Source organism: Euwallacea similis, chromosome 12, assembly GCF_039881205.1.
Source record: "Euwallacea similis isolate ESF13 chromosome 12, ESF131.1, whole genome shotgun sequence".
NCBI classification, from domain to species: Eukaryota; Metazoa; Arthropoda; class Insecta; order Coleoptera; family Curculionidae; genus Euwallacea; species Euwallacea similis.
In genome coordinates this window covers 3,132,074-3,703,412 of record NC_089620.1, presented here as the reverse complement: position 1 = coordinate 3,703,412, position 571,339 = coordinate 3,132,074, and the positions used below count along the sequence as shown (strand labels likewise).

General features: G+C 34.7%; 50 protein-coding genes and 1 non-coding gene across 83 annotated transcripts in view; 26 read left to right on the top strand and 25 right to left on the bottom strand.

The window, feature by feature from the left end:
- The window catches only part of LOC136412736 (uncharacterized), an 8,323-nt gene extending 7,612 nt beyond the window's left edge, over positions 1 to 711 (top strand). Inside the window, exons 22-23 of the mRNA XM_066395906.1 lie at positions 1 to 26; positions 79 to 711. The exon at positions 1 to 26 is cut by the window's left edge and continues 195 nt beyond it. Of these exons, the coding sequence (XP_066252003.1) occupies positions 1 to 26; positions 79 to 628 (576 nt within the window). The 3' untranslated portion in view covers positions 629 to 711. The remainder of the gene's footprint in view (positions 27 to 78) is intronic.
- A 1,203-nt stretch (positions 712 to 1,914) lies between these two features.
- On the top strand, positions 1,915 to 3,031 carry LOC136412563 (brachyurin-like). Its single transcript, XM_066395649.1, has 3 exons — positions 1,915 to 2,001; positions 2,127 to 2,347; positions 2,404 to 3,031. The coding sequence occupies exons 1-3, from the start codon at positions 1,930 to 1,932 to the stop codon at positions 2,954 to 2,956; spliced, it is 846 nt and encodes a 281-aa protein (XP_066251746.1). The 5' UTR covers positions 1,915 to 1,929; the 3' UTR covers positions 2,957 to 3,031.
- A 517-nt stretch (positions 3,032 to 3,548) lies between these two features.
- Positions 3,549 to 13,736, bottom strand: LOC136412555 (carboxypeptidase D-like). Of its 2 annotated transcripts, XM_066395636.1 has the most exons (20): positions 13,109 to 13,736; positions 11,985 to 12,087; positions 11,797 to 11,926; positions 11,523 to 11,692; positions 11,308 to 11,469; positions 11,098 to 11,245; positions 10,941 to 11,029; positions 9,027 to 9,260; positions 8,651 to 8,842; positions 8,509 to 8,591; positions 8,251 to 8,454; positions 7,954 to 8,196; positions 7,374 to 7,808; positions 7,121 to 7,321; positions 6,598 to 6,827; positions 6,287 to 6,549; positions 5,844 to 6,230; positions 5,350 to 5,622; positions 5,132 to 5,296; positions 3,549 to 5,029 (listed from the first exon to the last, which is right to left on the bottom strand). In XM_066395636.1, the coding sequence occupies exons 1-20, from the start codon at positions 13,553 to 13,555 to the stop codon at positions 4,896 to 4,898; spliced, it is 4,293 nt and encodes a 1,430-aa protein (XP_066251733.1). In that variant the 5' UTR covers positions 13,556 to 13,736; the 3' UTR covers positions 3,549 to 4,895. The 2 variants fall into 2 exon arrangements, with proteins under 2 accessions (XP_066251733.1, XP_066251735.1); XM_066395638.1 differs by lacking the exons at positions 3,549 to 5,029; positions 5,132 to 5,296; positions 5,350 to 5,622; ... (8 more) ...; positions 8,651 to 8,842; positions 9,027 to 9,260 and adding an exon at positions 9,977 to 10,647 and having other exon boundaries at positions 13,109 to 13,731.
- A 346-nt stretch (positions 13,737 to 14,082) lies between these two features.
- Positions 14,083 to 18,070, top strand: LOC136412565 (phospholipase A2). Of its 2 annotated transcripts, XM_066395654.1 has the most exons (8): positions 14,090 to 14,275; positions 15,050 to 15,080; positions 16,208 to 16,350; positions 16,409 to 16,569; positions 16,620 to 16,758; positions 16,821 to 16,964; positions 17,372 to 17,588; positions 17,963 to 18,070. In XM_066395654.1, the coding sequence occupies exons 2-7, from the start codon at positions 15,072 to 15,074 to the stop codon at positions 17,469 to 17,471; spliced, it is 696 nt and encodes a 231-aa protein (XP_066251751.1). In that variant the 5' UTR covers positions 14,090 to 14,275; positions 15,050 to 15,071; the 3' UTR covers positions 17,472 to 17,588; positions 17,963 to 18,070. The 2 variants fall into 2 exon arrangements, with proteins under 2 accessions (XP_066251750.1, XP_066251751.1); XM_066395653.1 differs by lacking the exons at positions 17,372 to 17,588; positions 17,963 to 18,070 and adding an exon at positions 17,039 to 17,261 and having other exon boundaries at positions 14,083 to 14,275.
- Positions 18,071 to 18,141: 71 nt separating this feature from the next.
- On the bottom strand, positions 18,142 to 21,079 carry rept (RuvB-like helicase 2 rept). The gene is made up of 9 exons (XM_066395643.1): positions 20,971 to 21,079; positions 20,660 to 20,773; positions 20,462 to 20,576; positions 20,058 to 20,214; positions 19,596 to 19,798; positions 19,108 to 19,409; positions 18,840 to 19,054; positions 18,531 to 18,778; positions 18,142 to 18,313 (listed from the first exon to the last, which is right to left on the bottom strand). Exons 1-9 carry the CDS (start codon positions 20,974 to 20,976, stop codon positions 18,282 to 18,284), a joined length of 1,392 nt encoding a protein of 463 aa, XP_066251740.1. The 5' UTR covers positions 20,977 to 21,079; the 3' UTR covers positions 18,142 to 18,281.
- Positions 21,080 to 22,397: 1,318 nt separating this feature from the next.
- LOC136412561 (rhomboid-related protein 2-like) lies at positions 22,398 to 26,483 on the bottom strand. The gene is made up of 5 exons (XM_066395646.1): positions 26,294 to 26,483; positions 23,663 to 23,865; positions 23,275 to 23,598; positions 23,007 to 23,220; positions 22,398 to 22,949 (listed from the first exon to the last, which is right to left on the bottom strand). Exons 1-5 carry the CDS (start codon positions 26,357 to 26,359, stop codon positions 22,671 to 22,673), a joined length of 1,086 nt encoding a protein of 361 aa, XP_066251743.1. The 5' UTR covers positions 26,360 to 26,483; the 3' UTR covers positions 22,398 to 22,670.
- A 4,488-nt stretch (positions 26,484 to 30,971) lies between these two features.
- Positions 30,972 to 32,988, top strand: LOC136412638 (rhomboid-related protein 2-like). The gene is made up of 6 exons (XM_066395773.1): positions 30,972 to 30,989; positions 31,042 to 31,264; positions 31,316 to 31,509; positions 31,562 to 31,810; positions 31,861 to 32,071; positions 32,126 to 32,988. Exons 2-6 carry the CDS (start codon positions 31,169 to 31,171, stop codon positions 32,444 to 32,446), a joined length of 1,071 nt encoding a protein of 356 aa, XP_066251870.1. The 5' UTR covers positions 30,972 to 30,989; positions 31,042 to 31,168; the 3' UTR covers positions 32,447 to 32,988.
- LOC136412637 (rhomboid-related protein 1-like) lies at positions 32,895 to 54,773 on the bottom strand. 4 transcript variants are annotated; one of them, XM_066395770.1, is made up of 5 exons: positions 50,368 to 50,517; positions 36,816 to 37,036; positions 34,508 to 34,759; positions 34,242 to 34,452; positions 32,895 to 34,111 (listed from the first exon to the last, which is right to left on the bottom strand). In XM_066395770.1, the coding sequence occupies exons 1-5, from the start codon at positions 50,500 to 50,502 to the stop codon at positions 33,815 to 33,817; spliced, it is 1,116 nt and encodes a 371-aa protein (XP_066251867.1). In that variant the 5' UTR covers positions 50,503 to 50,517; the 3' UTR covers positions 32,895 to 33,814. The 4 variants fall into 4 exon arrangements, with proteins under 4 accessions (XP_066251867.1, XP_066251866.1, XP_066251868.1 ...); XM_066395769.1 differs by lacking the exon at positions 50,368 to 50,517 and adding an exon at positions 46,878 to 47,145; XM_066395771.1 differs by lacking the exon at positions 50,368 to 50,517 and adding an exon at positions 43,559 to 43,696.
- A 4,639-nt stretch (positions 54,774 to 59,412) lies between these two features.
- On the top strand, positions 59,413 to 61,262 carry LOC136412367 (rhomboid-related protein 2-like). The gene is made up of 7 exons (XM_066395424.1): positions 59,413 to 59,549; positions 59,601 to 59,812; positions 59,866 to 60,152; positions 60,204 to 60,327; positions 60,376 to 60,589; positions 60,639 to 60,777; positions 60,829 to 61,262. Exons 1-7 carry the CDS (start codon positions 59,496 to 59,498, stop codon positions 60,993 to 60,995), a joined length of 1,197 nt encoding a protein of 398 aa, XP_066251521.1. The 5' UTR covers positions 59,413 to 59,495; the 3' UTR covers positions 60,996 to 61,262.
- A 1,715-nt stretch (positions 61,263 to 62,977) lies between these two features.
- Positions 62,978 to 65,316, top strand: LOC136412644 (rhomboid-related protein 2-like). The gene is made up of 7 exons (XM_066395783.1): positions 62,978 to 63,167; positions 63,215 to 63,423; positions 63,537 to 63,676; positions 64,429 to 64,552; positions 64,609 to 64,822; positions 64,878 to 65,019; positions 65,103 to 65,316. Exons 1-7 carry the CDS (start codon positions 63,090 to 63,092, stop codon positions 65,228 to 65,230), a joined length of 1,035 nt encoding a protein of 344 aa, XP_066251880.1. The 5' UTR covers positions 62,978 to 63,089; the 3' UTR covers positions 65,231 to 65,316.
- Positions 65,317 to 74,334: 9,018 nt separating this feature from the next.
- Proc (Proctolin) lies at positions 74,335 to 75,963 on the top strand. Its single transcript, XM_066395426.1, has 3 exons — positions 74,335 to 74,460; positions 75,020 to 75,164; positions 75,223 to 75,963. The coding sequence occupies exons 2-3, from the start codon at positions 75,027 to 75,029 to the stop codon at positions 75,349 to 75,351; spliced, it is 267 nt and encodes an 88-aa protein (XP_066251523.1). The 5' UTR covers positions 74,335 to 74,460; positions 75,020 to 75,026; the 3' UTR covers positions 75,352 to 75,963.
- Positions 75,964 to 76,490: 527 nt separating this feature from the next.
- On the bottom strand, positions 76,491 to 83,558 carry LOC136412557 (zinc finger protein 678-like). Of its 3 annotated transcripts, XM_066395641.1 has the most exons (14): positions 83,305 to 83,558; positions 82,179 to 82,316; positions 82,005 to 82,127; positions 80,721 to 80,949; positions 80,449 to 80,668; positions 80,225 to 80,382; positions 80,006 to 80,174; positions 78,851 to 78,967; positions 78,651 to 78,794; positions 78,442 to 78,598; positions 78,261 to 78,390; positions 77,988 to 78,158; positions 76,866 to 76,985; positions 76,491 to 76,598 (listed from the first exon to the last, which is right to left on the bottom strand). In XM_066395641.1, exons 1-13 carry the CDS (start codon positions 83,326 to 83,328, stop codon positions 76,891 to 76,893), a joined length of 1,875 nt encoding a protein of 624 aa, XP_066251738.1. In that variant the 5' UTR covers positions 83,329 to 83,558; the 3' UTR covers positions 76,491 to 76,598; positions 76,866 to 76,890. The 3 variants fall into 3 exon arrangements, with proteins under 3 accessions (XP_066251738.1, XP_066251737.1, XP_066251739.1); XM_066395640.1 differs by lacking the exon at positions 76,491 to 76,598 and having other exon boundaries at positions 76,841 to 76,985; positions 83,305 to 83,557; XM_066395642.1 differs by lacking the exons at positions 76,491 to 76,598; positions 78,851 to 78,967 and having other exon boundaries at positions 76,841 to 76,985; positions 83,305 to 83,549.
- Positions 83,559 to 83,865: 307 nt separating this feature from the next.
- On the top strand, positions 83,866 to 87,283 carry LOC136412556 (zinc finger protein 431-like). The gene is made up of 11 exons (XM_066395639.1): positions 83,866 to 84,078; positions 84,153 to 84,290; positions 84,340 to 84,749; positions 84,800 to 84,951; positions 85,301 to 85,436; positions 85,544 to 85,750; positions 85,806 to 85,907; positions 85,960 to 86,119; positions 86,532 to 86,661; positions 86,816 to 86,983; positions 87,044 to 87,283. The coding sequence occupies exons 1-11, from the start codon at positions 83,944 to 83,946 to the stop codon at positions 87,232 to 87,234; spliced, it is 1,929 nt and encodes a 642-aa protein (XP_066251736.1). The 5' UTR covers positions 83,866 to 83,943; the 3' UTR covers positions 87,235 to 87,283.
- A 3,006-nt stretch (positions 87,284 to 90,289) lies between these two features.
- On the bottom strand, positions 90,290 to 99,625 carry vib (phosphatidylinositol transfer protein vib). 2 transcript variants are annotated; one of them, XM_066395651.1, is made up of 7 exons: positions 99,475 to 99,625; positions 99,069 to 99,099; positions 96,299 to 96,562; positions 95,586 to 95,663; positions 92,946 to 93,176; positions 92,066 to 92,124; positions 90,290 to 91,048 (listed from the first exon to the last, which is right to left on the bottom strand). In XM_066395651.1, exons 1-7 carry the CDS (start codon positions 99,489 to 99,491, stop codon positions 90,910 to 90,912), a joined length of 819 nt encoding a protein of 272 aa, XP_066251748.1. In that variant the 5' UTR covers positions 99,492 to 99,625; the 3' UTR covers positions 90,290 to 90,909. The 2 variants fall into 2 exon arrangements, with proteins under 2 accessions (XP_066251748.1, XP_066251749.1); XM_066395652.1 differs by lacking the exon at positions 95,586 to 95,663 and adding an exon at positions 95,370 to 95,447.
- Positions 99,626 to 101,209: 1,584 nt separating this feature from the next.
- On the top strand, positions 101,210 to 102,010 carry LOC136412620 (uncharacterized). Its single transcript, XM_066395736.1, has one exon. The coding sequence runs from the start codon at positions 101,210 to 101,212 to the stop codon at positions 102,008 to 102,010; it is 801 nt and encodes a 266-aa protein (XP_066251833.1).
- LOC136412619 (alpha-tocopherol transfer protein-like) lies at positions 101,994 to 103,509 on the bottom strand. The gene is made up of 5 exons (XM_066395735.1): positions 103,333 to 103,509; positions 103,090 to 103,246; positions 102,786 to 103,041; positions 102,426 to 102,536; positions 101,994 to 102,143 (listed from the first exon to the last, which is right to left on the bottom strand). The coding sequence occupies exons 1-5, from the start codon at positions 103,472 to 103,474 to the stop codon at positions 101,994 to 101,996; spliced, it is 816 nt and encodes a 271-aa protein (XP_066251832.1). The 5' UTR covers positions 103,475 to 103,509.
- Positions 103,510 to 105,149: 1,640 nt separating this feature from the next.
- LOC136412618 (alpha-tocopherol transfer protein-like) lies at positions 105,150 to 107,544 on the bottom strand. Its single transcript, XM_066395734.1, has 7 exons — positions 107,401 to 107,544; positions 106,617 to 106,737; positions 106,401 to 106,560; positions 105,690 to 105,945; positions 105,522 to 105,632; positions 105,365 to 105,470; positions 105,150 to 105,312 (listed from the first exon to the last, which is right to left on the bottom strand). Exons 1-7 carry the CDS (start codon positions 107,407 to 107,409, stop codon positions 105,161 to 105,163), a joined length of 915 nt encoding a protein of 304 aa, XP_066251831.1. The 5' UTR covers positions 107,410 to 107,544; the 3' UTR covers positions 105,150 to 105,160.
- Positions 107,545 to 111,894: 4,350 nt separating this feature from the next.
- LOC136412621 (uncharacterized) lies at positions 111,895 to 113,102 on the top strand. The gene is made up of 4 exons (XM_066395738.1): positions 111,895 to 112,074; positions 112,134 to 112,248; positions 112,770 to 112,907; positions 112,980 to 113,102. The coding sequence occupies exons 1-4, from the start codon at positions 112,027 to 112,029 to the stop codon at positions 113,000 to 113,002; spliced, it is 324 nt and encodes a 107-aa protein (XP_066251835.1). The 5' UTR covers positions 111,895 to 112,026; the 3' UTR covers positions 113,003 to 113,102.
- Positions 113,103 to 115,062: 1,960 nt separating this feature from the next.
- On the bottom strand, positions 115,063 to 116,889 carry LOC136412570 (uncharacterized). The gene is made up of 2 exons (XM_066395662.1): positions 116,644 to 116,889; positions 115,063 to 115,429 (listed from the first exon to the last, which is right to left on the bottom strand). Exons 1-2 carry the CDS (start codon positions 116,683 to 116,685, stop codon positions 115,127 to 115,129), a joined length of 345 nt encoding a protein of 114 aa, XP_066251759.1. The 5' UTR covers positions 116,686 to 116,889; the 3' UTR covers positions 115,063 to 115,126.
- Positions 116,890 to 119,041: 2,152 nt separating this feature from the next.
- Positions 119,042 to 120,060, top strand: LOC136412622 (uncharacterized). Its single transcript, XM_066395739.1, has 3 exons — positions 119,042 to 119,299; positions 119,491 to 119,593; positions 119,657 to 120,060. The coding sequence occupies exons 1-3, from the start codon at positions 119,252 to 119,254 to the stop codon at positions 119,812 to 119,814; spliced, it is 309 nt and encodes a 102-aa protein (XP_066251836.1). The 5' UTR covers positions 119,042 to 119,251; the 3' UTR covers positions 119,815 to 120,060.
- Positions 120,061 to 120,520: 460 nt separating this feature from the next.
- CdGAPr (GTPase-activating protein CdGAPr) lies at positions 120,521 to 156,613 on the bottom strand. Of its 5 annotated transcripts, XM_066395726.1 has the most exons (25): positions 156,467 to 156,613; positions 152,970 to 153,038; positions 142,460 to 142,664; positions 141,176 to 141,363; positions 138,794 to 138,982; positions 138,146 to 138,330; positions 137,317 to 137,562; positions 137,050 to 137,181; positions 130,491 to 130,646; positions 130,181 to 130,343; positions 127,952 to 128,124; positions 127,783 to 127,889; positions 127,519 to 127,649; positions 127,298 to 127,455; positions 126,821 to 126,992; positions 126,390 to 126,661; positions 125,710 to 126,127; positions 125,186 to 125,514; positions 124,866 to 125,135; positions 123,852 to 124,595; positions 123,249 to 123,467; positions 122,923 to 123,133; positions 122,274 to 122,550; positions 121,718 to 121,913; positions 120,521 to 121,510 (listed from the first exon to the last, which is right to left on the bottom strand). In XM_066395726.1, exons 3-25 carry the CDS (start codon positions 142,626 to 142,628, stop codon positions 121,438 to 121,440), a joined length of 5,178 nt encoding a protein of 1,725 aa, XP_066251823.1. In that variant the 5' UTR covers positions 142,629 to 142,664; positions 152,970 to 153,038; positions 156,467 to 156,613; the 3' UTR covers positions 120,521 to 121,437. The 5 variants fall into 5 exon arrangements, with proteins under 5 accessions (XP_066251823.1, XP_066251822.1, XP_066251820.1 ...); XM_066395725.1 differs by lacking the exon at positions 156,467 to 156,613 and having other exon boundaries at positions 152,970 to 153,048; XM_066395723.1 differs by lacking the exons at positions 152,970 to 153,038; positions 156,467 to 156,613 and adding an exon at positions 151,495 to 151,759.
- On the top strand, positions 132,486 to 134,765 carry LOC136412375 (uncharacterized). The gene is made up of 3 exons (XM_066395434.1): positions 132,486 to 132,685; positions 133,149 to 133,220; positions 134,006 to 134,765. Exons 2-3 carry the CDS (start codon positions 133,157 to 133,159, stop codon positions 134,515 to 134,517), a joined length of 576 nt encoding a protein of 191 aa, XP_066251531.1. The 5' UTR covers positions 132,486 to 132,685; positions 133,149 to 133,156; the 3' UTR covers positions 134,518 to 134,765.
- Positions 156,614 to 157,159: 546 nt separating the features above from the next.
- Positions 157,160 to 158,767, top strand: LOC136412617 (protein HGH1 homolog). Its single transcript, XM_066395733.1, has 5 exons — positions 157,160 to 157,305; positions 157,374 to 157,931; positions 158,084 to 158,276; positions 158,379 to 158,540; positions 158,637 to 158,767. The coding sequence occupies exons 1-5, from the start codon at positions 157,218 to 157,220 to the stop codon at positions 158,734 to 158,736; spliced, it is 1,101 nt and encodes a 366-aa protein (XP_066251830.1). The 5' UTR covers positions 157,160 to 157,217; the 3' UTR covers positions 158,737 to 158,767.
- A 530-nt stretch (positions 158,768 to 159,297) lies between these two features.
- LOC136412615 (gastrula zinc finger protein XlCGF57.1-like) lies at positions 159,298 to 162,259 on the bottom strand. Of its 2 annotated transcripts, none has more exons than XM_066395729.1 (3): positions 162,243 to 162,259; positions 160,749 to 160,872; positions 159,298 to 160,693 (listed from the first exon to the last, which is right to left on the bottom strand). In XM_066395729.1, the coding sequence occupies exons 2-3, from the start codon at positions 160,851 to 160,853 to the stop codon at positions 159,407 to 159,409; spliced, it is 1,392 nt and encodes a 463-aa protein (XP_066251826.1). In that variant the 5' UTR covers positions 160,854 to 160,872; positions 162,243 to 162,259; the 3' UTR covers positions 159,298 to 159,406. The 2 variants fall into 2 exon arrangements, with proteins under 2 accessions (XP_066251826.1, XP_066251827.1); XM_066395730.1 differs by lacking the exon at positions 162,243 to 162,259 and having other exon boundaries at positions 159,510 to 159,704; positions 159,832 to 160,693; positions 160,749 to 160,946.
- A 4,637-nt stretch (positions 162,260 to 166,896) lies between these two features.
- Positions 166,897 to 178,268, top strand: Nep3 (Neprilysin 3). The gene is made up of 14 exons (XM_066395727.1): positions 166,897 to 167,083; positions 167,413 to 167,479; positions 168,760 to 168,929; positions 169,801 to 170,032; positions 170,638 to 170,808; positions 170,863 to 171,077; positions 171,132 to 171,299; positions 171,398 to 171,549; positions 172,089 to 172,255; positions 173,511 to 173,693; positions 173,747 to 173,908; positions 173,964 to 174,236; positions 174,337 to 174,524; positions 175,559 to 178,268. Exons 1-14 carry the CDS (start codon positions 167,039 to 167,041, stop codon positions 175,733 to 175,735), a joined length of 2,370 nt encoding a protein of 789 aa, XP_066251824.1. The 5' UTR covers positions 166,897 to 167,038; the 3' UTR covers positions 175,736 to 178,268.
- A 55,614-nt stretch (positions 178,269 to 233,882) lies between these two features.
- On the bottom strand, positions 233,883 to 233,966 carry TRNAL-CAG (transfer RNA leucine (anticodon CAG)). Its single transcript has one exon. It is a non-coding gene; the product is annotated as a tRNA-Leu (tRNA).
- A 54,212-nt stretch (positions 233,967 to 288,178) lies between these two features.
- LOC136412362 (uncharacterized) lies at positions 288,179 to 293,950 on the top strand. 2 transcript variants are annotated; one of them, XM_066395419.1, is made up of 5 exons: positions 288,179 to 288,549; positions 288,610 to 288,809; positions 292,323 to 292,460; positions 293,467 to 293,650; positions 293,707 to 293,950. In XM_066395419.1, the coding sequence occupies exons 1-5, from the start codon at positions 288,462 to 288,464 to the stop codon at positions 293,796 to 293,798; spliced, it is 702 nt and encodes a 233-aa protein (XP_066251516.1). In that variant the 5' UTR covers positions 288,179 to 288,461; the 3' UTR covers positions 293,799 to 293,950. The 2 variants fall into 2 exon arrangements, with proteins under 2 accessions (XP_066251516.1, XP_066251517.1); XM_066395420.1 differs by having other exon boundaries at positions 288,185 to 288,549; positions 288,637 to 288,809.
- A 22,947-nt stretch (positions 293,951 to 316,897) lies between these two features.
- Positions 316,898 to 329,135, top strand: LOC136412616 (prostatic acid phosphatase-like). 2 transcript variants are annotated; one of them, XM_066395731.1, is made up of 4 exons: positions 316,898 to 317,148; positions 317,382 to 317,483; positions 327,221 to 327,421; positions 328,338 to 329,135. In XM_066395731.1, exons 1-4 carry the CDS (start codon positions 317,050 to 317,052, stop codon positions 329,094 to 329,096), a joined length of 1,161 nt encoding a protein of 386 aa, XP_066251828.1. In that variant the 5' UTR covers positions 316,898 to 317,049; the 3' UTR covers positions 329,097 to 329,135. The 2 variants fall into 2 exon arrangements, with proteins under 2 accessions (XP_066251828.1, XP_066251829.1); XM_066395732.1 differs by lacking the exon at positions 328,338 to 329,135 and adding an exon at positions 327,481 to 328,272 and having other exon boundaries at positions 316,988 to 317,148.
- A 5,806-nt stretch (positions 329,136 to 334,941) lies between these two features.
- On the top strand, positions 334,942 to 343,815 carry LOC136412735 (ovochymase-like). Its single transcript, XM_066395905.1, has 13 exons — positions 334,942 to 335,104; positions 335,159 to 335,370; positions 335,433 to 335,692; positions 336,755 to 336,868; positions 337,118 to 337,351; positions 337,444 to 337,588; positions 337,808 to 338,008; positions 338,058 to 338,237; positions 339,100 to 339,316; positions 339,374 to 339,585; positions 339,654 to 339,910; positions 341,955 to 342,068; positions 343,565 to 343,815. Exons 1-13 carry the CDS (start codon positions 335,003 to 335,005, stop codon positions 343,813 to 343,815), a joined length of 2,499 nt encoding a protein of 832 aa, XP_066252002.1. The 5' UTR covers positions 334,942 to 335,002.
- A 655-nt stretch (positions 343,816 to 344,470) lies between these two features.
- LOC136412706 (uncharacterized) lies at positions 344,471 to 347,406 on the bottom strand. 2 transcript variants are annotated; one of them, XM_066395877.1, is made up of 4 exons: positions 346,889 to 347,405; positions 345,754 to 345,909; positions 344,876 to 345,038; positions 344,472 to 344,794 (listed from the first exon to the last, which is right to left on the bottom strand). In XM_066395877.1, exons 1-4 carry the CDS (start codon positions 347,114 to 347,116, stop codon positions 344,496 to 344,498), a joined length of 846 nt encoding a protein of 281 aa, XP_066251974.1. In that variant the 5' UTR covers positions 347,117 to 347,405; the 3' UTR covers positions 344,472 to 344,495. The 2 variants fall into 2 exon arrangements, with proteins under 2 accessions (XP_066251973.1, XP_066251974.1); XM_066395876.1 differs by having other exon boundaries at positions 344,471 to 345,038; positions 346,889 to 347,406.
- Positions 347,407 to 347,634: 228 nt separating this feature from the next.
- Positions 347,635 to 349,909, top strand: LOC136412702 (uncharacterized). The gene is made up of 3 exons (XM_066395870.1): positions 347,635 to 348,169; positions 348,560 to 348,712; positions 348,949 to 349,909. Exons 1-3 carry the CDS (start codon positions 347,971 to 347,973, stop codon positions 349,821 to 349,823), a joined length of 1,227 nt encoding a protein of 408 aa, XP_066251967.1. The 5' UTR covers positions 347,635 to 347,970; the 3' UTR covers positions 349,824 to 349,909.
- A 986-nt stretch (positions 349,910 to 350,895) lies between these two features.
- On the bottom strand, positions 350,896 to 387,228 carry Prp40 (pre-mRNA processing factor 40). Of its 2 annotated transcripts, none has more exons than XM_066395857.1 (15): positions 387,225 to 387,228; positions 357,882 to 357,953; positions 356,345 to 356,578; positions 355,891 to 356,027; positions 355,558 to 355,661; positions 355,411 to 355,503; positions 354,646 to 354,866; positions 354,202 to 354,366; positions 353,491 to 353,670; positions 353,310 to 353,435; positions 352,989 to 353,151; positions 352,432 to 352,661; positions 352,148 to 352,342; positions 351,450 to 351,698; positions 350,896 to 351,248 (listed from the first exon to the last, which is right to left on the bottom strand). In XM_066395857.1, the coding sequence occupies exons 1-15, from the start codon at positions 387,225 to 387,227 to the stop codon at positions 351,147 to 351,149; spliced, it is 2,274 nt and encodes a 757-aa protein (XP_066251954.1). In that variant the 5' UTR covers position 387,228; the 3' UTR covers positions 350,896 to 351,146. The 2 variants fall into 2 exon arrangements, with proteins under 2 accessions (XP_066251954.1, XP_066251953.1); XM_066395856.1 differs by lacking the exon at positions 387,225 to 387,228 and adding an exon at positions 358,100 to 358,306.
- Positions 358,660 to 361,806, top strand: LOC136412568 (myotrophin). Of its 2 annotated transcripts, XM_066395660.1 has the most exons (4): positions 358,660 to 358,775; positions 358,876 to 358,980; positions 359,781 to 359,891; positions 360,557 to 361,806. In XM_066395660.1, exons 2-4 carry the CDS (start codon positions 358,909 to 358,911, stop codon positions 360,725 to 360,727), a joined length of 354 nt encoding a protein of 117 aa, XP_066251757.1. In that variant the 5' UTR covers positions 358,660 to 358,775; positions 358,876 to 358,908; the 3' UTR covers positions 360,728 to 361,806. The 2 variants fall into 2 exon arrangements, with proteins under 2 accessions (XP_066251757.1, XP_066251756.1); XM_066395659.1 differs by having other exon boundaries at positions 358,685 to 358,980.
- Positions 361,962 to 364,520, bottom strand: LOC136412569 (U6 snRNA-associated Sm-like protein LSm8). Its single transcript, XM_066395661.1, has 4 exons — positions 364,363 to 364,520; positions 362,855 to 362,895; positions 362,448 to 362,575; positions 361,962 to 362,075 (listed from the first exon to the last, which is right to left on the bottom strand). The coding sequence occupies exons 1-4, from the start codon at positions 364,391 to 364,393 to the stop codon at positions 361,985 to 361,987; spliced, it is 291 nt and encodes a 96-aa protein (XP_066251758.1). The 5' UTR covers positions 364,394 to 364,520; the 3' UTR covers positions 361,962 to 361,984.
- On the top strand, positions 365,386 to 378,709 carry Cnot4 (CCR4-NOT transcription complex subunit 4). Of its 3 annotated transcripts, none has more exons than XM_066395848.1 (17): positions 365,386 to 365,477; positions 366,447 to 366,605; positions 371,163 to 371,279; positions 373,017 to 373,124; positions 373,187 to 373,328; positions 373,589 to 373,765; positions 374,007 to 374,182; positions 374,653 to 374,917; positions 375,051 to 375,436; positions 375,721 to 375,910; positions 375,987 to 376,183; positions 376,260 to 376,397; positions 376,945 to 377,040; positions 377,167 to 377,305; positions 377,807 to 377,926; positions 378,089 to 378,196; positions 378,248 to 378,709. In XM_066395848.1, the coding sequence occupies exons 2-17, from the start codon at positions 366,498 to 366,500 to the stop codon at positions 378,610 to 378,612; spliced, it is 2,832 nt and encodes a 943-aa protein (XP_066251945.1). In that variant the 5' UTR covers positions 365,386 to 365,477; positions 366,447 to 366,497; the 3' UTR covers positions 378,613 to 378,709. The 3 variants fall into 3 exon arrangements, with proteins under 3 accessions (XP_066251945.1, XP_066251946.1, XP_066251943.1); XM_066395849.1 differs by having other exon boundaries at positions 365,439 to 365,561; positions 374,010 to 374,182; XM_066395846.1 differs by having other exon boundaries at positions 365,439 to 365,561.
- On the bottom strand, positions 381,747 to 390,067 carry LOC136412703 (transcriptional repressor protein YY1-like). Of its 2 annotated transcripts, none has more exons than XM_066395871.1 (6): positions 389,504 to 390,067; positions 387,704 to 387,889; positions 387,400 to 387,554; positions 387,267 to 387,346; positions 387,089 to 387,208; positions 381,747 to 386,400 (listed from the first exon to the last, which is right to left on the bottom strand). In XM_066395871.1, the coding sequence occupies exons 1-6, from the start codon at positions 389,952 to 389,954 to the stop codon at positions 386,292 to 386,294; spliced, it is 1,101 nt and encodes a 366-aa protein (XP_066251968.1). In that variant the 5' UTR covers positions 389,955 to 390,067; the 3' UTR covers positions 381,747 to 386,291. The 2 variants fall into 2 exon arrangements, with proteins under 2 accessions (XP_066251968.1, XP_066251969.1); XM_066395872.1 differs by having other exon boundaries at positions 387,400 to 387,542; positions 389,504 to 390,063.
- A 1,175-nt stretch (positions 390,068 to 391,242) lies between these two features.
- On the bottom strand, positions 391,243 to 394,920 carry LOC136412645 (spindle assembly abnormal protein 6 homolog). Its single transcript, XM_066395784.1, has 8 exons — positions 394,698 to 394,920; positions 393,660 to 393,823; positions 393,446 to 393,599; positions 393,270 to 393,389; positions 392,725 to 393,069; positions 392,526 to 392,669; positions 391,916 to 392,117; positions 391,243 to 391,653 (listed from the first exon to the last, which is right to left on the bottom strand). The coding sequence occupies exons 1-8, from the start codon at positions 394,824 to 394,826 to the stop codon at positions 391,601 to 391,603; spliced, it is 1,311 nt and encodes a 436-aa protein (XP_066251881.1). The 5' UTR covers positions 394,827 to 394,920; the 3' UTR covers positions 391,243 to 391,600.
- Positions 394,921 to 395,763: 843 nt separating this feature from the next.
- LOC136412345 (solute carrier family 25 member 3-like) lies at positions 395,764 to 402,189 on the bottom strand. Of its 2 annotated transcripts, none has more exons than XM_066395392.1 (10): positions 402,042 to 402,189; positions 400,093 to 400,219; positions 397,931 to 398,041; positions 397,772 to 397,873; positions 397,590 to 397,708; positions 397,316 to 397,514; positions 396,963 to 397,089; positions 396,646 to 396,769; positions 396,320 to 396,445; positions 395,764 to 396,144 (listed from the first exon to the last, which is right to left on the bottom strand). In XM_066395392.1, the coding sequence occupies exons 2-10, from the start codon at positions 400,172 to 400,174 to the stop codon at positions 396,058 to 396,060; spliced, it is 1,077 nt and encodes a 358-aa protein (XP_066251489.1). In that variant the 5' UTR covers positions 400,175 to 400,219; positions 402,042 to 402,189; the 3' UTR covers positions 395,764 to 396,057. The 2 variants fall into 2 exon arrangements, with proteins under 2 accessions (XP_066251489.1, XP_066251490.1); XM_066395393.1 differs by lacking the exon at positions 402,042 to 402,189 and adding an exon at positions 401,215 to 401,281.
- A 463-nt stretch (positions 402,190 to 402,652) lies between these two features.
- On the top strand, positions 402,653 to 434,126 carry tweek (transmembrane protein KIAA1109 homolog tweek). The gene is given in 79 exon segments (XM_066395888.1): positions 402,653 to 402,762; positions 405,448 to 405,704; positions 405,764 to 405,974; positions 406,039 to 406,128; positions 406,182 to 406,471; positions 406,692 to 406,835; positions 406,884 to 407,020; positions 407,078 to 407,233; positions 407,297 to 407,537; positions 407,766 to 407,922; positions 407,979 to 408,087; positions 408,141 to 408,333; positions 408,393 to 408,531; positions 408,773 to 408,902; positions 409,203 to 409,409; positions 409,472 to 409,666; positions 409,728 to 410,007; positions 410,062 to 410,360; positions 410,513 to 410,640; positions 410,709 to 411,017; positions 411,075 to 411,326; positions 411,463 to 411,823; positions 411,873 to 412,036; positions 412,096 to 412,245; positions 412,522 to 412,738; positions 412,794 to 412,950; positions 413,078 to 413,233; positions 413,299 to 413,648; positions 413,992 to 414,135; positions 414,202 to 414,366; positions 414,416 to 414,604; positions 414,655 to 414,835; positions 414,893 to 415,139; positions 415,444 to 415,624; positions 415,753 to 415,914; positions 415,975 to 416,100; positions 418,068 to 418,188; positions 418,797 to 418,940; positions 419,800 to 419,931; positions 420,481 to 420,669; positions 420,728 to 420,937; positions 420,992 to 421,147; positions 421,205 to 421,424; positions 421,476 to 421,632; positions 421,695 to 421,839; positions 422,011 to 422,203; positions 422,592 to 422,871; positions 423,024 to 423,137; positions 423,198 to 423,339; positions 423,396 to 423,610; positions 423,673 to 423,822; positions 423,885 to 424,127; positions 424,503 to 424,680; positions 424,738 to 424,949; positions 425,005 to 425,374; positions 425,431 to 425,622; positions 425,757 to 425,873; positions 425,933 to 426,206; positions 426,257 to 426,394; positions 426,458 to 426,601; positions 426,657 to 426,794; positions 427,454 to 427,663; positions 427,719 to 427,926; positions 428,111 to 428,346; positions 429,035 to 429,273; positions 429,387 to 429,597; positions 429,729 to 429,884; positions 429,943 to 430,082; positions 430,138 to 430,339; positions 430,767 to 430,846; positions 430,914 to 431,073; positions 431,133 to 431,290; positions 431,369 to 431,549; positions 431,607 to 431,797; positions 432,057 to 432,587; positions 432,648 to 432,836; positions 432,890 to 433,020; positions 433,071 to 433,266; positions 433,320 to 434,126. Coding segments are annotated over 78 exon segments (15,039 nt in total). The 5' UTR covers positions 402,653 to 402,762; positions 405,448 to 405,463; the 3' UTR covers positions 433,508 to 434,126.
- Positions 434,127 to 434,809: 683 nt separating this feature from the next.
- On the bottom strand, positions 434,810 to 453,130 carry ATPCL (ATP-citrate synthase). Of its 3 annotated transcripts, none has more exons than XM_066395839.1 (18): positions 452,992 to 453,130; positions 446,041 to 446,270; positions 443,604 to 443,807; positions 442,090 to 442,425; positions 441,910 to 442,030; positions 441,658 to 441,855; positions 441,476 to 441,606; positions 440,848 to 441,080; positions 438,482 to 438,517; positions 438,079 to 438,243; positions 437,568 to 438,022; positions 437,472 to 437,514; positions 437,298 to 437,418; positions 436,732 to 437,061; positions 436,407 to 436,525; positions 436,002 to 436,173; positions 435,871 to 435,940; positions 434,810 to 435,702 (listed from the first exon to the last, which is right to left on the bottom strand). In XM_066395839.1, the coding sequence occupies exons 2-18, from the start codon at positions 446,243 to 446,245 to the stop codon at positions 435,324 to 435,326; spliced, it is 3,318 nt and encodes a 1,105-aa protein (XP_066251936.1). In that variant the 5' UTR covers positions 446,246 to 446,270; positions 452,992 to 453,130; the 3' UTR covers positions 434,810 to 435,323. The 3 variants fall into 3 exon arrangements, with proteins under 3 accessions (XP_066251936.1, XP_066251937.1, XP_066251938.1); XM_066395840.1 differs by lacking the exon at positions 452,992 to 453,130 and adding an exon at positions 449,856 to 450,079; XM_066395841.1 differs by lacking the exon at positions 438,482 to 438,517.
- Positions 444,091 to 472,393, top strand: LOC136412699 (facilitated trehalose transporter Tret1-like). 3 transcript variants are annotated; one of them, XM_066395867.1, is made up of 11 exons: positions 463,199 to 463,425; positions 466,215 to 466,241; positions 468,075 to 468,095; positions 468,686 to 468,824; positions 468,875 to 469,010; positions 470,626 to 470,811; positions 470,878 to 470,976; positions 471,030 to 471,229; positions 471,286 to 471,510; positions 471,566 to 471,752; positions 471,820 to 472,393. In XM_066395867.1, exons 2-11 carry the CDS (start codon positions 466,228 to 466,230, stop codon positions 472,275 to 472,277), a joined length of 1,665 nt encoding a protein of 554 aa, XP_066251964.1. In that variant the 5' UTR covers positions 463,199 to 463,425; positions 466,215 to 466,227; the 3' UTR covers positions 472,278 to 472,393. The 3 variants fall into 3 exon arrangements, with proteins under 3 accessions (XP_066251963.1, XP_066251964.1, XP_066251965.1); XM_066395866.1 differs by lacking the exons at positions 463,199 to 463,425; positions 466,215 to 466,241 and adding an exon at positions 444,091 to 444,202; XM_066395868.1 differs by lacking the exon at positions 466,215 to 466,241 and having other exon boundaries at positions 463,200 to 463,425.
- On the bottom strand, positions 454,302 to 458,877 carry LOC136412697 (facilitated trehalose transporter Tret1-like). Its single transcript, XM_066395863.1, has 6 exons — positions 458,342 to 458,877; positions 457,990 to 458,125; positions 457,222 to 457,407; positions 455,715 to 455,834; positions 455,491 to 455,657; positions 454,302 to 455,431 (listed from the first exon to the last, which is right to left on the bottom strand). The coding sequence occupies exons 1-6, from the start codon at positions 458,462 to 458,464 to the stop codon at positions 454,394 to 454,396; spliced, it is 1,770 nt and encodes a 589-aa protein (XP_066251960.1). The 5' UTR covers positions 458,465 to 458,877; the 3' UTR covers positions 454,302 to 454,393.
- A 2,022-nt stretch (positions 472,394 to 474,415) lies between the features above and the next one.
- Gbeta13F (guanine nucleotide-binding protein subunit beta-1) lies at positions 474,416 to 488,603 on the top strand. Its single transcript, XM_066395875.1, has 8 exons — positions 474,416 to 474,700; positions 478,781 to 478,867; positions 481,431 to 481,640; positions 481,694 to 481,817; positions 481,879 to 482,091; positions 482,609 to 482,771; positions 482,859 to 483,007; positions 484,402 to 488,603. Exons 2-8 carry the CDS (start codon positions 478,811 to 478,813, stop codon positions 484,506 to 484,508), a joined length of 1,023 nt encoding a protein of 340 aa, XP_066251972.1. The 5' UTR covers positions 474,416 to 474,700; positions 478,781 to 478,810; the 3' UTR covers positions 484,509 to 488,603.
- A 495-nt stretch (positions 488,604 to 489,098) lies between these two features.
- On the bottom strand, positions 489,099 to 498,052 carry LOC136412700 (myoneurin-like). Its single transcript, XM_066395869.1, has 5 exons — positions 497,939 to 498,052; positions 494,629 to 495,539; positions 494,142 to 494,329; positions 493,770 to 494,084; positions 489,099 to 492,844 (listed from the first exon to the last, which is right to left on the bottom strand). The coding sequence occupies exons 2-5, from the start codon at positions 495,501 to 495,503 to the stop codon at positions 492,795 to 492,797; spliced, it is 1,428 nt and encodes a 475-aa protein (XP_066251966.1). The 5' UTR covers positions 495,504 to 495,539; positions 497,939 to 498,052; the 3' UTR covers positions 489,099 to 492,794.
- A 407-nt stretch (positions 498,053 to 498,459) lies between these two features.
- LOC136412344 (zinc finger matrin-type protein 3-like) lies at positions 498,460 to 512,289 on the top strand. Of its 4 annotated transcripts, none has more exons than XR_010752398.1 (11): positions 498,460 to 498,711; positions 499,339 to 499,545; positions 499,798 to 499,947; positions 502,548 to 502,928; positions 504,531 to 504,769; positions 505,545 to 505,648; positions 505,823 to 505,894; positions 505,951 to 506,148; positions 506,246 to 506,325; positions 507,485 to 507,651; positions 511,145 to 511,268. XR_010752398.1 is itself a non-coding variant. In XM_066395389.1 (11 exons), exons 1-10 carry the CDS (start codon positions 498,678 to 498,680, stop codon positions 511,369 to 511,371), a joined length of 1,692 nt encoding a protein of 563 aa, XP_066251486.1. In that variant the 5' UTR covers positions 498,461 to 498,677; the 3' UTR covers positions 511,372 to 511,417; positions 511,472 to 512,289. The 4 variants fall into 4 exon arrangements, 3 of the variants coding, with proteins under 3 accessions (XP_066251486.1, XP_066251485.1, XP_066251488.1); XM_066395389.1 differs by lacking the exon at positions 507,485 to 507,651 and adding an exon at positions 511,472 to 512,289 and having other exon boundaries at positions 498,461 to 498,711; positions 511,145 to 511,417; XM_066395388.1 differs by lacking the exon at positions 507,485 to 507,651 and having other exon boundaries at positions 498,461 to 498,711; positions 511,145 to 512,289.
- Positions 512,290 to 512,858: 569 nt separating this feature from the next.
- LOC136412364 (ATP synthase subunit C lysine N-methyltransferase) lies at positions 512,859 to 515,087 on the bottom strand. Its single transcript, XM_066395422.1, has 5 exons — positions 515,071 to 515,087; positions 514,791 to 514,894; positions 513,621 to 513,800; positions 513,388 to 513,569; positions 512,859 to 513,051 (listed from the first exon to the last, which is right to left on the bottom strand). The coding sequence occupies exons 2-5, from the start codon at positions 514,882 to 514,884 to the stop codon at positions 512,902 to 512,904; spliced, it is 606 nt and encodes a 201-aa protein (XP_066251519.1). The 5' UTR covers positions 514,885 to 514,894; positions 515,071 to 515,087; the 3' UTR covers positions 512,859 to 512,901.
- A 200-nt stretch (positions 515,088 to 515,287) lies between these two features.
- On the top strand, positions 515,288 to 516,641 carry Vps37B (vacuolar protein sorting 37B). Its single transcript, XM_066395785.1, has 3 exons — positions 515,288 to 515,652; positions 515,934 to 516,111; positions 516,167 to 516,641. Exons 1-3 carry the CDS (start codon positions 515,515 to 515,517, stop codon positions 516,562 to 516,564), a joined length of 714 nt encoding a protein of 237 aa, XP_066251882.1. The 5' UTR covers positions 515,288 to 515,514; the 3' UTR covers positions 516,565 to 516,641.
- Positions 516,642 to 518,022: 1,381 nt separating this feature from the next.
- Positions 518,023 to 521,146, bottom strand: LOC136412707 (band 7 protein AGAP004871-like). Of its 2 annotated transcripts, XM_066395879.1 has the most exons (8): positions 520,846 to 521,146; positions 520,475 to 520,745; positions 520,310 to 520,410; positions 520,023 to 520,178; positions 518,928 to 519,025; positions 518,695 to 518,856; positions 518,432 to 518,597; positions 518,023 to 518,375 (listed from the first exon to the last, which is right to left on the bottom strand). In XM_066395879.1, the coding sequence occupies exons 2-8, from the start codon at positions 520,530 to 520,532 to the stop codon at positions 518,244 to 518,246; spliced, it is 873 nt and encodes a 290-aa protein (XP_066251976.1). In that variant the 5' UTR covers positions 520,533 to 520,745; positions 520,846 to 521,146; the 3' UTR covers positions 518,023 to 518,243. The 2 variants fall into 2 exon arrangements, with proteins under 2 accessions (XP_066251976.1, XP_066251975.1); XM_066395878.1 differs by having other exon boundaries at positions 520,475 to 521,146.
- A 7,555-nt stretch (positions 521,147 to 528,701) lies between these two features.
- Positions 528,702 to 532,697, top strand: LOC136412709 (serine/threonine-protein phosphatase Pgam5, mitochondrial-like). Of its 2 annotated transcripts, none has more exons than XM_066395882.1 (6): positions 528,702 to 528,918; positions 529,333 to 529,508; positions 530,405 to 530,532; positions 531,338 to 531,424; positions 531,903 to 532,033; positions 532,428 to 532,697. In XM_066395882.1, the coding sequence occupies exons 1-6, from the start codon at positions 528,755 to 528,757 to the stop codon at positions 532,576 to 532,578; spliced, it is 837 nt and encodes a 278-aa protein (XP_066251979.1). In that variant the 5' UTR covers positions 528,702 to 528,754; the 3' UTR covers positions 532,579 to 532,697. The 2 variants fall into 2 exon arrangements, with proteins under 2 accessions (XP_066251979.1, XP_066251978.1); XM_066395881.1 differs by having other exon boundaries at positions 531,900 to 532,033.
- Positions 532,698 to 533,602: 905 nt separating this feature from the next.
- On the bottom strand, positions 533,603 to 552,370 carry LOC136412680 (fatty acid synthase-like). Of its 2 annotated transcripts, XM_066395825.1 has the most exons (35): positions 552,153 to 552,369; positions 550,272 to 550,433; positions 550,014 to 550,218; positions 549,741 to 549,944; positions 548,495 to 548,775; positions 548,282 to 548,424; positions 547,682 to 547,823; positions 547,229 to 547,439; positions 546,279 to 546,467; positions 545,906 to 546,216; positions 545,580 to 545,850; positions 545,293 to 545,519; positions 544,184 to 544,381; positions 543,971 to 544,130; positions 543,447 to 543,716; positions 543,146 to 543,375; positions 542,918 to 543,084; positions 541,885 to 542,191; positions 541,375 to 541,554; positions 541,164 to 541,291; positions 540,979 to 541,109; positions 540,763 to 540,919; positions 540,538 to 540,703; positions 539,314 to 539,625; positions 539,101 to 539,257; positions 538,888 to 539,043; positions 538,585 to 538,836; positions 538,373 to 538,526; positions 537,495 to 537,699; positions 537,280 to 537,430; positions 537,018 to 537,205; positions 535,422 to 535,549; positions 534,631 to 534,879; positions 533,928 to 534,191; positions 533,603 to 533,757 (listed from the first exon to the last, which is right to left on the bottom strand). In XM_066395825.1, the coding sequence occupies exons 1-35, from the start codon at positions 552,253 to 552,255 to the stop codon at positions 533,656 to 533,658; spliced, it is 6,861 nt and encodes a 2,286-aa protein (XP_066251922.1). In that variant the 5' UTR covers positions 552,256 to 552,369; the 3' UTR covers positions 533,603 to 533,655. The 2 variants fall into 2 exon arrangements, with proteins under 2 accessions (XP_066251922.1, XP_066251921.1); XM_066395824.1 differs by having other exon boundaries at positions 538,888 to 539,257; positions 552,153 to 552,370.
- A 1,698-nt stretch (positions 552,371 to 554,068) lies between these two features.
- Positions 554,069 to 569,472, bottom strand: LOC136412733 (fatty acid synthase-like; the record flags this gene model as incomplete). Its single annotated transcript, XM_066395902.1, has 33 exons — positions 554,069 to 554,149; positions 554,583 to 554,846; positions 555,032 to 555,283; positions 556,253 to 556,380; positions 556,609 to 556,796; positions 557,475 to 557,640; positions 557,706 to 557,910; positions 557,966 to 558,119; positions 558,198 to 558,449; positions 558,507 to 558,662; positions 559,247 to 559,403; positions 560,626 to 560,937; positions 560,997 to 561,162; positions 561,213 to 561,369; positions 561,427 to 561,557; positions 561,619 to 561,743; positions 561,797 to 561,976; positions 562,032 to 562,341; positions 563,094 to 563,260; positions 563,323 to 563,552; positions 563,872 to 564,141; positions 564,201 to 564,351; positions 564,588 to 564,791; positions 565,250 to 565,476; positions 565,772 to 566,039; positions 566,129 to 566,439; positions 566,622 to 566,816; positions 567,179 to 567,389; positions 567,447 to 567,588; positions 567,655 to 567,797; positions 567,853 to 568,133; positions 568,794 to 568,997; positions 569,276 to 569,472. Coding segments are annotated over 33 exons (6,585 nt in total), but the record flags the coding sequence as incomplete, so codon positions are not given.
- Between the last annotated feature and the right edge of the window lie 1,867 nt (positions 569,473 to 571,339).

The following is a 571,339-nucleotide window of genomic DNA, read 5'->3' as shown; positions in this document are numbered from 1 at the left end:
TTGACTGCTGCTCACTGCGTTTCCTCGTAAGTGACCACACAAATTCCTTTGCCACTATCTAACTGTTGGGTTTCATAGTGCCTCTTCCGTGCAAGTGATCGCTGGTGCTCACAACCCTAGCACCACTGTTGATGAGCCCACTCAGGTCAGGATCACCGCTGAATCCAGGATTGTACACAACGATTATAGCGGGACCACTTTGGTCAACGACATCGCCCTCTTGAAAGGCGCCATTCCTATTGGACAAGAAGGAATCTCTGCCGTCAATCTTGCTCCCTCCAATTCTGGAAATTTCGCCGGAACCACCGCCACTCTTACCGGATGGGGAAGGACCAGTGATTCCAGCAACACCATTGCCAGCGAATTGCAAACCATCCAATTGCCAGTTATTACCAACGCCGTCTGTCAGAACTCTTTTGGAAGTTACATTCGAGACCAACATATCTGCACTTCTGGAGCTGGAAACCGTGGTGCTTGCAACGGAGATTCTGGTGGTCCATTGGTAGTCAGCGGTGTTGAAGTCGGTATTGTCTCTTTCGGATCTAGTTCTTGCCAAGCTGGACACCCCACAGTTTACGCTAGGGTTTCTAGCTTCAGGGAATGGATAGAGATCAACTCTTTGGTGTGAAACGATTGCTAGCTAGGTTGTCAAATTCCCTAAATTCCAACATTCCTTTAAGTTGACAAATCAATAAATATTTTGAAAATATTCCCTGTTTTGATGTTCATTTTTTTCACATAGTTTTATTATATATTATAAATAAGAGTGCCCTCCTCTCAATATTCGTATGATTAAAATTCAAAATTAACTTGAAATGTATGCAAAAAAGAAACAACTGCACATGATGTTCCCAGGCGGTCACTCATCCAGGTATTAACCACCACGTCCGACGTCGCTTGCTTCGGTGATCGGACGGGAACCGGTAGACCAACGTAACATGGCTATTGCTGTAAACAATCGTGGCATCCCTCAATGAAAATCGGAATTAATTTGAAGCGTATGCAAAAAAAAAATATTTGCACGTGGTGTTCTCATGTGGTCACCCCCCATCCAGGTAATAACCGTGTTCGACATCCAACATATGCCAATAGATAAAATAGCTGTTTTTTATTTTTGATAAAATATATACCATTGAAAAGAAAAAGTATCCAGTCTGATTACATACTTTGAAAACATTCTAAGGGATATTTCTGGTATTGTTTAATATATTGGTTTGAAGGATACAGAATTTAGGAAGCCCTGAAGGTTTTCGTGGGTTGAAACTGCGTCATTACTTTCAAAAATATTTAATTTTTAATTATTTTTATTAAATCAAAGGCAAGAAAGTTGACTAGAGATTCAGCAATTTAACATTTAGTAATAACACCTGTTGAAACACCAAAAGATGAACAGTTCATGCAACCAGCAATATAGATTTGGTACCGAATTTATTGTTTATTACAAACTATATAGAAAGAAGAAACAAATGTAAAAACTTCGTTATTTTCCCTCTACTTTTTTTTTTATCTCCGATAAGAAAACTGCTTCCTTAGTAGTGTTAACCGAAGCACGTTTTTTCTTGACAGAATACTGATTTAAACTATCAGTATATCATCCTATTTACGTCTGATATGGATGAAGTTCAAGTTATACATGGTAAAAAAAGTTAAATTTCGCTAATCAAATCTTCAAGATTGGTCAATAATTCTTAAAAAACTTACTTAAACATAGAAAAGTGGCGATAAAATCGATTACTGAAGGTGGTTTAACATTAATTAAACATTAAGGGATTAACAGAAGTTACGAGCCATCAATTAACTTCAATAAAACGTTAATATCATGTCTGGATATGTTGCGGATAGATTTAAAGCCCATTTTAATTTGGCTATATAAGCATTGAAATTGTGCGGTCGAATTACAATTTGGTAGGTTCCTCTAAGAGTACCAAAATGAAGTTCGCACTGCTTGCCTTGTGTTTCACCTATGTGGCAGCTGTACCCATTAAACAGTCTGAAACTGTTGTAAGTGTCCTATTTTTATACAATATCTTAGCCCTATTGAAAATATTTTTATTAAGAATATAAGTCATTATTCAAAGCTAAGAGAATATGTAATTTTTCATGTTATTGTTTAACGTGTCATTAAGGAATTGGGCCACGACTGGGCTAGTATCAAACCCATAAACATCTTCGTTGAGCCAATTGGACCTGCTCCTGAGTCTCCCATTGGAAGGATTGTAGGTGGGACAGTTGCCACTCGCAATGGCTTTCCTTACCAAGTTGCTCTGATCATCAACAATTCCGGATTCTGCGGTGGTTCCATCATCAGTAACCAATGGGTGTTGACAGCTGCCCACTGTATTGATTCGTAGGTGACCCTGTCACACCTGTTTACCATTGACTTACCTTTGGGCTTATGTTCAGTGCCACCTCTGTTCAAGTTATCGCTGGTGCTCACAACCCCAGTACAACCGTCAACGAACCCACCCAAGTTAGAATTGCCGCCGAGGCTAGGACTGTTCACAAGGAATGGAACCGTCAAACTTTGTCTAATGATGTTGCCCTTTTGAGAGCCTCTGAGATACCTATTACAAATGATGGAATTTCCGCCATTCAACTTGCTGCATCCGACTCTGGAACTTTTGCCGGATCGACTGCCACTCTTACTGGATGGGGAAGGACCAGTGATGCCAGCAACTCCATCGCCCAGGAGTTGCAAGTGGTCGAATTGCCAGTTATCACCAACGCTGTATGCCAATCCTCCTTCGGAAACATTGTCCAGGAGCAACACGTCTGCACCTCTGGAGCTGGTGGTCGTGGAGGTTGCAATGGTGACTCTGGTGGCCCGTTGGTCGTTAACGGTATCGAAATCGGCATTGTTTCATTCGGATCTAGCTTGTGCGAAGGTGGACACCCTACTGCTTTCGCCAGGGTATCCCACTTTAGGAACTGGATCAACACCAACTCTGGAATTTAAGCTAATGTCCTAATAAAACGAATACTAGTTAGTACTAACGATATTCTGTGAAATGTAAATATTTTTGGTGATTAAAGCAGGTTCAAAAATTTGGTTTAACTTGTGAACACAAGCCAGTTTTTTTAAAACCTATTAATAGTAAATAGGTATATGAGTAGATTTACCGGTTTTTAAAAGCTAAAAAGAAGACACTTATCAACCCAAAGTGATTTTAATGGAGGACAAATTTAAAACGTTTTGCTTTTAAATTTTTACTTTGACTCTGTAGAAAATTAATTATGGGACAAAATTTAGGTACACCTGTATTTTTCAAAAATACTGATGTGAACGAAAACTAAGCCTGGGTGACAAATGTAAGAAACATGAAGTGCTACAATGAGAATCTTTTCGAAAAAGAACATATAACTTTCTATTAAGTTATATTGCAGTTAATTAAATTACATAAAAAATATCGTCGTCAGTTAAAAAAGCAGTTATAATTATTTTCCAGTCCATCGGTTTAATTAGTCGTCTCGTTTAAGGACACTGTTACTTTATTTGTGAAGAACATCCTGTAAGTAGTAGAATGATTTCTTAACGTTAAAAACAAATGTATGTAATCAGTTATCTTTATTAATTATTATTACCTTAAGATTATTACTATCACAAGTTTAAAAAAATAAGAATTATAGAACGAACATATACAGTTCTATATACAGTATTAATAGAGTCAAGGTAATTAGTAAAAATCAAGATTAATATTAACATGATGAAAGCAAGTTAAGGCAATTTACAAGTGTGCACTACCTTTATTCCCCTTATTAACTAATTAAACATAAATTAATTTAGCTGCAAGAACAATTGACAACATATAATAACGAATAAAGTATATTTTCCAGAAGACACTAATTTCGCCAATTATGATCTTAAAATAAGTCTTATAGCTAGTTAAAATCTCATTATTCAGGATCAGTTTTATAGGTTTGATTTAAACGAATGCTTTGCGCATTCTTGCCTATGCCATGTTAACTTAAGGAATTTCCTTTACTGATTGGTCAATTTTAAAATTTAAACTGAAATCTATGAAATTAGCCCTTAGTTTATAACTAAAATTTTAATGGTATAATAATTGGTAAAAATAAAAAAATACTAAATTAACACGTTATAAATCCAGATGTAGTACAGATGTATCCAGAAAGAATACAGTATAAAAAATATATCAATTGTATAACTCTATTATCTCTAACTACACTCACGAACAAATTAAGTGATTCGGAAAAAATTAGTATCTTAAAATTTTAGTGAATACAGGTGGTAAATGCATGCATTAATTAAAAACGGTTTGCATCAGCGGAATGATTCGAAAGGATATGAAATAGCTTACTGCAAGTTAAAAAGCCTCTTGGAATAGACATTTTAAGAGTCCTTAGTTTTTATCAAAAAAATCATCATCTAATGTTTCAACCTGCAATTGACCCAAAAAAACTCATTAAAACAATTTTTATATTAGTAATCTGTTTGGTACTCCTTCAATTATCCGTTAGTGTGATTTAACCTATATAAAATTAATCAATCAATTTTTGACCCATTTTTATATAAAGCCGAATTTATAAGCTTGATGTTAATTTCAAATTTGACTGTCTCGAAAGAAAAGCGGCGAATCTCTAGGTGAACAGAAAAAGAAAGGTATCCTTCTCGGTTTAGTCCGAAAGACTTCTGAGACTTAATAAATGAATAAACGAATTTAGCTTACAGCATCAGGTCAAATATAACTTCAAGAATATACATTTGGCTGCCAAGCTGTGCTGTGAATACAACACAGACTTTTTAAGCCGGCACCAAAATTAAATTAAATATTGTGTTTATAAGTCCGACTTAATAAATTCTCTAGAATGGAATTTTACTTGGAAATGTTACTCAAATTGTAGTAAATTTATATAAAGATTATTGCAAAAATCGGTCATTTTTTTAGTGACAGGAGTTTGATTTCATCATCTTCCTCAGAACTGGAAGGAAAGTTCCCTTCGATGTCTGCAAAATCATTTTCATCATCGTCCTCATCATCATCATAATAAGGCCGAGTAATAGGTTGCTCTAAATAATGAAATGCTACATGACTTCTAATAGAACTATCAGTATTTCCTAATTTTATAACTTGGAACTGAAAATATCATTAGTTTCTTAGTGTCAACTTACGCTTTAGTGGTCTGGTGAAAACCTCAGTCTCTTTGCTCTCATCCCCGTCATCCTTGAAATCCTCATAAATTCCATCTTGAGGCAACAACCCATACTCGTACCTCTTTCCTCGGCAAGTCAGGTAACAAAATATTCCCAATCCTAACATGCCAGCCAGAATAAACCCTGAAACATCCAAACACACTTAATAAACTTTAATAAACCCATTGGTAACCAACCAGTCAGAGTGACGAAAGCCAAACGAGGAACCCCCCAAATTGTGTTGATCTTTCTAAGAGTGAACATGGCAATTTTTGGCACGTTTAAGTCATTAACTACTACCAATCTAACGTCTTTGAAATAGTGATTGGCATCTACAATTACAGTGTAAGTTCCAAGGGGTAAGGGGGCTCCGTACTTTCCATTTTCGTCTGAGTAGAGAGTTATGTTTGCTTCTTTGACATAAAGCTTGGCATGAGAGATTGGATGGTGCTGCTGGTCTTGAACGTAGCCTACAACATTGTTGGCATTACTAAATTTGCGATTTATATGAAATGGGATTTAGAATAAAATGGTGAAAGAGTATCTAATTTTCAACATTTATTAAAATTTCTTATGATGGAACATTCATGTTTAGGTTATGATACTCAATTACAATGGGTCTCCTTTATTCCACAGGAAATTTAATTTTATGCGCTTTCATCTCCAAAAAGTTCAAACAAAACATCCTTACCTTTGACGCCAGTACTGGTGCCATCCTGGAATGGCTGATGCATGCTCGTATCGGTCATCACCTCTGTTCCATCCAGTTTCGTATTATAATCATTCAGCACTTTTTTGACAGAGTGACTCTCTTCACTGTCAGTAGCCATAGTACCTCCACTAAACGGCTGCAAAACCACTTTTAAATCGCTAATAACCAGTTCTTTTACGTCTACAGTTAAAGTTTTAGTGTCGAAGCCGTGACAAGCAATTTCTACTTGATAATTTCCTGGGGGCAACATTACTTTAAAATGGGCAAGAGTTTTGGTTACTTCGTAAGTCTCCCCCGATTCAAAGACTTTGACTGTTGCGTTGTTCAGGGGGTAGTTTTGTTGATTTTTTACTGTTCCCTGAAGACCTACAAACCGAAGAAAAAATTTGCTTGAAATAACTAACATAAGATGCTGCTACTACCTGTTCTAGTGGCATTCAAAATACTCATAATTGGACCCAGAATGTCCCTCCAAATATATGGGAGATTCTCAACTGAAGGATAATCGCAACAACTAACTTTCAACGTCAGAAAAGGTGTGTTGTATTCCTTGAATAAGAAATCTGTAATTTCCGAATTAGTACCGCCTTCCCTTTCTGGACATGCTTGATGAATTTTTAAGGCTTTGTTATAGATCTGGGCGAGTTTTTCGTATTTGTTTATCGAACTTGATGTGTAAGGAAATCTTAAAAAAAGGTTTAAAATTTTATCTCTTAAGGAGATTATGACTTACAGAACTCCAGTTCTGCCTCCTTCGATGTTGATCACAAGATCAAACTTTTCGTCTAGAAGCATGTGCTTGAAAGCGTTGGTTTGTGCCACGGCATCTTTATTGCTAATCAAACGACTATTGAGGTCTAGGAGTTGTTCTCCAACTTGTTTGAAATCCGCAGTAATATTGTTGCAGGAGTATTTGTCAGTTTTAGACGAGCCGTCAAATTCTTTAATGTAATTCCCCCATATCTTAACAAATAAGAAGAGAAGCCATAATAAACTAAATCCTGTTTATTTCTGTTGTATTAAGTCTGATAACATTAATGTTTTAGATACTCAGAAGATTAAAACTAATCAAGTGGATGTTAAAAATATTCGAAATTTACAATTGCCTAGATAAACAATAAAGACGCCTTAATGTTATGATGAGAACTTAGGTTACGGGGGAAGGTTTATGGACAAATTACATGGATAGCGTGAAATCAACAATTCTCATTGGTCAAAACGATATCACATTTACAGTAAAAATGACAAGAACTCACCTGTTCAAAAGCATTATCGATCACAGGCACAACATGGATAGCCGTGTTCGACAAAATGTTAGTTATGGGTGGATCTTTATAGAACAGTCCTTTCAATAGATGCCGAGCCAAGTTGAGAACCATAATTCTACCAATGGGTTGAGTAGCGAACAAGTTCCCTACTACAGCAATATGAAATTTGGTTTCATCCGGCTGAGCTATCTAAAAATAAGAATTAGAAGAACCAACAATATAAAGAACGCTAATTACTTACATGCTCAGTTAACTTCAACCAATGTATAACCATGGAGACAAGGTCGTCTCCTCCATGGAACTCAGCAGAATTGGGATAAAAATTCTCCAATTCGCTTAAAAGACGGTAAATTTCAGACGCAGGGAGATAAGCAGGGTTAAATATATTTGCCTGAATGTCGAAATCGTAGGCATTTGACCAATGCAAATGGTCATCTTTCATTAAAATGACGTTCAGTGGTACACTACCGACTTCAGGCACCACCACTTCAGTTGTATAGCTTTCGTATCCCCGGGCAGCAAAAGTGATGTTGTATTTGCCAGGGAGAAGCAATCGAAAATAGTCTCCATCTTTTGATGATGTTACTGTATGTTTATTTCCCTCGACTATAATTTCTGCGTGAGGAATATTGTGGCCAATAGTACTAGACACGAAACCATGAACGCCTATGTGCACCTGAAAATTTTATATGCAATAGTTCTAAATTTTCATTTGCCTTAACTGCAGCATTTTACTGTCTAGGAAATAAAAGCAATGTTTTCTTATTTATTTTGAGTCATTAAAATGTATTTTTTGTCAATCGGAGAAAAATTGTATTTACCTGCTCCATAAAGGTAACCAAAGCTTCTCTATTATCCAGCCAATATTGAGGTAGTTCCGTAGCATACGGGTACTTATCGCACCCGATTTCCAGGGTAATTTCCATGCACCCTGCCACCAAATAATTCCAGTCTTGCATTCCTCCAGTTACCTGGTACCATTTGGCACCGTTGGTTATACCGCCTTCGAACCGCTCTTTAGGGAATAAAGGACAGGGGCGACCTTCGTGCATAGTTTTGTGAGCCTAAACATACTTTTATAAAATACTTTCCATTCATTGTGATCTATGATTACATACACTTGAATAAACGCTGGCTAAGTATTTAAACAATTCGTCATCGGGGGTAGGATTTGCTACGTTTTTAGGGAAATTTGGAGGACTGTCATCGAAAGGATAGTTTGCCACTAAAGCTCCATTGTGTAAGTTTGCCGAAAGAACAAAGGGTTCTGAGTTAATCCATCTCATTACTAATTGAGTCTCCGGTTCCAAAAATCTGTTATACTAAAGTCAAAAAGTGGTTAGTTTCATATAATGTCCCTCATAAAAATTACATACTGCATTAACACCATATTGATCAGGGAAGTTTCTGTTTAAATCCATATTATCCGCGTTGTTTCTTCCAATTATCTCGGGATCTCCTGAAATAAGCAAGATTACTGTGTAATATAACCCCATTTCATTAGTAATAATCAAATACCTTCTCGGGATTGTTCATACCCATCAGGGTTCATGCTAGGGAGTATATGTATTCGAGTATTGTTCATGAGTTTGGTGATGCGCTCGTCACTACCGTATCTTTCGCACATATATTTGATTAAATAGAGAAGAAGTTCCCTACCTACGACTTCATTACCGTGCATATTGGCTACGTATTTGAATTCAGGTTTGCCTAGAAAATTGATTTAGGGAGAAATTTTGACTTTTCAGAAAATCATAGAACATTGAATAGTAAATTACAGGACAGAAAAATAAAAGATGTAGTTACCTTTCTGAGAGGCGCTAAACCATTAATTAAAATAATTAAATTACAATTAGATATACATAAGTACGAAGATTTATTAACAATTTATTACCTGGTTTATGTCGTTTAGGTGTATTACTCAAAACAAAGACATGTAAGTCCCTGCCTTGCACCGATTTCCCAATGGAATACAGGTGAGTGATATTTGGATATGTATTGTGGAATAGTTGTAGATACTTCACTAGATCGTCGTAGTGATGGTGCTTAAATAACTCGGGATCATTAATCATGAAACCATATTCGTTATATAATGGAGGAATTTGGGTGACCATCTTCTGGAATTCTCCTATAATATATAAAGTTTATAAGCAATATAAGCTTTGGTAATTATTTTGTACTGAAAATTTGAATGCATTTAAAATGTAGTTTATCGTGCTTATGGACAATTTATATTTAGATTTAATAAAGAAGTAATGCAATAGTATTCAAATTTATCAGATAGCGTGTATCTTTTAGGGGCACTGATTGATGAAGGCAACAAATTTCCAATTGAGAACTATGTGCAGCAGTTGAATATGTGAAAATATTTAGATTTTACTGTGATACATTAGTAAGAATCTAATTTCTAGGGTATTGATAAAACAGTAATAGATATTTAGATGAAATCTGCATACTCTTGGAACCGATTTTTGAGAGAAAATTTATGGTGGTCTTAACAATAGCTTTCAAAAAACGACTAGAATTGTATACTTTGCATTCTTTATCTTTATTTTTTCGAAAACTGTATGTCGAAAACAAATCAAGTTCGTCATGGAAAAATTTTATTTGAAGATTAGACTCGAGAATGTACCATCAGTTTTCATCTTTCGATTACCGTTTTGCTTATCCCGAAATGAACCTATCGAAAAGGTACCGCCCTGTACATTCCCTATAGAAATATATCTTACCTAGATCGCTTCATCGCTAACCCGAAGATAAAATCAATTAGGTATTACTGGTCAACTGAAGAGTGTTAGTTGGCAGCAAGTGAACGAACAAGGACAAGGTCAAAAAATACACATGTTTATTTGCTATAATGTTTATTTCTAAATAATACAAAGAATAATAAAAACTAATACATATCCAAAAAACATAAAAATAAATAAACATATGTATTTCAATAGTTTAGAAAATTTTGAAATAAAAAAACATGAATGCAACGTCGTTCAAATTGCTTCACATATCGCCCGTTAAGCCATTAACTAACTGAAAAACGCTAAAAAAACTTGATATTTGAATCAATAACTCCCATATACCGAGGGTTAAACCAAATAATACTTTCATCAGCTACACCCTAACCTAAAGCTGCCTGTACCCTTTTCATCTACTTCCTAAAAATATCTATTACTGAGACTCTGAAAGGCACCTACTAAAATAATGTGTGTATCAAGACAAAAATTAACTTTTCACTTAAGATAGGGTAAGAGATTCCCAATCCTTTACTACAATATTGCCTATTAAAAACTGTTCCCTATAGCGATTCTATAAATTATTAAATAAGTAAATGTGCAGAAATCTAACGTTAAATTACTACTTTCTAGGTGTTTCTTTAAAACTCACTTCAAAAGCCGGAGCCTTGATTTACGTCTTTCATAATTAGTAAATAGTCTTTTCTTCGCTATTTTATATAAAGGCAATAATAAATGAAACTAAACACATAAAGAACTTATGCGCTCTAAGGGAATTTGAGAGCCCTGCAAAAAAATCAAAAAATTTCTTTTAAACTGGCTCTGATTTGAACAAAATAATGAATAAAGCGTAATAAAAATGTTCATCTTGCTAATGAAAAAATGACTTTCAACTAATTATATTATATAAAAATTGAATAGAGATTGATTGTTAAGCACAAATGTTAAAGTGCACTCGTTAATGAGAATTGAAACTCGAACCAATAGCCAATCGTGCAAGAAATGTATTAAACACAAGCCTTAGGCACCCCAATACCAACGATCCCCTGACACGCCACTCTTTTGTGCAAAATCGTTACCTTTTTGTGGCTCTAATTTTAAGGTGAAATTTTGAATGGTAGTTTTATCGTGTTGTACCTCAACATCGACTGTGATCGAGGGTAAATATCTAAAGAATGACAAAAAATTTTTCAAATTAGTTAAAGTGCAATGAATGATAAAATAGGAGGGACTTACCCAAAGGCCGCGGCAAATATTTCGTATTTTCCTGGAAGAAGCAAGCGCCAAAATTCGCCCCTGTTTGAAGTGGTCACATTATGCTTAATGCCCTTGACCACCACGTCTGCGTCTAAGATTGGATCTCCATGCTCGTTGGTAACTAATCCTGGAGAAAACAAAACATTATTATACAAAATATTAATTAAATCTCATCTCAGAAACTTCTACCTTTAACTCCCCAGTGGGTAGCCTCCATAAAACTAAGCAGAGATTCTTTATTACCGTCCCATTCATTTGGCAAAGTTGTGGCAGGGGGAAATTTGCAACAACTCAATTCAAAAGTAACTTCAAAGCAGTTTGATTTTACATAGTTAAAGTCTTGCATCCCTCCTGAGTGTTTATAATAGTAAAATCTAATTAAGTAATCATACAAAGTATAATACCTCTGACTTCATACCAATAGGCCCCATTAGTAATACCCTGTGGAAAATGATCGTTTTTACAAGCCTCCCCTGATTTCATCAGAGCATGATGTTCGGCATATACAAGGGCTAATTTTTTGAAGATTTCATGGTCCGGGGATTTGCTTTCTCTGCAGCATTGAACACCTGCACTATAAATTCACATTTTATTATAATAGCAGTTGATATTAAAGAGGTTAAGAAGTTCAGATTTAAGTTAATAAATGGTTAAAAAGCTGGATGGCTAGCATCTTACTTGGAATCATCATAAGGGTAACTGGCCACCACAGCCCCGCCATGTAAGTTTCCAGACAAGACAAATGGTCTGGAAATAATCCATGTCATCATTGCTACGGTTTCAGGTTGTCTGCCAGCAATAATAGTTCCTAAAGAAAGTAATCAGCTAAGGATGCAGAGCTTTGTGGCAAAAAAATATCTACAAACCAGCTCTATGAGGTTCAAATTGATCAGGGAAGTCCCTGTTTAGATCTACGCCTTTTTCATTTTCCCTACCAACATAATGGGGTTTGGATTCACATTCCCCTTCCTAAAAATATATTTTTTCAGTTTAAGTATAAAGTATTCATTCAGATTAAAAACCAAACTACAAAAATAAAACTTGAAAGAAGCATTTAAGACCCACTAAAGACACAGAATACTTGATTCCCCATGCTATTTATGAGTTTTAGGCTGATTAGTTTAATTGAAAACTACCATTGAAAGAAATAAAAGAAGTTTGGGAAAATATCAGTTCAACAACAGGGACGTCCTGTCCTGATTAAAACGCGCTTATTATTAAAAATGATTTGCTTTCAAATTGTCTGATCAATAGGTAGGGGATTTTCTTGTGTCTTAATTCCTAAACCTTCATATTCACGTTTACACAAGACTAGATGCAAGTATAAGGTTAAATACCATCGCCAATATGTAGGGAAAATTGGAATTGAATCAGAAGGTGCCTTAACATCAGAAGGCACCTTGTAAATATGTTTTTTGAAGTTAAAAGGTTTTATTTTATGACAGATTAGGTTATTCTGTGTGTCAGTTTGGGGACATTAAAATTTCACAATCAAACAGAAACTCAATGTAAATAAAACTAAAACTTAAACAAAGGGAAACTCACAATTGTTTTAATAGTAAACAATTTGTAGAATAATATGTCAGTTTATAATGGATACTGATAAAACTGAATAGATTTTTTTTTTGATAAATGGCTAACAAATTAACAGTATTGAACACATATAATTGCTTTCCTCATTATGTTTCATTCTATATTTTAGCCCTCAATGTTATAAATACTTGTGGTACAACCAGCAGTAAAGCTAATAAAATTAGTTATACTTATATAGCAAAAACCACTAAAAAATAACAGGTTTTATTTTAACCCAAGTTTGTTTACCTAATATTTATTTATAGTATTCTGCTGACAGCACTAATTGTTTTGCAAATATTGAATTTGCACTTCTTGGAAGGACCATTTTCTACCTTCAATTTACACTAATCCTTATACCTACATATATTTAATTGATATAAAATACATAATCAAACTTTTTTGTGTATGTACCCACCTGTGAATTTTCATAACCATCTGGGTTCATACTGGGCACCAAATAAATATCTGTAGTATTCACTAACTGAGTCACTCGTTCATTCTTCCCATAATTTAGTATTAAATAATATGCCAAATAAATCATCAACTGCCTTCCAATGGCTTCATCCCCATGCATATTTGCGACATATTTAAACATGGGAGTTAAAAGTGTTCGATTTTGAACATTTGAGTTGATATGCATTGCCCATAACTCCCTGTTCTTTACTGACCTGCCAATGCTGACCAGCTTGGCTATACCTGGATTCTCAGTTTCCAGTTTCTCAAAGGCATTGGTCAGCTCATCGTAACTATAATACCGTGGTTCCTTTAGAAAATCCTCAATTTCTGTTAAAGAATCCTGCAGAGGAACTGAGTGGGCAACGTTGTGGAGAATGCACGATAGCACGATAATTTGGATGAACATATTGGAAGCGTTTGTATTGCAATTTATATGAGTATCAGGCGAAATAGCATTTTACGTGGTACAAGACGTTTTTAACGGGCTTCAGCAGGGGAGAACAAAAATTAAATAAGTTTTTGTGCATTCGAGAGACGTCAACACTTTTGGGATTGTGAGGTTAGGTTTGTTCATGTATGATGTGACGTTATTAGATACTGGAAGCTGCATTGCCAAGCAACGCACTAAAACTAAAAATATTAAAATACATTAATAATTTATTAATCAATAAACCAGAACGATTTCACACTCAAAAATGTACGACTTTTATTTAAATAGTCTATCATGGATCTATAAATTATTCATAGGCCAATATTCGTAAAAATTTCTGTAGAATTTAGTAAAAAAAAACTAAATAAAAGAAATGTTCCTTTAACAATATTCTTAGGGCTTTTTGCTATCAGTGGTTTTTCACTTAATCGGATTAGTTTTATATTATCGAGGAAAAATTCAATAGTTGATAATGCGTTCAAAATCGCTTGTTAGCTAAAAAAGAAAACTATGACAACATCGGCCAGCATAATCAGTGGGCGCGCAACCAGAAATACTTTAGCTTGTACAATTGACTGCTTGCTATACAGGTTGAGAGGCGGGAGAACCAAAAATCGATACTCTCCATTGTTGAAAATCGAGCTAGATTGGAGGGGAAATTTACCAAGATCCATTCATTTAAAACTCCCGTGTAAGGTGAGTCATTTTTCAAGTAATTACAAGTGAAATAAGTGTGAGCATTCAGCGCAGCTTAGCGCTTCAGAAACATTTATTTTGTGGCCAAACCATAATATACTATATAATTGATCCAGTGGAAATCATTTGGCCCTAACTTCTTACATTTCTTTCCAGTTTAGTCTTGATTCAATAGTAAAACTTTCTTTTATCTACCTTAAATTCGCCTGATACAACTTAAAGACAATAAGATTGGTCTGTAAAGTTCAATAACTCATGCCCATTCTGTTCTCTATACTAGTAAGATTGAACGGAAAAAATGTAATATTAATGTAGTTAATATTACATTACCGAAGAAATGTAATATTAATGTAATTAATGTTATATATTTCATGTAGTAGTATGCTGTTGAGTTCAAGAATGTTCAAGCTTACCTATATGTAGTCGGTAAGTAATTTTACAATTATTACTAAATTGATGTATTTTATAGGTGTATTAGGTATAAATATTTGGGCAACGGTCTGGTTTTAAAGATATGTTGAAGCTACCCAGTTGATTATCCATAAATTTTTGAGCCTACAGTTTAAACTCAATTATAACATTAAAATTTAGACGTGTTCTTACTTATTTTTTTACTTACTTAATTATAGTATACTTTCTCAATCTGAGGAAGTTTAGCCAAAATAACGGTTAAAAAAAATATAAACTCTCATTCCGTTGGAAAGCTCTCAGCACACTTTTTCGTATTCAAAACATTTTTTTTTTGGCAAATTTCTAAGCCTGGAACTTTTGCAGCCCATGTCGACGTAAAAGGACAATGATGGGGGTAAGTAGAAATGGAAATTTGTCCAATAAGTAATAATTACATAAAATAAAAAATGTGAATGCAATATTGATGGATAACTGGCCAAAACCACCCAAGGTATTATTAATTACATGTAAGAATTTAGAGCGCTTTTGGGCTTGGTTCAGCTTCAAGCCAAATATCTTATGTGTGTCAAGTTCAAATCTCCTTCATCTTTAATATTAACGATGTGAAGCAGAAATATTTCATGCGTTTATTGCAATACAGTACCATATCGAGACGTTCACGTTAAACTTGCGTAGATACATATGCAAATATTATTGGCTTTATAATTTCCTTGTCTATCTACTCGCAATTACACATTCTTAGATATTGAGAAATCTGCATGTGTGACTTTGTGTTAAGGTAGTAGAGTTCTATTGTAAAATTAAATTTATCTCTCTCTTACCATGAGAAAATCGCTAGGATTGGCTTGCAAATGTATATTATTACCTGCTTTAAATAATAAATATCTATGTTTGTCCAGTAATAGTTGATAAACACACAAGAGTGACCTTTACACTAGTTAAAATGACAATTATTATACATTACCTACCTACCTATAATCTTCATCGAAAAGAAACATCGATTTAAATTACGCTTCATAATCTAGTTATCCTTATTGGAAAATTCGTTTCAATGAAAAAACAATCAAACAAGAATTATATAACTTAAAAAGGCAGGGTCGTATTTGTGTCTCTTCGCGTCTGAAATGCCGCTTTCATTACTGACGTGTCCTGCATAGCCATAACAATAATTTGAGTATAATTGCATTATAGGTACATAATAATAAAAGTAGTAAGTATGTATTTACGTCTGTTATGGCCTTACCAGCAGCATGCAAAAAAAAATTCAAGCTCCAAAGTTTAAAGCGACACACAAATTCGTTAATTAAAAATATTTCTGCGAAACGATCAGTCTTTTTTTGTTATCAAGGCAGGTTACATCGAACAAGTTCTGCTAAAAAGGCATGGCCTCTTGTTGCAATTTCTCTGCTTGCAAATTCATTTAAACTTTAATAGGTTTAAAGGAATTTGCATCACAATCCAGACAAAAATGAGAAAAATTATTACATAACTTTCACTAACTTGTTTTCAATCTCTGTTCAGAGCTACATTCTAGTCAAAATATGCCATATCCTAACATGCGTGGCCCTAGTACTGGGCAGCACCGTTCTTATAGCCGACAACAGCATGTCCCGCATGATCGAGCTCACTACGAAAATACCCTACTGCAATGTTCATACTGATAGGTATAAATATATTTAATATAGAAGTCTTTTTCTCGAGGGTGACACATGATTTTGATAGGGGTAATATAAGGACGATGCTCTTGGCTGCAGATGCAGCCAGAGTTAGGCAAATGTCGGATGATTCCATAAGAAATTTAGAGGAAGTTTGTAACGATAAGGAAAAATTAGTGCAGCAACAGGGAGGCTTTATTTATCCGGGCACTAAATGGTGTGGACCAGGTAAAACCCCATTTAGTAGTAGATAGAATATTGTCCGTCTTGTAATAAAGGAAACATTGGCAGTAATTACTCAGACTTGGGACGATATGCCAAAGAAGATGCCTGCTGCAGAGAACACGACAATTGTCCGAAAAGCCTAAGGAAAGAGGAATGCCGTGAAGGCATTTGCAATAATTCTCCATACACTAGGTAAAAATTTGTTAAAGGCTTTGTGCCAGTACAAAAAAAACGTCCATAAATCAATATTTTAGGTCTCATTGTGATTGTGATGCAATATTTCGCAAATGTCTGCAAAACGTAAATAGCGAAACAGCCAATACCATTGGAGCCATATTTTTCAATGTAATCCAAGTAATCTGTTTCAAAGAACGGAGTCCCTGCTCAGAATGGCAAAAGTAAGTTATAAAGGACTGAAATTTAATTTTTATTTTTGTATTTTAATGTGATTTGTAGTTGATTTTTTTTCTAGAAACTCTAATTATTTACGTGAGAGCAAAAGAATTAAAGCTTCCACTTCAAATTGTTCTTTAGTATTTGTAGCGTCAGATAAATACGTTCCAAGTAATGTGACCAGCGGTACTAAAAACTCGCAAACCTGGAACTTTTTTAGAAGGAAAAAAGCGCTGTTACTCAATTTGTTCCTGCGAAAGCTTCAGTTGTTCTTTTATAAGTTTTAATTACTTCATTGTGTCTTTCGTTGTTTTATTTCTGTTTTTGTAAATAAATATGTATTTTTTTATTCACTTATTTTTTTCGCTGTGGTTGTTGAGTTTATTTCCAAAATGCTGCGTTTTCTTTTCAGAAATGGTTACACTAAAGCCGAATCGGACGTGATTTGCAAGAAATGGATTTTCAGACCTTCAGAGAAATATTTTCCGCTGATGCCTGAAACAATAAATTAACGTTTACAAACTTGCTGTTTTAAGAATTTGAAACGGTCTAAAAGTAGAAAAGTAGATTTAAAAGGCAATTAGATTGTTCCTTGATTTGCGGAACACAGTTACGGAGTACCTGCAGAGGTAGGTATGATATTTTATAATGATGGATTTCTGAATTACATTAATGATGTATTTTATTGAAACATGAAAATAATTTAGAGATGACTAAACAACAAGTTCTATTTTGTAATCAATTTTTCAAACAATGGGTAGCCAAAAATGGATTCATTTTAGTTCAAAAATGGGGCAAAATTTTAGCCACTTCGAAATTACACAGTGTGTGACCGCTGGAGGGTTAAAATAAGGTTGTTTATGGAATCCTACACTAGCAGGACTTTGGTGTAGAACCGAGTCATCTCGATCCCAAGTTTAGTGTTTGACAAAAATCTGTCAAAACTTCCTTTAAATAAGTAAAATATCCGCGCAAGGATTTTAATGCTCCTCCTCTTTTTTAGAGTTTTCCAGTGCAAATAAACGTTAGTGACTGCTGGCAATAATAGGTGAAATAAATATTCCAGCAATAATAGACACAATTCACTCACAAATAAATGAATTAGAAATTGGACAGCCTTATTTTTACTACTATTACCCTCTGAAAATGTGAATGAAAATCGATACTCTTGTTTTCATTTTTAATACAAAAAGAGATACTTTGATACATATCTTTGCAGCGGACAAAACACGAAATGCAATTAAGCAAAGAAATATTAAAGAAACTTACATTTAGTTTTCTTATTAAAGAAGAAACATACAGATTTCTTTGACAGCAATAGTTTAGCTGACTTCCATCTTTTCTTCGTCGCCCACTGCAATAAAAAAGTATCGTATCAATATAGTAAAGGAAAAAAATATTTATATTTTTATTAGGTTAAAAACAATTAGGGAACGAACTTTATAATATAAAAATTTCGGTTAATAAAACCTTCTTTAACCTATAAATATGGCAATCTGCTTTCCAAAAACAAAGACGCCTTGTCCTACATTATTGAAGTATTTTAACACAGCAAAAACGTTTTTACTTACTTTCGTTAAACATGAACTCCTGTTGGTATTCCTTCAAGAACTGCACTGACCTTCCCTCATCATAAAAGAGTTGGTACGCCCTTTTTATGTCCTCAACGTCCACCTCATGAGCCTTCCTCTTCCTGGCAATTAAGCTCGACGTCATAATCAACTGCATACCATACCTCAAGGAAGTTTCTTTGGAAATTCTCGTTAAAACTGTTAGGGCGTTGTCGGACATTTGGCAATCTTCTTCTTCACAACGAATACTGCAATAAAATTTTAATTCCTCTCTTTTTGTAAGTCAACCTAAAATTGAGTTTTGCCCACCTTAATATTTCTCTCAGTTCCTTCTCATCATAGGGACTAGTAGGTACTATAATGGTACGATCCAATAAATCGAGTGGAATTCCATGTGGAGACTTGTAGTTTGTGCCTCGGATTTTGGTAATTCCGCGATTGGTAGCCATAATAACAATAGGAGCCATTTCATTCTCCAAAGCTCTATTTAAGAAAGAAAAGCATTCTATGTCCAGCATGTGAACCTGAAGTAAAGTTTCTTTAAAAGATATAAAACAAACAAGTTGAACAACCTTACCTCATCAATAAACAAAACACCAGGGATAATTTCAGCTTTTCCTTCTTCTCTCCACTCAGCTACTTTTCCGTTTATCTGCTCCCGCACTTCAGGTTTTATTTCTCCAGTATCCCCAGAAAATAATGCTAGAAAACCGTGGGTTCTACTGTTGATTACGTCGATTTCATGCAATGTAATTGTATGAACTACTTCTTTTCTTTTTTGAAGCTCCCCTTCAGGGCACTGCACAAACCTAGTTTGCTGGCCTGTGGCATCATAGTCTCTGGCTCGAGCAAATGATCGACCCAATCGTGTTATTTTGCCTAAAAAAGCCATAAGAAGTCAAAAATGAGGCAATGAGTAAATAATTTATTTGAACTAGAATTTCTATGATTTGATTTTATTTGATTCAGCAACTATTAGACCATTAAATGAATGCAAACAAACAGGTTTAAATGATTTCCTTTAAAATCATGTGAACTAAATTTAATAAATAAATTGATAAGCACCTGTAGCCTTGTCAATGGTTATAACATCCCCTGATTGCACCTTCTCTTTCAGTATGCTATCAATCATTTTTCCTCCCAGATCATAAACTGTCTCCATGTCAGTAGTTTTAAGAATTAATTTCCCCACTTTGGTACCAAGACCTGTGGCAGGTCGCTCTATTTGCACTTCTACAACCTCACCCTCAATAATTTCACTTTCCTCCCTTAGAATAAAAAATCATTCATTGCAGTAAACACCAAAATACAAAGTTAGATTAAGTTAAACATTTTTAAGGTCTACGTTGGGAGCAACTGCTTGCAAATTTTCATTTTATGATTTTATTATTTACTTCATATTAATAATATCCACTTCTGCATAAAATAAAAAATTCCAAACTTAAACTATTTTTTGTAGAAAATAAACCTTGTATAATTACACAAATTTATGTCATAAGTCAATTTAGTAAGAGAGAGGTAGCTTACTTAATTCTGACTCCAATACTTTTCCTAATAGCCTGAGTTAAAGCCTCAGTTTTACTCATTTCTAATGAATAGATTTCTGAGCCAGCCATGCCTGTGAAAGGAGTGTCATATCCTAGGGCAGCTGCCAATGCTGTAGCAATTGCAGTTTTGCCAGTTCCTAGAATCAAAAAAAGCAACAATAATTTGAAAATATTTTATATTTTTCAAGTAAAGCAAATTTAAAGTAATATTAACTATACATTCTCTTGCATATTTTGGTAAATGAATTTCTCCTCATTTTGCAGAGTACAATATATAATACTCCTTCAAAAAAGAAGCCACTGAAATTACCATGCTAATTGTTTGATCAATAACTTATCTATTCAATAAGTAACATAGAAAAAATTCTTTAAAGGACCACTTACCTGGTTGTCCAGCCAATAAAACAGCCCTTCCAGCAATCCTACCATCTCTTACCATTTGCAAAACAAGTCCAGCAGCTCTTCTAGCAGACACTTGTCCTACCATGCCTTGCGACACCTATATTTAATGAAAAAAACATAAAACTTTCAATTCTTATTCTTTGCCTGAACAATAACATAGAAACCAAAATATATACATACAGGTCTAGCTTCAAGGCAATCATCCAACCCCAAACCTCGAATGTGAGAATGGGCCCCAATTCTTTCGACACGAGTTGTCTCACGGACTTCTGCAATTTTAGCAACGGCAGCGGCCTAGAAACGATGAGATGCATTTAATTTTATGGAAAATTATTGTTAATTTGGGTAAAAATTTATTAAAAAGCCGGATGGTTGAGAAAGTTTTAGGTTAGGTTCAAATTACACTAAGCTTCTTCAATTAGTGTTAATAGAAATAGTGCTGAAAAGTTGTAATTGAGGAATAGTCAATTGTAAACTATTTTTCCACTTACAGCCATAGTGATTCACTTAATTGTAATAAAAGAAATGAAGAAAAAACTAAATTGCTTCTCGAGTCAGTCACATTCAAGAAATCGGAAATTGAAAACAAACAAATGGCAGCCAACAAACAATAAAGAAATAAATACACGTGTGTTAAGGAAGGTATAAAAATATAAGACTGCCTAGTATAATGAGTTGGTGTCTCTTTCTATCTACTGCACACCAAGTGCAATAGCCATACATTTTCTTTTCTTGCAATATTAAAATTTTAGCTTAGAATTTTCAATGTTGGCTGTATTGTGTGTAGCCAAGATACGCATTTTATTGTCGCCTTCGGTTCAAATGTTGTCTCTTTTGGGGTAAGTAAAAAGTTTCTTCTAAAAAGGAAAAAATCTCGATTTAAAATTATATTTTTTGGGATTCAGGCCTCTGATTAAATTTTAATTTAAAATGTTGTAATTAAAAATGGAAGAGTACATTATTATGACCTGAATGTCGAGTTTAAAACTATAAATTATCGAGATTTTTAAAACGGCGGAAAAGGGCGTAACGGTAATTTTGGTTAACATATTCTTAATGTTTTGTATAAGGAACCAATTTTTAATTTTGTGTGTGGTTAAAGGTATACCATGTAGACGTGGACTGGTTTCCTTTGGAAAAATTCGCCATCTTTTCATCCTCAGTCTACTCTTTCGAATGTGTAAGTGTGAATCCGGTAGCTTTTCCCAGATTTCGATTTGGAGTATTTTTGTCAACAGGTGCCTCTTCGGTGCTTTTCTGTTCTTCGGGACACGTCTTTCTTCATCGACTATCTCCTTTGCAGGTCGTCGCTAGGAAAAAGTGAAATAAAAGACCAGAAAGGTTTCTGACTTTTGTCTTCATTATTTCGGGAGAAGGATGTGTTGTTGGTGCTGGTTTGATTAGAACTTTGTAACTAGAAACTTTTTATGGGTCGGTCTCTAAGTGACGTTAAAGACGAAGGTGACTTTCTTGATATCCTCAATTCAAATCTCTATGTTGAGTCCAGCCCTTCCTAATAAGATCTACAGCCCTTGTCAGTTGTTCGGTAGTTGGTCCCGGCCTTTTTCACTCTATTTCTAAAAATTCAAAAAGTTTTTCAGTGTGTTTTCAGCTGGTAATATGACGTACTTTGAACTGGTTCAAAGTTTATCTGACTGCGATTTATGGTACAAGACAGGCACTTCTCGGAATATTCGTTAAAAAGATTTTGGATTTTTGCATTTATACCAGGAAAGCCAAAACTATAACCCTATTTCGTCCTGGATAATACATAATCATTATTAAAAATAACAACACCGCGATAAACAAATTCTTTTATTCACCTAAAACATACTGAATACCTAAATAAATTATATATATTATAATATTTCGTGACTATTCACATAAGGACAATATCTTGAGAACAGTAAAGTTTAAACCACCACATAACTCAAAAGAGAAAAAAGACATCGTTCTTTTGTCTATTTAATACTGTTTTTCTTGAAATTATTTCTCTAGTAAAAAGAAAAAGGTAAAGAAACATTTTTATTCCTTTTAGCTAATTCACTAATAAATATAATAAATTATGACAATAAAATAACCGAAATATGTAATAACTCGCCTAAAAAATAATCTTTGGCATCATTCAAGTTTAATCTTTAAGAATAAGTTAAAACGTTTTTTTTTAACGGGACGGCAAAAAATGCTTCTGCTAACAAACGTTCAATAGAACAGCAGACCCCATTAGCAGAATGTATACTATGAAAGCTGCCCACCACAGATAGTTCTCCTTTCTGGTGGGTTCTACATTCTTAAGTATCCAAATCCCCACCAAGAACCCGGCTAGAGCTCCTCCAAAATGAGCTGTGTAAGCTATTGGGATAATATCTGTGTGACTGTATCTGTTGTATATTGCTGTGGATACGTCGATAATAATTATTAACAAGAACACCACTAGCTGTACTGTTACGTAAGGTATATCGCTCCAGTTCTAGAAAATGTCTCTAATAATTACTTAAATTATAATTTCAATCATCATTATCGTTACCAGAATGATATTAGCCAAATGGGCAGTAAGGACGGCATAAACACCACCACTGGCCCCAGCTAAATAAACCTTGGGGTCCACTATGGAGGTGAGCAACGACCCAGCTACAATTCCTGCACTGTAAACTGTGAGGACCCTCCACCATTGGTTTCTAAGCTCTAGAGGGATTCCCAAAAACAGCTGGACAATAAGATTCGTTCCTAGGTGTATCCACCTTGAATGGCGATAATTTTAATATAGTCACAAGATACAATGACTTATTAAATACCCAATATGAACCATCATATAGGTGAGGAACCTCCAACACTCCTGCCTCTTATAAGGATCGTAGATCAAATATCGGGCAACTGGACCTTCACTGTCAGTGCTTATGGGAGATATGGGTGATGGATCTTGTTTATTTAGATGTTGATTTAAAATATAACAAAGTATTTCAATAAGCGATACGAAGACCATGCAAAGAGGAAGAGGGCAGAGGGATATTTCTGGGGTGACTGCTCCATCGACTTCTTCAGCACCACCTCCAAAGATGCTTCTTCCTGTTGGTTTGTATCGGTGCCGCTTATTCCGAGGAACTATGAAGTCTACGTAGCTAAAAACGTGATGTTTATTCAGTTTTATTATTATACAGATCATGGCAGACTTTAGAAACATACCTATTTAAGTATTTTCTGAAAAGATCCTTGAATTTCTCGTCGAGTATCATAGCAGTGAATTCGTGGACGTCGATTTTCCCGTCGTTGTCTGTGTCTGAGTATGAGATCAATTTTTTAATTATTTTGTCTGAGACTTCGTTGTTTTCTCTGAGCATTGTTGCCAGTTCTTTTGCGTCGATTTTATCATTATGGTCAGTGTCGTACTAAAATAATAGTGGGATGCATGTACAAGATAGTCTTGTTTCAATAGCAGAAACTTCAGGGCTATGCTAATAGAGAATAGAACATATCTCAGAGAGAACAGTTATTTCTTTAGTAGAAACGTTTCAGATTATTAGCATAATAATAGTGACCCTTTTTTATCAGAATTTTTACGCCATTAGTGCTACTTGACTTAATTTTAGTTCTTGTTTTGGTTCTGCGATATTTTTTGCGCAAAAAGTTCATCTTGTAATTATCACCTGAGATACCCCATTTTTGAGTTAATGACTTTAAAATGTACTAATTATTTTAAATATTCTATATAAAAATAACTTAAAAACGAGGTTTTATTACTTACTTCCATATACAGGGTGTTTTTTAAATGTTAGGCAAAAATATAGGGAGCTATTTTTTGAGTAATTTTAAGAATTTTTTGTCCTTTGACGATTTTAGGAAAAATGCTTTGTTCTCTAGATACAAGGCCATAAATAATTATTGTCATTTTTTTTTCTTTTTTATTAAAATAGTTAAAATAAGTGTAGCAAGATAGTGTGAATCTTGAAAACAACACTAGTAAACACGATGAACGTCATTTAATTTGAATACGTTTGCAAATTTGTCTCTTTTAATCTTTTTTTTATCATGAATACCTGTACGAACACTGAGATGACTGACATGCGTTTCATGTATGGACTTACCGATGGAAATTTGTTATAGGCTAGGCAATTTTACATTGAACGATTTCCGAATCGTAATGTTCCCAATCGAAAAATGTTCGAAAGAATTCATCTACGTCTTCATGAAACAGGTACATTAAAAGTAGGTGGCAGTGCAGGAAGACCACTGACACTGAGAAGGCAGAATTGGAAGAAAATGTGCTAAACATAATAGAGGAAAATTCAAGCATTTCTACTAGAAAAATTGGAAGGGCTTTAGACGTTAATAATAAGACTGTGCGCAAAGTTTTGAGGGAAAATTTGTACTCGTACCACATACAACGTGTACAGGCTTTTCTTCCTACAGATTTTCCCTTGAGGATTGCATTTTATCAATGGCTTTTGCATACATGGGTGCAAATTCTGCAACTACTGTCGTTGATTCTTTTTACCGATAAAGCAAATTTCTCGAGAAATGCAATAAGAAATTTTCATAACAATCAAGCATGGGCCGAAGAAAATCTACGAAGTACTAGAAGTTAATTTTCAACACTAATTTTCGTTAAACGTTTGGATTGGAATTGTGGGTGATTGGCTAATTGGACCAATATTTCTACCAGAAAGATTTACAAGAGCATTATATCGTAACTTTTTGGAACAGTTGCTTCCTGAATTCTTTGAAGATGTACCATTGGCAACCAGAAATGTAATGTGGTTTATGCACGATGGAGCATCAGCGCATTTTCGTAGGATTGCTCGCGAATTTTTAATGGAAACATATCGAGATCGCTGGATTGGTCGTGGTGGACCTCACTTATAGCCAGTTAGATCCCCAGACTTGAACCCTCTGGACTATTTCCTATGGGGTCATTTAAAATCATTAGTTTACACTAATCCAGTAGGAAATCTGGAAAATTTGAGAAATCGCATAATTGATGGGTGCAGTTCTGGTATTTTTGAAAGAGTTCGGCTGTTAATGAGGAAAAGATCAAAAGCATGCATCCAAGCTGAGCACAGTCATTTTGAACAATTATTGTATATAGCTTTTAATAAATTTCATGAAAAACATTTATCACCTTGTATCTAGAAAACAAAGCATTTTTCCAAAAATCATCGAAGAATAAAAAATTCTTAAAATTACTTAGGGAATAGCCCCCTAAATTTTTGCCTAACATTTAGGAAACACCCTGTATATGTATATGTATTTTACTCCATCAAATAATTTTTAACAGTGCAGTTCATTTTAAAAATATTTATTTAAAGAAATATAAACTTCATCTCCTTGTATTTCAAAAACAACGTGTCTTAGAGGCAATATTTATAAAGCAAACTCATATTATTTTTCGATTCTCTATTAGTCCCTAAAGTTTTCGTGAGAAAACATCCTATAGATAGAATTATAACGTTATTTACGGAAGGAACCAAAACTATAAGTAAAGATTCGAAAAAAAATCGAGACTGAGAGAAACAGATGTAACGATGATGATGTACAGAGGTTTCACTAGACTTGGACTGCTTAAATTCATAGTGGGTGGTGTTTTTTTAATTAGGTTATCACACATTCTCACTCGTTACCTTATACATTATAAATAAAAATATCACTTCATGCCCACTTGAAAAGTAGATTTCTTTTTATTAATAAGCGTCAATACGATATTCATAATCTTTACGGCATATTAGATTAGTTTCTAGAAAGAAATGTATGAATATGGTTATGATTATTAATTATTCTCCTTTTAATTTCCATCTAACTTTCTTTAACTTTTCTGCTTACCCTTTGAAAAATACTTGCATAGTACTCCTTGGTTTCATTACTGTTACTTCTTGACGATAACGCCATTTCGATTCAATGGTTTCACACTATTCGCCTAACACTAAATCCAATTAATTATTCAAATTAGTTTATAAACAAGAGAAGCGAATAAATAAGTAATTACCGCAAAGAGATGACTCAAACTTTACTGAGCTATCTGTAGAAACGTGAAAGTGGTATCTTATCTTATCTTTAAATTTCTATATTTGTACATATATCTGTACATATAAATATACAGGGTATTTGGAAAAGTTGGTACAAAACTTAAAAAGGTAAATGTAGAACCAAAAATAGTAAAAAAAGTTTCTATAAACATTGGTCCAACGGAGCACCGTTACTGAGATATGGCCCTCCAAAGGGGTCGTATCATTTCGATATTTTTTAAAATAACGTTTTTCTGATTAAGATAATGGAATGAAAATTGTAGGTAATAATCATACCATAAGGTTTTAACTATCCTTTAACTATCATAAGTTTCATTAAAATCGATTATAAATAAAGGTACTTTTCTAACTATCATTAACAATTTTTTTTTTTAATTTTGCATAGTTTAGTCAGTAATAATTATTTTTTAAATAATGTATGGCTCAGAACAGTAACATTTTTTAAAACATTTTCACATAGTAGATATGTTGTATATTTTGTATAACATAATACTGTCTGAATCCAATACCTAATTGTATACTTATTTTGTTTCCTAATGAGATTAAAACTGTAATTAAATAAATTTGCAGAAGGTTACTGAAACATCATGATTTTCTCTTTGAATACTTTGGGAACACAAATCTTAAACAGTATCAAAGAGGACGGCTGTTAGATATTTACTTCTTATATCTAATTTCGTGCTACAGGAGACTTAGATTTCTATAAGATTAAAATAATCATCTTATGTATATATTGACTTCTTCTTTATTTATTAGTGATTTCGAGTCACCATGTAAGGTAAGAGAACGAAGAAATGTTTTTTTTTTACTAGATCGTGTAAAAAAAATTATAAATACGTATACAAGGTACATAACAAATGGTATACAACTGAATCGGGGATTCCTAACATAAAATTATCAGGATTGAACTTCATTTACCTATATCTATAATAATCATAATTCTTAATAAAACAAATTTTTCAGTTTGCCACCGTATATTTCGTTTATTAAATTGACTTTTGAATATCGGTATATTAGATTAAATCCAAATATTTTGCATCAGGTATCTGTATCATTCATTACTATATACTTGACTAAATATAAGTATTAGGTGAGCTTTTGTGAAGGTTTGCATGTGGGGCTCAAGTCCGCTTGTAGTTTGAGTACACTACCAATAACAAGAATATTACCTTTTCAAATAAAGGCTTAAAATAATTATTAATCCTTTTATCATCATTCAGCATCCTGTAGATAAGTCCGTTTCCATGACTTCCCTCTTGCTGTGCTCTTAATTTCTTGAGTCATAATCCACCATAATTTACGATACTATCACCAATAATAAGTTCCTTATCACTTTCACGCAAAATCGATATTTTTAGCGTTATCTGGTTGGTATAGGTGTATCCTTGATTTTTGTTAAAACCCACTGATTCATTTGGCACTTTAACACTAAATAAAACTATAGTTAGGCATGGTGTTTTACGAGCGAAACTAATGCCGCTAAAAATATGTGTATTGGCTATTGCTAAGAGTTATTATGTTGCGTAGAATACGACGAACCAAATTTGAAATCGTTAAAACATCATTAATGTCATTGGTAGAAGTAGAATTTGGCGTAGGTATCATTGACCACGGTTATAATGGTATTATGTGCACACTGATTTGACTTATATGGAACTTAGCGAGTTATTAAATAGATATTTTATTTATAATTTTGTACTACTTGCAGTTTGCCAAGAAACTGATATTTTTGCAATAATTTCTCGGTTCACGGTTTTAAAATCACGAGTCATAGTGGAAATGCGTGGGATTTTTTTCATTATTTTTTAAATTAGATATGCTTAATTGCGAATTCCATATGAGCTTGAACCTATTCATTCATTTTTTCTCACTATTCTAAAGGCGCCCACAGCCTAATTTACGTATATTTAATATTATATTAGTTTGCAGGTGTGAGGTATACGAAAATAAAGTGGATTCGTGACACATTTGAATTAAAAGTCCGGTGTTTTTTTTAACTATTGTGGTCCAGCTAACATGTGACTGAATAATATTAGAGATTACATCTAGTTTTTCTGTACAGAACGTGTTACACTTATATTTTAATACTTCTCTGAGTAATAACAAGATTATCAATCAGAAGATTTTATCAATCAATTCCAGAGGGCCGAGGGAGAGGGTTCGGGATATGAATACACTTATACTGTGAACAGATATACTGGGCTGCCTTTCAACAGTTTCGAAGCGCATTTTTATTGGGCACCACGTATTATTTCAAAAATAGTTAATTTGCGAACATTGATTAATCAAATTCGACACATGTGCGATTATTCTGCTTATAGCATTTATGGACGACGATTATCAGTGATTTTAGGCTGTTGTCTAAAATAGCTCTCATATTTTAAGCTTATCAGGTTATTTAATAAAAAAACTAGAAAATAAATACATTTAAACAATTAAATTGCTAAATGAAACTTCAATACTCACAACAACCAACACACAGCCTAAAATATCAAATTCCTAACCTATTGATGCAAGTACTTCATTTTATACCAATTCCAGATTTCCAAGCAAATCATGATTCCCATCATTATAATGTATAAACCAAGGCCCTGTCCCTCAGTACGTTTTCAGAGAGCGTCAATCTAATATTTTTCCAAAGGAACGTGCCCATTAAGAACCCCGTTATAGCCCTACCCAAATGTGATATACAATAACTGATGCGACCCTCATTTCTATATACGTAATAGTTATACAAGGTGTTAGTGAAACAACTTTCGTAAATTTAACCAACAATTAAGAAGATTTTTGAACAAAAAAGTTCCTTACAACAGGGGTCAAAAACCTAATAGTTTAAAAAAAATGTCAAAGTTGGTAACCGAAAAGCTATAATAAGCTTTAAAATTTGAATAAAATGTGGAAAGTGTACTTGACACATGTTGATTGTTTGACATATAACGAAAAAACTGAAAATTATTCAACAATAACATTGCTAAAAGCAATTGAAAACTGAATTAATAACATAAGCGGTAAAAATAAATGTAAGCGGCAACGCCACACTGAACGTGACCGAGGAAGAGGAGTTTGTTTTTTATGGTCCTTATGAGGGTCGTTCGCCCACTTTGCGGGTGAAGCGATAAGGCATTGGAATGCACAGTAAACAGATTGACTCAGTATGTCAATAGTACATGAGTTATGTAACCATCTGCGTTATGCTATGGTTATCTGTACTTTATCCTATGTTATGTGACATATGATCCTAGGCAAAGAAGCCTGGCGCCATGGACATGTGAAGCCCATTAGGGACCATTGAGAGGGAACCACATTTATTTTTTAAATTTGTCATGGACTGTATGTCCTTCCATACTTTTAATATTTTGGTGTGATTTCATTCTCGCTAAATGCATCTTCTGTCAGTACACGTAACAGATCATCCGCAAAGTTCATTTGGGCGAGCTTTATGTAGCGGAGCCGCCCCATGGCCAAAGTGCAACATATGGGTGTTCCCGACCATGAAGGGCCACAGGGAATAATGTGTATGTATATAAATGTACATATGTACGGGCAGGGAAAGTTATTTGTAGAACCCTGAAGAATATGTGACAAGGAGAGGCGTCAAGAAGAAAAGGGAATACTCGGGTCCGCAACAATGGATGGTCGAGAGTGGTCCCTGCTAACGGGACGATTTTTGGGGGGGTCTTAGGGAGGTCGTCGTGACAAACACTTGCTAAAGCAGTTGAAATAGATTTTAAAAAAATCTGTACAGAATACTACTTAGTAGACTTTATTTAAGTGATTTTATTCCAACTAGCACCTACGTGACAATGTATTTTGTACGCGAGTATCATGACATGCTTTTGATTTATGAAGAGGCATCACAAAATTCTGAAGAAGCTGGGCGCATTTACGGTAATCGTTATCCAGAAAGAAAACTTCCAGTTTGACGAACATTTGTGCAAGTTTCCCAAAGACTTCTGTATATAGGTAGCGTTATTCCTACATATAAAGGATGAGGTCGACAGTGAGAAGTTTATGTGTGAAATGTGTTGAAAATACCAATCACAAGTTTGATTCCAATTGGCGACTTTCCTTGACTTAGATTTGTTTAAACGTTAAAAAGTAATAGGAAAATTTGCTCTGGAAAATTCGAAATATCACACTCCATCATTTTTTCCAGAATTACAAAATGGTAGTCTGATCACAGTATCACCTTTTACATGATATTTTCGTTTGCCTACCTACCTAACCGCCTAATCAAACTCTCTCACAAACAAAACTTCGCAGATTCCTTGAACCAGAATATGCGACACACTAGTGATCAAATACACAGCAATAAAAATTATTGTTAATTTATATTATTTCTATTTCAGATTTAAACAGAATTTATATTTATGTTCGATCAAAAGATTTTTTCTTATTATCTAATAGAAAGATAAGAGATATCGCAATACATACATATACGTTTCCGGGAATAGGTTATTATTATCCTTACTTCGTGATAAGTATGTTTAAATGTAAGATGTAAAAAGTACCAAGAATCATAAAACTACTTTGTCTACTTTTTAGGACGCACTTTCTAAATACTACTTTTTCTATATCCATTTTAGTGCATCAAGATATACCATTTTAGTTTTAGTAAAAAGTGACCGGCACTCCTTTCACCCCATTTAATGTACACAACTACTTACGAATAATGGCTTATGAAATAACCCAAAGTAATAGCATCAAAGCTGAATCCATGGAATTAGATGTCGATGAGAAAATTTACATTAGAAGCATATTTAATAAGGTATCCATCCTGAATATGAAATATTAACATCTTTGTGTAAACCAATTCTAGTGTGACCGAAACGGTAACCATTTCATTTCAAAAGATGAATTGATTTGTACTTTACACATCGAAGATGTTTCCCCAGAAGCTGCCGAATTTGTGTTTGAGCGTTCCGATCAAGACCGGAATGGAGGGATTGATTTCCAGGAGTTTGTCGCTATGTTGCTTTTGTATCAGGCAATATTCCAAAGATATGTACGGAGGTAAATTGATCATCAAATATGATTTCGTGCATTCTTGGTGCTTTTTTCTTAGGTACGTGAGGTTGTTTATAGTACCCCGACCGACTAAGGGCACCTGCAAAATAACGCTTGTGAAAAGACGTTCGATTTCGTATTGCTATGAGAAATTCGTGAGTTTCAACATAAGCACTTTAATTTTGGTTCTCCTAAGTATGACTCAAGTGATCCTGTATCTCGCTAACTGTCAGGAATGGCTGAAGTTCGAACACGATAAGAAGAAGCAATTGTGGCGCTATTTTACCTTCATTTTTACTCATAACGAGTAAGATTTTTGTGTACTCTTTACTAAGTGTTTACTTTACTAAATTATAGCGTGGAGCATCTCATGATAAATATCTCTATTCAGTTTTTGGCGGGAATACCGTTGACAATGGTGCATGGTTGGCGCGTCCTCGTAATTTACCTTGCAGGTGTTGTGACCGGGTGCCTCTTTCAATCTATTTGCTATCCTCTGGAGAATCTTAAGGGCGCGAGCCCTGCAGTTTATGCCCTTATAACCGCTCATATGTCCAAAATCTTTTTGGTCAGCATCTCTAAAATCTTCATATTTAAGACTTGATAATGTTTATTTTTCCAGAACTTCTCTGAAGTTACTCAAGCCGTTGCGCAGCTGGTGGTCATCACTGTTTTCACAGTTTTCGACACAGTATTAAACTATTTTGCATATAGGAATTCAGGAAAAACTAGCTACATATCCCATTTAGGTGGTGGTATAGCTGGACTGCTGGTCGGAACTTTTATTTTGAGGAATGTTAATGTATTTCATTTTGAACGGATTTTAGGAGCTACAGCTTTAATTTTATATGTGGTAATGATGATTGGGTTAGTAGGTCAGGAACTCTTACAACTGCTTGATATACGTAAGGCATATAGTGAGATAAGAGGGGTATACCAATAACGCTGATGAAATAGCCGTTAGTGAACATTATTTAAAGTGAAAGTTATTGTTATTAATTTTGGCGAAAACTAGAAACTCTTAGTATATAATCTGAAAATGCTTTGAAATTTTATAGATAAGGTGTTGCTATCTATCAGTTTATAATACCTAAAAATATGTGAGTTAATAATGATCTCTAATTAAGGGAAATTCTATAGGGTGTTTCCTAAACAATCGGTGCAAATTTAAAAGGATATTCCTTTTACTTCCGAAATACAAGAGGTTGGAGCTCCAAAATAGCGTTCTTTACAATTGGATATCTGAAAAATGATTATGCCGCTTTAATTCGCTCTGTCAATTTGTCTTAATCAACTTAGAGTAAAAAAGTAAAGCTTTAAAGCCTACGAAAATTGTAAAAAACAAGACAGATTAAATTACTAATATATTTTTTAAATTTTCGTATCGACATTCGGAAAACAAATTTTGTGGGGATATTCCATTTTTAAGCAAGATACTGTCAGTAAATTGAATTTCAAGTGTAAATATCTATCTTCGGGAACTCACTAGCTTTCATACTAATAAATCTGCTTATATCACAAAACAAATGTGCCTTAATTACTATTAATTGGTTATGATTGTAAATTGTAATTGACCATAAATCAATAAAATTGTGAATAATTTACGAATAAAATTTAAAAAAAAACGCCTCGTGAAAAAACTTTAATAAACTAAATAAATTAAAGCTACTAATTCTACCGAACAATCAAAATAATAGATACAGGAAGAAAATCCTAAAAGTTCACTTCGTTGACAATGTATAAGTATAAAATATCACAAAAAGTAAATATACAAAAAGTATTAATTATAATTGATACAAGAGAAATTATAAATAAAAGCTAACTCTATTGCATGTAGCAAATCATCAGATATTTTCTCTTTTACCCGAATGATAAAACTTTAGTCCAGGAAAAAATATTAAAAATAAAGCAAGCAAAACCAAAATTAAATGTTAATCGGCAATAAATAGTATTGAAAAGTGACGTAAATTGATATATTAACTCTTAGAGTCTCTTGATGTCGATGGGCGTTATTGATTTAAGCACAAATTCAATTTTCCAATATCATTTACAAAATTAAACTAAAATAAATAAAAATATTTTATATTTATTGTCTTTTCTCGGTTTCCTTTTATTACAAAAATTGTCTATAGAAGCCTTTTGTCCTCGTCAAAACGATAGAAAATCTCAAAGGCGCTGAACACAAACCAACAATCACACAAAATATAAATAAATAACACTCACACATGCTTCGCACATTCTTAAACTAAAAAGGAATCAGTCAAATGGATAACCGGACTCATATACAAGGATTTAAAAAAATCCCATTCAACTAGGGCCCGCGCACCTTAAATACATTTAAAGTCACCTCTAAACATATAAAGGTGGTCATGAGGCCTATGTACAACACTATGGATATCCACCAAATAATCTTCTCCACCCTTGTTTCTCTCAGGTTCCTCAGGATATTGACCCCCACCAATAACCCGCAAATAGCACCTCCAAGATGAGAGATATAGCTGATGTTGCCTTGGTTTCTGTAAGCGATGTAATTATATAGGGTGTCGAAGATAAAGAAGGTGACGAAGATGATGAACTGCACTACAGGTTGGCTCATTTCTCTCCAGTTCTACAATGAAAGTAAGTGTAAATATAGTGTTTGCTAACTTGCATAATAAAGTAGCAACTTAAGTTTTGTAATACGCGATACAAAAAGTTATAAAACTTAATTTGGGGGTTTATGGGAGGGAGAGGCTTACCATGAGTACTGTAGCTATGTGGGCGGTGAAAATTGAATAAACCCCAGGGCTGCCTCCTGCTAAATCATCCCCAGGATATACCACAGATTGAAAGAGAGAGCCTCCTAGGATACCTGCAGAATATATAATCAGCACCCTCCAGCTGTGTACCATCTCCAAAGGAAGGCCCACAAGAAGCTGAATTAGCACATTACATAAGAGATGGAGCTGACTGAAACAGGACAATAAATTTAGTCTTATTTCAAGCAATGAAGATAAAAACTTACGAGTTGTGCGTGAACATGTAGGTCATGTATCTCCAAGCTTCATGCCTTTTGTCGTGTTTGAATATCAGAGGTTCCTTGTAGTTGCTGTAGAATAGGATAATCTGGATGAGGGACAAGAGGATCATTCCAATATCAGTAGGTTTGAACTTGACCTCGTTCTCGTACATGCCAGTGATGGTATGCATCCTCTGTAGTTGCACTTTATTAATTCGTTGCTTTCGACATACTGGTACAACTAGGAACTTTACGTACCTGGAAAAAAGCGTTTTTTCTGTAGCAACAAATTAGCTCATAGAAAGTTACCGCCAAATGCCGAATCAAAAAATAACATTGCGTTTATTTTCCTAATAAGCTAATCATTACTCTAGCAGAACTTTGGTTGCATAATATTAATTATAGTACCAACATTCAAGGTGTGTGGGGCTTTGAAGATTTGTCGGAAACGTGCTTGAAGAGATTAAAAAAGGCGGGAATTCCAGTCGGAAATTCAGACGCCGACCAAGACGTTTTGTAACGGTAGGAATTTCTAGGTTTGTTTATCAAAAAACACGTGTAATTCAATATCATATCAAGTATTACAAAATAAATTTAAAAGCTTCGGTTTCAAGGTTCTCACTGAATAAGACTGGGATTCCAAATAGCACGAGCTAAGTTTGAGATATTCCTGAAAGAATACCAGGATGCCCTATGGCAATATTGTGATTCACTTGACTCATCGTCATATGTCATTGTACAATTTATGAAAATCAACCACAAGGCCGCAGTTCTCTACTTTTGTAAAAATTTGTCCCAAGAATGTTGAATTTTTAATTGCTTTGAATGTTGACTCATATCATGAAGCTGAAGTGGAACTCAGGTAAGTCTGACAGAGGAAGATAATGCTTTTAGTTACAGATCGTTTCGTAATTAATTATCTTGTAGTAATTTAGTTTATTTCACAAAATTAATTTTAAAAATAAGATATCTTTTTTGAATAAAATTCTCGATATGATTTTTTTTATTAAAACCTTATTTTGTTATAATTTAATGGAACTTGAAATTTAGGGGTTACTAATAGATATAATTTTTCCTTACAGTTTAACATTGTAAATGTCCTTGCGTTGCAAGACATAAATTAGTTTCTGTTTAGTAAAGCGTGGTGAACTTTACCTTTTGGTTTCTAACCACTTTGATTTTAATTGGATCAAAACCAAAAAATTATCACTTTATTATATTGATCGATCTTATAATTTTTGAAATATTGTCAACTGAAGGTTTTGACCAATTTTGTATTTTTCATAAAATTTGGGAAACCATAAGTCAATTGGCAACACCGGAATATGAAATGACGGCATATGAAAAGTCCTTAAAAATAAAAACTTTTTTAGATGATTTTGTAATTCTCACAATTTCGGAGAGAGTAATAGTGTGTATTCATTTGCCCATTTTGCCTCGAACGCACCGAACTGTCTAAATTTGATAATGAGCACGCCTCGCTCCAAACTACGCGAAGAGACCATAACTTTTCCATTAAGCTCCTATTAAAATCTACCTTATTGATAACACCTTTTGTTAACATTTTGTTTTAAAATAAGGAACTAAATAAAAAATGAGGTTATCATTTTGATGGGATACCCTGTAGAATAATACGAGATGTTCTGAAATTTAACATCATTCGGATGGGGAATTGATTATTCCGGATTTGAAGGATTAAATACCGGTTCTGATAAAGAAGAAATATATATTGGGCCCATTATTATGTTTCATAACATTCTAAATTCTTAAAAATGTTGAAATAGTTCAAAACATAGTTAGTGGATTACCGTCAATCAGCTTCCTGAATAGCATCATTCTTTCACTTGAAAAGTACAATTAAAAAACAGAATATATGTTTGACAATGGTGAATTCGTGTTAAGAGCTAATTGAATGCAATATCTCGAAAACCTTTCTATTTGTAATCATTTGGCCTATTTAGTGATTGTCGAAAATATTACTAATTTAGAGTTTCTCATTATGTAGCGTTCGGACAATGTTGATCACGAGTATCACGAGTTGACGTTGATCACGATTATCATGATGTTCATCCTATTTATCTACTGTCATCATGATTTATCCAATACAAATTTCCCACTACAAGCCATGGACCTAACCAGATAAACTCTGGCTAAAATATGAGGTCTGCTAGTATTTCTCACATTAGAATATATGGTAAATTACCTATACATTAGGTGTTGGTCATTTCAATAGTAGCTACATCACTTAACACTTACTTAGCAAACTCAAATATTCTTAATTTAGAACTTTCGTTATTCATGCTTTCCAACTTACCGATTTCCAAGATTAGTAAAATCCTTAAGGAACCCATCATTGGTGATCATTTCTACGAACTCCTCAAAGTCCAATTTGTTGTCCTGGTTTTGATCAAATCTCTGATAATTGTTTACTATGATGGGCGTAAGGGGTCCGGAATTAGGATTAACTTGCTCGTTGCTTTTGATGAAAGCTGTGAGCTCCTCCAGACTGACGAAACCATCGCGGTCTTTGTCACACTGAAACAAAGGAATCACTTTGAAGGGATCGTAAATGAAAAAAATGTCTTAGATATGTCGTGTGAAAAGGTAAAAGTTACAACTTGTAAGTGATTTATTGAAGTGAATTAATGTGACTATTGATGCATATTTTATGAAAATTGAAAAATTTATTATTGTACGAATATTGTAGTTTCTCCTACTAAATCTTGGGAAAATACACAAAGCATAATTTAATTCAAGCTCATAACTATATATTTTTAATTTTAAACAGAGGTTAATTTGTTGGTTAATATTACGAAATACTTCACAAACAACTAAAGTCCACCCTGTGCCCATTTATTTTTCGAGAAATTGAATCATCAAATTATCTTAATTGTGCACGAAAAGAAGGATGATTGAAATTCAGCTCGCTGCGAACTTATAACTTTTACGTGCTGGAATTGCTAAGCAAGATAATTTCTCAGTCACCTTACTTTGAGTAATATTTTGCATTCCAGAAGTAATAAAGTGGCCAAAAACAATATATTTCATACGTGTAAAATATAGAGAAATTACATTTTCTTTATTTTACGTAGGTAATGCGTACTTTTAAATACTTTAAAAATATTCTCAATTATTATTAAAATATCTTTATTTAATAATTGCTAAAGAATAAAATGCAATAAAGAGAGAGAGGGAGGAGTATTCATCCGTTACATGAAGAATTCTGGATTGTAGAGGGGAACATAGGGTAAGAGTAAAAGCGCAATATATGCGAAGTTGAGGAATGTTTAGGGGAGAGTGGTCCCGACATGGAAAGAGGGTGGTTCTTTAAGAATTAATGGTAATAGTGTGTCAGAGTGATATGAATAATTTGTTGGTTCTCACAGAGGGCTCAATCTATAGGAACCTGGCACATAAGTACTTGTAGGATCTAGGCATTGTTGCAGCCAGATATGCGCGCATGTCGTGAGTAAAATCCTGGTAGCAGTGGTAATAGACGGTACCATATTAAAATATTTTAAGATATGTCTTAAGTGTTAGGGAGGTTTCTTTATGCCTTACATTCGAAATGCGCGGATATGTGGGGGTACGGTGACCCCGTACTTTTCATAGGGACCCACTACTTAGAAGTTGTCTAGTCTCAGGGGAGCCTCAACTCACTTTTCCATTACGAACAATTTTGAAGAGTTATATTATTTCACATTAGTGCCATATTGATTGAATAAGTGAAACTAGAGATGCTCGACGGAAGGAGCTTAGGACACCCGGTGAATAGTTTGATCTTTTGATATGGAATAATGTTTTCTTATTTTTATGATTTCTTGACTCTCTTCTGATTTTTACTGATTCATACTGTTGTCATGACCCACAAAAGCATTATTAAGTATTAATTTGTGCATAAGATGTAAATTTGTTATGTGTTTTAGTGTCTAAGTTTTAGTGTTTATTGCTTATTGCAATATTACTCAGGCAGGTGCTCTTGTCGGAAAAAACTGACACAAGTAATAATTTAACCTCGGTGGGATTAAAAGTAAGTAGCTAATAATTCATCATTGCCATCAAGATTAGCTGGATAAATTAGGCATTATTTTTATTACGTTTCAAGGTGCTAAAATGTGGTTTTCAACATGCAAATTATGTAACAGTGGCGCCAAAAATTTGGGTTTCAATAGTTATGACATGCATGATTGATTCGTTATTTAGCGCAGTTCATTTTCTCCGATTAATTAATTTAATTGGTTGCTGAAAAATCGTAACGACATTTTTAGTAGAAAATTACACAAATGAGTTGAATGGCACTGGCATTCTTTAAAGTACAGCAGATCATTATGGTAAGTTTGCTATAAATAATTTTACCATGGTCAAGGTTCGTAGATAAATAAGTGATATTAAGATATTATGAATAAAAATAAATTTGTTATTCGTGATTCTGCGGTCAACCTACTTACTAGGAAATTTCAATTTTCCTATTAACCTAGAGAAATTGACTGAAAAAACCTAAACAGGATATACATTTTTTAATTTATTTTTTCATTTGTTGAAACTGTAGAACAAAAAAAATGCGTCACAGCGTGGTGACAGGCCTGAAAAACCCCTTTACTTCCTATCTTAATATACAATGTATCAAGCAAACCGGAATGGTAGCTATTATAATAGGTCCGTGCTAAATTGATTGTTGCGATACAAACTCCACTGACAAGTGCTTTTTAATCTAAATTTGGTGAAAGCCAAATTAGGCAGTGAATTATTTTGTAGGAAATATATGGGAAGCTGCTGATAATAAGAAGAAAAAAATGTGACATGCAGATAAAATAATTGCATACAAAAATTGAGAATTTGAACGTCGCACATGTCAAGACAGCGTTACAGCGTAAAACAGCACAGGAAATGATTTTAATTAAGTATTATTTAACATAACTTGTTAGGTATATTGTTTGTAATTAAAATTGGTAAATAACTACGTCAGTCAGACTTGCTATTTCTTTGAAAGGAACACCGTTTCTGACTAAGGAGTTTATCCATTCAATTGTATGCTTTTATTGAGGTAATTTTAATAACAAAGGAATCTCTTGGTATACAAGTAAACATTGCCCTTATTTCTCTATATGTACTGAATAGTGAAATCTTCTTTGAGTAGAGCCTCCATCTGCAGCAACTCCTGATCACCTTCCACTTTTCCATTTTCATTTTTTATATCCATAACATCATCTCTGTTTTTCATAGAAGGTCTCGTATCTAGGCACTGCACTGTCTAGTTCTTCATCAGAACCATCTTACAGTGCAGTCACGTTACACTACTAGTAAAAAATTCGTATTGTAACGTGACTTGTTTCAATACGAGGCTGGACTTGTAATTTCATTCTTCTTGGAAACTCATGAAATCAGGATTTGAAAGTTTCCTGCTAACTGACATCTCTAGGTACGTTTCTCTTTTCTCCAATGTGCATTCTGGTCACCACGTCAAATTGCACCACGTTTATGTCTAAATGTTGTCGGACGATCTTAAATCTGATAAATCTGGTTAGTGTCCTTTCAATTTCAATTTGCATATCGACAGTTAATTTAAGTTAGTTCATCAAGATTTTTTGATTTGATTTAATGACTTTCTTAGAGAGTCCCGGCAAATAGGCATTTGTAGGACAATTTTTCACTTGCTTAATATTCTTTTTGATCATCAGCTCTATCTGCAAAAAGGATGAATGTTGGTTCGGGCTGATTTGATTTACTCTCTGATTAAGTTCTTCTCTTTCATCTCTATGTCTAACGTGATTCTTAACTTACAATCCTACTAAGCAAACTTTACTATTTCTGGAAATGGGTTCGAGATTCACGGTTATTCAAAGGTTTTAGCAAACTGCAATCTTTATACAATTGTTTCCTGATCGAATTTTTCAGTATTTGGATACTTCATGATTCTTCAGAGGAATAATTTTGTGTATTCATTGGGTATATTTTGCTGCATTAACATGGCTTTCTTTTTGTTAAATTAATTTGCAAATTGCCATTTATAAATTGTTCTTAAACTGTATAAACTACATTTAAAATAAAGCTTTAGTTTCTTTGCTAATTTCGTCCAGAGTTCAATTTTGACAAACAATATTTTCAGAAAATGTCGGATCTGATCTAAAAATAAGAATGAGGTAGTACCATAATACGCTCATCCCAAGAAGGTCCAAATTTAGTTAGCTAAAATTTCCTCGTAGCTGCATCAAAGAAGAACATTCATTGGTCCATTATAGCCAATTTAATGGTGACCGAATGCGATGATTTTGAAACGTAACCTCAAGCTGTGGGTTTCTATTCAATGAACACTGCATTATTTTCCTGAGGTAATTGTAGAATCAAAATATTTACCTACATCAAGTCAATAGCCCATCACTATATCTGCCAAATATGGGTTCACATGGTTCTAGTATTAGTGTTACTTACAAGTAGCAACATAGATTAGAACGTGACTTTAATTAAATTGCTTAATGGATAACTAGTGGTTAACAAAGAGATTTTTCTTTCTTGAGTAATAAAGACGTAAATAAAGCGATAAATCACCGATACAGGTAAACATCACAAAACTCGCCGATGTATTTCAGAAACGTTCCAAAATTTTGAACTTTTTGCATCTAAAACTTTTATTGGTTACGTAGAATCAACAATAAGTAATCTCTGTGAAAAATTTTAAAATTAGCTTGTTTCAAGCTGTAAAAACACTTCCTTTGGCACCTAACTGTAAATACAACCCAATTAACTGAGGTAAAATATTAGTATCACTACCTAATTTATGCACGATAATTATCCTACTGCACTTTTATTCTTTTTCATTCACCTACCATAAATCTCAACATTAAACGTCTCAATGTTTATGCCACTAGAAAAAGATAAAGTTTCTGCATATGCTTAATCATTTGTTTTTTTTTCCAAAAATATTTGGCTCATTTTTCATTTTAAGTATCGGTATAATGAGGCATAACTACGTGCTTTTCCGACAAGTAGGTGGAACTGAACTGATTCATCTGGACAGGAATGTTTCTGATAAATACCTATAAAAGTAGTATCATCAAAACTGTTAGAAAATTTGTGTTCATCTACACTTTTGTTGCAGCAAAATCGCCCTTGAAACTCTGAATTAGATCCGTGTCGCCACTTAACATACACCTCGGTGTTATTAAGCAATCCGTTATCTGCAGGCAATGAAAGCTGAATAGATAAAATACATTTAATTATTCCATAATAGTTAGCTGTTGTTACGACTGTAGTATTATTAAATAATTACAATGCAATGTTTACGGAAGCTCCAATGTTGTTACACTTTGGCGAGTTTAATTGACTCAACTCAGTAAAGTGTGAGTGATACATGTTTGATGATGTTATTCATTAAAATGGTACTGATTAACAACAAAATGATGACAATTTTACAGAAAATATAATATTTTAGCTTCGTTTTTCATTTTAGATCTTGAGGTATCAACTGCTTCCGTGTATCTATGATATAAATAAGTACATTAATTTCCCCATAAATACTGGGTGTTTTATAATAGTATGTCAAAAATTCAGAGATGGGATCTGTGGATGATTTTAAGAAAAAAAGTTCATACGAACATGGGGCTGTTTTCGCTCTTTGTCTGAAATACAGGGTGATCATTTTTTAAAAAGTTTTTCTCTAGTAAATCCGTTTGGGTATTAAATATTTTTTGAAAATTGGGGAGCGTCAAATAGGTGTAGAGAAACATCTTTTAAGGAGGAAAACAATGTTTTTAATTTCAGCAGAGGCGTCCTCATTGATGAGACCATAAATATTTTTAAAGAAAAATGTGATAAGCCACGGTTTTTTTTTTATAAAAATAATTTTCTGAATGCGCCATATCTCTGTAAAAAAAGGTCTCTTGAATATTTTCCATATCGTTAACCGTTTTGATAGAAAAAAAATCAAATGCAATTATCTGAATTTCCCTAAATTTAAAGACATGGCTATTAAGTAATCAAGTAGGCTGTTATTTTAAAATGGCAATCTTTTGTTTTTCTTATTTTGTGTTTACATCTAGTTCGCGTTCTCCAATTTTCATAAAAATATTTAATGCCAAAACGGACTTATTAGCAAAAAAACTAAAGGTTTTAGTGGGTAGTCGTCAATTGCCTAAAACACTGGAATCCCACACTACCAGGCCGATCAATAACATAACAGCAAAGGTTAAGTGTGCGTAAATGCATTTCCCCAACCTCTATAAAAGAAAGCAAAAAAACTAAAAAAAAAATTTTTTGTCGCCTTATGTTTGAGATAGGAAGGGAAAATAGACCCATGTTTATATGAACTTTTTTTCTTAAAATCATCCACAAATTTATCGCTTCCATTTTTGGCTTACTATTATAAAACACTCTGTATATGTAATTTTAATTTCATTGCACATATTTAAGGTTTGATGAAGAAAGACATATATGCGAATTTAATTGTCTTATATTCAGTACTTCCCTACTAATTTCACATATTTTGAGGACCGCTTACGATTCTGCACTCATTCATCAGAGTAGTTGCGCCGCTAATAGTTTGTTCGAATCACCATACATTAAAAAACATCTCTTTTGAACAAATTGGATTACTTGTGACATTACCTTTGTTTCAGATGTAACAATTTTCCATTAAATACTTCACGTGAGTCAATTTGTGAAATTTGGCATTGTCGGACTCTCCTCTGCTACTCTTGGAACAATAGTTAATTAATTAATTAGAATATTTAGCAAGTTGAGGGGCGAAAATTTCATCCGAACAATTTAGCTTCATTATTATTAAAAATAGTAAATAAAGATGCTTAGTATTGTGACCAATCAAGATAGTAATACTTTCAAAAAAACTTTAAATCAACTAAACTAACAGGAACCATGCTGTTATGAATAAATCAAAAATTAATATTTAAACATCTGTCGGCCTTGAAGTACCATTAACCAACTACATAGCTATACAAAATTCCTTTGAGTGCTACTCTCATTGTAGTATCATTTATCTATTTATACACAAACAATGCAATTTTCAAAAACAAATACTTTTAAATGAAATCAAAAGAAACATACCTTATCAAAAACGCTTTTATACATGTTTGTACCGTTGCTGATAGCTCTCCTTAGAACCCGCCCTTCCTGCATTCCCCACTAACATTAAAAAATTACTTAAACTCGTGAAGATACAAAATTTAAGGAAGAACACCAAAATACTCTAAATCCATTCAACAATCCTTCGTTATTATTTAAACAATAACTAAACATTTAATTAAGACATCGAAACGTAAAGTTCACTTGTTAAACCGGACCGACCACCAGATACTGAACCTAGTGAGTCTGGAGCATTAGAAAAAGTCAAGATTTTTACCAGTGAATATGTAAACTGTTTAGATAAGTTGGTACAGGATTGGATTTAGATTTAATTAGCATTGTTGGTTTGGTCACGGGTTTAAAAGACGATTCAGGTTAAAGTGAATCATGATGGAACTGAAGTAAATGTCAATGGGAATTCCCTGATATCGATTCAAAACCTTTTAATTAGTATGATTATTAACTAACCATGCTTTGATAGATATGTAGTTACATCAAGACAAAAACATGGGGATTTATTTGCTAAAGAAATACCGTATTCGTCTCAGGTAGTTGATTGTGGGCGGGGCTGGCAATAGCTACCTGCCTGCGTATATATTTTCCTCGGCATTTGCATAATTTTGCATATTGATATATTATTGATTAATTGGCGATAATTTTAGCTTGCGATTTCCCAGTTTGAAAAATTATTATTTCTTGAGAATGTAGCTGAACATAATTTAATGTAAAATGCTGGAAATTTATATGTAGTGGTCGGAAATACCATTAGAGATTTATAACTGTCTTACCTTGTTTTATAGCACTTAATTAAGCAATTTAATCTAGAGCTTTAAGTTAAAAAGATGCGATGATTTTCCCATGTCGAGCTCATAGAATGCCTCTCATTACTATCTTTAACTTAAATGCCAATTATGTAGGTGCAAGGGCTTGATATTACAAATGTGCGATAATACGTGAGTAGTAATTCATATTTTAGTAGGGAATACCATTATGGATGGCAGGTTATTTATAGACAATAATATTATTGAGCTTTAAAATGCGGAGAAAAATAAGAATTCTTAGGTATTAGTCTATTTACTTCAAGCTCTTCTCTATACTTTTCTAAGTGTTATTATTTTGTTAGATTAGGTACTGTTTCAATAGGCATTAAGGAGATTACATGACATCTTATACAATATACAAGTTGTAAAACGAGTTAGACTCAGGATAGTTCAGATTAGAGATAGAAAATTGGTATAGATCACCTTTCCTCATTATAACAATATGAGGAGAGTGATTTCTATAATACAATAGTTCCAATTCACTAATTTTCACGCTTTCTCTCCGCCAATTCAAATTCTTAACAATATACAAGGTGGTTCAAAAGTAAATCTAAACATTTAACCCCTTATTCTTTGTAGGCCATTATCGAATTTGAGATCAAAGCGTGACCTAAATTCACAATTTTCATAATAGAATTTCCAATTTAAGCCTCATTTAAACTTTAAGTTTCGTTTTGGTCTACAAAGGATAAGGAAAAAATTCGTAACATGAAACCAAAAAAAAAACAGTTCCTATTAACATTGTATATTTTTTTCTTCATCCTAGTTCAAAATAGTTTCGAATTGTGCATAAATATTTAAATTTAAATTAATTATGTTTAGTTCTTATTAATATGGGAATCAAAAACCTATCCGCACCTCCACGTGGTGACCTCTGGATGCCTTCTCCCTGATCCCAGGGAACCAACTCCGAAGGACGGAGATAGAGGTAACAGACGCGAAAAACAGAAAGATGGATGTTCAATGGGTAAAATCGGATAGTGTCTAGATATGAGTCTGCCGAAGGAATTCGCCTATTACAACATCCTGCTCTTTAGGGCAGGTAGAACAAAAAAGGCTATAAAAACAAAAAAACATAAAGGGGCCAAACACCCAAGGATGGCCATACACATAGGGGGTCTGGATGACACAACGCATAAAAAGCATCTCAGGAGAAAAGACAGAAACCACTTGTACAAACAAGCTCGATTGCCAAGGAAAAGAGCAAAAACTTCTCTCGGATTTACATAGCAGCATAGGTAATGATGCTACGAAATCAGAAAGGCATAGAGAAAGTGATTAGAAGAAGAAAGAGTGAGGTTGCTCCGTAATTTGAAAGAGTACAAATCGAGCAGAAGGAAGCGCCAAGCCCTTAGGAGGCCCTTTCAATTACACGAAGGGCGAAAAGAAGTATGATCGGGCCGAAATGACCCAAAGAGACAATAAATAGGAAACAATGCTTTGAAATCACATCGGACGAGGAGAGCATGGAACAACTAGCAGAAGATGAGTTGACTACGTAGGAGTAACTCGCAGTCCTTTCTTACCCCCTGACGGTATCTTCCAATAAATCCAAATTCTAAGACTTTTCTAAATAAATATGGAGAAACTGATCGGCAATTTCAACGTAAATAGACAGGCTCCATGTAAGTAACGTTGAACGAGAATTTAAACTTTTAAATTAAAAAGTATGTAATTACTTGAGTTTTAAACTAAACATTTTTACGAATCGCCCAAATTTACCTCTTCAAACATTATTTACCAAAAATTTGGCATCGTTTATACTCGCTTTAATATCACATAGACCCCCACTTATAAAGCTTTCAGTATGTCACCTATGACAAAGCTTCAAGCTGTAGATGGATCATATGACTATGCAAATTTTCACCAATAATGATTATTGCCTTTTGGACTTTACTACGTATTTCAAACTTGAAAAATAAGTACTTTTTGAAGAAAATTTCTTGCATTAATTTCCACTCTAAAAGGAAAATCAACAGCAGAGATCTTGGCAGCGAAGCCTTGAGCTTATGAGTTTATGCGCGATTTACAGATATAGAAAGTTGCTAGGATGTTTCATTTATACAAAGGTGATTACTTTAGTAGCATTTTTTAGCCGCCCTTCGTATACTCCCCTCCCCCCATCCGCCTTCCCTTTTCCAATTAAGGTTCACGAAAATTTAGAAGATAACCTACTAATCAGAATCACTTGATGTCGTTCTAAAACCTTTTCCTACTATTTTGAAAATTTCGGGATAAAAGACTGAATATACGTATATCTCTCAATATAACCTTCAAGCCTTATTTACCTAACATTTTGTCAACACTTTCTTTCATGTTAATACTACTAGACTTATAAACATTTCAGAGTGTCATTACCATAAACTATCAATAGTAAAGGCTCGTCATTCCCATAGAAGCTGATTTATGGCTGTACAAATTTTCATCAATAATTTGGTTTAGAACTTTCCTATAGGTACATGCATTTCAAGCTAGAATACCTTTTCCAGAAGACTTCCCACATAAATCTCCACACTAGCAGTTCTGAGCAGCAGAGGCTTAGGCGGGGGAGCCTTAATCTCACCAGTTGCTATCTTCAGATAAGGAGAATTCATAAGATCTTCGATTTGCACACAAGTACTTGCTTCAGCAGCAATAGTAGCCATTTTATGTCCACTCCAAATTCCGAAGTAACTAAAACTACTAATCACTCCAAACTGCCCTGATCTCTTCACATTGAAAAAACCGAGATAGATTGGATAGTTCTTTGGCTACCATTCTCGATAGGGGACTGATAGACCGGCACCTAGTAACAAGATTTTATAGGAATTGTGCTTTAAAAACAGACCAATACAAACAATAATTCTTGCCTACAGATAATGCAAACAGTGATTTCCAAATGAGTAATGACACGAGTATAGGTTTTTCTTGAGGTATCGGGGACAGCTGAGAAATGTGAAAAGTCAGTTATTCCAGTGACTAACCAACTGTATGTATTTACTTTTAAATGAATGCCTGGAAGGTATATGAATCCATAGTTATGTGTCTTATTGGCTTGGTAATGGGGCCTAATTAGTAAGAATATCTGTTACGAATACTATTGAAACCACACTGGTAACTGCGAGCGCATTCAATTATAGATACCGAGAGCGACATAATTAAAATTCAATTATCATAACAAATGTAGGCTAATTACATGCGAATAATAATGTATCAATTTGGGATTTTGTAGTGATAATCCACATCTTGTTATGAGAGCTATGGGAAATCCTGTGGTATGTGCAGCTGTAGTAGTGGTAGGTCAGCAGTAGATACTAATTTAATGAGTTTTAAGATAGATGCACGTGATAATTACCTTGGAAATTACACTTTTGCAGTAACCATTAATACCAGTGGATATTAATAGGATTTCTTGGTTTTCTCGTTACATTTAGCTACCTTCTATTTATCTCTTACCCTGTATCGTCTGTTAGAGTGACAATAAGTGTTGTTTGTGCAAAATCAGACTAATTTGTAGACAAGTATTACGAGTAAAAGATTAGAACAAACCAGAAAAGTATGTGTCCAATGGATCAGATTAATTTAGGAGTCAAAAAATAATTTAATCTTCATCAAACAACTTTCTATAAAAATAGCGATATGAGAATTGATACATTTCACTTTCTGGGAAAAATGTCTGATATAATTTGTTCTAGTAGTTTTGATGTAATGGCCAGAAAATAAATATGGGGGGCAAAGGGAGTTAACATTGACAACCTGTATAATTTTGGTTAATTAGACCGTGAAGGCTTTCGTAAACGGAAGAAATACTATTGGAAGTGTTGGTATATAGGGTGTTCTTGATAAGAATGCCCAACACAGCAATCTCGTTGCAGGGTAATAAGTAAAGGCTTAGAAGAATAGTTGGGTAGTACAGATTGTAGTGAGGAAATTTAACCAAATAAACCTTTTGCTCCATTAAATTTTTGGTGTGAACAATTCTTTAAATATTAGTTAAAAACGTTGAAATTTGGATTTTGGTTAGTGAAGTAACAAGAACGTAGTGATCTTCCATTTAATGATCTAGAAAAGTACGGTAAAACTTTTTACTTTCAGCTCACAAATGCATGCCGTAAAAATACTTTAAAACATGCTCGCGAGAGAAGTTCATTATTATACAGGGTGTCCGGAAATTAGAGGTAAATATTTTAAGGGATGATTGTATGACCAAAAATATATGTATAGAAAACCTCATATAAACATAGGTCGACAAATGGACCCTAATGGAGCTAGACCCTTTTAAAAGGTGAACCCTGAATATGATTTTTTATCGATATATTCGAAACGGTTTGAGGTAAAGTTATGAAATTTGGACTGTTAACTCAGATTTTTATGATAAATTAAAACACTTAAACGAAATTTAAAAATCTTATTTAGATGTGTGTTATACAGTGCCGGTTTAGGCCATTTTAAGCCCTAACTTTTTTTATTGTAATTTTTCCTACATTTTAACTACATAAATTGAAAAAGCATGGTTTTCTAGATTAAAAAGGTACTTTTTGTCGGCTTTGAAATAAGGCCTCGTTTTCGAGAAATATCGATTTTAAATAGTATGTGCAATGTGTCATGTAACGTGAAAAATTAATTAAGTAAATAATAATTTATTTATTTTATTTTATAAAAATGTCTCAAAATGATCTCCTTCTAGTTCCAAACATAAATTAATTCATTTTAAAAAGTTTTTTTTTTTTCACGTTACATGACACTTTGCATATGCTATTTAAAATCGATATTACTCGAAAACGAGGCCTTATTTCGAAGTTGACAAAAAGTACCTTTTTAATCTAGAAAGCCATGCTTTTTCAATTTATGTAGTCAAAATGTAGGAAAAATTACAATCAAAAAAGTTAGGGCTTAAAATGGCCTAAGCCGGCCCTGTTTAACACACATCTAAATAAGATTTTTAAATTTCGTTTAAGTGTTTTAATTTATCATAAAAATCTGAGTTAACAGTCCAAATTTCATAACTTTACCTCAAACCGTTTCGAATATATCGATAAAAAATCATATTCAGGGTTCACCTTTTAAAAGGGTCTAGCTCTCTTAGGGTCCATTTGTCGACCCATGCTTATATGAGGTTTCGTACATATTTTTGGTCATACAATCATCCCTTGAAATATTTACCTCTAATTTCCGGACACCCTGTATATGTATACATATATATGTGGCTCATGCAATCGCTAGTCGAAATTTCAAGAAACAGCTTTTTGAAGATTTTAACGTACTTTTCGTTGGAAAACAATTTTAAGTAATTTAGGAAAATAGAAGCAATTTAAAGGGAAGCAATAGTACCTACCGAAAAAAAATCATTAACTATAAGAGCCCTCAAACGATCTCTATCACTAATTCCTGAATCCTTATGGGATAAAAAGGGGGGTAAACTACTTAAGGGGTATTTCAGAGTTCCGACACTATTAGCACTAATTCCTCTATTATTTGTCATAGCTCCTGTGGTAGACATACTTTAGAGTTCCAAATCTTACCATTAACACTCACACTTTCATAGCTACAAGAATTTTACAAAAAAAGTGATCTTACCGCCACGTTGAAATTACGACTTGCAAATTTGAGTTGAAGAAGCAACTGAATGGATGCAGAGGTTTACGTCAGTGTGTTCAAACAGGTTTCTGCTTTATTTAGTTTTAACTATCAGGTTTTAATAAGAATTTTAATCGGGCATCTTATCATACGTTCATTCTGTATATTAAAGAACCATTGGAAAAGTATTAAAGAACATTTTCTGCAAGCAATTTTCCTCAGTGGCACCAAAACCTTATTCAACAATAGACGTCCATAACATTAATCAGCAACTAAAGTAGCGTTGATAAGCTTGTTTTGAGCACTTAATAGGTTAAAGTACTTCAATCCTTGATAATTTAGTCCTTAACTTACCTTATTTACATACATTATTATACACATGTTCTCACAGTTATGGGGTAAAAATCAACTTACACTTAGACGAAAGTTCTCAACCCCTTCTGGGGGATCATAATACACAATTATAGGCTGGATTCTAACGGTGGGTTTCTTCACTTCCAATTCCATATCGGTTAGTCCTAATACACTTGAAACACCGTTAAGGGTCATGTTACAAAACGTAATGCAGACACTGAATACTGACACTAGCTCTATCAGATGGTGTACGAGTTTGACGGCCTGATAAAGACTACTAAAAAGGGACTAAGAAATTTACTTGTTAATATAAATTCAGTTATCTCCCAGTTAAGATCTTTATAATTGAGGCTGATTATGCACAATTAAGAGCCTAGAAATATGGGAGAATGTTTGGGATTTATGTTCAAAATTAATGTATGATGGTGATGATAAGGCAAAAGATGTACATTGCACAATAATTGTAAATAACAAATCGCTACTAGTTAGGTCAAAATTCTTTTTTAAATAATTTGAACATCAATTTGTTTTTTACAATCATCCATTTCTCAGTTAAAGGTTTTTAAAATAAATTTCAACTGAGTTCAGTTCAGAGAGAGAATAACAAGATTGAATAATTTCCCCTCTTTGAGCTTATTCCATAAACAGTATTTGCCTAGTTAATCAAAGGAATTTTAAAATCATCTAAATTTATGATCCTTTGCACGCAGGCAGGCGTTGTTGCCAAGATTCCACTTTTTCTTGAAATACCGAAACCTTATTTAACTTGGATCCTGTGGACAATTCTAATTAATTTAGTGGTGTTGATAAAAATAAAAATGTTTAGATTTTTCACATTTTTTTATCTGTATCTCGTGAACGCATTGGAAAAGAACAGTCACCCTGAGTTAATTTTAGAAAGTCTATGCAATAAGGCCCTATTAAGACACTTCAGGCAATTTTCAAAGGTTCACAAAATATGATAATTTTAAATACGACTCCATTTGGTATATCTTCTAAAATTAGGTCAAGATAGCACGAGCAGTATTGTCTTATCTCAATGTGTGAAATGTATAAAAATAACGAGATTTTTGGCGTCCTTATTTCAAAAACTATTGAAGATAGGCGTGATACGTACCTCACAGAACTACAAAAATTTAATAACATTCTGAGCATCTCATTTCAAGTAAGAACGTTTTGGTATTTTAAGAAAAAGCGTAAACTTGGCAATAATGCCTGTCTTATACAGAGTGCTTCAGTTTTAAGAGTAAGATAAGTAAAATGTGGTAGATCCTTTTCCTTTTTTTTTTAATTTCCAGTAAAGTGTTGGTACCATTGTGTTTTAATTATTAATTTAAGACATGCATTAAAAATATTAAAATTTTTTAACTTGGAAACGGTGGGTCGGACAAAAAGAGAGACTATTTATTCAAAATTGAACAAGGAATTCAAGAATAATTTTTATTTTCAGAAAAGTCAATAGTATATCACTTTTTCTGAAAAAATATCTCCTAAAATTGAATTCAGGAAGGCACGCCACTGGAAAAGCTAAAAAATATTTTTTCTTAGTTAAACACATGCGTCGTTTATATTTTTCAATACGTCTCAATTTCGTTAAAGAATCTCTAGCCTTTTTTAAATAAATTTACTATTTTCTATTTTTTAAATTAAATTTGAACTCCCTGCATCTATTAAAGTTTATCTATAAAGTATCTATTAAATTATTGGACGTCGGTTTATACAGAATGTCCCTGAAAGATCTGTACAACATTCTACTAAGTAGAGTAAAGCAGAAAATAAGTCTATTTAATTAAATTTGCCTAAGCCCAAAGTTGGTAATAATCGAGGTACAGGGTGTTAAAGGTGAAAAAAAATCACATTTTCTTCAATATGCTTTCACTATTTCGATCTAATTTCATGAAATTTTGTATTCGGGAATTTCTTGGGAACAGAAATTCAAATTTATCGATGAGATCGGTATATCTTATAGAGGGCACCACAAGTTGCTATTTCCTGTATAGCAAACTGATACTATTTTTGGACATTCAAGATGCTATTAAAATTATGCGTGTTAAAATTGAAACACCCTGTATTTAAATCAAGAGTTATTTGATTTAACTGCTTTTAAAATTTCATTAAAGAAATGAGTGAAATTTCTGAGGATGTCGTTCTCATATATTGTCTAAAATTTGAGTCTTCAAAGTTAGAGTAAAAATTAGCATTCTGCGAATTATTTGACCAGCAATTTAGAGCAACTGAATCATGGTAACTGGGAGTCGGCTTCTTGATCAAGAAATTGTCGAAAAACATTTAGTAGGTTTCATTAAAAATTACTATATAACTTTGTATGAAACTGCTATTTTTTTTGTTCATTCATTGTTTTCAGGCGATTTAGGAGTTGTCCTACAACCTTCATATTTAAATTTTTTTCCCAGTTCTGATAATAAGCTCGCCAGACGCAGTCTAAATATAAAGAAACACTTTGTATATGCTAATTTCTACATATTATACTATGGAATCATCATACATGTTAGTGCACATTACTACATATTCTCATACTATGCGTTTATTTGTTTTCCAGGTGATATAAAAATTATATTAGCTATACCAGCAACATTAGCAGACACTCAGGGAAATCCTGATCATCGAATAAAGAACAAATGTACTTATAAAAAGAAGAATTAAAATCCCATTAAAATGGCTCAATTTGTATACTCAACTCCATTAAAAAATCGTTATTCTTCGTATATTGTTTCAATACGCGAAGTTTTCTCAGGGAACTCGAGTGGTAATTGTCTGGCCTTTGGCTTCAAAAATGATGATTTGCTATTTTTCCTTGCTAAGCAAGTTTCGTCTTGTTTCATCAAGAACAGATGAACCTGACTTTCTTCTCTTTATCGCGAAGATCTTGGTCTAGATTACACAATAAAGTCCCATGACTCATTTTAATGTTATCATGAAGCATAGGTCTGTTGATGGCGATAACCTCATGTTTTGATACAGTTTTTACTAATTTTAATTTTCCAAATTTTTGCATCAATAAATTGTGCGATAATAATAAGTTTTTTTGTATGCAATAACAAGTTGGCTGTAGTTTATTGGTTGCATCAGACCTCATAACGTTAATGAGCTTTTAATAGTGATCAAATATGGAATGACTTTTAATTACTTTTTAAGATAAATTAAATAGTTGGATTATTTTAGTTATTTGCTCTAAAAACAGTTTTATCTGAAAAACTTGCAATTATAGCCTAAACCTGAATGATTCATTGCGTCAGCTCTTTGTCTTTTCATATCTCAATAAATCTAGAAATACATAGCGAGGTAGCAAAATTTTCAAAAGTTCTGAAAAGGGGTAAAAACTCAATAAAAAAAGTAACATATGAGAAAATTTTGCAGTCTTGCAGTGCTGCAAGTCTCCTGCAACCCTGCAATCTTTAGCGCCCTAATTATAGGAAGCGTTAAGCTTGAAATTACCGAGAGAATTGAGGATTTTCCATGATCTTGAATGATGAATGAAACTGATTGTTATATACTTTCAAGGAAAAGGTCTTAAATTTTACTGGCCTTGATAAGATTGCACAAGACTTTGTTCTCCATGACAAAAACTTCCTGAATTTTTTTCACATGTTGCAAAACTTTTCACTCCACGCTAGGTGGATCTACTATAATGGGGTGAAGCAAATCGGCGATTTCACGTACTATTAACTATTAATTGAATTGCAATCAAAGTCAAAAGGTCGACCTAATCAGCTGTACTCTTAATTGAATCACATGAGTGAATCTCGATGGTTTCTTGAATCAAAAATAGCTGTTGCCCTATAGCAAGATTTATGTAACGATATAGGGAGCCAAGTAGCCAACCTTAACCTCGGGCAAGTGGGACTTTGATAAAGCAGGCCCCATGATCCTATAACCCTTTGGATTTAAATGTCAGAAGAAAATTTCGCGTATTTGATTATTATCAGAATAGAATTTGCTCTTTTACGGGTCTCAGGGAAATTGTGAAAAACACACTCCAGCTATGAGTTGGGAGAGGTTTGCCGCCTTAATCTTCCTCAGAAATGAACTAAAGGTCAAAAGCTCTTTTGGATTCCAATTTGTGAGTTATTTATTCCGGAAATTATTTTTTCTTTAATCTCTCATGCACTTACCATTTCAAAAACCGACATGTAGTACAATCGGACGTTCTCATTGGACAACAATATACCGGTACCCATGGCTGCAATTCACTTCTGGAGTAATAGTACTCATAAAAAAATATCCTGTTTAATTCAAGAAACTCTCGTAAACTCACTGGGAACCACTGCATTAATTCCGAGAAGCTATAACCAGCACTGAGTACCACGCGTTTCGCACGCGGATTCGCGACTGTATAATACCGATTGAATGCGACGCTATGGACTATCGTACTAATGAGAGAAAGAATCACGTTAAGTTTAATTTATTGTTAACAATTAGCAGGTAGTACAGGGTGCACTTTGTTTGAGCCGTTCTATATTTATAATGAGAGGAGATGAAAGAAAGTACGTGCAGTTACTCACAGGTCGGTTTATTTGTGGTGGTCTTTAGGAATGTAGTTGGAGTGGGTTAGGAACTGTTGTTCAGTGTTGGAATGAGGCTGCAAGACGTGCAATTTCTACATGTTTGTCGTAGACAAAGCAAACGAACATTCTCGGATTAGAGGGAGATTAAAAGATGCAATGCGACATCATGGGAATATCTGTGTTCACAATTTTCATGACTTTTTCCTATTTATAGTGATAGCATTATTATTCTCGATTCTAATCCCCTGAATTAACTTAGGGAGAGAAAACAAAATGCTTTTGGCTCACATGGACCATGAGTATCTGGATTAGAAGTCGCTTACTCAGGAGCTGTGATGGAACTTCCAGGAATCTGATTCCACGATTACTTTCATTAACGTAACCCGAGAGATAGTGCTTTATCTAGGAGAATTAGAATATTAAAGAAGACAGAATCAAAATATTAAGAAATATAGGACGCAATTGAGAAATTTGAAACTGAACTCATATCATTCATGAAACTCCTGAAATATCTAAAATATTTGTCAAAGACCCAAATATGATTAAGATATTGTGAGAAGCTCAAATATAAACAATTCAACAACAATTAATTGGATAAACCTACTCAAACCAGAAACAGGAATTCCGTTTTTTTTTTTGAAAATATTGAAGAGCACATATGTTTATGAGTTAAAAATAGATTCAAAAGATAATGGAGAAATTAGAAAATAAGACTAGGAGAAAAAAAATTAAAACAAGTCGAAGAAGACCTCCTGAGTTTGCGGTTTTCATAAACTCAAAAATTTTAATTGAAGAAGTCCTTCTGCTGGTTAATTAAACTCAGTGTTTTCAGTTTCCTAGTTTTGCCAATACTAGCCAGCAGATCTCCTTAAATTTGTCGCAAATCGTTCCTTTCCAGTTTGTGAGCCAGGTTCTCAAACGAATGTGTTGATTTATATGTTGATTCACATCAGTATGCCTTAAGGTTCTTCGCTGTTTTTCAGTTTTGAAGTAGATACCCATAACAATTTTTTTATTTCATCGCTCCCTGATGGAAATAAAGTTGCCCCCTCGGGAGTTTCTGGTTTGATCCTTACGGTTTTATCAGTTCAGAAATTAAGGATACTACATGAATTACCCTCTAGACACCATTTAACGCCGATTGTAAGGAAAAAGAGATCTGGTATCCCAGATCCCCACTTTTCTCCCTAAATATGGATACCTCCTCCTGCAGAAAAGTATCCTGTTCAGTCTCGAATCCTGAAAACTCCGATGTCAAATTCCCAACTACGAAGGTGAAGATTTACAGATGATTGTATCATCGGATTTTCTGATGATCTTGAACTTCTGTTATCTCAAAGACCAACCCGATCTCTGACATCCTTCTCTAATATCTAACCCTGCCACTTGAGCGTTTCGAATTAATGCTGAATAATATTCCTGTGCAATGCACACTTTTATCTCTAATATTTACGTTTCCAATTTTACTGCTTCATTGTTTATTGACCTCCCACACGCGAGCCCAAATTTATCATTTTTACATCTCAGTCCCCATATCGGGATGTTTGAAGAATTTCTCAGCATTTATGACGCCAATTTCAGCATTCTGCGACCAAAAGTTTTTCCTAAGTATTATGTTTATTGTTCCAGGGAGACGGTATGCTTGGATTAACAAGTACCATAAAATTACGTCATCTATGGGCGTGTGTAGAGCCCATTCCTATCACTCTCTCTCAACGGTGATTTTGGCAACAAGTATTTCCGATTTGAATGGGCAAATATTGACCCCATATGGAGATTCTAATGGGTGAAAGTAGATACACATTATTGTTTGGCAAAAAAATCCGTTTACGTCATCTTTTATTTCAGCGTTGTTAATCCTTTGTTATTCATCAATGGACACGGTACAATAAAAAAGACGGTAAGTGAACCATTTCTAATCAGTTTTAATGATGGATGTTATATGATGAAGGTGGAACCACCAGGATGTGTTGCAAATAGTGCAAATCAACACCACCGTTGATTTTTAAAAATATTTGTATCAGGCTTAAATATGTACAGGCATTGCAGTACAGGTACTACTAAAGCTGAGGTCGCGTGCATTTATGCATCGATATCAAACAACCTAGTTGTTTTTGAAGCCCAAGAGGAGTTGTCTGATGTCGATACCGTGGCTTATTTTTAGCAACGGAGCGAATTTTGGAGGCCACACCAGATTAAACCAGTAGTCGATGATTCGATTTCCTAAAAGGATATCGCTCGAAACGATTGGGCAATCGCATTCTAACATTTAGCGATAATGTAGGAATGTTGGTGGCAAAGTTGAACGATTTTTTTAGTCATTTATTTTTAGCCGTCCAACAAAGTAATGGACCTGGAATTTGCGTCCTCGGACTAACCGTGGTTGAGTTGTTGCGCATACATTTTTAAGGGCGCTCGCGAGATTATTCTCCATGAATTCTCCGAAGGGTTTGTTTCGACAAACTTAATTATACATTTTTATTTTCTTAATATAGTCTGACGTCTAGACTGTCCATACTATTAGACAGTGAATCCAATATAATGACGTGAAAGGTTGTAAAAGAAAATGAGGATCTCGTAAACAATGAGGAGTGAGGGATTTATTCGATTAAGGACAAGCTTTGCAATGTGGAACAGAATGCTGCTTCTAAATGTGTACACATCTGACTATTTCTGAAAAAAACAATATTTTAATTGAAATTAAAAACTATTAGAAATGAGCATATTAAACCTTTATCATTGGAGTCAGTTAAAAAAGAACTATCGAATGAACCAATAATATACAAAATGTCCTATTTAAAAGATATAATTCGGCTCAATAAGTCTGATTATATTCTTTTTATACGATAAAACTTCGATCGCTAAAATTTATGCAAAAAATGTGTCTTAATAGAAAATCAAAATTTTCAACAGTCAAAGATTTATAGCCACATAAAAAAATACACATTTTCTAAAATCATCCTGTAGCTTCAAAACCGGGTTTTCGTCATTAAACATTTCTCAAACGTCAAACCCATAACATACGTGCCACTTCTTTGATATCTAGTCGGAAAATAGTGTGTCCTCTCAAATCAACCCAATTCTGAACATCCTGTATGAAGATATCAGAGTCGATGTAAAGTATAAATTAGTTTATCTAAACATTTCAAAAGTTTCGAAAATATTTTCTTTTTAAATACCTAATTTTTACATTTTTTAATAAAATACATGACATTAAGCGTCTCCCTGCCTGGTATCTTATCAATACTATTACAAGTTCAAAAACCTTTTTGCCGTGCTTACATGACGTCTCGTGTTCGGCTTCGCATCGCGCGCACCCGGGAAATGCTGTTTTCCGGACTTCTAACAAAATATGCAGGGTGTTAAAAAAAGGGTGTAAAATATTTAGAAGTATTAATATAAACCTAAATTAACAAAAAATCGTGGTAAACATGAGTCTGCAAAGTAACGGTTTCAGAGATATGGAAGTTTATTATTTTTGAAACATTTATTTATTTGCAATAATGTATTATTTATTTATTATGTACAAATAAACAAAAGTTATTTATTTTTTACCTAATTTTCTTATTTTGCAAAAACTTATAATTCCTTATCACAGTATAAATATTAAGTATTTGAGTTTTGTCAGTGTACAAGTTTTCGTTTGCTATGGCTGTTTAACCGACATGCATTCTTGCATTTAGACCAAAGATAACAAATGTGGTTCCAGCATGATGGTGCTTCAGCTCATTTTTCGATTGTCGTTTATACTAATCTTTTCCACGCAAATGGGTAGGAAGAGGAGCACCTGTATTATATCTTACAAGATCGGCCGATTTAAACCCTCTAGATTTATTTTTTGGGGATATTTAAAAACGTTAGTCTGGCAGTCTCGACGAACTCGCGGAAAAGGTAAATAGCCTCGAAGAATTACAGCTACGAATTAACAAAAAATACCAACAAATCTGAGCTAATAGGAAGGTTTTAGAAAGAGTTGGAATATCCTTTAGGCAAAGATGTCGTACCTGTTTGGAAATGGAAAGAAAGCACTTTGAACATTTTATGTAACATTATTTTTTGTTTCTGCTAGAAGTTTCTTTTGTTTGTATGTACATAATAAACAAGTAACAAATAAGTGCAAAATAAATGTTTTGAAAAAAAATAACCTTCCATATCTCCGAAACCGTAACTTTGCGGACCCATGTTTACTAAGATTTTTTTGCTTATTCAGGTCTACACTATTACCTCTTTAAATATTTTACACTCTTTTTTTAATACCCTGTATATACTATTTTCATAACCTTGGTACCCTGGTACATATACATATATCTGGGGTGGACATAAGACTTAAACCAATTTGCTTATTAATAAAAATATTCCCATCATAAAATTAACCAAAATCGATATGAGAATAAAAAGAATATGACAACAGATCGATTATTTCATGATAGAAGAATATCGAAAATTTAGCAATATTTATTTTTAGATATTACAACTACACATAGCTCAAACAAATATGTAAATTTTATTAGAAAGTAAACCTTATCTTATCAGAGACAGGGGTATCTTATCATCCAACTCGCATATCTTCTCTCAGATTCGGTACAATCTCTTTATGAGCACTTTATTGGTTAAAGTAACTCAAATTGAATAACTAGAACAGTTCAATTTTTCAAAACAATCATGTCTACCATTGACGAGAAAAAGCTTAACCGGTACCAAAAAATCTTTGCCGAGGTATACAACCATATTAAGCTTTAACATGTAATTCTATAGTTTCCTTTTCAGTGCGATACGGACCAGGATAATTTAATAAGCATCACAGAGCTGAAAGCTTTCTTGAGAACTAAAAGTAATTTGAAAGACTTACCTAAAGACCAGATTATATACATATTTAAAACAGCCAGCAAAGATGGAACAAAGAAGCTCCATTTTGACGAGTTTGTCGAATTTCTGGAACACCCAGACTTGAAGTTTCTGTTGGGGCGCTATGTTACAAAGTATATTTAGCGTGGTCACGAAGATATGTACAGTCAGGTTTAATCCTTTTTAGATACGTAAATTTCTTGGTTCCAAAACGGGAGCCTGAGTCTCCTGTAATACCTCTGGTAGTACCGAATCGCCAAAGCTTTCGCATGACGTATGCAACTGAAAGAGTATATCGCCGAATGTCCGTACCAGATCAGATTCGCACGAGTATCTCTTTGGAATCTATTCATGCTAATTTGCTAGTTTCAGAAGAAGAGGAAGATGTGACTTATATAGAACAGTTTACCTGCTGCCCACCTCCTATTTGCATGATTTTGATAAGTTTACTAGAACTAGTGTTCTTCGTAACAGGTACTTCTTCGCAGTGCGGAATATGCGATGCTGACTAAATATTGTGCTTAGATGAAATAGTTCACAAGGATTCCACCCTCGATGGGACAGGGGTGACGGCAATCATATTCATATATGATCCTCAAAAGCGATACCAGGCTTGGAGGTATCTCACATATATGTTTGTCCATATTGGGTAAGATTCAGAAAACTTCATCAAGGAAAATTCTAACCTTTACTACAGAAATCTTCATATAGTTGTCAATCTGATAGTCCAACTCATGCTAGGAATACCCCTGGAGATGGTTCATGGATGGTGGAGGGTGAATTTTCTATACTTCGCTGGAGTAATCGCTGGGTCCCTAGTTACCTCTGTTACTGATCCATGGGTAAGGTTGGCAGGAGCGAGCGGAGGAGTTTACTGCCTCCTCACTGCCCATATAGCTACCATCATCATGGTAAATTTGTTTAACATAATAAAGCTGGGTTATAATCATATAATCTTAGAACTGGAAGGAGATGAAGTATCCCCTCATCCAATTTTCCATTCTTAGCGTTATCGGAGTCTGCGATTTAGGCTCTGCCCTATATGACCGCTATTTCTTGAATATTAATAAACAGGTGGGATGTATAGCACATTTGGGAGGTAGGTATCACTCTTTGGTTCTGGATTTGGGCATAGTCTTTCTTGATTTAGGTGCAGTGGCTGGATTATTGGTAGGCATATACATTCTAAAGAATTTGAAAGTGAAAAACTTCGAAAGGTACCTGTGGTGGATGGCTGTGGTGGCGTTTGTGGTTTTTATATTGATCTGCATTTTATTGAATATTTTGTTGCCTCAACGGTATCCGGTTAGAATTTAGTTGTGCTTAGGGATAAGACGAAGCTCTTGAATTTGCTTTAGTATTGGAAATGTAAAATAGTTTTCTGACAATTTTAGACGTAAGAAGTTATAACATAAATTGATTTTTTATTATCATACATTATCTCATATAATCACGTAACCATCTTTTAGGAGTGTTTTAGGTCAGTTTTTCTAATTTTATCCAGGAAATGGAATATTGTTCATACGTGTGTACGTACTTCAATTTTGAACATAAAAAAGTAAACATTTGTCAGCGTTTCCTGTAAAATTCCAATAGCATTATGTACGTATTATTGTGTAAGATAAATATCTTTCCAAAAACAGAAATGGGAGTTTTACTACTTTTTCCAAAGGCTCCTAAACTAAAAATTTCTTCAATCAAATCAATTAAGAATTTAGTACGGGCGTTACACGGAAGTTAAAAGAAAAGTTGGTCAGTCTAAGTGCCTACCTGGAGAATTTAACCTCAGCCAAGAATAAACCGTAAATTCCGAATATATTCTTCTGAAGGATAATCCTGGCTAGTACCCTTCAAATCTATCCCTAGCTCGGTTCTGACTAAGGTTCCTACAATTGGTCCTCTTTTTGAATAATTTCTTCTTGTGGTGGGTTGATGTAATTTCAGCAAACAGCCTTAAGAAATTAATTTTCGAAAGGTACAATTCGGGACTTATTATAATATGTTTCTTTCCTTCTCCACAGGAGGCACAAATTTGCCTTTACACTCCATTGGCATCTTTTCTACGATGCGAATAAACTATTGGGCCCTTCAACCTGCAAAAACTGGCGAATTAAAACTATAGATACGTTAAAAATTCTATAGCTTAGGTATTGTTAAAAAAAAATTATTGTACCGGGAGGCAAAAATGTGGATCTCGAAAATGGTAAGAGGTGCAAGCTTGGCTACTTGGGGGTAAATTCGTATTTGCAAGTAACTTTCCAGAAAATGTTATGAGACAAGTTCATATTTTGCAAAGGACATCTGATAATACTATAAAAATGTTTAATTGCTAAAAGTACCTTACTTACGTATTGTTTTTCATCTGTAATATATTACTTTCCAGCTCCTTTCACACGACTTTGATAGTCTTTGCAGGACTGTACCGAGGGGAATAACAGGGCCGTATCGAGAGGGACTCGAATGTTTCCAGATGCAAAATTTCTTCTTTATCCACTTCGTAATTTTCCAGGATTCCATGATTCTCCTAAAAAGGTGGATGCACCAATGAACTGTTCATGTTATGTCCAACTTTAGAGATTAGTTTAGTTTAGCTGTTATTTGGCAAGCACCAATATCAGGCTCTTACTGGAGAGTATCTCGAAAGTTCACATTTCGAGATGACGAATTTCCTCTTTTTCCGTATTAATAACTTCTTTGCTAATCTATAAAAGTGGATATGTCAATGAAATACATATTTACTTGTGTAAAATTAGAGATTAGATCAGTTTTGTTATCTGGCAAACAGTGCTAGTTGCCTGAGACTTTAAGAAAAGAAATATCCAGGCTCTAAAAGTAGGTACCCATCCGGAAATAGCTAATTTTATAAGGCAGAATTCGAATAGGCATTTTTACGTGCAATTTGACCGAAGTCTATTATTGCTTTTAAGATACAGACTTTACTGGCGAATTTGTGAAACTTTGTAAATGTAATTAAAGACAGAGTCTTATCTTAATTTTAATTTTAATTTTTTAGTGATATATATAATAAAGGTTGATAATTAAAAAAAAAACTTAAGGAAATGTTTGCATGTCATACGCATGCCTGGGATCACTTTATCTATTGGTCAGATATTAGTAATTAATAATTAATAAATCAACGACCTACGTTTACAGTTAGTACTGATCACTCAATTCGAATGGGGGGCATTATAGTTATTGTTGTATGACGTCATTATGACGTCAAATTCACCGAGCATAATATAATAAAAGTTATTACGTACTATTTTAGCACCCAGTCAATCAATGCAGGTATCGCACGTAGTAATCAATATTAATATATGATAAAACCAAATAGTATCGATCTAATACGTTTCAAACTATTTCTAAGCAGTTTTGACAACATCTAAATAATTTGGTGTTTCTGTGGATTTTATGCTTGAAGAAATGAATACATCCCTCATCAATGAAGAAGAAGATCGTGAAAGTCATTACAGATGGATATTTGATCAGGTAAGTCTAAAAAAATACATTCATGCATTCTATATGATAATTTTCAGCTCGACACAGATAGGGATGGTTTAATACATCTAAAGCAGTTAAGAGCTTTCGATGAATCTCAGAGACATTTACTTCCAAAAAATCGAATTGATGACGTGATTCACGCTCTAGATGATAATAAGGACGTAACCTTTAATTTTGATCAGTTTTTTAAGTTAGTGGATTATTTTAACAATCGAGAAAATCAATCATTGAGTAGTGTCTTGAGGTAAGCAAATGGTAGTAACTCTCTTTGATCCATTATACAAAAGAAATTTCAATATCAACCATATTTTTTGACCATTAACGCGTTGCTTATGCCCTTTATTGTTTATACGATAGATACATAGGGACCTTAATCTCTAGAACCTCAACGAACCTCAATACCTCAACAAACCCAGCTGATGAACCTAATAGGTCAATATTTCTGTGCATAGTAATGATAGGGTTAAGTGTTTGCCAGATTGCATTCTTTTTAGCAGGTAAATATTTGGCAATATACAGGGTGTAACATATCATCATGGAAATATTTTAAAGGGTGATAGTATTCTGCAAAATAATAAAAAAATGCTAATAGATTCATAAAAAATGTACCATTTTTCATATAGTATTGGAGTTTCCATTTTTTTTTCATATTTTGTATTTTTCTCCCGTATGCCTTGAGTTAAATTTTTGAAATTTCGTATTCCTATTTTCTTTAAGACGAAGGGAAGGACGAAAGGTTAAAATCGTGGGTAGCCATGTACATATAAGGTATTATGTTCTTTTGAGGTATTGTATACTTTGCATCTTTTTTTGGACATTCCGTGTGAATTCTAATATGAAATTTAAATTCCTTCTTCAATTCTTTAGCTTTTTGGTCTCTTGCAGTATTTTCATATCTTTCACCGTTTTCGTAGAATTACAAAAATATCTAATGATGCAAATCAAAAATGTAAAGGAAGTAAGGAAAAAATAATCATCTGGCTGTTATCAACTATCTAAAACAATTCATAAAATTTCTTAAAATAAAAATTAATCTCAACAAAGACAAAATTTAAAAAACTGTTGAGAATGTCCATGCAAAATATAAGAACAAATTTGAAACTTTGTACATCGATAATGGTGCATTTTTGACCATGGGTCTATTAGCATTTTTTAATTATTTTGCAGAGTACTGTCGCCCTCTGAAATATCTCCATAATGATATATTACGCTCTGTATAATAAGCGTAACATTCAAATTTAATATTTAGATCGAGTGCCTTACACAAATTGGAATATCATTGAAAATGGATCCATTTCAATGTTATTCATATTCGAGCACACCAAGAGGTACCAAATCTGGAGGTTTTTCACTTACATGCTGATTCATGTTGGGTAATTTTCAGACTGAAATTACAAATTGCTAACTATAGACTCATTGTTTCTCATAGTTATATGGATCTTTTTGTAAATCTATGCGTGCAACTCTTACTTGGAACATATCTGCAAAAAGTGCATGGCTGGTGTAAAACTAGCATTTTGTACTTTGCAGGGGTGCTCTCAGGATCCATGTTAAGTTCCTCAACTGATATTTGGACCAGACTTGCTGGTGTCAGTGGGGGCGTTTATGCTCTTCTCACTGCCCATTTAATCAACATTTTTATGGTAATGCTAATTTCATTTGGGCACAGTAAAATAATATTTAAATTTGTGATTTCAGGAAAGGAGGGTACATATTACTAGAGAGTATGTCAAAACTTTGATTATTGGGTCCCTCATTGGTTGCGAACTTGGTATTTCCATTTACACGAGGCACTTTTTAAGTGTTGATGTAAGATATAGCTATATGGCCCGAATAGGAGGTAAATAGGAAAGGTGCTGGGGAAATACATTTAATCAATTTATGTCTTAAAACATTTAATTGTACTGTATACATTTATTTCAGGGATAGCAACGGGGGCCACCCTCGGAATGCTTCTCTTCAAAAAGGAAAAACCCAGCAATACCGTTCTCTGGATATGTATAATCAGCCATTTGTTTTTAACCATGGCAGCTGTCTACATCAACGTGTGACCCCTCAATTAGATATGCCTTATTCCAATTATCCAATTAAACTCTATTCTTAGAAATTGTATAAGCCTGAATTGATATTATGATGAAAACAGTTATTTGAACCATAAGTAAATATTGGGTTATATGATCATCGTCAGTTCTTTGTGCCAATGTTACCGATGAATTAGTAAGGTGTCTTCAGTTGTGTACTATATTTATGGTGTGTTTCTTGGTGTGTGTTTAACTATTATCTTTATTATTATTATATTCTTAAACTCCTCTATTAATTTATAAGAAATTGCTTTTTAGTTCATTGAAAAAAAACCCATTTGAATCGAGACATTTCTCTGGGTATCACCAGATGTTCATCCAATGTCTTCAGTTTATTATGACAGTATCAACACATTTGTCGTTCTTGTATAGTGCAAAGATGAAAAGTCCTGGAGGCCATGAAAAAATTCAGAACACATCAGGTTTCTTGGAAATATTGATGGCAGTTGTTAGTTCAGATTACTGAGAATTCTTTCCGTTTTCTTCTTGCTTTATATTCAAGACTTCCACAAACTGAGAGTTTGTTTCAGTTTACTTCAGTTTTACATCATCCTGTTGTTTTTCCTTTTAAAACATCATTATTCATTTCTCCATGATTTCCCTCTTCTGCACTCTCTGGAACATCTCGTAAAAGAGTGTGAAAATTCAGACGAACAAAACCTCTCTGTCTATTCTCAAATTATCATGTATATTTCTTTGGGTTTTCTAGTCATCTATTCCATTAGTTCTTCATTTTCCTCATTTTCGTTCATCCTCTTCCTTCTTCAAAGCCTTTGCAACTCATTTGAGTGTGCCATCTCAGTTTCCTACACTTTTCATTATAACAAACTAATATCTATTATCCAATTTTCCAGGATTTTCCACTGCCACATTCCACACACACAACCTGATTAATGAAGATTCCAAGTAGTACTGGGGTGAGTATAGAATCTTGCGGTACTCCAAGATCTACGTCAAGTCCTTGTGAGTGAACAAATCGTACTGACCCCTTGCCTGTACATGTCATCTTATTTTTAGGAAAAATAGGCAAAATCAACTCAAGACAACACACCTGATCTCATGCAACCCCAATCTGTGCTATCGTGACCAACACAGTCGAAAGCTCTGTTTAAGTCACTAGATTCCAGATTTTCCATAATTTGATACAAAAAATTGAATGAAGCAGACATGGATGATATTTCTGGGATCAAGTAGTATTTGTGAGCCCACAATATGATGTTCTTGTTCAAATACTGCAGGAGCTCGCTAAGACATACTCAAAATTCTTTGAAAAACATGAACTCAGTGCAATATAGGGCGAGAGTTCTGAGATAACAAATCTATGATTTCAGCATCGCAGAAAAGGAACATTTTATGGAATCCTGTTATGACCTGATTTTGATTAGTGGGTTCCTCATTGATTGAAACACCAGTATCTACCTAAACTTATGATTGTTGATTTCTTAGGAGATCTTGGCACAAAGAAGACATGTGGATGGAGAGTAAATTCGCTTTACTTCATTTAAATGGCAAATAGGATAATATGGACACAGTCGTAAACATGGAAAGAATGGTGTTTTTACACCTCCCTCCTCTCATTCATAGTCTTCAACAACCCAGTATGTCCTATCAATGTTGCCTGTGTGCAATTAAAAATTTCTTAACGAAAGCATTTCTCTTCCTTTTTCAAAATTCTTATAGAGAGAGATCATTTATGCGGTTATATTGATAAATACGGCATAACCATAAGGTCACAAAGACATTTACTATTTTAAAACTACTATTCATTAAAATGCAATAAATAAATAATGAATCAACTTATTAAGAATATTTAAAATATTTAAAGATTAAAGTGAATTTATACAACTGAATTAAAATTTAACAACCACACAAATACAAAACAACATTTTATGAAATCTCCACGTCTGCAACAACTGCATTTTCAGGAATATTTTGAGAAAGTTTTTCTTTTTTTAATAAAGTCACAACAAGATTTTCCTTATTTATCACTCTTTCTGAAGAAGAAATAACTGCTAATCCTTCTTTTTGAAGAACATCACTAAAACCCGGACTATAAAGTTCCTTATCATTTGAATTTTTCCTTCTTCTCACTGGAAATGCCTCTAACTCCACAGGAATATCTGATCTGTCAGAGTGAGAAATCTCCTTAAAATTCAAGCTACTTTCATTGCGTCTCAAGCTAGTGCTATTATTAATGCTAGGTACCAAATGGGACGGCATAGGACTACTGATAACATCTTTACTCTTTGTAGAACTCATAACATGCTTACTAGACAAGCTCTCCCTCACTTTTACCACACTGCCATCTTTGACTAATCTGAGCTTGTTCACAATAGAGGGCTGGTCATTGTGATTTTGCAACAAAGTTCTTGTTCTGGTGCCCGGTTTGATGCGCCTCCTTTTAACATGTTTTATATGAGTCAAAGTCATATTTGATTCTTTGTCCAATTTATTATTATCATCTTGTTTTCTGATCGGAGCTACACTGATCTGTTGAGGCTGTTGCGAGTCAATTTTTGCGACTGCTGTAGATAACTCAGAACTTGAAACTAAGGTCTGATTTCTGATTTGCGAAATCACCAAATTGGTTGGGTTTGAAGTGGTATCTCTTTGAGATTTTTCTTCAATATTTGGTAATTTAGAAACTCTCCTAAAGATATGAGTTTTTCTCACATTCGGTACCTTGCGGCTGAATAATGGAGTAGTTGGCTTTAGAAAAACTGAGGCTGATTGGTCAAGTGTTAAAAATTCTTTTTCAACCAAGGTGGAGGGCTCTCTAAATGTTACACGGGTTGCAACACTGGGCAACCCGTAACTGAAGGTTTTGGTAGTGTTTTTGAGAGTTAATGCAGCCAAATTGCTACTTCTCCCAGTTTCAATGTGCCCTTGTTCTAAATCAGACTTCATCACAATTTCTTTTTTTTCAGGTTCAGTATGTGATGAAATTGTTGGAGCTTCCTGCTCCAAATGAAAACTGTGATATTTTATGATGTTGGGCAGTGGCACTCTCAAAAAGGCATTCACTTCGGGTTCCATGGTTAATATCTTCAAGGTAGTTATTTCATGCTCCAGTTTTGAAATATTTTTAGACTCCCCAGGAACAAACTGAGATGTATACCAAATGTTCTGTTGTAGGGCTTTTGATAATTTAGAAAAGGGAGCCTTGTGAGTTGAAGATGGTTGTTCGATGGTGCTGGACCATAAATTAGAGGCTGTAGAAGGCAAAGTTCTGTGTGATGATGAGGATTCTGATAGATTTTTCGACACTACAGGTCTAAGAGTAGAAGTTGAATTAACGAATTGAGTAGGATCTTTAAACAGTTGTGGCAATAAAATATCCCTTGCGGATCGCTCCGGGTCTTTTTGATTATCAATAGGCATATGAGGAAGGGAAGTCAGGGAAGGTTTAGTTGAATCGTAAATGATTTCAGGAGGTTTTGTCGATGATTCAGTACTGCTTGGTTTGATAGGCTGGAACTCAGATCTATTCAAGAGTTTGTTAATATTTCTAGGCGAATGAGTAGGTTCAGAAATAGATTTAAATGGCCGAATAAGGTTGGCCTTAGGAACATGTAATCTTGAAAATTCGAAATGGCTTCGGTTGGCTTTAATATTTGAGGCAAACACTTTTGGAACATCAGAATGGATATTTTGGTTTTTTCGAAATTTCATACTATTATGGAACTGTGAAGATGATACAGATGCTGACAATCCTTCTGGAACAGTACCAGCCGTTGATTTGGAGTCACTTATTTGGGAAACATCCAGCGGAACCAGTGGGACATTAGAAGGTTCCACTACAAACTGATGATGCCGAGATACTTTGGGTATAGACAGAGATTGCTGAAGAGTATCAAATTTAGAGGCATTTATCTTTGTAGCATCAGAAGATATTTTTAGTACTTTTGAAATTTCCACAACATGCTGGAAATTCCATTTTGGTCTGTATGGAATCTCTGAAGAAAAATTGTCATGAGACCTAGGAAGACTTAACCCTGAGGAATACTTGGATGGGAGTACTGGACTACTGAACTGCATGGCACTTTTAACTTTTGATAACAGTGGTATTGTTGAATTAGAAACTTCTGTTTCTATAGTAATTTCAGATGATTTAGGGGGACTGTGCGTACTTTTAGAAATATTGGTTGAAAACTTTAAGGAACTGGGCTGAATAGACTGAGCATCTATTGAAGATATAACATTGGACACTCCAGCCATGCTTAAAATAGCAGGCTTTGACCGAAAAAGACTCAATTTATCAGTCTTCGGAAGAATTAAGCTTAAAAATCCTGAATAATCCTTGTGGACTTCAGATGGTTTCAACAGACTTCTCGATGGTGTAGATGTATTCTTATAAGAGTACTGAAGTTGAGAGTAAAAACTAGGAAGACGTAAACTTGAAAAATCCTTTAAGACGTTTAACTCTGAACCATTCGAAGAAATCTTTTGACTTCCAGCTGGTTCCTGAACGCTCTGGATATTCCAGGTGGGTTTATTAGTTGTAGTTTTTTGACCGAACTCTGCCTGAGATTTAAGAAGGCTTAAATCAGGAAAATCCTTTAGAGAATTTAGACGTTGTGTATTTGGCAAATTTTCTGAAGAATCATTGGGCTTCGCTAGAACTAATTCTGAACCTTTAGAATTGTTCTTATGGGTCTTTGAAGGTTCCAAACTGAATTGAAAATAATGGCTAATATAGGGTTTAGGAAGACTAGAATCTGGAAAATCCTTTGTATAATTTAAAATGTTCTGAGTCGACTGCAAATCAGGATGAGAATTTGTTTTCCAGAAAGATTGATCTTTTGCTTTAGTGATGGTCGACAATGAAAAATTTGAATGAGTTCCAGAGGATCCTAAAACATATTGGTAACCCCATGAAGATATTGGTATCTTATTCCAGGGCAATTTCGAAGTCTTATCCAAGGAAAATGGGACAAATCTTGAAAAATTTACTTCTGTATTGAGTTTGGAAGATACCAATCCAAAAGCATTTGAATTCTTTAGTTTTACTTGTTCAAGTTTGACAGGAGTATCTTGTACATGGTGTGAATTTTCTGAGTGAAACTTGGAGGTTCTTTTTGGAAAGGGAACTTTCAATGCGCTCAGAGCATCTACTAAAGTAGATGTTGGCAAAGTAAAAGCCATAGATGAAGAAGGAATTATACATTTGGCATAAGGAGGGATGGGTCCTGCATAGCTGAAAGATGGTTTGAAAAATTGTGAAATTGCAAATTTGGGTAGTTGAAGCTTCTTAAATGGAAATTCCTCTTTTACCCTCTCTATATTCCCTCTATTTCCAGATTTCTCAACTTGCGGCAAAGCTGCTGACTTGTTAGTAATTCTTTTTCCCCAAGTTTCTTTGGCGTGATCAGAAGCTCTAAAGAATTTCTGTTGGAATAATTGATACTGACGTTTCAAGTCAAAAACAGCTTCAAATTTCGGGTTCCAAATTAGCGATCTCCTGTAACGGTTCTTATTTGCTTCTTTGATTTGTTTTGGGGCTTGAACTTTTGGTAAGGTATTTGAACTGCTTGGAACACTCTCCTGGACTGTTGGTCTTGAAACGGGTTTCCTAGAAGTTACTATAGGCCCTTCATATAGGATCTTCAAAGGACTTATAGTGGTAGTCTCGGGCATCCACCACCGCACAAAGCTTTTAACATTAGTTTCATATACAGGAATCACATAATTGCTGAATATATGTTTTCTTTCCAATAAGGGCTGAGTGAAGTCCTTATTTTTCTCTCTTCTTTCAATTTCTTTTTCAATACGTTCTTGCTTCAAAATGTGTAGATCCCTCATATGCGAAGCATCAGAAAACTTCTCCTGGGACTTTGCAAATGGTCCTTTCCCAATAACAAACCTCTCAAATATTGGTTTATTAATAAACATGGACCTCTTGTGACGTTTGGCTGGTGCCGGTCTCAGACCCGAAATCTTCAGAGTCAAATTATCGGTTTTTGGCTCTGTCTGCAATGGTTCTCTCTTGGAAGTAATCTTCAGTGCTTCTTCAGTGGTTAAGTTAATGTTCATTACTTCATTTGGATGCTGGAACAGAACGACGACATCTGGCCTTCTAGGAACAAAGAAAGATGTTCAGAGAAAAAATTCTCTTAATGTTTGAAAGTTAATAATCATATGAGAGGTTGAGAAATTGTGGAAAGCAATAGGGATATCATTTAGGGGCTGTGGAAATGAGATATATCTACGAATGCTGAGTATATATGCTAGTATTACTATGGAAACTGGGATAATTTAAGGAGGTTTAGATGTGGTTCAGTACTCAACAGAATTTTCAAAAAATATATTACGAAGAGAGTCTTGTCTTGTGAAGGCATAAAAATCAGACCTTTTGTAACTCTTCAAACTGGAACATCTCTAACTAGAAAATAATTTATTCCCACTCTTCTTTTTAGTATCATTTCTGATTATCTTAAGTTGTGGACCAATTGTCTGCCAAATATCTGACAAAATGCTTTTCCAAAACTCCAAGACCTTAAACTGAAAAACAGAATCTTAAAAATTCCGAAATGTTCTTGAAAACGCCTATATCTCGGGAATCTCTGGAGCAATTGCCTTAAAAAGTGACCCAATATCGACGCAATCTATAGACCTACGAGAAGAAATAGAGAACCAAAATACTTTCTTGTTTTCTTTCAAGATCCTCAACTATCAGAGGCGTATCAATACTAACATAATACGCTGATTACTTTCCAAACTTCGACTTGAGCAACATCTTCAACTCCATTCCAATCATTTCAATCTTGCCATATTTCCTTCCTAAATCACCTCACGTATCTTAACAAGAATCTCCTACTTTCCCACTACTTCGACAGGTTAAATTGACTAGAAATTCTATATTCACAAGGTTTTTGGAGCTTGAGATCATAGACACACTCCAGATCTTAGAGCGAGACTAGCAGGTAGGTGACGCGATTTTATAGAGATCATAAAATTCTCTTCTCTTCTGGCCAGGTTTGGTAGCAGGTGCATTTGGTCATGGAATGGTGGTGGTCGTGGCTAGTAAAGATTGATTGGAAAAATATTATGTAGTAGACTAATTTGAGCTTTCCAAAGTTATATTGAGGCCCTTGGATGCAATCTATGGAAACAATCTTGGATAGCCGATTTAAGCGTTTCTGGTGGGGTTCTATAATTGAGACAAATTTGAAAATGCTCCAAGATTTGTGGGGATAAAGCTTAAACTGAAGGGCAGTACTACTGATGAAAGAGGTGATGCTGGGAGAAATAGGAGAGTATATAGTATATCAGTATGTATATAGTATGTAATGTAGTATCATCTATATATCAGACGAAAATTTATATACTTGGAAATATAATGGTCCTTTAAAGCTTTCTGCATGGAATCATCCAAGTCGTGGGAAGCCAATGCATTTACATTTACGTCTCCTTGCCTAGTACTGGTACGATTAAGGGATGAATTATAGATTGCCTGGCATTCCTCCAGGAGATATAGAACGAGGATCCCAATTAGGGCCTAAAATAATAATTTATAGGTATTATTTAGTATTACCTATTATAAACTGCTGAACGCAACAAACGACTCTAACATAAAATATTTTACATCAACTTCGTTAAAACCTAACAAACTAAGTACTCGCATTATATCAAAAAACGTTACTTTAAATTTTGGGATGACTCTACCTTGATTTACTTGGGTTAAGTCCGAAATTTTAGTTTTACTCTCGGTCAATCAGATTTTATGACCGCTCCCTAAAGCTGGGTTAGACAGGATGCATTCCTATGTATGTAACAGAAATTTAGGGGGAGCGATAACAATAAAGTAAGTTTCCCTAATACCGAAGAGCCAAAGATTAAATTACCAAACTCCTACAAGCATGTGCGTACAATATACATATGTCTGAAAAAATTTTGTTTCTTGTTATATACTGGAAAATTATATTCCATATGGTCCTGTTCTATGTATGTTTTCAAACTACTGAAAACCCTTTCCATACATTAAACGCTGTGGAACACTTTTCAGTTCTTGAGATACTGAGAAACACGTAAAATTAGTCGAAAATAATTGATTTTTATGTCCAAACCTGCAAGTGTAATAAAAAATGATTAAAACAGAACATTTTAAATTCTTTTCGTTCTACTATATAAGTGAAATTATAACTTTTTCAAAATAGTGATTATCGTAGAAAATCCCGGTACCACCACACTTCTTTTAAATACCTGGATTTTTATATCTTGAACCTGAACTTGTCGTTTCCTTCCCTGTATTACAGACTTGCACTGATACCATAATCAGCTGCCTTATGGAACTTCTACCTTAATGTAGTATTGCCCCGTTTGTTTTGTCCAACAGTTTACAACGAATTATTCTACATACCTTCACCCTCGAAACTTCCATCAGGTTCACCAAAACCTCACCGTGATACTCTTAACTATCCTACGCAACGTCCTGTTGAAAACTAAAATTTCTGAGCTAAAAGTTCTCAAAGGGTACTATTAAGGGTTCTCAAGTTACACGTAATTTATTGCAACTTTCTAACTTAGTTATTAGCAGGTCATTGGCGTGCTGATGGGGAAAATCTGAAAAATTGCAGTTCTTTGAAAGAATAAGTTTATTTATCATCATTACATGCGAAGCACCCCGTAAAGAGGCCAAAAGATAATGGAGTTTGGCGTTACAATGTTAGTATTGGAGACGCCACAGCGTCGAGGCGCCGAGGCGCCCTTCAGTTACGTCACGGACTGAAAGTTTACGAAAAATGATCAACAAATTTCCTTGAGTGGGTCCATGTGGTGTTGGCCTTGTGGGTACAGGGTGAGAAAAATTCTTTTGGAATAAATTTTCCGACTGAAATTCATGCTTTAAATGCTGTATGACTTCAGTGTGTGTAAAACCAATTATTAGAAACTAAGCAGTTTGCTCCGCAAAAAAGCGTGTGATTTTATTTAAATTTTCCCATAATTGAGCCCTAAAGAGAGCACTTTCACCCTATATGATAACACAGTTAGAATTGGGAATTATATCTGTTTAGTCCAGCATTTCTTTTTACTTACCCCCACCCAAACTAACCACCCCCGGCGCCCTGCCCACGCTCATTTCTATAGGTTTAAAACCATTTGTACCCTACAACTATTGAGCAGTAGTTTTGTCGGAGATAATTCGGTCGAATCTCATTGAATCATTCAGTGCCACAAGGACCTATCCTAATAAACAAAAAGTAAGTAAATAAAATTACGCAATTTTATTATGCACGTGACCGATGCATATAATCGACGCTTTATGCACGCTACAGCGAACGTAAAACAATCTTTACGGTTCATGTATAGTTACCAGGGAAATATTATTAGAACCTTCAATTCTCGCATGGCTAAACAATTTCATGACAGGATTCATAACACTATTTAATGTCTTGGAGAGTTAATTAGATCTAATAGTGATCGCTTATGATAAAAAATGTATAATAGTCGTGTACCTGAGTCTTTAAAGAGCTGCTGCGCATTATGTTTCTTAATATGTCACATATACTTTAAAAGTCTTGTTATACATCTGTAAAATATTATTGTACATGTTTAACCCGCCTATGGAATCATTAGCCGTAATCCTTCATAGCAGCCTAATTATTGACCTCTAATGAATCATTACATTCTTAGGCAATTATGCGGAATTCTTAATTACAAAACTGCAATATATGATTCATATTTATCTGAATGTTATTAACAGTAGGTTTTCGAAAAGAGCGAATTTCTACATCGTTTTTTAAATTTTACCTTCTATAGGCTTAAAATGGCATCCATCCTAACCATAACCATAGTCTCTGTACTCATAGCAGTCTTGGTACTGCAACACGACATAGAAGCTAGATACCTACCCACGAGATCCAATGGGGACAGGGTAGATAAAATAAGGGAGCTTTTAAAAGACGTAAAACTTTGTCTGCGATTTCCCTCATTTTGCAGCTAAATTTGAATTAATTTTACAGCTGTTAGAATCCGAACTAGAAACTGGAGAATCATCCGATGTTCAGAGATGGATGCATGATGGGAAGTATTACGTAAAAAGGGAGGCAAAGTTTATGAGGGATCTACCTGATAAAACTAACGAAAAGTAAGCCATGTAGGAGGAAAGCTATAGATGTTGACCATAAAGCAATTCCATAGGACTCTAGAGACCTTTTGACAATAATTTAGTTTTGTATATCTAGGTATTATAAATATAGCGAGTATTTTATACATAATATTAGAATTGTTTTAATGTTAATGTAATATGAATTTAGCAAACTGCTAGTGTGATGAAATGTATTTAGTATGTAATAATTAATAATAAGAAATTAAATAAGAGCTTTAAGGCTTTAAGGGAATAATATTTTTAGATAGAGTTTAAGATAGGTATTTTAATAATATTTTAGAATTAAAATTGGTATTGGGATAGATAGAATTTAACTTTTCCATATTACGCTTCTTAGTACATTTTTTACCACTTGGGTTGGTAAAGAAAAATGACAAAAAAAATAACTGGCAGTTTGCTAAAACAATAAAATACTATATTATTCCTTAAGAGTTTTAAAGCAATATTTTAAAAATCAATTATTCCACTGCAAAAACAAATAACAACACTAAATAGAATAATTATTGTATTTTAATGAAGCGATGTGTCGTTCAAATGTGTCTTAAAATGTCTGCAATTTTAACTTTTTATCTGGGAATAAAAATTATGCAATATTTTTGGCAAAGGTGTTAATCATTCCATCCTTTAACGCTGTGCAAATAGTACCCACAAAACATTTGTCTACACTTCTATACAGGGTATAACGTATTATCATGGAGATATTTCAGGGAGCGGTATTGCTGTACCTAATAATAAAAAAATGCTAATAAGCTTGGGATAAAAAACGAATAATTTCCGGTACATAGGGTGGCAAATAGTGTAGTCCAGCATTTTAGTAGAAGAGGACATTTTCAACAGGTTTTATGATTTTGTTTTCATTTAGATATATTTCTATTTTAAGGCATTTGATTAAATATTACGAATTGCTTCAGATAATTAACAACTGAGCTGAATTATTTTTTTCCTTACTACCTTTGCATCGGTAGATATTTTCGTAAATTCTACGAAAGCGGTGAAAGATACGAAAATATTGCAAGAGACGAAAAAGCTAAAGAATCGAAGAAGAAATTAAATTTTTTTTGAGGAGTTCGAGTTCTTTTCAACACTTTTTGAAACAAAACATTTAAACTCATAAGAATTCATTTATTTCTGCTCTAAAGTATTTAATTATTAAACAACAGTAGTATCACGCATCTTCTGTTTACAGGCAAGTTCCAATCCTCTTGATGCTCTTGTGCTTGTGAATAGAACCTAAAACCACAATAATTACGATGTTAGGAAATATTAAAATGTAACGTAATCATGATGTGTTTTTGTAACGTCTCTTAGACATCATATAAAAGAAAAAAAGTAGAATTTGTATTGAACTAACGTAAGCAAATCTATCTACAGTAGATATGAAACTATTGCTAATGTCTTATTTTATAGAAATTATTTAATGATGTATCAAGTGCAAATTCAAAAAAATTATGTCTTTTGAAGATTCGCACTTTAATTGTTGGTCTGGAACAAAATTACCTAAATCAATGAGCAGCCCTCGAATTCATTTGTCCTTCTCGTGCTGTCGTATGTGTTGTGCTAAACTGTAGGACTGTCTACAGGCGTAAGAACATTGGGAGCACTTAAATGGCTTTTCTCCTAAAACAGACCAAAACTGCTAACATCCAACAAATTAGACCAAATTTAGTTAATCAAATATTAGGACAAAAAACAGCAATAAACCATTGACGAAATTTGAGAAGATGGGATAAGACAAGGGAGAAATATTTGACAAATTTGTGTGGATACTAAAATGGAGTTAGAAAAATATATGCTTTAACAAGATAGGTTACATCCTTCTTGAGTAATGTTACTATTTCAATTTGTTGAATAAAACGCATTATGATTGGAACACAAAGTTAACGTGGCAATGCTGCTTCTTGAAGCTTCTCACTGGAACCAACTATGAAATTATCGGTTTTCACCGCTGCTTTCTGAAGCTCCTTCTCTCCAGAACCGAGTACGACATGGTCAGTTTTTACATGTTATGAAAACCTGCGGAAAAGTAATCAATCAGCCGCCTTGCTGCTATCAATTAAATTATTCTCCACCAGTCTCCCCACTACACTACTCAAACCATCTAGTCCTAATATTAGGATAATCAACGAAACATTGGAGGCTTAAAATTAAGAACACCGTCTCTGTTTTACTTGAAATGCGAAAAGACGCCCCCAAAGTCTCTAGATCCTCTAAGTTTCGTTGAGATTAATCGATATTTGAGACTTGTATCGCGTCTTACCCGAACATAATTAATTTTTTTAATTTTCCTACGCCACTGCTCTGACCCCTCTAATTGTAGCGTTTGATTGTAAAATAAGCATTACTCACTTACAGTACCGGCCTTATGAGGAGGCGAGGTTGGGCGACGGCCCAGGGTGGCAAATCAGGAAAGGCGGCGGACTTTCCTGGTCAGCGATTTTTCTTGGAAGTAAGGGTGCGGTGATTAAAAATTTTGCCCAGGACGTCAGACTCGCTAAGGCCGGTCCTGCTCACTTAGCTTATAATTAATCAATAATGAATATTACCATTAATAGATAAAAGTGGCCCACCATTAATTTTTTTTTTTAAAGAATACCAGAAATCTTTACGAAATTTCCCTACCTGTATGTTGTAGTATATGGCACTTAAGAGTCGTGGTATCTTTAAAAGTTTTCTGGCAGTATTCGCATTTAAAGGGCCTCTCATCTGAATGCAATCTCCTGATGTGGTTCTTCAAATGGCTTTGTTGGGTAAATCTTTGATCGCACAACGTACACGGATACGGTTTTTCACCTATGTTACAGTCATTGGAACAACAAGTTCGATATAACGTTAAGATTGTAATATCTGCAGTATAACAAACCTAAACACTAAATGTATAAATCCCACACCCACCTGTATGGGAGCGCATGTGCAACCGTAATTCCGCAGGTCGACAAAATCTTTTGTCGCAAATACTGCACTTTTCCGGTCGACCAGTATGCAGCCTTAAATGGGTCTTTAATGTACTCGATTGGGAAAACCCCTTAAAATAACGCACTTTTTTAAATGTTTTTTGTCATATACTCTTTCTTACCTTTCCACATTCTGAACAAACATACGGTTTCTCCCCTGTATGAGTACGTTCATGACAAACTAAAATATTATTGGTCTTGAGTCGTTTATCACAATATTGGCATTTGTAGGGAGCTTCACCAGTGTGGATTCTCATGTGGACAGTTAATTTATTGGGTCTAATATTCAGATAATCAGAAATTGAAATTAAATCCTACAAGAACTGCTTACTGAAATCGCTTTCCACAATGGGGACATAAAATTTTTTTATCTGGAGGACTGCAAGGCTCAGCTGAATGATAACGGGTGTCATGAATCGATAGGCTTCTGACCTTTTTGCAACACTTCTTGCAGAAATTCCGAGGCTGTTTTATGCTAATACCATATACCACAGATTTTGTACAACTATTTATCGCCGTAAAGAAACTTACATTTCAGTCAAAACCGTATGATCAACAATTTCCAGTTTACATCCATTTTCAGATTTAAATCCATCAACTCCATCAGAATGGTCAGGATTGGGCAGTATTAAATTGTTGCTATCCTCCCTTAAGACACAAATAAATATACTGCGTGCCATAGAAAAGAGAACACTACGTAAAAATGGTTTGCTTTATATAATTTTTGGTATGCATGTTTCTTATTCTAACATATGCAATAATTTAAAAATTAAAGAAATTCGATGGTTAAAATTCGAAAAAACTTAATATGTCGGTTCTCTGCGTTGACTTATACACTTCTGGACATGTCTAGGCATAGATTCAATGAGATGATCGATGTCCTCTTGGAGGATCTCATTCCAGACTATCTGAACGCCTTTACAGAGTACCGCTAGGATTTGTAGAGGATGGGATAAATTTTGTAACCTTCTAACCACAATACCACAGACATGTTTGATCGGTAATAAGTCTGGAGATCGGGGTTGCCAAGGTAACAAATTGATTTCATTTTGTTGGAAGAAATACATAGTAGCTTGGGCCACATGTAGTCTTGCATTGTCTTGTTGAAAAATTGGATTGCGGAATATTCTGAGAGTAGAAGGTGCTGCTCACAGACTTCTTAGCAGTATCGTTGAGCGATCATAGTGCCTGTGATGAAAACCACAAGTGACCTGTTACCATGAATTAGTTCACCCCACATCGTTATCCCTAGTCTCGTGCATCTCGTCTGGAAGAAGGAGGAACTTCAGGAAATACCTTCTAGAAGCACTATGCCAATAGATGATATTTTGACTTGATATTTGATTTGTTGTTGCATTTTTTACATTAAAAAAAAAACTAAAATTGCTGATAACTCAGAAACGAACACGAAAAAATAATTGAAAAACTGAACGTTTTTAGTATTCGCATAAACTAATATGCATATTAAAAATTATTTAAATCGGACCAATTTTACGTGGTGTTCTCTTTTCTGTCACTCAGTACATATTTTCCTAATTGTGACAAATAAAGTGACGGTTTTTTAACGAGTTTCATTTCGTAACTAGTTATATCATGAAAGCAGGTAGTTGCATAGCGCTCACAGTTTCCTACGTGACTATTATAAATACTTTTAATTGAGTTTAGAGAACTCTCAAAGATACTTACTGCTGCTGCCCCTTACAAACGTGCCTACTTAAAGACTCATTGTCTGAAAACTTGAGTTTGCACAATTTGCAGTTAAAATTTTTACCATGTTTAACCAAATGAGTTCTAAGCTGTCTTTTAGATACAAAGGAACTGATACACGTCGGACATTTATATATTCTAGTAGAACCTTCAAAAATACATACATTACATCGAATCAATACTTGGAACAGGATTTACCTGAGTGACACGCCATGTGCTCCATAAAGTGGCCGATATTTTTGCTCAAACGAAAGCACAGTGGACATTTAAAGTCCTCACTATGGATTTGTTTTCTGTGAGAGCACAAATCGTTGAAAATTTGGTTGCAAATGAAGCACCACTGCATTTTGAACTTCCTAAATAAATATATTGGTTGAGATGAATCCCGTTTTCATGCGATGATATTTTATTTAAATAATTACCTGTGAATTCTGGAAATATGCACAGACAAACTCCGAGGAGAATTTGCCCTAAACTGGCAAAAAATGCAATTGACATGCTTTCGGTTCCTATCACGGACAATCTTAATGGCTTTATCTACTTCCACTGCACTGTACTGCTTAAGGCGCAGCTTCTGAGCTACTCTGCCAGTTCTTTGGATCAAATTTACCTTAACATGAACTTTATTCTTTTCACCATTTACTATAAATTTATAGATTCTTCATCAAATTTTGTCAGTTTACCAAATCCTTACCAAAATCTTCAGCGATTATTGGCAAGTTGTTCTCAACTTTGACAACCTCTAGTACGGGCTGATAAGTTTTATCATGAAATTCTAGATGAGCTTCAAAATCTGTTTTATCATTGAAATCTTGGTTGCAGTGGTGGCATACGAATGATGATTGAATATCATTCAGATGGTTAGTCATGTCAATGGTAAAATCAGCTCTAATTTTCTCATTTTTGATTGGAAGTTCCTTTTCCTATAAATAATCGCGGTTGGGCTTAGTTGATGGAATATTCATCTTGTCTAAAATTGCAAGAGCGAAATTTTAACCGCGTATTCATTGTATTGAAAAATATTCTAGATTGTTGTCTCGTTACTGAGATACAGAATACGCACGTTTGGAACTCGCAATTGCCCGTTATTTCCCAGAAATTGAATTATTTGAGTTTCGAAATTGTTCACTGAATTTTTTTCGTATCTGCAATCGTTTTGGAGCTAGTAGAGGAAGTAACATAAAAATCATCACATTTTTTTTCTCTATACACTATAAACTGGCATGAACTTATGTCTCGAAATCCCTCAAAAAAAAGATATACACTGTTACTTTTCCAAATAGCTTCAAGATGATTACAGACATAAAAAAATATTTGAGGTAGAAAGGGTTCAAAATTGAATTAAAAAAATCAATTTTCATGAATTTAACCGTAAGTTTGGAGTAGCAACAAGGGGTCTGGCCCCAGAAAAAGTATAACCCTAAGAAGTCTCAGAAAGGTTCCAAAAAAGTGTAATCCCAAGTCTAATTGTGACATTCTTGGATATAGTCTCTAGTGTGGTTCAAAGTGGACCTATATGTATAGATATCTTGAGAACTGTAAGAGTTAGGAAAATAGTTAAATGGGAAAAGTTGGAGGGAATTTAATGGGTAGTTTAATGTCGTTTTAAAAACCATATTAAATTTTTTCATTTTTCGGTTATTTTTCAAAGTTTATATGCGTTAGCTAAGGATCTCGTCATCTCGAGATTTGGTTCATCAGGACCGGCAAAATACCTATGGTACTACCAGCATAGTCTCATCTATCTGTCATAACAGTCCAATGGCTACTTCAGAAAGTATCCTCACCCTTAGGCGCAACTCTAACTTCAGTTACATTAAGACTTTTTATTAGGTTCCCTGCATTACATTCTCATTTAGTTTTCACAATCATATTTTTATTTTTTTTTGTATAACAAATATTATTTTCAAATTAGAATGCGCGGTTAAAGCTTCACCACTACAACTCTGAACAATAAATACAATTATGAATAACTTACTAAATTTTTGATTAGAAAATCATTAATCCTTTTACATTGTTCTATAAATTTATAACTGGAAATGGTTTTCTCTTCACATGATTCACATAAATTTAACGAATGATTTATGAAAGGACTCGTGGGCTAAAACTGTAAGATAATGTCTCAACAAATAAAATGTTCTTAAATTTTTACCTGTAAACCTAAAAGGCTATCAAATTGCTTTGCAAGCTGGGCATCTTTTTCAGTACCATGTTGCAGTATTATCATACCATTAAGGTTCTTTAGGCAGCCTCTGCAGACTTCTGACACGTCTGTATCGTCAGAGAGATACTGAAAAAACGGATTAGTCATAAAATTGATTAAATAGGTAACAGATACTTATATCATTGTTACTGAGTAACAAACAATAGTTGATTTACAAATATAGTGAAAGCTCCTATTTGAAACAGCTGTCAAGTGGATATCTCTTATAACCAAGTGTTTATTGCGGTACCAAAGTTTTGGGTACGTGTGCTTGTGTTGTGTGGACTTTCAGAAAATAAGACAAATCTAATCATAACAATGACTGTTATATTTCTCCCGAGCCTGGAGTACACCTAATGATTTAATGTTGCATTACAGGATTCCTATCTAGGTTGAGAGTATTCATCCAATTTGCTCATTGAGAGTATATTTTAGAAAGAAATTTTGATACAAATTTGAACATTCAAATCTTCAATTCCATCGTTTTTTGTAGTATTTTCAACTTCCTGTCTCTTTAACCGAAAGTAGTTGCCAACTTGCTTATATCTAACGTTCTATGTTATTTTTCATTTCCGAAGATTCAAGTTCAAAGAAGTTTGTTCTAGACATTTTGGTGGATTGATTTACTGGAATCTCACACCGTAATGTATTTTAGAGTGATCAACTTTTATTAAGGGCCAACGAGAATGATGTCAATAGTGCTAAATTCATGATTGAAACCACTCAAAACTATATTTCAGAGCAGTTTTTAGAAAGCAAAAATACCACTTAAATTGTGAGCAATTCACATTTTAAAGTTGAACATATGAATGGTCCATGGAGTGTTCTTGGAGTGCCTGAAAGCAATAAGTTAAAAGGGATGTTATTGTTTTTGATTTGATAAGCTACAGGAATTGGTGGTGCAACGGTATTTTATGGTATAAGTTTATGCCTGAGTTTACAACATAGCAACATATCAAAACTATTATTTCACACAAAAGTGTAGGTAAGTAAGTAAGTTTTAGTAAATAAAATGGTAGATACCCAGCAGAGGATTATCAAGAGATATTATAAATAATACTATCCAGATTCTTACCAGAGAAGGCTGCCATTCTTTCATCTTGATTCAGATATCATCTATCTTCTACTACTTGGACAAGGATCAATGGTATTAATACCTATTGCCCAAAACAAGATAAATGTAGGACGTTAGATACCCTATTTGTCATTTAATATTAAACATCTGACTGACAACAGATAACACATTAATTTATTGAAGATATGCTTCTGATATTTTTTCTGATTTTCATTTTTTTTTTTGATGATCGCTTGTTATTAAGGACTTTACATGTATCGATCTTCATCTTAACAAAGCAAAACAGGCACTAAAATCTTAATTTCATTATTTTTATAAAAATTAATAACTTTAATTAAGAAATTAAACATAAGCAATTTTAAATTTAATAACTTAAAGTAAACAATAAAAATAACATGTAAAGTTACTGCTGGTGTGGAGGTTTAGTAATGCTTCTATCAAGCAGCATAACACTAATACGGGAGATGTCAGTTTTTTTTCTTTGGTTTCTTTGGGTGAGACAAGGACAGAGCATACCTGAAGTAGTGCAAATAATACATACGACTAAACAAACCCCCTGTGTCAAAACGTCGAAAACTTCAATAATATCAACAAAAATACAAGTTATTGTGATTGAAAATAATAATTTCGCATTAAGAAATGGAAACTTGTCTTCAATTCACCGAAAATTCACTGTGCCAATGTTTCGTTTGTTGGAGCAACGCAGAATTAACAGAGAATGTCGCCCATAATCAAGAGATTCAAGAACTTTTTAAGAAAACTTTTAAATTAGAGGTTAGAATATGGCCACGTCTACACCGTTTTCTTTCCTGCGTCGAAGATCCCCAATTTCCAAAATTACATTTTAGGTACAGTTTTCTGAGAATTTACCCCAGTATCTCTGTACTATATGCCAAGGAAAGCTCAATTTAGCAGCTGAGTTTTTGCAGCAGGTGGAGAGCTCCCTGCAATATTTAGAGGCCTATCGAAAGTCTGAAGTTGAGCTAGTAAGTTTACTGAAATGAATTCTGCCCTATAAACAATGGAATTTTTAAGGTGAAGTTAAACAAAGATGAAAAGAATTTCTTTTCACAAAATTCTGAGGATTCACCAAAAATAAATGTCTCCATTAAAAAACATTTTGAAACCGATTTGGAAACAAGAGAAGACCCTCCAAAAGATGAAATCTCTAGTGAAAAAAATTTTGAAGACCTTGACAATACGCCTTATAGAGACAATAATACTTCTGATTCAGATAATGAGCCACTCATTAAGTGGTCTGCAAAAACTAAGAGAAAAAAACGTAACTTATTTAACCCAAAACTGGAAAGAGTCCCATTGCCATTAGTGGAAGCAGCTATAGATGAATACAGAGAAAAATACAAGGAAAATGCCGACTGCATTTTGTGTGAGTTTAAAGGTCTGAACATCAGAAACTTATCCTGTCACATGTTGTTTAAGCACAAGTAAGTATTCCAATGTCTTCGGTAAAAATGTATTTAATTGTGTGCTTCAGGGAGGAAAGGAACAACTGGTGTTTGAGATGTAATGCCATGGTAAAAGACTTGGAGAGTCATAAGAAAACACATACGGGTAGAATTTGGTGTAAATTCTGTAATAAAGGTGTGACTAGATGTCACTTTATGGAGCATTTAAAAACACATGCAGGTGTGGTGTGTTTATTACTTAGATTTATTCTTAAGGGCCCCTACAGACTCATGACTTGATTAAGCCATTTGGATGCTGTAAAACACAGGCTTTGTTGACCCAGTAGAGATTTTGATAGTAGTAACTCTATTTAATTTTTAAATAACCATAGTATTTCATATTAGTTCTGTAATATACTATTCCCTTACACAATTTAAATGAAGCTAATTTATTATTCATCAGTAAAATAAACACTTTTGAAATCTGCCATGGAGGCAAGTACAAAAAGTGAAATCATAAAAAAGTGGCCTGCTGTCTGTGGGAGCTTAAAAGAAGAAACTTAAATGTTATGTTTATTATTAATTTTCAGGAGTTGAGTTTTCTTATGAAGAGTGTTGCAAGAGATTTATTCCACAAAAATCAATTGAGGAGCACAGCAGGTTACATAAGCAGGAGAAGTCATTTCAGTGTCATGTGTGCCAAAAACCTTTTAAATTATTCAAAAAGTATTAAAATATTTCTACAATTTTATTATTTAAACAGAAAATCTTAATGTCATTGCAAGGATTTTTGAGAGGTACATTTTGGGGTTTCTATTTGTTGTCATTTGTAGCTTGGAAGATCATATACTCACACATGGTAGATACAAGTGTGAAATTTGTCAGAAAAGGTTTGAAATTCCAGAATTATTGGCCTCGCATTTTTGTTCTGGCAAAATCTTAAAGAAAGATTTTGAACAAAAAAATGAAAAATCAGAAATCGTTTTCCTTCCTAATCCCAGTGAGGAAGATATGTGCCAATTAGGATTTGAAGGGGATCAGTAATTAACACCCAATTTATCAGTTTTATACATTTTCCAAAAAGAATGTTTTTAGATATGAGGATGAATCTCAGAGTGAACAAAATAGCAAAACAAAAATGCCTGAAGAGTTTGAAATTGAAAGCTTAACATGTCATTTTTGCCAGAGGAGTTATAAGTATGTTTCTAGTAAATTTTATAGTGATTTTTTTACTAAATTTAATTTATAGGACTGCCTATAAGTTGCAAAAACACATAGAAGGTCATATGGGAATATTTAGTGCCAAGTGCCAATACTGTGATAAAGGGTTTTCAAGCAAAGCCGATCTTGCCAATCATGAGAGAGTACACACCAAAGAGAAGCCCTTTATCTGCAGCAGTTGTGGGAAGGTTGATTTATTTGCTTCTTAAGTATATTTCATAAAATTAAATTCAAGATCTAATGGTTTTCATTCCTCTCTTAACACTTGCTACGCCCCACTTGAAAATAATAAAGATCATATTTAACAAAACAAAATGAAACAGTATGCACTGTGTCTAACCTGAAGAGGGTCATCATGGGAATCTCAAAAATTTTTATGTGTGGCTGTTTCTGTGTTACTTGTTTTAAGACGTAAATTAAATTATTTTAATTATTGATTAAAAGCGTAAGCTACGATTCAACAATTCGGTCTAAATTGCTATCAAATCTCCATATTTTGTCATTTTCAAGATACCCATACTGGCCCTTATTTTAGACAAACCACGTACCTACTATTGGAATAATTTAGGGACTTATTGTTTAATGGAATGAATAATTCAGGGTTTCGTCAGTGGTGCTACACTCAGAATTCACATGAAACAACACACAGGGAAACCAGAGGTATGTGAGCTGTGTAACAAAAGGTTTTCCAGGAAATCTGAATTGAAGCTGCATTTACAGAAGCATAGAGGTAAGTTAATGTTTTTGATTTGAATTCAGACTTAATTATACAACAGAATTGGCTAATTTTATTAATTAAAATGTTAAAATGTTATATTAATACTCACTTTTGTGTTGTATGCCTTTTATCAAGGCTTTAGTACTTACTTTTCTTGTTCTTAAAGGTGAACGCCCCTTTTTGTGCACCGACTGCGGTAAATCCTTCGCCCAGAAAAGCCATCTTACTTGCCATTTAACAATGCACAGCGAAGAACGGCCTTATCCCTGCGCTCTATGCGATAAAGCATTCAAAAAGAAGGAGCTACTAAAACATCACATGAAGTTGCATGGAGGTATTTCATTGAAGGAAAAGTGTTCATACCATTATATTATTTCATTGATTTCTCCTATAGAAAAGAGCTTCAAGTGCACGGTATGTTTCTACGAATGTCACAAGAAGTATAGGCTGCAGCAACACATGAAGATGCACGAAGGGTTGAAGGCTGGACCAAAGACGAATCCTTGTCAATTGTGTAACCGTTCATTTAGTGGCGTGTCTTTGTTGAACATTCACATGGGTAATGCCCATAACGTAATTGTTTAAAGTGAAAGATTAATGTTGTAACGGGTAAATAAAGTTTATACATTTTTAGAACGCAGACTTCTTAATTTTAAATCCGTCTAAATTATTAATATGCTTGATGAATTAATTGATCAGATTTTTGGTTTAGACGGAGTGAAGTTCGCTTCCTATAAAAGTGAAGAGAACCTAATAAACTACAACTACTTACCAACGAAATTTGTAGTCAAATTTAGAATTAGATTTCTCTAAAATCGGCCAATCGATTTCTGAAGCTGAAACTCTTAGATAGGTGCATCCTTGTGCTACAATAGAGTACTTGTACTCCTATATGTTTCGCAATAAGACTACTACAGGAAGGGCAAAAAGATTATGTTTTTTTAGTGAAATTTAGGTAGAGGCAGATACTGTTAGGCCTAACGAAGTTATGTGCTTTGATATTTCAGTTAGTACCCAACTGAAGGTGGTATATTTTTTCTACAAGTTTAATCGTTGTCTGCTATATCTTAAATCAGTTCTGGGATATATTCAATAAACTCCCGAAAAGAACATTCACCATAATAAACAAATAGTGTATAACACTTCACTATTCTATTTCTTTATTAACACTGTGTACATTTTTACACTGTCACATAGTTTCTCTAGCTAAAAATGAGTAGTATCACTTCTCCGAACGTTATACATTGAAATCTGCCAACATTCATAATAAAACTATTTAGTGCCTACAACAGCTGAAGAATACTTTTAGCTACAAATTTTATGAATGCATTAACATTTCAAGGTAACGAAAGTAGATGAGTGATACGGCGCGATTTATCAAGAACACTATAAGATTAATACATATATTTTTCTTATTAATATCTCTGGCTACACCCTTCATTCAGGACATCATGCTACATTGGATTTCCAGTGACCATCCGTCCAAAATTATTGTGTAGTGACTAATGTATGAACATTTATGAGTTTAAATTTACATTAAACCGTTTTGCAGTAACTTTTTGATCTAAAAGTATTCTTCTATAAGGTGTACCTCAGTCGAATTATTTATTACACGTAACATTTATTAGAAATTGACTATTAAAATACAGAAAAAATATATTCATGTCGCCTTTATTATTTCTAATTAAGTATATCACCGTATGAGACTTGAATTTGAAAATTTTGGAATAATGAGCCTGCAACTATACCAGCTAGTTCACCCTTTTGTAGCAATATTGTATTCACGTATTCTGCGTTGAAAAATAAGGCTCTTCATTACTAACATACAGGGTGTTAGACTTTCAGAGTTTATTATGGTGTTATTTTATAGCTCTTTAAGTTTTTGAGATTAAGTTGAAATTTCGTACACTCGTTACTCTTTCACATTTAACGCGAATCCAGTCTATGCATACTATTAGAAATGTTATTTCATTTGAAATGCATAAAATTATGCATTTCCTAACTGGTTACATAAATAGCTATTTTACTTCTGACTAAGAAACTTAAATAAAGAAAGCTGGAATTTAGGCGAAATTAAACGAGGAACACATTTAATCTCATTCTCCCAGCAGTGCCAGATATGAAAAAATGTAAACAATAAACAAGTTTTTTTTCCAGTGGCGCACCACAAAAAAGGTTTGGGGGATAAAAAGGGTCTGATTACTGGAAGAGTCCACCATGTATGTAGATTTGCATTATTTTTACAACAGTCTATCGATAATACTCATGTAGATTGTGAATAATAATGTATACATTGAATTTTAGGTTAACATCTCAAAATCTGAAAGAACTACGAAATAAACTTGTAAAAAAATGTGAAAGTGCAACACATTGTATATCGGTATCAAAGCGTTTTTGGAGCGTAATTCATATGACAAAGATACATTGTTTTTCGATTTAGAATTTGCTTACAAAAAAGTGGATCATTATAGTTCCTATTTTTATCATTTAAATAGTAATAAGTAAGTTGAGGACAGAGATCTGGCCTAATATCATCACAACGATGAACTTTTACTATTGAAAACTATTTATTGATCATTTTTAAAATATCCGCGGTGCAATTACAATTTACTTAGAACTCTTGTCTATTAAGCCGTGACCCAGCAGACTGCTGAAATATTGAATAGTTTATTACAACCATGAATTAGTAATATCAAATTAATTCTCTTTCATTTGGACTCGAAAACAAAAAAAAAATTAAAGTGTGCAGTAAAGTCATTTGACCGCATTTGATACTGCAAAGATGACAACATATAACGCAGTCATAAAATTTGGTAATTAGACCAAGTTATCACCATTTCCTCTTTTGGATAAAAGTTGGGTTGGATAGAAAGGGATTTGGACAGTTGAGGGTATAAATTAATTCGATTTAGTCAAAGTCCTATTATGAACGAGCAAATGGATGCTAAAAAGGATAACTCAAACTTTAAAATAGAACGCGCAAGGAGGAAAATATTGGGTGCGGCAAAGTTTTGCCATAGAAATTTTTTGTTAAAAAAAAATCACCGAAAAGAAATATTTCCTATCAACCTGATATATCAAAATACACATAAGGCATATGACATTATGTTATAGTATCATCAGTGGCACAATAACAATGATCCATAACAAAATTCTGTATTTTTCTACTTTGACGTAATACCTTACTTTTCCAAGCTAATTCTAACAAATATTCTATAGTTGGGTACATTTTGCCGCATCTTTTTGCCATAATTATTAGCTCTATTTGTAACTGTTTTCTTGGTCATCAACTCCTTCGTATCACAATTTAGAACTCATAGGAGCTAAATAAGAATGTGCAAAACAATAAAGGCGGCAATAAAATTGTATAATTCTAGAGAAGATTATCTGAAAAGTAAATTGGCTTTTTTAAGTACTTACACTAGATTATCTTACATTTCGACAATAATTTATTAATTTTAATGGAACACTTTGTTGTTATTAAACGTAGCTGTTTAACCGATAAATCCTCACCAAGTAAGTAACAATTAAGAAAGCTATATTATTTTGGGTGATTGTAGAATATATATCTTAAGAGGAATACTTACTGATTTGTGTGTTGAGACGAAAAAAAAAAACAAATAAAAATAAAACGAAAATGTATAGTTAAAAAACAATTTATTGTGTAAAATATAAAAATTTCACAATAAGACAAAGCATCTCTGGATGGCAACAAAAGAGCAAATATTTCATTAGTTTTCTGGTTCAGCAACCTTTTTGAGGCTGAAGATCCGTCTCCTACAAAACCACACACTTTGATTGGTAACTTATATAATATATACTCTAAATCACCACGTAATATGAAATAAAAAAGCCTACGTATAAATGCATTTACCCCCAGTTTAAATTATTAATATAAAAACATTTGCAACAGGACTCGTTTACAGCAGACTTTCATATAAATTCTCTTTTAGGGACGTATTTTGGAAAATAACAAAATAGTTTTTTCTTGGACCACTAAAACAAACGCAACAAATCAACAGAGAAAATAATTATAAAAATATAAATAGTGTGAACAAGTCCTGCCAGAATCCGAAAGAACACAATCCGATTATACTTAAGATTAGAATACTTTGACCACGTAAGAGGCCGGTTTTCAAAAGAATTCCCCCCTTCTATAAACTATTATGAGTTTTTCTTAATTTTTTTGGTAGGATCAACACTGCTTTTTAAGTTATCGTTAAATTAACTATATCCGTGTGATTTTTACTAATTAATAATTTAATCCGACTCTGCTTTCATGCCACGCGCCTGGCCGGTCTTTCGAAGAGCCTCCAGTTCTTCTTTAGTTTTGTCCTCGATCCGCCGGATATCGTCCATTGTCAAACCGTGCCAGCGGTCCATCCAACAAAACACTTGCCTGGAATACATGGCACATTTAAGCCACCAACACGCACGTAAAAGTTGAGTGGAACTCGAGATTTAAGTTATTAAAAATATCAAATCTTTTCGGTAGTGTCCATTCAAGAGTGGACCGACTGAATTGAAATCAACTAACCTTAATTCAACTGCATTTTCATTAAAAGCGTGGATAATTTCCACAAAATGCCAACAGAGAATAAAACTCAGAGAATCAGGAATGGAAAGGAGTGGAGATATTTCAGACGAAATTAATTTTTGTTTCACGTTCCTGTGTTGTTGCGAAGCTATTTTCGCCTTGATAAAACCCCAAGACAATGCCAAATAGCGAAATAAAAAATATGCACTTATAAACTAACCCGTAATAGGGCAAATCGCATCAAAACCTAACGTAAAAAGCAATAAACTCGTTAAATATTATGTGTCACTGCATTCGTAATAAAAAGCAGGTTCAGAATTAAAAAAATCCAGGATCGTATTTTTTTAAAAATGATGTTGATGATGGTTGCAGGAAATTTAATCGCCAAATTTTAAATGTTATATCTTGGTGGAATTTATTAAATCAAGGTATTAAATTTGTTTGTAGGGATAAAAAATGAATTATGGATTGCTAAACTATCGAATATCTACATATATCGCAGCAAATATTTTATAAAAATACCATTGAATCCTTTGTCCTTTGTTTGCAGGATAGTTTTTTTAGAATCCTAAAGTTTAATCCGGGGTATAATAATCCATATTCGCTGATTATGGTAGGACTCATTTTTAGATTATTAATTATTTTTATTTTCATTAATAAAAATAATAATTTAATATTAAGATGTTAAAAATGAAAGCAAGGCATCTATTACCAAAAGATACATTATAAGTCATTGATATTTCAACTACATTTTTATTGCAAACTCTGCGGAATTCCTTTCTCAAACACATTACTTTTGAAAGTTCCCAAATCATAAAAATATTAGTGGTTGGGGCTTAATATTCCGAGATTAAAAGCTGTAACTACACTAATACTCACCTATGGAAATTGGTAAATAGTCGCCTTTCACTCTTCTGGATAAAGCTTTCTACTCTTGTCTGGAAAATAATGAAGCGAATTACAATATCAACAATACATACAGTAAAAATATGGAACATATTCATTTAAAATTTTATAGTGATTCAGTAAGTGGTAATAGGGGTACATTGATATCTCAAAATCTTCTTCAAAGTGTGGAATCAAAGCCATAATTAACCCTGTGCAGAGACTATTCAGTCTTGGGCACTTTGTATAAATAATTTCTTTTTAAAATTGTTAGAAATTGTCATATAATTACACGTATAAAAGAAAAAAAATTCAAACAAATCATTTTTATGAGGCAAATTTAAAAGGTAAAAATTCTTCTGAACGTGTGACACGGTGTCGTAGCGGTGTAACGTCACGCAGCGGTCTAGTGGGCTGTAACTAGGAAGTGCGACACGCAATAAATTGGGGATTACAAGAGAACTTTGGCCATTATGGGATTGTATTACCTTTCTATTACATAGTAAAACTGCTTTTGCAGCTTTTTACCACAAACTGTCTATGGCTGCGAATAATCCGATGCGCCATATGACGTCAAAGAGCTGGCCTTCCAGCAGCTTTTAGCTATTTCTGACATATTTATTTTCAAGTTACGTGGAAACAAAAAGCGTTTTCAGCATTTTAATACTTAATACGTGATAGTCCCGAATTAAAATTTACAAAATAAACGAGTAGATCTATCTATTAAATTAACCTCATATTTCATCGCGCACTATCTTCATAAACTCAAAAATACATAACTTTCATTAAAACTACCCTTAGGGACTACTATTAACGCATGCATTAAAACCAAGAAAATATCATACATGATTATATAAATCTAGTCAAAATTTACCTGCAAACCGAACCATTTGAATTCCACAGTTACCAGCTTATAACACGTCATCACCGGGTCTATCCTTTCCTTCCAGTTGGGTCCTTGCAGGGGCCCACGCCCGGTTTTCTGTGATTTGAACTTGGACGGATCCTCGTCTTCTTTATAATCGGCCGATGTCACTGGGTCATTGGCTATATCGATGTGTATCACTTCACGGGATTTAAGTTTCTCCCCTGGAAGCTCATGCACCTTTGGGGATTTCCAAGAGAACAAAAATGTGACATATTAAACTACATCAATGTGTTGATTTAAAGAGGATTTGATCTGTTCAAAAGGTATACGAGGATGGTCATTATTCATATTATATTTGAACAAAGCTTGTCAGCAATTTTTGGATTTTATCATATAGGATAAATATTGCAGAAAAATTAGAGGTTGATCTCTTCAATCAAAATAAGACATAAATAAAAAATGTACTAGAAAGAAACATCTCAAATGTATAATTCTGAGATGCAATATTAAAATTAACAATAAATTCATACAGATGTACCTACCGATGTATTAACAAAATATCAAAAATTTTGGTCCGTAGTCGACAGATAAATTTAGAGATAGCTATTAACTTAATAGATAAAAAGAATCACTATCTAATTCGCTTCTAGAGTAAAAATGCTATCCTGGTTGTAACTTTTTTTAGTAAAAAAAAATAATTAAAGGAATATTAAGTCCCAGTTCTAGGTAACTTTACCGAAATATTACCGAAATAAATGAAAACTTATAAAGGAAATTCAGTTACAATAGATGAGACAACCTTCCATATTGGCGCTAAAAAAGCGCTCAACTTCCCTAAAACTTTCGTTTTATGAAGACAAATTTGATACATTTTTGAACTACAACTTGGCCATCCTTCTGTCGTTTAATTTTTGAGACAGACATTTTATAAACCATACGCACAATGACATGTACACTACATATATCACATACACTTTCATTTCAATTTGCGAGAAATTTCTGCTTTGAGTGAACATTATGGCCAATAGAACTCTATTTTATTTAAAAAAAAATAAAATGAACGTGTAATACATCTAATTATTTCTAGTATATTAAAGACGACACAAGTTAAAATTAAAACATGATGATAAATTCGTACAACTGATTAGATTGTGACTATGTTAGACCAAGCGCATGCTAAAAAGTGGTTACCATAAATACTTTCCCACAGCAAAAACTATACTATACAAGCATATAAGCAGCTGGAAAAGGACATAGATAAGGATAATTTGCTTAAAATTTCGGATTACCTGAATAAGTGGCGATCTTAATAGCATGGAAATTAATTTATATTTTACTGGAAAATTTGGTAGGGAGGAGGGTGGATAGTTGGGTCGAAAAGAATGTGCCATCAATTTATTAGACAATCTTAATCCTTTGCTTCCTGGCGGCTACACGGTGAGAACATTTACAAATACATTATTTGCCAGGAAAAATGGTCTATGGAGAAAAAACATAGTAAAAAGAGCATGGGTCTTGGCGCCCCCAGAAAAAATATTATCTCCCATCATATAAAGTTGGGCATGATAAAACAGTGTGTGGAATCGCTCAATGGGGATGGCGCCTACTTGTATAGACAATTTCAGCCTTTATCGACTATCAAATTAAAAAAAAAGGTATAATGTTGAACCCTGAAATACGGGACATAATAAAGAAATTTAAGGAGCTGCAATATGAATATAAAATGGCACTTTCTACATAGCCATTTGGGCTATTTCCCAGATTACCTTGGTGAGGTTGAGGGAAACGTTTCCATCAAGACATCAAAGAAATGGAGCATCCCTATCAGGGGCTATGGCACGTTAGTATGATGGCGGATTACTGCTGGTCTCTCAAACGGGCAAGCTCGACAGACACTGCCCATAAAAGGAAGTCAACTAAAAAAGCATTTCTTTTTACTAAAACGAGAATATTCATTTTATTACAATTCAAGCTATCTGGAACGAGAAGATAAGGCCAGTATTATTATTAATTCCAGAACGGCTTTAAATTAGAATAGCAGTATTTTGAGAAAATATATATGGTGTGCCCAAGATGAGAACGCTAAGACATCGCAGGTAATCGCAGCATTTTCAAACAATAAGAAAATCTAGATACAGAATAACTATTTGGATTTTTGGAAGAAATTCCTGACGATAATGTCAGTAATCCTCATGCAAAATTCATTGTAGGCAGGAATATTGGCTAAGAAATATGAGACCTTGTTATTTATTATTTAAAAGATCCAAGCTAAGATCAAGGTTAATGATTGCGAAGTTTAAGGGACATTGAGAACTACTTTGCTGGGAAAATTAAATAAATAAGAGATAAAACCACAAAGTACGAGAAATGAAAACTTGTTTTCAGGCAAATAGGAGCAGGCAATCAGCAACGAGGGTTGCTCCTACTTACATTCTCCTGCTTTCCTGTGTCTGGGACGTGCAGACTCTCAATACAGATCACGAAGTTTTCTTTCATGTAACCTGGATTCTGTATTACGTGGCATGACCAGCACCCCCAATGAAATTATATTTACAACATCCCCGGAACAAACACCGCCATACAATGCAGAAGGTGACACATAGAAAAGAAAAAACCAACTGAGAAGTGTTTCTGAAGAGTACTTACATTTTCTTGGTTTCCCATGTCGGGGGCATGCAAGGTTTCTATCACTAACCTAAATTTTTCTTTCATATAACCTGGATTCTGGAAAATGTCATTTATTAGCAATAGAGCAATTGGACCCAAACAAGTATCTTTAACCTCAGAGTAGCTCAGATACTCTAGTGGTTGAAAATTTTTGTCAAAAAAAGCTTAGAATTTTCATGAGTCTTTTTTCTGGAAACTTGCTAGAGTCAATTACTTGAGTGACAAATTGTAAATTACCGAGTGTGGTTGTTCTATCATATGTTGTATTATCTAAAAATTCCTACCATAATGATGCTACAATTGGCCCAAGTAAGTTTCTGAAAAACTTATTGTGTGCAAAAATAGTCCAAAATATTGTCTCATTTTTGACTCAACTATATTCAGTGTTTTTATAGTCAAAAGGGCTCTTCACTGACGAGTCCTCAGATTTTTCAACAATAAACTTCCAACATTGCTTTCAATTCATTGCGCACCATTATTGACAGGTATTTTAAGGGCTCTCGTTTGCTCAATTCTAATTCATATGATTAACTTTGGATTCGCCAGGTAACAGCCGTTTCAGCTAAACTTAATTGATCAAATCTACTTTACAGTGTTTTCCTGTCCACTACATTGTGGCTGCCAATTTGACTACTTTTGCACTCAAAGAACCTCATTTCCTTCACTTTCTTTCTGGGGCATGACCGACTTACCGTGATCACAGTTCGACAATAAGGGTAAGCATTCCAAGCCTCTTCATGGATTTCCAAGCTCCCTTTGGGCGCCAGCAATCGAATAAATGCTGGCACTTTGCTGGCTAAGTGGTAGATCTTGTAAGTGTACTGGCCAGAGTTGTACTTGCCGCTCAACAGAGGATAATTAGTGAAGGGCTCATTTTTGAGCACTTCGATGCCCTCACCACCCCCAGTGTTGTCTTTTGAGGCTTCAGCTACACTGAAGAGCTGTGCCACTTGATACTAGAACAAGTACTATGTGCACAATTCAATATAAAAATACATGAGGACACGAAAATTAATATTTTTTTTGTTTTATACCAACGCTGCCAGCTATACATGTCTGCTTGGTTGTAAAAAAAGAAACTTAAAATTTATTGGTCTACTGATAGTGAGCTTATGGATCGTTTAATTAGTTAATCAAGTCATTACTATGGCTGTGAACTAAGATATGACTTTACAACAAAGTAGACCTTTTACAGCCATTCATCATGCTAGATGAATATAAATTTGTAATTAATGCGTTGAAATTGGTGCTTTTTATAACATCCTCGATATTTTATTGATCCTCCTCGATTTAGCTAATAACTAGGAGAGTGTGATACGTTAGATGTTACCTTTTCTATGGTATTTTAGATGTTCCCATTTCGTCTAATGGGTATCTTTTATATGTAATTAGGCAGAGGTGTATATTAAGTCAAATTTAATAGATGTAGTTGTCTTTTAATTAGCCGGCGATTTGCTCATTTCTATGTCCGTTCTGTGTAATTCGGTTTTTATCCGCTAATGTTAAGGTCAACATTCAATTTTTAATTAAAGAGTTCAAAGGTTCTCCTCGATGTCCTCCTTGGCTGGGTTCTAAAGTTTATTAAGAAACTTGAGTAGGTAATTCATTGGACATACTACCGGATTAATGAACATTAAGGTTTTTTTTAAATGACTTAATAGTAATAGTTATTATTTATGAGAATGCTAAATTCTCTATAGAGTTATTGAACGTTCAATAAAAATGCAAACGTTAATTGAAGTAGTCTATTATACATATATAAAGGTGGAAAGTTTTTCATTACTGTTGAGAGATTTGATGTGACAAATATTTTCATTCTAAGTATAATGTGACTGTATTAAATATGGTCACATCACTATTGGTATTTTAGTGTATTGTTGATGAATCTGAGAAATTAGCCACATATTCTGGGACACCCTATATGTAGTTATGTTGTATCAGTTGGTCAGAGGACCATACAAAGTCAGTTGTGTAGTATACTAGTATATTTATTCTGGCTTACAGCTTACGAAGGAAATTCTCACTTTTAACTATATGACACATTATTTATATACTGTAAGGTATAGTTTTAAGTTTCAAAGCGATTTTAAAGGAATACTTAACTAAAATAATACACTCAGAATTTCCATCACTTAAAAAGATTGTAGAATACTTTTTTAAATTCCTTTTATCTTGTATGCAATTCAGAAATTAGTATAAAATAAGAGGAACTTGTTTATATCTTTAAAAGAAAATATAACTCATTTGCAATGGACTCGGTCACCCTGTACACACCTTGAAGGCAGATTTTAAGCTCAGGTATTATGAGTGTTGATTGGTTTAGGGATTGGGGGGGGGGGGGGGGGGGGATTTGTCATCCCAATTTGACAAAAAAGATTGCAAAAACAGCAAACTAGTAAACTATCACATTTTTTATTTATTGTTTAAATACATGTTCCTTTTATTTCATCTATTTCCTTTTTTCACCCCTGCAGCAATTTATTTACAAAAATGATTCTTGTTTAATCTTGAGACTTAAAGCTGATTGATCAACTATCTTCTATCTAATTACGTCAGTGTCCCATATTAATAAAAGACAACATGAAGGTCTACTTTTATAATTTTTAATGTCCACTTCTTTCTATTGTACCTCTGTGTGGTTCTGGCGATATTTTAAGAATAGTGTAAGGTTTGCAGAACCATTCTTTACTGACCTCCAGAGATTCAATAGACATTTTGAGAAAATCTACCTTATAATATAAAAACAGGTGGTACTCAGTAGTGGTATGTCATTGAATGGCACATTCATATTTTGTTTCCTATTTATATTATACCTACCTATCTATTTACATATTACACTGGCAGTTTCTTTGTGAATTAATTGACAATTGAATTCAAAAATTTCTTCATGGAGTCTGCTGATTTTAACCTAACTTACAGATTTGTGAATTAAGACTACAAATTTCTGATTCATTGTGAGTTTGACCAAACTACTCTTTATAAATAAATATGTTTATGTGATTTGTTAAAATTTTATTTTGTTTGGCATTACTTTTTTCACATAAATCATAGGTGAAAGATACATATACTGCAAGCTATTAAATACATATACCAATATTTTTAGCTTTTATGTGTTGGAAGCCCTGAACTTATAAAGATATTGATAAAATTAGAGCATTAAATTATGAATAACTTCTGAAACTTCTTTGTGAATTATTTTACATCAAAATTGTTAACATCAAAGGCATTTCATTTGGAGTTTTACTTAAGTGTGTGAAGCGACTTTGAGAAGAAATTCATAGATATATTGTCATTATAATACCAATTTTAGGTCAGTAGGACACTTGAAATAAGCAGCATCTATAGCTTATCCCTAGTTATACTACATGACCAGATAAAGAAATTGCAGAGGAGATTAATCCAGTGACTTTCTGAGACATTTACTGTGGCATATCGTTAAGTAAAATGCTGACAGAAACTTACCTCTTCGACTGTAAGGGGCAACGTAACTCGGCTGCAAAAAAGAAATGTAACAATTACAAATACAAATTACGTTAACCTTTCTAATGATGTACAAGTGCAAATTAAAATTGGTCAATGCTAGATTTCAAGGTCCATGCAAAACAAAAAAGGACGGTCAAAAATCGATTTATGACAATGAGAAATTGGTTGGCTTAGGGATAAAATTAATAAAGCTAATTAAGAAATAGGAATTTATGAATTTCAAGAAAAAATCATCCAGATAAGCCAGAAATCTGAGAAAATTGGAACTTTTGACAGTTCTTCCCTGCAGGTTAAACTTGGACTGTCGGCACTTGATTTTAGGCGATAAATAACTGAGTTTATACTGAATGCTCATAACTACTGAATAACCATAACGCATACTTACAATTCTTTTATTAACATGTTGTTTTTAATTAAATTTTAACTATTTAACATATGAAATTAAATTGAGAACTAAACTTGTCAATGATCACTGGCACAAAACTTGAAAAGTAACAGCGCACGCTCAGTGACGCATGATGTGACGTACGAAACTGTCACTATCAACTCATAACGCTTTTGGATTTTTCTACACTATCCACACTTAATTTTATTTCTATCTTTGTCTAGTAATATATAATAAATAAGGACAGAAAAGTATTAGTGAGATTCACTTAACGTTTGAAAACACTTTGAGATGGAATCAATATTTTTTTCGATGATTGGTTGTTTAACCGCGTAAGGCGGACCTACGTCATAGTATCAGCGGTTGTGCAGTGTCCTACAGCTGTACGGGGTGGATTCAAAAAGATCCACTCCAGATCATGAATCATAAAATTATTTGCAAATATGTTTAAAGTGTGGGTTGCATTATCATTTTTTTAATGAGAATCGATAGTAAGAATTTCATTATTTCAAATCTATAAAAGCCCTTTTTTTGAGGAAATTGAGGGAAATATCTTCGCTTGAAAAATTTCCTCAATTTTTCATAATTATTAATCTACTAAAAAAAGGTCCCATCTCTTCAATATAAGCTTATTATTATTCCAAGACAAAATTTCGCGTTTAACATATCGATTTTAACTCATTTTTTTAAAATACGGTCTTTAGACTTTTTATTTTATATTTTGAAGGTGTTTTTTTTCTTAATGTATAATATGGGTTTCTTTTTTGTTTCATTCTCTTCTTAGGCCCTTAGTTCGCCGGATAGCGGTGGATTATTTTGATTTTGGGGAAGTATCAAACCTCAGTTTAAAAAACAACACAAAAAATATTGATAATGACAATGATTATTATGATTAATGCTTGAAATCAGAGTTTGGAAGCAAGACGGATAGTCCCGCGTCAGTTTTTTTGGCGTTTTTTCCAAAGCAACGTAAGTAGATTTTATGCGATTTGCTTTTAAGCTTCTCAATTATTTATTTACTTGCTTTTCTTATTAGCATAATGCATAATTAAATATGTTATGACAAATAAATAAGGTTTCAGGTGAAACTTTGTCTTTCCGAAAGAAAAATATTTATTTCTAATTCGTTATAACAGGAAATTATTAACTTATTGCAACAGTAAACGTCCTCTAAGAGGCACCTACTAATCTAGCTCTAACTTCTTGAAGTTGCCAGCCATACCAAAAATATCATTTATTTGCTTCGGTTTGCTCATCCTTTTACTCTCATCGGCTTTCAGGTTTCCTTCGTAAGCAAAAAACTCCGCATTATCGTTAATAATGGATTTTGTTTTTTCTAAAATACATGAAATTATATGAAATGAATAAGTGCAAACTATACCTTGCAGTATCTATAAGCGAACCACTTATCTACTAATTCGATAAAAACGGTTTCGACAAGTTTCATCTATGACGCACTTAGACTAATTAATGAAAAAACAATTATTACCTATAAGCTGTATAATTAATCGGGATTTGTACGTAGATATTCCCTGATATGATCGCGAGTTAAGAATTCGAGGGCCGTAGATATGCTTACAGATACCTCTTAGTAATACATTTACGTAAAACTCTGCGTATATCTTAAATTTTGAGATAACAATTCATATTTATCATTGATGAATGTAACGTAATCCTCAGTAACTTTTCAGTCGTGACAAAACACTTATTATGGTTAGTTTGTAATTAAGTTAAAATGGTGGATGAACTGCTCCCAAAAAACAAAATCTACCTAGATGAAGAGCTCAAGGAAGAGTACCCTACAGTAAACCCTACCGACTCGGAGGAAGTCTCCATCAACTTCCGCGAGATTAAGAACCTGAAACCGGTCTGCTACCATTGCGGCGACCACAATCTCACCTACGGAAACAAGTACTTTTGGCATAGATGTGCCAGTTTCCAGCATTTCTACTGTTACTATTGTTTCGACTATAGCTTAAAGAAGTACCACCACACTTGCTCCGGTGGGGAACCCATTCTCGATGAGTGTAAGACCATCGAGCATCTACTTTGCGGAAAAATTAAGTTTCAGTGCCAATGGCCTGGCTGCAAGAAGATCTTCGGTGGATCTAACTTGAAGAAGCATGAAGTTGAGTGTGAAAATCAGCCGAAGAGAGAGTGTCCCGTGAAGGGGTGCATCTGGAGTGGTAGGATTGACCAGCTGGAAAAGGATCACTTCAAGCAGGAGCATCACGAAGACAGCAAGCTGATACTACGTAATGTAATACTCAGATTGGAATCTGGAAGGAACTACTATTTGTTCATTTTGGGGAAGTTTGTGCTGGTCAAATATCAAGCGGAAGAGTTGGGAGAAGTGTATGAACATAATGTAAATTTGGAAGTTTGCAAGGAAGCTTTGGAAGACGTCAGTCCTGTAGCGTTAGTCTCAGTGAACCATACGCTATTGAAGAAAATTGAAGGCAACAGCTCTGTAAAGAGCATAAGGAAGCACGTGATTTTGTTTGTTTACTTTGAAGAAATTAATAAAGATAAATAGAAATTTTGTAACTTGGTTCTATACCTCGCAATACTGCCACAGAGTCGTCTTGCCCTCCATAATCGGAGGGCAGGCACTCAAGAGGGACGTACTCATAGAGAGTTTCTGCTGATTTGGTTGAATGTACGTAGATCTATAAAAATTAAAAAAATCTATTTATGTAACTAGTTAGGAAATGGATTGTTTTGTATAACGGGTGCCCAACAATTTGCCATGAGTTATCCAAAGTTGCGTTTCTTAATTAGTTCTACACATGATATCATAACTCAGTTGCGAATTGAAGGTCCCTGCTTCCATTTCATATCTAGTTGCGAAATGAACTCCAGGTTCAGTCACCATTTTCGACCAAGAAAATCGTCACTTTATTTGCCAAAACTAAAATAAAAGTGCGATTATAATTCTGATGAGTTATTACCTTATTCCATAGGTCTTTCTTAACAAAAGGCTTTATGAGGGTGAGAAAAGTCTCTAAAAAGGGTTTCGAGTTGATCCAATGTATGCTCTTGAGTCTTATTGGCATGATTTCCTACAAACTCGTTGTTTTCTTTTATGTATCTACAGGGGTTGGTGTAATGAATGGTACCTATATAACTGAACCACAGACTAGATACTATAAAAAAAATGCCATTTTCGGTACTAGTTATTGTTACATTAGTTCCAACATTCGGACAGAGCTAAGTTGTATTAAATCTTAATATTTTTAAACAAGAAACATGTCGTTCTGTTACGTACCATTAATTATAGAACACCCTGTATGAAAAAATTAAAAATATACTTGTAAATAATAGAAAAACTTCCTCAAAAAAGCAATATTAGATGCCTTAACTACGTGTCCGAAAACACTGCCTTTCATATCAATGATCCAAATCAACCCCTCTTGAGGTCCATGCTGATGCAATCTTTGCGTTTCCAACATATCTAATATACGAATTACCACTTGGAAGTTGAAATTCTCAGGATTATAGTTCTCCAATGATAGTAATAATGCAGTATAGCCTTCGGGGGTGAGTTTCTTTAAATTGAGGATATTTCTACAATTTAAAATGAAATGAAATGGCAAAAGATTTGAAAATTCTTACACGCATTTCAGAGTCGACTGGATGTCAGAGTTTTGAGGGTCTCTGTTCTTGAAAATTTCGGGAAAAATGTGTTTTATGGAAAAGTAGTGGTCGATGGTAGTTTTCGTTTCTTCGATCCTGTAGTAACAACTTTGAAGGAATAAGATTACTTGAAGCTCTAAAATATGGTTTAAAGGCAAAATCATGAATAGCTAGAAAGACTTGAGGAAATATGGAGGAGTTATTAACAACTTGAAACATTACCTGTGATTGGTGGTAAATGAGGCTGTTTGTATATATTTTCTTGAATGATTTTGACGTCATCTCGCTTCAGTTCAGGATCGTTTTCATACAGCTCGGAAACGTTGGCAAATGCGAATGCAAAAAGCATTTTTATTGTATTCATATAAAACGTAATTTTCACAGTAAATTAAGATAACATTTACCGTGTCTGACTGATCATTTCTAACAGTTTTACTGAAATTCTGCGTAAAATAAATATTTACAATTGAAATTGCATAATTAAATCCCGGTTTTTTCATTAATAACTGCTCAATATTTTAGTATAATTACGTATAATTAGAAAAATAATTAGCTGGTTGATGAAATAATTATTCATTTATTGAAGTAAGAAATTCTTAATAAGCGAAGTAATTGAAAAGCTAATAATAGGAATTATAGAATATAATAATAAGAATAGCCCAATAAAAGAAATTTTTATAACCAAGATCTAACAAAAACTAAAAAATCTCCACAATTTGTCAATAAATCTAGTCAATGAAGTCAATTAATATCATTGATGAGAATTCGCCTGTTAGACAAAAAGGTCAGCCTCCAGGAGGAACACTCGACAGGAAGCTGCCGAGTGGTCTGCTTACAACGGAACTCTAGGTCCCTCCACTAGAAATGAATCTTTAAATGAAATTGGAGACATACACTACGGTCCATAAGTATTTGCCCACCTCAAAATTTTCATCTAATCACATTATATCTTAAGATTTACTATAGGTATTATTTAAAACTCATTTTGAATATAAATTGCCTTTATTTGCAAATTTAGTCTTAAACATTAGCCTCATCAATATGATCACCTTTATTTTTTATAACAGCTGCACATAACCGTGGCATTCTTTCAAGTAATTTTATTAGTGTTTTATTTAATGTTAAACCTTCTTACAATATACTTCACAGAGATTTCTGAGATGATAGACACTCGCTTCTTATCATTCTGTCGAGCTCGTCCTACAATAACTCGATGGGATTGAGGTCAAGCGACTATGGTGGTCACTCCATCACCTTAAGTTTATTTTCGGTTTTTAATTGATCCAAATAAGATTTGGATAGTTTTGAATTGTATTTCGGATCGTGGTCCTGTTGAAAAATAAATTTTTGCCCGAAAATACGACGTCCAGAAGGTAACATTTGCTTCTTTAAAAATCCAAATATTGTTTTTCCTTCATTATTCCATCCATTATTTTTAAAATTAAAAAATACTAGGATGGACAAATACTTATGGACGATAATGTACGTAAAAACCCTTCAGCATTTTAATGTTGATTTTCCAATTAAAAACTGCTCTGAGCCATAGAAACTACGACTTACTTCGGGAATTCAATCAGGAGAATTGAAAACTCTTTAAGAAATGTTCCAATTTTACTGACCTATTCCGAGGTCTTAAGAGGAAGGGTTTAGAGGACCTTCATGACACTGTTGAAAATAATAAACCCAAACAAGGCCTGTCGTGAGGAGATTTCCTAGATGGCCAAGATTAGGTAACGCCATTGAAGCAGACTGCGGATGGGCAGTGTCCGAAGATGAAAATATGAAGAAGACGCAGTAACAAACCTCGGACTAAGAGAAGAAAGAAAAAAGAATTCGTTCAGTGAGTCCAGGACTTTTACTGGTCAGTGGTTTTTCGTCGGTCCACACAGTCATCTTGAGAGCTCTGGATTGTTCGAGTGTAAAAGTTTTCTTATTTATCAGTTGTAAAACTTTTTCCAAATTTTTGCAGTTTTCTTTGATAAAAAAATAAGCTGTGATCAATTTTTCATTTCATCATTTATATTAATTTCTTTAAAAATTTTCCAAATTATTAATCAACATCTAGTTTCTTAAAACTTCCTTCTACCCCGAAGAAATCGCCCGCGTTCTTTGGTTTACCAGGACGTTTACTTTCATCTACTTTCAATCTCTCTTCGTAAATGAAGTAATCTGCGTTGTCATTAATCTGCCGTTTAATTTGTTCTAAAAAAAAATATATCTTACGTTTTTAGTTTATTTCATGAATATTATTTACCATGTAAAATGTTGCAAGGCTCATCTTGGCCTCCGTATTCCCAAGGAAGACATTCTTTCGGGATATATTTGTATAGAGAATCGATGGAATTGGCATGAATATAAAGCTAATATATATGAGGAAATTACGAAAAAATTGTTGAAAGATAAGTTATTACCATGTCAATAAGTTCCTTCTTCATAAAGGGTTTCATCAAAGATAGCAGTTTATCCAGAAAAGACACGACATTGATAAAATGAACTCCTTTCAGTCGAATAGGCATAGCTTCCTTAAAGAATAACATTTTTCAGTTATCTCCTCTCTCTATCAAAAGAAATTTGGCTACCTGTAGATAAAAAAGCATTTTCTTCAAGACCATTATATTGCTCATTTTAGCCAAATGCCCAAAAACCGCCCCTTGCATGTCCATTACCAGGTACAACCCATTTTGGGGTCCATGCAAATGTAACTGCAGAAGCTCCACCATATCGAAATATCGAATTTGATTGGGGTAGTTGTAGTTTTCAGGGTTGCAGTCCATTAGTCTGCCTAGTATCACTGTATATCCTTCTGGGGTGAGCTTCTTCAGCGGAGTCACTAACCTATGAATTATCAGGGGTAATATAAGTACAACAAAACTTATCGATAATTTTCCGGAAGTTTGCATGAATGTCATTTAAATTGGAAAAGTGCATGAATGCGGGCCTGTGTTTTTCAAGTTAATTTGCACGCGTGTAAATTTACCAAAAATTATGGATTCATTTTAGTTGCACGAATTATAGTTTAGAAGAGAATCCATCCCTTCCAAGAGAATGGCATTTTCGCATACGAACGCAAAATTGAAATATTTCAGCTTTTTACAACATCGTCAGGACGACGAAGAAAATTAATGCGATTGTTGCACTAGTGCAAATTTCCTTTGTAATCGACTATTAATTGATTCAGCATATAAATGAGATCAGTTAAAATCAGGGTCAGTTAAAATATCAAATTTGAGGAAGAAATTAAATTCTCAAAATCATCCTAAAAAGCTAAGGTGAAGATTTAGAATACAAACGAGCAATTCATGGCTGATTGGACGCTGCTGCAACACTTGGGGTCACGATTTCCATAAATGTCTGGACAAAGGGTTTTCACAGTGAAGTAGTTGTCCATTGCACTTTTGGCCAGTTCGTTGCTGTAATAGCAGCTCTGGAGGAACAGAATAATTTGGAGCTCTGGAAGTAAAAATAGATCTCTGAGGGTTCTGAAGAGAGTTTGAAGGCACAACTACCTGAGATTTTAGGCATGTGGGGCTGCTTTGAAAGCCACTTTTCAAGGGCTTCAACATCGGTTTTCTTAAGGTTAGAATCTCTGGCGTATATGTCGAGGATGTCGGCTGACATTGCAGGAATCTGGTGATAAAAAATACGCCTTTTGTAGAGATGAATTTCTTTAGGTTTTTGGTAAGAAACTACAGTTAGATTAGATAGATTCGGAAAATTTCTATGTCAAATAATAGCTATTTATCTAACAAGTGAATAAACAGATTTAAGTTTCGAGTTTTATATAACATCAAATTTCATTCTATTTTGAACATGCCAAAAAAAATGAAAATTTGACTAAATGTTTGATTTTGGAGAATGTAATTAATTGATTTGTCTAATTTTTGCAAGTGGGGTCAGTGAATTAGAATGTTTTTTAATCACTAGTGAATAAAACGTGATATAGAGCTGCGTGGTGGATAATTTAGTCCTAATACTTCAAAAGTGAACAAAAATTAGAAATGACACACATAAAATCATGAAAAAACATTATTATAAGTTAATTTATATAGTACAATTAAACGATCAAATCTCTGGACAGTAATGCGCCATTTTTTACCTAGGTGCATAAACAAAGGCAAGGAAAAAGGGCGATTATTAACGGTAGTGTTTCGTGATTAAAACGCAATTAATAATACTTTAAATTGCGATTACCTTAGTTAGCACTCTTCAGAGAGATATCCAACTCGTGTCACCGTCTTCTATATCTCAGTGCATGTAGTTTTTAAGCAATACGAGATTTATGTAACTCACTTGATGCATGCTAAACGTGCTTATGTAGAGAATAAGAGTGATACCTAATAATTACGTGACAAAATCGTATTTTAATTACACATATTTTAGGAAACTTGCGTGCTTAAGATTACTAATATTGCATTGAAGTGGTTAAAACTGTTATTATTATGTAGTTTCAATTTTGTTAGGTCATCTATTTTGGACATAATTAAATACAATACGAAAATGTTGAGTTTTTTACAGTTTAGAGCAACAAAATGTGAGTACAAAGGTTTAGTTATTTGTATCAGGTGATCTATTATTATGCCCGAACTTTAATATTTATGTCAAATATAAAAACAGATACTTGTTAATTAACTGCAGTGCATATTAAATTTATTAAAACCCTACACATTTTTCATCGTTTTTATGCCCTTGATAAAGGCCAAATTATTAATATTCTGTTAACTTTACCTGAAAGCTGGTTTTCATAGAAACAAACACTCTGATCAAAACTAAGGCTGCCATTTTTTTAACGTTCCTATGGAAACGCTTCTACCAAAGTTGACAATAAATTAATAATTTGGCTCAAATCCTGTGATTACATAAACTCTATAGGGGAGGGTGGTAACAGTAGGAAGAGCAATACCCTGTACTGTAAGTTGGACTTAAATTAGGGGAGTCGATTATTCTAAAAAACGTTTTCTTCCAGATTCGCTCAAATAAGTAAACTTACCGCCTTCTGTGGGACAATTTGGAAGTTTGTAGAATTGGTAGATAACGTCTAAGCAGTGTTAAAGAGCTTTATATATTAATGATACTCATTATTAAATCCCCTCTCTAAACTATACCATTTTGATTGACATATGTAAATGGCAACTTGGTGATTAGCCCTTGTTTTTCATAATGAATGGAATCTTCTAGTGATTTTGCAGATACAGCGTTGCCAGATGAAAAATAAATTGCTTTAGTCAAAGTATTTATATGTTTGATGAAGTGCTATTGTTGAAGTTGGAAGTAGCGAAAATTGAATTTCCTTCGAGTATCCAGGAGTTTCTCAAGTTTCAAAAATTCTCACTTCATATGTTTTTGTTTGAGGATGGGGGAAGTTAGTTCAGGTTAGTAAAAACTTCCCAGCACTTTTCCGTTGGTGCAGTCAGTCATTAAACCTCCCAAGACTAACTAAAGAGTCCTGGGAGGTTTAACGATTTCTACTACTTCTTTACAGATAACCTTTGGAGATGAAAGATGAGAATTATGCACAGTTCATGAAAGATCTGTCTAACATTATAGTAGGAGAATTTTATCTCCCCCCTAAATAGGAAAAAGATTGGGGCGGTTTTTATATGGCGAAAAGACAGAATCACAATTCAGATTTTTAAAAACCATTTGATGAAAAACTTAGACATTTTGGTTAAATCAGTAGATAAATCCCTTTCTCTTGATGATGTAAAAACAAAATTTAGTCATTCTTGTTTCTTTGGCTTTCATCCGTATTAAGGCGATTCGGTCGTTGCAGCTATTGGGACCTAACGAAGACTTTTGATTGTGTAAGCTTCAACGTTTTGCTGGAGAAATTTGTTTAGAGGCATTATATTGATGCGATTTAGTATTCCTAAGATAATTTGGTCGTTAGTTTTTCTAGATCCTGCTTTGTTTACTTATACTCGAGACTGCATTACTGATACTAATGTATAAGTATTTTGACAAGATTCCTATGAATTCTGGACGGACTCTTAGGAGAGTCTCTGGACTCAACTCGACTCATTGCCACAAATCTAGCGTACACATATGGGATGACTTGATGACCCACGGGTTATTCAGAAGAAGTTGAAGTCGTTTTTGCTTTTTAAGTCATATCATTGCATTGACGGCCGTTTTACTTTAACGGAACTTTTCTTGGGATGTAGAATTAGTGTCCACTATGTTGAGAGTTCACTTTACATTTAACTATACTTAACTTATTGGTGTTATTTTTACTTACTATTGACCAAATAGGTACTTTTTATTTGCTTTGGCTTAAGCTTCTTAATTGCTCTTCATCGATGTTTTTTTTTAATTAGAGACAATAAAGTAACTGATTGATTGATCGATTAACATACTCCTTTCTTCACTTAATCACGTTTACTGGGTGGTGCCGTGACGAGACTTGGCTTATTATAGGAAGATCGACTTCTGAGAAAACTATACTAGGAGAGGAGTATCGGAAGGATGGTTTCTGATTTAATGAGATCAGTTATTTTAAGATCCGAGAATCGAAATATCTGCATTATTTTAGTATCGCAGTACTAAATTTCGGTTTTCTATGGCACGCAGACCCCCTACACAGGTTGGTCTAATTACCGTGGTTTATTTTCGATATCTCCTAAACCGTTAAAATTAGACGGTTGGTTAAATGCGACAACAGCTGCTAAATTTAATAGTACTTAAACCAAGCTTCAAAAAAATAATTTCCAAATTTCATTTGGTTCATCGAATATTGAGAAAATACAAGATTCTTTGATGGTTCTACTGATACACCAGCCGACTGCTTATTAATATAATCTGATAAACCATTTATTTGGAAGTAGATAATATAGTAATACATACTTAGATAACTATATGCGGTGATAAATTATTCAATTTTATACCTTAACAGATTTATATACCTAATGATAATTCACACAAATATACAACCTTCAAGCACCACTGAACATATTCACTAACTGGATGCAACTTCAGGGATTATATGGCTTTGAATTAGCTGCACTTGCCCATCTCATTTCCTATGTAAATACGTAATAGTACAAATTCATAAAATTAATTAATGACTTGCATGTGTGTAAGCAAATACCTCTCTATGGGGCCTTAATGATTATTTTTTGTCTTTGAAAGTTTTTCCTGTGCAATTAAAAATTGATTTTTTGTTGTTAATACTCTTACTGATAACTAGGTACAAAGACTCAACAACTGCAAAACTAGATGTTTTATCGTTAACAACTTGATCAAATTCCAACCTAGTGTCGTCAAATTCCTCAGTCTTCTTAAATGTGGAATTTTTTTCCACTTCAACTGGTTTTCCTTCATCAAGCATTCCCTTCAGGTTAAGAAACGCGGAAGCAACGAGTAAAAGATAATACATTAAAGGTGACATTGTTTGATACTGATAATGTGCATCTGTAGCTGTTTATTAAATTTAAATGTGTGCAAATTCTTGATTCGTTTTAAAGTATCTGATTTCCTCTTTTCTGTTTCCGTTCCTCGACTCTGCAATTTCTATTGCCATGAGTGGATCATTAATTTGAAGCCTTCAATTCTATTCTTCTTGAGAAGGTTCGAGCATTCCATACTGGATTGTATGTATATAACAAAGAATTCAACTCTCAAATTTTCTTACTAGTTATTATTAAAGTACATACTTAACAGGTCATATTTCAGACGTATTTCTAAGATGGAATGTCAATTTATTTGGGCATTTTCTTCATCTCATGCTCTCCAGTGTCAAGTCCTAGTAGGTCTAGGGCCTCTGTTATGGAACATTCTATACGACTCGATACTAAAAGCTGGGAATTCGCCAAAAATCACGCCCGTGGGATATGCGGGCGACATAGTTTCAGTCGTCAGCGGAGACGATCATGCAGAAATGATGGGAGAAGCAAATTAGGCCATTCACAGTTGCGAAAAGTGACCGACTGACCACTCACTAAGCATAGTTCCTGAAAAAACCGTGACGGTCATCTTGAGAAGGAAGAGGAAAAGGAAAAATATCTTTCTAGTGAGCGATGCCTACATCATACTGAAGAAATCGATTAGGTATCTGGAGGTCCAATTTGGTTCGAAGAACATAAAGTACATTTGTCAGAAGAGCTTTAACAAATTGGAAGCCCTCCAGAGAATAATGCTCAAAGTGAAATCCCGGGTCAAAAGGGAGGCCCTGGCCATGTAAGTCTGACTCTGGCACCAGGTCTCTAAGATGGCATTCAGTCGCCCAGGTTCTGAAATAGGCTCCGGTCGTCCAGGTTTGAATAGAGGATACCGATCGTTCACTGTGTTCGGATGCGTGTACTGATGTATAATTAAGACTTAGTTTATGATTAAATCGCCCATTCAGTCCTTATCCTCTATCTATCGAACTTGGTAAGTCGTAGGAAAAGCATTATAGGTTATTTAAAAGCAAGACATGACATAGCTCGACGAAATTACTGAGCTCGTCTTAAGAAAGGTTAATAAGCGAGACTTCCTTAAAAGCAATTTTTTTAATATGAGCCTGTGTGATTTAACTGCCTGTAAATCTTTCCTTATCACATTTTGTTAGAAGATTTACCAAAAATTTACCGGGAAACTTAGATAATCCGAAATGTTGCTAAATTAAGTTTAATGTTCTTATTGACAAATCTATTCTTCATACATATTTAGGTACCTATTCCGATTAAAATAATATTTTACTGTAAATCATTAAAACGTGTCGGTAATTATCATTTACTCAGCGAAAATGCTCATCACTGTACAATGAATTTCGAACATAATTTCAGGAAACATCGAATTTACAAAAAAATAGAATATTATTCTATTTCACCTTCACCACGTCGCATTTAAAAATTTTACATATAAAACCAACCAGCCCCTCATCAACATGCCAGTAGAAGTTTGATTCATGCATCATATTCTACTACCCTTATATTAATCATGAAATACTATGGTGTTGTTACTTTAGCTATTTTAGCTACAATTGCGGTAAGTCAACTGAATTTAGTATTAAATCCTTAATATGTATAAATTGTTAAACCATTAAGGTCATGTCTAATGGTGCTCCTCAAAGCTCATCTGGCCAAAATTACCATCAGTATGGACCGCCGCCGCCACCACCAGGCAATGGAAGTCAGCCGCCAATGCGTTTCAATGAAGGAGGTATCAATACTTGATATACAATATTCACAGTGCGTCTTTCAGTGCGGTACATAGAATTGTACGTGTTAAATTTTCATCTTCAAGTTTGGGGTATTTCAACCCCCTTCTACTTCAGGTATATTTGAAACTTTGAACACGTAAAATTGCGATCCTCTAGATCAACAAATAAACGATTAAGTCAAGATATCCTTAGCTTTAAAATACATTTTTTTGGTACAAGAATTATATGTACATGATGCGCCTCCATCTGAGAACTCTTTGTAGTCGTGTGGTACTTAAGATTGATACCTTTATTCCTCGTTCTTCGAAAAAAGGCTTGAATAAGGAAGATACGTATTAAATGACAAATTGGTACAAAAAGAAATCTTCAGAGCCCAAGCTTTGCCTCTCTGATTCTTCAGATGTATTGCTACAGTAAAAGAGGTCCAAACGACGTTGAAAATGTAACATATAAAAGCCCATGCATAGGGTTAAGAACAACTGTAGAGCTGTGCTAAGATCAAATTATGGGTCAATTTCAGGTTCGTTCCAAGTAAATTCAAAACAGAGTGCGTCATCCAGATTTTTCGTCAAACGTGACTTGGCTGATGATCCTAATAAAGGTGGTCCTCTTCGACCTGCCCACACTGCAGCATGCAGAGGCAATAATAGGCCACCACGTAAGTATTTGCTTATACACTAAATAGGAGTTTTATATATATATATATATATTTTTTTTTTAATGATTTTAGCTGCCAATATCACTTCGGCGTAAAAATATATAGCAGCAAAGGGTGCGTACCAACTTAATCAAGTTTTAATCAGCATCCTAATGATCAAATTGCTCGAAAGCCAATAAAAACTATAAAAAAATACGTCAAGACATCTTTTAATTGTCTCAATCTGATCCCATTTAATTTTGACCTAATAGTAAGGTAGAATCCTTGCCTCAAATTCTACTGTAGACTACCACCAAATCTTTATGCTGGGTCCCAAAGGGCTGGCTTCTGATAATACAATAGATCGTTGTTTGGACAAGCCCACGTCCAGGTATTCCCCGATTATTATCTATTGCACATGCACTCTTCGACCTTCCGCGTTTGTTACCTCTCTTTCCCTTCTCTGGGGTTGATTCCCGGACTTGGGAGAGGAGGTATCCAGGAGTCATCAGATGAAGGTACGGATAGGTCTTTGAACCCCATATTCTATAACATGGTAAATTCTTCTCATATTTACACATAATAAATCTAAACATATGTTTTCTCCTATTCATTTGAAGATTGTTAGAAAACTATTGAGAATTTCTATAAGAAGATTCAATACAAAAATGCTCCCTTCGTAATAACAGAAAAATTTAATGATGTAATAAAAAAACAAGGTGTCCCATTTGGAAACCTCAGATAAAAGATAAGATAAAGATAAAGAAATACTCTACAAACCCAAGAACACGTCACTACTAAGTGGGCTGTTATACCCCACACCCCAAAAAATACCTCGTTTCGCACCTATTCCCAACCCATATTCCCTTTACCCCCAGGTACCTATCTAGCCCCCAACCAGCGCCAAAAACCCACAGTACTAATCTTTTTGCCCCACTTAAACCATTGGAAAAATTTTTAAGCAAAGGCATCAAAAACCTTCTCAAATCCTCAAGTACCTACCTGGGGAAAATTAAAGAAATTTCGGAATAAATTTCGGGTATTTTGGTAATGGGGTATTTTTTGGAGTGTGGGGTATAACAGCCCACTTAGTAGTCACGTCCTCTACTCGTTGTTTTAAAAATTGTTCAGAAACTGATGGAGATTGCTTTTAGGATTCAATTCACTAAATTGAGGTTAAATAGAGTGCATCTAACAGGCTTTTAATGATTTGCTACAAAATAAGGGAAACTGTATAATCTGTTTCAACTACTTATTTGTCCTGTAATTATTACAGATTTCAGTATTCATTCTACGACCTTTATAGGAAATTAAACTTTCCTTCCTTATTTAAGAAAAAAAAACAGGATTTTTGCTCCTCCCGCATCATAAATCGCGTGAATAAAATTAGCGTTTTTCTCCTTTGTTGTGCAAATAACAATTTATTCCTCCAATTAGACCTACATGTATATCAAATTGATCTCTTTCAGTTTCAAAAACACACGGTGACTTTTGATATTTGTTTTGGAGATTTTGAAAATGAGCTTCAATTTATAAAAGTTTAAATGCATGTCCAAGAATCTGGGATACCAAAATGAAAAATTAATAACCTGTGTAGGGTCAATTTGGTCCATTTAAGGAAAAAAACGGGACATGTACAGGGAGGACTATTTTGTCATTTTTTAAGCTTTAATATTCCAAGTAAACTTTGATTGTGAATTTTTCTCGACAGTGTATTTAAATGAAAATATTTTAACCCCCATTTCGAAGAATATTACCTAATTTTGGGAGTCAGTAAACCTCAAGAATTCGTAAAGGATTATTAACAAAGAAAACTAAAAGAGATATTACAATACGACTTTCAACACCTCCTTTAGTTCATGAGATATGGAGTGACATTCATGTTTATTTCGATTGAATTCGAAAGCTGATCGAATTCCGCTTCGTGTCGTTTGATCAACTACCATGACAGTGTTGAAAAGTATTCCTTTCCGCACCTTTTAGGAAAATAACTAGACATCTTAGAAATATTCCGTTTCGCTTTTAGAATGTTTAAAATTTCCGCTGTCTTCCTCGTTAAATCATTCTTCACTACATGTAACGGCACTTCAGCCGTTTTATCTCAAGCGAGTACGACATTTGAATTTTAAAACTGTAAATTTGTAATAGGAACGACAAAATCACAAAAATTCATTGATTCTCATAATAAAATCGTAAAATATATTTCATTAAAATCCCAGGAAACTTTGGGTTTTTCCTATTTATGTATCATTTTCCTTTTTTCCGACTTTATTCTCTCCACTCTCCTTCTTCGCATTGGTCTCGTTAATTTCATCTAAATCGTCCATTGGAGAACAAACCATCCTGCAATTCAGCTTTTCTCCTTTCTCGTTGAAAACGTTGCTGAAGGGATTGTGCATGTGAGGTGGAGGTGGCCTCAACAGTTGATAACCACCCATTTTGAACGGATAAAAGGACTGCTGAAGCGGATTTCCGTAGGGGGATTGCAGAGAAGATTCAGAGAATTGAGGAACGAATTGGGAGAATTGGGCGTTTCCCACTACCTAGAGAAATGGGGATTTATTTAGTGAGTTAGTATTAATAACTACGTTACAACGCGTTATTTAAGTTTGATCGGAATATTTTTTGTTACCGTAGCATAGTGAAACAGATAAAATAGCTCAATTTGTGTATCTTTGGGAAGCCGGTATATTGGTTGTGTTGACAGCAAAGACTTGAAATTCGGGCGTTAAAAAGTGCATTAAATTACCTTCAAAATGAGGTGTCACTCGACCCCCATTTCAATTTAAGATTTTGGGGATGAACACACCCCCTCTTAAGGGGTTGCAGATAGGGGAATCCGAATTAGCCTAAAATGTTTTCCCCTCATAAATAAGTTTTACGTATCCAAGTATTTTTTCATAAATTCTCTTAGCTGTTCAGAACTGCGCGTATTTCGTTTTCAAACGGCCACCCTGTATATTAAATTTAAACCCTTGGGCTTGTTATTGTGAAGTCTATAAAATTGATTCTAAAACTCAGGCAACTCTGTAATTAGTGCAGGTGCCTATTTGGAGTTTCCTCTGTACATTTGATCAATACAGGGGGACTATTAAGTTAGGGTTTTTGTTCTACTTGAAAATAAAACTGATAACTAAATATGGATTTTCCTCTTAGTAGTTTTCCAAGCTACCAATACTAACGAAAATACGGCTAAACCTGAAAGTAAGTCTCGCGTAAAAGAAGAAAATCTGACTATGATTTTTTTATTACATGCCTATAATAAAATTGTACATTAAAGTTAAAAAGAAATGAAAAATTTATCGTTAATGTGCATGATTTTGTTTATATTAAGTAAAGGTGTTACTAGTCTGTCGACGAAAAAATAATTGAAGATAGAGGCGTACATTAAAATAGTTTTATTCTTTTACTCGAGAACGTCGTGTGAAAAAACTCAAAAAAGCTTCCTTTTTCGGAGATTAACAGAGAATTTAAAAATAATTCTTATTTTTCAAAAGACCTGTGGTGTATTATTTTTTATTCGTAACAATTCGGAATTCGTCAGTTTTGATATTTCGGAAAAGCGCCAAGAGAAAATGTGGTAACGTTTTGTTAGCTTCTTTTTCCGGTAGAAAGAAATCTCCAAATTAAAAATCACCCTACAACAACTCTTTATAATAGGATGGAGATTTTAATAGGCGATTGTTTGTAAATCTGGATTTAACAGGATGCTGAAATTCTAATCAATTTTTAAGAAAACATTAGATGCATTACTTACCAACACCATCGAGAGTAACAGAAACGGAGCACTGTAGTACATCTCAAAGGAGTAATTTCTTCAAAGTTTAGTAACCTAGCTCTTTACCTAGTTCTTTCTGACTACATACTCAACAGAATAGTGATTTCTATTTATTACATTCATTTACGTCCGATAATCATATAAATCATAATTCATTTTTTTAACCATTCTAAATAGTGAAATAACATTTCCAACATATTGTTGTTTCCATGAAATAGTAAGCATTGTATATTTGGTACGTATACAAGTTTCCGGTTTAAAGAACAATAACAATTTTTATAATTTATATATGTCGTGCAACACGACTTAATGCAAGTTTAATAGCATTCATCATCTATTAAGTATAGAAAATGATGATGGTCGTCGCTGATTTCTGAATTATGAAGTACTAATTCATGTATTTAAGTTTTTAAGTTTTAAGCACGTCTCACTATTAACTTGAAAGAATGACAAAATAGTAATTTTCCCCTCGCTTTCTTAAACGTATAAAATATCAGATAATTTCAACTCTTCTTATATAAAACATAATCGATCTATTATTTTCTAGTTAATGGACAAATAGAAACAAAATAATAAGAGTTTTCAAGACCTGCAAGAAACTACCCAGTAGGGTGATCTTCACTTAATGGGCCAAACTCTAATCACATATTCTTTCTACAAATGCAGGGTGTAACATATCACTATAGAGATATTTCAGAGGGTGATAGTATGCATGCAAAATAATAAAAAAATGCTGATAGACCCATCGGTCGAAAGCGCATAATTTTCTATATACAGCGTGGCAAACTTGTACATTTTTTTCTGGTACACCTAATTCCTTTTTTACAGGAATTTGATTTAACAAGAGTTAAAGAGAAAAAAAATATCTCTTTTTACACGAATTGTTTTGTTTTAACGCGTTGAGCGCCGGCTCTACGATAATGTGGATTTTCTTTGCTGGTACGGGTGTCTTACACATCGATTTACTTCATTTGTCATTGTTACGTCGATCTTCATTTGTTGTACTCTAAAAACAAAACGTATATGATGGTTCAGAAACAATCCAAGCAAGAATCAGTCTCGATTAGTATATCTTTCGTACGCTTACGCTTTTGGTTGAACAATATAACAAGTCTTATTATTCTGTAGTTTTTTACCCATAAAATATGAATGAAATTATTATTGAGTATATTGCTGACCCTCTATCAGATTATTCGATACATTTAAAAGATTCTGATATAGAAATCGAGGACAGTGATAGTGATGTGGGTTCAAGAACATCAAGAGCTGTTCCATTACAGTATTCAAGTGATTCCGATAATTCCAGTGATTGTGAAATGTCCACAGAATCGCATAGTTACAATGAATTATGGTCAGATGTTGATAAAATTCCTAACATACAAGATTTTACTGCTGAAGCCGGTCCAAAGATTTTTCCTACTGATTAGAAAAACATAAAAGAAGTTGTCGAATTGTTTATTGGCGATGATTTGTTTCAATTAATGGTAAATGAATCCAACATCTATTACCAGCAAAATAAGGATAGGATGAGTGAAGGAAAGAAAAAGTCAAAATGTTACAACACCAAAATTTGATCACTCCCAGAGACTTTTAGGTGATATGAAGAAACATAAAGTTAACAACATTGTTGGATCAGGGAAAACAAACAAATATGTACGACGTCCGTGTAAAGTTTATTCTGCTAATAAAAAAAGAAGCGGCTTTATGTGCGCTGAATGCTTAGTACCCTTACATCTTGGACAATGTTTCGAGAAATATCATATTTGCCTTAAATATTAATATTTTTGTTTTCTACTTACGTTATGTTTATATAATAATTCACCATGAAATAAAAAACTATCTTTTTTTCTATAACTATAAATTAAAAATGTCGGTTTTGTTTCTATTTTTTATTTTCGTTAAATTATATATGACGAATATGCAACAATTTTTTTTTTGATTACTCATTGATCAGAAACAGCGAAAGAGGTCGGCGTTTGGGTTTTAAGTAGCCGATAGGTTGCCGGCGCTCAGGCTTTAAATATCTTTTAGGTCGTCAGCGTTCAATGTGTTAACATGATTTTCAATGTTCTATAAATTTTTTTAATGCATTCTTAAGTGAACTCTAACAAGATTTTTTTAACATTGTTTATTGTACTTTTCACTTGCTTTTTTAAATATGGAACCAATCTACTATTTTTCCATTTATCCAGTATCTTGTTTACACGAATTTTTTTGGAACGTATCTATCACGTAAAAAGAGAATTAGGTTTATATCATTTTACTACAGTATAGACATAAGAATAGAATAGAGATGCTGTATTTAAAATATAGACTAATTAGTTGTTGTACAATGTACGATTTTTTCTGCTCTGATTGGAGATCTAATTACTCCAACGGAAATCAAAAAAGTGATTTGGAAATAAAGCCTCATTAGTAGTAACAATACGCCCATACAAAACGGTTCGTGATTACATTATTTAGTATATGTGTGATTGAATGATATAATTCATATTATTAACATATAGGTACTGTATTGCAGTTTCCCTCCGGCAACGGTCAGCTTTTTTGAAGAACCTAATATGTCCGATTTTTGCTAAAAATAATAATGAAAGTGCTAACTTTAATATTGTTAGTAGTGGTGACGATACAACTGGTAAGCAGTACTAATAATAGTTATTTGTTTTATAAGGCGAAAAAAAAGTAGATTTACTGTCGCAGCAATATTTCCAGCCGCGTCGCAGATGAGGTTATAAAATAAACTAAGGCAGCAAATTTGTGTTTCTGCCCAGTAAAACATAATTTTTTTCTTCTATGGGTATCGATTCATTAAACCCTTTCCTCTAGGCCCACAGTTTTATCATACAAATTGATCGAGGAAACCCCGCATGTATATGGTATTGGTACCCCCGGTACCCCAAGAATACTCCTGTTGGAGGACCTACCACTGGTATTCTCGGCGAAAAAACATCTCTCTTCCTCTCTCGATAAATTTCAACAAATTTTATTTTAGGCACCACAGTAACCCAGTCGATCACTCCTATTAATGCAGCTGCAAGTGTTGCAGTTTCAATGGCAGCGTCAGTTACAGGCAGTGCAACAGTCAGCGGAGGAATTGAAACAACAACTGCAGCCATAAATGCAGGAGAAGCTGAGGATTTGGGTACCTAAAATACAATAAAAGGCTTTGAGTATCGATTGATGTTCATGAAAAATTTTCTTACACTACTTTATATAAATAAATTGTAAGACCTTCAAGACGCATAAAGAAAAATATTTGAATGCGGTTTCTAGTAGGTACTAGTCTTGGTACCTATATTTGAGGTTATTGCCTCTAGTAAAATAAAGATTTTAAAATGCAAAATAGTAAAAAAAGTAATGTAAACTTCATCACATGTTATACTATCGTTTTATACATAAAGAATTTATATTCTACATTAAAGAAATAATATTTCTTGAAAATATGGTAATATCATGGCTACATTTTTCACTGTGACGAAATTGAATATTTTGTAAATATTATTATTTATATGCAAAAAAACCTTAACATCGTAATGTTTAGATTAAATTGGTGCCTATTTTTTCCATTAGTCGACTGAAATTTTCTTAAAGATATAGGGATTTATCCTTTTTGTTTGGGAATGTTACTCAGCAACATTACAGTATTAGGTACTATAATGTTCGATCTATCGGCCGCAAATCAGCAGAGTGCAGAACAGTATGAAATAAATTTTCTTTATGTGTTTAGATTTGTATCAGCTTAGTTTTGAGCTTTTTACTTACATTAATCTCATGAATTACTATTGTTTGTTTTACAATTCCTTACCTGTGAGCTTGTCTGGTGAATCAGGTACCTTCATAAAATAAAACCCAACAATTTAAATGATATCATTTAATGAAACATAACTATATTTTTGCAATTTAAAGCGTAGGTACAGTATTTACAACCAAAGTGAATAATAAATAAATGAAAACGTAAAAAAGTCGGAAATAATAACTATATAAAAGTATTACTTTTATTGTCCTATGCATTTTATTTTCAGTTCAAGACGCATGTCTTTTGCCCATACTTTTTAGGCCATACTAATTGCCATTAACTTCATGGAGAGGGTGCTAATAAGGAATGAAACAAAAGTAATTTTGTTGGGAAAACATCATTGGATTGTTCAAAGAGATTGAAATACCGGCCCTAAACCAGACAAAACGACTTAGTTAATTTACTTTTCAAGCACAAATTCTCTATTCTATATCGCTGTACTAACTGTACTGTTTCAATATCACTTTTATTTATTACACAAAGGGTGGTCTCACGTAATTTTTCTGGTACATTCTTCAGGACAACACCCTGTATATAGTTATAATATAAATGTTGATCTTTGTTTTGTTTTGTATAAAACTCTATCACATTTTCATGTGTTTTCTATAAAAATTCGCGTAGTTTGTAAAGGTTGCAACATCGGTATTAATTAAATAACAAGACGTACCAGTGCACTTAAACACAAACAATCCAAAAAAATGAACAATTAAAACTTAAGAACTAATTACTGAACACACCAAATTAATTTTTATGTATGTACAAGCTTTTGCTAGGAGGTTAAAAAATCTCTTTTGACATCACGAAGAACCGACTGGAATTTGAACATTCGTGAAACTCCCTGTATAACATCCAACTTAAACGCAAAAAAATATTTATTTTTGGTCAAAACTCTTTCAATTTAAAGACGACAATATTACAACTGTGAAGTATTAGGTACTGAACAACATTATTTTTATAGAAGTTTGAAGGTCAAAACGCTATTGTTTGGACTTTGACTCAAATATCGCCTTCATGTCCTTTATGCAGTATGTTGGAGACATTTTTTCTTTCCTGAAATTGAAAAAGGAATATATCCGTATAGTGATAATTCAAGAAATTATGTGTTACACAAATTTTAAGCATACACCCATAAATTCTTAACACGCTTCGTCAAGTTTCTTCTTTTCTTTGTTAATTCATTAAAGGGTAAAGGCAAGTGTTTAGGTCGTAGATTTAAATAACGGTGTTCGATAAAATAAGCGATTATTACAAACTTACCTAGGACTGGATTTACTCTCCAAACTCACTCGTCGCAATCGCTCCGCATCAGTTTCCCTATCTCTTGTCTCATACGTATGTCTTCTCCTCTCTTCTTTCATACTCTCCTCATCTCTCCTCTTATGACGAATGAAATCCAAATCGTTCAAATCACTAGGTATATCATCCGTGGGAATTATAATCCCCGATTTATCACCTGAAATTGAAACCAAAAAGCCATTGGTTCATTGCGACCAAGGAAATTATATCCCTATTAAAGCGATCAGTCCTTGTTACATGTTAGTCTAGAAAATATAGATTCTTCAAGATGTGACATTACATGATGGTCAATAAAACACATCTAACTTAACGCAACGTAAAGCTAATTGAGATATAAATGATGCTTATTTTTGATAATTATCTCCATAGGAGCGCTGTCAATAAAGAACATTAGCCAGTTCTTTGGTTTCTACATAAATTACCATCCAAACAAAGTAGTTCTATTGACGCTTGTTAGCTTCTCAGTATTATGAAAAGAAAAACAAATAACTATCCTTTAATTTGAAAAAAATCTCACCAAAAATTCTCTCCCCTTTCTCTCGCTCAATACTCCCTCTTGAAAAACGGGATTTGTCCCCCTTGACCGGTCCCCTATTCGACCTCCCCAGTTCAACAGTCACAGGAATAGATTTTTGGTTCTGTTGCTCGAAAATGGCGGCCCGAACTTTCAGGCTGTTCCCCATTGGGGGACGCTGATCCTCCCTGCGCATTCCATCCCGAGGTTCACGACTAGGAGTTGTGGTTAAGGAACTGAGGCTTCGCGCAGGACTTGGAGATGCGTTCAGTGCGGGACTCTAAGAGGAATTAAATATTAAAATAAGAATCTTTCAGAAATTTGGATCTGATCAGACCCAAATAAAGACCCACCCAATGAACCACAGTTCATCATGGGTGCTTTCTTCTATTAATTAATGTATGCATTAGTGGTAACTGATTCCATCGTTTGCATTGGAAAGATATTGATGATTGACTGATTGACATTTTAATTTCGTGTCAATGGTATTTTAATCTTTCATTTGTTGAATTATGTCCTGTTATGCCTTGTTATACTGTATGTTATGTTATGCCCTGAACTGTTATCAGTGATGGATTTTATTGAAGTGTGTGGTCGAAGAACAAAAGAAAGCGTCCCATACAACATTTCAGTGTTGTAGTGAGGTACTCACAGATTTCCCAGGACTAGAGGTGACTCTTGTTCGTTCCTCGGCGATTCGGGACTCATTCACACTCTCACTCTCGCTTTTTGTACATTTTCGTCGGCTTCTTGGAGGACGGTCCGAATCGACCGAAATGAGGTCATCGATTGGCTCTTCTTTCCCCTTGTAAATTTTCAGTCGGCTCAGCAGAACGTCCTTATCTTCTTTAAAGGATTCGGATCTGATAACATACAAAATATTTTTCAATCAGATGTTGCTGAGGACCCCTTCAAATTGTACGGTTCGTAAAACGGACACCTTGCATATAAATAACAAATACATCAATAAATCTTCACCTGTATCTTTCGCTTAATATCCGCCGTCTTTCTTCTTTGTATTTTTCAATTCTTTCCCTTTTCTTCTGCTCTTCTTCCTCAACGCATTCTTTGCTCAAACCCATAAGATTTATCTTTTCGTTGCTATGGGACAAATGCAGAGTCTCCATTTGACCGTTTTCGTCCTTAGGTAGTAACTTTGGTTGATTTAACACTTTTGGTAGCGAATTTGTATTATACCTGTAGAAAAAGGAAAGGGAAATTTGATTACGTATTATAATAAGGAAAAATTACCAGGCTTGTGAGAGCTATTCTGTATACAGAGCATTCTCTAAACATGTGGCATAAATTTAAGAGCATATTCTTTATCTCAAAATAAAAAAGTCAGTTCATGTCAGAAATAATAGGATGTTGAGGTTGAAAATGGTGTATTGTATAACTAGTACAAAATGCATTTAAAAAATTGATTGGGAAATGGTTATTTGGTGCAAATTCGATAGAGGGTCTTGTACAAACGACCGCGCGGGTTTGAACCTGTGCGAATTCTTATATTGCGGTACAAAATATCAAAAATAGTTCATCCTAGATATGATATACTTAATGCATTTTCTTACAATGACTTACCCTATTCGTTCGTCAAAAGACTTTCTCCTGGGATTGGTACTAGCAACTCCGAACTCTTTTTCAAATTCATTCTCGTCCAGCGAGCGTGTTTTCTGTTGCAACTTCAAGTTTCTCGCCCTTACGCAGGGAGGAAGACCGTCCTTCTCATAAAATTTCTTCAACCGGATGGAGTTTGCGGAATCCATTTTAATAGAATCACTTGTAGATGTTTTATCGTCATTTAAACTCCTAGGAATCCTCGATCTTGGCACAGTTTCAGAGTTCAAGCATAAAGAACCATCTATCTCTGACAAACTTCTATCATTTTCTGGTAAATTTTGGGATTTGGGACATTCTTTGGGAGCTTGGAAGTTGTTACACCTTACGGGCGATTCAAGTTTCGCGCTCTTTTCTTCGAAAATATTTTTTAAATCTTTGACGTTACATGTCTCGAGCACCTCGGTCTCTAATTCGTTACAATCAGTCTTGTGTGGTTTACTTCCACTTCTTAACGTTTCTCCATCCAAGTTCTCGTAAATATGTCCATCATCTTTTTCCAACGAATCAAAGTCTGTTTCTTCCTTTGAAGGCGGTCTATGCTCGGCAGAATTGCTATTTCCAGGAGTGCGTCCTAAAGCTTCCAAATCAAGCAGAGCATTGACCTCATGAATTGATCTACGGAAGTATTTAACTTGTTGGTAGATCGCATTGTCGTCATAGGATTCCGTTTCATCAGACTTCCTTTTGTCGTTTTGTGAAGTCGACCTAAAGGAAAATGAATGTGCCGTTTTAAAAAATTGTAGTGTTACAATTATTTCTTAGTTTTATTCTGCGGGAAGTAATACTTTATTTCACTTAACTGCTTCTTAAACACCTGTTCTTCATTTCCTCATTTGCAATTATCATGTATTAAAGTATTACTTCTCATAATCGATAGGTTAATATTTATTATTGAAAGTTCTCAAGATTTACAGCAACCGATGACTATCAATTCAATTGAACTAAATTAAGGTTTCAAATTGTATATCCACTAACCTGTTGGGACTATTTGGAGGTTCTTGAGGACTAAAATCAATCAAATTAACACTAGTTGGCTTCAGAGCACTAGACCAAACATCCACGTCTTTACTTAGAAGATTTTCACTGCTCAAGTCTCTGCTATCGGCCGTAGTAGGACTGACGTTGGGGCTGAAACTGTTCCTCGACGGGCTAATAGGGGTGCTAATGGAAGTTTGGCTAGTGGCGAGATTTTCAGTTGAACTAATTGGTACTACTTCACTTAAGCTTAGGTCCGTTTGGCTTAACCTAAACCAAACAGTCAGAACTCTATTGTAGAAGACTACGGAAAAAATCACCTTTCAGACCCCTCCATGAAATGATACGGCGCTGAGCTCAAACTCGCAGTATATTGGATATTGGACCCGGAACTCTGATTCGAACTGACAGTTCTCTGATCATTCAAACTTAAGGTCAACGACAAAGGTTCGCTGGTGTTGCAAACAGCGCAACTGCTGTTGGCTTTCAACGTGGAGTCGGTGGAGCTAAAATTATCCTCCAGTGCGCTGAGGCTTTTCGGCCTGTCGGCTGATGGATTTTGTACCGACAAATACTCGGGAATGTCGGAAATATCTGGCTGCGAGGCTTCTTGGATTGGAAGACTGGCAGTACTCGTTGGTATGTCCCCCTGGACGATAAATTTAGTTACGAAAGTGCCTAGTTTCTCAAATATATCGACAAATATTCACATTCTTTTTGCCCCTGCTTTGTATATTATCCTTATTTAACTCTCCACCGACTTTTATGGTTTCCCAGATCCCAATATATTCATCACTAATTTTGAAAAATTATATAAACTAGGCCAACCTAAAATCAAACTTACTTTTTCAGCATTTAAACTAACATCCTCGTATACCGGACTCTTCATAGGCGATACAGTGGCGCTTCTCGGGGGCGACTTGTAAGTGATACTAATTGTAGTCAAAATGTTCTCATAATTAGGACTGCTTGGTTGTTTTACGGGACTATCCCCCTCTATCTTCTTTAAAAACTGATACTTAATTTCTGAGGGAGAGCTCTCCCCATTTGGCGAAAAGCCCGGAGACGTGTTCCCACTCGAATCTCCCAGCTGTTTGTATCCAGGGGAAGTTGGGGTGGGTGAGGTCAAAATGGAGTTTCCTATTAGAAACTGCCCTCTAAGATCCAGGTCAGTAAAGGATTTGGTTAAGCTGTGGGGGGACGTTGTAGAGGAACACTCTAGGTTTAGAGATTGTCTTTTATTGTCTGGGTTTTCCGAATTTCTGAAAGACAAGGTAAAAGTAGTTCAAGATAAAAATTTAGTTAGAGAAACATGAATTCAAGGTGGATCGAAAAAAAAGTACAAGTGTCTGGCAAAATTGCTAATTTCTAATTTAAGTTAATGACAATTTTAAATTAAAAAAAATTAAACGATAAAGGAATGAATTCAGGGTGCAGATCTCTCATACATACATAAAACAAAAACAAAACAAAATTGTAAAGTTTAAGCTTACTCTAAAATCGAATCCTCAAAGTGAAACCTACCTGGGACTTTTATTCTTTGGTTCGCTAAATCCGCCATCCTCAGGGCTGACAGGTACGGCATGAATCACGGCAGTGGTGCTCACTGTGTTTTCAGGGGTGCTGCAGTCTATGAACTGAATATCGGATAATTGATCTTCCAATCTGGTCCTTTTTCGAGACATCGATTCAGGAGATAAGACCAGTCGAGCCTGTTTCTTTGGAGAAGGATTAACAGAGTTTGTAGTACTCGCAAAGTCTTCCGGACGCACCCTTGTGAGGATGCGTTTTTGGGTCTGAAAATGGTGAATGATTTTCCAAATTCCATATGAGAGAGGCTGGATTAAATCACTCTATATCAGCAAAAGGCTTTCAACTAAATCCTTGATATTAAAATACGTCAAATCTGAGTTATGGAATAGAAAAACTTATTCTATTGGAAGAAATAAACTTACATCTTTTTGTATTCTCGGTGAACTGACCAAACTTTCATCCTCCGAAAATATCCGCATCTCCGACTCTTCTAAATCGAAGTTTAGATGGATTTCACTCAGGTCCAGTAAGGAGCCTTCCGAGTTGTTCTGAGACGATTGCAGCGTATCGAAATACGAATCATGGGATACCGACCTAAATTCAGAATTATATACAATTGATCAAATTGTGGGAAAGTTAGTATTTTTATTCGACTTTTCGGTTAAACATCGCTATTATTAATTTTCTTTAAATAGATTATTCAAGTTGAAGTCCGAAGAGGGGACTTTGGACTCAATTTGAGGCAAAAGATAATGGTGAAAAAAGAAGCTTCACTTCAATACTATTTTTATATAACAAACAATGTAGAAAAATTGTCATTTTTTTGTGAATAAATATTAAATATTAAATTCAAGACATTTGAAAGTTTAAAATAAAATGAATCATTATTGTTCCCTTACCTATTATGCCCTGGAGGTTTAATCAACGAATGTAAAGGCCCCAAAACATCTTCAGTGCTGGCGGGTTCCGAATGGCCGGAAGTCAAACTTTCAGCCGATTTCACAGACCTCAATTTCCGTCTCATGTCGGTGAGATCTGACTCCGTTACTGACTTGTCCTGTATAATAAATATACGTACAATATTTGTGAGACTTTGTAATTTATCATTAATATCGTTTACATTAATGGTAATTGGGTTGGAAATTTTCCTAGTTTTGGCCACGACGCCCTGGGCGGTATTCCGGGCAGACCTCGTAAAGAACATTCGCCATCCTAAAGGTGACCGCTTGGTGTGGCCTCTTTTTCTTGCTCCTAAATATTGGTATCGAATTATTAATATTAATTGTTAAATAAAAGGAAAAAGAAATGGAGAAAAACGACTTTAGATAATTACTTTGCAGGCACTTTTTGTGATTCTAACAATATTATATTTTTGTTAACTTACCCGGAGGTAATTCAATGATTGTGTGATATTTCTTGGGCAAATTACTTGGCCCTCCTCCGACTTCTATGTAGCTGTATTCTTCGGCCCTATTCATCAGATGTTTATTTCTATTGACGAGACATGATAAAATTATTGTTAAAAATTTTAAACAAACATTTGGAAAACAAACCTGGCTTCCTCTAAGGTAATCAGTTTGGTAGGTGTGGAAATATTTAAACTATTAGGTCTGCACTTTTTCGCTAGAAGATTCTCTTTTTCAGCAAGTTCCGGTAGATCGATGTTGGGCAAGCGATCACAGAAGATTAGGTCGGCATAGCAAATTAAGAACTCTGTTACCACTGCCTAATGAGGTGAGAGGTTGTCAGACAATAAAATAAAATCATGTAATTTAAAAATTATTCAAATAATAGATAATTAAACTCCAATTAACAAAAACAAGTTCACGAGAATTACTATGTTTATGTTCTATAAAATAAACCAAAAACGTGCTATAAATTAATTCGGTAACTAAGTTGATCTGAACTTTCAGCTAAAGTTGTAGTGACCCCGAGTTGTTGTTAGTATAAAAATTTAGTTTTTAGAACGTCAGCTACTCATTCCAATGAACTCAAACTAACTATACAAAGGATTTATAGGAATTTTGCATATAACAATCATGGAGCAGATGCCGTTTTCCCCTAAAAGAACTTGATAATTACTTTCCCGTACCAATTACCTAAAATGTTTGTGTCCTCTGATCATCAAACGACGTTTTAAAACACCATTGGCGAAAATATAATCCCTAACACTTTGGGAAACGAAAAGTGTCATTCTCGCACTTATTAGGGAAAAACTATTTTCTATTTCGGTGCGGAAAAGCACATTTTCAATGTAAATTGGAAATATATCTATTATAATATATTTTAAACTTTATAATCGTAGTATTCTGCACAGAACCTGCGCATTGCAGAAGATGCGAATTAAATATCTTTCAGTTACTAGACTTAATAAATATTAGTAAAAGGACCAGTTGTTAATAATAATTATTATAGCACTAACTAGCGAAAATGCCGCATATCGTAAGGATTTAACGCAAAAATAAATAATTTTAATGTATAGTAATTCAGAGAAATTTGCGACAGAAGCCAATACGAGAAGTTCTATCTTATCAAGAAAATAATGTAAATTAGGTAATAAGCAAAATAGCGCTATAAAATATTTGTTGGTTTCTTCGAATATTTTAAAAAGAAAACCGATGGTTTGATAGCATAGTGATTTTATCTAATTTATTACATAAACAGACATTTAAATCTTGACGTCCTTCACACGAGTATTTATATTGAAGATTCGTACAAGGTAAAGTAATTAGAAAATAAATTGTTGCGGTTATTTGTTCAGATGATTGCGAATTTACGTGTGTTGTGGAGACTAAAGGTACCAAAGTTAACGTTTTATAGACCAAAACCGTAAACTATAGCAACAAGCATTAATCAAGGAGTTCATATATTACCAATTTATTTTGTTCGGGTTTGAAATTAGTACGTTTCCTTGAATATTTTGCTTAAAGTAAGGTGTGAACGTCAGTAGATATTTATGGCTGTATTGCTAAAATTAAATGCTTCCTAATGATCAGCTAAAATTTTTAATTTTAAAGCAATGTCGTCACATGCCGCTTTATCTTCAAAATTATCCTGTATTGTGAAAATGATCTAATTATTTCTACGAATTTTATTTAATTTGATTCAATTAAGACATATTATAAAATGAGTAGAATTCAAGTTGACACTTCATGAAAACTCGATAATTGATAATAATACTTTTTAGGAACCATAGGAGACATATCCGCTTATGTTGAATTGGGAGCAATTGACATCTCTTTAATTTATTGAACCAATTACTTAAATATTTATTATTACATCATTCGATTTGAGTTGTTTAGACTTTTACATTATAAGTTTTGGGTGTAAGATGGCAACTAGTTTAAATCGAGTTTTGTTTTGGATTTTACTTTAAGGATGCGCCTTTTTATTATGCAACTTCATGCCTGAAATCCTAACTCGCAGTGTTAAGCTCCTAGCAGACCGTATAATTTAGTTGCCGCGATTTAATTGAGATGAGAAATGGCACTCACTTTTGATGCTCAGGTGATAAGTCGTAGACATTTTTTAGCATCAAAACAGAATTCACTTTATTATCACGCAACAAATCGTAAGGATCCAATTTTAAATGGGATTCTTTATTTTAGATTAATAGGTTGGTAACGTTTATTGATATATAGCATCTGTATTTGTTTTTCCCTTTAAGTTCCTAAATATTATCATCCCCGTTTGTCCTACTTTGGAATAATATTAAATTAATAACATGGGAGGACGTTAGGACAAATTTGCACAAAAAATAATTAAGAAAATTAACCCTTCACCTGTACTCCAACCCCTTGTAAAGCAGCCACCCCTCCAACTTCCAAAGCCTCGCACCTCAACAGATTTGGCGCCCATACTATGGCTAAGTTTCGGGTGGTCATGCCGGTGCTGCCGCTCTCAGCAGCTACCTTTGTAAGGTGACGCATCAAATACTCCAAGGTTCTTAAATTCCGAAAAATGAAATATCGTAAAAATTCCACAAAAACGTTAAAATTATTAATTTTTTCGAATAATAAAAATATGAGTCACCAAATGAGAAATAATTTTTCGATACTTTTCTTGTTTTATCGAGTAATAAATGTGCATTACCTGTAATGTGGTGGTGGCAATTTTTGTACTGCTTCCCTCATTTTTAAAAGTCTCTCATGGTCGGTGTCGGTGTTTCGAACAGCAGTGCTGCATCCTTGAACCGCGTTCACAAAACTTTGGTATAATTGGTAGGTGCATAGTGGATTTGGCAATTCTCTAAAATGAAAAACAGAAGAATGAAGTCTTGTATGTATCTAAAGTAATGTAAGAAAACTAACGTAAAAATCGTTCTTGTACAGGATATACCACTAAAATTGGCATGTTAAGAAATTAATCGATTATAGGAAAATTAGAAGTAGAAAACTTTTGAAAAATGGGTGGGACGCTAAAGAAGGTAGTCATAGTAATTTAAGTTGCAAGTTCAGTAAAAGATCAGTTACAGTACGATTAAAAAACTTGTAATGTAACAAAAACAGAATATGACGTTAGGGAGTACTATAACAATACCTAATGGATGTGTATTGCATATTACTTTATTTTATATCGTTTCCTAATTTAAAAAGAATGTGTTCTAGATCAAAACAATGTTTCTTGAAAAAATGGCGAATGTAAGTTTATCTTTATATTTTGTACTCTATCTCATCGAACCCAATTAGGAGTATTTAACAAAATCTGCCATGAACAAATGCATTTATTTACATTTATCTATATTTGACTAGTTACAGGGAGAAAAGTAATATTGAAAATTACTTTTAGGTTAAAATAAGTGCCCCCTACTACTATAATTAGTATAGTGTAGCCCATAGTAAACAGATTTACCTGAACAGTATGAAATGTTTTCAGAATGTGGATCCAGTTAAACTGGATGTACATAGAAACTTGCTTATATTAAGTGGAATATCTTACACATACATATACCGTACACAGTGTGTCCCAGAATGATTGGACGATTACCTCAAAGCTTCTTTGAGATAGAAGAACGATTTAAATACAAAACTTATAAAATTTGAAGCAAAGGGACAGACTGAACGAGTTATGAACTTTTTATTATTGTACAGGACGACTGAAATTTTATATTATATATATAATAATTCTTTTTAATTTACTCGGATTTGAGATGCAATTAGTGTACAGTAAAGCCTCACTTTCCGCACGTAATATATAAATAACTATTGTTTTGTCATATGAAAAGTAAATGGAGTCAAATTAGTCGTGTTTTTTTACTTAGACATCCTATGATTTATTATCAATCTATAACTTTCATAAGAAATCTTTTCAATGCTTGAGTTACTAATGTTCGTGCCTACAATCATGTGTGTAACCAGGTATAGTGGATAAGATAAGATCAGTAGGAACAAACTGCTTCCTTTAAAGTTTTAAAAGTGTTCTGGAATGTTCCTCTTTGTTCGCAAGCGAGATTATAATTATTGAAACATTTGAATGCTTATCTGCAAGTGCCTTGAGATACCATAGGATTCCATAGAAATGTAATTTTACTAGCTAAGAAACTCTTTTGCTTCGAAAATCTCGTTTCGTGTAAAATTACTTTAAGCCCGTACTTAAATACTACACAACAATAATTTTAATAATATCGGCTTTCCTCGTGCTGATCCCACGTCGACTGTTGATTGAAATAATAAAAAAAATAATTTAAAAAAATTGTAGTTAATCCAATTATAACAATATTCTTAACATCATCACCTACTTAAAAAATTCTCCTAATAATGTAATAATTTTTTTTGTGTAATTAATATAATAAGTAAATTACAAGTGTTTATCCAAAATGGCCAAAATTGACCTTTTGCTTCCAGCTTAAAACCAAATAACGATAGTAAACTTTGAATCACTTTACCAGGCTTGTTTCGAAAAAAGACATCGAGAGTGGTTTATTAGTTTCTCTTTCCTGTAGTTACCTAATTTTCCTATATAAGCATAGAAATTTGCCCATTGTGTATAGGTAATAATCTTTCTTGAGCCTCACTATATAACAATTGATAGCGATAATCAGCCTATCTATAAAATAGCGTTCCAATTATCCCCGGTGGCAGTCTGATTTGATAACAGCACCAGACTATATAATTAAAAATTGGTTTTGCAATGTTCGAGTAAGATTTTTGTATTTTTTACAAAACTGACTCGAAAAAGTTGGGAAAACTGGGCAAGGCTAGTGGTGGTGTTATTGATTAAGCCAGCAGTATACAACTAAAGAACGACTGTAACAATAAAATATTGCATATCTTAAAGAAAATCATAAAGTGAGTATGATTTGATATATTATGATTTTATTACCATTGTATTTGCATTATTATTTTCCATGTAGATAAGTTAATGTCAACAAAAAATGTGAAAATAGGCAAAAATGGATAGGACAAAATTAATTTACTAACTATGTAGACATATACATCGCTTTTAATACCCAACTATTTTTGGTTTGTCAGAAAAGGAAAACCCTGGATTTCCCCGATGATACAATTCAAATGATTAGATAACTCAGTTTTTTAAATGCACCAATTGCACTTAATATCGAGTTTCATATTCCTCGACTTTTAACAGTCGGCTTGCTCAGGATTACCTTCGTAATACATGCGTTAAATGACACGCTTATCGGTTATGCTGTAAACCTTTATTGCTGTAAACGATTATGAAATAGTTGAAAGGATATTCAACTATTTGCATATTCGGTTGAATATTAACTAAAACATTTGTTTTTGCTTCCAGAAAAAAAAATGGAATATACCTCTATAAGAAATATGGCTGTGATGATGGTGATAGTGGATCTATTACTAACTGGTGAGTAGATTATAATTTAGTCTTTGTGTATTCTTAATACTTCGTGTTGATTAAACTAACCATTTTGTCCATAAAGAAGAAAGGAAGAACAAGAGATAAATTGCAGAAGGGGAAAACAAACAAAATTATTAAAACTTAATTTATTTAAACTTTATTTAATTAGACTGACAGTTTCTGAAATATTTCTGATTAAAAATTATAACCAATTTTATATACTTCATAAAATCCAGTCGGAATGAAAAAAAAACAATTTGGTAACGCTGTTTACGGCACATTAAAAAACGTCAAAACATGGCAACTATTTTCATATTTAATCGACTTTGTAATAATCACCGTTTAGCCGATACTTACCGATCACCGATAGCAATAGTGGGCTCATCTAAATAGGGCACCAAGATAAGTGACCAAGATTGAAAAAACGAGCGATAAATCTATTATCAATGAGATCACTATGACCAAAATAGAGCCTGCAAACGTGGATAATAAAGTTGTTTGTATTGAATCTGTTGTTCTCATCAAACTCCAAAGATTCAAAACTAAAGTGAAATGAAAAAATGAAAGTATATAAAAGCCGAATTACTTACCTTAACCGTCAGTCAATAATAATAATTGGGATATTTGATCACATCAATAAACCATTTAACAAAGATTATTTTATACGTTAAATTGTGATTGAAATAATCCCTACAAACTACTATATCATCATAGAGGCTTATTATTTAATTATTTATTCATACACTTTTATTTTTTATTGATTTTTAAAAAATCAAGGTTCTCAATTCCAGGTGCCTCTCCTTTACAATCTCTCCAACCCTGCAGCTCCAATCTCGAAGACCAACATTTACCAGATTCTTCAGATTGCTCCCGATATTTTCGCTGTGTATATGGCAGAAGTGTTCCCAAGCAATGCCCTGAAAAAATGCTCTTCAATCCTTCAATAGGCAATTGCGACTTGTACTACAACGTGGAGTGCCTGTCTGCAGCTCAATCCGATGATGTGGATGAACAAGACTTAACGGAGGCCATTGAGAATCTTAAGTTCGTAAGGAACCCCAAAGTACCCGCACCAATCCTTTCAGACATAAGTGATGGTAGTTTGGAAAAGAGCACAGACTTTGAGACCAAATCCGTGGAGACATCCACGTTGAAATTTGTTTATTTACCCCATGATAAGTACCCTAACGCCTACTTTAAGGTGGAGAATGGAGAGAAAGTGCTGCTGTTTTGCAACGATGGGATGGTATTTAGTTTCGATATGGAGATTTGTGCCAAATTCTGGGACTTGACCCCTGAATAAACTCGAAAAATGGCTTTTCTGGTGTTTTGATGAGGTGGGCAGCTTAATGCCGTTCACCAATGACTGATAAGATTCCCATTGAGGATGTTTGCTGACTGAGTTTGTATCTGCTGATAATGCAGAGAAGACAGGTATTTCTGTTTGTTTTTGTAGCCATTACAACAGAACATGACAATAAATAAAGACAAGTAAATAATTTGTTTGATATCAGTATAGAAATTGGAGAAGCACCTACTTAGATACTGATTATATGAATACCTATCCATTAGTCACGAACAGATAGAAATTTTGTTCACAAAACGATCGTAAGAAAGTGTGAAGAAGTCGCTTATAGGACTATTTACATGAAACAACAATGTTAAAATGCATAAAAAGTTAAATATATGTTTCGTGATTCGTGTAGACTTACGTTACTTTAATAATTCAAAGTTCAAATCGAACGTAATAGTCTTCCTCCTACGTTTTCATTAGACAGGTTCCTTTTCGATTATCATGAACTTTAAATGTTTACTGATAATTTATCCTTCTTAAAACGCGAAAATTGCAGACAAAATAGAGCAAAAATTTTTAATACAAGTAAATCGTTTGCATAATGCAGAGAATTAAATTTAATTAATGAAATATGAATTAAATAAATTAAAGTGGTTGTTTGAATAACAACAATTTAACCCTCCGTTGTATTATGAAAAGTTAACTTAAAGGCAAAACTTTATTAGAAGTTTTTCCCTTATTTGGCTTGAAGATTATGTATCCTAACTAGTAACCTTATGTCACAGTTTCCGAGATATAAGCTCCCTTTGATCCTCGCACTTGTTACTAATGTTGGGTACAACTCTCTAGAACTATTCATAACAGCGCAATAAAAACACAATCTCATAAATAATAATCGGTTTTTTGCTAATATCTTTACAATAATGACTGCTATCTGCCAGTTTATTACGTTGGAGCAGTTTTATCTGTAATTGAAAAAAGGTAATTTAAACTTGTCTAAATTATACCTGGTACCAACAGTGTCTACTTTAGTACCATGCATACTATGACGTCACGTCATTAGTATGTCAAATGTTATACCTTGTCTAGCCGTACAGTAATCTCATTTGGTATCCGCTTATCTTTGTTTGGTTATATGTTTCCTTGTTATGTTTCATTTTGTTTACATTAGAGTTTAGATGTCTTCTTATAATAATAAATTAAGTAAAAACGAAGTGATTATAACACACGAATGTGGATATTAGCTGTTTTGTTTACGTATCAACACCTTTCTTATCAACTAAACAAATTTGGCAGGGCCTGGTATGTCCGTTTGTGATGTTTACTCTCCGCATTATTCTACTAGTGCCTTAAATCGGGGTATCAACAGCTAGCTGAAATCGCTCCAAATCAGTATCCTTCAAATGAAGCCTTAAGGACAATTAAAGATACCTCGTATCTATTAATAATTATCCCACAGCAATTCTTAGAGATGAGATTATATTGCTTAATGCTGCCAAACAAAACGCATAGAAACTTTATCGCAAATAAGGAGGCAAATTAGACCACTTGGCCATTCAATGATCTATTGCAATGACTCTGATTCAAAGCAATAAAGAAGGCAGAAGACTCAATTTATGCAAAAAGCTTCATATACTTTCATCCTCAGAGAACGTGTAGTCGAGACAGACTGGATCACCTAATAAAAGAGCATGGCATGCAAACAAGATGTGGGTGTGCCATAAAAAAGTCTCTACAAAATACCGTAAATGACAACTAACTTTCCATACTTGTTGATTTATATCTAATCACACATGAACATAAATATTGAATTTTTACCTGTTTTTAAACCAAATATATTTTCATGCAACTATTAAGAATAACTTTGACATTATTTTTTCCTAATTAATTTTTTTAATACTTACTGTTATGCCTTTTTTTATAACATTTATTTAGACTACTTTCTTGGCGGCACAAATCAAACTGACAAAAAATATTCTTACGTTTTTGTAAAAAATATCTCTGGACATATCTTTGTGAATATAGTGTTATCACTGCTACGTTAATCGAAGAAGTTTCAGTTTCAATTAAGGTATAACAAAGGTCAATAAATATCACCATCGATCACGATCATTTCTTTTGTTACTGAGGAAATTACTGATTCCCCAAAAATAGGAAACATTATCGTCCCGTCAAACTGCGCCTTCGAAACCATTGAATCCTCTACGTTTAGATGGTAATAAAATAAAAATTCCAAATAAATCAACTTAGTACGTTTAAAGATTAAGTTGCTAGTTAATTAATCTTTAAGGATAGTTATGTAAATAGTAAATGAGTTCAAGTGAAGAACAATAAATTATTGGGAAAATCCGCAGTTAAAGCTACTGCTCTCAATTAGGTAATTTGCTAAATTAATTTTTTTAATGATTACTGGATTAGCAAGAAATGTGATAGACTATTGAGCCACGCTTTGCATAAGTAATCGATAAAAATAATGATTATATGTACAAGAATATGGGTCATAAATAAACGATTACAAATATTCAACAAAATCGAACTCACCTGAAATACATCTTAAGCAAAGAAGCCACGGAGTGGATGTCTTTCAAAATATCTTCGGTATACAAATCAGGAACCCTGTCTTCGTCGAAAGCGTTCCTTAATTTTTGATTATTCGATGTGATGCCCGATAGCCTAAAAATGATAACAAACCACAATTTATTGAAAACTCAAGGCAAAAATTTTCACTAAGTTCGAAGAAAAAAAAATTATTGACAGTTGAGTTCAAGAAATACAAGCAATACCGACTTTTCATCTTCGAATTCTTACCTATAAATCCCATCAACGATACCCCTGTTTTCGATAAACTCCGCGCAACTGCGCAACACAGTGGGAACGTCTTTGCCCGTGTTAAGGAGATGCTCTCCTAGATCACAGCCGAAAACTCGCTCCTTCAAGATACCGCTTTGTTTCAGGCGTCTGCGCGACGGTCTGTTAAGAATGAAACTTCTGAAGAAGGTAATCAGTTTGCCATGTTTGCGCAGGACCGGTTTCACAGGACTGAGCGCCAGAGACCTAATAGGGAAAAAAGTCGGAATAATGGGCCTGTTCACTGAAATGCAAGGACAAATTCGGTTTCGTTTATGAAAGAAATAGAACAGTCGGAATTGGATCCAAACAATTTAAAAGGCTTTTAATAAAAAGTGTTTGGATTCTACTATCATTTTTCCAATAAATCTGCTTTAATCCGCAACGTAATTGTGAAACAACGAAACATTTCATGCAAGGTATTTCTGACAGTGAAATGTTCCAATAATATGTGAACAGGCCCATTGTCGCTCAGCCTGAACATTCTACGAGTTAACGCTACATTCCAGTGGTACGGGCCATTTTATTTGGACCCATCCTGCATTGGGTGTGAGCCGACTTGACTTCCAATTAAGGTCACAGTGTTATTGAAAATGACGGATATGGAATCTTATCAGTACTTATCCACATGAAGAATTCTATGTGACCTTTGAAAATCGGAAATATCTTACAAGACTCAAATTTCCTTATGAAATAAGTGTCTCTAATAATACGCGACGCGTATCATTCAATGAAACTGAACATTTAGAACTCAACATGGTGCATGCCTAAATTATTCAGATTTTCTTACCCAACTACGGGAGGCGGCAAAGGCATGTTTCTAGGCACTTTGTCCCCTATAATATGCACGCAATGCTGTGGAAAGAATCCCACCTGGAAGCCCCTTTTGCCTCTCCACCACATGGATTCCCCGGGACTCGCCATATCTATCACTGAGATCATGTCTCCCACCTCCAAATTCAGCTCATCTCGAGCCTGTCAAATGTATCAAGACTTACATAAAACAAAAACTTTTAATATAAAATTTAAGTAAGTAGACATTTTGTACCATTTGTGCGATAAAAAATTATAACGATTATATAAGATTATAATAATATAATATGATAGATCGAAACTGTTTATTTACCTCTTAGTTTCCATAGCGGAAACAATGAGTTTACGACCAGCGGGCGTTGTTTTATTTTCACGGCCTGTCTTTCACGGCAACGGGCCGTAAAGTCACAACAACGCTAGTCGCTCTTGGCAACGGGCCGCAAAGCAAAACAATGCCTGTTAATTTTTTAACAGGTGTTACAATTTTTTTTTATACCTTGTGAATAGAACGTTTATGGCCGAAAGAAGAAAACTACGTCCTTAACTGAGTAAAGTGACTTGTTCAGTGCTGGTATTATTTAAAAAATACAAAAATTGAATATTATTGCAAAAATTCTCTTGTTACCTGTGAGACGTATCTTCTGACACTGTAGGCCGCAGCAACCGCAGGAGTATTGATACTTCTGCTTTCCTCACTAGGTACCAGAAGGCGATGTCCTTTGTTGTCCATTTGAAGCCAGTTCAAGACAGGTCCGCAATTTACTGAATTGTTCGCTATTTGGCTGAAGCGTTCCAGGTAATAAGACAATTTTTCCTGAAGAACTTAGACTTATTGAGTCACAAAAGAAAACTGTAAGGCCTATGAAATTTATTTTTTGAGGATTCTATTAGAGAAGATGACCCAGAGAAGGATTTATGTTACTCCAATTCGAATTGTTTGGTAAAGCAAAATAGGAATATTTTAGTGCGGTGATGGAGATTTAAATCTACGTCGAAAGATGGAAGAACATTGTAATGAGGGAAATAAATCTTTTGACCCGTGTGATAGAGGAGCTTTTAATTTATTTAGCTCAGTTTGCCTTTTTCTGAAACTACTACCTTTGATAGAGACGTTTATAATGAAAGTGAGTGCTATTATTGGACTTGATGTATTATATAAAAAGAATAAGTGAATAAACTGAGCAAGCTCTATTTTTAATTGTCGAAATTCAAATATATTTGTGAAACCCAAAGATGAACGAAAACGTATACGGAATCTCCAATTCTTAAATAGTTTTAACTGAACTGTAAACTGCTCAACTTTACGCCAATCTAGCCAATTTTGTAATTCTCCTGTTTCCGAAATCCGAATGATATTCCCAAAATATTTGGAGAATGTCATTGAAGTATTTCGAATCGGCACGACCGAGGAATTTGAAATTATCACGGTTGGAACTCTTGATATAGAGAGCAGAACGTCTCTCAGAAATGACGATACAATTACGTCTGCATGTGGAAGATAACAAAATTCTTTTCGTAGATAATTTTTACGTAATTTCCTGGGAACTGGTTCCAGAACAATATTTCATAATTGTATCTCTAAGGATTAAGTAAGTAGTGAGTTATTTTGGGGCCACTAATCTCTTAAGGGAGTATTTTCGAAAAACGTTTCAACAAGATTTTCTTAGTAATTCACTTTGCTCTATATGTAGCTTTGCTATATAGGAAGCTAAAAGGAGTACTATCTTTTGTTGAAATCCCTGGTATAGCCCATTTTTTTTGTGATCTGCACAACAGTGAGGCATGCAAATTTAACTTTAACATTTTTGCCGACTGCAGAGCAAAAAATTAAAATTTCACAGCTTGTTACATTGTAAATAAAACGCAAGAGATACGGCTGCGCTAAGTAACTCGAAATTTCGAAATTTTTTTAGAAATTTCATACTTTGAACTCACGATAATAAGTATTCTATTAATTCCAAAGCCTCATTTGCAGGATTACTAATTTTCTAAAACTTCTTTCAATAAATTTTGTATGTGGACTGATTCAATCGTGTCTTCCTTTTATAATAATTCAATCAACAAATTAACTGTTATATCACATCTTCAAAGTTTCCGACAATAGGGCCATTATGGACGCTTCTCAAGAACCCATTATTATGTCTGAGAAAATGAACCACTCTTGCACGACCCAGACGCGTTAAATTGACCGCAATAACAGCCTACGCAAAAGGACTTAAAAAAGGCAAAATAATCTATTACAAACTCAATAAACCCCCGGAGACATAGAAGGGTAATTAATAATTAGAAAATATAGGTCGCAACGGCTCGGAAATCGCTGTCAACCGTTTACAAGCCGAGAGCCGGAAAGTGGGGCATCCGCCATTAGGTCGCGAAATTAATCACTTTCCAGTTACATTTACAATTACTATTACGACTGACGGCACGTTTACCGCGAATTGAACCTCAATTCATTTTGCAGTCTTTAAAATAGCCAAAATTAGGTGACAGCTTTTAATAGCATCCACGTCTGCATTGCATCGGCCATAACTAGTGCCTCAAGAAAGGTAAACAGAAGCGAAAGTCTATGACTTAAATAGGTACCAAGATGCAAAAAATCCAATAATATCACGATGAGCTTTTACTACGCACTTAATTTTACCTCATAAACGAATTTATATTTAAAAAGTAAAACTTCCAAGAATAAGGCCTAAAATCGCCAGCCTACAAGCCAAAAATGTGACATTTCCAAATCGCCCAATTTTCAGAAACAGAATACCTCGAATAGGCGACGTAGTGTCTAACATTTCTGGCTAATATACTATTCGGGTCACTGAGGATTAGCGCTGACATGATTGAAATATAGGAGTGCTTTAGCTTTTAAAAGAACGGGGATAAGAATGTCAGATCTAATAAAATAAAATGATGAGGCTTTTGCATTAGGAAATTGTGATGGCTTTTTATTTAAGTGTACAAGATATTTAACCTCCTTCGTCATCAGTGGTTTAAGTAGATATTACTTAATTACCTCCAGAAATTCCTGATTGTCTGGCATCCTCGAAAGGTCAGGTAGATGTGAAATCTTCCGATCGAAGATGCATTGGTGCAGTTGTTCGTCCAGCAGTTTGAAGTTCTCAAAGTTGCGTTGCACCAACCAGCATTCTTCGCCTGACGTTACCTGGACCATGAACCACTCTGGGTCTTCTTCTTCGTATGCTGTTAGAGAGTGGCATTAACCAGTTGTATCAACTGAACTTTAATCATATTTCAATAACCTTGAGTTTGTTGAACCTGAAGAGATTTACATCGTAAAACAGTCACATCTTTACATAAATTTAAGGTAAAATTGTTAATGAACGCAAATAAAAATTGATTAAACGAATATATTTTACTTGGAATAATAGTAATGGTTAAAGAAAGTGGCTAAAGTGATTTAAATACGAGTCAACATGAAAATGTTTTTACCACAAAAACAATCAATATTGAATAGCTTCGTTTTGGTAATTAAAACATTAAATAGTGAGTTGGGAAAACCAGAAGTTGACAGAGAAAGCTACTCTATTTAACAGATCTAAAAGGTACCATAAATTCATGCCTAAATATAGGTATCTTGAAAGCTGTACGTGATACGAGTTCAGGCAAATTGGGTCAAACGTGCGTGTTTGAATGTTGAGAAAGATCTTTTAAACATCCCAAAATTTCTAATACTTTCGGAGATATTAGGGAAAATCGAATATTTGGTTATAGCAGGAATTTATGTTGCCATGTTCAAGCTGAAAATTAAACCTAAAATGGTAACTCTCAAACACACGTCTAGCTTTTACTTGAAACGAATTGTCGATTTAGGAAACTTGTAATTAATCTTAAGAAAACATTGTTATTAAGATATTCTCTCCGTATTAAGTTCAGAAAAAGTTAATTGTTTAGTGCAGGAGAAATTATAGTTTACATCACGTCACATGTTCCCTTAATTTTAGAAACAATTTGTATTTAAAAAAATTCAGAATAGTATCCAAAAGAGAAAAAATTACAACCAGTCATAAAGAATAAACTTTGTCTCCAGTTTTTCTACCTACAGTATCTTTTTGCCGGTTAAAAGCGAAAAATCAATCTAAGGGATTGGCAAAATCGTTTTCCGATTTGTATTGTTTCAATTTTCCAATCCCTCTCTGCCTGCAACCTAACATCATTCAGTTAATATAAGCTGACCCTCTCAGAATTTTAAGTTATAACCCATAAGCGACACTCTCGGATATTTTTTTGACATGTTTGGACAGAAACGAGGATATATCCAATTTTAGATATGCCTTACTATGTTGCGAATGCAATGACTGATCCATACTCGTCTGTAAAGCCACCTGCATGGCATCTGGCAGCTGTACCCTCTCGTAATGAAAGTGAGCGCATTCCTCCAGTTTTGGAAAACGGCAGGGCTCCGTCCCTGGTTGGGGCACACCCCCCGCCGCCTCTGAAATCTGCATATTGGCAGGCGGACCTCCGGGTTCAGAGCAGAGCGTCTAAAACAAAAAAATAAACTTGATTATAGTAGAAACACGAAACAGACATCCTACACTACACACGAGTTAGTTTACAGCAACAACAAATAATTTATAAAGATGGAGTGAGTAAAAAGAAAGAAGCTGGGCAATGTGCGTTCCACTTTTTCGCTTCTTTGGTTTCCATATAGTTTGTGTTTAAAGGTTCATTAATTCAATGGTTTAAAACAAACAATAGTCTTTGAGTTCGCCATTTGTTCTAAGACATATGGCAGCGCCGCATGTAGCAGATGGGTGTAGTTTTCGAATGAAAAGTGCGTGATTATTAATTAACTTAAGAAGTGGAACGCGAAGTCGAGGAAAATGGCTGACATTTCCTGCGCTTATTGGAAAACGAGCATCTTCAGTGAAAATTCCTGAGATTCCAATTTCGGTGCCGCACCGCTAAGTATTACACATTTATTGCAACGGCTATTTGCCATGATATTTTTAGCCAAAATAGCTGACATTGCTTCCTTATTGTCAAGAAACTAAAGCCGAAACAGATAGACGTCGAGGTTTTAGAGAAAGAGGTTTTCAAAGTAACGCCTCCAAAAAGTAAACGTAACTTTAATAGTGCAGATAGTGACCTATGCGTACAAAAAGAATTAATTTTCATCCGATAATTATTATTAAATTTTAAAAACGTAAATAAATAATAAAATTAATTAATATTAAATTAGAAAAAAAACAAGTCTACATATGAAGTTTTCCCTAAACATCTGGGCCCCCCAATAATCTGGGCAAGTCAAAACCTCCAATTTGCCAACAACAGTTTTTTTGACTACGAAGGGAATTCTTATATCCATACCGAATTCTTGAACCTCGTTGAATATCCCGCAGATGTTTTCCGCAGATAATTTATTTCCAGCTGGGCGAAACACGAATTTCGTTCCAATTAACACTTCTGAAAAAAGGTTTTGAAAATAAACAGAGGCGGTGTGGTGTGTTTGCTTGGAACTTAGAGTAGTAGAGACGCTAAAAACAGGAACAATGCCTTACCTAATCGGTTAGGCAATATGAGAAATGTGTCCCATTTGGGAGGTGTTTTAAGTGAAGAGAAGGTGTTAATTAATTGTTTGAGTGCGCGTTGTGTCAGTACCTCCATATTGTAGAGAATTATTAAGCATTGCATGCTAAAGGGGCTCACAATGATTTCAGAATTTAAAATCCGGAAGAATATTCTATATTACAATTTCTCAGGCTTATAACGGTCATTAATTTTGGAAAGTTTCAATAATTTGATTAATTAATTATTGAGTGTAAAATCCTGCATATCCAATTTAGAACAGTACGATAATTTCGAAAAGGAAAACAAATTCTTTTGACTGTTGAGTAATAGTTTTACATACATATAATCTGTAACCCTAGTTGAGGTTGAAGCGGACATTTTCAAAACAACCGGGGGAAACTCACTCAAAAAGCTCTATATGAATTGTGAGATCTGTGCAGGCACGTTCTTGCCTGAAAATAAATGTACTACTTGCTCAAAAAGCAAAGAAGTAATAAAATTGTGGGTTGTAACTCCAGATTGCAATTTTCACATTTTTTGGTTCGAAGGTTATCTATTCAATGAATTATTAAATATTTATTAACAACTACGAAAATCTTTCCTTACGTACATTTACAGTTGACAGGAGCTTGAGTAAATCGATATAAAAAATTCTACACGTTCGCAGGCATGCCTGTATAGAGATCTTCTATGTATACTATAAGAAATATAGCATCGGTTAAATTAAGTAAAATATGTACAATATTATGCTCATTTTGAATTTGTTTTAAAACTGGAAAAAATCGGAATAGTTTCAGCGATATTCGATACATTTCGGTTTTTGTTTGGATCCCATATATTCCCGCGAATTTGTAGCATCTTCTATAGAGTTTTCCTGTTGCTTTATTTTGGGTCATAAAAAATATTAAAATAGTATCCAAATACGACCGCATCCAGACTCTTCCCAAAGTAGAAGCTTCTGTTGATTGACATCAATAACACTTTCGCAAGGCAAGCGGCAAGCGGTTTTCAACGACCTTCCAGTTTATTTTTACAAATTTAACACCCGGTTTTAGTGCCGCCGAACATTAAACAATATTGAAATGGTTCCCATCATTCCAGGCCATAACCTCGACGTCTCAAATTTCATCATCATCCAACTGGAAAAATGTTATTGGATAGATTAATTCCTTTAAGATCTAATAAAAACGGCTAACAATAGAAAGAATTTTTGAAGGTCATCACTGGTGGAGATACTAGATTTAAATCTGAAGGACCTGTTTGAAAATTACGATCAGCAAATGCTGCATATGCTATAATAGCATTTTCATCCATCAATCTTATAGCTTTCTAGACACTCTAGATTTATATCCCTCTATAAGTATGAGAATATTTTTCCATGCAATGCTATGTGGTATAAGAATAGTACACTGTTCCAAATTGGTTCTATATGCATGCAAGTCTCAATTACCGCAACAGATAGAATCAGTTAAATATAAAAAATATATAATTAACTCATACTTGTTTTAAAAATTGTCTTAGTTTTTACCGTTTACCAGAAAAATGGAAAGTAGTGAAAAACTTAAATCTATTTTTAAAGCCGGCGTGAATTTTTCATAAAATTCTCTAAAATATTCCCGATTTAACTGACTGAATCTCTTTGGGGTAACCAAGACTCTTATACATGTGATATCTATGTAAATATTTTAAGAGGATTTGAAACGTACTTCTTCAGGAAACCAGCCACATAGACACTTCTAACTACAGTTCAACTACATAGACATTTTACTTATGATTACTATTAAATCTAATTTCCTGAAGGTAAATTTAGCGGCAATTAAATGTTTCCTAAAGCAGTCTCATGCCGAAATGCACATACTAATTACCACAACGGTACCTCTACGTAAGCAAGATTACAGTAACAAAATTAGAATAGTTTTAATGCAAGAGCGAAAATTTTTGTTTTACATTAAAATCAGCGACCATGGAAAGGAAATTAGTTGCGATTGTAATAAATTGCGAGCATTTTTTTTCTTGGCTCAGGAATATAAATCACTGTTAAAAGTGCATTATTCCAGTTTACGACTGTATCCTGTTTATAACTGAATTAACTGGTGCTTAATTGCGTTCTTAACTGTTTTAGGAGTATTATTGCAGGAGTGCGTGTGTCCTTGGGAGTATGATTTCTAGTATCATATCTAGATTATGTAATCCTAAAGCCTAACAGTAACTCCTGAATTTTGGTTCCGCAGTCATTATAATCAATTGATTAATCTGAACTTGCGAAATATACATGTATATGTCTTCTTTAAGCGCATTAATATTGATGTTTTCAAATTGGCTGTACTACTTCAGCTAGAACTTTCAGCTTTGTTTACATTAGCAGATTCTAAGTTTCTCTTGAAATTTCCCAAAAGGAACTGCAATTAAAAGATTGTTTCTTGATTATCTCGTTTGTTTTAAAAAAATATCCCATTTTTATACGATAAGTTCTTGGGTCATTTCATTTGTTTATTTAATTAAAATTTAGGTTTATTCACTGATCAGTTATTTTAAGAAAAGAGACATTTATCAGTATACTTGATTATTCAAGTTCCCAATCACGAAATGACTTGACATTAGATTTAATAATATGTGAAGCTTGACTTGATTTGTCAGGTGATGTGGAACACGTGCTTGAAAATTATTTCAAGTTATAAATTTCTAGTTACAGTAGTCTAAGAGAGTTCAGCACTTAGAATCACACCTCCCGAGATTTAAGAGCCATTAATATTAAATCGCTTTCAAATTGTTTTACGCTGAATAAGACCCGGTTACCATGTACTTTGGAGACTCTTCAGAGAGTACATTCAAAACTACCTAACTTGGTATTCTACAATATGTAAAGCTTAATGTGATTTCAAGTTAGGTGAGTTATAGTCAAGTTGTAAATCACAATGCTCTGAGGTATGAACAACCAGCACCACAGCTCCCTGATTGTGGAAAATCGACACGAAATTACTTCCACAATCACGCCAAAGAAGACATCTTACCATATATTTTGGTGACCGATCAGAGAGTATATTCAAAACCCCCAAAGGTCCGCTCTTGTTGTGAATCACTACCTGCAACATCGGCCCACTGAACACTAAACTTTTAAACAAAATTAGCACGTCACTTTAAACATTGCATTTAGTCGACAATTAGGGGTCACATTTGAACCATTAAAAATCGACGATTTCCAAGTTAATTTTCATTGGTACCAGATCCGACGAGGCACACCCCAGGACACTCGATCGCGGACTAACGACGCTCTTTTCGAAATTCCGACACGAACAGGCACACTTCTTGTTGCCGCACTAGTTTACTGTCAGTTCGCAAAACAAGTACAACACTTTTACTTTTCTAACCCGTTATAATAATGGACCCATTAAAATTTCAAATGCGATATCTATCCTCGTAACGCATTGGTTCTCGGTACCGGCGTACTAACCGTTACCTTAACCTTGATCGAGAATTTCGTTAACATTTCGATGACAGGTGGTTTATCGAGGAAAGGGTCAGCTTGGTGGAGAGTTTGAAGAAAAACCAGATGGTAACAGATTTGGCTTCTTTTTCTTTAAGTTCAGAGAAGTGTTTTGTTCTGTTGGACCTCATTGTGCAATGATCGTTTTTACTTCATGTATCAATAGTAATACCGTAGATGGGTTGGATTTAGACGGGTAAACCAAGTTTAAATTTTGTGCTAACAAACGAATTATCAGTTAATTAAACGTAATTTGTCTGGTACTTAATAGTTAAACTGAACTTCAAGAATTAACATCTCTTAAAGAAAAAAAACGGATCAACAATCCAAGATTTGGTTAAACTGTTTGGATTGATTCAGATGGATTTGATGCATCGATCAATCACTGCAATCGAACACTACGTTTCTATTTAAGAGGGTATGGCTAAGTTTGTATTATAATATTTGGTAAAATGAGGCTACATGAAAGCAAAACATGTGTATGCCATATTTCTAAGCATAATCAAAAGTGAGAGAGAGAAAGGAGCAACAACATGCCTACTTATACGCAGTGGATAAGTGATAGGACCTCGGATGGGACTAATAAGTACACAATTATTGCTCCTCATTGTCGTCAGACAGAAAAAATCTCCTTAACGCGCATTGGTCGGCATGGTGGCTTATTGTGTATGTAGACCGCGATTACGCCACATAATTAAATCGTCGGGAAAAAATAAATAAATGAATTAACCAAGTTGTCTTGTCATTAAAATGCTATGTGCGCCATTCGGTGTTCATTCCGATGCACATTTTTGCGAAATCGATTTTAACATCGGTACGCCCAAGTTTCGATAATTAATCCAGTCATTATCAATGTTGAATCAATTTATTTTTTGTGTTGATACTTGTAATGCAGTACTTCAGCCGACAACAATAATAATTGTTAAACTGTTATATGACTAATCGTCCTTGCGCCTTTGGTCACCCAACGTTTCGAATGTTCTCTTATTCAGAAGACAGGAATTTTATTTTACTTACTACTTATTATAACGTCGAAGGGAAAAGGGAACAATGATAGGCATCCTTTGTTTTAAAGCTCTTGGACAAAGAATTTTAGAAACGCCTATTTAACGAAGTCCTCAAGGGTCATCATAGTCGTTATCAATATTATAATGTTCTTATGTAGAGACATACTTGACAAACTCATCATAGTTCTTGATCATTGCTATTAGCAAGTCGTTGTAATCCATAGTAAAGAAAAATTCAATGTTTCCCCTGGAAGTTCAAGGTCCGTTTCAAAATCGACAGACTATTCGTTAGAGATTAAAATTTGGTAAAAGGCATTTCCAAGTTTACAACATGAGATCACTATTTAATCCTTGATTCTAATCAATTAATTTTTGCTGTGTTTAATCCTTTCACGTGATAAATTTGTTCTTTGTTGGTACTTCCGGTGCAAATGTAGAAGTCAATTGAGACTTGTCTCAGAAGATTCAAGTTGAGATTTTTCCATTAATTTTCATTAAAGAGTTCTGAAAGGATTATCTACTACTGTCTGCAGCGATATATCTGATCAAAAACAAGCGTAAATCTCGTTCTGTAACTAAAAAAATTTGATTTTGCTTGCGTTACAATGATTACAATCTGGATTAGTGGGGAAAACATATCCAAAATTTGGCTTTTTGGCACATATTTACTGAATTCGTGCAGATTCTGCGATATGCCTATATCCCATGATAAGAATTTTAAATGGCCATTATGTCCTTATGAGAAATATACCACGATATTTACCTATGTGCAAAATTGGTTCGTTTTACTGATTTAGGGATTCGAAGATGGTTTTAAAAATGCGTATTTATTAAATCATTTTTGTTTTGTTTCATTTTGATCAAATAAGGTACTCTAGTCTATACTAGTGCTTACTATATTAAAGTAATATGGTACCACGAAAATTCCCCATCTATCGGGTGTGAAAAAATTATATAAACTACGTTAAAATTACTCACAATGTTTTCATAACCAGCAATTTAATTATTTTTCTAATTTGTGTATGCATATGTGCTCATTATTCTCTATCAAAAATACGAATTGAATACAGGGCTATTATGAAGCCATGACTTTTTGCAACATCATGTAATTTTGAACTTGTCGAAATAAAACATGTTAATGCAACCTCTTTGCCTCATATTGACCACAAATACTCTCGTTTCTCTCTTGTTCGCAATTACAAAAGACAATTACCCGGTTAGGAAAAAGACACAAGAAATAACAACGAAAATCTGAATGGCTTTTATGTGAAAAGCTATTCCGCTATTTGCGACACACGCAGAGTCAATTCCCGACAGTAATGACAGAGCACTTCCCTTTCCGGCAGCGCAACAATAAGACACAAACCCAACAACAACCCAATCGATACTGTCGCTGAAAAGGCTTTAATACTAACTTAATTACCATGTTCTTTTCACTTATTTTAATACCCACGACCGGGAGACTTATTCTTTGTCTAAATAGTCACTTCCTGAGGTCTCGGGCTTATGATAATCTAATATATAGCGCTCATGATTTGGAGAAGTCACAACAGAGGAAATAGCGCTCTAATCCCGTTCAACGATGAATAATCTCGTCGGCCATAAAGCAGCACTTAAAAGAATTCAAAATGGAGGAGAACGTGGTCAGGAATGACAAGTAGGCGCATTTTTTAAACGCTACTAATCAACTCTGTCATCGGGGAAAGTTTTATTGAAATTTATGCTCCCCGAGGTTTGTTGCCAATCGGATTATTGGGATTTTCAATTAAAATAATTTATGGACGGACTTTTTGTTTCATGTAATCAGCTGTTTAATCGTGCTGTCGAGTCACAACTTTTTACGATAAATTCAGACATGAACTGGGCGTTTTGCATCAATGCAACTGATACGGTCACGTACAACGCCCGGTAGCAATCAGAGTGCGACTAACAAAAATTATGAAAATTAAAAATTAGAATTCAGAGGTTTATTCATGCACCTGTAACATGCCATGGCCGTACAACACGTGTAAACCAATGGTGAAGAAATTGTCTTGTAAATGCATAAGGGGGTGAGTCAACGAAACAATTTTGTATTGGGGTTTTGCAAGGGTCAATATACTATTATTACGGTGCATGTCCATATGAGGGATTTCTTGAATGCAACACGACAATTTTTTTTTTTCGAAAAAATATTTCTAAGTTGGGTCCTATATTCATTTCTTTTGTGCAAGGGGTAGTTCACCGCTGGATCAATGCAACTTGTCATTAAATTAAAGGAAACAAATTTCAGTCACGGATAAATAATTTTGAGACCCAGTTTTGTATGCTAGTGATAAAATTGAACTAATACTCCTTCTCAAGATTAAGTTATGGGTTACAAGTAGGTACGCATTCATACATTGTTTGTTTATTAGAATACCCGTTATAACTATATATGGATTTTAAAATGAAAGTATTCATCTGGCCTTACTAGGAAGACTGCACTAAATTCGAATTTAAGTAATTTTTTTTTCAATTTTGTAGATTCTTTATGCAAAAAAAGTAGCTTTAAGCAATCTTAGGAAAATACTGGGGCCGAGCAATTTCCCATGAGAAATCCTCTATAGGATTCTTATAACAAGATAAGGATCAAACCGAAATCTACCCTGGCACTGTAAACTAGAATTCAATTTTATATTATTTAAGGAGGTTTTCGAGGTAGACCAATAGAAAATATATAGTTTTAAGATTGGAGTCCCTTACTTGAGACAATAAGTCTTAAATAAGAAGTGAAGAGGAAAGAAATTCCAATGATGAGAGGTAATTTCATTGAAGTGGTGATTATAAATCGATTTTAAAACTATCGTCATTTAGGAAGTAAATATCTCACTCACCCAATCCGAAGCTTACCTTCCCTTGCCTAAACATTACTATCGTTGGATTGCCTTGAAAAATCAATGAATAACATGAATAATGGAAATGCTTTTAATAATCAGATTATGATTAATAAAGAATGTCTGTAAATTATTCTGGTTCAATAGTGAAAAATAAATAAAAACTATACTAAAAAATGCACCATGTAAAAAGTAGTAATGGCATGCTTTAGACTACATCAGCATTCAATTCAACAAGCAAACAATCGTCATGCTACATATTAATTTTAACGTCCAATTTCCCAACAGTTGAATATCAAATATCACAACCTATAGTTCATTTTTCTTATGCGATGTTAAAGAAACCTTCACAAGTGTTGGGACATCGGCCTTAAACCACAAGTGATACTCAAACGATTACCTAAAGGAAGAGGGCACACACAGTTCAAAAACACATCAACAAACTGGGATTTACTTTAGAAAAATTAACGCAGAACATGTCATAGCAGCTGAGCGTCATGTTTCGACGGGTTGCTCCTTACTGTGACAATCACCACTTAGTGATTTCTAGTTACACTCACAAAGTCTAACTTTGTTAAACAGTCTAACAGCTTGCATTTTGGTTGGTTTGACGTTGCACATAGTATTACCATTTGACTTAAGTGTTAACTTATCAATAATAATTAGGCTTTAAAAAATGACACGACATGAAATGCCTAATTAAGATTTATCAGTGTCAGTTGAGGGAGTGAGGATAAAATTCACTAAAACACTTAATTTAACTGTGGGAACATCTTAAATTCCAGAACCCACTGACAGGAGATAAAAACCTATACGAAATCAGTTACGTCAAAAATCAAACTCACGAATTTTCGGAAATATGTGGATGTTCCGTATAAATATTTAAAAATACAAATTCAGCAAGATACATATACTGAAAAATACATAATAACTCTAATAGTCGATAACCAGAAAATTCACTTTTTCCGATTGAGTTGGCAAAGTAGCTAGACATAAATATCCAGATATTTCCATTATCGGAAACCTCTCGGAACACTCCCTCCCGGGAGTTTCCTCAGACACATCCTTATGGAATTTTTCATATTGACATATGTATAAAAGTTTGTCATGGCACGATGTTAAAATCATCATGGAAAAAATCTGGGAGAAACGAAGTAAAACACCCTCACATGACACTGAAACTAGCTTCAACACTTGCATTTTGATCTGCGTCTTCTCTGGCTCAAAATAACCTCGTTACTTTTCCCCCTAATCCACAAAAATTCCTCACCAAAGAAGATACATATTACCCTTTAGAATTCATCTAGGAATTTGACCCTTTAATCTGCAACCGGTACACACCCTTACGAAACTGGGTTAACGCGATTTCCACGACATCCAGGAGATCCAAAACGAACGCTTCGCTTGAAAGTGGCGGCTCGACTGGAACGAAAATTCATTGGGAAAACTGACGGTCGAAAATGCCCGACTCCAAAAAGCTCTGGAGCGGAAGCCTGGAAAGCACCGTGTAAATTTCAGGATAATCCCGAATTTGTGTTTGTTTTGTAGTCGTTGGTAAAAGGAAAGACGTGTAATATTGGGATGTGTTTAGTTGAAAACGCTTGGAGGTGGTCAGAGATGTTTTACATCGGTTGGCAGTTGGCATTATGCATGTATGGATGCATCAAGAGAACTATTTTTGGGATGTAAGCTCATGAAACATATGTACAAAAAACGATCTTTTAGAATTTCTATAGAGTGTCTTAGATTTTATTATCAAGACTTCGGGAATGATCAGATACGAACGTGATAATTAAGGATGTCCTAATTAAGGTGATGATTAAGGAATCCCAAATTTTCTTAATTCCTTGTTACCGTTTACTTTATTTTTACTACTAGTTGCACTAAGCTTATTGCATTTCGACTTCGAACATAGCATACCCAACTTACTACAAGGAAGCATTGTCATGCAGGTTTTCAGATTTCACAAGAGACGCGTTCTTGTCCCCCTCATAGCTCCTAAAAAAAAAAAAAAGAAATTTGCTTTGTTAATGATTCTACGTATTACGTGGTTCTAAAGATGTACGTGGGTCCTATTCTATTCTATCTTTTAAGTCGTAACTATACAGCACCTCCCAATACTAGGCCTCATGACCGCTGGTTTATCCATGAAATCAAAGTCTAAACAAGACAATTTGTTGTAGATAATCATTGTTACTGACTGTTATTGCAAACCTTCCTTCATGAATTTTAATATACATGGATGATAAACAATGACAATTCACATCTAGAACATATGCAAATTATGATATATGATTCATGTCTGTGAAACATGAGTCGTCGGTAAAGTACCATTGTGTCTCGAATTTAAAAACTTAAAATAGCCTCCAGCCTAAACCATGAAGATACCCTCAAAAGAAAACAATCACCTCAAACCCGCAATTCTCTTCCCTTTTTAACTTAAAGCATTGCACCTTAATGTGAAGCTGCCCTTTGTAAGAATGTCACGTAAACTTTTTATCGTGAGTCTGGATCTAAATATATTATCCCCATGTCACATGAGGAAACAACCCCTAATTTCTCTACCCTTTTTACAGACACAAAGGGTCGGTTACCGTACGACAAAAAACGAACTGTAGTTCCTGCATATAGATGGTTAATTGAACATGCAGATATAGACGTTATTAGCATTGTTAGGAGGGGTCAGAGAACATGGTTTATATAAGGCATAAGACATCCCAGACGAGGCAAAGAACAAGCAGTAGTTGAAATGCGGCTGTTATTAAAATTAAAATTGTAAACATCAAACATCTGTTGGTTTTATTTTATTGTTATTGCTGCCATGCAGTCTAAATTTAACTGAGTGTACCCGCAGTTTGGAGTTCAAAGCGATACTTTATTGTTCTGCTGAATTAGGGCAGCTTGAATCGAGTTACACTCGATGAAGCTTACAAAACTAAGCAAATTTCTTCTAAAAGTAGACGGTAAGTTCGAGTCGTCACAGAAAATTAAATATGTTAAAAATAAAGAAGTCTTTCCTCTTTCACTTAAGCCTTTGACACTTCCTCACTGGAAACTTGATTAGTGTTCATTAGATGGGTGTCTTAAGGTGACTATTCTCGTAACGGATGTGGTTAAATTAATTTCGGATCTTCTGAAAAAATCGTTTCTATTAACCATATGGTCATGATGTTTAACATTTTAACCTCGATTTTAACCTATTGATAAACGGTAAATATTATCTAATAGTTGATCATCAAGTGTTAGATTAATTTCATTTTTATATTGGTAGCTATTATTGTCGAAGTGCGATTTTTGACAATAATTGGACGAAGGTAGCTTCTAGAGGAGTTCTTTTAACGATACCTCAATAGTTTGCTTATAGACATAAAAATTGTCATTAATTCACAATCAACAGTTGCGGGTATATTAATGTGCTTTGGTAGCATATTTTCAGAGTGACATTACTGATTATTTAACAACATTGTCTTGTTGAAGTCCACAAATATGGGGCCTTGAGATACTAAAGCATATGAAAACATGGTATTTCCTTAATAGGGAATTCTTCTATAAATAGTGAAATGTCGATCATTCCTAATGAAGTTATCCCAACTGGCCTCACCTGCATGAAAGGCCCCAAAAAAAATAATTGTCAATAGAATAAGCTATTTTTACGCAATTTCCGTACAGACACACATATCAATCATTGACCATAAAAAGCGGAGAAAGTAATATCTAAACAACTCTTTTAGACGGTTTTGCAATGAGCTTTTGTGGCATGACCAGATAGGTGGGCCTTTCTTGTTAACGCTAAATATTGTATAGAAATTGGTTGTGTTTATGATAATGGGGATCGTAAACAGACTGTTGACTTTATTGATTTACCTCTTTCCTTATAAAGTTAATGGTTTTGTTACGCACTCATTTAAATTTAATTTGTTTATAACGGATTGGAGTTTGAAGGTAAACAAAATGATACCGTTCATCCATTAAGACACTCCCAAAAGAAGTTACATAAAAAAGGAGTTATTTTACTTATTTGCCCCTTTCACTGACATTTCCCATTTTAATTATAGAAACGCTCAGCCCCACCCAGCTATGCGGGTTATCTTAAGACTTGCGACATGAGCCTATATTTTAGGGTTCGAAGGGATAATGATATTGACGTTTTAATGCAATTCCGAAAGCGAAACTTATTGGCTTTCTTAGGTATGCACGCGTACAAACTAGGTATTCACGCATAATGTTGCATATGCCAGACGACGTACGTACATGCGTATTCTATTTGTACTTGAACGATCTATGCCTTTTGAGAACTTGGTGCTACCTTCTCATGCATTTATGTTTATCCACACTAAATATTTCCATTTTTGAATATCCCTTGCTGGGTAAATCATAACACTTACCCATGTCTAAACTATCATGGACATTCTAAAAAAGCACTTGGATCTAACTCAAACTATTTTGAAATTACAATCCCAAAAAATGTAAAATATTTTGAATGTGAATATTTTGAAAAAAAAGAGAGGATAATAAAGACACAAACAGATATGAAAACCTGTGATGTCATGGTCAATATCTAGGCCAATGCTTGTTTTCTGTGTTTTTTCTGTATGAAGAATGAAGTTTTGATGAACCAAACTAAGCCCTACTCTAAAAAATGATTGAGGCAATGATTGAACAACTTAGCCTTAGTGAATTTCTAGGTTTATTTAATAATTGATAAATCATGCATATAATATATTATCGAGAAGTCCTGCTGGGCTCCTATTAACAATTTTAGCCAGCTCATTTTTCCAACATTTGAATTGAAATCCCAAACTAGCATTATTTCTTCAAAGAATTTTCTCAAGAGTTCTCTAATGTTCCAATTTGGATGCATGCAATTTTTCACAAATTAATATAAAAAAATTAGTTAAATACCTACTATACAAGTCTTATAAACTGTTTACAACAAATTAACTCTTCCAATTTGCTAGAGGCTTGTTTCATATGAATAAAGAGAAGAGGCTGATTAATAGACACATAACATACAATAGCATCTAAGATAGCATCATTATAAATACAAATCAGTAATTAAGCCAAGACTGCAAGGCAAATGTAATGCTAAACTTCATTATATTAATATTATCTACTTTCGTCGAAAATATAATATAGTAGTAGGGCAATGGGCAATAAGTTTGGATCTTTAGCTGTTGATTGTGGAGGTTGTTTGCACTTTGACTTTGCTTGTTAATAGAAACCACTGCAAGTACTCAAAAGTGTATGCTCCTTTAATTAAGCAATGGGAAGTATTTTGTGTGTACTGTTATATAGGAATAGAATAGAATGGATTTAATAAGTGCTGGCTAAATAGATTTGATGAAATGCCTTGTGCTTCTTAAACAGTGGACCACCGCTCTAATTTATTAATTCCTACTGCTTTGCATTGAATATTTCCTACTTACCAAAAAGAAATATTTAATAATTCACTCACAAAACAAAGGAATTACACATAGTTTTCACTTAAAAGAACAGATAGGATTTCAAATAAATTAGAAAAATAAAAAATTTACACTTCCACGAATTTGCCTGCCATTTTACAACACGATTTTAACGTTGCCAAATCGACTTAGAATAAATGGCTACTGATGAAGAAACATTTTCATAATCTAATTTAGAATTTGAGAATTTTCAAACAATGGTTAGTAATATTGAAACTAATAAAAAAACAAACTTTTCTTCAATAAATTTCGGAATTTCGGATCATTTAGAATTTACTATCAAAAATGTAAAATAATAGGATGTAGAAAAAATCACTATTTATAAAGAAATTGATGATACCTAGCAATGCCGCATAGCCTGGATACAATACTATATGACGTTGACGTTTCAATAAATCTACTCAGTTTGACAAACAATGTCACAGGCAACCATATATACACAATTCAAAATTTAAAAAACTCTATTAATAAATGAACATTAAAATACTACATTTAATAATTGCATACATATTTCAGAATCATCAGTGAAATCCGACTCAAATTGTATTAATGAGAGATTATGTTTCTTCCCTTTTATCTTTAAATGTATAGAGGATGGCGAACTGACAAAAACAGATTGTCAACATTAACATACACCTCTAACCTAATCTTCCATGTTTTTAAAAATTATTTGTGAAAAATTTAGCTTTTTTAGTATTTCCCTTATATTTTCAAAATGAATGAGGCTTTAACTGAGTTGTTGAAGTTCGTACAAATCGGGGCTCGTTTAGATTTAAAAGCCGTGGCTTTGGAACACGTCTTAGGTAAGCAGATTAAATAGTACACAGAACCACCAAAAATAACAAATTCGACTGATAACTGTGTACTGTAGGGCTTACTGGAACTCCTGAGGGCATAGAAGCTGTATATGAGAAACCCCAATTATTAGTTTCACTCATAAGTCTTCTTGAAGACACAACTTCAGCCATAGCAAAAGATGCCAGTCTTACGTTGATAAATGTATCTGCAAATGAGAAAGGGGCTTCAGCACTGTTGAATTTGAATATAGAGGCGGATTGTCCACCCCTTCAACTTCCCCCTGAAAACATTGTCATTCACTGTCTTAATCACATTTTTAATAAAGACAGCAAAATTGCAGACCAATGCTGCATGATATTGTCCAACTTAACGAGACCTACATATTTAATTGAAAAAGTTATAGACATCATAGAGAAAAGCAATAAGACTTTTGATGCACTTATTGAAATTTTTACTAAATATGAATATAATAAATCAGCAAAGTTGCATTACTTAGGACCAGTCCTCTCTAATTTGTCACAGAGTAAGAGAGTAAGGCATTATATATTGGACCAAGAGAAGTGTGTGATACAAAGACTGCTTCCATTTTCTGAATATAAAGATTCTTTAGTTAGGAGAGGTGGTATTGTTGGTAAGTTGAAATAAATATGAAGTCCTCTGTTGCTTCATTCTGTAATTTTTTGTGAATTTGTTGATATTAATTTACTTGTGGAAGCCATACCTCAGCCAATACCTACTTTTTCCACTATCTTTAGCATTCAGCATCTATTTTTTCTCATATAGGTACATTGAAAAATTGTTGCTTTGAAACGGACTTCCACGAATGGCTATTAAGTGATGATGTTGATATATTACCAAGGTTACTCTTACCTTTGGCAGGACCAGAAGAATTTGATGAGGAAGATAATGACAAATTGCCAATGGAGCTTCAGTATCTGCCATCAGATAAGGAGAGGGAAGAAGATCCTGATATAAGGTAAGAAAAGGAATAAAAAGGTATAAAAATTTAGCTTTCATTTTAACTTTCCTACAATTTGTAACTCGTGATATGGGTCTTAAGATTTTTATTTTGTTTAAGATGTATTTTAATTGAGGCAATAATCCAATTGTGTTCTAAGCGAATAACTAGAGAGTTTATCAGGGATAAAAATTCATATATTATACTTAGGGAGTTGCACAAGTGGGAAACAGATAAAAAAGTTTTATTGGCTTGTGAAAATTTGGTCGACATCCTTATAAGGTATGTATTATAAAGTTACATAGTTCCAGGTAAGGTAATCTTGGTTGTATTCAACCTTTTAGTTTCTTTAATGTTAAATAAAACAATAATTTATAGAACAGAAGCTGAAATCGCAGAAGACAACTTGAAAGAGGTACAAATTCCAGACCATTTAATTGCAAATTTTGAAAAGGTTAACGACGAACTTTTAAAATGATAATTAAATGAAATGTTTTTAATACTATCTTTTTTTGTTTCATTTCATTGATTATAAGTAGGCGAAGATATTAATAGCAGATGTAGGAGTAACGTAGACGAAATATGTTGAAATTAGTACTGTATATGATACAATATGAAAATAACTTTCTCAGGCTGTATTGAAACGTGGCGAAATTTTGTCAGAAGCTGCTATTTTAATATAGAGAGTGTCCCATATTTAATATGACAACAATCATCTCTAAAACTCATGGTGAAAAAAGACTAATTTTGAGATAGAAACTCTCTAAATTAGAGGTAGAGGTAGACTTCAATCACTGTAAAAAACACTATTAGATATTATAAAATAATGGTGTTCACTATAATAGCAGAGGAGATAGGTAACTGCCGCGATTTACCTATCGAAATGAAATTTAGAATGTTCAAAGAAAATGATACTGTAGAATATGGCAGTTAAACCATAGAGACTATAGGCAAGAATAATAACTAACTAAATAACATGAAAATAAACCAATATACTTTGTAATTTATTTAATATTTTATTACTTTATTAATTAGAAAATATGATATTCAATAAAATAAATATTCACCGAATTAATTTAGCACACATTTTCAATCTGAAGGTTGCCTTTCCATCTAAAATTCATATAACATTGTATTATTATTATGAATTACGAATAATTAGAAAATTCTACTTCTTCTTTGATGACTAAATCGTCCTTTTTTAGTCTCCCATGAACAATTTTCAAATGCTGTGATAAGTAACTTTTATCGATAAACTTCTTTTCGCACTCATTACAACTGAAGGGCTTAATTCCAGTGTGTGTTCTTATATGTCTTTGCAATTTAGAATTATCATAAAATTGACTAGGACAAATGTGACACACATACTTTTTAACTCTAGTGGATATTTTCATATCTCCTATGCCATGAATTTTGAATAAATGCGCGTCCAGACAACGTTTGTCTCTGTAATGCTTAGAGCAATGAGTGCATCTAAATGAGGCAATATTTGAATGTAGTTTTGTATGTTTTTTCATCTCATGGTTGCTAACAAAGGATTTTTTGCAAATGAGACAGACAAATTCTTTATTACCTTGATGTCGTTTAATATGCTCCTTCCAATTAGCCTTCATTGCAAATTTCTTTGAGCATATTGGACACGAATACTTCCACTGACTTGAGTCAGTGTGGACTACGTAGATGTGCGTTTTTAGATTTTGACTTGTGTTAAAGCTTTTGTTGCATTCGTTGCAAGTGTATTTTCGTTCATTGTTGTGTAGTTTTTCATGTCCTATGAGGTCACGTTTAGTAATGAATGATTTACCACACATGGAGCAAGTAAATTGACGTTCTTGATTATGGTATTTTTTGTGCTGAATGAGAAGACTACATGATGCAAATCTAGTGAGGCATTTGTCACATTGATAGGGCTTTATGTCTTTTTGAGACATTAAGTGGTCTATTGAACAATGCTTCAAAATATCTTTTAGTAATTTGAACTGTTGTTCACATTTCTCACATTGAAATTTGGGCAGTTTTTCTGGAATGTGCAAGGATTTATTGTGAGTATTAAGTGCTTTTGCAGTTCTAAAGTTAGTGCTACATTTGTCACATTTAATAGCTTTATCTTTGCTACTGTGACACTTGCTTATGTGATATGCTAGGGCCGATTTTAAATGAAAGTTTTGTTTACAGTGATAGCAACTAAATACTTCTTTAGTGCTAACTATTTTTTGACTTTCAATTTCACTATCAGAGGCATTTTCTGGCTTACATTTTATATCAGAATCATGTTTATCTGACACAGTTATAGACGTATGTAACACACTTTTCCTAAATTTTTCACTAAAGTTTTTTCTATAAGAGTCATTAGTAAAACATAATTTTCGGAAAGAATGGGCATCATTCAATTGTTGGTTGCATACAGCACATATCGAGAAAGCTTCAAGCCATTCCTGAAAATCACAAAATCTGTATTTTGGTGTTACCACAAATTACCGAAAGTGATACCAATTCAGGAGCTATGAAAGATAGCTTTTCAATTCGGTCTGCTTCAGAATTTAAGGAGCTGAGATTGCCATCAAGTTTTAAACATATACAGCATACTTGTTCCATTAAAATTGTTTAACTTGCACTAAAAAATCTTACGCTTGAATAATTTTAAATGGGTAAGTCATACTGAACTAAATATTCGATTTTAATAATGTGTTACATGTTTACCAACAAACATTTGAGGTTAGTTCGGGTTACGACAGTTTGACTTGTCTTGGGGATTTTAATTTGTAGATGTGCTTTGTCGTTGATGACGTGTCAGACGTAGTCCGAAACCCTGAAATATTTAAGTGTCTCCATCCCACATTAAAGCTATTTATTAAAGGTTTTAGCTTTGATTACTAATTTTTAAATATTATATTGTAATGTGTAGAATTTTTAATCTTTTTTCTGCAATTTCCTATGAACTCTCACTAATATCGAAATATTTCAATATTATTGAGTATTAATCTGCGTTCATAGGTGAAACTCTGTAACCCTAATAGGTATAAAGATCTTTTTTTTCTCGTATATTTGTAACCGCCTGCAGATCAAATAATCTAATTATAACTTTGTAATCAGTTACCTCCAAGTTAAACAACCAAATAACCTAGTTAGAAAAATTGAAATTGGGCTGCTTGAACTGCGAATTGCAAATAAAAGATAAAAATATACAAACTGTTTCAGTGTTTAGCGCACAAGCTTATGTGTTCAACATATAAAAATAACCCTAGTTTGTTATATAAAGTGAAATCTAAAAATACTTTGTTAGAAAAATACAGGGTGTTGAAGTTTCATTAAAAAAAGTGAAAATCGTAATTTTTTTGCAACTCTAGAAAAAATGATACGCCACTGGTTTTTTAGAAAATAAAAATTATTTCTAAATTTTTTTGAACAAAACAACTCTTAATAATTATCGAGGAATTTCTTTCAAAGTAACGTAATTACCATATTTGCATTTTGAAACTGAATGAACTTGAGACATCAAAGAGCGATCATCAAAATTATTACAAAACATTAGGTATATTACAAATTCCCAAGAATTTAGAAAACATTTCCAAGATTTTGGTACTATTTCCTAAATTGTCCAAAAAGTAGTGCTACGTATTATTTTACTTGATCAGGTTCCATTTACGTCAGAACAATTACTTAACCTACTAAATACCCAATAAAAGCACAGCTGGGAATTTATATCGCTTATCAACTAGGAATAATCAATAAAATAGGCGCCATTAAATAATAGCTTACATGTCCACCACAGCAGTGGTGCATTTTTAAAATTTTTGGACAAAAGCCAAACAGTTGTTTGTCGAAATGTTAACCCAAACAATATAAGTAATTTTTTCCAGGTAAATATGAGGTCAAGGTTAGCACTAGATAAGCAAGCATTCGATATTATTCATATCCAGTTAGCACCTATTAACACAGAGAATAGAAATATTCGTTTTATGCGGTTCCAAATGGTGCAGGTACCTATTCAATTTCTCCATCTATCTATGCAGTTCTTCGTAACTAGTTTTAAATTTTGGAATATGTCCATGTTTTGGTTCCAGTACTGTTACTATACTTTTACAGCTCAGCTAAGTACCGCTAAATGCCTAAGCAGCTGCTCAATTTTCCAACTATATGCATTCCCCTGTACCTAGCTGGATTTAAGTGAATTTCCAAGATCGATTTCTTTAGGTTCTGGCACTACCAGCATCTGACGTCCTATTGCGCTCACTGGTGCGATGGTGGTGTGGTAGGTGGCGTGGGTTCACACATCCTGGATATCTCCCATGGCTTCGAGTGGCAACATTCGAACCCATGGAAGAATATAAGAGGAAAATTACGCGTTCGCTTGAGCAATCTGATCATAATTGCACCCCAGGACCATGTCTGGAACTCGACAAAATCCAAAAAACCACTTTGTCCACATCCACCGATCGATCGCTCCACTCAAGCGCCGCGACGCCGCGGAAACTTCGTGGATGCAGGGCGTCGACACCATAACAAATTCGCGTTTCCACTTCCAATTTTCAGTCTGGTTTCGGTGTGTGCTGGTTTCGAGAAATGTCCGCCAAGGTGAGTAGCCATGTTTATGGACGCAATTATCGAATCAACTGTCCAAATTAAATCGAAATTAGTCCTACAAACAGAGTTGGCAAATTACGGGTCCTCCTGTGTCCGGAAATGGACGCTTACGTGCTTAGTTTGGCTGAATATTTGTGGGCTCCGATTCATGAGAAACGTATGTTTCTTGAACTATGGTTGATCAGCTGATGAACCTTTTGAATTACACTTGTGTAGAAATCTTCGAGAGTAAAACGCTCTTGTTTGTGATAAACTGGTGACACGTGTGTGTTTGTGGCGCTCTAAGACGTAATGAGACCCTGTCAGGAATCACTTCCCAAATAACACCCGCATCTTAAATTTGTTATTAAACTTTAGATCATGGCCTGAATAATTTTGTGATGTAGATAATTAGTTGTTTATTCCTATGAGGTTGTTGTTAGTGTTAAGACGTTAATAATTTCAGTTTCGTGCAAATTTTGTGCGGGTGACTTTTCGCAATTAATAAATTAGGGCGAAATGTTTGGTTGATCACGCCAACAACAATCCTCTGAGAACAATATTTAAATAGTGTGTTGTTTGTGTTTTATTCCATTTCCCGCATATTTATCATTGCGATTAATTGATTAGTTAGCACACACGTGAAAAGTGTCGTTTTGTTGCTTTATGGACACTACGTGCTATCCCACTTTCCAGTGTGTTTGTTAAGATTGCACTGTGTGGTCCATCATGGCGATAATCACTAGTATTTCGCAAACAATTCATGACAAGGTACTTATTAAAATTATTTCTTATTAACACCTTTTCCTGTAAAGAGTTCCTGTATTTTGTGTTTGCGCTTCCATATAACGTAATTCTCAAGAGAATCGGTACTATTCTAAGTTGCTTTAATTGAGGTTCCTGTATACAATAACGTAGATATTTGTGGAGGCTCAATTTAAGTCTCAACTTTAATAGTGAATGTGTATAAATTACTGTACGTAGATATGGTGAATATTTATGAGTCGCTAGTTTGATTATTAATGCCACAATCACTATTACACATTCATTAAGCCTGTACAGTTAAAAAAAATGTTATTTAATATGGGGGATTTTTGAGGTCTTGAAAGCCATTTAATTAATGAGTGTTTTTTCTGCTCCAGATTGCATGAATGGTCTAAAATTATCTACAATTTTCGATGGACGAGTTTTAACCGCAGGAGAATTTCATGAACTAAATGATATATATTTGTGACACATTTGTAAAATTTTTAACCCTAAACATTGATAGAAATTTTATCCTGATAAAATTTCTGAATGTTTTATGCGATACCTTAAAAACATTTAGAGCAATTGCCTTTAAAAACGGCTCAAACTAATCGTCTCGATTCGCTCTATAGTTCTACATAAACAGATTTGCAAATTTTTTTTTATTTTTTGAGAAATGACGCCATATTAATAGCTATTTTTTGCGATTTTGAAGGTACTGTATAATAAACGTCCTTAAAAATGTTTTTCCAAGAATTCAGAACCTCAATGGAGACATTCCGGGTCAATATAGTATTCATATCACTGCATTAATCTGAAAATTGTCACATCAAAATTTCGATTTTTTTCTGAAAATTTCCAAAGGGAGATTTACCTGCTTTTTGCTAGTTTTCAAATTTTAAACGCCGGTATCTCGGGAATACTTGGAGCAATCGTTTTAAAAAGGATTCAAATTAATCGTATCGATACGCTCTATGACCCTCCGCAAACCAATTTGTAAAATCTTTTATTTTCTGAAATAGGATATGTCGTATTAGAAAACATATGTACAAGAAAAGTTCATTTCTTTTCATTATTAGCACATACCAAGTTCTATGAATCTTCTAATCAAGATCATTTTAATGGCACACGCCGCATGTGCAGTTGCACCACTGACTCATATAGAGAAAAAATTTATAGTTTCGAAAATCCATTTGGAACGTTGATTTAAAGTTCAAGTGAAAGATATTTTTATATCTGGCCTAAATTCAAATATAAGAAAAATCCAATTAAGAGGCAAAGCAATCCTTTTCATTTCCATATGTAAACAAAGGGGTCTAAATTGTTTATGGTTTCATCACGTCAGAAATTGACTTGAATACAGATTGCTGCTTTAAAGGGAATATTACTGGTGTTTCTGCAGCCCTAATTGTAGGTACGAGAATATTTCATTTATCTGCAAAGCATTTCTCGGTGGAGAATACGAATTGTATTTTAATAATTTTTAAGATATAGCGAGTTGAATTGCATCGCATTTTATGTATTAATGGCTCTCCCTCTTTTCACGCTGAGCAGGTTAGGCGAAATTGTTATTTAAAGGAGATTGAGGGCCAAGTTTATTGAAAAAAAAAAATCAAACTTCACCCACATGTTCTTTTTGTAGAAAAGGTGATTATCAACAAATCACCGAAGTATCCACCAAAATTGGTCCTATTTTTTTTCCTCGAAGACTATCATACATTAATACCCTTATAACGTCATTTTATTGCTAGAGATACGTAAAAAGCAATGCTACATCTACCTTTTGTAGAAAGTTGCTTGAGCCTGAGTTTAGGGAATACCCAATTTACTTCGCATGTTACCACCCTTTCCAGAATGCGTCGATAGACGGTCAGCCCATGATCGATGTACCACGTTTTCAAGGCTTTTTTAAATTTATTTACGGATGCATATTTTAAAAATTCCACATCTAAAACTCTTCTATAATGATTAAAACCAAATTAAACAATTAAAAATCGATTTTTTTGTTGAAAACGAAAAAGAAACATGTTTGTTCTCCAGTATTCCTTTTACTCTCCTCAACTTTTTAGGTGTTTAAGACGTAATAAACTGTTTTAAATAATTAAAAACAGATATTTAGCCTAGAATTGTTATTAAAAGTGTTAACAAAAGTTTTGAAGAACATTCGCCTTGAAGCACACCACATATAAATGAAGCATTAGATCTTCTTTACGACAATAGAATAATTATTATTGCATGGTCTTCCTGTTATTTTGAATGCTCATTAAAACCGGTAATAGGAGCAAAAAATGGCAAAATACGTAAAACTTTTTAAATTGAATTGTTCAGAAAGAAACGGTCAATTACGGGCGACAAGATTGCTGAAGGCAACAATGGATCTGGCGCCATGAAAAATATTATGATGAAATTCTATTAACAGTCACTCGATCCTTATATCGACGTAATATGAAATGGATATCCGACAGGCGATATTCAACCAAATATCTCAAAAAACGTCGCGACTGGAGACAATATGCGAAAAAATAAATGATATATCGATACCATCTATATTGAAAACTGCCAAATTTCGCATGGAAAAATTTAACAATATGATGAACTGCATGCGGATAAAACATGTTGGTGGAGTTTGGCTCATTAGGTGGGGCACTTTGCATATTAATTGAATTATGTTGTCTAACCCATATTAACGTTTTCACGTTAACATGTTTTGAACCCAATGACTGGATAATGCATATTATAATAAAGTTAAAAGTATTTCCTGGTAACCGCCTGAAACTGCACGATTTCCCCCTTGCTTATCAATCCAGTTTTTTCCAGAAAAAAAATCGATCTCCAATTGGAATGCCATTCGAGTACGTTATAAATAGCACGTTTCCAATTATTCCAATTAGAACTAACCGCATACCATTAAAGCATTCATTGAATTAAGTTTTGTTTTGCGCATTCAAGTTAATTAAAATTAGCATGTTCCTGGTCAGACTCAAGAACCAGCGCTTGTAGCATGTTATAGCTGATGAATAGGCATTGTTTATACATTTTTGAATTGAAACCTCATTGACGCAAAACTGCGACCTAGTGTCCGAGCCTCTAATATCGGATGATGATATTTGACGTCACTGAAATCTAATCATTTGCCGTATACATTTGTAAACTTTACATATGTACGTATGATTCGGAGAAGCCTCACCGTTTATTCATTAAGGGCACCATTTAGGTAATTAAACGAAAAGCATATATCAAACATGTTTTGCCCAGCAACTTTGTTACGCAGAGTTCCAAATGTTTAAACAACGTTCATCAGATAAACGGTAAGAGAGATTAGCTACCGACATATGCATGTCAGTTTTGTTTGGAGTGTTCCACATCTTGCCATAATTTCGTTTATTTTTAACTGCGAATGTTAGTGGTAATTTCTGACCTTTATAAGTGGAGAGGAAAAGAATTTGCACAGTCCAGTTTTAGTGGCGAACATGAGTTTGTTGAGCAGAATTCGATCGTTTGGGGCTGCTAAGTCTGTAAGTGTAAAAATTTCCATGTTATGTGTTGTTTTATCCTTCAGGCTTTTACTTAGAATTTCAACCAAAACCGCACCATGGTGACGACGTTCATCACCTCTTTTTTACTTTAGTGTACAGTATTTTCAGTCTCATTATATTAATATTTGGAGAAGGCCCATTTTTGTTATTCTTTGCGGTTTATTGTTTTAGTGTGGTTGAATTTCTGCTTTTACTTATCAACTGACTATATTTCATGGCCCACATGTATATTTAATGTAAGCAGACCGCCAGACGTACCCAGAAATTTAAGTATTTTGCGAATTTATAGTAATGGTTGCTTGTTACAGATGACCAGATATACAAACGCGGATTTCGGAGATGATGACAGCATCAACAGTGTCCAGTTAACTGAAGGTAGGCTGCAACTATGGTTTTTCCAGATTAAACTTCTAATAATCTAACGAACACAGATTGTTCTAAATTAATCTCACCATAACTTTTTGATTTCTAAAGAAGGAATTATTTTGGAAGAATTTTTTGAGTTCATTAAAATGGTAAAAACTGAATGAATCCTGTGCACTTCCATACACATCTATAGCAAATTACTTTCTGAATAAAGTTCTTGTGATCCCAACACCTATGTAAATCCTAAAATTGATACAACGAACCACCATATATTCATTTTTAGTCTACCCAAGCTTTGAAGATAACAACGACTAATATCGAAGTTTCGGAATATCAAATTAGTTAACTTCATACAGAAAATTTGAAATTAATTCCTTCATTAAGGACCCCGTATGCTACAAATTAAACCGTCGGCCGACAGTTGGTCAGATTGGGGTGTATCATTTATCGGCCGATTCAGAATCGGCGCATGCACCTATGTACATCTTTATGTAAATTAAGTAATCAACTAAACTGTCGGTGGGCCTTTTGGTCGGCCGTCAGGCGACCAATTGGTCTGTTCAGGTTCAGCTGACAAACTTGTTAGAACGTCTGCAGCCAACCGTTTTTAGAAAAAACACCATTTCCTAAAATACTCAGTCAAATCGCAAGGCTCAATTATTATTTATTCGCTTTTACCATTTTAATCGGATTTAATTTAATCGATATTCTATCTTCACTAATAAAGAGTTTAGCAGTGGTGAACCTTAAATTTCTAAGTATGATTCATTATTAATAGTTTAGTTTGCAGCTCATCAGGCATTTTATTATGGCAATATTGATAAGATTATGATCTGTTCAGCTTTTCCATGGTATATAAAGTTACATAAGGCAATAATACGTAATCGATTCACGCTCAATTCAATAGATAGCAATAGTGCGCCGATCTCTATTACTCCTACAAGTGACGCGTTAATGAAATATCTTCAACGAAATTATATTGAAATAGTTTCAATAGTTCTAGAATTAAGTCGTTTATAAGCATTAGAACCACATGCAATTGTATATACAGGGTGTGTCAACATGATTTTGGGCTAACAATTATTTTAAAACCTCGTGGCTGTAGAAAAATGGTTTAAATACAAAAGTTATAAAGTAAAAAAAGGCACAGTTGCAAGTTGCACAATTTTAAGTATACGAGGCGACTCAAAAAACTTTATTGATAGATATGCAGATTTGTTTTGAAAAACTTAGCTATAAATATGAAAATCATTTTGATATAACTCTTATTACTTATGCCGTTTTTTCAGGAATAAGCACAAGTGCCACTCATATCCGATATCATCCAGGTGCCAAATTATGGGAAGTACGATCGACCTTAGAACGGATCCTTTTGTTCTTATCCGGCTTTTTGTTTATGGTCGTTATAGTTTTATCCATTGTAGTCAACGTGGTTGAGCATCATCTGCATGAAGTCAAAGTAAGTTTTTTTCAGGAAATTGTAAAACTGTGTATTCGAATATATGGACCAGAAATATATGAAACATACTTATCTAACATTATATGAGTTTGTGATGGTGCAATATTTGCATAAATGCTTAGATCACTTAGCAAATACTCAAATTGACAGTATTTAATAAGAATTAGCTTTATGAGATCATATGATTAAATTGCGATATAATATTAATTTTAGTAATATAGGAGAGTGTATGGAAATTCAGAAATAAAAAATCTTTTCTGTGTTCGTAGGAGCTAATAAGACATTTACATTAATTAGAATTTGATTTTGTATAATTGAGTAGATGTAGATGTACTATACAGGATGTAACATACGATCGTGGAGATATTTCAGGAGGCGATAGTGTTCTGCAAAATACTAAAATAAATGCTAATAGACTCATGATCAAAAATGCACCGTTTTCAATATACAGGGAGGCAAAGTTTCAGATTTTTTGCCAACCTATATGTATATTGAAAATGATAATTTTTTTAACCATAGGTCTATTAGCATTTTTTAATTATTTTGAAAAGTACTATCGACCTCTGAAATATCTCTATGATGATATGTTACATCTTGTATATTAAAAAATATACATATGTATGTATTATATATTCATATGTAAATTAAGATTTATTTTCTGCGAGTAGGTAATTGTTTAAATTTGTGGTTTATTAATTTTTTTTTGTGTAAATAAATAAGGACACTTAGATTTACTAGAATTTCTACTGACTTTTGAGGGTAACCAAATCTATCCTGGTATTCTCCAAACTTGATACACTTCTGGGATCTCTACACATTGCTTATTTATAATTGTGATTTCTTTTGTTTTTAATTGTTTTTCAATTTTCAGGAAAAGCATGCCAAACTAATGGCAGAGGAGCCCTGCCTAAACGCGTCCTGCATTATAACTGCTAGTCGCGTTTTGAGTGCCATGGATTTTTCCATAGACCCATGTGAGGACTTCTACGGTTATTCCTGTAATAAGTGGGTCAATGCAAATCCTGCCCCCGACGGGAAAAACAATTGGGGCACTTTTATGAAACTGGAGCACGAAAATTATTTGATTATCAAATCTGTGTTAGGTAGGTACCTTTCTAGTCTCTTCCTCGGAAGAAATACCTTGAAGGAGTATCTTCTGTTTGTGTGTTTCATCTTTAGTCGTGGATATCTCGAAAAATTGTGGAGAACATTTTCTTCAAAAGTACGTACATTATATTTATTTTCTTAATCGTAAATCTTTAATTTTCGAAAATCTTCGACTTCAAGTTAGGTATTTGGGCTTGATAAAGAACCTAAATCGCTTGCAGAACTGTAGCAAAACAATACTACAAACATTTTAGACAGATATGATATGATGTAAGAGAACTCCGCATTCACATACGCGCATTTACCCCAAGTGGAACGATTCTGTATCTCTTACCGTTTTCAAGTTTCTCATATTTAGACACGTATTTGTGGCGCTCTGTGGATAAAGGATTCTTGTAAGTCCCCGTAGCAGTAATAAATCTCAGATCAGACAAAGAGTTATTGTTACTCAAAATTGTTACTTCATAAACGCTAGTGGAGACTTAGTCAAAAGAAGAATGTTCTGCATAATACCATTTACTTTTAATATATATATATATATATATATAACACACTAAGTATCCCCAATAAACTAATTAAATAATAATTGTACTTGTCTTAGATCAACCCATCAATAGTTTTAAGTCAAAGGCGGAAGAGAAAGCCAAAATGTATTACGAGTCATGTCTAGACACTAATGAGACTGTAGACGCTTTAGGTGCCAAACCAATGCTTGATCTAATTGCCAAATTAGGAGGTTGGAACGTTACCACTGAGGGATTCAACATTACTAGTAAATTTAAGAGTTTTTATTAAAGTTTTAAGACCAATTAGATCCTTTTCCTAGACTGGACCCTACAAAACACTTTACAAATCGTCCAAAATAGACTTAACGTGGGCGCTCTGTTTTCTTATGGGGTAGGCGAGGACGACAGGAATTCATCCAGGCATGTTTTGCAGCTGGATCAAAGTGGATTGGCTCTGCCAACTAGAGATAATTATATAAACCAAACTGCGGAGCATAAGAAAATTTTGGCAGCATATTTAGATTACATGACCAAGGTGCGTTGACCGTTCTCCATTCATCAGCTGATATTCAGATTTAGCTTCATTTAGATCGGAATTCTACTTGGTGGAGGAAACTCGACTAAAAAGCAAATGGAAGACGTTATTGCCTTTGAAACTAGACTTGCCAATATCACCACACCTAGTGATCAAAGGAGGGACGAGGAGTCGCTTTACCACTTAATGACTGTAGCAGAACTGCAAGAAAATGCCAACTTTGTAAGTTATTTCATGACGAATGTGTGATCTATCTGAACTCTTTGTGTAAATGCTTTTTCTAATCTCATCCATTAGTGTTGGTAATAACCCTTTTGCAGATAGACTGGAGGACTTTCTTCGAAAACGCAATGAAGGTAGTGAAAAATAAGAAAGTGGATTCAAAGCAGCAACTTGTCGTGTATGCTCCTGAGTATCTAGTCAACTTGACCAAACTAATCAACGAGTACAGAAATACCTCAGACGGACAAATGTAAGTGAATTCTAGTGCAAAAAAGGCTTTTAATCGAATTTTCAATGTGGAGTTGTCATTAATTAAATGAGGTAAAGATCTTACAAGAATGTCGTAAAATGTGCGATAAAATTTTAAAAAAGTGGCATATATGAGTACCAAAATGTTTGTTGTTAATCAAGCTCAGGTGACTAACAAATGTGGAAAGTATCTTTGCTCGTTAGGTAAATGATAATTACCGCACTAGTGCGGGACAACTTTTTACGCGTGTTAATATGTAATTGGATATCCAGCACACAACTTAAAGGTAACATAATGCACTTGTAGGAAAAAATATCGTACCTAATACATGCAGAAGTGTCATCCCACACGATTGCTGCAATCAGCGTGGTAAAGTATTACTTTCCAGACTAGTTAGGCAACTAACTATTTCAATTATATTTTTTGTTCAAAATGATGTTCTTAATCGTTGGTTAAAATTACGAAAGTTATTTCACTAACACCCTACATATTCTTAACGAAAGGCAATCAGTAAGTTGTTTATTTTTCGCGCATTTCAGAATACTAAACAACTACTTGGTTTGGCAAACCGTGAAAGTTTTTGTGAGTTATCTGTCGAAACCCTTCAGAGATGCATACAAAGGTTTAAGGGCCGCTTTGTCGGGACCTGATGGAGCAGAGGAACCGCAGTGGCGGTACTGCATACAAGATACAAATACAGTTTTAGGTAAGTGATTGATTATGGTTATTACTACTATACTGTTAAACTGTGCATTATTCCCAAAGTTAACTAACCGTTCCGACTGTAATTCAGAAAGCATCAAGTGTAATTCGGTGACTGAGAAATAATTGAATACCCGTTTCTCCGTTTTCTCAAGAAACACCTTCTGTAGAGAATAGTTAAGGGTCATAAGCACCATAGAACGTTTGCGCACTACACGTAAACGAAGAGATTTAAGCATGGAATGGATTTTATATGGGTTTTGATATTTCGTGCTCATTTTTTCAGGTCTATTGCTTACATCGTCTGAATTTTACTCATATTGAATTTAAATTAATGTTTGCCAAAGTTTATAACTAAGGAAAATAGGCGGAACTAGGGAAAAAAATAGCTCTCAATTATACGCCTTAGATGGGGACAAGATAGAGAAATGTCGGACTGAGGACTTTCTTCTATTTTGAATATTCATAAAACTGGACAATTGTTTTTAATTTGAATGCACTTTATGTTGCTAATTTGCAGTGGTTAATTTTTTGGAAGTAATGCTTGATCCAAAGCTTTAAATGGGGGGAACATTTTGAAAATTGTCTATTTTCCTATATTTTATTCTCATATTGTCACTGCGTGAGGTGGATTTGGTTCCGGCTTGCTGGCGTGTGAGGAGGAACCACTGCCTAGAGTATTGGTCTAGAGTATAAAAATGTTTAATATCTTATCACTTGACATTAGGACATTGCCATTAGACTCATTTAAAATCTTTATTTTAAGACTGTACCGTTTCTTCTCAGTAATGATTTCTGTACCATGGATGAAGATTTTAACTCAAATTTGCGATTTCCGTTTTTGAAGGATTTCATACTCGCTTTCAAGCCACTATTTATTAACTTGACAAGTAACTACAATTTGCCAACTAATAGTCCATTAATAAATCACTACTAAACAGCTTAATGTTGCTCATTACTATCGCCTCGTTTTTATAGGGGTACTAGTCTTAGATTAACTTACTAACTACTAACAATAGTCTCTTTTGTGTGAAGAGTAGGAGCAAAAACCATATGGCTGAAGATTCTTTAATTTCCTTACATGTATGGATCTATTTGAATTATTTTGGATTTTAAGCAATCGATGGAGCCGTTATAAAAAAATCTAGTTGTAGATTTAAATTCATTTGCATGTATTTATTATTGTTCAGTTTACGTATAAATAGGAAATTTTCCTGAAGGAGCACATTATTAAATGTAATTATCAAGATAACTTTCAGGCTTTGCTCTTGGCGCAATTTTCGTCAGAGAAGTGTTTAATCCACAATCCAAAGTACAAGCAGAAATTATGATAAGTGAGGTCAGGAATGCATTTATAAAGAATTTTAATAATCTAAACTGGATGGATGCCCAAACCAGAAAACTGGCCATAGAGAAAGCAGACGCGATTTCCGATATGATAGGTAAATTGATTTCTCCTTAAAAGTGTCACTTGTTTGAATAAAGTTTGTATCAGGTTATCCAGAATTTATTAAAGATGCCAATCACCTGGATGAAAAATTTAAAGATTTGAACGTGAGTCCCAGTGCATACTTCGAGAACAATTTGAATATTATTTATTATAATATTAAAAAGAACTTAGAGAAAATAAACGAACCGGTGAATAAAACTACATGGAGTAAGCACTTCGTTCAAACCAACCAAAAATACATACTCAAGAGCAGTGTTTTTAGACATGGTTCCAGCCACTGCAAATGCCTATTACACCCCGACCAAGAATGAAATGGTGTTTCCTGCTGGGATTATCCAAAGTCCATTCTATAGTCCTTCATACCCAAGCTCTCTCAACTACGGGGCCATGGGGGTTGTCATGGGGCATGAGTTAACCCATGGTTTCGACGATCAAGGGCGACAATACGACAAGGAGGGTAACTTGAACCATTGGTGGAATAACAGGACCATTACCAAGTTTAAGGAGAGGACCAAGTGTGTTGCTGAACAATACAGTAGGTAGACTTAAGTAAATTTCGCTAGGTTATTTTCGGAAACTTAACATGTTTCTTTTGGTATTTGCTTGTTATGAAGTTCAACCATATATTTTTGAAGGCAAGTACGAAATAGACGGTGCCAAAATTAACGGGAATCAGACTTTAGGAGAAAACATAGCGGATAACGGAGGTTTGAAAGCTGCGTATCACGCCTATTTGGAACTCATGAAGGACAAACCGGAACCGAGGCGTTTGCCCGGACTACCACTGAATCATAAGCAGCTCTTTTTCGTTGCTTTCGCTCAAGTAAGTTAAAGAATTTCGTTAACTGCGGAAAATTACACAAAATTCCTTGAAAATTCATACACTTAGTCCTTTGTTCATATTGGCACCGCTCAGGTGATGCTTTGTCGCGTGTCATTCCGAAATTGGGTATCACAACATCGAAGTTAGTGATCTTATTATTAATTTGGTACCGATTTAACATATTAGAAACGACTTGATCAGTTCCTAGTTTTTGCCTTTCTCTGTATATCTAGCTTGATCTCTATTGGTTTCTTGTTTATAGACTGATTGCCATAGATCTCCTGCATGCATTGCTTATGAAATCCAGAATGTTGCTAAGAGTTTAGATCTGATCAAAATTTGGAAAAAGTCTATATTTTGGAAAAAAACAATGTTTCTGTAAATCAGGTACGAAAATAGGCCGAACGTGTCTTGACCTACGTATTTTGCTATCACTTCTCCCAAGACATATACCACATTAACTAATCTTGAACCTTCGGTTACCATCAATTTCAAAATTTTCGCATAGAAAATAGTAAGAAACAGGTAAATTCTTTTAAAGTGCTGACATGGTTACCTGGAAATACTCAAATGTATATTATTTGACCTTTGACAATCTGATTTAAAGAATAATTATTGAGAAATGTAACTAAAAAGAAAGTTTTTCAAATTCCCTATCAGGAAATTTAATATTTTTATAAATATGTCTCTAAGACTTAAAACTTCGTCCCCAGAAGATCTCCTTTAATGCCGTTATTCGTCTCCCTTGAAAATATTACTTACGGCCTTTAGGGTTTTTCTTCAAGACTTTAAATTAACGGAAACGTAAAGCTGATAATAAGTTCTATTAAAAGTCATAACTAAACTCATAGGAGTCTGAGGGAACATTTTATAGGTACCCACTAGATACGTAGTAACCATTCTATAGGTACATTTATATCGCTGTAAATTAGTTACATCATATGCAATGAATTTATAGAATATTTTACCATTGGCCCTTATACCTATTTCCCCCTGAATAGTCTCTGTTGAAATTGTCAGTTTCTTCTTCTTAGGTTTGGTGTTCATCTATCAGCAAAGAGGCAACCAACTTAGAAATCGAAAAAGACTCGCATGCGCCTGCTCCGTTCCGTGTACGAGGCGCTGTTAGCAACCTGAAAGAGTTCAGCGAAGTCTTCCAGTGTCGACCGGGATCTAAAATGAATCCTCAGATCAAGTGCGAAGTGTGGTAATGTGCCTCTTTTTCCAGTATTGAATGCTATCGAATTCGAAGAAAAAAGCAACCGCTGGTTCGGTTGGCCCATGTTTGGAGCATGTTTGAAAGCCGCTTCAATTTTCTTCCTATTCTGACGTTTTTCTAATTGAGTTCCGTGAGGATCTGAGCACGATGCAAATAGTTTCTTATGAGAGAGCTTGAATATATTCAAGATTTATTTTAAAATAATTTTACTTGTAGGTTTTAGTTATTTTTATTAGTCGTTGTGGAAGCTTTAATTGATTGCCATTTATTTGTGAGCGATTCTAAGCCTCTGCCCAAGTTCTTTTTACCTCAGTTTCCTTAAATAGAATCGTTTACTTATTTATTCCTTAAGGAGTGCAAAGGTTCAGCAGGTGTGTTGTGCGAATACGGCTAATTTCTCCTAATTTTTTTTAAAGAGAAAAATCGACGAGTTTTCACATAGGGACTCATATGGGGGATCGTGCACACTAATCTAATGACATTTTAAAAATAAAAGTTCAGTATATAACATAAGCACATTACTTAGACACTATAATTAAATATCAACAATTGGCTTAATACTCTTATGAGGCCAATTACTGCTATTACATTTAAGTAATTAAATTGGATTAGGAAACACAAAATTGGTGTAGAGGGTGTCTAAAAGACCGAGATCAATTAAAATATACCTATAGTTCCCAAAATTTCGTTATCGAACAAACTTATACGTAAAACAGGTTCTGGAATTTCATAAATCTGTTTCCTGTAAAATGGTGACAAATAACTTAATTGAAATTCTCCGGCTTTAGGTTATGCTTTAATTACACCCTGTATATTCTGTTACGTAAAACGCCATTTCATTCTCCAGCATGGCATTTAAACGAGTTTTCAAACTCCGAAAAAATTAACAAAATTGAGTTTTTGTTCTCGGAGAAACTGTCTCTCGAAAAAAGCTAAAACGAATGTTGCTTCATTCAATTGGACGCGCAGGTTTTTTGGTAATTTATAGACAAAAATTAATGAGAATTTTCATTTTTACTCAATTTAGCACAACAGTGAAACGGTTTTTTTAATTAAATCTAAAAATAAACGTTAACAGGGCAACATTACTCATCATTCAGCTTTTTAGCTTCGATGTTAGAATCCTTGTATGCATTTAATGAAATATTTAAACTTTAACACCAGTTGCGTTTTTTTTATTATTATTTAAATATCTACTATGGTGGATGTGACAGGATTCTAAGGATCTGATGGAACACAAAAACGTCTTTGATAGAGGAGAAATTGTCCCTTGCTTTACACACTAATTACTGGGTACAAAGTAGATATAAATGAAGTTTTTTTTATATATAACCTCTTGTAGATACGTGCGAAGGCCTTAAAGGCTTAAAGTAAGAGAAGCTATTCAAACCACAGTTGGCAAATTTTTATACATTATTAGAACACTTTAGCTTTTTTTATTTATTAAGGAAGGACGTAATGGTTTTGAGGTAAACGTGATAAAGGTCCGATATGGATCTTGATGGCCTAGAAGTCTGACAAATTCGATAGAATCCCAAATCTTTTGAGAATTACGATTGCCGACTGGATAATATTATTATTAATTGCCGTTTTTTCTGCCGAAATATTGCTATCATCACCTACTAAGAGCTCTCAACTAAATCACAGTCAAGTGCTGTGATAAATAAAATTCGCCTGCAGTAATCTCCAATTCAATCTGAATTGCTATTTACCCTGTTCTAAATAATAAACAGTCTCTGTACAAAATTCTATCTTAGCTATAATAAAACGATCATCCAATTACCATTTCGGAACGATATCCGTATACAAATAATTCATTCTTGTTTCGGCGTCTATTTACCTAACAAAGTAGTTCCCCCATGTATAATAAATTATTCATAAAGTCTGAACTAAGTACATATAGACTACTGTAACAATTTGTAGATTATTATCAAAGGTTATATTTTATTTTTACATTTTTGTATGTTTCACATAAGGCTAGAACGGGTACAATGTAGGGTAGTTAGGACAAGCGTAGCTTTAGAGTTTTTAGACCAGTTATGTGTAGCATAGCTACCTTATCTATAGATACAACTTAATAGAGATGTATTTTTCTGTTTTAGTTTCTGGGCGGTTTAACTTGTTTTGAGCGAATATTTGTTGCTAATCTACGTAACGGGGTTAATTCTGTGCATCACAGAATGTTAACTTAACCATTATTTATTATATTGTCAAACTATAATTGTGTATAATATTTATTGTATAAAAATATTTTTTAAAAGCCAGTATGTTATAGTAATGAATTGCTATAGTAAGATACAAGTTACAATATAAAGTAACTATCGAAACGGTACTTGTAAGTATTAAGGATAGAGAATTCTAACAGAACTTCCGGGTTCATTTTAGTACCATGGATTTCATATCATACACATAATTTTGACAAGGTACCTACGAGTAATTTGCTATAGGTTCAAAGAATTTATGTATTGTAAGTTTCTGTAGATTTTTACTGTGATAATAAAATACGTACCTATATAAATATTAAATAGCGAGTTTCATTGTCATCAGTTTAGCACTCGTTCGAGTTCGTGAGTAAATTGAAAGAATGATCGTGGCAAAAAAGTTGAATATTTAAAGCGAAAAAAGGAGTTTATTTTTGCAGAACTCCTAAAGTTTCGCCTTTAATAAATTTTTTGTGAAAGTGTTTTGGTTTATAACATTTGTTCTTGGACTAAACTGCATAAATCCATAATTCTCAGCTCACTCTACAATTGTTCCTTTATAATCATTCCCTAAAGACGTTTAACGGGCATTCCATTAAAAGGGATCATGTCTCCAAAACTATTAGAGGCGGAGTTTTGGAAAACAAATTTTTGGAAGAAATTTATTCATGTGTCAATCTTGATATTTTTAATATACAAGCAAAGCAATCACTGATGAATTACAGCTCTAATTTGCATTAGTGCAATTATCGTGATAATTTCCCTGCGCTTCCGAACAATATTCAAATTACTAAAGTGAACAAATTTTAAATTTGTGACCATATTTGAGAGTGTGATTCTTGAAATTCTCTTAAGTACAGACTTAAGAGAGAGAATATGGCCTGTGCCATATTTTTTTTAACTAAGCTATATAAATCTAAAAATTCCAGCTGGTTCTATAGTATGTTCCTTCATAATCCTAGAAAAAACTTGAGAAATACAGATCATTGCAGAGAACTGGTGTGAGACTGTTTTTCAATGCGCAAAGTTCATTTTCTTATGAAACTAGTCCATCAATGTATATCTGAATAATTTCCTCCTAATTTCTCAATTAGTGTTTTTAAAATCTAGGAAAAAAATTAAAAAATTGAGACCTTATGTTGATGTCTTGCCAGGGAAAAGTTTCTGCGCGTGCTATAATCAATTCGTTTAAGTAGAAGCGAATTGTTGAACTCTTAGACCACATTATGCAAATTTTAATAGAAAAATATATGTACGCCTATGATTTTACCATCTTAATATGTAATAGTCATTGGGATAATTCTTAATGACTATAGGCACTGCCTGAAATGGTTTCGTAATAGTTTCCATTTGTGGTTAATCTAGGAGGATTCTCTACAGGAAGTCCCTAAAATGTTGACATAAATAAAATACAGGGAGCTAGGATTAAAAACAGAGTTATTCTGCTAAGCATGCTGCATACAGAAATTGGTCATTTACGCGAGATTTTATTTGTAATTCTCACAAATTTTCATTTGCCCGCTTGAAATTGCTCACAACTATGGGTTTTTAAATCAGACAAATTATTCATGTTCGATTTCCATTTAGCTTTGAATTACCCAATTAGTCGCTTAGTGGCCTCACAATATGGCAAAATTGGAAATGCACAGAAAATTTTATTTGTAAAAATCTGAAAAACTGTAAGAGATATTTTGATTTTTTTATGAACTAATTAAATCTTTATGATGTAAAAGAGTTCAGAGAGTTAGAGTTCTTAAAAATAGCACTCCATTCAATGGCTCAAATAGATGGAATAGGTCTCTCAGATTTAAATTGCTTCAGTCGTTTCTTTCCCATCAAGATTTTCACTCGAAAGCCCTATTCGCATTACGACAAGCACTCAAAGTTTTTGAAAGCGACTCAACTGATGAAAACAAATTTGTTCCATTTGCTGTCAACCAGATGAGAGGAATTTCGACTTTCGGGAACGTTTTCACACTTTTCAGTCTCTCTCCTAAACTGTCACAGTTCATCAATTATCATTACAATGGGAATACATTACCATCATCATGTTCAGCAATTTATTCAAATATACGAGAATAGTTATTGCCATCTACGAACAAAGGTGGGTGTTAGAACAAGTCAAATGATGTAGAATCAAAGATGCGAATAAATTAACTACACTAATGACTGGCTCAATTTTCATTAGTCATGTAAAGGCGAGACACATTACTTACTGGACACAATATATCTACATACATAATATTACTTTTACGGAAATTTGCTAGGGCGATGTAGTTTTTCTCCAGGAAGTCCCTCATCCAAATATTAGATGAACCATCACCTGACTCTTCCTTATTGTCTGGACAAAACGCAAAAACTCTTAAGTAACACTTTAAATGTAAAACGCTTTTTTTACACTTAAAACGTCATTTCTAAAAACAAATTCACAAATATAAACTCACCCCCACATCACATCGAACCAGACTCCAAATGAGGTTTTATTTCGACTTTAGCACAGTACATATCCGGACTTCATCCTTTACTTATCGTTCATTTTATTATGTTGAAAACTCCAATTTGAATAGAGCGATGGCGACAATAGAGCTGTCCAATATACGGTTTTATAGATCTATTGTGCACTTCTGCTGCTTTCTAAATTCCTAAATGCGACTAGTCACGATTGGTTCATTTTGTATAGTATTTATAAGGAGGTTTTAATATCGAGACTTATGGATTATGGCCATATTGTAATATTTACATGTTCATTTATTCCATGTAATGCCTCAACAACAACAAATGCCTCGCTGCTTTTAAACAGACGCTTATTAGGTTACTGGACTTAGGTTAACACTCTGAACATCTCCTCAAACCACTCAACTCCGGTCCTTTTGCCATCAGTAATGTATTGACGAACACATAGATGTATGTGGATAGATAGGGCGAAGATTTTGAGGTCATACTAATAGTCGAATGATTCTTGAAAATTAATTTCAACAGAACTCTGAAGACATTAAAAGAGCGTTTACTTTTACTACATCAACTGAATCTTTTTTCAATAGAAGATACACGCCCTCTTAATGATTCTGGAGTCTTTCCCACTCGATTACTTGCCGATGAAAAAGTAACATTTTACAGGATTCGATGTTCAAGCTTCAAAAGTTGGGAAAAATTCCGCATTGCTGCCTAGAATATGTAATAAATAAATTGCTCACGAAAAAGACCAATACAGCAAAAATTTTCGCCAATTTTATAAGCTCGAATCAAAGGGTTCGATAACATCCAATAAAAACTAATTTCAAAAGCAAACACAATCAGGATCCACGATTGATCTTTTTTAAAATATTTTTTAATGTTGCACGGGGTGAAATAAAAGGCATATTTTTGTTTTTCATCTACAAAAAAGTGTTACTTCAAATTTTACGTTTGTGGTATTTTCAGTATTACGTTTTTAAAATATCAATTAATGTCAGTGGTTTTTTATTCAATGTATGGCTCTAATAAAACTTCTGTTAAAATGCGGTTTGATTTCACAGAGCAGAAATTATGGAGAATGTTTTGGAAAGGTCCACGAGTTTGCCCCCTGTAAAAAAAGAGGTTCACAATATGGCTCTAAATTAATACAATAATTTCAGGGCTTGTATACCAGAGATCCAGAATTCAGGAGATATGATTTCTCCAATTAACTCACGATCTTGAGAGACACTTTAAATGAGTTAAAAAAATCAGGAGCGTTCAGTTTCGTTCATCCTACACCACTTAATATATTTCGCCAGCTGTTCCCATGTTGTAGCAGGGCTCAGGTTTGATACATGAATAAAGGAAATACTCCGCCCTTTCGTCAAGAAGGCTGATTTATTCTCCATCGCAGGAAAAATCGCAGTGCCAACTATTATTCTCTCTCTCTCTTTTGAACTCGTGCTTATTGCTTCATTAATTCGCTAGGTAAGAATAAATTCTGTTGTGGTAGCCCAGCCGACACACCTGAATCTTTGCTCACCTAACATAATACACAGGAAAAACAAAGTTCAAGCGTAGCGACACAGGCTTTGTCGACTCTTCCGTTTCCGCCCTACACCCTCTACTCATCCACTAGTAATTCTCCTTTGTACCACACAAATAGCGGTACTTCATTTTAGTATCCTAAATTAGATAAAAACTAGAGAAAAGAGACCGAGGGTAATTACGACAAGAGAAATGCAGGAAATTGAACGAATCAACATGATTGTCTCGTTTAATTGCGCTCGGGTTTGTGGATAGGAATGGGGAAATTGTTGGCCAATATCGATTGACTCTATGTGTATATGTAAGTATTAATTGTGACTAGTCAATTTACAGATTGCCTCAGCATCAAACGAAGTATCATAAAGCTATTGCATCTTTACTTACCAATGTTGTGTTCAGCAGCTCAGGGGGTTGAATTGGTATTTTCCAATTTTCTCTGAGATCTCCCAGGCAACTTAAGAACGATTTTAAACAATATAACATACTGAGAGTTCAGTTCTAACAATTACCGCACACAGAAAAAATCCCAACAATTGACGATTATGCTCTAGAGGTGTGCTCGTGCCATAATTTGTTTGGCAGCTTGTCAGCACTCTTTTTTACGGCTGTGGGAACGTGCTTTAAAACGAAAACTTGCCTGCAAACAAATTATCGATTTGGCATTTTTGACTGAGACCATAAAAGTTTATTTACTGCCCCGAAAACTAGAGCGAATGAGGATTTTAAATTAAGCTATGACTGCCAAGTTGCTGTGTTTTGGCTGGGGAATTGAAGGTATCGAATTTCTTGGGCACTAACGTCGGATATGAATGATGGAAATCTTTTAACTGCCCAATTGCCACGAATAGACTTGCGATATTTTGAGATCAATTTCGCAATTCAAATGGGTGATCATGAATTTCTAGCAACCACCAGTTCCCCGCATTTATATCTGAAGTGAAAAACGAACTTCCTTCTTACTGAAATTAATGGAATTTCAACTAGTTCTACACTTCAGCGAAAATACTGCAAAATCAACAGCAAAAATTAATAGCTCAGACCAGAGGAGCAATATTATTTTTGTTTTAAGAGAAAAATATATTATCGTACGAGCTTATAATGAAGTCCCCCTTCATTAGAAGCACTTGACGTCTTAATTCTTGAAGCTTGGACGACCGGGGTTTCAGCAGTTCTCATATTTTAAACGTCGATAGCTGGGAAATCTTACAGCGATTGCTTTAAAAAAGAACTCCAATAAATCGTCTCGATACGTCCTATAAGCCTACGTAAATGGAGTCCCAACATCTTTTTTGGTTTGCAAATACGGGGTCACGTTAATACCTATTTTTACGATTTTGAAAGTGCTGTAAAACGAAGGTCCCTAAACACGCTTTTCTAAAGCTTCAGGATCTCAATTGAGGTATCCAGGAGCGATACAAGATCCACATCATTCCATTAAATTGACAAATGGAGCTTTGAAAATTTCGAAATTTTCGTCAAAATGTTAAAACGGGGGAAGGTAACTAAGGCCAATTGCTAGTTTTTAAACTTTAAACGTCGATATTTCGAGAACCCGTGGAGCAATTGCCCTAAAAAGACAGCTCAAAACAATCGTCTCGATGCGGTCTATTTCTAACTGACGAAGTTGCACCACTTCTTTTGGTTTCTAAGACACGGATCACATTAGTACTTATCATTGCAACCTTAAACGGTGTTAAGTGTATGTGGACGACCCCGGGTTGTTTTCCCGATCGGACCTGGCCGAACGGGGTCTCCTAGTCGGACCTGGAAGCCGGGGTCTCCCAGTCCTACCAATCCAGCTTATGTTATTGCATTTAATGCAGTAATGCAAGAGAAATTAATGTTTACGATTACGAACTGACCGTTACGAAATTAGACGCCAAAAACCTACTTTAGTTAAGCCTCTGTTCAATTATTCGTTCAGAAGCTACAATACCAGTTACACCAGTAAATCGGCGGTAGTTCTCATTTAGCAACCTGGACCTGAGAGTCGGCTATTAACAAGTTTCTCTGAAAATTTTTCTTTCCTGCCGGTTCGAACTTCCCTAGTGGCATCAAAACGTCACATTAATCTTATTATGGTTGCTTTATCGACCCTATAAATATTGGCTATAGCCTGCACCGTCATGCCTTCGCCAAGTGAACGGATTGCAATTCAAACGTTCGTTTACAGTTAAACCAGACATTTTTACAATGGTGACTTAAGTAACGTTATGCCGAAAATATACCAAACATAACCCGCTAGGAAGTTGAAATTTATTCCATTACACTTCCAAATTTGCAACTTATCCTAAAGTGTAAAAACTCTCTGTATAGGGGTCCCTCAAAAATGCAAATCTATATGAACAAGCTCTCGCATTTGCCACCAAAAACTAGTCTGAACTTTCAGAATATGGTGACTGCTCTACACCGGGAATGGAAAAAACTGTTGTGTATTTTTCTTTGAGGAATTCAAAATTCTATCGAATCTATCGGAACCGCTTTTTTTCGTATACAGGATAGATATTAAAGATTACAGTGATGCTCATCATCAAAACAGATAAAAACGAAACGAAACGAAAATAGAAGGGAACGCATCGAGAAGCGATTGAAGATGATCAAAAATGAAAAGAAAGAGGGCAATGCGAATAGTAACTATTCGGAAAGGGAATAGCATAAGAAAACTAACCATTACACAGCCAGCACGACCACGCCTTTAGGTCGAGGAAATGAGGTCCTACCTATGCAACAGAATAGTTAAAGCAATAACGAGAGACGCGTAAGTGAAAGAGGAAAATTTTGAAATTCAAATATGTTTTTATAAATCATATTCAAATTTGGCAGTCGAATATGATCTTCACTGCTTCCAAGGCCCTTACTACTCCCGAGATTTCCCCTTAAGGGCAATTCTATGGAACACTGCATATTTCTTGCAGCATAGGTACGACATGAATTTTTAAAGTAATGGCAGATATAAGCGCATGGTATCTCACATCGACAAATTCGTCCAAACAATGCACCGTAGATTTAACTATGACTAAGACAACAATGGAATTATTAATACTGTCACAAGTCAACAAATAAAATAATTAACTCTGCCGCCTACCGAGCATTTTAATTGATAGATTAGACACTCGCTCAGTCATGGAAAATGTAATATTTTCTCTCTAGTAAAGCTTAGAAAGCGATTTCCCTTGAATAATTCAATCTTGGCCTCATGTTATATACACAAGAGTAATCCTTGAAATTTTCTCAAACGCAATTTATTAGCCGGGAAAAAGGGAAAATAAATAATCGTACGATACGACACTGAAAACAATTTGAACGATAGTCGACGGGCCGTAGTTGATTAATGGTAGAGTGGCGAAAAACAATGGAAAATAGAAAACAAAAGAATAACGGCAAAGCTTTGATGTTTCTTTGATTACGTCATCTTGGTATTTAGACCGTTTAGCGCTTTTTTAGCTGGAACGGTATTGTTCTCTGCTCTGGAAGCAACAAATTAACAGCGCCATGAAATTAGACTGACAGAATGGATTGTGCCCCAGTTTGGAAAAAAATAAGGGGATTTGCTTACTATTCATGCTTTATTTGAATTACTACAATTTTTAATTAAGGCATTTCGTTTTTCTGCCTCCAGCCAACGAAGTGGACGAAGGAAGTCAATAAATTAATTTAGAACTAATGCATTCTTTCATTTTCAGCTACTGCTATCCAGGCTTCCGCTTTAATTTATAGCTTTTGTGAGTATTATTCAATGTTATCGTAAGTGGCAAACCCTGTCTGAGACCCCTCCGCTAACATCAAAAGTCACACGTAATAAAAGTAGAGTTTCCAAAACGGTCCCTTCCACAACCACTCTAATTCTCCCTGAAAAAAAAAGCAATTTGGCAACTTGGCCGAGAAGGGCTTTAATATGGCTGTCTCTGTCACACTTACAGGTGCAGCCGATGTCTCGGCCCTGGCAGTTTGACAAATGAGCGTCGCGTTGTTGCCATTCAATTAGGAGATGTCTCCAGTTTATGGTGGTTCGGAATGTTTTTGAATTATGTCTGATAACAAACTTTAATAAAACGTTCTGCTCGTCTTTGTTCTCACTGATACAATTTCAAGTTGAATTCATGTGGTAGAGGAAAAAAATGACGAATCCTAATAACTCATGTTCGATCGGATTGTAGATTATGTTGCAAGCTATGATAAAAACGGGTTTATTTCCCAGCGGGGTTTAGGAATTAAAAAGCCATTGTTCTGTAATTTTGAGAAAGGAATTTCAGGCATACATGTTAACCGGAAAATTTCTTGACCGAAAATAAAAAACAGAATAACTAACAATAGATTCAATGATGACCATAAAGTGATTAGATCATTGACTAGATCCTACAGCGTAGATGACTGCACATGTATATGGGTTTCTTTCTCTCAAACTTAATATCGCTTTTCAAGAGCGGTTCACAGTTATTCTCAGGAACTCATACACACTAGTTCAAAAAAACTGCCTACTTTAAATCCACAGTTCCACGACAAAAACATAACAATAAACAATATAAATCAGAAGATTTGAATCTCTCGGAATCGTGGAAACTAAAACAAATACACATAATCTCCTAGAAACCAGAAAAAATATTGTTATTATTTTTATCGGGATCGCCGTTACGAAAACATAATGGGGAATTCCGAGTAAACCTGACAATTCTTGAAATTGACTAAGTTTGTAATTTTTTAGCGTTTGCACAGACGTAGGTACAATGAATATGAAGTAAGTAAGGAAATCTGCTGTACAACCATTGCAATAAAAAATTAAATCAAGCGTATATAATCATAAATATTAAGCGAAAAGTAAGCAAAAATTGAATTTTATTTTGAATTCCGAGTTAAAATCAACATATGGAACAGATGGATCAAAAATTGAGCCCTTTATGGACAGAATAACCAGAGTAAGATTACTTTATGCAGGTGCGCAAGGGCGCCTGCTTCATCAGTGTCTTTTCCTTAAATTTGAACTACCAAATTTTAAAATGGAGAAGGAACAGATGAACAAAGCGCACTTGTGCACTTGTAAAAAGCGATTTTCCAGTTACTCTGACCAGAAATAGGTAAGTTTTTTTATCCATTTGTTCCATATGTTTACTTTGACCCGCGTTTCAAAATCAAATTTCATCTTTTCCTTAATTTCTTCAATTATCTGCCTTAGCCACTTTGTACTCGATTTGGCGACAAGCTTCGCTAGTAAAATTTCCATTTTGTGATTTTATTATTTAGTCTACATTCATTGTACCTACCCCTGCATAAACGCCAAAAATTCCAAACTTAAACTATTTCTCGCAGAAACTAGCAGAAATGCATTGTTATGGCGATTATTTGAAAACCTCGATGCTGATGCGGAAAACCGGAACTCTTTTGTAGAGTAATTACAAGTATTTACTTTCAGCATGAGAACGAATAGAAAGGAAGCCCGTGGATTACTCAAAGTTTTAATCCAGTTTATTTCCACTTAAGCTTAAGGATTGGTCGCTGAAAACTCATCTTTGACACACCTGAAACTTTGCTCACCCAGTATCTAAATCAAGGAAGGGCAAAATTTCAAGCTGGCCAATGACTGAGAGCAGAGATGCCTTTCGCCACAGGTCCAAAAATTCCCAATTAACCACTGGACTAAAGATGAAAATAGCTGTGAAATTGAGTGAGATTCTCCAATTAAGATACCAAATGAGTGATATTTCCTTGGCCAAAATGTAACCTGATTAACTAAAATTAGGATAGATTATTAGCGTGCAAAATCCTTGGTTTAAGGAACGTTTGATTTGGAGATAAGAAAACTTACTCGTTATTTGTTTGTGGCCGCTAAAACACATATACTCCAGGGAGTGTTTAGTAGTCAGGGTCAGCATCTGAAAAAATAAACAAGAAACACATTAAAATTGAATGATAGAAAAGAAATTATTTATGAAAAAAGCAGTATATTTGTATTTTGAAAGTAAATGTATTTTTTTCAAAACGTTTTTTACTCAAAAGTAGTTTATGCAAAACGCTCATACTTTTGCCCTTTTGCATGGTCAATTTGATCAGTTTTTTACACCGCCCAAATAATTTCGCTTCTGGTTCGATTCTAGTTTGTTAAAGACCTGCTTTTTTGAATATTACAGAAGCATGTCAAGAAATGAGAAATATCCAGGACAAATCTTCCACGAAACCGATTAAAAACCAAGAAATATTCCCCAATATAAACGTGCCTACATTAAGATGACACGGCTGGAAATTAAACGTCTAAAAAGCCCCCGAAAAGATGTATGAAACACAATTTGTCTTACAAAAGGAGGAAATTTAAGTCTTGAGCACACTTTTATAACGGCTTTTAAAAAGGTTACATTGTGGATGATTGATAACCGGGTGCTTGGAGGCGGCCGCATATGTGCTTTAAATGGCTTTTTTATGCACTCGCCTCGAGATACCATGAATACGAATATAAGAAGAAATTCAGTCGGGGAAAGATCACTTTATATAAGACATTTCGCGGGGTTTGATAAGGTGCTTCTTATCGTGCCGTCCGATGTGAAAAGGTTATGAGAAATTGAGGGAAAGATCCTATACCGATCATATAGGGTTTAATAATGTTGTCTTTAAGGGAATAGGTACGTCTCTTTATTAATACCTGTTTCTGTTCCTATTCCTGAAACGTAGCCAGAATTCAATTATTCTAGAAACCAAAATGCGTACTTGCCCTCGTTTAGGCAAATATACATATAAATTAACTGGTAAATCCATGCCATATAATTGGAACAGGAAATTATCTGGAGGCGATCATAACATCATCGCTACTTAATCTGGATCTCTTTATGGAAATCCCTAGCTCCGAGTTGCCCGGAAATCGACGAAAAACCCGAAATCCAAGTGATTCTAGATAATTTATAATATAATTACAAATGTTTCCATTCACCTTCGGTGACTTCAAGTAACTCAGGAGCCCATAGGCGTAATGACTATACAGGTTGTTAGTAAATAAGTGCGAAAGATTTTAATGGGTGATTGTTGAGGTTTTTTTAAGTAAAAAAGTTCATATAAACCCAGGTCCGAAAACGCTTAATTTCCAAAATATAGTGTTAAAGTTTTTATATGGTATTTTAAAGAAAAAAAAAGCACGCCAATGATTTTTTTCAAATGTTCCACTAATCGTTTTCAATTCAAAAATTGTTTGTAATTCAAAAATTTCCTCGGTTACTCTAGGATAATGCAATTTGGTACGAAAGTCCACACAGAAAGAGGATGACTTAATCACAACAAACTACTTGAAACTTTGAATTACTGAAAATTACACGAATTTCCCTTCAGGTCTATTCAGAAATGAAAAAAACTAGTATAGAGGCTGCTCAGGTCATTCCGATTAGAAAGAAATCCTAAAAGTCCCTTTATTGTGGTGTCGCCGCATAAATATCTAAGAAAAAACTCAGAGAGCTACATAGTATATGTAATTGGAACCCAGATATATCTCGATGCAAGCTTTTAATCGCTGGTGGGTTCATGGAACTTGGGATTACTCAGCAATCTGTTTAATAAATGACTAACGATTCCGTCCATGTGTAATTAGATTCCTCTTTAGACCCAGAGTGACCTGAATAGTGATTCGACGTAATTCCCGAGTTTGAACCGGAAATTCAATCATTTTCATTCAGATACCTGTGGGTTAAATGCTGAGATCAAAAAATTTACTTTCGCCTCAAATCTCCTGAAATATTCAAAAAGGAAAACTCCCAATTTCGTCCGCGTATATACCTCCCACAATTGCTGAGATATAACAATTTTCGGTAAAATCTCTTGGGAAGGTGTTCCCCGGACATTCCCGAATTTTAGGAAAAACATTTCGGACGCTTTAACATCTGGAAATGGACACAGTTTATTCCTCCTTGTGGTGATTCTTCTGACGGACATCCAAAGAGTCTGAAATGCCGCAAAAATGCTCACCATTCATCGCCAGGAGGATATTCCCTAAGGTACTTATAACTTGCATTAAATTGTAATAGTGTTTGGGGAAACTTTGACAGTTTTTAAGGCTTTTACAAACCAAATTCCTCGTAAGGAAATGCTAGAAAAAATACAAAATTGCATGCGTGTAAAAATGCGTAAATAACTGTTTGGAAGCAATTAATCGCTTTTTCAGGTCCCTTCGTGTGAGCGTGAAAAACTCATTTATGCGTTTTGATCCTTCAGATATTCTTTGTTTCTGTTAATTTTCTTGAAAAACTCTTATTAGAATTGCCTAGAATGTTCTGTGATGCATCCATGCAGTGTCCGGTCATGGCTTATTTTAACGATAGTATAAAGCATTATACCAACCAGGAGTTTGGATGGTTTTTCCTAATTACGATTTAGGTAATTTGATGTGTCAATTAGCATCCACTCGTAACTGCCTCATGAGTAATGAAATAAACACAACAGTTTCAGTGTGGTTGGAATTGGACATCGACAATGGAAACTTCAACAAAGCAAGTAAATTTCCACGTTTGCAAGACAGGTGATGAATCAAGTGGACTTAAGACTTAAGTAAACGATCTGCTGTAGGCGTTCATGTGTAATAAGCACAAATTGTAAACATCTTCACACTAAGAGATTAATTTTGATAATGCAATACTAATTATTTTTAGTTCACACTTTACGCCTTTTAATACACTCCCGGTGTATATTTCATTCTCTCGAAACCACTGAAATGGACCAAATTGCCCTTGTAAAAAATAAATCCCTTTCAGCATCTTTGCTCTGCCCGCCATGAAAAATTGAATCGCTGACGTAAAGCGGACGTTTATGGGTACGTCAGGAATGGCCCTCTATATTCATGCAAAATTTACGATAGAGGTGCCAGAATGCCACTGGAATAGGTTATTACCTCGACTTCACTCAACAGCAGGGCTTATTTCGGATTTTATTATGCCCTAATATTTCCTGCACAGGGCGGAATTTCAGGATTTACTCTTCAGATGGTATTAAAATTGTTACTCACTGGTGTTACTTTTCCGGCTATGTGGAGAACACTCTCGAAAGGAAACTCTCCTCCTTGTCGCGTATACGAAAAAAAATTAAAAAGCCACCAATCGGGAAGTCCGCGTTTTTGCATAATTTGACTTTAATTTCTAACCGTGTTAAATTGCCACAAAAAATCACTTGAAGTCATGTCCTGCTTGTCGCAATTGCACCGAATAGCGTAACGACAAAATAATGAGCGTTAATTCGCGTCGTGTTTTCTCTACGATCCGCGAGCATCTGTTCTGTTCTGCCATCAAATTTATTCTAAAATCCGTGTTTTAGGCTTTTTACTATACAGGGCCGGATTTTGCTGCGCGACCACAGCGCTGGCACAAGAAGAAAGGCACACATAAATTAGTTACCCGACGCTCTCCTGCAGTGCTTGTCATCAAGTATGACACAGTGATACTGCATTTCTAACGCTATTTTGGATTTACATATGTTTCGTGCTAGTATCAAAACCTGCGATTTGAAAATTGATCGAGTCCGGTTCTGTGTAATAGTGGGAGCCATAAGTTCCCTGCGCTTGGTACCGAACCATGAAGCTCCATTATTATGGTTAAGGCAGTGTGGGTGGTACGGAATCGTCGTGATCTATCGCGTTTTGTTGTCCATCGACCTACAAAATTGCATCTGTGAATGTCCTTTAATTACAAAACAGCCCAAATGAATACATATTGAGCTTTTCAGATGACCCAGAAATTCGCGAATGGAAGAACTGACTTCAGCCGGAAGTCGTCTTAACAAAGCTGAGCTTGAGATGGGCCAAGTTAGTTTATCATCTCTTAATGCAGACCAATTTAAAAATATATATATTTATTTAGTAGTTTGGTAGACCAGGTACGAATTGAGGCAAAAATTTAAAACAATGCCATTCGCTTTTACCTCGGCTACATATTTTTGAAAATGTTTAGGTACAGCGTATGTTGTTATATATGTCTCGAGGAGGAAGATTCATAAGAAAATTTAGCTTAAGTCGACATTTTTCTATCAAACACGAACACAACATCCTATAATCACCTCCAATAATGGAACACTTGTGTTGACTTAACGGTCATGTGACATGTTACAGGTATATTACATAGAAATCCTGGTAAGCTCACCTGTGACAGGCCCGTTTAGGTAACATCTGTGCTCCATTATGGAGGCGAATCTTAGACTGGTCCCACACTAAAGATGCATGAGACATGCAACATGAGATATGCAGTAAATACTTCTTGGAGACATAATGGAGCGAATCAGTTGAATTTAAGCGGATGTATCACGAAGCTTCGCATACCAGAATAACATTTCTATCGTTGCTTTGGTGTGCTGTACCTAGATAGTGCGACATCCGTTTAAATTCAGTTGATTTGTGCCGTTACAGCTTCAAACACTATCTACTGCATGTGTCATGTTGCATGTCTTATGCCGCATCTGGTGCAATCTGTGACGCGCGTGTTACCCTACGGGACAGTCATGTATAGGAATTAAAATTGGTGTCTATTCTGAAAATTTCCTGTTTGCCCATTCAAGGCATTTTAAAAAAATCACGTTTTTTTTTTCAGAAAATTAGTTTCAAGAAACCGGACCCTGAACCTTCCAGGAAGAATCCATCAGATTTCCCTTCAAAGTAGAAATTTCTTGATGGTTGAAAAAACACTGTTAAAAATTCCCTCCTTACTCCTGAAAGCGGTACCATTTGGATAGATTTTTCTGGAGGGTTCGGAAAAAAAATTTAACGGCTTAGATCCAAATTATTAAAGTGCTGTCAACTTTAACTGCAACCCAATTTTCACAGAAACAATGAAATGGATCCAGACCTAGTTTCCACATAAACTAGCTTGACGTTGAAGTTACCAGCCTTTTCGTAAGTTGGCCCTTAAGCTACTTTAACTAAACTCTGTTCTATCGTGGATAATTAATAGAATTTAAACTTTTAATGCCTCGCTGGTGACAAAAACCCAGAACCATCACGCTACACATAGGTACTGCTTGGCTGCGTCGGGTAGCGACAAGAAAATGAACAGGCTGAGTGTGACTTGCCGAAATTCATTAAAAACTTAGACAGGAAATAATGAACTTTGAAGAAAGGATTTGTAATTTTCTCCGTTTAGATGCTAAATTACGTGGAAATCCTCAAGAATTCCTCAAGACAATGAGGCGTTATAAGAAGCTAGTTAGAGCAGGTTGAAAAATCCTTGACCTCACGTAATAGACCCTGTATGTGGGCGAGGTATATTGGAATATTTTTCGGATGAATAGGTTGCGAAGGCAAATATTGGAAACTCTCTAACTTCCTATTGGAAATGAAAATGACGTTTAACGCGATAATAATTGCGAATTTCCAATGTCCGAATGATCGTTTCCACTTGTATCGTTTTATTGGAAACCATTGTTAATCTGTGTGTTGTGCAGGTGATTTCAGTTGATTGGAATCGGTTTAATTGTGGATAAATTTCGTAGTTTCAAACTTTATTTTAGGGTTATCTTAGCATGCGAAGTACACTTTTTTGTTTACTTTACTCCGTTGTTTCTGTGTTGTGTTTTGTTTTGTTTCTTTTCTCCTCTTTCTGTTTTTGTAATGGCGTATTCCGACACCCGCACCCGTGCGCCACTTGGATCGCCTTTTTTCACTGTCGTTGTTTTATTATCGCACATAGGCGGTCACATTGCCACCCTTTTTGGATTCCCAAATTCGCCATAATATTATTCAGTTATGTAAGACAATTACGTACGTCTCTCTCCCACATCTAAATATTTGGATATGTAACTGGGCCAAAATAGCTTATGGGAGCAAGCGGACGCGGACTTTTACGAGGATATTGCGTTAAGTGTTAAGCTATTTTATTACTTCTCACGTAAACACGTATAGGGATTAGCGGCCCATTAGTTTTCTGCTTTTCGTTGCCCAATAGTGCAATTGAAATGTTCGCATTTTAGTCCTACGAGTCCGTTCGCGTATTTTATTTATTTAGGCTTGTGTGTGATTTGCGGCAGTTTCCAATTTCTACATACAAATGTCCAACAAAACAATTTTAAGGGAGGAAAAAATTTTGCCCAATTTGGGGTCCATGCAGAGTCATTACTAGTCAATTTGAAATCGTTAATTCTGATACATATGGAAAAAAAAATGAAAATGAGAAGGCTTCGATCCGAGAAAACCACAGAAAATAATGAACGTTTGTTTGAACAATTTTTGTAATTTAGATAATGTGCGATTAGCTAAAAAAACTACGTTGTTTCACTTTTGTAACGTTAAATACGCATATGTAAATTAGACAGCCACGTTCAACAATAAAAAAGTCATGAAAAACGAAAAAATTGCGGAAATTACATGCACAATGAACATGACATTAACGAATTTGCAATAAAAAGTTGTCTTAAAATCCACAAAAAAAACTTACCAAGGCCGTGTAGAAAAAGTTGATGATCGTTCATATTGACATGTTGAAGCCGATAGAAAACTGCAATGGAAAAATGGATTTAGTTCTCGTTTATCTCCTACCATAACTAATAAAAAAATTAAAAACAAATTCGAAAATTTCAGATTTTTCGAAATATTATCGGAAAACATACAACTTTTCTCCTATTTAATCAAGTCTAAATCAATAATTCCTCCCCAGACCAACTAAGTCTTACCATTATTTACCACAACGCTATAGGTTGGGTATCATCTCGCAAAATATCACACACGCGCCACTGTTCCTTTTTAGTACCACCCTGTCTTAATGCGGTTTTCTCTTAAACATACCTGATATCGCACACATGAGCTTTCACCCTCACTTTCACTGTTCAGTCCAGAACCTTTGGAATGAGAATTCACCTAATTTACACATAATTTACAGAGCTGTATTGCTTTTGTTTTGTGTTATAAATCTACTCAAAAATCTGTGTCGATTTCCGATTTTTGATTCGGAAAATAAAGCGGAAGCGATACAATGTTTCTTTCATCTTTCCGAAATAACGGCTCATACGTTGCAGGGGTTAAAAAATGTCTTAGGTACAATTCCTTGCGAATGCGAGAGATTTTATATTGGCGAAGTCTCTAGGCCCTTGAAAAAGAATGAAAGAACACCAAAAGTATATGAAAAATAGAGAATTTCATAGGTCAAATATACGCCAGCGTGCTTTTGATAATGATCAGAGTATTAATGCAACAATGTTTGCATCGTTACCGAGGAACCATTATCAAAGAAGCGTAAAATCTAAGAAAGTGCATGTATTTTACTTAATAAAAACCGATGTGTGGCCTCTTGTGCAGTAGGCATGGATAGCACTTGTTTACCTATGCTTGAACATGAGGTCAAGCTCAGACACCTACAGAGAAACTGAACGCTAACAAATACCACTTAGAGTAATCACTGACACAGAAAATGGAATTTAGAAAAATGCAGGTTTAATGAGGCACAATAATCAAACGCCAATCATATACCTCAAATTAACCTTTAGGAATGATGACATGACCCATCCTCCGGCATTCCTCCGCGATTGAGAAGAGCAGTTTCAGAGTGTTTCGCTCAGTTCAGGTATTCGCCTTTTGTAGATTTTAATTTAGCATATTTTCGGTTTTTGTTTCGCTCACTTTTCCTCGGATCTGATAACGATATCAGATTTATCACTGGAAGATTAAGAAGTCCTAGAAGTAAAGGGTAGACGTTGCTCTCAGTTAGTTTTAACGGAGGATGGCGAGCAACTCCACCGCTCCAACAACCCACACCACGGATTGGTGTGATAGTGGTGATAGTGGCTGGAGCGTCACATCGCGGCTGATGTGCGAGATGTTATTCCCAAGAAACCAAAGAAAGATTGGACAATCTAACGTTTAGACCTATTGAACACATGGGCAATGCAGCGGAAGAGCATGAGGAAAATTTCGTATCATTTAGCGTTCGTGTAAGTTACGCCTATGGCCTGACTATTGTTTGTTCTAATTTCGGTAGGTAACAAAGAAAAAGCCAAAAGTTAGAATACGAAACTGACAATCGCCTCGAGGGATCGCCGATTCGATTGGTCTGCGAGTCACTGGGTCATTCAAGTTCAAAAGCCCTCTTTGTTCTTCCGTTTCTCTATAGCGATACGAGAGCATTCACAATGAGAAATTTTTACCTTCAGACAATAAACTGCTACACAAAAGATGACAGTAAGTAATAAGACTTTTTAAATTTCTTCGTAATTCTGGGCAAAACGTTGGTCGGTGGGTGTCGGTGTAGGTGTTCGCTGCCAGTGCAACATGTCATAATTGCATGATCTATTAGTTGTTGTGGCCGTTGTTGGTATCAAGTTATAAACTCCATCAAGATTTGCGTTGTTGATAACTAATAGATTTCAAGCCGTAATTACACGGCGCAAGCCACAGGCGGCTAAATCAAAGCAAACGCTTTATATTCCTCTTAATAGACATACACTACATAATTGCTTCGTTGTTAAGCTACCGGTAACTGTAGTTAACCGGAACGTCGTCGATCTCCATCACAAAGTGGGTCTCTATCTCCCAAAGAAAAAACGCGATTTGAATTTTTACTTTCATTAAAGAAACTGCTGAACTTTCATTTTGTTTTATTCGGGAATTATGGCAGGGCCTAATCGCGATAGGGGGCATGGGAACGACGGTCTTTGTGTCATGTTGGAGAGTTCTCAGGGCCCCCAATACCTCGCACAAAGACATTTTTATATTCGGAACTTACGAAATGCGGAAAGTCAGGCCGATTTTATCTGGCCCTGGGTCCTTTATGGCTCTGTTTAAATTTTTTAGGAATTTAGCATTTTTTAGACGTGCACTCTTCTTTGATTTCCCGTAAAATATTCCACCTGTACTTGTTTCAAGAGCCTCTCTCGAAAGGAAAGAGTGGGTGTAATGCCTCTATCCTCGGCGTAATAAAAAGGGTCCATAATAGACAAATCCGATTTAAAATAAAGTACTTCCGGTCTGGCTATAAATTTAATTCGATGTCGAGAAACGTTTTGTTCATTTTTACCGAATCGAAACGACCGGGAAACTGAATGATTTGATAGATTTACTACCAATTGTATTTAATGTTGGCTATGAGGTGAACCGATTGTAGGCTGTTCAAATGAGGCTTTTTAAATACCTATTTTTACGTTTTCCAGGGGTAAATTGGTATTTCAGCTGGGGGGTGTTGAAGTGTCAATCTCTTTGCGCAAATTCGACAAACCGTTCCAATCGAGCTATGTGACTGTTTTTGATTTATGAATTAAAGTCATCAAAGCTGTAGGGCCAATTTAAAAAAAAAAAAGAGATCAACGAGGTTCGGCTTCGACATCACGTTCTGGTCCCCGAGATGCCAGGGGCACGTTGCTAATTTATTTCGGACTTACGAAACTTTTTCCAGGAGCCAAATGGGTATCAAAACATTTTTAAGGTAAATGCAATTAGACAGGATGTTTCAGGATTGCACGGCACTATTTGTGGTACATATAATCTAATATAAAATAAAGAAAAAAAGTTCATATAAGCACGTGTCCGATCTCGATAGGTGGCGGAGTTACAAAGCGTTAGAAATTAAGAAAAAATTAGAATTTATTTTATTACGCTTGATCTACTGCAGATAGAACTTTCAAATGTTATATGCGTATTAGCTAATGGGTGCTGCTTAATACGAGAGTAGATTGCTTCCAACTATACTATACAGGGTAGTGTGTTTTCTGAGGTCATGGTCCATATAATCCTCCAGAAAAATTCGCTCGTACAGTGGTGATGAATTTTAATATTTTTCTTAAATTCTTCAATCTACTACCTAAATTTGATCTCCCTCGATTTCTGGTCGAATTCTGTTCAGTTTTACCATAAGTTAATTAATTTATAAATTCAAATAAACTTACGGACTTCAGAGATCGGATTTTTTTCGAAATTTCGTCATTCCATAATTTTTTAATTCTTTTTACGCTATTTTTTAAAAACTAAACTAATTTCACAGTATTATATGTACGTTTTTCACGTCTGATCAATTACATATTCGTGTGACCGAACACTGCGAAATCCATTCAGTTTTTAAAAAATGGTGTGAAAAAAATCATGTAATTCCGAAAACTTTGGGGAAAAATATTAAAATTTTTCTAAAGAATTTTACGGACCTCAAAAATTGTCCTACAATTGTTCAAGTCAATCTACTCTCGTATTAAACAGCACCTATTACCTAACGCGTACATAAAATTTGAGATATCTATCTGCTGTAGATCAAGTGCAATAAAACAAAAACCAAATTTTTCCTTAACTTTTAACACCCTGCAACTCTGCTACCGATCGATATCTGACACATGCTTATATTAACTTTTTTCTTTACTTTGTACTAGAGAATACGTAATTCAAATAGTGCCGGGCAATTCGGAAACACCTTGTATAAACAGATGTCTTTTATTGGAATTTTCAACAGATCCGTTGCAGGCCCATTCATTGGGAAGCAACTGATGCATGTCCAAAAAGCAAAGCATTTACGTAAATTTATGTGGATCTCGAATCAAAGTCAGTTAGGTGTATCACGTCTCCGCAACAACATTTGAATTTGAGCATGAGACGTTTCTGGATTTAGCCATAAAACCTCAGTCCTTTGCATAAAAATGGAGCAGACTTTCACTTTTCCTTTAATGTGGCATCATCAACATTAACTCGAGTTTAAGTTGCATAAACGGCTTCAACGAAACTGAGGCACATCCATTAGAAAAACCGTATCTCTCGGTGTCATCGCGAGATTTGTTTTTCAACAATGCACGTTTATCGCTCCTAACAATCTCGATTCACACATTCGTTATTTTCCTAACAGTTAAGTCACTCATGTATGTTAACTAAAGCCAAATTGAAAAGCCTTGTTATGCTAACTACCATGCTTAAAAATGCTAAAAAAGCGAGTTGCTACTTCGATTACACACGTGAAGTCGGTCATATACCGAGTTTATTACTCAGGTCTATATTTTAACAGATGCTTTCATTTAATAAACACAGAACAGCGTTATAAATATTTATAAGAGCCAATCGGTTATTATGGATGGCAATTAGTCGTTTTGCTTATAATGAATCAATTTTTAGTTATACCAGGGATTGTGGAATAATTTCGGTCGAACAGTGGTAATAGAAACGTAAATTAATCCTGGTAAAATTACCATATTTCGCCTCGATGTTATCTTCGCTCCGAACATAATATCCTCCAACATGCATGTTGGACGCACCGTTTGAGGTTCAGGAAAGTAATAAACATTAAATAATAAGTGGAAGCATTTTGACGGTTCCAGGAAGCTTGATTAAACTTTTATATGTAAAAACCTAGCGCTGAATGTTGTTGTTTGGATTATTGTAGAGCCTCGATTTTTAAAATTCAGTGCGTTGGGTCCGATTCGATTCGGATGGTATACCGTACCGAAAATTTGCAAAGACCTGAGCAGCTTTTCCTATGCGAAACCGAACCATTTTTATTCTGTAGTACCTTTATTTCATGCGATATCAGGGCCAATGTGTATGAAAGAGCTTTAAGTGTGATAGCAGAGTACGATAAGGAAGAAACAAAATGAGCAAGACTCATTGACAAAAGTGGCATTTGCTTGCATTTCATGTATGATGTTGATGCTGGTGCCCTGGGCCAGACTTAATTGGGATAATATTACTAAACCAAAACTGGCAATGATGATGGTAGTGCCCTCGATCAGATTTCATTAGGACGGTATTACCGTACCGAAATTTGCAATGATGCTGATGATAGCGCTCTGGGTCAGATTTAATTGAGACGCAGCTTCTGCTATGCGAACCGAACCATATCCTATTTATATCTTTATTTTATGCGATATGGAGGTCGATGTGTATGAAAGATCTTTAAGCATGATAGGAGAATACTGCATAGAGGACACAAAATGAGCAGGCCTCATTTACAAAAGTGGCATTTGCTTGCATTTTATGTACCTTGTCAATACGCTTTGTCCCGTAAACAACCTAGTTTAATGTAATCGCTTCTAGACGCTACTGCTTATTACCGACTATTTTCCTTTTACTTGGCTACTAATAGTGCCATATAGTTTTATATTCGAAACACATTTAACCGTTCTTTCAGTGGAAATTGAATCAAAACAAACAGAATTTTCATGGTTTAAACGTGGGTCTTCTAAGTACATATTGATTCACTTCGTTAGCATATAGTAGAAGGTCTATTAACCATCATAACTAGTAAGCAACGTTTCTAAGCGTATCTGTTCGAGCATTAAAGCAAACAATTACGCACCGGCGATAAGGACTTGAAATAATTGTACAAAATACCTTTTTCGGAATGAACGTAACGAGACATTAATAAATTTACCCCTAGCCATGATGGTATTTAGGTCTTACTGCGGAGCTGGCATCTAAACCAGGATTTAACACATGATATTAGTATAAATAATAGCGCTATTAATTATTTTTACTCACACAAATCAAGACTGTTACACGTTACATAACACGCCTATTGTATTAATGGATGTCAGTTTAATTTACACTTGAAGCCGTGGTAACAATAGTTCGGGTATGCGTATTCAGAACGAATCCGAAGGATAAACGCTCGCAGAAACGGACAATAGGACGATTTATTTGATGCTGTTTACCTACTGCCATTTTAGTATGTAAATGCTTCTTGGGATAGTAATACTCGTTATTTTTTATGAGTGCCCGATTTGAATTATTCACACGTTCAACCAGATGACAGCTTGACCAAATATTTGAGGAAATTGCTCATAGAGAGGTGATGCTCTTTAAAGGAAGCTTTAGAGAGCTAACTGAGCTGGCCACGGATTAAAAGTATTTGATTCTCACAGAATATCACCAAATTCACGTCAAGAGTTAGAGGTGAGAAGAATCGATACAGGTAATGATGGACATTAGTTATGATCCTAAATTCACACATTAAACAAATCTGTTTCAGGGCCCCAAAAGGTTATACCCTTGATCAGAATATGGTACTTAAAAGGTGTACAATTTTGCTTCCATCGTTTTTCCATAGAGGGCTTTAGTGGCAAGTAGTGGTCGAGGTAAATAGAACATAGATGTCGTGCAATACCGTGGGGCTTTAATTTTTTAAATTGGAACATGTGTCAAGTGACACCTCGAATTAAAGGTTTTCCAAAGCTGCCCTCAATGGTGAATTGCAACTCAAAATCTATCGATTAATTTTCGAGAAAAACAGGTATAAATTTGGTAAAAAATGCAACGCAAACTCAGTTAAATAGTGTGTAAACAATGGAAACACATGTTTGTTGATAGGAAATTGGTTTGTTTTCCATTTTGTGCTTACAAACAGGTCTTTGTTAAAAAAAAATTAAATTAATAAATAAAAATAATCAGACTCTTTGTGCGCACAAAACAAACTAAGTTCCTGTCAACAAACAAGTTTATTCATTGTTTACGTACTATTTAACTGAGCTTGTATTAAATTTTTTAATCAAATTTATTCCTGTTTTTCTCAAAAATCAACCAGTAGATTTTGAATCGCAACACACCATTGAATGTAATTTTGAAAAATCTTGAATTTGAGATGTCAGTAGACCCATGCTTCAATTTTAAAAAATCGGCCATCTTGTGCTACCGGTGACGTAAGCAACATAAAAAACAAATGTCAAAAGATAGTATTTTTTGTTCTATTTAATGATCCTTTTGAATTTTCAAAAAATAATAATTTGTTAAAAAGTTGAGGGGGGGGGGGGGGGGGCAATTTAGAGCCGCAGGTGTACATATAACTCCTGAGAGACTTTAGTCGATTTGTGTCTGCATCATAAAGTTATTCTCGATTGAAAATGTCAATCTATAAGCCAAATTCTCGTCATTTGCGGAAGTTTTCAGTTTTCTGTTTTAATATGCAGAAATCTGCGGCTCAACGAATGCTCTCAAATACTTATGACGAGGCCGCTATTAGAGAAAAAACGCCTTGAGTGATTTCAATGCTTCAAGAACGGTGATTTTCACGTCGAAGGCCGGCATAGCGGTGGAAGAGAAAAGGTTTTCAAAGATGCAGAATTGGAGGCATTGCTTAATGAAGACTCGTGTCAAAGTCAAGAGGAATTAGCACGATCATTGGGAGTTTGAGTTTGAGTCGAGCATTGAAAGACAAGCGGCCGCAATACATCGAGAGACATGATAAAGTGATTTTGCAGCATGACAATGCTTGACTTCATGTTGCGAAAGTGGCCAAGATGTACTTGGAAACGTTAAAATGGGAAATTCTACCTCAACCGCCGTATTCTCCAGACACTGCTCTCTCTGACTATCACTTGTTTCAATCAATGGCACATGGCCTGGCTGACCAGCGCTTCCGGTCTTTTGAAAAAGTAAAAAATTGGACCGATTCGTGGATTGCTTCAAAAGATGACCGGTCTTTTCAACGCGGGATTTATACGCTGCCCGAATGACGAGAGAAAGTAGTTGCCATCGATCGAGGATACTCTTTGAACCATAAATGTATAATCCGTTTTTTATAATAAAGCCTCGAATTTCGGAAGTTGTACACTTTTTAGCTAGTGATAAATCAACTTACGAGAACCACACACCCATCTTTTGTTTATCGCCTTATGTAATTTGGCATCAATCAACTCATAAGCTCCAGAACTTTAGTGGTCTCAAGCGAAGAGCGCTCTTCAAAAAATGGAAACTGAATCTGATTGAAGCATTTGCTGCTGTCCGCCCATTAAACGATCGAAATTGGTTCGTGATATAGGAATCATGATAATCTATGAGAGCAGGAAGTACATGCAGGAAAAGAGATGTATAACTTTATATAAACGAGCCTCAATTAACCTGAATTCGCTTACAGTGAAGTGTATAGGTGAAACTGAAGGCATTTGATACCATGGGCAAAGCACAGGAACTTTTTTTTTCTGATTGGCTGACTCCACAGTTTAACTTTTAGATTTGTTTAATGTGAACCTAGAAAGAAAATCGGCTTTTAGTGCAGAAAAATCTAGGTCCTGGAACCAAGACCAATTTCTATAAGGATGAAATAAGTTGGCCAGTTTCTTGGTATTCGTGGAAATGACCTTCCAGATAAACTTGCCAAAACAGCGATCTACCCGCCCTTATTTACTTGTAAGGAAACGCACCAGTTTAAGGGATGGAAATCTTACAAAAATCGAACGTAATTTTATTCATTCAGTTGAGATTTTGATTAAGGCACGTTCAATTCTTCATATAGTCGATAAAAAGCCTTTGCCACTGGCGTATTGAATAAGAAATAAAAGCATTGAAGTGTGAAATTTACACATTGGAGATACCACGCCCATAGGAGAGATTGAATTTATAAGAAAGGGAGAAGAAACGTTTGTAAGTGATACAGGCACGCAGAATAATTCTAAATGTTTCGTGGCTGTGCCATCAAACGTCTTAAAATCTCCTCCTTAACGTCCACGCTAAAGTGGCACTACTAAATGAAACGTTTCTCAAGAGGCGGTTTTATTACTCGAACACATTGTATGGAGTGGTATTTTTAAACTTGTTGAAGGATTTAATAGACATACATATAAGAGATTTCCAACCATTCCCAATCCCTGTAAACTCTACAGATCCATCATACAACCGTAAACTCTGACAGTAGCTCTCTATTAATGTATCACGAAATAATAACAGATTAGCAGTTCATAAAGATCTCTTCAGATAACGAAAGTTGTGGGTGCGAACTTAAATTGCACCATTCAATGAATGAATTCATTTGCGTTCTATAATGAGGGCTTCGCTTATTTGGTCATAAGCAATTTACTTTAATAGTAAGTTTACTGTACAGTTTTTTCTTGGTTGCGTACGAGTAACACATACGTTCATTATTATTAGGATTGCACAACACTGGCATTCTTTGCATATACACGGTGTCCGTTTTTGATGCTCAACCTTGAGGATCTCGGTGACCGTAAAAGATGCGACGTCGATTAAATTGGGGCAAAGTTGCGTAATTTGGATCGATGACTTTCGAAGGTATTCAAAAACCGGTGAAATTTTGGAAAAACGGTTTCGTTTTTCCCCGAGCTTATTTGGTGAGGTGCAGCAACATTCATAACGACAAAAACTAGTTCAAAATTATTTTTTACTCCTTCCTAGAAATTAAGGTGAATTTGAAGCGTTTCTAAGCCTAAATATGTGTTCATGGATCAAAGAAAATAAACTGGACATTTTAAACACGGTGCGTACAATATTAAACCGCCTTAAAAATAGTCAGCAACAATAAACTCAGTCTCCATTAGATGCAACATAATTCTTCTAGTTCAACTAGGTTTATAGCAGCATATTACCCTATCTCATCATGCAGTGTGGAGAAACTTGAAAAAACAGAAATATCGCTCGTTTAAAATTTATATCACCAAGCCTGAAATATTCCCAGTACCGTCATTAAAAAACAATGGCGACATTGTTTTAAAAAAAATTGAGACGTTGGCCGGCACGTTCGCCAGATCTTTCCCTATTAGATTATTATTTATGGGGAACTATAAAAGAACTCGCTTATAAATCTGTACCCACCCATATAAATGAGCGGCGAAAGAAGATCATCGCAACTTTAAGGATGAAAATAAGAAGAGAGGACGTTTTAAGATCAATGCAAAATTTAAAAAGATGCATAGAGCTGTGCTTGGGAGTGGAAGATGAACCCTTCTAGCATCTCTTATGATTTGCTTCATTTATTTGTTTCTTATTTTGTTATTTCCGAAGCACTCTTTGCAATAATAGGATTTTTAACATTTTCTCCAAACTGCACCTTAACACGTCTCCATCATCCCCGTAATAAAAAAAATGTGAAAATTCAAGATGGCGTCCGTAAGAAAAAGCAAACTTGATGATGGTCGTCGAAAATCGAAATGTCGGATGTCAAATATGACATCGCCACGTTATAGAAGCGGAAAAGTTGCAATGATAAAGCGTCGATGATCTTGAATTAACTCGCCTAATAAGCTGAAAAAAAAAACGAAAAAACGTTTTCGTAAAAATCTAATTTTTTTCGAACACTTCAGACGGTCACTGAAATTTTTCAAGTTTTTAACTTTAAAGCTTTGCCCCAATTGCACCGGCCTCGTATCGTTCATGGTTATGAACGTCGTGTATATTTACATATGTCATGAGAGCAAGTAAGTAATGTCAAATTATACGAAGCTACATGAAATTTGCCCACTCAACTGTAAAACTCATTTTGTGTTTAATTCCACAAATGCTGGGTTAATGTGGAGTTCATTAGAACTTTAGGTGCATGAATAAATTTATAGTTTAACGACTTTTTGCTGCTGTTTTCGATTAAAGTACCAGCTATTATTCGGATGAGTTAACAGGCTCCTTCGGCTACTTTTCCCATGCACATTCGTTTCAGAGTTTTTGCTTTCAAATGGAACAACTGGTTTGTCGTGAATATTTATAGATGCAGTACTGCCGTTATGGTAAAAACTGTAAGAATGATTGTTTGTTGTGTGAGCAGTGGTCTAAACGGCAAAAAAATGCGGAAAAAAACTTTGATTGCCATCTAAGTCGGGATATAGTTAAATCGCGGGGATTAGGTTCATATTTCCAAACTGGGACATTTGCAAGCAGCATAAATAATTCAAATTAAATAATATATTATAATAATGTATGTTTCCACGTATTACGGTCGGATTACTAAATCCGGCGGCACAATGGTAATAAAGCGATGAATAATCCCAACACATGAAACAATACTCGATTCCCATGCCACTAGAGAATTAAATTATACGTTTTCCTGCAAAAACTAGTTTTCACTTAATCAGTGTGTGGATGCCTTTATAGGTGCGTGTGTTAGGCAATGATTACATAAAGGCGTCTCCATGTTATTTGCAGAAATACCTCGAAACCTCTCCTTTTAGCAGATTTTAGCTTCAAGCAAAAGGCCGCCTTTAGACATCACGCAAATCTCAAAGTTTAACTTGGGTCTGCAAATACAAGCAAGTCTAAACAGTGAAATCTATGTTGGTTTATCTCACTCGGTAGATGACGTTGAGCAATTTTGATTTCACACCCAAGAGGATTGATATTATTAGTTTCATCGTCTTAGACCATCGGAACGTGAATGGTAATGCATCATCACAAAGCAGGCTCGAACAATAAACAACACAATGCAATTATTTACACACCGATGGCTTTCAGTATGGTCGTATTATTCTGTTCAAAGACAAATTTATGTAAGTGTCAGTGGGGGTTAGCGATACGGGATTCGGATTATTGGGAAGGCGTGAAAGTGCCTCTAAAAGTCGATTCGAAGCACCGAAGCACCTAATAAAATCGCTAATAGAAATGCTTGATTTAAGATTTCACCTGCAAATTTTATGTGTTCCAGACCGAACAAACTGCTGCTGCGAAAGCTGAGCGGGCTTCTAATCGTAATTGAGAGGCTTACAATGTGAGTATAGGTATATGTAGCTGTCCCAGAAACAATAGAACAAATGAGTATTGAGCGCTGGAGAGTGAAAAAATAGCGCGATTCAGCTAAACTTTTTATTCTGCAGGGAGTTAAAGTAATTATTTATGGTTAAATATTTGATTATTGTTCCTGATTACATTACGCTTTGTTGAACATTATCCCGTAACTACACACTCTGTTGCTACGTGCTGATTTGAATATCAATTACTTTGCAAAACCTCAAAAAAAAAAATCGAATGGGTTTAGGTCGGAACTTCGTGGTGGCCACAGATGTTCACTACCCTGACCAGATCATCAATGTGGAAAAGCTAAACTTGCCTTATTCAAAAGTTGCTTGATTTAATTTTACAGGGTGTCAAAGTAATTTTTTTAGAGTCGGAAGTTTAACTGTTAGAATCAAAGTCATATCGCCCAAAATTCCCCATCACACACGAATTGAATATTCATGATGGATCAAAGTGTTGTTGCTTCATAAAATGAAGATTTTCTGTAAGAATGCCCAATTAAACATCTTTCCTCGTAAATGTTGCCTCGTCAGTGAACAATATTTTATTAAAACACCGAGGGTCATGATGTTACTTTTGGAGTCGCAAATTGCAAAAATCAATTCTGGACTGAAAATTCCCTGGCACCAAACTTTGAACAAGCGTATAATGGTATGAAAACAGCTTCTTTTTCCCGAGAAGTCTGGAAATTAATGGACGGCTGACCCCTGTCGCTTCAGAGATGCGTCTGGTGCTCGTCTCTTGCTCCTCCAGTATTCGGATGAACATTCTCTCTTATTAATCCACAATGGGAATCTTTGGCATTCTATTATCCGGTTTTGAAAGAAAGGAACCAGTTTTAGTCATTTTGCCGTAAAATCCTTCAAATGTTCAATGATTTAGAGGCTGCTCAGCCGACAACTCAGTCGGTTGCTTAATTGGCATAAAGACATACGGGAGTACGCACATTCTAAATCGACCGATAAATGCATGTGCTTTGGTTCCGCGGGTCTCCCCACGATATTGTCTTGCCACAAACAAACAACTTGTAAAATTTGTTACGGTTTTGCCTTAAAATCTTTAGATATTGCAAAGAGAGAATTAGGGAACACCCCAAATATCGACCCAAAAGTGACAGCTTTCTAAGTTTGTTGACTCACCCTGTATAATTCTAATGTTTTTAAGATGTGCAAAAAACCAAAGCGAAGCCGACCTGAGCGATTTTGCCGAAACTGCGTTATTATGAAAATTTTTCATATATTCCATAATAAATCAAAACCCTGTATATGCATATACAGGGTTATGATTTATGAAGTGGAGTAGATAGCATAATGCTTTGCTATTTAAGATCAACAATAAAATTTTAATAAAATCCAAGTGTCGCGTAAATAAAATTCCATAAATCAAGCCTGATGGTTGGGGGTGGGGTGGTCTGCAAACGGTTCCTGTGCCAAAAGAACACCAAACTCTTATACTAGACGGCTCCAATTCTAAAAGTTTCAATCATTATTTTATTCGTAAATTTAAACCCAGTAGTTGTCATCTAGCTCTTAACGTTAATTAGTAATTAGACTGTCTCCATTCAACAGAGCAAAAGACTGAAGGACGGAGGAAAAAGGAGGAAGCAAGATAAATGATTTTAGCTGCAGATAAGATGCTGCACTTTGTCAGTTTGGAGATGATAAAGCTTCTGCAAAGAGGCAGGTAAATAGGAGGTTTGTTAAGCATTCATTAAAAAGCTCAGAAGAAAGAAACTCATTGGTCATTGAAATAATATTATGTAGGTATTTTCAACCAACGCAGCATTCGTACTCTCTTGATACCACTTAAAATTGGTTTTAAATTACCGAAGGTCTGCTTCGTTTCAAGATTCCCAAGTCATCCAAGAGCAGTTTTAATACATTGTGATTTTGTGCATCGTTAATGCAGAATTGGTTTGCGTCTTGTTAACAGTCATCGTGTCTTCAGTTAAATTGGTACCACCCAGACGACGTATTGCTACTTTATATCCAGGAGTTTTAGCATGCGGCCAAAAAATCGAGTTAGAACTTCTTGCTTGTCAACAGACATCTATAACCCGATAAGGCCCACATTAGCGGACAAGATAGAATCTGGCTCCATGTTCAAATGGCCTTACAACAGAAATCAATCCTGTTCTAGGGGCACACGGCTCTATTATAAGGGTAATTTGCGTCGAAAATAAATTCCCTAACGTCGGTACAAGCATTTCAGAACCAATTTACATCGAGTAAGCATCGTTAATTATCTCAATTTTCTTTAATTTCATTCGATGTTGTTGCGCCCATCATTAATTATGTTGTCTCTATTCACCGCTCACTTCCTCGTTTCCCATGGACCGGCAACGGCGTGATGGATTTTCTAAAAGGATCACGATTTTCGGGCCTATTCTTCAAATGCTTAAACTTGAAAAAAACATATTACGTTTCTCTTAAAAATGTTTCTCTTCGAGTGGTTTATTTGTATCACGTGGAAGAACATCCAAAACCCGGGCCTTATCTAGAATCGCATTTTAGAGACATCTTTCAGTTCAAGCTATACCATGAGTAAACTGTTATTGGAGATAACACAGCTAGATACGATGTCAGGAGGATGTCAAGAGGAAGAAAAATAGTTGAGCAAATGTTTTAGAAAAACGAAAAACTGTAACTTAAATTCGCGTCTTCGACTTCCTTAAAAAAGTAAGGAAAAACGCGTTATTCACTAACATTATCAAAAAGAACGTGGCGCAAGAGGCTATTTTAGCACGCTAATCATCCCTCACTTGTGTGAAAAGTACTATTTTCAGCACAACATTTAGTTATTTTTCGTACCTACCTTTAGTCCCTGCTTTTAATTGCTTGTGGATTGAATGCTTTTGGAACGATTTCCATCAACACTTCTACGGGACACAGATACAGACAATCCATTTTAATGAAACGCCATATTGTGCGTGGCCATTCCGCAATACGCCGTACATCACCGACGCATACTGGGTGGTATTGAAATTTATGGGCATCTATTTTTGCTTTTAATTAGTTTTTGTTTTTGCCCAATAACACGTAACACGTTATTTCGGCATTGCCGGCTATTATATCGCAATTTGTTTGATTCGGCTTGCTGGGGCGTAAAGCCCTTGTTTTAATAGGGTAATTATAAGCATAACTATTGAATTTTAATGGAGTTTATACAATTTTGTTTTTGACACGTTGCTGCAGTTTCTCTAGATTTTCTAGTCTTGCATGTTTGGTACCAGGCACATGTCGTGAGCAAAAGCACTGGTTCTGAAATAACACCATACTTTTGTGACGGGTCTTCAGAGGGTGTGGGAATAGGAGACTCGAGAGATCCTCAACTCACTTTTTGGGGATTTATATTCTAGGGGGAACTAGCTGATTGTGAAAGGTGAAAAGGTTACAAATTAATCACGGTGAGAGTATTTATGTTATGCCGATCCATATTGTGAGTTTGTGTTGGTACTTGGTTGGTGTTTGGTTGATTGAATGAGTGGGGCTGGAGGTGACCGTTTAAAAGGTCTTGAGGATCACCGGTGAGGAATATTATCTTTTATCGACATTTTGGTGCAGAATAGCAAATGTTGATTTAGTTCCTGACACTTCTCTGTTACGCGACTGGATGATTAGCGATTGATGGCGTTGTTATGACCTACAGAACTACCATTTATTGTGATGCCTCTCTTGTCTATTGTGTTACTGATTATTACTGATTTTTGGTAACACTAGTCACATGCTTCCGGGCTGTAAGAGCCAGAAAAGAGCGGAGTTTACGATGTTGTATAAGACTCTGATTGCTTTGTCCGTCGTCTTTAAAGAAGTGTGTGCTACGTTCACCGAAATGAAACAGGCATTATATTAGAAAGAGAAACAAACATGAGACCGAAAACTAACTTAATTGCTTGAGCGATTGCGACTTGTTTTAATTGCAGTAAATTAGCTTTCTGGATAGACCTGGATAGACAGTTTAAAAATTAGGTTGCTTTGGCTCTACAGGCAGCGTCTACGAAATTACCTCTTTATGTTTCTCCTCTCAAAGCATCTGGGAGTCATTTAGATAAAAGCTCTTGCTGCTACACACATCGGGTGATTATTTATGGACCCTATAAAAATAATCCAAAAATAGATTTGGCGAGAATTATCATACACAATATATTCATCAAAGTGGTGTTTCATTAATGCAGCAATTAGCGGCTGTATTTTAAGTACGAGGATTTGCAATACGAATGTAACGCGGCTGATACGATCTGAACTACCAAAAGTAACAATCTTCTCACGCAAATAAACCTAAAAATCCTAAATCAAGCGCACTATCTCGTCTCAATCTTGCCGACGGTTTCACATTTTTTTTATTAGTTATTACATATATTTACATTCCAGCCGCGTACATCATCGTCATAAGCAATTTCTTTGTCCTAGACGCTCATTTATTAAAACTACACGCCTTTAGGATTCCGAGATTCACACAAAGGCCCGTAACTTCGTTCTACCGAAAAACGCGCCACTGATTTATCGCCGTCCTTATTTCAAGTTTTTAATGCGCACATGTGCTTCATTTTCGTCTTAAATTACACGTTACGTTATGTTACTTCATCAACTTGTCAATGGGCCTTTTGAAAAATTGTGGCATCACTGTTTTCTCAACCGGAAAATTGGCGCCTCCTGCACGCTTTGATCTTCGTCAGGGTTTTCTTCACCCGCTAATACCCATCGGGGAAATTAATTCTAATTTCTGCTACATAGTTTGTTAACGAAAATTTTGAGAAGAAACTGGTTTGCTCTAGAAGCACTGGCACCCATTCAAGCTTCAGCTTAATGTCCAACACATTCAATTAAATGGTCGGGTATACCTACACATCTTGACGTGCATCTGTCGACGGGCAAACCTGCAACGGTTCCATGTTTTTTTAAAAATAAATCGAGACTTGACTAATGATGTTTAGTGCTTGTCTAACGTTTCCTCGGCACATTATTTTGCCTCCAATTTACACCAGGTGAAATGTGTTCTTAAAGATTGTCTCTGAAAGGCTTGGAATTAGGAGTTAATTGTATTTATACATCCAAAAAGGCACACGTGGAAGCTCGATTTAAAAATATAGCAGGAGTAAATTAATTATCGTCGAGAAGTTGTTACTTCGAATGGCAATTAAAATGCTACAGAAAAGTTAAAACCAAATCTCAAGATAAAGCACAGGAACCCCAAGATAGGATAAGAGGTACTAACTTGATGTCGTACTTTAGAAACTGAGAGATTTTGCGACTCCGTTTATGTGAGATCATACAACGCATCGATTCATCTGATCTACTCTTCCAGGTAACTGCTCTACGGGTTCCCGAGATATCAGCGTATAAATTTTGAAATCGGGCAAAAAGTAGCTACCTCTCCCTCTGGAAATTTTCAATACTGAGCCGATACCTATAATCATTAAAGTCTAGCCATCCATAAATCTTTAATTTCATCACCAATATTTGTTTGTAGTTGATTGGAGATTATACAAAATCTCAAAAACTCTGTAGAATCACTACAGTTGCTACATTGTATATAACATAAAACAATATGAAAGTTTATTCCTTTTTAGGCTAATTCCCCGAAGATAGGTATGTTAAGCCACCTGAATATTTATATAATATACTTTTTGGATTTATAAAAAGCTCTACCTTCGTGTAAGTAAATGCTATTGACTTGTTTTGTAACGTATACAGCATGCTGACTGATATAAATGGCGAAAATAGTTGCTTTCCCAATTTGTGAGACTTTCTAGGAGTACTGAATTTATGTGTCACTATTTGAATATTTATTTTCATAGAGACCCCGCCATTTGGTGAATTATAAATGTCTCATTAATCTTTCGTTCGATATTGGTTCATATTCACCTAAATATTTTAACGTTTGTAAATTGTGAGCGATTTCAGCCATTTGACGCCTTGATCTTCATAATCAATTTAACTTTCCCTAAACTGTATTTAAGTAAGGTAAACAGTAAAGAATGTCAAAACCGAATTTTCTGTTTAAGATTTCATTTTACAACGAAAAATGTGTCGCTCGATCGATCGATCTTCGTTGGAACAACACATTGTCTGTCTTGGCCCAGTAAATCGCCCCAACTAGAGTATTTCCTATGAGTTTGAGAAAGAATTATAATCTTGATGAAATCACTTTATAAGTATTCATGGTTTTAAATGATTTTGTTGCAAAGCCATTAAATTAGGGAAGGATTCATTCAAGAATGTTTTTGAGTGATGTTTTCAAGCTATCTTTGTGAGTCTACAACACAGGATCATGTCCATTCAAGTTTCAAAAGTTTAAAGTTCCACTAAACCGCAAATCAAAAGTTATTAAAAAACTGACACGAATTCCGATATTTTTGGAAAAACCTCCAAAAATCTCTTCATACGAATTTTAAAAATAACAGAAAACTTAAAATTTGATTTAAGACACAAGAAACTCCAATTCTCAAGAAGCCGCTTAAAATTCAGTTAAAATTTCCAAAAATTGCCTTTGACTTCTTAAAGACTCCGTGTAGATTTAAAACAAATTTCCAAAAATGTCTTAAAATTTAGTTGAAGAATCGAAATAATTTTAGTTACCATGTCAAAAAGTTTAAGGTGCATTGAATACATCGTTTTTTTTTTTAAATTAATCGAACGTTAAAGAACATTCATCAGCAAAGAAACACTTAACGCAGAAATGTACGAATGTCTGAGGAAAAATTACGACATATCCAGCCGTTAATTTAGGTAGAACTTTATAAAATAAAAAAAAATACAAATCGCAACTAAATAAAATTAGAAATGGCATCAGATATAATGAAGATTTGAAACAGCATATTTCACTCGTACTCTAGAAAAAGGCATTTTCTCGTGCACACGTGACAAATTTACGCGTGCACGAGAAAATGTCGGTCCTTTTCAGGACTCGTAATGAAACGGGAAGTCGCGTATGCATCTAAAAATGCATTTCGGACGTGTAATGAAAGATACTTTTCATTATTAGACTCTGGAAACAATAAGGTATACACATATCGAAATAAGTTACTTGCTGATTTGCATTATTTTATGCAATACTGAATAGTGATTATTCGGAATTCGCTGAATCCCGCATGTGGTGCTCCGGCTTAAGTTTCTTGCGTTTTTTCAGCGTGGAAAACAGTACACTAAAAGTGCAAGAATATTTTCTTGTGCATTTACATCATTATTATGTGCGCTTGCGAGAAAAACGCATGTGTTTCAGCACGATCGCAAAATAACTAAGTACTTAATTTTCACGGATAAATATTGAAAATTATTAAACGAATGATTGGACAAGAGGATGAAATGATAACTTGGTTGTTTTCCATTCTATGCTCCTCTCAATTTCTTAATTTGAAATCTGCCTTGCAAAAATTCGGCTTTGTAAATTAGTTCGGAATAATACTCAATTCAGTGAAGAAAGGTCGCTTTATGAAATTGACCAGCTGACTTATAGGTAATCACAGATCACAGGATCTGACGGATAAGAACTAACGAACTTTTTTACGATCCCACACCTTCTTTACCTGGTATCCTTTCAAAGCTCATTTAAAAACCAGGGCCGGAAAGAAGCTTCGCGAATGAGCAAAAAAAGGAAAGAAATAATAAACATTAAAAAGGCCACCATTATGCAACAGCCCATGAGTAACGTGTTTGTTGAAGTTAAAATGACGGTTACTCAACAGTTGTGCGATCTGATGAATGTAAAATTACGAGAGGTGTATTATACAAGAATTTCAATTGGAGTAAATTAATGAATTACTGCCTTGTGAATAATCGTCCCAATTATGTTGTACGTCTTGTTTGGCTCGATTTAACCCTAAAATTGCTTCATCAAGACCTTGTTTAAATTCCTGTTTACTCATGAAGAACTGCATTATCTTACGATTTACATGAATTTTTGGGTATTACATACACAAGATGCTATTTTGGGCTATTCTGGCAAATGCGGTGGCTCGTCACTTACCGCAACAATCCAGTGCTGACAGATGGAAACTAGTTAACAAATTCCTCGAGTAAGTAACAATAATTGACGCTTATTAACGGGTATAACATGTCGTCGGTGGGTGTTTGTATTTTTAGGTGTTGACATGGATATGCATATCGATCCAGTCGTTAAAAACACGCTAAGGTGCGAATAATATACGAGCTTTCGGACTGAGATCACCGCATTGTTTGCTTAGATAATCACATATTAATCATTTTTCTTCAGTTTTGAGACAAGTAATTTCCTTATCCAAGCGATTGCCGCTTGCGCTTTCCAAAGATAAACATAGAGAGGACAAATTAACACCATGGTTCCCCTGGAAATTCGAATCAAAAGCCCGATGCGGAACTTTCACATTATTATTCAAACCCGGCTCAGTCGGGACCCGGAAAGATGAAATTAGAATCTTGTCAGGGATGAAATTTCTAAAGAGAAACTATAGAGATGACAAGTTTCCTGCAGACCTTTGTGGAACACTTGTGTCAACCAGTGTGTGACTCCAATTGAGGCGGGAAATTGAAATATTCTTTTAACTGGTTACACTCAAATGCAAAACAAGGGTAAAACGAACAGACAACTAGGTACCTATGTAAAATTAAATGGAATCAGAAATAGGCTCGAGTCAATGATCCAGGCTTAGTTTCCTATCGAGTATGCCCGGTTGTTTATGCACCGGCTCAATTGATTTTGCTAAAACACGAAGTGCAAGCCAAGTAGTCAAATAAATAACTTTTATAGGTTTTCGTTCGCACGTTGTACATTTGGTTATGTAATTCGAAATTTTATTTAGCTATTTAACGTTAAAGAAAAAAAAGTCGGCCGCGTTCTCTTCCGGAAATTATCGTACCGGTTAGTCAAAATTGATTAAAACTCCGTTCAAAGAGCAGAAGTTTTTGCCTTGGCAGTCCTTGGCATACATTTTAAGATAAAAATTAAAGTCCGACTCCCAGTGTTATCTAGTATATTCAAGTATCGAGTACGCCTGCAAAAAATGTGCTTTTAAATAGAAACAGAAAAAAGGAGTCGGACGGCGGCATGTTGGCATGCTGGAAATTCATCCATAATCTTGAAAACAAATTCGCAGCATGTGGAAAGACTCTGAAAGTGAATTCGTAAAATAGCGATGCATGCCTGTGATTTCTATTTTTTCCCATTTTTCCAGACAACACACGTATGTGCGTATCACTTCTGGCAAACGTTACACGATGTCTGTGTTTGCGTCTATTTTGTGCCCGATGAAACCTCTCTATTTCTACCTAAACACATATTTTTTCCAGAAATACCCTCAATGTAACTCCTCCGCACAATCTTTTCCATATTTACACTCTAGAAAAATATTGATAAATTAAAATGAGGGGCTTTAAGTTGGATTCGTGGCTTTGAAGTTGTTATTCAATCCTTGATTTTTTGCCACAAAAATATATGTGAAGACTTCAGCAATGTTATTAGATGGACAGAAATTACCAAATTTCCCCGCATTTTGTGTCCTTTGACTACTATGAGATTTTTGCCTCAATCGTGGTCCGATGAGGGGATGGATAGAAATGACTAAGGAACAACTTTATGAAAGAGAGTTAGAAGAGAAAGTTTAATGACTACCAAGCTTCCTCAGTTTTCGATACAGTCTTCAAGCGTCTAAACTTGAAGAGGGGACAATATTGAGGGAAAGCTTTTGAGCCACTTCTCCGACGTTATCATTTTCATTAACACCTCAAGTTTATTCGTTGACAATTAATTGTTTTATAGAGCATGATTGCCATTTGCAAATGGTAGATCTGTATGTGCAAATTGAGAACTCATGGGTTCCCAATAATCCTGCAACTCAGTCTTGGAGAGTCGCATTCTCATCTAGAGCACAAATCTAAAATATCATTTTGTCATCACGACAGAAAAACTATTTAAACTGTTTTATTAGATATTATTTGTTCGCTAGATCTAAGCCTTAGCTAGGAAATTAGTAAAGAAATTGTTTTAATTTAACTTTAACAGCTTAAAAATTGAATAAACTGAATCACTTACCTGAAAACCATATTGGATCTGGGCATGTTCAATTTGTGGCTGAGCGAAATTTGATCTGAAAATAACAAAAAAAAAACGTGAAGAATAAACCAAAACGACAGAAACGAAATATATTACAAAATAAGTGTGATCTTAAACAATGAATATATTAATGACAAATATTACACTCTCTATTTCAACACCTCATTTTGTTACGCGATTCCATAGAAGTAATCCAATCGCCTGTTAGGTAATTATTTCTTGGAACCTATCGTAGACGCTTACTTCCATTGAGAAACAGATCCTTCCTTACGGGAGTTTAATGCAAGAAGATTGGCCTCGATTCGGGAAGTTGTAACCAACGATGCCATCAAATGAGCGGTAAGTCAATTTAGTCGTTTATTTCCAAACACAATAAGGAAGATATGCTAAGGAGGAATCGACAATATATAGGGGATCCTAATGGGTCTTCAATGAATACTCTTCGAATCTTGAATTCTCTCGAATATGGTCAAACCACTTCATGGGAGCATGTAAGAGATGAGCATGTTCTAGACACAGGGCTTTTGAAGTTGCCTTTTTCTTCTGGGCGGAACTTGCTACTCTTGAATGGGACAACATACTCGCTTCCATAAAGAGGACGGGCAGTTGGGCCGAGAGGGAGAATACCACATGGAGTTAAAAGGGATTGGGGAGCAGAAAGGGCCTAGTCTCAAGGCTCCTTCCCTCTAAACTGCCACTATCTAATTATTCAAATTTGTCAATTAATGTCTATGTTCAAATTTCTAGGGAAATCCAAGAACTTTAACAATGTGAAGTTTTGTGTCATATTCAATAAACCTAAACTCATAAACTTAGACAGAATACTGTCCCACACACATCACGCAGTTGAGCAAAACTGTTCCCTTCGATCTACAAAATAACACTAAAAGATGGTACTAAAATGTTAAGCCAAAGCATAAAAAAGCGACACAAAATGTGTTTGAAAGCAAATGGCTAAGCTGATAAAAAGGAGATACAATGTTTTTATTGAGATGGGGAAAATGTGACAAAGGGCACTTTAAGGCCCTCTTTGGAAGAACTGATATGCCCTTAAAAACAGCTACTGGATGCAATAGAAATATCTAACGAGCGCATCAAACTTTGAAGGTATATTCCTAACTCAAAGCTTTATTCTTCAAACCCTCTTACTCACTGTCACATGAATCAAAATTTCAATATTCAACCCTCTATTCTCTCATGACGATGCTCGATACCGAAATAATGAGATTATGTACTCGCAGTCTTAAGCATTCATTCTTATTTTCATTACACAGAGAACTCGCTGGGAGTGGAAAACAAATTATCGTAGGAACTTCGGAAATGAATGCATTTTTTACAGTCCAAAGTCTTATAGTGGAACATATTTCCTCGGAAATCACCTATAAAAGACGTCAGAAAATGCGGCAATAAGGGTTGTAATAAAGAGCTAGATGGAAGGAGTTGAGACCCTTAAGTTTTAAACGGACCACTAAACTTTTAAATACAAACAGGAATAGTCAGGCTTTGACAATAAAAAGCAAATGGAAGAAACATATGGTGTAAAGCTGAATATTTCATGTCATGATCAGATGTGCATTATTTGCATTTCATTTCTCAGGATTAACTAACTTCCGCTAAACAAATTTCAAGGCAATTTTCTTTCCTCAATTCTCTGAAAAATGCAGAACAATTTTACTCGGCACCGTAAATCTGGGACATTGTTTATATTAGACAAAGCTGATACAGTCATCTTTTATGTAAAATCCATGTAATACGTGCTCTACAAAAAATCTAATAATAAATCTTGTGAATCCCATGAAAAATCCTGTGTTGTGGCAGGGAAAGCCGTGAACATCTGTTCCTTCTCAACTATTCGACCTAAAAGATTTATAATGAAACCGCATTCGTAAATAACATTTGTGTTTATAACGTAATATTGTTAAGCTTCGGATTTTGTTGTAATGCCAAAATTAGTGCTTTTTGAACTAATTAAAATTGATGCGGTAAAAGAAAGGAAAAAATTGACTGATGGTATTTGGCGCTACCAAAACAGGGAGGGATCAGGAGATTCCAGGTATTCACGGGAGAAATGACTTAGATCTATTACATTTAAGGCATAAGTATAGCCCGATCTAATTAGCTTGCAACCATTTGAAATGACAGTTTCCTGATAGATTTTTTAATGGGACACCCTATACATTTTTTATTATATCATCCATGAAAAATGTCATATTTCCATAGTACATACATGAAAACAATTCGTGAATATAACATTGGATCGTTCAAGTATATTTCTAAGTACTTTATAAACTAGTAAAGTATAACGAGTTGAAGCGGTTGCCAGCTAAGTGGATTGCAGTGTAAGTGATGGTGATGGAATAGCTGTGAAAAAAATGATGCGCAGCTAGTGACGAGAAGACAGACAGTGATTGTTTGCGGTAATAATTAAATTAAAATGGAACGAAGAAAAGAAAATGTCTTGATATTTCTTCGCGATCCACCATCTTGCCTGGTTCTGTAGCTTTTGCACTTAAAATGTAAACTGGGGGTGCCGGTTTAACTTTTGCGGCTGTACTCATCCAATCGGATTTCCTTTATGCCTTTGTTATTTCTCCAAAAATTCTCAACATATTTGACTTTTGTAAAAAATCTAATCAGAGCGTAGCAGCTAAAGAATAAATGCACCATAAATGACGTTTCGCTTGTATAAATCCGTTGATTAAAGTTGCGCCTCTGGGTTTTAATATAGCAAAACGTTTTGAAAATATATATCAGTTCGTAAGGAAAGTCTGCTGAAAACATATCAAGCATTTACTCCAGCAGGGGAATTTTCTTTAATCTCTCCTTTCAACGCGACCGAGATCTGGCTACGAAGGATTAGAAAAGACGAGATAAATAAATGCGAAGAGATTAGGAGACAAAATGGGGAACGGATTAATTTTATGCGGCAGTAAAGCTTTACTGCAGTCAGCAACTTGGAAAAATGGAAACATGAATATTAATACAGAACGTGGTTATTTGCATTTCCTTTTTGTTGTTCTTTATTTATGCACTCTACGGACGCCTGAACTATTTCTTGTACATGGAATTTTTACGGGGCTATTGTTATGGATAGCAGTCTTGAATATTTCAGTATTCATTTAGGATTTTACCGGCTACGAGCACAAAAATGAGGGAGGAAATATATAAGAAGCATGATGAATTTTGCAGCTTTAAAAATCTAATTCTGCTTGAGATAGATTCAGCGCAATTCGCTTACGTTCTTCCTATATTTGAATTCTTGCTTGGAAATCGCGTCCAGCTTTGTAGCTTATACGATGCTGCAGAAATGTTATTTGAATTGGCACTTGACACCTCATTCTTATTCCTCAACACGGAGAATTAAATTTGAGTCGTCCTAGGAAATGAATAGTTAAGTCCTAGGGAATGAATAGATAATTCCCTGGAAATTTGCTAATCCACATTTGCTGTAATTACTTACTCGATTTTCTTTAAAATAGCCTGAAGTACATCAAACTTTCGAGAATTAAGAACTTATCCGTAAGTCATTATAAAAAGATCACATAAAGTGGATGGAATTACAATTCTGGAACTTCCCTAAAGAAAAATTTCATTTAATTTTCTCTTTATTTCACCTTTTTTTCCTTTTCGTAATTTCGTAAACTAAAAAACTGTTTAACTTCCTGTAGCAAATTAAATAACGAGATGATCCTTCAGAATTCAGTTACTTATCTTGAACCAGTCGTGATGAAAGAGAACTCTCTATAAGTCGTATTTCATTCTCTATTCCTATTTTTCTTCATGTACTAAACATATATCTACCAAAATTACTTATTTTCAACTATTATAATTAACTAAATTTTTAGAATCACTCATGAAGAAGGAGGGGTCGATGACAAGAGAACCTAGCAAAACCTGTTTTTCCATGTCCTGCAATTTTTCTATTCGATTCACATTGAACTGATGTTGACTTACTATACGGTATATTTCTTTTCTTTCTTGAACCATGGTCAGAACTCCGATTCCTCAGAAGTGCCTATGCAGTTACTTTGATCCTGTACATGTGGGCCAAGTGTAGGCCCTTTCCCCTATAAAGCGCATGACAATTTTTCCATGTCAACTCACTTGTTGCCTGCTTAACTATATCGCGGCTTTCCTTCGATGGTTCCGTGAGGAATCTCTTGTAAAACACCATAACCGGTAGGTTGTTCAGGTACTCTTGGAATCTCATCGTAGAGGAGACGAAACCCTCTCCATAGATGGTCTCTTTAGGAAGTTTTGAGGGTGTGCCATGTAGATAGTTCCAGTACTCTGGAAATCTTAGCTCTCCCCATCTCTGGAGTTTCGCTGGCAGCCCCACGAAACGCGAATCTGCTACCCTTTTAGTGAAGGTGTCGGCGACATTATCGCCCCCGCATCCCGAATGACTTGAGAGAAAGGAAGTTGATTACATTAAATTCTGACATTCTGAACGATCCGACGAAAAATAAATAGTAAATTTCTCTTTGGCGTAAACATCATCTGTCCTGCCTGCTCAATTTAGTAGTGAAAGATTTCATCAGAGGCTCATACTAAAGAGAAAGCTTCGGTTATTTAGGTCTGGACATGAAACCTAAATAACTGGACTTTGATTTAGGGTCGATACTCTATAGAACGAACTACTTTAGATTAAAGCTTGAGCCGAAATTAAAGAGAGAAATGAGAAACAAGTATATTCAGTATAGAAATGAATTCCAATCTACTGACAATATGACGGAAAACCACTTTTTTGAAGACTAGCCAGAAAGAATGCGCTTTGCGTTTTGGCTCGCATTTTCTGGTCCTCAACACAATACAATGAGTGACATATGAAGATTTGTATCGAAAATCGCCATGAAGAGGACTGATCGATCAAGGTTTTATATGCTGTATCTTTCACATTCAAAAAGTGCCTCAGAGAGAATGAAGACGCTTTTTTTTAAATCGTACGCAATGCGCATACCAAAACTGCAATAACACAATTAGGTCGTACTTGGTAAATATATTCACGATATCCAAACTTTTGAAATCTGAATAAACAATTCAATTTCGCAACAGTTTCCGAGATACCGGAACAATTGGCCTACGTCCGTAAGTCTCGCAAAGCCGCCGTTAAGGGGATCTGCAACACACTCCCCGGAATCCGGATTACTCCATGTCAGGAGCTGATGCAGGATCATGTAGATTTTCTGGCTGTCCGGAGTCGGCAGGAAGCGGAGATTAACGTTCCGAATTGATACAAAATACCCCAGTTGGAACTTTTACGTTACAAGGAGCTTTAAGTTACTGAACTGACGTAATAAAAGCTAGTTATTAAGCTGACAAAGACGAGTACCTACTTGTTAGACTGGCTGTAACATTATTATATTTCCTTCTCAGATTACTAAGGTGTGAGCTTTTAAAATTAACACCTCTAAACGAAATAAAAAAAAACCCACGCCATGGCAAACACCATCGTAATACACACCTCATGCAGGAACTGGTGGGAGCACGATACTATAGATTCTATCTACGATGGGTTTGGTGATATGGGTTAGTTTATTATTTGATAAATTAGATATACCTACTGTTTTAGTGCGAGTAGGAGGCTCTAATACAGTAAGTAATTGCCAGAGAAAGGCGAATTGACTTCATTTACATCACACTTTCGGTAGTGTTTACCTGCCCATAAAGGCAATCGCAAGAAAGTTACGAACTAATTTTAAATCGAACAAAAAAAGTGCGGAAATTGCAAGGTAAACATCCCTGGGAAACGATTTTCGCGAAGATTACTTTATAAATTTTAAATTAGCCGAAACTTTTAATCTGTTTATTCTATGTAACTTTTAATAAAGCTAGTTAAAAAGGACGATGAGAGCACATTTTTAACTTTTATAGGAGAACGTCAACTTTCGCGTTGAGGAACTTTCCGACTATTTACTGACTTGTAGTCACAAAACCGCTTTAATTACAAAGATATTTTAGAGCGTTTAACTCTCTAGGGTGAAATTAACAGTTTCCAGCCTTCCCAATGATTGATTAACATTTCACCTGAGTTCACGTAGAACTACCAATGTTTTAATCTGACAAAACTGCAGTACAACCAATATTCGAATAAACTCTGAGGATACTTTACAATTTATAAACCGAAAAAAGGGGAGGGTTTTTCGGGATTTATCAGTTAATTTCATTCTCCCAGTTAAAAGGTTTCCATTCGAGAGGGGGAGATGAGCTCGTCTGTGGAATGACGATGATGATGGGAACGCCATGCCAAAGTAATGTTGATCGAGTCATTAGCGCTGCTAAAAAGTGAAATTTGTTTTTATTTCCCTGCTTTCCTTTAATTGATACTAGGGGGATAAGGTGGAATTAATTCTAATCTGATGGTAAGCTTATCTTAACTTTTAATTCAATATAGGTATGTACTTAAATCGGGTCTTAAATAGTTGTTGATGCTGTAAAGCTCGTAAATCCGAAATGAGATTTTGAATCCGGCATATGCAGATTATATCAATTAGAACCGAAAAATTGTACACCACTTTCTGTATCCGTAAGTTTCACTAAAATGCTGCTGAATTGCCTTAAAATTATGCTACCAAGTGCCATGCATACCAAAGTATTGTGAAATTAGAGCATGATACTGTTGCTACATCCAGACCGGCATATGAATAAAGTTCAATTTAACATCATATATCTTTTTAATTAAGATTTAAAATTTTAAGTCTTCCCACGTTTTTAAAACTATCTGTTTTGTGGCACTGAGAAAAATGGCTATGCCACTGCCAGGAAATACGATCTGGTGTCTGTATTACCCTTATCTAAGCCTGTGATGGGACAGGACAGAAAACAATTCATGGAAGGACAAGGCCGTTTTTCTCTGCACCTACAGCGTTTTCCTGTGTACTTATCGGACAAATGTCCTTCCAATGCAGTCAAATGACTGAAACACTACTAGTTTTCAGAGTTATATAACGAAAATTCTTTTTAATGAGGTATCACTCGACCCCCATTCTGAATTGATGAATTTCGGGGGATAATCCTGCACATGAGGATTAAATTTGGGCTATAATTTTTTCACTAAATTTTCTCCTCATAAATAAATTTTAGCTCTTTCAGGTTTTTCGTTACAATTTTTCCGCACAGTTATACGTCCCGATACGTTTTCAATTAACCGCGCAGTATACGGACTAAACTGAGTTGATCAATGAATCAGGCAGAAATACAACATGCTCAAAGTAAGCGGTAGCGCAGGCCTTTGTAACAATGTAAACCAATGTAAAAAGGAAATAAATCGTTGCATTTTCGATAAAGTAAACGTTAATTTTAGAACTTTATTTAAAGAAATCGCAGAACTCTAAAGGCAGTAGGTGCCGATACTGATCCTTGAGAGAACACTTAGATACGAGCACGTTAAAGCTGAATTGAACTAACGATAATTTAAAAATGATGATATTGGAGCCTAATAGTTCCTATATTTTTTGAGCCGCTTTATTTTACAAATAGGAGAAGATCATAATATGTGTGCTATTTTCCATGCAACCCCACCTAGTCTGAACTAGCCCGTACTGCCCCGCATTGAATTTAAATCTAACAACACTTCTAAAAATATTTAACATAAAGAAGTCGTTTGGACTTAGCTGCAATTTGAATAGTAAATTTAAATAGGCAAATAAAAGAGGGGTCCAAAGTAATGAAACATTTATTTGAAATTAAAGATCAATTGAAGTGTGCCGATTTTTTAAAGGATCTTCTGACGTTAAATGTATTATACCAGTATTTACTCAACATGACAATTGGGAATTCTCAAGTCAATAAAAGGATTACTTGCTGCAAGCTGTAGCTTTATTTCAATACCATATTTACTTAAAAGAAATGTAGTCGAAATTGCAACGAATATGTTGACTTTTTCAATTCAAGAAAGTATATCATCTTGAGGGATATACGTATGAACCCAAGAACACTCAATATGATATACTAATATTTAATTCAAGCATTTACCTATTACTATTTATGACATTTTCTTAATTCCTTGACTATTCGGCATAATTGGAAAAACTCTTATATGAAACTCATTAAAGAACACTTTAGTCAGTGCCATCTTACAGGGCGTCGCTTCGCACGTCCCGCAAAATCCCACTCGTTACATAAAATTAAGCATTTCCTAATTGGTTACATAAATAGCTATTTTAGAACTTAGTTTTGACCATTGTTTCGGTTGCTTAGACCTCTGAAATTAACTCCTTCAGCTAAGCTAGCTTTAGCTTACATGAGATCAAGTTACTTTTAGGTCAATATGTTGTTATCGATTGAAGAATCTCGATTGAAGAAAAAAATCATAGAAGTTAACTCCGGTTATAATACTTACTTGGAAACCCAGCATATTTGTTTTATTTCTTTCAGGATTTCTGTTCCATCTAGCAGTCTTCTGTTGTTGTTGTACTATCTCTGAAATAACATAAAAATGCTACTTACGAGGATGCATTGTATATACAGATTGTTCCTAAATATCATGTACATGCGAAAAGAGGTAATTTTTAGCTTGTTTCATGGCTAAAAGTTCATATAAACATAGGTCCGCAAACGCTTCATTATCTACCTGTAAGGTATTCAAATTTCAAACATTTCTCAGTTTTTTCTTTATAGCTCCCTCAGTTTTTGGAATATTTGACTAAAATTTGGAATACAGTTTACGTTGTAGGACTTACATCATTGAACATATCAAATTGTTTTGATAATCCACAGGGTGATATTGTTTCAGGGGTTATGCCCCTGAGGAACTACTCGAGTAACATCAAAATATTATGCCTATTATTGTCTTTCTTCTTAGCGCATTGCTATACAACAACTTTTTCCCCCGAATCGCTAAAAAGGCGATTAAGAGTTACACTTAGTAGGAAAATAACTGTTCTTTTTGTGCAAAGTATGAGTGTTAAGGAAGTATAGTAGATAATACATTCTTCATAAAACCCGAGATTAATGTGAGAATACATTTGGAATCGCCTAAAGTAAAGAATATATTTTGACATCTCAGATTGCTCTACATGATTGCTCTGTGCGACGCCTCGCGCGAGGATATTTATATATGGCACGGCGGCCTGATGAGTGCCATCTAGCACGAAACCGATAACGGCCTCGCCGGGGATTCCGGGTCCATTGCAATATGGAACGTTGCTCAACATGGGAATGTAATCTTCAGTGGTAATATCATTGGAGTTAGTGGAATTTATTTGATTTTTCACCACTTTGTTGTGGGAAAAATCTGTCTTGTGAACAGCAATAATTCTGTATAAGTGTTATGTAACTTTGAAATACTCGAGGACAATGCCCAAATTACCCAAAATGCAGACATATCCTGAAATTGCAACAATTAAAATTGCCCAATTCTGAGGAAAGTTCGAGAAGTGGAGCTGAAAATCCAGCAAACAATGAAAATACATTGAGGTAAATTTTAAAACAGAGAAATTAAGTCACTTATAACCTTGTGACCTTCATATGAACCATCCGAAGCAGTTAGATGAACAAAAAGTATGAGAAATTCCATCTTAAGTTCATCTTTTTAATATGAAGACACCTTATATAGTGGGTATGTGGTGTAATCGAAGAATTCCACGATTTGAAGAGAACACGCCCATATCGTTCTAGATGTATCTCATCAAATGATTTCTACTAAAATAAACTACGAAATAACTTCAGCCGACCATCTTCTTGTGTTGCATTTCTTCTTTCGCAACACCATAAATTTCTTGATTATCCACATATAGTCAAGTCGCGAAAAGGAACACGTATTGCCTTTACCTGCACGTGTTTACCTGAAGACAAAACAATAATTGCCATCTGGCCCTTCTACGAATCTAATCCCTTTTAGAGGCCCTCGGGGTTCAATACGGGCCTGACCTTAACGAAATTCTCCCCTATTCCACAGATTTTCGTCCGTGTAATATGTACATACTTGACAAAGTAGTGACGTCAGCGATAATGCAAACTTTCGACCTCCGTGCGCAAATCCCCAGTTCCATGCCACAAGTCTTCTAAGAAGTTAATGATATGATTACAGAGACTTACTGACTTACGGAGAGCTATAGACAGATTTGTGTGTGTTTGAGATGAAGAAAACATTCCATTTGATGTTAAACTTCCAATTATAGTACCTAAAAGTGTAAAGCCAAATCAGTGATTTAGCTCTGGCAAGTAACCGTGGTAACCTCTAAACCTGTTCTCAATAATTATTTTCAATAAGAGACCGTATAAGTGTCATTTCACAGGAAACTATGTAAATGATTTCAATTAACGTTGCGTGTGCGAGGCTTTGTAACGGAAATCAGAAGCAATTTCACTTATCAACACCCAGTAACTATCGAAGATATACGTGTATTATGGTCAATAAAATTCATTGGAATTCAACTTCCAACTCGGTAGCATTTAATTAGGGAAAGATTAAAAGGCTGCGGCCTTTTGAGGCACCAAGCAGCACCACAGGATCGGATTTAATGATCGCAAATGATCTGGTTTAATAAAAGGGTTCACAATAAACCAAACGCGCTATTTCAATTAATTCAAACCGAAATCTTCTGGTTTCGAGTAGAATCATCTCAAAAGGAAAAAACTGCAAACTGCGGGAGTGTATATTATTTAGCAGATGTGTGGCGTCCCCTCGCGACGATCGCCTTAAAATATTACTTATTCATAGATGGAGCCACATTTTCTACGTATCATTATAGCCTGCCGTCAATGTTAACTCTGTTCTCTTTAAAGAGAAATGTATGACGAAATTTTTCACGACTTTTTTAATAAGTCCGAACCTGCCAACAGCATTAAAGGTGATTGATTGAAACAATTATAATATATTCAGGAACAAAACTCTCCTCTTTAAATGACGTTAATTGAATAATTTTCTTCGCTTTTTACGACATCACTATCTGCCTTTATTGCACTCTCAGCGCGGCCTTATTGACTAGTTCATAATCGATTTAATCAGTTACGTAAAATTGATAAATAGTTAGCAATTTACATAAAGTTACACGGACTAAATTAACCAGTTTATGCCATTCATAAATTACTTACGACCTAGTTGGACTTTTAAACTGAAGAACCAGGGCGAGAATGGAAGTGTTGATCACATGGTAGAGAGGTATGAGAGAAACCTATTAATGCTATTCTTCTAATTTTCCATTCTCTCAGTGGTAAAAACTTAATGATAAAATAGGACAAACTTGAAATACAGAAATTTTTTAATGTAAAATGCTGTGGCTGTTTGTAAAATAGTTCGTAACAAGGGAAGAAATCGTTAATTTTACTCCTGTAAGTGTGACGGGCAATAAAACATCAAAGATAAGACTCTAAACTCCAGAAATTCTTACGCTGTAGTAAATGCATATGCTGTGATTTACTTTCTTTCATGTAGCAGTCACTGCGAACCAACTTGCTTAGTATCATTACCAGGCCATCGTACGCCAAGGCCCTGCAAGCAAACAACATATGCAGATGCCCTGTGGACAGCTATCCTTGATCCTGATTTCTTTCTGGTCGTTCTGTTTCTGGATCTGTTTCTGGATCGTTAAAGATGTCGTGATTGTCATCCTGAGGAACCGAATGGCCATTCCTCACCTTAGATTGACTGCCTCGAGCCATAAGGGCATCGCAAATATTATAGATCGTTACCTTATCGAATGTTGTTTCTACGTTAAAGAAGAGAGCCAACGCCGCCTGTCTGTTTAATTAGCATTTACTATTTTGTGCCTACCGAATAAAGAGCCGTTTCTGCCAACTTTGAACAGATCATAATATGATACAAATGATTCGAATGGCTGGAAAATTATTAAGTGTCAAAATTTATTTGAACACTCAAAAACCCTCAACAGGTGAAATTTGTCAAAAATCTAACGAAAAGTGTCTCTTTATTGCATATGATGTATTTCCATGATATCTCTGAATTGACCATTTCCTTTATCCATTATGGTGACATTCGTACATTTGGGATATAAGTCATTTGCAAGTTTTGCTGATTCCCGCAAAATCGATTTATTTTCTTAGTCGAACACCCGGAATTGAATAATCAAATTTGATCGTTCGATTTCTACACATCCAAATAAATGCTCACAATTCTCTACACTCCCAGAATTGTTTTTACTATAATGGAATAAGTTACGAATATTTTGGGTGGAAACAATGGCAAGACAGAAAAAAACTCAATAGCAAAATATCGATCGCGTGAGGTACTGCATATAAGGCATAGGAGAAAAGCATAAGGATGATCACATTTCGAACGAAACAAAAAAATATAATGGGTAGATAAGGAGAAAGCTCCACAGAAACAAAAACTAGATACGTAGATCTTTAAAATGGCAACGCACGTGTCGTAAATGAAGAAAAACATTGAGGCAAAAGGTGAAAAGAGTGAAAATGATGAGGATGCAAAAAGGGAAATAGAGGTCATAGAAAGGAAAATGAGAAAACGTGAAGGAAAAGTAGATGGTAAAAGGCATTGAAGACTGGAGGAGAAAAAAACGGAGGCATATAGGTTCGGGTAACAAATTAAATAAATTGCAAGTTAAAACCGAAACGCTGAATTGAAAAGTGTGGAGACCTAATGCGGCAAAATGATATATGTAAAACTAAAAAGAATCCTCAAGGGGAATAAATAGTGGGATGCTCCATAGTAAAGGAAAATTATGGGTAATAGGAAAATGTAGAGAGATAAATTTTCACCCTTGTCATGTAGTGCTATATTGATATCAGTGGTATTACTGCTTGTCTTCGTCTTGGTTTTACTTTTGGCCTTGCACTTTGTAGAAAATGTGAGATCACTGTAAGATCAAGTGTATTACCTGGACATCACCACATTCATGATTTAGATTAGGATTAGGTCCCTAATACGTCTTAAAATATGGCATATTTCTTCGTATTGTGCCCATTCTCATCGATTATATTGCCTTTCAGCTAAAGCCTATTTAAATCGTATACAATATACCTGCATCGAAGCGCATACATACATAATAAAAGCAAAACCCATAAGTCATTCCCATCGAGGCTCACTATGAGCGTACCCAAAGCGTATTCGGTACTGCTCGCTCCAGCGCCATCCCAGTCAAACCAGTTTGCTGGTACTTGAATTCTCATTTTTTTTTATTTCGATTATCATTATGAAAGCCTGCACTAACACACATACCAATGCCGATTCGTATACATACCACAAAGGACGTTAAATTTAATATTATGTATTAAACTTGGAGTATTTCCAGGAACGAGCATGGTAACTTTGGCTTTTAGCAAAATACTTGAATTTTTGTGTGCTCAATTATTTGCCAATATCTTGGTGGATGCAATATTTTCCTTCCCCCTTATTTCAAGTTGATCGATGTTGTCTCTGTAGGTAAAATTGCAAACAAACAAATCCCAGATGACATGTCTAACACATACCACAGCACCTAAAGCTCTTAGAAAATAATTGACAGGTGTCTGCAATAGAGAAATTCTCTATCTTTTTTACTGATCGAGTATGTCGGATGTTTGTTTTGCAAAGGCTGTCGTTGTTCCGGCTTGATATGTAATTTCACATATTGTAGTGACAGTTTTTGTTCATTTTAATGATGGACCATTGTTGGTTTTGTGTAAACTAATAGACAAACGGATTGACGGCGGCATTGTTTACCCACCAAGTGACACATTGTTGTAATAACGGGACCTCATAATCACGGGGGGAAATGGGTGCGAAATAGCATTTGTTTCCTGCCCGTAAACAAATAACGATCGTCTCGCATTGCGTTTGTTTTCCCATGATTGCTGGAACACGATAAAAATTCTGGATGAGACATATTTTATTTTTGATGCGTAGGTATATTCCAGTTCGAAAAGTTTTTACCGCACAAACGGTTTTAAATTCGAGAAAGTCGAAAGGGCTTTTTAACACGACCAATAAATTCCGCGAGAGATATATGACAACGAAGGGAATGAGCGGGAAAAGTTCCTTCCTCGGCAGCGACAGAAACATTTCAGATAAAACATAATTCGAACTCTGAACTTTCATTTCTTTTAAAACTGGCGAAATGTGAAATTCGGCATTGTTGCTTTCCATGACGTTTACGTGCCCTTTTAGAAACTTTTTAACGTCCTGTCATTTACCATAAGCAGCCACATATACAGTTTCCTTGTTGAACTCATTTTCTTTGAAATACCTACTTTGAATACGTTGTATACCAAGAAATCTGAGTTCAGCATTTTCCATTATTCAATCAATTTTAAGGTTTCTAAAATAAACCATTGTGATTAATTTCAGCTGAGGAAATTCGCAGTTTTCTTCATTCTGCGTTCCAATAAAAAAGACATTAAAATGAGCCTCTGCACATAAAACAATATTCTAAATGGAAAAATGTCAAATAATATTGGATGTGCCGTTTAAAAACACAAAAGCTGAGGTCACTTCCGGTCACGCTGGGAGTAATATATAATTTAAAATTATCCAGAATAATTGCAACGTTAACTTCAATATCATATAATCCAAATTACCATTTTCTTACGACATATCAAAAACAGTTATAGACTTATCTAGGTGATGCAGGTGTACTGGAAATGTCGGTCTAATGGAAAAACTGCAGGTTTTAAAGATAATGAAAGTTAAAATTGGATTTTAGTCAGTTCCTCCTTCAAAAAGTCATTATGCATTATAGAAATTGGGGATCTAGAAACATGATGATCAGCCAACGTAATCTCTACTTGTTAAGGTATGCGGGGTATAACAAATTCAACGTGTAACCGGAACTTGCCATGGGGATCTCGTAAACTGTAAAAGATACGAAGTCGGATAAATAGGGCAAAGTTGTGCATTTTAGTATCGAGTAACATACTGAAAATAAATTTAAAATTACGATTACTTTCGGAGAAATTCGTAAAAAACTGAAAATATGTTTGTTGTGAGAAACCAAACAAACTCTGCAGGTCCAAGGGGATAAACTCTTCGAGGAATAATTTAACTTTTCAAATTTCATTTGGTAAATTTTGTTTTTGATACGAACCTGGAATTTTCGTTATATTTTTAAAGAATCTCAAGATATCATGCTATAAGTTTTTAGATTGCTTTAATAAAAATCGAATAGTAGATAGTATTTTAAACATAAACTATGCTTAGCTTGCTGAAGGTAATTCAAAGCGTACTTTGTTATGTCTAGAAGTAAATGCCTACTTTCCCATTTTTTCAAATACTTGACAAAATTTACCGCAAATAATTTAGTGACAAGTATGACATAATCAAGTTTAGGAGATCAAAAAATTCTCATTAATGCAATAAATTTCATGTCATTAGAAATATTGAACATTTTCACAAAATGAAACTCTTTTCGCTCAGTATCAATAAATCTGTAAAACATAACGCGTGATTATAAAAAGTCGCAGCTTTTTTACAGAGTCCTTTGATCATGTCGATCATATAGTCATAGCAAAATGCTAAAATAAAGCGAAACTATTAATTATCATTTGGCCATCTTGTATAACTTTGCGCTTTGTTTTGCTTTTGTAGTAGCTAGCTTGGCATGTATCATTGAGCATTCTCCTGTAGTATCTTAAGTATAGTTGATTGTTAATCTTCAGTACGTTCTTAAAATCTAAATTTTCAGGAAACTAATATAAGCGCCTAAAAAAATCTAGTAGGTACTGAAGCAAATTCTTACCCGGCAGTTCGACAGAATCATATACGTACCTTGGATAATTAAAATAAGTTGTATTGTCAATGCGTGGTTATTCTGTACTTATTTTCCAAAGTAAACCTTGTTACGGCCTTCCAACATCAGCAACAAGTGGTTCTTGAACAAGTGCATACTAATAAGGTTGAATATACAGGGTGGCCTTCATAGTAAACACTTTTAATAGAACATGAAAAAGTACTTGTATAACATCAGACGTATGTTTTTTTTTTAATAATCAAAATTTAGGATTTTCAGTCTTCTTGCTCCAAACTATCTTATTGTTTAATGATTTCGTTTATTTTTCCTGCATTTTCTAAACATTTATAAAACCTAGTACTTTTCTATACTTAAATGTTAAAAAGAAACTTTCTGGTAACTTCTTAACGATGATGTATAAATCTGAACAGAAGGCTTATTTGTTAGATGATTACTTTTACAATGGCCAGTTAATAAAGGGGGTTTTGCAGTATCGGGTTCGGCCTTGTCTTGAGGAGTTCCAAGAAGCTTTTTCCGATGTGGCAGTCAATAGTGAAGAGTTTAAAAATGCTTTTAAAAGTAGTGGACTTGCTTCGTGAAACAGGAAGTATTTCCCGTGACGAAGAAAGTGGACTGGTAGCTATCCTCACAGAAGAGATCATTCAAGTCTTACAGCAGGTAATTTATGAAGATCCAATAATGTCAATTAGGCACATATCTCAATAAATTCAGGTTTAATTTAGAACATGTCATAAACTTTTGTGGAAAGGCATTTCAGCTTTATGATTTTCGTGTCTAATCTGTTCAGAAATAGCTGCCACCAGATTACAATAGACGAGTACAGTTCTGCTGGTTGTTCCAATTGATGGAATTCCGACTATTATCCCTTATAAAAGCGATTCGTATAAAAACCTTGAGAAATCAGCAGGGACAATTAACAACGCGTTAATAGAAACTTGGTAAATATCGGTCCAATAATAGATACCGATACATATATTATAATCTATGATTTTGATGAAATTACTTGAATTTAACGTCCAAGAAAAGTATGATGTTGAGATTTTAAGACAGAAAACTATAATTTTTACGTAAACATTAACAAAATTAGTACAATATAAACCTTCATCACTAAAAGGTGAGGGCAGTTACGATTCTGTAACATCCCGTAAATCTTTCCAGCGGTTTATCATTGTAACTTTCATTATTTTATGTCAAAGCTACTATACATCCTTAACATCCGACGTAGCTAGAGAATTCAGGCATAAAACAGGGAACTTCATCACTGTAAATTAAAATGTCTGAATAATTAAGCCATAACTATACATGCTTTACAGCTAAGTGAATTAATTAAGAACATATTTAATGCTTGCTTCTGAAGTAAAATCCAAAATCAATTTTAAATGAGTCAAATCGATTTTGTGCTATAGTTTAAACAATACCTTATCGGTAGTCAGTTTACCCATTAAATGAGAGGAGTAATAATTAAATATTTTTCCGAATAGTAACTTACCAACATCAAAACTTGGAGAGGTATTTCAGATTTTCCTCCAGATTTTGTCTGAAAAAAAAAATCAGCCATGAACCAGAAATACTGGTAATTGGGTTACTAAATATAAAGAATATAGTAAAATCCTTGGTAATGGGATAAGTAAATATACAGAAAAACAAGATTTTCTTTATAGGCTCACCCTAAAAACTCGTCTAAAAAACGTAAAGAAAAGCAGAGTTTTCTTTATGTCAAATAAATTAGAGTTCTTACATTCGGCTAATAAGATCTTGCATTCACTGGAGGAAAGTTGAAGTCCAAGAAAAAATGCCGATCAAATAATTTTCTTTTCATTTGTATTATTTTCGCCATAAAACAAGTGAAATAAAGATTTATTTTTCTTTATATATATATATATATTGCAATAAATAATATAAATAAACAACAAATTGAAAAAAAATAATAAAAGAGATTGTCAGAAGTGGGATTCGAACCCACGCCCACAGAAGTGGACTGCGACCTGAACGCAGCGCCTTAGACCACTCGGCCATCCTGACTGTGAAGCTATGAGAGTTCTACCACGCTTATAATCGATGCATCTGGCGCGCTATGACTCATTTATTAAAAAAAAAGTAATTTTTAAGTGTATTTTATAATATAACAGATTTAATAACGAATATAATAATAATCACACAGACTCGCATACATTTAGCACTAGATCATCTGCACACATGTTTTCAATGCGGCTAAATATGCATGATCTTCATGTTCATTGATAATTTCTGGGAATTTGATTATTAACATCAGTATCATTTGATTGTGTAAGTAGAAAATTATAAATTTTCAATAGATCTGGATCTTTACTCATTATCCGTCAATGTGTTAAACTTATGATTTTGTTGATAATAAGATAACTTTCGTGTTTTTTGGTACTCCTCTACAATTTAAACATAACGTGTTACATTATGGTGTTGTATTGAATCATTCATCTGGTTACTGAGTGACGAAAGAGACTACTATGGTAATTATCTAATTTTTTTATCATATTTCGATTTTTTTGCAAATTCTGATGATGAATGTCAGTCAACAACCGCTCTCTCTATTTTATATTATACCTGAAATTTAATCAAACAAACCTCTCTAAATTGAAATTTTATTTGAATTTATTCTTTGTTTGCTAATAATGATGGAAATGGAATAATGAGTTGAAATTTCCAATTTATTTATATGTTTTTGCTTGGCACCGATTTTGTACTATGTGTCATTGGTTGATTTTATTAATCCAGGCAGGACGTACATTTATTGTGGAGAATATGCATTCCGATGAATTATTGAGACGAATCGGTTTTGGCAAAAACACATCATATTTCGATACTTTCAGCAGTGAGATTTATGAGGTGTTTCGAATAACGTGAGGTACAGCGCGGGATTAATTAAATTTTGTTCGGCAACGGGACAAAAATAGCAAACATTAAAAGCAATGAGTATTATTTTTGCATTATAATGAAATTGATATACATTTGATCATTTTCCAGATTTTGTTCCCATTTCAATAATCAATGTCATACTTTTTAAAATCAAATTTGATTAAAAGGTATAATTTTTGCAGTTTACTTGCCTTTCCCTTGAGGAAAGGTAATTTGGAGAAAAAAAATTTAACTCTGCATTGGAACACTCTGGAGACGTTAATGTATTGTCTATAAAATTCATATATCTATTTAAATGATAAATTATCTCGCCAGAGAAAAAGCACACTCAAATCCAGAGAAATGCTCCACTGGCATTATCACAACTCTCAAAAAAGGGGAGAACGAGAACAATAGGGAAAGAAGACCGAATCCATAACAGGACTCTCTCTTATGACGAGGAACTAGAAGAAGAAACAGGATTTCAAGCAGCGAAAGCAGTCAAACTTCAAAATGGGACAAATAAAAATAAAATATCAAGAATATTTGGTCCAAAAATGAAAATTTATTCTTAGAATGGAGTAGAGTTCACACAAAAAGAGCGTTGAAGAATACCGTCCAATAATTCCAGTATTCAACCAATTTACTCCTGAGAGCGAAACCAGACTAAGAAAATGATCAAAAACGTAAGTGAATAAAATCGAGAACTGAAATGGCAAATTAGTTTCCATTGATTTTGAACAGTTATTGTTCCACAAGTCTCGTAAAAAGGAGTATAGAAATGAAAGAAGATATTTTTAACAAAAACAAAACCTACGAAAGCACACAAAAGAGAAAACTGCAAGGATAATGGAGAAGGTGGTAGGTAAACTGATTGAAGTTAGCCGAACTAACCCTCATACCAAGACAACAAGGGAACAGTAGTTCTAAACAGTGTTAATTACATTTCCTTAAAATTCTGTTGAAATTTCCAACTTTGTTTTTATCGCTTTTTATAATTTGGTAATCTTTAAAACCAATTCTGCCAATTAAATCGAGTTTTCGTCATCTCAGTTGAGAATATTGTCAGGTGTACTAATTCTGAGCAGAATTCTAAAAAATCTACTTGAAATGAAGAGCAGCTTTAGCGAAAAATTACAAATGACTTTTACTCTACTTGAGTTGAGAATATTCTGAATTACACCAGCATTTATTTGCGCAGCTCAAAATAATTGATCTTAGCTGAAGGTAAGTACTAAAACGAGAATTCTACAAAATCTACCCGAATTAAGGCACCCAGTATAAGTTTCAAAACAAAAACGAACTTAATTAAAACGAGTTTTCGCCACTTGAGTTATGCATGTTCTGGGGTACCTTTAATTGGTTTTCACACAACTCAGATTACTTGGTTTTAGTTCAGGTCAAATTCTGGGTGAAATTCTAAAGAGTTTACCGTGCTGAAACACAGTTTAAGCTTCTCAACTAACTAATCAGTTTGTTATAAGTAAGTTATTTTAAACTGAGTTATACCAAGTAGACGTAAAACATTATATAAAAAAGTGACCTTTTAATGACAAAAAAAAACAGGCTGTAAAATGTCACTTTTAATGACTAAACTAAATGAGTTATCTCCACTTGAGCTATTAATACTCTGAGCGTTAAGATGTAGCTTAGAATATATAATTTTTGAAAACGGTAAAATGCTGACAAATTACGATAATTTATTTCGCAAATTACAGCTAAGCCGACTAATCATTGTCTCTTTAGCAGATCCTTGAATAGCGGTGGGGATAGTGATAAAGGAGTAAAACAATAGAAACATTCAAGTTATAACAGGACGCAACGGGGCATTAGTCGCATGAAGGAGACCCCTGATAGGAAAACCTTCTTGCGAGTAATGTACACTATTTTTCTACGACCATTCCACGAAAAGCAATTAAAACTGCACACGATAACTTTCATAATGGTCGACTAGGCGATGCCTTTGGCATTTAGTTGAATATTATTATCGAAATTAACACCTTTTTACTGATTTCGAGCCACGTACGATACACGTGCATAGCTAAGTTATTGGTAAGGACGCATTTTGCCCAATTCTCTAATGCAGTAGTACAATTTCTAATTCTTTTAGCAGGAATAGTTCATTGCGCTCATCACTCATTTGGTTCTGTCACACGTGTGTGTTCGGAATTCCTAATACATGCGATTGTTGACATTATTTTTCTACTATATCCGTTTGTTTTTTACTTTCACGGGAGGTCGAATAGATGATATATTAACAGCTACACTTGGAAGATCACTTCCATGGAAAAAACCGTACACCCGTTGTTCCTTAGTTTTCATTTCAGGGTTTCCATGAAAATGAACCCTTTATTCTAATACGAAAAGTCTTAGAAGATGATTAATTCGCGAACAATTTGTAACTGCAACGTTACTCTATAGGATGACTCAAATGAACACTAAGCTTAAGTTCAGCAGAGATTCAGAATTATTTGTACAATTGGTCCTAAGCTATACTTACTAGACCCGAATCATTGTCACGTCACATGTCTGGAAAATACAAGACTATTAAGTCATATAAAATATACCCTTATGCATAAAATCAGTCATTATTTTCGACTGACCAAACATATTTTAAAACTAAAAAAGTTGCTACATAAGATTTAGGCCCCAATGCGTGTCAGGAAGGCTCAAGCTATGCGCAACTTAAGCATTAATGTATTTGAGCTCTTCCATAACGTTGCTGTCACAAATGAAGCTACTTTAACAGCTATAGATTCCTTATAGGAAGGCCCAAATCAGCTAAAGCTTTAGCTGAGCAGAACTTAAGTCGTACTTATACAGTCGGACCTTAGGTGTCCTGGCTGAAGACATTTTCTTGACGGGAAAAATCTTCCCGCTGGTTCAACACTGTGTTAGTACTTTACGATCTTAATAATTTAACAGTGCTTCTTATGACGAAAACTAGCCACTGATTTTAGGATAATGATTCAGTTAAGTCCTATCCAAGAGCATTGACGCATAGGGATCAAAGAATCTTTTTTGCTTTATAAAAGGAATCTGAATTACTCGTCTTCCCAAATCATCCCTTTAGGCTGGCATAGAAAAATGATTATTACGTTGAGGGCAGGCCCTATAATAGCCAGAACGAACCGTGAGTTCCAAAAAAAATCAATAATCTCAAAGAGAACAGTTTATTTAGACGGTTTGAACAGATATTCGATGCCTCATCAATTCTTTAAGAACTGACTAATGTTCTACTGAACCTCGTTGATTGGGCGCTACTACACATGTTGAGTATCACTTGTATAGCGGCTATCAAATCAGCATTCCGATTCTTTAAATCTCATTTCCATTCCGATTTAATCAAGTTAAATTGAAATTTTTAAATAAGAATTCAGGAAATATATTCCAAAATCTATGCAAAGATCTTTGTTAACTGCGAAAATTTCGAAATGTCTTTGCCAAATACTGCTAAAAGTTAATTAGTAAGACAATCAAACTTAAAAAACTGACAATTAAAATCAAATTGAAATTCCAAGAATCCTGGTACAGGTGCAGTGTTCTAAAACTCTTCCCTTTCGCAATGGAGGCATTTGAGTTGCGCGACATTATTAATATGTCCTGGGGTATCGACTTGTTGGAGGCTTTATGCAGGCATGAATTTGCCTGTTAGGTCACATTAAAGACATATTTTTAGGTAAGTCAGGCTTGGATGAATAAAAACGAACGTGGATGGTTTGGAAAATGAAACGAGACACCTATATAAACATTTTTTCCTTAGCTTATGTTATCACGTAAGTCAAAGTCATTGACACTTCTTCATTGGAACTTTTCCTCTTGTGCAACGCGGCGATATCGTATTTGAAATCCGACTTTTCGATTTTTAGCAACTATCGTCAACTTCGTTTTGACGATTTATTCATAGAGACAATGGGAGCCAAGTAGAAAGTTTACAGGGAAAAATAATGAATGCCAATGAATTTAATTCTCCATTAGATTGAAGATAATCCTACTTCGACGCGGATTATAGCAGAAGAAACTAACGTATCTCATCAGGCAGTGTGGAAAGTCTTAAAAAAACATAAATGTCGCCTGTTTAAAATTAAAAAAATTCAAGTCTGAAATATTTCCCAGTAGAGTCGTTTCAAACAATGGAGATATACGTTGGAACGTTTACCAGATCTTTCCCAACTAGATTATTATTTATGGGAAACTACATATAAGAGACCTCATTTGTAAATCTGTAGCCAGCAATATTAATGAGCTGCGAAAGAATATCATTGCAACTTTACAGACTCAAATAAGAGGGCACGTTTTAAGACCAATGCAAAATTTAAGAAGACCCACATAGCTCAGCTTGGAAGTGAGTGAGGAGGGAGGTTGAATCCTTCGAGCATTCATAATGTTACCGCAATGTATCCGACCTCATATCTTTTATGGTCACCATGATCCGCATGGTTGAGTTTCGGGAACGAACACTTCGTACACCCCACTTTTTGCAGGAGCATATGTTTTTCCAAGACTTAGGAAGTCATATGGTAAGCACATCATCAATCACTGTTTTAAAACAAAAAACAAGAAGTTCCTTTACTTGCGAGAGACCGACATTCATCTCCAACGATTGCACGCTGTTACAATGTATCCAACAAAAATTAAATGGCTGCCACATTGCGACCGAAATCGCCTCTTTATACAGCAGCTCGTAAAAAATTATCGTAGAAGTAACATCCTGTAAATCCCTGTAACACTTCACGGTATGTAACTCTTATGTCATCCGAACTCGGTTCTAGAGATTACGGATGACGTACTGCACTTTATGATTATTACCTCGCGATGGGTACGAATGTAATACGGTTTGAGACTATTAGATAATACGTTTTACATGAACACAAAGTTAGAAACTCGAATGGAGATTAGAACTTGGGGTTGGGAATAAAATAAATCCGTCAAAGGCGAAATCTCCAGATGATTCTTAAAAAGAGGCATATAGACCAACTCGCCTTAAAAATCAAATATATTTCAAGATAAAAAGCAACACAAGTAAATCACAAAGTGTCAGAGGCTAAAAAGTGGCCCTACAGAGACCATCCTCTGAGGAATATTCGGGTCGTAGGCTTCACTGATTTATTCATATGCAGTAAGAGAAAAATCTGAAAAAAATTAAATTTAGACGATGCCAAGAGGGGCGAATTTATCCTTTAAAAGTGTAAAAGGGTCAAGTTGTGTGTGTCGAATTCGCCTCGATACCCCTAGGGGATGGATGTCGTAATTGGGTTGGTCATTTCGAAATTCGACATGTCCTGGTCCGGTCCCCCTGGGAAATGCTTTTCTGGGCGTTTCCGAAAAACCGAAGACCTAAAATCTCGGACGAATCCTGGATCGAACTCTGATGAATCCATGGCGAAATTTCGCGGTCCTAGAAAGTTAATGGAGCCACGTAACGGGACTTGTAACACCGAAACTATTCAGAACTCCAAGTTAGTTCGGCAATGGAGCGACGATAATATCCGGAACCGATCTGGCAAGTGGCAAACGGGTCATGAATCATAAACCTTCAATAAGTATTAAATCCCAAAATAGCTCCACGATCCGGCCTCATGGTGCCAATGTTCTCGGATATGTCGTAAAAGTGGGATTTCTATTAAAATGCTCACAGTTTGGTGATAATACACGTTTCGGATCAGAATATTTTTTAAACAACAACCAATCAATATGTAACGAAAATTGTGGGTACTAGAATATTTTTACAACGTACAAGTCACGTTGATTATAAATTTGGAGCATGCAGTGCGAACATTAAACGGCTTTTAAATTACAATTTGTTCCGAATTTCTGATTTCGACGATTGGTGTCCAATTTTCCGTTATTGTGAAGGCAAAATGGAGTATTTTTAGGTTTTACACCACAGGAGTTTATGCAAATATACAGGCAATGGAAACTTTTTGTTCTAGAAGGGAAAATTGTCTTGCTGATGGGGATAAAGCACGAAATGCCTACCTCTAACCCCTGCCGGCTATCATGTTATTTAACTTCGGGGTAAAATACGAAGTATACTGAAGAAAATGGTCACATTAGTTGCCACATGTGGAGAACTCTTAACTCAGATATTACACCCGGTATAGACTGGATTTCCACATCAGAAGATCGGAGGACCAAAATGCGGAAATTCGGTTCGCCACACCCCAGCTCGGTAGGTTTTAGTACAACAACGCGATGCGCACTGCTACATTTTTGGGACATAATAATCGTAATTTTTATACCTTTTTTTTTGAATAAGTAATATGTCAAAACTATTTAAAAATGTGCTTGTTTGCATAAATGCACAATACAACATTTTTAAAAATGCTATTATTGCTATATAACTGAGGGCATTCAAGAAAGAGCAACGCTGCAGCGCTCTATCGCAGCAGTTGGATTACGCTGTAGCTGCGGACTTAAGGCGTCAAAGGGCATTACGGTGGAAAGTTGAAATTCTGAATCTTCAAATTTCAACAAGATCCAATTAATAGCTGCTTGTCAAATTAAATTGTCAGAAGAAAAGCAGACAACAAGTGCTTTAAGTGCTTTAGCGCCTAACAGCTGCGAATTCCCTGAACGCGTCCACTTAGATGAGACAAAACAGAAAAATCAAATGAAATTTTCTTACAAATTTTCATTGCCGATTTGTGATGGGTTGAGCGGAGGGCTATGTTGAGAGTTGCCAGTAATGTTTTAAAATTTGGTATCATCAATTTTTTCAATAGTTTAAGAAGTGAAAACATTTGGATTTTGCAGGTCTATTAAAGAATTTTAGGAATTCTTGAAAATCAATGAAGAAATAATATCAAAATTAGAAATATGGGTGGAAATTTTTCGTCCGTGAGACACCTCTCGGTTGATTTACTTATTACTAAAAAACCTCCTACCTATACATAATTTTAACTTATTAAAAATCTTGAATCAGCATAGAATAAAGATGATTTTTTTTCTTCAAAATTTGACGCATGAATTTCGTCCGTCATTCATTAAATGTGAAATTTAATTAGGAATATGATATGTTTCTAACTTCGCACATTCAGTCAAATACTCAGAAATGTAACTATGAGCTTAGTGATCTCTATATTCAGAGTGTACTTAGCACGTTGGTTCCTTATTGCAATGCTTCGCATTGTGACTTTCTCCTAAACAGTTTAAACATTTTGTCCACGACTGCTGAATAACCTGGGAACCAATATTCCGCTTGTTAACTGTAGTTAAATAAGGGTCATATAGTGTTAGAGGGATCAAGAGGGATCTGCGGGATATAGTGTCTTTATTTCCGCTGGCCATTTAAGTTTCACCTGTTGTCATGGCAACTGGCTAATCCATTATAGCGAACTATATCGTCATCTCAATCAGAAATGGTTGCTGAGTTTCCTGATTTTGAAGCACGCTTTCTTGATTTTTTTGTTGACTGCGCAACCGCATTTAGAGAAACTCGAGGTTAATAATTCAATGATATTTGAAGGACAATATTATATACGTTTTAACTGACTATATCGCTGGCAATGGACAATGACCGTGAATAAATAATAGTGTTATGCCCGCTCTTTATGGCCATCATTCCCTCGGGACACTTGCGTCCTTCGCACGATTTTGGCGTTCTTCCTTTTACGAACTAGTTTTCGCTTAGCATCGCTTCCTAGACATGTTAATTGCTGGTCAACAATCGTAGCAGTAGTCGTTCTTCCCTTATCCAATTCTAGGTTTTCAGTGACGTTTACCGTATTTTCCTGATTCTAATTTTTAAAAATGTTCAATTATTTCCCTTGCGACTTTCACAAGAATAGACGTTTTAGCGGAAATCATTAGGTTATTTTTTCATCTAACGTTTTATTATTATTTTTTAATTGTGATCACTAATCGCTAATTCCTCATTTTTTCCTCATTTGCACCTACTCTAAGTTGGTATTTTAAATATCTGAAATAGTTCACCTAATCCTAAAACAATTTTAGGGATGCGTGAATGAAAGAGAATACATTGTGGAATACAGAGTTTCATCATTCAACCATAGATCCGTGGGACAGTACTTATCTCATTATTCTCGACTTTCAGTCTACGTTTTGTCTGATTTCGTGATCTTGAATGAAATTCTTGATTTTAAGGTACTCATGTAACTATCTTCTTCCGAAATGATATCCTAAGTGATATTTTCTGTTGTTTTGCCTACCACACATCAAAACATTTTTATGATAGTCAGGCAAGCTTCGGTCATTAAGATTAGCTTTATCTGCCATAAATGCACATAATAAATTACGATTATTGTTTACACTAGTACTATAGCTTTTGAATACCCTGATATCAACGCGTGACTCTTGCGATGCCCCTTAATGACAGCAGAATACTGTTCCATTCGTTTTGACTTTCAATGGAACTGCTATACCAATATAAATGGCTTGTTCAGTCGCATATACTATTTGCTGAAGTGGTCAAAACTTATTTTCTTTAGTCGGCTAAACGCCAAAATCTCGATATAATGTTAACATTGTCTTGCTTTCAAGGAAACTATCTCCTGATGGTAAAAAAATCAGATTACATAACTACGCAAATTCGGTTATTATTACTAAGCCTACGTATCGCTTCAAATGATGTTTTAAATGGAAGGTCTTAATAAGTCATATCGCTCATAATTAAAAGGTTAAATACGATATGTCAGAGGTTATCGCCTACTTAACCGCTTTTTATTGGAATTAATTTCTGTTCAGTTCTCGAAACGAATCAACTGTCATTGAAGCCTGTCTTATGGATTATAGAGCCATAATTCTGATTTTTTTGCATTCAACGATATCCGACGAGACTTTTAGAGGTGCGTGAGAGATAAGGGAAAATTCCATACCAGAACCACTAATTAGTAAAAATGATAATCCGGTGATAATCAATTGGCGGAAACATTATCGCACCATAACTTTACTTTAGGTACCATAGACAAAGTACATATACGCGGTTTTTAAATCGAGCGGATGAGTAAAGCACATTCTGTAATTAATTTTTACGATGGCATTAATGCAAGCTCGGTTGGTACACACCAGCAAACTTAAATATTAGCTATAGAGGATGTTGTTAGTCACACAGCGTAAAATTTGACTGTTGAGAATTTCGTACTTACTATTATAAATACCTGTTTCTTGCTATTTTTGATAAATTATATCGTCGATGTTTCAAGGATTTATAAAATAATTAGCGAAACAATTGAGGGCCACCAAAAGTTAGTTCTTCGTCAAGTTTTTAAAATTCATGGTAATTTTTATATCTACTTGTTAATAAACCTGGTAACTGTGGAAAAAAGTAAACTTTGGAACAATTCTTGATCAATGCATTATTTTTGGCCATTTCTGGTGACAAATCTTGTATATCTTACAAGTAATTGTACACAAATAGATAGATCATTTCAAGTGGCTCAATCGTTTTATCTGTAACACAACGCTATCTTAATTTTTTTTAAAGGAATCTTTAGATCATAACTTTCTCAACGTAAACCTTCAACGTCTACCTTTCTTGAAAGCATACTCTATACTGGCTATATGGAACTAATGAGCACTGCAATAATTTGACATTAAATGCACCAAAAGTCTCTAATTCATGGAAATGAATTTCCACAATATCCCGAATAATTCCTCTGATAGATCTTATTACCGTAACTAATACCTCCTGATACGTCCTCATTTCCACTAATACTTTCAAATTCCCTCCATTACTTTTTAAGCTACATATCTACTAGTATCACCGAACATATAATATAAGCATAGAAAATCTACTCAGTCACGGAACTTTGATCTACTCAGATCAAATACGCCAGGTATTCACACTTCCCTCAATTATTTTGGTCTCATAGCTCGTTACAATAAATACACTTGCTGTTTTTGTGCGTTTAACCAAGTGAACTTTCTATGTTTATACATGTTCGAAGCTAATACTAACATCCACTAATTAAACTATGTTGTAAGTGCACCAAAAATAGCTTTTTTGCCTCCTGGCCCTCAAATAAGAAAGGTATCAGTATTGGTTGGATTGGAATTCCATGAGAAGCTTCCATTTAGTCGATGCATACTACTGCGGGTAAAATATTGATTGGTCTCAATCTCCATCATTCCGTAAACAGAAAATATTGTTTAATTCCGATGCAGATTACGAATCAAAAGTATGCCAGAATGTTTCGATGTGACATTGAATGTGAATAAGTCAAGGCTGTGTTGTTTTTCCTAATAGCCTCAAGGTAGTGGGATGTACATGTTAAGCACAAAGTCACAATAACAAATTCTGGATTGAGTCCACGATTTCGGCTTTCGGAACAGATCCAAATACCTTCACGGATCTATGATAAAAAGCTCCTCAGCAGATCACTTTCAGTTACTGTAAGCAGGATGAAGAAAGCCTGTACTTTCTTCGGACGGAACGTTATATGTACACTACTTGGGGTTGTAAGAGAACATCTAAGATTTTCTCTTTCAATACTTTAAAACTGGTGATGATGGCCTGTTATGAGAAAATATTGGCCAAACTAACTAAAATAAGTTCACAACAACCCTCTAAAATGAGAATTTAAAATTTATGGAAAATACCTTAATGTATTTAACATTGCAGATTATAATCAATAAATTATTGTATTATTAGGAGACTTGTAGAGCTAGCTCGTTCCAACTATTGTTGTAACGATAGAAACGATACCTAAAAGATACTACAAATATTAAACGAGACCACATTGACCAAACAAACTGGAGTAAGTTCACAGCAACCCTCTGAAATGAAATTTGAAAATGAACATAAAATGTTTCAATATATTTTTAATTGCAGACTATAATTAATACATTGCTGTATTATTAGGGGAATTCAAAGGATAAATTCGTTTCATTTCTTGTTGCGACGACATAGCGGATACCTCAGGAATACCTCAAATATAAAGCAGCAGCTGAATGCAGATTGTCAATTAACTGATGTAATATGCCAATGTTGCCCTCTAAAATATCAATAAAAACCTTTATGCCATCAACTCTTTTTCAGCCCAACCATATGTACACACCTTATTCCACTCACATCTACTCGTCTTTTGCTTCATAAAACTAAGTGGAAACCCTACACAAACCGAAACCTTCGTTCACTTCAGTATCATTCTAAATAGTATATTAAATTAAACGAATCTCCACAACTGCTGATTATGATGCGTATGCGAGAGTGCGATAAGAGTCTTCTGAATTTATTTGCAAGATAAATGACCCGAATCTTAGTTACAAATGAACATTTTACGGACGATAACTTCACATACACTTAAAACAAATGTCTTAATTTATAAGGGAAAATTGCTTCTCGCGAACTTAATAAACTTCTTCAGCTGTGGTTGGACCTCACTAACAATGGAGTCAAATTCAGAGCGCAACAAGTTTTCCAAAGCATTTCCACGAATCAACCTTTCAACTCCAACAGAGATTTGTTACACAGGCTTTATTAGTTCTGCCCGAAGAGTTTCCTTTATTTGACAAACAGAATTTGCGACAATTAGACCTTTAAATGGGCTCAATGACTAGACCAGACGAGGGTTATTGGGTTTTCAGTGGTGCGTGCATTCTACTGGAAAATAATTTATTTTCACTTCACAGCTGGGATATTAATATTTAATATTAAATTGGTCCATTAGCATTGTGATTCCATTACAGGCTTTTAGGGACATATATTTAATTATTGGAGATTGGGGAGGGAGGAGTATCATGTAAAAGAGTGAAGCAGGGCTCTCCAAACTACAGTTTTTCATTTCTCTAAATCGCCTCTATTGGAAACCCTTGAAATTGTCCCTAAACAGATTTAAGCAAATTCTTCGAAAACGAACAGAATTATACGCATAACAAGACCCTCAAAATCGGATATTTCACGGCACAAATTTTCAAATTCTGTGAGAACATTTACTGAAATGAAATCTAATAAATTTAGAGGCAGGAAGTAGTGGTAATTTGGAGAGAATTTCCCGTTCTAATTTCTGTTCCAACTTCTGCACATCTCACAATCAATATTATACAGTGGGAACCTAAAGTCCGTCATCCCTCCCCTTAATCTTTTTATTTTAAGTGCTACAAAGAAACGTCACATGCAAAGGATGTAAGGTTTCATTCGACCCCTTTATATGCTTAACTTATATTTGTACAGGGAATCTCATAACGATGCAGCCACTTAGTAATACTTTTATTAATGGGACACCCTGTAATCTCCCTGGAATTTTACGTCGAACCCAAAAATGCAATAATATATCGAGTGGCTCATTAAAAAAGTGGACCACTAAGTCACTGCGTATTATGAGACACCCCCTATAAATAAAAATTAAGCCTTCCGAATGAAAACCCACAACTTTTATAGTTGACTTTTTTTAATATTTAAAATTTTTAAAAATGCACGGAGAGGCGAGAGATTGTAAGTCCTCGCTACATAATATAATTCAAATCTCACCAATATCTCACGTTTTTGCACTATATGGCTTATCTCTGGCTGTCCACACAACTGCCCGGGCACTAATATCCCAACTTCATCATAATATTCCATTATCTACTCGTTACTGTATGGTTTAAACACACTACTTGTTGACAATATTATTAATTAGGTTTTCACTTATATTGCGAGTATTATTGAAATTACGCAGAAGTCATAAATAATTCTCATCGTTCGGCTTGGAAAAACCGAGTAATTAGAGACCTTGTTTTAAAAAAATTGCAGTAAAAACATTGCTTGCAGGTGTTGACGATTTTTATACTTTTTTATTACGTGTAGGCTTACGTTTCGCGAGAAGTTTCCATATACACTGTAGTTTTAAGAAGTCTCCTCAAAAGTTATATAGTATGTATGTATATCTTGTCCAAGAGCTTGCCTCATACTCTAATTTTCTTCCTATCTTAACTAACACTGCATTTAGTGTAAATAATTATTGTCAATCTCGTTTAAAATATTCCCATTCAAAAGAATGAACAAAAAACTTGCTATTTTGATTATGAACACATCCCTATTTTTTAAAATATTTTATTTCGAGATGAAGGCAGGGAATAAGCTCAGGAATAAGTCAACAGAAATATCTACAAATTGTATAAAACACCAATATCCATTCGTCTAGAATGGACGATAACGATAATTCTTAGGAAAATCTCTACTGGAAAAAAGGGAATATACAGGGTGTCCCGGATTGTAATTGAAACACTTTAACCCTGTAGTATTCTACGTCGAAAAATAACACTAATTTGCTATACGTGTGAACTGCGAAACTCTATTCGAAAAATGCTTAGTTAGGAAGTATTATGACACATTAATTTTTGCCATGAGAGGAGGCTGTATAAGCCAGTTTTAAAGATTCTTTAATAAGTTTTTTTTTACTCGAAAGCAGTGCGTCATACAGGCAAATATAAAGAGAATTTTTTTCCTCCAAATTAAATAAGAAATCCAAAGCTGATTTATATTATATTTTATGATGAAGCAGCGGTATACCAATTTTTTATTTAAAAATATCCAGTGACGTGATAGTATGAACGCCATTGACACACCTAAAAACATGTTTTTCACTGCAAAAGAGCGACATCGATGGCAATTAACGCCTACGACATTTCATTTAAACGTCCCCAGCCATCTGAAATAATTAACAAATTTTATTCTTTTAAACCAAATTGTAACACCCTGTATTTTTGTAACGAAGTGTTTTTCGAATATTTTGTATCTCGACAGCAAATTGTCTAATTTAAGTGTGCTGACTATTGTCACCTCCGAAAGGGTGAGAGTTATGAGTTTGGTTAAATGGGAAAAAAGTTTTTATTGAGAAATCATTACTCGGACTTCAACAACTTTCCGGTTTTTCTAGATAGACTAAAGGCTTATAACTGCTACTTAAATAGAGTTTGTTTTTGTTAAAAGATAAGAGGGGTTTCTAGAATGGAGATCCCTACGAAATTTCTCACACGTGCAATGATATGTAACATTTATATATATTCACATGAAGCACTCCTGTTGAAGAACAATGTGTGTTTCTATGAACATGTAGAAAAGTAAGTAATATACCTGCATTTGAGAGACAAGGTGGGTACGTGGGAATCGACTTATCTACATACACCAGGACGTTTGAAAACCGGAACTAAATTCAAATTTAGTTATTCTACGTTTTATATTGAAGGTAAATTTACCCAGGAGGAAACAACAAAAAACCACCGGGTGCCAGATCGAGGGGTAGATTTTGGTCGAATACTTTTTGTATACTAAAATGACTGAACTATAAAAATTACTCAAAATATATATCTTAAAATGCCACAAAAATACCTGTAAGTGCGTAAATTTTTTTTAAAATGTCTTGAAATATCTTAATGCGGGTAACTTGAAAAGCCTTAAAAATATAGTAAATGTTTGGCTTGATTCACCAGTCTGTAGTACCGACTATGTAACGTAGTCGAGTGCGTAACGTTCCATCTGTCTAATCTATTTTGGTCTTCATACAGGGTGTACTTTTAAGTGAGCTTTGTTATCTCTGAAAAAGCTTGATCGACTCACAATATCAATGAAGAAGGATAGGTAATAGTTGCCTTTTTTGGGGCTAATTTAGTCATCTCTGTACGTTATTCGCAGGCTTTAATAGTTTTTGCAGTATTTGTCAAAAAAAATTTAAAGTATATTCTTGAATTTATCAACCCAACTTAGTGAACTAATTATTCGAACTCATAAGATAGTATATACAAATCCATCTAAAAATAACAAAATTATCTACAATTTAAGACAAGTTTATAAAAAAAGCTAAAAAATATAACAATCAAGTAGACTTAAGAGGAGTTCGTAAAAAAGTAAAATTAGCGATTTTGAGCGGATATTTGTTCATTAATTGTCTTTTTGGTTCGCTCACCATCTATTTCGATGTTTCACTTGGAATTATTCTCCGTTTAATTTTATATTTGGTTCAGTTCATAATTTGTATTGACCTGTATCTAACTCTCAATCTCACCTTTCTGAAAATATATTTGCGATATTGAAATTTGAACTAAATCCTCTTAAGACCGTCATATCCTTAAATCTCCTCTCTTAGCATTCTAAACTTAGCTCTTAACTTTTTTTATAAACGCGCTTTTACTCGTAATAAATTCGCGATTTTTAATTCTTATCAGGTTTTCTTGACGTCAATGTTAACAATAGAAAACGATGTAGAGGTTATTTTCTTACTGTACCTACTAAAGTATGTTTTTATTAGAATAGTCCATAATTAAAACTAGATTTTGGTCAGGTTAGTGCCACGAGCAACTGAAATTTTTCTTCTCACTCTCCATTATCTCATCTCAACCTCATTTTTCTGTAAAGACACTTGGGAGATTGGAATTTGAAGTAAATCCTCTTTCGACGACCTTTTACTAAATCTCCTCTCGTGCAATTCCGTCTCACACTATGTATTATAAAACTAACTATATTTTACAGGTAGATATTTAATGTGCCTCTGTCTCTGATGGAATCAAATTCAGGTTTAAAAATGTTCAATTCGCATAATGATTTATGTAACACCTTGTATGCATGATTAAAAACATTCTAGAGAAAGAGTGCTAAACTAATAGTAAAATTTAGGGAAATAGACAGAAACTATAAACTCCTAAGTCCTCGCGCATACCGAATAACATCCAGTAAAATTGTTTTAAGTTTGCGGTTTTGAGACAATTTTTCATTATTACACATTTTTACTGAGATTCTAAGTGTATTAACATACCAATAAACTCGTTATGAAATTTTATCTCAAAATTGATGTACTTTTTCATGTATATTAGTTGGGAATAACGCCTGATCCACAAGTGGAGGTTGTCGGAGCAGAGGAATTACAAAATAATTCTCCTTTAAAACTAGCTGAGAATAACATACACCATTAACTAAGGACTCAGAGAAAAATCCCTTTTAACGTTTCGGTGACAGAACTGTCGCCATCTTCATAGCCTAGGAAAAAATATTATCAAAGAACGAAAGAAAAAAAGAATTTAAGAGTATAGATTGTGAATGTGTAAAATATATGAAAGACTGAAAATTCCTCTGCCCGAAACTTCGTTCTCAGTCGTCGAATGCATGAAGCATTATTTCTAATACAATAAAACGTATTTAAAATGATTTAAGTTTGAAGTTCTTGAAATGCTGCTTTTTTCTTAATTTTTCCCTCAGGATTTAACACCTCATTCGAGCGGTAAAAAACCGAACGATCCATCGGCTTAGAGGACTTTTCAAGGACGCAGCTTGTTGCTTATTTCGCCCTTGCGCCGAATCCTCAATCCTCTCTGGCAGTTTTTCAGTAAAAAAGTTGTGTCTTGGAATAAAAGCCCTTCCATACGAAAAGTCCGAAAATGAATGGCCTCGACGAGATTCCGGGGCTTCGCATTAAAATTTTAAAATTCCCTTTAACGGCAAAGTAACGGCCCTTTGTTCGAGCTTCCCGAATACTGAGCCTATACCCCTCGACATAGGGCTAAATTTCTGGCCCTTTTCACTTTGGTTTATTTGATGTGGTCAGAAACTCACCTCTTCACTTAGTCAATCTTTGACTTCATCAAAGAAACCGAAAAGTACTTGTTAATTGAAAAATGAAATTATTTTCGTATACGTAATGCTGCAAACTTACCTATTTAACTCCCAACAAAAATCCAAAAAAATAATAAAATAAAACAAAAAAAATCACTACCGCAAAAACCACATCGCTTCCGTGTCTTGAAGCTCCCATTCCGGACTCCGGTAGCGACACTCTCCTAGCTCCGAACGGTTCCGAACCGCTCAAGTTCCCGATCAGCGGAACACTAACTTGGAGTCCGACTCGTATCCTCGCAATATAACTCGCTCACTCGCGAGCGGCTCGAAGAGACCGTGCGCACTCGCTCTCTTCCGCTGTTACGTCAATAATAGTTCCGTCTCTGTCTGGCCGATTACGGAATCCACCCCCGCAATCGCGGAAGTTTTTTTCTGCACGTCGCGGCGATGAGAGTGCGAGCACGCGATGTTGCCGGATTGGTCCGTTGGTCGTATCGTATCGACGAGCGATGGTAAAATGTCGCGGTGACATTCTTTTGTCTTTTGTCGGGTAACTATGATTTATGGGTCGAATCGAGTGCGCCTTTTTTTTTATTGGTGATATTTTGATACCAGACTCGAGGGGTGAAAAAATGCAAAAATTAAAATATGAATTAAGATATTCAGTTGATTTTGTAATATTGCAATTTTATGACTTTAAGTTCAATGGTAACCGTTTCAATATAACATTTACATGATATTTCATGATAACAATAGTCATTAATCGTAGGTAAGTGACAATGAAGATCTGAAATAATTTCTTACATATGTTCAGAAATTTGTATGACGTAATTACCGTTTTTGGAGCTTTAAATTTATATTTTACCCAAAAATTTTCGGAGACATAAAAAATTACCTTAGCAGGTAATTTTGACCGAACCGAGGTATATTATTTTATTACCTAAACCTTCTCCCCCAAGTAATTTTTTAAAAACACAGTTTTTCACTTTGCATTATTTCAAAAATTAAAAAATGGTGTTGAAACACCGCTTCTACCAGACAACAAAACAACCGCACAATGCGGCACAGTAACGCTAACTTAGGAAGTCAAGACTGCATATTTGTAAGACACAGCAACTGCACAAAATTAAGTAATCGACTTAAGTATTTAGACACGGATCTTGGATGGTGCTTTAATATTATTACTTAGAAGTGGCTAGAGTCTAGAGAACCTGCTATATTTGGACATAACTGGCATCTACGATGTACCAAAGTTTCTATATAGGGTGCCTGTTTCCAGAGTTCCAGTGTCAGTAACCATAAAAGGTTAGAGGTTAAATAAAATAGGGTTAAAGTTGCGGAAAAAATAATAACATTTTTGTAAAATTTCAGGCTTTTTTCGAATACCTCAGAAAGTCATTAGAATTACATATTATTGAATTCAAAACAGAGGAACTTTGCCCTAATTTAATCGACTTCGTATCTTTTATTGTTGGTCTGTTATGGTATGCTCAATTCCCCATGGTTGAACTCCAGAAACGGACACCCTATATATTCTACGTTTACATATTTACATTATTATTACATTTATATATTTTACCTTTCGATAACCTCATTAGTAATTATTTTGGAAAGATTTACTTTCATTTCGCTTCTCCAGCCTTCACATGCCCTACCAACACGTATTTTAACCAGAACTACTTAGAAGTCATAACTATTCCTGTTAATGTTACCTTACAACTGTAAGATATTAATGTAACCGTAATTGATATACTATAACTTATTGATTCAGGTTAGAATCTGAATCAATAAGTGTATTAATGAAAGTGATTAATAATAATCGAGACGATTTAACACGTGAGCGAAGCGAGCTCGTTTATGAGGTTGACATTTATTAATGGCTCATTAATATACGAGGTAGCTAGAATATTATTCCGCCGACTGCAGATGTTGATAATGTTTCATGGAGAAAATCTAATTTTGAATTTAACGTTTTTTTTTAATAAGGATTTTTTAGATAGGTTTAATTGGGATACAAAGTATATAAGGCAAGTCATTGTCGCACGTAGTGTTGTAAAAGAGGAGCGAAGCCATGAGTTTGGTAATTTGGATTAATGCTTGATGAGTCTGACGAATCATGTATTCTATACTGTTTTTTTTTATTATATATTATTCAATGCATGCCTCTAATATTTCAACGTCCTGTGCTTTTCTTCAATGATTCCCCGTTATTAAAATTAAATAAAAATAATAAAATCGTGTTATCAGTATTTTTATTTTCAAATAAATGAAAATAGCCATTTTCCTTTACGAACAAGAAAACGTAAAAATCACTGACAAAACCAATATAATGAGTATTGTGTTTCAAAATTCCATAAAACGCTCTATGAATTTTTTTGAACGAAACATTCGAGACAAACAAAATAAGAAAAATAACATAACGCCCTCATTTTGCACCACTTGAGAATTTTTTTTTTATATGAAAGTTATAAGGTAACAAGAGGACTATAATTACAAAATACTCTCAACGATATAGAATGTTATATTAGAGCAGAGTAAATTTTTTAAAAATGTATTTAATATAATATGGTTGATTTACAATAGTTTAAATTTAGTATTATGTTACTAAAAACTACAACAGAAACTTGAAGTTATTTTGTTCTAAGGTGAATGGTTTCCATTTTATAGCTCTCAAAAAAATGAAAACTTCGATTTTTAAAGACCATCTGCTCGCAAACAGCCAATTTTAAAGACAAACTCCATAACGTATGCCCCGTAAGTCTTGTCAAGAAATAAATAATCAAATATTTTTAATACGACAAACATTTACTAAGCAAATAGAATTTTACGAAATGGTGTCGTATGAATTCTGAATTTATGGTAATTTTATAACTTAATTACCAAAGTGCTACAGCAATGGAGCAAAATTGGTTTATTTCTCTTTAGTTGGAAAATTTTAAATATATGTATAATAGCCATAGAAAAAATATTTTCTGCATTAAAAATGTTTGTTCCTGGCCAGTAAAAAAAAAAGACTTTTTATTCCTAAATAACTGTGAAAAAGCAAAATTTTGTGCATACGAGTAAAAAAAAACATTTTTGGAACTAAGGTAGAGAGCCACGTTGAGCTCATAAATGCATGTGTTAAGATAGCTTTATCGCATTACGCTCGTAGGAAAAGTAACTGAAGTTGTTATTTTTATAGAGCAATGGCTCAATTAGGAGGTTTTGGACATTAATTATTTCGAAAAAGGCAAACCGTATTGTTGCGGCTGGCGTGCGACCGCCGCAGATAAAAGACTAAGGCAAAAAAGGGTTTATCGTGGTTCGCTCGACCGAGTGATTTACTGCTTCCTATTATGGATATGGAATATTCTGACGTGTGTGTTTATGCCGATATTTACATTTTTGCAAGAAAATTCTAGAATTTTCTAGTCATAGCATCTTTAGCAATATAAAGAGACCGTTGATAAGAGCGAGCTTAGCGGAAGCCTGTTATAACTATCAATACGGCGACTGTATACTGAGCTCATTCAAATCTTGAAGTCACAACAATATATATACTTAGTATATACAATATATATATATATTTTTTTTTTCCTCTGAACTAAGTAACGCACCACGAAAATTACTATTTCATTTGCAACTTAGTTCGGGTCAATTTTTTTCTAAGGCCAGTAAAACCCTAGAACTTTATTTGCAACTGAAATTAAAGTTGCAAATTTGATACATATTCGATTATTTATCTATCAAAATCTCCAATTTAACCGCGGGCGAAGTTTAAACTAAAACGGTGCAATTCGAAAAAAGGAGGTACGATTTTGACGTAGAAGATAACTTCTCGTAACTACTGCCATAAAGTGAGGATATGCTAGTGTTGCGTTAATTACGTATCCAATAAACTTTTTGACGAAAATTGCACTATGTTGTACATTATTTTGGATTCTATTCAAACGCGGTATTTATTTTTAGCAATTTTTATCTGGATTTCCCATCATTTGGAAACGGTGGTTAAAATAACTTAAAATTTCACAGTAAAGTTAGGTCTGTTTCTCTAAGTTTAAGATTATCTAAGGTAAATATAAGTAATTTAAAAGGAACTGTAACTTTAATGCATTATTTGATCATTCTTTTTTACTCGAAGTAATCCTTTCTTAATATTTCCACGAGTTTACTCCATTTAGTTTCTCTAAGTAATTAGGTAACTAATTTAAATGAAAATGGAACTGTCAGGCATTATTTGATAGCTGTTTCTTGTTCCAAGTAACTATTTAGTGATATTTCATACAAGTTTCCTTCATTTTGTTGTGATAACTCAACGTTTAGTTGTTGAAATGCCTGCTAATTTTCGACGGGTTATTTAGAAATGCAATGCAACAGCGCAGCAACTTAGACTTATAAGGTAAGTCTTGCAAGTCTTGATATACTACGTGGCAAAGAAAGGTAAACACCCATTAAAAACCATTTTATTTTGATAATTTTTTGCATGTTGACTTATCTTAAAAAAAGAAAGAAATGATCAAAATTTCAAGTTTATCTTTTAATTTTTTTAAAAGTTTCCATGGGTCGTTCCTTAAAAAAATAAAATTTTGTTTAAACATTTTTGTTCACATTTGCATCGCAACTTTTGTGAAGTGTGTTGCAATCGGTCATAATTTTTACTCATTATGCCTAGAGTGCGTGGAATTGAACAGATCCGTCAGCTTAGTGACTTTGAGAGGGGGCGGATTGTTGGGTTGCGCGAAGCAGGTCTGTCGGTCAGAGAAGTGTCTAGAAGAACTAACAGATCCTTAGGAACCATAGTGCGGTGTTACCAGGCGTGGACTCAGGAAGGCCGTGGGAACAGAGCCAGAGGCACTGGGCGACTCAGAGGAACCACAGAGCGCGAAGATCGTCGATTGCGACTTTTGGCTCTTAGAGACCGATTTAGCAGCAGTCGAGCTATTGCAAATCAGTGGTTTGAAGAACATGGGAATAGGGTTGGTATGCGTACAGTATATCGCCGAATACGAAGTTTTGGCCTTTTGTCCTATCGTCCGCATTGGGTGCTGCCTCTCACTCGGGAACATCGATCTAACCTCTTACAGTGGTGTAGAGAGAGGATTCAGTGGGACCAAGAATGGACTCAGGTGATCTTTAGTGATGAATCCCGCTTCTGTCTGGGGATGAACGACGGTCGGGCAAGGGTGAGAAGGCGACGGGGTGAAAGGCGAGATCCACAATTTGACAGAGAGCGTCATGTCCACCGTACTGTAGGCGTTATGGTATGGGGTGCCATCGCATATGGTAGCAGGTCACCCCTAGTTTTCATTAGAGGCAATATGACTGCCCAACGCTATATCCATATGTGATTTCATATTTTCGAACTATCCCGAACGCTATTTTCCAGCAAGACAATGCTAGACCTCATGTTGCTAGGCAAACAACAACGTTCATGGATCGACATCAAATCAACCGTTTACCCTGGCCATCTCGATCGCCGGATCTGTCTCCTATTGAACATGTCTGGGACATGATTGGCCGCAGACTGTTGAATTTACAGCACCCTCCACAGACTTTAGCAGCCCTTACTCATGAAGTTCAGATTGCCTGGAATGAGATACCTCAAGAAGACATTGACAATCTTATTAGATCCGAGCTCAGGCGTATCAATGAGTGTATAAGGAACCGTGGATGCTATTGAATGCTACCGAACACACTATTGAAAAAAAAATGAAGTTCTTCCTCTGATCTTGCTGAAAATGTAATCATTGAATAAGTATGTGGTACTGAACACGTACAAAAAAATTATCAAAATAAAATTATCTTTAATGGGTGTTTACCTTTCTTTGTCACGCAGTATATTAAGTTTGGTTCGGAGGTTTAACGTACGGTTTAGTTCAGACTAAACATTCTCTAAGTAGGTAATTTAAGGTAAAAAAACCTCTGAAACAAGAATACATTATTGAAAAATTCTTTCGTAATCGAACTAATACTTAAGTAACATTTGTTACAAATTTACTTCATGTTATTACGATACGTAAAGTGATTGGAATGTGGCTACTTCTCTTGAAGTATTGTAGCGACCCCCTCTTGAAGGTAAGCCCCAATAACTACATAATATTACTTACGCTTACGCTTACACCAAACAATTTTTAAGCATCCTTAGTTAAAGGATCCTTAAATCACAAATTACATGGAAATTCTTGACTTAAGGGTTTCTTATAAGTATACTTAAAATTGCTTGGTGCACACGGCCATTAAATATTTTAATGAAAAAATTATCAATCATTTAGTCACTTTTTTGGTGTTACACTTAGCACTATTTTATTAGGTTTTTGCGACTTCGATACGGGGCAAAATTGGGACAAAAAATGTTGGTCTTAACTTGGAAATACAGGTTTGTCATTGGTTTGGGTATGTGCGTGGTAATGTTCCTGCCTTTCAATAATTTGGCCCTAAAAATTTTAGCATGTTTTTCATGCACGGGATCCATCCCTCTTTTAAAACCCTGCATCACCATCAAAAAAACCTTGTTTATTATCCTGAGTCACCCGCAATATTACTGTCACATTTCCTGGAGCATTCCTCATAAACTCGGGCAATTAAAGGAACAGGCCAATCTTTTATGAGTTTGAGCCATATACTTTAATTAAATTGATTTCACGGCCCTGGAGCGGCCATAATGGCGTGCCGTATTGCTTGCTGATCAAGTTTTATGCTTTTCCACAGCGACGCCCGAAATTAGCTTTGATTAGTTTCCAGTTCAGTTTCGTAGGGAAAGTGGAAATTTTCCATCGTGTTGGTTCGTGTGTGCATCGAACCTCAAGTACACAGCGAATTCAATCATACTGCATTTGATGCAATTACACCGCAACTTGAATGAAGACTTTCTAGTTCCCATTTTCGAGATAAATCAATGGAACCTTTAACGAGTGTCGTGGTATCCGACATCTGCTAACAAAAGTAACCTGAAACCTTGTACCAAAGCAGTCTACATCTTCTCTTGTCGGGCAATTCTTCAGTACCTCGCTTTCTTGGTTCTTGCCTTGCGGTTTGTACTTTCAGTTATTTCCTTGGTTCGGTACCATTACCGTAACATTATCTTTCATCTCTCATCGCGGCAATGTTGTCAGACTTAATTCAGCGTTTTACTAAGAATGCTCGCGAAGGACCAAAAGGAAGTTACATCTCCATCACGGATTGATGGATATCAAAACCAAAAAACAATTAACATGCGCGAATCATCATGAAGACTAATGAATAGTCGGAGCTCTGCTGTTACATTTCAACCCCTATTTCCCCCCAAGGGTTCGACATAACCCAATAATACATGATTAGTATGACACTAATTTGAGAAACATGTTTTACACGGAGTTATAGGATTTCGAAATAGAGATATAAAATTGATAATCGACAATTTGACTGGGGGAAAATGCCTGCGTTTGAAAACAACGACGAAGAAGCTCCCCATCCGATGAAAATTGAGCCCAAAAGCAATTATTTATTCTTTCATCCAAGTCCCGGAGAATATAATACGCCAATTATTGAAAACGAATATCGTAAAAAAAGTGGAAGAAGAGGGAAGTTTCCAAGATAATATGATTGTCATGTTACAGTCATAATGGAGAACAATTTGAGGCGCTTTTTAATAATCATTAGGATTTTAGGGACCCAACAGTAAAATGTTAATAAAATGTAGTTTACAAACATTTTTATCACCCGCTTTTATTAAATTAGCTTTATAGAGCAATCAAGAGTAATTTCCCCATTGTTTGTTCATCGTAACGTGTTTCCTTACAGGTATAGGCTTCATTACAACCCGCTTTTATTAGAAGAATGTGCATGCTTTAATGGTTCAAATTATGGCAGAAAACGTTGTTTCACACTAATTAGATTTGACTCGTTGTTTGTGCCGTTGACATCTCTGATGCGCTCCAAACTAAAAGTTTAAGTTTCTTGCCTAGGAAGCTCGGAATCTTGGAGGCTCTTTAAAGGTTTAGCAATTATGAAATAATGCTGACAGGGTATACGCTTCCTACGGAATAAATAATTGCGTTCCAGCTTAAGTTTCCCAACTTTAAGATGGCTCCTCGAGAGGGCCTTCTTTCTCGATATTTTCTCCCTTATTTTAAGTATTACGTAAATTTGCTTTAGATCTCGGAGATATAGAGTCCTTAATATATTTTTAAACTTTGATTATGCCTTACTCTCAACAAGTAGCAATTGAGACGAACGTACAGCACAACGAACGAGAAAACTAGTATCCATCCTTAAGTATTAAGTTACTAAAAAGATAGATAACCACTATACATATGCTTATATGTATGTAAATCAATCCTAAAATCAAACTTCGCAAAGGGGAAATCGTCCGCCAGCAAAGAAGAATTCATAATTAGCCAGACTAAAATAAGTAACTAAATATTGAAATTGAGTATACGTCACAAATTACATTGAACAGACAAGCTGGAACTACCAGGAAGAAAAGGCTAAATAAAGGTAAGGATCCTGAATACATTCTTTAAAGGTCAGTTCGGGTTAATGCGCTGGAGCCCTAAATAAATTCCTCTACAAGTTACGACAGAAATGCTTTGATTGAAATCATGAAAATGTTCTGTGATAGGGGCGAGTTTGGGTTAGTACTGGACTCTTGTTGAAATAGTAAAAATATTTTGATTTGAATATTGGAATCCTCAAGTGCTTTCCTAATATAATATCAAGTAAATGTACTTAAATTGAAAATATAGAACCCATCGAAAATCATAGAACATTTATTTGAAATAAAAGTAAACAAACTACCACTTCCCACAACCCACTCTCACGATATTATTATAAAGAGACAAAAACTTTTTCTCTTTCCCCTTTTTTCCTATTTACTTTCCTTTTTTTTGCACCCATTTGGACTAATAAAAACCATAAGACCGTATGTTCACCAACTATATGTAATTGTTTGAGGATTCTTTTAATTCGAACAACAATATCAATGACTTGCTTTAGCACGTAATATGCAACTATGTATTTTCATGGTCACAAAACATCCTCACCAAGAAACAGACTCCTTGGAGTTATTTTAAGTAATTATTGTCATTTTGAATCCCTTGGAGTCATTTATCATGTTTGGAAAATTCCTTTTCATCAGCACCCGACTGTCATCTCATTAGATAATCATTAGATTATTGCAATATCGCATGTTCAGAACCAAAAATTATTTCTTGTGATAATATTTCAAATTAAATTTCCAATTTGAAAATCACATATTGCATGAAACTCGAATATTTCACGATATGATTAGCAATTTACAAAAACGACTTACCAATTACTCCGACCTCCGATTGGCACTAGTTCCAGACAGGTCTTGTAGCCAGATCCAATTGCTGGAGAATTGGAAGGAAGGAGGAAAAAAGGGATTTAAGAAAATTGACCAATGATCTTTCCACGCTGTTCTCTTCCGCTGAAAAAATTAATCACATTTAATTGAAAACGCCACTACAATTCTAGAATATTTTCCGGGAAACCGACACGTCTAATTATTTTAGTACCCAGGTCAGAAATTCTTTTTCGTATTGTAGTTGATGCAATGCTTGGTTTCAAGCAAAAGATAATAAAAAAGTCTAAAAACTGAAATTTCCCATTCATTACAATGTTGCTAATGCCTTATGAAATATATCCCATGTGCAAACATATATCTTAACAACTCTTTAAGGATGAAGTTATTAAATAAATTTTAAAACTCTTGATGAAACATAGTTGATGTGCTCTCTAAAAACGACAATTTAACACATAGTTACTTTGATTCATATACAAATGCTTGCATTTTAATATAAACCACCCAGATGTACGATAGTTTTTCTGAAGGCTGAATCTTTGCTAATATTCCTATATTATCTATGCAGCCAAATTTCATATTCAAATAAGGTGATTTGATCCCATCCAACTTGAACTAAGTTATATTCAGTTATGCCCGATATTGATGAGGATCATTGATCGACAATGATAGCATTTCAGAAATTTTTGAATTTTTAAGAAACTCTCTTACCAGGGATGAGCAAATACTAACGAAATCGAATTACCATTAAAGTTCCCATGTTTCTATTAAATCAAAATATTGAAATTCATTGCTGCTCTGTTTTCAATCTGATTGAATATTGATTCGTTCCTTAATTCGAATTACAAATATATAATTTCTTTTCATATTCCACAGTTTGCAGACTTCTCTAGTTTCCTTGGAATTACATGAAGGAAACATACTTCCACATCCAAAAGTTACGTCTTTTCATAATAAAAAAAAATGCTTTTTTGGCAACGCTGCCCTTCCACTGAGCATAATCATATCCGGGCAAAGCTGCCGTAAACTGATACAGGGCTTCATCCTTCCAAACTTTAAAAGATCCGGCGCTAAAATATCAGCTCGGCTTCCCGAAAATGGGACTTTGATTAAACTTGGGAAATAATCGGGTAAAGAAATTTAATGCGAGCAGACAAGCGGAAGTGAAGTGCATTGCTGGAGCTTATTATCTATATCTCCGATATCCAGGTTACTTCCAGTTAGAGGGAACGGAGAGAGAAGAATACGTAGTATCACTATAGTGTTGAAAAATCAATTGGAATTTGAGCATAATATCTATCCATAGAAGCAGAGTATGTGACACAGGAGAGGGATATATTTCAAAGAAATAAAGAACGAGACTTCTTGTTGAATTTCAGCAGTAAAACCTACCTATTTTAACCCCATGTGGTGAAACGCTATTTCTGCTGGAAAGTTTCGCGAAACCGCTGGAAAGTAAAAAGTTACCCGGGAATGACGTCAAAATGGTAAAATCAACACAATCCAGACTGATCCAAATATGCGCATTGTCGGCAAACACACGTCATTTTGACATCATCCCTCCGGAATGTTCTACTCACCATATTAAAAAATCTAGCTTCTAAAAGAAGGAACTCTCTAACTCCTTCCCGAAACCGAACAGTACTCCTACCAGACAATCAAATCAGATAAAACTCGACAACTTGGTGGGAAATCTTAGCCTATCCTTGAACTCCGAGGATATGGCAATGGTATTCAACTGGGGTATAGCAGCATACATTTAACAACTCACTACCTAATACAGTCAACACAAAAGTTGAAACGACCATTATTAATTTGATTCACATTATGATGGAATTCAGAATAATTCTCACCGCTCCTGGAGTAAAACGCTAATATTCAGGACTAAGTGAAGCTGTCTATAGGGAAGTGGTGAGAGATGCTTCATCACTCAAGTGGACACTGTTCATCGATGACTTATTGAACAGTCTCGGCCTGTGTAAAAAAAACAGGCCTATGTGAACGACATTGCTCTGTACTCATGGAAACCCTCGAGACAACACCATTCAGATGTTGGAAATGTGTGCAGCTGGTGTGAAAAAGGCAATATAGCAAAAAAACCTAGAACAACAATAATTGTTCCTCCCTCCTTTCTACATCCTTTTGATCAGAAGTGAAAACTATCTTTTACCCTTAGGTCTTAATTTAGAACCTCCACGTGTCTACACAAAGAGGAGCAAACTGTTCTTAGAAACTTTTCCTTAGAAAACGGTGGCTGAAAATGGACAGGAAATGCCATTTTTTTTACATCTTTTTACATGAGTGAATTTACACACGTAACAATATAATATTACTATAAACTAGTTATATGGCTCTTTCTATGGTTCATATGTATGTAACTATACCAAGAATATCGTCATATTTGTATGAGTCGAGTTCCTTCACCTTCACTTCATGACCTTTGGAACCTTTATTTAATCGTTACCCATCAAAGAATAGTTATTTATATAACATGTACGTAATGTAAGGTTTTATGAGACGAATTAATTTATGGCCGAGCGAAATTGCGAGCGAGTCTATAAATGGATGAGTGGAACAAACCTCATTACATATTCATTATGTATACCATTTTATGTGCATTTTTATGATAATTTACTAATAATTTAACTTTAAAGCCTAAATTAATATACCTACAAACCACTTTAACCACGTCTTAATAGTTATTTAACCAAAAAGGCGATTAACCATTAAAACGGTTTAGAGCCATTAATGGGAACATTGCTGGAAGTATGGGAGTTGCCTTTTTCGAAAATTCCAATCCACTAACAATAACAGAACCACGACATGAAGCAGAAAGACAGGTGACTCAATCCTGAATGGTATATTAACCATCTATGTATGTCTGTTGAGTGAGCAACAAACTTGACGAGAATACCGTCTTTTTTGCTTCTTTTTTTTAAGTTAAAGTGGATCATTAATGATCGATTTTATATACATTAAACAAACGTGTTAATGGTTAATTTAAGGGACTAAGAAATTTATGTCCGTAAGTCATTGAGTGTTGAACAGTAAATACGTATGTTACCGGCTGTTTTCTGCTAAAATAATCAATTGACCTGTTTTGTTGTACTAAGGTCATAGTGAGGCAGTTTATGATCACAATACAGTACTATAAAGGGCTCTTTTACCCACTTCAAAAAAAATCAACATAGTACCCATATACAAAAATAAAATTAATGGTGTGTCCGATAGCTGAAACGTCGAATTCAAATTACAGGAAAGATTCACAATTAACAGTTGTCTGAAGAATGCTATTACATATTTCAAAGACATTTAGAAGTCAAAATATTATATCAATGTTTTGAAGATGCGTCATTTCGGTTCTACGAAATTTTCTCGAAAAGCAGAAGCGAGAAATTAATCTTCGTCGAAGAGCGATAGCTTTTTAACAAAATTGCACAATCCCATTGGTTTTTTGATGTTGATTCTTCTAGGTTAATATTGATTAGAAAGCATTATCAAATCCTGCATTTCGACTTGAAAAACGTGTTTAAAATTTAGCATTCAACACGAATTTCCTTTCGGCAACTCCAGCCGTGGGTTTTACACAATACAAAAGAACTAAGACGTTTACAGTATCGATCGACCTATGCAAATTTCTTTTGCTTCAAAAGTGTTTACGAAGTCGTTTTAGCTTCAGCTGCAGCTACGTTTTCGCGGGATTATGAGCCAACTAATTTTTTGCTATTAAGCATATAGTGGGGGTCGAAATCATACCTACCTGCTTAATACAATTAGAGCTTCGCTTGAAGTTGTTAATAAGACTGCTATAAGACGGTCATTGTCTCGTTCTTGAACGACTTTTAATTAACATCTGCTATTTTTTCTAAAAACTAAACAAAACCTTTAAAGTGTTCCACGAAGTTCGGCCAGCTTCGAAAATAGATAATCCAAATATTTACTTTGGTAACAATCCATATAAAACTTTTATAAGTGGAACGCATTCGCGTTTACTCTGATGAGAACCTGTATAAATACCAAAATTTTTTCTTACATGCATTCATATTTTGATTGGACTATTTCTGATTTCTAACTGGATATCGTCAGCTATTCATCAACTCAGGCTGCCTGGTATCCGGTCTCAATTTCGACACATAAAGGATGCATTACTAACGTTAGGGAGACATAAGGTCAGTTACTTGTTTTTCCTGCGACGAAAGAATCTCCATTAAGGGATCGATTTGTTACTTTGTGCTATTAAATCGCCGGAAATTGACACCGAATTCTACACAATCGGGAACGCTTATCGACCTGCCAAAATGTGACATCAAATCATATTGCGATATCGGCGGATGGGATCGTTTTGGGTCTGGGGTGGTTTTATTGGGTGCCGACTGTGGAAAACGAAAAATGCGAGTCATTTTGTCCCATTAACTCGGGTAACATTATCATGATTATGACGTTAGGATTGGATTTTGAGTTCGATTATTACTGGGCGTAAAAAAAAGAAGAATATAGTACCTATTGAAAATGACTAAAATGCTGTACTTTGGATACTACGATGTTGCTACGAGAGCTGACATGCGGCCATCAATCTCTATTAAGGCTTAATACTTGGCATATACATCTAAACCAGATATCAAATTATGGCTACTGGTCACGTAAGTACATGACGTTCCAAGTAGAACTGAACAAACATTTCTTTTGAGTCACCCCATTTATTTAAAAAATTACAAATAGCCATTTGCTGCATTTGTACCTGCAGAATTTAAAACTTCGACATAAAAAAATGAATTAGGACATAAAATTCCGTTTTTGTAATGGAACGCTTTGTATTCTTACTGCACACGACGTATTATTTGTGCTCCATAAGAGTAGTTAGTGCCTAAGACGACCAAATTTCAGTAGATTGAAATTAGGATGATTTGTTCGTCTTATACACAAATCCTTATGGAACAAAAAATTCTTTTGAAATGACGTTCAAAATCCTACATTTTCGAAATCATTTTTTAACAGCATTTCAAAATTCTAGGAGCAGCAAGACACAAAATGGCTATGTTCAATTTTCGAAATAAATACGGGGTAACTGACAAGAAAGAGGTGTTCACTCCTTCTGAGAACACCCTGTTTCTTGGAAATTTTTATAACATTAAATAAGAACGCATAAAATAAAACGAATGCTCTATAAATCTAAATTTTGGAAGCGAGGCTGGGCGTCATTTCGGAACTTAGAAGATCAATAAATTATGGATAAGTTATGTATAAAAAGTTCTTCGATATCTCTACTACTTCAAAAGATATAGGGGGAAAAAATATTAATTTACCCGCCTTACAATAGAGAATGTTTCAAAATACTGAGTTATTATTAAAGATCAGTAAAGGTGTCATATGAAAGGGGACTCTGCGTGTTTTTTGACAAAAAATCATGCATAGATTCCTATAAACCTATGTCCGCAAATGGCTCGTTATCTATCTATAGAAAGTTAAATTTCAAGTATTTGCCTGTTCTTTTGTGATTCCTTCTGGGTTTCTTAGATATTTTGCTCAAATTTGGAAAGATCCCTTGAATAATTCTACATTATTATTAAACTCTGTACAATGCAAAGGATGAGCATAGTCTTTTCATAAAATTTCATCCATTTATGAGTAAATTACGATAATATTAAGGAGCTTTTCAATTACAACATAAAGTTTTTTAAAATAAAAATTATAGCTGCGATAGGCATTAGTGGAACAAAGATTTTTGTCATTCAAAATAAACTATGACATCATACTAATATGGAAATAAGTTTTTTAACAAAAAAAACAACGTTTTACAATAGACATAGCGATTTACCTATCCATAATGCATTTTAATGTCATTAAAGTTAATTGTCCGTCACTCAGCAAGTGGCAGCAAATGGTCGAAATTTTATGCCGATTATTCGGCCTCATTTATCCACAAAATATCGACAATGATGACGAAAACTATGAACAATATAGTATATTGAAGTGCTTTATTTCAAGTAATAATAATTTCGATATTACGTCCGAAACATATTTAAATCGGTTATTCTAAACGAAGGTGGCCTCATAAATTCGTTCTGTCGACATTTTGGAATAAACCATAAAATCAAATTTGAATTTAAAAAAATGCAAGAAAACCAGCGACAACATTCAGGAACTTCGACAAAATTTTATTGAGTGTCTAAAATTCCATTTCCAACATCCACATCTTTAATACACTTCAAAGGGTTAGGAAACAATGCAACTTGTGTCTCGAAAATAACAGAAAACAGTTTGAACATTTATGATAGAATTTTACCTGCAATAGATTTAAGGTTTACAAAAATTGTAAAAATTGCAGCCTTTCGTCAATCTGGAATTCGAAACACATGATCCAGGGTTAACCCAAATATTTAGAAGTAATCTCTCTATATACACATGTATATATCGATATCTGTTGGCAAACGCCATTCTCTCCTTGTTTCAGTGACATCATGAAACTTTCAGGGTTTAATATGATTCAACATGATGCAATGCTGATTCGTTATAACATAACTAGTGTTTTAAAAAACATATATCCCTACTCTTTTGCGGCAGACCACCCTTTTGTATGTATTTTTTCCTTCTCTTCAAACTTCATTACCACCACCTCTGTCCTGTGTATCTCATTTAGCAAAAATGAAAAAGAATTTTAGTCATAATACCTAAATAAAAGTCATAATTTAATTGCCTTTGACCATGAAAAAAACTTTTTGTATTGTCTGCTACATCTGGAGCAGGGTGGAAAAAGGCATCGAGTAAATTGCTTTAAAAGTACGCTTCGCAATAGAAAGCTGTAGAAGTAAACTCACCCCCTTCGTATTCTCTTTCTCTTTTCTGTTTTTGTTAATGTTAATTATTGTACTCAAATTAAATATTATCCATAGTTGGAAAACTAGGATTTTTTTATTTCCCTATACTAATACATATTCTCAATAATCGACCTGAGTAGGTCCCTTTCAGTTAGAAAGTTTCTGATGAAGTTAGGGCGAAGGAAGAGCTACAGAACGGCGGATTGGGACAAGACAAATTGTTTATCTGTCAGAATTACCTCACATAAAAAACATATTGTACTTCACCGTTTTCCATAGTATAACTATTTTTAACGCTCTATGAAATCCCTAAAACACAATAACGTTATAACTGATGTAATAGGCACATTCCAGCCACTGAAACGTATTTTTTATTAACAAAGGTTTTAATCCAGTTATGTAAGCACAGTGCGGGAGCGTTGTCGTTCGTTTCTTCTAATTCCCCTTTATGCTTTAAAACGCAATTAACTGTCCAGGTAATCTGTTAAGCTTCTTGTATTGTTTCGGTCCGACTGACGAACAAAAGCTCAAACACCAACGGTCAAGGGTACCTTTAGTTACCTGTGTCTGACTAGTTTACACTATACCATTGGTGCAATACGAGTACAATAGTTATTGCTTGTGACTTAAAAGAATAATAAGTAGGAATGACTTATTGTACACTACATTACCCAAGATGACTAAGTGGTCGTAAACAGAAACAAAGCGAAATGATCTCATTTGGTGCGTGCACAAGCTCGACAACCAACAAATTACCAGCCTAATAGGCTTTTAATGCATTTATTCTAACCGTACGCGGTATTAATAGAAAAATAATCATACAGTAGGTCCCTATGGCTTGAAATGCACCCGATTAGATTTCCGAAATGGGGGAGAAAATGCAGTAATGGCTCCAGGCCCGGCAGCGCATTCCTCTGGAGCAACAGCATCGGCGGGCCACCTGTTGCCACCCTGTATGTATGGTAATCGTGGCCGGCCACGTGACCTCGTGCCCCCCGGATCGATGAGCCCCTGTTGCCGGGCCCGGTATACCCCATAAACTGGGGCTGCTATGTAAGTGGCGACACTCGAGGAGGAAAACTTTTTGATTGCAGAATCGTCATTAGGGCAGTTTCGGAAAGTTCGCTTTTTGTGTAGGTGGCTTCTTTGGTTGTTGTCGAGAGAGGTCTTTATAAGTCAACGAGGTTATAAGTAGATGCTTTTGAATTTTGCTCTTTGAATTAATATCACAAAGGGTAGAAATACAAGGTTCTCCCACAAACAATAGTACAGATGAGTATTGGGTGCTAAACGGTAAAAGTGCAGGGACTCAACTAAATTTGCCTGATGAAAAGATGCTTGTTTTTTTTATGCCTGCCTGTTGTTAAATTAGAGACGTTCCAGAGTTTTTTTCAGATTTTACTTTTTTGTATAAAAACTATTACAGACTAAGGGGGTTTCAAGGTGGCTGGTAAGCTACGTTACTTGCGCTTTACCGAGGTAGAAAAATCGCTTTCCTTTTTTATTATTGCCGATAATTTGAATATTTCTACGAATTCCGATACTCTCAATTATTTTACATCAAAAAGGTTTATGCAAAATAAGTCGCATCTCTAATGGTTTTCGATATATTTTCAATTTTAAGTTATTCCGTGTATTTTCAACCTTTTGCTATTAAGATTTTCTTGCTATGCCATGCAATTATTTAAAGTAATAAGATTCAAGGGCTTCGATGCCCTCCAAGCTGTTCTAATCAGGATAATAAAGCTTTAGCTCCACTAATACTATAAACTTACCTAAAACAACTTCACAAGTTCTAGATGCACAATATCAGTTTATCTCATAGTCAGAAGGAAAAACACTCTCTTAGACACTCTATGAGGGTTACATTAGGAATAACTTGTAGACAGGGCCAATCTACTCTCCAAATAGGAAAACATAAAGTGTACAATTACATAAATCTGGTGTTTTGCACTATTTTGGTTCTGGGATGGCTTGCTCGAAGAGGCACGAGGACACTTTAGTATCTTACACACATAGTTATCACCCCAAACATAATTTCCGACTATTTGAATTACATTTTAATTATAAATAATGCAATAACAACAGTCTTCTAACGAGAATCAAAACAAATATTTTTGAGGTTATGATGAAACAAATGAAAGAAATGGCGGGAAAACCTCGAATATCATTATACTATCTCTCTCTGAGTCGCACGACCAAGGAATTCGAGACAAAGAGAGACATATGAAGGAGTCCTGTATAATAGATATTGTTGTACTTATTCGATCTTCGTCTCGACGATTGCGTACTCTGTCTTACTTGCAGTAACCGCCTGACCAACTTACCTTCAGATCTATCTCTTTATTAAGGAAACATCCCCTTTAATGGCTCTGAAAGACTTAACAGTGGAATGTCTGGAATGTAGGTCAATCGGTACAGGTGCACTAAATATTTTCGTATTGTTTTAGCTGAGGTGATCTTGGCCATTTTGAAGGTCATGGATTTTATTATTATTGTGCTTTTGGATAAAATAAATTTATTTAAATTATTTGTTTTAAATTAGCTAATAGGTAGGACGACTTCGGCTTCATCAAGGTAAAAATCGACCTAACTTGATTTTTGAGCCCCATTAGCCTTGAACTGATTACCTCGGAGTAGCGATCACATTACAAAAAATTTGGTTTAAAATACTTTGAAAATTCGTAAATTAAAAGAATTCAGGGGGTTTAAAAACGCATAAATTCTAGTTGGGAGAAAATACTTTTTAGAGAACTAAAGTGTATTCTTCATGCAGGAAACAGATATTTCTTTTGTTTGTTATATCAACTATACTTCTTTATCAAATGCAAACGGTGTGCCTTTAAATTTTCCCCTGTTTTAGAACAAAAACTTCCGTATTGTTTCTTGGCAGCCGGTTCGAAAATGCAAAAAGTTGATTTATTCAAATAAGAGTTCACGTAACCATAACAGCTCTTTGGGGGTTAATCGTATTCTAATAAATTTTTTACATTCATTTTCAGTGGAGACCACATGACAGCTTGAGTAAAATTTTAGCAAAATGCATAGTAGGCGAACAATCAAAATGTCCTTTTTCTATACGAAGAACACGCTTTCATTCTCTAAAAAGTTCTTTTTTGCAACCAGAATTTACGCTGTGTTAAGCCCCCTGAAAGCACTGAGTAATATCACAACCGAAAATCTGTCCTCATATGCAGGACTATATTAATCACTAAAATTTATAAATGCACTGATTTAGAACTCGAGCAAATTGGGTAGGAAAACAAAGGGATGAAATTATGTAAAAGCCCCTTTTGTTGAAAAACTCATTTCGTAAATATTTATCTTCTAAATATCAGAACGCGATATTAGTATGGCAGGAAATACAGGAATATAAGAAATATGCGACACTACTAGAATAAGCGAATCGCACTCCAGCCATAAGGGTAACAAGTGCTTATACGACGATGGCAAAGGATTCTGTGCTGATATTAACCAAGATCCCTCCAACGAAACTAACCTTGAGAGAGGAGACCTTTTTGTGGGAAAATCGGAAGTAGACGAGAATGGGAGAAAATGTGGGACTGATGCGGTGAATGGAAGAAAATTTTAGTGCCAAGTTTGAATAGATGGTATAAGAGACAATGGACGCTATACAAGTATGTCAAACACAAACGTTTGCAGAACATGGGATTTTTCGATAAAATCTGTGCATAACAAGAGTGAAAATTGAGAGCCATTACTGGTTCCACCATGAAAGAGTTGAAGACACTCCAGAGCCTTGCTGTATATTCTGAATAAAAAACGGTGCGAGGAAATCGAGAACGAATGGATTGAGACTGGAGCATAAAATAATAGGGAGAGAACTTACCGAGTGTGAGATGTAGTGCGTGACGTGGAAAAAGATGGTGAAGGAGATTATGGGAAGGAAAGCCGTGGGAGAAAGGGGGAGGAAAGGGTATAAGAGAAGAAAATCATTGTGTGTGCGTGTGTTGTCCTTCGAAGTAATGCGGCTGTTCCGGTGCCAAAGAGAACAGAGGGGGCGATTTTACTGGGTAGGTGTGGTTCTCTAAAATCCCACACTACCCGGCTGTAATCATCGGGCAATTTGTAGAAGACACCAAACGGTCGAGTGCCTTTTGAAGATTTCCATCTCTTCAGGTAAAAAAAGGTTAATTCAGGCTAATTGAGGTTAGTTTTTGTTAATTAATAGGTCAGTAATAAGGTAGATTTATTATCTAACATTTGACGAGGTATCTTTTAAAAGTTTTTACGCAATAACAGTCTTCTTCGAGTCCAACCCAAAGAAAAAATAGTTCCTGAAGTTAGTATTAAATCTCGCCTCAAGGTTGAATTTACAATATGACATCAGAATGTTTTTTCAGGTTTGGAAGGTAAGAGCCTTAATAATGCTATTTATTGTTAATGACCAGTAATTTCACTGCTGACACGCGAAAAAAGCTCCGATGGCAAGACAGCCATCCATTTAAACTGTTGCAAGGCTTCAAAAAGTAACGAGAGGTGCCTAATTAGGTAATATTGAGGATATTATTAATGATATGATCTAAATAGGTGATTAGTGTTCATAACATCGATCATTACACTATAAGCTGAAGAGGGAAATTGCAGCTTTGCATGGAATTTTATGCTACACCAAGATCTATATCGTAATAAAATGATTTTCGTTTCTCGAGGTTCCATATTACGCTATAAGAAATTCTTTTAATTTAGGATTAAAATCGTTATAGTCGTTGAATGGCAGAGACGATATATGAAGTAACATTTAAATGCATTTTAAAAGCCTTTATATCTCTAAATCCTTGGCGTATCGCTAATCTACACAACCACAGAAAACGAGATAATCAGTTTTAAAAAGGAGTATTAAATTCCCTTTCCTATAAATACCTTTTATTACAAAGTATAATGAGAAAGCTTTAATCAAAGGGGATAATCTTCAATGCGAAGCTATTCGTTTCAGTGGGTAGGTATTTATTTTTGGCTAACGATCACTTGGGAAGCGTAGCTTTCATGACAAGTATTTTAGTCTTAAATTATTAGCGCACCACTATTTTTGAAGCATACGAAATCGCCTGCAAATCTGACTAAAGCACACCCCCTTCCTGCCAAACTCAATCAAGCTAATTTAATTGGCCTTCCTATTTAATTTGGCTAAAAGCGTCTTGGAGATTAAACCGATTGTTCTAATAGTCGCAATAAATGCACTAACATAGGCAATATATTAGCATTAAAACTAACAATTTATGCGAATTTATTGTTTTGCACCTAAATTTCCAGTGCAGTTAATCCTTCTTGGATCTTGTGGAAGCTGACGCAGACAAGCAGGACTTCGCTGCAACTTCAAGGCCTGATGCTTCTTTCCAACATCATTTGCTTACAATTGCGGCAGCAGCTGAACTTTATGGGCTTACCTGCATTGCCACAACACAGTTTGGCCCTGCAACAGCAATAACTCCTTGGAGTTTAAGCCGGGCTTTCAAATGGAAACAAATACGCAAGCTGAAAGCAGTTGTTACAATAAACATTGCGGAAATACGATAGCAACGTGTTGTTTACGCGACTTCCCTCAAGTAAACAATACCTCTAAATACCCGAAAAGCTCGAAAATTCATCTGGAAAATAAATCCTGGATCCAAGATCTCCGTCACTGATTCGGTTCCCAGAGGCTACCAGTCCTAAATCATTAGAATTGGGGCGAAGTGGCGGACATTCGGGATAGAGTCGGTTTCCATTAATGGAGAAATCAAAAGACGTGATAGATTAGCTCCGGGCAATGAACAACCAAATTGGGAAGCAACAGGACGGGGAAGATTTGTAAGCACCGGAGACTTGGAATTTGCATTCCTTTTGGAGGTTTAACAGTCTCTAAGATAATTATTTCGACGATTTGCTTCCGTTCAATGGCGTGCCTGCAGAGAGAACTATTAGCAGTCCTCACTTAGCGAAAATTACTTAATATATTGAATACTTAAGGCACGTCAGTCTTGCATCGGTGATTGGAGCTGCAATTAAGTAGGATATGCACATATACATAAGAGTGCTCTTTTAGATTCTCGTTAAATTCGATGATTTGTCGTAATTTTTTGACAATTACTATTGGCATTGCCGAATCGCTGCCAATTTCCAGGGTGTTAATTCGGCAATGTTTATTTTTGATGAACAAGGGTATTTGTGCGTGTTTTTTCAGCATCGAGTGAGGAAAGTGATACCTTCATTCTCGCGAATAATTAAAAGGCACTGTCCTCCAGATGTGTTCATCTATTTTTTTCTACGGCCGATCTTCTGCTTTTCACCTAATTTCTTCGCATTCTTTCATTCTTATAGTAGCATTGAAAATAATGTAGGAAACTCATTAAGAAATGCTATTTTGTATAACTAATGTCATTTCTCGGAACCTCGCTTCGATCGTCCCACAGAATCCCATTCGTTACTCATGCTTACACACAACCTCCATAATATATTTATGATACTTAGGGAAGGAAAGTTACATTTTCTATGGAGATCGTAGAAAAAATGACAGGAGTGTAGCTTTAAGCAGCATTACTAGGAAATTTAGATTGCAGAACAGAGGGATTAGCCTTCGCTTCAGTTCTACTCGTAAATTATTGCTTTTTGTTTACTCTCAGGAGAACGTGCATATTTAGAGTAGATAAAAATATTTAGAGTAAAACGGGAGTTGTGCATGAAGTAAGATATATCCTAATTGAGCATGCAAGGCATACATGTAATTAGCGAATGCAGTATTTAGGGTGTCTATGGGAATTATTTCAAATTTGACTTTGTTAAAGAAACTGTTCTTCCTTAATGTTCCTCTTGCAATGTCTGAACCTATTTACCATTATATTCCCTAAACGGCATCTTCTGAGAATAACCACACATATGTACATATTTAAAGAACAAAATGAATATAACTCATGAGCGTAGAGGGACTTTAACAACTACGAATATTACATATCTGAGAAATTGCAGGTGCAGGACAGACTGCTTTTATACTGTTTTGTCCCAATATTATTGCGTCTAGTTTACCCCTGTTTGCTTTCAGAAACATTGGTAAATTTCAGGTAATTACTACTAATATTTAGTGACTAAATTTGGTCTGATTCATGAAGCGGTGTCTAGATCAAATGAAAATGATCTGAAAATAATTGAGAATGAGGAATCGCCAGATTTTGACTTTTTGCAACCAGTTACATTTCGTCAAGAATCGGGCGTACTTGGCGAATGAATGGTGCCGATGATTAGTGAATGTTAACTATTAAAACTAAGAAAGCATTTTAAATAATGAAGTGATTAAGTTTCTCTCGTATTCAACTTTATATCGGCAAACGAACTATTCATCTAGCTGCTGTACAAGGAGAGACTCAACGGTTCGTGTCTGTCTCATTGTCAGATGTCGCAGCCCTTCTGGAACCCCGAAAAGTTTGTAGATGAGCGTCCTGGATAGCTGACCCGCTTCTTGTGACGCATCCGCTTAACATTATTCTCTTGCCCCTATTTTCGCATTGTCTTATTTTATGATCTACCCTGTAATAATTGCATTAGATAATTCCTTACTAGATACGAAAAAAAATAAATAAATAAAAAACATGGAAGTTGCGCAGAGATAATAGAACGAAAATTCGCAATTACCTACTAATATCCATAAGCAGGACAAAAATAGGTATTATCATGCAGGAGTGCGGTCGTATTTTTCCAAAATATAGCAATTCTCATTCATTTGGGAATTGGATCCGGGGAAATTTCGTACAATAATCGCTTTAACTAGCCGCCGAAATTATCTCGTGAGCTTATTCCCAAAACAATTGCAGAGTATCGTGCTTCCGCCGCAGTGATATTAAATTTTCTATTAGGATGCCGCTTGCCATATTAAAAGTTGCAAACTTGCCCCCAACCTGACAAACACTCTCCAGGGATTTATTAATCCGAACCGGGATTTTGGTGCCTCGTTAATTACTCCTTACACTCCTATATTAAGTCGTAAATCGGTAAAATTTGCATGAATAGAAAGCCATTGACTCATAGATAAGAAAAGAGTTCTGCGTTGTTCTTCGCACGAAGAATTCCGGACCGGAAGTTCGGAACAGGTTCCTCCCATTTTTTAAAAGTGCACGTTACTCAGCCTGAAATGATGTAAAAAAGTCGAACACTAAATTCTTTTTTTTTTAAGAAAAGGTGCTTTACTCCGACTATAAGCCTTTAACTGCGTCTTTAAACGTCTAGTTGAAATTCACTCACCTGCATGCAGACAAAAAGATTAAACAGTACAAGTTATCGAATTTATTCCATAATTTAGCGGCTAATGTATATTTAATTACGTTCAATTTGTCATCGAGAACGGACTATCTAAAGCGCAGATTAAATAATCGGATAAGGAAATGTTGAAAACAGCAAATTTTTGTGTGGATGAGGTGAGTAAAGTTGTAAATCGAAATAAAAAATATAACGAAATTAAAAAACAAAAAATAAACGAGCTTTCGAAAGACGTGCCAGTGATTTAAATCGCATGGCGCAGGCCATGGGCGCAGCCATTCAAAAATGATCAAAAAATGAAATCAAAAAATTTCCGTTCATCCTAACGAGTAATACGGTTTTGTGCCTCTTGGCACTCATTAGACGGCCGTAGGCAAATAGCTTCACACATGGCGTCATTGAGAAAACAATAAACAGAGGTAGCTGCCTCTATCAGCATTTAACTACCCTGTTTTTCTCGATGACTTCTCGTGTTCCCGGTTATTTCTATTTCTGTTTGCCTTCCAATTGACGAATTATACGAGGATATTTACCTACAGGCGTCTGATCGGTGCCAAATTGCATCAAAACAGTAACGTTCCGGTATGGGATTCTGTGCCCTTTTAAATGTGCAAAGTGGAAGGTTTCTCGGCATGGGAGTATCATCTCTTGTGACAATTATTAAGATTAGTGAAAAGTCTCTCAGTCCAAGACGATCAAATGTTTAATGGATTACTGCGGAACGAGCGTAGCGAGTTCCTGCAATGGAAACGTTAAACAAAATCATCTTTTTTAACTTGATGCGTTCAAAATTTTTTATCATTTCAGCAATTTTTGAGAAAAAGGAAACATTCCGAAAAAGATAGCTAACTAAGTTACATTAACAACTAAGTAAATTACATTTGGATGTTAGGAAATGACGTTCTATTTTCTAACGGTTAGTAGATGAGCTATATTTCCGGTCGTTCAGAAAATAAAAAGTTTATCAATTATGCAAACCCGTTGGTATTAACCAACGAGTTTTGCAAATTGTCACCCTTTTTGTCAAGATGAGAAATAGCTAGTTACGTTACAAGACCGGAAAGTGGTGTTCTGCAGGGCGGGTCAGATAGATCGCAGAACGAGCCCTAAGCGAAGCCTGGAGCCTTAAAGAGCCATGCTGATCACACTTTCGGTCGCGTGGCGTGTAATATTTTTTTTCGACCGACTTTAACTGAGACTTTCTCCATGTCTTGCAATCCATAAATTATTTCACAAAGCGATGGTAGAAATATATTTCTAAAGACACTGATGTTTTCCTAAGTTTTACATTATTATTTCGCAGACAAAGGGATTGAAAAAACAAAATAGCAGGTATCGGCGAATGGTTTTGCCGATCCCTTAGGTCACCATTCAGGCCTTTTCCGGCAAGAAGTTAGAAGAAAAAAGGTAAAAAAATTGGATAGAAAATGCATCGTTCCTGGCTGAACAGAAAAAAAGTATTATTTGCACTTCTTGCGGAAAAAAAGTATCGTGCCTCCGCCGCAGTAATATTAAATTTTCTATTAGAATACCATATTAAATTGCCATATTAAAAGTTTCAAACTTGCCCACGACCTAAAAAACATTCTCCAGGGATTTATTAATCCGAGCAGGGATTTTGGTGCCTCGTTAATTATTCCTTGCACTCCTACATTAAGTCGGAAATCGGTAAAATGTGCATGAATAGAAAGGCATTTTTGCTATGTTTTTTGCACGAAATATTTCAAAATGGAATTTCAGATCAGGTTCCTTCCTTTTATTGAGAGTAAAAGTGACTCAATTTATTAAGGGTACCAAATCGAGAATCAAACCCGAAGCGGAAGTCCGACTCTACTTCAGTGTTGCAGATCTACATTACAGATCACTTACATAATAGCCAGTTAGGCGATGCTTTGACCATTTAATAATATTTAGGTGAATGTTATTATCGAAAAATAGTTTCTGTGGCTACACCAGCATAATATGAAAATTACTCTATTGGCGAGAAAATGCGTCAGCTCATTACTTAACGAATGTGGAGATCTAAAAGAGTAATTTTAAAATTGCCCTTAATTACTCAAATAGAAAGAGTTGACATGCTGGAATTCTATTCCAAAGCCAACGAAAATGCGAAAAGCGGATACATATTGACAAAGAATGTACAGTGTGATATCAGAATGCGAGGGAATCTCGCAAACCGTAATAAATGCAGATTAAGCGAGAGAAAAAAGTTGCGCAGGGTCTTCTCAGTTTTGTAGTACTTCTCATCAAGCCAAAAATTATAGAAAATTTAGAAATTTAAGTAGAACGCCCTGTATGTATTTTGTTATTTCGGGTTTTCATGTAACTACAAATACAACCACTGGGTCAAACTTCTGGGTTAAATTTTGACTTGAATTTAGGAAAATAAATTACCATCAATAAAATGATTTAAAAAAACTAAAAGTTTTTTTTTTTTTTTAAATACTGTACTCGAACTTCAAGCCTCTGGATGCGTCCCCAGACGTCCGGTTAAAAGAGGTTCCTCTAGGTATACATAAAAATGGAACATCAAGATTAAAGAGTCAAGTTTAAAACCTACAATATTTCGAAAACTTCCAAAACTTACACAATTGAAAATACAGTTTTCCTAGTCAGAGTGGTTTTCTCAAAACCTATTACTTGATTGAATTTGTATCGAATTTATTCAATAATTTAGTCGCTAATGTATATTTAATTACATTCAACTCGTTATTAAGAGCGGATTTTGTTAGAGCGCAGATTAAGTAATCGGAAAAAAAGGAGTTGAAAGCAGTAAATTTGTGTGGATGAAGTGAATAAAATTTTATGGAATTGTGCTGTCATTGTATAATAGATCAGTGGCGAATTCTAATGAGCCAATCAATCAATGTAACATCGTAATCGACCAGAAGTTAGTTCAGATTATTTTTCACGAAGAATGGCTGCTTAATTAGAACTTCAACCACAATGTCGAAAAAATTTGACAGTGATAAAAAAGTCGTAGCGATTTTGGTTTTGTACATATAGGGTGTTTTAAAAAACTCTACATTTTGCGACTCTCTAGAAAGAATGGATTCTGATCGAGTTTTTTGCTGGGAATTCAGTAGCGCACTTTGTTTTTTCGCTTTATGCGGTTTAGTCGCAATTGGCTATAATTATGATTTTATACATCGGACACCCTTTATACATATAATATAATAATTAAGGTATTTTTAAGCGTTGCAAATAGCTTTAAAAAAGAAAAATGTTTTTATAAAGTAAAAAATTTGTTTTTTGTTTGATTAAAAGCTATTGGGGAAACGCTTTGAAAATATAAAATAATATTTAGGGTGTCCCATATAAGAAAGTAAATAAATATAATTAATTGCGATTGAGATATATAGTGCTGAAAAAAGGTACGCCACTGAATTTGCAGGCAAAAACTCTTTGGCTGGATCAATGAAATATATCGGGGGGCTCCTAAACTGAAGAATTTTTTTTTAAAACCCAGATAGAGACGATTTTTCTATCACTGTTTGATCGATATTGCGCAAAGCGCAAGGGCTTTAAAGATACTTTTACACGAATATCCCAAAATATTTTTTATTGAAAGTGCATCAATATTTCCACTTTTTACCATCGATTTGCCAAGGTGTTTAGACATGCCGGAATGGATATTTCTAACATCGTTTCCATAATAACCATGCATGCATCTTAAAGGCCATTTTATGCACGCTACAGCGTGCTGTAATGGTAGATTATGGGCCATGGGCCCTAAAAAAAATTCCTACAAACTACGGTGGCAAGTTTTTTCACTGTCTCGAAATTATAGCTCACCTTGATGCTGCCCCCAAAATTTCAAACATCTTGACAGTAATAAAATACTTTCTACTTCGGTATGTAACACGCTATAGCGGGCTTCATGCTGATTTTTACGCCATAGGACTTTAAAGTGCCATTTTACTCCTGCAAATTGGGGCGTAAAATTGTAAAAAATAGTTGTTTTTGTCCTCTAAACATAATTAAAAGGGAAGGTCGTTCACCGGTGAACTGAGCCGAAGAACGTGTATCTCTTGGAAAAATTAGAAATTTATAATATCGAAAAGTTGGGGTGATATGACAAAGAAGTTTTTAATTAAAAACCGCATTTGATATTTTGCGACAAATTCAAAGCCACTTTCAAAGCCGATAACATTATTGATTAAGATGCTGTCCATGGTTTGGTAATGGCTCGATTAATTTTAATTTATCATTATTTTCAATTATATTAATCTATTTGAGATCTTAAACCAGCTCCTCACAAGAAGTGCTTATAATAGGTCAAAGACTCTTTGGAAATAAATTGACGATATTTACGATTACAAAAGGGATAGATACTGTTTCTCTCTGTTTGTGGAACCATAGGAATAAATAAATTTCTTTTTAAAAGGATCTTTGTATGAATCCGAGAATAAGCCCACAAAATCCTCGAAGAGTCGTCGTTAAGCCTGATCAACGGCACGGGCCGCGGCGGTCGTGGCAGGTGCCCCTTTTTCTTGGCCCTGGTGCACATCTGCCCCATGGCTCAGCTGTTCGTGTTTCCGGCCCCCGCGACTGCTTTTTAAGTATGTTACCCGCCGCCAATCAGCTGTATCCTTTGATTTAAACAATACTTCATCAAGGAAATTTGAAGTTATCAGAACGTAATCTCAATAAAGCGAACGAAGCATAAAGTGGCTACATTTCGCTACTATGACGACAACGAATAATTATTCGTGTTTTATATGCATTTGGAAAAAGTGAATAAAATAACTGATCCCAAATTACATCACGAGACCCACGGGACCCAACAAACCAGGAAATGCCATTATGGAACGATTACGAGAGTACAGCTGAGATGAAACTAATTTGGTTTACGACGCGGTCCTAGGTAAACCTACATTTAAATTAAGCTGCTTAATTTATTTTTATAGAGGGCTTAGAACGTCGAAATGCACCCCATCTTTAAGGTGAATAGCTAGTTGCGGCAATGCAAACTGTTGCTGCAACATCCTTAAAGTTATAATAGTTGGAAGTTGAATTTTAAACAAGACTGGAAGTTAGTAGCTGACTGTCGAGGTGAAGTTTGCAGTAGCTAGAGCGAAATATATAATAAGATTACGGTAAGCATGTAAGTATACACTGGAATCCCCCATATGTATAGGAAATCATGGTCTTGATGCTGAAAAATGTGTCTTTAAAGTAAGAGAGTAAGAATTTCTCCTTTCACCTTTCTTTCACGTTGAACTCAGTCACATTTTCATTCGGCACCTCCATACAGTTGTTCCTCTATTTCTATGAGGTTTTGAAATAATTGCTGGTCAAGATAACCTGGGACACCTAAGGAGGAATATCAATCTTTGTTGCTTTGGTACGAGCGTATATACAAGCGAAGTGCTCTTCCAAAGAGTAAAATCAAATTGAGTTCATGATCATCACATGATAATTCACATTTAGAAGGAGGGGCTCAAAACATTACGTACTTCTTTATGACTTAGTGATATGGGACAAAATACAACAGAACTGAATTTGATCAGCATGCGGGCAAGAAGGATTGATAATGGACAAAGGAAAATTCTTTCAAGTGATGGGTGCAAATATATGGAGAAAACTATACAAAGCGTTTTGTTGGAAATGGAATCATCAAGTGACAGTAAGAAATTCGCTAAATGAAAAGAAGAAGTTGGAAACTCTACTAGAAGAGACAACCTGGAATCAACTTGCATGTATATAGAAATAAAAAATAAATGGTACTTAACAGCGATCATTACGAATTCTTAACGGCCGATGTCCGTTAAAAACCATTTATGGCATCTATTTTAAGGTATGATAAATCTAACAGTATTGTACTATGAAAAATATTGTTACGAGACCTTGGGGCAGCTTTGGAAATAGTTAGACATACCAGATTCTCTAAATAAGAAAAAAGGACGTCTGTTAAGAATCTAATAAGCTGTTCTAAAATTATGGAAATTTTTACTGCATCGAAAAATAGTCGGAAAAAAACGAAATTTTGAAAAGATGTTTTTATGTTTACTCCTTATTTTTTTGGTGACATTTCAGAATAATTTATACTTTGTTGATTGCTAATTTGTCCCTTAACAACGAGATCAATGTGAAATTATCAGATTAAAAATCCAACGTTTCGTTTTCCTCTAACCACCTTCAGCCCTTTTAATTACGACTGTAGATTTTTTATGTTAAATTCAAAAACCACTTAAATTTTTAAAATTATTTCATAAATACAAGTTGGACTCCAAATGCAGAATTTGGAAAAATACCCGTTATCTATGAAACTCAGAAGTTGACGACTTTTTGGTCAATGTAACTTTCGTTTCAAATTGAATACATTACAAGTGCCACTTTACAGCATGTTTTGCGTAATTTTTTACCTTTCTACTAAATCCCATTTTTTGTCTATTGGAGGAAAACGGATCAATGAGACTCGCACTTCCAATCGGAGAAAAAGTAATGTGTTTTATTCGGTGAAAACGCAAATTTCCCGCCTTATCTTACTTCATAGTCTCGCCTTCCACTCTGCTGTGAATATCGCTGCGGTAGTTTAAATTTACTACTTTTTCGTATTGTTAAGCAAATTTTATTTTATAACAACAGAAAAAGGTGGAGTTGGGTGTGATTCAAGTTAGAATTTCTAAAAATGATCACATTTTTTCCATCGTTATAGGGCAAGTCCATTCTGACCGGGCGACATGTGAAGAATTTTGGAAAAAAAAATGATTAAATCAACGGGCAGATATCTCGGAAAGGGATTACTTAAAATGGATATGTTGCACCAAATACACATAGGATTCCACGTGATACGGATCCAAAAATGAAATAATATAAACGAGTCTAAAGCTAAGATATACCAGTCTAAAGCCACGTATAGACCTGGATACGGTCGATGGAAACATTGTTGGCCGATTGTATCTTCTCCCTCAAACAGCCGACCGGTTATAGTCGATCGATTTAAAATATGGATGTATCTCGTCTACATCGGAAAATATTTCGTAATAAAAAAATTGCATCTAGAAATATTATTTCTGCTGGTGTTCGCCCCGTATTTTCCTATTTTGTATCATAAGATTCGCTGAAAACTCACTGAACTAGTACAATTTAATTTAAGCACAATTCTATAAACTAGAACCGGTGTATCCCAGGCCAGCACATAATTGTCGATTTTTTCCATTTAAAATCGGAAACAGGCAATTCGAGGAATTGTTTAGTAAAATACCGCCCGATATTTCTCTTAAGTCGGCTAGGAATCGGCCGATCGTTTCTGGACAGATTGCCTATCCTGTTGCATTTTTGGAAATCTACTGTTATGCAATTTAGCTACGGACCTTGATCAAATCGGTGAAAATATTGTCAGCCGACAGTATTTTTCTTGTGGCCATTGTGTGTAAATTCCCCATCATTGTGTGCACTTCGTTTGAAACTTTTTCGATTTTTTCCACCAACGCTTTAGTAGATAGAGCCTATAACAACCTGTTAAAATTCCAGATTATCTGATAAATGTGGTTTAATCCATCTGGCGAGTCGGCAGGCAATTCTTGAGGTATTTCAATATCATAAAATTATTAGCCTCAGTAATAACTTCCCACATATCTCATTCTTTAGCATTTCCTGAAAATTATTACGGCCTTTAAGGTGAATCGTCATACCAAGTTTTCGTATATAGCGCGAGTGTGCCGTAGCTTATATCAGCACAACGGAATCTTTTAATCCATTTAACAAGGCCATAAATTCCTGGAAATTATGGGCCCCGCTTCCGTACGCCATTACTCTTGTCAATTTATTTTAAAGTTTTTAAATGCCGAATTAGGAAAAGACTTTTCTTACCGTGGGCGAGTGAGCAAATCGCGTGATTTTCGATAAGTTCTCAGCGTGGCCAGTTACAGCTAACAAATTGGATGCACGAGCAACTTTTCGTATTTTTGAGATATAACAGCGGCCACGTTTATAACCCGCATCAGCTTTGCTATGGGGCAACGTAAAACAGGCCCACATTGCACAATATTGATGGTCCTTTTAAAATAGGCACAATTTCGTCCAGTTTCATAATGTGGCTCAACAGCCAGCATTTGTCCACTTCAGTGAAATTTACGCTTTCGAAAGCGCACAGAGCGGCAGGAATTTTAAAATCACGTACATCACCCTATTCCGGTATTTTGACATTTTGATGGTCCAGCCCGCAGGCGGTTTATTGCAATTCTACTAAATTAACCAATCTCGATGTCGCTAATAAAACACAAGAACAGATCATCGTCGTCACACCCACAGCCACAACCCAGCTCGTTCTATCATAATTGAATTAAGACGCTGTATATTAATTGGAACCAATCGCTTTTAGATGGCCTCATAACGGGAAAAATATGACACACCAATAGGACCAATTAAATTTAATTAACGCCACCGATCATAAATATTCGTGCCGTAATGAAGCGGCTTGTCCTGCTCGAGAAAATTGGGAATCTTTCAGGGTTGGGTACCAACCGTGGCGGAAGCCCACTTTTATTGTTTTCTTAACAAATGTGCCTATTCTCCATTAATTTCCAGCTCGCGTCCATCGCGTGTCCTGCAGCCGCACCCCCTTGTCACCCCAACATCCTGAGGCCGCACCCAGTGGCGCTCCCATAGCTTCCGCGGCCGCTCCTTCCATTAACTAATGCCCCAGGTGGGGCCCGGGGCTCCGGTAAGTGATACAGTGCCGTCCGTATTTAGTAGAGGTAAACAATTATCATTGTTCATCAAACTCCCCGGCCGGAGTAACAATAATATGCTGGTAAGGCCCAAATCGTCGACATTCCGGCGAATTTAACGGGGACACAAAGTTCTTGTTAATTGTGAAATGCACGGATGCCATTGGTTTGTTGTCTTGTTTTCATGGAAATGGCGCTCTTATTAAAGCTGTCTTAACTTCAATAATTTCGACCTAAGTCAGTCTTTGGGGCAGTGCTAGATTTTAATTTTTACCCCTGAAGTTGCCAGATAATGAAGTTTCCAGTTTAAGTTTTAGGGATTTGCATTTAGATTCGCTAGTTTAAAAATTCGTATACCTGTTAAATTGGGAAACTTTAATTTTTTAATATTTTAATATTGCAGAACCTTTCTCAGCAAACTTTTTGACTCATAATAAGGTTTTTCTGCCGCACCAAAACGTGTCTTAATAATTCTCAGCGCTCCTCTATGTCCGCCAATGCTTTCTTTATTAGTATTTACCTGCGAAGTCACAAATTGTAATTTGTCTGTTGTCTCTCGTTTTAGTTTTCCAGAAATTATGATTTTGACCTTACTAAATCGTGACTCATACTTACAAGTTTTTTGGCATGGAAAATGGTCCCATCAATGGTATTTTTCAGAATCCTTTAATCGCGCGACTTTTTTCAATTTCCGAGTCATACTTCCTGATAAGTTTACCTGATAAAACTCAGAATAGTCCTTTTCCTAGTCCTACCACAGCTCCCATCCCTTATATTTCAAACCAATATGCGAGCAGTTCAACATCATAGGCATACCTTTACCGAAGCCCTCCAATATTTCAAATTTAACTATTCACCTGCATCTTTCGAATTCTTGTGTTCCTAAATCTACCAGGTATCCGGAAACCGTAGGCCAACACGTCCAGACTTCTTAAGCAAAAATATAGTGATTATTGATTTAACCATGGTATGGCAAACGCCTCTCCCAACTGAGGCTGAAAATCTCAGATTAATTTCCTTAAAATTAAAATTCTGTCTCTTTCAGTTTTAGCATAATTTTTTACAGCTGCAAAAAACAGCCGCAGAATGATATTTGTTTGGGGTCGACCCCCCTTTTACCTCTCCAAATTTCTTTTCCTACGAACCTGCGGTGAAGTGGCTTTAACGCTTGTTAGGCAAATAGCTAGTTCCCACTCGTGTGCGGAAAAGTGCATATTACCGTACTAATTTGTGTGTGGGAGGAACTCGTCTTCATATGGAAAAACATTCACAGAACGTACACATATAAAATCAGTACTTTTATGCATTAGGTGCAGTAAAGTACTTTTCCTACAGCTGTCGGGATATTGCATTGTTTCCGACCCAAAAGCGATATGGAATAACCTTCGATTTCCGTATGCAGTGATTTCCCAGGGGTTGCGCACGAACGGATAAGGAAATAAGCTTATTACTTACGGCTTAGTACTTTGTAAAGATTTTTCATTTTTGATAAATTGTAGTCGTAGAGAATCACATAGAACTTCTATAAAATAACCATTTCCTACTCATATGACGCACTGCATTCGTCTGCGACTCGTGGCATATGGTACTACTAGGTACTAATTACTGTACGGGCTTTAACTTGAGAATGGTACTCCTGAAACTTCACCTTCGGAAGGTCTGCAAACTTTTGGTTTTAAAGTTTTCCCAGCCTTACTGGAAGGGCTTTCTCTACGTCATGTACATATACTGACCGGTGAAAAAACCAGTTACCCCAAACATTTTGGCAAACCCGCTTACATGAATATTCATTTACTCAACTTAGCTATGAAAAATCCGTTGAGAAATGGATTGAAAAAAACATTTAAGCATTAGTAACGAAGAAAAACATAAAGATATTTTAAAGATAAAAAAAAAAATTACCCATAATTTTATAATTTCTGCACATTTGTGTAAAAGCCGTAAATAAAGGATTCACACTAAGGTTCGTTGGTTGAATGGGGATTACCGTTCTCTGTAGAGCGAATAGTCACATGCTCACCTAAAATACCGTAATTTCATTAATGATAATGATACATCTTATATCTTAGATCCAATTAAAATTTAATTATAATAAACTTATCGCCTGCGGTGTAGATACGTGGCAAATATGCGAGACCTAATTGTATGTCCATGCACTTTAAGTACTGGTTGCTCATGGGATGATTTATGAATAAAACTGCGTTGAAGCTTGGCATCCCTATCACTTAATGCCCCATGAATTAATTTTATACGCCATAGATACGTATACTCCTATGCATAAGCGATTCTCTAAAAATAAAAGAATTAAGGCAAAAAATACTTAATTTCCTACAATAGTATGTGGAACTTGTTATGAAAAATGAATTCGAAATCATTGATTGATGTAACGTAACATAAGAAAACTAAACGAGTTCGGATGTAAGAGACAGTTTACATAACTACGTAAGCTACTGTAAGAAAGTTCATGAATACGTAAGCGGAACGTAAGGCAGCTGCACTATCGTGTGTGAAATGGAAATTAACAAAGATTTTTTTATTTTATTACTTTTAATACAATTAACCCAATTAACACTAATTATACCTACTGAAGCGTAAATGCTAAAAATCTTCAACTTACAATATTTCTTGTGGAAAATGAATCATCTATTCAATCCCTTGTGCAAAAATTAGAAAAAAGCTTACACGATAACCTGAATTAACTTGCGCTCATTAGCGGTAACTTTAAAATGCTTCAAAAAGACAAGAAATTTGGAAAATTCCAGTATTGATATATGACAAAACATACATACGAATTTAAAATAAAATGCTTCCATGTACGGAGGAATCGGCAATTTGCCAAAGAATATTGATATGTTCTATCCAGATCTATCCTCAAACGGTATTTATTTTCATGTCGTTGTTTTCTAGCTGAGGTGAATCTTCCGGCAATTTAGACCTTGTGGAAGCATCTCTAGGTGACGATCTTAATGCCTCATGCCCTTTATAGGTAAACCCATACTTAGGGAAAAAATTAGGAATTTAGATTATACTAGAACTTCAGTTATGCTCAACTGAAACTTTAAGTAACTTGAGTCCTCCCAATAAGAGTAACTTTGCTGTCACAAATGGAGGTAATTTGATGGCAATGGTACTAATTTACAATCGGGCCTTAATGATACCCTAAAGCTTTCGAGTCAAATCGAGAAGACTTCCAATATTTCCAAGAATTCCAAGAATTCGTTTCGATAGTAATTTGTCACGAGGGTTCCAAAAGTTCAAGAACTAACCTGAGCTAACCTAGATCCAATAAATTCAAAATTAACTTCAAAACCAAAAATCAGAGAATACACTTAGGAATGATGAAGAAGGCTCGTCACAATGATAAAATTTCTCACTTTTAAATACAGAACGTTGGTTAGAGAATGTTTTGAGACTGTGTTGAATGATGTAAGGGCACTCTGTGGTTAGACTCAGAATTGGTATAAATGTAAGGGACATTATTTACCATTGAAATACGTTCAATAAAAGCGACTTTGACAAAGATTTACCTCAAATGTCTCCGACTCTTCCTTCTGGCCTATTTTCACTGAAAGTAGTTCCATCAATGAAAATTAATGTCTCGTAGAAGAAAAAGCCGAAGACTGCTGATGAGACATCCCTAGCTCACCTTTTCCATGTTGAAGGCAGTGTGATCTATTTTCATCAGAAACCCGTTGATGGCAAAAGGACTCCCCTTTTTCAGAAGATAGGTATAATGGAGACCTGTAAATGCAAAACTAAAGGATTTTTGTTAGCGTTAATATTGGTGTTTACTCAGATGAACCCTACTTACCTTCGAATTAAGACAACGATAAAATAGTCCATGTCTCTTCGAATATCGGTTCTAATATCAGTGATGATCAAAATGTATCAAGGCTACAAACTTAATCAAAAGCCAGAGCTAGTTAATAATAACTTATGAACCAATACAATAACAAGATAATTAGGCATCAGTTCCTAAACAATAAACGTCGGCAGTTACAGAACCAAAATTAGCAATAAATTATCGAAAATTGACTGGCGTAGGATGAATTCTCAAGGAGGGCCCACTGCCATATAAAAGGTTAAGGTGCTCATTTTACCAATCAGAAAACATGCAATTTTGGGGGGGCTATCATGTCGATTATGTTATCTGACATAATGGGGGGTGAAAACGATGATGACAACAGTGATCTTAGTGAGCACGCCCGATTTTTGTGTAAGGGTAAGTTTCACCTACTAACAATGATGCATTTGGCAGGGCCGTACTTCCCCCTGTTTAAAGCTAATACTGGTTATACCCCCGCTCTAGGTGCCTTCCTTCTCACCCCTTCGCATGATCTGAGCCTGGACAAAGCAGCTAACATTTGCGACAAGCTGAACTTCAGGGGCAGTTTCAGCTTGACTAAAACTGCCACCGGGATTCTCTTCAGGTTTTCGGACACCGATGATTATCAGCAAGTCTTCAGGAAGGGGTTTCACAAGGTACAAGGTCCATATATTATGCAACCTAGATTCTAAATAAATCAGATGTCTCGAAAACCCAGCAGCTAGCACCGAATCCAATATCTCAGCATGACAATAGTCGAAACTTCCCGGAAGCGCATTCGGGAGTGATTCAAGAAAACTTCGAGGCAATATCGAACTTTCGGTAATTTTCCACGTCTAAAACATGGAAAACCACCTTGGAAAACTTCCCCTGGAGTCTCAAAGTTGAAAGTTTAAACAATATCGCGATGCAATTCCTTGCAAATGCCTCGAAGGATGAATTTGATTTGTTGGTTGGGCAGGGAGGTTTTTTGCCGTCTCGATTAAGTTTCAATTTCTGAGACCCGCGTGTACGATTAAAATTTATTTTCAATCTGAAGTTGCGCACAACAGACTAAATTCAAAGAATTTATCGTCGGGTGCAATTCTCGGAAGCTTTATGGCCTGTTTGAGACTACTCCTAGATCAAGTTCGCTTAATTACCTAGGAGTATGCAAATAACATTATGGCATCTCGTCAAGTTTCTGAGATATTGGTTCACTTTGATTTCCATTTTCGCCAATTACCCGCAATTAAAGCTCCTCAAATTGCAACTCCAAGGCTTTTGGCATTCAGCTGAGGTCTCCAACCTCGATCTAGGATCCCAATCCGTTGATTCCAGTGGTTCTACACATGTATAGCTCTACGCAAACAGTGTTGCCATATCCCTTTCAATTTCCCAGGTACGCGGTTAACTTGATACCTGTTTTCTAAATTTTGAAGGTACCGTTAAATATGGAGCATTAGGCTGAAATTCTAAAGCAATCGGGCCCAATTAAGTTATCCAGGATCAACATATGTGCAGTACACATTATTCGATATTAGATACTTCATTGCACGTGGTAACTGCAAACATACCTGGCTACAATAAAGGCAGGAAGATCCTTGTTACGTCCGACTCGAACGGTTGTCTAATTACTTTACGAGAATAGTAAGCAACCTGTTACAAGCGAGGCGATAGCTTGCGTCCGACCGGCAGGTGAGGTCAGTAATATCGACGAACGAGGTACTTAACTCGCCTTACTTTCGATTTTGCGCGATACTTTGACTACCAGTTACTGCTGTTTCATCATAAGCTTACTGAAATCTTAATTTAGCCAATCTTCGGAGATGGCGTTTGTTATATTTGTATTCCAAAATCCTGAAGCAACACACGTGGTGGCAAGAAAATGTGAAGACATAACCGCGAACCAGCTGCCAACTGTGTGTAATAATATTATATCACAGTATGAATTGCTGATTTTATGCTCTAGGCCATCCTAACGTTATTCACAATTTACTGGTAAAAGAGTAGAAAATATAGAGTTAAAGCAAGGCTAGACGGATCACAGAACTTATATCTATTATCTGACATAGTTTAGCAGTGTTGTTTCGTGCAGATAAGCCAATAAGCGAGTTCTTTACACTTTCTTACGGAGTTTACATTTTGTGGATTTCAGTTTCAAAGCCAATAATTTGAGTCGCATTTGAAGAACAAGAACTTCTGCTACTAGCATTACTTTGAGAAGCAATTGCCGTTTCTATTCGGAAGGCCTAGATATCCAAACGTTAAGATGCGTGTTACTGTCCGAGGTAAATATGTAGGTACACGGACCGTCACGTCCATCGTATACGTAAAATTGGCTTTTCGTGCTGTATTTACCTCGTTTAGGACATACACGGACGGGTTCGTAGACTTGCTTTAAGTGTCTAATGAAAAGCACTCGAAAAACAGCTTTCCAATTTTTCGAAAAATTCCAAAGAAGGGGGGGGGGGGGGGCACTTGAAATTTTTCATCCCCAATAACTCGAGAATTTCCGAACAATTATCACCACCTCTTAGGAGGATTGTGGCTAAATTAGCTCTCAAGGAACCCCCCCAATGCAGTTCCGCCCGAGCCAAAATATTTGAAATCAAGAGGAAGCATTCCATGATTAAGGTAGTCAAAAGCTTTGGTGCAATCAAGTAATGTAAGACGAGAAAATTTTCCCTCAATCAATTTCCACATGATATCAAAGTTTTTGTTTGATTAATACCTTAAATTATGTCTGCAAAAGCGGAAAAATCCTTGAAAGTTGATAACCCTGTAGCTAGAATGCGAAGCATTTAGCGGAAACATGTTTACATGAATTTTTTGCTTTAAACCGTACATATAGTAAACATCAAACAAAAAATCTCACACGTCATCAAAGTTTTATGTCGCGCTGCCCCACATTGTTGCCAGACTTCAGAACAAATCTTTGAGGCGATGTAATTTGTTTCTGGTCAGTCAATCGTAAGATTTAATAAAAAAATGTTTTTAATTAAAGAATTTTATTGTTGTGTAAGTGAGTAAAACTCGGAGAGATATAAGAGCAAAAATCGGCAAAATCGCCAGTATTATAAGATATCTCGCAAATAATCAGAACATAAACAAACATGGGTTTGCGATTAGCGGCAACCCTGTCGGTTTCAAATTTTTCCAGTGATTGTTTTTATCTCATTAGAATGATCGAATTTTTACCGAATGACGTAACACCAAAACAAATTTCTGACCATATTTTATTAACTTATGTACCTTTATGACCAAATTCACTGTATTTTTAATAATTAATACGTTTTACCTTCGTATGATAATGATAACTAAATTAGTTTGATACACATGTTGTGTATTGTTTCCGAAATAAACATATGTATATATATACGTATATACGTATATATAACGAAATAACATGACCAATGTGGTCATGTTATTTCGTCATAGATGACGTGCAAGACTTTTTGTTTGGCGTTTACTATACGTATATGTATATTCCCATTTTAATATACGATGATAATAGCATATTATTATGAAACATCCCATATCATACAAATCAGTCAATATAAATTTTTAAAAAATTCTTCGGTTTCCGGGAAATTGCCAAAAAAGTGGAGGTGGATGGGTGGGTGGGTGATGGGGATACCCTATTACCTACCTTTAGTCGTTTACCAAATTTTCGCAGTATAAATCTCACATAATTGAGAACCATCTAACTTCAAAAACACATCAAATTACTAATCTCGGTTTTTATAAGCTTACAGCCCTACGGGGTGATGTCTCTTTTAGTTTCCGACATATGAGGTAGTTTTCATACCTATTTTGCGATTATGAAATTGCCTTGGTTGAAGATCTCTCAAACCGAATGTCCAAGGTTGATATAATATAGTTTAAATTAGTTGATTTAAACGAGCAGAGAGGGATTAAAATTAATTAAATGAAGCGTATTCATATAAAATGTAAAAAAAATTAAACTAAAAATTCTAAGGGAATAGAACACTTCTCGAGACAAGAGTGCGAATTCGATTTTTTTCCTTTATTTGGGGATTTTGAATGGATTCCAAAAGGACAAAAGTTCATAGACTAAAATTTCCCACACACTACACATTTCTAAAAAAATTGAAACTTCCCACATTACACAGCAACAGGAAGTGATACCTTTACTTGAAGTAACAACTCCACTCTGACTATTTTAGGTTACTGGAGGTAGATTGTACCGAAAAGTGGCTATTCCTTGTCGACCTCAAAAAACCTACTCTTTGTTGGTCCATGAGGTCCCGATAGATTTGCCAGAAGACGACATTCGGGCCAGCTTGTACAGGTTCTCTTCGGTGGTAAGTTAACCCCCTCATACCATTCCCAAAGCAAATAAGCTGCTAACAACGAGAGAAAACTTTATCTGAATGCGTTTAACCTGAATGTGAATGGCATGATTGAAGTGTTTAAATAGAGTAACAAAAACTAATGGTTTTGTGGTTTAAATTGATGTTAATTGTATGCGCATATGCTTGAACAAATATGGAGCAGCGTTCCTTCATGTAAAATTTTTTTTCAATTATAAAGTTATGAGTATCAGTAAAAAAGGAGATCTTCGCAGCACGAGACTCCACGCATTAGAACATTTTTTAATTCAGAATTTTCCTGATTTCCTGAAACAGATTATATGAACACGTGTACTATATCATCTGATGGTTGATTTTGGCCGATCTTATACAAAACAATTTTTATCTCAGGTGTTAAGTGAAAGCACGATCACACGAACTGGTGGAATTTTTTGTCAACAAACTGACCACTTCGACGCACGCAAATTTTCCATCGGAAGATTTTACTGTAGCCGTTGGACTTTGGTTGAGTGATTTGATATGCATATTATATATTGTATATTCATCATCTCAGGTTCTACCGGAGGCCCAAGCACAGGAGCGAACGTCGAACGCCATGTGGACTTTTCTTTCAAGAAGAAATCGAACTCCACCCCTGTGGACGCTCCAACTTGTTGATTTTTCTTGCCGATTTACCACTTTACGACAATATTCGTACACGTCTTGATTGGCTAAAATTCAGATCTCGCACCCAGAAAATCAAATACAATAACACGAAACGTGTCTAGATCGACAGGCACGTGTCCGCTATATGGATTTTTACATATCCAATCCTATTTACCGTTTGAACACTCTCGAACATAAACAGAACCTCGTAAGTGTGTTCAGAATGCTCACATGACTCGAATCTTAAGCGCCTCCTTTGTATGACTTCCCTTTACTTATGTCGGGCTACATTTAAATCAAGCTTATGCACCTGCAACACTAAGAATTCTTATACAGTGTGTTTACATTTAAGGTGGAAGTCTCAAGGTTGCAGTCTCGCATTGAGCAATCCCCCGGGACCCCCAATCCTGTGAGGGTCACTGTGGCTTCGTTGGATGAATACAATACTTTGTTGCAGCAAGGGTTGAACTTTTATGACGCCACGTATTTCCCCACTGAGACCTTTAAGAAGGATTTGCTGAAAGGAAGCAGGGAGGGTGAGAAAATGTTATTTCCGTAACACTTCAATCATGGGATGAAAATGGCGTTTCAGGGAATTCCATGGGGCTGCTACCAGTGTTCGATTCTGCCGGCTTTTCCAGGATTCCACCACCCCCCAGCAGGACCCTGAAGCCTCGACCTTAAGCGGAAGTTAAATTACTTTAATGCAAACTGAATTTAATAAACCGAACTCACATTGCTTCACCACGGAGAGTTATGCACAAACATAAACAAACTGCCTGTTAATTGATGATTCCTAATAACGAGAATAAATTACTTAATGTTGACTTACGAAAGGTGTTAATTTATTTCAGTCACTGAAGCTCTCGTCAAGGAATACAAAGCTGTTTAGAGATTATGTATTTCTTGAGTGTAAAATTGCACAGGAAAAACTTCAAGTAATCCGTTAATAGCCGGCGCTAAGTGCGTTCCACTCCATAAAACCGAAAGCAGTGCCCTCATAACCAACTCCAATCCAGCGAACACTCATTACAAACAGCATACAAAACACTTAAGGGCTTTTAATTTTGCCCTAATTTCCCTTCAGATGGCGTTTTCTTTCGAAGCCTCGGTCGTCTGAAAAGCGCAAAAGAAAATGGTACGTGTAACAGCCTGTAACTGTAATAAATAATTTCGTTTTCAACACTTTTCCCTTTTAACTGGGTAATTTTTTTGCTCGGCGCAAAGCTGAAAATTAAAAATAATGAGGTCGTAACTAATGAGAATTTTTCCGAGGAATAAACTGCAAAGGGCTTAGGGCTTAAGGGCTTACGATGATATTCAGTGTATATGGTGCAACGCGGGTCATGGTTCTTAGAATCTCAGGATGTTTATAAACCTTTCAAGACGAGGCTTCTAGGTAGCGATAATGATATCAATGTCTCAAACTTGGAAAAGTCCTTGTCCGGATTTCAGCTGCTCGGAAAATTGAAAATGTTTAAGGAGGGTGTAGTTTTCAAGGAAAAGCACACACTCAATTTGCAAATACAGGGTATTCTAAAAAAGTTGTGCCGATCTTAAGGAGGTTATAAGGGAGATTACTTTGATCAATTTTTGCTACAATTTTGCATAGAAATTCTTAGTCAAAAATGGACCGTTTTGACTCTAGTCATTTTTATTCAAAATACTTTGATATTTAACCTAAACGAATAAAATAAATATTTTTTTGTTTATATTTTCTGCAAGGCCTACTTTCTAAGCTATTGGACAATGCATACGTTCTTATGAGTATCGAGATAGGTTGTAGTTTCGACATGACGGTGTACCTGCAGATTTTGCTCATATTGTGTAAAATCATCTAAACCAACATTTTTGTGGGCGATAGATCGGAAGAGGCAAACTTATCAGGTGGCCAGCGCTAAATCCCGATTTATACCCCTCGGATTTTTTCCTCTGGGGTTACATCAAATCCTTAATATATGAAACTCCTGTAGCCAGCCAAGAGGAACTGTTGGGAAGAGTGATGGCAGCCTTTCTTTTCATGCAGCAAGATCAGCACATCTTACAACGGGAGCGTGATTTAATGATTCAAAAAACAAATTTATGTAACCAAGTTGGGGGTCGTTATTTTCAACCTTGATTATAATTTTTTTTGCGTCACCTTCTAAGTTTGGCACAATTTTCTTGAAACATCCGGTATAAAGAAGATTAAAAGTAATTGAAAATGCACCTTGGGCTTAAAATTACTGACAATCAGTCATCTGAATCCTCCGACATTCAATAAGCTGAAATCTGTCCGAAACGGAAGACAAAACAGGATACAAGAAAGATGAATGCATAGTTATTTTTTAACCTTCAAGTGAAGGAACATAATGATGATAGGCTCAATCTCATTTCTTTCACATAACTCGATTTATAAACAATAATCTTCATACCTGCCGCCATGGGGTGAACGTATTAAAAGAGAATCGTGCCGCCCCCTCGAGGCACCTTTGTAACGTATTGCACATATACCGCATGTTTTATGAAAACGGAGCGGAAAATTCTAGGGCAGGATTAATGTGAGAAATCTCACGGTAATTGCCATGGTACAGGCACCGATACCATTGGGATCGATTCGTACTTCGTGTATGGTGTGCGTGTAAATGGGTAGGTATTCTTATACTTTTAACATGGCTCAGGGGCGGCACTTGCAGGCCTTCGAAGCCTATTTAGCTGTTGTAACGAGATAAGGCCAATGATAACAAGAAAGGCACTTATCGAGTATTTTACAGATGTTCCCTACAAACGTGGAGGGTTTCAAAAGCGTTTTTCTTCGACAACAAGGCAGGTTATAGCACCTTCAATTCAGACTAGGGCGCCAGGAGTATATCTATTAGATTGAATGAAAATGAAAAGGATGGTCATAAATTTTATAAACAGAGGCATGTGTCAGGAGATACTCTCTTCAACGACAGCTCAGCGATACCAGGCAAAATCTCTACAGCGAGGCACGACAAACCGGCACCCTGTATAATACTAAGAATTCGAAAAATTGCTTTATTAGAAACATGGTGATAATCACCTTCATCTTTGATATAGCGGAAGCATTTGACAAGACAAAGATTAAACTACGTTGATGTCATCACCACTTGTTGATTCTATCAAGCTTCATGTCTCCTACAAGCTCTGTATCAAATAAGGGAACGAATCACATTTCCTCCTTTTTCTCTTTTATATTTCCGACCCAACACTGCCACACTTTCCAATTGCCAGTTCGCATTCAGTTGCGTAGATGGCCGAAAAACGAGGCGGGCGAAGTTGCAAAAGAAAAATTAAAAAATATCGAGAAGGGTCCTTCTCCTTATTTCGGTTACCAAATTCCACCCCTGGAGCCCTGGGTATTTTTCCTCGAAATGTTTTTAGAGTAATTCCCTTTACAAATTAATTATCTTGAAAAATTCTTATGGCGTATTCGGGCACCCGCGGCAGTGCGCACTCGGTGAGCACATTTTGGATGCCCGAACTCGCTATTAATGATCAATGACATGAAGTTTCTATATTTTTCCACGTTTTTCGAATGCGGAATTCTCCATATTGCCGCACGCAGTGGGCATATTTTGGACGCCCCAACTCGTTGACTCCTCCGAGAAGAATTTCAAAAATGTAAACTTCTGATGGAATTTTATCCCTATTTGGTTTCTTCCTTTGAACCCTCGCTGTGGAACTCTGTCGCGCAAATGGTGAGTGGAATCTCTTTTTCTCGTCCTCCTATGGGATCTTTTATGGCTCCCGAGATCCCCAGGGTTTCGCTCCAGAAACCCTGTATATACTTTTCTTGTTTAAAGCTGTCTTTCCCGCAATTGATCTCGTTATTGACAGAATATTAACTAAAATTTCCGCAATCGTTTCAACTTCTTGTAAGTCCGAAAGATCTTGTTAGGTGATTCAGGTGTCGGGGTCCCATTAGGAACAATAACTACCTAAAGCAAAGGTACATTTGTGCCTTTCTACTGGGGCCAGTGATCAGATTTTTCAGTGCCTCCACGCAAACTATTGTTAAACCTTTCGACCGCTAACTTCTGGCCTTTAAAAGGAAAATACCTGCCTAGATGGGCCTGCCGACCAAGGCAGTTCCTGACATTGTGCGCGCCACTGACATTAAAACCATAAAGGTGTAACGGTGTTACCATTAACATTTCACCTGATACGGCTCTATAAAGCGTTACAGCTACCAAGGGGGTCTGATTTCATTGTACGAGTCGAATATGATTTCAGCGAGTAATTGTAAATATTGAAATATGGCTGAAATATTTGCGCACGAAACCGAGATAAACATCTCAATATTGTAGATTTGATGAGGGCATAAATGTGGAAGGTCGAAAGTTGCTACGAGAGCTATTCCGGGTAATGCGACTTTGCTCTATGAGGTAGTGCCGAATCGAGTCCGTCTTCATGGAAGTTTTCCCTGCTAAAGCTAATAAGCTCGACTTTAATATTTGTTCTTGGAAAAACATGCCTCGACAGAGACATATTATATCGTTTGTTCTCCGGTTCCACGGTCCCTGCTAACAAAGCCTTAATTTTTTTGATCGATGGGCATCCCTAACACGGCGGAAACCTACTCGAATATCCGATGTTATGCTCTGGGACAAATGCGAAATTTAATATCTCATCATTCGCCCTGTTTTTCACAATTTCCACATCCCAAGACCGCATAAACACATACAACTTTATCAGACGTGACCCGAAGGATATTTATTGTCCTGATATACAGGGTATGTGTTGTGGAGCTCAACGATGGGGACCTCGGGAACTGTGAAATATGCGAGGTCGGTTAAATTAAGGGGAAGTTACGCAGTTTGGTCTTTGAGAATGCGCCGTTACAAAACACTTATTTTTAGGTCTTTTTTGCGAAGCAATTCAAAATAATTTGCACTTTTTAATTGCAACTTTTCCTCCTCTAAGACATGGCGACGTCACATTTCCAAGCCGACGTTTCGATACTCGACAACCATCATCAACTTTGTACCACATGCTAAGGTTATGTCTTGTATCGACACCCTGTACATGTGGCGCAATTAAGGACAATCGCTCCCTAATTGGACCGAAGCAAGCAATAATAGAGCAAGTTAAATAAAATTAACAAATTACTCTTCTAAATGAAAAAGGTGCGGCTCGATGTCACGACCCTTTTTACGTAACGTCTAATTTAATTCTGTTTGTGTGCCATTTATAGGGGCGAGTCCATCTTTGTTTATGCAATATCAGTGGCGTCACTGATGAACCCAATTTACGGACTTCAATTCGATGTTAATAGCTTTTGCTGCTATTTAGTCAGGCTACAATGAACGAGAGTCATGTTGATCTAATGTACGTCGAGGTATGAAAATTAGTTTTGAGAAAACATTCTCAAGACCATCCAAAATGCAATAATTGTATCAGGATGTCCTAAATTCCAATCCAAACCTGGGGATCTCGAAAACCATTAGAGATTCAGATTCAGTTGGGACCAAATTGAACAGGTTAGTGAGCGAGTTCGGGACAATCAATGATCTTATTTCACAAAAAACGACGTTTGTCCATGTGTTTGGGCTTCCTCTCGATCGGAGCACATAAAAAGGAGCGATCAAAAATCGAACTTTGTTCGATCCTTCCGATGCTCCAGAGATGAAATCGTTTTCCATGTTTTTCCTTTAAAAAATTGTTATTTGTTTCACACGGCGAAAGAGCAACAAAGTTATTACAGCAGCGATGTTCATAGCCGAATCGAAGTCGCTTCTGTGAAATATATGTTAATTCAGCAAATTTGCACTCTCGTCGAGTAAAACACATAATTTGCCCCCCGATTGGTATCGATTAAAATCCGTTTTCGTTTCATTTTTGTATATTTGCTATATGTAAAACTGTTTACGTTTACTGCGTAGATTGTAACAGATCGTTACATTACAAGAATAGCAAGCAGCATGTCACGAGCAAGACGAAAGTTTGCGACCGATGCTGCAGGCGAGGTCAGTGATTTCGTCGAGAAATACTCTTAAGTCTCTTACTCGACTCTCTTATTAGAAAATCATTCTTATGTAGTCATCGCGACTGTCATGACGCTTTAGCTGTCAGGTTTGACAGTTGCGACGCCATTTTGAGCTTTCCTAAAATGGCGACTGACATATCTTAACATCGACCAATAAAGTTAATTGAACTCTTTTTTGAAAAACATTTAATTTTTGATATGTTGGTTTACTATTTTTGTCCAAAAATCATCTTGTTACACTTCTCAATTAGAATGGCAGCTCTACTGCACTATTATGACCTTGTGTACACTGGAGTGTTGGTGGCGTCCCAACAGGATGACAGCATCGCATTTCAGCTGCAGTGGATGGTTAACATGAGAGAGGAGAGAGTTAGGTTGCCGCCAAAAAGGAACTTCCAACTTAACTCCGGAATTAAAAAAGTATATTTACGTTATTCAGTTTGACTCCTCCATTGGTGTAATTGAGTTTACAAACCATTTACAAAAATTAAAAATAGTTATTTAAAAGTTTTAGACTTTTACAAAAAAAACTTCTTTGCAAATGAAGTAGGTAAACAACAGCAAAAAAAAAAACATTTTTTCAAGCACCCTGTGTGTAGGATTTACTTCATATTTTTCGTTTTCTATAATGGCTGTTCCACAATCCCAACACAATGTTGATTAACGACAATTCGGAAATCCATCAAAATTCAATAGATTAGAATCAATAGACAATAGATGTTCGTTTACTTTTAGAGGTGGCATGTCATTGAAGGCTCGCTCTGAAATCTATTTGGCCTGCCCTGCAAAACACTATATTGCGGTCTTGTAACGTAAAAACCTATTCTGGCTTAAATTGGCGAGATAAATAAAAATTGAAAGCACTTTGTTACGGCCTTTTTTCCGAAGCTAAAACATGAAAATATTTCTTTCAGGATGCGATATTTTGGTTTTTCTGTCACCAACGCCCTTTTTTCTGATACGAACTTAATGCTTTTTTTAAGTATTCTGCTATAATACTTAACGCTGATGTTAAAAAATAAGTCCCAGAGTGCTCTGAGAATTACGAAAAATGTTAAAACCATACTAAAACATTGAGAGATGATTGAGCAATCGAAATTCAACTACATCATCGCGCAGCGGTGAAAAAAGAACAAAACATAATAGATATTCCTTAGGAAGTGAATCCTTATCTTAGAAGCACCGTATAGGACCTGAAAATTGATATTTCTTTATCCAAACACATGGATGTTTGTATCACAATAAGTAAATAACTAACATAATGGTCACAAGAAATTGTAAAATCCGTATTATGGGGGAAAAAGTTCATTTTAATGTTGTTTTTGGGAAAAAGTGGGTTTAATTTTTTTCAGATATCTCCAGAAGTAGTGGAGATTTTATGGACCTTATCAAAAGCTAAAATTCTACTTGAACTGTGTACATTTTTAGTGTTCGATCCAAATTTGAACTTAACACGTTATGATGTCCGTATCTCAGAGCTGAAACATTTACAGATCTATCGCTCCCTGAATCCGCTTGTTTCTTCTTCTAGTGAAATTCAGAGAAGCCTTATGGTCATTTGGAAAAAAATTACATTGCTAACTTTTAATGCAGTATTGGTATGTTTAATGTAGTATTAGTAATAATACTATTATTGTGATAATTCAATAAATGCTGAAATTATTTTTACATTATTAGCTTTAGGTGCGGAAATGGTTGCTTCTAGCGACTTCAATAAAGTGTACTTTTTTTTCTCATCCCAAAAAACCCCCGGATACACAATTTTCCAAAATTAGCTGGAAGAAACCGCAAAATATTAAAGAAAATATGATTTATTTTCTCAACTTTGACTCTCCGTATCTTTTTTTATTATCGACTTTGGTACTAAAGTAAGTTGGGTTAAATTTAGTCCTTACCTCATGCTCTATCGCTCGCTTAGAGGAATGCATCGAGCTACCAAACATCCTGTATATGAATTATTACTCGGCTTTGACTCGAGTAAAGCCCGTACCAAAAAGCTGTTTTAGGTAGAAATTGAATTTTTTGCCTTCAGAATCCCGGGGAATAATAAGACACAACTTAAATTGAACATGATGAAAATCCATTCAAAGGATAATAATTTCCCCTCTTCCTTATAATCCAACATAATAGCGGAAAGGAACACAGGTTATAACAAAGAGTGAAGGGATATGCCATTACAATTTCCACTGTCCGGAGGGATTTCCATTGAAAGATCTCCATCCTAATTTAGATTTTGGGCTTTACAAAAGGGCCTTGTCATTGTTTTTGCGTAAAAGCTCAGAAATTTATTACGGAAAGGTTGCGCATTATTATGGAAAACGTGCGTGTTTTCAATTTCCCCCGGTAAACTGCTTGCTCTATAATATATTCCGTTTCAGGGGGATTGTTTCATCTCCGAAACGGTTTATTACGTTTTAACGTCAATAAATGTAGTATCATTCTGCGATAACGTCTCCAGGAGGCGAATAGAGACAAATTATGATATTTTCTAGGAGAGCGCAAGAAAAAGGAAAAGCTTTTGCAGCAGACGTCCATCTGGTGCAGCCTGCAAGAAATAAAACTCGAGAAAAAGGGCGAAATCATCGGACGGAAACACGTGACGGGATTCTTCGATGAGACCCTTTATTCTATTCCATTTTAAATTGATATTAATGGTTTTCTATAAGACCTAAGTCTTCCGCTTACTTCTTTAATAAATCACCAAACATTTTCATCTATGCTCATAACATCCATTCATTACCTCTACACATGTACTTTTCCCGTTCAACCAAAACAAGAACTACTAATTTCGCAACCCACAAACAAGCGTATATCAAATCAAATTACAACTCTATCCATCTCGATAGTACACAAAACAGGGAAACAGCCCCCAATGATTCAACATCGGGGGCATCAGCAGGACCGGGGCAAATTGGAAGATTGGAAAATTAAAGGACAAAATACCGAAACGGACAAGAAAATAGAAAAAGGAGCATTAAAGGGCATCGGCACACTGTTGATTCTGTCATTAAGGCAGTGTTTGCAGAATTAATGGCGTCGGGGCGCCGACTGACGCCACTGGGCCAGACGCATCTCCGGCGCCGATTGGCCGGGAAACTGGGCCATACGGCTCTAATATGCTGCAATGGTATTTTAAACAGCATTGTTCCCATGTGATAAGTATCAACGTTAACCATCAACGTTTTTATGATGGTTGACTCCGTAATGTATGAGGTTTGAGGATAGTTAAAGCAGAATTAAGAATCTCAATAGTCTGGAAAGTGCTTAAAGTGAATATATTTGTTCGCTAATATTCCTGAAGCTACATTTAAAATATCTTAGAAGTGGTTAGAGGATCTGCTTAGCAAACAGGGCAATTTTCTAAGAAACTCCGTCAGGTTAGTATTCATCTTCGGCTCATTCGCTTCGAGAAACTTAATGCTAAACTCGGATTCAGTGTCTTGTATAAGGTAAGAGGAAATCTGATAGTTTCCAAAACAGCTCCTTTAAGAGTACCCTCATTTTGAATTCCCTTTTAGGGGGAGATTCGATATTAGGGGAAGATGGATATATGATTCAATGAGTCTCAGACATGGTAAGGTCATGTAATATTTCAATATCTTTTTAAACAATTCCTCCAACTAGTTATACTAATTTACAACTTGTTTGTTTTTCTAGGAAATTCATCAACGGTCAGTTGGATTTAATATCTATCAGTTCGAAATGTTTTAGTTTTCCGTTTTCATAATAATGAGTTTCATTTCTCTATGCCTTCCCGAGATATCAGCATTTAAAGGTTGAAAACTGGAAAAAATAGATACCTTTACCCTATCGAAAATTTTCAGTAAATCACGATGGGCATCTCTGGTATTGTACCCCCCCCCCCCCCAATTTTCGATCTGACTAATCTTTCACGTTCTTGATAAAGGTTTTTGTCCCTCCTGTATAAGAATTACAAATTAATTGCCACTCGTTGTGTAAATTCTCTCTCGCCTGTAAACGATATCCTTGTCCCTTTTTATGGACGCCACACCTTTCTTTGACATCAATTTTATGGATGAGATTGACTTGACGTAGCACAGCATACACTATATGCCATTAGTGTCAGCTTTCGTATCACTCTACCGAGAATCTCTTCGACTTTTTTGTATTTTAATGTTTGTCTCCAAGTCGGAGCTATATACAACACATTAGACATCAAGACTGTGCAATATATTTTCTCGCTCTTGTAACTGGGCGTCCAACTCTACGCATAATCCTAGACAAATGTCTCAACACGCTTACAGCGCCCTGCGCAACAATAATGACATAACATTATGTTTACATTCACGCTTTTGCTTAAATATACTCTCACGTATTTTTCTTCTCTTCGGTTTAGGATAAGTGCCCCTTGTACGTTAACATGTACTCGCCTGTAGAAGCACGATTTCGTTTCTATTTACTGCCACTCTCAAGCCCATTTCTTCGAATTTTTCTGCGACCCGATTGCGATTCGTCATTTTTAACCATAAGCCGTAATTAGTATCACAATAACCCAAAGAAAACAGCTTGTAATTGCTGCAGCATAAAAAGTTCCTGTCTTTGGTTCTTTGTGACATGATTGCCAGGACATTCGCATATGCGTCGAAGTCGTCACCTTCTTGTGGAATTCCGAAGTTATCGTTTTAATACGGATTCTAAAGAATTGATCCTGGTAGGGAACCTTGAGGAATGCATGATAAATATAATTTTTTTGTGAATAATTACAAGGAGAACTTGAATTTAGGGAGTCTCAGATGCGGCAAGAAACACTACATAATAGTTAAATAAAAATTTCAGGTTTTTATTAATTGTTTGCAAGTATTTAGCACTACAATGGAATTTAATATATCTTAAACGTGGCAGAAGGAATTACAAAAATCTTAAGTGCCAATTTTCAAGAAATTCTAAAATGCAGTTGATGAAGAAAGGTTGAAGTGATAAAGGGAATTGCCTAATAGTCTGATTCTGTTCAAGGCATTCCCACAAACTATTCATTTTGAACTCATTTTCAGCAGGAAATACTTACTTTCAGTTCATTTCCTTCAGGAAATTTAATGCTGATAACGGATTTAATGTGACTCAAGCCTATTGAAGAATTGCCCAATAATCTGATGGTTTCCAAATCACCTACTTCAAGTTTGTCCTGATTTGGAGCTAATTTTCGCCACAAACATTAATAGCAAAATTAGATTTGATATTTTAAGAGTAGCAAGAAGAGCTATGAAAATCGAACACCTACTTTCAACCAATGTGCGTCAACATCAAGAAATTGAATTTGGCTCAGACGCATAACGCCGATCCCTATTGAGGAATTGAGTAATCATCAAATGTGTTGAAGTGTGAGGTCTTCTTGAGCTCATTGGCTTCAGGCAATTTAACAGTTCATTTGACTTCAGGGTGTTTCAGAAGTGATATGAAGAAATTCATCATAGTCTGATAGTTTTCAATTCTTCAAGTATGTGCCAATTTTGAGCGCATTTTTGGCAAATAATTGCATCGTGAAATTGAATATTTCAGGCAAGGGAATTATGGTAACCTACTTTCGACTAGTTTTCTTTAGGAAATTTAATGGTAAAGTTGAATTTAATGTAGTCTAGGCGTACGTGGTCAGAATAATCTGATACTTTCCAAAACAAATCCCTTTAGTTTCTAGTCATTTTGGGATCATTATCAACCGGAAATTTAATGGCGAAGTGGAATTTGTATGTTCCACACATGGCAAAAGAAATTTATGATGAAAACCTGATACCAATTTTTGTGTCATTTTCTTCTTTAACGGAGAAATCGGGTTGAGGATGTCGCAGACACAAGATATGTTCAGTAGTAAAAACGATTACACAGCAGACTGATTTCAAAAGAATTCTTTCTTCAAGTTTGTACCCGTTTTGAGCTATATTATCTCAAAAAATCACGCTCAAACTGTGTTTAATATGTATCCGGGATGATAAGAGGAATTACGCTGTGGTCTAATATCTAAACAACTTCTTCAGCTTTGTACTCATTTTCAGCTAATCTTTTCCAAGAAAATTAATGATGTATTTGGATGTGTTGTGTCTGAGACATGAGTAGAGGCATTGAGAAATGATAGTCTGAAACTTTCAGATCAACAGCAAATTTGTCGTTATTGTGAGAATATTGCGCTTCTGTGATATTCTAGTGGAAATTCTGCCTTTAACCGAATTTCAATCGTTCCAGGCAAAGCACGAAGAATTACGGTCTAATAGTTTTCAATAGCATTCCTTCAAGTTTGTAGGAACATCTAATTTTTAATCTCGTCGAGGCAGACTCTAAAGGCCACCAAGCACCACAATTCCCCTTATAATTTACCCTATTTTTGAAATGCTCAATCTATTGCAATAATGCTCTCACTGCAAATAAAGTTTTCATAATTTTTCGAAGTATGATGTGCAGCTCCCTTTCAGGGTCGTCGTTAAATGTTTGACTCTACTGGACAATCCTCTAAAAATGCGACTTCATTTTCTCGTGACTTCAACGCATCCGCGAAATTTAATTCCTTAAAATGCGTAAATGTTAAACAACGAATTGCCTCCGCATTAAAATGTGACCCAAACAACTTCATAATAATTTGTCCTTTTCGGCAACTGCGTATTCATTAGCTCAGTAGAACACGCGGTGTAAACGACTGCGCATTAACCCCGATGCAACAGGCGGATCGATAAGCCGAAAGAGCGTCTCGACGCCGCCGACGTCTGCCGGCCGACCGGCTCCTGCTGATCAGGACTCGGAAAATTGGACATTTAAGAAGGTTTATGCAGTATTCTTGTATGACATCTTTATAAATTGATTCATAAAATTGTGTTTTGGTAAGAATCTGAATATTTATAGCAAACCGGAAATGTTATATTGATTTCTGGAACTCCTTGAAAGTGGTCTGAAACGATTTATAAGGACATTGGAAGACAAATTGAAGTTCGATTAAATTTAACGTGGAATGGCTTCCCATCGAAACCGAGCTCCCAGAGGGTATTTTTCAGTTAAAAGTAATTTACTACGAAGCCAGGGTAGAGGTTCAAACATCGATATTTCCTGAGTCATGCTGCTCGCGAAATGAGAATGATTCTACGCATAAATTCAAACCGACTATGCTTTTTGCCTTTAAGAGACACAATATCGGAGATACGCTCTATAAGGGCATCCATACTTAGATAATTTCGTTTAAACGTGACTTTTATCTTAGATTGAGAAAGACATTACTACACCCAAACGTAGGAAAACTCTCAAAAGCTATTCTGACCTGGACTAATCTCAATAAATCTAGAAGCGCTTTTTCCATTACCACGAAACTGGAAGTGATAAATGCTCAAATCAGCACTCTATATACTAATAATACAAAACCACATAAGAGAGGATATTACCGACCCTTATTATCATTCTCTAAAACCCTTGTTGTTATCCGGCCCATTAAGAGCAGAATATCTTCACTGTATCTATAATAAATTCAATCAGACAATGAACGTCTCATCGAGGGCACTCAAAACAACCTTTTGCTCACCGTCGAATGCATGGGAATTCCGTTCCTTGTAAAGGGTTAAGTGATCTTATATGGGCCCTAAAATAGGAGAACAGGGTGTGACTAAGGAGAGATTTGTTTAGAATGAGTCATTCGGAATCTTCTCGTGGCTCGAATTAATTTAGTTATTCAGTCTTAGATGAAAAGATTTATTAGTTTACTTGCTTCAGTTCTTAAAGTTTCTCTTGACTGTGACTCTCCATGCGACCGTAAGAGTGAATACTCCCAAGAATCCAGTTATATCGAAGAGTTAACTACTGGGGTTAATTACACCCTCGGGAAGCTTCATGTGCAGACGGCAATAGATGGCCATTTTATAAATGAATCTGAGAGAAAAATTGGCCGAAATATTCCTGCTGAGCCACTTCAGTTTTTGACACATTAAAAATCACTAAATAAAAATCATATCGTTTGTTTCAACTTCTCTATGTGGAGGACTCAAGAATAAAGGCTCAGCTCTCACCAAGACCAGAAGGAACGACTGTTGCGTGTGAATGATTGAGGGGCAAAAACTAACCTCTCACCAAGGTCAGAAGGACCGGCTGCTGCTTGTGGATGGTTGAGGAGCAAAGACTATCTTCTCATCCAAATCAACACGATCAGCTTTTTCATGTCAATGGCTAAAGGTCAAAGGCTCACCTCTCACGAAAATCAGAGGAATTAGCAGTTTCATGAGGATGAATAAAAAGCAAAGTCTCACCATTCGTCATTAAAACCCGGTTTATGTTAAGCAGCTAAAGGTAACATGCTCCAGAGGGGAACATTACAGACTCCTGTTCCCGAGAATATAATTGATGAAGTTTTGGAACAACCATACAGCTTCCTTTTATCTTATTCTCCTATCATTTCCAGACCTGAAAACTATTTCAGTCCTTAGTAGGGGAGAACTCTGATATCTTTTCGATTCAAATAAACCTTCCATTTAATGTGTTCGCCTTGGGCTGACCAGGAAAGGTCCAGGATATTGTTCGTAGAAATCTGCGAAAGAAAAGCCTTTTTGCGACATGTTTCTCCTAATATGAAGGATGCAAGAACAAGTGTCAACTCATCAAAATTCAATGTTAAGAAGTTTAAGTAATTATTTTACGACGCACATTCTTCAGCTAACTCCTCATGGATGAGAAAGGACATCTGCGTTTCAAAGTATTGTCATTTGATTCAAAATCACAATAATTGTTGAATTCGCATTTTGCATCATTGTAATTTGGATACCACTACCAACTCAGCAGTTAAATAGCACTAAGGAGTTTTTTTTCAAAAAGGTGATTCACTCAGTTACACCTAACTTGACAGTACCATATGAGGTTTAACATCTCATCGGCAACAACCACAAAAAAGTTTCGATGTTGGAGGTTCGCATGGGGCACTTTCCGTAGATACGATGGAGGGATGGCTTCGGCTAAAATAAACCTCATTGCCCCAAGCGGCACACTGAAAGTTTTTAATTAAAGTAGTGCAGGTTAGTTCAAGTTGATAAACCAATAACTGCAATGTGATACTTTTTCACTTTGCTGAATGACATCAGCCCTAGGCTTTTGTTGTTCAAATTTTGAAATTTTGTATATGTACAGTAAAATGACATTTACGCTTGTTTTTTCCAGTAAGTAAATAAACAAATGAGGAAGTTAATTGAAACAACCCATTTGGATTCTCAAAAAATTCATCGCTTTTCCCTTATTCATTTTTTTCCCCCTTTGTTCTTTTAGTTTATTTTTCAACAGATCCTTTCTCTCCTGCACCAACTATAATTTCTTTGGTTTTCCATGTTTTAAGTTATTTTTCTTCAATGAATGTTTATTTCAAATTTGTTCGCAATAATTTTTTTATTCCCATAAATTTCTCCACAATTAAGTTTAATAAGAACCATTTTTCAATTCATTAGAAGCTTTATTCACTTCTCAGGCGCTTCATCTTTGGAAATGATTAACCTGTAAATAATCTAGATATCCTATTTAGCATTCTTTTTCTTATTTACCATGTTTTGCTTCATTTCTTCGTCCATTTCACACAGATTCTCACTCCGCACCGTCTCGATTATAATTTCTGCGCCCATAAAGGTTTTCTATTATAATTTACACTAGCACAGCGATGTGGGTTAAGAATTTTCAAACTATCTTCTGGAAGCCGTCTCTGTATGGAGCGAAGATTTTAATTTTCCTTTCGTGCTTGGGCTGCTTACGTTACAAATAATGAATAAAATATCCGACAGTGCAGAGCCGTAAAATGAGACCTACATAATACTTTAAAAAGACATTGCAAAACCCTTATTCCTAACCTTTATGAGGTGCTTTGAACCGCTTACTATGTAGTGAACGTTCGCTGGATTTTGTAGGGGCAAAAAGGGCCAATTCCGATAAATCATTTCCATTTGAGGGCAAATAAAAATGCCCGTCTTTTGTGCCTCGAACGCGACGAACCGAGAAGTTTTCTAAAATATTGAAAAGTGGCCTGGCCAGAAGCACGAAAGTTCAGCCAGTTTAATGTTTGTTGCAGCCTATTAAGAGCTAAAACTAGGTTACAAACCCCCTGGAAATTGACCTTTAAGGGCCCAACTAAAATGTCAACCTAGACATAATTGCAGAGGAGCCCTACAGACCGAGAATGTCAGCTAAATTAGCCGGTAAAACTCGTGGTTCATGAACCGTTCAGTGTTGCTTGTAAGGTCGCTCTATTCTTTTGTCTTTTGTTATAGGTTTAAAATAATCTAAAGCCGAATATGCGAATATGTTTTAGCCTGCAGTGCAGGAATATACACGCAAACAACGGGGATGCTAACCGGGAATAGAACATGAAATGGTGCTCGTGCGGTTTCGCGTTGGCGGCCAGATTAGAAATTATGTTTAGGGAACTGCGGTCAGGGAACAAATTGGTCATTTTGCACGAGGGGGCCTATACAAGTGCGGTTTGGTGGCATATCTAATATATACCTCCCTTGCGAAGATTTAATTCAAATATTGATGGGCACTATGGATAATTAGTCTCGTCGTTTAATATTAGACCTTCAATGGGGCACATTCCGGAATTATTGATTCGACGATCAGATTGTCACAACATTCCAAGGCCGCACAGTTCTCAAGCAATTAAGACTCCTCCCTGAGATGCCAAGAGGAGAAAATCTGGAAATGTCCCAAGAACGCAGCAATTCCCTTCATCTTTTTAGTCATTACAGAAACATTCTTTACTTTTTATTTTTTAAAATTTTATCAACCCTAAAATACATAGCATCATAAAACTAAATGTCCCATAACAAAAAAGAAACACATATGGCTCTCTTCTTCTTCGGAAACTCCTATTCACGACCCCATGAAACTGCGGGTGTATCGGGCCCGAGCGACTTTCCAAAAGTTTTATATTAATTTAGTAAGTTGGCCCAAACGAATACAAAGGGACACTGGCCCTTTGTTTTTGTCTAAAAGGGCGAGAAATTTATTAGACACGGTACAGCGGATGTTTCTTGATTAAATTTAGGACCATACGATATTTCGTAATGGAGACCTTTGGTGCATCGATCGATGCTTAAGTGAATTAGACACCTTTTGCATACTATCCATCAACGTTGCGAAGAGTTTACACAAGGGTTGTTGGTATTAGGGATAAATGTCAGCAGGTCATATATACGCTTCATAAATTTCCTATTGTTTGTCGACAAAGGAGAGAACAGAGGACGGGTGCCATTTTAGACATCCTAGGGGCGATTAAAAACGAGTCAAAAAAGAGTCTTCGAGGGCCATGATTGATATTCGGATGTCTCTGGAATTCCCTGGAATAATTAAGAAAGGATGTAGGCAGAAAATAATCAATATTTAGGGTATGGTGGAAAGTGCACACTGGTTCTACTGTAGATATGTTATAGGTATGGATTAGATGCCGATTTTTACTAATTAAATAAAATAGTTCCCTACTCAAGCTGATAGCTTGATAAACTGTGCTCAAGCTCTTATTGCCGTTACGGATCAATAAAATAATACTCAAAGATACACCACAACCCTTTGTAAGGTTTGAATGTTTGAAATGTATCGTCTAATTTTTAATAGATTAATATTTTGAAAAAAGCAACACTCAATCCATAGTAAAGCTATTAGCTTTATTGTAAATTTGAGCAATTCTTGCTCAGCTCCGTTTTGAGCTATTGGCTTGTAAAACTAATATTTGTCTTTAAGGCGCAATGCAGTACTCAAGAATGCACTAAGAGCAAGCACATACTAAAACAATCCTAGTTCGGGTGCACTACACTGACCTGAACTAATGTTTTCGATGGTACCACTACTTCCAACTAGATAAAATTCCAAAAGCAAACATACTCAAACTTTATTCAAATTCTTACATTACGCGATTAATTTACTTAACAAAGGGTTGAACTTTAGAGATATTAAGAGAGATATTAAGTAAAATGCTGCACAGCTCTTTAAGGGGTTAATGAGTTAGATACTCTGAACTGCATTAGATAGATGCTAAAACTTTGTACTTAGATCTGCACTTAGTAAAATTCGCAGAAAAGTCGATACTCAGTTTTCACTCGAATTACTTGTTTGGAGAAGAATTTCTCTATTCAAGAATATACTGAGTCTCTCTCGAAGAAATCGAGAAGCCTGATACTCGGATTTCCAGGAGATAAAATTCTCAAAACAGGGAATGCTCGGGTCCTACTCAAGCAATTTGCTTAATAAAATAGCTTCTTTGAGCTTCTGATGACCCAATTTAAAATATTAAAGTATTTAAAATAGGTATGTTCTCTGACTTCCACTAGATGAAAGTGCCAACTATTATGATATTCACACGCTCTGAAGCAAAGTACTTGATAAAATCAATATCTCCTTTCAGTTTCAGAGCAATAAAAAAGAATATGCTTTTCAAATTTCTGATTTTCTCTAGATGACATTCTCAGAAACACCAATATAGACTCAAATGGCCTCTGAGGCTCCCCTCTCCCTGCAATGCTCAAGAATGCATTGCTTAAGTATTACCCAATACATGGCAATAACGAATTTAATATGTAGTGATTATTGCGAGTTTCTCTAGGCATTGAAAGACTGAGGTTCAACTTAAGGATATTTTCCGTGCTACTGATACCCCACGAAAGTCCCATTTCCTATTATTATACCCACCAGTGACGATCCTTTCCAGATGTTTCAGGAGTATTTAATTTGGTACACTGCACTTAAACAAAAGTGGCTCCACCGCAGGGAAATAAAAAAGGGTTTTTCCAATTTTTCAAAGAATGGACGACGGCGTGCTTTCGATCTTATTAGCTAATGGATAATCCCAGTGGGGTGTCTGCACGCAAGGCCTTTGAATATTATCTAAACGTGTCACGCCCACTTTGGAGACGTCATTGTTGGTGCAATCCGGCAATTGATTTAGATTTAGGTGACGGATAGAACAGCCCTAATACCTGAGACCTAAATATAGGCCACCACCTATAGCAAAATAAGGATATTCCCGTATTACGTAATTATCGTCTAATGCTGGCAGTTGATTAGGGGCGAAATGGCAATATCCCTTAAATGGGATTAATACGTTTTACGACTCTTATAAAACGTTATTTGGGAAGACAACCACGTAGCCCCGCTTACTTAATAATTTCAGTCTTTTCTCTCATTTAGGGATTCCTTTTAGGGACCAAAAGCCGAAATGACATGATGAATCAAGCGAGTTGGAAAAATTAGGCTAAATTGTGGTTTGGTTTGTAATTAAAGGGGGAGCATTTTCCCTCGTTTCTGTGGGTCAGGCTTCGAATTATTATGACGAGACAAAGAACTGGGATTATAAAATAACGAGCGAGGCTAGTTATTGCTTGTTATAATGCAGGCACTCCCAGATAATGAGGTCCGAGACAAATATCTCGTTATCGGTGAAGGATTGTGTCAAGGAGAGCGGATTCTATAATTGCTTAAAAACAACCTTTACAAATTGGTCATTTAAGTCCATTTTATGAAACCTCTATAACCCTCACTGGCTACCAATTGGCCTCCGAACCAAAACTCCACCATATTGAATATGTAGGTCTGCTCCGCTATGGAGCTTTAAATTAGATTAAAGATATGGGAGTAAACACAGTCAAATTCGCCATAAACCTTTTATGGTTGGTGCTACGGGCGAGGCATTGCAAATTCAGTCCTGGATTTATCGTCGAGGTTTGTGACAATAAAACCTTAATGAGAACACGAAGACAAAGTCGTCTATTCTAATGCGGTTTCCGGCGATAACGTATTATCTTTTAGGGCAAAACTTATGAAATTTTAATGTTTCGCTGCATCGCAATAATTGCACCAAGCGGGAGTGGGAATAAAGAGCGAGTTACAAATCACAGTTCAGGAAATTACAGAGTTTTAAATATGGAGGAGACTTTATTAAACTGAAAGTGTTGAGAAGTATGTGTTCGAAACGAGAGTCCGAAAACGCGTGAAAATTAATTAACAAAAACACCATTTAGCGCTACTCATAATGAAGCGGCAAACAGTGGGCTAAAATCCCGTGTGTAAACAATCAAAAATACATAAAGCAAAGTTCATATTTCGTCGACATTTGCGAGCTTAATACTTACTTCACACGTTAACTCTTGCAGGTGTTATTTCTACTTTTGAAAAGCACTTTGCGCTGCCATCGTAAATGCTAACACCAGGATTCAGAAATGGTTCAAAGTCCGCCAGTCGAGGCAGCAGTAAGGTGGTAATTTGCATTTCTAACCCAAAACGCAATCTAAAATAGGACGAGGCTGGGAGATATTAATCTGCAGATGATTCTCTGTACAGGGTAACCCGCACTTCCTGTGGAGCTCGGACTTTGGGATCTCAGAAACTATAAGAGAAGAAGATATTTATAGTCGGTTAAATTGTGGCAAAGTCGCGCATTAATTGCTCAATCAAATGCAAAAGTTCCCAAAAACACCTTGCAATTAGCACTTTAAATCCTCTTTGAAACGATATAATTGGATGCGATATGAGACGTTTTGATTCCCAGCTTCCATCATCAAACGTTACTTCTTTTAATGTGAACAAGATTTTCTAAAGCAAATTTAGTCTCCAGTGGGTCTCCTGAAGCGCATGATCTATCAGAATTGATCATACAGTCAACATATCTATAATTTTGGTTCTGATGAATTTGTCGACTTTGTGATCAGCCATCTGAGGCCTATTGAAATACAATGGTTTGGAGCGTTGCATGCATAACAAAGACCCGAAGTACGAATAGGTACCTGAAATAAAAATTTACAGAGAGGTTCCTGCTTTTAAGACTTTATGAGCGCACGATGGGTATTAAGCAGTGATACAGCTCCCCGTTATCAGAATTTTCCAAAAAATCGGAAGGCTTCACTAGCGACCATATCGGAACAGATTCACACGACCGGAACTGGATTATCAGAGGTTCTCATCATTTTCAGATATGTTTTCCCCTTCGCTGATTCTCGCATCTGAAAAGCACTCAAAGAGAGGTCAGGAAAGGGTATCAACCATTGCAACAACGAGATTAATCAACAGTTTGACTTTTTTTATACAGGGCTGAACCGCTGTTCGGATCGTTTAGCTGAGAAACACGATCGCTCGATAAAGATAAAAAAACACGAAATTTACAGTTTGCCCTATTAAAACTCATTAGGCAACAAAGCAGAGGCATAAAACAAAAATGATTAAATTCAGTCATAGGGAATTTGGTTTTCATTGGCCTTTGTATTTAACAACGCGTGTTCGGGGATAACACGAAGCTCTAAAGCTCTTTTTGCTGTTGGCAGAGTGTGACGCTGCCACTGCTTTTCCTTGGGTGGGGCCGTTGCGGGGATTAATCCTGGCCGATAAAAGAAAAAGAGGAATGTCAGATGCAACGCGATATAGCCGATGACACCCTATCAATTCGCCAGACCTATCATATCGATTGGAAGTAATAAAATGCCAGGCTCGTCCCTAATCAGTGTCATGAAGGCCTTTGGGTGTAATTCGAACTATATCGGGATATTTTTTCGCGTTTTTGCATACAAGTACATAATTTATTCTCCATAAAAAATGAGTCTGTATTGCTACGCGAACGCACACACATGACAAGAATATCTGAAAGACTGTAAATACGAGCAAGATGGAAACATAATCGACACAACTGGACCATGCTGAATCCTCTTTGACTTACAAGACAGTCTCGCTTCTTTTTCCCTTCCACCACTTTATTCAAGCAGTAAAAATACATTTTCAAGTGTATTTTTTTCCTTTTCTTTGCATTTTATGAATTTTTATTTATGCATAAATACATAGTAAGTGTTTTTGTCACACGGACGAAAAGACCAAATGGCCAACAGCTTTTTTTTGTGGAAATAAAGATTTTTCATGCATATTTAAGAATTTGTTGTTTATGCCACCATAGGTCAACACAACCCGACTGAGCATCTATATCGATAATTGACACAATTTCCTGTCGATTAGTATTGGCAATGTTTGTTTTATTTTGCATTTTATTAACATAGCGGTGCACTCCTGAATCGATAATGGCATTTTAGAGAGCTGTTTCAGAATTGTAATTGGTGTATTATCGCTGAATCACGTAATGATGACCATTTCTGTGTTACTTTTATTACGATACTACTTATATCTACTACAGAAAAGAGTCTCATAAATAGATTAAGAACTATCATTCTATAGGTTTTTAGTGGGTATACTTATATAGGGTGTCCCAGAAACAATAGTGCCAATGAATATTGGGTGCTAGAGAGTAAAAAATAGCGGGATTCGCTAAACTTTTCATTCTACAGGAAGCTAAAGTAATCGTTTATGGTTAAATATTTGGTTATTGTTCCTGATTATATTACACTTTGTTGAACATTATCCTATAACTACTCACTCTGTCGCTACGCACAGATTTGAATACCAATTACTTCGAAAAACCTCAAAAAAAGAAATCAAGTAAGTTTAAATCAGGACTTCGTGGAGGCTATAGATGTTCACTACCCCGACCAGACCATTAATATGGAAAATTTATATTCAAAAACTCTCTTATATGTATAGGACAATGAGCAGAAGCGTCATCCTGCATACACCAGGAACTTTGTCTTAAGGCTAGAGGAACATCCTCCAAAACTGCGGGTAAGTGATTTTTCAAGAAGCTCAAGTACTATACCGTTTTAGGAAAATTCATGTTGAGAGTTATGATCTTTCATTAAATAAGGATTTTCCATGTTGCAAGAATAGCTATTGCTCTAATTCAACATACCGCTCATTGGAAATATTGTCCTATATATTTCTTAACGAAAGTCATGATGTTGCTTTTAGGGTAACAACTTTCAGAAATCACTTCTGGGTTGAAAAACCCTTGCCAACAAAGTTGGAATAGGTATAGAATGGTATGTAAACATTTTCTATTTCCCTATAAGTCTAGAAATTGATTATTTGCGAGGGGGGTCAGCGTCGCTTCAGAGATACATCTAGTTCTAGCCTCTGGATCCTCCTGTGTTCGGACGAAAATTTCCTCTTCTCAATCCATAGTTAAATTATTTCCCGTTTTGAGCTAAATGAACCAGTCTGACCCAATTCGTCGTGAAGTAGTTTGAAGTTTTTTATACTCCACAACTTATCTAATTTTTTTAAGGATATCTGTCATTTTATTAAAAATATACCGAATTTTTACACTTAATGCAGAATCCCAAATTGTAGTATAATTTTGCTTTCAGGTGATTTTTCGCATTGTTAAATTACAGATTTACACATTACAATCTGTATTTTCTGTTTGATTCTCTTCATTAAACTACTGTAAAATTATTTAATATTTAAAATCTGCCCTAAAGAGATGATGGTGAAATATCGCATTTCATTTACAGGCACCAGTAACAATTAAAACCTTTATACAATATAACTACAATAACACATAAAAACATCATTTTTGATTGAAATTGGTTACCCATATCGCATTTTTAAATGTTTCCCATTGCCCTATGCCGGCAATTTCACCTTCAAAACCCTTCGAAACCATAATAGCAACCAAGCGAGAACTTCTTGGGTTACGTCTTGCACCATCTTCATTAAGAAGTTCTTTGTCTTGGTCTCAATCATTCAATGAGAGAAGGAGATAAATCTAGCGAGGAAAGGGAGTTTTACACCCTTTACCTACGTTAAAAGAGCAACTGGATATAATTAGGAGCACTGGTTAGACAATTATCTCTTTTATCTAAACGTGAGATTCGTTTACAGGAGGAGAGAATTGAGACACTTAGTGATCCTGATAATTACACACAAAGTATCATTTTCTTAAATACATAACACATCATTAAAAGGTTTCAAAATTTTTCAAATCACCTAATTAAGACCTTACCACGTCACAGTAGTCACCTTTATCTAATCGACTGGCACTTCAACAATTTTTGCAATATTTGAACTCACCATTTATTGTTTCGTAGCATCAATTTTCCACACTTTCCGTCTATAAGCAGAGTGTACGCAATGGGCAGTTTTATGGATGTTTTGATATTGGTTGTGGTTGCAGGTTTGGCTTGGGCCAGTCCTGTCAGAGATGATGACGAGCTAAAAGCGGTGGTTGTGGTAAGATTCTTTATGCTATCGTTATGTAACACAGGTGGATATGCTGGAAGCAAATATCTATATCTACATAGTTATGTGCAAATATGGTGGAATTTAGATTTTCACTGCGTATAAGTAAGGAGTTATCTAAGAAATGTAGTGGTTATGAACAAAAGCAGCCTTGTACGTGCTATTTGTTGACGATTAGGCTTCGATTAGGATATGAAATAATATGGGGATTATGTTGTTTCTAGCTCTTCAGGCATGGTGACCGAACGCCATTAAGTTCCTGGCCCAATGACGAATACTTTGGAAACGAGACCCTTTTTCCCGAAGGCACTGGACAACTTATCAATGTAAGTAACTTAAGCACCGCTTTGAGCTCACGGGAAATGTCGCAAGAATCTTCGATGAAAAACATATTATAATTCGCTATATTTCCTCGTTCACATCAAATTTCATGGCGATTTGAAATATTTCTTTCCATTTATGGTTGTTCGGAAAGTAATTTCGTTTTTTTATGTGAAAATGAATGACAGTTTTCGTATAATAAACAAATGCTTTATTAAATTATATATTGGCCGTTCTGGTCCAACACCTTTTGCCATCTTTCTGGTAGTAGCATAATTCCACGCTCATAAAATTTTTTGTCTTTGCTGGCAAAAAACTGATCGAGGTGGTTTTTGACCTCATCATTTGAGATGAAAGTTTTACCGTCTAAAAAATTTTGGAGTGACCGGAACAAATAATAATCCGATGGTGCCAGGTCTGGAGAATATGGTGGGTGTGGCATTGTGTCCCATTCAAGCTGTAAAAGCTTTTGGCGAGTGACCAAACTTGTGTGAGGTCTCGCGTTGTCTTGGTGAAACACTACACCTTTTCTGTTGATTAGTTCGGGTCTTTTCTGTTGAAGTGCATCCTTCAGTTTGTCCAGCTGCTGGCAGTAGACTTCCGAATTAATCGTTGTGTTATCCGGTAAAAGCTCAAAAAAAACGATTCCTTTAAAATCCCACCAAACAGACAGCATCACCTTTTTTTGGTGAATATCGGCTTTGGAAATGGTTTGAGTCGATTCATCTTTTTTGCTCCATGACCTCTTGCGTTTGACGTTGTTGTATACAACCCATTTTTCGTCCCCAGTAATGATGCGCTTCAAAAACGGATCATTTTTGTCACGTTTGAGAAGCGAATCGCAGACGTCAATGCGGCGACACAGATTTCTCTCTGTGAGAACATGGGGAACCCATATATCGAGCTTCGAGGATAATCCCAGGCCTTTCAAGTGGTCATAAACTGTTGAATTCGATAAATTTAACTTCAATCCGATCTCACGTGTTGTTATTCGACGGTTCGCATCAACTAATGCCTTTATGGCGTCTTTATCAGCTTCAACCGGCCTTCCCGAACGTGGTGCATCTTCGACATCAAAATTGCCAGATCGAAATTTAGAGAACCAGTTCTGACACTGGCGTACTGTCAACACACCTTCTCCATACACATCGGTCAATTTCTTTCTGGCTTGAACAGCATTTTTACCCTTTCTGTAGTAAAACAGTAGGATATGTCGAAAATGCTGCTTATCGCTCTCCATATTTAAAAGGGCACCAACCAAAAACTACTGCGTAGAATTAATTGAAATGTTTCACACACAAGCCTTGTTATATGAGCTCTCAAAGCATATAAAAATTATATGGCTTAAGTGTGAGGTTAAGTGCAAAAAAATACCATTAAATCCTCTGTCGGGAAAAAACGAAATTACTTTCCGAACAACCTAATATAATACTAATTCATTCATTCATATTTGATAATTAACATTGAAAGTCCTGCTAAACAGAAAAAAAAGCATGAGATACACGATTCTTAAGACTCATCAAAAACATATCCATGGAACCATTGACTTTAGTCATATGTCGTTGTTTAGGTCCATAAACATTGGTTTATTTTTTTAAATGTTGTTTTCGTCACTAGTAGCGCAAAATAACCGGTTTTTTTAAATTGATACATGGGCCAAGTGTCAATTAATGGTCTTTCAAAACTACACTCAATGTTGTATTAAGACTCAAAATCTATCGATTAGTTTTTTAGAAACACAGATATAAATTTAATAAAAAATGCAATATAAACTCAGTTAAATAGTACGTAAATAATGAAAAAACACGTTAATTGATAGGATAGGATAGGAAATTGGTTTGTTTTCCATTTTGTGCTTACAAATAAGTCTTTGTTAAATAAAAACAAAACAAAAATAAATAAAAGTAATCAAAGACTCTTTGTGAGCAGAAAACAGACCAATTTCTTATCAACAAACACAAGTTTTTTCATTGTTTACGTACTATTTAACTGGGTTCGTATTACATTTTTCACCAAATTCATACCTGTTTTTCTCAAAAAGTAAGCGGTAGATATTGAAACGCAACACACCATTGAATGCAGTTTTGAAAGACCTTTAATTTGATATGTCGTTCGACCCATGTTTCAATTTTAAAAAATTGTCCGTTTTGTGCTGCCGGTGACGTAAGCAACATAAAAAATAAACAAATGTCAAAAGATAGTGTCCTACTTAATGACCCTTTTGAATTTTCCAAAAAATTATTTTTTGTTAAAAAGTTACCGGGGGGGAGTGGGAATTTAAAGCCGTGCGATGTAGTAGTATTCCTAACGGGTTGATTATTAAACCGTCAACTACCCCTCCGAACCCGCTCTGATGGCATCGTCCTTGTGGTAATATCAAGCACCAAAACCAACAATATTTCCATTATTCTTCTTTCTTCTCGTCATTATTATTTTTATTCGTCTTTCAAATGCATAGTCGTTTTTGTTCCAATGCCCACAATCACAGGCTGTGGTCAACAGATTGGATCCCATTGTCAAAATGTCGCATATTCTGAGTGATGAAAGGAAAAAATAAATTGGTGGCGCGCTTGGATTAGTGTCTCATTTATCAAAAAGGGGAGACAAGACTGGAAAAATACTGCTACGCCCGGAAGCACTCTTCTAGGTGGCTGATAATTCCACTGCAAAGACATTTTCATTTACTGGTGGTTCTACGTTCTCAAGAAGGGTGCCTCTTTCTCGTTGACTGTCTTCAGTATCAGCCACATGTTCATAGCACCCGCTATAAATTAAATTCCTTGGCCTCGGCAATGGCTTATTCCAATTTTACAATTTTTCGCTATGCATCCAGTTATTCCTTGCGTTGCATGTCAAACTACATTTGTTTCTTATTCAACCGAGCTTAAATCGTATGCGCTTCAAAAATCAGTCGCATTGCATCTAAATCTCGGCTCGATTTCGAAGATTTTCTACTGTAGTGATGATCAGTATTCAATAAATCGCATTTGGTTTAATTGACAGGTTAACTCTGATTACTTCAGGTTAGGCCTGTCCAGGGCGTTCTCAGCAGGATTGAACGCCCCAATTCTTCAAAAGAGCTGTATTATTTGGTTTCAGTCTTTGAGCTTAATCATGTTGATTTCGAATATATAGAATTCCCTACTCATCGTGTGTAAGAAGATCAAAGCTCCTTGATTCCGCGCCTATTGTTTGGGGAAAAACACTTAGAGATAATTTTCAGTATGCATAAAAAGTAACACTTACTTCTGCTTCAGATTTCCACTTCACATGTGGAGTATCCACTGCTCCAACGAGGTATTTGCTTCATTTAAGTGGAGTATCTCGTTCAGTGCTTTCAATGCCGCATGTGGGTAATTCACCACAGGAACAAAGCATTTCCTTCAGCTAAGTGGAGTATTTACTATATAGCAGACACAGGTCCAACGGTTGCTGAAGCATTAGCCTCGGAAAATGTCGCAGAAGAATCCATAAAAAATTGCGTATTTCAGTAATGTCTTAACATAGAGCAACTAAATTTTGATTTAGTAACATCTTCAGTTGGTAGAAACTTAAAGTAACTGAAAGCTCAAGAAGGGATGGCTTAGGGGTGTGGTCCCGCTTACAATTCCATGTATTTTTAATCCGAATTTAAACACGCGTGGTGCTATTTTCGGCACTAGTTGCACAATATACCGTTCCTACTACAAAGTAATCAAAAGTTATGTCTCAAACATGATGATCGCCAGAATGAACCTGATGAATCTATGTTATCAAGGTGAAAATGTTCTTCAAACTCCATATTTACACTAGTTCTATAAATTCAGTTATATCACAGCTAATGTTCGCTTTTCTTCGAAATATCTGTCTAGCCATGGGCTTTTTCAAAAACTACACAGCGCATACAACTATATTTAAAGGTTCATAATTTCACATGCCTCTAGTGACCATAACAAAACTCACTCTGTATAAAGCGTCCCCAAGAAGGGGATGCACTCGAAGAGAGTTTTTATATTTTTTCTGATTCTAGATAAATACATTCGTGTAAATAAATTTTACATTTAGACGGCCACCTGCACTTTCTCTCTCCCTCTCCCTCTCCCCCTTCTGTCTCTCCTTCTCTCTTTCCCTCCTCTCTCTTTTTCTCTTTCGCTCGCTCGCCCCCTTTCGCGAGAGAGAGAAAGAGAGAGTGAGAGATGTTATAGCATGGTTTTCAACTTTAATTTGGGCACACTGTATAGAATTGTAAACATACCATGATTTCGGTAGAATCGACAGATACAAAAGCAAATAAGACTGAAATGATCAAAAATGCAACGAATAATCTATTTCACATTTTCCCCTTTGGTAAATTACTGGAAAACGCATTCCAGAAAAACTGATTTGGTTATATTTTGAACATCATCCTCATAGTCATAGTAGTCAATTTCTGTGTGTTCAGACTTCTATGAACACGATTTGATATTAACTTCTTTCTTTATAAAATTTATATTTTCGACCTGCCATGCATAAAATGTTTCGTTACATTTGAATATGACAAAATCGGTACCTTTCTTCCAAGTTCTGCACCCTCTGAATATTTCAAATAATTTACGAAATCATCGTCGCTGTCCCTATTTACAATTTTTGCTTTATTCGACTGCTTTGCGTTCGTCTAAGTTATGCCAGAGGTTCTTAGCAAAGGCGATTCAGGGATTGGAGTCGGAATATGAATATATTAATTTCTTTGTTATTTATCGTTAATATCACGTGGAGAGGATTTTGTGTAGTTTTTGCTAGCACCACCTCCATTTGTTCCTTTTTCAATAGCTACAGGACTATTGCCCACACGTCGTTGCTTTCCCAGGAATTGTTTTACGGATAAATCAATTTCTTACGAATGTAAATTTTCAATCGGGGATAATAATCGTAAGACTTCTGCACGATTTAACAGATGTATTTCGGCCTTTATAAACCCTATTACTAACTATAGCTAGTCCCACCCTGAGATAGATGGCGGTGAAAGTCGCCCCAAAATGCACCCTCTAACAGTGAGGGATAGGAGTTTTAGAAAAGTACGATAATGCAGGAATTTTAATAAGATAATTAGGATCGATATTTATTTTGCGGAAAAAGATTGCAGAAACCTTCCAGCAATGGAGTTTTGTAGTCACTATGGAAAAAGCTTTGTTAATAAGGAATTCATTCTGGTAGCTCTCCTCTCAAGCAGGAGGTACAGAGCCTCCATAAATGTTTGATCACCACGTGACTTTCAAGGTTAAATTTTATTTTTCTTAAGTTGTCATTATGAACTTTGGTGACGTAACTAATTTTTTTGAAAATTGAGGTTGGTTGTCATGGTGATGTGTAGAAGCTTGATGCATATAATTTAAGGTTATGTGACAGTTCGTTGCTAACGCGTTTTCTGCGATTTTCGATTTTCTTCTTGCAATTTCCGCCCACCTATCGGAAAAAGCTTTTTTAGAAGCTAAAGTAGTGTATTGTTCAGTTAGAGCTGAAGCCAAAAATGGTTTTCATACAAAATATCCAACAATAATATGTAACAACCTTAAAGACACAATTTTATAAACAAGGATTGTCATCTGATTTTATTTCCAGAAACTGAACAACGCTGCCAATCAGTGTATATTTGGTTGTCTATATTTTTGGTCACGTGGTGGTTAAACATTTATGAAAGCTCTGTATAGAGGCTCTCCTCGCCTAATTCTACTGTCCAGTTAACACGCTATAGTTAATGACCAGGTCTAATCCTCAAAATTTTGTTAAAAAGCTAACGGTTAACTGTTAACCTAAGCGTTAACGGTTAGTAAAAACAATGTTAACAGAGGAAAATTAGCATGCATCTTTTATAATATCCCAGCATTGTCTTTAGCATGCATTAACGCTAACATCAACATCGTAATGATTCACCTTCGCACCTTACCCTGCTTATTTAACAACACCTAATGGGGAAAATATAATGAGATACATGGCATATAAATAGCAAGTAGAGACAATATAAATTATTTATCCGAGTTTCGCACGATTGTTATGCAAATCATTTTCAAATAACAGCAGTCAGCGTTGGTGGCCATACTTGGCACAGGTACCTTATGCGGCAATACAAATACCATATTCTAAATTTCACATGGTTGCTCTAGAATTTAAACGACGATCTGTGAAATGCAAGTGTTCTGAAATACGAACCCTACTACGTCAGACAATGGTATAGGGAATGATCATTGCAAAACAAAATTCATGAAATTCCACATTAACTATATTGATTAGATTGAATTGATGAAATCGAGAGATATTCAACGAAGCCTAAGTACCATGTAATGCTCAATCATTGCAATATTATCATTTATTCTACAATCTCCATTTTCGAACGGTGATTAATCTTTGTCTTCTCGCGTCAAAAAACTTACGCGAATTCCCGCAGAGGGTACATTTGTACCCCAGCTCTAAACGAACAAATTATGCATTCCGGATGTTTTTCCTTCAATTATATGTGGTCAGAAATGCAGTGCAACTCGGATAAAGACGATTAATAAAACATTTTATTTACTTATGTACATTTTCATTTGTATGTATTATCGCGATCACCGAACGAACGGTCAGCGTATCTTTCTCCGCTGAATACGTCCGTCTGTTGGCCCCCAGACCGTAAAATCTCCAAATATCGTCCTATTTATTAAGCTATTCGAAGCAAATTTAGAGCTCAAATCTATATTTCTTTTTCACTAATAATTTGGAATACCCTCAAAATAGTGGTACCGCGACCTACCAACTTGGATTCAAGCAGGACAATGCACCCACTTTTCATCCTAACTAATAACATACAAACAACGCATCTCATGGACAATAAGTATGGTGCATTAAAAAAATGTTTTAAAATATTTAAGTACCTCTGAGTTTCATTTATTAATTTACAAAAACAAATTTCAAATTTTCAAAAAACACCAATTTCTTGATCATTTCTTTCTTATGCTGCATTTTTAAAGAAATTGCTCTAATATGGCAACCAATTAAAAATTTTTTTAATGTGTTTTTCTTCTAAATTAAGGCTTCATCAAATGGCGTAAAAAAAATTATGGATTGCTACTTAAAAAAGTATAGCTTTATGCTGCCCAGAGAAAACGGAACACCTTGTATAAACAAAAATATCATTAAATCATACAGCTTTCCAATATAAATGAGTACTGTGCTAAACATTTTATATTGATATTTATACAAAGACACCAGGAACCGAGGCCGGAGTAATGGCGAACCCTATACAGGGTGAGTTTTTAAGTGTGTCACGTAAATATCTCTGAAGTTATGAGTTTTAGAAAAAAAAAGTTTCAAATAAAAAAGGGATTATATGAAAGGGGAAAACTTTTGGCATCATCACTGTTTCGATTCAAGGTTATCTTCAGGCTCTAATCAAGGTCAACTTTGTTTTTTCAAATGGAAACCCCACATTTTTTTAACAGATTCTAATTTGTTGTTCAAAACAAACATGTTTTTACTTGAAACATTTTTTTATTCATTTGACAGTTTTGGCACAAATTGACATTTTTAAAGAATTTTGTTCTAACGAAAATACTTGTATCGATACATTCAAGAGAAGAAATTAAAAAAAAACATAATTTTTAAACAATTCAATCAAATAAGTGTTCAAAATGATGTCCTTCTACTTGAATGCATTTAGCGATTCTCATTTTAAATGAATGTTGGATATTCCAATATGTTTCTGGTCGAATGTTACGGCAAGCTACTCTTATTCTTTCTTTCATGTTTTCTGCAGTTGTTGGCACTTCAGCGTAGACAATTTCTTTTAAGTACCCCCAAAGAAAGAAATCTGGAGATGTTAAGTCTGGTGAACGTTCTGGCCGGTTAACATAACCACCACGACCGATCCACTTTTGGGGAAACATTTCATCCAATTTTTCCTGAACAACTATTGCATAATGAGCTGGGCACCCATCATGTTGATACCACATGGTGATTCGTCGATTTAGATTTGCTTCTTCCAGAAGTATTGGCAAGTCATGTGTTAAAAAATCGAGATACTTTGCAGCATTAAGATTTCCATCGATAAAAAAAGGGCCAATTAAATGTTCTCCTACAATGCCACACCAAACATTTACAGTCCATGGACGCTGGTTTTCCACCTCTCGCAACCAATAGGGATTTTCAACAGCCCAGTAATGCATGTTATGTCTATTAACTTACCCATGGTTTCTGAATCCAGACTCGTCCGAAAACAACACATTCGAGAAAAAATCATCATTTTGTCTGATTTTTCTTTGATCCCAAGTACAAAAGGTAACTCGGTTTTGAAAATCGTCACCATGTAGTTCTTGATGATGAGAGAAGTGGTAAGGATGAAACTTATGATTTTTTAAAATTTTACAAACACTACTTTGTGAAATACCAGACTCTTCAGCCAGCTGGCGAGTACTTACATGAGGATCAAGTGCAATGGCAGCTAAAATATCAATTTGATTGTCTTCATTTCTAACGAGAGTCTTTGAGCGAGCTCTTTTTTGTGTTTCGACACTTCCTGTTGTTCGAAATAAACTCACAATTTTATTGACAAAAGTCAACGACGGAAGTACGTTTTGTGGGAAACGCTCGGCATGACGCTGCACCGTTGCAGTAGAACTTTTACCTGATTCGCCATAAGCAAAAATAATTTCTATTTTTTCGTCTTTTGAAAATCGCACTGCCATTTTACAATATTTACTATTCTAAAACTGAATTGAAACTGTAAGCGAGTAGGACTGTGGGTCCTACTTCTTTACAAATTGATAAAACATCTATTTATTACGTTTTTTTTTATTTTTTCTTTATTCGATCAGAAACATATTGGAATATCCAACATTCATTTAAAATGAGAATCGCTAAATGCATTCAAGTAGAAGGACATCATTTTGAACACTTCTTTGATTGAATTGTTTAAAAATTATGTTTTTTTTTTAAATTTCTTCTCTTGAATGTATCAATACAAGTATTTTCGTTAGAACAAAATTCTTTAAAAATGTCAATTTGTGCCAAAACTGTCAAGTGAATAAAAAAATGTTTCAAGTAAAAACATGTTTGTTTTGAACAACAAATCAGAATCTGTTAAAAAAATGTGGGGCTTCCATTTGAAAAAACAAAGTTGACCTTGATTAGAGCCTGAAGATGACCTTGAATCGAAACAGTGATGATGCCAAAAGTTTTCCCCTTTCATATAATCCCTTTTTTATTTGAAACTTTTTTTTCTAAAACTCATAACTTCAGAGATATTTACGTGACACACTTAAAAAACTCACCCTGTATATATAGTAATTCCGGGGTTCCCACGTGTTTTTCCCAAGGTCTTCTACATGTAAATTTTTAGTTCGCGTGCGGTTTGGAATTTAAACGCTTTTACAAATAAATGACATGTGTAAGGTTCTGTTTGGCATGTAGTTTACCAATGCAAACAAATCATTTTGGCAAAAATTACCAGCGAAAGGCCAAAGCAAAGGACGGGTAGTGTCCCGCGCAAAAAGCCGATCGGTAACCGATTATCTTATCTGATCCTTGAGCGAATATCTTAAAAATGCACAAACACTCAAATCACGAAATCACTCAAAACAATCTGTAACAAACAAAATTTCCAGATCCCGTGCATATTAGTTCAAGGTCAATATCTGTCATGTCCTAATTGTGTTTTGCGATGTAAAAACTACAAAGTCCACAAATATCGAAATTCGGGTGTTTAACCTTGCGGTTCTGTGTATAACTAATATATTTTCTTTGTTATATCCAGTCGGGCAAAGAGCGCCACTACGAACTAGGCCAGTGGTTCCGCGAACGCTACGATGGGTTCCTCCCCAAAAAATACCATCACGACTACATCTACGTGCAGTCCACTGATGTGGACCGAACTTTGCAATCAGCTGCCTCCAACTTAGCAGGTCTTTTCCCGCCCGAAGATGAGCAAGTCTGGAACCGAAATCTTCTCTGGCAGGTACCTAGGCTCAGACCACGTTAGTCTCAGTGTCAATGTATGGTACTGTCCTTTTCCAGCCGGTACCAATCCACACGGTTCCACAAAGCAATGACGCGGTATTGGCAACAAGCGTTCCTTGCGACAAACATTCCTCATTGCGTAACGAACTTATGAATTCTGAAGAGTTCCAAAAAATAAACGAGGAACTTGCTCCGCTTTTCAAAAATATCTCAGAATTAGCCGGTTACTCTACAGTCGATATCACCACTTTTGCCGAAATTCACTCCACTATTGCCATATACAGGGAGTTCAACTTGACGTTGGAAGACTGGACTGATACATACTGGGAGCAAATCTTCAGGGTCGCAGCACTGGACTTCCAGCTGGATACCTACACTCAAGATCTGGCTAGACTCAAAGTGGGCCCCTTTTTCGACTTTCTGATCAGTCATCTGAAATCTCTTAAGAGTGGTGCCTTGGTGCCTCAAAGGCACATCAGAGGACCGAAATACCAACACATAAAATTGGAAGATGCAGGCGCTGAGAAGTTCCTAATGCTAAGTGCTCATGACAGTACTGTTAGCGATCGTCTTAATGCCATGGGAGTGTATGATAATGCCGCTCCCGAGTTTGCTTCCACGCTCATTTGGGAATTGAAGAATGGAAGTAATGGAACCTACGTTAACATGTACTTCAAGAACAGCACTCAATTCATTGAGCTCACCCTTCCAGGGTGCACTTTCGATTGTGGCTTTGACGACTATGTTAAGCTTCTAGAGCCAATAACTGTCTCTCTGAGCCAATGGGCTGAAGAATGTAAAAACTAGCTTAATTTAGCCTGCGCAAATAAATTGTATTTTGTTTAAGAATAGTTTTATTGTGTGGAAAATAAAAATATTACCATGACAAATGCACAACATTGTTGTCTTTGCAGGCAATCCCCATTCATACCGCTCCACAGGATGAAGACCAAATTCTAATCGCTGAAGGGCCATGTGCTAAATATGACAAACTTCTGGCAGACCTCATGAGCTCTGATCAATTCAGGCAATGGAATACTGATCTCCATGAAGTATATGTGAACCTCTCGCAGCTGACTGGTTATACTGTGGAAGAAATGGACATTGGCACCTTGGCGGCTCTATTTACAACCATCGACATCTACAAAGGAATGAATTTCACTCTACCTAGTTGGACTGAAGAGTACTGGCCTTTGATTAAGAATTGGGCTGCCAGAAAGTTCCAATGGCCCACCTACACACAGCAACTAGCAAGACTCAAAACTGGGCCTTTTTTTGACTACCTTTTCAGTTATTTCGATTCAGTTAAGGAGAATACCTTACTCCCAGCTAGGAATGTCAGAGGGCCGAGGCATCAACTAATCGCAATCCCATCTAGTCCGGCTCCTAGATTTTTAATGTTGAGTGCCCATGACACTACCATCAGTGACCGAACTAATGCCATGGGTGTCTATCCCAACGCCGTGCCTGAATTTGCATCCACTGTGATTTGGGAACTGAAACAAGGACAAAGTGGGCACTACGTTAATATGTATTTCAAGAATAGTACCGGTGTGAGTCAGCTAACGATGCCTGGCTGCAGTTTCAATTGCCTCTTGGATGAGTACCGAGCGCTTTTGGATTCTATTGTTGTGAATATGGATCTGTGGACTCAGGAGTGTAACGATGTATGATAGCAAATTTAATGCTTTTCCTCTGGTTTAAATAAAGAAATTCTTAATTCAACCTCGGTCATTTTAAGAACTTCTTGCCCGGGTTCCTAAAGCACTTTGCTGGTTAATTTCAATTTCATTTTCAATTGCAATATGAAATTTTTTCGTACACAGTGAAAGATACGAGAATGATGCAAGTGATCAAAATGTTAAAGAAATGAAGAAAGAATCTAAATATGAAGTCAGAATTCATATTAAAAAAAAGTTTCTGAAAAAAGTTAAGAAGCAAAAAATGGCACGTGACTTAGGAAAACATAAAATCCTGCAAATGGAAACCAACGATTTTGACATTTTCTTGTAGAGACTCTTAAAAAACATAAGGATGTGAAATTTTACTAAGATATCTTTAAGCAAACGAAAGAAAATAACATTTTTTTCATCTAAAAGTGTCACCCTTTATATCAGAAATGGTGCTTTTTATCTTACCAAACACTACCACCCCCTGAAATATCTACATAACGATGTGTTACACTCTGTATAAACATAAAAATACATAAATAAATTCTTGATTCGTGCGTCAGAAATACAAGAAAAATCCAAGAAGACTCTTTAAATGTTACCACAAGAGTTCTTCTCTGTTACCAGTTTTTCGTGTTTCTCATCGCGCGTCCAGATATTTAAGTACCATCAGTAGTATATTGTAGTACCTAGTAGCAAATGTAAGATAAAATATTCCCTGCCGACAACTCGAATTGATGCATGCCATCAGAACCTTTTTTGAGAATGATCAAAGCCCGACAACATGAATATCTTTCTTTTAGATTTATAGAAACATTAATGAAATATTTGAATATTTAAAGTAGTTAGTGAATCATAACGCAATGTGAGTCACATTTCATAGTGCAAAGTGGTAGAAATAAATCCTCATTTTACCAAATTTCCAATTTCTCTCTTTGAACACTAAATTAATTCATTGATTCAACGTTCCAAGTTCTCATCTCCCCTGTTAATGCAATATAAACCTGTATAAACATGATATTTCCCCCCGAGCGCCAGGACTATTTTCAAAAGTGGAGTAACTCCCAAGAGAAGCATGAATCTCCAAAGTGTTATAATATTTTGTTCTTCACTATGATTATGCATATCAGGACAGAAAGTTAGTCCAGACCAACTCACTACCACCTTGGCAAGTACTGATGTGAGTTGTGCGTTTACAATTTCAAAATTGAATTCAAATTCCAAGCTTTATACGTTTAGGAGATCCCTACAAACTAGTCTCCTCCGCGATTCATATTCAACAAGGATGAAACTCCTCTCCTTTCAATGCGTATTGTTGGAGGAGACGAGGCCACCCTTAATGAATACCCTTTTCAAGTGGCTTTGTACATATACAAAGATAGTTCCACGTATTTTTGTGGCGGCAGCTTGATAACCAATGAATTTATAATGACCACTGCCCATTGCGTGAAAGGGTACGTTTTTTCATTTTATTATTATTTCATTCGTCAAGTAATTAAAGTTGATAATTTCTAGGGCGACAAACTTCACAGCAATTTTTGGTAGTCACGATTTGAACGCTATAGAAGATAACAGAGTGGCCTATACCACTTCAACGTACTTCATTCATGAAGGTTGAAACTCAAGTACCCTTCAGAATGATATCTCCCTAATGCAATTACCGGAAAAAGTCACTTTGAATATTATAGCTATAATAGTACGGTAACTATTGCTTCCGGGACTGATACTTATAGTGGTCTCACTAGTAGGATTCTGGATTGGAGGAAGACGTCTCTAGATATATGTATATGGTATAGTATGGTGGGTATGATGACATTTTTTCTTCGCAATTTTCATGTTGCAAAAGTTTAATAAACAAATTGAAATTATTAACGGGTTAGTAGGAAAAAGGATGTGGAATTGGTTCTACTAGGTAGGGTTCTCTTAGGTGGTACAATAGCCCCATTTACAAAATATTTCCCATCTTAAAAGGCGACGTTGGTAATTTTACCAACAAGATAATTTTAACAGGAATGGTTAATTTCTGCATTTCTATGAAAATTGCCTCCTTGGCAAAGCTACCCAGCAGTTGATATATTGCCCTTGGTGGCACAAATTATTCTCTATGAATGGCAAAGACAAGATTTTTTTTTGTGTGGGTTATAACTACGTATTAACTACGTAGCAATTACGATTTGACCGTATTATCAAATTGAAATGGATTCTATACATTTCGCATCAGTTATAGAATAATATTGTTTCAAACACACGATAATGGTAGTGAGAGAGGCATAAAATTTTGAAATAGAGTAATATATGAAATATCTCGGGAAGAGGATATCCAGCATAAAAATCTCAAAAAACGGTAAAAGCTACAGACTCGGTTGCCCACCTGTAGAGTTCATAGGTTTATTCAGATTGCTGTCTCAATACGTCTATTCAGCATAAAAGATCATCTCGGTTCTAATTACTACGAACAAAAAGTTCCTTACCTTGAATTTTTCCATTGAAGTAAACATTCCAAGCTACTATATCTATCGTCATTATGATATCCTTTCATATCCATTTTTATATTTATATAACTATCATCATAACTCAATCTAACTTCCTAATTATTCCTTTTAACATTCCTAATATATTGCAAGATTAAAAGCTTTTCTGCTTAATTATTGTGACAATTGTTCTCCGAAATGATTCAACTTCAACGTTATAAAGTAAATCTATTTTTATTACTATTTAGTTTCGATATCAGATAACTCAAAGCCAGAGAACCGTAGCGTCACCAACAGTTTTAGTCCCCCAGAAAAACTTGGGAATATGTACAATTTGCATCTCATAATCTAATTTATATTTGGTGGGTTTGTTTTTTTACACATTTTTTTGGTTTTGGTAATTTTTCCAGTACATAATTAAGAAAATGCCCTAAATTCATGATATTTAAAAATTATGTGATTCTTATTTTATTATTTTGAAAAGCCATTTATCTTAAAATTATTGTTGTCTTTAATTAGCATAACATGTTACGTTACACATTTTCCACCACTCGCATCACACTCAAGAACACAAATTTATTATTGTTTTTGCTACATTAAATGCTCGAAATGTCCGCCATTTGAGTCCATGCATGCTCCACTCCGGATATGCCTTGTTGAACTCTTTTGAATGAGGTTTAAAATTCGTTCTTCGGCTTCAGAACCAACTTCTCGTCCTTTATACGTAGGAACAACGCTACCTGTATCCAGAAGCCTTCGGGAAACGTGCACAAATGTTTGTCAAGCTGGAGGTTTTCTTTCTGGATAACGATTACCGTAAATGCGCCCAGTTTCTTCCGAATTTTGTGACGCCTCTCCATAAATCAAAAGCACGCCACGATACTCGCGTAAAGAACTTAGGTGTTGTTAATAAGTCGGAATAAAATCACTTAAAGCTCGCCCAAATTCACTTTGCCGATGATCTGTCGCGTGTACTGACAGAAGATGCATTCAACGTGAACGAAATCACATTAAAATGTTGTATGGAAGGATATACAGTCCGTGACAAATTTGAAAAATAAGGGTGGTTCCTTCCCGATGGTCCCTAATGGGATCCACATGCCCACGGTGCCAGGCGTCTTTGCCCAGGATCATATGTCACATAAAATGGGATAAAGTGCAGATGACCGCAGCATAATGCAGATGGTTACATAGCTCATGTACTATTAGAGGTACTAGTTCTACCTGTTTACTGCGCATTCCAATGCCTTATCGCTTCATTTGCAAAGTGGGCGAGCCACCCTACGAAGGGCCATAAAAAACAATGAAAACCAAAATAAACTCCGTTTCCTCGGTCACGTTCGGTGCGGCGTTGCCGCTTACGTCTATTTTTACCGCTTAAGCTATTAATTAATTTTCAATTGCTTTTAGCAATGTTATTATTGAATAATTTTCAGTTTTTTTGTTACATGTCTAACAATCAACATGTGTCGATTACATTTTCCACGTTTTATTCAAATTTTAAAGCTTATCATAACTTTTCGGTCACTAACTTTGACATTTTCTTTTTAAACTATTAGATTTTCGGTCCCTGTTGTAAGGAATTTTTTTGTTCAAAATGATGTTCTTAATCATTGGTTAAATTTACGAAAATTATTTCACTAACACCCTGTATATTTAATGCTACGCAAACTTATCCACGACGACTTGCACGCAGCAAAATAAAGTTTGTTTCATAACGCTCTTTGCCAATAATTTTTTCTTTAATGACACCAAACATAATAATCAAGAAGGGTTAGATCTGGCAGGCCATTCTATCGAACATTTGCTATGGCTGACCCTGGAAAAATGTCATCGAAAATTGTCCAACAGGCAAAAAATAATAAAATGGACTTCCATTTTGCTCTGAATGTACATCCAAAACTTCCTGTTGCAAAATTAAAGTCCTTCGTTGAGTTTCATTGTAGGTACTTATTGAACAAAAACCAAATTTATGGGATCAAAGCTTTATTACGACTGACTAAAAGGAAAAAACAAAAAGGCGTTGGGCAAAAATAAATGTAAGCAGACCATCGATTAGCATAGCGATGACCCAGCAATCATGCAAGGTTGCCGCCAACCTTGCAGTTCATTGAGAAAAATAAGATTACGAGTAGAGCCTTATCGGTCGGCGTCAGCACAAATTTCAAATATAATATCGATTATAATCCTAATACCGGTTTCCTTTATCATAGGCATGGTTTTCTTTCTTCCTTTTTTTCAACAATAAGAGAATCACTGGTGGTGTCTAGCATTTCCGGCCAAATGGTGCCATTAATAAAATATGACCTGAAAATCGTTTGTATCACTTAATACTGCATCTAGACACTACGTTTTTCCAAATAAATTGGCACACAAACAGGTATTGCAGAAGAGAATCAGCCATCTGCAGATTGGAGGTCACTGTAGATTATGGACTTTTAATCGGCCGAGGGTTTAGTCGATGCAGCAGGAAGTGATTAAATCAGAAATAAGATTTTAAGGATGCTACCAGTAAAAGAGATGGCCGCATTGGGCTGCATTCACGAAACGTTCCAAAGAGCCGCGAAACATCCAAATGAGCCGATCACGAGGTCGACGGACTATGGACTCGAGGGATATCATCCCGCACAAGAGGGGAAGACACCAGCTATTGGACAATACATGACCAGGAAATGGATCTATCCAGGACTAGGAAGAAAAGACTCTTGACAAATCCGCCTGGATTAAGGAAATTAATTCGCACAAATTTAGGTATGACCTATCTGCGACAAACTAGCGTTAACGAGCTCTGGTGGTAATCCCAGGGCCTTGCTGAGGCCGAGCCACTTTTCCCACCAACGCCAACAGACAATCCTTTTCCTGGAATAATAAAGAAAAAACCCAAATAGCTTTTCTGGTATTTTCATTTCGTTATTCCTAACCGAAAACCTGCAAGGAAAGTAATTGACGACGCAGGCACAGTTCGGGAGGAGAGAATGCCTCGAAATCCTGGTTTTGCGCGAAAAAGCCCATCTAAAAAAGAATATATAGGGTGCTCCAGTACATAAATCGAAATTTTATATCATAGCTCTTTGGTATTTTCAAATTCTGATTATTAATAATCAAAAGAGTAATTTTCAATTTTTGGAATAAACACAAGGTGGGTCAAAAGAAAGGAGTTCTCAGGCGTGATGGGAACACCCTGTACCTTTTGGATAGAAAAAAAATTACCTAAAATATTCGTTTCCGCGAATGATGCTATAGAGATTTTAGTGATTGTGAAGACCATAAATACAGAAATTACTAAAAACAGTGCCATAAATTAATAATTAAATGATATTTGATTAGATAATTAACTCTTTATACATTTATTCCAAATATGCACTCGATAAAAACAATCTTGGTAGAAAAATCAATTCACTGAATTCGCATCCCGCGCCTGAAACTTTTCGCACTAAAATGGATTTAAATTTTTGTTTATTAATTATAAGTATTTGTCTCAAATCAACACGTGGACAACAAATTGATGTGAAAGAATTTTCTAGCAGCCTGAACACCAATGTAAGTCTAAATAGTTCAGCAAGATTTAAAAGTTGCTGGAGGAGAGATTTGCAGGAAGTCCTAACGAACAGCGCCCCCTTACAATTAAAGTTTATGAAAGATAGGACTGAGCTAAATACACGGATTATCGGGGGAGACGTTGCAACCCCCCACGAATACCCATTTCAGGTGGCCCTCTACATCTACGTCTATTCTGCTATATATTTTTGCGGTGGTTCTTTGATAACTCCCGAATGGGTACTGACTGCAGCTCATTGTACTGAAAGGTACGTTTTTACATTAATCCGAGATGGTTTTCTTTTATCATTGAAATTGAAATCATTCTTAGCGCAACTAACATTACAGTAGTGCTAGGATCACATAATATATCAGCGGAAACAGAGACCAGTAGAGTCGTTTACCACACAGCAACATACATTGTACATGAAAATTGGAACTTGACTACTTTACAAAATGATATTTCCTTAATCAAACTACCTCAGAATGTCACTTTAAATGATTACATCGACATCGTTCCGATAGCTGGTGGTACCAATTTGTACACTGGATCAACAAGTACTATTTTAGGATGGGGATTGACAATTGCAGGTAGGTATACACATTTAATGTATCTACCTATGCAAATCATGTTTACTAGATGTTTAAGGAGCGACATGGGTTATATGCACATACAGGGTTGTTCAAAAATAACAAGTCACGTTTTCCATACCGTTAAAAAAGCTGAAATAGTGTAGGGGTTTGCAGTTCCTTTGGCATGTGTCCGTAATGTTGCCAACCCCATCTGTCCATCTTCTCCACCTTGTTCCAAATAATACTTTGGATCGAACTTTAAGAGCAATAACAGGAACTCATTCACTAGACGCCAATTTATACACGTCTAAATTCCATGGGTTAAGCATTAATTTTACGTTTAATTGGGATTGTCTTTATTTGAACCACTTTTGAAATTGAGTTTTGCGAGCTTAGCTTTAGATAGGAACTTTTAGATAATTCGAGGCTTGTGAGGTTGCTTACTTCTTGGTGGAGTGAATACAAAATTGGTGAAAAATTAGCCGAGTTCGGTGTAAAGCTTCGACAGCCTGAAGTCAACTCTTGTCTCCTTCTTTGCCATCATTTAGCATAAAGTACCGTTTTTCGGTTTAATGGAAAAATATGAACCCTGCATCGATGTCATTTACCTCAATTGAAATCCTGGAAGGCTGCAGTCCCCCAATCGGACCTAGCCGGCCAAGACCGCCGATCAGATTTCGTTCTGTCCTCTTTTTTTCTTCCTAGGGACTTCAACAATATATTATAATAGATATTTACTTCAATTTAGGACTGTATACATATATACATATCTATTGCCTAAATACGAAAAGTACATGTTTAGTGTCGTCATTTTTAATGTCGAAGATTTTTGTTCTACGACGTGGTGGACGTTCCGCCGTTCGAAAACTATCATCAATTTTTCCCAGTACTGTCCTGCATTTATTAAACCGAATTCTGACCCTCGTGTTATTCAGTGGCATACTTATGGCAATTACTAATTTCATGCATTTTTATGCTAGATTTTGGTCTGATTATTAATTTCTGGTAATACGGATCTGATTTGCATTGAGGTCAATTCTTTAGACGCGCATTATAGTAAAATTACATTATTTATTACAGGGAGTTTGTCTAGTGTTCTGCGATATGTGAATACACCAGTTATATCCAACGATGAGTGCACTTCTTATGATGCATATTCGAGATACATAGTGGATCATCATCTTTGTACTTCAGGTACGTTTTAATAAATAATAAAAAGGCCTTCTAAAAATACGGAAAAAATATCAGGTCTGTTTTTTTTTAATTATACACGAATATTACACGATACTTTTAATTACAAGTGCAGGAATATTACAACTAATGGACATTTTTAGGCCTTTACAAGTATTATAAATTTGTCAAAGAATATTATTTCCTCGGTCACCGTACAAGCAGAATATAATATAGTTTTATGCTCCATGTGTGATAACAATTCTGTTGTAGGTAATGGAACAGTTGGATCTTGCAATGGAGATTCGGGGGGACCAATACTCATCAATGGTACCCAAGTAGGTCTTGTGTCATTCGGTGTTACTAACTGTAGTGCAGGATATCCCTCCGTCAACACTAGACTTACAGAATTCTATACTTGGATTAATGAAACAATCTCCAACACAGGAGCAAGCCACAAAATAAAATGTGGAATTTATCCGTTATTCATTATAGTTGGCTATTTTAGTGCTATTTTAGTATGATAAATAGGTTTATTATTTCGAATTATTTCTAATAAAAAAACCACAATAAAATATATTTCAACTTATTCTATCCAGTGAGAAAATTTGGGGGACGTGGTGAAATTGCCATAAAAATGGCATCAAAATGGCACATTAAACCGCAGACAGCAAGCAATTTTTTACTCTTTTTGAATACACATACATGGTGTTACAGGTCGTCTGATCAGAACTTCATAAACAGGTAAAAAAAACACATTTGACTTTAAACTAATTCCACTGCTTGTAGATGCTTAACTCACGATCATTCATGGATGTAACAAACTTATTAAAAGCACATATGGAAATGTCTATTTTGGCTTTTGATATTTGATTTATTTTAACATTATCTTTATTAACCTGAATTAACCTCAGCTTATGAAACTGCCAAAATTGGCAAAAAGGTGAAACTCTGCGCTTGCAGAGAAAAAATTCGAGAAACGCACAATAATTTTTCTTATTTGGAAGAAGAGGTCCTTCTCGCATACATCTTCCATTGGCTCTTATGGAATGACTTTGTTCTCCTGATCAAATGTATTTGTCCCAAACTTCCAGCTGACGATTCGGACCTCAGATACTATAAAGGAAAATTGGGTAAAATATACGAAAAAACAAAGATTCCTAAGTAATTTCGCTTTTACTTTTTCACATTAGTTTTTCTGTATTTTCTGTAGAAGAGGCCGCTTTCTGGCATGTTGTTACGACGGAAAAGTTATCGTTCCGGGCAGGTCCAGTTTTTCCCTCATAAAGCCAGCTAGAATTGTACGTTACTCCGCAACCATGCCAAACATAAGGCTGAGAATATATTCCTATACGATTGGTTGCTCTCCTATAGACGTTCAAAATTTATATATGTGAAATAAATTTTAAATTTGAGAAAAAATGGTAGATCCATCTTACAGAAAAATCATAATTTCAACTTCTGACTCTCGCTTAATTAGCATCCTTGATCGAAAATATGTTACTTTTCTTAGTAGATACACAATATAAATATTTCACTACTCTCGTGTTATTTATTACGTGGATATGTAAATTTTATAGCGCTTTTCGAAAGAGCTTGTTATTAGAGGGAAAAAATCTCTATTGACATTTTTGAGTGTTAAAGAATTACAATGGATAAAAAATATAATAAATATGACACAAAAAGTGATTCAATATAAAACAAAAAGAAGCTACGATGCAAGATTTCTGTTGTCATAATAGAACACCCTGTATGGTATTATTTTATTAAACGGCTTATTCACGATTTTAGAAATATGTACATGTACTTAAGGATTTGTGGCTCTGTTTCCAGTCATAATCACTGAAATGAATTACTTGCAACTGTGTTATATAAGTAAATGAGCGAAATTAAGGTGTTCGCTTAAACTCCCTTCGCTCGTCCTGCGCATTACCCCTTGTTACACAACGCAATGCATTTCCTCACTAATTACAAAAAGTCTATGTACCCTGTGTAGACATTTTTAAACGAGCCATATAATATTTAAAATGCTAGACATGCCATAAAAAAGCTATATTAGCAATTAGGATTAGTGGGATTCAAAAATGGAAGATATTTATCATTAAATTGACAAAATACATAAGACCCTAAGACACTTACTATCATGAACAAATGCAATCTCTCTCGAGACTTAGCATAGAAAATCAGTTATTGTAGTTGATTATTATTATGAATACAATAAATAATTATTATATATCTGTATAATGGCTATATAGTATAGCTATATATAAAAGCTACAATATGCGGATAATTCAACAGCCCAATAAATTCAGCTACTCCGTGAATCAATCATTCAATGAGTTATCGGCGACAAAAGCTTTTGTAATTGACATGGATTTTAAAGTAATATTACTGATGGCTAGTGTTTGTCTTAACGCAATCCATGGACAACGAATTGATATAGATGAATTCTCTAATAGTCTCGGGACCACCGTAAGTTTAGCTACTTAGATACTCAAGAGTTGGCAAATGAGAAGGAAACATTTTCAGGAAATCCCCATACGAGAACCTCCCTCTGAATTTAAATTCATGAAAGATAGAACTCAATCAGTTAAACGCATCATTGGTGGAGACGTAGCAACCCAACACGAGTATCCATTTCAAGCGGCTCTATACATTTACGTCTACATTACTCAATACTTCTGCGGTGGTTCTTTAGTAGCTCCTAACTGGGTACTGACAGCCGCTCATTGCACACAATGGTATGTGATTCATTTAACCTGAACTTTTCATATCAGTGTCATGATATCAATCAATCTGGCCTTTTTAGGGCAACTAACATCACAGTAGTACTAGGAGCGCATGATCTATCAAAAGAAGAGGACAGCAGAATAGTTTACGCTACAACAAAATATGTAATTCATGAGAATTGGAATTCAATGACGTTTCAAAATGATGTGTCCTTGGTAAGGCTCCCTGAGAAAGTCACCCTGAGTAACTATATTGACATAGTTCCTGTAGCTGCTGGAACTAATTTGTACACTGGACAAACGAGTGTAACTTTGGGATGGGGCTTGACGATTGCAGGTATCCAGGTGTATACAGGGTGACATTATCATAGAAATATTTCAGGGGGTAATAGCACCCTGTAAACTAATTAAATACGTGCTAATAAACCCATGGTCAAAAACGCTCCATTTTCGATATCTAGGGCGGCGAAGTTGCACATTTTCTCTGATATTTTGCGTTTTATCATGCAAACAATGAATTAAATTTTTGAAACTTTGCACACCTATTTTCTGACCCTCTACAACAAAAAGTCAAAATCGTCGATAGTTATATACAGGATATTACGTTTCTTAGGTCATGTACTATTTTATGCTTTGTATATTTGCTTTGAAATACCCTATGTGAATTCTGATACCAAATTTAAAATCCTTCTTCGATTCTTTAGCTTTTTGGCCCCTTGCAGTATTTTCGTACCTTTCACCGTTTTTGTAGAATTTGCAAAAATATATATCGAGGCAAATTAAGGATGTAAAGGAAGTAAGGCAAAAAAGTAATCATCCGGCTCAGTTATCAACTATATGAAGCAATTTGTAGCATTTAATCTAATTTCTTAAAATACAAATGAATCTAAACACAAACAAAATTATGAAAACTATTGAAAATGTTCTTTAAAAAATGTGAAATTTTGCCACCTTGTCCTAAAAAATTTGCGTCATAGTCATAGTCTACCGTAATATTGTTAGAATTTAATGGCAATGAAGTTGTTTACCATATATCGACTTACTCAAGATCATCTTCATGCAATATTAAAACTATTCGATTTTAAGAAAATTTTATTAGAGACCTATTTCGAGGTAATTTTACATGTACGTTTTACTACTTTCTGCATAGAAGCTACACGTACTTTGTTTCTTTCAGTTCATATTAAGATAATCATCGTATGATGTCAATCAGTATTGAGGAAACTTCAGAGCCAATCCAAATTTAAATTATCGATAATCAAACATTAGTCTTTTAGCTTTTTATTGTTGGGCAATAAATGAATAAAAATAAGCTTTAATTTAGAGATTAAAACCAGACTCTTCAATATTACTTACATGTACGTATTTTCCTAAATATTTTTTTAGCTCAACATCTCTTCTTTGCTAGAATTAAAGATGCTTTACTGCTACTTTTCTTGTTCGCCACTATCTTATACATTTTCACAGCAATTCGGGAAACATTAAAAACCATTTCCAAACTTCGATGACATACTAAACAACTATGCACAAATAATCTAGACAATTTGTTCAGGTTAATTCAGGTTAGTTTATTCATTCTTCGTCAGTGCTTTGAGCTTGAGCAACTTCAACTATGGACTTTTTATCTTTTTCGGATTATGCAGTTTCTTAATTCGTGATTCTTTTCTCCTCTTGCGGATGCGCTATACTATCCCCACATGTTCTTATAATATCTTTTTCGAATCGAAGATAAGGACACAAATGAAGAGACTCAGAAAATGATCAGTTCGGCTATGCAAAAGGAACAGATCTAGGAAAAAAGCTTGAACTTGAAAAATGGCTCTATAAGATTAAAGTACGCGTTCTAAACTAGTTAATTCAGTGGTTCCAATTGCTTACAAGAACCGAAGATTCGTGTAAGGTGCCATTGGAAATTGCAAGAGAAGGGTGATTTATGATTGAAATTGCTGAAACCGCTAATGAAAAAGTTACCTCTACACAGTTTTGTGGTATGGGACAAAAGGTCAAAAATTGCCTTAAATTTTTGACAAATCTTGAACCACTAATAGTATGGAATAAAACTAATGATACATACTATGAATAGTTGATTTGATTTTTTTTTAACTACTGATGAGTAAAATGTTATTTAGAGCATTGCCACTAAAACTCTTCTTATAAATAATCAGATTTAAGTCACGAGTTTTATTCAAAATAGTGGTGTTTCTATCTCTGTGGTCTACTAAATAAGCACTGACCATACCGCGATACATTGCACCCCACTTGATGGCCATTTGATTGAATAGATTAACCGTGATGAAAACCTTCTGATGTCATGATCAATGCTCTGATCTTTGCTTGGCAGAGGAGTTTCTATATAAATCAGTATTAGTTGTATATTGTAGGGTATTACTCAACTGAACTGAGATACGTCGACGCACCAGTCATCTCCAACAACGAGTGCAAGTCTTATGAAGATTATGCAAATTATATAGTGGATCATCATCTTTGCACCTCAGGTATGATCGGTATGAAAAATAAATATAAATTATGAGAGCATACACTATTTATAGACAATTTCTAATTCTCTCAGATTATTAATAATTTTGAATTATTAATTAGCTTAATTATCAATTAAGACTTTACTAAAATGCAGCCTAGAACATGCAAAAATTATAAAATGGTAAACAAGCCATGGTGATCACACTCCTCGGTCCATAAATTCAGCTAATTCTCGAGAATATTACATATACTTCCGCAACACGATTCCAAAAACGCTATGTAACTACTATTAATAGTATTATACAAGGTCGTTTTTATCTACACATTTCGAAACGGTCGATTATTTTGAAACTGCACGAAACATCATACTATTACATATCAAGGTCTTACTGTATCTTATAAGTTGTAAAACTGAGGCATCCTGGAAATTCATATAACCGCAACAGCTACCGTTTCTCTTATTTCAAATAGAACTCCCTGTATAATTAGCTATTTTTAGATTATATATCGAATTCTAATAATATTCCATGTAGTATGTCATATGCCTTATTGAAGAATTTCAGAAATATTTACGTCCAAATTATGGGTTGCAGATGTTGGGGGAATGACGACGAAACCACTCGATTTCTTCGTTAATCATGCAAGGCCCAACAAAATTTTAAAAAACACACATTTGGCTATGGAATTGCTACAAAAAATATTATTAGAATTCATACTTAGGCAATATGATACAGGGTGTTCTATATATGTAGAGCACGAGAGTTAGTGTCTGTAACCGTTTTCAGGGACACCCTATGTTTTCAAAAATGCCTCGGTTTTAAATGTTATATAACATCGTACATCTTTTGAATGTAACATTTCACTTGGTCTCGTATGATTTTCGTAATAATTGACCGCTTCAGTATATAAAATCGAGCCTTCCTTATATATAATATCGTTATGTGATTGACAGCATTGGATTGTATAACTGTAACGTTCACTGCTTTCCGTCAAAGTTACAACTATACAACGCTAACATCGGATGCCAAGTAGTTATAAAAGGTAACCCAGTTGTCATGGTTCACTGTTGCTAGCTCCTGAACTGTTAGAATACAGGTCGGGGAAATAAGATAAAAATTAATAAATTTAGAGACAAAAATTCGAAAAAATTGGTGTTACCAAATTTCGTGTGGTATGCGAAATATTTAAAAAACGTAAAAATTTGTTAAAACAGTTTTTTCAAAATATGTTCAAAACTGGCGGTTTTATAAAAAAAATGAAGGCGAAACAACCGCTTTGACAGATTTTGATTGTTCCTCAAGCCAAATGAAATTTGACAACACTGCTTTCAAAACTTAGTTTACCATTAAATTTCGCAGCTTTTGTTGTCTGATTTGACCAACCTTCAGACTAACAGCTTCTGAGACAGCAATAGTGAACCATGATAATTGGACCGCCACATAGAAGGTGGTAACATTAATGCATCATAATACTAGATTTGTACCTACCGTAACCATATAATAATTTGTTTCAGGTGAGGGAACCGTTGGATCTTGCAATGGAGACTCGGGGGGACCAATACTCGTCAATGGTACCCAAATAGGTCTTGTGTCATTCGGTGTTACTAACTGTAGTGCAGGATATCCCTCCGTCAACACTAGACTTACAGAATTCTATACTTGGATTAATGAAACAATCTCCAACACAGGAGTAAGTTACAAAATAGAATGTGGAATTTATCCGTTATTTGTTATATTCAGCATTATAAACGTCATTTTAGTTTGATAAATAAATTTATTACTTAAAATTATTTCTAATGAAAGTATCCAAGGCAAAAACACCCTTCTAGTGGATAGTTTCATTTTTCCGACGACAAACTTTTCAGTTTGCTAACTTTAAATTGGGATATTTAGTCACGTTTAGCCCCGCCACATAGGACCGCCTTCTACTACAGATATGGAGACCTACCCAAAACAAATTACCTTTAGATGGTTTATTAGCTGGAAACCAGCTTGTATTATTAGAATACTCCTCTTTACCGCACAAATGTTTAGATTTCCAGAGACTTTGTCATTTCGAAAGTTTTTGGGATTTTTGCTTTCAAATCTTGACAATTTGGTACATTGCTTAAAAACTATTGGACATATCTGCATGTCTGGAATAATTGCCAACCAACATCCTAGGGTTACAACTGAAAGCCAACATCAAGAAAGCTTAACATTGTGCATAATATAAGTTAATCACATTTTGCCTAAAAATTAGGTCTATTAGAAGCTGTTGATGTTCTACAAAAAACAACGGAGATTCATCCCAAGCCAACTCATAAGAGATTGTTATTGGGGAATTAGTGTAAAAAAAGATAAGCGGTTGAAAATAAACGACATAGTTCTCAATAAAAACAGCTTTAATACTTAAATATGGAATTATTAAGATAAACAACAAATTTTTAGTCTAAGTAGTGTTCACTAGCCAGACAATGCCCTTGCAATCAACAACAACCCTACAACAACACCTATAACTGGCAAGTAGTCCCTAGGCTCACTAGAAGAGTCTTTACGATGTTTATCAATAAAATCCACACTGCTTGTCCCCGCGATAGATACGTTGTTACTACTGCGTTCATTACATACTTTTTCTATTGCTGATAATCTTTTTGAAACAACATCATGGAAGGCACTAAGTGCAGTCCTATTGGTCACAATTTCGGTCATTAATGATTTGTTTGAATCTATTAGCTGTGAGACGAATACCCCTCCGCCTTGCTCTACAATTTGCATCTTCTCATAAATAATGTTTTTCAGTTGTTCTTTCTTGAAAGTTGAATACATAAATGTCAAAAACGAACCAGCGATGCTCAACACTACGCTGAAATATTTGGTGTACTCCATTTGGGCCCTTTGTTTTTCATGAGAATCTCTTATTGAATCTGTAAATGCGGTGAATAGTTCTCGTTCATTCTGGTCGTATTCTTGGAAGGTTTTTGAAATTGACTTTTCCAGCTTTAAAACCTTAAAAATTTAGATAATCATGTGTTAAAATCTAAGAGAAAACCCAATTGAAGAAAAAATACATTGTTTAATTAATGATGTCCTGTTCCATCTTCTAATTTAAATTTTATGTTCCTGCTATTCAAATAGAAATCTAAATGGGCACCTAAGGTGTCTTTCGACAATTATCAGAGTAGTGACAGGGGCAAAGGGGTAGTTTCTAATAAAAGACACATCTTATCTAATAATTTCCCTGTGTATGTAAAATGAAGGTAATAATTCAAGAGATGTAAAATATGATTCCTGGCGGTATTGTAGGATTATTACCCTTAATTAAAGACAATTTGCCCTATTGTGACTGATAATAAGTGCATACAGCATTTGGGACTGAAGTTTATTGAAGAAACAAAATTAGAATACAATACCTATTTATTTCTTCTAATTGTATATGCTGAAAACTCAGAAAGAAAACTTTTTTATTGATAATTTTTTTTGGCTCCAATAATAAAGTAGCTATGGACGTCCAAATGTAAGGATAACCCTATATCCATTATTAAAAAATCTTCTAAGACAGTATTTTAGAACGCCACGATATAACTATGTAGATACCGCACATCGTTGACTCGATCTGCAGAGACTAATTTTCAAACAGAGTTCAGGTAAATTCTAAGAAATGCCTGAGCTTTAGACCTGAATAAAAATTGTCTGCCTAGTTCAGGACATTGGATTTTCATACCTCAGTTTCCTTTTTCATCAAATCTAAAAATTTTTCTAAGTCGTCCTGTCTTTTAACTTTATGAACCTCATCTTGTAATTCCATGGATTTTTGACGAACTTCGGAGAGTTGCCTTCCAAACTCACGCCTTTTTTCCTGAATTTTTAACAGCTGACCCTACGGTTAAAACTAACATTAAAAATGTAATGTTAAGTATCCGCTTAATGGTATAAAATAGTAAAAGGCCTTAGAAAATCCTACGCGTTTTCTAATCTTGTAAAGTTATTTAACAAAAAAAATCACTTAAATTTTAGGTTAGCTTTAAACAGTTTCATGGCTTTCTTTTTTGTTGGAAGCTTGTTATGATAGAGTATAAAATACTTAGTGTTTTCTGACCTGAAGTTCTGTTGAATACAAAATTTATTTTCTGCTTATTTGGATAATTTTTGAATTAATATTCAGTCAATAATAAACATGTAAAATAGAAATTTGCAAGCAAATTTACTTTCTGTCATTCCTTTGGTTGTGATTGATTATCACAAATAGATAGAGAATGAAATTAAGCGTAAATAGCTGCTAAATAAAGCAAATAATTGTAAAAATGAAGCAAAAAATATCAACACTTGCCCCTGGGGCCCTCTTTCTTGGTTCTTCATTGTGACTAAATACCTGACTGTTATCAATATTGTATATTATATAAAATGTGGCTATCCCTTAATGAAACCTACAGGATGAATTTTGTTTCCATAAATATTTTGATTCCTTAGGTACTTATTGGATGAAGTCTTACCAATATTGTCAAATTAACAATAGTCACAATAGTTAGGCAGTTAGTGGTTTAAGTACCTACTTGAATGTCTTGGAGGCATGATGTCATAGTGGCCAATTAAAAATATAAGGGATTGCAAGTGGACACCCTTTAATTTTTAAGTTTTTAAATGGATAGAGTTTGTGCTAACGATATCTAAACAACATAATAGATTCTAAGAGCATCAATGTTACACCTGAGGGTGCACCATACTCAACGAGTTACAAAAACTCAAAATATGGATTTGCACCACCCAAATGTGCATGGGTTTGAGCCAACCTTCACTAGTTAATGAACAATAAACAAATGTAACATTCCAGCCATATCATAAGTCCCAAGATAACATACCTGCAAACATGTGACTTTTTCTTGTGCTAAATACACTTTATCTAAGCCCGTCAGTTTCTTGTACCAATTATTGAATTGGGTAAGTTTCTGACTTAAAATCTTCACCTGGATCTCTTTGACGGCTTGAATGTGAGGCTTAACCTCTGTTATAGTTTTTGAAACAGATCGTTTTAAAGCTTCTAATGTTTGATTAGTTATGATCTGTTGCATAGCTGAAGGCGGCTTCATATTGAAAGTATTTTAAATTATTAATTAAATATCAGTATAAATTCGGAAGCCCTGCAATAATAGATATCTTATCTTGGTTTTTCTCTGGCATGTCCTTCAGCAAGTCCTCTAAGTTCTCTCTATTAATTAGTCCAAAATCCATCACTCTTTTTCATAATAAAAACATTACTCCTTATCAATTTCCTATATGGAATATTACAAAACGAATCTTCTTTCTTCTCCAATTATATTTTATAATATTTATTGAATTGATTGGTATATTACTCCTATTCCTTCTTGGTAGTTTACCTCCCTCTTCAATCCTAATCAAGTTTCACAGAGCACCCGGTAGAGAAATATGGAGGATAGAGAGCACTAATGTTTTATGGAGAATACTCTTTTATTTCACTTTTCGTCATAGTTTCTGAGAAGTTTGAGTGCGACAGGTTCATTTCTGAAGCGCTCAGGATTAAGAAATAAAATTCAGCTATTGTCAGTGCCAATATTGAGGGTTGGTGTCATTAATTGTCAAGTGTCAGTAGTGCGATGTGATGTTTGAATTTAGAATTTTTGCCAGCTGTTCATTTATTTTCATTTTAGATTTTACCAATCTCTGTTTTCGTTTATACAGTTTCATTAAATTGAAACCAAAATTACATAAACAAATAATAAAATCAAGTAAAAACATGGAAAATTAAAATCAGTCTATCCACCAACAAGGAAAACCGCTAAAATCTGAACTACTAACCTGAACTAAACCAAAGAGGATGTTTCTATATAATTTAATTTGTACATAGTTTTAAGAAATATCTACATAACCATTAGCAACTACCAGCCTAAGCCCTTACTCGAAGTATTAGAGAGGCTTTTGAATAATGGCAAGAATTCGATGGTTTACCCGTACATCACGGATTGTGGCACTATGTAGTTTTGCCAATTTTATAAATAGTGCTGATAGAGTAATAATGCCCATAGCTATAGTACCGATGACAAAAGTATTTGGCTGGAATCTACATTTACAAGGATGGATATTATCAGCATTTGCCATAGGATATTTTACTAGCCAAATAATTGGTAAGGGTTTATGGCAACTACCTATCATTTAAATAGTAGTTAATTAGCTAGTTAGTTTCCATTTATTGCTCAAAAATGTGTATTGAATGGATTTGAATATGTTATATACATTTGGAGTGGAATGTTCTTTCTGCCTCTTATTTTATTTGGGAATTACACTCCACTAGGAGGAACAATGAAATTGCACATTATCCTCAATTCAAACTAACTGAGAATAACATTTACTTTTTACTAAGGGCTCAGCAGTGTGCATTACATTCACATTTTAAATCCTGCCAAGAAGGATTTAGACATGCCAAAATTGCAATGTCAATAATATTATTTCTTCAGTAACCATGCATGTATCATAAACCACCTATCTGTTATTTTACTTATCCATAAATATTTTAGGGAGCTTTTGGGCGACAAAGTTAGGCGCTAAAAATGTGTTGATCTTCAGTGTTCTGCTATGGAGCATAGCCACATTTATTACACCTTTTCTGGCAAGTAGCGTTGCAGCATTAGTTACCTGTAGGATAGTATTAGGATTTGCTGAAGGCTTAGGTAAGTGTATAATTTACAATACTAGTTTATTTCACCTTATAACATGCTATCAAAGAACCTTCTCAATGGGCAGAGAACCAAAAACACAGGGCATTGATTAAGCCATTTATCATTTTCAACAAAAACCTTTCATTGATAATAAATAGACAAATTTATCCAAGACTGATGTTCCAACGCCTATTTGAGGTTTTTTTAATGGTCACCCAAGCGACATGAAATATTGTTGAATTTTTTAGGCCTTCCTACAATATTTCATCTATTCGCCCATAGTATACCCGTAGAGGAACGATCACGAGCATTTTCCTATCTCTTGGCATCGGGTTCGGTAGGACAAACAGTTGCGTCAGTGCTCTGCCCTCACTTCGCCTGGGAGGCTTGTTTCTTCTGGTTCGGATCTTTCGGATTTATTTGGATATTTTTATGGTACTGCTTCTACCCGCGAGACGCATTTGGGGGAGAAGAAACCATCCCTCTGCATATGCCAAAGGTTATAGCCCACAATACCCGATGGGCCGATTTCATTTTAAGCAAGCCTCTATGGGCAATCTACGCGGCGCATTTCGCAATGAACTGGTCGTCCTATATCATTATGAACTGGTTACCGACTTACATGCACACGTTTTTGGGTGCGAATGCTCACAGTTTGAGCCTAACCGCCGTTCCTTACATTGTCAATTCGATATTTGGCATTATCTCCGGGCATGTGGCCGACGGTCTACTTCTTAATAAAAGTTGGAGTGTTTTAAATGTGCGCAGGTTGATGACTTGCATTGGACTAGTTGGCCCTGCTTTATTTCTGGCTATGTTTGGTGTCGTAGAACATTTAGCTTTTGCACTTATACTTGTAAGCATTTCCATGGGTTTGAGTGCGTGCAATTCAGCCGGACACTTAAGTAATCATGTCGACGTCGCTCCTAATCATGCTGGAACTACTTTTGCCGTTAGCAACACGATAGCAACTATTCCAGGAATATTGTGTGGACACGTCACTGCTAGTTTGGTGACCATGTCAGATGGAAAGTGGTTGGGTGTATTTTTGGGTGCAACTTTTGTAAATTTGGCCGGTGCGTTTATTTACTTCACCAATAGTGTCGCGACACAAATCCTGTAAAATGATTGTTGTTCAATGTTGGACGTAAAGTGATCTATATGTATAAAGGTTTATGGAATTTAAATATAATACAGATATTATAGAAATGTTTGTTTCATTTTTGTTGACGTTAAAAAACCATTTAGAAATATCTAATAAATTAGGAGTAAGTACAGTTTCATTCTATGTATATTTCTTTTGTCAAGAATGGGCAACTTTTGGCGTCTAAATGCGGCTGTAATAAGTATCTTGCCTATTTTAAGAAAACTTTTTATTCATCATTCATTGAAGTATCACTGTTAGTAATTTACGTAATGTTTTGGTTCTTAATTACTTCTTTTATTGTTTATATAAAAGAAATATATGGAACTTTGAATAAATTACAACGCTCGAATCAAACATGATACTGGTAAAATGTTATTTTGTTTCTTTTTGAGTTTAATTTCATTTATCGAATTAATTTTCCATATTTCCGATAGGTAGAAATATTAAAAGAATTCAAGTACATTTATTATTTCGTACGGAATATTGATCGTTCTTTATGGTACGACCTATGAGCTGTACCTTTACAAAAGGCAGGCTGTAAAGTTTTTGTATGTTCCGAAGCGATATCATCCTTAGGTGATTCAGTTGTGCGGTAGCGTGGCGACAAACAAGACGTTCGTAATCCGGAACTATAAATCGGGATAATCGGCGGGTGTTCTTTTGTTTCAAAGACTTGTGAGATATGTCACTAGTATAGCTGACATTTTGTGTGTGGAAGTGAGTGTCACTAAAAAGTTTTTTTCTTCTTTTATTGTGGTGCTTATACGGTTAGTGCTCAGAGATACGTTCCTCCTTCAAAACAAAATAAATCAAAGTTTCCTCTCGTACTCTTTCACATTAAACTGGTAAATTAAACGATGGTTTACCATGGGGAAATGCGATAAGACAGAAAGTCTATCGCCTTGCAGGGGTGACTAGTTTGTGCGAAGAGAGACGCCGTTGGATGGTTCCACGCACAGGATGAGGCGATGGGAGTAGAAGAGAAAGGTAAGATGCATTCAAACTAGGACATAGACGGAAAAAAGGTTGGAGCGAAAAACACCTGATATTACAAAAGAAATTACATAGTTATATTACTATAAGCGTCGAGATACTCGTACTTATTACTAAGACACAAAAATTTTTTCATCGAAAAAAAGTCTATGCCGATCTACTCGCAAGCTTTCCTCACTGATATAGCTTACTTTGATAGTAAAATTGCCCAATTTATACCCGAGTGATGAAAGAAATGAAGAGAACACATTTTACCACCGTAAGAAAAAAAGGAATACAGCTCTAATGAGGTTGACTCATTAACTGCTAGTCACTCTCATCTTTCAATTTGGCTAAAAGCAAAGCCCGTTGCTTTTCTAGCTCACTCTCGCTTATCTCTCCACTCCTGGCTCTATCTGATGGAGAACTCTGACAAACAAAATTTTAATTAATAGTAAGCGTACTTCATTCAACGGTTGATACTATTTGTTTACTTTACACATTTATTTAAAAAATTATACTATTTATGATTGTTATAAGGAAAATCAGCAAATTGTGATCACAGAAAACATTTACATGACATTTACTTAAGAATGTTTTTATAGACCAAAACTAAGGTTAATAACTTACAGATCGGCTCCTTCTCCTATGCTTCCTTTTCGATTTCTTTTTCTTATTATTTCCATGCTCGTCGCTCTCAGATTCCGGACTGCCACTTCGTGACCTGTGTTTTGATTTTCGGTATTTGTCCTTTTCTTTATCGTCCGAATCACTGGAACTAGTGCTTCGATACTTGCTTTTGCTCTTCTTATTCTTTTTCGACTTTCTAGAGCGCGAATGATGGTGGGAGCAAGACTCTTCCATCTCATGTTGAAAATCCTGGAAGTAAATATTGTATAATTAGCTGACGTATATAAAAATGCATTAATTAAGGTGGTTAATATTTAACGTTAATAATTTGTGCTTGCTTTAATTACAAACTCTTGAATGTATAGCAACTTGATATAAAAGGACATATTCAATATTATCTAAATTATTGCAAATGCCGCTTTGTGAAGTCTAGTGACACGACTGAGCCACATTAAAAAAAAAATGAATATTATATATAATGTTCTATTTATAGGTGCATAAACTCAAAGTAAATCTAACTTACGACTATTTAAGTCAAACATTCGTGTATTAGTGGATATCTGTTTCCACTTGCAAATTTTGATAGTTATGTACGTAATGTAATCCATTACATGCACGTTACATACATTGTGTTATGTCCAGTTTCATATTTATTAAACGGATTCAGATGATCCGGCAGGATTTGCATTTTTTTTTACCTTATAAACCCGCTGCCGTTCAGAATCGCTATCGAACGCCTTGAATTCTTCTTCGTTCTCGAGCTTCGGCTTAATTTCCTCCCAGGACTTCTCAAAGTCAATATTCATCTCTCTTAATAAACTCTTAAATGCAGATTCCAATTTCTTCATTCTCTTTGATTCCTCTTTCAGCCTTTCCTTTTCACGCATTTCTGCCTAAAAAGTATAATTCCAAAGGAGAATTATTGTATAATTTACACGTGTCGTTTTAAAATAACAACACGAAATATTCATTTAATAGTTACCTTTTCTAGCAACGAATTGTAGGTTAATTTCACATTTCCAGCATCTAAAGTTGCGCTCCGCTTATCTTCGCATATAACAGTAGCGAACTGGTCAAATGTGGTTGAAACTTTTACTTCAAATTCTTTTTCTTTTAAGATTTCCTTGATTATCTTCTTCTCATCGTGAAACCGTGATTTCAAGTCTTCAACGTAAAACTTAAACAAGTCCAATGGAGTTGAACCGGATTGACCTGTAAATATGTCTAAGTCCACAAGCAATTGACAAATTATTAAACTGAGAATTTCATTCACCAGCTGTTACTACACTAATAATCAAGTATTTATAGTAATAATGTGGCATTTGGTTCGTGAAATTCTCCGAATATAACTCGTGCATCTAAAATTTTAAATAATTTTAGTCTAATATGCATTCAAATAATCTAAATCATAAAAAGCACTCGTACGCTACCCACGTTCGTACTTTTTTTGTCCTTAATTATGTTATATATATTGCCTTAAAATTAATAAATAGTTTTGAATAAACTTGTTACATTACATAAAAATAAAATCGAAATTACCTAACATGGCGGAAAAACGTATATCAGCTGATATGATTGGGTATAATTCGACCCACAATGACATAGATGTCAATTTTCCTTCTTCATGAAGATGATCTAGAAGTGCTAAAAATTGATCCCTGTTCTTGCGGTATTGCCTCTTTTGCCTACGTTTTTCTCTTTCCTGGAGGAATAGATAAAACGGACTTTCAGAATATTTTTTGTTCATGAAAATTGGCCAAGACTTTCTCGAAATAGCAACTCTCAAAAAACGATCAAAACATTTGTCGATTCAGCTATTTCTGTATCACAATTGTTTTTTAGATAAAATAACTCCAATACCTTGTCTTCTAAGTATTCCTTTTCCAAAAGTCTAATATGTTCTTCAAACACAATAAGAGCATCTTCCTTGTCCATTGCCAATAGGTTTACGTCATTTTTAAACGCAACGTTTTCTAACAGCATTACCTAGCAGAAGTAATGTTAATATTTTTAAGCACTTTAAAGCAGTATAATCTTTTACTTGTGCTTCCGTCCAAGTTGTATCATAATTTACTTTAGTCATACATTCTAAAACCTCAGTCAGTTTTTTCATATTTCGTTTTTTCATAGATTTTCCATCTTCTTTCTCCCTTTTTGCTAGAGCAAACACCACATCGTCATAAATATCTCTCCTGTCTTGATCAGAAACACTTTGCCAAACCTACAAACAAACAAAAAATCGCCTGTAGTCATTAATGAAAAAGAGTTTTTTCTCACCACAATTCACATTGTGATGAAGAATTGGAAATGTGTAATAGTACACATCCAAGTGAATTGTTTTTCTTGTTACACTACTCGAAATTAGAGTGAAAACTAAAAGGAACGCATTATTTTAAATTTGTTTTGTTGAAAAGAACTTATTTATCTTTCATGTTCGACTCATAATAGTATATGGTATTAATTAATCATACTATGAATTATAACGATTTCTTTGACATTCATATCCATAGTTGGTCCTTTGTAACCGTAAATAAAACAACAATGAGGATTATAACATTGTGGCCGATTAACTGACGGTAAAAAATTATTATTAATCACTTTCCCTAGGGTGGAAAATACTTTCTACCCGAATAGAATGTTTTCAACAAATGGGTAAAAAGTGAGAGTCAGAAATTGAACAATTTCACCCTGTACAGAATTAAAGAAATAACATTACGTACATAGTTGTAAATAAAAGTACATAGGGTCCTACCTCTAAATGTCCAAACAATTCATCACATTTGTAATACTTAGTAGTGGAAGTCATTTTATCAGCATGCATCAAATAATCCTCAAGCTGTTCCTTCGATCTTTTCGCTTTATTGCGCTGCTCTTCTTTCTCATCTTTTTGTTTCTGAGTTTTGTAAGCGTTAAAAACCTACAATCATGGATTGAAAAATCAAAACTCTATTATTAGATATAAACAATAATTGTATCAAAATTTTTAATTAACAAGAAATGGATATTTTCTGGTATGAAACGGCTAACTCGAACTATTTGGTTCACTGCATATACACGGTGATCCGAAATTAATAGTTTAAAGGAAGCATAAAATAAAATTATTGATGCAAATAGCATTTATCTATACTAGAGATTTGACCTACCCTTTACATATTTTTTAAAATAAATAATAAGTGACCAATAAATAAATACTAACCTGTTTCTTTTCATTTAACTTCTTAAAAGATCCATATCTTAGATCATTCTGTATGATTTTAAGGCATTGCTCCCAACTCGCATTTGAAGGAACATTTTTTTCTTTTAGCAATTCCTTGAAAGCTTCCATTGCCTCCTTCTTGTCAGTATATACCTTGAGTTCAGGTAGTGCCACTTTAGAATCCTTTTTATCACTATGATTGGTCAAATTTGATTCGTCATCTACGACAAAAATTCGGTAATAATTATATTATCCTATTGAAACACTTTTTGTATCATAAGTTGGAGCAACTTTGGACTGAAAATAGGTACATTCTTAATTAACATTTAGACCTACAAAGCATTACAAAAGAGAGCCTTATCAAATGTTGATTACTTATGAAAAACAAAATCATTTATTTGATAACAGGGTTATTTAAAAGGCATTCTTTCAAGAGATACCCGACACTAATTTGAAAAAATCAAGCTTTTTGATTCACAGGTTTTTCAGTTATTAGATGAAAAATGAAATTGAATTTGTATAAATGAAATACCTACTTACTTATATTATACATTACAATTGTTGTGAAAATCTACAGTGAAACTTTTCTGGGATCTGGTTTTTCACCATCCCACTTTTTGTGACATGCCACTGTTCATTCTTTTCTTAAAGCTTAATTTCTGGTTTAATTGAAAATGTTTTTCCATCTCATTTTTCTAGTAATAAATTAACTAACTACTTTCTGACCCTGTTGCAAATAACATGAAAGGAATGACAGAAGCTTACCTGGCTTAGATGGAGGTGTTGGTATAGAAATTGCTGCTAAAGTGGCAGCCATGGCAGCTTCCAACGCATTGCTTTTTGATCCTGGACTTGACGCTACAATATTAAAGTCTAACAAAGTTAAACATTAATTAAGATTTTGAAACTTACCAGGATTCGAAGCGTTGGGTGAATCAGCACCAGATATTGGTGTGGATGCAGGTAATGGACTAGAAACTTCTTTTGGAGTAACTGGGCCACTTTTAGGTTTGGACCTTAAAAATATCATGGATAACATTTTTTAATTATTATAATTTATAACAACAACGCTATGCGGTAATGAGTCGCGTTATATTAATTCAAATATACTATAATTAATTTAATATACTTAATGTAAACACAATAACATAAAACGCTTTAAAAATTTTAACGTTTATTTTGGTAATATGAAAAAAAATTTGGATATTATGCATTACTATGAATGTGAATATTAAGTAAACTTACTCTTCCACCACCCTTCTTTTGATTTCGTCTAATTCAGGGGGAATAACCCATCTTGACTCCTTAGTATTAACATTATGGTAATAAATTTTACCATTATCAGTTGTATATTCCTTCCATGGACATTGAGACAACAGCAACTATAAAAAATTGAGGTTCACATTTGGTTAAAATAATAATTATTATAGTAAAAAGAAAGGACATACTATGGAAAATAACATACAGACATATAACATATATCATGTAATTGAACCAATAGTTAGCACACATTCAATCATAGGAAAAATATTGTAATACATGCTGAGGTGTGTTTTTACCATATGATTTGGTTGAGACGTGAATTTTATTTTAATATTGTCCCAAGTTTCAAATATTCATGTTTGCCCCTAAAGTTTACTTACCTTTTTTAGATGATAAGTAAAATTTATAAAAATATATCTTGCTTATAGATACAAACCTCGCCTGCTGTTTTCAAACAATCAGGTTTTTGCCAAGAACTCTGTTTAGTTAAGTTATTGTAATAATATATCCTTCCATCTGGTGCCTTATGTTCAGTCCATTCACTGCTACTTCCTGTATTACCAGTGGTCACAGCTGTAACAGAAGGCATTGCAGCACCAAAACCTGGAGGTGGGACACTGAATGCAGGAGGCATAATTGGAGGAAACCCAGGCATTCCAGGCATTGGCATCTGAAGAAGTTCATTAATACCATTATTTTAAAGCAATTATACAGTAAATGCTTAAAGTGCTCCTCATTAACTGGACAGCAAACTATTGATATATTGCCAAGACTGACATGTGTTTTTAGAGTTCTTTTTTGTTTTAAACAAAATATAATATGAAGTTTTAAACTACATTTGATATCGTTTGTTTATAGTGCAAGTAGATACTTTGATGGTATTCATAAATCTTTGACAGTGCACTAAAAAACTTAATTAAAAATATCTCAAAAACAATTAGAGATTCTTTGAAGAATGTCTTTTTTAATGTAGAAGAGTTCAGAGCACCAAAATTGCAAAAAACTTGAAAGTTATGGGTATTGCTATCAAGTAGCTTGAAACAGATATTTAAAATTAATTTATTGCACCCAAAAACCCTCCCCTAGGGGGAATTTCAAAGCATATAAATTTCTAATTTATATAAAATAAAAATCTTAAACATCCTGCAGAATGTAAACAAACAACTTTTTTATTGTGTTTATTTAGCTAAATCACTCTATTCTTATATCTGCTAGCACAGTATACTCATTTGAACCAATGGTTCTGGTACACCTTGTATAATGAATGACACTATGCAATAATCTATTATAAAGCATTTTCCTCTTTTTATAGAACATTATAGATAATGTCACTGAGTAGGTACCACACACTACATGTTAGGCTATAGTTTGGGTAATGAACTTGTGGAGTGGTATTATAAACTATGAAATCAGCTCTAAATGGCAACATATTTTAAATTATATTTCCCTTTAATTACAAACTTGTTTTATTTAGTGTTTAGGTTAAAGGTAGTTTATATTTATAGTAAAAATTAAGGTACACCACAATGTAGTACTTACTGTACAGACTTTAAACATGAGAATGGCAATCCTGGAAATTTCACCCTTGAATGTTCTTTAGGCTTTCTCTTTTCTAACAAAACTGTTTGACCTTCCTTAGAAAAGCCACCTTTGCGAAAATTACATGCAATACTTGAACTATAACCATTTAAATAAGTAAAATAATAAGAAAGTAAATATTTACTTCATGCAGGGCAGCTACAAGCAAAAAAGGTCCCATTTTAAATATGATTTTAATGAAATGAAAAATAGTTAAATTAATAAGAAGCGAACCCCACAAAAAATATTTTTGAGCTACAGATATATTACTGAACTGCAACATATATTCCTGAAATTATATTTACGTTTCATCCAATAAATTTGTCAGTAAGAATAACAAAACTATTAAACAATTCCACAAGTTCAATACTCAGACTTCACCTATAATTGCATACCTGCTGCATCAATGGAGGGGTCCCTATTCCAGGAGGTGCAACGAAGCTGCTTTGAGGTGCTACATTGGGATCCTATAACAACTCGTGTGATAATAAATATTTAAAAGTAAAAAATAAAAAGCAGGGAAGTGACTCTCTTTAAGAAGAATGCCTGCAACGTGTGGAAGGATAGTACATTTTACAGGAATAACAAAAAGGAATCCTCCAAAAAGACTTACCATTTTACAAACAAGCCAGCTATGAGCAAAGCAGGCAATTACTAGCCAAAATACCTATTGCAAGTAGAAACTTTCTATTAATTCATTCTAAGTGTTCAAGAACGATGAGACAAGCCAGAAGCTTCCTTATAAATTCGTAGTTTTCACCTGATTTAACTTTATTTTATGCTTTTATTTCGGCAAGAACTTGCAAAAAACTGAAAACTCAAAAACCTAACCAAACTTTATTTCCAATTTCCAATTCCAATTTATTTTCCAGAAGCAAGTTCGAAAATTCACATACTAGTGCTGTGTTTTCTCTTTTGTAACCGCCGACTTTTTACCATGGAAAAGACAGTTTCTTCTTTCAAAATATGCTCTTAAATTTTCTCTTACTACGTGTAGCACATCTCAATTATCTACAGTATCTTTTTGTTTGATATTAGCAGTTCCTCAATTTCTGTTAACTAAGAATTTTACTAGAAAATCTAAAAAACCTGAGAAAAATCGTCCACTCTAGTTTTTTTCTTTGTATATTTATCATTCCTCCGTACTTGACAGGTCCTATTCAATGAACACTGGGAGACTTTGACAGTTGACATTTGTTTTTTTTGCGGTTTGTTAATGTTGATTTATTTGATTCAGAAATTCCCACAATTTAACTGTTTCAGACAGTTTCAGATCATTTCTACGCTCAGTGAGTAAGCTGAAAGTGTTTCCCAATATTTCGGCTACCAAAGTCGATCCTCAATTAGTAATAAATATCAAAATACACCGGTTTGTGTGTCTACCTTCAGGGTGCCCTTGATTCTAGTCATTCCCCGTTAAAAATGAGCCGTGATTGTGTCTGGGCAATAAAGAATGGTGATTTGGAACAAGTAAAAGATATTATAGAAAAACAGGTAATATAACATTTCTTACGACTCTTTAATGTGTATATGAATATATATTTGACATACCTAGGTAGGTCCAAGACCTACCTATATCTCAGACTTATCTATTGCTAAAATTAATGTTATAAGCAAATGGAAATACCCCAGGCTGAGCCCAGGAAAACTACCTAATCTACCCAATGATTAATGCATTTTTTACTTAGTTTTCCATCATTAATTTGTATTAATATATAAAATATCTTTTATGAGCATTAGGACAAATATTTTACCTAGAGGGGGATAAGTTTCAATGTACTTTCTCAAAGTAAAAATATCAATAATTCCTAACTTGGAGACCAAATACACATGACAAAAACATTATTTTAATCAAGCTCAGTGAAATAAACATTGAGCAAAACTCACTGGATTGTCCCACATAGTTGGTCATGTCTCACTATCCTGAAGATTACTTGATGGCATTAGAAATAAATTAGTTGTTTTATTAAAATTTGGTGAAATGCTCAATGAAAATAGGCAAGTTTTAAAGTGTAAAAATCTTTTATTGGGACTAAAAAAAAATGGACATGATTCTTAAAGGTGATTCATAGGTTCCGACTACCATAAAGGCGAATTAATTGTCCAGACCTGTTAATAAGATGCTATTTCTGAATTTCTCTATGCAGGTCGTTATTTTTAATTATTGCTGTAATTGTATATTAGATGTAAGTAGTAGATGTATATATAAATGGAATTTAAAATTATTAAGCACAGATACCAATATAATACTACTTATTGCTTAGTTACTACTGATTCTCTCTTTTACATTATAGTCTATCAACGTAAACCAAGAAGTGGATGGGCGTCCCTTGATATTATATGCAGCTGATTATGGCCAAAAAGCTGTAATAGAATATTTGATTGCAGTGGGGGCTGATGTAAATGTAAGTTCATTTTCATTTGAGCTAAAGCTACAGATAACTTTGTACTCAAAAAGACCTATTTAATCATCCCAAAATGTTTTATATGGTTTTATAACTAACTACCACCTGATAACCCCAAAAAAGACAATTTTTAAGCTTATCTGAAATTCTGACATCTCTGATCAAGTGTTACATTTTCTATATTGTCTTAGCAGATAAAAAAACAGGTTAACTTTACTCCATAAATTGTTGTTAATATAAGAGTTTACTGGGGCTAATGTAAGGGTTCACATGTGGTCTGCAAATTTTTGTTTATTTTTATCAGTTTATGTTGTGTTTTTTTAGGCATAGTTTATTTTTTCCTATATACTAAAGAAAATGTAATAGACCTATTGAAAACACTCCACTGGAAGAAAAAAGCTTTTCTGTTTTTAATTTTTTAATTTATATTTTACTACTTGATGGAAAACTGTTGTTATAGAGTTTTATAGAACCTTAATTAAGCTTTCTGCTTGTTTCCTGATCATGATAGCAGGATTCAATTGAAAATAATCTCGTCGGTAAAATATCATTATCACACGTCGTGCAATAAATGTTTCTAAACGCTCGTTTGTTGATAAAAATATTCATTCTCCTCACCTTTATGTATTGTGTAAGTGCCTATAAGTGAAAACGAAAATTTTTAGTCTAAAGATAAACATGGAATTACTCCCATCCTAGCAGCAATATGGGAGGGACATAAAACATGTGTTGAGCTCCTACTTCAGAAAGGTGCCAAAAAAGATGGTGTTGCCCCGGATGGTAAATCTTATCTAGAATCAGCTGAATCCAATGATATCCAACAACTATTGGCCTAAAGCGCTATATTTTTTACTGACTTTAGGGTGCTGATTAAGAAAACTACTTTTGCAACTATAAACACTAGGATTTTTGTATGTCATCAAGGTCATATTGAAATTCCAAATTTCAGTTAGATATAAAATCTCCATGATGTAAGTATTTACAATTGAAGACCGGTTCTTCAATGTCCTTGTAATAACACTGCTGCAAACCTGCATGTAGAGTACGTAACTTGCAGTTATGGCTAACCTTCTCTAAGAATTTCTATAGTGTGAGACCTAACTGTATGAATGGAATACAACGCCTAGCTGTCCTTATATCAACTGTTGGCTAAATTTTTACCTTTAACTTTAATTTGAGAAGCATTTCATCTGACTGTTAGCACAAATTATACCTATAAAATTAATTGCTATGGTGTTTTTTCAACCAATGGAATAGATTTTCATAAATTAATCCATTAATTTTTCCATTGTCAAGAACAACATTGAGGTTAACCTCATTTTGCTTCCTTATCTAGGTAGTATTTATCTATGCCAGTTATTTGTTTAACTGACAGCTGTTGTTATTGGACATTGAAAAACAGGTTCTAACTCGTTATTAAAATTATTAAGATCTCTGGAAAATGGTTCTGGTAGTTCATGTGATTGCAAAGATATTGAAATATGTAATAAGTCTGTCCAACAATTTATCTAAATTTAGGTTTAGTTAACGAATTGTAACTTCTAAGTTATCTGTAAAACAAAATTTGCCTGTTTTACTTATACAATGACTTAATGCTGTCCCCCTGTTATAATGAATATAATATTTTATTGATAGAAGATATTTTTTACATGCTAAAGTACATATGAATACCAATTATTTTAAATGATTTATTTTCAAAGTTTGCAAATTATATTTTTTTGTAGTCCAGCGGTAGATTGGCGTTTATAATAATGACCGAATCAAATGGGCTTTCTAACCCATAAAGTAAGCATTGGAGTAATTTATCCAAATAAGTTTGGCTTCCCTGTTTGATCTGGTCATAGTCAAATAGCGACTGATGTGTGTTTTGTTATTTATTATCATGTATTGTATTAATAAAATGATTTTGCAAGAATACATTTTTCCCAAGCCTAGCCCTAGTCAACGAGGTACTTGCCGCGATCAATGAAGATACTGTAATACAGTTCAGCTTAGGTCATGAAATAATTTAAATGTTAATTATTTAAGACAATAGAGGTTAGCATTATTGCTCAACTTAAAAACTCTGTGTACTTAACAATAATTTATTTGAACTAGTGTACAACTGGGTTTAATGGTTCTGCTTTGATATTTGTTAAATTTAATCTGTTATCAACTTCCTCATCAATCTGTCCTATGATGGCTCTGTAAAGAACAAATATTTTAGTTTTTAAGGAAAAGTTTTGTGGGGGTGAACATAATGTAAGAAAAACTTAGTGGCAAGTCCGCAAAATGAATTAAACGTCCAAGTAGAAATGGAAAGAGGATGTTGGGCAATTCGAGGATGTGTTTCTATTTATTGGGTCCATCAGGCATGTGTGTAAATAAACATAGATAAAAGAAAGTTGAAAACTTACGCACATGCGAGTGTAGTTGAGAAAGGATAAAAGAAGAAAGAAAGCACAGGCACCAGCTCAGTCTTTTGGGAAAACACTTAGTTTCCTTAATATCCAACATTGCCACAGTAATGAGGGCCGGAATTGAAACTAGTATATATTAATAACTGATATATCTTACACATTATCTCCTCTTATAATATGAAGGCCCAGCATCACTTGTTCCACTCCAGTTGTTGTAGAATAGACCCTTTCATGAGATTCATCCAGAATTATATTGATTGTTTGATCGTACCCCTTCAAGGTTCCCTAAAAGAATATTTTAGCAAAATGTATAGGTGAATATCACATTTGTAGATGTCTAGATGAACTATAGTTTTTCATTTACCAGGAATTAATGTGCAAATAAAAATGGTCTCTAGTCAGCTTTGGAAATTCACCAATGTATGTGAGATATTCTTGTTTTAATACATGATAAAGTCAACTTGAACTAATCCCAGATTAGTTCAGTTACATAGTTAAAGCTAACTAGAGGTTGGTTTCTAACATTGACAAAAATTAATGGAACTTGTACCTCAGGGTACTTACTATGAAATTCCTTCCATCGGAGGTAATAATGGAAACAGTATCTAGGTAAATAGTTGTTAAAGAAATTAATTATCCATCAGTACTGACACCTAAAGTAAAAAACTATATATGCCTTACCCTGTGAGAGGTATTTTCTATACATCCATGACTACCCTAATCTATCAGAGAAGTACTTATATGTATATAAGGTACTTTAACATATCAAAAAACATAGGTGTTAATTGTGAAACAAACCCTTTAATGGGAAATGTTAACATTCTATATCTCTCTAAGAAATCAGTGGCGCCATGTTTCAATGAAAGATTGTGGATATTTTTGCTAAAGAAATCTGTGGTTAACATCTTAATCTCCTTTTTCCAGACACCCTGCATAACGTGTCAAATTAAAAATCGTAAAATTTTTTAATTCAATACACATTATGTTTTGCTAAAGTCTGCTAGTTGTGGAGATTTTTAAGTGTCCAGCTGCTAACCCACTTTGAGTTAAAACTGATGACCTTTACAGGTGAATTAAAAACAAGACATATAAATTGATTTGAATTCATACTGAGGCTTTCACCCAGGTTTAGTTGCTGAGTTACTGGTGCAAGTATCCAATGCAAATTACTTGCTTACATTGTATGTAAGTAAATGTGCATTATAATCTTTAGTAGACCACTGTAATTTCGCCAACTCACTATTGGAGTGCCTGTACATATCATGCATGTTGCCAAAAGGTAATGCTGGGTTCAAAAACTTGCATCAGTTATTTTGTGCCAGTAGCTAAGCCTGTGTATGAAATCATTTCATACAAGGTGTCCCAAAATATGTGACCAGTCCTCCTAGATGTATCTAGAATAAATTGAAATAACATGATAAGCTCCTATACTTTTTTTGTTCTACTGGTCCCTGAAAGGATGTTAATTTTAATTTATGCCTGTAATTTTCCCATTCTGATAAAAATGCAATTGTCACGTATGCTGTACGTGATCCCCACCTTCATAACAATTGAATGGCATAGTGAGTCAAATTGTCCATTTCTTTACACTATCATTATTGTGTTTGCTATACTTGGGTAAACACAATTCATATTCTTGTCAAATTTTCTTAGCTTTATATCAAAAGCTTTCACGATATTTATTGACAGTTAGCTCAGAGGTTTAGTAAATTGATTGATGCTGACTAAAATTGCAGCAAAATGCTCCTTAGTTTGATATCAAATTAAATGCCTTTTTTTCTATATAAAGAGCATGCCTCAATTTTTCTAAAAGTCATTTATCATAACTAGAATTTACATACTATCGAACCCTCTGAAAGGCATAATGATTGTAATCACAATAGGCAATTTCTTTTCCCTAGAGTTCTAGATGAGACACCCTGTACATTTTTATTTTATTGGAGGTAGCTCTTATTACTGATTTCAAAATTGTGGCCTTTTATGCTGTTATTTCTAAGAGATTTTTCACTAATAAAGGTTATCCATATTATAAAGAGAATTATCAGTATTACGAGGCAAATGAAAAAGGATACGGTTCACAAAACTATCTAATCCTGAAGCCATATCTGCAAAAGAACTGATGATCTGGTAGATATTAGGTTTGACTAATTAAACTTTTAAAGATGCGTTTAAGTGTATAATTATGCTAAGCACAATCAAACCACACAACAAACTGAAACTGGAATAAATTTGCAAATTGTTATAATTGTCAACGTATAGAGCTCGATTTATTAAGACACTAAGGATATTTTCATTTTAAATTTAAATTTCAAAAAGGTTTGTTGTGTCTTGTCTATTTATTTATTTATATTAAATTTTTATTTTATTTATTGTATTACGTTATATATTATCAAAAGAAAACGTAAAGGAACCTCGGTCGATTGACTATTGACATAGACCAATGACAGTTCTACAGTAGTTCAGGAATTTACAATCCTACCTGTCGCTGAAAGTTTATGGTCAAGCAGAGTTTCGGAACATTGGAGTTTTTATTTATATTAAAGTTACACAGTTACACAAGGAGTTATACATTAAGCTGGTGAATTATTTCTCAATTCCTATAACGCGAAGTATCAAAACTGATCTTTCCTTGACAGGAATAGCTTAGCCCTTAGTCGGTATCTTATTTTTGAAATTTTACCCCCAATTAGATTTGACATTAATCGAAATTATCTCAAAGATATCCGACAAGAATGAAATTGACCAGTACTTTTAATCTCCAAATCACACTGTATATGTTTTCATATTTTCGTCATTTATGGCAATAGCGCTAATCAACAGTCATGTCTAGTCCTGGTTTTTATCGAAAGGCACGGGAATACTTTAAACTCAACTGTATTTAAACGTTCCTTGCAATGCAGCGAACTGAACGCACCTTAAGCTTTAAATTTAAAGTACCGCCGGACAAATATTAAACGTTTCCCAGGTATAAATTGCTTTTGGATCATTTTTTACCAACTGTCAAACCCATACGACTCAAAGAAGAGAAAACTCCGTGCATTAGAAGGAGATAGCAAGCCAATATTTCTTAAAATCTGTTGATCTTATGTACTTTCCTGCTCAAATCGATTAAGGTGCGTTTAATCATTGCGCAAAGGTTTCGAGATCAAAGTCGCCATATTGGTAACTGTCTAATCATAAATTTAAAGTAAGTAAATACAGGGAATTTCCACGTATCACCTGCGAATTTTCTGGTATTTCTATTTTCAAAGAAAACTGCGGTGTTCAGTACGTAAGTACATGTAGAAAAAACTTAGATAGCTGCCCAGAAGGGCTAGAAAATGCCTGGGGAAAATTGCAAAATTATTGCATAAAAATCACACAATAGTTTTTTGGCCCGAATTTTTTTGGACTTAAAAGGAAGGGTTGTGCCCCACGAAATTTTGAAATGTTTTTGTGGGCGGAAGCGCAAGAATTTCATTTTATTTAAAACGCTGAACTTTTAAATGATTTTCCTGGGGTTATCAATAAAAATTTAATACTTGGCAGCAATTTGACAGATGTTACAGTTTTTTTTCTCATTAAATCTAATTTTGCCCTGTACCTTGCCAGAAAACAGTTAAGATTGGATGTTCTTGGGTATATTAAGTTTGCTGTTTGAAGACCTAGTACATTTAATTCAATTTTGAACTAATACCAAACACACACTCGTCCATGAACAAATTTCCAGTTAAACAAAGGATTCTAGGAATTCTGATGACTTGGTTTTAGTTCATGTACTATTGAAAATCCTATCTACTCTCAAAAATATAATAGATTGTACTAATTTTTTAACATATATTCTAAAATTATACATTTGCATTGATATCTATTCACATTATTTCATAGATTTTGTCATCGCTGCACTCTTCTCTTAAAATGACCCAGTTATGGGAAAAAATTACCTTCCTCACTGTATTTCCTTTATGCTTGAACCCATATGTTTCTTTGTGTGTACAAGAGGTGTGATATTTCCCTATCAATAGATTCATATTTAATTCTTACTATTTAGAAGGAGATAAACCAGATACTATTTAATCCATTTAAAAATCAATTTGCATTGTCTTATTTGAAAAATAAAGCTTTTGTTTCATGGTTTGAAGTACTTAGTATCAACACATTGTTTTCATTGGAATAGGCGAAGCTTATAGAGTTGGATAGTCACGCGGAGCTTGAGTAAAAGTGAAAGATGTCAGTGCTAAATCAAAGCGGTGAAGAGCAGGTGGAGTGTCCCCTATGTATGGAGCCTTTGGAGGTGGATGATTTGAATTTCTTCCCATGCACTTGTGGCTATCAGGTAAAATCAGTTGCTCAAATATATACATTACATTTTAAATTATCATTACATATATACTATTTTATAGTTCAATAGCTATGTAATTTCAACTTACTAATAATCTTGACTTGCCATGAAATACAGTTTGTGTTTCCCTTATACACCTAAATACAGAGCAATTACAGTGGCCAAATTTCACAAATGAATGGGAGAAGATACAAGCTTGGCAAGCCCAGATTTTTAATAATAAGTTGAAGTAATATATACAGGCTTATTACTGTATCTCAAAAGTGTCTGAAGGTATCCTTAAATGTCACTGAAAATTTAACTATTGTGACTACCTCACTATATTATTAGAGTTGCTACCAATGAAATCTAAAGAAAGTGAAATTTTTATAATCAGTTGATAATGTTACATTTGTCAAAAGCAAAGATGGGATTGAATGTTGATTGTCACACGTAAATTACATCATCAAGGACAAATCTTATAGGTCATTAATATTTAAAAAATTACATAAATTGGTATATATTACTAGTATTTATGAAATTATTTGTAAATATAGTAAGAATTTGAGACCTTTCATCAATATTTTTAGTGAGATGCCACTATTGAACTTCAAACTGACATTACTAATATAATTTTGTTGCCTCCCTGCTGCCTCAGGGTCAAAGCAAAAAAAAAGATCTAGGAAGTAGTATCCATCTGTTTGTCATTCTCATTACTTTAAAGCAGTACTTTGTTGTAATATTTAATTTGAAAATTGATTATCTGAGGGTTTACAGTCCTCTTGAATATTAAATAGGTGCCTTAAATTGCTTTCTTCAAACTATAGCTAAAGATCCTTTAACTAACAAAGAAAAGCTTTAATTATAATATTAACTCCCTGTTTTTTTTATTCTTGATACAGTTCCAAGTAATATCAGTGAATATCTGTCTTCCTTTCTGAAATTTACTCATAGCACCTGTTGCTTACCAATTATTCATTCTCCCATCACTCGCACATTTGAAGAATTTGTGTTATCATTTTTAAATATTTTAAATTCTCGGCGGTTCTTTCCTGAATTCTCCATTAAGGAGATTTAGGTTGCCATAACTATACAATTGCAGTCCTTACCACAGAAATCCCACCCACCCCTATCCACATCATAACGGAATAATATGTCCCACAAATGTGGGTGGTTCAAATGTTTTGTGTTTTCTTGTTCTCTTCGAAATTAGAAATCTTGCTTTACCTTGCTTATTTAATGATTTCTTGCTCAAATTCGAATTTTTTAATGAGAGCAGTAAGATGCTATTAAATTTGTGATTACTCGTTGACAGTCTAAACCATTTTTCTATTAGAGGTATCAAAAAAAATAATAGGAGTGTGAGAAAATAAAATATAAGCCCCTATTTGTTGTGCTTGCAAACTATTTTTCTTGTAAGTGACTTTGTCTAAACTCTATCATCGAAAAAGAATTTGCAATTAAATTTTTTTATTTAGAAAATGGAAAAATAATTTCTTCCCTCCCCTCCTAAGGTTATAGATAAATGATGCAGTTCGCCAACACTTATTGAAAATTTTGTAAACAATTTCTATCTTTAATCTATGATGCTAAGTTGTAATTTAAAAAGACGCAAAATTATAGGAGCTATTTATTGATGAAATTTTAATGCAAAATAATCAAAACCCATATTGATAATTTTAATAAAAAGGAAAACATTAGGTATTTTTAAATTTTATTGCATGGAGTATGTGTAGTAGAAAATCAGCTATTACAGGCAAGTGATGTGTAGTGAACATTGACACTACTATGTAATATTATTATGCACAGTTGGTGGCTGATTCTTACTGATGTCTTATCATTTCCATGACAACCACGGGTGTTGTTTCAGGATTTTGGAATGCATACAAAACATTCGTCATCTCTGGATAGTGCAAAATTGAAATTTCAATAAATTTATGATGAAACTGTAGTAGATCGTAGAAAAAGAATTGCGCACAACTCAAAAGTAAAGTGAGTTTAAATACATCGCGTGCCAAAATTACTGACCTCGCCTGCAACTCTCTCGAAAATTTACTTCTTGTCTGTAATATGCTTCTTACACTTCTTTTGTCGTAATTTGTTGTAAAAACAATAAATTTGACAGTGAAAATTTTTCATGAAAACCTGACTATGATGATACTCTCATCTAAATTGAAACCAGAAGACTTTCATTAATTCTCAATGAGTTTTATTAATACAATTTTTCGAAAAAATACATACTGTGGTTTTGTTTTTTTCCTTTTAAAATTTAGCATCATAGAAAACCTTGCTAGATGGAAATTGCTTTTGAACTTGAGCAAACTTTAGTAAACTATTTTTGTGGGTTTGCTTTACGTTAGACAAGAAACAAAATAATTATTGCGTTATTAAACTCTTACGGACTAAATTATGAATGTATTGTTAATGCCAAGCTAGTTCTATAAAAACCAAAAATTTGACCAGTATCCATATTGTATTCTAACGTTAATATTGAATCTTAGCTTCAGTTCAAGTTGACAGTACATTTATAATCAGACCCTACATGAAACATCACGTAGAAAGTAACAAAGACAACATGCTAAATAAAGCTGAACAATCACATTTCCTTAATTATTTTTTTATTTATTTAAGTTTAGTGTTAAAGCCATTGTAATTTATGTAATTTATTATTGTGATAGGTGATATGTCAAAGGGCTTAGAAGCCTTCAATTAAATGTATTAAAAGGAATGATAGAATATTGCGTGCCAAGCTAATTAATATCATTTTATAGGTATTCAAAAGTGTTCTTGAGAATGTGTTGTTACAAAAATATGTTTTCGCATTTGATCGGGAAGTTATAAAGAAGAATTTGATGATAGTTTTTTTTTACGAATATACCCAAATCTGCAAATCGCACAGCTTTCCACCATTTTATTCACCCTCTATTTCTTTCCGTTTTCGACGTTTCAATGACGTACGATTTTGAAGCACCCTGTATATCACCAGATTTCTAATTGCCAATTTAATCGCTGGATTCATTTTCTTCTGTATGTTTATTTTTTTTTTTAATATTTACTGTCTAGTATAAGTTCACAACCTAAATGTTTTACCTTTTTAATTGAGCTGAACAGCTTAAAAACGCAAGTGCGTGAAGCAAGAAAGCATCTAATTTAATTTTTCTACGACTGACTCAAGTACTCATGATATCGAAAGACTGTTGATTTCCATATACCCCAGTATTTTCATTTCCTGCGAGTTGCGCGCGCAGCCATACGAAAATAATCTTATTCCCCACGACTTGGTACAGATATCCATTGGAACCCGGCAAAACAAATGTCAAGTACGCGACGCCTATTTTGGTGACACCTATATCGAATCTTGAAGATTTCGCACTAGTGTAATATATTATTTTCTTATTATTTCCTTATGCTTTACCCGAATATTCGAAAAGGTGAATGTATTTGAAATGAATCAACATAGATCTACCTACATGAACCATGTCATTCGTTATGATAAGATATTGATGTCGTTTTATGTGTCGTAAAGCGTTTTTCTCTATTTCGGTTTTAAACGCTACGTGGGTGTGATAATAAACATTCATTTTCTAAACAACTTCCATCATTTTGGCTGAAAATGGCATATTTTATCGTTTGAATTAAGCAATTACTTCCAGTCGGTGCGTTTCAATAGACCGAGTGTTGTTTATCAACACTAATTGATTTTTTTCAGCTCAGATAAGCGAAGTAGGTTGGTCAGTTGATAACTTTGTAAACATAACAAATAGCATTATTAAATGAATGCAAAGTGGGTATTTTTATGCTACAGCAATTGTTGAACTTTCACGAAGTGTGAGGTAAACCTTTGGCATTTAAGGATTGAATGTGTTTACTTATTTGCAAAATACCGTCGCCCAGAGCGAATTTCTTGTATAGGAAGACTGGACAATGACGCGGTTGAATTTAAATGATATGACCTCATAAAACTTTTTGCTCAAATTTATCTTGGAATTTTATATTTTGTGTTAAAGAATCTACAAATTTATACGGCGTCCGCTGCTCTCGATGTGTTGAAGTGAATTCTGGTTTGATGGAGTCTTATGCCTTGCAGCTGCCAGATGTGCGGCACGCTCCAGATTAATTTGGTTCAAACCTAGTTGTGTGAAAGTTGGTTAGCTTTGGTTTGGCTGAACCAGAACTAGCACTTGAATCCCCCTAGTGGTGGTACTTGGTGACAACAATACTATTATGGAGCGATTCAAGGAGCAGTTTGTAGTTTAACTGATCTGATTTTGATACCATTAAACTTTAGTGTTTTAGGCAAATGCTAAATGCCATAGTAAATGTAATAATGATACATAAAATACTGAATTAGGTTATCAATGGTGTGATTGTAAATAAAAAAGTAAGCTTTCCTCGTACGAAAACCTATTCTACCTAAGGGAAATTTATCGAAACTGGATGTCCAAGGTTGTTCGCAACTTCGCCCTAATTTGGAAAAGATAACTGACTTTAATAGTTAATATTCAAATCTCCATCTATCATTTTACTAATTTTATAGTATTTCGGTATGGCTTTATGATTACATTTCCGTAGATATGTCGTTTCTGTTGGCATCGAATTCGCCAGGACGAGAACGGTGGCCTGTGTCCGGCGTGTCGCAAAGCGTACTCCGAGAACCCGGCTGATTTTATCCCGTTGTCCAGGGAACAGGTGAGTGTCACAGTTTTTACTTTTAATCTTAGAAAGTCTTTTTTGCTTCTAGAACGTGATCCTTAAATAGCACTCAGGGTTGTATACATTTTGATTCAACTTGAGTCTTTAGTCGATTATTCGCATGCCATCTATATTATTCCAATTTTTGTAAACCTTCACTTTAACCCAGGAAAACTGGATATTTTTTCTTTAATTTCTGCTAGAGATGGCTTAAAACATGAAAAATGCCAATTTTTAATATTTGCTAACTGAAGATTTCTGAATTTTGCAAAGAATCTTCTATCTTGCTTGCATTGTCCTTAATGGGAAGTAACATTTTCTTCTGTGTGAATTATTATTAGCAACTTTGTTTCTTCCTCGTACAAAAAAACCTTCATGAACCAAAAATTTCACATTGATCTGAAGTGAAATTATTACCATTACATATTGCCCACCGGTTGTTTACTTTACATTTATACATGTTGATATTACCGAATTCGAGAACGTGGATATTAATTAAAATTGTAATCAAACAATTTCCCAAATGTATATGGTTCAGTATTACAAAGGTGAGTGCAGATTGCCCCCTAAATTTCTCAATCCTGTTTGTCTCAATCAGTCAGAAACGAATATATTTCAGTGTCATTTCAAGAGAGCTCAGCATTTGAAGCAGGATCATTGTGGGAAGAAGCTGTTACATAAAACTCTGATGGGATTTTAAGGTGATTGAATCCTCCCAGAATATTGCGATTTTTGCTTACATAATGTAAACGTAGCAATGTATTACTTTCAACCAAATGTATTGAATGTTCTATTTCAATATGTGCTTACTGCTCTAAGATTCACGTTAAAGGCTGGTGATCTTGGATGGATATGGCCAAATGAAATGAACCCTTTGAAGCGCCAAAAGTACCTACAGGAAATAGCTTTCACATTTCTTTTTATTAAGTTTTCTTTGATTGTATTTCATCTTACATACCCATTATAAAATGTTAATGCGAAAGGTAATGTGACATCATTTACTGCATCGAAGTTTAAGTTAAGGTTAGTATTGCAAAAAGTTATTTTCCTTCCATATTTATTTCATGATTATAAAACAATTCATGTACAATTTTAGATTACAGAGGCTCTTCTTTTGCGTTACAGTGATATAATTTTTTAAATAACCAGGTCATGGCCTTGCATTGCTGTAATTGATTTAATAACCTTTGAAAAAGAAGTTAATGGTCTACTTTAGATTTATAATTTTACTCTGCTTTATATTAATTAATATACTGAGCAAAGATTTTTATTTTATTATTAGGAAAAAAGGAGCTTCTCATTATTTTGCGTAATACATGGATTTTAATCTGTGTAATAGAAACTATCTTCAAGTTTTAAATTTAGAACCTTACTCCAGGGGAAAAGTAACGCACCATTAAAAAAGTACCACAAATTGATACTAAATCACTTCTAAAGTCATTGGCAAAATCAGGCGTTTTGTTATTAAGTATCAGTTGTAAATACAGTTATAGATGCTGTCAGTCGATGTCAATATCTATAAGTAAAAAATTTTATAACGGTGCTACAAATACATAGCATTTGGTTCATGAAATTCTCTTTCGATTTTTTTTGTTTCTTCTGCCATTGAATACTGAATACCCTTTCAAGATACTTAAAATTCGCCAATTTAAACTTCTTTATAAGACCAATTAACTGAAATGTCTATTAAACAAAATATGAACCCCGTACATGTATAAATATGTTTTTTTACAGGTGGCTAAATTGAAAGCCGAGAAAAAGCAGCGCAATCAACAACGTAAGGCGCTGCTTAGTGAGAGCCGAAAACATTTGGCCAGCGTTAGAGTGGTGCAGAGAAACTTGGTAAGACCTAATTTTTTGTCGGTCTCAATTACTTGTTCACACACACTATCTTTTTTATCCAGGTGTTTGTGGTCGGTCTTCCTCCTAGGCTAGCAGATCCGGAAATCTTAAAGCGTCATGAGTATTTTGGAAAATTTGGGAAGATTCATAAGGTGGTGATAAATCAATCTACTTCTTATGCTGGGTCGCAAGGTCCTAGTGCAAGTAAGTATTTCAAAGCCAGTCGTATTTTGATATTTAATAATAATAATACATATGAGTTTTATTTCGAACTCTTATGTTACAAACAAAGGCAGAACAACATAATAAATAAAAGATTCTAAAGAAGTATGTTGAAAATAATCATATAAATTACATGGCTGTACCTCTATTAACATCTTAATATCGCCTTAATATTTATATTTTTTGGACTTCCACCGATCCACGTTCTTCCAAGAATTCCATATTTTCCCTTTTCATTTCAGGTGCCTACGTAACTTATCTGAAGAGTGACGATGCGCTGAGGGCTATCCAAGCCGTCAACAACGTCACAATAGACAATAGGGTGATAAAGTCGAGCCTTGGTACTACTAAGTACTGTTCTCATTTTATGAAGAACCAGTCCTGTCCAAAGCCGGACTGTATGTATTTACATGAGTATGGTGAGTTAAAGGAAAACTTATTTTACTTCCGTTGTCCATTTAAATCGCTGTTTACGTTTTAAGTCTTTCGTAATTATCTATTCTAGATATATTAGTTGGCTAAGCAGTCATGAATCAAATAACGTTTAAACCGTCAACAGCATTTAGAGCAGTAGTTATTACTTATCCATTATTTCGTCGTCCTAAGTTCATCTTGTTCTACCGGTTTCACCATAATAGTTCTTCGTTGCTTTGTTTTAAGGAGACCCCGAAGCTAGTTTCACCCGTGAACAGATGCATCTCGGCAAACATCAGGAGTACGAGAAGAAGTTGCATGAGGACTTATTAGCACGGGCCAGAGCTCAGATTGGTCAAGGGGCGGAGCTAAAAGGGGCACAGACTCAAGGGGTGAAGGGAGTGAAAGATGGGACAGCGGGGGTAAGTTTTGTTTTTATGTTTATTTACTTATGAAGAGCAGTACATATTGAGGTATATGACAGCGAATTTTAAAATAATACGATCACAAAGACTAGAAGTAGATGGCTCACCATTGTAATAACATTACTTTGTGTTCAGTTTTGTGTGTGTCAATCTGAATATCACATTTTCATTGGAAAAGCATCGTAAAAACAAAGCGTAATGCTACCCACAATAACGATGTTTTTCGAGGTGTTTACGAGATTGTGAGATTTAAGACTAAGGACTTACGTGAGTAATCCTCTGTACTGAATACGTTTTTCAAATTAATTTTCACGAATAATTAGTCACTAATATTTTATTCAGTAAGCTTAATAATTGACAGTTATTTAATAATTAACTAAATTTATAATAATTTATGATTAAGATTGATTCTTAAGATCTAAATTCTAAGTTTAATGAATCATGCTATATTTTGAATTTTGTTACAGTCTAATCATAACAGTAACAACAATACATCGAAAGACACGAACGGGGGGACGAATAAAGAAAACTGGCCGCAGTTGGACAAGGAAAAAAAGCAAGAAAAGGAAAAGGGGCGAAAAGGAAAAACGAAAAATAGTGGCGAGTCTAGGTTCAAGGAAAAGAAGGATGGGAAAGGCAGTAGTAGCGGGAGTGAAAGTCGATCTTCCCAGGACAGTAGGACAACTAGTACAAGTAGTAGCAGTAGTCAACAATTAAGTAGTAAATTAGATGGTAAGTAACAAATTTACTACAGAACAAAGTTGAATTGGTGGTTGCTTACTGACCAATTCAGTTGTTTCAGTGCGTGTCATCAATATATTCAAATTTATTCATATATATATGTATATATATATATTTTTTTTAGGCAAAGACTCAGATTCTTACCCGTCTCCTCAGCTTTCAAGCGAACCTAGCCCTTCTTCTTCACCTCCGAGCACAATTTCACCACCACTTCAGAGGTCTACCACGCCCTCGGATTCCTCAACTACACCCAACGTTTTGAGCTCTCCACCCAACTCGTCTCATTCGATCAATGGCATGGGAACGTTTACAGGAAAATTGCCTCCTAATTTAGTGGGAAGGTCGGAGGACAACAATTCCTATTTCAGTTCCAGCGGTTTTACAAAGATACAAAACAACTTAGATAATGGTAAGACCAAGGATGTAAACTGTGACAGGCAAAGATTGAGTGGGGAAATAGAATCAGTCAGACCTTTAGTGGAAACGTTGCAGGATGAGGATGGGCATCAGGTATGTATCTTTGTGAGATTTAATGAATTCAGGTCCTCACAGCGACTTATAGCTGCTTATCGAGAGCTTATGTTACATGATACTTATTCAGATAGTTTTTATTTTATTCTGAATTTAGTTGACCAATTGGTATTTTCTAAATTTTAATACGTAGTTTTGTTAGACAGAAAAAAACGCAAATTTGCTAGAATTTAACTCTTCTGCTTTGTAATATTATTCTAAGTCCTCGCCATATTGTGTTATTCTGGATTGATGTAACGCATATTTTATATTCTACTGCACAGATGCTGACAGACGCTTTACCAAATATAAATACAACAGAAGACTGGGCAGCGGCATTCGGCTTTGCGGGTCCTCTTGCTAGAGAACAAGAATTGTTACAACAAAAATTACATCAAAGGGATGTTAGTAAATTATCAAATTTCACTGGAGGTTTCTTACCAATGGAGGCACATGAATCTGCTTTCGGAAAGGGTAAGATCAGAAAAATTTACTTGTAAAATATCAGTATGCAATTTACATTTACTTGATGTACTGGATATGCTTTTAGGTGTAGATAACTTTAGTGGATTTTATGAAATGTCAAAGTTACAAGAAAACCTCATGGACGCTCTAGCTAACAAAACCAACGGGTACAATGTGAGGCCACAAGATTCCACTACCAGTCAGCCACAAACTCACATTTCAAATGGGTTAGAACAGAATATGTCCAAATTCTTTAGCGATTTCCATAAATATAATAATAAGGTGAGTTTGGGTTTGGTGATAAATTTGTACAAACCTTGATATTGTTTCAAATGGAACTTTATGAACGTTGTTTTAGGAGCAGCCAAGTGTCTCACCTTATCAAAATGGCTTTAATGGTTTACACAATCCTTACCAACACATATTACAGCAAAAACAGTTAGAAGAACAGTTCCGGAATCTCGGCATAAAACAGAGTTTTAGTGGGGCACAAACAGTGAGTCATTTTACTGTTATTCAAAAAGAAAATTAATCTTAATAATGGACGCTTTCAGTCCCTTGAAACGCCTCACATCAGCTATGCAGCTCACTATATCTTCATGTAAATTCGGGTTCACTATTTATGCTGCATAGTCAATTCGAGGCACTTCGACTGCCTGAGAGCACCCAATGTTCTTTAAATTTATTTCCCTGGATACATACAGAATGGTCACTTTTACAATGACTATCATTGGGATATCCGAAACAGAGATAATTACAAAGTCGATTAAATTACGGAATAGTTGTGCATTTTTATGCTCATTACGAATCCGTGATAAAATTTAATTTATCTGTCATGTTTTCTTAAATTTCTCAAAATATTTTAGCAAACAAGACATAAATTTACTTTCAAGATGGATTCTTAACAAGCATTATATTGCGCAACTTTCTACTAATTTATTAGATCTAGTAACTGCCAGTTTTTCAGAGTTCCAATGGTGAGCGTTCTAAACGTGACCCTGTATTATTTTTGTGCTTTTTTAAAAATATTTATTTCATTTTAGACCGTTTATCAAAATGGAATCCCAACTCCTACATACACCAATGGCGATGTTACTCATTTAAATGGAGGAATTCACAATATGTTTTCAAAATCACAGGTCCGTTCAGTTAAAAGAAGTCTATTCATAGAATATAATAACACCATATTTCAAATTCAAAATGATAAACTGTTGTTAAATTTTTTTAACCGAAACCATTTTCTTCGTAACGTTAATTATTTATAGACGCCACAAGCAGCAAATAATACAAGAAATTCAGAAGCCGAATTAGATTTCGACCCGTTCCAAGAAACCCAAAAGGCGCTAGCAGAAATGATGGCAACAGAGCAAAATCACAAACAATACAATCCAGTTTTAAATACAGGTTAGTCTTGACCGACCAAGATGATGAGTTTTTTCAAAAATAGAAGACTTATAGGTTTACTTATGTCCAAAAGAAATGGTATAAATCGTTTTTGATTGCTGCTTATCAATTATGACATCGCCAATTACCCACCGCTGTCAATCTGCGTTCATTTAAATTGAGAAAAGAAAGAAATAAGCAAATATACGTACAGTGCAGAAAAGCATACTATTACAATAATAGGTTAAATTTGCCTGCATCATTTGCATGTGAAGTCTGCAAAAAAATCAACCCTTTAAGCAGTCCTATGGTATTTCAAATATCCTTTGAAGTTTTGCAGGTGCTACTATTCTACGGCACTCTGAGAAATGTTTAAAGGAAGATTTAGGTTCTTTTTTTATTTGTTTCATCCCATTTGCATTATATTGTATATTTAATTAGATCTTAAATTCTTGGACACTTCGTTTCCCTTTGGTATTAATCGTTTTTTTATTTGCTGCCATAAATTAACTGTTTTTGCAGGTCGTCTGGGTCAAATGAATGGAGTAGTTCATAATCAAAATTGCACCCATATACTACCCCCACCACCACCTGGCTTTCTACAGCAGCAACAACAGCAGCAAACACATATGAACTCCTTTGGTAAGTAATTTATTTTATTTTTTTGTAAATATTATGTGCCCGTGTTATTTTACAATAATTGGTTTTCTAATTCAAAAAACCTTTAAGCTTGTTCTACGGTCTATGTCTCTTGATCTTTTAAAATAAAAATATGTGAGAAAATGGGAATATTTTTTGTTACAGGTAGTAAAATTTTACCTTTCCTGAACATGTCAAATAGTCAACAGCAAATAAATAGTCCTACAAACAATTGGCCTAGTAGTTTGAATTCTCAAGTACAGCAGCAAAAGAGTAAGTTTCATTCAACGAAGATTGACAAATTTGACTGACTTTTCTTTGCAGATATTGCGAGCACATGTAACGATTGGAAAGTACTAGATCCAGCAATTTTGAGCTCTAGTCGAAGCTATCAGGTGCCCCAAATGGCCCCTGCGGTAAGGGACCCATTCACATCCGTACCTCCCCTAAACTCCCAACAAATAAATCAAAATGGTCCGGTCAGACCCTTCGATTTCCCACCGGCGAACAACCCGTTCTCCACGTTTACGCAACAGCTACAGCAACAACCGAATTTCAATTTCACACACCTAAACCAACCCCAAAACGTAAATAATTTAAATTGGTTCACCGCGAACGACATAAATTCACAAATTTCCAGCCCACCAGGGTTCAGAAACAGCCAGACTTCGAAACAGCAAGAATGCTAAAATGTAATTTGGTAGTTAGCTCATGCAAATGGATCGCGTTTACTTTAAATCATCGATGTTGATTTATTGAATAATAAATTGTAATTTTTTTAGTTGATGTTGTGCAATATTCTGTTTATTCTTGTTGTTATATTGGCGTTGAACGTGCGGTACTTTTGGAGGGTCTTGGAAATCTGCTTGATGGTAACTTTATACTAACTTTTCCCAATTCTGTTATCACACGAGCCTTTAAGCATTCTTTAAAATTCACCTATTGTATTTTGAGAATTTTTTTTTTTTATTTCAATAAATAAAGGGACGGTTTTTTCAATAGAAACTGGTGATTAAAAGGTTTTTATTTTGTAACTAGTTAGATAATGAAAGCAGGTACCTTCATTTCATAACTTGATTAACAAATGGAACCAATGATCTACAGATACAGGACGTAAATTGAATATTTTAAAATGTATGCCAGTTTCTTTTGATTTCTTCGTCATTAGAAAAAGTCTTGCGTTAAACTCGTTAGGAAATGCTATTTTATGTAGCTCGTGTCATATTATTGCGATATATTGCTTCGCTCATCCTACAGAATTCCACTTGTTACATAAAAAGCTATTACACTTTTTCTTTTTCCGGTCGCTCTTACCATAGGCTCAAAATAAATGAGCATACGCTATTTTTTTAGTGCCAGACCAGATAAACAGATCCCAATCGGATTCACCTCTCCTGATGTAAAAACCCGGAAGCTTAAAGGCATTTTATAACTATTTATACAGGATGCCCGATTTTTTGTAGTAGGATTTCAATCTTTAGCGAAGGATTCCACGCTTAAAAATAGTAATTGTTATTTGCTATACAAGGTGTTCCAGATCCTAGTTTGCAGCCACTGCACCATATCAAAAGCTCGTAGAAATACAAGAACCGTTTAGTTTCCATAAAGTTAGTATATATAATAATGCTAAACATATATACAGAAAGTGTAAAGTAAATAAAATTAGCCGTTGCCTGCTCGATTATTCAACTTAAAGTTATCGCTAAACCACTCCTGCATTGTAATAGATTTTTCGCAAGAAAAGTGGCTTTAATAGTCTCGACAAAAGCACAATTGAGAGCCAATTAATCACCCTCCCACCACAAACTATATAGAGCAATGGCCTGTAAGGATGTCGAAATCCAGAGTAGAAGCGAGTAAACCGCGTGCGTAATTACTTTGATCCATACCAATGAATAACCATTAAGGTTCTCAATTCAAAAACAAGGGTAGGCCTTATCCGTTTCTGTTGATCCTTCAAATACATCGCACCGCTCTCTTCCAGTACAAAAATGTTCTTTGAATGAATATATTTATTTTTTACAAAAAGTAGTTTAAATTTCGAATTTTTAGCCTTCTCGCAGAGTTTCACCGCATTTCTGCGTAAACGTTAAAAATTCGAAAAAAAAAATGTTGATTTTGGCCTTAGCGTCTTTGTTCCAGCAAACAATTCATGATCGGTCCTGGTAGTTTGAGCATTCCAAACTGTTCACAACATGCGTAAGTGAGTCATGACTGTCAAGGTAACCTATATCGATTCCGTACATAACAATACTCGTCGACGCTAAGTAACGTGCTGAAATAAGGGGCTTAGGAAGTCTAAGATTCAAGAGATAGTAGAGTACATATCCGGGTGGAATGTGTTTCTTTTTTGTCCAAAGCAAAAAAATAGTGAACGCAATGCGCATAGTGCATATGTTTATTATTTTATTTACAACCTCGTATTAATGAAAATAAAAAGAAAAATACGGATATATTTAACTCCGGTATATGCTACCAAAATCGTAACGATACTTACATTGTTGGAAGTGGCATGCCATAAATAAATCGTTGACTTTGAATATTGTGAAAAGCCGTTTTTGGTATATTTGTTGCAGTCCGTGATTCATGAGAGTGTCATTGGAAGTATGAGAATAGCCTATTCAAAAAATTCGACCCCGAAGATAACGACTGAACCGTGATGTGAAACAGAATCTTTTTGTGTTTAGAATGTATTTTGTTCTTAATTTTGATGAGTCTATTACAATTTTATCAAATCTAGTAGTGGACAAATCCCTATACGCCGCGAGTGTGACGTACTTATGATCCTCACGTCTTAGATCCCTTCAGCATTGCGTGCTTTGGATTCAAACTTGGCGTTCAGATCATAAACATTCAATTCAAAAAACAATATTTTCAGACATCTTTGCCGGCAATTAAATTCAATATACAGGGTCAACGAAAAGCACACTTATAGTTTGGAGGAAAAATATTGTTTGCATCTTTGGCGTAAAATCATTTTACGCCCTTGTCTTATTGTTGATTGCAAAACGCTTTTAGCTGTGGACATAAAAGATAAGCATTACATCTTTGGTACAGAAATAAATATTAAAACAACACTTTTATGCGTTCAGATATGTTTTGATGCATGACAACTATGAATCCGATTTTTTGTTACTACATGTAATAAACGTTTCGTTTGTACTTACCGTTCTAGCACTCCCAGTAAATAATTTAGTTTTTTGTAGCCTTGGCACCTGGGAAATGCACCTGACTGTTTTTTACACAGATACGGTAAACTCTTCAAAATAGATAGGTTTTGTACGAGAACAGGCAAACGCAATAAGGTTAATGCGGGTGCCCTGAACTAATCGAAGGTTTTAGGTGTGTTATGAATTTGTCTAAAAGTATTTGGTCAAGCCGGAATTGAAATTTCTACTATTTCTTCCTAAGTAACCATACTTGCATGATAAAGACCATTTTGTGAATCGTGAATCATAATGCACGAGTAAGAAGGAAATAAGTTATCAGGTCCTCGAAAAGCTGCAGTTTTCGGTTAAATCGCAAGTGCCTCCTATTGTAATGAGTTTAGTGGCATACCAAGCAGATTTCCCAAACCTCTTCCTGAAAACTTAGGTGATTTCAATTAATTTATTTGACGTAAAACGTCCGATCCATGCAAATACTGGCTAGAAGTACACTAATCGTTACAAAATGCGATTTTATTAAAAAGAAGTTTTAAACGCGGGTGCTTGGACACGAGATATTAACTAATATTCTACCCCTTTCAGTATATTGAACAGCTAAATATAATGTATTACAGTATGTGAGTGCGTTTCATTTCCATAAATAACTACGGTAGGTATCTAGTAAAAATTATTTATTGTTTTATGTACACTTTCTTACACGAATATTTCCACAAAATGTACAGATTATCCCTTAAAACTATTATTTATATTTAACTAAAAAACTGTATACGTGGACGAAGCAAAAACTATTGAGTGGGTGGGAATACAGTAAGAGGGAAGAGAAGAATCCTTGAAAGTATTCACGGTTGTACAATCATGGTTCAATCATCCCAAACTCCACGTAGGTGCCCAAAACATTTAAATTCGCGTTTTCGTCCCTCCCACAGCAATGCATCATTTGCTTCGTTCACTTGAAACTGTAATTTATAAACCACAACATCGTCGTTCCGCTTCCTTTTATACCTATTTGTACATTGAAGCAAATGGTACGACTTTCCTTAAATGAAAATAAACGTTTTCTTTCCATTACTTGATCTTAAAGTAATCTTTAAAAAAAAGCACACCACACGATAGTAAATTAAATGCTAGTACGTACATCTAGAAAACACAGAATATAGCAATAACTATACAACTGAAGTTAATCCTCGTGTGAATCAAGACATTTAAACCGTTTTGTTGGTGTGTAAAATTCTGATTGTAACATTAATAATGATTAAGGCCCCTCTGTATCTCAAAGCAATTCACAGAAATTTTCACCAACCATGGAAAACCACGGAAAGCTGTTTACCACGGAACGTATGTTTAGACACTGATCGACCCATTACACTGGTATGTAAAAAGTCAATTTTTATTGTTTTCCAATGTTTGAAATTTAAGTATTCCTGCTGCTTGAAAATTTGGAGAATAAATACATCAGGACATTAAGGAAATAAACGTCTTAATCGTAGAAAATTGTCGTGACGCAAGTGAATGCGCAATTAATGTATAGAAGGGGAAGCTGTCAACATTGCCCTTACAGCTCTTAAATATAAATGTCGGAAATCATTGGTTCAATTATATTAGTAAAAGATTAAAATCTAAACTTAAAGAACTCAAAATAACTCAGTCAAAACTTTAAAATGAAAAATTATTCCTAAACAAATAAAATTATTAGATCTTAAAAGTAAAGCTGCAAAAATCTGGGCTTTGTTAAGTAGATCGAACAGGTTTGACCGTTTTACACGCTTGATGCAAGTGATTTGCCAATTAGAACGCTTGTAAAAAGTAAAAATGGATCAATAAGCGATATACACGAAGAGGTTGGTCAGTTTATTATATGTACTATTTGTAGTCTCTATGGTCATGGAATGCAGATGTTTTCCCTATATAAATAAATAAATAAAGGGCAGTGAAAGTGACAAAATTTGACAATATAGCGAGACGGTCATTCTCAAATTTGGTCATAGTCACTGTCCTTTATTTATACAAGAAAAAACATTTGCGTTCCATGGCGAGATTTTCAACAATTAGAATAGCATATAACAACTAATTCTTCGCTGTTTTTAAAAGTTAAAAAGTTAGTTCTACAAAAAATGCTGTATAATACGTACAAGATGAATCACTATTTGATCCAATTGATATATCCAGACAGAAGATTCTAACGATTTGGAGCAAATTTTAAACTTTGCTAATTTAAAAATTTTCGCAGGACCGCTAATAATGGAAATATCCATTAGATCAAATATAATGAATCACTGTGTATAATGTGGCCAAAAAGGATAGAAGCGCTTAGTTTTTATTTAGGGAAATATTGACACAACCTGAACAAATTGGGTAATTAAGAGTATAACGTTCTAAATTGGATGGTGGTATTAGCAGAAATCGTCATTCTTACATCAACTTTAATTAAACTAGTTAACTGGTTTCAAACTCAGTCGAACGTTTTCCATAAATGTCCGTGATGCCTTTCAAAATTCACACATCATTTGATCGAATTATTCCATTATTTTCAGAGATATATTTAACGAGCGTTTTAATACTTTTTTGAGTGGAACACGTATGTAAACTTGTAAAGGGTCTGCAACCTATGTAATCACTATAGTCTGGCATCTCGGTATAATCTCAAACCGCGTTCGAAGATAGTTTTCTAATCAAATGAAACAAACATAATATGTATAGAATTCACAGAGTTTGCGGTCATGAGGGTTGCAATTATTAGATTGGTTATTCATAGCTGAATTTCTGGTACTATCTCACAGTACCGGAGCGTGCTTTTTTTCAAATTTGCGGGAACTAAATGAGACCTTTATTGTAATGAATTCAAATCTATGTGACTGTGTGATGATCTTGCTGCCTTAGATTTTCAAATAGGACAGCTAGTTCAGAACACAGGAACTTTGTCAAGGATGTAACCACGCTTTATTATTCGTTGTGATCTATCAACTTGTAATATCATCTAAATTTTAACTGGAAAAATTCACGTGGACTTAAAAATGAATGTCTGACAGTGAGATAAGGGTGCGTCATTGAGTCACCATGACAATAATTGCTCTCTAGTTAAAAATTTCCGTCCCAATAGTGCACTAATTGTCAGAAAAGAAAAAATGAATTTTATTCAAAGAACTAGTGCAGAAAACTAAATTTAGTTCAGCAATCAAAAGCAAACCTATTATTGAAGCCTCCACATCATTGTTTACAGAGAAATAGATGTGATGGTATCCGGGTATTGAGTGAACATTGTCGAGGTCTGGAGAACAAGTTGACCCTGACGGAGAATTATGATGCGCTAGTCGGGACGGTCCACCTCCTGAAAGAGCGCTGATGGAAAAAGCAACTCTGCCGTCTTTACCGATTTACAAAACTTGCAATACAAACTTTGGGCAGAACTATCAGCAAATAAATGCGGTAAAATGTTCCAAAAGGTTCTTCACTTTAGGATTATGAAGCAAATAGCGCATGCAGCATGGGTTTGCATGTGAAAAGTCTACTTTGACAAAATTTAGCGGTCATGTATGCAGTGAACTATCAAAGGAAAATCTGGTGGATGCGATCTACATAGACATGTCTAGGTCTTTGAACAACATTTATCATGAAGCTCTAATAATTGTACAGCTTAAACTGTTTAGCTTTAATGATTAGCATTGTATTTGCGGAACAGAAACTTACTTATTAGGTTTGGTGACGATAATTCTAAGACCTTTGTTCCCTCTTCACTCATTCATCAGGGAACCGGTATTATTAGTTATATTCATTGATTACATTAATCAGTACATAAAGTATAGCAAATTCTCGATTTATGCGGATTAGTTGATATTGTGTTTTATAGGGTAAGGGAGAAATACAAACAAGACCGTCAATGCTTTCCTAGGAAACCACAGCTTTAATTGCATTGATAAACGTATTTGATTTGATATGCATTGTAGTTTGGAATAATTGACCATAAATTATTTGTTTTAAGCATTCTGGAGTCCACGCAGGAAAATATTTACTCGAATGTAACTTTAAGAAGTTTGATAGAGGTTTGTTCTTTACTGCTGAACTTGCGCTTACTGCACCTCAACAAGCTTTATCGCAAATTTCACTGAATAAAATTAAACGTGTTCTTTATTTTAGTGTATTCAAATATAGTGCAGTAATGTGATTAATTCGTTGCCCTAGATTTTGAAGTCAAGCAACTAATTCAGGATATGTCAACAATGTTAAAAATTTACACAAAAGTCTCTTTAATCGTTCTTTTCTATATCAATTTTTAATTTAATCACAATTTTAAATGAGAAAATTCGCATCGTCTTAAAAATGAATGTCTGACACTGTAAGTGTCAGGCAAGGCACAGACCGGAATCCCTGAGTAGCCATGACAAAATGGTGCACTGTTTAAAAATTCCTTGTTCTTTATCACAACAGTGCACTAACTGTCAAAAGAAACAATCTTATTTTATTCTATAGTACGCTGCTAGTGCATAAAACTGTTAATTTAGTTCAGCAATAAAACAGAGGCGATACATTTTCTAATTTAAAATAAAACACTATATATTTTTTCTCGTGAGGGGAGGGAGGGGCTAGCTGAGTCTCGCTACTCCCTTGTATCAACATCTCAGAATTCCGTGGCTGGCTAAAGATTGATGTTGGTTAGATCAAAATATTCCCGCGATCATTTAACCAGACAGTGACTGACCCATGCGGTGCAAGCCAATGTTAATATAATAAATAATAAAAAATGAATGTTACAATAGTTGACCTGACCACAATCAGACCGTGATTTAACTATAGCCCAACTGATAATGTGAATCGTTCGTATTTCAGTTTAGAGAGCTTCATTAACCACTTTTTCAACGTTATTGACAACTATTTGGAACTAAAATACACGATTAATTTACGAGTAGGTAGACAGGTTGATTGTTTAGTGACCAGCACACGTATCTTTTTGAAAGCAGAAAGAGAAATAAGAAATATCCTTTTTAATAGATGCGGTTGTTGAAACGACACCCTTATCGTGTCACGCAATATTAATAATCCTAAAAAACTATATTTGGTTTATACAAGGTAGATATTTCTCACACAGGCTTGAGAATTTTCACGTATATACATAAATGCTCATCGAAATAAGTAGTAAGTTGAATTGTTTTCCGTTCTACAGCTTTTTTTCGTTCCCTCAGTCTGAACAGTAGTATTACTTACGCTAATTAGTCAGTATAAACAATATATTCTGGGTCTGCCACTTCCACTTGAACGAATGGGGACTGGATCATTTGCATGTTGTTTCCAGCTCGATTTTGTACATTGTTTCTCGATCTGGAAAAATTAAGTAATCTGAAGGAAGACCAAAACTTAAACACTGAGCTATTTTTCTTAGGGTATACGGATAATGCCATTCATAACGCCTGAGATCGATAGCGTGGTTCCGAAGGGCTCTGGCTCGAGGAATATACTCTGACTTTGTGGTCTTGCTTTATGTGTCTGTCATCTATCAATTTAAGACTATTTTTATAAACCCGATTACCATTCAAACTAGTGGTTGAACGATATGGACATTTTAATGAAATGAAAATCTGACGTCTGCTAGTGTGATATCACAATAAGAAACATACAAATTTGCGAGATGTGTCGAAAATACAGCGATATAAAATGCAGTGTTTTGGAAAGCCAATAATTTGGAAATTATTCTTGTGTCATTAAAGTGAAAAGCAGGAAATGCATTTACCAACTTATATATCTCTCACCTTATGGCCCTATGCAAGTGACCCATAAGTAAGCCACACATTAAATTCATACTTAATCGCATTCAGGAGTATTTGTATTAAAACCTTGGTCCCTTCCGGCAGAATCAACAGTTGTGCAACTATCGGAATTTTTGCTGAATGACACGTTACCTGTCAAATACCTCCATTTAAATGGAAGCTGACGTCATTTTTTATGTGAATTTCAAACAGTCGCACGACTCTTAGCTCTGCCGCATGTGGCCATTGTAATAGCGACTTACTTGGCTTTGGCATGTGTTAAGATGTGACTTTTCAGATTCGTTGATTGAGCGAATTTCTTGTTGCAGCCATCAAATGGACATACATACGGCCTGTCTCCAGTATGTATCCTAACGTGTGTTCTGAAACATTTAAGACCATTTTAAAATGTTACTTTGTGTTCTACTTAGGGTAACTTGCCTCAGGTTGAAATCAAGACTAAATCTTTTGCCGCAGCCTTCAAATGTACATTGGAATGGTTTTTCTCCTGTGTGAACGAGCTGTAAAACGCAATAAATCAATACAAAATCTTTATCTACCTTGAAAATCTCACCTGATGTCTTTTTAATTTGCTACTTTCTACAAATGCTTTTCCACATTCTGCACAAACATGAACTCTTGGTCCATGTGTATGTAAATGTTTCCTCATTGCCGAATTATCTCTAAACATTTTGTTGCACCCTTTATGAGGACAAGCTACAAAAGAATCTTAACAAAGACAATTTCACAAATTATTTTTTTACTTATACTACACTATCCAACTACGTAACTAAATGTTGCACTAAACTTTTTCATTATTTAATAAACGATAATTAGCTTTAACGGGTTGGTTGCAGAGGGAAAAATTTGGAAATTACCGATAGTTCTTTCAGACATGTCCTGATTTGGGCGTCTTACTCTAGGGCTCTTTAATCCTGGTCGGGCGAATTCGGCTAATTGTTTGGGATCTGAGAGGTCGAGTCCTGGCATTCCTTCTTGAGATAGCTTCTTGCCTGTCATGTATTCAGTGTAATCCGGATCCGGTTCAGGATTGGAACCTTCATCTGAATAAATCACATTATCGTGTTAAATGCTGTGCTACACGTTAACATAGAGTAAATTTAGACAATAACGTATTTTAGATTGAATTTTTCGTCATTTTTGAGAGCCTACATATCAGAAACGCATTGCCGAAAATTAGAAATTGAAGATTTGGAAAAACTGCTTCTTCTAAAATCAGGGTCAAAGATTGATCTTGAATAAGAGGTATTTTCTGCCAATTTTCTGTTCATTATGGTGACGTGACTGGTGTAATATTTTAAGCCTCTCGTAATGATATTTAATAGCTACAGTCGACATCTCGAGACCCTTTAGGCGTTTTTTGTCTACCAAAACAGTCACGGGGCATTTACAGAAAGTTCGCATTTTCTTATAAGTTACTTTCTGTCGCGGGAATACCGAGGTTGATTTTAATAAGACGTAGACAAATTCTTTTGCATATCGCGACACTTGGCAGTATTCAAATGACGCCTGTTTCAAGAACACACAAATAATCGATAGATGATACATCAAAGTGATAATCGACTTCAAGGGTGTGATATGCGAAATTTGAGGTCATCTACCCAAGCAAGATTCTCTGAAATAATGCCTTGAAGTAACTCGTTCACAAGCAAAATAAAATATGTATACAGGGATTTCGTTAAAAAAAGAAATAAAAATTGTATTTATTTTTTATTTTGTTGAAAGCACAAATTTTCACAGCTCTTGACCGAAAGTCTGCATTGGGGACAATTGGTGACTGTGCACGTCATGTTTTGGGAAAAACAAATTTAGAGTGAATCAATCCATATCTGCTCGTTTTCAGCCAAATCTGATTGGCTGCCTATCATGGGAAGTCAATCTGATTGGTTCAAAATCAGCTGATACAGATTTCCATCATGGTTTCCAAAATGGGGTGTTATGTCACTCAAGGAGTGATTATTAAAAAAAACTTTCCAGTATGCGATGACAAGTTAATGCAGGGCCTCGATAAATCCATTTTTAGCACCAAACTGCTGAGAAAGTTATTCAAGACACGCCTACGCCATTTTGTTCGAAGATCTACTTTTGAGAATTTTTTTAATGATCACCCTTTATAAATCAGGTTTAATAGATATGTGCCACAGTGCTAATTCCAATCACAGTTCCATTTTGCGGCCTCCTTGATTTTGCTTCTTGTTGATCACTCAATGAATTTTTAGCACTTATTTGGTAATAATAAATAATAATATGTGTAAACATCTGTAATGGAAATGTAGAATATCATTTGAATACTTGTTGCACGATATGCTGCCCGCATTCAAATAAAAGGCGGCTACCGCCATGACAGTCCTCCATTGCAAATTCAAGCGGCCATTTAAAAACATGGCAGAAAATTTAGTATGGCTGCTCTCCATCAAAACAAACCTCTGTTTTCCCCAGTTATCCCTCTGTTTTTCAATAAAATCGTATTTTTTCAACGAGTATTTGTGCCGTAATCGCTGTAGTGCTATTAGTTTGAGGTGACCTCATTGACCTTCAAACTGGCCGACCAATCAAACGACTCGAATCATTTTAAAAAACCTATGAATAAGTTGCCTGCCACTATAAGGATTTTTGCGGAATTTTTAGTCAAGCATTAGAAAGATTGTCCTACATACCGTCACTAGCTCCTGATGCCCACATGGTAACAGAAAACTCTCCTTCCATAGTTTTGATCTGAACTTGCTTCTGCTCCCATTTTCTAGGTTTTGTTTCGACGTGCATATCACTAAGCAAAAACTCGTTTTCCCGTCTAATTATGCTACGATTCTTGATAGATTTACGCTTTTTAGAAGGGCCCGCGGTAGCCTCAGTATACATATCACCCTGTTCGGGTACTGGCACATCGTAAATATTTAAAGGATCCCCCGAATCGTCTATAATTTCTTCGTGTGTTTCTAAAATAAGCTCTCGGCCCTCCAAGCCTTGAGAGGTCATAATAGGTTCGCCATACTCCACAATTGTTTCCACGGCATCGCTCATATCAACTGGGATAGTCTCAATTTCAACGCATTCTTGAATATCCGGTTGAATTTCCACTTCGCACATCACATTGGGATGATCCGCCATAACTCCAAGTTGTTTATAATAATAAAAGATGGACGAACAAATATGGCCACTCACAACCACAATGGCTTCCGCGAACTAAATGAACGCCATTAAACTATGAGACAATTTTCAGATAATTCGTCGACCCTCGTATATATATGAACCAGGTATATTCATCTCTGTGTTAGCGAAATATACTGACACCGATGTAGACAAAGACAACATGTGATTTGGCTAGTGGAAGTTCATATGGTATGGAAAATTATTTCACGAAAGAATAATTGACGTACGGCAAGGAGGTGTGGTAAACGTTACTACGGAAACTACGTAAACAATAATGGGATGGAAGAGGATGGAGTCTGCCTGACGTGCGTCTGCTTTAGTGGTGCCATCTTTCAGATTTTGCCCTTACGCGGGTTATTTGAAATGTACTTTAAGGCGGGTTGTTCGAATGATCATTAGAAAAATGAAATATTTATTATAAAATTAAACGTAAAATAAATGAAAATACCATGAAATTTACATATAACATACGTTACTCACGACTAAAGCAGTTGAGGATTTATGAGAGAGTGGGTAAAAAAAGGGGGTTTACTGCTCCTTAATCGCTAGACAAATTTGCAATTCTTATATAATAGACAAAAATACATCTTTCTAGTTAGTTCAAATTAGTAGTACAATAATATTTTAAAACATCCTGCCATAAATTACTGTCCTTCGTATAAAAATATATAAAGCGCGTAATTACGTAATTAAAAAAAAACACCCGATGCTTTAGAAAGGAAAGCCTTTAAGTGTTACAATATAACTAATGTGCTATGTAATATACATAGATCTTGTTTTTTAGGGTCTATTATATGTTACATGTTTGCCAACTGATTGCGAAAATCTACATATATTTTCTATGGTCATGCCCTTTCCCCTTGATCGTTCTTTCCCAAATAGTACATAAATTTTCTGTCAATCTACAAACTTTTTTACCTCTCATATTCGTATCTGTCGCTATTTTTAATGAAGACCCTGCATGTGCAGTGTAATGAAATAGTGATTTTGTCGACTTATCTACTTTTGACTGCAAATCATCTATACTCACACTTTAAATAATGTTTTTCGCTATGCTCTAAATTTAAAATTCTTCAAAAAATGTCCATCGGCATCTAGGAGAAAATAAGACAAATAATATAAAATAAATCAAACAATATATTCATAAAAAATAAACTCAAACATCACTTTATTCATAATATTCAGATCTTTATACCAATGCATTTATATTTCACACCAATAATTGTGTAAAAAAACCTAAACTTACATAACTAGTTTTACTACTAGGTAGATATAAAAACTTTGTTCACTCATCCCCAGCAAACATAAACCTATGGTAGTGTGAAAGCCCTTTACAGCGAAATATAGGCAAACTGCAATGGTAATCATCTACTATCTTGTGTATCGCCATTACACATTTTGTACAGTAATCTATAGGTTCGGGTAATGTCGATAGATTTCCAGTCCAGTATCTGTATTGAAACCGCAAATGTCTACGAATTATCGCATAAATCTATATATTCTGTTGGCCCGGACATATTAATAACGGCCCGTAAGAAAATTTGCTGCACTGTACGTTTGACGCGTAGATCGGGTACGTTTCTGTTTGCTGGGTTACACTTTCACTACTTTATTAAATATCCAGCTTGGCTCACTTTTTGTGTCAGAATGGCATTTACTGAAATAAAATATCTGAACATGAAAATCAATACGTAAAATGTTAAAATACGTTGTCCCCGTTCGACAAAGTCGACAGTTGTGCAACTGTTGGGATTTTTATTAAGTGCTACTCTTCAGTCAACTATGTTTAAATGTAAGTTGATGCCATTTTTATCGGGAAATTAAAATAGTTGCCCAAATGTTATATCTGTCGAATGTGGCCAATGAATTTGTTTTTCAAATAAAAGTTTACTAAATATTTTATTTTTACAATTTCTTACTTTTGTTCAGCTTGCGAAGTTCTTCTTTCAAATCGTCTACATTCTTCTGTGACATGAGAAGGTTCCGCTTCGTGTCTTCAAATTTCTCGAAATTGAAATCCACTTTGTACTGTTCAAATGAATTTAAAATCTGTTTTATTTGACACTTTTGGTCCATAATAATTTTCTCCTTAATGGTGACATCTTCTTCATATTCGTGAAGCTGAAATTATCCTCTTCTTAAATTATAATTTTTTTACTTTTATATATTTAAGTTAATCATGAAAAATTGAACGAAGTAAAGAAAACTACAAATCTAACGAAATTTCATTAATTGTATTAAATGTGTCGATAAATGCGGGAGCGAATCACCCACTCTAAACCAAATTCATTATACTGTACACTGCACAATCTTTTTAGATTTGCGAAAAATAAAATTCTGAATACTCGGTTTTTTCAAGATATCTCTGGAAATAATTGGAATTTTGCGGTTTTCAAGTTATTCTAACTGCCCATTCAAACACAAAAAAACTCTCAATTTAGCCTTTTTTCTAACTGTTCTAATTTAGAACATCCCCGTATGTGCAGCATCTTTAATAGTCATTTTATATAGGCTCTATTACGGACTTACCTGCTGATCTCTAGTATCACACTCATTGCTAAATCTTACGATCATATTGTTGGCTTGAACAAGGTCTTTTGAGAGTTCACTAATCTTACTGTCTTTCTGTGCAATTATAATACTAAGCTTTTCTAAATCTGTTTCTAGTTCAGTCTAAAATTTAAACAAACATTATTGAAAGTATTAACTACTCAGAAACCTTTAATACCTTCTTTATCTCAAAATTTCGATGAAGATTTTGAGTGTCCTCCAGCGATTTTTTCAAATCTGCCACATTTCGTTCTAAGGTCACCCTTAAAATGTTTAGTGAAGTATTTTCTCTTTTCAAGCTGTCGATTGAGGTACTGTAATCAATATTCTCTAATCTCAAAGTTTCCAGAGTTTTGATCAACCGGTCACTAGAACTGGCTTTCAAGTGGTTCTCTTGCTTTAAAATATCTACTTTCTTCTGCAGCTCAACTATTTTATCTTTAAATCTACTTAGTTTATAAAACAAGCTGCTTTGGAATTGGTTACATTTCATGGTGAATAATTGGTCAACATTCGCAAGATCCTGTAACATATCCAGAGAATTTATTACTGTTTAAATGTTATAAACTTCATCATTAGTGTGTTGCTAACTTTACTGGTAGGATTACTGCATGAAAGTGAACACTATAATCTCTGTTAAAAATTATTTTCAAAGAATTTATCTTCCAGGCAAGTTCCACACTAATAATTTTGCAAAGGACAATGCAAAGAATAATTACTAACTTTATGAAATTTTTCCACAACTGACTGTCTTGCCTGTTGGAGATTCTGAATCTCCAGCTCTCTTTCTTTTACCGTTTGTTGCATCTTTAATAACTGATTGTGAAGCCTCTTGTTCAAACCCTAAATGTTATAGATCAATAAGCACATCTTTTACACGCTTCATATCCTTATAATACCTGTAGTTTATCAATTTCCAAATACATCTCAGCGACAATCTCCTTTTGATCCGTTAACCGTAAGTCTAATGTGAGGTAAATTATGCTTTTTATTTTGGATTTTGTAAAGAACACCATTGTGCATTTCTTGTCATATAACTCGCATTTCAAGAACCTGCGGTAGCAATACTGTGATTAATTTATAAATAAAGAAATATACCTCTAATAAATATACATTTCCTTTTTTCTGAACTGATTCAGCATATCAACCACATTTGTCTTAAACTCTGAATAATTTATGTCCAGTGACTGTTTGTGTCGTAACAACTCAAAATCTCCTGGATCGATATATTCTGTAAAGTTGAAGGAATGATCAGATGAATCCCGAAGTTTGATTTGCTAAAAGAGAAGGAATTATGATAAGGCAAAGCTTCTTCATCTAAATATTAAATGATACACAGGGTGTTTGTTAAGGTCTGTACATTATTCTAGAATAGTTACTTGAGATTAATATACAATGATTTAATGAAACTAGTCTTAGTACTAAAGGTCATAATTTTTAAAACACAAGGAATCAAAGCTTTTCTAAATTTTTTTTTTTAATAAGTCATTGAGCAAAATCTTCTATTTTTAGTTTAGTAGGGTTTTTAAGTAATTTTGTCTATAACTAAAGCTTATAAAATGATGCATTTGAACATCAATAACAACCTATGAAATAGCTCCATAGCTTGTATATGATACATGAAGTAGCATGTATGAATAACAGGGAAGTTTGATTTTTCACACATAGGGATGTTATTAAGAGGTGGTTATGGCAGAACATATTAAACTGACTTCTACACTAAGTCAGATTAACTTATTTAACAATGTTAGATATAGTGCAAAGAATGAGCAGCTTATTAGTTATAAATGCTAACCCTTTCCTTATAATATCTTCCACTGCTTAACTGACGCCTTAAAGGTATGGAAGAAGGGTACCTCTATAGGGTCAACAAAGCAGTGTACCTTTGTAATTTAGTTGATACAGTAAGAACTCAAGAAGCTAGTGGTCTCTGGTTCAAACCCTGCCAAAGGTATTGAACTCTTCACACATTATTAAACTGATATTTCTTTGAAATTAGTGGCAGTTCTTTTATAAGATACCCATTATAAATCAGTTCAATCACGTATTGGCTTAATAAGTTCTGCCTTAATGTGGTCCAGTGGTGGTACCAGATGTTACATGCTGACCAATTTCTATCTAAGTGTCTATATTTTTTGTGCTTTTACTTACCAGTTTATCCTCAAAATCTAATATGTTTATAGTCAAATTTCTATCATCTGTGTAACCCTCTCCAAGAAATATCGGAATTAAATGACTGCCGCTGTATAAACATGATTCTTTTCCAGACATTTTTAGCATTTTGGCAAGTTCGTTAAGTACTCAGTAATCAATCAGTTGATGTCAATCGATTAATGGGGATTTAATTTTATGGTCATTTTCTATAAGGGGAATGTGTATGTAATAATACAACAAAACGGTTAAAATCTGGGAACTAAATAAATGTAAAAAGATCTAACCAAGAAGTTCACTCAATTAATAAAAGAAAAATTCAAAACGTGTAGAGAGAGACGGAAAATAATCGACATACTGTACACCCTTTCCTCGCAGTTTACTACAAATGTGTTTTCCTTGACAGGGCAGGTTTTAATATTTTTAGTTTCCCAGGGGCCAAACTATTAACCTACTGTTAACTTTAACTACAAGCCAAATTTCATAAAGATTTACAATGCGGGGTGTATCTTTTTTATCAGTTACTGGTAAAAACCGTGCTCCCCCGGTTTTTCACGGCATTAGCCCTTTTCTTGCATATATGAATGACGTCTGTTTGTTCGATGTGACGTATGTCACTTAATTTTAGGAGTTTCCATGTAGAAAGCTGTCATATCAATGATTTCACTCAATCCAATAACAATCCTCAATCCCCATTATCCTGCCGATGACCCTCGGCCATCAAGGACTACTGTGTTCATTACATCGTAGTGATATTAAGGTTCTTGGGGAAATAATAGATTAATTATAAATGAACCATTTACTTCTATTTGACAATTTTACGTTTTTCACAAAATTTTACAAATCGAAAGTAATTTTGCAACGCCAATTTAAGTGCAAAAAATGGCATATTTTTTCCAGTTAAACGATTTTGTAACTTTCACCGTTTCGGAGGTAGCAATAGGAGACGTACTTATCTGGACCTTTAGAAGTTAATTAAGCCGTAAAGGGACTACTACGGAAACCTAATGTGGGCACATGCGAGATCTCGAACAACGACTTAAGGAATAAGGTTTTAAATATGGAATTAATACCGCTGTAGTATATTTGATGTCTATATGTACAATCTAAAACAACAGAACAGAGATATAACAATGAATGTCACAATTTAGAGTTCACAATTTTGAGTAACGCCGCTTCCCACAACTTTTCTTCCCTAATCGTTACTAATATCTTTGTCTCAATACTGCTTCAACAATAACTATTTGGTAGTTGGAACTTAACAAATACTAAAACCGGGCTTACATCATAAAGACATTGGAATTTTCGAAATTTTTAAATAATTTTATAAATTAAATATTTGATCTAGTTCAGCTGTGACTTAAGCCTGTTTGCCCTCAACAGCAAGCTTCTTTTTCAATGACTCGGGCATTTCTGGTGGTGGTGGTCTGGGCATACGCATGGCAACCTACAGCAAAACCGAAGTGTTATTTCAGGGTTACAGTGTCCTTTAATGTATTTATAAGACAAGGAACCTAATTTTTATTGGTTCTAAACTTGGTTAATGTTCAAATTTACTTGAAAGGTAATTAAGTGTTACTAATCAAGAAAACCCTGAGAAGCACAAAATAATGTATATATACCTTGAAGGCGTCATAGATGAACCATTGAAGTGCGGTAAGGGTACCGATCATGACTATCCTGGGTGGGAGACCTTTCCACAAGCCGGCGAAACCTAGTTTCTTGGCTGCTTCTATAGCTGTAGATCCCTGAAAATTCCATGTTTATTATAGTAAATTATTTTGTTGATTTTATTATTAGTTAACTTGAATTTAGAATTGTATAATTTATTTAAGTTTACATGATAACTACAATTGTGACAATTAGTTAGTAAAGAAGATGATGACATAAGAAGCAGAATGAATAAATGTTATTAGAAAGTACAATAAGTTTAATATGTAACCCTTACCTTTTCTTGGTTCAATTTACTGACAACGGTGTCAGCCGGATGGGAAACAATGGCACAGAACACACCAGCAATGTAACCAGCAGCAAATGTAACCACTAACTGTTCAGGTTTGGAGCAATCAGCCCTAATTTTAAAAAGTAATTAACTTTATTGAATTGAGGACAACAATAACTAAAATGCTTCTGCGTTTTTGTGTGTCAAGATGAATATAGTCATTTAACGCAGAATTTGGGCTCTGACTCTTCTCGGAAGTCCAATATGCCCAAAGACGGGTTAATACTAAGTATCAATTTTATGTGAAAAATCTTAATGCTTACCGAGGTTTGGGGACGACATATTTATACAATAGTTCAACTGTACGTTCGAAGCATGCGAATTTCATCATGGTGTAAGGAATTTGCCTCATCCATAAAGGAACCAGAGATTTGTAGAAACCGTTTACACCTGCAATGTTGAATAAGCTGCTTAGGCAAAAAGAAATGTTGGCGACAGTGTATTTCATTGAGATCAGGCAAATTTAGTACATAACTAAAGTATTGAGATAGAGTATTCTATTTTCATGTTTTCCATATGTCCCTACACAAGGTGACCGGTTTTAAAAGAACAACCAGTTAAACATGCCATACATCATATCAAATACTATGAATACTAAGTGTTACAATAAACTTACCCTCTTCCCTCATAATTCTGGGCCAGGCTTCCCTCAATGTGTTGGCAAAGCCGGGAGTCGTTTGGATTTTAACCTTGGCAGCCTCCATAGGAGACAATGCGATGTCGGCGAAGAATTCAGCAGAGGCTGATGCGCCAAGGTACAACCAAGTACGATATAAGAACGCATTTTCTTCTCCAATAAGATTGGTGTACCACACCTATAAATATTAAACCGACAGGCTTAAAAATTGGTATGTTACTAGACAAGCCTAAGCTTGTAAAACAGCACTTGCCTTAAAGACTTCATAGAGACCGAACTTGCATAAACCTTGGGCGGAATAACCAAAGAAAGTGGGGGCCCATCCTTTAGCCAATCCTCTGGCTCCATCCTCAGCTAGAGTAATTTTAAATCCTATATGCAAAGAGTGTAATTGAGACTTAACTGAGTTTTATGTTGATAACAATATTGACCTACCATTAAACACAGATTTGTATTTGGCAGGGTCGACTTGGATACGACATTTTACCAGATCGAGTGGCACTACAGCAGTGTGAGTGATACCACAAGAAAGAACTCCTGAAATGTATATTTTATAATAAGTTAAATTACCTATTAATATAAAGGACAATTTACCTCCTAACCCGCAAAGGGCGAAATAATGAAGTGATGCGAATTCGCAGCTGTCCCCTTCAGCAACTGCAGCAGCCGCGATTTGTCTTCCGGCAACAAGAGATTTTACAAGGCCTGGTAAAAGAATACTTCAATAAATTATTACCTCCCCCATAAATTTAGTAATTGGATGGAAGATCTTATTTCTGCAAAGCTGAATGCCGAAAATTTTGAAGTTTTTCTTTATAAATGCTCATAGTCTTACAGCCAGATAGTCAGATATATGAGGTTCAAGAACTGTGGGTTCAGCCCTGTTCATCTGAATATTCGTAATTATGTCGTCAGTGCTGTTATTCTGTTTGATGTTTGTTTTTAAAGTATACGTAAAGTTGAGAACCAAATACCTTAATCTTATATACTTTCAATAACTTAATAATAAATCGAATGCGAATAGACTACTTTTCGCTGCCAATAGAATATGAATGACATGACTAACTTTCTCTTCTAAAATTTACAAAAAATGCCGTGGAATAAACTGTGGAAAATGTTTGTAACGTGAAATAGTAACTACCAAAAATGTATCAGGTAGCCACATTGAAATTTACATTATTATTTCGCATTTATTTTTAACACTTATGGCTAGGGCAGCCATAAATGGGGTTTATAAATGCACTGAAAACAAATAAAAATTTCAGGCAAATCCGCTTTTGATCCACCTTCTTTGCAGGGAGCGGAGTTAAAAAATATCTTTTTGTTAATTTAGGGGGGTCAGTATAAAGTACCTGTAGTAAACGCCAAACAAAAAGTCTTGCACGTCATCTATGACGAAATAACATGACCACATTGGTCATGTTATTTCGTTATATATACGTATATACGTATATATATACATATGTTTATTTCGGAAACAATACACAACATGTGTATCAAACTAATTTAGTTATCATTATCATACGAAGGTAAAACGTATTAATTATTAAAAATACAGTGAATTTGGTCATAAAGGTACATAAGTTAATAAAATATGGTCAGAAATTTGTTTTGGTGTTACGTCATTCGGTAAAAATTCGATCATTCTAATGAGATAAAAACAATCACTGGAAAAATTTGAAACCGACAGGGTTGCCGCTAATCGCAAACCCATGTTTGTTTATGTTCTGATTATTTGCGAGATATCTTATAATACTGGCGATTTTGCCGATTTTTGCTCTTATATCTCTCCGAGTTTTACTCACTTACACAACAATAAAATTCTTTAATTAAAAACATTTTTTTATTAAATCTTACGATTGACTGACCAGAAACAAATTACATCGCCTCAAAGATTTGTTCTGAAGTCTGGCAACAATGTGGGGCAGCGCGACATAAAACTTTGATGCGAAACTTTTTGCTTGGCGTTTAATATATATTTAGTTGTAAAGCCATAGACTATGGATCTTCATTTCCTCTCTACGGACCTCCATTTTACCCACGTCACGAATGTGCAAGAAGAGTCTCAGACTTTCTGGTCTTTGCTATTCGAGTCATGACTCAGGAGTAAAGTTAAAGTAAATTATTTGGAAAAACCGAATAACTGTTTGATGAATAACAAAGATCTTGCTACGTATTAATTAAGCTTGAGATATATTCTAAATATACAGGGTGTTTCAGAATTGCACGGCACTATTTGAGGCATGTATTCTCTATTACAAATTAAAGAAAAAAGGTCATATATCAGTCAAATCTACGAACTCCAAGATTTTCAGATTTTTTTCCCGGAATTTCGTGATTCCTTGATTCTTTTTACACCATTTTTTTTAAATCAAATAAATTTCACAGTATTCGATCACACGAATATTAATTTGTCTAACATGAGAGATCAAGTAACCATATAATATTCCTTCAAATTGTGCTGGACCATTCTGAAACACTCTGTATAAAACTTGAATATATGAAGTAAAAAAGAAATATCGACTGATACGGTTAGTGAAAAGGTTGGGCCTAAGCCTAAACAGGTAAGAGTTTGGAGAGGCAAGATGTGGTTGCATGGCACTTGATATGTGAAACAGCTACGTATTTGATCTGATATTTTATCATAACAGATTTTTTTGTCAGTTGTTACTGTGCTTATTGTTATTTCACAATAAAATGTCTGATCTTTTGTGTAAAACAGGCAGTTAATGAAATTGTTACTACTACGATCTTACCTGTCTGATTTTGTGGTGCTGCAGGGGTGCTTTCAGTTGGTTGGCACCATGCCTTTGGAAGCAATGAGGAGAAAAACGCCATGATGTTCAGGGGTTACCTTAAAGGTTAGACAGTGGTAACCTAACCCTGTAAAAGAAAATGAATAATATGAAAAATCAATTTTTCCCATGAGTTAATCAGAAGATCCTTTGATTTTCTATTTGAATTTGAAAAGTATGAAGGGTGTTACAAAAGTCTAAGCCACTATTTCCAGAGCTTATTCTATATATTAAGACAAAAATTTAGACATTTTTTTGCCGAAAAATAAGGGGGTGTACCTTTCGTTTACTGGCCAAACTAATAAAATACAATCCAAGATAAAGTCACATCAATGAAATTCACAGATAGGAGTAAGGTGCATAGTATAGGTGTATTTAGGTAAGACACTTTGTTTCATATTTAATTTGTAATAACAAACTATGGGATAAAATGTGATTAGATAAAAAAGGTGCAACCTGTAAATCACATGATTTAGGTACTTTCTAATTAACACCTATTAAAATCACTAGTATATCAAAAACTTTCCTAAATATAAATTGTTTTGAGACTGCTTATACTATTAACAATAAGTAGTAAAAACTAGTAGCGACAATTAAAGCTTTAATGCCAACATTCATAAATTACTAATTTAGTGGAGTATAATAATGTGTATCACTGAAGTTCTGCTGAATTTAACAAGGATTAAGGCAGGAATTGATTTATGAGTTTTACTCAAAGAAGAATTTCATGAACCAAATCAAACATATTTAAGATATTTTTGCGGAGTTTTTGACTCCTACAGTGGTTACTGTTATTTACTAATCTGTAATGAAACAACCTGATTTTTAACTTAAAACAACTAGTGAATGAAATTCTCACAATTACAATATGGATATCATTTGTTCAACAAAATATGAAACAGTAGAAGCAATATAAGTAGAAAATGTTATTTAAGTCTATATAAAATGTTCTTCTTAGTGAATGTGAACTGTGTCTGTTCTAAAGAATTATGAAGCAATATGAACCAAAATGTAAACTGTAACATTAGATGAAACTAAAGCACCATGTCACTATTGAAACATGTTAAATACTTGAGTACTTACTTATAAATGAGAGAAAAATTAAATGCAGTTGGCAGGCTCCTTTGATTAGGTATACTATTATGTAGTTATGATGATATAGGGCACCTTGGAATAGATACTGATGATGATTAAATGCTTGAGTGGTAAAAACCTATGCCAAAAATGTATCACACATTGTTACAATGATAACTCAATTGATATTTTTTTGAAAGTATAATCGATTATACCATTGTCCAAGCAAAATAAATTTAATATCACGTTAAAAAAAAATCGGATTAGTCTTAAAATACTCCAATAAATTTGGAAAATCATTTAACACCTATAACCTTGGCTGGCATGGAATAATATGTGCCATAATTCTGGTTAATTTTGGACCATATTATGCAATTTTTGTGAACTTGGAATATGATTTGAAGTCATATTGTGTCGCCTTTAAGATAAAAAGTTAAGTAATTACAATATTATCTTTAATTATTAAGCAAAAATCATGCCCTAGAAGAGTGATAAAGTGTAACAAATTGATTTTCTTGAAAGATCAATAAATACAATTAAAGGAAACCTTAACTAAAAAAAAAGAGTTTACAGTAAGAAGAAGCCTTTAAATACAAGTTATCTTCGTAATCCTTTCAATAATTTCCCTTAATATTTAAAATTTGCTTGTTAACACAACGTGTTACATAAGCGAAACATACACTGTAGTTTTTGCTAAATTTCAATAAAATACTTTGATGGCGAAAATTTTGTTGCATGTAATAATTCATTTTGAAGTTAATTGTGAATACATTTACTTTCTTGCAACAAAGCGAATTAATTAAAACCAATTTTTAAAAAAATACGGGAAAACTTACCGCTTTAAAAGCTACAAGGACCACCGCGACTAAAAGAAAATGGTGAAGCTAAACGTACTGACACCTGTCAACTATCCACCATGTGACCGTGACGTTACCAGTGACGTCAACAATTCTTAACATTTTGCCGTAGGCGTGGTTCGGAACAGTTCCGAGTTATTTTTGATCAAATATCTATTTATATATTTATTTATGTATAATTATATGTATTTATTATCTATATTTTATGGAATGTTATACACAATATGTCTATTCCCTTAAGAGAAGGGGAGCCGATAATCATGGATGTATTTTTACCGGCAACGTCAGAATCAGCTGACGACTCGTATAAATGTCAAAAAAATTTTCTAAGTGAAAAATAAAAACATTTAAAAATATAGCATTTTATTTTTATTTCAAAATTTATAATTTTCCCATTAATAAGTGAAGAAAATTTTCATCAGTGGTGGTTTCTCGATACTCAACAAGTCTTTAAATAAAATATATTACAATTACAATAAAAGTAAGAAATCATCCTCCTTCAATATATATCGAAACTTCTTACTATGGGGTAACTATTTGAAATTGTCATTCAATAAGTTTTAGAGGAAATCATAAATATCTTTTTTTGTAATTTTCACGACATAGTTGCATTTTATATTGATGAACATTAAGCAAACATTTAAATTATGTATTGCTCAGAAAATTGAACTACATTTGAAATTAATTTTAAAGCTTTTAGGTAAGTATATAATTAGTATATATTGCTTATATATATATATTGCGTATATATACTTAAGTATTATATCTCATTTTTATGTGTCATACAGCAGTAAGTTAAATTTAAATAGAGATTTTCAGTGTTTTTATTACCAGGTTCATAGTTCATTGTTTGCATGTATGTATCACTCAACAAGAACTCATAGGGATGGAAGATGAAAGAATCATGTGATATATAACATTTTTATAGTTGATAATATAATAATTTTTTTTCTCAATAAATAATTATTTTGCTATGGCAATGTCTTATGCACCTATTCAAAGACTTAGCTTGGGTTGTAACTCTAACTGCTCCAAACAACTATCAATTTTACACCAACTTGTGCCAAGTGGTAAAGTGAAACAGTTGTTGACTCCAGGCTTTATCCCAAATACACTTTCAAAAAATAAGAGAGATAAATAGGTTTTATTGCCATGTAAAGACTTAAACATGTCTTGTATCTAAAGTAAATTAAAAATATACCTCATTTCTTAAAATAACAACGCACATAACACTAATTTTAATAGTTTTTAAAATTTTCAAAAATTGCATAATTTGATAGATTTTTAAAAACTAAAATGAGCAATATAAGCTATTTTGCTTTATTTTAAACCATTTAGAAACTACAGATTGTTAAAATGTAAATAAAGTAAAAGTTTAGGCGTTATGACTACAGCCCCTTTTTGACTGATCTGTACACTCAGTCTCTAAGGATAGTTAACCTTTACTGTCCATAAGAGAAGGAGACTATCCATACTATCCACTTTAATCTTGCTCATCTGAATAGGGTTTTAGCTGCTTCACTACAAACATTGCTGTAGTCAATAAGATTTATATTCTTAAAAATTTTATTTCTTTCTAGTTTCAGTTTGCAAAGGCTTAATATATTTAAAATTGAAAACTATTCTTGAGCGCTGAAATACGGCAGTCCAAACAGTGATGTCTCTTTAATCATTTATTAATCTAGGTCGATAATTATTTAATTAATACCATCTCACTAATTACACTACTGCAGGTATAAAAGTTGATCAAAGAAAAAGATATTTTTACGTTTTCCCATGTCTCATTTGGATAACATTTGTTGAAAGGGAAAAGAAAGAGGTCAATGCCCAATGCTTATTTACAGGTCTAGCTTTATAAGTAAAATTTCTCCACTAGGGCCTTAATTTTAATGTACCTGTTATTTTACTGAACACGAGACCATTTGAGATAGTGTTAAGATGAAAATCAAGAAATTATTACCATCAATGGGATTTTAACGAATCATTTAAAAAACCGCAGGTATGTGTTGAAGCATTAGAGGTATAAATTCATCTGTTGTCATTTATTCTCAATGACAAATATTTGATGATAAATAGTAAATGATATAAATCCTCTGATATAAAGCACCAATAATTTTGTTCACATGACATATTTATCTATTTGGATAGATTTATAGATTAAAAGTCCGGTTTCAATAAGCTAAGTTAGAAGTTATCACTCCCTGAAAATTATAAATTTTTCAAATTTTAGGACTTGGCATAATGTTTTTCTTAGAATAGTCATCTACATTCCTAGATATTTTTACAAATAACTAGTGCCAGATGCAGAAATACTGCAACAGGTGAAAAACTTTCTAAATGAACAAAAAATTCAACCTTCGGAAAATAGACAATCAGCGATAATAAAAAGTATCAAAAAGTCTTCAAAAAAAGAACCATTCTATGTAATTAGATATCTCGAAAACTGAAGCAGCTGAAAAATAAAATAAAAATGAACTTATAACATCCTGTATTTTCGTGACGAAATGTTTGTCGGACATAGTTTATATTGAAAACTAGTATGATTTGGTCAAATTTCAAAGACCTTTTTTCACAGAAATACGAAACGTTCAGAATTTTTTTTAATTAAAAAAGTAATGGCGTTTCACATTTTTCATTTACAATGTTCAGAGTTACATCAATGAAAGCACCACTGGTGAAATTAAAAACATTGTTTTCCCCTTAAAAGATGTGTTTCTACATCTATTTTATGCTGCTGAATTTTTGTAAAAATATTGAATGTTGGATCGCACTTTTTATATGACTATTTTGATAAAATTATATTGTTGGCAACTATAAAATTCCCCGAAGTGGTTAATCATTGTTATTTTTTGATGAATCATTTAAAGAATGCTGAATTCAGTGGCGTGCTTATTTAAAAAAAAAAACACCCTAAAGCTTTTTCAGATTTTTGCCACAGAAAACAAGTTATAGCATGCCTTAGTCGGATGAGTTACAAAACAATTTTTACAGTATAAATATAGTTTTTTCTTCTCTATCTTTTGAGCCTTAGTTTTTTGAAATCGAGTTATAAATACAAAATTTTGTTTCCATTTTAAATGGATTACACTGTATTTATTAAGCCCCCTTTTTCCATCTATTATCTATTTTTTTTAATATCGTAGTTAATATGGGTTTTTTAAATAATGTTTTCTTACGTTATTGTGTCGGTTCGTATTATTTGGCTATTTCATACCACCCTCTAAATAGATGCACGTTGAAACTGAAACACCCTGTCAGTGGGAGAGAATTAATGTTTGTTTGTGTAACACGTTTTAACAATAATTCCAAATAGAATTTTTGCTCTTTTGATTAATACAATTTTAAAACAGCAACACAACCAACTCAACATTCAAATAACTTTCAGGTAACAAGTGATTAACATGGATACTCTTGAGTCTACCACCATGTCTTACATCATCGAAAAAACGGAAGCATCAAAATGGAACAGTACCGTGTCCCTGGACGATTTAAAAATGGACTCCAATTTCCTAATTCTTCTATTTTCGTTAATTTTTGCTGTACTATGGGTTATCTATATAACATTCTATAACTCAAGAATTTTGGGTTACATTATAACGAAAGTAGCAAATAAATTTATGAGCGAGGGCAATTTTGGAATTGGTAATTTCACTAGATCATTTTGATGCTGGTCAAATATCCCACAAGGTTGATTTTTGCAGGTTCTCTAAGTTTGAATGCGTTATCTGGGAAAATTATGTTCAGAGATTTTACGTATATTACTCATGACTACACCCTAAGGATTCAAGACGGTTACTTAATATTTAGATGGTGGCGGGCTTACGTTCCTCGAGATGTCAGCGAGGATTTATCCCATTCAGATACCAGACTATCAGTTATGCTTAATGGATTTGAATTACATGTTTATAACAGGTAAAATTTCGTGTAATAATACAGGGTTGATGCATTTTTTATTGTTTCTTGAATATTTTTTTAGATCCCATTTGTACTCGAACCTTGAAAAAACCTTTGGGTTACCCTGTGGCATTTTTCCTAATAAAGACAATCAGTGCGAAGAACCGGAAAAGTAAGCCTTTTCTATATTCCAGTTTAACAATAATTCATGTCGTTTATTTTCAGAAACGAAAATGAAAGTACTTCAAAGAAGAAACCTAAGAAACAGCGACCCGAAGCCGCCATGGCCCGCACTTGGAGAGATTTGATCCCTGTTATAAAATGCGACATAATATCTAGCAGGCTCGTTTTTGGAAATCGATTAGTACCTACCACACTCAGTATAACATTTGAAGAAAGTCACTTCGTTTATTCCACTAAACCTGCTGTGTGCACTTTGGACAGATTCATGCATTTTGTCAAGTGCAAAGCAGAAAATGTTCGAGTCATGTTGGCACCCAGCTTGAAATACACCGGTAAAGTTTAGATTTGTATGTCTTAATGTGAACTTCCATCTACACCACTTTTCCTCAAATTTTTCATGAAGATGCACCTTAAAGCTTCCGATTTAAAATGCATTACTATCCGACAGAGCCTTTACTATAGTCTGGGAAATAGGAATTAACTGCGATTGCATCATTGCATCTCACTTAATCCACAAAGATTTATACGGAAATTTCAATATATTTTTACTAGGTATGCTGGATGAGCCCCCACGTTATATGGGAGAAGGGTTCGTTTTAATGTCCTCTAACGACTTGGAACTCTATTTTTACATGGACGAAGCTGGATTAGTCCCAGAAGAGCCCGTTTTAATAAGACTTGCTAATGGCGAAATGGGTAAGTTATAGAAATATATCAACAAATTTCATAACACGTTAACTTCAGTTGAATCCAGTCCACCTCAATGGGGAATAGATATTAAGTGTGGTAAAGGTACTAACTTTAGTTATGGCCCTTGGGCAGATCGGCAGCGAGACCATCTTTATGGTTTCTTTTACCCTCAGGATTACGTACCGATGGAGGTAGTTAAATCTTAAATTATATTTTGCGGAAAAATAATCATAATCTCGTTTTTTTAGGTAACCAAAGCACCTAGTCCTGGTGAAAAAAGAGTAATGCATTCTTTTGATGTAAGACTTGTTTTGCAACACCAGGCCGCCATAGATATTTTATTTACCAAAGATAAAGAGACTAATGCAGTTCATGTTAACATTGGCGCAGGGAGCTACTTGGAGGCATGCAAATTGCGATAGATTCTAGATTGTGGCCTATAATTGTCTATATTTTTCTTAATGTAGGTGACAATACCATGGGTCACAAAAGAGATAGGCTTCAGTACCAAAATAAACGGCCAATTACTACATGTAGAAGCCACCACTAGCTTACAGTTTCGAGAACTTGTTGAAAGTGAAACGTTGGAATTTTGCATTCTGTGCCATTACCCATTGGTGTGGAATGAACATCAGTTATGGGAGGTTAACTTGACTGGATGTAAAGCGACTGTTAATTTAATATTTTTTCACAAATGGTTTTTCACAGGTAAATTTATTTCTGGTTAAGAAAAAAGTTTGTTCAATATAGGATATTATTTTATCCCTGAAAATAAAATTTCTGCCGTTTTTAAAAGTTTCCATACTTTTGGGCATCCTATATATATATTGCTTTGGTTGCTGGATGCCTTAGGACTTAGAAGCAATCTTATTTTACTTATTGATGCTTTATGTAGTCAGTATTTGATGTAAAAATGTTGTTTTTCTTTCTCTTTAGACTTGATCAATGACTGGGCCTCAAAAGCTAGGCCAGACTTGATAAATTTTGTGCCGTATACTTGGAGATTTGGACTTACTTTGAAACACTGCGAATTGGTTACTATGATTAATCAGTACAATTGGATAGACTGCAGTAGTGCGGGTCAAAGGAACAGGTAAGATAGCAAAATGTTTTATCTCTATTTAAACGCATGTTGTGATTACTTCCCAGGTTAGAAAATACTCAGGTTGCTCTATGTGCCCATTTCCTCCACATGTCCTTTGACTTACCATTTGACGAGTTTTTGCCGGAAACTGTACCTATAAATTTAGCAATACAGGTGATGTTGCTGTTACAACTAAGCTTTTAGAATTTTGTAAAACCTTTTTTTAGGGTGAGAGTGTGGATTTAAGTTTGTTCATTCCCGAGTTCCATTCCAGTAGAAATATAGTTCTATCATTGGAAAAACACGCTAAGGTACTATCCAAGGATGGTTCCTCAACTAAGAAGACTGAGATTATACCAAAGTGGCGAAATGTGTGCCTGAATTCTCTTGGATGGGTCGATTTTTGGTGGATACCAATCGGTAAGGAGGGGCGGGTAGGGTTAGAAATATGTCTATAATTAAAATTTATATTCTTCCAGGTGCAATAAATATTACTTATTTATATCATCCTTGTCCCCCTCTGGGTCCACAACCACAGGCAGATATATCTACTCCCGTGAAAGAAGAGATTCTGTTGTCACCAATGCGGTTTCCACACCAAAGGAAGAAACGTAGAAGGTATAATTGTCGTCTTTTCTTATTTATTTACATATATACTATTTTCTAAAAATGCTGCGTTATCGATTTACAAGGTGTTGAACTTTCAGATTATTTGTAATATGACAGGTTGGTATTTCACAAACATTTCGGTCTAGTTTTGTTTCAAGCTGCCCTGCCATGCGCTTGTGATTCGTTGTAATTTTAAGCATTCTTCATGATATTGTTGGTGTTGTCTTGTGAACTAAAAATATTATTTCAGATCGCTTGAACGAAATGAGAAGTTTGATCCAACTAGGTTGAAAGCAGACACAGTAAGTGTGGAGTTGGAAATCGGGCCGTCTGTTCTTCTCTTATACGGTACAGCGCTGAAGAATTTTATGACTTTCAAGGTAGGAAAAATAAATTCATTCAGATATTGCTAATTTCTCTTTCAGAAGAGAATTTGCATAATAAGGAAATTGACATCAATTTTTATAACGTTATATCGGATTTACAGTTCTTTTTAGAAAGATGTTTGGTTGATTGATTTGAATTGTGTTTAAAAGAAGAAAAATTATTTTTCATTTATCAAATTTCCTTGAGAAATATCTCTTGTTCTTTTTTTGCATTGAAAAGAATACTGAAATTAGAACGTTTCCGTACCAGTCTTGAGCTATTAGTAATAAGTATAAATAAATATCTTAATCTAGGAAAACATATTTGGGGAAGATCAAACGTTCACAGACATGCAACATTTTCAAGCAACTGAAAACGGGTCAAATGCCGATTTAAAGTCAGAAGGCAGCAGCGCAAATATTCCATTAGAACTTCGAGATGATTTTGATCATCGATATTACAGGCCTTTAGAAGTGGATGTGTCAATAGTTATGCACGACATTCAAGGGCATTTATTGAAGGTGACACGAGGAGCAAAATATTTACGGATTAAATACCTAATAATGATGTTCGATGTGTTTAGAATTGCACTGAGAAAGATCCGCCTTGTCCTGTGATCTTAGTAGAACGATTCGGTTTTGAAATGAAAAAACGATACGATCAAACTGAGCTGCAGTTGTTGCTTAGTCCAGCCGTTTTATTAGTATCAGACAATGTTACAAGGCCTAGTAAAGACAGGCACTTAAATCAGGGGAAGTTAACTTTAAGTTCTCTGCAGGTTAGTTTTTCAGTTTTTTAAATCCAATTCACGTTATTAATGACAGAAATTTATTTTTTAGATACGAGGACACGCTATGTTTTCTGATGTTGGGCAATCATTAGATCAAGACACTGTAGAATATGCATGGTTAGTCGAAATCCAACTAGGCAAACTGAGTGGCAAAGTCACCACTCCTCAGTTATATTCAATTATGGCCAGCCTTGAGACTCTGTTCATACTAATTGTTGACGACGAAAACGAACTTAACTCGCCTGCGAGCGATTCTTTACTAAACCAACCCGTTGTTAAAAAGAAGGAACCGAGTACTCAAAATGTGCACGTTCAACATGTTCAGCAAGGTATTTCTGTTCATTCAAAGTCATTAAGATTTGCGATAACACCAGAACTTCTAGCACTTCAACACTTACTGCAGCCCAAAAATAGCGGAACTAGTCTTATGTCCAAAAATCCAAGTTCTCTCTCCAATCAAAGTAAAAGCGATCAGAAGAATAAGAAAAAAGAGGCTGAAGATAAGGTTCGCGGGTCCATAAGAATTCCAGCTCCGTCTCAAGAAGATAATAACCCCAATGTTAGTAACAGCACGCCAACTATGTCTTATTCGGAGCATAAATTAAAGTATAAGCTAGTTCGCATTGCCATTGATGCAGCCGATTTTTGGTTAGTTGAAAGTGGAACAGCTTTACAATTGTGGGTAAGTTATAGTTTATTTTATCTTTATCTAGGGATTAAATACTTGTAAGTCAATACTAGTCAGTAGTTAGAGAAGGGATTTATATCATTTAAGGAAAGGAAACGAATATGTTCATTACACTGTGTAATTGAACTACTTTATATAAATTTCAGCTTTCCCCAATACGTCTTGCAAGCTGCAATTTACATGGTAAACAAGTAAGTTCCGGTCTCTCGTGTATAATTTTTAGTTTATCATTGAGGCAATTGGTTTGGCATCCTCACAAATACAACCACAACAAGTAAGTTGGAATACTCTAGAAGTAACCCTAGGGCTAAGTTTCGTCGATTATGGGAAAAATTTTTTAAGACAAAATGTGGATGCCCAAGATCTGTGGCTTGAAGTCGGTGCTATTAATTTTGGTCCTTTGATCATTGAATCTGCCATATCTACTGACAGTAAGGATCAGAATGTTTATGAAACTCAGCAAAAGTTTCTTCGGATTCACGATGACAAGCTTAAGAAATTATGGTTTCTGTGGCCAGACCTAAATAAATCTTACGGGAAATGCGGATGCACAGGAGGCTGCATGTTTTTCGGTAATAACAGGAATGGACCGAGATTTTTCAAACCTAGCAAAAAAGATTTGGAAGAAGGAATAAACATTGCCGAATTCAGGTTATTAAATCTAGTTTTTGTTCTTTAGTTATTTGCATTTTACATTAACGTTTTCAGGATTAACGAACAAGGTCGTGATCCGGGCTATGGCCAGAGCATCCTTCATGAAAACGCTTTAATATTTCGAACTCCTCCTTATATTTTTAACAAAATAACACTCCAAGGTAGTCTGAACAAATCAAAAAGTCGAGTAAATGGCAATGCTAAAATCGAAAGGGAAAAATCACTTGAGAAAGATGTGCAGTATAACAGTCCTTTGAATGGAAATGAGAGAAAAAGTAACAGAAGGTTTTCATCTACATCCATGAGGTTTGTTTTTTATGTAATTGTTGTATTTGTTTTTTTTTGTTATGGATTGTTACAAAATTTATATACTAATTTGGATTTTTTGTGCATGTCAATAGTGATTTTTTGTGCATGTTTGAAAAACGGTCTTTCGCTGTAGAAGTACCGGAGCAAAAGAAGTACCTTATTCTCGCCTAATAGACGCCAGTCCAGCAAATCTTCCCACAAAACTGGATAGTGATTCAAAACTACATTCGGACAAAACGAAGTTAAGCGTCATAGAAACGTCTGATTTACTCCCTAAAAACAGTGCCTCTGATTCAAAATTGGCAGTCGACTATTTTACTACTGCTGCTGATCTAAAGGGTGAGGTTTCCTCGATCAAAAGCGACATCTATCTCAACGATCGAAACGTCAGAGATTTGGTTGATAGTCCGCAAATGTCCAAGAGTTTTAATGCAAGCGAAAGTCATCACTCTTTAGGCGGCATGATTAGCAACGAGGAAAAATTGTTAAAAGAGGTGCTTTTTCATATTGTTTTCATTTTCCACATACAACTTGTGGTTTTAGGTACAAAGAACCACATCAATGTCCAGTGAAAACCAGTCCGAAGCTTTCTTCTCAGCAGACGAAGATGTTAATATTGCCTCAAGAAGTTCCAGCCTGCGGAATTCGATTTTAAGTTCGGGGGACGCGTTTGCTAAGCAGGAGAGCAGCAGTGTTCCCCCACAGAGGTTTGGATTGTTAATACTTTTTTCATCTGAATTTCTAAACGAAACATATGATCGTATAGAAAGAAGTTCTCCAGTGAGTTGAGCATCGCAACTGATCGAAACGGGCTTCAAAGTAAAGCGGTTCATGCTCCAGGTTCGGCTCCGGAAAGTGGAAAATTTCACTTGTCAACGCATCGAAGTGATCATGAAATCCATACTCCAGAACACAGGTATGTACTATTAACAAAAGGTATTAAAAACCGTTTAGTGAATCTAGAGGGTGTCTCATCAAAATGATAACACCTTTATTTTTTCTCATTTTAAAGCAAAGTGTTAAATACAAAAATTGTAGGTAATAAAGTAGATTTTGATGATTTTTCAGGAGTTTAACAGAACATCGACCCAGCAGCGTGTTTTCCACACACACCCAATAAATTATTACACGATGTATCAATAAGGAAACAACATTTTAAACATTTTAATAAAGTATTTAATTATTGTTGCAGAACTGTGCAGGGATTAGTCACCCCCTACAAGTACTCAACATATCGTTCCGTGAGCCCTCGGATACTGGCAAATAATAACGGCAATCCTATGTTTGGTACTCAAGAAAGTGCCACAACCGATCTGCTCAATGACAGTTCCGATAGTGTTAGCAACACTAGTTACGTCTCTGCTGTAGGAAGTCAAGAAGACTTCACATTAGTCGATTTGCATATGCAAGTATGTCAGTTTCAAATCACCCAGAGGCAAATTCGTGAGTTTGGTAATGTTCTAGGTGAACAGCCTTATTGTGGATTCTCCTATGTTAATGTCGAGTTACGTAACTCATTTGAGCCAGTTGCGGTGTCAAAATTGGCAAAACAAAGAAAAAGATGATCAGTTTTCAACGACAATGTTCGAAAAAAATGCTGAAGAAAAGCTAGCATATGTAGGCAAGTGCTGTTTTGTTATTGTTCTTCAGAATCAAGATATTGTTTGAGTCCTCTGAGTTTAAAAAAATGTTATTAAATGTTTCGTTTAACTGTTGAGGTAAATAACTAAGCTTCATGGTTTTTATAGGCGGAAGATTTGTTCCTTTGATGGAACCGCTAAGTGATGGTATAACATCTCTAAAAATGGTGTCGCGTTCTGATTCTGGTATTGGCAACCAAAATAAAACTCCCACATCTCCTTACGTTCATGTCTGGGACAACGATGAAGTTGAAAACGATTCGGGTAAGAAAATGTTCTGGAAGAGTATTAGAATCACATTTTATTTATTTCGTTTGTTATAAACGAAGGTTCCTTTCAAGAAGAAGAATTGCTTAGCAGTCAGGCAGAGAGTGGGTCTCGCACAATAGTAATCATCAAACTTAAAGGCGATCTGGACGTTATGATCAGTCCATTATTATTAGAAAGTTTGCAACGATTAGTCGATTCCCTAACACCGACGGTTGCAGCTCTACATCCTTTAACTGTGTTAAATCATTTGCACGCGTCGTGCGTTGGACAAGTAGAATCGGCAAATGTTCTTAAAACCACGGAAAACGTGGCAAAATTATGTCAGCTTTCTTCTACCACTGGTGAAGCACCGCCTGTGTATGAACAGACCATTAAGAAACAATTGCAGGCAGCTGTATTTTTACCAAAAGTAAGTATTGAATAAGTACAAGAGCCTTGAATAAGCAAACAAAGTGTTCATAAAAGCAGAACAACCAGTCAAACAGAAATTACTTAAAGAAAAACAAAATCGCTTTGTACAGTGCACCCATAGTCTGCTACAAATTCAATTAAAAATTGGTTCAAAAAAATTGAACATAAGAAATTAAAAAAAAGCGGATTCTGATGGAGTTTTTGCTGTAGAAGTCAATGCTGTAGGTCATTTTTTTGTCCATATGATAAAGCTGCAACGAACTATATGTTATTAGATATTTTAAATTGCCTCTTCAATATATTTCAAAACAAATATTTCATAGTCCGGTGTGCTCTTTCAGGTTAATGTAACTTTACTTCAAGTATCCATCGTCGAAGAAATAATTTCCTTCTCTGCGTTGGACAACATTAAAGACCTCACGTGCGTCTCGCTATTTTCCGTTTGTTTCGACAACATTACTATTAAATTCCATTACGACAATCAGGTAGGATTAGTGGATGATTTTATTGACTGTGAGGAATTCTTTTTGTTTTTGCTGATCGTTTTTTAGGCCAGAGAACTCTTGGAACGGTTTTTAAGGCCTTCAGTAGTGAAAACTAAGAATAAAGGTGCGAACATAGCCAAGTTCCTGGGCTTACAAAGCAATACCAATTCGGACGTCATCCAAGGCGAACCGGTCTTTATTGAGAGTTGTGAAAACCAACAATCGCAATTGGCGAGTTTCTTTTTAGAAATAATAAAAATTGCTAAAACAGTTTTTTCAGGTCATCTGCCTTAATGTGGGCAAAGTTCACGCTCAGTTACGACGATTACGCAACGAATCCTCCATTTTAGACGACGCTATCATCACAGCTATCCCTACCTATAAATCCAAAGTCCTATTTATCCCTACCAAAGTGAAAGATATGTACAGAGGCGTAGAGTATTATTTACAACCGTCTACTACTGACAATGTACGGATATTCTTTAGGTGCGCGAGGTTGTCTCACTAATCCATTTTTAGGTCTCTCAAATTGACGAATTTAGCACGGAAGACAAATTAGGATTTATTATGTTCGAGTGTGGTTTGGAAGGAATATCCTTAAAAATTGTCAAGAAATCTAAGTTTGAACAATCAGAGACCACATTTAGTGGCACAGTAGACGGTCCCAGTGTTGATTCAATAAAGTCAAGTGAAAATTTAGGTACTCAATAATCATCCAACTAGTTGATTTTAAAATTTTTATTACATTCATTATTAGAATCCGTAAGCAACACCCCGAAAAATTCTACTCAAACATCCAATAGAGCTTCAACGAATAAAGAGTCGAGCACACCAAAAACCGAAAAGAGGAACATCGAAGAAGAAAGTCACCACAACGAGCTAGATAAAGATAATGGGAAAGACAACGGAAACGTCTCATCGTGCATAATTGAACTAAAAATTGTTTGGTTTAATTTTGCAGCTCCTCCTAGGGCTCCTATAACGAGGAAAATTGATTACACTAGGTAAATATATCAAAAATTGCTACTTTCGTGGCTCTACTGGCAGATGTTACACATTCGGAAGATGTATCCAGGTAAGGATGTTGAAATCTTCGAGAAATAGGAAATATGGAGAGAAAAAACAAAACTCAAGTCTCAATAGTTTCAATGACCCATTTTGGTAGTTTCAATGGACAATTTTGGTTAATAATTTGCTAGACGATCTATTTACTTATACTCTCACAGAATAATTATCCAATGCAAAATTCGTTATTAAACATATAAAGAGTACCCAAGTCTATTGTGATTGTAGTTGATGTTCTCGCAGGCTAGACTGGAACTTACTAAGTACCGCTTCTCCTGCAATCAATGCCTGGATGAACCCCAGTAATCGACTTGCAATTCGCGTAGTTCATATGGTTCGGACCATGTATAAAAGATCTACATCCACCATAGCGTGTCTTATGGCCGAAGCTATGGAAGGACAACATATTCATACTTTGCCTAAGGTATTCTTAAACCTCAATTTTATTACTATAAAATTTTCATAAAATTTTGATGAAGTTATTTAGGCGTTAATGGTCATGACCATATTAGTCATATTATACATAGTTAGTAGTATTTTCTTTTCTTTTAGAGTCGATATGGTAAACTGACCCCTTTAGCTCAAACACTTAACGATGACCCAAGTCTGCAGCTTTGCAGAATTTTGAGACAGTTTTATTTGGAATGCGATTCCAGCTATATCGAATCCAATTTGAGAGAATCCGAAATTCCTCCATTATTTACCTTGAGACAGGTATATTTACTGTTTGGCCAAATTGGGCACATGCTAATGTAAATTATTTCCGATTTTAAGGGCGTTATAGTTTTAAGCAGACAGTGGAAGAACACTTTGTATACCCCTTTAATGAGTCAAAACCCTGTAAAGGTTTTCAGATTTAAGCCAATGAATGTTACTATTGCTGTTCCTGATATACAAGAGGTAATATTCAGTGTTTAGTAGATAGCGGTAGTTTTAAATAAGAGCGCATAGAAATAGTTAGTATTTGTAGAATGAAAAACCCAATTATTGTTATTGATCTGCCTACTTAAAATATAAGGTTGATCTGGGTTTTATTAACACGAAAACCGCTCCAATAAAAACATAATCTATTTCTATTTAGGTTATTTCTAGAACCGATTCAGGCACAGTACATGAGACTAACGGCGACAGTAAGCTATTTACAATTTTTTCCAATCGAACTGTGTACTATTGTGCCTAATAATTCTCATGCAAATCACATGTGCACTAATCAAGCTCTATTTCATTTTCTGTTCCTATATATTGTACAGTATTTCAAAGAAGGATATTGAGAATTTAATGTATTTATATTTTACGACACACAGGGTGACCCTTTAATGTGGCAATGTATAGTGAAAAGCACTTTTAGTATTCGGATACTCCAGGTTTTCAACTCCAATCTTTTGATTTTGCTTTCATCCCATTATGCAGCATTAGTAGCCGCTGATTCGCTCTTTAAACCTGTCAATTCAGCCACTTACGGTGGTCCCATATCTCTTTTGGTATTAAAGTTAAATCAAAAAGTTTAAAATAAAAGTTTTAGAATAATAAAAGGCTGAAAGTGTATTGGATGTACAGAGTATTTCACATTCGAGTCTCAATATGGGGAAAAATGAGATATAGACAGGTAAACCGAAGCAAAATTATGACTTCATGAGAGCCATACTTTGCATTTTTAATTAAAAAATCTTATTACTTCTGTAAATGCCCTAAAAACTGTAAAATTATGTATAGCTTGATTTATGAAACAAATAAGCGCGTCATAATTTGTGGAGGAGCAAGGTATCGAAGGTTATCGAAAATTTACCATTATGGCTTATAGAACTATCGAAAAATATTCTGGTCGATTCGTACAACCCATGAGAAAATGTGGGTCGACATTGCCAGCTTGTATTTTGCAATTTCAAGTTGCGCTTTGTTTACATTTTGGTTAGAGGCGAAGTTTAATGATAATTATATTTTTGGATTTAGGAAGTATTAAAGCTGCAGAAATGTGGGATTAAACTTTAAATCATGTATCTGCAGATATGTGGAAAATAGCATTAAACATTCTGAAAAAATTGTACATGAATGGTGGGAAAGAGAAAATGTTTTGGATACAAGGGATCTCTCTGTGATTGAATTAAATGAATTTAGGGATTCCGACTTCGAAAGTAGTTCAGTTGATAGTTTTGATGATTGATAGTTGTTTATGTACTCCCGTATTTTTTTCAATAACGGCAACAGTGCTTTTCTAAAATCTATGACGCGCTGATCTTCATAAATCAGACTATAATTTCTTATTACTTTTTTATGAATTTATTACAATTTTTTTTCAAAAAACGTTAATACTTTCTTAAGCCTCTTTTTTACTGGATGCATTCGAGGAATAGCAGCGTTGCAGCGCTTTATTGTAGTGAGTGTGTTTCGCTGTGACGTCGACTTACAAACGGCGAAACTTATTATGTTGGAAATCTGGAATTTTTTTATTTTTAGTTCTCACAAGAACAAATTATTAACTGCTTGTGAAATCGAATTGTCCGGCAAATAGTATTCAGTAAATTTCGTAAATCCACCCATTCTCTCCAAAATTATTGTGTACGTATTATAGTCTCCTTGTAAAATCATACGAAAAACTCCAATATTGCGTTTTTGCCTTTTGCAACTTTATAATTTTTGTATTTCATTCTCCAACTCTACCACTAAAAGAGTACTGATACATTGTGACACTAAAACGTCATTTTGTACTAATTTTTTTTTCAAGGGCAAGCACTGCTGAACGTTGAAACCAGTAAAACTGAGATATTAAGATATTTTTTAACATAAATTTATAGGTCATTATTCTCAATATCACTTGGCTTTTATCACCGTTTCACCTGCCACCATTCACAATCATTTTCGGTCAATAGGAACCCTGTTTCACGGACGGTGAGGCGTCCGGCAACGAGGAAACCGATATAACTGATGAGCACGCGAGATTACTCCACGCAGGCGTTATTTTGAGGCCCAACGCACCGCATAGAAATTTGGGTAGGTTCCGGGGTGCCGCTCTGTATAATGTGGTTTTCTTTAGTACCGCGAGAACTTGTCATCAATCTTCGCAAAATTGAGGTATTAAAGCAAACTAAGAGTTCATCAAAACGTAAATTTTCGCAAGGAAGTTAGCGTTTAGTGTTCTTGATGTAAATAATCCGCTTACAGCTTCCCATTTAGATGCACTTAGCTTTAACCGCTTCTTAAACGTTTACACAAACTCGAAGCATTTGTTCGTAATATTTGTTTTTTGTGGGACTTCGAAAGCGCTTTGTTGACATTGACCTGCATGGGGGGAATATTTTCTGAAGATGTTCAAACCGCACTAGCGAAAACTGGCAGGAGTTACGCAATTTCATTGTGAAAGATGTATTTGTTTGACAATTGTATCTGAAGCAGTGGAATGGCTCGCTCTCAGTTAAAATGAGTTATCCTGTAATTTTTTCGCTTTCTATCAATGGAATTACGTTCTCCCTCTAATTTTTACCTTCACCAAAAACTACCATTGCTCTGTTTAAAATCTGGTCTATGCCAACACCCGCTGATTGAAAAACCAAGTCGTATCTTCTAGAATGTGTATTCTGACAAATTTACCGAAATTTTAGTTCCTTGCATGATAAGCAAAGAGACAACTTCAGTTCATCCATCGCCTAGAACTGCTGCTTATTCTGAAAATGGCGTACAGACCTCGCAGGTTGCAGTGGTTTCCGGAGGGGTTGAGAGCGTTCTGGCCTCGCCTAGTCCTCCTGGTGAGTACGAAGTGGTGTGCCAAAGGCATACCCGGGGCTTTCCAATGCTTTGGTTGCGCGGAATGGATACTAAGTTGCTGTTTATTTTGTTGCTTATGTTTTGGGGTGGTTTTCTAATCGTCATCTTGATCTTTGAATTTTACTGAACGTTTTCTACTTAATATATAATCCACTTAACACTGTGACTACCACCTGTACCAAAAATTATATACAACATAGATTCCTGTAAAAAAATTACAGGGACATGGAATAGCGACGGGTTGATGTCATGCACTCGGAGTTATAATAATCCCACTGTAAATGTGTTTTTCCACTACTTGCTCTAAAAGACATCATTATTGGTTGTGTTGAATAACTGTGAAATTACTTTTCTTCCATTTTTTCTAAATCAGTTGAATACCAAGTTAATAATGATATCGAAATGGCTTATTATTTACCTAGGAAGCTAATCAGCCGCAATGTCAAATGTCATTGTCTTTTGGATTTAGTTTATGCCTAGTTTAGGTAAGTTTATTGTCATTTTATAACATCTAGTTAAATCTAGTAGTGGAAAAAATCGTATATACACCGCAGTTTTGAAATACTTATGACCCTCATGTCTTCGGTCATTATATTTAATCTTGCGGTTCGGGTGAGAATAACGTACTTCACAATCTTGGTGATATCATTAATGAGAAATTTAAAACATAAGTTTCTCCGAATATTGAGAAAAATAATATGAAAATACAAATAAATTAAGCGATAAACAAGCCCATGGCAATGATCTTAATATAAAATAAGGTACTACCTAAGTACGTGAGTGAAATGCGTTTTTTTTTATGTTTGGTATGCTTTTTGTGCTAACCCCATTCGGTTTTAGTTCCTAAAAGAAAACGCAAAAAGAGCATTGTTCCCGTCCAACCGCCCAATAGTTGTAGAGCAAGCGTGGTCTTCCCGCTTCTTACCAACGCTAATCCATTCACAGCTAAGCGTATGAATGAAGACAGTATTTGTAAGTAACCATGACTAGTGGTCATAACGTAAGGTGGAATTTTTGTTCTTATTGTTGTGTTGCCGGTTTGTGATAAAAACTTAACATTTTAAGATGCAATCATTCAGGACTGCCATTAAAACTACGATTCTGTAATATCCGATGTGTAGTTACAGTGGTGTATCGCTATGTACAGGGTGTAACATATCATGGAGATATCTCAGAGAGCAATGATACTCTGCAAAATAATAAAAAATGCTAATAGACCCATGGTCAGAAATGCACAATTTTCAATATACAGGGTGACCTAGTAAAACAAAGAATTATTGCTCGTTGCTGTCCTGTATGTTTGCGCGGTTAGGCCAAGCGCTATCTGCACAATTTGCATATTCGGTTAGGTTACAGCGCTATCCAATATACAAACTGTGCATTTGCAGATATCCCTTGTCCCTAAACTAAACTGTTTAGGGACAAAAGGCAGAATATCAATTTGCCCAGGGCTGTTTAGCGCTGGCCCAGTGTTAGACGTCTCTTTTAAGACTTAAATTTAACAAACATTTTCAAATTTAGGTTACGGTACATTGCGTGAGGACCGAACTGTAATAAACATTGGGTCAGATCCTAGCGATGCTTACAGTCAGTCGAGTCCAGATCTACCATCAAGTCCAACACATAGGGCAATAGGTCATACACATTCCAGCGAAGATTTGTATAGTTGGATGGCGAAACAGGATGCAGAAACTGAGGAAATCCCCGAGGGTAATACTCAAGTACTGCATTTTTTCAAATATATGTGCATTATTGAGATTTTATTTAGGTGTTGAACAAAGTAAAGTTAATACTTTGCACACAGAATCCTCTGGGGAACCGGGCACTTTGCCCAGAGAGAACATAGTGCCGGAAATTCCTATGCAGCCCATACAAGAGTCTGTCAGGCTATTGGATGCCAATCAAATATTCCAACCCTTATTGTCAGGATTAGGAGTCATGCCCCAGCAGCTAAGATTTACTACTATAACTGACTCAGGTGGTTTTTGGATTTCTCATTTATATCAGTTCGTGATAAATCTAATGCCTTTAGGTGCTGGCAATGACGTCACCACTCTAGATGCTCTAGGATCAAACTTGTGTTTAGTTGGAAATTTAGATACTTTTAGGATCGACATAGTCGTATCAGAGCATGGAAAAATCGAGAAGAAGAAAGGCAAGAACAAGGGAAGACGTGGTTTGTTAATAGGTAAGTAACATGTTATCGATTAATTACTGAGTGTATTGTATCAATTTGGTTTGTTAGAAATAAGTAGCGGTGACGAGTCACCCTCTTTTGTATGTGAGAAAGTGTCTATTGAGCTTGAAGTTGACCGTATGACGGACATGGCTGTGAATGACCTAATGAAAACGCGGAACGTTTTGTATATCTCCAGAGGGCAGCTTAAAAATCATACGTCTACCGTGATAAATTTTACAATGGGCGTAAGGTACATTCATCAAAGAGTGAATATGCCACTGCTAAGGTATGAAAGCTTTGAAATTTAAACCAATTACTTATTTTATTACTGTCGTAGATTGCTTCATCAGATCAGCAATATGTATCAGAATGTCAAAGACACTCAAAACGAGCTAAGAGAGCAACAACCTCCTACCGAACTTCGAAGACCCAAAACGAGTGCCAGCGATCACACTGAACAAAAGCACCATAGTTCGGCCTCAGATCTTTTACAGGTAAATTCTGAAGCTCGTATGTCCTCGCGGTAATTATGCATTTTTTCACAATGATTTGTCAGGATGTTCCATCAAGTTTATCCAAACAGCTTACGTTGAAAATTTCGGATCCGGGCTCGTACACGTCTCAAAGCAAACCGATCATATCGCCAAGCCCGAGTATACGATCTAGACCTCAGAGTTTTGCTCAGAAACTGCGGTCAACAGGTAAGTTGCATTTCAATAATTCGGTGATCTACTTGTTAATACTGCATAATGTTTAATAATACATTTTGTCTACGTTTTTTTGGATCACCCTATAGCAACAGTAATGGTTAAGACGCTACTGCATTTAACAAGTAAAATATATCCTTGAAATATCTGTGCCAAACTTTTTAGGTAAAAATGTGAAAGGGTACGTTAATCTTAGCGAAGGTGTAGGAACACCCATTAGTTTGAGTACACCCAGTGGATCTGCTTTGGAACGAATAACTGTCTCTTCAGATAAAAGTACAGGGAAATGCTGGAAAACAATCTACTATTTATTGGAATTGTATGCCAACATGCCTGATACGAAAACTATTAAACACAGGTAAATATTGGGTTAGTTTCAGTGTGTTGCTGCTGGGGATGCCGATGATAGTAAAGAGTTGAGATGAGGATATGTTATGATTCAATTAAGACTGACTGATATCTGATCTCCAGTGAAAGTCTTAACTTGAGGGCTTAAGTGGTTTTATAATCATTTGATACCTCTAGGAGAGTAAACTTAAACGTAAATCCTCATGTCAGAATTTGAATAAAATAGGTGAAACGTTGGCACCCCGTATATCAAAAACTATTAACTTAAGACAAAAGCAGCTTCATCATAATATTTTTACAAAAATAATTATAGTAGGGCTACAGAAAAGATGTGTACCAGTAGGTGGAGACCACCCTGTATAATTTCAAATTTTTTAATGTTGGTGATGCTGTTCTAGGTTTTCCGTCGGTACAAACGACATTTCTGAGCACTATAAAGGAACAAGGAAATATGATATTCTCACCGAAATGAAGTCCAACGAGGATATTGAGAAAGTGGACAGCACACCTCCGTTAAATTTAAACAGAGACCTATACCGAGAAAGCAGCTCTGTGAGCAATGGACATACTAAATTAGTTGTCTTTGGCGTTGCGAGGATTCACAGGACCAGATTATTGGCAACTTTGTCTGGTTTGAAGTTGGAAGCTGAAATTACAAGTTTGCACAGCAGCTTGACGGTAAGTGATGAGAAGACATAGTTCCGTCCATGCTTAATGGTTTCATAGCACAAATACTTGATCCTCTTAAGAACTGTTGAGACATTCACGTTATGCTTGGATTACTCCGGAATCAGTAGTTTGACATTATTTTAATTTACATTTTTTTCCAGGTACGAAAAAAGTCAATTCCACAAATGTTAGAATGTTCACTCACTGGTCAAGTGGGAAGAACTATGATAGTTCTATTAGAAGGTGTAGCTCCAAATTTGCAAACGGTGGTCAAAGTAAGCTGTTACTCACTACCGACCGCAATGTCATTACAAATTAATTGTTTGTCTCAATAGGTGACTATAGGAAAATCTCAAGCGCTCTACTCTTCAGTCACCAAGCGCCAGAAAGATAAGAACTCGGGACTCTTAACGATAGGAGCTGTAAATATAGATATACCACAACATCCCGTAGCTCTACATGGAATGGTGACTAGAGGTATGATTTAACCGGGCCAGCACCTTAATAGTTATAAAGAGAAATTTTGGTTTTAGGAAGTAAACAATTAAGTTCAACTTTACAAGAGCTTAGGGTTCAACGAACTTCTAGCAGAATGTCTAGAGGTGTCCAAAACGACGATGAGCAACAAAATTCGCCAAATCACCCGTTAAAGGATACCCCGTTAACTGGACATTCTGTCCACAAAATAGTTCAAGTAGAAAAAGGACTTTTACAACCATTGGTCATGCAATTCTCAGTTATATTGCAGGTATTTCCTATTAGTTTTGAATTAGTATTTGTCTTACACAGACAATCGCAACTTTATTCCAGAGCTTAAGCATTACTGCTGCTCTTTTACCATCTCTTCAAGCCCAGTATAAAATGGATCAAGTTAATAGCACAGGTTTCACCGGAAGCAAGGCCAAGTTCACTATAGATTTGCCCCATCACAGCCTGAGCTTTACTACTAAACTTCCGCAGGTGAGTTCCACAATTATCAGCCATTCCAGAAGATTCTAATTGAACATATTTAATTTAAATAGGGCTACACAACAGATAAGACTGAAGCCAATTTGCCATCTGAGGCTAGCATTGCCCTGCCTGCCGTTCATGTAGTGGCCGAATATATTCCGGAAACTGCGGCTAATGGCTTGAGAAATCCTGAGGGTGTTGTTTTCAGGCAGGGAGGATATTTGAATGCAAATGCGGATATCGGTGTTTTTGAACATAGTTTAACGACAGATTTACTCAATCATTTGGTGTTCGTACAAAAAGTATTCATGAAGGTAAAACGTTTAAGAAGATTGTTCATTTAATAAGCACTTTTCGTAATTTGCTAAAGAAATATTACCCGGTTTCAGTAGTAAAATCTTTAGCTCTCAATCACGTCTTACACGAGGCTGATTGCTTATGGTTGTTTGGTGAGGGCCAACCAACGAGAAATTGCAAAATTTTAATTATTCTTTTCTTAACATATAAGTGTTTAAGGGTTTTGTAACAACAAAGCCTGCTGTGTGAAAAAAAAACATTAAAGGGACGTGTTTACTAGGTTCAGTATTGTATGACGCGCATGAAAAGAATAATTCATTATACTGTACAGTCTTTTTTCCATCAATTCTCTCTTAAATGCCCGTCTCTTAAAACATATTTAATTCTTTCAGGAAGTCAATGAAGTTGTCCAAAAGGTATATGGAGGCGAACGCCCCGTTCCTCTGTGGCTAGAAGACACTGAGGAAACATCCACCTTAAACAGGCTTTTGTTTTCTTTAGTTATAAAAATCCAAAGAATTCAATTGACTGCTACCACAGCGGGCAGTTCCGCTGTGCGCTTGGAGACAGGTTATTCTTTGTCTTCAATTTTTGTGAGCATAACACTAAAAATTACCTTTAAATTAGGCGCGGTGGTTCTGGAGTTATCAAATAGGGTACAAAACGTCTCTGGAGCAAATCCAAGTGGAGCCACTGCCCGTTTATTCGGAAAGGCACAAGTGGATTTAAATTTGTCTTTGGGTCAAATTATACGAAATGTTTTATTTGAGGAAGCTGACATTGAATATCAGCATGTCGCATTCTTTAATACACAGATTGTGCTCCGGAATGCTTTTCAGGTAGAGTAGAATTGATTATATGAAGTTGAAGCTTACTGTTGTGTATTTTAAATAGGACGAAATTGTCGAAGGCGAAAATAAAGAAGTCGTTCTAATAACCTTGAAAAGACCTCTAATTTATATCCAGCCCGTTGCTGTAGATAAAGCGATTCTTGTATGGTTAAATTACAAGAATGCCTACGATTATTGGAACGAAAAACGCGCGAATTTAAACAAAGAAATGAAAGAAGAAAAGTTTCAATTCGGACAACTGACTAGTCAATTAGGCACCCCTCATTTGGGCACTTTGTTCTTGCAACTCACTGTCGAAGATATGGGAATTTGTCTACCGTTAAATCACTTGCCTATTACCTGGAACGTTAGGTCTGGATATGAGGATAGTAGAGGGGCTGTAGTAGTTACTCTGGAAAATACGAGTATTTCAGGTAAATCGAATGGGAATCGGTTCAACCTGGCAGTATAATTTAATGATGTGGTTTAGCTTGCAGTTCAGGGTCTTTGGTGAGCAAAGGCAAATTTTCTAATTTATGTCTTCGGTTTGCCGAAGAATTTGAAACAAGTTTGGACGATTGGAAACCAGATATGGGAGACTCTTCCATTATGAACCTCTGTGTAGTCAGCGATGGGACTTATGAAGTATGCAGTAGAACTGTAGCGGCTAAGGGTCCAAATGGTATGTAATATAGGCATCGTAATATAACTAGGAATTAGCATTAGAAAACAAATACTTATTAAGTAATGTAAAAACACGTAGTTTTTCCCTTTTGATGTCATTTCATATGTAACTCGTATTATTTTATTTTATAGAAAACGCCAAATGGCTACTCAACGTTCAGTGGCAAATGGAAGGTGTCGACATTCACTTAGACACCAATGTAGGAAAACAGCTCTCGTCCTTGGGTCACACTCTTACTATGTTAACAGGTTTTGGTTCTCATATACCTAATGCATTTCTCATAATCATTAAATAACTTGCATTCAAGGAGCCGAAGATACTGCGATTCCCCTAGACTACGATTCAGACGAAAACGATCCCACAGACGGTACCAGGACTTCCCAGGAAAGCATCTTGCCCGCATTTATGTTTGATCCCTCCTTGGACAATCGAATTAGATCAAAATTAATTGAAAAAGAGATGAATGAGCAAGCGAAAATTATTACAGATTTGAGATCTTTGGGTGCATCTCATGGAACTATTGAGTTGGAAATGAAGCGATTGCAAGAACTGGAGACAATGGTTTATAAAGATTTTAGAAGGTCTTTGATGTGTTTTTATTGGATATTTGTTTCAACGGTGTTGCTTATAGGGACATGATTCAAAAGTTACGGCGACAAAGCATAAAAGCTTCGTCGATCAAGGGCAAGTTCGGATTAGGGTCTAAAACTAGCAATTTTCGTTCCAAGTCATTCGTGGTCCCTAGTCCAATGCCAGAAGATAACGGAAGGTATACTAGCCGCAAATGTACTAAGTGTTGTTTTTTTGATTAAAGATTTTTTCTTTGGTTTAGCCCTGGAAGCAGTAAACTTGATCCTAGCGCTGGGAGTTTTGACAGCTCTCCCCGTTCAGGACCATCCCGATCGGCTTCTTTACGAGTCAAAGCTACCGATCAAGGACCCAGAGTCACATTCAGCGACACTCAAACCATGAGCAGGTAGACTTAGGTCTCTTTAATTGACGTCGGTTATGTCAGAAAACCAAATTTCTAGGCAAAAATCCCTTCCAAGTGCAAGCTCGGAGATCAGCTTGCCAGAAACTCAATTGGATTGGGTAGATCATTTGGATATAGATGGTGAAAAAGTGACCCTAAGGAAAAAATTGCCTGCTTCTTATGAATGCGTCGAGGGGTAATAGATTATAAATACGTTCCCTTCTTTGTTTGACGTTAACATATTGCTATTTTGATATATATAAGAGGTAGAGAGTTGGTTGAATGAAGTCAAAATTGCGAATTTCAACTTTGATCAGAGGAAATTAAAGAAAATTAAAATTTTCTGATTATTTCGGAAAATATCCGAAGAAAATCGGAAAAACAATTTCCAAATAATAATTTTTTTTACATTTTTGTTCTCGTTTTTCAAGCTGTTTTTTTTGCGAATCAAGTAAGTAATTGTATTTTTTTTGGTAAATCACATTTTTCTTTCATTACTAAACTGGACTTTCTGTTTAGTAGGGCCAAGTAGGACGACAATACTTTGTTGATGTTATGTATACTTAGCTGCTTATAAAAGAATCTCGCAATAAAGTGAAACATTGGAAAATTGGGCGTTAGAGTAAATCATTAATGATATATTTTGTACACATTAAACTAACGGGTTAATAGTCATTCGACGGAAAACTCGCTGAATCAATTTTCTTATATGTATCACGTTGGTAATATTACTGCACCAAATTTGTAGCACCCTGTATATTAACTCCGTCAATAAAACAATTTCCGGGGATTTATCTTATTTTAAGTAAAAATGTCTTATATACCAACCTCTATTTGATGATGAGCCGATTTTAGGGCGATACTTATGGATGCCTTCGACGTCGATCAAGCTCTAACTTCAAGTCCAGTGCAAGCAACTAACTCTCAAAATGTGTCCCAAAGTGCAGGTCCCCAGAAATGCCAGGAACCCAATGTTGACCTTGAATTGGATGTGAAAGTTTTCATAAACAGCGGAAAGTGCGTTTTACATACTAAAGATCATGTCAAAGAAGAAGAAATTAAGCTGTATGTTCCTATATGTTTGATAACAGCAGAAATAGTATCTTTTTTATCAACCTAGAAATCGAATGAGGAAGGATCGTTCGTCATCGGCTGCAGGATTGCTGGAATACTCCAGTTCTTCAAGTCCGGACGCTGTGAGAAAGAATAAAGAGAAGCTGACTTCTCAAAGCAGCTCTAAATTGAGATCGACTCCTCATAACACTCTCGTAGACTTAACGATTTTCCATATTCCGGGGATGGATGTAAGACTGCAGTATCGATCGAAAGTACGTTCCATGTACTTTTGTGACGTTTTAAAGCAAGCCAAAGTATATAGTCGCTTGGAACTTACCCTTACGTGCATCTATCACTGTTAAAACAGATTCGACATGCCTAATTGCCTTTTCCAGCATTAACAGTCTTTCACTTCTTCAGATTTGCCTGTGCCAAACGTATTTGATAATATTGTAGGTAATCTTCGAAGACACTGTGCCAGACTCGCAGTTGGACTTCGATAAAGTGTTTTCCTCTACGAGTTCCACCAAATTACCGTACAGCGATTCGGAGCAGTCGCGTATAGATATGGCCTTCAAGAGACAAGAAAGTCAATCGGAGTTCAAGTCTCATAGCTTGAATTCCGAATTAAAGAGCTCTACTTCAATGCACGGCATCACAAATCCAAATTACGGCCATTCCCCGACGACGAGGTATGTTAGTATTTATTTATTTTGCTTATTCTGCTGATAAAGTGCGAGAGATTTGAGTGTTACAAGGCACACGAGGTAATTCTTAAAGCACTATGAGCGAAACATGAACAAGCAGTTGGTATTCACTTTTTGATTAATTACTATTAAACCGTTTTGGCTTAATGCGTTCTACAGAATGCGACACAAAAATGTACTGCGGATAACTTTAAAGTTTCAATTTTTGAAGAAATATTATACATGAAATGAGGGACTATACAGGGTGATTATTAACCTATACGCATAAACTTGGGAAATTATAGCTAAGGACAAATAATGATTAATAGTGACAAAAAAATGTAGTAAAACATTTTTAGTTTTGGGGATACCAATTTATTTCAAATAAGAATAAAAGAGCCTGAATTTTATAAAACTGAAAATTCATTTCATTTATCATAGAAACTATTTGGGTTTAGCTGATAAATTTTTTATGTGCCAATCCAATTATGTATTAAAAATCACGGACATACCTTCGAACAGTTACTATGATAAATTACATGCATTTTCAATTTAAGGAAATTCTTTTTATTTAAAGTAAATTGGTATCTCCGAAACCAAAAAAGGTTTTATTACTTTTTTTCATTATTAACCATTATTTGTTCATTTCAACTTTTTCCAATAAAATAATTCTTGTTGTTTCGCTTTCTTTTAGCTTGGAGAGCCTACAATTTGGAAATTATACTCCTCCCACTGGAGATACATACAAATCATACTTGAGCAATACTTTTATGAATAGCACCACCTCGAAAAAGCAAGGAATCAAAAAAGCCTCACTATTCGCCTCTATGACCCTGCAAAGTGTGCCAGAAGAAACAATTATTAGCCCGCATATTCTTGAATTTCTGGAACAAACTTTAGAACCTATACCTGCAAAAACTATGACCACTACAGGTGAGAAACTTGTCTATTTCTGTATTTTATTATTGGTGTTTTTATTAAAACATTCTTTAATTGATGAACATTTTCCATTTAGTAAGAGTTTTTTACTTTCATTTATCTTTTAGATACCTCTCTCCTTTCTTCAGATCAAGATATTAACTACGGTAATTACGTATACGCCAGTTTTCCAGTGGATGTAGTGGTGTATTTTCACATGCAACCAAGCACATTTCGGTTTAGCTGCCTGCCGGTATCTAGAGTTGAGTGTATGCTGCAGTTGCCGTCTTTGGACATAGTGTTTAGCTCAAAAAGGGCTGAAGATGAGTTGTTCTCGAGGTGTGTATCTTATTAGTTTTGTTTAACCAACACGTTGCAAAATTTAATAATTGAATTTCTCTTAACTATTATTACTTGACTGATTTTTATCTCAAGATGTTTATTTCAAAAAATATTGTGTTTAAACACAGTGAATTTGGTGATGGCGCTCCCAATACTGCCGCCACTGCAGTGGGAGGTCTCAGCGTAACTGGTTGCCTCTCTGATTTCTCAGTCTACATTTTCCACCCCTATGGGGGAAAGAAATCGGCTTTAAAAGAGGCTCAATGGTCACCGCTCTCGGACAGGTAACTGGTTATAACATTTTCGTGCATCAATTGAGTAATATTCTGTACGAAAAATTAGCGAGCGCAAGGATTCCTTATCGATCAACGTGGAATTCGTCAAGTTCCATCTATCCCGATCGAGAATGTTAAATTTCAAACAGGAATCGAGCAAAGGACTTAAAGGAGCCGATCAAAATAGGGCTGTGATTCGTTTTTCAAGTAATTATGAACTTTCTATTGAAATCATTTTAATAGTAATACAATTTTGATTTAGCTATAATCGACATCGGTTCGGCATCCTTCAAGTATGATATGAGGCGATTAACGGAAATATTGGCGTTTCCTAAAGCCTGGTATCGCAGGTCGATTGTTCGGAGAATGTTCTTAGGCGATTTAAGCATGTCAGCAGCGTATAGTGAAGAAGACGACATTGTAACCCATAAGACTTCACCGGGAGCTTCAAGTAAACATGAAAGGTAAAAAGAGCAATATTTCTTCTACTGTGAGGTTTCAATAATTTCTCTTATGTTATATTTACGTCATAAAAACCAGGAATCTAACGAATATCCATTTTCCGTTATAGTGTTTCTATGAAAAATGGCTTCTAGTTAAAGTTGATAGAACATTAATAATTTGGCTCTAAGGGTCGAATTATCGTTATCGATAGTAAAACCTCATGGGGACTCTAAATTTGCACTAACAAAAAAATACTTGTATCAACCGATAGACTCAATTGAGCCTTTTTATTGCGTCGTAATTGCCAAATATGACATGTTAGAACATTTCTAATAGCAGATTTAGAGTCTTGGAAAGCCTTCACTACATTTAGCTCATTTATTTAAAATGCAGCTTAAAATTATATCCCTATACATGCATAAATTGAATGGGTCCATTTCTTTCTAGGACAACCCCGTTATTGGGCAATTCAAAATCCCGACATGACGAACACGTTTCTCAAAAACACAGCAAAATGCGCGATATCGGTAAGCGTGTATACTTAAATATTTGCGTTTTTCATAATATCTTAAACAATCCCTCAATTGGTCACAGGCAAAGCCTTTAGTGGAGATTCAACCAACACACAAGATGATACTCCAAGTCCATCCGAACCAAAGAACTTGACTGCTTGGGAAACTTTAGTGCTTTTCGCGGTGAATTTCAAAAAACTTAACGTCCACATGAACATGGGCAATGTAATGGGAAACGTTTCGTAAGTTACATTTTTAAATTGTTTTAAATTTTCATAGAAAATGGTTAATTTCGTTTTAGATGGCTTACTAAAGATTTCAAAAGCGATGGACGTCTCAGCATTGGATCTACTGGACATAAGAACTTATACATTGCCATCGGTTTAGGGAGTTCCGGGTTAGATGCCAAGGGTGGAATTGTTGGTGGAAATATTGAAATTACCAACATTGATACCTATGGTATGTCATGAGATTTTTACTCGGTCCTTTGTTAAACTACTTAGAAGGTTAAAATTATATAACTTCTTAACATTACAGTTCACATAAGAGAAGAACCTGAAGTTGAGCCAGACCATACCATCGGATTAAAGTTAAGAGCTTTGGAGCTACGCCTGGATTATATGGCAACGTCTGTTTTAATGTGTAGAGTAAGCGATTTAAATGTCAAACTAAAAGACGAATGGAAACTTAACAGGGATTCCTTCATGCCTACGAGGAGGTAAAGTGTCATTTACTTCCTAACTTCTACGTCTTATTTACATTACACTTTAACTAGACCGGCAAGTATCTTCGTTCACGGCGTACTAAGTTGGGATCAACTTCAACTTATGATATCTAAATCGACCACCGCAGATTTATTGAAAATGTTTAATAAGTTGGAGGAGTTCTTCTCTCAGCAGTTCAATAGTAGCAAGAGAGCTTTTAGCGGGTTTTCATCTGCCAGACCGAGAATGACCGCCCAGAAGAGTAAGTAATTATATTTTTTTCCCTGCTGCAAAAAATAGACATTTATAGTGGCCAAATTCGATAAACCAATGTAGAGTTTTTGAAAATAAACGATATTCAAACTTTTTAACAAGTAATGCCATTAAAACAGACTAACTATATAGTATTTATTAATTCAATATATCTTCTGGCTACGTAAATTTTCAGAATATGAGAATTTTGGCAGCTAGAAATCGTATAATTATGAAGAAGCACCTTCAATTCGAATTATTGCTTATAGGCAGAGAAGCTCCATTACCACCGACTCAGGTTCTGACAGCTCCACCATCAGATGCCAGGCATCATCGTCACTGGCAGAAAGTACTCTCTCATGTGGCTGGCATACATTTAAACAACATGCACGTTCCATTGCCAGCATCTGGGACAGTATTGGGTGGAACCATGGAACTTCTTGGTAATAACGTCTCTTTGGCCTGTTTCCATGGCATAAACTTCAAGAGCAAGTCGTGGGCTCTCTTCAGTCTAAAGGAGCCTTGCATCAATTTCAATACTGAGGGACAAGAGATACCGTCGACGTCAGGTAAAATTATTTACGAGTATGATAGTCTTATATTAAGGCTTTAAATAGAAACAGTTCCTGCCCAAGACGTCCACGTTGTGCAGACCCTAATATGCAGTCTAGGTCTTCATTCCTTGAGGCACTTATCCATGGCTACTGTATGCAAAGTCACTAGAACAGTAATTTTTCCGCCTCAGTTTAAAACATTGCAAGAATGGTTCCATTATGCTTTTGCCAACAGCCAAATAGACGGTAAAAATTTGTTGATATTGCAATTATTTTGGTGTTTTAAAGTCGAATTGAAATATACAGAGGTAGACCGGTTTCCGTCGCTGGAGCGTGAAAAAGCTGAAGGCTCAAGCTCGATAGAAAGAAATTCCCGAGCTTCTGCCAATTTGGCAGATCCCAATCACACACGGGAAGTAATTTTTGCGTTGCCAGGTTTGCAGATACATCTGAAAACTGAGCATTTGCAAAGCTCAACTGTGCCAGATCTTCTTGGTAATTTTTGTTTGGATATCGTGACCTGTTCTAATCAATAACTTTAATTACAGAAGAAAAACCTGCTGTTGAATGCAGTTTCATCACGGAGTTTGAAGACCACATTTTCGTTACGGTAGACGCTGAATCGTTCTTTTTCTTGCACGATCTTATAACTTCGTATCTCCAAGAGAAGGAAAGAGTGGTGGGTTTTTCCTTATCCTGTTAAGTTAAACTGCAGGTGTTTTTTTTTAGCTTGGTGGGTTTGACAAACGATCAATTTCCGACCAAGAAAAGTTGAAGGCTAGTCCGGGTGACACCCCTGTAAAGAAAAGCTCTATAGATGGAGATATTTTCGCTAAAGATTGGAGGGATTACAACTGCAAAACTTGGCATCTTGAGCCTACTGTGCGATTGTTGAGTGTTGCTGGAAAATATATTGAACCATATGGTAACTACATATGGATTCATCGTATTAACTTTAGTAATATTTTTGTTTAATAGGAATCGATTATATCTTACAAAAATTGGGTTTTTCCCATGCCCGTACAACCATACCGAAATGGCTGCAACGAGGATTTATGGACCCCTTAGATGCGATATTAGCGGCCCTCACGCTTAGGGTAATACAAATAGTCAAGGAGGATCGAACGAATAAGGACGAGAGAAAAGCTATAGATAGTAAGAAATAGTAAATATATCTAGTAACTATTGATCAAATATTTAGTGTTCTATGGGTAATAGTCTGTCTGATGGTGAGATTAGTATTAGCATATAGCTCATTTATTGCTATAATTGTAGGTTAATAAAGAAATAGCTTTAATTGTTAGCTTTCTTCTCTGTCCGGTTTTAAATATTCTCATTTTTTTTATAATTTCTTAATGTTAAATATTTATTCATAACCTTTTGATAGATTCTGAGGTGTTAACTTTTCTATGTGATATCTATCTGTTTATTCAGATTAATAATATTACCAGCTAGTGATTTGTAACGATCAATTGGTTTTTCGACTTCGTTAGGAATACATCTAAGTATTTACTCATAAACTCTGTATTGTGGTTAGAGTATTCTCAATCAACTTGTGGTAGATTAATTCCAAGTTTTAATGGTATACAGGGCGGCCGTTTTAAGAGTTTCACTATTGGGATTTTGGTTATTTTAAGAGATACAGGGTCGGTTAATTCAGGTCAGGGGTGAGGTTATAAAACGGGCACTCTACGTATGAATTACAATAAATCGCAGTTGTATCGAATACGACAAATAAATTGTCAATGAACTTTTAAGACTGTTTTTAAATCGTTTTTTAGCTTATATCTTGTTTAGTAAATTACGCCAACCTGGCAATCTTTGGCGTCAATACACGTTTTGCTCTACAACATATCCGCATAACCATAAACCTTCTTTTCAGTTTCTGTTTATATTCTATCAAGGGTGCACAAAGTAACAAAATGCAGTAATTCTTTATAGTGTTCAATTTTCTAATACGAAGCGGTGTGGCCTGTGCGAAACCACGTCTTTGTTTATTTTCTTCATGACTTCGCTGGAAGAAAATAGGTTCAGTAACGCATATTGTGAATTTTGTACTAATACATATGTTCCTATTTGAAAACACGACCAAACAACCTGAAATAGTCGCAGTGACAAAGTTCTGCTTGTAAAAGCTTTCAATGCCTATCTGCATATCGTGAATATTAAAAGACCTTTTATGTTAACATACAAGTAAGTATTGTTTGGTAAATAATTGCTTCCCATATGTTTAGCATAGCTAATCTGAGTATTTTTTCTCTGTGCAGAATGCAACAAGTTTGTGGAAATGTATGGAGATCTCCTGAACCTTACGAGATGGAGGATCAGTCAGATTCGGGTAACTATGCTATCTCTTGACTTCCTACATTGCAGGCCCCAAGTGTCGTTAAATACTTCAGCAGATTTGATAAATTGACCGCACTGTTGAATGAAAAAACTTATTTACCTATTATTCTTTTCTTAAAACATTCACTTAATACGTCACTTTATTTTAAAATAAAAACGAATTTACTGAGGTCAGAAAACAATCAAAACGTGCCTCACCTAATTTATAAGTTAACAGGATCACACCTTTGCGCGTTCTAATATTTAAAAACCCTTACATGATAGTGCACTAAAACAATATACAAAAATATATAAATATCTTATAGTTTTTTAACAAAAAACATTTCAATGTAAGGCGTGCTTCCATACTCTTTAACTTTTCATTTTAATGAGTATGTGAAGATAGCCCATTTAAGTCAACTCCAACATGGTATTATAATAAGGACTCCTGTGCGAGACACCATTTACTAGAAGTCTATTTTTTAGCATCTACATTTTGCCTGTCTTCCTAAAAGCTTGAAAGAAATATTGCTTATTTGTAAAAAGCACATATCCACGATGTTAGGATATATCAATAATTTTAGATCTTTCGGCCATATACGGCGCTTATAACTAGACAGAAAAGAAGGCAGACAACATACAAGTTCCAGAGGATTATTAATTATTATACTGTTCAGGCAACACGTAGGAAATGTCATCCCACGGGTGTCTGTATAAGCCTTGTTTCAGTCTCTTCTGGTCCATGAAGTGCCCGATAAAACCGATGGTCCTACCTAGGACGAACAGAGAATTGATGGCACCAATGTTAATGTATTCCTGGGCTTCTTCGCTGGTGAAACTACCGCAAGTTCGTAGCATGTCCACGAAAGCAGTTGCGATACAACCATCAACGTTCAGAATCAAGTTTGGTTTTTTGCTGGTGGTAATTTTCTCCACTTCTAGAGCGTATGATAGTAGAGGAGTAGCTGGGAAGTTGGCCAGGACATACTCCTTGAGGATGGACACCCTTTGATCGGGATTGTTGATAGATTTTACTCTTGAAGAAGAAATATTGTTATATAACCGAATAACATGGCAGGAAGTTAATAGTCTATATTTCCCGAAATAATTTTGTTATAGTAACCTAATTTTTATCATGGAAAAGTGTCACTATGCCGATTGATAATACAAAACAAATGAAAACTATTTCACTGGCTTTTCTTACCTGTGTCCAATACCCATGATCAATTCACCCTTGTTCCTCATGTGATTTACAAATTCAGTTGGATGCATCCCTAAAACGAGAATTAACTGTTATAAAAAAAAAACTGAAGTAGGTAACAAAGAGAAACTTGCCTTTGTCATATGCTTCGCTAAATTGGCGTGCAGCACTGTCCAATGCTCCTCCAAATCTATCGCCGATTGTCAACAATCCCGATACCAAACTGGAGACGAGATCTTTGCCAGCTCTGGCGCATACAATTGTGTTGTGAGCGCCAGACACTGCAGGCCCGTGATCAGCAGTAACCTAAATATGTAACATGTAAATGTATGTCATACATTTGACGCGAATTATTGATAATGGTTACGATGGTAAGTAAATTATGACTAAAAATTAGTTTAAGTGCAAATTTAACATTGCGTACACAAAATGATTTGAAACAAAGTCGAATTACTGCATTTTGCAACTATTGTGCATATATGTGCATGAATTGATACCACGTACGTGGAGATAGTAATGGAAGTTTCAAATATACATACCATTAAACACATTTCGAAGAATTTGCAGACATATGGAGGTAAACATCTTTGGAACCAAAGTAGGGATATTACGCCACCAATTCCTACATTTTTCTGGAGGACTTCAGAAATTGGCATACCTGAAAAAAATAAATATTGAGTTATAAATGATGTTTCAGTCATGATATTGTGTGTCAATCCAAGGCAGACACATCAGGTTAGAATATCAACAGGTCGCAGTGGACAAATAATAATTTTACTGATAAATTTGTTTCCATAAGGGTCTAAGTTAGCATTGACTGTCGGACACTCTATATACTCCGTGCAACTATTAAATAAACATTACCAGCATAAATCAACTCTTGTCCCCTTTCATCACAAATCGATGTCATAAAACTAGCAGGTTTCCTGATGAGACCCAGTTCCCGGGCCCAACTATAATCCATGGGAACTGTTGGTGGTGGAACTTCAGGGGCGGGTACAACAACCCCTTGTTTTACCAAGCCATCGTAAACCGATCTAATTATCTCGCCCAAACTATCGAAAGATTCTGGAACGTGGGCGCCACATTTTCTGAGGGCTTCGTTTTTGGATGTTGCGGTTTCTTGGGTGGAATTCGCAGATGAACCGGCATGACCGAATTGTACTTCCGTTGTGAACATGCTGGCGCACGTACCTTAACGTAAAATAAATTACTCAAATGTTGTCGATATCGAATTCAAATATCGTTAAACATAGGTAGAAGTTTGTCTAAACGCAAATGGCGAGGCATTAAAAATATTTTAACCCAAATGGAATGCATTCAAATATTCGGTAGTTTGTATGTGCAGTCACATTTCTGAAATTTTGCAGTAACATTGATATGGGATGGTATTATACATTAAAGAACTTATAATTTGATGAAAAACTTACCAATGCACCAGGCTACCAAAGGTTTTGTTATTTCACGCTTTTTAATGGCCTCACAGACTTTGTACTCCTCAGTTCCACCTACTTCACCAAGGAGAATGATCATTTTCACCTTCTCATCAGCCTAAAAACATCATAATTAATTAATATTCATTAAAATTCTTGGGCAAAACAAACCTGGTATCGCTTAATATGATCGATGAAAGTAGTTCCCGGGTATCTAAATTAAAAACAATGTTCCGTAAAATTTCCAATTTTTTTTTTTTAAAGTACCTGTCTCCCCCAATAGCAATGCCCTCATAAACTCCATCAGTTGTGTGAGAAACAATATTATTCAACTCATTAGACATCCCTCCCGATTTAGAAACATACGCCACACTTCCCTGCCGGTAAAGCTTGGAATGAAGAATGTTATCCATCATTCCGCCAGTATTTCCTATTTTGAAACAACCTGGTTTCAAGCCTCCCACTGTAGCTGGCCCAATTATTACGACTCCCTTTTCATCAGCTAATTTGATCAATTTTCTAGTCATATTTTCAGGAATCCCTTCAGCGATTATGGCAATAGTTCTGATTTGAGTATATTCCATGGTCTCCACGGCGCTCTGATATGCCGAACGGAGAGAAGCAAATGAAATGAGAACATCAGCATCGGGATGTTTTGTCATCGCATCGTTCATTTTCTTATAGACTGGGATCAGAATTTCTTTATGCCCCCAGTAGAATTTCTGTTAATAGCAAAATTACGTAAGCGAAAATTAAATAGGGTTGCCGATTTAGAAACCTGCTTGTGGTCACCAGTGAAGGGATAAATAATGGCCACCACACTGGGTTCCTGACGTCTACAAACAAAATCGAAGTCCAGCATTGACTGCACAGCTCTATTTTGCATGCCCCACACTATCGACTTGGTGGTGGCTGTGAAGAGTGGTGACGTGTTGGCGTCTCCCTATTGACATTTAAATCGATCTTTTAAAATTTATTTCAAGTCTTAAATTAATGCGGACAGTTCGACAATAAGTGACCGAGAAAGCTTGATATAGGCACAAATTTTGACGAAACATCGACAACCATGCGCGATGGTTAACTGAAAAGTCGGTTTTCAGTCAAACATCAATCAAAGTTGTTATATGACTAACAGATGAAGGAAACATAAAACTACAAAATAATGATTTAATGGCACTGACCTGAAATGAGGAATGCGTCTCCATCTGGTTTGGTTCCTTGAAAAATTATTATAAATTAATTTTGGCGCTCACTCAAGTGTTAGTTTTGCAATTTCAACAGTTAAGAGTGTACCTTGATGTCAAGTTGGTAAAAGAACGAAAGATTTGGATTAAGTACAAGGGTGCACAAATAAAGTTCATCCCTTCGAGCGTACTCGATTTTAACACAAAAAAAATGTAATGAATAATTAATTGTGCTAATGATCAATGTATCAACGAGTGAAATTAAAAGTTCAATACTATTCAAAAGATGAATGGTGGTACAATAATTAGCTATCCGGTATTGTTCAGTTGCACTTAACTTTTAAAGAATCTTATTCAAAAGCTCTTTCATTGTCTATTAGGGCTTATATTTTTTCTGGTTATTCGGTTAGTGCTTTTAGAGGACGAAATAAAAGTTAATAAGACATAACAACAGATTTATCAGGATCCACTTTAAAAATATAAAAAAAAGCTAATTTTTATGAAGTAGAAGATGTATAGTCCGTATTGAATACTTCTATTCCACGCATTCTATAGAATATTGTATATGTTGTATAAATACATTAATTTAAGAAAGATAAAAATTAGAAGGGAGGAGAGGATATTCACGTAACTAATACATTGAACATTTTGTCTTTAATGCAAAAAGTGTGCGACTGCATTCTATCGTTTCATGAAGATCTAGCAATGCATGCATTATGCATTATATATATTATGTGAATAGTGTGGATTTGAAAATGTTTCATTAGACTTACAGAAGGAAAAATATAATAACAATATAACTGTGATCTTAACAGAAGTCTAAGAAAACCACCGACACTCTCCAAGTCTAGAGAATCTCGGCATCTCTTAAATAAAACAATATATTTCCACTTAAAAATCTTCATGTGGGCATTTAAATTCATTGACATCAATGTACGATTAGTTTAAAGCTTTTTAGTAGATGCTACATAACTTGAAATTGGTTAACTGTTCAAAATGATTTACGCTGAAAATGAACATTACTAGCATAGACGGCGTTATGTACCTTAGAGTGGTTAAGGAACATAAAGTTTGCAGAAAAGTAATCATTTTCAGATATTTACAAATTAAAATGTAACCAAACCACCATAGAGAAGTACATGGAGCCTAAAAATACATTAGAAATAGTAATGCTTAGATACATGCACTAACTAATTTCCAAACATAATCAGAAAGCTTTAACAGCATTTATTTACATTAAAACAAAACTATTTTCGCAGTTTTTGATAAATGGGTTCTACTCGAGTAATGGCCATGGCCCAACGAACACATTGTGTCTGAAATGTCTGCAAAAACACAATGTAGACTAGATTGGACTGTGACCTATGTATAACGTAAGTCAAAATTATACTATAACTATAGGATGTTCCAAATAAGGAAGTCAAGCATGTATACCATATTAGTTACGAGGCTGCAAAAATTTGGAAAAAGTTGCCCAATTTGTAGGTTAACACACAAAGATGTTTCGACTTTTATACAGTTTTAGCTACTTTTCCAGATATTCAGGAAAAAACGAATATTCTAATTTTCGTTTTTTCCAAACAATTAAAAATCTACTCACGTAAATGGAAATGAAATATAAATACACTTTTTTATAAGAATTTTTAGTTGCTCAACAAGGCCCATGAATGTTAGAGAGGTGGAACAAATAATGGTCAATACGTAGAATCCTTCTGATAATTATGTAAAAATATGTTAAGACTGACTATACACCCCTGAAGTGGGAACCAATAACCCATGATATATGTATAAATAGTGAAAAAAACACTGCAGCTAAAGGTGTAGTACACACCGATTCCCAAAATAGCTCGAACGGAGATTAAATTGTTATGAGTTAAAGTACTCTTATGATAAGCTTTGACAGTTGTTTCAACCAAACGATAACAATTATTATGTTAAACTCGACGTTAGTAGATCTGGATTCGATTCGTTAACACAGCAGATGGTTACTCTTTAGGTCAACTTATCTATTTGCCGTTTTTACAAACTTTGGATTTAGTAACCTTGTTTTCCATAATCTGTGTATCTACATCCAACCAGCTCCTCATCACATTTAATGCGTTTCCAGCTTTCTGATATGCCGTAAAACAATTACCATCTTTGCGATCCTAAAATAATATTAGAGAGAAAAATATTAAACGACATGCAGAAACCATAGAATATCACAATCCAAGGACACATTTTCTTTACCAATTTTTTAATATTCTGTGTTTTTTCAGAAAAATGTTTAGTGCAGTTAGGCGTACGAATTTTCACGTCCCACTTATCAGAAACTATGCAAACATTAAGCCACAACATCAAAGCCATTACCCAACGGACCTTACCATTTTTTGTCGGGCTGCAGCATGGTCAGCGGCCGCCTTAATTGCGCTCTCTCTTGCAGCGGCTGCTTCTTCTTCAGGTTTCTTTTTAATCGGTTGCTTATCTCCGGAAGGGAGTAAGAAGTTAGCAGTTGCGAATTCGACGTTATTTTCTTGGGGAATTGGCTTGGTGCCGAGAGCCATACCACAGATGGATGTCATGTGGGTCTCAGGACCGAATACGTAGAGAGGAATACCTTTTAAATATTTGTAAGTTAGGAAAACTGAACACCCAGAATTCCAACACTATCTTCAGTGTCTCCAAGCGGCCAATTTAATTGTAAGCGACAAAACATTTCCTAATTTTTCCAAAGTCTATCTGTAGTTTTATTTTGCCTAATCTGGGGTTAGATTTTTGGTAAAAGCATTAAAACTGTCCCGGTAGATGATGACAAATTATAAAACATTATAAGGGTCAGTAACACTCTTCAAATTACGCGATTTAAATTCAGTGTAATTTTTTTAACACATTTGTAATAAAATTTGATATTAGTTAAATTTCTAGTAAATGCATTCTACTTGCTATTGCCTTGATGATTTATGATACCTTCGTGTTCAAATAATTGATATATGAGTGTAAAAGAGCACTAACCAAGAGTTTGTCCAACTTCTCTCATGCGTCTCAACCCTTCTTGGTAATTTGGCCCGGCCCTTCGAACGAATATTTTTATGTTGTGTTCTATTAACCTATCTTTGAATTCGATTAAAGCTGTAATTATCCCTCTAGAACACCAAAATTAGACTATGTGCAGGCAGCGACTTCAAATTATTTACCTAAATGTAGCTGCAACGTTTGTGAAATTGGCAATACCACCCCCGATAATCAGTACCTTTCCTTGAGTATGCTTCTCGTGGGTCATTAATGATAAAATGGTTTTTGCATATTCGTACGTCTGCTGCTCAGAAGGCGCCCCGGAGTATTCACCGTAGTTTGCTAGTTCGGAGGTACCTCCAAGATCGCAAATTGTGTCACTACAGAATAAAACATTAAAACTTAATTTCAATTTAAATGTGTGTAAAATTTACGTGTAGATTACTGATGCGCCTCCACCGGCTACCATGGTCCAGATACGCCCTTTCTTATTAAGAATAGTCAGTTTTAGCGAAGCACCCGATTTCGAGTCCAAATCAGCAATATAAGCTTCCTCTGTTAAAAAAAAAGGGTGATAAGCAAACCCATTTTATTTAGAATCTTTATTAAAATACCTGGGAACGCATCTCGTCCAAATGGCGAAGGATAATCAATTTCCCCCCATTTAGGCTTGCACATGAAATCGGCAGTAGCGTCAAGTTTTGCGGCCAGATCCAGGATATAAATTTGATTATCGGTAACTACCAAGGGATTAATCTCTAGATAGGTAAAGTAAAGATCCACATAGAGTTGGTATAAGTTAAAAATGAATTTCGCTATTAGGTTCTTTTTGGAGGCCGATTTTACGTGCGTCAACAAAACTGTAACCACGTCTTCTTCCTTTAGGGACTGGCCGACGAGAACTTCAAGTTTGATAGCTTTACTGTCGACATCACCGATATCAACCCCACCTGTCATAGAGATCAATAATTATTATTAAACTGTTGGATATTGAGATTAGCTATGTTTTGGAACTTTAAAAATAGGTGAAAAGAATTAGTTATATGATGATACAAATGATGGTGTGATGATGCTAGATCCGCAGACGAATGTATCAGACTGCACCAAATTCAAGTGTGATCTTTAAAAATCTCACGATGTCAATAATTTTGGGTAGAAAGGATTCATAGAATTGTAAGGAATGGTAGAATGATTCTCATTTAGTTGCTCTACTAGTACTTTGATGATATAAGGATAACACTTTCCATTCTTTAAAATTCTGTGAACGGAACGGGTAAATTCTAAAACTTCGAATTCTTTAGCAACTCATCTCACAGATGTATTGTTGCCTATGTAAATCAAATACTCGAGCTGCTGCTCTGGTAGAATTATCATTTAGGTAATGAAGATTCATAATCTCGATTCTCTCGTGCAACATGTAGGTTTTAATTAAATTAAAAATAGCAAGAATTATACACTGATGTCTCACCGCAAATTAATAAAAATTAAATGCAAAAAAATGCCAGTCAATTGTTCTTAGTAGAAAATTAAATTACCTATTTGTTGTTAATACTTTTGACGTATTAATGTTAAATGTCAATAGAGGTTACAGTTAACATTTATTACGATAAGTTGTGAGGAAAAATACACAAGTAACAATGATAAAATTGAATTAATAAAAAATATACCATCATTAAATTAATAAAAATATGACTATTTAGAGAATAAAATTACCTTTTGAGGTATAACACCACTCTCATTCTAATTTAAAAATTTGAAAAGGATTGTCCTCGGGGATAGAAGGATCTATATTAAAAAATGATCACTGACAAATGTCCCATTCAATGTAAAAGTTGACTTGTTTTGAGATTTTCTTAGAAAAATAATAAACGAAAACATTTGGAGCTTTTCCCCTAAGCCACCCTATATATAGGATATTTACTCACTAATTTAATAATGTGACTCTTAAATGGGCAAGAAAGTAAAAAATCTTGGAATGGGCACTTTAGACAAGCGCCTGCTGTAACAATATACAAAGCAAGGAGGCACACCTCAGACATTTTAGTACATTTAACCTATTTATGCAAATAATAGCACTTCGATTGTAATTTCTGAGCCAAAACGGTCTTTTCCATTAAATATTACTTACCTTGATGATAAAACAATATAGTATCAGCATGCCTGTGAGAGTAAATGCACACATATGTTTCCTCTTCTTCCTTGTGAGGAACAAAAGGTTCGATGATGAAGTTCCTTAATTTGCCAGTAGCTTGCCCGATTTTTTGTTCTTTGTTCATCCGGTCGCCAATCCATTTTAGGACTTCATCAAAAGATTTGTTTACAGCAATCAAACCTAAAATAAATCCATTTCCGACCGATTACAATTTTGATAACGGAACAATTTGAATTATTTTAGATCATAACGTAATAGGGAACTTTCTAATTTGAATATTTTATTAACTGGAATGCGGACAATAATTATCCGATGAACATGGAAAGTTATTGCCCTCAGAAATTGGCACCGAGGGAAAATTATGGGCGCCAAAAATTGCTCTACGACCTACAATAACATGACGTATGCCCATTTGGACATATTCCAAAAAGACGATTACAAATTTTGGTTTTGCTGCTTTGTCAGTGAGTTTTCTTAATGGTGACGTTGTTTGTTGTTTTTTTGACGTTCTCAAGAAGCACAAGGAAGTAAAGTGTTTAATCGCAAATGGCCGAGAACTCTGATTCTGTTGAGATGTAAGTAATTGTTATAAGTAGGAACGCATAAGAAATGACGACTGAATAAGCCAAAATCAAGCTTGTTTCAGTGTGTTTTAGACCGCGATGACCTTAGATCAGGTTAGAAAAATCGAAATAAAATTTACGTTAAAAATTGAACAACAACATGTTTCATATTTCTTACCAACGCCATTCGCAGAAATTTCGGTTATGTACGCACGAGTGTACGGAGACGAAAATTAGGCATTTCAGCATTTCGCATAAATACGTCGGAAATTCTACGTAACAATGACAATCAAAATGTTAATAGCTTTTAATTAGGTGGTTCTATCGCATCAATTTGTGTTAGGAGCAAACAACTATTTCAGTGGAAACTAGTTATTTTATTAGAAAACGTATTGTATAAATAATAAAAAAAGCAAAAACGCTGAATATAACTTCAATAATTTGAATATCTAATTGGTTACGACCGATTTCTATTTTAATTTGTATGAGTTACAATTTTCGATAATAATTTACATATTGCATTTATTCTTTTTTTTACATATTTACATCCCCAGATCCCCCCCTCATCCATGATTTCAGACAAATATTCGCTTCGATGGTGGAACACCTGTAACAGGCCTGTTGAGTAACATTAAATTCGTGTCCCATCATAAGGGCGAACAACAGGTTTTGACATACCAAATGGTCCGACTCTAAATATCCGCGAACTAATTAATTAAGTAACTGACGGCGAAGAAGGCTTAAAAGCTGCTAATTAGTTTACTTTACGAGTGTAACGAGTATGCAAGAAAAGCTGGTAGACCAAGCTGAAGGCGAGGTACGTAAAGACCAGCACATGTTTGGGCCCCAGAGATTCAGCGCGCAGGCGCACACTGACAGAGGATTAGTGCTGATACATTACTTGTGAGACGATAAAATATGTACTAAGATGGGACTGTCTATCAACCCTGATAAGACAGATTTAATCATTTCCAGCAGAAGAAAGAGGAACGCAGGATTGAAACTAGAGGTCAAGTAATTGAGGGTAACCATCAATAGCAAGCTAACCTGGTAAGGCCACGTGAAAAACACTTACAATAAGACAATAACACTGATGTGACAACTGTGCAAGGCAGCGGACAAGAGATGGGCCCTGGAACCGCAAGTCCTACACTGGCTTTCAAAGCGACAATCTGACCGAGAGTCCGTGTCTGTGGATCTGTAATTTTGCGGCCGGCGATGAGTAACGCTCGGTGTGAGATAAAGTTGCCAGTGCATTTAGGACCGCACCGTGAGCGGCGCTCAATATCATTCTAGATCAAGAGGTGTGTTAGAGCTTTCGGCAGAAGGATTGGCGCCTACGAACAGTGGCGATCAACGCTGGTTGAAACCCGCTATTGGAGGATTACAGAGCTCTTTGGAAGGGACATAATACATCTAATTAACGCACACGTTCGTAAACGTAATAAATGACGAAATGAAAAAATCCAAACGAGATATCCAAATGTCACTTGGTATCTGAAGCGCAAAAATAAAACAGGAAAATAGCAGTCCACAGATTTTACGTAAAACCTTAAAGATAAACAAAACAATTATAAAATACATTTTTATCAATGTTAGTAGCAGATATTTCATTAAAGAATATGCTACATGATGTAACGTGATTCCTGTCAAGGCAGTATAATAATAACCGTGATTGAGATTATTGTACTGTTATTATTGGACGCAAAACATTTCGATGATAAATTCCATATATTGTCCCAACTGTTCTTGGCTAATAATATAAAATGCGTGGAACGATTAAATCGAACAGATTCATACTTTTAGTGAATCTTCAGCGGTTTCTACGATTAAATCTGACGAAAACTTACCTAGTTTCCCTCTTCTTTTGATAAGCTGGTCAGGTTTGACTACCAACTTCTCGGTTTTTAACCACGGGTTACTGGCTACTAGTGCGGCAAAGTTGGTATCTGGATCCACGCTGGCAAACTGGCATTGTACTGCTGCAGTATTCCCACCCAGCTGTTTGTTGATTAAATTCTTTCCGGTAGCTTCCCGGATAGCCTTTGCAGACATTGTTCTTCCCACTTAGTTGATGAATCTACATCGAGAGACATTATTCATTTACTTACTGTAGATAAAAGAACCCTTCCTGTTGGAACGGAGACATGAAAACGTAATTTGGTCGTTAAATTGTTACACAATTCAAACCCGCACGTGGACATTTCTCAAGAGTTTATTGACTCTTAAAAATCTTACTTGCAACATGGCCGCATAAAAAGCGACCCATTATGTATCTCCATAATGCAATTTAAATATTCCTGTTGGTCTAAAAATATGGCTAATTATGATGCGTTGTTCTGTTGCACAGCTGCCTAGGTAAATAGCAATAAAACCATCGTTATTGATAATAAGTGCTAGTAGTACTAGACAAACCTATAATAATATATCGAAGGCCAATGAAAACAACTTTCCTTGCACATTATAAGCCAAATGTAAAACTTAACGGAAGCAGCATTTAATCCAAGCTTTAATCAGAACGCAAGTTCTGTTAGTGTTTAAATTAACGGCAAAAGATGCGATGGGTAAATGCAATGGGTGTCTGAGCTTGTAACAAATCTGACTGAGTAACCTCCAACTATGGACTTCAAGTAGATGACGGGAGGAGTATTGAATGTAACAAATTCATTTTGAGTCTATGACAGATATGACGAGACAAATCTCTGTTTACTTCAAGCACCTCACAATGCGCAATCCGCAAAGCTATGTGAAGACATGGAACACGTCAGCAGAAACAGCTGCAGCATTTCATTTACGTGCTCCATACTAAAAAGAAGTTTTGCATCAACCGCATACACCACAGTAACGGCAAGCAACTACGTTTTGCACATGAAAATGTACAGTGGAGGACTCAGAATGGATCCCTGAGGAAATCCTTTGGTTCAATTGATCTTATGAGATACAATCTTTCTTCCTTGGATATTGAGTTCAACGATCTGTTGCGTTCCATGCTTCAAATAACGTTCAACTAATCCAATAATTTTTGCACGTAAATGAACATTTTTTTACAAAATAAATAAGGAATAAGTGTTCATTTTTCCTCTGTTAAGTTAAAAAAATTAACTCAGAAATTTCACGACTAAGACTGCCACGACAAAGCCCCAAGGTACCAGCACTTGGGCACTGGACACATCAGGACTTCGGGAAGAATGATTAGAACAGCACATTTTAAGGTGGGTTGCTTACATAAAACGTTAGTCCTAATTTTTTAATGCCTGAGCTACAGGGACATAAATTTAAAAAAGTTTTTATTTTTCGATTTCCGAACCGTCAAAAAGTATCAAACCAATCTGACGCACAGAATACTCTCGTGAAATATCACAAGAATAAATAATACCAAGTGATTAAATTTATCACTGTCGGAGATGTGGGTATCGAGGGGTATAAATCGATAAGACTAGATAAATACATAATAGTGGAATGGAAAATTTAACCATTCCTCTGTAAACCAGATTTTTGTGATTTATTGCCTCTGAGCAAGTTTTATATCACAGACGCTTTTGAAGTTCGAAAATTAAAAATTTTCTAATCATTCCTGGTAATACAACCAGAGACACCTTATATAATGTAAGGAAACTGAATGAAATTCATTAAATTCTTCACATAGCTAATAAAAAGTCAAACATCTGTTATCACTGAATATTCATGATCTTTTTTTGTACGCCAAATAATTAAACATTTAATCAGCAAAAGCAATTAGCACAATTTCAAAACATTAAAAATCGAGGGGGACTGTCCAAGGCTTTTAACATTGTGTACATTTAAAACACATACACATAAAAGGTTCATTATGACACCGCGAAATAATATTAATGCGCATAAGGGCGTTGGAAATTAAACTGTTTCAAAAAGTAGTAATTATTTATGCTATTCATGGGAAAGTACACGTCTCAGGTAGGATCAATTAATTGTAGGAACTGATTAGGAGAACGTTACTGATTATACCAAATCGAAGACAGATGCCAACAGTCGATAACGTAATTATTCGCAATTTTCTAATTTTACAGAGGAAAGGAAATGTAAATCAAAAATTACGTCGATAAGATAGTAAGAGTTGGCAACTTGTAACAGCGCAAACCTCTTTTTAGATATATTTAAAGTATGTCATTACAGGGCAGTGTCATGTAAATTTGACTTTGACATTTTTTGTCTTCACAACCTTTTCAACGTACATCTAACGTTAACTTTAAATGATAAATTTTCAAAAAGAACTAAAAACGCGCTTTTTCAGTCATAACGGGCAACTATTTCAAAACGCTGCCAATACGCTAATTTCAAATGCAGGTATAGGTCAATGTCAGGGTCAAAAGAATAAACATAGGTAGTGGCAATGACAGTGACATTAGCTGGAATAGTGACATTGACTTAAGAACATTTGAATAGTTATAACATTTTAATGATCGTATGTGATAGGAAGAGAGACATGAGAATCACTTCAGAAGAAAAAGAAAGCTGGTTTATCATTTTGGTTTGTGTAGTGCTTAACGATAAACTGAAATGAAACTTTATTTTTCCATTTCGACCGCAACTCTTCTAAAAAAACCGTAACTCTTGGTGAATAAGGGAAAGTGATAACGTTTTTGGTTCATGTCAAATTTCACCATTAAATGCGGAATGGTCTGTGTTGATGGGCCACCATCAGAATTTCATAGAAATCTTTGAAAGGGGAACACTTCAGGTAGTAAAAGGGAAACTTGTCAATGACTCCCTACAACGATCAAATTTAATTTTTTTATAGTGGCAACTTGCTACTGAACATAGAAATTTGGTTGCTTTCACCTGGCACTTATTTACTTACTCTCCAAGGCCACCGATTTTTTTTTAAGCTTGGAAGAGCTTTCAATAAAGAATTTATTAAGAAGCTTAAATTAATTTAATTCCGAATGTTGGATTTCTGATACAAGTGTTCACGTCCAAAATTCAATAGTCTTTATGTTCTCAAATTTATTGTCTGTAAGAGTCAAGTTTGTTCAATTTATGACTCCTTTTCTTAAAACAGAAGAAAGAAGAAAGTATGGGTCTTTTGTTACTTGAAGTTAGTATTTTCACCCATGTAAAGACCAGATGACCAGGACAATAAATCAAGAGAATGGTTGCAGTGTTTGACCCTTTTAATACTGATGGGTGGTAAAAGTGTGAGCTTTTAGTAGTTAGTTCGTTACAGATCTTTTGACCGTTAACACGTGCCTTCTGACTGTAATAAAGAAATTAGAGTTCTAACAGAAACGATCTGTCTTAGATTCTTTTATTTCTATACCCCATAATCTCACACCGAATCAATGAACCGTAAAGTTCATTTAACATTACATGTTCGGTGTTACGCACCCTACATGCCCAATTATGATCGTGTTATCGTAAGAAACGGTACATTTACATGCGTAAATATTCTCAACCGATCTCATCTCCATCGCAGTAGAACGACCGTAGTAAGGAAAAGCAACGTTAGATCTCAATTAAATTTTAAAACCAAATTGAGAACAGCCAAAACTCACAGAACTTAGCTCATCGAAATACTCAGTACGTCTAGGTGACGACGTGTAGCCTAGTGTGTATAACCTGAATCAACAATTCTTCGCAAAGGTAGTAAATTGCAACCTATGAATGCAAATTGCCTTCAAATACATACGTATTTATAATCACAAACTACTGCTCACTACACGTTAACAAGTACCACTTTCACTTGTGGTTACGGTCAGTCTGAAGAATTTCAATAAAAGTCGTATGATAAAAGTAAGATATTTGAATGTCACGATACGAAAGAGAATGAATATTGGCAGCTCGAACCTTCAACCGAAAATGCTTTCACCGTACTGGGAAGGTACGCATGTGGTACTCGCTAGTCGATGCATTCAATTGGTGATAAACCGTTCGTAACGTACATGTTCCGATGGTGATGATAGCGTGGTAATAAAACGCCCATTTTTTAAACGCTGCTGCTAGGCAGCCACTTGTTGTTTATAACGTTCACACATTTCCTACTAGACTCGAGAGTCTTAGCAATAAACTGGCTCTTGAGCCTTATCAAAGGATGGCGAGACAAAGGTGTAACTGTTAATTAACTCGTGTCTAAATTACTTAACAAATAGCTGGAGTGGTAACCAACTAGGAAACGTATAATTTTATCTTAACAATTTGGATTCTCTCTCTGTCTCTCTCTCTCTCTCTCTCTCTCTCTCTCTCTACGGCACGAGCAAAGCGACGTTTCGCAATGTGACACGAGTCATATAAAGTAGCATTTCCTAACGAGCTTCATAGATGAATGTTTCAATTTGCATAAATGTGGACGTGCTCAATCAAGCCCTGTACTCCTAAACGTTTGCTGCTGCTGGTCCTGTTCTTTAGCTGAGTTATGAATTACGGATGTCTGATTTCAGTGGTAAATGGCAAAATACAATTCAGCGGGCGCAAAAAATGTCGCAATATTCTTCTTATTTGTGCCAGGAACGACCCGTTCAGTACATATTGACATTTAGATACGGCTTACACCTAACGGACTGAGGTTATTTGAAAGTCGAAAGCATTATATAATCACTATCTGACCACGCAATTTTTTTTAACAATTTTGAAAATAGCAATATCTAAGCGATTTTTTAATATTTTCTCATAATCTTCTTTAGAGAATTTTATTCAATGTCGAATGGTTCATTGCAATCGCATAAACAAGATTATGTCGTTATTGTTTTCAGTAATATTAATTTATAGTTAGCTTGAATTAGAGTTGCGACATTTACACATCATAACATATTTCTAATCTTTGATTGACTAAAGGGAACGTACTAACGTGCACTTGGGTAGATGTCGAATATGATAACCACGAAATCAAGCCTTGACTTTTAGTCTCAAAACCAGGTAATAATGAGAGGTGAAGGTTATGGTAATGTCTTGCTAATATGGATTAGGAATACAAAAATGTAGTTAAATAGATATGAAAATTATCATAAGTAATACATCTAATTTCCTTGACAATGTAGAAAATGAACATATGATTTCCCCTTTGTTAGATATCAGACCTGTTTCTAATGGAATACGGCGTATATCAATTTTAACTTGCGCTCTTTTAGATGTGGGAGAAAATCAACGAACAAGAAAACTTTGTAAATATTATTATCAAAATGCATTTAACAAACGTACAGGGTGTTAAAAATTTCAGATTTTTCCGTGTTTATTTTGCAATTTTTTCTCTTTCTAAAATATACACGTTGTAACATATCATGGAGATATTTCAGGGAGCAGTAGTACTTGGTAAAATAATTAAAAAAGGTTAATAGCCTCATTATCAAAAACGCACCATTTCCAATTTACAGAGTGGTAAAGTTTCACAATTTTTCTTATATTTTGTGTTTTTGCCATGTATGTATTAGATTAAATTTATGAAATTTCATGCTCCTATTTTCTTTAAGACCCTCTATAACAAAATGTCAAAATCGACAGTAACCATATACAGGCTGTTATATTTTTTGGGTCATGTACTATTTTATGCTTTGTATTTTTTTAGCATGTATTAACTGTATGAACTGTGATACTAAATTTAAATTCTACTTTCAATTCTTTAGTTTTTTGGGTTCTTGCAGTATTTTCACCATTGTCACAGAATTTCAAAAAATATCTATCTATGCAAAGGAAGCCAGGAAAAAATAATCTGGCTGAGTTATCAACTATCTGAAACAAGTCATAACCTTTAATTGAATGTAAAAAAAATAGGTGTACGAAATTTTAAAAAATTGGCTCAAGGCATACATAAGAAAAATGTAAAATATGAGAAAAAATGTGATATTTTGCCACCCTGTGTATCAAAAATGGTGTGTTTTTGACCATAGGTCTATTAGCATTTTTTTATTATTGTGTAAAGTATACTTTTAAAATGACCTTGAAATATGAACAATAGTAATGAATGAAGTGAGCAACTTAAGCGATGACCCAATATATTAGAACACATATTCATTAGTAAAGTAACATTTTGTATCAATATCTAAAGGTATTGTCTTTGAAGCCGCTAAGCAATTTAAGGTTAAGTTGCACTATTTTATTGATCTACTAATTTATAAATAAGTCATGAATTGTTACAAAACACTATTGCATTATGAATTCTCAACTACAGAAATTTTTGGAAAGTTGTTGAGTGTGATTTTGACTTCAACAGGTCATGACAACAAATATAATAAAAAAACAAGTATGCTAAATTCTTAATAAATTTGTTGATGAAAAGAGAGGTTACGGCAAAAAGTTGGCGACAGCTGTAATAAAATACTTGATATCTCAAAAACTATGAGAGACATGTATAAAAATATATTCAGGTGAGATAAAGAGAAAACTTTTAAAAAAACTGTTTTAAAATATGGTTTTGCAGCTGAAAAATGACAAATTTATTAATATAAAATTTATCGAGTTGAAATTCCCCATGCATATAGAAAGGTGAACTTAAGTTACTTAGATGAATTATTTAATATTAAGTACTTAGGTTACTAAAATACTTAGATACTAATAGAAAATTCTAAACTGGACAACCTTCCAAGCCTTTGAGTGTTTAGATTATTAAGGTTACACTGTAGAAATCTAAGCAGTAATATATTTTGTTTACACTTATTTCATAAATAAAAAACTAATTTATGAAATTACCAACTATTCCTGGGTAAACCGGTAAAGTACTCATAGGCTCTAGGCACTTTGACAATGTAAACGGAAACGATTGCTTTTCTCTTAGGTATACCCCACAAAAACCAAAACCTGTCGATTTTTTAAATTAAATACTGTAACTGACCTACCTTTTTGTTTTCGAACTGTGATTTTTGAACCCGGCTCACTAAACTCCCTCTTAATGTAATTGAAATATCTTTTTTGTAAAATTACACAATATTTCTATAAAATGTAAGCAGTCACATACATATTTGAAATTCCAAGAGTTCCAATGGAAATGGAACGGAATTGGCATTGACTTTGACTCGACAGACGAAGCTGAGTCGTGTTCAGCTACGATACATTAAGTGTGCCGAGAGAGTGAGTGCGTTAGAGTGTTGTCCGTGTATGATTAAAAGCGAAAGGAGAGACGATCATCACTCAATTTTATATATCATTATTTCTCTATTGTTCACCTATGTAGTCTGCTTTTGTAATGGGATATAGGAGATTAACATGTAGATCTTATTTAAATATAGGACGTAGCAGTGAAATGACGTAAAAGAACTTTAATTATTAAATGCAACAATAGAAGACATTTGAGTATAAGAACTCATGTTCAGAAATGTCTCCTTAAGGTGTTACGATCTTATAATGCTTTAAGACATTTATATACAAAAATGTATTTCATCGAGTACGTTTCATTTTAAATTGTTTGTACAAAATAGCAATGCAGTAATCGTTAAAAATGTATTTGGATTTCATACTTAGTATTTGGATCGTTAGTTCGGATAATATTGGATCGCAAATGTGGTCTAGTTCCATGGTCTCCTAGGTCACCCGATTTGACACCTTCAGATTTCTTTCTGTGAGGACACGTTAAGTCTGTGTTTTATGAATCGCCAATGGAAACAGAGCAAGACCGGGTCGCACAAATTACTGCGTTCAAAACGATTATCAAATTTCTAGCCAAGTCCGCAGAAATCATGTATGCACGTCGTTTGAACAGTTGCGTTCAAGTTGAAGGACGACATTTTGAATAATTATTGCAGTGTTATTTTGTACAAACAAAAATAAAACGTATTAAAAATCAATAAAACTCACTTTTGCTGATAACTGTATTAATGCATCGTACGGTCGGAGCGTCCTAAGGAGACATTTCCAGGTTCTTACAGTCGAATGTCTTCTATCGTGGTACTGAATGGTCTCTAGAAGTTTGATCCCATAATTCTGAACCAGCCCGTATAAATCAAGTGAATTGAATGGCCACAACGTGACTCGGACCAAAGGTTTCTGAAGCATTGAAATTGTTCACTTCTATTAAATAAATAGTCAAATGTCTTATCAATTTACGCTGTATGCGAGTGTACTGCTAGTCCAAAGCTAATATTCAAGTCAAATATGAAGCTTAGATACGGACATATGTAGTTTCACTACAAAGGTTCGATAAATAGACCCATTAGAGAAAATTACACTTTAATTATGTGTTTAGCGCACTATATATTTTATTATATATAAAAAATCCATAATTCTACAAGTGTTCACCTATTTCTAATCAGTTACTAATTGATCTTTGAAATTCTTTTTCTTGGAAGCAAACCTTTGAGAAATTTGTTCAAAAGTTTTACCCAATGTCTCGGGCAACCACACATACAGAAAAACCAATCCAACCGTGTTTATAAATCCTAGAATAATAAATATGTGGTCTAAAGACACAGACTCCAAAACAAACGGAAATATTTTCACTACCACAAACATAAGGATATAAGCTGTTGAGACTAACAGTCCCCCAAGGTTAGCTTTAACCTTGATGGGCAGCAGTTCCCCTATGAGGGTCCACGGAATGACCAAGTACCCAAAAGAGCTGAAGCCAACGTAGGCTAATACCAAAAATAAAGCTACGTTGCTGTTAATACTGGATTGTAAGCTAGAGATCGAAACAGTGCTATTCAAACTTATTTGTGGAAATCTTATCAGTTCGGAAGTTGAGGAGTTTCTAACGAACGATACAGCATTGTATGGTGAAAATGTTGATAAAACACCAACTTCTGTGTCTGAACTGTTAGCTGCAGTCAGATTTCGAGGAAGAATTGTGGTGGCGTTCAATTCATTACGGTCATCCAACAGCGTGGACACCGTAGGCGCAACGAGATCGATGTGGTAATGACTGGGTTGGAAAAGATACATGTAAAATCCACATACAAAGCTAGTAATTATCATTCCAAATGCAGATGTGAACATTAGCTTGCGACGCCCTATTCTTTTGGAAATCAAGGCTGATATTACAGACATGACAAAACGTATGGTGCCTAGTATCACCAAGGCACCAAACCAATCCATGTCCTGGTTGCTTCCTATTTGACGAAATATTTCGATCGCGTAAAAGATGATAACATATGATCCTGACAACTGTTGAAACACAAAGATAATGAGCAATATCACTAGAGGTTTCCACACCATGGGGTCCTTGTAAATAGACTTTAAGCCCTGCTTCATTTGGATGAGTTTAGATTTTTCGGATGTCTCGTCCGTCTCTTCAGGACACTGGCACTTACTCTCCATGACTCTTCGATAAGCTTCCTCTGCCAACTATGTAAAATTGGAAGAACCAATTCTGACTTTACCAAGGAGCGGTATCAGGTACCCACCATGTCGTTTGAATAGATCCATTTCAACGCCGCAGCACTGCCTAGGGCGTCATCCTTGAAGATAGCCAGCCAGTAAGGGCTTTCTGGGATCCAGGTCAAGGCGACAGTGAAACACAAGATTAAACAGAAAAATATTTTCGACAACGTGCGCCAGTTAAAGCAGGAGCCTGCAACGAAAAATATAATTAAAAATTCCGTTTTACTTTTTATTATTGATGTTTTACCGAGGACGCAAGTAAGGAGGATTCCAAAACAGACAAACACACTGTTCAACGAGAGGAGCATTGGTCTGTACTTGGGGTGTGCTATTTCACTGACGTAAACTAGAGCTACGGTTGTCAGCCCTGCAACAAAGGGTTGATCCAATAATTGAAGTAAATAGATGTGTGGGATTTTCCTGCAATTCCATTGGTGGCAAGTGCCCATTGCCAGCGATGACGTTTTTGAATATGACGGATATGACTTAGTTTCAGTTACGATCATGGTTACTGACGATAATGGTAACATGGTTGCACTGCTACTTTTTAACTGTAATGAAAATCCACCACCCAGTATTAAATCAGAGTATATGTTCATTTGAATTCATGTAAACAGATAATATGTTTATGGCGTGACTAGTTTGTTTATTATTTGCAAAACGGTGCGTCATGAAAATTTTTGAAAAAAAAAACACTTTTTGCCATTTTAATCTGAAAGCATAATTCAATAGAATTACGCCATGAGGAAGCAATGTCCCCAAGACTCTACAAATAGTTATTGCGGAACTCTTCCTCTCTCACGACATCGACAGTCCAATGTAATGAAATCGGACAAGTAGATCCTCAATATTCCTCAACCTCAGCTCTTGAATTCTAGGATCATACGCTTGGGACTGCAGTACTGAAATCACTTCAGTCTCATGCGCATGATCTCTCATTGACAGATCATCCTTAAGAAGTAAAAAAAAAGATTTCCACAGCTAACTATATTAAGGGCGTGGCTAGATTAAAAAGCACATACCCTCTGTCTAAAACAGGTAAATAATGACATATATGTGGCTCGTTATTGAACTAGGAAGCTAATGATGAAGGTTGCCATGGCAATGAATGTCATATGAAACGTCGTCGATAATTGAAGATGGGTTGTATTCGTTTGCTTCTGATTTAATTTATTTTTGATTTAGATTGATTTATTGTGTAGTTATTAAATTTAGTGCAGAAAAAAAATCATATATGCACCTCGATTGAGAAATTCTTATAACCCTCACATCTTAGATCTTTCGGAGCGCTGCGCGCCTCGTGATTTAAATTTGAAGATCGAACCATAATATGCGCTTCACTACCTTGGTGTTAATATGCTTTTCATATCCGAATATGAGACATACATTTGCATAAGACGGTGGTCCCTTGTTCCCTAGATAGTAGAATGAAACTGGCCCAGTTTGACCTGCGGTCTCTAAGGCCACTAAGCAACAATATCGTGAAAACGCTTATATTGGCTCACGTAATTTTATTTATTAAAATTGCCCACGTGGATTTATTGACCAAATGGATTCCTCGTGGAAATCTCAATCGTACTAAACCAGCACAACCATCCAACCAATAATCAGTATGAATGGTAATACCATAAATCTTGTTGAGAATCTATGTTGATATGGGATGCATTTTTATTCATAAGGCATTGGTGGGGGACAAAGGAGTATTTTGCATGCACATTCGGTCCATGATACTTTCCAGAGGACAATAGACCTACCTGCACCAAAACCCGCTACAATCCTTGCAGCGTAGATGTACCAAACATTAGTGGCAAACGCATGTAAAGCCCAGGATATTAAGAAAGGTATAGTTGTGAGGATGCATGTTTTCTTCCTTCCAAGCCGGTCCATTATAGGTCCTATACAGAGTGACCCCAAAGGCAGGGCTATGGCTACGATGCTAGCTAAAATTGAAATAGGTCTCGAAGATTTGGTAAGATTTTACCTTACAATACAAATAAGGTCATTTATATTCGCAATCAAGGCTGAAAATTCGGTAAATTACGCAATGAGTGTTTTGATTGTAGTGACCAATAAGGAGGAATCACTACGATCCTAAAGGACTTAGCCATGGCTAAAAGGATTTTCCGGGAATGGAGATATATATTATTGTGGACCTTTATCGCTCCTCCAGGTGCTGCCTTATTCTTCCTCCCAGAAGACTGTGTTAGACAATCGATTGGATCCTTCGTGAGAAGAAACGATAGCAAGAATACGTGTGGCGATGATAGAGAAATGAAGTTCATGAGAAATGTCGAGTAGCAACATGACATTGGACCTTCTCATATTTGCAACTACAAGAAGAGCTATCGCCGCCTCATCTCTCATCTCTTAGTCATTACCGCGAGGACTATAGACAATGCTAGATATCGCGACAAAGGAAAGAGGCGTCAGTAAAACCTCCTCGGGATATTTTCGTGACACAACTGGGCATCTTCTCTCTATTACCCAATCAATCAATCTACCCACCCAATCAATCTACCTACCTATCCAGGAAGCCTGTGAGCTATCTATAACGATGTTACTTCCTGATTCTTTGAGTTGTGGCAACAGCACCGCACTGAAGGACATGTTTATTCCAGGCTGAATTACAAGTGTATTTGCAACGCAACATGCTATAATCTGAAACAATTTTAATATAAATTACGGTGACTTACCACTGTTCCTTACATGGCAGTCGTAAGTGGAGGCGTTTTATTGTACTTTGATATAACATACTGGGGACCGCTTGAAGGCTGATTCGAAATGGCTTTTAACGGAGGTAATTAAAATTGCTGAGGTGGGTGTTTGACATTCTTCAAGCATAGGTAGATATTGTTACGTACTACGAATACTTGCCTGCTTTATAGAGTCTCTCCAACGGAGCCGTGAAGGCTCGTTTTCACCCCCGTCCAAATTCACCTCGTGATCCTTCAATTTTTGGTTAGCCGCCACCTCCTCGGGACCTTCTCTATTAGTCATGTCCGGCACTTAGACCCTGGTAGGTCCCACTGCGATCACTCCATTTCCTCCGAGAAGGAGAGTACTACCAAACAGGCCACAGTCACAATCAAAATCCGGGATACAACGTTATCGCCGCAATAATGACCCGTCTTCAACTTTATGAATACGACTCAACATGACGAAACAATACTAATGTATGCCTAAGTCCAAAGACCTCAAAACTGGAATAAGAATCAACGGCGGCGAACGTAAATTATTCCATCTACCAGTACAATCGCTTTATCTCAAATCATGCCATCAAATAGTCTATTTGTACAGCCTTTAAGGTTTGTGTATATTTTCGCAATTTCGAGCAATTTTTTCCAATCTGATTTGATACCTATTTGCCCAAGAGGCAAGAAGCAAATTCACTAAGTACGATTGTTTCACTGGACTTAGATACAGTTAGTACTACGTGGATGCGTTGACTTACTTAGATTACAGACACCTATTACGTTTATCTCTAATTCTAAAATGTATTGTGATTTAATGTGGAACTGAGATAAACCATAACTTTGTAAATATGTCTACCAGGGGTACGAGAAAAGATGCCGGGAGTGTAATTCTCCCGTACGACTTGATGCTTACCCAAACATTTTGGACATACAGGGTCCGGCAACGGGATTGAACTACTTTAAAAAGCTTGCTGTTAGAAAATAAATGTAGCGATTCAATCAGCCAGTACTGAAACGTGGACTTCATTGTTGTGGCAATTTCTTAATGTTTGCAAATTACGTCTTTAAGATATCCGCCATGATCACTGAGACACATTTGGAGTCTCTTCCTAAAATTTTCCAACACGTTCCGAAGCAAATCTTGGGGAATTCCGTTTACTGCTTCCCTAATCCAATCTTTTAAGTCTTGTATTGTCTGAGGACGAGTAGCGCATGCTTTTGCCTTTAAATAAGCATTGAAAGTTGAAGGTGTAAATATTGTTTGAGCTTGAGGTTCAGCTTTTTTTATGTTAAGTGGCTCGTAGTCGGAGTCGCCTAAAAACAGAAGAAAAAACGATATTTTATATGAGTCACTATATTTTTTTTACTGCAAGACTATATCCATTTTTCAGTCTGTTTTTAAAACTCACTTGTATCTGGCGAATAACCATCGCAGTAATTTGTTTGGTTTGAAGACCACTTACGCCAGCTCCATCATCCATAGCTACCAGCGTCTGTGGGGACAGATTCAGGACCCGAATCTTTACAAGGGTCGTCAGATGAATTATTATCCTTACTTAAATTTTAAAGAGCAAGGCAAATATTTTCTTTGTCCGGTCTTTCATCTAAAAAAAAATTCCATATTATCTTCCAAACATTCATATTATAGGCAAAGTGCACTGCTTTTAACAAATTTAAGGTTGGTTTAAAAAAAAACACCTTTTTTGCAAAAATGATTAAATAGATAAAAAATAATAATTTCTTTATTTGGTACATTATGTAAATATGTATCTTACCTTTTAATTTCATAAAAAATAGTCGGAAGCACAGAGACCCACTAAATCTAAAGTTTTTTAATATACGGAAAATCTCCGATCATAATCAAAATCGAACCACAATAGAAGTAGAACCTAGAAAGACAACCACGGATTAGCGATTAATTAAGCAGAAAGGTGTCAATTCCGGAGATAACACTTTTATTCATAAAATTTATGAGTTAACACGTTATTCAAAGGAATGGATTATGATTATTTTGTAAATAACGCTTTTAAAATTCTTTGTAAGAAGGAAATGGGCGCCATTTGTCGCTTTTGCGGTTTACTAACAGATGAAGAAAATGGTTAACACCTGTTTGAGCCAAAAATCTAAAATTTTTTTAAAAGTGAGTTTTAGCACCAAGAGCGTCAATTGTGTGCTGGGGTCTGGGTTAAATAAATTTAAATTAAATGCAAGTTAACAGGGACCGTATAGTTCTACATAAATTGAAAATTAGATTAAAAAAAGATGATGATTTTTTAATGCCGAAGCATTGCTATAGGCTGTTCAGATTTTTTTTAAATCGTGGAGTGCCATCGAAATCAATGTTTTATCGCTATACAAGGTCCCATAATTAATGATACGTACAGATTTCTTATGTGATAATACTAAGACTTAACGCAATTTACGTATATCTAAAGGATCACAATAAATGAAATACAGGGTATCAAAGGTTAAAATTATTTTTCCATTTTTTAATAAATATAATAAAAATGTATAACATTTCTTGGGTTCGTTTTATTGAATGAACCTTTTAATATTTATTTTATGAAACAAGTTGAAGCGATTCACTAAAAATCCAAAAAGCAACAATAATTACACATAAGTAATTCACAACTATGAAATCCTCGAAAATGTCCCTTTCAACCTCTATTAAACCCTCTGCATTTGCAAAATTTACAACGTTTCAATGACATTGTAAATGATAAATTTCAGATCGTAATTTTATTGGGCATCAAAACGCGCAACTTTGCTCGAATCTACTAATCGACTTCGTATCTCTGAGGGTTTTTGAAAGCCCAAGGTTTGCGCAATAAAATTTTCACCATTAATGTTACTAAATTTTGAAATAGTCAATAACACTCATGTCTCTTATTCAAGAGGTGCCAGGTCTGAAAAACACTCAATCGAAATTCAAATAAAACGTCACCTATGCTGATTCTAGGATACGCATCTTCTAGCTGACAAGCTTTAGCTTTAACGTGATATACCACCATTGTGGGCAGTATTGCCCAGCGAGCCAGGACTCTCATTCTTGAATATTTTGTAATTGTAAAATCCAGATCTCCCGCTTCGTTATCGATATTTTACTTGTGTGACGTTTACAACCAAAGAATCATCTAAAACGTAGTTACTTATAAAAGTAAGGTAAAGCATCACCATCAAGGTGGACGATGAAGAAAGCAATCAAATGGGGACCTTCACTCTTGGCACATATACATATAATTGTGTTATTTTATTTTAGTGACGTAATTAGAAGAAACTTAACATTACCAATGCAGTTTACGCTATTGATTTAAACTTTAGAAAACTGGGTTTAATAACTAAGCACATATCATATAGTTGGTTTAAAACCATAGAAAATGGTCCTATATTTTAATTGTTAAAAAATAATGTTTGTTGCTTCTAGAACTTATATTATGCACAAGGTGTCCCATTTTGTGACATAATTAATTATATTTGATTTGATGGTTATTCCTGTTGTTATTTAAGCTATTACGAAATTATTTGAATCAGCAAAGTTTAACACTTTGCTCCAAATCATCAGAATTTATTGTCAATTTCATACATGAGCATCGGAATTCTACCAAAACGACGTCACTTTGGTTTTTTAAATGGTTTACCCTGTATCTTTTTACAGAAACGAAATTATCTTTTTCGCGATTTCAAAAATGGAATTATTTATACTGGGTGTATTAAAAAAACATGTCACCTCTCAAATTTCTAGAAGTATAAACTAAAGATAAAAATGCTGAGATACGTTGATTTTGGAATACAGGGGGAACACAAAGAATGAAAAAACCCTCACCCCACTTCGACGATAACTGCAAAGGTGGTAAAAGTGGTTATTTAAATAAGGAACGTGGGTCACGTGATACCGCATTTTAAAGGCATTCAAATTTTCTAAACAATTGTGCTATAATTTGGGTTTTTTATTCACATTTTTTCATAACTCTTAATTTTTCAACAAATATTCGAAATGCACTCCATTATTCTCCATGCAGTAGCACAAACGGTCATCAAATTCTTGTCATACTTCTTCGAAAACTTATTGTGGAATGTTACAAGTTTCTAAAATTCGTTGACATAATACTTGAAAATCCTGTGCAGGAGTTGCGTAAACCGTGCTTCTAAGGTATCTCCAAAGAAAGATGTCGAGAAGTGTAAGGTCGGGAGATCTAGCTGGCCACTCGATACTACCTCTTCTGCCAATCCATCTATCAGGAATATTATTATCAAGAACCGGGAAAACATAATGTAGAGGGGCACCATCCTGTTGGAAATGCAATAAATCCCCATCCAATATTCGGTGTACATTCTTTTTCGGTGTACTTTGTTTTTCTTTTTGTAATGCCACGCAGTGACCCATTGTTTCAACTAAAAATTTAAAAAACAAAATTTTCTCAGTATTGTTTAGAGAGTTTAAAGACCTTTAAAAGGATCGGGAAAACTTTTTGTATTCTTCGTGTTTCCCTCCACTCGACGTTTGACTTGTCTCAGCTTTTTAAACTTTAGTCTGCACTTCTAGAAACCTGGAAAGTGGCAAGTTTTAAAAATATACCCGGCATATTTATCTCTAGTCCTTCTCAAACATTTACGCTTAAACATTAGGTACAAAAATTAGTATTGAGGATATAATTTGATTTAACATAACAGCTACGTTATGCATAAACTGAATCTTTTGGACTATCGCTAAAACCTTTTTAGTTGGTTGTCCACGCATGGTTGCAAGCAGACAGAGAAATTAATCAAAGCGAAAACAAAAGGGACAATACGGATAATAAAGCGATACTTAATTGATTATCTCTTAACTTATAGGAATATATGAGTTTATGAGAGCTTTCGCTCACATGGGCTATATGACCGAAAGCTCTTGAATTATTTTTTAAAGTAATAAAACGTACAAAATTTGCATTTGGGAAGGTATATCCCGTTAGAAAAAAATTCAATGAGTCATAATGACTGCGTTCGCGGATTACATATGCTAAAGCCAACCCACACGGAGAGGAGTTGCGGGGATTCGCTATCGTCAGTGCGATTATATTGCAGCTTTGTTTAGCTTCGGGTTTAAGTTTAGTTTAGATTAAACCAGCCAGTCCTGTTCGAGTTTTTTCCATATCACACACATATTGCTACTTTTAGTGTAAATGTTTCTTTGCAGCGGTGCGCGTTTTGCGGATTTCGCATTGTTCTAGTGTCCACTGAAAGACGTCGGGAGTTCTTGCGACAAAGGAACACAGATTGTTAGAGGTGTCTAATTTGTTTAATATGCTTTGTATTGTTGTTTTGGCACAATATCCCAAGAGTGAAAATATTTAAATTGGGAATTTGGGGTCATTGGACCAATGAAAGTAAAGCATTCTTTCTTTTCGCTCTTTCTCTATTACTGCGTCGAGGATTTATTCAGGGTGTGACAAATCCGGAGGCCACTGTGGAAATTTTGGAAACTATAAAAGATTCGCGTGCAAACAAGCTTATACAATGTGTCCCAGATAAGGATGGTTAGCACGGAGAGCTCGTGAACGGTAATAGATTCAAACTTGGTTAAATGAAAGAAATGTTGCGCCTTCAAGGGAATAGTTTCACAATGCAGAGCTACAAAATTATTTGCGGTTTTCCAATTATTTGGAAAAACCCTGGAAATTTTAGAAATGTTCGAATTAAAAAAATTGTTTTTTCCTGCATATAATCCTCCCTGCTAATAATTTTCTACTATTTAACCCAGACTCTCTCTATTGCCGTTTCTGAAGCACACTCGCTAGATATTCTTATCTTCAGCGCATTGTATAAACGTGCGCAATTTAATCCTTATTTAGAATATATTTTAAGATTCCCAATATCTTGTGTATTTCCGGAAATTTTCGAAGATATCGATGTTTTTTTATTGCATTTTTTTATTACCCGATGCAGTCACATAAAACTCAATTCATTGTGCTGAAATACAAATAATTTTTTCTGAAATCCAAATAATGCTAACCCAAACTGGACGAAAAAAGGGGGGTAAAAATCGAACCCTTTCCACGCTGGCTTCAAAAGTTCTCAATCATCCAGAAACTCGAAGCCGGATCCCTGATCTAATTTGTTGCGGGAATTTTCTGAAAATGACAACATATCAAAACAGTATTTTTCGGCTGCTGGATAGATTCTCTCGATTTTCAAACATTTTTAATCATTAGGTATTTGCACCAGCGGTGCTTTAAATGCAGTGTATAAAAGTCACCGAATGTCGACGATCTGCTGAACTGTCTCGCCCGAATCACAACTATCCGCCATTTAAACAATTTAAAGACATTTAAATTTTTACTTTCACGTACCCGCTTCATGGGATTCAGGTTCGTCAAGCTGTAGATTTCAAAATCAAATGAGACGATTTGAAAATACCTGGCAGCCGATAGGAAGTATCTTTACAGATTCGACTTCTCTAGGAAATTTTGCTTTGAAAAGAGATTTTAGGTATTTTAAATACCAAACAAGAAACGCGGGATTCAAGTCAGACGCTTATTTAAATGTCCCCGATCTTGCATATTTATACAACGTATTTTGATTATATTTAGTACTTGTTTAATAATTATTATGTATCCTCAGATGTAACGCAATGTTCTAAGAATTGCTCTCCATGCAATTATATCATATCTAGAAAAAAAATTAATAAGAAATTTTGAAACAGTAAATAAATCTCAAAGCAAATTTATGCAAACTTTCGATAAATCCCTCAGGCTACTGATTGTTGTTAACTTACGCACGCAAGACTTGCTAAAATCGTCCCAAATTCAAGTCTCTCGATCTTCAAAACTGTAAAGGATGCCAGATTCATTGAATCGTGAAATCTTCATTTAATTTCTGCTCAACCTCAAAGGTGGTACACAGCTGAGATGCGTCACCGACTGTAGCATTATAAGGCATGTTAACTCACACGTATACAGGGTGTTCCAAATCCGATGTGCTATCATTGCAATCTCTTAAACGGTAAAAGTTACAGGGTCGGTTAATTTAGAAAAAATGTGCCAAATTTAATAATAAAATTCGACCGAATTTTAGTTTTTTCATAATAACTCAGAAACTAAAAATCATTTGGCAACATTGTTTTCAGTTCTTAGAAGAGTATGAAATTTGGCACATTTCTTTTGGTTTAACCGGCCCTGCAACTCTTACCGTTTAAGAGATCGCAGTGATAGCACATCGGATTTGGAACACCCAGTACATCAGTTTAATCGGGGATCTTAGATAAATTGTAATAAAATTAATTGAAGTGAACTTTCACTTGAAGACGAACTTGGAGCATAATATGTTTACAAATAATCTAAAAAATCGATCAAATCAATTAATTTGGTTACGTAATAGTCGCCGTGCTTCGACTTTACTCCCTGCCTATTTGACTTTGGCTCGGTTTGAATACAATTCATCCGTAAACGTACATTACTTAACGTACAGACGTAAAATCAGACCCAACACGTGAAAAATCAACGTGCTGCTCGTGAGGGGATGCTCCTGTGTTAACGTCCACACTGCGACTGCGTCAGCTACTTATTTCTTCGGCTGCGTTATGGACTTACGGGACATGTTCCGATTACTCGTGACATGAAGAAATTATTAATAGGAGCAAAAAGTACGCGAAAATCATCTACATACGAAATTAACAGACGGTACCATAAATTATTGTCACTCTATGGAGAACAAGGAGAGCAACAACTAGCCTTCCTTGGCGACGAGTATATACCTAATTTTGATTGCAAAACCTTAAACCTGATCTGCTAATATACCAATTAATCATGTTTCATTAAAGCACCCCAAGTTATTATTGCAGATAAGCTAAAATGGAAAGATAAGGCACATTATCCTTCTGTTGTCAGTCATAAATTTATTAATAATAAATAACGAATACCTTTTAGTTCTTCCTAATATTGCAAAAATCTTGAACTACGATGTTTTCAGTATGTCATTGATTTTCCCCTCATCCCACCGTGTTTTATGCTTTCGAGAAATATTAAGTAGGAACTCCAATTTATCAAAATTAATTACAGTTTTTTTGCTGTTCACAGGAGTTTTGTGAGGATGGATCCAATTGGGTAAGTATTAGTTCCATGTTGAGTAATTCAGACTATAGATAACTTAGATCGGCAGATAGTAAAATGACATTGAACTATTATTATCTATGATTGAGGATTGTTTATGGAGATTTGCTGCAATCAGAGCAGCTAATAAGTTCGAAGCAATAATTTAAATAGATAACGCAGGTATCGCAACTCAAACATGAATAAAGTTAACGAATGAAGGTAATTTTAACGTGACATGGTTACGTACCTATAAAAATCATTCTTAAAAATAGTAACGATCGAGTGTGCAATAGCGCAAATCGAGTTTTGCCGTACATCTAGTCATACTTAATATATTCAAAATCCAACTCAACCTCCATTTAAACACGAAAAGAACAACAATACACTCGGTGTTTAATCGTGAGCATTGACTGATAAAGTGTGTGCAATCAGCATAATTAGAGTCAAAAGCGCTCTTTAACCAGCAAAATGTCCGATTTTTCAAAGCTCTCGATTTTACTTTTATTCCATTGCGTGGTCTTTACAGACGTTTTGGCTGCCCCTATGCGTTCGAGTTATTTCCGACTAGGCCCCTTTGAACTATGTTTGTTGACGTTATTCGCATTTTGAAGAATTTATAATTTGAGCGAATTTATTGTTTAATTTCAACCACAAACCCATTTTACCCCGATCATCTCCCCATCCTGTACGTGGGACCGCCCCATGCAAGGTCCTAGCCCTTACATCCTATCCCCTTTCCCCATGTTAAAACTCAGTTTAACGTGAGAGAGCACGGATGGAGACCTTCTTTTACTTGACCCTGAGGGAGGAACGCACCTCCGAGCACCAACAGAACGAGCCGCAACTTGCGCGATTTCGCGTGTTTGTCACTAACAGAAAAAATTAATGGTTCAAGCAAAAAAACAATAATTTGACGAAAAAATAGTGTCGAATCGCAGCCGACGATAAATTTATGTTGAAAGCATACAGTGACGAATTTTAATTGTTCAAGACGATGTGAGAAAACGCATTAAAACTCATTGCGACTAAACTGAAAGGCGGAATGTAAAAAAGCAGATTATTCATTTAGGCTGAAAAATAAAATAATTTTTCTAAATGATTAAAAAAGTGCCGAGGCTCAAAAAGTCAAATTGTGCCAATGTGTGATCCTTTATCGCCCGCATGGTCTCTTTCGAAAAGTCCATATTTTCAAATTTACCTGCCTCGTATTCCATAGCTTGCCGAAATAATATTTCAATGTAACTTGATTTAAGAAAAAGCAATTTTTCCATTTTTCTTACTACACATTTTTGGAAAATTGTGGATTTTGAATTTCGGAACGTAGGTGATTAGAAAGTTACCTTGTAAGCATATGGCACCGTCATTTGTCTGAGGTAACTGTGATCGAAATTCCACTTTTGTTGCAACTTTTGGAAAGAAATTTTTGTTTTTTTGTGTGTCTTTGCTATTAAAAGGGCAGACATAAAGGAGCCAAGCGATTTAATAGCCAATAAGGCGAAGATTTTTTTTGAACTTTCAATAATTTGAGAACAAAAAAGATTATGATCTAGTGGACTCTACTTGGAGTACACAGTAAGCTGCACGGCCTAATACACTCAACAAATAATATACTTCTTTTTCTCTTATTTTATTTGGGAATAACGTCTCCCACACAAGGGAGATTTGTTGCAGCGGTGAAATTGCACATTATTCTTAGGTGAAACTAATTGAGAATAATATTTGTCCTTTACTAAAAACTCGGACGAAAACCGTTTTTAACGTTTCGGTGAAAAATCTGTCACCGTCTTCAGAACTTAAAAATTAATATTTTATATTGTTTCTAAGTCGATTTTTTATTTGTTTCAGGGCCAGCTGCTTGAGTTTATTGTAAGTACCTACCAATATTTGCTTAACACTTCTATTACAATTATATTGTTATTGACTTAAAAATAATACCGAAAGATCCGCGGTTTCCATAAACTTCCATTTTCTATGAGTTGCGCGTGCATCAATGAAATGAGCTTAATTCGCACGGCTTCGTATGATTATCCATAGTAAGGAAGCAAAACGATAGTATGTTACGTTACTAGGATGGTAACCAGCATATTACGAACGAGGCGAAAGTTTGCGACCGAGCCGCAGGCGAGGTCAGTAATGTTTTCGAGAAAAGTAAGATGCCTTGCTTTCAAGAAGTCAGTACTGTACTTTTTCTGTGACTTATCAATTCGACAGTTTCAAGAGGATAAAAACTATAAGGGCCATTTCATTATGAATGGCCCTAAACTGTGTTATACTAATCTATTACGCAACGCTGTTACGTAATATTATTACGCACGGTTTGAATCATAATTACATGCACCTACATACATATATGTATGTAGTGACTGATATTCAGTTGTAGGTTGTTCTTACGTTATTCGCAATTTATTGGTATAGAAATAGAAAAATAGCTATTTAATATCATACTCAATTTTCAGCAAACAAACCAAAAATTCCAATGATGAGGCAGTCGAAAAGTACAAAGATACCAAAGATGAGGGACTTCGGGACATGATAGCAAGCTGTCGCTCTCTCAGCAAATATGAAGGAAAAAGCTTAAAAAACGTTCTCCCTCAAGTAAGCTCGTAGTAATATTGTTATTCATTAATTAATATACCAATTTGCAGATTTTAGCGTCTTTATTAGCAGCAAGTTTTCACATAGGAAATGGAATCTCTTTAGCATACTCGGCCGTTTTAATTTCACAATTAGCTGAGCCTGACAGTCCGTTCAAACCAACCAAAACTGAAAATTCATGGATGGGTAACAATATTTCTTAGTCTAATCTAATTTATTGAATTTATTTGAAAGATTAATATCAACAACAAATATTATTATTTATTATACTGGAAAATTTACATCATTGCACGAGACTGCATATCCTATTTAATTTGTTTGTTTGAAGAACCAGAAAAATGTGATGTGACTAAACTTTGTTGGAACACCTTGTATATTATTATATCTAGAAATGGGGCCCTTCATTTGCATTTCAAATTAATAGGCATTTTTATTGAAACCCCTTAAAATAATCAGTTTTAGTCATGTCTGGAAAAGGCTCTGATATGATCATAAACTATGCAATTCCGCTATAAATAACTATTTATTTAATTTTTTTAAATAAAATCTGGAAACTGTAAAAACGACATCGTGAAAATTCGATTTTTCCCTTATATCTTTTTTTTATCCAAAATGTGATTTTCTAGTTTTCATTAGAGAAAATTTTCTTTCTAATTTAATAATTTCTTATTATTATATTATCATAGTCTCTTATGGTACAGGAAAGCCGTGCACGGGACATTCTTATTTTAAAAACCCTGTATATGGAATAACCCTGGCATTTAGTTCAGCACTGTAGGTATTCCATACAATGTTAAATTTTGAGCATTAACTTTATTGTTAAAGCTTCCGCCAAAAAGCAATTGAATTGCAATCGAATTAAACAGGCGTGTTTAACTAATTAAGATATAATTAAATACACTTCTTATAATAATTAGGTGTTGCTGAACAGTGAACTAGTGTCCGGATAATATTCACGTTGATATAGACGCTTGTAAATATTGGTTACACTTAATAGAAAGTAATTAAGCTTTTGAAAGATATGAGACATTTTTCATTTCTATATCTAATCGTATAACTATTATGTAACCTGTTAGGAAATAGATACATTTTTGGAACGGGTGTGATTTTGGGGGGAAGAGTGAAGCAAAGTCTTGGAAAATAACACGAGTTGTACAAAAATTATTTTTTTTATTGTGACAATTTGTGACAAATTGTGACAAACTGACAGGTTTCGTAATCCAAATAGGGGACTGAACTGATTTCATTCCGCAACTAGTTATGAAATGCATTAATACGCTCACAATAGTTGCTGCAGTTCTACAGACACAGGGTGTAGCTTTAATCGATTTTCCTATCATACGGCCGAATTAGAAAAAATCAATTATGAAGCTTACTAGAAAATGTAATTTTCTATAACCCGTGTGGAATTGCGGGACTTCACCTTCGGGAATGGCAAAATCTCAATCGTTATATAAAACTATACATTTCCTAACTGATTACATTTTAAATAAAACACTATAAGCAGTATTTTACGCCAAATGCACCATCATCATATCCGAATCAATTCCTCCCCATCTGTTTTTAACCTAAATGGTAAAAACTTGTAATGGAGAGGTTCGATTAAGACTTCTTGCCGCTTCAACATTCTACCACAATTCCCCATATCCATTGATATAGTCACCTTTCTTAATCCTTTGAATGAGCTGTTGAGTTACTTTTTGATTGACCAGACACGGTCCACGAACTTTGAGTAGATTTTTAAATTTTTACTCTACTTTTATTATTATTTACTACTACTAGAGAAATCCCTCTTTTATAGCCAGTGTGCTGATAGTCGTCATTCCACCGGCTTCCATCTTCAGCGGGATAATAATGGACAACTTGGGAAGGTTGAACTGCATCAAAATCGCGGGAATACCAGGCGTTATTGGATGGTCCATGATTGCTTTAGCGAACAACGTGACAACCATCATTATCGGAAGACTTTTAGTAGGAATTTCCTCTGGTAATGCCACACTTCGATGTTGCATCACTTTCATCTAATTTGGCATCATTAACTTCTGTAATATAGCATGGGGCACCAGTCCAGGTATCGTCTACATCACAGAAATTGCCAGCTCCAATTTGCGAATGTCTCTAATGGCAATTGCTCCTGCTTATGTCTCATTAGGTAAAACGTGGTCAGAGTTTAAACGCCAGCAGGTGTTAAATTAAAATTTTAAGGGATGGTTTTAACATATATCGGAGGGTGGTATCTACACTGGCGAACTCTCGCTTGGATCTGCAACATTTTTATCGTAATTCCTTGCTTGGTGTGTATTATAATCCACGAAAGTCCCTCTTGGCTTATTTTGAGGGGAAAATACGAGCAGGCTAAGAAGAGTTTGCAGTGGATCCACAAATATCAGAAGCCGCCTGGGGAGGTAAAAACTTATCTCTCGCCACTGGTTCCTGATTGATTTACATATATTCATCTTAGCAAGAAACGTATGCTGACCTCCAGTACAAAATACTGCAGGAGGAACAACAAAAGAAAAAGGAAAAACAAGACAAGATGAAGGCCAAAAAAGGAATCAAATTCATTATGCATGAATTCCTCAAACCAACAGGCTGGAAACCGTTAATAATTTTATGTGGTTTATTTTTCTTCCAACATTTCTCAGGAATATACATAACAATGTTCTACAGCATCACCTTCATTCAGGTATGGGTTGTTGTGGGTCAATAATATCTACAACTATGAAATACTGCGTTTCCAGGAAGCTGGCAGCAGCATTAACGGGTACTTCGCCTCTATAATGATTGGAGTGGTTCGCCTTATAATGTCAGTGACCAGCATCTACATCCTCAAAAGGTACCGCAGGAGATCTTTGATTTTTGTCAGCAGCACTTCCATGGCCCTATGCATGTTCATTGCGGGATTGTGGACCAGGTGGATTCAAGAAGGTAACTGCATGAATTTTTTAAACCCATATCAGCGATTTCAATTGATGTAAAAATCTTTAAACTTCAGGGACCACTGAAATGCGTTGGGTTCCAGTAGCAGCCCTACTATTCTACGTGGTGGCTTCGACAATAGGTCTCCTCCCTATTCCCAATATGTTAATCGCCGAATTATTCCCTTTAGAAATTAGGGGTATTGGATACTCAGTCAGTTACAGCATGTGTTGCGTACTGATGTTCGTAGCACTTCAAAGTTATTACGGAATGAGTGATTTCTTCGGTGGTTCCAGCAACCTTCAGTGGTTCTTCGGAATTATCTGCCTGGGAGGCGCAGTTTATTCTTACATATTTTTACCTGAAACTTTTGGCATGAAACTGATAGATATTACCAATTATTTTAAAAATAGGTTTGTGTATATCGGTCATGTAGAGAGGAAGCACGGTGGAGGTGATGTCGAAGAAGGAACGCAACAGAAAATGTTGCATGAAAACTCGATCAATAATATTAAAGTTCAAAGCTCTGAGTGAAAGTCAACACAAATGAGTAAATGTGATGTGTATTTATTATTAGTTTATTTAAGACCAATTTTCTTTATATCGTTTGTTAAGTATGAACATTAAAAAGCAATTTCGCTTACAATTGAGTGTTTACGGTTATTATTTTTACTTACCTTGCTTAATTATACCAACATAGATGTAAATTGCTAAAAAACTGATACGGATCCATTTTTCGTCGTTTTTGAGGTGTTACATCTCGGATACGGCTGTACCTAGAGTCATAACTTGCGAGAATGTGAAAGACCGTTTTCTCCAGAGGTACGTACATAGGTCGATCGTTAATTAAAACAATTTTTTAATGCTATACAGGGTAAATAAAAATAAATGCTCTGCAAAAATGTGAAATTTTAACCCACTATAATTCGTTGGCCTCGTACAACGTACATATTACTCAAAGTGAACGTAAAAGAAGCTGCTAGTGAAATCTAGAAGACGGCAATCGACATACCGAAGAAAGTTATTATACAGGGTGGCCGTTTGAAAACAAAACAAGCGCAGTTCTGATCAGCTAAGAGAATTTATAAAAAAATGCTCGGACATTTAAAACTTATTTTTGAGGAGGAAACATTTTAGGCTAATTCGGACTTCCCTATCTGCAACCCCTTAAGTGGGAAGGTGTTCATCCCCACAATCTGAAATGGAAATGGGTGCGAGTGACACCTCATTTTGAAGGTAATTTAATGTACTTTATAACTCCCGAGTTTCAAGTCTCTGCTGTCAACGCAACCAAGATAGCGGCTTTCCAAAGATGCTCAAATTGAGTTATTTTATCTGTTTCACGTTGCTATGATAACAAAAAATGTTCCAGCCAAACTTAAGTAACCCAGTAGAAAACAGTCGTCTTTACGCATGTGCAATGAACATGTACTTAACAATTAACGACAATTTCACTTAACTTTAATTGGATTTTAACGCAAAAATAGAGATTTTCAGAAAATTCGCATTTTTTGTTTCTTACTCGGAGTAGATTTAAGTTGAAACTGCACTGAATTCAAAATTCTGCAACTGCAAATTTTTTGAAAATACAGTGTAACTTATATCTACGGCAAATTTTGAATTCACAGAGTCGATTAATTCGATTCCGTAAAAATTCGCTGCCCTTATGTTCATATTAATTTGAAGAGAGTTACATGTTTAAGCTTAAAAAATAAATATATATTTTTTTGCTATACAAGATGTTTCCAAATTGATGGCCTAATATTTAAGGATACATTCCTTAACCAAAAATAAGGTCAGGAAAGTGAACTTATGTATATGTATAAACATGGGGCCGTAAAGATTCCGTTCTAGATACAGAGTGTTAGAATTTTCAAATGTTTTAAACTTTTTTCTTTATAGGTCCCAGGGTGTATTTTATTTTTTAGGACATGCAAAACTAACTGAGTCGAATGATTGTGAAACGCTTCGCAAGGCGATAATTTCCTCGACGTAATGATGAAACACCATATTTTTATACGTACGTTGCAATTTGCAACGTTTGGAGGCCTTACCGTTGCAAGATCAGTAATAACTCGAAAGCGGTAAGATACGTAGATACGACAAAAAAGACAAGAGCCAAAAAAGTCTCTAAATTAAACAGTGAATTAAATTTTTATTAAAGGGAGATCGGTGGAAGATGACCTTAAGAATTATTGTGTAAATTTTTACACTAATTTAGCGTATCTGAAAGCTGATTTTTTTTGGTTCACGAAGGTATCTCGGAAACCATCAGAGTTACAAGGTAACTTAAACGGGTAAAGAGTTGCAATTTTAGGAGACCAATCTAAGTTATCTTTAATGTTTGTTTCTAAACTCATGGCTGACTACACTTAGTACCCCCCCCCCCCCCTTCTCATTTTTTTTATTTCGTCCCAGATTAAAAACAACTTTTTTTGTCACGGGTATGTTGATTTTTTCCACAATTATTAGGTCATTGATTTTAGGAGAGCGAATAGAAGTCAAATCCCATAAAAAATAAAATTCAATTTTTAACCGTGTCGCCCTCTGCAGAGAGATAGCTGCATTCCCCTTTTATTATTCGCACATGCTGTACAGCGTTCCTCCTAAATGACGTCACACGTGTCCATGACCCCGAAAGGTGGCGTTTGTTAAAAATGGCGGTCATGACGTCACTCCAGGCTCCATAATCGTTACGAAAAGTAGGGACCGGGACCGCCGCACCCAAGACTCAAATTCATCAGGGAAATTTTACAAAAAACGCGAAGAAAATCTGTGCAAAATTGTTTCGGAGTAGTGAGAGTTAATTTTATGAACCTGTTAGTGTAAAATAATTAATGAATAGTGCGTGGGATAGCCATAAACTGTATGCATATCCCCGAATGTATTCGTGATTTTACCAGCTCTGTAGGATAGTCGGACGAAAGCCAGAGATAGAAGGCAGTGGCCGGAATTTGGTGAGTGACTGAATATACATGAAATTACGAAGTGGTGGTTATTTTTTCGATGTATTCCAAAATGCCCTACAAGGCGCTGGAAATAATTGAAAAACGGAAGAACGATTTCCAGCAGGTGCATTGACTGTCATGGCGTCTCCTAATAGAACTGTCAGATTCACCTAATTTTAATATTTTTTCACGATTTGTGGTCAATCCAGGCACTTCTTGCTTCTGGAATCTGTAGACAGCCATTTGGATAAGATGATTCTTCTCCCCAAATTTACTTTTAAGCGTTCAACTAGAAAAAACACCCATCCTTGATTATACCTAGGTGTGTCTCAAAAATTACATTCCCACATCAGTCGGCCGGATAGCTAATAAACCAGCTTTTAAAACATGCTTTGCTCTCCCTGTATGAGAGTTTAAATTGGCCCAATTAATTTTATTGCACTGTATGTAATTTTCCATAGGATAGGCCTTCTGTAATTTCAAATTCTGTTTTGACACCCTAGTTTTTTTAAAGTAATTTTTTATGTCACATTTATGCTAGATAGGAAGAACGAAAATCACCTCACTACAGCCCCTTTCTTGGCCACGCTTGATGTGTACTGATATATGTATATATCTAAGTAAATTTACTCTTATATGGGATTTTATTAAATTAATATGTTGAGTAATTGATATTCTAATATTATCCAAATATTATTCAAAGAGGCTTTAATCAGAAAATGCTGTTTTATGTAAGTTTGCTTCTCTAAATACATACCTATTTGCTTCCATTCATATCTATTTGGTAATTCTCTTCATAGTTGTTATACTGTGAACTTCGGCAGTGGAATTGTGTTGAGCCACTGTCGTGAATGTTTGTTTATCTTTCATTTGATAGAAGTTTCCAACGACTTTGTGAAAAAAAAATTGATAGAGTCATTGTCTGACAAAAGACAGGTGGTGGAAAGACACCTATACCCTTATATCAGGTATATTGGCCTCCAGGTGATTGGTATCAATCAATACACATAAAATATAAAATATATTAGCTAGAATGCTAACTCCTATGCATATAAATATTGAATATTAAAAAAATTAGTATCTGCTAAAAAACACTTACCGCAATATACCTGTAGGTTTCTCAGATCTTATGATCAGGACTTAAGGAATAGTTCAAAGAGTACATTTTAAAGAGGGTTACTGATATAAACATAATTTCCTCTTTACAGTTTACATGAGATGTTAGTATTGAGTATTAATAATTTGATAGAGAAAACAAATTTGCATTGGAAAAAATAGAAAAATCAGGATCATCCCACAATGGAACATTAGGTTATAGACCAAAATTGCCCCTCTACATTTTGTCACCTGCTCTAACAGCTACCCTTTCACCCTAAACTTGATTTTTCAATGTTCAATACATAAAGATAATTACTGCTTTATACACATACATTTTTTAAAGTAGATTAAGATTATACTAAGAAAGTTTTTAAATTGAATCAGTTTTTCAGTTCTGACATCAAGTCTTTAAATCAAGTTACTTTAAATATAAGTAGTAAAGTATGTTTCTTTCTCTTCAAAATTAGTATGGACAGAGGTACTTTTTTACAATAGGTATAGCATTTTATCTATCTGCATTAAGCTTTGTTGGTTATTTATTTTATTAACAAATTTGGATTTCTTTTTTTTTGGCAATATATAAAGCACAAATTATACAAAAAAAAACAGCTACAAGATATAGGAACTTCCACAAAATTTTGTTGAATGTGCAAACTCCATTTCCAATATTCACACCTCTAATACCCTTTAAAGTGTTAGGAAATGAAGTAAATTGTCTATCAAATATAGTTGAGTATACAGTTTCAACATTTACCATAGAATTTATTTCTCAAGTGGCACACCCTGTGCATTTTTGCAATTTTTGAATATGTTTCGAGATTATAAAATTATTTTATATAGTACACCCTACTCTGATTTCCTGTCATTATATTGCATTGGAGAGAAAATTTAGAGAAATAGTTTTGCATTAATAGGTAGGTATTCTAAATACCATTGACGTTGCTTTGTAATCATTGGTGTCATTTTGATGGCAATAAAATTATTATTATGTCATGTGGAGTAGACAACTCAAAGCTCGGATGGTTGCACTGGTAGCTTTCCTCCAATAGACAAGATTAACCCAACTGCATGGAAAGGTTAAGTCGGGCGATTTGTGGCTAATTCGGGACGTGTTGCATCAAAAGGATTTTACAACTTGATGTTGGTGACTGTATCATCAGCGCCAACATTATTGTTATTATATGGGGGGTAGAAAACATAATTTATGGCTTGACGGTTTCACTGGTAACCCCCTCCAATAGACAGAATAGAGCCAAGTCAATTGAGTTATTAGTTAATATAACTTGATCTGATGTTCAAAGTATAAAACCCTCTGTTTCAGGGTGTAACAGCGCAAAATTTGTATGTCTTTGATTTATTTATTTGGTCTTGGTTCAGGATCGTATAGTGCCGTCCATGGAGTTCTTTCTCCTCCTTTTCTGTTTTTTTTTACGTCTGTCTTATTTTCCAGTCGTACGTGTTACATTTTGGTTAGCTTTAGTGAAGTACAGTTGTTATCTAAAGCGCATATGGTTTTGTGTGACGGATGATCTTTATTATGAAAGTATGCTCTCGTGGACTTTATTAGTTTGGTGGGAAGTTCATGTAGGGCGGTCAATTCTCGACCTCCATTTGTCCTTTTGAGTGTCACTCGTTGAATATATCACTTGGGATGCAGTTTTCTCTCCTCAGTAAATGTTCTCACTGCTACCTCAACATTTGTCCAGTCTGTGGCAGACTGTTTCATCAGTCTGAAAGAATACGAGAATGTCGAATGCCTTAAACAGCTTTCGTGAATTTAATCTGGTCCTATATGTCGTGCACATGTCCATTGATTTTAGCATTTGTTATGATAGATCTTGGTGTCCTGTTGTGTCCACTTGCCTTTTTAAATATGCATGGTCTTACATTTTTTCTTTCCAAATTCCACTGATATGTCTTTCGACATTTTACCAACCGTTTTTAAAAGTTCATATTTGTGCCTTACTCGGTCTATAGTATTTAGTGTCATTCATTTGCATGAGATGGTTTATTGTAACAATTCCAACTTTCATCTTATATCCATCTTGTACACGGTTTGGGACTCTAGAGAGTGGTTTTAGTAACTTACAAAACCTCAGTGTACCTAAAGCATCACCTTGAAATACCATTCTCTTGATATTAATTGATCTTCACGGTGCTAGAGAAAAGGTTTCTCCTTCTAGCAAATTTTCAAAGAAGTTATGACCAACGGGGTGACGACCTCTAGCGAAGAGTGGCACAAAACATTTATTTTTAATTAAGTACACCGTTGGTTACAATAAGCAGAATCTGCTTGAAGTGAAACTTATTTCGTTTCAATATACTTCATATACTTTCTCTATACTTTTATGTGTCAAAGTTGATATATTTCATGCATAGGTCTCCATACTTTATACCTCCGCATTTACCGAACTCAAAATTCTCTGTGCGCCAAAATGACGTACTTCCTTAGATTTGACGGTCATATAATACAGGGTCCGTTTTTGGGAGCTGACACGATCCGCATATGGAAAATTACGAGTTTGATATATTTTTAGAGTTTGTATTTTAGTTTTGTGGACTTTGTATAGCGCCTTTAAATAAGCACCAAAGTTTTCAGTTTCCACGAGTTGCGCTTAGGGTTGACATTAAAAATGTTCACTGGCTGCTGAAATCGAAGCTTGATTATAATTTTTTTGTCGCCTGTTGGGAGCGTGAAAAGATGAATATTGAAGCGTGCTTTCACAATTATGTGCCTATATTTAACCAACAATACCTCGATATACGTAAGCATGGTCCTCCGCTCAAGCAACTTAAGTAAAAATTGACGTGTGTCGTGTGCCTTTGATATGCGCAAGAATGTACCACCGAAACGGGTTTAAAATATTCGACACAAGACGCGATTTAAATGCTTGAGCAGTAGATATGTGACGGACATAATTTACCCATATTCCATTACAATTACTGTTATTATAAGCTTTAGATTATTAACAAAATTCCTTTCCTTTTCAGGTTTTTTGTTCGTAGAGGCCCTGAAGCAGTATGAACGAGCTGGATAGTTTAAGACAGGAGGCTGAAACACTTAAAAATGCAATCCGGGTAATGAAACTTCATTTACCTTCCTCGCGTTCAATTAACGGATTGAACAATTTACAGAGTTCAAAAATAATTTTAATTTGAGGGAACCATCGAACAAAATTTCATATGTTCACACAATTCAGTCATGTTTCGCAGGAGAGCCACGATTCTCATGATATTTATTTTTATGACGAATTGGTATTTCTGGGGCTTCGCGAACTTGTTAGATAATATTGTGTTTTCCGAAACCGTTTTAATGATATAAATATTGGTATCGTTTTTTGAACCTGTCATGTTAAACGTGGCTCGATGGGATTAAACTGTCCCTGATACTGATAAGCTCAAACAATGCATAATAAAATCAAATAGGTGATTACTTTTGTAATCTTATAACGTCGTTTACAGTGTATACGAGCTATTCAGATTAATACCGCCATTGGTTATACGTTGAAATAATTGAGATGTGATTCATTGCTTGAAGTAAATAAGTAGTAATAAACTTATTTATCGGTTTGGGGATGTATGGTCGGCAAATATGGACGGAGATTCAATTCGTATCATGAGGACTATCATTTCATTTCGCTTGCATTATTAATTTCGATAAGCTTCACTGTAATAATTAATCAATATCCGTCAATGATGTTGAGTTTCTATTACGTCTGAGGCATTTAAAATTCCGAGAATTATTAAAAATATTTATCTAAAGTGGCCCAGATACTTTTTACCTACATTTTCTTGTTGACGTACGAATTTCGTTGATAACCTAACCTGCCAACTAACCTGGTTAAACCTGTTTATTTCTGACGTAACGTTAAGACTTGCTAATAACGCAGATTTTCTTAAAAGTTATTATTTCCTAGCTAATGAATTAAATAGTTGTTCATACTAAGAACCGTATTAGGGGATTAGGACCGAGATTGGGAACGGATCAGAGAGTTAATATGGTCTTGGGAAACATACGTGAGCTATTATTTGTGAAACAAATTGATATTACATGTCGTGGCTGAGGAATAATTTTCATACACTGATAGCAATGTTCAAAGCCGTGAAGGCAAACACATGAACATACATACATATGTACATTTTGACTAAGACGGAAGTATTTGGAATTCTTTCACGAATCGGCGGTTCTGCACTATATCAGCTTCCATCAATATACACTTTTATTTATTTAGTAATGAATTATTGTATTTATTAGTGTATAGAGTGCAGATGCCGTGGATGATAATAGCAATCCAGAGTTGCTTGATTAATGTGTTGATTTAAGGGAATTTAAATGGATTGAGTAGATGAATGAATTGCCTATTAAAGTTTAAAAGATATATAAATATAATTTATTTGTTTTTTATTTAATACATAGCAACGCGCGGAAATTTGAGCCCCTGTGTGTTATGACACGTCTTGGCATCCGTTTTAAGGTCGTATTTGTGCGGCAACAGAGCTGTCAGACTGGGTCAAATAAATTAAATAAGTACTTGCTCATGACAATAATATAATGCCTTTCTGACTACTTACAATGTTCTTTTCAACGTTTCTCTGCCAACAAAAACCAGATATACAAATACTAAGAACCTCTACAGAGTTTCAATTATTGATCCACTATAGAAATTTCTCTTCGGTTGGAAGAATTGGAAGCCTAACTTATGCGCCGAAATCCTCTCATTCCATGAATCTTATACTCTGCCACGACAATATCAAAGAAAACGATATAAGAAGTTGGAGATGTACTCCTCTGAGGTTGATGGCGTAGACGTGTTACAAGAGAGTTGCTTAATGAGACGTTAAATATAAACGATAAACGTGGAACGTCAGGAAGAGTTAAGATGGCAAAGATAATTTTAATATATAGAGCGAGTCAAAGATGTTGATGGGTGTTATGTAGAGGGCGTGTTGAAAAATTCCTAGTCAAGCGAACAAACTTAATTAATTATTTCCAGATAATACATGTGAATGTTGAAGTTGAATTTAAGACCGAACGTGGCTGAGTTCTTCTCATTTTATATTAATTATTGTCAGTTCGTATGGCAACGACCAAAAGAAACATGATTCAATTCCTTAAAGACTAGCGCTGTGAACAAAGTTATACCCTGGTCTAGCGTAAATGATTTGTAAATAAGAAGTATGCTTTAGCTTTGAACTGAAATATCGTAGTTTTTCGGCCATGTCAACAATAATTATTTTTGGTTACCTTGATACCTACTTAATAAGCTCTAATAGGTTTTTACCTTTCTTAAATTAATGGTTGTTGTTCGTTGTTTAACTAAAATTATTGAGTGTCAAAAATTTCAAACCATCTAAGATTAATTCGAAAGCTTTCTGCGCAATTCACATTACATATTTGAATTCTGAACGAACAATGCCCTTACCGAGATGGGTTTCTCAATCGTTCCGATACGTTTTTAACACTAACTCTAGAGATTTTAAATTAATTAATTTCGCTGTTTTTTTTTAATGAGTCAGGTAAAATTACGACAGGTATAGAACGCTTGGAACTCTACTCTCGAGTAATTAAATAATGGGATAAGTCTTTGTTCTTATTAAACGTAAAATAGTGAAATTCTCAAACGTTACAATTTACTGATAGGATGCCCGAAAAGCAGCTGCCGACACAAACCTGGCAGCGGCCACCGCCACCTTGGAACCAATCGGTCGAGTGCAAATGCGCACGCGCCGAACCCTTCGTGGACACTTAGCCAAGATATATGCCATGCACTGGGGCTCGGACAGCCGGAATCTGGTTTCGGCTTCACAAGATGGCAAACTTATTGTTTGGGATAGTCACACCACCAATAAGGTTAAACCTTCCCCCATGCTTTGTTGACGCTGGTTAACCGTTTATTACTTTAGGTTCATGCTATACCTCTTAGATCATCTTGGGTAATGACATGCGCTTATGCGCCCTCAGGTTCTTATGTCGCTTGCGGTGGTTTAGATAACATATGCTCTATATATAGCCTAAAAACTAGAGAAGGTAAGAAAGAGCTGCCTCAAAGATTGTTTAATTCAAATTTGTATGTCATTGACTCAATTAGGTAACGTCAGAGTGAGTCGAGAGCTGCCAGGTCACACAGGCTACCTGTCTTGTTGCCGGTTTCTCGATGATAACCAAATTGTCACCAGTTCAGGTGACATGTCCTGTGCTCTGTGGGACATTGAAACGGGCCAACAGGTTACTAGCTTTCTGGGACACACTGGAGACGTGATGTCTTTGTCTCTCGCACCTGATATGCGCACATTCGTTTCAGGTAAGCGATCGATCAGCCATTCGAAATTGAATGCATTGGTGTCAGTACGTTTTAAAATCTATTTAGTTTAAGGGTGTAATCTGAGTTTGTAATCTGTATAAATAATGCTCTGAGTAATTTCCGCAATATTGATATATTTAATCATATTATTTGAAAGCAAAACCGAATAGTTTAGCGAAACTAATTTAATAGCTACGCTTGGAATGGGGACATTATGATATGATATTGAATTATCTAATAATAATAAAAACTCGTTTTACTATATAAACTATATTCCTAAAATGCCCTGTTATTGTAGGAACACAGTTTACATAGCGATGACTTGACTTTAATAATTCGGCTAAGCCTAGTCAAAAAGCTTCTGGTTTTATGCACCAAAGTAGTATTGCGGGCATTTGACACAAAAATTACTATTTTTTACGATAGAAGCTAATCCAAAGTTAACCGTCATAGTAAAACATTTATTGGCTCCTAATTTCTTTATATATTATTTTATTTAACAATAACTGTGTTATAGGCGCATGTGATGCGTCTGCAAAACTGTGGGACATTAGGGAAGGAATGTGTAAACAAACGTTCCCTGGTCACGAGTCGGACATAAATGCAGTCACATTCTTCCCGAACGGTTACGCCTTTGCGACGGGTAGTGACGATGCGACTTGCCGTTTGTTTGATATCAGGTGAGAATTGCGCACAAATTTTACTGACTAATAAGTTGTGAAACGGTTGTGATTTTTTAATAACTGTATTTGTTTCCCTTTGTTTAGAGCGGATCAAGAATTAGCCATGTACAGCCACGACAACATAATCTGTGGTATCACCAGTGTGGCTTTCAGTAAATCGGGAAGATTACTTCTTGCAGGGTATGATGATTTCAACTGCAATGTGTGGGATTCAATGAAAACTGAGAGAGCTGGTAAGTACATAGTCTACTAATGTTTATCATGTATTTGTTCTTCTCTCGGTTAAATAATGCGCGTTCAACAAAAATCGACCTCTAGTTCGCCTTGGAAATACAAATGCATGTCTGGAATTAGCTCAAGTTCTTATCAATTGTTACAGTAAGAAACATTAAAATATCACCATATCTCAGACGTGCAGCTTCATTTCTACAACTAACTCTGATATCAATTGATTATATTTATCAATAATTCAATTTTAATCAATAATTTTGTTGTTGTCTTAATAATTGGGATTTTTTTACCCCTTGTATACAGAAAATTGTTGATCTATCCAAATTTCAATTTAAAGTTTGTTAGACTTAAGCTTGATTCATGGACACACGAACAACGAATTTTTTCGTGTTTTTGTGGCATTTGCAAAAAACAGCAAAAATGAAAAGGTGAACTGGCTATGTGGTGGTATCAATGAAAGGTATTCTAATAAACTATACATAACATTGTTAGCAGTATCACCATACAGGAAGATATCTAAAGGAACACGAAAATGCATCAAAATAAGCAAATATGTATCTTCTCTTATCCTTAGTTTCATAGAAAAAACCTTCTATTTTATTGAAATATCCAGTATATTTTTTAGAATTTCTAACACCAAGTTTCCTGTTCACTGCTATAATTCCTCATGTTAAAATGAGAATTTGCATTTATTCTGTAGCACTATTATGCAGAGTACCCCATGATTGACAGGCGGTGAATTTCTTATATAATCTCAAATTCAAAACGCCTTACATGTCGAAAATACGTATATGTAACCCACGAGAGATAAAGATTACGTCAAAAATAGGCGAAGTTAACATAGAAAAAAAATCAATGTGTCAGATAAAGACCTATTAGTATCATTGTTTCTAGAACCTAAGCAAGCGTATTTTTATTTTAAATTTCAAAAAATCGCACATCCCCGCACATCGAGAATTGTCATCAGTGTTACTATCAACATTGCACACGCTTCCGATTGATTTTTTTGAATAAACCATGAAATTACACAAATACTAAAAAAACCCACCCTAGTCACCTATCAAGGTTGTTGTTTTTTTATCATTACATTGTTATTAATATCATTAATTGTCAAAATAATACATACTTTGCTTTATCAATATATGTATAAAAACATTGGTGATGCGATGTTTTTGCGACGTGTAAGGCATTGACCTGAAATTGGTTCAGGAACTCACCCTTGGTCTATGACTACCGAATCATGGGATACCTGTACATACACTAATGTTGGTACAGCCTGTATCGAGTTAAAAGTACTTAGAATAAGTTTCCTTTTTTTTTAAATATAAATTAAAATCATACATTCAAAGAAACTTCATGGTATATGCGTATATGAATATTTTAACCATTTTTACAGGTATCCTAGCTGGACACGACAACAGAGTAAGTTGTCTAGGCGTAACAGAAAACGGCATGGCTGTTGGTACAGGTTCTTGGGATAGCTTCCTCCGCATTTGGAACTAAAGGGCATGCGTGTCCATATAAAAGCCAAAATTTCCGTTACAATCTCACCTACATCACGCAGTGATTCTTTTTTTTTTTTTAATTTTTTTCACGCGGTCACTTGTCGTTTACACTTCATTGTTCATATCTTCATGTTGAGTGTAGGCATTGTTAGCTTCTAGACTGGATCGATAAGCCATGTCGCACTGTCAGAAATATGCATTTTATTAAGGTAACTTCAATTTTGTAATTTATATATATTTTTATTTATAGTGTACTGTATAAATATTTTCAGTTTCCTTTTTTATCGCTATACTGCTTTATACTATATTTTTATACGGATAAAACAGTTTCAAGCTTCGTATTTACGCTAGTAGTAGGTTTAAGTTATTATTTTGTGATTATTTCCAAAAAAGTTAGAGGCCTGTATGTATGTGTGTGTATGTATACTTAGTGACTATTTATTTAGTAATAATTGTTAAAAACATTGCAACAACCGAATAAAACAGTTCTATATTTAGTTTTGTTTTCGTTTATTTTGAGTTTTTCATTAGTTGGAAATCACTTTAAGTGCTGTAGGTGAGAAATCAAGCCGATTTTTATTCAGATCAACGTACATTTAAGCAATTATTAATGAAAAATAGAAGTGGGTAGTTCCTGATTAATCTTGCAGATGTGTTGTACTTTGAAATTAATTAATACCAAAGGAATCGTCAGAATCTCGGCTTACCACTTCTGTTGCACAACATCTGAAAAATATTTTGTTAGGAGAGTACAAAGAACTTAGACATCTAAAAAAGACCAAATAGTTTTATTACTATATCTGAAAACTTCATCCAGCTTTCTAAAGAATCTGAATAAAAAGTAAGCCTGGCCTTGGCCTATTTGGGTCTAGACCAGACCCTTGAAAAATCTATTTCGAATCAACTCGTTAAGGTTAGACTTTTGATCTGTTTGATACGGTAAGGGTTAGCTAGTCATAACGATAACCGAAGGTTATTTTGGTGCCATAACGAGCTTAGTGTGTTCTTACGCTTATGTAGCGAGTGGGGTTTAAATGCAATGAAAATTGTGGCAAAAATAATGTGTTATATACAAGTTTTTATCTCCCCACTTATCTACAACGTAAAAACGCAGAGGTATTATTCTGGACCATCAGGACACCATCGGCAAACGGTGAAGGAAAATACTGCCGCGCCATTTTTAAAAAATGGCGTCTATGCAAAGTTAATCTTTAACTTACTATAAGTCAGTTTGGGCTTTTTGTTGATGGTTTCGTTTTGTTATGTTTTTTGTAATGTTGTCGAACACTTTTGTAAAGTAATTATTTTAAGCCAATGATGTGCAGTAAAACTTTTATGGTCCGGCTACAAGTCTAATATCAAAGTATATGTATATGTAAAAGACAGTTGTTCACAGTCTTCGAGAGTTAATAATATTGACGCACATAGAAGTTTTAGTTTTCGCCATCTGTTTTTTAGCGTTTGTTGATACAAGCATTTTTGGCATATATGTATATCGCATACTGCGAATCCATGATAAATCTTTCATTTAAACTTATACATCATGATTTAAATCTTGAAGAGTGTTTACTTAAAAAGGGACTTTTGTTAAAACCTATTTGGTGTGACTTGATTTTCGTCTGATAACACAAAATTAGTCATCGCCATAATTCAGCCAATTTGAATAAAATTACGTACTTTTTGTGTAACTTATGTGCGTGTGTGTGTGTGTGTGAATGTGTTGAACATCCGTAGATAGGTTTCAGTGCAGATTTTCTACATTGAAATTTAACCTTCGATTGGATCAATCCCGTTTGAATGAACGAATTCCATTATTTTTCAAGTTACCTTAGGTTCTTGCTAAGAAAATTTAAGTCAGTCAGTGAAGAGATTCTGGCGAAGTGCAAAGTCACCCGGTGTATTAAAAAAATTCAGCATCCTTCTCTAATAAAAAAGTGAAATGTGATACATAAAATTGAAAGAGGCAACGTTGTAAACTGCGCATTAATCAGACGGGCGAGCGATTCTAGAGTACACGAACGCACATCATCGAGCGAGCATTCTATGGAAATGCTACGGTCGAGATAGAATTACGAGAGAGCAAGCAAACATTATTTAACGCGAACGAATAATTGCTCTTCATCCCTCGTTTGGTTGATTATGCGGATTAACAAAACATCTTAGTACTTCAAAGCTTACAATTAAAAGAACTCTGCAATTTCATACATAAAAGTAATGGATGAATGTAGATTTTTTCTTTCTTTGCTGTATCTGTGTTCCCGTAAAAAACCACGGGCGAGTTATAGCTGGTGGAGATGTAAAAGGCGGTACACATTCAGACAAATCTGTTAGACCGAACAAACAACAGTTGTCTAATTCAGATTGTTAAAAGTAGAAAATGAATGGGAGTAAAATGTTGATAATGTCGAATATGCGCACAACGTGAATCGCACGATTTTTAGGTAGCCGTTACTACTGATTGCTTTGTTCTATACTAATAACAGTGATAGTTCAGCACAAAGAATGAAAATCATAACTTATTAAGAAGACAGGTTATCCAGTGATATTACAATATGTTTAACATATCACAAAATAGTAAAATTCAATTAACTGTAATAATTGAAAATGCCAAAAATTACTCGTACGTTTTAAGGCAATTATTGTACTAAGCTTGGCCATAAAGCATTTACTGCATAACCTTAGAAAATTAGCGTTTTTAATTTAAAAACTACGTAGAGTAAATAATAGTAATAAAATATCCACTATTGAAGCTTTTTGCTTGGACTTGTAAAAAAATTTCCGTGAATATATTTAAGTATGAAAGTTTGATTTGTTCCAACTGTCTAAACCACATAAGATTGTTTTCGTTTCCGCACATTTTTTCTACCAAAAATCACGAACATTGTTTTTGAGGAAAGTTATATTATCCCAAAACGGCGTTTTCGTGGTTACTATTAAAAGCTGTTCAGTGCATAATTGAAATTTCGTTTTGTATTAATATACATGTATACTTTTTGTTTTAAGATTATTTATTAATCTAGTGAAATAAGGCTAATGTACTGTATATATGAAAGCTTAGGGTTAAGAAAAAACGGTTGGGTGTTTAGATCCTTTGAGATATAGAGCAAAAACAGATTTCTCTGGGTGAAATGTTATCCTGCAAATGATAATTCAGCTCTACTTGTTTGGGCTGAATATAAAGGAAAAACCTTGTGGTTTAAATTGCGACATTTACAAAAAATTTCAAGCTATTTTCCGATTATATCCACAGAAACACAGGTGCAGCTATCCCAATAAAGCCTGTCTAGACCCCGTATTATATCAAAAGATCCATCTAATAATCTGATAAGTAAATTTGGATTCTTTGGGATGAAACACCCACTTAGGCTTTGTGAATGTGTTTTTATAACGTTAGGAACAAAGAAATCACAAATATTAATATCCACCCTACGTCTGATAAAACTGATTCTCTTTTTGGCACAAAATGCATGTAGCTGTGTTTTAATTTTTATACCCTGCTTAATTTTCTGTATTATAACAATTTTTCACTATACCCTTTTTCAATATTTTTGTCAGTCGAGCTTTGTATATTATATAAGTCCTCTATACAGCTGTTTTTCGCAGCACCTAGTTTTTTTCTGTTCGAATGAAAATTTTGCTACTTAAGAAAGTTTTGCTCCGTTACAAACTAAGCGAACAATGAAGCATTGAAAATTAGAGTCGTGTCCGATTCTCCAATGACCAAGCTTCTACGTTCGTTCATTACATAAAATACCTCCTAAGAAAACATGATGAAATCTGAACCAAGACGTGTTGACTACAAAAGTGGCTCAGGTAAAATAGAGGCCATATTTGTGTCGAATCACGTTAACTTTTTGTTATTTTGCTATTGTACTTGTTTACGTAAGGTTAAGGTAAAATCGCGTTATCTTGAAATCGTTCTTGATAAGATTTTGAGGTACAGCGATCATTTTTCAAAAAAGTAGATTTAGTCAAATTGTCTTTTTTTATTGTTACTGATTAATATGAATGAAGTACATTGAAGATTGTCGTATGATATAGCATATATGTAATAATGTAATGTAAAACTACAAAATAAAGTAAATAAAAAACAGATATCGTTTTCCCTCTGGAATAAAGGTCCCAGGCACATCTTAGTAGAATTCGCTCTTGCCAAGCACTGTTTAATTTCGATCCTTCAAAAGGATATTGATCTGCGCATCAGCTGAATTCAAGGTGCACGAATAGCTTATATTTACGCGATTCTACACCAGGTATTAGAGAAAGACATAAATCCTTTGGAGCTTCTACCAAATTATCTTTTTTGCTTCCCTTGTAATGACTTTCTTGCGCAATGTATGACTCTCTTCGACGATATTTGGACACCTCGTGTAAGATTCTCTCCATGAGGCAATTTTTCATTAAATTTCTTTTTGAGCTCCAATCTTAACGGCAAAGGAGCAATTCTTTAGATCTAGCGAGGAGACAGTCAGGTTCTCAACCACAATAAACACCGTTATAGTAGGATATAAAGGATGTAGGTGTGAAATTTCCTTCTAAAATATGTAAACACGTCTGATGTTTATGTATTTATTAATTTTATACTTACAAAAAATAGCACACAAAACAAAAACTAAATATCTAATTTCCTGTCCCTTGCGACAATAAAGCTTCAAACTTATAACGAGTTTGATAATAAAAACTAACGCGGGATTCACATAACTCAACAGCGAAGTGAGAGTAATGATCAAATATTTAGTTCTTTTTGTTTTATTGGCGATATTTATAACAATAGAGTTTGTTATATTCATAAAACAATACAATTACGTATGGATATCTAATTCGAGTTGTGGTGTTTTGGACCGATCTTTAAGACAATTCCATGCATTCGACATTTACGAAAGTGCATTGGATCAACGGCGTGTAATTTAGCCTTAGAAATACACCTAGATGTCTGATATAAGAACAAATTTAGAATTGATTGCAACAAATGATAATAAACTCTAACTTGAATTGATCCCAGACACAGTTGCATATTTAAGTCAATCAGACGTACATATGTATTTATTTTTATACATCGTTCTTGTGCATTTAATCATTACTAAACTAAATCTCCGTTTTTACATTGAGCAATAAGAATATGTATATAGTGAAAATAGAAAAACAGGTGCCCTCTAATGGCGTAAAATTATATAGGGTGTCGTATTTAAAAAATGTAGGTTCATTTAATCACTTGAAAACTATATAACTTTACAATAACATCGGAGTACGCCACTGGATTCTACGGAAAAAGTCTCTAAGGAACCGTTTTAAATTTCTCATTAGTTTAAATAATAGTCGAAATGCAGCGAATAGTCGAAAATGGTCAATTTTCAAAAATCTCCCGTTTATCGGCACGAAACAAATAAAGACAGCGTGAGTCTCTGAACAAATAAACTAAATTCAAAAATCGAAACTTACCTATCTTACCTTTTTTATCTATGCCCTGTACCCCGTAAAACTAACGAAAAATTGATACCCTGTAAAAAACTATCATATTTTCCAAAAATAAGAGCTACAGTTTTTTAAATATTAAAATTTTTACTATGCAGTAAGCTTCACAGTAAAAATGTCAGTAAATCTCAAAAATTATAAAAAACCGTGTGGAAAATACATAAAAAAAAATTATTCTGTGCCTGCTTGAGACCCGGTTGGACAACTCTTTTATATTCCACTTGCAATTAAAATGCCGAAAATTTCAAATCTGTCTAGTGTCAGCAACTCTAATGCTGGAAAAGATATTGAACTATGCAATGTTGGGATAATGGGTGTTTATACACATAAAAAGATGACTAAAAACCTGTCAAATGTTGTCAAACTTAAATAAAGGCAAGCATTAAATCCTTAAACCACTATCGCAAAAAGGAACTTTTGCTATTCAATTATACGTTATTGTCAATTTAAAAGGTTGACATAAACTTATCTTATTCCTACATTCAAATTGAAGATACATTAAGTTAATGTACTAAAAGGTCTAAAAGCAATTTCATGGCATGAACTTCATATAAAATACCACTAATAATTGAATTCCCTTTAAATTTTTTGTATACCTACAAGGTCCAAAGATGTTCAAATCTATATTGCTACCTGTTAAAATATAAGTAATCTCTACGTACAAAATAAGATAATCTAATATTTACGATCATAAAAATATTCCTCTTTCTACACGACGAAGATAAAATGTTGAGCTACAAATTCATAACAGAATTTCGGGTAAGTAGACGTATACCTTTGTCGAGTATAAGTCCATTTATTATAGATTGAAGATGTGTTGACTGTGCGAAAGCTGATAGTTTTCGAATGAACAGTTCTTATCAGTGGCTTATCATTTCTGATGTATTATTAAGATGCGCACGCACAAGTGGTATTCGACCAATCCCGAATAACGAGCACTAGCAAGCAACTAGTGTGGATAGGTCGCTCTAAGGGAATATTCTTTGCTCATTCAAAGGAATAGGCTTACTTACCAGACACGCTGTATATTACTATCGGCAGTAAAACTGTTGGTGATCCCGGTTCAGCAACACCAATAATATATAATAAAATATTTGATTTTCAACATCTTTCATATAAATTTTCTATTTAAACAGTCCATAAGTTGAAGGCACTAATTACAAACAAAATTACAGAACGCCATAATGCCTTAGAAGCCGTTTAGTAACTGCTTTACTTTGAACACAGCTTCTACTCAAGAGACGTCCTATATTTCCATTTATTACAGTATAGAGGATGATTTGTATACAGTTTCAACCTTAAATATCGTGTTCTACGCATAATCTTTAAAGTGTACAGTGTATAATTTTTTATATTGTCCACATTCTTAATTTCCTAAATCATTTATATTAATTCAAATAAACATCTTAAGACATAATCACTAAACTTTTGCCTGCAGTAAAAAGAAACATGAAAACCTAATCGCATTTCAAAGATATCCACAAACGCACAATTTTCTTCAAATATAAACTTTTAAATCAAATGTATTTAGCTATGTTTAGCTACATAATTACTATTATGGTACTCTTTTTCAATCTCCATAATCATATAATAATTCTTGACCCCTCCGAATGCTCTCTATTAGAAGAAACACTAACTTTGGTATCTATTCTCAAGTTTGACTGTGAAGATTGCTGCTTATCTAATTCTTTCCCTTAAAAAAGTACATATATAACAGCCAGTGTTTCATCTCGAGCATTCTGCCTTTTCTCTTCACTAACCTATATTAGGTTAATAAAATCTCAACTGTATTCAATCACACAATCGCCCTTTTCAAAGTTCTTAACGGTGAATACACTCTTACGTTTGTCATCTGTATATGAGTAGAAAAATTACAAACCTTCTCCAGTTTCATTATGAATAATTAAAGCTACTAGGGATCTTTCCTGTTCTCTTGGTACTTAAATTTTAGTTTTTCGTATGTACTTTCTTGCCTTGACATACTTAGTTACTACGTGATCGGTGGAGAATTCGATTCTTTGATAGACAGCACACAGGAGATTGGCATGTTTCGGAGGCTCATATAACGAGCGACAACCTATACAAACACTGTCCTAGTGGATGCATTACCAAGGTTGGTACTTCTTGAAAAACGGAACATTAATAGGGGTCAAGAATTGTTATATGAAGTAGAGGGTGCACAAAACATGGCCCATGGATTAAATATTAACTGGAGTACTAAATGTTAATTTACATAAGTACTGTACTTGATTTCTATAGATATTTAATTTGAATGAATAAGTGCGAATATTTCTTATAAAAATAGTTATACATACACTCATATATTTTTTATCACGCTTAATAAGCATTTTTTTTTTAATTCCTATTTGGTTATATATAAATATTTTGTAAATTCATAATATCTTAAATTTACCTGATCCTGTGCTTACGCTGCATGAATTGAGACTGAACTAAAAATCTCTATTACAAATGTGTTAAATTGGTTCCAAAACTCCAAGGTCCTGTTTACTGCAAATACCATTTCGCTGATCGTTTTACGTTTACATTTTTGCTTAGTTATTTATTTTTTTAAAAATTATCAGATTGGTGCACCGTTCAATAAAGCAGTGCAATACATTGAGACATAGTGTTTTTTACACACAGAAAGGGTAATTGTAGGAACAAACACATTTGCTTCTTATCGAATCAATCTCATAATAAGCAGATAATAAGAGAAAATTAAATTATAAATTAAATACACAAGAATCCCGAAGCTATAACCCCTGGAATCCAGCCTGAAATAATTTGTTGATGTGAACGTTATTCGTCAGTCTCATTTGTCCTGTTTAAGGTGAACCCGCGACAAATGTTTTTTAAATGAATCTAAAACAATAATTTGAGAAAAAATTTTCATTTTTGTGTTACTATCGGTTTTATTATTACTCTACTCTCTACTCTTTTAATTCTATTTCCTGCTATATTGGGGATGGATCTTTTTGCCCGAATATCTTAATTAAACCGTCGGCTAAATTGGATTCTAAGAAAATCATATGTAACTTAAATTTAGAAAATCACCTCAGTTCCGTAAAAATTTTAAAAATCCAAATACGTTCAAAGGGATTAGGCCCACAGGCTGAAGTCGAAATATAAATTTAAAATATTTGCAACGTTTTATTGAACAAGAATGTTTAAATGCTACAAAGAGGGCAATCATCCCCTCCTGGAAGAGAACATTTCGCCCAATCAAAATTTTCAAAGAGCAGCAAAATCAAATCAATAGTTCAGATTAGTCGTTGTTATGTTAATCTCTATATTCCTTTAATGACGTTTCAATCCCCTCAAATGTATCCCTGAACGGCTGTTGTTAAATTAATATGTTTTTGTACACACAGCTGAACAGACAAGAACAATCAAAATGTATGTCAGTTTAGGTTTAGGCACACATTAAAACGAAAGAAAAACTGATAGTATGTTGTAAAAAAATCAAACCACCCGCCAATTAGTAGTCCATTCGGCTATGACGCTTCAGTTCTGTAATATCCATTGGCAATTTATTTAAACCTCTATTTATGTTAGATAATGTATCTGGCAAGGGACGCAAGACTAAAGCGCAGAATCCTAGTAGGGGGCCAGCACCAAAACTACACAACACCAAATCAAGTAACAAATCATAAATGTATGTGCCTAAAACTACCAAGCTGAACTTTAAAATCACCATGAGGGTTATTATAAACACCAAATCCGCGAATGAAGCATGCAAATAACGCAACTTTCAATAATAAAATTTTAAATGTACTACTTCACTTACTTTTATAATTAGTTTCGAATCCACATATGTTGCATTTGAACTTGCGCTTCACTTCTTCCGGTATGTGACTCCTATAAATATGGGCCTTAAGGTTTTGCTTGGTCGAGGTTCTAAAGTTGCAGGTGGCACACGGATAGTCAGTCTTATCAACTGCGTCTGAATCAGAGACTACCGGGTCCTTGTGCATATGTTTTAGATGTATAAGGAACCCTTTACGTTGGTCAAATACTTTGTCGCATTGTGTACACGGATATATTTCGGTTTCAAGTTTATCGGAGGCTAACATGTGCCTCCTCATGTGCCATTTTAACATGCCTAAATGGAACAATAGCTGAACCTAATGGAAATCTATGATAAATGTTTCAAATTTACCCCGATGAATGGTTTTAAATTTGCAGCTTTTTATGTTGCAAAAGTGCATTTCTTCTATGGGAGTTTCCCTATGCTTAAATTTGTAATGTAAGGACATTTGCTTAAATGTTTCTCCGCTAAATGGACACAACAAACATTGCAGAACCATTTGGCCATTATCCCCCTCTACCTGTTCATATGTTTCGTAACTAAAAATCAAAAACAATTTAATTTCTAATATTTTTCAAAAGAGAAGAAGAAATGAACAAAACTGTTAAAAGTAGAGCATAAACAAAATTCTTGTTAACTATTGCCGTGTTCGGGCATTTGCACTAGTGCGAAAATATGACCGAGTTTTTGACTGTTCTTGATTTACTGTGTGGTAATGTTACAATAGATAGGCACAGGCAGTATTCGGCGGCAATATTATCGCACTCAGCATGCACTTTTTGGAATTCATCATGTGTGTATCCATTCGGAAGTCCATGATTAAAACAAGCAAACTTACACGGATTTGTTTGTCTTCTCATATACATAAGGTTCAATGTCACTCTCACTAGTGTCTGATGTGGGTCGGGAGTTCCCTAACAATATCTGTTTTTCTTGAGACCTCTTAAACTTCTTTAATAGCATTTCTTCCATTTTCATACTCTCTGTTTTGTTGATGTTAATGAAATTTTGCTTCTGAAGTTCGGATTTTGAAACCTTTTTTGTTGGTTGTCTCACTAAAGATACTCTAGAAACTGGTAAATCTCTTGATAGATTTAAGTTTAGTTTGGCGTCATTTTTATCGTTTGAAAAGCTTTTGTTTAACTTGTCTGATATGTCCATCTTTACCAACCTAACAAATAATTTTTCATTTTTTTCTAGATTTAGGTACTTATTTTCCTCACTCTCAATCTTTCTAATTTTACCCTCTTCAATGCAAGAGTGAGTAGCACTTAACAAATCAAAAGCTGTTCGCTTCCTATTATTAGTAACTTCTGCAATGGAAACAATTGAACTAGTGCCAAGACTAGTGCACTTCTGTTTCTCCATACTGATTGTTCTATGTTGAAAACTGACAATAGCCACATTTGCGTTTACATCTTTATCATGGTTTAAATTGTCAAGTTTCTTTATGCCACTTCTCTTGTTGGATTGGCCATTCTCATATAAAATAGTACTTTCAGAATTTTTTTTAGTTGATGCATTCTGAGGCTTCTGATACCTAAGCATTGAGAACTTAGCTTCTACGTTATTATTGTCATTGTTTTCTGCAGCTAATACAATGGAACTGGCTGCTTTCTTTTTATTCAAAGGTAACAAATCTGGCATTTTAGATGAAACATCTTTTTGTATTTTATTTGTTAACATCGATTTACTGGTGGATGGCTCAATCATGGTGCTGGACCGACGAAAAGTCCGAATACTTAAATTCTGAAAATATAAAGTTCATCTATTCAGTTGTTAAGGAGGCAATGATTTAGTTGTAATAAAAGAAGTGCTACATTTGCCTAAACTATCCATTGATCATCCTATAAGCATCATTGATTTAAAAAAAAACAGGGTGTTTCCCAATAATCTAGGAGTGAATGTATGTTGTGTGTATGTTATAATGTTCCATTGGATTTAACTGGAAAATCTTGGCGGCTATGGAAAAGACTCAAGAGATGAAAAAGCTTCTAAATAGTATCGGAGATTCAAATATTGACAAATGAATAGCAATTAACATAAAATGAAACAAGTTTGGTATGGGAAAAAGCTGACTTTTTTTATAGGTATCTCTTTAATTTCTGCTGCATGTTTATACAGGGCGTTAGTGAACTAACTTTCGTAAATTTAACCAGTGATTAAGAACATCAATTTAAACAAAAAAAGTTCCATACAAAAGACGTCGTAAATACAACCATTTCCCCGGAAATTTTGTGAGAATTGGCAACGTGGCGTCGTATTTATTTCATTTCCGTATCTACCTAAGTAGCCGCATGAAGTGGGTTCGCTTTTTTACACGTTTTTTTTGGGTCTGATATGTTTTACAGTAAATAATTAACAAAATGCACTTAAATTCATGAAATTTAAAAATGATGTGATTCTTATTTTATTATTTTGGAAAGTCATTTGCCTTGAAATTATTGTTATCTTTAATTAACATAACATGTTACGTTACACATTTTCCACCACTCGCATCACACTCAAGAACACAAATTTATTATTGTTTTTGCTACATTAAATGCTCGAAATGTCCGCCATTTGAGTCCATGCATGCTCCACTCCGGATATGCCTTGTTGAACTCTTTTGAATAAGGTTTAATATCCGTTCTTCGGCTTCAGAACCGACTTCTCGTCCTTTATACGTAGGAACAACGCTACCTGTATCCAGAAGCCTTCGGGAAACGTGCACAAATGTTTGTCTAGCTGGAGGTTTTCTTTCTGGATAACGATTACCGTAAATGTGCCCAGTTTCTTCCGAATTTTGTGACGCCTCTCCATAAATCAAAAGCACGTCACGATACTCGCGTAAAGAACTTAGGTGTTGTTAATAAGTCGGAATAAAATCACTTAAAGCTCGCCCAAATTCACTTTGCCGATGATCTGTCGCGTGTACTGACAGAAGATGCATTCAACGTGAACGAAATCACATTAAAATGTTGTATGGAAGGACATACAGTCCGTGACAAATTTGAAAAATAAGGGTGGTTCCTTCCCGATGGTCCCTAATGGGATCCACATGCCCATGGTGCCAGGCGTCTTTGCCCAGGATCATATGTCACATAAAATGGGATAAAGTGTAGATGACCACAGCATAATGCAGATGGTTACAGAACTCATGTACTTATGGAGGACTCATGTATTGGAGGTGCTAGGCCTACCTGTTTACTGCGCATTCCAATGCCTTATCGCTTCACTCGCAAAGTGGGCGAGCGACCTTCATAAGGGCTATAGAAAACAATCAAAACAAAAACAAACTCTTCCTTGGCCACGTTCAGTGCGGCGTTGCCGTTTATGTTTATTTTTACCGCTTATGTTACTTATTCAGTTTTCAATTGCTTTTAGCAATGTTATTATTGAATAATTTTCAGTTTTTTATCACATATCAAACAACCAACATGTGTCAAGTACATTTTTCCACATTTTATTCAAATTTTAAAGCTTATCATAGCTTTTCGGTTATCAACTTTGACATTTTATTTACTATTAGGTTTTTGGCGCCCAAAAACTTTTTTGTTCAAAATGATGTTCTTAATCGTCGGTTAAATTTACGAAAGTTATTTCACTAACACCCATATAGCTTCACATAAGTATTTTCAGAACTCGTATTTTCAAGTTAACTTGATCACAAGTAAGTGAATTTTAGGACGTTCTTGGGAAGTTTTTTGACTTCAAATTAAAAATGTATGAAAGAAAGTATAAGTAACTAGAGGTTTCCACCTGTTACTTGGTTAAGTGATCTGAGTAATTTTCCCAAGGTACAAATTGGTGAGGTATTTTGATGTGCATATATCCAAGGTTTTCCTAAGCTAATATTTCCAAGGTATTTCCAAGGTGGGTATTGTAACATATTTCCTAGATATTTTGGTGTACAAAAATTATGCAAGCCAATTTTCCTAAAAGCCTGCAGGTATTATTTATATACCTATTGCCATAGAATTGGACCCCTCATTACATGATAAAGTCAGACTAAGTTCTACATCTTAGTTTATATGCTTATAATTATTATATACAATTAAATGTGCTACAGTATGGACAATAGAAGTAAAAAGCTATTGAGTTATGAGCTACTCCTTTTTATCATTTTATGTAATTGATATGAAATATCTTGTCAAGTACATACTTACCTATCTCAATTTAAAAGGCCAATTTAAGGTGTTACAGGGTAATAGTAAACTAATAAGTAAAAAAGCGGAGTATTGGGAAAAATGAATTTTTTGAGTTTTGGGGAACATAAATAAAACAATAATATTAATAAACACAATACAAATAAATAATAACGGTAATAAAAAAAGATCAAGAAATATTAAATAAAACTTAGAAGGGTATTTCAGAATGCTCCCCTGTGCTCCAACTACACTAAGAATGGGTCGATTGCGCTGCCATGAGATATATTTCTGATAATAAAATGACGTCATTTTGTAGATTCTGTATGTGTATTTTTTTCACATATGGCGAAAAATGTCTCCAATCCGAATGAACGTTATCTGAAAATTCATTTTAAGCCAATTAACTCCTAGGAATAAGCTCCAATTTTTTAATTTTGTTATGTTACTGTCGTACTTCGTCTCTACTTCTTGTTCGTATTGGGTTGTTGACTCTACTGTCGCTGCGCTAACCTTACCGTCACTTGTTAGTTCACGACAGAGACACTCACGACAGCAAAGTGAATCAGACAGATTCATAATCATAATTGGAATTTAATTTAGCGGCTAGACAGGCCCCATTTCCATTCTAGGGAGGCCCCTTTTTGCAATTCGCAAGAAGCTTTCTTCTTTGCCACAATTTTGTATTGTTGATTTTTTAATTTCATCGAATATGAAACCCCGGCAATCCTGATATATGTAGCTCAGAAGTCTTGCCATTATGATGTCAACAGAGGATGGTGAATTCTATCCAGGTAAAAGATGCTGTACCAATTTCATTCCATTCTAGACTAGTGTTTAATGTTTAATAAATTTTTTGCCTTTTGGGCACAACGTTTCCTGTATTTCTGAGATATCTCAATTTTTACCAAGTTGTTTTTATTTAAGCAATTTACAAGTAGATAATGGACAATCAAGGTATCCAAGGCTACCAAGGGTTATACCTATTTTTTTATTATTTGCTGATGATTTTCCATTTGAGAAACTGGTTGAAAAATGAAACGTGTGGTTATAAATACTATGATTTAAATTTTTTCTAATATTCTATTTATTTAATTGAATTTGTATCATTATTAATAAGAATTTTATCCATAAAACCAAAGAGATAATACCCACCTTATATTCATGTAGGTTTCTAAGAATAGTGGGTGTATGCTCAGTTTTTCATTTAGATACATCAAAAACTAAAGGACTTATAACACAATTTGTTAAATACATTTGAAAGCACCCATAACTACTGTAGTGGGTATGATATAGATTATATTGTAAATCAGTACATATTTAATATATGTTTAAAATTCTGCTAGGAAAAAAAATCAACTGCTCTTATATAACTATGTACAAAAATACTAATTGCTTGTGTTTTTTTTTGTTTAATTTAGAGAAAAATTTAGACAAAACATATAGAATCCCCAGAAGTGATCTACATTCTAACAAGACAAATGCCAACATGGCTGGAAGAGGGGGACCGTTTGCTACTCAGAATGAAACTCCATTAGCTGATTCTTATTACAATTATCCATATGATCCAAGAGCTGCTGGGTCATATTATCAACCAAATTATCAACAATTTGGTAATAATAGACATGGTAAGTTCACATGTAGATAATACTATTTCTAATGTTCTTTACTGCATTACAAAAATGGCTATGGCTCTATAAATACAACAAGCTAATCATTGAATATTATTGGATTTGAAGATATTATAAAATATGTTTCATGTTTTCATTTGCTACAAGAAAGATGAACTTTCTAATGCTACTAACACAATATTGATCAAAGTTTGTGGTTCAACAGTATTTAGTTTGTTTTATAACTTTTGTTTTTTTTTTCAATTTCAGCTTCAATGCTGAAGGGAGGATTTAATTTTGTCGCAGTACCACCTCCTCCACCACCACCAAGCAGTACCGCTGGAGCTCCACTGAACAAGTCAATATATGATACTCTGCAGCAGATCAAAGAGAAACCTAAAAATTATGGAAGGAACATCTGTAAGCAATTTTGATTTATTTTTGTGTGCCTTGAGAGTTGTTTGCATTTGTTCATTTAAAATAAATATTGTATCTTCAATGCTAGCTATATACTTGATGTGGGAATATAAAGGACGATTCATATTATTGGTCATTTATATATTTAACTTGATTGTGACCAGATCTAGACCTAAATGCTAATATGAATTGCCTTTTATTAAGTCTGCTTTCTTTTTGACTGTCCGTCAGGATTGAGGCTAGTTATTTTATAACATATGTAATGTTATTTTTTGGTCATCACAATTAAACTTTTTTTTTAGTAGTCCTATTGCCATCTCCCCAATTTTTTATGCAGTGAGATTTTAAAAACGTAATGAGAAAATTTAACAGAATTTTATTATTTTACATAAATATAATTAAAAGAGCTTTACTTGCCACTGGCTATAACTTTTTCAGTTTTAAGGATATGCGTTAATTTAATTCAAAATACATATTGTAAAGTAGAGTATTAATTTTATATTGAGCTAAATTGATAAAATGAAATGGTGGTGGTTACAATAATTAAATACCAAAGGTGCATTTCTTCATAAAGCAAAGGATTTATATCAAATAAAGGAATGCAATGGTTACATAACATTTCGTTAATACCACCCCTTTATAACTCCACAATACAATTATCTTGAAACATTTATTGCAGTCATTTCTAAGTCATCATAAAATAAAGCCAAAAGTTGCAAAATTGGGAAACAATTGGAAACAATTGGGATAAAATTAAAAAGTTGATAACATTATTTCTAAATTATTAATATAATACTAAATTATTTTCTTTAATTAATTTTGCAACTATCTGTCTTATTTTGTGTGCACATATCTGCTCATTTATTATCTTTCTATACGGGGTATTTGGAAAAGTTCGTATAAAATTTAAGGTGAAAGTAGAGCCAAGAATAGTAAAAAGGTCCCATAAACATTTTTAAATAATGTATAGTTCAGAACAGTAACATTTTCATATAGTAGGCATCCTTCTGGGTAATAGTTTCATTGTAATGTTTGTTACTTCTACGTGTTGTCATTTACATTCTTACTTGTTTTTAATTTCTTAGTTGTGATCTTTGTGCTTGACTTTGCATTACATTCGATTTTTTTACAACCATGAACCATCATCCTTTTACTAACCGTGAATATACCGATATGCATTTTATTTATGGTTTCTTTAATGGAAATAATTTGGCGGTTCAAAAGGAGTATTGATAATATTTCTCTGATAGAAAGGAACCTTCTGCAAGGTTGTTTTTTTTTCTTCCAAATTTATCTCTCTCTCAATATATACTCTTTTGCTTTTTTATCCTAATTAGCAACTTTGTACGTACGGCCATAGAACTCTTTCAGCGTGCAGACTATTTCCATTACAGAAAGTGATAATTACTGCAATGAAACTGTAACCGTGAGAGATGTTTACTATTTGAAAATGTTACTGTTCTGAGCCATACATTATTTAAAAAATTATATTATTTCTTTGCTAATTCAAATCAATAAAAAAAATCAAAAAATTTCTGTTAAAGGTAGTTAGGAAACTACCCCTATATTTATAATGGTTTGTGATGAAACTTAATGATGAATGATAATTAAAGACCCTTATGGTATGATTATTACCTACATTTTTCATTCCATTACCTTAATCAGAAAGTTATTTTAAAAAATATCCAAATGATAGGATCTTTTTGGAACGTCATATCCCAGTAACGGTGCTTCGTAGGACCAATATTTGTTTATATGAAGTTTTTTTTACTATTTTTGGCTCTACTTTCAACTCCTTAAGTTTTGTACCAACTTTTTCAAACACCGTGTATATAAACAGTTACGGTCGACAATAACCACAGAGCAGATTTACTCTCAAAGTTTCCATTTTTTTAATCTTACTCAATTTTATGAATTTCGCGTTTTTTATATTAATTATAATTGCATTATATGGGGTGGTTTCTGATTTTAGTTGGGAAATTTTAACAGGCGATAGAACACATACAAATTAAAACGAAAAGTTTATTTTATCTTGTAAGCTTTGCACCCCAATTTTTTTTGTGATTCAACACTGCTAATCATTTCATGAAATTTGAAATTCTTATTCAGTTGCCAATTATTTGGCTTTTGCATTTCTTCTATATCCGTTATTGTTTTGGAGCTATTTCAGAAGATAATATGCAAGACTTGATATTTTTCTATTGTTTTGATTTGAATGGATGAATTTTTCATGTCGAATCTCAATAATATTATGTCTTCTATTTTATTTTCGTAATTAGTTTAAAAACAGTTATAGATATGGATAAATACAAGACAGGAAGGTTTATAAACTGAACAAAGAATTCAATGTTTCTGAAATAAATGGTCGTCAGTGGCGTTGTACCATAAACATTAAGCTGATAAAACGGCGCAGGACTTCAAGAATATCCTATATATTTTAATAATGATTTGAAAAGTGTAACGACGTCGATTATAAACTTTTCTCTTTACTTTATGAAGTGTTATCGCATCACCCTATATAAAATTAAAACATTTTTAAACTTAAGTTTTTTTATGTCGTTCACTTGCTGGTATCTGTACTTATACATTTTTCAATATTCCAGATAAAAATAACAGTGGAAACAATAAGCAAGGAACTTGGGGATATGGCAATCAGGACTTTAATGATGGGGGTAATAACGGAAGATTTGGAAATGATAATGGCGGAAATGAAAATAGAAGATTTTCAAATGAAAACTTCGGCAAGCAACCCTATCAAGCGCATAACAATAAGCCACGGTTTCAGAATAATCGATTTAATAATGAATTTAATGAATCAAATGGAATTTTTAATAATCATAATTTTAAACGTAAATTTAATCAGTTTGCTAATAACGATTTTCAAAATAATTGGCAGAATAATTTCAATGAAAGTCAAAGGTTTAATCGCGAAAAGCCTCAATGGCCGAAAAAGAAGAAACTTCCACCAGCGGTTAATCTGACAGGTAAAGTTTACTATCAAATATCCATGTAGTTCAATTTCAATTACGAAGTGATCACCTTAAGACGGATCCACACATGGGGGATTCGGAGAATCCAGAACAATCGCTATTCGTCGAACTATTTGCCTAACTGTTCGTATTGTGACTGTCAATTTGATGAGTTCTCAATACACGCATACGTTTATTTGGCAATATTTATCCTGGCCTATTTGATTTGGCATATTTTATGGACTTAAGGCCGAAATGACAAGTAACGCCACAAACAACGAATATTTGCTTATAGCGATTCATCCATACTAGTTGGCAATGCCGCATGTGTGGAACCGGCAATAGAGAATTTGTCGAACACTATTCTACTGAGAAATGCGTAAATGAGGTCTGCAGGGTGTTCGAGATAGGACTCCTTACCCACGGGGCGAGTCAAATAGATGGAGTTATGGAGAGTCCTGCAAAACATTTTTGGTCACGTGATGTATAATATTTTTACGGTTGACTTTAGCAGGTACTTTATTCGTTTTTTACCTATTAATTAGATTTAACAAATTAATAACATAGACATGTCTTTACAGTAACAAAGAAAAAGCAGATGTTTTAAAAACTTTTAAAGGATTATTTCGCAGAAATCGAAAAAAAACGCGATCGGAAAATTGTCGTATTGAAAATATTAAATTAATCCAAATATTTAATTTTTTAAATTTCATGTCGAGAGGAAATCGTAACGTCCGCGACATTCAAATAAGTCTGTTACAAATCTATAGTAAGCTCAAGAAGTTTTAAATTTGCTTAACCGTTTTAAAAATTGGTGACTGTAAGTGACGTGAGGCCACATTCTCTCTTAATGAGTAAGAGATTGTATAGTGACACCATCTTCAATGAGTTAATAGAAATTAGAAGTCTAGATTCAATTGTTGGACGGTTTGCCGGGCGAAAAACTTATTTGTAAAACGTCACCAATCATTTATTGCCATTCTGAAATTCCATGTATGTAAAGAGTAATTATTTAAAAAAACCTCAAGTAGGCATTGAAATATCATTAACAGGTGTAAGAACAATTCGGCTATTATTCAAACGTTTGACGGTAAATAGTAAATTGCTTAATCACCATTCTATAATATATTCACGGTTTTCCGCCTACTACGAGTTTTTTTAGTGATCACCCGGTACATATTGTGTAGTTATGGTGCATAAGGGTTATTAAGCGTTGAACGTGATTTGAAAAGTTTATTTAGTAATATTTCTGTATATGAGTAAAGATAAATGTAAAAACATATTTGTCTACTTTTCTCGCTTTTTAAAAATTTACGTTCACTAAAGAATTAAAGAAAGCAGTTAATTCATCGGTGTTAAATCTGAGTGGAAAAGGGAAAATATATTTTGATATTGGACTTGGATAAATCAAATATGGCTATCAAATTTAACACAATAGTGCTATCAGTATATAAATTACCATGTAATCTACAACCCATCTGTAGTGAATTTAGTCATAAAATAAAAAATTTAAAAGTCACTAAGTTTTTTTAATTTTACCGCAAATGCCACAATGTGGAATTATTCCCTTTTTCCAATAAGCCATTCAATTATTGGGCATTCCTTTAAAACTTTCAGTTCACGAAATCGTACCGGATTTGCAAGACAATACGCTACCAAAGGATTTGAAACTTCTATTCCAACCCCTTTTTTGTAAGCTATGTTCCACCCAGCTGTCCAGTAACCAAACCGCTAAGATGCATTATAAATCAAAAAATCACGAGAAGAAAATAAGAAAGTGGTTAGTCGAGCATGCAGAGAAAACGGGGGAGACACTACATCCTAGGGCCCAGGCTGTGGGTGAAAAAAAGGCAGAGGTAAGGTCCAAGATTAATGAATTTATTATTGTTTCCCTCCACTTATTTTATTGGGTTTGCATTTTCCATCCTTTTGATTTCCTTACTATTTTTGAGTTAAATGTTTGCAAAAGTATGAGAAATCGTGTTTTTATTAATGTTTTGAAGACCTAAACGAGAATATTCGGAATTTAATCAATCGGTAAAGAGGTTTTGATAATGTGCAACGTTTCATGTTTAGGCGTATCCCCGCAGAGGGGCCTATTCACTGGTGATGTAATCTTTGTGTGATTCGAACAATTTGGCATTCGTTTGGCGTAAAAATGGCATACTTTTTATATTATTTTTTATTAAGGATTGTTCATGCGGAATCGTCCGAATTGCATTTTAAAAATAGACTGCAGGAGCCATAGGCATCCGGGTTGTGCTACGACATACTTATTGACCATGAGATCACAGGGTTTATTCATCTGATAATCAAATCAATCACTAGTGAAACCTAATCAACTGGATTTAACGTATTGTTCGGGTGCCAAAAGGGCTTTTTTCTGTTAAGAAACATGCATCGCTTATATTTGCGTTAAGATTTGAAATAAACATATATTCATTTTCATAAAAATAAGTAGGTATTACACATGTGAGCATATAGTACCCTAAACCTTAAAAGATGACTATCCCTAGTTTGAGACAAATTTTAAAAAACTTAAAAGGTTTGAGAATAAAATGAACACATTAATCGTTGAACATTTGTATCTTTTATAATTTATTATTTCTTATAGTAGTCATATTTTTCCAGGATGGTGAAAAGGATCCGAGGTGGTACCACTGCGAAGTTTGCGATTTGCAATTAACAGGACAATTACATGCTGAATCTCATTACATGGGCAGAAATCACCAAAAGTAAGCATTCCTACGATTTCCTAGACTAGAGATGAAGGGTATTACCATTACGCAAGTATACTCTAATCTAATATTCAATGTTACAGAAATGCCGGTTTTTAAACATTAAATTTTCCCAGAAGTATCTCTGAATCACTACCAATTTAGTTTAATTTAAATATTTTTTCTGTTTAGGGCTTTATTAGGTCGTAAAACTCCTGCCGGACAGGGTTATTATGATAAGGATGGAAAGTGGGTTAGAATCAAGTAAGGCGGTCACCAACGTTTTTTATTTAAACACAAAAGAACAAAAAAAATTTCAGATCAGCCAAACAATCGTCCTTTAACTTTGAAGGTGGTGGTGACAATTTTGGAATGGCATTTAAGACTCAAAAGAACGACACCACGATAGGTGGGCCTCCGACCAAAAAGATGAAAAAGGAAGTCGATCCACAACAGTTCCATTGCGATGTTTGTAATATTAATACTACTTGTGATGAGCAATTGCAAAATCATTACAAGTAGGTTTACTAATATTTCAAATTAAAAAATATATGATTCGCTTACAATTGAAGGCCGGATTAATCTGGAAATATTATTTACGGTCTGATGTTTCAGGGGTCAAAAACATGCCAAGAAGCTGAAAGGTATGGGTATTAGTGCCTTTGGCGACCAAAGGAAACTTGTCGAAAAACTGGGTAAGTCAAATGTGATTTGTACAAAATTAAAAGGCTTGAAGACCCAATATTTCAAGCGACACCACTTTTGAAAAAATCTGTTTTTAATTGGCAGGCCCAAAGTAATCATACGAATCAAGGATTGAACAGATATTAACAATCGAAATGTCTATCGATAATAACACACACTAAGATTAACAGAAAATTTCAAAGTACGTATTTGAAATAGCAGATAACCCGTCAGTTAAGAGCCCATTCGATTCAATTTGGCAACCAGTGTCTATGGTTTAAGATGGAGTTTATAATACAACGTATCGGAATTTTCGGAATTGAGAAATTTGATTAACTTAAATTTTTTTGGAACCATTTCAGCAAATTGAAGAGACGCTGAAATGTTTTCTCATTTATTGTTGTTTGTTCACTAATTCAATTTATCATATTTTTTGATGCAAAGGTTACGGCAACCCAGTTCGTTTTCAGATGACCGGTACATCGTTCGGTAATATTTGGCTAGTAGAAAAATTGTGCTACTAATAGTTCGGTTGTTTGGCCATGTTTTTTCAGAAAGTTAAATGCTGCTACAATTAAAGGTCTTTCAGACAACGTTTTGCCCGAAACAGGTAAAACTGATTTCGGTAACAGTAAATAGTAGTAACGGGTAAAGATTTTTTTGGTTGCTATAAATAGGAAAAATTGGTTTTTGTTTATTGATGTCAAAATAAAATATACTTCTGTGTTGAAAATTTGTCAGTTCGGGTTAATTTGGTGTTAATTCAATTCTATTGTGGCGAGATGTTCGACTCAGAAGGTTAAGATATTGAAAATTCGTAAGAAGTAGGACGCTCTTTATTAATACTTCAAAAGTTAAACGAAAGATATGGAAATATGTACAAAGCTTTCAAATGTTGGCTTGCTAAGAAAAATGTTTTGTTGAAAGGAATGTGATACTTTATGTCCTTGGTAGCTTATGGGCTTTATATTCTATGTTAAAAGCAAGAATTTTTCTGTCTGATTTCATCGATATCTCCAAGTTTTCAACGTTGATAGTTTTCTGAAAAAAGGAATGACATGACTAAATTTCTGAATGAAGCTCAGGATGAATTATTTTTTATTCATAAGGTAAATTATAAGTCATATAATTTGATTTTCTATGCGAATCATAATACTTTTGTTCTTTTAGGTGGCAATAATTTTGGTGATGTCATGGGCCTGTAGACAGGAGGATATTAGTATATTTGTTTTCGAAGTCTTATACCTGCTTTTGCTTTAAATCGCACAGAAGAATCAGTTTTATCTTTACTGGTGTAAAACCAGCAGTAAATTTTGGCTATTTGATACTTAATTGGGGTGAGCCGTTTCTTCAAAGTCTCCATTTTTTATTGGTGGTACGAAATCTTGATATAACAAATAAATGAATAAATTCACTCGAAACGTGAACTAAAACCCTAAAACGTTGTATTTTCTTTACAAGAAGCACTGCATGCCTATCCGGCTCATATAACAAATTTATATTTGGAAGGATTTCATTTCTTCTGTACAAGTGTGTAAGGAATCTTTCGGTGGATGATAAATATACTTAGAATGACTTACATTCATTCTGTTATACATAATGGAAACCCATTGATTTCAATGGCACTGTCCGACTTATAATACATTAGAACAGCACATGGTTTGATTAAGTCCAAACGGTTAGAGATGATTATTTCCCTTTTTATAGTAACAACCAATTAAATTTCGCGGCAGTTTTAAATTTAACCAAGGAGAGCAGTTTTACACTGACAAATGCATTCATCCTTAGATATGTTAGATTTTCAACCAACCATATCAATTTACTACGAATAAATATTTTTAGCGTTGATAAAAAACCAAATCGTTAACAGAACTTAAACTTAATCGCTTACCTGTTTGTCAAATATTAAATCTTTATCAAAAAATCATTCGAATATTGAATTAATAGTGAATGTAGCATGGTTCATCACATTTCTAACGAAGATATGTACACTTTTGGATTCATTCTAACTAGCTAAAGGATTCCAACAACACAGTAAGTATTTTTAGAAGACGTTTGTAGGTAATTGTACCTATGCGAAAGGGTGAGAAGATAGAACGATTTTTCAGACATTTGTCCAATCGAATATACCTCGCTCTCATAATTGATTTACAAAATTTTGTCTGCGTGCTAACTTAATCATTGTTTCCATAAGCAAAAATACCCAACACTAACAAAAAATCTAATTATCATACTATTTAATTTAATGGAGTTATGCTAAAATGTAATTATAAATTTGAGACGTAAATAAAATCTGACGTCTGCTGGTGTGATAGCTATAGCCATTTATTTATCGAGAATCTTCTGGTTAACGTTTCCCTTTTCTTTTTGAGCTCTTGTTATCTAGCTGCCAGTCTCTCGATCAATTGATTCATTTCTCTTTGATAATCTCCTCTTTCTCCCTGTGTGTTTTTCTCTGAGCAACTTCTGTTATTCGTATTTAGTTTTGCTTAAGGGCGAGCAGCGCAACAAGTTGACCCTTCATTGCTTTGTATTAACTTCTAACCACTGGTGCAAAACACGTACGCACAAGTACCCGGCAAACAGTTCGACACAAGCAGGTCATTAATGAAATCCCACTTCTGACACCAAATGCTACGATTTCAAGGTTCTAAGGATTTCAGTAAACTCACTATCACCGTGAACACTATTTATTTACTCAACAAATAAACACAACTTCAGTTCATCAACTAATACTCAAGTAATCAGTCACTATTTTCCTACTAAACTAGTGCCGTAATTACGCCACACCGTAAGATCATGGTTTAATATTATGATTCCATCAAAAACTACGAACGTGGAGCTCAACTCGGTGGTGGATTCCTTTACTATAAGAAAATCCTTTCTGCTCATGACTTTCTGAGAGCGCGTTCAGAAAGATGAATAAAAGGATTATTTTTAATGATTCTACGAAATTGACTTGTATATGGGACTGGTAGTAAAATGTGTGATCTGTATTTCATCAACACGAGTTTTTTCATTTCGCATGCACCACTAAGAACTTAGGCCTTCACAAGCAATGTTTTAAAAAGCTCAGAGTTCAGTTTCGCTTTCGAAATATCCTCACATTTAGCATAGAACACACGTCCAAGAAGTTTTTTAAAAATTATCAATTTATGGTTAAGACCGTTAACCGTGGCATTATATTAATTCTTCGGAGGCCTGTCCCTCATTGTGAAATACTTCGACGCGATAACAGAAGCGAATTGTTATCATTCAAAACGTATTTCCCAAATTGATTTTGAATGATGAAACATTATTTTTTGTTGAATATACCTCTACCTCATCTTAAATGCCACAACGCATTTAAAGACCTGCATTTGTCAGCATGAATTATACTCCTGCACGGTAGGCGTCGGTTTAACAAACGAAACCGTCGTGATAACAAAAAAGTCGAGTGATAAATTTGTCGTCAAAGGGAAAATATCCTTTTGAGCCTGAAAAGTTATCGAAAACCAAAGAAACCCAAGAGGAAATCACCCATTAACCCTAAAATGAAACGCGCCCTGCGAGGAATGAAGCTGGCGTTTTGCGTCTTGCTGATGTTCACTGCCGCGGCGGACTCTTTGATTTGCTACAAATGCGAAACTGGCGACTGCTCTGAAAAAGTAGGCGATTTGGAGGAAGAATTCTGCCCTGTAGGCGGAGTAGAAACTACAACTGCTGCGGCGGGAGCATTAATTGAACATCAAATTGATTCGCTTGGCGGAAGCCCCAAATGCTTCATCTTCAAAGGAAAATCGCCCACTGGAGACAACGATTTACTCTTCAGGGGATGCTCAGTGACTGGAACTTGTGATCATCTGAAAGACAAGTTAGATCCTGCCGACACGCAGTGCTTTCGATGTAACTCAAATAAGTGCAACCCTGCTCAGTACATGAGACCTTTCGGTTTATATTTAATGCTACTCATTTCTTCGATATCTCTTGCATATTTTTTCCTTTAAAAGCCATTGTATTCATTTAAACTTGTAATCGTTTAATAGATGTTTGAAATAAAGGTATATTGTATTTATATTTTTCTTTTCGTGTGTTATTACGGTTGAAGGTTAGATGAAATCGAAAGCTTTAGGGGCCTCATTCTTTTCGAGAGCTGGCATTAAAATTATGCCTGGTTGTATGCCTAAACTCTGTTAATAGGCCATTTTTACTCCATTTCCCTGAGAACATTCTGTTTGTTAGAAATTATAGGAACGGGCGTTGGTGTGCAAGATCTGTATATATAAGGGCACAAATTATGGATGATTGAACATGTATGTGACATCCCTGCAAGCATAACTTTCAGTGTAATATCCCCATTTTAAAACACAAGTTACAAGTAAGCGTAAAAATAGTTGTAAATAGAACATAATGCGCGTTCCTCAATCATTCGCAAGTAGCAATGCTTGGAAGAACATTCTAAAGTGACGTCAATATCTAAATACACTTATAAGTCCAAATATTGGTATAATGTAAATGCAAATGTTTTGGTGGCAATCAATTTCCACGGAATACCACTGCCTAGGAATATCTCAATATTCCATTCAACCGAGCCCATTCACATTTGAAAAACATCTTGTTCTGATCATATTATAGCACCATTAAAAAAAAAAATCAAGGTTTGTTCAATGGAGTTTAGTTTCAAAAGTGTTCTGCAGTTCGCACTAGTGAAAACGAATAATACTCCAATTTAAATGAATAATATCACGAATCAGACTAAATACTTTTTTAAAAAATTAGATCACCCGGTATATTTAAAGATTTTGTGAGTTAACGCGCAAATTTGGTCAACTTATTCTTTCCTATTTTTAGTCACTTCGGAGAGCGCTTCAACCGTCGTCGAAGTTCTCACTCCTTCAGGTGTGGCTCTATCAGTAGTAAATCCTGATGATGACTTGTCAGTTTACCGTACCCCATCTGGAAGCTTTTATTGTCCCTCGTGTAACCTTACCACCAACTCTAAACAACAATTTATGCAACACATGAACAGCAAAAACCATGCGAAGAAAGCCATCCAGCCTACAGTGAACGGCAAATAGACGGACTTTTAGAAGTGTAATCAGCGTTGGTTATAATTAGCTAAAGGTAAGACGCAAAGCAAGTAACAAATATTTCAAGTAGTGTTCAACACTATTTCAGTTTAGTGCGATTTTACCAAAACTTCACGTTTACACAGCTTCATCAAATATCCAATATTTGCATAGTGTTTAATGAAGTAAAAAGATATAACTGATGTTTGTCAGACAAAGATGTGGGATGTATGTACGGTTAATGTACTACAATTGACATAATATTTATGTGAGTTCTCATTTTTGTTTTATGCTAATTTAGTAGTATTAAGTGACTTGAGCCATTCGAAATTTCGCGACATATACGCGTTTGCCGAATCGGACGCAAAAAACAAGGTATTTAGGGAATTGGGGTTTCCAGGGAAGAAGTTTTTTTGCCTTTATAGTGTACTTTTTCTCGATACTAGCTTAGACTACGGCATACGCATTATGTCGCGAATTTGAATTTAGGTATTTTTACACTACACAGTGGGGGAAACCGTTTGTTGCTAATTTCGAAACTGCCCAAAATATTGTCATCAAATATGAGAATTGTAACACTAAGTATGCACTCATTTCTCATATATAAAAATTTTTCTCAGTTTAAAATGCCAGGGTTAAAATACACATATGTGGCCATGCTCAGCTCATAGGACGAATAAAGATAGCCGTTTTAATTCTGAATACCGGTATCAAAATATACTACGGAGACTTGACTATTCAAAATATCATCCGCCGAGCGTTTTCAAATGCGACGTACACGTATGTACATACGTAAATCTCTAATATTTTTCGATGACTACTTTCTCAAGAGGTACCAGGAATTAGCGTTTTAGAAGAATATTTTCTCCCCTTCTGTTAGAACTTGACAGGCTTATGTTTAAGCCCAAATAAAATGTAACTCTAAAATGTCGTTTTTGTGCCTCCATCTTCATAGTAATCCTAAACCCGACAGCAAATCCCAAAATATATTTACCATTTTTTATTTTTGCAGCAGCAAAATGTTTCAGCGTTATTTTCGACATACAGGGTGCGTCAGGACGAAAGGGAAGTATTTTAAATATATGTTTAAATCAAAATAAGAAAAATAAGCCAATATGTTATAGTCCTATCCTCTAAAAATTACCTAATCCCCTATACTTTCAGTCACAGGGAAAACGCTGATATGTTATTTGGTCCACTTTAGATTTGCTTTTAAGAAGTAGAGATTGGTGAATTAATTACAAGCAGGCATTTATTATTTAACAGAATTATTATTACAATTAAATAGTCATTAATTGAAGTTGTACCAACAATTCTTCACATTCGTCATGTTTTATAAAATCAAACAAATCGATTTATTTGTCACTTGATTTTTCTTGTCTTAACAGCATTAAAATTGTAAATATTTTCTAATTACGACTTCAAGTCCCCTAATTAAATCAAAGAATGCGATCAAAGTAATCAACTTTCGTGTTTATTTTATCACACACATCAAGAAAACAACATGCAAAAATGGTTTATATGCTAGTGGCACACATATCAAGAGGCCTTCATTTGGTATACCCATACAGTGTCTATACCATGTCCAATGGTTTTTGAGGGAGTTAAATTCGGCAAAGGAAAACGACATGCCAGGATGCTACAGTCTGATTTGCACTCTTGCAAGAACTTTTTTTCTAAGTCAGACATCTGAAATAACGAAGATATGATAGTTACAACTTCGTACAGGTAGATGAAGTTAAAATTACTCAATTTGTAAAAGTAATGGTCACCATTTTGGGCAGAAAGTTAATGTCTAGCTAAAACTGATCATTAATTTTGCAAATTCTATTGATAAATGTGTGATGTTATTTACAGCCTACAGGGATTATATTTGTCCCTATTTAATTTTTCGTCATTACTGCCTTATACATTCGGTGACCTCCGATGTATATATATTTGGTTATGAACTTTATTAGTTTTAATGTCTAATAGAGATTAACCCAAATCATTCTTGGACTGATTCGCGTTCACTAAATATTATACCATCTGCTCCACTCCAAAAATGACGATATTATCATATTTAGCCACATTGTACTTCCAGAGGTCTTGCCTGAAGAATTTCGTTTGTTTGCCTAGTCCCTGTCTGAGCGCGTTAACCTTTGAATATAGAACCAACCATGGATTCAGTTCAACACCATGTGCTTCAAATTTGTTTTTTGCTGTTTCTAATGAAGAAAATCAATATCTTGATAGTGTTTAATTTCAAATTCCTTTACCTACTACTATCCTTCCATCGCCAGATCCTATGTCCAACAATGTACCCTTCCTTCCCTTAAGAGCATTAAGTATGTTGGCTAACTGTTGGTTTGTGGCTGGTATATACGGGAGGCAATGTTTCCTGAACGCTGGACTTACGAAAGGAGCACAAATTATTGTTAGACTAATAGCTACACCTCCTGAAAGGAGATATTAAATTGTTCATAATTTTTATACCATAAAAAATATTCAAAGTTCGCTTTGTTGGGTTAATTTTTCTTTCTATATTAATTAAGTTTGAGGTCATGTAGAAATATAAGGTAATCACCGGACCCTGATGGAAGCCTTGAAGGCTTTTAAGATCCATCCACATAGAAGTAACAAAGGGCAATGTTTTTTTATTACGGCGTGCTTCCATGAAATGTCTCAAATAAATATCGTAATTACGGCTCGACAAGTTACTTTATAGTAGCATAAATACATTAAATATTTGAAAAAACGAGATGAGTCATATCGAGAAACAACGACGAGTGAGGCATTGCTTTATTCTGCATTGAATACGAAGTTATTGTTTTTTTTCTACACTGTTTATATTTGTTAATTAATAAATTATACTGAATGATAAGATCTTAAGTATTCATTCTATAATTTACAGTATTATTAAGAGCAAAAAAAATAATATAAACATCGTATTCAATGTAGTACGTATAAATGTATGTACATAGGTATCCGCCAATCATCGCCGATTCTCTCGACCTGGACTGCTTCATTTTTCTTTAAACATGTAGTGTGTTTACGCTATGCGTCGAAGTAATTTTTCAAGCATTATTTTTAATAGTACTGTTAGGGTTTCCCTGTGAATGATGTTCACAGAGGCGTTGAGCAACGTTGCCCATGTATCACACATAACACAAGACCCTGATTGATAATAAATATCATTGACACCGCAGTAATGCACCACTTTCCTAGGAAACTGTAGCTTCAGAAAATAGAAGGGTTTGAAATTTTGTGAAATTGGGGATAACTTGGGGAAATATCTTTCTCTTTAAAGACATTGTGAGTCATACAAAATTTTAGATTTTGTTATAATATTAGGATCTTTTTGAGGACTTTAGATTGCAAGCAGACAAAAATATGGCTGTCATTAGTGAGAATTGGCAGTTCATTATGAGCCTTAAAGTAATATTTACCGGTTATTCCAACCATTATTTTGCCTGTGGTTGATAGGTGAAATCTTGCATTGGAGGATGAAGAGGTTGAGTTCAACAACTCGATTTCACTCATGTTTAGGAACCTATTAGAATAATACATGTTTATTAGACCGGGTATATCAAATAGTTGAATTTTTGTTTATTTAGTGAAGTGTTTATTTTTTGTTTAGTTTTTTACTTAATTTTTTAAACACTTTTTTGTGTTAAAAACATTTTGCAACGCTTTTTTCTGCGTCCATTCAGCCTACTTACTACCTACCTTCCTTATATCCCTATTGTATATTTATCAATTATTAATGCAATATTCTGAATGAGTATTAAATAATTAACATTGAACTATAAATCTGTGTTAGTCAATTGAGTCCTGCAGTAGTTCAAAACAGTAAACAGCTGATTAGGTGACAATTCTACCAGTCACTGTCAGTAATTTTGTTTTTGTCATGAGTCATAATACATTTTCGTATTATGCACAAAGAATTAATAATAATTATTTAAGTCATCTGGGTTACTGGGTTTGAAAATGCCATCGCTTGTCTTGTGGGGGTTCTTATTTAGTTTCAACCTATGATTAGATTTCCTCCAATAATCTGCGTTAGGCCCCATTGAACCATTGATTTGTTGGGATTCAATTGCTTTTGATCAAAAAAGGACGTTACTTCAAAAAGTTTCATATTCGAGTGTTGTGAAATCAGCGGATGAAAGAATGTCTCTTCCTATTCCTGTTATCCATGGTGATGCCAAAAGGGCAATGGAACAGCTGTCTAATTTCTCAAATGAAGAATTAGATCAAATGCTAAATAATGATGAGAAGATCAGTGAGATCATTGAAAACATTGAGAATGTAAGTCCCTACTTATTTGAAACATGGACTGTTGATACAAACAATTCTCAGACTACTATAGATTTACAGTAGTAGAGTACATATCCAGCTTGAAAGTGTTTCTTTTCTGTTGATAACACCCGATTTGAGACCCTAAGCTATGTCTCAAAACAGATCAAGAGCATTTACCACCATGGTGTGGACATTATTTTATTTACAACCACATAGCAATGAAAATAAAAAATATATACATTCAAACGAGCTTAGTTGTAACTTTAGGAAGAATTTGTTTTTTCTTTCAGTCATGTATCAAAGAGCTTGAAGAGAGGAAGGAAAGCATCTTAGCTGAGAACAAATCTATTGCTGAATTTAACTTGTCTAGAGAACCAGACCTCACAGAGGGCCGCAGCAGGCTTCAGTTATTGTATGAAGAAATTGAGAAATTCACCAAGAGCATAGATGAGAAGACTTCAGAATTGCGTATGTTTGCACTCCATTTTACAACCTTAGATATTACTTATTTGCACCAAAATAGGACAAAAAGGTGGAGATATCTCTTTGGAAACTGCACTGGCCCTTCTACAAACAGCTGCCAGTGAAATGGAAGAGGAATCTGATAAATGTGCAAAAAAATTTTTGGACAGTGAGATTGAGTTGGAAAATTTCTTAGATGAGTTCCAAGTAAAACGGAAGTTAATGCATACCAGATTGGTCAAAGCTGATAAGCTCTCAAAAATATTGCAACGAGGAGATCCCTCAATAGGAGTGACTGTTCCTGAATACATAAACACACCACCTGTTAATATAAACAAGGGTTATTTTCCGGGTATCCCGAATTTGCCACTGTCGCCCCCAGCTGGAGGAGTGCCTTATCCCACTGGACCGCTAAATATGCCTATGCCCCCTGGAATGGGTTATTATCCAAATTATTAAGTATTTAATGTGGTAAATGTTTGTTTTTTATTGCCATTACTGATTTTTTAATAATATATAGCTTTATGTTTAAGGTTTATGTTTGTTTTCTTTTAAAGTTTACCCTGCTCCAAAACCCTAATTATAAGTAACAATAAGCTAGAATACCCTCAATTAAATTTATAGCTATGTAAATGGTCAAGTCGTACACATCCTTAATACTATAATGATTATAATTGGTCAGTTTGGTCATTCTTCGCATGGTTATGAGAAATACTACTGCGATGACGAATTGCTATCTTCATATGTACTATTTCCTGATACGAGAGAGGACAAATGACTTAAGCTTTGTTAGCATATATTTATGATTATTTTCAAGTTGGACATGCGACAAGTATGGAGAGCACTGCGTAATAGCGTTACGTATCACCGTATTGTAACATCGACTTTTTCGTAACTCTCTGTTTGATGGAACGTTAATAACATTTGTTTTTTGAAGCTGCTTTCAAAATTCGATTTTTTTCACGTGCAGGGTCGGCACAAGAACGAAATAGTTTCCTTACTCTGAGACCCAAGAAGATCCGTCCGGTGGCATCGAAAAGGACCGAGCTACCTTCGCAGTATCTAACAGTTTTCCTAGGGTGTTTGACTAAATAGTGTAATTTGGGGTTGAAAGCTTCGATGTGAAAATTGATCTGATTTTAAGCATCACTTCTTCTGTCGTGCATCACAAGAGGCCCGAAAAAATTTACAGCTTTGTCGCATGGAGCTCAGAAAAAGAAAAAAACAATGGAAGATTTCGCGCAGCTCTTATTCAGGACAAGTTAATTAATTTGATATTATTTTTCATCCTGTATCTTGAAGCTACCTTTGCGCTAGAAATTCGAAGACGCTCTAGCTATGCCTACGAGAACCTGTGAAAAATGCAAGTGATCAGATAAAATTTGATATTGCCGTAAATTTCTCGATTTCGCTTTGGAAAGCCTGATTTTGCTTCAAATTTGGAAACTTTTCATAAGAGTTAAAAAATCCTGTAAATGCCAGTATGAAATCTATGAGTTTTTTTGAAAGGTAACAAATTTACGAGTTTTTCCTGAAAAATCGAATAGGGGATGTAATTCTCATTTAACAAAATGCACATTTTTGCGAAATCGCAAATGAAAAATTGCGTGCACGTGATTATTCTAGTACTGATGCAGCTAGTTTTTTGCACGTTTCGAATAACTGTTGAATTGTAAATTTAATCGAAATAACGGCGTAGAGTATGAAATATGCTTGTTAATTTAAAAAAAAACTGCATTTGATAAGTTGGATAAGCTGCATATTTTTTATAGAAAAAAGATAACTTACGTTCTTTCTTTCGTGCCAATATATTTGATCAAGCGCAGGTTGCTTTAGCCGCAATAATGCTACATATTAATTTCTAACATATAAAGAACTTAAAAATAATTTGATTCTACTTTCTAATACTTATACAATATCTAATGTTTGTTGCTTTATCCATATTATATGAGCAATAAAAAGTTAAACTTAAATAAGTTTATAAATTTAAAATTTTGAGTAAATTGTCTATTGAATTTATTAGCCAGGCACATAACTCTAAAATTAAATACGATAAAATCATACTTAATATTTCTACCAATACAGAATGCTGATTACCATAATCAGTTAAAATTTTTCTATTAAATTTTTATGGCACTTCAAATGACTTCTGATGCTTCTGATGATCGTTTAACGTCCACAAAATAACTTATCAAATCGATAGGCAGTGGAAATATAATTGTCGAGTTCTTCTCTGCTGATATGTTATTAAGGGTTTGTAGGTATCTCAGCTAAAAAAAGATACGGCCTCAAACAATTGTTAAATCATTGATTTAATATCTTATACCTGTAGAGCCGCCGGACTTTGATTGATTACATCAGAAGCCTCTTTTAAAGCTCTGGAAGCCTTCATTTCACCTTCAGCAGCTATAACCTTCGCCCTTGCCTCTCGCGATGCTTCAGCTTCTGCTGCCATAGCTCTTTGCAGTTGTTGGGGCAAACTCACGTCTTTTCTATATTTTTCATGGGAAAACGCTCAAATATCAACAGTCAGTACGTATAACAGCTATCATTTTCTAATTATTATCATAAAAGGAAAGCTCGTCTTACATTTCAACTCTTTCTACTTTTACACCCCATGGATCAGTGGCCACGTCCAAAGACGCTTGCATGGCATGTGATATTGCCTCTCTATCCGATAAAATTTCGGCCAATTTTCTCGTCCCGAGGATGTTTCTTAGAGTTGTCATGGCCAAGAGTCTCGTAGAATTGCTGAGGAAGAGTCGATATTAACAATTTTTTGACTACAGTATAGAGAATTGAGGCTCTACACTAGATGATACCTGTAATTTGTTACTTTGACCACTGCATTTAAAGGGTCTTCAATCCTGTAGTAGACAACAGCATCAACGGTTACAGTCACAGAATCCTTGGTTAAGGCCTAAAATGAGGAGAAAGTCATAGAAAAAATCTATAATTTATTTAAGTAAATTGTTATTGGTTTGAATTCGATGCAAGTCTTCGAACTACTTAAGACCTCAGGTTGTACTGGCGGACTGTGATCAATTTACTCAATTCTTTCTTACAATTCATACAATTTTCTCAATTCTTTACAATACATCGAAATGCACACATACATGTAGAGAACACTAGTGAGTAGTAATATCACTATTGCCCGAACAATACTATAGGCACTAATGCCTGGAGGCATTAAGACTTGGAAATTAACTTAACGAAGTTCTGCCATATTTGAAACAAGAAACTAATTATTGCATTCCCATGAGTTCCTAGAAATAGTTGCTCATATTGTAAGCAAATGTGAGTATTTTTCATTATGCATACTAGACTAACTGCATATAGATCAATAGAGAGTATTATTCGTTTAAGATTTTATTCTCGGCTAAACATCTATGCACAAATAAAATTAAGTCTAAAATTAGATTTTATTATTTGGAGTAGATACAGGGTATTCTTACGTTTCGTGGTATAAACATCTGTAGTTGTATTTTGAATAGTTGCAAATTTTAAAATACATATCGAATTTTGAGTTATAGGTATGTGACCTAATCTCACCAAAATTTTTTGATACGAAATCTTGAAAATATCGTCCGACTCACTTTAATTTTCAACATACTGTGTGAGCCGAATGTTTCTTTGAAGAAACTGGGACAACAAGTGTCTCGGCATATGACCGTCTCGACAATTGTTCCTTATTATTGAGGTTTTATAGGAAGTCTTTCGGGGCTTTCAGGAACATATAGAGAGATTAAAGGTGCTTCTAGCTACTTTTTAATTTTCGTCCTCTTGTGGGTTTCTACGAAAATGATCAACTGAGCATCTACCATACTACCGAATTTGAATTGGGCGAATTTAAAAAAAAAGGTTAACGTAAGAAGCTGAAGAATAAAAATAAGGCTTAATAACGGCAACTGACTTACCTCTTGAGGAGGAACATCAAAGGACACGGTTCTTAAATCAACTTTGCAATAACTGTCTATACAAGGTAGCACAAAAAAGATGCCTGGTCCTCTTGCACCTCCCCTCCTTAGGCGACCCAGTCGGAATATCACTGCCCTTTCGTATTCCTGGACTACCTGATGGAATCAAATCAAAGGTGCAGATTTTATTTCGTCGTTCAGAAATTGTTTAGGTATCAATATTCTGATTTTTATATTCAAATAAATCGTGCGTATTAATTATATACAAAATGTGCCTAAATTCTTACCTTAAAACACCAAAATAAAGAAAATGGTAATGTAACAATTAGAAGGACCACGCTGCCCAAGGTGGCAGCAAATTCTACACACCCCATTACGTTCAGTTGTTCTGGGTGAAGCGAGGAAACGAAGAGATAAAGATTTGGTTTGAAAAGTTTAAAGTGGGACATTACCGTATTCCAAAAAAAATTCGTGTCCTCCTGACTCAGTCCGCCTCCATCCACCTTTCATACATGTGTCCTTTCTCCTTATACCCACTCTTCCCGATGATGGAACATTGGGATGTTCCAGTTCTGTTTTGTTTATGTTCCTAATGTTCGTAATTGGCACAATACTGTCAAGGTATGTAGGTAATATTCCTAAAGTATTTGTTGCGCGACCCTGTTCTTATTCGTATTAATAAATCTCTTTCATTCCCTTCACGCTTGTTCATTAAAAATGCCACTGGAGACAAAAGTATGTTGGTGTGTTTATTCGTTTTTAACTTACACATTGAATCATAACTTGATGTGAACGACAAAGACACTTTGTTGCATTAACGTACCGGTAATGGACAGAAGTCCAGACCAACGCACGCACAAGCGACTGAATTCTGGACCAAGGACCAAAGCTCTTTGTCTAAAACACACTTCTTACAGATCTGCGTCTAAAGCAACCACAGCGCTGAAAGCTCAATTTAGAAAAAAATTAGCTGCTTCTCATAGCAACGAATTGCAACTGGATAACTAGACTTTAATCTAATCTGGATGAATTCAAAGGATGCATAAAGCTGGCGAGTTATCGGTTGTTTGGCGGGAGAAGAAAACGCTTTCCAGAAGCTATTTTAGGATGTTTTGGTTCTTTAGCAGTTTTCCGGGGCTTTAGGCGATTAACTGATGAAAATAGCCTATTAGACACGTAGTCTAGTTCTTTGGTAAGCACAGACTAAATCGCACCGACCTACCTACCTATATTTACGTTGCTGTTGAAACCCATTTTCATATAGAGAACAATTTTAGGAATGTAAGTAATTGTTAACCGAGACCAATAACAATCTCTAAAATATCTCAAATTACCAAAAAAAAAAAACCTTGGAAGAAAAAGCACAACAGGTTTTGGTTAATCATCACTGTAAAACCAATCTTCTATCACACGGCAAACAACTCAATTGGCTTATTCTTTACTATAAACATGGCATCTAGCAAATTTAAACATTAATTTCGTTTTTGAGTAAAGAAAATAATCAGTGAGCTCATAAATTTGAAAAGTATCATAAATATCGCCGTTGTTAAAATCTTAATTTTAGAATTTGTTAGTTTTAACAAGAATTTACTCTTCCTATAAATCAGTTACCTTAACGGTTTTGATCTTAAGTTGAGATGCGCGAAATTGTACACGTAACGTTCAAATTTGTTGATACATCCAGTACGCACATAAAGTGAGGAATAATTGAGGAATAAGTGAGGACATTGATAAAAAATTATTAAATCTGGAATAAGTCGTGTTCAATATTTTTCTTGCGTTCTCAATACGTACTTATTTACTTACATATTTTAGGACTTTCAGATTCTCTGCTTAATTTTTAACATGTTTCATGTAGTTTAGTATAGGGAATATTCATATAGGAATGTTGCATATACAGGGTGTTCCAGAATATGTGGGTAGTCTCTCGGATCATATCGAAATTCAATGCATCAAGACAATATGACAAGTTCCTATAAAAGTTTTTTCGACAGTCTCTCTGTACAGAGATAAAAGTTCCTAAAGGGTGTCTCTGAAATAAGTTTTAAAATACTTAGTATAATTAAATATTTTTTCTAAAGGATTTTATGAACTAAAAATCCAGAAAATATACTATCCCGTATAGTAGTTCGAGACTCTCTACCTTCGCATTGAGCAGCACCGATTACCTAATAGGTATATAATTTGAAAACTGTATCTGCAGTAGATTAAGCACAATAAAATAAAAACGAATTTTTTCATAACTTTTAACACCACGTAACCGCTACCGGTCAAAATTGGCCACATACTTAACATGAACTGTTTTCTTTATTTTGTACTAAAAAATACATACCGCAAATAGTACCATGCAAGTCTGAAAAATTCTATATAAGTAAATGTACTCAAATTGTGTTACAAGAATGTAATCCAAAGGAACCTTTTCCATCTAAAGACGTGCAACAACAAATTTCTCATTTCGATTCACATCTGAAATTCGGTACCTGTTGAAAGTGCATCCTTAATGATCTTGGAATGAAACACACTGTATTATTTTCAAGACCAAGATACTGTTCCTGGATGGTTATTTGGGTAAAAACTTTTTCGTCAAAAGACCCATTTGTCGACATTTCCATGCGGTTACGAGGTATATTTTAATACACATACATACATATAAGTCGTGTTGTGTCTGCGTCCTATGATTGTTCCACCAGAGGCAATCAGGGTTGGTTATGAAGGAGTGTGTTCTTTAGAGAGATCGAGAGTACCGCGACAGCAGTTTTTTAATTTGTGATACTTTTTCGCACGAGGGGGGCTTTCCACCCGGCCGAGTGCGGAAATAGTTATTTGTTTAACGAGTGCGTTAAATGGAGCTTTCCCGCACGAAACAGCTGTTAATATTAGTAGAACGATCCGTAAAGAGGAGATCAGGTAAGCAGTTGAGAGTGCGTATGGTAAAAAGCATTTTTAATTAAATCGCCAATAGATTTCTTCCTTTTCGGTTGCCAAGACTTTCTTGTCCTCGCAACCCAGAAATGAAACAAACAATATCTTATATTAATTTATATATTTTTATTAATAATAAGAAGTCAGTTCCGACTGCGCCTGCAGCAGAAGCTGAGCAGATTAGTTTGAAATCGTTTTTGTACAGTTATTTAAGTACCACAACATTCAGTCAAAAGGAAAATTTAAAGGATTACGGATGGAATATCTACCTACGTACTACATTCATATTAAAAAGTAACTATTTACTGAGCTTCTGCCTGAACTATATGTCTCACTTCATGAAGCTGCAAGTGATCTTTTCGCCTAAACTTCATACCACATACTTTACAAATGAAATCATACTGATCACAGTGTATCATAAGATGTTTAATATATTCTGATTTGCACCCTTTTTTTGGTATTTTCTTAAAACAAATTGGACACTTGCTTCGTTCCTTGGATTCCAAGTGGGGCTCTATATCTGCTTTGGGAAGAATAATTTTCTTGGTTGAATGGGCTTGACGCTTATGACGTAGTACACACAGAGGGTCCTCGAATACTTTATTACATATTCTGCAGAAGAAATTACTTTGAAAAATACTAAGTTTAAACATATCAAATTTTGTCCATCTTTGTATAAATATAAATTCGGCTTTATTCGGCAATCTGGATAAAATTGGTTATTCTGGAATGATTCTCTCGTCAGTTGAAAATTTCACCAAAATCGGAGAAAGAATAAAAAAGTTATATAAGATCATATTTAAGTAAAAGCGGGCATTAAACAGAAAAACGGCAAATACAAAATTTCGATTATTTTTTTTGAAAAATTTCCAGAGGGAATGGTACCTATCGTTTGTTACTTTTCAAATTTCGAACGCTGACATCTCGGGAACACGTTGAGCAATTCATTTGATAAATATTTCGTTTCGATGCGTGCTGTAGCCCTACATAACCCGGTTTGCACGATGCCAGTTTTTTATGCACCTGAGCGGATATTATACGCCAATATGAATTTAAGAAAATAAAGTTTAGGATGAGAATCCAATCGTCTAGGAAGTACTATGTAATTCTCAGAGCGTAGAATCAGGTACACATAAAACGAGGCATAAAAACTAGACCTCTGGGCTTCACTTACTTGCAAGTCCTTTGTTTCAGTTTTCGTTTTTCTTCCATTTGTTGGGCCTTTGCTTTTTCCTCTTCCTCATCGTAAAATTCATAAACTGAATACTCATTAGGCTCTTTCCATGCGTCTTCACTTTCCGTCTTGATTTCTTGATACATATTTACAATTAGTTTTGTTAACTTATCTTCATTTAATTGAGGCTGCTTTTCAGATTTATTTCTTTCTTCATTTCTCTTGTCTGACATTTTGTCATATCCCTAAATAAGGTACTTATGGTGAACTTCTGTGGTGGTAACGCAATGGTAACAATGGGAAATAACTTTATTTAATAACTTTATTATTGAGATATTTTCACATTTATTTACATATTTGTTATATCTTGTGAATCTTCTGAACATCTATTTTATTGCCACCTGAAACGTGGGCAATGTTAGTACTAATTTCTTAGGAAATAGTAGGGTGCTACACAAGTTCAAGGAACATTTAGTCGTGCCACCGAGTGGCATCACTCGGTCGCTTGTACAGGCGATTTTCTTGTCCTACTTAGTTGAGCCATAGAACGGTTTGCGTGGAAAAGTATCAAGGAGGGAGGTATTACTTATACATATCAAGAAAATCTAGTTTAATTGAAAACAGAAACATTGATTTATGTAGGTACCCCAAATGGACAGATTAACATCTGGGCTAAGTACAAGAGAGAACTAAGGTTTAAGTTTCATGCTTTCAGCTAAGACTTGGAATTGGAGGATAACTGTAAATGCAATTGCAAACAAAATATTTAAGTTCAAACTCTTGATATCTTCAGAAATGAGTGCTTATAGTAACTTTGAGGCAATAGTGATATTACTATCCACTATTGTTCACTGTATGTGGGCATTTTGATATAAAATATATATGGTAATAAATCGAATAAACTGGAGATAGTCCTATAACCTGGGGGTATTGGGTATTTCAATAACTTAGGCAAATATCATGCGTGGTAAGGGTTTATCAAGAACACAGCTATGCCATGATCTTATTATATGCTTAAATGGAAATATGCTGGCACAGAGATGTTCTCCTCGAAATGTTAGGATTCTAACGATAATAAAATCTTGATTGTGATCAAGGCCACGAAAAAATGAGAGAATCTTTTTCCATAATATTTGCAAATGTGAGACGGTAATAAGTATAAAGTTTGGCCTATTGGGATTATTGGGAAAGGAACATATTAATATGTCTATATACTATGAATTACCAATTCTAATCACCAAATAAATATTGAAAAATCTATGGGTAACAACAAATAACATACACTCAAGTCCTCAAGGTCCTCACAATAACTGACACTCACAGACTCACAGGAGTAATTCACTCATCACAATCCTGCTCACCCTAGATCAGATCAAATACAGCACTCTGACAGGTTGACCTTGATGATGACGTCGGATATGTCACTAAAGGTTTATCATTAAAAAAATCTGAAGTAGGCCATGGATTATCAGAAGTATGTCTTGGATAAATTCATCTACTAATTTGTTGTCATTCAGATGTTTTAAACAACGCTCTACGTTAACGGTCTCTAGTCTATGGTGAGTTTTTTTTAAGAAACACCCGATACCTAAAAGCGGAATGGAATACAAAACATAATATGAAAATTAAACAGTTAAAGTGCATCACAGAACGTAAGAATATAGCGGAGTGAAAAATTAATCGTAAGTTTTTGACCCAACAAAATCTGTTAAACACATTTTATAATCCATTCTAAGCCAAACAAAAGAGAGTCGTACACGTTTGACGTTTCTGCTGTCTTCTCCTTATTCTTTTTCGTCTTCTTCTCTCTCACCGTTTTTTACTACTTCATCTCTTTCTCACACATTGCTTTGAGTTAATTTGATTTAAATTCATTTTCAATAGAGGTCGTTGAGGTTGTGGGATGACACTGTTGAAACAGCCTTAATAGCCTAACCGCAACCTCAAATCAATCTTTCTTATGTTTATTGTTTATGTGTTAAACTGTAAGTATGTAGTATTTAATTATAAGAACTGTTTCTCAGAAATGTTATCTGCAAAAATGTATGTATGTGTCCCTTTAATAATATCCCTGTTTGCCCTCACCTTCGTGCAATTCTTGAGACTGAAGAGTTAACTATAATTTTTAATTAAAACTGTCTAGGAGCTTCCCTATATTGTGGGTCAGTTATAAGTGAGTGAGGATGAATTGTGTATTCAGCGTCTTTAGTGGATGCACCTTCTATTCAATGTCTGCTTGTCTTAAAGTCAGATCCATAGTTATAGTTCTGTTTTAGATAGGTTTTTTTAGCCTTTCTTTGTGAAAATTATCCAGCTTCAGATGGATTATTAATTCATAGTCATAAACATAATGTGTTTGCATATGTTATTACTGACAAATACTATATGATTATGAATTAGTGATATGAACTATAATTCCAGCCAGAGGGGTAGATTGCTGGTAAATTTTCATACACCAGAATACCTTGGAAATATTTGAAAATGCCTTGAAATACTTCAAGATATTTTGAAATCTTACATATCAAAATGCGTGAGTTATCAATTCTCTGTCTCAGACTAAATACTCTCAAGTAAGGCAAAGAAATTAAGGTTTGAGTGTTTCGAAAGTTTCTCCATTAAGCCTTATGGACAAGTAATAAAGAGTACTTAGTAGGATCTAGAAGAAAAGCAAAAATCTTGCCAAAAACACTCATTCACAGCAATTTTTGATCAGATTTAATGATTGTTGTGGTTTTGCTCTATGACATTAAGGCTGAATTGTTGAATTGTGGCATAAGCTCGGTTCTGCTAAACTCAGCCCTTGTGTGTAAAAAATGTGTTTATGTCAGATTGCTGTGAAGGAAACCACTAGATATATATATATAGAAATTATTAACAGAAACTATTAAAAAGAAATAGCAAATCTAAAAATTAAATAATATATAAGGTTCCCATGTAATACATCGGAGTTGCTAATACTTTTTTATATGTATGGGTGTTGGTGAAATAACTTTCGTAAATTCAACCAGTGATTAAGATCATTTTGAACAAAAAAAGTTCTTTACAACAGGGGTCGTAAATACAACCATTCCCTCGGAAAATCAAAAAAATTTTTTGTGAGAATTGGCAAAGTCGCGTCGTATTTATTTCATTTCCGTATCTACCTAAGTAGCCGCATGAAGTGGGTTCGCTTTTTTACACGTTTTTTTGGGTCTGGTAGGTAACAAACCCAAAAAAACATACATAAGTAACAAAATGCAGTAAATTTATGAAATTTAAAAATGATGTGATTCTTATTTTATTATTTTGGAAAGTCATTTGCCTTGAAATTATTGTTATCTTTAATTAGCATAACATGTCACGTTACACATTTTATACCACTCACATCACACTCAAAAACACAAATTTATTATTGTTTTTGCTACACTGAAACGTTCACCATTTGAATCCATGCATGCTCCACTACGAGTACGCCTTGTTGAAATCTTTTGGATGAAGTTTAAAATTCGTTCTTCGGGTTCAGAACCGACTTCTCGTCTTTTATATGTAGGAACAACGCTACCTGTATCCAGAAGCCTTCGGGAAACTTGCACAAATGTTTGTCAAGCTGGAGGTTTTCTTTTTGGATAACGATTACCGTAAATGCGTCCAGCTTCTTCAGAATTTTGTGACGCCTCTCCATAAATCAAAAGCACGTCACGATACTCGCGTAAAGAACTTAGGTGCTGTTAATAAGTCGGAATAAAATCACTTAAAGCTCGCCCAAATTCACTTTGCTGATGATCTGTTGCATGTAATTACAGAAGATACATTCAGCATGAACGAAATCATACAAAAATGTTGTATGGAAGGACATACAGTCCGTGATAAATTTGAAAAATAAGGGTGGTTCCTTCTCGGTGGTCTCTAATGGGCTCCACTTGTCCATGGCGCCAGGCGCCTTTACACTGAATCATACATATGTTAGATAAGATGGGATGAAATGCAGATGACCATGTCCAAACGCAGATGGTTACATAACTTATGTACTATTGGAGGTGCTAGGCCTACCTGTTTATTGCGCATTCCAATGCCTTATCGCTTCACCCGCAAAGTAGGCGAGCGACCTTCATAAGGGCCATAAGAAACAATCAAAACAAAAACAAACTCTTTTTCATCGGTCACATTCAGTGCGGTGTTGCCGCTTACGTTTATTTTTATCCCTTAAGCTATTAATTAAGTTTTCAATTGCTGTTAACGATGTTATTGTTGAATAATTTGAAGTTTTTTGTTACATGTTAAACTATCAACGTATGTCAAGTATATTTTTCCACATTTTATTAAATTTTTAAAGCTTGTCATAGCTTTCCAATTACCAACTTTGACATTTTCTTTTTAACTATTAGTTTCGGCCCCTGTTGCAAGGAACTTTTTTGTTCAAAACGATGTTCTTAATCATTGATTAAAATTACAAAAGTTCTAATTTTTGATTTGTGAATTTATGCTTTATATTATATTAAATGATGTTATCTGTTGTTACTCTTCTAAATAATCCCCAAATGCACCAATTTTTTAAATTAGTCTGGAACATAAACTCGTAAGATTTATACGTAGAAAATTCCTAGTTTCCAGATCATAGAAAATATATTTCAGTCCACCTTAACAACTCGCATATGACATGCCTTCATTCAGTAAATACAGAACCATTTTCCTAAGAGTTGGAGCAGCTGCAACTGTAGCTGGAATTTGTTACCTGAACAGCGATAGGTACAAAGTCTTCAATTCGTGGACATCAAATTATGAACCTTCGGCATGTGCAAAATGGGATGATAATTGGGACCAGTAAGTTTATGTTTGTGTGTTGTGTGAATTGGACAGTACATTGTTGAACCATATCGATTCAGTGATATACACAAGTTGTTCGTTTTAAAACGAACCATTCGAAATATCTCTCGAGTGGGGGGAAAATTTAAAATAATAAAAAAGCGTGTTTAGATATCTAGAGGGAAGTTTAATTTGACATTAGAGAGAATTGTATTAGTCACCCCCGCATCCCCAGCTACCCTCACTTTGATATTTCAAACGGTACCCCCCATGAAGTGGCACATAATTGCAAACTGAATTCGTGGAATGAACACTCTATACATATTATATATATATATATATATATATATATATATATATATATATATACTATATTCCTCAATATTAATTTAAAGGCGACAATTGAACCCAAAGAAATGATATACTTTTCAGTCGGGCTCCGCAATATATCCGCAGTACGAAAACCAAAGTATCACGTAAGGACGAAAATAATAATGAGGACATATCCAAATATACACCTACATCATGCAGACATTTGATTCTCATAAGACATGGACAATACAATTTAGAAGGGCAAACTGACCAAGAACGGTATCTTACGAAATTAGGTAAGTATATTACTTAGTGTACGTTGCTTGTTAGCTCAAGTAGAATTTCCTGGCAAAAATTAAAATTCTACAAGGAATTTCCACTATATAAATTCCTGTTCAAATTGCAGTTTTCTTCTGTGCGATGAATGATCCTGTGTGGTTTAGTACTGCTTGTTTTGCAGTATATATATGTCGTACATTTACGACGTTAATGCAGTTCGGTATGTGTGATCATAGCTTCTGAGTGAAACACAATAGATAAAAGACACTAATTTATTTTACGAAGTCAGTTCTTTTTAGTATCTGATTGTTTCCATTGTTTTTTTAAAAATTAAAGTCTATTCTCATAAAATATTTGCATTATTTAAGACTTATTGAATTTACATTGGAATTGATAAGAATGTTTACCGTGCTGTAAATACTCCAAATTGGTACCGGTAAATAGGTATTCATTTATAAACCATAATTATGAAGAATAATAGTGAGTTTTCATGAGAGCAAGGCAATTTCATTGGTTAAAAATGACTCGATGTCGGTAATACCGATCTCAAAACCAATAAAATAATTTGTTTTCAGTAAAAAATGATAATTATATCATTCTTAGGTCACGAATATAAAACACGTCAGGAATATGGGCAAAAATCCCCAAAGTAAAAGTTTCATGGCGTATGCCTGTTGAAATAAAAGAGAGAAAAAAATCGACTGTTGGAGGTGTTTTTCCCCATTTAGTAAGATTTGTGTTCTTTCCAAGTTTCTTGTAATTATTCCTTAAGGGGTTTCACATATCATTGTATGGGGAGTGCTGTCTCACGTCCTGCCACAATAGCTCTATATAACTTTGATTTAAAGTTAAAAAACTAGAAATTGTAAGAAACAACACAATAATTGACACGTACATATTTTTTCACTTTAAGGGAGACTGCAAGCAGAGTATACGGGAAAAAGACTTGTGGAATTAGGTTTGCCGTATACTGAACTTGTCAAGTCAACAATGACTAGAGCGCAAGAAACTGGCACAATTATTCAACAGTTTTTGCCCAATGTAAGTTTTCCTTTTTAGCAAATTAGATTCCTATTTCTCAATATTTTAAGGTATACAGGGTGTTTAAATTAATTTCAGATTTAATTTGTTTTTCATACCTCTTTTAGTTTTTAGATATTAAGTTGAGATTTGGAAAATATGCAAACCAATGAAGTGGTCTTCTTAACTGTTACTGCCAAAGAAATGATTCTTGCAATAATTCCTCCGTTTTCAATCCAAAAAGGAAAATAATTGCATGGCATATGACAAGAATTCTGTAAAATTGCTGCCGTTTTCCAGTAGCGTAACTAAATCTTTCAATAGGTTTTTTCTAAGTTTATTCTAATAATCAAACCACATCTAAAAAACCTATTAAAATTATTTACTCTTCTATCCGTTAAAAGTGAAATTCAGATTCTGATTTAAAAAGTTCAGTGTCAGATTTAAAAAAGTGATAAAATGAAGGGCCAGATTATAAATCTGACAACCTTATGTCGTAGAGGACTGAAAATTGCTTTGACAAGGGGTTAAATATATTTAATTACTTCATCAATAAGTCCAAAAAACATGTTGCCGATTTTCTCCCGATATTTCACAAACTAGTCAGAATATTGTAAATTTAATAACAGCATTATACTGATTTTCACACTACGCAGGTTTGCCTTTAATTAACTGATATTCCAATTCTTCAAACTGAGATCCCCAAGTTTAAATTTGGAAAAATGGGTACCCTGTATGATGGGCCATATAAGTGATCAAGCTTATTCAGAAAGTAAATTAAGCAAGTGGTATGTGACAACTCTAATTTTCATTTAGTTATTTACAGGTTCCAGTTCATTATTGCGATCTCCTTAGAGAAGGCGCTCCAATACCACCAGAACCGCCTTTGGGTAGTTACAAACCAGAAAGATACGTAAGTTGAGTCATGTCGTAGGTACATACACATGCAGTATTTAACTTCCTCATTCAGTTCATAGTGAAATATGTACCGAGCCAAGCCATTTGTAATATAGTATAGTTTATTCTGAAATTTATGGTCATGACCTCAAAGTACGCGTAATTTATGACAAACATTTTTATATTATATTTGAGTGCTACTTTTTATCAAGCAAAAACTAATTTGTAAATTTTCGGAATGTTCATAATCAATATATTTTCAATAATCCATGTTATTAAAGTAAAGGGTATATTACGGAGACAAGTTAATTTGTGAAAGTTATAACTGCACCATTTAAGTTCTGATTTATTGACTGAAGAGTTAAAGCATATTTGGCTACGATTTTGTAATGCCATTAAATAAAAACAATTTTTAAATTCCTCATAACAAACTAGACATAAATAGGCATCACTAATGTAATAAACTGGATTATTGCTTTATTATTTTCAAGAAGTTCTTTGAAGATGGTGCTCGAATAGAGGCAGCCTTCAGAAAATATTTTCATAGAGCTGATCCTCACCAGACGGAGGATTCTTACCATGTCCTTGTCTGCCATGCAAATGTTATTAGGTATTTGGTCTGCAGGTAAGTTTATATTGTTCCCTTTTTTACGGTGAGCACTTTTAGAGGGATCATCTTGAAATACTAGATATAATAAAGAAATATTTGTTTTTTATGTGTTTTTCCTTCGATTAAATAAAAAAGTAACCTTTCAATGACACGTAGCAGACTGTACGGTTTCACTTGTAATATTTAGGCTATTAAGTAACATATTTACTTCCGAGGCATTAAAAGCGACACTTCACAGCTTATTTTGTGTCATTTGTAACTTTTTCACTCAATCACTTTTTTGTACATTGGAAAAAAACGAATCAATCGATACTGATTATATTGACCCTTGGGAGGATATTTTCCTTGTACCTATCTATTTTACGTTATACCTTTTCTTAGGTTCTATTCTTCTTTTTCAACATTTCAGAGCATTGCAAATACCTGCTGAAGCATGGCTTAGATTCTCACTCAACCATGCCAGTATAACTTGGATATCAATAACCCCTGGAGGAAGATGCGTAGTTAGAACTCTAGGGGAGGCCGGGTTTATGCCTGTCAATGTCATATCATCCACATAAGTGCCTTAGAGAATTATGTATATCTCGAAGTTTGCGATATAGTATTTTTTAATTGCTTTTCATTGTTAGAATCTAATGTATCTATGTAGTTTTAAATTAAGATCAAAGCAAGGGTTTTTGTTTGTGTTGTTACAGAATTGTATCAAGAATAAAATGAACTACCTAAATCTTGAATAACGTTCTGCCTAGAGGTATTTTTACTCGTTTGGTAAAATGCGTAAAAGTTGTAAAGTGCATTTAATTCATTTACTGATCTATAGATAAGGTGTTATGACAATCGTAGTAGAAACTGGTATAAAGAAAAGTATTGTGTTAACACACAGCTATATGACACAGTACCTGTATAATGATGAACAATCATGGATATCTTACCTTTTATTCCATTTCCTTTCAGCTTCCAAATTACACCCTCCTCCATAAGAAACTGTCTTTAACCCACAGGATTACTGACAAAGTAATCGTGCCAGTCGAAGGACCTGAGATTGAAATTTCATTTATTGTACATTGATGAAGATCGGATTATAGCAGAAGAAGAGGAAATACTTTTCCGTGATGGTGCAGTTAAAAAAAGGTATTTTTCAAACTCAAAAAAAGTACATTTTCATACCACAAATGAATCGGGTTGTAAAAATAACCCGATTATATTCAATTATGAATTCTGAGGAAGTAATGAATCAGTGGTTTAAAATAAATGCTTAGAAGTAAGTTTATCGCCATAATAAGGAAAATTGATCATCTGATGACAATTATTAGTATTGAGAGAATAGTTGGATAATTGTAATCGGGAGGTACATAGGAATGCAATTTTACCTGTACCGACAAAAGTTGAGGGTAATTAGGAAAAAATATTATTAACTGAAAATTTGAAAGGTAAGTCTTTGCAATATTGAATATTTTAGAAATTTCATTGAAATTTTCGCGTTTGTTTATCAAAATGTCCATGATTTCCTAATTACCGTAAGAATCTCATTAAAATGAAAATTAAACCTTATAAGTGATGAGGTAATAAAATCATTTTTTCGATTTTTAAATTTTATTACATTTTAGATCCAAATCTATAACGAAAGTAGGAAAGCGTCACTGATTTCCTAAAAATCTATTAGTGGTTAAGAGGTTGTTCATGATTGTGTCTGCCAATTCCTGGTTCTGTAACAGGGTAGTGTGACTCCCATCAAATACCTAAAAAAAATATATTAAATTATTCAATTCACTTGACATATATTGAGTTTAATGCTCTATAAGACTGGTGTACAGAGATGGAACAATCTAAAAAAATTGTAATAACCGAGTTTATGGTCTAATCATTTCAATGAGCATAGGAACTGAACTTGATATTATAACTTTTTTACCTTGAAATCCAAGTCCTTCTCAAAGTATTGTCCCAACTCATAATCTTCTGCATCGCTTTTAAAGGACAAGATTTTCGCTTTGGCCAAGAACGGCTTAGATTTTAATTTTCCATAGCAAGGTGTGTAATTTAATGCTTTAATTCGTTGCAAAGTTGCTAAGGTAGAGGTGATAATGAAAGATCTTGTTAGGCTTTCATCTGTTTTCATATGTTTCACCAAGATTTCAAGCTTGTCGTCCAGAGTGGCACCTTTAAATATTTCCACCTAAAAAAATTGCAGGTAGTGATGTAATATACCTACTTAAAGAATGCAATTGAACAAATTTCTATGCATAATTCCGTGTTATTTTAGATATATGATGGTCTTAAATTTTGCCTAAATCAGGTATGTTATATAATTATTGAGTGTGGTTTATTATGGTACATTTCTTTGAAGAGGGATACGGTCTTGTGACTACTAATCGAATATATTATAGTCCTAAGACAATAATCTCAGAAGAATAAAACAGGTATTATAATAAATGTTGACTGCTGAATTAAGAACAACTGCGTATTGCCTGATTGACATACATTTCTTTTAGCAAGTGATTAAGGTGTTTTTGATATATTTTAATCCTGACTTATATTATATTATCATTTATTTTATAAATTATTTATATTTATGTATTTATACTTATAATTATCATTTAATGCCAAATATCTACCATTGCTTTTTGTGTATCCTCCTCATTTAATCTTGTTCTTAGGATAGTTGCAAGGAATAGTTCGTCCCTGTTGTTGAAAAGACGGTTATACGAATCATTTAATAAGGCAGGTGAACCGTCTAAAAAGGTAATCGTGCCTACGTAACCTTTTTTTTCTAGTCTATCAACAATTTCCAAAGCCACCACTGCTCCCACTGAGTGAGCCAAGATATGGAAAGGCTCATTAGGGGACAGAAGTCTGAGCACATGCTAAATTAAAGAACAAACAGTAAGTAATTTATAATTTAACACACAATTTGTTATTAAAAAATTTACATTAAAAAATACAGATAAAATTCAGGTTATAACGAAAATTCTCGGATTTTTAAAATACACTGAATAGTAAATAGATGAATAAATATAATGTAAATATGTACATCGTTTCATCGTTTTTCAGATCACAGTATGCAGCGCTCTTTTTTGGTACACAAAAATAAAATATTTAAGTTTTTTATCATCAACTTTGCCGGTATGCAAAAATTAGTTATAATACTGAATTAATGTCCAAGAGTCTAATTAAAAAATGAAATTAAAAGTTTTAATTTGAATAACCTGTATCTCGTGAACTTAGCCACTGCGGACCCAGGTTAATACGAGTTTTTGTATTAACATTCTTTAAAATTTGTCTTAATTCTTAATTAATACCTTGTATGTGTATAACGTTCTCCATCTACAATTCTATGATATATTACACTGCTTACCAATTACCCTGTTAGTTTGTTTAAATAAATAGGTAGAGTATGAGTACTTACCGGAAGTAAAACGTCGGCCATTTTAGGATAGGTGTCTCCTTGCATTTTAGAAATGTAGTTAATACCGAAAGCTTGAACTTCTAACAACTGTGTCAGTTCTTCCAGTAAGAAACACACTCCTTCAATACCTGTAATTCATAATTGAAGCGTTTATTGGAAAAATAACACATGTCCATTTTATGCAAAAATAAGTTTTATGTAAATGTACAGGGTCATTGGTTATATTTTCACCATCCACCTAGAGGTTTTCCTTTTAATCTGAGAAGATAAAGTTAAATACAAAAGTTGTAGATAATCATATGTATGTAGTTTATTTATATATATATATATATATATATATATATATACATTATACAGGATGTTCGAGAAATGCGTGGCATGCCAAACTTATATTTTTTTAAATGGAACACCCTGTATATTATTGCATTTTTAGATTGTATGCTAAATTAAATTACTTTTTCGTATAGTATACCCTATGTCGAAAACTTACCATTTTTGAATAAAAGAGTACGACCATCAAATTCACACCATTGTTGGATACCCATCCAAATCACCTGTTATGCCTCATTAAAATCTAACCGATAACCAATATACATAAATCGCTCAACTTGACTGATATTCTGGTTTGACCGTGAGAACCATTAGGTAAAAATATTCCCGAGTACTCTTAACACACCGTGACTCTGTCGCCACTCATCAGTCTTTATCAGTAATCTGGCCCTTCGTAGAGTCACATGTATTAAGACATTAATTGCAAAAACCTTTTAAGGTCGGTTTTTTTTTCATTAAACTTAAAAATCCCAAATTCGTGGGAAATTACCTAATTTGTGTTCTGATTGGTCAACTAGAACAAAATGAGCAGAAATCAAATTCTGCTCATTTTCCCTGTTTTCCTTTTTTGGGTAGATTTAGAGTGGAACTCGAGGTACAAACTTAAATTCAATATTCCTCCAAATTCGAACAAAACTTTTACTTGAGATTCGAATAAATTCGGCTAACTAAGAAACAAGTAATTAAGCAAACGTTCAATGCAAATGATTTTTTTATATTCGACCATCGCTTATTCAAAAATGGTAAATTTTCGACATAGGGTATACTATATGGAAAAGTCATTGAATTTGGCATACAATCCAAAAATGCAATAATATACAGGGTGTTCCATTAAAAAAAAAGTTTGGCATGCCACGCATTTCTCGAACATCTTGTATAATGTATATATATACATATATAGAAATAAACTACATATGATTATTTACAACTTTTGTATTTAACTTTTTCTTTTCAGATTAAAAGGAAAACCTCTAGGTGGGTAGTGAAAATATAACCAATGACCCTGTACATAAGGCCCATTTTAAAGCATATCTCTAGCCTACTGAAAAACGCGAAAATATCAGTAGTCCAGAGAAATGTATCGGGCAAATATAGTAGGTTTCAGAAAAGGCATTGATGTCCGCGCGGTTTAGGTTAAAAATAATAATTTCTCCAATATTTACCTTTTCGGACATATGTTATTTTTCATATAAACGCTTCAATTGTGTGTTGTCACATTAACATACGAGAATAGTAATTATTTAATAATAATTAAGTTTTACTTACCAGGGAAAACTATGATCTTGGGTAGCTTACTCTTGTCTTGTGTTGTTGGTTTAGTTTTCAATTTCACCACGCAGGAGGTTTGCTCGTTAGTGTTAATTAGGGTCTTTATAATACTGACCCAATTTAGTGCGTCATCCTGATTGTGATTTGCGTCTTCCGTATTACTGGTTTCTTGAAGCTCTTGTATCCTAAACAAATCATTAATACGTTAATATCCTATATTACAATTAACAAATAAGTGTAATGAGTGTTATTCATTTACTTTGCTAAGGTGATTCCTCTAATCTCATTTGGCGACAAAAATATATTATATTCCCTTTCTAACGTTTGCTTAACTTCGACTCCATTCATCGAGTCCATTCCAAGCTCAGCTAGAGTTGAATGTAGACTTACGGATTTCAAGTCTCTTATACCTAGAAAAAGAAAATATATAATAATGTAGAAATACATTTTTTTTGTTGCTTAAAGGATCTTTACCTAGAAGTTCCCCAATTACTTTCATTATATTTTTAGATGAATCGGATGTCTTCTTTTCTGCTACTACCATGCTGGATACAATGACCGCATCATGTTGTCGTAATAGTATGTCCATAACTTGAAGGCAGCTTGATATGCTTTGTTGCAAAGTGCCACCTATTTCCAGTTCGACATGATCTTCTTGTAATTCGGCTACCAATCCAACCTTAAAACGCATAAATTGAATAAAAAATTCTGCCCATTCTTGCTATTCTTCTCAGTATTTCAAACAACCGTGTTTCTTATAGTGAAGACATAATGTGATGTCTTCGTTCTTAGAATGTGATGTTATGATGGTCCCCTTAACTTTAGCCCTTAATCATGTCTTTGTTTTAATAGTTCATGTCATTCTTGTGTTCATAAATTAGTCTCAGGAAGTAACTTCATGCAATGCAGTCTTTTTTGAATAAAATAATTTTTTTTATTCATGGGCATTTTTAAAAAAATGCCAGATATTACCACCGTGAGAGCGTATGCGCCACTGATGGCCTACATAGAAAATTTCAATACGAATATGTTTATTTTTTTTTACCAAAAACAAAATTTAAGCATATGAAAATTTGGTACGAAATAAGTATTTTGTATCTTCATTTGAATCAGTCTCAAAAATTTCCGGAATAGCTTGAACAGGAGTAGTTACGGTGAAACACCGGTTTTTCGGACCTCTTTTTGCCATTTAACTTCTTCATTTGTATTTTTAAGGGCTTTTTCAATACTTTTTATTATATTAATTGAAAACATCTCGAAAATGGTTAAACTCAGATTAATATTTGGTATGCGTGTCAATAGATATCTCTACTTTAACATGAAAGGGCCGAAGTCAAGTCTCTCTAACTTACATCCCCAATGGCTCCCCATTGTATCGCTAAAGCAGGATATCCTTCTCGGTGCCTCTTTTCACATATCCTTTCCATTACGGAATTAGACATACCATAATTCGTCTGACCAGCATTTCCTCTTCCACAAGACACTGACGAAAATATTACGAAATCTCTGTGACAAAGAAAGGATTTTATGCATTTCATTTTGATCTAAAGAAAAGAAATTTTACGTGATTTCGGGACAAAGTTTCCTCGTGACTTCGTCCAAATACTGGGTAGCATGAGCTTTAGGTCTAAATGATGTTTGAAAGGATTCTTCTGTTTGGTTTGACAAAATGGCATCACGCAAGACCACAGCTAAGTTGAAAATAGCTTTAACTGGAGCAATAGAGTTGGCTTCCTTAATTAAAGCTTCACAGCCTCTTCTTATCGTTATGTCTTGTGTGGATATTTTTATGTTGCAGCCGTAGCTTTGCCATATTCTAAAGCAATATCTTGAGTTTAAGATTATGGTTATAGGAGCTACTACTTACGAAATCCTATAGCTTTGGTATCCTGTAGTTATTCCTTTTCGTGAAGTAAGTACTAAATTCTTGGCTCCCCTGAGTATCAGCCAATCAGCTAATTCTAGACCGAAGCCGCCAAGACCCCCACATATAATATAAGTTTTTGATGGATCACAGTAGTACCTAAAAATTTGCAGATTCTTTGGTAGAATGTGCTGGAGAATATGTAAATGTAAGTACCTGGGCAGTCCCACCAATGTGGATATATGTTGTTTCAGATCTTCGTTTCTTATCTCCACTAAGACTTTTCCCATATGTTTCCCTGTGGTCATAAATCGGAAGGCCTGTTCTACTTCAGTCGTACCAAAGACTGTCGAGTTTAGTGGTTTAATTGCTCCTTTGAAAACGAAACAAGATTATGAAAACACCACTTATACTGTACTACTGACAAACCTGAATCAATATATTTCTGGACTAACCCATTGAACTCCATTTTAACAGAATCGCTTTCAGTAAATAGCTTATCCAGCATAATTCCATGATAACTTCCACCTTGTCTGAACGAAAGAAGGTCAAGTCTGTTGTCGTTGGCTAAGTCAAACTTCCCAATTTCCAGGAATTTTCCGTTCTGGGATAGACATCTTACAGAAGCAAACAACTTTTCTTCTGCCAGAGAGTTTAAGATTATATCTACTCCATTGCCATTGGTTTCTTCCATGATCATTTGTTCGAAACTAAGGTCTCTTGAATTGCCGATATGCTTTTCTGAAAATGAAAATGTCACGTAAAAATTTCAAGTTTTGTTCTTGTGATGAAAAGTAATTGTACTATACAGTAGAAGTGTCTGCATACACCAGATAATTCTTGAATTGAAATCTAAGGGGAGGACTTCGTTCAGATGAATTAACCGATCCTTCTTAAAAATTGTTGTGTAATTGTTTATTACATTTTTTTCTTTTACTTTAGAATTTCCTACATCTAATTTGGAAATACCTGTAGAGAATTTTGAGTCAGTCAAGGTCTTGAACAGAATTTTTGTCGCCGAATATTCATCACATCTTCTATATCGATTATCTATTTATTGTATTTCTTCTACGGTACCTCGAAATGATTTTAAATCCGTCGAGTTGAAAAAAGGAAGTAGGAAATTTTAATATTTCTTTAATCTGGAGAGATTTTAAGGCATCGCGAGGTTCACTTTGAGACCGAGACCGAAAGAATCGCCTAATTAAAACTTAGAGTGAGCCGTGTTCCTTGATCTCACCTCCAAAACATGCAAGTTACACGCTATTTAATGAGAATACGTGCAGGAAACGGAAAATACTGAATCGCTGCATGTAGTCGGAGTCTTAGCTACAGTTGTTTCCGGAGAGCTTTAAGCCATATTCCCAATTATTTCAATAAACCTCCATAATCAATAGGGCACACTCAGATTTTTGGTTAGACGATTTTCACAATTCTCTTTATCTAAGCATATTTACTACTTTTACTTATATTTACTATTAACGAACTGTTTCATCAGATTGCACGGCAAAATAGAGTAAATACAATAACCAATTTTGGTTATACTACAAACAAGAGAATCTCGGTTCCAGCACAACTTGCTTTGATTAAGAATATTGTGACTTTTTGACAAAATTACAAAAAATGATTTTAAAGCGATAAAAAATTACTTACCATTTATCTGGGGAAATTTATTTTTGATGTAGTTATGTTTCTCTTGAGTGCCTACAGTAGTAAATACTGTGCAACCCATTCCCAAACAAAGATTAATTGCCGCTTGCCCAATACCACCTGTTCCTGAGTGGATAAGTACTGAGTCAGTAGGTTTGATTTTTCCCACCTAAAAAGTAATTAATTCCACTTTAAACTGATTTCTCAAAATCGCAAGAAAAAACATACCACTACTAAAGCGTAAAGACAAGTTCCATATACTACTGGAACAGTTGCTGCGTCCTTGAGAGACCACGATGCTGGCACATCCCACAAAAGGGCTTTGTCAGTTGAGACCAGAGTGGCTAGAGTTCCTTGGGGAAGCATGCCCATTACTTTCTTTCCACTGAAAATTAAATTTTTTATGATTTTAATTTGCCTCACTTTTCTCTTAGATGCCCTCACCTGGCGGTTTTTCCTGAATATTCGAATCCTTGAACGCATTCCTGTTTTCGTCTGTACTTTGTGATAACATCAACGTTAATCCTCCCTGAGGCAATCATAACATCTCTGAAGTTCAAGGAAGAGTAATACACCTTAATGATAAAATGAGAAATTAGCAAATGTCATCTTATTTTAATTAGAAATACCTCTACTAAGTCATCCTCTGGTACTGTTTTTCGTGATAATGATCCCTCGATCCACTTAATACTTGACAAGTCTCCACGAACAGTACTAGTGACATAGCAATGCTCATTCTCAATTTCATCAAGATTTTCTGTGGGAAAATATGAACATATTTTGTAATGAAAAAAAAATTGAATGGACAGTGATTTTGTTAAAAAAATATCTTTTTCTTACTCAATAAAAAGTGCCTGTAAGTTCCCCAAGAGCCATTCATGAAAATATTAAGGCCCAGCTCTTTATCCAACTGAAGTTTATAAAATGGCAAATCAGGGTTAAATGCAGGGGCGTCATCAACTATAAAGAGGGCTCGCACATTTTGAGAATCTGGTTCTCTTCTAATGCAATTTATCAAGCCTGGAACACAATTATATTTCTGTGAAATTCTAGAAACATTATATAATACCTATACAAACAAAAGAGATCTTTAGTTTTTATTGGGAAGAAGTTCTTAACAAAACATGAATATTTCTGAGAAAAATGGTAGTTTTGTTTTTTGTAAATTGAATATTCCAAATGTGATTTTTAAAAGAAAATTGAGATGGCGGATTAAAGGTTAAGGACGGAAGATATAAAATTTTCCCGATGGACTTGATTTTTCCATAATCCAATTGTGTCCACAAAATTAAGCAAATGTTAAAAGTACTTAACATTTTATTGTGTCATTAGACGGCCTTTAGTACGTACCAATTAAACCATTTAATGGTTGACTTTGACTCCAAAGAATGATATCCCGGTTATTATTAATTTCTTCTTGCAATTGATGGAGCCACTTGAAGTTCTCTGCTTTATCATCTACATTTATGAACACCCGTTGCTTATTGTTTAGTTTATTAGAAGTTTTCCTTAAGAATACGAGTTTCTCCAAGTCAGTTTCAATTATGGAAATTGTATGCATATTGTTTATATTTGTTTTCGATGGGTCCAGGGAGAGTGGTTCTCTGGTAATGATGAATCCATTTTCCTTAGTAGCACTTATAGCTTCTTGCAGAATCTAAAATAATCTCCGTGTAAATTTGTGAATAGAAAGTATATATTATTGTCGAAGTCACTTTATAGAACAATATTCCAGTGAGAGCTAAAAAATCAAAAAAAGTAAACGCCAATACGTACTTCGTTAGCGCTTTGAATAAAATAAAATGTCGACGAGATATTTCAAAGATTGAAATAAGACAGAAAAAACAAATACTAATCACTACAAGTTTTCGAAACTGTTTCTTATAACTTAGATTAAAGTTGGTCCAGATTTCTTATGAATAATGTTTTTGGTAGAGCGTGTCGAGAATATTGATTCACGTCGGTCTAACTGAATCACAAAACTGAAACTTATTAATCAGTGTGAAACTATTCTTTCCAGAACCCACTTTTCTTCTGTGCTGTGAATTGACGTTCGCTTCCATGGGTCAGTTAAAATATTTAAACGCCATGCAGCAGAAGATTATGAATAGATCGCACACATTAGGAACAAGTGACCTAACATGATGACCACTCGCTGTAATATGAAGCGGTATAGAAGGTAATGAATGGATTTTCAGTCAAGATAAGTGGACCGTTAGAAAAGTGAGTGAGGTGAAAAGCCATAGATAAAGACTAAAGATTGAGAATAATTGAAGTCTGCTGATTTATCACATCTTCTATTTTTTTAAAAATAATGTTCTTATAACTGATTTGTGAAAAGACCATCATCATTATCAAAAAAAGGTATATACGGAATACTTACAGTATTTCGGCTTAAAACATGACTGGCAATTGCAACAGTGATGTCATTTACTTCTTTCAGTTTCTTCTTTTCCACTTGAACGTCAGTATCAATTTTCTGATCACTTAATATCATCACATTAGAGTGTACTAGTGGTTGGTCTGCCAGGGCGGTATTTATTATAGGTGCTAAAGCAAATTATCAAGCAACAATACGCGTAAAAAAATCAAGGTGTTACTGGGTACCAACCAATTGGTGAAACGTTTTTATCAGAAGAGTCATCAATGAATTCCACTGCACTGACTTTGTACCCACAGTGATTTTCCAAAGCGATTTGAATAAACACCCGAATAGCGGCTTCTAGTGGTAATTTGCAGTCGTTGGGAACAAAATTATACTTTTCCAATACGGGTACTGCTGTTATTTTCTTTCGAGGTATGGATGATGCCAGAAGAGTACCTATCTCGATTCCCCCAGACCTAAAATGAAATTATTATTTTTAAGGCTTGAGAAATACTAAATAAAAATAAAAATAATCTTCGACACTCACCTTATTACATCCGATCTATAATCAACATATACAGGCACGTCAACTGGTATATCCTCCTCACCTTGGCGTAACTTGCTTATTTCTTCTAGATGACTTATCGGATCTATAATAATCTTTCTAATTCCAGTCGGCACGTAAAGTAGGTTCGTATCTTCTCCCAAAATTTTCATTTGAAGCATATTGTCCATAAATGCGAACCAGTTGTCGATCCATTTTATTTTTCCATAAGTAGCAGATTTGTTGCTTTTAGTTATGCTTTTAAACACTCCCCTGAAGATTAATATTAGATATTTTTGCTTATCAGAATGTTCGCTAATTACTGATGATCATTAAAAAAACCTTGAAGCAAGGCAAATGTTGTAAAGTATAAACGTAGGACGTTGATTAGGCCATTTTCTATTTACTATCAACTATCTGATAAATACGTAACAACTGATGCATTTAGCCAAAATATGCCCTTGATATTTCAACGCCTCTTGAGGTTTTTTTTTGAAATGATCATACTTAATTATACAATAATGTACTTGTAGTTGTAGCCCCTGAGCCGAAGGATCTTATAGATATCCCGGTTTTCCAAGAGATCATTGTCCTTGGGAGTAGCAACACCTCTAGCAACATTAGTCAATTGATCAATTTTATCGTTATAAGTGGCAATACGCCCGATCATTACCGGAATATCATTTTCTAAAACAGATGTTTCATGTAGTAGATCGTTGTAGCTGAAAAGCATCACTTACCTAAAATTTCAAACCGTCCGCTGTATTGATGCATTATGACTTCTAATTTAAGGTAAGCGTTCTTGTTCAATTGACATGCTCTTATAAATTTGCAATTGTGGAATATGACCTTGTGAACATTCATGTTAATGCACTTTATATTAGAGAATGCAGTCCATGCAAGGAATATGTAGCTTGTTGCAGGGAAAAGGATTCTACCTGAAAGAGAAAGTTTATATATACACTGATTCATGGTAAGTAGGAATGTTATTGATAAGTTGTGTTGGTAATTATTGAGCACATGCAAAAATGCAACAACTCACCAACATAATAACAAGAAAAATATTAATAATATTAAAGAACAATGTGATAACCTTTGAGTAGAGTGATGAGTGCTAATTCCCAAGGAGTTTTTCTCATTTAAATGTTTTTTATACTCCGAATATGAAATAATTATGATAGAAAAGAAATGGAACTAGTATACTATATACTAGTAGATCCACATCATATTATCCTTATAATTATTTTTATTCATTGTTATATGCCATTTGATTTGCAAAAGGAATGAAGCGTTCAAATAGAAATGGAGAGGGGATGTTGGGCAACCCGGCGACACAAGTTTCTACTTATTGGCTTCGTCAGGCATATATATGAAAAGAGTATGTATAAACATTATGCTACGCATGTCCAAAACATAACCACATGTGCATTAGTCAAGGATGCAAGAAAAAAAGAGGGTAGCTAAAACTGAGCTGATACCTATTTGCGCTTCCCCTTTCTTTTCCTTTCAATTTTATGTTGGCTACACCTGTATGTCTTTATATTTTAGGGCATGCGCAGCATGATGTGTAAACATACTTTCTTCCCACACATGCCCGATGAATCCGATAAGTAGAAATATGCGTCTTAACAATTACTCAACATCTTCTTTCAATTTCCAGCTACTGAACCTTCGAACCCTTTCATGGCTATCACTAACTTTTCCTATATTTATATATGTTCATCTGCACAAAATTTTTCGGTGTGTTGCACGCGCATGTAATTATCGAAATATTTACATGATTGATATTTAAATAAATCTCAATGGAAAAAGTTCTGAATAAAGTACTTTATTCGAATTAAGTTCTTACCATCTATAACATGTCCATCTAGGTTAGCCCATTCCTCTTTGTCTATATTGATCTGGAACTTGCTGATCTCAAAATTTCTCAAATTGTAACCGAAACTTGGAATGAAATATTGAAAATCGTGTTTCCATTTGAGTTTGGGACTTATCATTGGAGTTCCACGGCTCACTGGAAATTGTACTTTGGGGTACAAATGTTGAATTTGGGGCTGCTGCCCATGTTCAAACAACCTGTTCAATGTAGAAATTACAGTCAGACACGTAAATCACGTAGAGCATTGTTCTAATTACCATCCAATAACTTGCAGAATTCCAGTCAGATCTTCTTGTTCTGTCAAACTCTTAATGTAATTTTCATGTTTTTTCTTGAGAAATACAGGTTTCTTTCCGATAACCAACATCACTGAGCGTTTCTTCAAGAAGGAAATTGTTGATTCTTGAGGAGCGAGTATTTTGTCCAGAAGTTCTTCTGGAGAATCTTTAGTAGTATAATCTGAACTGTATCCGTTGAGCTTGCCATCAGGACGCAAGATTGTTTTGAACTCTGAGAGAAGTTTGGCTTCTAAAATTTTGAATGAGTAAAATATGCGAAGTCAGTAATAGTTGTATTGTATTACTGTGTTGTATCAATTGTTCGATCATGATTCTATTGGAGCTTTTTTGCTTCATTTCATCTTCAACCAATGTTGCAATAACAGAGGTGCACTCCAAATATTGGTTCAAGCTAAGGGTACCCTCAAAATAACTCTTCGCAAGGTTACCAATAGAATTAGCAGTTACACTATCAGGCTTAAGATCTAATTGCTTCAGTAACTCAGATATTGTTACGTGTGAAAGCAAATTAATGAATAACTGAGCGGTATTTGCGTCCATGCTTGCAATTAGGGTGTGGAAATTCAGCTGCTTTTTTTGGAAAAATTCGCTCAATCTAGGAAAATCACAAATAGATGAAACACAATTAAGTTAATAGACCATATACCATACGATTACCTGCTCTTAAACGTTGTCAGTAATGGTAGGTTTAAAAGCTCTAGTAGTAAGTTTCCATGTATATTTGATAAGCTTCCAAAATATAAATTGAACGTTTTGACGCCAACAAACTGATTTATGGACTTTTTTAGTACTCCGGCTTTCGATACTATTATGTATCCTCGATATAAATGATTACGAATTGGTTTCCTGAAATTCAAAATAAATATTGATTTTCATCAAAACATGACTGTATAGAATCTAGGATAGATGCAATGCAGCAGATTGCGAGAAGCTCCTGAGGAGCTTTTTGGTTTTAGTCCGGATTGCTGTTAATTTGGAGGTACCCATCTCGTGGATTTAGAGAAAGCTATTTATGCAATGAGCTAAATAGCTTGAACGTATGCTCTACTGGATCTACCATATTCCATGCTTCGACTTGCGAAAGACATTCGACACAACACCTCAACACTTTATTTTTTGAGTAAAGAAATGCATGGGGCTTTAAATGAATAGGCTCTGGATGTGCTCAGTGAGAATATTCAGTGAAAAACTAGATGAGTGTCTGCATATGATACAATTTTGTATACAGAAATAGGAAAAGTCGCTTCAAAAAGAAATTTCATTTAGCTTACGCGAAGGAAAAGTGGCGTTTTAGATAAACAAGAAATTATGCATTAAAACATAATTAAAAATTTCAAGCATATAATGAATAACGTAGAATCATCTATCTGGATGTTTGTTGAATGTTTTATAAAGATATCCGAAGATTTTGGCGAATCAGGTCAAGGCATGCTGGAAGGTTTGGATTGTAAGGTCCATTACCTCCAAAAACCACTTGGACAAATTTTCGCAACACTTTGATATTCTTACGGAGCCGAAAAAGAAGAGCAATTTATCAGAACGATCAAGCCATTATAATCCGGATTGATGTTGATTACTGAAAATAAAAAACTTAGACAGGTCCTTACCTAAATATATTTTGTATAAGGGCGATGTGTTCTTCATCAAACTTTTCTGCGATATCATCCAACAGAACATTCAGAGCTTCTTCAGTACGCCCACTAATACATACTAATCGTGGTAAGTTATCAGACGGTTTACCATTATCGTGTTTTAACTTTGATGATCTCTGAAGCACCACATGGGCGTTGCTTCCTCCAAATCCAAAACTGCTGATTCCTAAAAGTAATTTAAATTATGAATTAACTATTAATTAGTAATTAGATATGACTGTTTGTGGTTGTTAATATTTCAAATCCTCTTATAAAATGAGTTTACTGTTGAAAGTATTAGTTTAGTTGGTGGGAGGTACGTTGTCTAAGGGATTATTACAGATTTTGTGTAGTTACAGTGACTACTGATTCATAATATTATAAGCAAGAAATAGAATAATTGTTACTCTGGTTATGATGCTGATATACCTGCTAAGCCGTTATTGTCTTGGAAAGGCATGCATTCATCTACAACTTTTAAGCGACCCTCCAAAATACCATATAAGTTTTTTCTGGGAGTTTTGTAATTAATATTTGGCGAAATTATGCCCGTTTCGAAAGCCAAAATTACCTGAAACAAAATTAATTTATATTAACATTTTCAAGAATGTAGAGCTTTTTTAAATACGAATGAAGGTTATTAATTATTTCGGTTGCCAATATTAAATATTATTAAAAATATAACGCTTTTCTTTGAAATTCTTGCAAATGGTTCTAAAACGGGGACAAAGACAGAGAAGTTCTTAATGTGAATTAGAATTAAAGTTTCATCTGGTCAGTGGCAGTCAACCTGTACATTTTTTCAATCAAGGGAAAGATGTGTATGAAGTGAAAGAAGTACATTTTTGCAATTAGGGGAGGACCGTGTTCATCACAAAATTATTTTAAGCCTTAAAATTTCAGTTAAATATCTGAAAAACAGTAAGAGCTATAAAGAAAAAAACAAGTAACAATTATTGTAAGTATACTAATTCATATAAAATTAAGGTAATATAATTTTCGCGAGTGCTCCAAAGTGTGTCCGCATACCTTAATAATAGAACATAATGTAGCCGTTGGTTCTGAATGTCCAATACTAGATTTCACAGATCCAACCAGCAGTGGATTTTTCCTTCCCGGGGTGAAAAACTTATCAACAGCATTTAGTTCTTCGGGATCACCAACCACGGTTCCTGTAACGAATTCATTCATCCACTTGCATTAGTTTGATCTAACATTCAGATAAGTAATACGCATCCGTACCTGTTCCATGAGCTTCGATGTAACTGATATTTGATGGATTTGTTTCGCTTTCAAAATAAATCTCTTTAAGTAGATCATACTGAGCAGCTCCATTGGGATAGGTAATGCCTTGTTCCTTGAATCCATCACAGTTCGTTTTAGTATGAATCAATTTAGCATAGATCCTATTGCAATCTTTTGCTTTTTGGAGGAATATCACAGAGGTGGCTTCAGATCTTACATAGCCGACTCCATCAATATCGAAAGGCCTGCATTGTCCATTTGCAGATAGGACACCCAATCTGATGAAAAAATTCAACATCTCAGAGATATAACAGGTAACAGTTTCATGTAGTATTAAGACCTAGTTGAGAAGAAATATATCAATACTCAATCTCTCTGTTATAAGGTATACAACGACCATTAAAAATAACTAACAATGTAAAAATCATATAAAAATATATTTAGAGTGTTGCTGACTCAGGGGTAAATTTTGGAAGTGCTAGATACATACAGGAAAGATATATTTCAAGGAAGCCGGGCAGAAGAAGGCATACATTGGTCAGTATCTCCGTGACATTAATCTTCATCTAGGGTTGAGGCTACCTATAGAGATCAACATCAAAATGATAAATATTTCAATCTTACCAGTTTGAATTTTTTTTTATGCATATTTTTCTTAAATACAGTTATAATTCTCAATTTAGTCCCATTTAAAGTTGTACGGTCATTTTCTTTGGTTTCGTTAAATTCTTAGTGAAACGTTATTATAAACTTATGTTAATTACAAGCCCATTTGTCTCCAAAACGGTTGCTTCTAGAGATATTCTTCAACAGTACTTTTTTAAATAAAACTAAATGTACAATAATGTCTTTAATACAACAATGACCTTCAGTGTAGGGCAAAAAAATTAGGGCCAATTTAAATGCGATGAAACCCCACATGTGGCGCTCTCTATCAGTAATCAAAAAACTAAGATAACATTTGGGTTGTGCATCAAAAAAACCCCCGAATATTAAATTTCGTCCTTTTGATTCATCTCTGTCTAAAAATATTCACAGTAAACCAAATTAAAATTTAAACACTCTGCATCTCTTAAACGGAGCCGTTGCGACCCTATATTAATAGGAACTTTTTGTATTGGAATCGGTCAGAAATTCATCCCTTGAAGTATCTGCACGCACTTAATTAACATCCTGCATATTGCCACGAATTTGCATACTTTTGGAGTGTTTAATTTCTAATTAAAACATCAATGGTATTTACCTGGCGAATTGAAGAGAACATCCGCCAGCTAATAAGAAGTTGGAGGCTGCAACTAATGCCGAATCGCATTGTCCCATTCTGATTGCTTTGAAAGCATTCTCCAAAGCAAAACCCGCGCTACTACATGCTGTGTCAGTAATAAGCGAAGGTCCCTTCAGCTTGAAGTATTTGCTAATTTTATTAATTATAGTACTTTTGTTGTTCCTATGAGAAATATTAAGATTTTAAGGAATTTGATTTGCCAGTGTAAAACGAAAATTATTTTAAACTAACCCAATAATGGTGTTTCCTCCTTTGATGTGTTCCATCAAGTAGTAGTGAATTTCGAACTCCGAAAAACATATTCCCATAAAGACTCCGGTATTAGAGCCTTCCAGGTCCGAAGGATTTACACCAGCATCTAGAATGCACTCGTAGCATTTTTCAAGGACAGCTTTGGCTAATATGTTTAAAGGAGTTGCTTCTCTCTTATGCACATCTGAAAGTGCCGAAAGTGTATCTTACGTTCTATTATTTATGTCCAAAGCTTACCAAAGAAACCTGCATCAAACTTGTCTTTTTCCTTTAGTAGCCCAAAGCCAGTGGGCATTTCAGGATGAGTCCGAGGAACGGGGGAAATCATTTCAATTTTGTTGTGCAAATTTTCCTTGTATTCTTCTATGTTTTCCGATAAAGGAAATACCCCTGACATACCTGTGGTATTGAAATTAGGTTACAATGAAGGAATTAAATTAATGAGCTATTTATTTAGCTACTACAATAGACATTTAAATATAATTTATATGTTAGATAATTGGATTATGGGATAACTCAGAAAGTGTAAAAATCTAGGCTATATTATGACTAAAATGTAGTAGATTAAAGTTCTTTGCCCTAAGTGTTAGGAAATTGAACTTAAACTTGTCGATTCTTTGGTACCATTGTGGAAGCAATCAATGATAATATCTAATTAATTTAATTGCAGGGTATAGCTTCTATTGTCATTTCTTTTTGTGATTATGATCATTTTTCTCATTTAAAATTGTTTTTTCTTGTAGGTAGCTTCTTTGGATTCTCTAAAACTGCAGAACTACAGAAGATTAAACACATTACTCGTCAACAGGAAGTGGCCAGAATTCACTTTCTTCCCAAATTTTGTGGGACTAATGGAAAAAAAAGGTTATACCCGATGTGGTATAGAAATGTATATATTTGTCAAACTAATTAAGAATGTTTTAAAATAATTTTTATTCTTTGTACGCATGGCGCAGTTAAGTTCGAAAACTAAATTCGATTTTAACTTAGATAAATTTAACTTATCAAAATGTATTAAGTTATGACGTACAATGAGTGATGATGGAATAACGCCTGAATCTCCTATTATAAAACCACGGGTATACTGAAGCGTTTCAAGAAACATTCTTTTTCCTTGAAAAGAATTTGAAAAGGAAAAACCTATTCATTAAGCAGTGAAAAGAGTTTGCCTTTGGATCTGGATAAAGCGCGTGATAAGGACCTTTTTGATACCATTTAACGTTTATTACTGTTTTCTTTTTTTTTTCATTGTTTTTGATTAGAATTTTTTGTTTTGTTTTTGTTTTCCGAATGGTGTTCTCGTGCGGCAACAATCAGAAATGTAAATTATGACGTTAAGAGTTTGGACGCGTTAATTAAACACTTATAATATGCCCTGGGCGGAACAGCGGAAAAAGAAAGGAGAGAAGATGAAAAACAATATGAAAACAGAGCTGAAAATAAAAGTAATACGGCATCACGCATTGAAAATGGCGAAAATTCTGTATATGTATTGTGCAAAAGACATCAAACAAAACAGACAAACTGGCCTTGTTTTTTTTCATATCTATGAATCCAAAATAATCCTATGTTCCTCTTATCGTACTTATGATCCTGTAAACGCATGTAAAATAGTGTGATCAATTTCGAGACGCATAATTACTATTTCTTTATGATTTTCAGAGTCAATAGGACGAATGATGAAGTGGAATGTGGTAAGCATAGTTACGGATGCTCCCTGGATTAAAGAAAATACCTCGAAAGATCGCTAGAACTAGAAAAGCCATAGTAAAAAACTGAAGATTCAGCTCTCGATTCTGCTGATGAGATTTATGCATAAATAAGGAGAATCTGTAAAAAGTAAGTAGACATTACTGACTGTTACGGGCCTTTTCTGGATTATTTTACGGACGCCAATAGGGTGAGCCTTTTTTCTTTCCTTCATCTATCTTCAGGGCCATTGCTGTTTGGACAAACTGCAGAGTTTTATATACTGTAATTGGCCTCTTTAGAAATTTTCTTACGATGGTACATTATGAGTACTTATTGTGGAATGTTTCTTTACGCAGAATCATGTACTTGATTTCACCCAAGCAGTGAATTGATTCTAAGGTTTTAAGTCTTAAATTAAGTAAGTACCTGAAATAACAATTTCTTCATCTGGCGTTGGAGGATGTGTTAGAAGTTTGCCAAACTGTACTGATGGGTCATTTTCCAAATTGTTACTCTTGTCCTGTACCATTTTTCAGAAAAAAACTGCACTTCGTAATATTCTCTTATTCCTGTATCAGCCTAAAGCACTACCTTCCTCACAGTTATCGATTTTGGAACTGGATGGAATGACTGGATTGGATGCACTGCAAGAAATAAATAATCTTTTCAGGAAACGTAAAAATGTATGAATCGAATGATATGTGTTTTCGTTTAATATTTTGGATCTATTTGTAATTTAAACGATTGTAGATCACATAAACAATGGAAATATCTAATTCGGATTTGGTAAGTTGATGCAAATATTAAAAAGGTCAACACTTGACGCAAGTAGTATTTATAAATGTATTACCTTAATAATTGAAAATTTACATAAAAAGTCAGACATGCAAATGAAGGAAACAGTGTTTATTGTCTTCAATTTTCTGAGTTTTAAGTTCATTTTTAATTCATTTCACTAATAAAAAACTAGTAAAAGGAAACATTTCAGTGTAAAGATAACGTATTTTATTATAATGATGAAAATTTTCATGGATAATGTGCAGTCGATATTGTCTATTAAAATTATTGAAATAGGTATGATAGTGTATTATGAAAATGGGTTTTTGGGATGTGACTACTATATTTAGATGTTTTGACGCTTATTGGTGCTTTCACCAGTATATTACAACATTATCAGGTAAAAAAAAAGAAATTAAAAAGAAATAAGTAGTAACAAACGTAGAAAAGTAAAAATAAAGTCTTTACTTTTCTGTATTTTACATCATCATCATAATGATTCAAAGCCTACGTAAAAATATTTATTCATAATAGATTAGCTTGGTGAGTTTGAGTCGCAAAGGGTCATTTTATTTGGTAAAAGAAATAAAAAATTCGTTAAGGAGAATGAAAGAGAGAAAAGTCCCTAAAACGTTTGCAATATATGTATTTAGACGTTTCGATGCTAAGTGGCATCGAAATCAGCATACTACAACATTAGGAGCGCTACTCGGTAATAACAAGCATAAAAAGTAAAAATAAAATACAGAAAAGTAAAGACTTTGTTTTAAAAATAAAATACAGAAAAGTAAAGACTTTGTTTTAAAAATAAAATACAGAAAAGTAAAGACTTTATTTTTACTTTTTATGCTTGTTATTACCGAGTAGCGCTCCTAATGTTGTAGTATGCTGATTTCGATGCCACTTAGCATCGAAACGTCTAAATACATATATTGCAAACGTTTTAGGGACTTTTGTCTCTCTTTCATTCTCCTTAACGAATTTTTTATTTCTTTTACCAAATAAAATGACCCTTTGCGACTCAAACTCACCAAGCTAATCTATTATGAATAAATATTTTTACGTAGGCTTTGAATCATTATGATTCTTTTGGAAAATATCTTTTCACGTGTAATCTACTGACATTAGGAAAGTAACGGCAATGTAGATTAGATGAGGATTACCGTAGCAAAAGTGTGTAAAATTCCTCAAGCACGGAAAAAGGATGATTTCTGATTCGACTAAAATAAAGAGTAAAGAAAAATTACATGTAAATAGTTGCTTGGAAGTCAGTTTGCCTGTATGTTGGCAACGACAATTTACGGGAGGAAGAAATTGTTTTTACCTGCAACTATCTGCAAATATTACTTAAATGGAAGGTTAAAAAGAAACAGGTATTTTTTTGTCAAAACGTCGTGTTTCTGATTTATTATAACAATATAAGTATAGACATTCCGGGGCTAGAATAAAGGCCAATTTCGTTATAAAAAACATCCCTTAATTCACAAAAAATATTCAATAATTCTTAAACTAACATTAATAATTTTAGAAGTTTATTCTAGAGACCCACACTTATTATTGTACATTTACTTAGAGCCAATGATCTCCATTATTGAGTCGGCTAGATCCACGTTCTGTAACATGGAAGTGTGGCTTCCATCAAATACCTAAAAATAATGTAAAATTTATTTTAAAACAATTTTAGTTAACTCGGGTGGGTAATATCGAGCCTATAGTAGTTTTGAATGCTTTAATTAATAATTTTGAAGCTAAAACTAGTTTGCTCATGCTACCTGGTATATGTCGTCATTTAAATAAAAAATTGGCATATTCAAATATAAATTGAAACATAAATTTTCCTTTATTTCACAACTATGCTGAAAAGTCTTTACTTGATATCGACAAAATACTTCTTGTCATATTTAATTTGGCTGTAGCCATTTTGCTCCGAGAAATGTTAAAACTTATGAAAGTAGGTCAATTTACAATAATCGCAACTACTAGAGCTTTTCCTTTAACAACGTGTAAGACGCTGACACTATATGGTCTACCCCCTTTATTTTCTGTGCTGATAAACACTAAACCGTTCATTAACCTCACCTTAATATCTATATTTTTCTCGAAATATCGATTCAAATCATAGTCATCCTCTTCAATTTTAATAGAACCGAAACTCGCTTTGGCCAAGAAAGCTGCAGCTTTCAGCTTCCCAATATCAGGTTCGTAGTTAATGAGTTTCATACGCTGTAAATTAGCGTTAACACTGTTAACGAAAATGTTTAGCGTTTCTTTCGATTTAACTTTCAGGTTTTTGCCTAGAAGTTGAAGTTTGTCGGCTAAGTTGCTGCATTTGCAAATATCTATCTGGAAAATGACGACAGACATATGCAAATTAAATCCTGAAAATTTCAAGTGTATTTTTCTATGATTTGCGTGTGAAACAAATGGAAAGTGACATATTTTAATTTTGTTCAGTTTTCAAAACTTGGTGATTTAGATTTTACATTTTTGCTAAGTTTCATAAGTAACATAGTAATTGGTTAACATACCATTGCTTTTTCAACTTCCTTTATACTCAATATGGTCTTAAGCAGGATTGCTATTAGGGAGTTTTCAATATTGTCGCCTGATATCCGAACGGCCAGTTCCTTCAGGAATACTAATGAGCCATCCAAAAATATTATTCTACCACCATAACCAATGTCTTCTAGCCTTCTGACAATTTCTAGGGCCAAGACACTACCAAATGAATGGGCTACTAGATTGAATGGTTCGTTTCGTTCCAACAGAGGAACAATGTGCTAAAACAAAGAGGAGTTAAAATTCTGATGATATCTTAATTTATGAATTATAAACAAATAATAAATAATGTTTTAATGTTCATCTTACGAATGCAAAATGCAGCTATTAAAAATTAAAAAAAAATGCAATATACAAGTCAGTACCCAGAAATACCCTTAAAATCATTAGTACGCACAGGAATGAATAGATTTTAGGTTACTGATTTATTTCTCTCTTCAGTATGAACAATATTATGAATTTAGAAAGTATTCAACATAAGTGTGCTCTCTAGCTTCGGTATGGTTCCTTTGAAACTTTCTCACACACGCAGAAACCGGACTCAGGCTAGTTACTTTAGTCAGCTCTAAAACATTTTAAATCTCAATTAAACAAAAGCTCCAGATTTGATATAGATACTGATAATTAAATAATTAAAAAAACCCTAGTATTTAGAAAAAACGTAATGTTATGTGATATTATCACTTGTGATAAGTTTTGCTCGATTTGTTTACGTCTACAAACATTTCGGTGGAATTTGTATTTTCTGATTGATTCAAACGATCTGTGGATTTTGGATCTGCCAGTTAAGAATTGATTCGACATACATTCAAAGATGCAGATGGGTATATAGTATCCGTCGCAAGAGAAACTCTATAAACTGACCTGAAATTATTACTAGTATTACATGCTACATGAGCTATGCTTTTTTGAGTGAACATATACAAAATATCAGCCAGAAAACTAGCACCAAAAATATATGATTGTGCTTCATGCTATCTGCTTCTACAGCTTATGAGCTTTTTTTTTCTCAAATATACATTCTCTTAGATTATTGAACCACAAAGGAAATTAATAGCTCGTACATCATAATAATTGAAGGCAAAAGGCATATTCTTGCCATTTACAAAAAAGTTGTGATTTAACTCTTATTTACATAATTTCTTACACAATTCAACAACCCACTCATGCTTTCAATTACAGCTACCTACTGGAAGTAACATGTCTGCCATTTTCGGGAACGAGTCTTCTTGCACGTTTGAAAGGTAGTTTACTCCATAAGCTTCCACATCTAGCAATTCTGTTAAGTTTTCTAAGAGGCAGCATACGCCCTCAATACCTAAAAATTAGATTTTATCATTGTTTGTAAGAAGCTGAAGCATAAAAGAAATGAATATTTTGTGTAAATGGAGGAATCTTTTTTAGATTACTTGGAGTAGGGAGGTATGAAGATGTAGATGATTTTGGAAGCAAATATGAACCAGATAGTAAAAGACACCATGATGTAATGATGTTCTTCACTTCCTCAGTAACACCACCATCATATGCATGTTGGCAAGGGTTTTACCTGGTAAAACAATGATTTTAGGCAACTTTCTTTCTTCTTGTTCTCCTTGTTTAGTTCTTAGTTTAACGATGAAAGAGGTTTGTTCTTCAGCATTAACTACATTACTAAAGATTTTGATCCAGTCTATGTCGTTTGAGTGGTTATTGTTTTCAGTTACATCATTAGCGGTATCCTGTAGTTCTTTGATGCTATAATGAACGATAGATATTTTTGAAAGGAATTTAATTCGAAAATGATACGATTTAATTTTGAGATACTCGTATACAGATGTATATGAAAAATATGGGTATAGAGTTAGACAAAATGAAGCGTACGCGCTTTAATTAGTGACTAAATTTTTATGTAGAAATTAAAGGATTCTTGAAAAACATGGGATTTTTTTTAATTACGTCATTTAATGACCTTTCACTCTTGAAGCCGAATACGGCGTTAATTTCTATCTGAATATTATGGTTTGTTCCAACAAGACCGGAAATCATCTTAGAATGATCCGAAGATCCTTTTACACCACTTACATTCCAGATTTGAATTTCAAATGAGCAATGCGCTTGCCCAGAAACCCCCGAACCATTTTCCCGGTGAGTTGGAACAAGTCAGATATTTCAATTTTTTATTTCTTGTTCGACTCGAACTAGGACTTTGTATGTTTTGGTGAAGAAAATAGACTCTGGTTGAAAGTTGAATATTTGGCCAACGTTCCATATTCACAATTAAATCTTTTTCTCCCTCAAAATCGTTTTAACAAATGTCTTGATTTTGCGTAACTTTCTTTGAATTTGTGCCTCATTCGGTCATGAAACAGGCTAACTTGAAACAATGATATATCTTTTTCTTAACCATTTATTTGAAAAACGATATGCTAATTTTATTTGTTTACTGACCGTGCCAATGTAAGACTCCTAATCTCATTAGGAGTCAAAAATATGTTAAACTCTCTCTCTAATGTCTGCTTGACTTCAACAGCATTCATTGAGTCCATTCCAATCTCGGTTAACGTTGCCTGCATACTCACAGATTTGAGGTCCCTTATACCTAGTTGAATTTTTTGTTGTCATTATTAATAAATAATGAATGCAAGCAGGTTCTAATATGTTTACCTATCAGTGCGCTCACAACCTCTAATACATTTCCAGAAATTCCGATATTCTTTTTTTCAGCTACGACGATACTGGAAACCACGGTATTTTCATTCTGCCTTAAGAATCCATCTAAAATTTCAAGGCAACTCGCTATGTTTTGCTGTAAAGTTCCCCCTATTTCAATTTCGATGCGATCTTCTTGTAATTCTGCCACCAAGCCAACCTTTGCAATAAAAATTTGTTCTAAATTAAAAAAACAAACCTCAATTATAACTTACATCTCCGACAGCTCCCCACTGAATTGCCAACCCGGGATACCCATCTCTTCTTCTCTGTTCGCAGATTCGCTCCATCACCGAGTTTGACATTCCATAATTGGTTTGTCCCGCATTTCCTCTTCCACATGATACTGAGGAAAATACTACGAAATCCCTGGCAAGGAAATACAAAATTAGAATAATATAGGAACTGATCATGAAAACCAGCCAAAGTAATTTTGTTCAATGGTACCTCAGTTCTGGGCAGTGTTTTCTGCTGACTTCATCCAAATGGCGTGTGGCGTGAGCCTTAGGACCAAAGGAAATTTGGTAATTTTCGTCGGTTTGATTTTCCAATATTGCATCTCTTAGGACGACAGCAAGATTAAATATAGCCTTGACAGGCCCAATTGCATTAGCATGCTTTACCAAACTCAGACAACCTTCTAGCGTTGTTATATCCTCCGTCGATATGTTTATGTTGCAGCCATACTTTTTCCATATTCTATTCAGCACCAAGGTAAAGATTAAAATTTTAATATAAACCTGAGTAATTACTTACGAGATTCTGTAGTTCTGATAACCGGTGGTTACACCTTTCCGAGACGTCAGAATTAAGTTCTTAGCTCCCCTGAGTACCAGCCAGTCAACTAATTCCAAGCCGAAACCTCCCAGGCCACCGCATATTATGTAGGTTTTGGAGGCATCGCAGAAATATCTGAAAACAATGTTTGAGTAATTAATTCATAGATTTAAGTTTAAATATGATTTTTTAGCATTTCAGATATATCCAAAAGGTAGATAAGAAACTTGCAGCGAATATTGCGGAGTTTCCGCCTCTGGAGAGTTGAGCTAAATGCTGTTATCCGTCCTCTTTGAACATATTATTGACTTTTTGAGGATTTTTGTTAAAGGTTCAGGAAACAGCAAGGGTGTCAAGTTTTTAATGGAATTGAACAGATAAATTCCATTTGAAAATTTGTTTTCTAATGGAATATACAGGGTGTATATTCAATAGACAAACTTTAAAGAAAATGTGTCAATTTTCATTAAAAAAAATTTTCTGGCCCAATTTTTCGAGCTATAACAAAACTAGGGCGGCTTTCCTTTAGCAGAACTCAGTGGCTCTTTTCGTATTGGACACAGCCGATACTGTTAAGATTTTCGTAGGAGCATGCATCAGATTGTTTTCACTATAATACACAAGGCATAATATGAATATTGAATTGGATTTATGCTGTTGCCAAATTTAAACAAGTGATTAATAAGCCGACCTTCACTATTGCTTTTCTAGATATTTACCGTGGTAGTCCCGTGGGGGCGTGTTCCAGAGTCTGGACATCTTGGTTTTGAATCTGTACCAGTACCTTTCCCATGTGTCGTCCTGTAGTCATAAATCGGAAAGCCTGCTCCACCTCATCTTTCTTAAAGACAGTTGAACTTAAAGGTTTTACTGCACCTAAAAATCACTCAAGTTTTTTTTGTGATCGAGTTACAACGTGTAACTAGGACAGTGCTGTGCTTAGGGACGTGCATATCACTGGACAAAAGCTATTTGAGCCAGCTACGATGTTGCAGAATATACAAAAGTGATTAATAAATAGCGGCCAAAAGGTATATTTATTCCTGTTTAATAAATCGTGAAGTTTTTCATCGACATGGTAAGCAACAGGTCTTCTATGTTCTTAAGCCCCTAGAGTAAATATTTTGGTCTTCCGGCCTGCAATTTCTGAGTTTAATAAGTAAAAAATTGTGATCTTAGGGATATATAGTGTAAATTACTAATGCGTTGTGTTTATTCGATTCTTTGCGATATCAAGAGACATGTAAATGTGATGGAGGAAAGGATGGGGGATGTGAGGAGATGCGGATCCCCTGCTGCATCAATGGATATCCTTTGGTACATACTATTAAATTATTTCATATTTCTCACGAAAGCAACTTTTTCTAGATCTCAAAATGCCTAGAAAGAAAAGAAACGGAGATAGTATCAAAAGCCGCCATAGAAGCAACAGTTCAAGCCAAAGAATGAGAACTTGCGGATTACCTGAAACAAACGGTAAGAATTCATTATGGACTAAGAACATAATCAGAAAGCTGGAATTTGTCTTCACAGAAGAAAATGGAAAATAGCATTGCAGCAGTTAGCTGGATGAGCATTTTTCGTCGTCACTATGACCTATTTTTGAGAAAAACTGAAGTCACTTGTTTGACCTGTTTGACAGTATAAAACAAGTTTTTGGTCTATTTAAGAGATAGCATCATGAGTCCATGACCGCCTGAATGAACATACCAGGAAATGATGGTAAACCAGTGTCAATGCATTAAGTTGTTGAAATAGTAAAAAAAATATTTTGATTGGCTTTCACGCTACGAAATACTATTTTCCGCTTGAAAATGCCTGGAATCATTCTTTTAAACCTAATCATTTCTGATGGGCCAGAATTTCTTTCATGTTATGTTACTAATCGATCATTGCTAGACGTGGAAATGCGCAATTGGATACCGGAATAACTAATATCGGAACTAAACTCTATTTCAATACAAGTTTATCCATTAAATGAAAATTAAGGCTCGGAAGTTGACCTTAAGATGATTCGCCCTTTTTCCAAGGCCGAGCCACGAAAACCCAAGTAGTTCCTAAGTACAACACTCTCCCTATATGTAATCCCAAAGCTAACCCATATCGATATATTTCTGAACTAATCTATTCAGTTCCATCTTCGCAGAATCAGGTTCATTGAAGAACTTGTCCAACATAACTCCATGGTAGCTTCCACCTAACCTGAAGGAAAGCAGATTGAGTCTGTTATCACTAGCCAAATCAAATTTGCCAATCTCAAGGAAGCGACCATTCTGCGAGAGGCATCTTACAGAAGCGCTTAGCTTTTCTTCTACGAGGGAGTTTAATATTACGTCAACTCCCTTGCCATTGGTCTCTTTCATTATCATTTTCTTGAAGGTTAAATCTCGTGAGTTACCGATGTGTTCTTCTGTCAATATAAGTTAGTAATTTAGCAAACGTAAATTTGCGAGCTTAAGCGATAAGAACCTTTAATTTGTGGGAAGTTCTCTGCTATGAAAGCACGTTTTTCTTGAGTTCCTACAGTTGTAAATACTTTACACCCCATCCACAAGCAAAGATTTATGGCAGCTTGACCAATTCCACCAGTCCCAGAGTGGATAAGAACTGAGTCAGTTGACTTAAGTTTTCCTACCTAAATTTCTTTCGCTTGAGCTTTGCTTGAAACATCCAAGTGCAACTTACAACTATTAAAGCATAAAGGCAAGTTCCATACACCACAGGCACTGTTGCTGCTTCTCTTAAAGACCATGACTTTGGAACTTTCCATATAAGGTTTCGGTCGGCCTTTACAAAAGTGGCTAAGGCACCCTGGCTTACCATGCCCATCACCCTTTCTCCACTGCATGGTTACAGATTGAAATCTACTGAACTTTTACTTCATATATTGTCTACTAACCTAGAAGTTATTCCTGAGAACTCAAATCCTTGAACACATTCTTGCTCACGTCTGTCTCTTGTAATAACGTCGACGTTAATTCTACCTGATGCAGTCATAACATCTCTGAAGTTCAAAGCAGCGTAGCAAACCTAAAACAATTAATTTGTCTTAAACAAATTTTAGTCTACAAGAATATGGTTCCCTTATAACCTTCACTGTATTTTCAGGCTGATTCACATGAGACAAAGGACCTTCAATCCATTTGATGCTGGATAAGTCCCCGCGAACTGTGCTATTGACATAGCAATATTCATTCTCAATCTCCTGAAGGTTTTCTATAAATACAATTTAATTTAATGATAGACCTAAAATGCTTCGAGTTACTTGCCTAATAAGAAGTGCCTGTATGTTCCCCAAGAGCCATTCATAAAAATGTTTAAAGCCATCTTTTTTTCGAGTTGATTCTTATAAAACGGCAAAGTAGGATCAAATGATGGAGCTGTGTCTACTATAAAAACTCCTCGTATATTTTGGGTTTCTGGTTCCTTTCTGATACAATTTACAAGGCCTGTGAAAAAAGCTACTTTACAAATATTCTTAAATTTGCCTTGGCACAATTTTACCTATCAGACCGTTTAATGCTTCGTTCTGGCTCCAAAGAACAACTTCTTGGTGTTTCTTGATTTTAGCTTTTACCTGATTCAACCATTTGAAATCGTTATCTTGACAACTAATATTTATGAACACCGGTTTGGATTTAATTGGGTTACCCTTCTTTTTTAAAAACAACAGTTTTTCTTTATCCGTTTGAATCACCGAAAAAATCTCAATATTTCTTTGCTGCAAACTGTGTTCTTCGACATTCAGACCAAGTGGTTCTCTAGTTATGATGAATGCAGTTTCTTTGGTTGCATTCAATATCTTCTGAAATATCTGAAAGCAGAAAATATCTAGTTCAGGTTAATTTGAATTAATATAATATACAAGTAAATTTTGCAGAGCCCATCATTGGGATTTTCAAAACGATAATATTAGTTGAATGGAGATTAAGTTGTGTAATTTATTACCTTTTCAGAGTTATTTAAAATATCTTAATTAAAAAATGCAAAATATCCAGAAGTTTTCGGTTTTTCATTAACTCAATGAGTTGAACAAAGACATTAATTTTATTACTTGACCATGAAAAATGGAGCAAACGTACCTCTGTATTTCACAAAATTTGTAGTTTCCTTTAGTGTGTAAAACTATTAAGTAAGAAAATAATTTTCCCAAACATACTCTTAACAATTTCATTTAAAGATTTAAAACTCTTATCCCTCATCACTTTCAATGATAATGTAGTTCATGTAATATTTCTTTTATGTCTTGAATAATGTTGATTCGGTTGGTCACTTATGAGAAACGCATGTTTACCATAAATATTAAGCTCAGTTGTCTTTGTTTTTTTGTCCTCACAATTAAGTTCCCTATTATCACCGTCGTCCTAGGGACTCGCAAGGAAGAATTGCTTAATATCGCTACTCACACTCGTATGTTGAACATGAAATCTATCAATTCAGAATGCCCAAATGGATAAAAAAATTTAAATAAGAAATATTTTCACAGAATTGAACGTGAACTACTATGAGTTGAATTACTTCTTCAGGCATTTCTGGCATGTAAAATAGTAATAATAATTCACTTACAGATGTTCGACTTAGTAGTCGACTTGCAACGGCAACACTAGTGTCAGTTATATCTTTCAAATTAGTGTTTTCTACTGTAACATTCGTCTCAATATTCTTGGAACTTAATATTGTCACATTTGCATGCACTAATGGTTGATCACCCAGCACATCATTAATGATCGGCCCTAATAACATGAATATCAAATGTAAAAAAAGCGAGCTGTCTCTTTATGTATTAAATTCAAACCAATTGGCTGCAAATCTTCTTCGGTAGCTTCATCGATGAGTTCAATTACAGTCACTTTTAGTCCACAATGATGCTCCAAAGCCAGCTGCATAAATAATCTAATAGCTGACTCCAAATTGAGTGTTCCTTCATTAGGGACAAATACATATTTCTCCAAAATTGGAAAAGCTGTCGGTTTTCTTCTTGATATCGATGAGGCCAAAAGCCCTCGCAATTCTATTCCTCCCGAGCTAAAGCAATATAGAAATTAAAAAATTTTAATTCTGAGACAGTGCTTGCTAACAAATTTTGAATATTAAATTCATGTTATTAAAACGCTTGATATAAACATATAATCTTTAAACAGTATTTCCTTAGAAATACCATATCTATAACATTTCCAATACTAACAATTCCTTCAATATCGCGCATAAAAATATCTGAGTTACTATTAACTCCTTGAAGAAATTTGATCTACTGATCTTTCAATCATTCAGAGAGCGATTTTATGCGACGAAGTATTCGTAAATTCTAATCGCGAATTTCCTTTCATTTTGCAATCAATCTTACCTGATAACTCCAGAGGTATAATCAATATACACAGGTAATTCTACCGTCTCATCTCTACTAATAAGCCTTTGTTTCCGAACTTCTTCCAAATGAGCCACAGGATTGATAATAACTTTGCTGAATCTTGTCGGCACATAAAGCAACCTCGTATCTTCTCCTAGAATCTTCATTTGAAGTATGGTATCCATAAACGATACCCAATTTCCGAGCCATTTGGCTTTGCCATGGGTAACTGATGAATTGCACTGCGTTAGGCCTTTAAAATCTCCCCTTTTAAGTGTGTGCTTTACGTTAAAGTCAGTAGCCCTTAATTATTATCATGCACTCACTTGTAGTTGTAACCTCGAAGTCTTAGTTCCTTATAAATGTCTTTTAAACTCAAGCTATCGCCATTCATTTCTTCTATATTTTGAGGCAAGTTAAGTCTGATGTCTTTGTTACCATCGCAAACAGTACCAGTCATTATAACCACATCATTTTCTAAAAAAAAGGAAATAGAGGCAAATGATTGATGTAACTGTTCCATGTTCTGTGGATTAAGGAGAAGTCAGTCTTAAAAAGGGCGGTTGATTTCCATAGGTAATACAGCAAAAATTGTGAGTTTTGAGTGAAGAGATATATAATTTTTAAGACTGACTTCTTTATTGGGTTTGCTATTAGATAGGCTATATAGGGGGACTACGAAGAATTTTGAGAAATTAAATCCAGAATCCTACCTGTAATTTCAAACAGGCCGCTGCGTTTTTGGAGCATTACTGTCAATTTAAGGTAATTTTTTGCATTTCTGGTTAGCTGACAAGCTCTCAAAAATCTGCAGTTTTCGAAAACTATACTTTGCTTCTCTATATCTATCTCATGCATGTCGGCTAATACAGTCCAAACCAGGAAGAGGTAGCTTGTTGCAGGAAATAGTATTCTCCCTGAATGAAATAATAAAATTTAATTATTTATTCATTATTACAAGTGTGCATAACGTCATTTCTACTAGAATTTGCTGAACTGCATTATAGTTTTCATTATGTCCAAAAATATACAGCACGTGCTACCAAAGAACTTTATTTTTTGGTAACAAGAATCCGATCTATAAGGACGAACCCTTTATCCTCATAGTACCTTGACAATTCGAATCTGAATTAATCCAAAATAACCTGAATTAAATTTTGCTAGTGGTTTTCGAGCATTAGTGGTAAAGAAGGATGAGAGGAAGTCGGTTTCTCCATATTTTCTAGTAAGAGTAAAGTAGAACGAGATAGTGGTTCATTTATTCCTATCGAGTAACACTGTAATAAGTGATGAAAAGAATTCATTAAATAACCAATTTCACATAATACTTAGTTTCTGGAGTAGTGTTAGAGAAAGTACGATTCTGAACACCTACCATCTATAACATGTCCATCCAAACTAGCCCACTGCTCTTCCTCAAGACTGATGTAAAAACTCTTGATCTCGTTCATCTTTGAGTCAATGTCGAAGATAGGAAGAGGAAATGCTTTACCGTGCTGCCATTTTATTTTAGGAGATATCATTCGTGTACCTCGGCTCACTGGAAACTGAACTTTTGGATATAGTCGCTGAATTTGCGGCTGTTTGCCTAATTCGTAAAGTCTGAAGAATAATACATTCAATTAACTGAATCCATCAAAGGACAGCAGAGAAAAGATTAAAATATAGTCAGAAATATTTATATTGTCGAAAGAGTAACGAAAATAGAATATTTTGGCACTGGGAGAACAGTTCACTTTCATCTATAGAGATCTCTGGAGATGAATGTTAACGTTATGGGATATTCCGTCCCTAGAGATGAGAATGGTGTTTTTTGGTAGGGTAAAGTATAATGAAAGTTATCTTTTTTTACATGGTGGTGAAACAAAATATTATTATAGTTTTCAGATTGAACTACCTTCCAATGGTTTTAAGAACTCCTATGATCCTAGTTTCAGCAGTAAGGTTCATAACAATGATGGGGCATTTTCTTTCGAAGTTCTCAAATCTACTTCCAATTTCCAACAGCACTGAATGCTTATTTATTGCTCTTGAAGTGTTTTCAAAGTCAAATAATCCATTTATCAGGTTATTAAGAAAGTAAAAGTCGGCTTTAGGCCTACTGTTCCTTTCAGTTTCTTTATTTGAATGCAGTATTTCTTGGAATTCAGACAGCAAACTGGATCCTAAAATCAAATCATCCAAATAAACTCTGAAGGATTTGGATAAGTTATCAAATATTTATTTTTCGGAGAAATAACTTTGCAGAACTTACTTTGCTTTGACATTTTCTTAATTATTCTATTACAACTTATACTCTTTGATTTTTTCCCTTGAACATGTTTCATCATTATACAAGCAAATTCCAAAAACTGATCAAACGTTATGACTTTTTCAGAATACGCTTTTGTTATATATCCAATGGAATTTGCAAAAACAAAATCTTTGCGTATTTCCAGCGATTTCAATAACTCGCAGCAGGTTAGCTGGGTGAGTAGATTGATGAGCAACTGAGCAACATTTGATTGGTTGTCTCGCAAAATACATTCAATGTCAACATCTTTTTGTACGAAGAATTGCATTAATCTAAAAATCAAATTGGCAATATGGGCCGCGTTCAGCAAAGACCATAATTGGGCAACTGTTGAAATTTGTAACCAAAACGACGTCAACATTCATTTAAACAGTTGCACAACTTAGTCTTCTGAACGAGCTCATGTCATTCTTGTAATCATTTTATTACATCTTTCAGTACGTCTGAAGCTTACCTACTGTTGAAAGCAAACAACAAGGGTAAGTGTAGCAGCTCACATAGCAAATTTTTGGTTTGGAATGTGATACCTCCAAAATAAACAACGAGCTTTTTATTGTAAACGTCAGTTACTGGTTTGCTTGATTTTATCATTACTCCTTGCTTCAATATAATTCCATATCCTCGATATAAGTGATTCTTTATGGGTTTTCTGCAAAATATGATAATTAATTCTTTTTGTTCTATGTAGCTAAGAACACCAAGTTTTGAAATACTCATTTTGAGGAAAACTGAGAACGATTAGAACAAAATAGAGCTAAGTTTAAATCAGTCAATGTTTACTGATTGAGCAGTATGTGAGTGTGTAAAAAAATCTACAATTGTATTAAAATCGATGCCTTACTAACATAAGAAGATCGAACAAGATTAGTTATAAAAGAAAGCTTGTGGAGTGTTGAAATCATATCCGAAAATATACACTCAGGGCGGTAATATGGGCGGCGTAAGTTATCTGCGCAAGTCTGATAGGTACCTACCATGAAGAAAGATTCGAAACTGTCATTAAATACTTACCTAAACACATTGTGTATGAGTGCTATATGTTCTTCATCGAAATGTTCAGCGATATCATCAAGAAAATCCTCAACACCTTTTTGTGTACGTCCGCTGACACACACCAGTCTTGGTAAACCATTTGTCGGATGTCCCGCCCCATACTTTAGTTTTGCGCACCTTTTGAGAATTACATGGGCATTTGCTCCTCCAAAGCCAAAATTGCTCACTCCTGGAACGAACTTAAAGCTTACGATAGTCATAAATGATTATTGAGAGCAAAACATACCGATTATAGCCTCGTTTTCTTGGAGTGGTGTGTTTTCGACTACAATTTTTATGCGGCCGTCGATGATCCCATGTAAGTTCTTTTTAGGACTGTTGTAATTAATGTTTGGAGATATCATGTTGGTTTCGAAGGCTAATATAACCTAATCAATGCAGTGGTCGTAGAAAGTAGAACTAGATGTGAAAAAAATCATTTTGCGATTCCTTACCTTTACAACTGAAGATAACATGGCACATGGCTCAGTGTGCCCTATGCTGCACTTCACCGATCCTATCAAGAGAGGTTTGGTTCTACCAGGAGTGAAAAATTCGTCAATACTGGCAAGCTCTTCAGGATCTCCTACCATGGTACCTACCAAAACCCCAAATTTTAATCTTAAAAATAATATTTTCTTGTAAATACGAACCGGTTCCATGAGCTTCGATATAGCTAACACTAACTGGATCAACTTCACATTCGTTGTACAGTTCCTTCAGTAAAGCAGTCTGATTGCGACCACTGGGGTATGTAATGCCATATTCCTTAAAACCATCGCAATTCGTTTTAATATGAATTATCTTAGCATAAATCCTTTTGCAGTATTTTGCCTTTTGGAGGAGCATTGCTGTGACAGCTTCTGATCGCACGTAACCAACTCCATCATTATCAAACGGTCTGCATTGTCCAGTGGGAGATAATACACCTAATCTGGAAATATGCAGGTGTTATTAAAATACTAAAGGATTCCCATAAAGAACACATTTACAACCTAGAGTTCAGGTTAATTTAGATTATTAAAAAACTCAGAGGATGGTATGGTGCTATATGCTCAGAGAACGGCGTGGTACTATAAAAATGACGTTGGTTCAGGCAAGTGACCACTGGGGTACGTGGGATCATGCCTTAATTGCACCAAAGGAATACATTTCTCTTAGGGCATAGTGAGATTTACGTCCTCTAATGAACAGATCCGTACAACAGAGCATCGAGTCACTTGTATGGTGATTGGAATGTTTTATGGTAAGACTGTTTCACAAAGTAAAAATTCTGTACATTAAGCTCTATTATGATTTTATAATGACAAATGGCGCTGGTAGGATATTTTCCTATAATCTCAACAAAGTTGCCATTGAGATCGCCGATCTCCGCCTGCGATTGGTTAACTTGAAATGAAGCGAACTGATAAGATCTAACAGGATCAAAACCAATTTTAGAGTGACTCAAACGTAAAGCTCTAACGAAGGATAAAGTCGCAGAAGACCTTAAGTTTCTCAGATTTTTTCTATGACTATTACTCCATTCATCTTCAATAATTTTCGCTTCTGGACAATATCCACCCCAGTTATCTACTATAATAATGGAAGTTACCTGGCAAACTGAATGCAACATCCTTCGGAGAATATGAAGTTGGCAGTACAAACTAAAGCGGCATTACACTGGCCGATCCTAATCGCTCTAACAGCATTCTCCAATGCATATCCTGAACTACTACATGCAGTGTCTACAGTTATGGATATCCCTTGGAGCTTCAAATGGTGACTGATCTTATTTGCTAAGACACTTTTCAGATTCCTAAGGTATAAAATGTTTATAGAAGCCGCAAAGTGGAGCACCTTCACGGAAGACAAAATGGCGTGTGCCTTGTGCTTTTATAGAAAAATAGTCATTAGACGTAGTTTCTACGTTATTGAATTGAAGGGTAAGACCTTAGAGAATGTTTTTGCTTATCATTTTCACATCCAGACTATCAGGGTTGTTGTAGGATAATTTCAAATACGATTTTTGGCTATTTTTGCTACATACATATATGAAGATCTCAAGATGAAACCGGAAGTGTTTCAAGTACTAACCACAGAACGGTGTTCGCTCCTACGATACGCTCGTAATAGGAATAGTAAAGTTCGAACTCTGAAAATGTTATGCCAAGGAATATTCCAGTATTTGTCTTCTCTAAATCCGAAGGGTGCAGGCCAGCGTCAAATATGGCTTCGTAACATTTTTCCAAAAGGGATTTGCAAATAGGATTTAAAACCGTGGCTTGGGGAAGTAGATAACCTAAAATTCATTTTTAAGAATATTCCTATTTTTGCATGATTACCATTACCGAAGAATCCAGCATCGAATCGATTCCTATTTTTCAATGATGCATAGTTGATAGATGTCTCGTGATTTGATTTGGTGTCCTGAATAGTCATGTCGACTTTATTGTACAAATTGTACTTAAATTCGTCTATATTATCTGTTTCAGGAAATTCGCCTGACATTCCTAGATAAAAATGTTGTGTGAAATAATATTGCTTTATTTTTGGCCAAATGATTAGCTAAGCTTGAAACAAAACATGAAGTGATAGTCATCTTGGAAATTTGGTGTTAGATACTCGCGAATGTGCAAGAAGTTTTGTGAAACATGGAGGGTCGGGAATACCCTTGTTGTGACGATTGTCCTTTCATTTTTCTGTTTCTATTGTGGTCATCTTTGGTTCTTTTCCTAGTTCCTTCCTCTTACGTAGGTGTTGGCGTATTGGTTGAGTGTCTTTGGCGTTAAGTTTATGAAAGATCAAGTCGCGTTTGATGAAATTCAGGAGAAAAAGTGTCGTCAATTCGTACTTCTAGTGGTCCGCTTTTCAATAAGTTTTTGATAACGTTAAGTAGATATATTGGAGTTTAAAATTTGTATAATACTGGGTCAACTGCTGTCAAATGCTTTCTTAAAATCCATAAATATGTTAGCTGATCTTCTACCATTTAGGTGTATTGTTAAACCGTGAGCTAAAGATCTCTAATACCAATATTCCTGACCAAAATAACTAACATTTTCCAACTAGCATGCCATTTTAACCTAAAAGAGATGAGTTCTTACCTGAAATAACCACTTCTTCTCCTGCTGGAGGGTGAGACAAAAGTACACCTAATTTATAAGACATATTTTGCGGTTCGTCAAGTTTACTATTTTCTTTCACCATCTTGACCTGTAGAAAGTAAAGCCTCTACAGTTAAACTAATAATGACTCTTCGAAGAAGAATTGCCGATAAAAGCCTTATGCATCTAGGGTTGGTATTAAATTGGAATACAGTTTAACGTGACTCAAAGGCTTAGATAATCTAATCGGATACATGAACATTCTCATAAACACTGCTTCTATGAAAACATTTTGTATCTAAAATATTATTTAAATTAAAGACTATCTGGAGTTTCTAACTCTTATTGTCATTTTTTTATTGTCTTTCAAAATGAAATAAGAATGGATTATTTATCTAGGAAGCAAACATTAAAACTTTTAATCTTTTTAGGATACAGACTTTGTTTTTTTTTTTTTAATTAAACTGTAAATCCAATTTTAGTTCTGAGCATACCGCTCTATTCCTTATTGAACTACCTTTAATTTGATATATTACAATGGGTATTTTCAGGACTTTACCGGTAGAATCTTACTTTGAGATAGAAAAATTGTATAGAAAGTGAATTAGTTTCTGCTCGATGGTAAAAAAGTATTATATTACTTTAGGATTTAAAAGAAGAAAAAAGGCTTAATTGTTGCAAAGCTGAAAAAAAAAATCACGAAACAACCCACTAAAAATGGTATATTTTCACCTATATCGATAATTTACTGTTACATACCATATACTCAAAAACTGCACTCTTGTCTCAATTATTATGGTTCGTTATAATTTATCTCAGTTTTTAGGCCCAGTCTTCGCTCCCAAAATCACTCAACTAAAGGTATTCATGAAGGAAATATTGTATTTATATTATATCTCAAGCTGAATAATAATTCTATTATATTCAGATCCGATTTTGCCAGAACAGGAAGCTTCACATTATAAAAACGATGGCAAACTCAAATGTTTGTGACGTAAGCTTCTTGAATAAAAGAAAATTTTGATTAACTACATAAAAATGTTTTCGTTTTTTT

Coding starts and splice junctions, on each gene's coding strand:
- LOC136412706 (XM_066395876.1), bottom strand. CDS start 347,116: ATGAAGCCGCCTTCAGCTATGCAACAGATCATAACTAATCAAACATTA. Junction 345,910..346,888: donor AAAAAGTCACATGTTTGCAG/GTATGTTATCTT, acceptor TTTTAACCGTAG/GGTCAGCTGTTAAAAATTCA. Junction 345,039..345,753: donor TGATGAAAAAGGAAACTGAG/GTATGAAAATCC, acceptor TAAATTTTTAAG/GTTTTAAAGCTGGAAAAGTC.
- vib (XM_066395651.1), bottom strand. Junction 96,563..99,068: donor TGCCCCTTACAGTCGAAGAG/GTAAGTTTCTGT, acceptor TACTTGTTCTAG/TATCAAGTGGCACAGCTCTT. Junction 92,125..92,945: donor TCAAATGGTTCGGTTTGCAG/GTAAATTTTGAC, acceptor ATTATTTTCCAG/ACAAGAGTAGAAAGCTTTAT.
- LOC136412565 (XM_066395653.1), top strand. Junction 16,570..16,619: donor CACTAAATGGTGTGGACCAG/GTAAAACCCCAT, acceptor CTTGTAATAAAG/GAAACATTGGCAGTAATTAC. Junction 16,965..17,038: donor CCCTGCTCAGAATGGCAAAA/GTAAGTTATAAA, acceptor TTTTTTTTCTAG/AAACTCTAATTATTTACGTG.
- LOC136412362 (XM_066395419.1), top strand. CDS start 288,462: ATGTCGATTATGTTATCTGACATAATGGGGGGTGAAAACGATGATGAC. Junction 292,461..293,466: donor TGTACAGGTTCTCTTCGGTG/GTAAGTTAACCC, acceptor TTTACATTTAAG/GTGGAAGTCTCAAGGTTGCA. Junction 293,651..293,706: donor GCTGAAAGGAAGCAGGGAGG/GTGAGAAAATGT, acceptor ATGGCGTTTCAG/GGAATTCCATGGGGCTGCTA.
- LOC136412345 (XM_066395392.1), bottom strand. CDS start 400,174: ATGGCGTTTTTCTCCTCATTGCTTCCAAAGGCATGGTGCCAACCAACT. Junction 397,709..397,771: donor ATACAAATCTGTGTTTAATG/GTAGGTCAATAT, acceptor CTTTGCATATAG/GATTTAAAATTACTCTAGCT. Junction 396,770..396,962: donor TATGTCGTCCCCAAACCTCG/GTAAGCATTAAG, acceptor TTTTAAAATTAG/GGCTGATTGCTCCAAACCTG.
- LOC136412617 (XM_066395733.1), top strand. CDS start 157,218: ATGAATGAGGCTTTAACTGAGTTGTTGAAGTTCGTACAAATCGGGGCT. Junction 158,277..158,378: donor GAAGAAGATCCTGATATAAG/GTAAGAAAAGGA, acceptor ATTTTGTTTAAG/ATGTATTTTAATTGAGGCAA. Junction 158,541..158,636: donor TTGGTCGACATCCTTATAAG/GTATGTATTATA, acceptor AATAATTTATAG/AACAGAAGCTGAAATCGCAG.
- LOC136412702 (XM_066395870.1), top strand. CDS start 347,971: ATGGCAAGAATTCGATGGTTTACCCGTACATCACGGATTGTGGCACTA. Junction 348,170..348,559: donor TTTTACTAGCCAAATAATTG/GTAAGGGTTTAT, acceptor TAAATATTTTAG/GGAGCTTTTGGGCGACAAAG. Junction 348,713..348,948: donor AGGATTTGCTGAAGGCTTAG/GTAAGTGTATAA, acceptor TGAATTTTTTAG/GCCTTCCTACAATATTTCAT.
- LOC136412557 (XM_066395641.1), bottom strand. CDS start 83,328: ATGAAAGAATGGCAGCCTTCTCTG. Junction 80,175..80,224: donor GCACATGGCGTGTCACTCAG/GTAAATCCTGTT, acceptor GTATTTTTGAAG/GTTCTACTAGAATATATAAA. Junction 78,599..78,650: donor CATTGTGGAAAGCGATTTCA/GTAAGCAGTTCT, acceptor TCTGAATATTAG/ACCCAATAAATTAACTGTCC.
- LOC136412618 (XM_066395734.1), bottom strand. Junction 105,471..105,521: donor AGAAGGAACTTATTGACATG/GTAATAACTTAT, acceptor CATATATATTAG/CTTTATATTCATGCCAATTC. Junction 105,313..105,364: donor GCCTTGCAACATTTTACATG/GTAAATAATATT, acceptor ATTTTTTTTTAG/AACAAATTAAACGGCAGATT.
- LOC136412735 (XM_066395905.1), top strand. CDS start 335,003: ATGGATTTAAATTTTTGTTTATTAATTATAAGTATTTGTCTCAAATCA. Junction 337,352..337,443: donor CATTATAGTTGGCTATTTTA/GTGCTATTTTAG, acceptor TATTCTATCCAG/TGAGAAAATTTGGGGGACGT. Junction 339,586..339,653: donor GCCGCTCATTGCACACAATG/GTATGTGATTCA, acceptor TGGCCTTTTTAG/GGCAACTAACATCACAGTAG.
- rept (XM_066395643.1), bottom strand. Junction 20,577..20,659: donor ATTGCCTTGAAGCTAGACCT/GTATGTATATAT, acceptor CATTAAATATAG/GTGTCGCAAGGCATGGTAGG. Junction 18,779..18,839: donor GAACTGAGAGAAATATTAAG/GTGGGCAAAACT, acceptor ATTTTATTGCAG/TATTCGTTGTGAAGAAGAAG.
- LOC136412707 (XM_066395878.1), bottom strand. CDS start 520,532: ATGAAAGGTGGATGGAGGCGGACTGAGTCAGGAGGACACGAATTTTTT. Junction 520,411..520,474: donor CGAATTTTTTTTGGAATACG/GTAATGTCCCAC, acceptor CGCTTCACCCAG/AACAACTGAACGTAATGGGG. Junction 518,376..518,431: donor AAAGTCCGGCGGCTCTACAG/GTATAAGATATT, acceptor ATCTTTTTTTAG/CTGAGATACCTACAAACCCT.
- LOC136412569 (XM_066395661.1), bottom strand. CDS start 364,393: ATGGCTTCAGGATTAGATAGTTTTGTGAACC. Junction 362,896..364,362: donor ATTAGATAGTTTTGTGAACC/GTATCCTTTTTC, acceptor CTATTTACCTAG/ATACTGTTTCCATTATTACC. Junction 362,576..362,854: donor CCGATGGAAGGAATTTCATA/GTAAGTACCCTG, acceptor ATATTCTTTTAG/GGAACCTTGAAGGGGTACGA.
- LOC136412555 (XM_066395636.1), bottom strand. CDS start 13,555: ATGTTCATCCAAATTATCGTGCTATCGTGCATTCTCCACAACGTTGCC. Junction 8,592..8,650: donor GTATGAACAATCCCGAGAAG/GTATTTGATTAT, acceptor TGCTTATTTCAG/GAGATCCCGAGATAATTGGA. Junction 6,231..6,286: donor TTTGAATGCCACTAGAACAG/GTAGTAGCAGCA, acceptor TTCGGTTTGTAG/GTCTTCAGGGAACAGTAAAA.
- Proc (XM_066395426.1), top strand. CDS start 75,027: ATGGCATCCATCCTAACCATAACCATAGTCTCTGTACTCATAGCAGTC. Junction 75,165..75,222: donor TAAGGGAGCTTTTAAAAGAC/GTAAAACTTTGT, acceptor TTAATTTTACAG/CTGTTAGAATCCGAACTAGA.
- LOC136412700 (XM_066395869.1), bottom strand. CDS start 495,503: ATGATTGAGCCATCCACCAGTAAATCGATGTTAACAAATAAAATACAA. Junction 494,085..494,141: donor ATTTAAAACCATTCATCGGG/GTAAATTTGAAA, acceptor TGTTCCATTTAG/GCATGTTAAAATGGCACATG. Junction 492,845..493,769: donor ATTCGAAACTAATTATAAAA/GTAAGTGAAGTA, acceptor TTATTGTTTTAG/ATTCATTTAAAAAACATTTG.
- Cnot4 (XM_066395848.1), top strand. CDS start 366,498: ATGTCAGTGCTAAATCAAAGCGGTGAAGAGCAGGTGGAGTGTCCCCTA. Junction 373,125..373,186: donor GAGTGGTGCAGAGAAACTTG/GTAAGACCTAAT, acceptor TTTTTTATCCAG/GTGTTTGTGGTCGGTCTTCC. Junction 378,197..378,247: donor TCAAGTACAGCAGCAAAAGA/GTAAGTTTCATT, acceptor TTTTCTTTGCAG/ATATTGCGAGCACATGTAAC.
- LOC136412621 (XM_066395738.1), top strand. CDS start 112,027: ATGAAATACTATGGTGTTGTTACTTTAGCTATTTTAGCTACAATTGCG. Junction 112,249..112,769: donor AATGCGTTTCAATGAAGGAG/GTATCAATACTT, acceptor GGTCAATTTCAG/GTTCGTTCCAAGTAAATTCA. Junction 112,908..112,979: donor AGGCAATAATAGGCCACCAC/GTAAGTATTTGC, acceptor TAATGATTTTAG/CTGCCAATATCACTTCGGCG.
- LOC136412680 (XM_066395824.1), bottom strand. CDS start 552,255: ATGGTACAGGACAAGAGTAACAATTTGGAAAATGACCCATCAGTACAG. Junction 548,425..548,494: donor CATCGAAGCTCATGGAACAG/GTACGGATGCGT, acceptor AATTCGTTACAG/GAACCGTGGTTGGTGATCCC. Junction 533,758..533,927: donor AGAAGGACTTGGATTTCAAG/GTAAAAAAGTTA, acceptor TATTTTTTTTAG/GTATTTGATGGGAGTCACAC.
- LOC136412638 (XM_066395773.1), top strand. CDS start 31,169: ATGGCTTATGAAATAACCCAAAGTAATAGCATCAAAGCTGAATCCATG. Junction 31,510..31,561: donor TTCCAAAGATATGTACGGAG/GTAAATTGATCA, acceptor CTTTTTTCTTAG/GTACGTGAGGTTGTTTATAG. Junction 31,811..31,860: donor TTCATTTTTACTCATAACGA/GTAAGATTTTTG, acceptor ACTAAATTATAG/CGTGGAGCATCTCATGATAA.
- LOC136412367 (XM_066395424.1), top strand. CDS start 59,496: ATGTCTACCATTGACGAGAAAAAGCTTAACCGGTACCAAAAAATCTTT. Junction 59,550..59,600: donor ACCAAAAAATCTTTGCCGAG/GTATACAACCAT, acceptor TTTCCTTTTCAG/TGCGATACGGACCAGGATAA. Junction 60,590..60,638: donor ATATAGCTACCATCATCATG/GTAAATTTGTTT, acceptor ATATAATCTTAG/AACTGGAAGGAGATGAAGTA.
- LOC136412570 (XM_066395662.1), bottom strand. CDS start 116,685: ATGTACTACAGTGCTCCGTTTCTGTTACTCTCGATGGTGTTG. Junction 115,430..116,643: donor TGTTACTCTCGATGGTGTTG/GTAAGTAATGCA, acceptor CCATTTCTCTAG/GTAGTGGGAAACGCCCAATT.
- Nep3 (XM_066395727.1), top strand. CDS start 167,039: ATGAGTTTGTTGAGCAGAATTCGATCGTTTGGGGCTGCTAAGTCT. Junction 167,084..167,412: donor CGTTTGGGGCTGCTAAGTCT/GTAAGTGTAAAA, acceptor TGCTTGTTACAG/ATGACCAGATATACAAACGC. Junction 170,033..170,637: donor GATTATCAAATCTGTGTTAG/GTAGGTACCTTT, acceptor TACTTGTCTTAG/ATCAACCCATCAATAGTTTT.
- Gbeta13F (XM_066395875.1), top strand. CDS start 478,811: ATGAACGAGCTGGATAGTTTAAGACAGGAGGCTGAAACACTTAAAAAT. Junction 478,868..481,430: donor CACTTAAAAATGCAATCCGG/GTAATGAAACTT, acceptor ATTTACTGATAG/GATGCCCGAAAAGCAGCTGC. Junction 483,008..484,401: donor AATGAAAACTGAGAGAGCTG/GTAAGTACATAG, acceptor CCATTTTTACAG/GTATCCTAGCTGGACACGAC.
- LOC136412375 (XM_066395434.1), top strand. CDS start 133,157: ATGGAATATACCTCTATAAGAAATATGGCTGTGATGATGGTGATAGTG. Junction 133,221..134,005: donor AGTGGATCTATTACTAACTG/GTGAGTAGATTA, acceptor TCTCAATTCCAG/GTGCCTCTCCTTTACAATCT.
- LOC136412561 (XM_066395646.1), bottom strand. CDS start 26,359: ATGGCGTTATCGTCAAGAAGTAACAGTAATGAAACCAAGGAGTACTAT. Junction 23,599..23,662: donor TTCAGAAAATACTTAAATAG/GTATGTTTCTAA, acceptor TCACGTTTTTAG/CTACGTAGACTTCATAGTTC. Junction 23,221..23,274: donor TATATGATGGTTCATATTGG/GTATTTAATAAG, acceptor TCGCCATTCAAG/GTGGATACACCTAGGAACGA.
- LOC136412344 (XM_066395389.1), top strand. CDS start 498,678: ATGATGTCAACAGAGGATGGTGAATTCTATCCAG. Junction 502,929..504,530: donor ACCAGCGGTTAATCTGACAG/GTAAAGTTTACT, acceptor TAAAACTTTCAG/TTCACGAAATCGTACCGGAT. Junction 505,895..505,950: donor GGAAAGTGGGTTAGAATCAA/GTAAGGCGGTCA, acceptor AAAAAATTTCAG/ATCAGCCAAACAATCGTCCT.
- LOC136412620 (XM_066395736.1), top strand. CDS start 101,210: ATGGTGGATGAACTGCTCCCAAAAAACAAAATCTACCTAGATGAAGAG.
- LOC136412703 (XM_066395871.1), bottom strand. CDS start 389,954: ATGGCGGATCATCCCAATGTGATGTGCGAAGTGGAAATTCAACCGGAT. Junction 387,890..389,503: donor GGCATCAGGAGCTAGTGACG/GTATGTAGGACA, acceptor TGATTTATTCAG/ATGAAGGTTCCAATCCTGAA. Junction 386,401..387,088: donor TTAACACATGCCAAAGCCAA/GTAAGTCGCTAT, acceptor TAATTTTTCCAG/ATCGAGAAACAATGTACAAA.
- LOC136412697 (XM_066395863.1), bottom strand. CDS start 458,464: ATGACTAATAGAGAAGGTCCCGAGGAGGTGGCGGCTAACCAAAAATTG. Junction 458,126..458,341: donor GGAGAGACTCTATAAAGCAG/GCAAGTATTCGT, acceptor AAATTGTTTCAG/ATTATAGCATGTTGCGTTGC. Junction 455,658..455,714: donor CCTCCTTACTTGCGTCCTCG/GTAAAACATCAA, acceptor TTTTCGTTGCAG/GCTCCTGCTTTAACTGGCGC.
- LOC136412616 (XM_066395731.1), top strand. CDS start 317,050: ATGGGCAGTTTTATGGATGTTTTGATATTGGTTGTGGTTGCAGGTTTG. Junction 317,149..317,381: donor AGCTAAAAGCGGTGGTTGTG/GTAAGATTCTTT, acceptor TGTTGTTTCTAG/CTCTTCAGGCATGGTGACCG. Junction 327,422..328,337: donor ACCGAAATCTTCTCTGGCAG/GTACCTAGGCTC, acceptor TTGTCTTTGCAG/GCAATCCCCATTCATACCGC.
- LOC136412699 (XM_066395866.1), top strand. CDS start 444,174: ATGGCCGAGAACTCTGATTCTGTTGAGAT. Junction 468,825..468,874: donor TAAAAAACGTTCTCCCTCAA/GTAAGCTCGTAG, acceptor ACCAATTTGCAG/ATTTTAGCGTCTTTATTAGC. Junction 471,753..471,819: donor GACCAGGTGGATTCAAGAAG/GTAACTGCATGA, acceptor TTTAAACTTCAG/GGACCACTGAAATGCGTTGG.
- LOC136412556 (XM_066395639.1), top strand. CDS start 83,944: ATGGAAACTTGTCTTCAATTCACCGAAAATTCACTGTGCCAATGTTTC. Junction 84,952..85,300: donor GCATTTAAAAACACATGCAG/GTGTGGTGTGTT, acceptor ATTAATTTTCAG/GAGTTGAGTTTTCTTATGAA. Junction 86,662..86,815: donor GCATTTACAGAAGCATAGAG/GTAAGTTAATGT, acceptor TTGTTCTTAAAG/GTGAACGCCCCTTTTTGTGC.
- Vps37B (XM_066395785.1), top strand. CDS start 515,515: ATGTCTCTTCCTATTCCTGTTATCCATGGTGATGCCAAAAGGGCAATG. Junction 515,653..515,933: donor TCATTGAAAACATTGAGAAT/GTAAGTCCCTAC, acceptor TTTTTCTTTCAG/TCATGTATCAAAGAGCTTGA. Junction 516,112..516,166: donor TGAGAAGACTTCAGAATTGC/GTATGTTTGCAC, acceptor GCACCAAAATAG/GACAAAAAGGTGGAGATATC.
- Prp40 (XM_066395857.1), bottom strand. Junction 352,343..352,431: donor ACAATTCGTTGCTAGAAAAG/GTAACTATTAAA, acceptor TATACTTTTTAG/GCAGAAATGCGTGAAAAGGA. Junction 351,249..351,449: donor ATAGGAGAAGGAGCCGATCT/GTAAGTTATTAA, acceptor TTTGTTTGTCAG/AGTTCTCCATCAGATAGAGC.
- LOC136412644 (XM_066395783.1), top strand. CDS start 63,090: ATGCTTGAAGAAATGAATACATCCCTCATCAATGAAGAAGAAGATCGT. Junction 63,168..63,214: donor ACAGATGGATATTTGATCAG/GTAAGTCTAAAA, acceptor GATAATTTTCAG/CTCGACACAGATAGGGATGG. Junction 65,020..65,102: donor CTATATGGCCCGAATAGGAG/GTAAATAGGAAA, acceptor CATTTATTTCAG/GGATAGCAACGGGGGCCACC.
- LOC136412709 (XM_066395881.1), top strand. CDS start 528,755: ATGCCTTCATTCAGTAAATACAGAACCATTTTCCTAAGAGTTGGAGCA. Junction 531,425..531,899: donor GTTACAAACCAGAAAGATAC/GTAAGTTGAGTC, acceptor ATTATTTTCAAG/AAGTTCTTTGAAGATGGTGC. Junction 532,034..532,427: donor ATTAGGTATTTGGTCTGCAG/GTAAGTTTATAT, acceptor TCAACATTTCAG/AGCATTGCAAATACCTGCTG.
- CdGAPr (XM_066395722.1), bottom strand. CDS start 146,786: ATGTTGCAGGTAGTGATTCACAACAAGAGCGGACCTTTGGGGGTTTTG. Junction 125,515..125,709: donor TTAGTTTAAATGCTGAAAAA/GTAAGTTTGATT, acceptor TTTATCGTCCAG/GGGGACATACCAACGAGTAC. Junction 122,551..122,922: donor CCTCTAGTCCTGGGAAATCT/GTGAGTACCTCA, acceptor AATTCCTCTTAG/AGTCCCGCACTGAACGCATC.
- LOC136412568 (XM_066395660.1), top strand. CDS start 358,909: ATGAGCCGTGATTGTGTCTGGGCAATAAAGAATGGTGATTTGGAACAA. Junction 358,981..359,780: donor AAGATATTATAGAAAAACAG/GTAATATAACAT, acceptor TTTACATTATAG/TCTATCAACGTAAACCAAGA. Junction 359,892..360,556: donor CAGTGGGGGCTGATGTAAAT/GTAAGTTCATTT, acceptor GAAAATTTTTAG/TCTAAAGATAAACATGGAAT.
- LOC136412645 (XM_066395784.1), bottom strand. CDS start 394,826: ATGCTAAAAATGTCTGGAAAAGAATCATGTTTATACAGCGGCAGTCAT. Junction 392,670..392,724: donor GAAATTTTGAGATAAAGAAG/GTATTAAAGGTT, acceptor TTTAAATTTTAG/ACTGAACTAGAAACAGATTT. Junction 391,654..391,915: donor ACTTCGCAAGCTGAACAAAA/GTAAGAAATTGT, acceptor ATTTTATTTCAG/TAAATGCCATTCTGACACAA.
- LOC136412637 (XM_066395769.1), bottom strand. CDS start 47,042: ATGGCTACTATTGCTGCTGAAGCAAGTACTTGTGTGCAAATCGAAGAT. Junction 37,037..46,877: donor TGGGAAGTCTTCTGGAAAAG/GTATTCTAGCTT, acceptor CCTTTGTTTCAG/TGTGACAAAGACCGCGATGG. Junction 34,760..36,815: donor TTTACTAATCTTGGAAATCG/GTAAGTTGGAAA, acceptor GCTTTTTTCCAG/GTACGTAAAGTTCCTAGTTG.
- LOC136412622 (XM_066395739.1), top strand. CDS start 119,252: ATGAAAGTGCTAACTTTAATATTGTTAGTAGTGGTGACGATACAACTG. Junction 119,300..119,490: donor TAGTGGTGACGATACAACTG/GTAAGCAGTACT, acceptor CCTTTCCTCTAG/GCCCACAGTTTTATCATACA. Junction 119,594..119,656: donor TGTTGGAGGACCTACCACTG/GTATTCTCGGCG, acceptor ATTTTATTTTAG/GCACCACAGTAACCCAGTCG.
- LOC136412619 (XM_066395735.1), bottom strand. CDS start 103,474: ATGAATACAATAAAAATGCTTTTTGCATTCGCATTTGCCAACGTTTCC. Junction 103,247..103,332: donor TCATTTACCACCAATCACAG/GTAATGTTTCAA, acceptor ACCATATTTTAG/AGCTTCAAGTAATCTTATTC. Junction 103,042..103,089: donor CAGTCGACTCTGAAATGCGT/GTAAGAATTTTC, acceptor TTTAAATTGTAG/AAATATCCTCAATTTAAAGA.
- ATPCL (XM_066395839.1), bottom strand. CDS start 446,245: ATGTCTGCAAAGGCTATCCGGGAAGCTACCGGAAAGAATTTAATCAAC. Junction 438,244..438,481: donor AGACGCATTCCTCATTTCAG/GTCAGTGCCATT, acceptor AAATGTCAATAG/GGAGACGCCAACACGTCACC. Junction 437,419..437,471: donor ATCATATTAAGCGATACCAG/GTTTGTTTTGCC, acceptor TGATGTTTTTAG/GCTGATGAGAAGGTGAAAAT.
- LOC136412615 (XM_066395729.1), bottom strand. CDS start 160,853: ATGGAACAAGTATGCTGTATATGTTTAAAACTTGATGGCAATCTCAGC. Junction 160,694..160,748: donor CTTTCATAGCTCCTGAATTG/GTATCACTTTCG, acceptor TGTGATTTTCAG/GAATGGCTTGAAGCTTTCTC.
- LOC136412364 (XM_066395422.1), bottom strand. CDS start 514,884: ATGAGTGAAATCGAGTTGTTGAACTCAACCTCTTCATCCTCCAATGCA. Junction 513,570..513,620: donor CGATGGAAGGATAGTAGTAG/GTAAAGGAATTT, acceptor TTTCTTCATTAG/AAACAGCAAAAAACAAATTT. Junction 513,052..513,387: donor TTTTTGGAGTGGAGCAGATG/GTATAATATTTA, acceptor TCGTTATTTCAG/ATGTCTGACTTAGAAAAAAA.
- LOC136412563 (XM_066395649.1), top strand. CDS start 1,930: ATGAAGTTCGCACTGCTTGCCTTGTGTTTCACCTATGTGGCAGCTGTA. Junction 2,002..2,126: donor TTAAACAGTCTGAAACTGTT/GTAAGTGTCCTA, acceptor CGTGTCATTAAG/GAATTGGGCCACGACTGGGC. Junction 2,348..2,403: donor GCTGCCCACTGTATTGATTC/GTAGGTGACCCT, acceptor GCTTATGTTCAG/TGCCACCTCTGTTCAAGTTA.